Here is a 435,740-nt window from a genome sequence, read left to right as displayed (position 1 = left end):
AACTGCAGAAGTACAGCTAGGACCCACACAATTTAATATACTTTCTAGAGAAAAGGTGCACCTCTGCACAGAATTTCTATATGAAGTGTAATGAATGAAGTGGTGGACTCTAGATGGATTTCATGGAAAAAGACTTGCAATCCTGTCATATTCTTAACAAAACCTTTTGTTCAAGTATAAGTGAACATTCTGCAAAGAGCTTCCAGGATGAAAAGCCCAATAGGACACTTACTATTACTAACAGGGTTTCTGTTTCAACCAGGCATATATGTAATTAGCTTTCTTAAGAAGCTGAGACTCCTTTTTGTTGACATAATCCAGTAACTACACCCCAAGAGATGCTAACAGCAATGTGTCTACATCTTACCAAGTGTGAATATTTTGCCCACAGCAGCAACTGTGGTGACAGTGGGATGACACTCTAAAATTGCCATATGCTGTGATGTGAATCCTTTCAAACCCAATGACTTTTGGTTTCCAGACTCATAATCACTATGAGTCAAACTTACTCCTCCCCACTACCCCCATATTTAACCTGTGTCTGGGAAGCTCGGAAATTGTATTCTACCTCATTTTATGGTGACTGCACAGACTCTCTCATCCTGTGGCTACTATTTCAACCTGCAGAAGGTCATGAATGTGCTCAATTGTGGCTTTTCAGTCTTTATTCTGGGCTGCCCTAAACACGCCTTTGGATGGAGATTTGGGGGTGTCAGCATAGTAGAAAAGGCTCTTCCACTGCTGCAGGTTCTCAGCAATTAAGGCCTGGCAGCAATGGATAATTCTCTGATTATAATTACCCAAATGATTCAATAGGCATGATGCTCAAGAAAAATAGCTCTTAATTCTGCGTCATTACAACCTACAACAATCAGTATCGCAGCAAATCCCCCCCATTCTTCTTTACTCCTTTTGTGACAAAAAGTGAACTAAATCTAGACTTGCTGCAGGAAAAATTGTAGCATCCACTGACTTAAAAAAGAACCACTAACATTAATTTGGTCCCTAAAAGCAATTAGCTCATATTTGGAGGCAGCGGATTACTCTTTATTGGAAGGGTGAGTAATCATTTCTGCTAAACATGTACAAGAGGGGATACAGATCCCATGACAGTTCTGTTGTGAGTGCCAGTACTATTCAAAAGAGGACAGTGATCTTCTTAAACTTGTCTGATGACAAGTAGATGCAGAAGCAAATAATCAAAGCAATTAAACAGTTCTCCCTGAACAATTGTCAAGACCACCAATATACATGTTCTGTGCCATGGGTATGTGGTGGTGCACATGGTATGCATGCACCATAGCAACAAGATATTAATCATCAACACATACAGGCACATGATGGGGTAAGTCTTCAGAGGTGCAAGTTGTAGGGTGTATCTGGTATACACAACAAGCCCCAACGGTACCAGATTCAGTGCTACCTCTTGCAGCATTGCATAGTTGAATTCATTATGGCTGGGCTTAAATCTTCCTCGGAAGGATCTGAATTTTGGGCCTGGTGTACAAATGCCTGGACATGAAGAACAACTTCTCTTCTAGTTCCGTGCCCCTCTCTCTTTGTAGTTTTCAGTTAAACACCCTGGGCAAGTTCTTTGCTGGTGAGACACCACTGACTGAAGTGGCACTGTGCCAGTGCAGTGTTTGGCACTGCATCCTCAGAGTGATGGCAGGGATTTTCGGAGGAGCTCAGGTGAGAACGTTAGGCACCCAATTCCTCTTATGTTTGGACACTAGCCTCCTCTCGGCTCATGAGCATCTCTGCAATGCCACCAATGCCCAAGGCAGGCACCTCTTGCTTGCCAGCAACCTGGAAAGAATTAACAGAAAATTTAGTGGCACAAAACTTTGTTTCAGCTGTTTGTTTCATTTACCTAGATTTTTCTTTGAAGATGACATATCAGTAAAGTGCACCCATACCGACTGGCCCAGTATGCCAAAGATTTAGGCACGCAATTTCAGTGGTGAAGGTGATTCACCACTGGAACAAAGACATGCATTCTCTCTCTTGACTGTGTCTTTAAAGTGGGGCTGAATGTCCTCCATCCACCTGGATGGTGCTTTGCTAAGGTTTTTGGGCTCAGAACAGCTCAGTGAAATGTAATGGTTGTGATACATAGGCCAGGTTATGGAGTCTCTTCTGGCCTGGTTATTGCACTAAGGCAGTTACTATCTGGAAAGGAAATGCACATCCCTACAGGGAAACACCTGGCCATGGGAATATTGATCAAGTCTAGAAGTACACGCTGCAAGGTTATGAACAGCTTTGACCACAAAAAGGTCAAAGGGTTCAGTTACTGGGAATTTTTGACCCTCTCTGGAACTTCTACTTGGTGTTACAACACTGCTGGTTTCAGGGCCCCATAGGCATTGAAGGGTAGGCTTCCAGTGTAGTCGGTATTCTCTGTTAGGAAACAGGAAAACAATCATTTTTTCATGGTGCTAATGAGCATTTATGCAGCAGAGAGATCCCAGCATCCATGGGTTTGTCTGTGGAAAATACACCAAGGGAAGACATAATTGTTTAAAGTGCAAGTGATAAAGAACACATGAAGGCATCACACAAAATAGGTCAGATGCAAAAAAACTCCTGATGAAATTGGAGAGAGGAATGTAGGCAAGTGTGATATTGTTATCTGGACTGGAATTTAATCAAGACTTAACTATGAGGTGATGTGGTACTTCAGTGGTGGGATCACCGCCTCAACAAAACTGTACTAGATTCTGCCTGTCTTTTCACAGATGTCAGGTGCGCACTGGTATAACTTGTCCAACCTCAACAGAGTTGATCCTGATGTACATAAGGACACTCATATTCAGATTTCCCAGCTCTCCCCCTCCTCTTCCCCTCAAGGTCTCTCTGCTCATGTCATGTGGAATGGCAGAAGTTCAGGTGTGGATCAGAGAGACTTTGAAATGGAAAATCAGAGGATACCGCAGGCCATATTGAAGAAGAGTTGGCAAAGCTTAGGACTAGGATAGCAGAGTGGTGAGGGTTAGGACTAAGGTACATCGATAGGCTTGTACGGGTTGCTGGGTTTGGAGCTCCAGAGAGATCTGCAAGCCAAGAATAATGAATACTGGCAGAGCTCCGCGTGAGTAACAAACGGCTTATCCTGCCTAGGCTAATGACAAATGTTACGTACTGGCATTTTTTAAATAAGTACTTTTTTTTTTTTTTTAAGAAAAGAAAGATTAAAGCAACTGCTATAGCTAAACAGTCTGCTTTGCTCTGATAAGATGCCAGAATTATATGACTTCTACTGTGTAACAAGGTTCTTCATGTGGGCGTAGCAGCCCCTCCCCATACCTAGCGGATACACTCTAGGGAATTTTACAAGTGTGAGTATTGCCTCTTGTAAGGTCACTAAGAAAGTTAAATACGTTGTATGAAGAAATTGCATGTCTTGTGTGTTTCCATAAAAGCACCACAAAACAGTCCCTTGAAAAGGTTATTATTGCTATTATGTGCACAGCAATGACATCCCATGCATATTATTTTGCAAAATATTGGGCCTCTGCCCTGTCATGCCCTCCATCAAACTCATGCTCATAATTTAAAAAGTACAGGAGGACTCAATGTAAATGCAAGCCAGGTCAGTTCACAAGGTACCTCTGTCAGTCAGCAGGTAGACAGAGGCTTGGCATTGCTCTTCACCGCTCGGGGTCTACATCTTACTGCCATGGTCCTGCTCTCTCTGTAGCTCCAGATCGGACAGACATGCCTGCAGAGACTGGGTTCTGCTGGTAGATGCATCTCCGTGTTTCCCCTGCTCCTGCTCTGGCCCCACAGCTGCACCCACTTGCCTGTTGTGTGACACAACACTCCCTTCCTACCCAAGCCTCCCATTACTGAGTGCCCGGTTGTGCTTGGACCTTCTGAGACCCACATGCAGGCTAGAGGGCTTGTTGTCTCAAGAGATGTTGAACCTGATCTTGGGATGGTTCGGGCTTGCTGTCTCAAGCGATCTCAAACAGCATCTGGGGATGGTTTTCCAGGTGCAAAGACTCCAAGCACGTCATCTCCACAACAAGGTCTCTGGGCTTCACTGGGCAATGTAGAGCAACAGGCTGTGGGGCTTCTTTTGCAGCTGCGAAAGCTGGGGAAGATCTTCAGGGACGGGCCGTGTCTGTGGCTCAGCCACGTTCTGAGCCACGGAGGTGACAAGGGGACCTACACACCCCGAGACATGAACTTGTTGCTACAGCAGCCTTGGCCCGAGAGTGCCGACCCCAAGGAAAGCGGTGTGAGGACCGTGAGGTGATTTCCTACGTCAAATTTGGTTGCTCATTGGCCCGACCCGACTGCACGGCCCAGCCGCCACCGCCATGGCCAGCCGCCGCCGCGGGGCTGGGGCCGGGGCTGCCCAGAAGGGCCTCGGGGCGGGCGGCGGGGGCGAGCGGCGCAGCCCCCCGGCGAGTGCCGGCCGCGCTGGCTCTGCTCGCCTCCCGCAGCCCCGCCGGCGCTGCCAGGCTCCCGCGCACCCCGCCAGCCGCTGAGGGCGCGGCGGCCGCTCCAGGTGCCGCCGGCACGGGAAAGCCGCTCGCCCCTCGCCGGGCCGCCGGCAGCTCCGCGCGGCCCGGGGCCAACCTGCGCCGCCCGCCTCACGCCCGGGAGCGGGGGCGGGGCGGGTGGCCCTGCCGCCTCGCCATTCGCCGCGGCTCGCGGCGGCCGCGCTGCGATAGGTGAGCGCCGCAGTCAGTGGCGCCCGGCCCCGCCCCGCCGCGGCTTTATAACGGGCATCCCCATGGCCGAGGCGGGTAACCTGCCGCGGCGGGAGGGGGCAGAGCCGGCCGAGCCGGCCCGGGGCACCGCGCTCCGCCCGCCAACGGACCCGCCGCCGCCGGGCTGAGGGGCGGCCGCCCGGGAGAGCCGCCTCTGGTGGCCGCAGAGCCCCGCCGCCCCGCCACTACCCCGCTGCCCCCCCGAGGGACGATGGTGCCGCGGGCCTGGCGCAGCGCGGGGGCTCGCCCGTTCCTGCTGGCCCTGCTGCTGCTGGTGTATCTGCCTCAGGGTTGCGGCCACCGAGCCACGGGGCCCCGGGTAAGTGAGCCACCACCCCGGCGGCGGGGCGGCCCTTCTCCCGCCTGCCCCGCCGCGGCAGGTTGCCCTGCCCCCGGCCCGCCGCCCCCGCGCCCTGTCAGCGCCGCAGGTGAAGCCCCGGCGCCCGCCGGCGGGGAGCCCCGGCCGCCCCCAGCCCGCGGCGGGCGCGCAGCCCCCCGCGGCCCCGCGGGCCCAGACCCTGGTGGGGCCTCCCCGCTCGTTAAAAGCCGGGTACCGGCTGTATGCGCGAAGTGTGTGTGCATCGGCGTTAACTCGTTGGTAGTTGGCGCAGGGGAAAAAAGGGGGGGAGGGGGGGGTAGGTTGGCAGGCTGGGTTTTTGTATGGCTCTTCTCGCATTAATGTTGCCCCTGTGCCCAGCCCATGCCTTTAGGACTTTCTTTTTTTTTATGCTCCCAAGTAGGGATTAAAGGAATCCCTGCAGTAAAGCTAGATGCCTTCAGCCCAGACTTCTCCCTGTAGGAGTCTAGCTCTGTTTTTTTTAATCTGACAATGTTTGCCTCTTACTGGGGCTCTTAATTTCACTTACGAAACTATTACATTGCTCTGGGGGAGAACCCAACATCTTTTCTAAATATGGTCCTCCCAGTGAGCTAATGTTACTGCTGCAGCACCACTACAGAGTAGCATGAGAGCTTTCAATTATAAAGCTGCAAAACAGTAGCTGTTCTTCAGCCAATGCTGCAATAAAAGCACAGCTCTGGGTAAGTGGAAAAACTTGATCTCTCTGCAGGCGTGTTGGATGCATTGACCATGCGCATTCTTGACCCATCAATCTGAAATGCTATGAAATGTAGTACCTAATTAACTTACACCGTGGTTAGGCAAGACCAGGAGTCTTTGGAATCTCTACTCGGCCAAAGTATAACAATAAGGGACTTGAGCACAGTGTTCTAGTTTTTTAATAGAAGTGCTATTTGACCATGGTGGCAGTTAAATGCTTTTCAGAGTTATGGAAAGTGTACTGGCTGCACTGGTGTCCTTGTGTTCAGCTGTGCTGTGTACCCTCTTTATAGCCAGATGTGTAACAGCAACTGTTAGAATGTGGCAGATCAGAACTAGTGTGTGTGTCATAAATTCTTGGAGACCTGTTGTAAAGGATGGGGAAACATAGGGGGCTTATGCATATATCTGTATTACCCGATACCAAGCATAAACCTCAAAAGTGGAGTGGTGCCAAGTAGAGAGGAGCTTTGAGGTGATAAGTAAGAGTCTGGCTAGATGTCTAGGGCCTTTCATTAGCGTTGGTATCTAAATGCTTTAATGAAGAGCAATTAAAACAAAGAATAAAACAAAAAATCCCAATGGCAGTGCATAATTGCACAATGAGCCTGTCTATCAAACAGTTTTCATATATGCCATTTTTATATACTGCACTTTACAAGGCAGTTTAATTGCTCCCTGTGCTGTGTCGTCTTTGGAATGGGAGCTACTTCAGGAGAGTGGAAAACCAAGTACAAAGGACTACTGATTTAGTTTTTGCTTGAAGTGAATGGACTTTGCTGTTTCTCTGACTTTGCTATTTCTCCCTTTATGGCTGGGGGAGAATATCAGCTGTGAGCATCAATGTCTACAGTTCTGTAGAAAGATGTGCCTTAAAGTTTTAACTTCTTAAACTTATGATCTCTTAAGTGGAAGGCTGTGAACTTGCAGGCTGTTTAACTGATGAAACCTGTCTTCTCACCCTTCTAAATGTCATGCTTAAGTGCACATGAAGGTGGGGAGTTTGGTTTGCTCATTTGCAACCATGTTGATTGACACGATAAGCCCCTGAGCTTCATCTCTTCTAGTGATTAGACATTGCCAGTAAAATTATCATTAGTATAAAGGTGCCATACTTTAGATTCCAATGTATGCAAGAAAATTCTTTATTATTCATTTTTTAATGATGATTACTAAGTTACATCAGTGTTTCTCATGCTGACTTGTGATCAAGAGCATATTTCTGTCAGGAACGTTCCCTGGATGGGGAGGGGGGTGTCAGTGTTGCAGTTCTGGAGTCTGATCATGTAGTTGTTCAATTGCTAGGTGTGATATTTACCCTTTCACATATTCTTTTCTGTGTGGTAAGCACTAGAACTACAATATTTGCAAGCTGAAATACTCTTAAAGGTGAACAGCAGTTTTTAATCCTACTCAATGAGCTTAAATGAGCAGCAATAATGCTTGAAGCAAGTTCTTGATCTTTCTCCTTGCATTTCCCTCTTACTACTGTAGTGTTGCTGCTAGGCTAGGCAGCCAGCACTGTTACTGAATACATAGGCAGAGAAGTATGCCTTGCTACTGTTTGCAGAAAATGATGAAAAACTAAGGGTATTGAAGTGAAATAAGTACATCTACATATCTTGTGCCAATAAGGGATCAAACTTTTGGATGAAGTGAGTTAGTTCAAGATGACTACTTGAATACCAAGGTCAATTACAAGTGCAGTTAGTATCTAATGCCCTGCTGAGGTACTTCTGGCTCTCAAAAGCTGTGCAAAGCTTGCTGTTTCCTGTTATAGTAAAACTATGAGCAGTGACATGAATCCCTTAGACTTGGGAAGTGTCAATGAGCTGTAGAAAACATCTGGCTTTCGTACATATGTTGTGGCCCGCCAACAGTTAATAACAACTGTCCCAAGTGAAGCCCCATAGTAAGTCTAATACCTTGGGTGTCCTAGAAATAACTTGGAAGCCCAAGGCTGTTGTGTGGTTTGTTTCCTCACTTAACAGACTCTAGAAAAGCTTCTGTTGTGTTACACAATTGCTTGGTCACTTCTCTTGTAGGTCTAAGGAGCACTATGGAAGTGGTCAACTGACTGTACTTGGAAAATGTCTGTCTGAAGGATGTTGTCTTCTGGAAAAAGATAATCAGTCTTTACTTTCTATTCATATTCTCTTCCTGTGTGCCTCCCTCTCTGCTGGCATGAGATCTGCAGTTGTGTGACAAGCCAGGTCTTGCTGTTTCCCCTCCTTGACCCCAAAGTGATAGATGGGGAGCTTGACTGGGCTGGCTCTTGCATCTCCTACTCTGTGTACATTTGAGCAGTACTCTTTCATAGCAGATTAAATAGATTGTGCCGCTAAGCTGTTTTCCCTCATCTGGACAATAAATTGTGACCCTTGTCTTTCTAGTTCAGAAAGATTGATCTGTGTAGGCCCCCTGCTTTTTGAGTATAATGCCTGACCATGCTGAACTTGCTCCATTTATGGCAGAGACTGTTGGTGGCAGTATGACAATACTAGCACAGGAAAATGGTGAGTGCTAGCAAAAGGAGCAGAACATGACTGTAGCAGTCAAGCTGTCCTAGGAACAGGCTTGGATTTCTGGAATATTGGAGATCTGTACCCCCAGTGACAGCAGAGGGCTAAGAAATGGGAGGGGAGGGCAGGGCAGTCACTGTAACTTCCTTCCTAGTTTCATGCATGGAAACATGCCCTATGTGTCCTTGAAAGACATGCTAGTTGGAGATGGGGGGGACCTTCCAGTTCAGTGCTGTTGTAAAGGGAAGAGAGTAGATAGTAAAACTGTGAAGATACCCACAGATTCCAGTGCATAAACTGGAGTGCCACAGAGCAATGGGAGTTCTGTGCTGCAGCTGGCTACTGGTTAGAGCCCCAAATAAAACCTTGATAAAAAGTGCTGAAAAGTCTTCTGCAGCTTTGCCATTCCCTCTGGAGGAGCAAGCAGTGTTGCAGCTTGTGCCACGAAGCTGCATGTGTGTTCTTATTGCAGCCCCGCTGCGAAGACTCCACAAAGCAGGTGTCTTTACACATGCTCTATTAGGGACACTGCTCTTCATAGTGGGAAGAAATCAGAAAAGGATGTATGATAAAAATATAAAGCAAGGGGCTCCATATGAAGGAGATCTAGAACAGAAGAGTGAAACTTAGGATAGGTTTTCAATGACTGAATTTTGTTTCTTGGTTTGAGCTTAATCATCACTCTGCGTTGCAACGGTCTACACTGATAAGTAATAACCAAAGCATTTTAATGTTTTAGATTTCCTTACTGTTGGAGAGACTAACTTTAATGAAGGAATAAGTACCCAAAGGCAAGTCTTTAGACGAGCATCCCCTAACAGGACAGATTTGTTACTCTATGGCAAATAGCTTTTGGTTACAGATACTCTGTTTCGGTTGGGTGAGAGATCTTCTAGTCTAAGTGGAAGCTCTAATTATATAGAGAGTATACTAATTATTTCTCCCCCTCCTTGTTCGTATTTAGAACTTTAGACAACTGAATTCCTTGATGTGTACCAAAGAAACTGATCTGATTTGCTTTTTATACATTATGCAACTGTTAAGGAACGGGATTAATTCTTGTGTGGAGAAGCATTAAAACGTTATGTTCCAATACATTAGTATTGGAACGGCAGGACCTGTTCTAAACAGGAAAAAAGTGTGGGATTTGACTTGCTCCATGTAGTCTTCGAGTTGGTATATCAACTGCCTCAGCTTCTGAGTTTGCTATGAGACTATTTCACTCATGTTAATGACCTCTGCTGCTAATGAAAGATTTCTGGCCACCAGAAGATTTGATACAGAAAAAGAGACTGCTCATGTATTTCTGCTGGTGGTGGCAGCAAGCTCTGTAGCTGGTAGAACACCTACAATGATAACCTCTTGGACCAGTTCTCAAGTTTCTAGCACTAGTCATGTGCTAGGGTAATCTTCACTGCCATCAGCGCAGAGCAGATGCTGTCTTGGCTTCTTTCATTTCCAGATGGCCTGAAGCAATTGGTAAGATGACTGTAAACCTCATTTCAGTGGTATAGTAGTTCTGAAATATTAATACTGCTGTTTAAATATCTTAGATGTTCTTATCGTGCCATCTCAAACTAATTGCGACATTACTATGTCAAAAAAACCCAAACAAACAAAACCCCATTTGTCTCCTACTTGGCTGCTGAATCCCCAGTTCTTCTGGGGCTGGCACATCTGACAGTGCAGTTAAGTGTTACACAATAGACTTTATGCTCACATTTAAAAGCTAAGCATGGAGCAATACAGGTGAAACTGAACCTAATCCTTGAAGGCTGCTGTGCTGACTGTCATACAGCCTCTGTGTGTCAGCATGGCTTCCTGTCAGAGCCCCCCTGCCCCTGGCAGCTGCCACAAGGTCTCTGGTGCTGACCCAACATCCAGGGACTTTCTCGCACAGCAGACCTTGAGCCGAGCTTGGCATGCAGTGGTGGGAGTTAACTGCGTTGTCATCGAGTAAAGTTCTAGCAGAGAAGTGGATGTTAAAACTTGCAACTTGAACTATGAAGCCTACTTTGTTGTTGTGTTAAAAGCTTAACTACTGTCCTTGCATTGGTAGGACTTTAAGCTTCCTATGCTTGTTTGTGAGAAGCAGTTCCATTTGTGAAGTCCTTACCCCAACACTGAAGGCTGTGGGTGAATCACTTCTGTGCTGGAGCTTTCTGGGTAAGATGTGAAGGTCAGTGTGAGATGTTTGCTTACACAGAGAAACTACCAGGATATGACAAATGTGGTATGTAACTGTCTCCCTCTTCTGACTGGCTCACAAGGCTTGTGTTCATCAGCTTACATGTGAGCCCTGTGAAGCTTTCTGTGTGTGGTGGCTTTACTGCCTGCAGGTACAAGGAGGGAGTATTCTGGCACCAAAACCCTTCTGGTGAAGACTGAGAATGTAACTCTGCCCTTTTTTTTTTCTTTTTTTGGTGGTGGTGGTGGGGGAGGCATTGTAACTCTAGGAGAGTAACAGCAGGAAAGCATAGCTAGTTACACCAGAGTGTAAAGCTTGCACTCAGGGCAGTGAAAACAACCACCCACCATACAAAGGAGCTCTTTGTATGTGACCTCATGTAGGCTATCAGCAGCTCTTCAGCCTGAGAGCAGTTGGTTCCCTCTGGATGAGGCCTTACCTTGAAATCTTGCTCATGGCTCCTGTCCTGGATGGTTTTTCTCCTTATCACAGTAGCCTCCTGATGCAACTTAGACTCCTGTGGGATGCTGCAGTAACACTGTAGATAGTGTTAGTGATATTCATAAGTATTAGAGAGGAATCATCTGCTTGTTTGGTGAGGAAAACATTGCCTTGTATAGCGGACCTGCCCACTCACAAATGTGATTTCTTATGAAATTGAGGAGACAAACATGGTTGTTATGCTCCCCTGCAGGAATTGCTGGGGGAAGTCTGTACTATCTGAGTAAAAGGCCTACACATGCTGGAAATGCAGTCCCTACAGTGTGGGGAGGGGTGATGGAGCAAACGGAGGCTTTGCCTTATGAAGGGGTTCATTCTCGTCTGTGTGACCCTTCCAAGGTAGCCTTAAGGGTGGCCTGGGAGTAACTGGCTGATGCTAAGGTGCCAACCTTAGCCTTGGTGGAAGGCTGTCCTGTCAAATGTTTCTAATGCTGGTGTCTCTGGGGTGGTTGTGCTTCTGTCCTCAGAGCAGTGGCCTAGGAGCCCCCATAAGTCTCAACTGCCTGCACTGTCAAACTTTTCCCTGGTGGTCTCCCAGCTGTAGCCTGCTTGGGAGGACATACCTGCATGTTGGGTTTGTGCATTTTTGCCTCCCACTGGCTTGTGGCTGAGCCAGCTGCTTTTGAGGGCCCACTGACAGGTGTGTTCTCATTTGGAGTGGCATGTAGCTATGCAGTGGGGAAGTGAGTGGTAGGTGTGAAATGAGAACAACCTTAGACCTTGAGGGGAAGCACCTGTGCCTAGAGGTGGGAAAATAACACTAGTTACTATAGGAACACAGGCTGCATCATTAAAGTTTGGCTCAGGGTTTTGTCAAGTAGAGTCTGGCAGCAAAGCCTAGGCAAGCTACCCACCAGTGCTGCTGGCAGACTCTTCCATGCAGGTGGAGGAAGTCATGCAGAAACTGGTGTGTGTAGGCAGATAACTTGCTCTGCCATGGGCACCCAGACTCCTCTCCTGGGCTGGAGTTCCTAAGGAGTAACTACTGCCTCTGGATGAAGAACATGAATGAATGTGGGCAGGACAGTAGTATACAGGTAAGTGCCACAGAGTACCACACTGCTCAGTACCTGAGTATAGACCCAGATCATATGCCAGAGTTCTGTAAACTGGGTTGCCTTGCCCCAAATGCTTTGACTTGGAGTGACTAAGGGGAAAGAAGCAAACTGTCTGCATTCAACATTCTCTCTGTGCAATGCATAGACTCAGTCTAATGAGACTTGCTCAGTAGGCTACATGGCACCCTTGTCAGTCTAAAGTTAAATTTGACCCACTGCTGGAAGAGTATTGGCCTAACAATTTTTCCCTATTCCAAGTCCTATGGCAAAGTGGAAGAATGTAATTTCACCCTTGTCAGAGTAGAAGCCTGATGTTCTGTGCCACTGAGACAGCTGATTAAAGCTGAGGTTACAGGGTAGTAAAGGTGAGGGCTTTTTCATGGATGAGCTTCTGATAGAAAGAATCATAGGAAGGGAAGGTGTGTAGGAATAAGAAAGATGGGGAAGTAGAACAGATAAAACTCAAAAAAGCAAGTTGTTTCTTCTTGGCCGCTGGTCCAGTTAATGATAGTTGGAATCATATCCAGAGGGAAGTGCTGATCCTCAAATAGGGAGGAGGGGTTCCAAACGCTTAGTGGGCAGATTCTGTTTCAGAGTTTCTCTTGGCTACCAGTCCTCTCTAACCATTAGCTGGGTCATGGACTAGAAGGAATGTGGAAAATGTTGCCCATCCCTGTTCTCTTCCCTATTCCATGACTGAGATCAATCGCTTAAATTGCATGGGGAAACCATACTCTGCCTTCTGATCAGAGAAGTCCGCTAGCTCAGCTGCTATACTTAGGCTCATTGTGATGCATGGAATAGTCCTTGTTGTATACTCTTGTGGAGTTCCAGAATACTGGGTTAAGAGCTTTTGTTTTGGCTGTACAGAGAGCCTGAAATATGAGATCATCTGATCCTTCAGGTGTAATTTTAATACTTTAGGGTTTGACATGCCTGCAAATTAAACCAATCCAATACAGTCTTAATGTAAAGGTAACTATCCTATATTCTACAGCCACTGTGAAACTGAGTGGGCTTGTGGCTGCTCCTTGGGCTGCAGAGGCAGCAGTATGGCTACCTCTGGTATAGAGGGGGAGTGAACCAGGAATCAACTAGATAAGGAAGCATCCTCAGGTGAAAACACCTGGTAAAGGTAGTGGTATCTTTTAATATACAACAGGGACACATACCTAGGAAAGATGTCCAGATGTACACTATCTCTAGATCTTGCTTCTGTGTGTACCAGATACACACTACTCAGAAGCAGATAGGACGATAAATTTTTGTTGCAGCATAGAATCCCTTGCGTAACATGAAGATTAAAGAGCCTATTCTAGCTGGTGCATCAAACCATTTCCCTTCCCATTTCTTTGAAGCAGATTTACATGCAGTCTACACTTAGGTTTAAACAGATACTTGGTGGAATGAGGTACAAGTTAAGAACTAAAAAGCCAGAAGCTCTTGGGTGTAATTGCCAAGTGGAGGATATTAAATGAGTTGGAGTTTGTGGATACTGGCCAGATAAAGGGGTTTCAGTCTGAGCCAAGTAGCTACTTCTGATTTGGGTCTAGTTACCATACACAATGGTGGTAACTCTTGTTGGCTTCTACCTGGAGCTTTTTGGCTTACTCCCCTGCTCTTAAAAGTGAGCCGGCAAGTGTTGCAAAAGTAGATAGGCTGTGTGCAAAAGTAGCTTTTAAAAATGTGTATGTGTCTGGAACACTAGAGGATAATCTGGTCCAAACTTGTAAGGGAAAGGTAAGTTTTAACATATACAGTTCTCAGTCTTAGCGGAAGCAAAATAAATCTAAGGTAGAAGTCCATAAAGGACCGCTACGTATAAAATGAGCAGGGCTGTTCATGCAGTGAACACTGCTTTTTTTGCTACACAATTCTAGAGATTAACTTCACTTGTTTCCCTTTCTGTGTCTTAATCTAAAAATATGTAAATCTAGAAGAATTTGCTCCACCCTTTTAATTTAAAAACAATACTAATATCTACCTCCAGGGCTTTGGTGTTCTGTCTGGTAAGGGATCTAGCGTAAGGCAGTAATGCAGCACTGCTGCCATATCTTCCTGCTCTTGTAACAAACTGTAGCCAATTGGATTCTCAGTGCTGCTGCTGGTGGTGTTATTTGCCCTCAGTTGGATGCAATGCATCTGAAATATTCCTGAAAATTATGCTTGATGCAGAAATCTATCCTGCTAGAGCTTTACCTTAGCTTCTGAACACAGTTGCCATGGGATAGGATATCTTAAGTGTACTGCATGTGTACAAGGCCATGGGTTTACTTCTTGACTGTAAGAGAAAGGTGCTTCTGGCTGCTGTACCTGAACACCTCAGGTTATTCTAGAGATGCTGTCCTGCAGCTTTATAGGTGAAATATGAAATGATGGCACAGCAGCTGCTGCTTATGAATAGGTAATACCTAATGGTGGAAGAAGGTATTTCAGTGATGGCTAGTGGCTGTGCTACCCAATGAGTGGCTAATGCTTTCCATAAGGGGGTAAACATTGAAGGAATTTGCTATGAATTTTTATCAGGGTTGCTACTAGCATTCCTCTGACTTTGTCAGTGTCTATAGGCTATCTTTCCTTCTTTACTATTACACAGGTACAGACAGTATTTTTAGGAGCAGAAATCATACCCTTAGGTGCAGGATTGAAAGTCAAAGCTGTCTTCTATAAGCTTTAGCTTGTTAGGTGCTCTGTAGAGCCAGTGAAATTCTGCTGCATCGAGGCAAGATGTTCTCTTGGTGGCAGTAACTGGTCTTGCACTTGCTTTACTCTTCCTAGTTTAATCTTGAACTGTAGAAGGAGTAGTGCTGCAACTTCTACAGGTGTTTACAAAATGGACATAAACATACTTTGCTAGTGATAGTGTATTAATGATGGTTAGACCCATTGTCTGGAAGTATGTCAGTCCAAACTTATTTTTTTGGATGCTGATCTTCAGGAACTTCAGGGAGCTGAGTATTCTCTTCACAGTGAACTCAAAGTGCTTTATGCTCCAACTTCATGGTGGTTTTCTTTTTTAAATTAAGGACTCTTACATTGAGGCAGGTCAGTTGGCTTTGAAGTAGTCTGGATGTTACTGGCTGTAGCTCCTGAAGACTTGGAAAGCTGAAGTTTTCTAAGGTTGCCAGGTTTTGTCCTCTTCTCAGTTCCCCTGAAGTAACAAGTGTGTTGACAGAAAAAAATTGTATTCTGCTGGACTTGAGCTGTCACCTAAGCTACTACCCTTCTTAAAACTTGCAGAATTATTAAAATCTAACTGCGGGAACTCTCCTGAACTTCACAGCTCACCTACCAGTTATGCACACCCTGAAAATCAGGTGGCTGATGGAGCTTTAAATAACTAGTCAAGTTAAACTTTTGCCATGTTGTTGGTAGTATAGGTGCCTCTTGAGGGTGAATAGGATGGGGAGTGGGAAGCAATGAGTGTGAAACTAGGGTTGATGATGCTTTTCTTGTCTTTGTCCTCAGTTGTCAATGAGACTAAAGTTTAGGATTTTTATTGGTAACGATAGATACCTAAAGGAGTTCCAAACTAGCTGGATTGGGAACAGAAAGAAGTTGAGCTTTTCTTTACCACAAAAGAAAAAGTGCTTCTTTACCTGAAACACTTTGACAGCAGTATCGGAACTGAAGCTAGATGTTGCTCATCCACATACTGCAGTGAATGGTTTGCAGATTTCTACTTTGGATGTAAAAGCACCCATAGGACAAAGTACCTTAACTCATCTGCTCTGTTTTGTAACATCTGTCATTGTATAAACAGCTATAATGTGTAGCTATGTTAGCCCTTATCCTAGGAGGATGAAGCTATCCTGGTTCGTATGTGTGGTTCTTGCATGAAAGTAATATAAAAAAAAATCAGTCCCAACTTCCAAATTGAGTTTTGCCTGTAGAGTTAACTTCAGAAAAACTCAATATGTTTTCTAGAACACGAGTTTTTTGTTGCCAAAATTGGAACTGAGTGGGAGGAAAAAATCTGCCACACTTGGGTAAATTTGAGCATTCTTAAAACCTGCCCTTCAACATCTCTAATTGACCCAGTTGCATGACAAGTACATTTTGAGCCGGAATATGTGAGACTCTAATCCAGCTTGAATAACTAGTGAGTGTCAGAAGTAAACTAAGTTTTTAAGTTTCCTGTCGGAACTCTTAAAGAATATATGTAAAAGTCTCCAAGATTTGCTTCTAGTTCTGCTGGCATGAAGACAAACTAAAAAAAAGCTTCTGCAATTGCTTCATGTAACCCAGGGGCTTCCACTCTCAGGAGGCTCAGAATAGATGAGGAGAGTTCAGTAGGAAAATCCCATGTAATTTGCAAAGAGAAAGGATTTGATTTTAGTTGAAACTTTAAAAACCGCAAGCAACACTTGTGCTATTGGGTGAATGACAGTCCCAAACAGAAAGTCTGACTTCAGCTGTCAGCAGGTTTTTCACTGTAGCAAAGACTATTGAGTTCCAAAGGCATATCTCTCTTTCCTTATGTTAAAAATGGTAGGTATCTTATCACAGTAACTGTTCTTCTTGTTAAACTTGGTACCTTCTCAGGTGTCCCATGCAACTCTTAGCTCATTATTGCTTTTATTAAGAAAGTGTCCACATCTGACCTTACATGGGGATCCTCCACTAAAACTACTTCTAAGTTAACCTGCCCACTGATAGTATCACCTCGATAATAGCTATACACGAAAAGCTTCTGACTAGCTTTTTCCTTATGTCCAGACTCTTGTCAAACTCTGCTCCACACCCTCCAAGATATGTGCACCCTGTGTGTGCCTCTGTTCATGCAGGGCAAGGAGAGTGGGAGAACAGTTCTGAACTTGGTAGTTCTTGCTGAACCCTGCCTGAAGCCTTCCTCCTGCCAAAGGTGAGTCCAACTTCAGGAATTCATGCTTTTCTTTGCAAATCACTGGGGCAAGTAAATGAAGTTAAACTGCACATAGATTTTTCCACCTGACATGCTTTTCTTCAGTTTGTTCAGCTTTGATAAACTCTTCTCAGGTGTAGAGATGTAATCAACCTTTCAGTGTAGTGATTAACTGCAGCGTGTCAGAGCAAAAGCTGAAGATGACTTTCACTTCTCTTTCCTTGTCTTCACCTTGCATAAAACCATGGAGAATACAAGCACTTATATTCAGGAAGTGCCAGAAGGCTAATGGTAGACATGATGAGGTCACCTTAGATTAAGAGGACAAAATAGGGTGTTATCTTTGGCTTGACTCTGGTTAGTATTTATTAGAAAGCAAACCTAGGGATTACCACAAACAACCTAAGCCAAGCATGTCAACTCTTCCCTGTATGGCAGACTAATGTTCATGCATATCCATACATTTCCTAAGGCAACCAATTAGGATCAAGTGAGAAGAGATAATCTTGTTAAATCTCATGCCAGTGTTCGGATGGGTAGAACCATACTTATCTAAAATTGCTTTAGTGGGACTTGCTAGTGGCTTTTGTTTCACTAGCAGATGCTGATGTAAAAATACAAGACTCTTGGCATCTGTTTTGTTGTGAGGTGATTGACGCCAGTGCTAGGCATTGTTTACACAAAGTGTCTGGATGAAGTCACTACTGGATTCAACAAGATACTAACTGAAGACAGCACTTACAAATGCTGACACTGATGAAGTTTGCTTAGTTAATGCTCTGTATTAAATTGCAACCAGGATTTGATGGCTCTGAATAGAGGAAACATCTTCAGATAGGCAGGGGACAGTGTTTAAGGAAGAATTTCTTTCCCAAAGAGTAAGGAGTACTTTCTTCTTCCTCATTCCCCGGCTCTGTCCCTATTTTTGCTTATAAAGCAGGGCTGGGTTGCAATATCAACTGTTTAACTGAAACTTGTCAAGCTGCTGCCTAGCTTCTTGTTCATCTTGAGCACTTGGCTTGGAGCTCCAGATTCCTGAAGTGAAGGGAAAGCACCAGGAAGTTTCCCCTTACTTTAGAGAGAGACATGCCTCTGCCTTAGGTATTTTCTGGAAGCTGATGGTACCCAGTGCAAAAGCTGCTCAGCTTGAATGGTTTTAGTTAGAACTACTACTTTCAGACAGTGAGTTTGACTTTGTAGGAAGCTTCCCTTTAAATGTGATTTTTCACTTTGGGAGAAGTCTTTGTGGAAATTGAGTAAGACTATGAAGTCATCCCACTTTTAAAACTCAACTGGCAGTGATTCAACAGACACTACAAGCTACTAAAGAGGCAGTTGTGGAAGACTGAATGAGTAACTGGCAAGTGTCTGTCTTGGTTGAAGCTTGGAATCCACTCTGGTAATTGCAATATAGGCTCTTAGGCTAGAAAAGAAAAACAAAAGGCAGATGTTTCTTTATCAGTCTGAAAGGTCAACAGTTCTCCTGGAAAGATGGGAGAGCTCAGAACTTCTGAGCTGGTATCAGTCAACATGACAAGATTAAACAGAACTAATTAATCATTTGCATTCACTTAATTCTCCATTCCTTTCCTTGGTTGATTTATTTGTTGTTTTATTCATTTATGCCAGGGAAAGCTTCCTTTTTAGATTTCAAACTATCCCTGTATTTCTTAGGTCGCGGTCACCTCCAGTGACAAGCAAGATGGCAGTAAGTTGTCTACAGGACTAAATGGCATGGGCAGCTCTTAGCTGAAGTGTGAGGATGGTGTCTGGACTCTGCAAACCAGAAAGGCTTCTGCTCTATCATGGGCTGTTTATGGGATGCAACTTCCTTCAGGAAGTGTCCAGTGGCTCTGGCATGGCATCTTCTCCATGGGCTGCAGGGCAATATCTGCTCCACCATGGTCTCTTGTATGGGCTGCAGAGGAATCTCTGCTTTGGCATCTAGAATACCTCCTTCTCACACTTCCCCGCCCCTCCCCCCCCCCCCCCCCCCATGTGACATTTTGCCTTTTAGGTATGCTTTTGGAGGCACTGTCAACTTGGCTGATGGGCTCACCTTTGGTCTTCAGGGGTGTGTTGGAGAACCAGGTGTGTCCAGCACAGAGCAGCCCCTGGCTTCTCACAGAGCCCACCTCTGCACAATGCTGCTACCAAAACCTTGCCAAGTAAACCCCACACAGCTGATCAGACCAGGTTCTACACTGTTAGTCTACAGGCTGAAGAAACAATTCTGCCTTGGCCTGGAAAGCCTCCACTAGTCAGCAGTGGATGTGCCTGCGCTTCTGGAAGTACCACCAACATGGAGTTCACATGGCAGTTGAACTGGTTGTGCCCTGAAGTCAACTGCTTCGATCCTTTTCAAGGCAGTGTAGGTGTCTTACAGAAGTTGCATATGGTTTTGCTGTGAAAGGTGCCAATGTACCTAAATAAACTCAGAGAAGATATAGTCTAACATGTATTCTAGTCTGTGTATTTCATTTTTAAAATGTAGCCTCAAATTGACTGAGTACTTTCAGGTTCTGTTCACATATGAATGTAGACTTCAGTATTGATTGTGCTACTGTTTTTTCCATATGAGTGCCTCTGCTTCCAGAGTATTGCTGTTCTGTACTGATTGTGAACAGCTGCTTTGCAGGCATGTGTGTGACTTGGGGGGACTGAGTGACTTCCACAGTAAGGAGGGGAAAGCATGATCATCTTGAAGTTCTTTAGCATTCTAGCTTCTACACACTACTGGTGTTTCAGATCATGGGGTACTGATGCAGTTTCTCTGGTAGTGAGTTGGGTGGATGATGGTGCTAAATCCCAGAAGAATTTAAGCACCTAGATGATCTTCATTTCTGTAAGTTCTGGCTCCTTAAGGAGCCTCTAAAAGTCTAGAAAGTGTGGCACTGCAAGGCTGTCACAGCCAAACTTAGGGATTGGCTTTTCATCTTCCCTATTTGGAAGGGGAAGAGAGCACACAGTTAATGATGGGAAGATGTGATATTGCTGGTCCGGGTACTGAATAATTCTGAAAGAGGAGTGCCAGATACTGTAACTCCTGGGAAACTTATAGGAGCCTCTATATAACATCTGGATCTGGTGTTCTGCATCCTTGGGTGTGGACAGGCCCCAATGCTTTGATTCCCTGATGAAAGTATGTTTGGCGCTTATCAGCAAAAAGCCTAGCTAGAGTCATGTGAGTGTTATCCAGTAAGACATAGGATCATGTGGGAAAGAATAAAACTTTACACCAGTTCTAATTTGTGAGCAGTTTTCTTCTCTTAAAGTTCAAGTTGCAGGTGCTGAAACTTGACATCTAATAGTGCTAGAGCTCTGTGCTTGGTAATGGAAAGGGATATGAAATACTTGAACAGAAGTAGCTTCAGAGAAAAGCTACTGCCCAAATACTTAAGTTGTCTACTTAACTATCCTGTAAGTCAAAGACCAAAACTTCACTTCTCATCTCTTAATAAGTTTGGTTTTTTTTTACTGTAGCTTGTGGCTAAAACCTTTCTCTGATACTTGTCTTTAAATTCTGTCTTTTTCTGGACAGCAAGAAGTTAGTAATTTTGGTCACAAACAGTCTCCAAACAGGATAGAAATAAACCATTTTAAGTTTCCAGAATCTACCAACTTCTCTAACATTTTAATCTGAGGGTTTAGGCCTTTACGAAATTGTTTCTCAAAGCCTCATGAAGGCTATGCCACTGCAGTAATTCATAAGCACTTACTGACCTTACACTTTAAAGCGATAATAAAACTGTACTTTCTTGTGTTGCTTGCTGCCTTTTAACAGGATTTTGTGGAGAGTACAAGCTTTAAGTAAAATAAAGCAAAAAAAAAAAAAAAGCTTGTCCTAGCTGTTAATCACTAGTTAAGATTGTTGGCAATTAAAGTCAACAAAAAACAAACGTATTTGCATACTCCTGAGCTGTAGCAGTGTCCTGTTTGCAGTCTTTCTTCAACCCATAAACAATCATTTATGTTACATCCATACTGTTGGTTTGTCTCCAGGCTCATGGCTGAGTGTGTTTTCTGATGCCGTGCTATGTATTGAACTTGTCTGGCTGTAGCTCACAGCAGGACAAAGTAACAACTCACTCCTGTGTCAGGACTGACACTTAAATTTTGCCTGCCAGTTTTATGGCTGGAGCTGGATTTAGTCACTTGCCTTGGTGGTCAAGTCTGGATGATGGACAACTAGTGAAGGCAGCCTAGACAGCTCTAGCTTCCTGGTTGAAGCACTGACATACCTTGGAAGTTGAGCAGCATTTGGCTACAGGAGCTCTCATTATGATACTGCAGTTCCTAGTAGCCTGCCTGTGCTGGCTGCAGGGATGGACCATGCTGAAAATGGGCTCTTTCTGTTCATACTGACTTTGTACTTCTAGTTATTAGGGCAATTAAGACACTTAAAAGTGCTTCAACGGCTTCATTCATGCAGCATGCTAGTGAATTGAGTAAGGTTAACCTTTGAAATGGCTTCTAAAAGCACAGTAATTGAAAAATCCATGGCTGCTTGCAACTGTTATCTTCGGAGACTGGATACTCAGCTTACATTGGCAGCAGGTGCATCTCTCCTGTTTCAGAAGCCCAGCTTCTCTCAAACCTGCTCTCAAAGACTAGTTCACGAACGCTTCCCATCATGCTACTTGGACTGCTTGCACATCACTGGATTGGAGATGTTGGTTCAGTAGTAGCGCCTGGTATTTAGTCTTAAGCAAGGGGCAATAACATGACTAATGAACACTGGGTAGGTACACAATATGCAGTAAACCCTAGAGTTGTACTTAAGAGCTCCAGGCAAAGTCTGGAAGTGCTAGTTATGAACTTTAATGCTGTCCCATTATATAACCCCTGTGAAAAAAAGGAGTTACAGCTCTCAGTCTCTGCTACAAGCTAAACTCTAAAGAGAAAACACTGCTTTCCTTTCCTGTAGCGTACACTTGGGAGCTATGTTAACTTACAGGTATGCTTCCTACCTTCTGCTCAGAGTGAAGAGTCTCCTTTTTTTGTACTGTTCATAATGCAAAGTTCTTCCTGCTGTCTCCTTAGCAAAAACAGAGCTTGTGTGTACTCACCATGAGTTGTGATAGCTGAGAATAGGAACAAATGTTAACATCTACTAAGAAAGTACAATAGACCCCTATTCCACCCAGATTTGTGCTAAGAGTTGCAGTGTCCTGGTATGATGTTCCAGCCAACTGTAAGAGCAGTCTTACATACGTGAGGAGTAACTTTACTGCCAAGGAAGCGTAAGACAAACTATTTCTTCGGATTTTTAAAGATAGGCTAGGTTAAGACTCTGCATAAAGCTTGCTGAATAGGGAGGATTTATTCCCCCCACCTTGAATAGGGTATATGTCTCAAAGCAGTAGTAGCTTATTTATTTGCTAATGTGAAATGAGGCAGGCCTTTTCAATGTGTGAATAGTTAAGGGTGTCTGGGCTAACTTCAGCTGAAGGTAAATCTCTCTGCTTTTAACACAGGAACACTTTGCTGGTGTCCTGTGCTGGCAGAGCTTTCTACACCTAGTGCAGGTATAATTGAACACCAGAATTGTCCGGGCTTGCTTTAAACATCTGTATTGGCTATCTACAAGAACTTATCTGCTAAAAGAAAACTATACATCTCTCTGGCAGAGATCTGGGGTAACTTCTGTGTCCCAACCTTGGCTTTATAATTAGTTTTATCCTGCCACTTGACTGGAAGCTTTCCCTGCATATCTGGTGTAGTGGTGGTGGGTAGATCCTAATTGTTGGCCTGTACTTTTAAACTCTGCAAGGATGCCCACCTTTGCCAACAACTGTAGAAGACGTGCCTATCATCTGATAAGAGCATTTCCTGGACTTCATGGAGCTGGGTGGATGACCTGGAGATGCTCTAAACAGGCATACTTTGTCATGTTTACTCCCACTTATTGAACTGCACAAGGGCAAGGTGCAATTCCTGGAATGGAGTGGTTGTATTACACTGGTTATGACACTGCTGTGTGATGCGCTGGGCAAGCTTGTTTCAAACTGGATGTGGAGCAACACTTGAGGGGTTTATGTGTCTCCTCAGAACCTGAAGACTTACCTGCAGTGCACTAGAAACTGAATTTTCCAGAGGTTTTGGTGGATGGGTTTGGCCCTATGTACCCTGAAAGGCCTTTGTCTGAATAGGGAAGGAAACTCTGAGCCCTCAGGTATGGGTGTGATGAACTAGATTTAGTCTAGCTAGGGCACACTATTAATTAATTTAGGCTTTTAACATCTACATTCTCTTTGCTATTAAGTCCCATGGCCAACCTGTGCAAGGTTCTTGACAGTTGCTTTTTATTCTCCATTGTCAAATATTTAAGTACTTGCTTAAAATAGAACAGTGAGATGATTCAGTTGAGTGCAGGGCTTCTCTGCTCATCTGTTGCTTGTTAAACCTGAACGCAGGATTGTCAGTCGCCTTCAGTTCTCCTTGTTTAGGTTTACAGCGTGCGAAAGTGAAAATCTGTCATGGGTGTATGTAAATACAGTATGTTAAAGCAATCACTCTGCAACTGTGAACAAGGCACTTGATGGGAATAAGGAAAGCAGGTCTGGAACATGTAGCAACGCTGAACTTAGCCTAGAAGGGAAGAAGACAGTATTGCTGTCTGTAGATGGGGCAGAGAATGCTCAAAAATCCTTTCTGCCTTCCAAATTGTCAAAAAATTGAAATGAGATGTCAAAAACTTGACCAACGTACACAGTGGTGTGCCAGGGTGGGAAGATATGGGTTGATGTGATTTGTGGCTTGATGAAGTGAATTTGCTGATGTAAGCTAAAGGCTCAAATCTCGCGTTAAGGCAGTTATCCTAACCGTGGGATGTCTTTCATGAGCATCCAAGTGATGTTGTGATCCCTGTGGACAGTGGACTTGGAGTCGAGAAAGCCAGTATCAAACGTCTCTGACTTCCCTAAAAGCATAGGACAAGACCTGTCTCGCACACTGAATCCCATTTTCAGAGTAAATGTCAATGCCCTCTAGTGGCTTTAACTGTACAAGGAATGGCTGGCTTGTTATCTAGAACACCGACCTCGGGTGTTTTGCTCGGCAGGAAGAGGTAGCTGGAGGTGTGTGTTCGGGGGACACAGCTATGCTGTAACTGTATGAGGAGGAACAATGGAAAACATCCAGAAAATACTTCCCAACTTGAATTATTTAAATATTATGGGATGTCAAGCATTCCAGAAGTGAGATCTGGGGGTACTTTTGCCTTTTTAGGCTGGGAATAAACCTCTGAGGAGTCCACTGCAGAAGAGTTTCAGCATTCCATTCTGTAAGAGCCTGGGTTTTAAGGAAAAAATCAGATACTCAGATACTAAAATGGGAGTCTAGCCAAGACAGACTTCCAGAATTGCACAGTGCAGAACTGCATCAGGAGTTGCACACCACTTTATCTACAGTGCAAGAGCCACGGAAGAGTGTACAGGCTTGGGGACTCGGAGCAGTTGGAGGTCTGTATGGGCAAATCAGCTACAGGTTTGAGCTCCTAACAGTTAGGTTAATCTCCTAAAGTAACTGCTTAGCTTTGAATGCTGTTGCTTGTGTGCTCTCTAACACTGCTTCTTGTTCTTTTGAGGAGTAAAACCTAGGATGTTCAGTGTTTGTGTGGCTATAGAAGGTAAAAAGGTGTTTGGTGGCATAATTGGCTGTCTGCACTTGCTTACTACCAAGAAGGAAAACTGGAATATGCCTTAAGGAGTTTTCAAGATCAAAACTGCTTGCAAGACTCTTGCCTTTAAATCTGATCTTTAAATTTACTGTGGCTTCTAATAATGTAGCAGTTCAACTTTCATTCAGAATGTTGTTGGTGAAAGTTAATTAGATGCTTTAATTCCACTTGAATAGTCTTCCTGACCAATGATATAATTAATTGGCCGTTTGTGCCATTTGAAGGTGTATGCATTGGTGTGCAGCATACTGATAAAGTGTTTCAGAGATGGCTTTCTTGCATGCTTAGTATAAAGTGCTTTGAACTGGAAATTGAGCAATTACCTCTGGAAGCAACTAATAAAAGCAGTGGAAGTTGTAGTTAGTAGATTGTACTGAATGAACAAAGATTGGGTTATGCATCTGGCTTTTGAAGGTTTAGTCTGAGTGTGCTTGTGGATTGGACAATCTCTGTCCTGGTAATTTGCTCAGGTTGTGTTTTAAGTTAGTGTACTCCTAAATAGTTTCAACATGGTAAAAAAAAAGAGCCTAAAATGCAATCAGACTTGTCTTTTCTCTTTAGATTGTGTTCTCTGAAGTGGTGCTCCCCCAGTGTGTTAAGGCTTTGTCCTAAGAATTGAAGGATTTCGTTTCACTAGGCTTAGTTAGGATCCTGGGTAACTCTTCAGTGAAGTAAATCACAGGCTTGGTAAGAACTTTAAGAATACCTTGTCCTGTACTATTACAGTGGATGTATACCTGCCAGAACACTTGCCTGATCCTTCTTTTTTCAGTTCAGTGATTCGTTTACTTCAGTAGGAAGAGAATAAAGCTTCTGAACAAACTCAATCCAGTCTCTTTTCCCCATCATGCCTACTGCAGCTTCCTATTTCATAGTTCTAAAGTATCTAAAGTTACCTTGCCCTGTAGTACTCCTGCACAGATGTGACTAGATGTCTGAGGGATTAACCAGATGCCAACTGCTGCTTCAGTCTGTAAAATGTGGACTTGTCCAAATAAGAAATAGGTAAAGATAAAAACTCATCAGGCTTCTGCTCAAGTCTAGAAACTGAGTAATTATTCAGCAGATGAGGAAATCCTTTAAGGCTCTCAACCACTGTTTCAGCAGATTCGTATTCCAATGATGGACTCTTCAGCTTCTAGTTTTATCATGATTACTACACTTGATTACACTTGTGTTGCTGTGTTTATTCAGTCAATCCTGTTTGATACAGAATTTGTGGACATTCCTGTGCTAGATAGGGAGGAGCAATACTGAAATGGCAAAACAGTTGCTAAAGCTGGCATGAAACTTCTGTAGCCTCTTTGAGCAGTTGGCTTGGGTGCATCTGCCAAGCCTATAGCTATTGGTTTCCCACAAAGGTACATGCCTTAGATCTGATATTTTTAACTCTGAGCTTGTCAGCAGCTGAGTGGGTTTCTCTGTGAAAGGGAATGATGTTACCAGCAGTCCTACTTGATCTTCTACTCATATCGTAAGCGTACTAAACTGGATTGTCAGCAGGGTGTATATTCTGCCACAGATTTGCAGGGTGGGAACACTCCAAAGGAATTGCATGGAAGTTTTCAGGAAGAATCTACGCAAGCTGTGAGTTGTCTTGAGAATTAAATGCTACATCAGGCTGACTACTTTTTCTGGCTCCTTTCTTGTCTGCCCCTTGTAAATTAAATATTTGAAGGGGGTTTCTGCCTTTTTGCATGTGCTGCCCCGTTGCTTGTTTTGGGGTGCCTTACCCTTTTCCCGTTCCTAGTTAGGTGGATGAGTGATTTTTTTTTTTTTTTTTTTTTTTTTTTTTACAAAGGAGCTGCCATGTATTTCTAGATTTGCAGCTGAGAGGAAGTGCCAGCACTAGAATAGAAAACAAACTCATCCTTCCCTGCCTCTCTGAATGCTTTCTATCCCGCAAGCCAGTTAGGTGATGGCAAGGGACAGTGCTTGGACCTCCTGTGTTGTGCTAACCTCTGAGGGCACAGGGTACTCCTTTGAGATCCTACTTCAGCTCTGCTGTAGTTGGGTTGGTGCCCTGTTTATACTTCGATTGCCCCAAAGGTGGGGAAAGGGAAGGGAGGAATGCCAAGTATCTTCAACTTGCCACAGGATGTGATTAGGTAACTTAAGAGGATTTTCAAGTCTTTCAGACAACGAGTAAACATGTCAAATGTGATGGAAAGCTCCAGAGTCTTATATGGACAATCTAAGTCTCTCTGTCAAACTTGGAGCATCAGGTTAGTGTTGAATTTCTACTGTTTTGACCCCTCTCCTTTGAGAGGGAAGGTACCAGCTCTAGTGGGAGGGGGAAGATGGTCTTCACAGGCCAATAAAGGAATAACTTGTCCCTTCGCTGCTGTATCTTATGGTTTTGGGTAAGCTACTAATGAAATCATAACTTAGTTTTATAAGAAGGAACGTGGCATGTTACTCTTACAACTGCATGGGTCTGAGTCTCAAATTCCACTTAACTCTTAGACTTAGATTAGTATATACCTAATTTCTTTAAAAGCCCAAAGAACTCCACAATAAGAATGCCATGTATTCACTCAACTGGACTGACTCTAGCTTTTGTACCACCTTTTGCATATTTCTACCTAACCTTTCCTTGACAGGTGAAAAATCTCAGACAATGCATGGTGGTGTTCTGCCTTGTCCCCAGTGCAGCACTCACGCAGGAGTATAAAAGCACAGCAATAGATTCTTGTTTAACTCTTCCCTATTGAAGAGTGTTTGCTGTACTGGTTAGGTTAAAGCAGTAGCACTGCTTCATTCACTTCTGTCCAATGTTGTTCATCCATTTCCTATGTTAGATAGCCAGGCTGCATCAGCAAGCACTGTAATTCAAACACTGCATGTAAGTGAAGATTGTGTTTCCTTCACAGCTGTAATTGCTCAGAGGTAAGAGGCGAAAGCTCTGAGGTGTAAGGAGTTAACAACATGCTGCATCTGACCACAGTGATGCATTATTGTACTCTTTTCTTGGATGTGCATTTGGTGAGTAACTATGAACATGTCTGGAGGCTGGGGGAGAATAGCTTTCCAGGCATAAAATGCCTGGAGAATGGTGGTAGCTTGTGCTCTCTTTTATCTTTTCTACTGGCTTGTTTTGTGAACTCGAGTGAGTTACCATCTCTAAAGCTTTTAACCTAGAGTGGGATAATGCCTGCCTTACAGGTATGTGGCGGAGCCTTTTTCCTAGTAAATATGCTGTAGTCCACAGATAAAAGAAGTCTTAGAAGTGCAAAACCTCTGAAGCTGCACAGCATGCTTATAATATATCCCCATTAAACAGCTGTTTGGCAATGTCTAATGCAATTTCCAGTTAATGAGGGATGTTTTCAGGCCCTGCCAAGAGAACAGGTGATGTTTTGAACTGATATTTTTAATAAGCCTTCTTTATTTCATAAGACGCAGCCACGTATGTATCCTGTTGCATTTGATGGGATCCTGGCCATTCTTGTTCTTAAACAGGACCCCAAATTATTCTTGTTCGTGTGTTGCACAGCACTTAAGAGAATCCCTGCCTTAAAGCTCAAACAAGAACAAAGAATGTCTGAAGTGCTTTTGTGTCAGTATCGGTTTGGGAACTGCAGAGAAGAAACTCTTCCAATATCTTTCCTGCAATCTAGTAAAACTTGGAATAAGATACACTAGAGGGTTTGGTATGTCCTCAATTTTAAGAGCAGGAACGTGCTCAATAGTAAAAACTGTTCCTCCAAATGGTTTTCCTTGTCACTTATGTGACAAGTGCTTATCTTATGCTTTCAAATAAATCTGAAAAAGGGTGGGGGGGAGTAGAGGGGTGTCAGGCCCATTTCATTTAGCTGAGCTGGAGTTAAAGGAACTTGATAAATATGCTGATGTAAGTAAGTATGGTCCTTTGTCTGTAATTCAGGGAGCAAATAAGGATTTTGGACTGGACAGGCTGGAAACACATGGCAGAGGGATGAAAGACAGTGTCTGGGAGAGAACTGGGGAAGTAGCATCTAGTGAAGCCACTGGCCATTAGGAAATGGAGAAGGGCTTGAGGGCAGGGAGAATGAGGAAGGAAGCATATCGATTGCCTGCAGGCAGCCCCACCCTGGTTCTTTGAGGCGGGTTTGCAGCCTCTGAAATAGCAGTGCCTTGGGGTGAAAGTGTGGATGCTTCCCTCCCCTTTGCTTCAGGGGTACTGGAGCTGTTACTGTGAACACCGTTTCCATTGCATCAGTACACAGCAATGCTCTTTCACTCAGAAGTGCTGATTTACTCAAGGAATGGGCTCATATGGTAGAACTTGCCTTGCCTCTCAACATAATGCTCCTGCACCCCAGAGCCCCAGTGCAAAGAGTAGGCTTGCTGAGTGGCAGGAGATTACGTGGCTGTCTTGGGGGCTGGATGCAGCCTGTAGGCTACCAGCTGAAGAGTCCTGACAAGTTATCTAAGAATGCCTGGGATGGCAGTAGTTTTTCACTGTTTTCTGTAATCCTCAGTTATTTTGGGCTGCTTATTTATAGGGATTAAGTGTCTGAAACAGGATTCATGCTAATTGCTGTATTGATTTGCTGCAGAAGCACATGCTTGCCATGTAAGAGTTCTTATGGAGGGGGAGGGAGGTAAGAGGTGGAGGAGTGATACTATCTGTGAGCTGCCTTGGCACTAGAAGTGCTGTCCTCTCACTGCCTCTAAAACATCTCGGAAGGAAAAAGGCTTATTCTTGGCATTGTCTCTTTATTGTAAACTGCAAGGAACTAAATCTTACAGACGATTGTGGACAAGAGACTTGGACTGAAAGACTCAAGCAGATAGAGATCACTCCTGATAAACCATATTTGGGTTGGGTAGAGATGAGAGTAATTAAAACAACCTTTGTGATGGACATTGTTTTGAAAACAACATACAGTCTTAGGAAAGATCTTCACAGTTAAATATTCTGTGACTTTTGTACTGGGCTTTCATTTGACCCTTTCCACTTGCAGTCCTTTAAAGCTCTGTCAGTATCTTTCCTGATGCAGGTATTGTGCTTTTTACTTAAATGCTGAATTGAAGCTCCTTGCTGATGCTTAGCCTCTGAGGCTAGAATACCAGGCTGGTGCCACATATTATCACCATGTAAAGCAGTTCTTAAGACAATCAAAAGCTACAGGATTTCTCTGGTGTTCCTGGTTAATTATCAATATCACTTCATTAAGGCTAAATAAGTTACCTTTCTCAGGTGACATCGCTCTGCTCTTCTTGACAAAGAATTTAAGCTTGGTAAGCTGAAGAGATCAGTGAACTTGAGAATCCCTGTGGTTAGGACACAGACGTTATTCCAGCACTTGAACCCAGTGCAGACAGTTTAGTGTGTGGGGAGGAAATCCAGAGGTCAGTGAACCATTCTGCTAATGATGACCATACGAGTAAGTCCTCCCACAAGCAAGCTGTTGAAAAAACCTCAAACTGATTCCCTTGTTAAGTTTTCTTGTTGGTGTATGACTTCTTATGGGAATTGCTTTCCATGCAACTACATACTGTTTACTGACTACTGGTTTAATTATTTCATTTTTTGTAGAGTCAGATATTAAAGTAACTTCTGTATTTGGATAAACATCCTTTGCATGCATGGACATTGCTTAAGGGTAATACAAATATGTGACTCAGTAGCCAGAACATCGGTGAAGAAAGTTATTGTAGGAGCTTATGATCAAGTGCTTATTAGGTGTCTTGAAACAGACCTTTCGTGATACTTCTGCAGTGCAAGAGTGCTATATATTTGTGTTGGGGCAGATTGCTTGTGGCTCTTGCATCCTGTATTCCAGGTAGTGAAACTAGACGGTGTGCTTGGGAAAAGCAGTATCTTCTGGATTGTGGTACTGCTGCTTTCCGTGAGCTGATCCGGATCAGGGTGGGGGAATTGCTTATTCTTTGTGCTTATGGGGAGAAGGATGACTAGTGTAAGCCAAAAAGTGGCAAATTTTATCAGAAAATATGGTTATGCTGGGGAAATAATTATAAGTAGGAAATGAAGTGAGATGCCCTGGCATAAGGTGACAAATGAAAGTCAACAAGCTGTCAGGCAGGTCCCTACCTATGTGTTGCCTGCATTAATCCATCCTGGTACAATTGTCTTTGGGTAGCTATTGCTATGGATGTTGACTCCCTTTTTTGGGGAGTCCTGACTAATCAGCACTGAGATGAAGATAAGCAGTTCCGGTATCATCTAGTTGTGAATCTATCGTGTGGCACCACCAGCAGGACCAGTGCAGTCTCATTCTGCCTGAACTACTTAGTAGTATGATGGAAGAATTTTAGCTGAAAGTAATGTCTGTCATGGGCTGCTTCTGCTGCTAAAGATGACTTCTGCTTAAGTAGAAAAAAGGTGAGGAAAAATAGGATTAACTAGTAAGAGTGACTTGGTGTGTTTTTCCTGTGTACTTACTATGTACCTAATGAATTTGACCGATGAATTTGGGTTAATTGCTACCTGTTGAACAATATGGTCTAGCCTGTAAAATGCTGCAAAGGCTAGCTACTGATTTATGCATCCTCCTATAAAAGCAATCTCCTGGTTTTGAGCTAAAAAGGAGTTTCTTAGATGCTTTTTCTTGCAGGCTGCAGTTCAGGGGAAGGTACACTATTTCTGCCTCTTTGAGTTGACATGAGTATTGGACAAGAGCTCCTCTCTGCATAAAAATATTAAAATCAGCCATCATTTCCCAGAATCTTCATGTCATTAAATTCTCCTGGGAAGGCAACAGTAAGACAACCATCTTCTAACAAAAATCTCACCTCTAAATTCACACTATACTGATTTTCTCTGAGGATGCTGTGTTTCCATTCCTTGGCTTGATCTCTTCCCAGTTCAAACTGAGCCTTTTTCATAAGTACTTAGCCACCTGAATCATTACACACCTTCAGAGCTTGCCAGTTCAGAGAACTGACTTGAATAAAAGTGTTTGGGGGAAGTGTCATTAGTGTATGGTGACCTGTGATTTAGGGGGACTAGGCACTCCGACTTTGTTTCCTGCTCCTTAACAATTTATTCAGTAACAGTCTTTTAAGGATCCATACTTAGATTTTAGCACTTCTGAAGAAACTTCTTTCCATACTCAAGGATATATGCAGGTCCTGCTTCAAGGCTGTCTCATGTAAATTATCACATAGTAGTCCATTTGTTGATTGCAAACCTGGGCTTCGTCTGATTTAGAGAATTTTAAGTGACTCCATTTTAAGAGCAGTGCTCAGTTGAAGATCTCTGCTCTGAGGCAGTCCTCATACTCTGTAATAGAATCCACTTCTGGGTATGAACATGGAGACTGATGAAATCAACAAGGGATATAAATCTGTGTACTGGAGCCAGATACTGCTGTCAACTTCTTTGCGTGCAAACTTCAGACCTTCCCTCCGTTAAACCTTGCTCACAGGTGTTCAAAATCTGGCTCTGGTTTTACCTACTGAAACTTTCCCTCCCTTTTACCTAGGAATTAACGATGACTAAATTACCCTGCAAACTTTTCTAAGAAGTTTGTGTTGGGCTCCGCTTACAAATGAGGAAATTCCAGTGGTGGGGGAGAGGGAAGAAGGAAGCTCCTTGGCAGAGACTTCACAGCCAGACTTGGGAATTGCAATGAGTCCTAGTCCTGTGTGAGCCCTAACATACCTGTGCTCTTAGCAGGCTCTGTGTACCCAGGGGGAAGGTAGCTGAATTCAGAGATGGATTCTGTACAGGACAACTTAGTATTGTTTTCAGATGTTTTGTATTTTCTTAAGGATCGTTTGTGTTTGCATTTTTTTCTTGCTCTTTTGCACTCCGCTTTTATTTTAGGTAACGGTAATGCTTTCTTGGCACTGTGTTGATACCCAAGTGTAACTGCAGTGTGGTGCTTCTAAAAGATCTTCGCAAGAAATTGAGCTACTGCTTCACTGCCCTCTGGCCAACAACTATGTGATATCCAGAGGCTTGTTAGCAATAGGAAACTAGGCTATGCTTATCTTGCTCTGTCACTGAAAACTAATAGGAATAAAATCTGCTTTCAAGATTTAAAATTTGTTATCTGGCTTGATGGATCAAAACCAGGGCAACATTAAACTGACATTTCTCTGTAGTTTGGAGTCAGAAGTCATGTGAAAACAAAAGAATATGCTGGTACTTGAGCTGTAACCAGTAACAGAGGATTGGGCATTGAAACAGTATCCATAGAGCTGGATTACTGAGTATAATTAGGGTGTTTGAGGGTCTGGTTAATGGCTTCCTCTTTCTACTTGAATTCTAAATGAGAAATTAGCTAATGAAGTTGTATGGGTTTGTAATTGGTACTGGGTAGAGAGAAAAGGTCTAGGAAGCTGGACAAGTTGAGAATGGGAGGGGAGGAGCTGGAACAGTGATGAGGAATGGTAATGAACCAGCAGCCTGGCATGTGAATAAACCTGGGAAGAAGATGCCTGGTGCATGAGCTGGTAACAATATTTGTGTATGTAAGATGTTAGTATAATTGCTAAAGGAAAAAAGTCTTTCAAAGTCAATTATAGGAGTGGTCTTTCTGTGTGAAGGAGCTGGCAAACTTCAGCTGGGAGGAGTAGACATGACTCTTCTCAGCTTTAATGTTTTCTCAAAGGTTTCAGTATTTTCCAAGTAGGTACTGGAAGAGAGCTGATTAAATGTGTAGGACCTCTCAGAATCTTAAGAGACTGGAATTAAAAAGGAGCAAAGACAAAGAGTGAGCAAGTAAGAGTGAGAAACTGGGAGTGTCTGGTTACAAGAAGACTTGACTGGAGAAATGTATAGAGCAAACAGTCATGGCAAAATCAGGATTGACAAGGATAAGCGAGCTGATTCAGACAGAATTAGGCTGGAATCTTTACTGGTGGCCACATCTTTAGTTTTCAGAGGTCTGTGAAATCTTACAGCTAGGCCAGGTATGTAGCCATTTCTCATGCACCTACAAAACCAGTTTTAATGTGACTGTCAGCTGAATTTCTTAAATTAATTATTTCCTCTTGAGTCACAGTTGACCTAAAATGACTTAGTATCTGCCTGGAGTCCTACCAAACAACATAAAATCAGTTTTTGCTAACTTTTCCCTTCCTACTTATAAGGCTGAATTTCCCTGGATTTCTTAAACTTGATTCTTCCTCCAATTACCTCTTGCTTCCTGGTGTGGACCAAAAAGCTCATAGGAAGTGGGGTGATACATGATTCAGTGTGTCAAGATTTTTTTTTTTTTTAGGTGAAACTAGGACTTCTCAATGTTTAAGACGGCTAGTGCCTGGGATAACTTTAAGCTTGAAGAGGTTGCTGAGCTCAGGGAAGGGGAGGGGAGAAAAGTCTTTTGCTCCAGAAAAGGCTCCTCCTTCAACTAGAAGCCCACTGAAAGTTGCCCTGGATGCTGCTGCCACTAGTCTTGCTAATATTTAGATAGCACTGAGCTGCTTTTTGCGGGATGGATGCCAACCACCACAGTCAAGTCCTCCATTGTTGCTATCTATCTACCTATTTTTAAACAAACCTCAACTGGGGTCTGCAGTGCTTTATAGCTATAGTGACTACAGCTCTCCTGAGGCTTACATTTGAGTAGAGTGAGGGAGTGTGATTATTTAATGTCTTCTTGTTTGGATGAGAAATGCATGCTGTAATTCCTACATGGGTGGCTGCAGGTGGATGGGGAGAAACGATTACTGATCCTTCATCCCCTTTGTTCTCTACCAATGCATTAGCTTGCCTGCTATCCCCTCAAGCACTATTGTTTCACATGAGCAGTAAGCAGCCTACCCTTCAGTTGTGTTATTCAATGATAAAGCAAGTCCTGCTCCTTCTGATCCTTCCTACTGGTCCCACTTCTTCCTGGGCTCATCTTATAGGCCATAGTCCAGGCTGCTGGAAAGGTGAGCAATATCCTCCAATGCGAAGAGGAACCTTGATCTTTGGGGTTAGAAAAGCAAATCTTTTCAGATGAGATCAGGCCCAGAAGCCTGGTAGGCTATAGAAGATATGAAGAAAGAAAACTGCTTAACCCTGTGCAGAATCTCACTGTACTCTTCCAGATGTGGTGATGGTACGAGTACTACTTACTCTTTGTAGTCTGAAGCAGTCACAAAAAACTGTATGTGGAAGTTGGTATCACAGCCTGCTTTAAGTCTGTCAACTAAAAATGTCAGTTTGATCTTTGTCCACTGTGAGAAGTCCGACCAGTGAGCCTGAGTATGTGTGTGTACTGAGGCCAGGTCTTAGACTGGACAGAAAGAGATCCAGAAAATCTGAGGAATCCAGATAAAGCCACAGCTGTTTTGCCACAGCTTTCTCAATAACATGCCCTGAAAAGGAAGATGAGAGTCTGCAATAATCTTGCCAATTATCTGTGTCAAAGATTTATTGTGCAAAGGTCTCATATTTGGTTATATTAAGACTGATACCGTGCTCCCTTCAGGGAGGCAGACAGCAAAAATAGACCAATATGTATGTTGGATTTTTTTTTTTTAGCTTCCACTAGAGAGACACATACAAATTGCAGCACAAAGTTAGCTGAGCAGTTCCAGACCCCAGTGAGTGCAACTGGAGGGAAGTTAACATGGGGAGTGCTATGTAAATTTGGACTAGAGGTAGCTACTTGCATGAAAGGCTGTCAGTTCTGGGCCAAACGGCTCATGAAGATACCACACTAACTTGGATGGCTTTTAACTGTGAGGGTCTTGGTGACAATGAAAGTTAACTTCACTTGTGTTTAAGGTGAAATACTGTAGAACTAGAAATGCTCTAAAATTTTTTCCACAAAAATTAAGGAAAGCATGTCTGCCTCTAGCAACAAGGAATCAGCATGAATATTCTGCAGCTCCTCACTGAAAGTGTGAAAAATAGTTCAGTGTAGCTGGAATCACCCTTTCTGCAAGCTGAAAGTAAACAGACTAAAATAAACAGTTCTATAGTACAAAATGTTGTGAAAAAGCTGTCAACCTGAGAGAGTGAACAGCCTGTATGAAGATCAGTCACTAACATCTTTCTGCTTGGATGTGGGGATTAAGTGTATGTATAACATGGGGGGAAGGGAAGCGCTTTGGGAAAGGAATTTTGTATCTTGCTGGGGAAACTCATACCAACAATCTGGGGCAGCATCTAGATACCTGTAAATGTTTCTTCTTTTGAAAACACCCCTGTCCTTGCTTACGCTTCTACATATTGAAAACTGCAGACCTCATATCAGCAACCCTGACAGTTTAGTGATGTTCCCCCTCACTACAGGAAAAACATTGAGGTGCTGAAGCATGTCCAAAGAAGAGCAATGAAGCTGGTGAAGGGTCTAGAGCACAAGTCTAATGTGGAGTGGCTGAGGGAACTGGGGTTGTTTAGCCTGGAGAAAAGGAGGTTCAGGGGAGACATTATTGCTCTATACAACTACCTGAAAGGAGGTTTTAGCAAGGTGGATGTTGGTCTCTTCTTCCAAGTAACCAGCAATAAGATGAGAGGAGATGGCCTCAGGGGAGGTTTAGATTGGATATTAGGAAAAATTTATTCACCAAAAAGGTTGTCAGCGTTGGAACAGCCTGCTCAGGGAAGTGGTTGAGTCACGATCCCTGAAGGTATTTAAAAGGCATGTAGATGTGGCACTTAGGGACATGGTTTAGTGGTAGACTTGGCAGTGTTCGTTAACGGTTGGACTCAATCTTAAGGGTCTTTTCCAACCATGATTCTATGATTCCTTGTAGATCTTGGTGGGAGAGGTTCAGCTGGGAACATCATACAAACCACGGCTGTCATTTCCGTACAAAAAATACTCCTGACCTCTGTAAACAGATTTTCATGCTGAAACAGATTTTCATGCTAGTGTAATAGTAATATTGCTGAGTAGTTCAGCAGTAGTGATAAAATGCAACATCTTACTCCTAAGCTATTGGAAAGCATGTGTACTCTACTTGAATAGGCTAGAAAACCTTGCACACTAACAACTTGCGAGTTTGAAGTGGTGTTGCATAGTTCAACTCTGCAGTAAGTGGCAATGCTGTAGTGATGCTTGACCTGTTTTTTTTTCCTTTCAAGTTCAGCGATCAGCAGCTCAGTTACTGCTGCAACTTTGAAGAAAAACGCAAGGAACTACTGTAAAGGAATGCTGTCTGCAGAAATTGGAAAACGTATTTACTCTTCAGTGTATACAGTAATGCTTTTCTGAAAGTTGTCTGTCACTAACAGCAGATGATGGCATTAAAGCTAACCATGGTGCAGCTTACAAGAAACTTTCATTCTTGCCTCACACAAGCATTTTGTCTTAGAACTGTCTCTCTGTAGCTCTTCCAACTCCTGAAGCAACCGGTACGTGCACCTTGTCTGTTATGGAAAGGTTTTTATCATATAGTTAGATAGTCATATTAAGTTACTTTTTTTGAGGTGGGAGCAGGAAGCAAAGAGTTAGTTTCATACCAGCAGAACTGAAGTTCATATCTTGAGCCTTCTGTGCACAGCAGGTTCTTCCATTTGTGATTCAGAAAGACTTCAGTAGTGGGGAAAGCTTCTCTGCTACTGCCTGTGCTGTCCCAGAAAGCTTTGACTGTCTGACAGTCCGAGGAAGCATTGTCCAGCACTTAATTCATACAAAGGGCAAAACTCTGCGGGTGGTTACCCTTACAAAACTGAAGGAAGCATTTGGTTTAAATCTAAGTAGAAAGATGAGAATTACTGTAAACACTGTAAAATACAATGCAAACAGAACTGCAGAACAAAGTAATGAAACAATGACTCTTTCCCTTAGGGAGTTAGGGGGAAAAGTTTATTTTTTTCTGACTTCTGACAGGAGTTTCAGTTCTGTTTTGTACATCCTTTCCTGATTCTTTCCCTCTTGCTCTAAATTCCTGGCTGGCATATTTCTCTTCTTGGTTAGCAGGACTATTTTTTTGTTGGTTCTGAATTTAAACCTTGCCTTAGACTTAATGTTTCTGTTTGGGTCACTGTAGGATCCACCAAGGTGGTTTTGGCACTTGAGGCAGTGAGTGTTAAGAAGCCAAGCCTGGAATCCTTATGATGACAAAAGTACCCCACTGGAGTGCTATTCTGAAGAGTCTCTGCTGGCCTGCTAAAACAAGAGTTAAGATTTCTAAATGGTGTCTTTAAATGTAATAATATGACTTGTATAAAGTTGAGTCTCTGAAACTACATGTCTGCAGATCAAACATGTGCAATCTTAATGTCAAATACCTGCATGTATTGGTAGGTGGACATCACCACTGGAGTGTATTGTAGCTGGGGTGAAGAGTACCTCATAGCTATTAACTACACAGTTAATACTTCTGCTAATGAGAATGTGCCTTTATTGTTGCCTCTTATCCCTCGATTTACAGCCTATGGATTAGCACAACCTCTATGATAATAGGAAAAACCCCTTTCTTTTTAAGAGTACTGGAATAATGTTAGCCATAAATGTTGAGAAAGCTGCTGTTTTCACAATATTGGCAACGTGAGCCACTCTGTAGTTAATATGGGAGCATGATATTATGTATGAACAAGGTGAAGTTCCTGTCTTTTTTTTTTTTTTTCCTTCATTTTCATGATCTTTGACACTTCAGAGGAGTAACAGAGTAAATAGGAGCAACCTCCTTTATTATTCTGTATAGCTGATGGGGCCAGAACCAACTCTGAACATGTCTCTGGAGATGGCAAGGTAGGATTATAGAAGGAGGCATGTCAAGATAGTTATGTCCTCAGACAGTAGCAATAGTGCTTCAGAAGCTTTGACACTGAAGTGTTGATAGTACATGTAAAGTCAAATGAAATGGGGAGAAGCCCCTGATGCAACCATCTTCCCCTGAGAGTTATCTTTGGTTAATTATTGTCTTTGGATCATGTAGGGGTAAGAATATAGTTAAGAAAAGCAAACCCTTTCATGTTCACAGTGCCTCCTTTTTTTAATATCCCTCCTGTGCAATGGAATTTCAGTCTTGGCATTCAGTTAGTATACCTATACTGATGGGCAGCCAGCCCTTGCTGGGTTTTGAACTAATGAGCTCAGCTATGTCTAATATCTACTTCTTGGTTCTGCTGTTGGCAGCAGTAACAACAACCATAATGAAGGCTGGATGCCAACTTCAATTTGAATGCCTCTTTCAGCATTTTAGAAGAATTGATTTAAGAAGGACTGAAACTTGTAGAGCTATGGAGTTTTAATGGGTGGCATTGTCCATCCTGGAAGATCTACAAGAATAAAACATTTGTGGTCTGAGGAGTGCCTTTGTACAGTCTTATTTCTATTGGAGCTCAACTCTGAAGATATGGCTGCCAAACTGTGTTTGTAAACTATGTTTAATCATCATGTCTCCTCATGTGATGATCTCCTATCAGAGTAGAGCAGTTCCAGAGATGGTAGTTCTCTTCATACACTTGCCTTGTTTACAATAATAGTGTCTAATACATATGTCTATGAATGAAGTGAGACACTTCCTGTGGTGTAGACTAGGCAGTGGGGAAAGAGTATCTGGCTTGATAGTCTCAGCTTGATAAGCTCAGTTGTATTTGTTTTGCTGTGTGTGCTTACCTAATGTGCCTTGTGTGCATGCTAAAGGGAACTGATGGTACCCAGGAGTGTTCAGGGGGTTTCAAAGCCATCTTTGGTAAGAATTGATATCCACTTTTTGTAGTGGGCAGTCTCTGTCATGTACAGAAGAAGTCTTACTGGGGAGAATGAGTGACGATGGGAGGAGAAAATGTGGGTTTTATCTTCTTGTCAGTTTGGGATGTTTAGAAAGCTTATCAGTTGACTTGGAGACTGCACTTAAAGTAGGTGCCCTGCTCTTCAGCAATAGTACTGTGGAAGGAAAAGGCAAAGTACTTTGAGTTCTTGAGAGAAAGACAGCATGAGAAGGTGCTTAAGAGAAAGGGATCTGGATGAGTTGATATCTGGTAATGAAGCCAACTTTTAAGGGCATTGGATTTAAAGGGAATACCTTTATAGCTATCGGGCTACTGATGGAAATGCAACTGAGAGTACTTCATCAAACAGATTATTTATTTAAGAATGCTTCAGCAAAACTTGATTGTAATCGGACATGCTTGCAGTTAATGTGTATCCTTGCGTTACATAGCAAAGACTTAAGTGAGAAGCTTATTTGATATCAAGACTCTTCTGCCCTTTGAAACAAGGAAGAAGTGTTATGCTGTTCATTACAGCATAGTGAAAGGTATTACTGTAACGTTGGCAAATGCACATTCATAGAAATTTAGACAGGGAAGGGTCTTGCACTGTTGTTCTTGAGAAGCGGTAGGCCCCAGCAAAGTTCTGGTGGAATTATTAGGAAGGAACTAAATATAGGTGGAGGGGAAGATTATTGTGGATTACACAACTGGATCTAATTAGGTAAACTTCCACCTTCTAACACCTCAAGAGCTCAGAACTGATGACCCCAATTCCCATTCTGTCTGCAGTACTCCAAGCTCTTGTAAATGGGGAAGAAGCTTTCCTAGGCTGACTGCATAGCCAGTACTGCTAAAGGTAGTACAAGGGGGAGAATAGGGTCAAGAAAGTATTCTTTCATAGCCACTTTCTGTATGTGGCTAAACTTCCATGTGAGTGCACAGAACTCTACAAATCCTGGAACTGACTTTTAGTGGTTTATACAGTGGAGAGTAAGAAAGCATGTACTTCTATCTCCTCTATGATTCAAGAGAATCAGGGCCAAGAGGGTTTGCCCCAGATCATGAAGAACACATGCAGTGGTTTAAAGCATTCAACATGATAGCATTTGTGTAAGGATAGGGATCACTTTTCTCAGAAATCTTGCTTGAGATACTGTCCTTTGTTAAAGGATGCACCTGACATTACTTCAACCCTTTTGCTTTCCTGAGAGCTTCTTTTGAGGAAAACATATCTCATTACAATGGAATAGCTGACTTCTCACCTTCTAGTGACAGCACAAAGTTGTAACCTGCTACATTTGCTAGGGGAGAACAGCAGCCTCAACTATCATTATGACAAATAAAGTAGGGGATATGGTTACTCAAAGGAGACTAACTTGGCATAAGTTATACGGAAGGGTGTTTTGAGTTTGTTTTCAACTTATGCTGAATAAGCAGAGGATTCCCTAAACCAGAAAGACTGGATCAGGTTATTAAACAATACAGTTTACTAAAGACAAGATCCCACCTTTTATGTCAATGGAAGTTTTGCCATCATTTTCTTTGGGACAAGAAGTTCATTGCCTGACTATGCAAACATCTGGATTTTCTATCTGGTTCAACATGTATAGTAGCAAAGCTAGAGAGAAAAAATGGTCCAAGTTAAACATGCCTTCTCTTGTCAATGTGTTTGACAAATTAAATTTAATCTCAAGTTTGTTCTAGGCTTACATGTCATCTTGGCTGCAAGAATAATCTGAGTAGGAGAGTGAGCTTTGACAGAAGCTGAAGTAATGTTATTTCAAAGGAATTAAATCAGTCTCTACCTTAATATTGCCAAACTTACTAGAAAGGTTTAGAAGTTGTGTGTTAGCAATGTGAGACTTGAGCTGAAATTTCTATTTTGTGTTTTAGAGTTTTGGTTTCCTCCTCTTAGTTGATCGGTATACTGATCCGTGGTACAATTTATGAGATGCTTAAACTTGATGTTTATAAAATTGAAGTAACTTTTTATAAAGGTGATACAGGCATGTGGATAAAATTTCTGTGGAAGAAGGGATTATATGAAAATCTGAAATGAACTTCTTGCCCTTGATGTCTCTAGCATTTTCCTTCCCACAAGTCAACTGTAGTTAAACACTTGGATAAACTTGCACCTCAAAAGTAAAAAGAGATAATTTTAAAAGTTCATTCCCTGACTGCAATGGCTTTTTCTGTTAAACACAACAACAAAAAAGCCAGTAGAGCTTCTCTGTGATGAGGTCAGATTCTAAGGGTTTGTCCTGAACCATTTGTCCTAGGTGGGCTCTTCAAATATGCTGTTAGGCAACTTCTTTGGATCTAGTACCTCATCTTCTAAAAGCAGAGCACAGCTGCTGCATCATATTTGGGGATCAGTTTGTGATAAAAACCAAAGTGTTTCCTAGCTAGAAGTCATCTAGCAAATGAAGCACCATACTTGAGTGCTCTCCTTCATTGTAGTGACTTACACAAAACAAAGATTGAGGGAGGATAGTGGGGGGAAGGGAGAATCACTGTAGAAAAATGAGGTTTCTAGCCTGTAGGGGCAGAAAACTGTCTTGAATTCAGCTCGTACAAATACATCTAGAATTTGCCTGCTTTGTGGTGTGATCCTATATGTTTGCCCAGCCTTCACCATCCTCAAGCACAAGCTGTGTTCTTTGAACCCATTCTTGTTTGCACAGCTGGGGGCCTGGGATTGAAACATAAGTGGTGCTTTAATTTAGGCTGGATTCTTCACTTTGCAGGTGGGATGACTCAGGGAATAAAAGTGTTACAGTATCCTTCTTGTAAGTGCCTCCTGTCTGGGGAAAGTGCTGTGCCCTTCTGAAATTTGTTGGGAAAGCCCTAAGTCTTGGTATAAAACTGTAGGGTGCTAGAAAACACCCACACAAGGACTGGAACTTAAGATGCAGGACTTCGAGAAACTTGGGTTTAAAAACATATTGTTAAACCAAAGTCATCCAGATGCAAGTGAAATACAAACTTGTGAGCATTTCCACAAAGAGACTATTAAAATAAATCTTCCTCCCCATGTGCCAAAACACATGACAGACTTCCCAGGAAGCTCACTTAGAAAGCCTTTTTTCAGTAGATAGGTTCTGAGGCTGCACGGGCACTTTCAGGACAGAGGCTGGACACCCTGGTCAGCTGTTGGGAGTTGTGGTGGCTCTGGCTGGTTGATATCTTTCTGTACATGGAAGCTGCAAGCCCTGATGGTCCCATCTCTGCCAGAGTTTCTAAGGCTTTCAAAGTTTCTCATATTTTTGGAAGCTAAGCTTTTGGGTCTCTGGCTTAGAGCAGGATCTTTGACACCTTTGAGGCCTGCTAGGCTTCTGGTTCCATGGCAGGATCTTGGCTGAAGTCCCAAACCCATGGTTGAGGTTGAAGTCCATGTGCCCCATAGGCAATCTGCCATGGGGCTGAGAGTGTAGCCATGATTAAAACTGGGACTTGGCTCCAGCTCTGTCTCTAGTATGGCTGGCTGCATCAGTTTAGAGACTGAAACCAAAGCATAAATCTGTGAGGTTAAAACTAGGAAATGTGAAATGATGCTTTCCAACAGCAACAAAATTGTCCAGAAGTTTATAGTCTCCTCTTCTGTATAAAATGGTATGGTTTTCCTGGGGAATTCTTCCCAGGAAGGACTTGCTCATTTGTACTTAAGACGGGACAGTCTGAGTGCTTAAACAAATGGGTGGGTGATCTGTGCCATATGAACATACCTAGATCGATCACTTTTTCCAAAGATGTATTCTAAGAGTCTTCAAACCTGAAGTCTGCCAAAACAGGAGTAAGGCATTGCACATGCTCTTTTCTTGATCTCTCTACTTCTCAGTTTTGTTAGGCAGCAGCCTGCAGTCCTGATCGGAAGCAAAGACACTGTTTAGCAGAGGCATCTCTGTTTTGGTCTGTAGTGGAATATTGTCTTGCAGATTTGTTTCTTAATAGAATTCCCCTTTCTCATGTTCATTTCACTTGTGTCCCTTGCTCCCCCTTTCCCCTGGAGTCTTGCTAAGGCATGTTACTCCGGACTGCAATGCTTTGGCCATTTCTCGTTACCTCCACCACAAAGGGCTGTGCTGTTCTGTTTGTGCTTATAATGTACCCAGATGGTGAATAGAATGAGTGACCACCAAGCTCATTTTCACTTGTGGGGTCAGACCTTTCTCTGCTAAATAACACAAGTGTTCCCAGCTGCTGTGCAGCTGCAGGGAGTCTGCTTTCCTTCACAGGCATTAAAAACCCTTTAATCAGTGTTTGTTGTTTGTCAGCAGTGGTGTTGAGGTGTGGAGAAAAAGAACAGATATGCTTTGTTGGCAAAGTTAACTTCGTTCTGACCTCTTATCTTTCCTTTTTCTTTTCAAGTCTGAAGAAGCAGAAAGTAGTTTGGGAAGTGGTTTCTGCAAGCACCTGTGTAAATGTATTTGCTAAAGGAGGAGGTTTATGTCCTTATACAGATACAACATTTGACATAAAAAGATGCTCTGAGAGCTGTGTTGAACTGGAAGCTCTTTAGGGCAAGGACTCAAGTTGATTGGTGTAGGAGCTGTGCAAGCTTCTTTAATCTAAGCAAATACTATGAAAATCCAAATACTATGAAAATACAAATACTGTTGTCTAATAATAGTGTTACTTTTATTTTAGTATTGAGTCTACATTCAAGGGGTCCCATTTGCAATCTTGTCAATTTTAATATTTACCTGGAAAATAGATCGTTCCTGCTAGTTTTTGTGGTTTTTTTTGTGGGGTTTTGTGTGTGTTTTTGGGTTGTGTGTTTGTGTGTGTGTGGTGCTGTTGTGGTTTTTTAGTTCTGCTTTTAATAGTTCTTCTCTCATGGAAGAAAAGGGAGAGAAAAACTGATAAGCCAGTGACACCATTTTCAGTCCCATTTGTTTTGGATGTAGTCTGTTCTGAAATAAATGGGAACACAGATATCAAGAAGAGGCCTTGAGAATTCTTGGAGCTAAGATAATTGTTTCCCTCTTCTTTCCAGATGATGCTTGGAAACCTGCTGGTGCTGCACATGTTTGCAGGGTTACTTTTTCCCTCAGTCCAGATCTGTTCATGTTGCGTGTCTGTGTGTACAGCGCCAAGCACTACTCTTGAGTGTTGGTTCTGTTGTTTGCAAGGCCTGTTTGTGTGGGTGTCCTGAAGCTGTTAGGACATTAAGCTTTGATCTGAGCTTCAAGGGTCATGATAGGACATCTGCTGTTAAAGTCAGGATACTTTATCTTGCTACTCTTCCCCTGAAGGGACCAGCGAGTCATGTTACTGCCTCACCTGTGTTTGGGGAGGGTCAGTACCAGGTGTCAGAGCACCCTGTACATGTTGCTCACAGCCCTCTGCCTGGCTCAGCAGACCAAGATGCCTGCAGTGATCAAGGTGTTCTTTTGGAGCAGGGCTGTGCTCCTTGGAAAAGCAGTGCCTGCTTGCATGAAGTGGGAATAAAGAACTGGGAATGAGTAATTTTTGAATGGTAGTCCTAGCTGTTAAAATAAGAGATTCAAGTGCTCTCCCCATGGGCAGACACATATTTCAGAGTTCATCCAGTGTTTTTCTTCTTCAAGTGGCTGAGGCTGTTTACAAAGGAGGGCAGTTGTCATGCTTTCAGACAGGCAAAACGCTAGAAAGAAAACTCTCTGCTGGACAGGAGGGGATGGACACTCAAAACAGCTAGTATGTTAAATGACTCTGGATGGTCTGTGTTGATCAGTTCTGTAGCATGAATGCTTACTAGCTAGAAATGGTACAAAGAATCGCTATTTTACTATCTGAAAGCTGGCAGGGCTGCCAAGAAAGACAAGGGCTCTGAGCTACAGTGGAGCAGGTGTCCTACTGTAAAGGGGAGTTTTTCGAAGCCCTTCAGGAATATTTCTAGGAGATCCAGCCTTTCTGGCAGTACTTTTTGATCACACGAGAAGAACCCTGATCAGACAGGCATGATCCTGGATCCTTCTGGAAATTAATGCAGACTTTTACAATTATAATCTAGCTGAACAAAACAAGCACCATCTTGTGCAACTACATAAACCATAAACTTTTTTGGCAAGGCAGGTGTGGCATCTTCAGTGTCTGGAAAGCACCTAACATGCTGTGTGGGCTCCCTGCTGTAATCCAAATTACAAATGCTAAAAAGGCTTTGATTTTTTTTTTTTTTTTTTATATAACGTGGTTCTTGGCTTAATTTGGGTAGGCAAGAACTTCACAGACTGCATTGGGGTGCTCTGCATGTTTTCTCAGGCCCTCATAATTAATCAATGCCGAGCTGTTCCTCCCCGTCCCTCTGCGCGGAGGCACCAGAGGAAAGCTGTTCAATAGCCTTAGGTTTAGCTCATTTGTCAGCCCTGAGAAGGACTTTCTATTCTTCAGAGCTGCCCTTTCTGGAAGGAGGGGCATTTCTGTCCTGCAAGGCACCTCTATACTAAGTATTTTGGTACAGGCTGCAGAAGGCTTAGGGGAGTTTTCATGATACAAGCTGACTTTTGAATAAGTTCATAATTTGGTTACATGCTGGGAACCAATAGCTTTTTTGGTGCACCTCTGGATAACTCCGATCTGTGGAACTCAGCTTCTGACACAAGGAATTTGCAAAAAGTCTCACGCCAGTAGCTCAAGCCCTCAAAGTTGTGATAAATGGCAGATGCATGCATTCCTTCTAAACCAGAATGGCTTCTGTGTTTAACTGAATGCTTAATCGCTATATATGTGCACTATACTGTGCTATCAGGCAGCTCTGCTTCTAAAGTCTGTTTATACAGACAGCTGAAAAGCCTTGCAAGCCTTTCAGGGTCTCTGACATCACACTCTGGGAGGAAGCTTCAGCATCTTCAGTCTGCTGCTTTTTGCTGTATGTTTACAGTCACTGCTGATCTTTGCACCTTGGGGGCTACAGAAAGACGTTACTGTAGCCAGACCAATTCCAAGCTAACTTGTGATACTCCAACCCCTGAGAACTGGACAAAAATCTGGTCCAGCTTTACAGTGTTTTTATAGTCTACTCCAGGTCTCTATAAACCATTTAAAATTGCCTTCAGGTTTAAATTTTCCAATTTCCCATTTGGAACAGGTGTTGCCAGGTTATAGAAAGTGTTGCAGAAAAGGAACAAAAACATTTTAAAAACTCTGTGCTGTTACAAATTTTGGCAAGTCTCTGACAGATGAGATTTTAAAAAAAAGTTTGCCCCACTGAAATTAAAAGTGCAGATCTTGCTTACTTTTCCCAGCTGTCATGTTTAAATAGGGTTTTTAGTAATGCATGAGTCTTCAAAAGATCCAGCAGTACAGAGCTAATATGTTTTTATATGAAACTGTGCAACTTCTCAATTGTTTTTCATCTCATTTAATTGGGGAGATAAAGAGGGTGAAGAATTTTTTTTTAAAATGTCAAAAAACAAATTTCAGAGATGCATGTTCTTGGAGTGGTTAAAAACCAACCCAAACTAGGCTTCAGGCAATGTTTTTTCAACAGCTTTAACCTCAAAGCATGGAGCAGACAGCTTTGTAGGCAACTGTAACACCAAGGTGATTATGGCAGTGACTCACACTTCCCTGTAAGGCATCCAGCTATCAACACACTTGGAGAGCCGTGGCTTTGTGCATGCAGGCAGGATGTCAGTCAATGCCCACTTGCCAGCCAGCCCCGAACTGCTGAGCTCATACCTGCTCTGACAGCAAGCTGGGATATTGGTGTATTAGCGAGCAACTCTGGTCCCCCCAGGCTTGTAAGAGGCTTAAGAGATGGGAGCTTGGGAAGGGGAAGTGCAAGGCAGGTTTAACTTCCCTTTTCTTTGCTTAATCCTCATAGGACTTGTTTCAAGAGTCCCCTGAAATCTTCCTGTGAGCAGGTGGTTGGGTTTGGATAATAGTTAAACGTCTGACTGACTAACCACTAAGCCAGGTAGCATGGAAAGTGGAAGGAGCTGCTACTGTCATGTCCTGCTGAAACTCTATGCCAATGGTTATGGAGAGGACTGGCAGTCAGGGTCCTCAGGAAGACAGTACTTGTTTGGGAAAGAGACCTGAGTGCCCCTATAGGCAGCTCAGAGTACAGCTGAGGGTACAACAGTAAACTACTGCCAGATGTTGGGATTTGCAAGGAACAAGTGGACAAAAAATGGGGACTCATTCATGTCCATTGTGGGTTTCCTTATCTCCAAAAGGTAGGGCAGACTCCAAGCTGTCTTCAGAGAATGGTGCACAGAGGAAGTCTTCTGGGCAAGGAATTGGGAGACTGGGGTTGTTCGCATTGAGAGACTAACAAGAAAGGAGTGCCATGTTTACACAAAACAGGCTGCATCTGGACTGAATGCTTGGGAAGAAGAGGTATTCAGAAAGATGACAAATTCAAACTTCTGAAAGGAAATAGCTTTTCACACCATATGCAATTAGATTGTGGGATGCATGGAATGCAGTTGCCAGCTGGGCAGGATGTCATTGGGAAAGAACAAAATGTGGCTTTGGGAGTGCGCAGGTATGCTGTTGCAGGTGGTATCCACAGATGACATAAGTAATGCTTTAACAAATAACTGGTGATATAAAGCTGGCCACATCCGTGGTTCAACTACCAAGGCCAATCTTGATAGGTTATTTGTGTTCCTCTGTCCTCGGTGATAAGTTTCTTGCACCTCTGACTAAAATTGTCTAGTACCAGATGCTGTTTGTGGCAGGGTGCTGGGCAATCTGGGCTGTTGTGACTCAGTATTGCCCTTCCCGTGTGGGTTGTGTTTGGCTTTGCACATCTTATGTTTTCAGAGGTGAGGCAGAGTGAGTAATGTTTCCGTTCTATTAAAGAAAATGGAATGGCAAAGACCCTTAATTTTTTTTTTAAAGATGTACGTGTTTCATTTTAAGTTCCCTTCAGGCAAAGTCAGCTTTGGTAGGTAGCTTAAACTGCATTATAGACCATATTGCTATTGTCATAAAAACAAAATAAACTGCTTTGTTTTGGGAAAACAAACAAAACCAATATTTTTTTTCCCTTCCTCCTTTTTTCACTTCCTCCAGTTTTTAATAAGTGACCGTGACAGAGATCCTCAGTGTAACCTGCATTGCTCCAGGTCCCAGTCCAAACCCCTCTGTGCCTCTGATGGCAGAACATACGAGTCAATGTGCGACTACCAGAGAGCCAAATGCCGGGAGTCAAGTCTGAGCGTGACTCATCGTGGCCGGTGCAAAGGTAGGTGGATTTCAAATGCCTTTGAGGGGAGGAATGGGAGTCCTACCTCATAAGAAACGGGATTCTTAGACCCGTGAGTTTAGTACCATGCTCTGTGAGTAAGCTGGTTGAAATTGTACATTCATGTGAGCATGGGTATCTACGTCTGGGTTTAGGTGGCAGGAGTAAGAACAGACTGAATTATCAATGAAAGAAGGCAAAGAAGCCAGAGACATCACTGAAAAAGCCCAGAATATGTGGCTGCAGAGCTGAAGGAGCTGGCCCCATGGAAATGCAAAACCAAATCCTGAAAGAGCAGCTCTTTCTTGCTACCTATGCTGGTGAGGAACTGCGATACCTTTGAGTGATAGGAATGTGGAGTGGGGAAGAATGTGCAGTGCATATTAGATGTCTAGTCCCTTTTCAGACATACACAGCCTTTCTGTGCTGGGCTAATTAAGACGATGGAATGCGTGCAAGGCTTTACATGGCCTCTTTTTTGCCTGTTTGCTGTTACACATCTACTTCAAAGTGAGAATATTGTTTCTCTCTCGATTCAGCTCTTCTTCAGCATAGTCCAAAGATGAAGTTGAAACTTTTTTAAGGAATATTGGTGTCTTGTCACACAAATGTTTTGCTTCTGCAGTGAAGTGAAAAATCAAGTTGAGTACATTTTCTGAGAGCACAATTGAATCAGAGGGCAGATGGCACAGATGTTTTTAGCAATTGGTTAAAGTGACAGGAGAGACTCATTAAAATCCCCGTGGAAGGATAAATAGGCATACATTTAAGCCTGCCTTTTGTTTATGAAGGCTTTTTTACTATTATAAAAATGTCTCTTTGTCAGAATTACATGTTATAAAATGGAAATCCCTTTTCAATGTATTGACAAGCTTTATAGTTCAGATGAATTATGAACATGACCTCAAATATTGCTCTCTTTATAAACAGTTTCTTATCGGAAAAAAGCTTACTCGTATGATTTTAATTTTTTTTCTCATCGCTGCTGGGTTGCTTTATGGCAGCTTCTCTCCTTTTGAATCATGCTGCTTTCTGAGTACTGAAAACCCGGAAACTTTCTTCTCAGGGCCTGAGAAGCAATTGAACTGTTCCTGCAAGTGATACATTTTTGAGTGTCACAATAAGAAGCGGTAGGGTGGGAGTCCTGCTTTTGCTTTCAACACTTGAGCAGAGTGGCTTAGATAAGCAACTCCATGGCTGATACTGGCATATAAACTGGCACTGTTCAGTTACTTAAAACATGGGATATGAAATATATTACCTCCATGTACAAAAGTGTCTGTTTCTGGAAGTAAGAAAATGTTGACTGCCAAACTACACAGCCCACTGTATATCATGATTGCAAGGAGTCCCAAAGAAGTAACTAAAGACTTTGTCTTAAGCAAGGTAAAATATACTTTCCTTTCTGCTCTCTGACATAGCTGTAATGTTTAGCTGAAACTACTCACGTTCTCCTTTCCTTTTTCCTCTTACCCTGTGGTACTATACAGTACCTAATAACCAGGGAGTGTTTGACAACTGCAAGTCTTGTTTTTAACCCACTAACACTCCCGTGAATCACTGGGAAGTAGGAATATTCTTTTAACTAATCACATTCAAATTTAACCTTTCTGGTTATTTCCCTGTGTGCTGCTATTGCAAGGTATTTTGTTTTTCTAGTTGCATTACGAATATGACCTCTAGTTTTGCATAAAGATCACTGTTCTTGTCAAGTACAGACAGTTGTGAGACAGGTGTGCCTAACTACTACAGGAGGTTGGCCAGGTCTGTATCTTGTACTCACACAAAGGAAAGTATCACCAGCAGTGTTCGAGCACCTTCTGCTGTAGTAGGGCACCAGGTTTACCCTGAATGGCCTTCATTCCTTCTGCATGATTGAGATGCTCTACAGGTGAACTCCTATAGAACTGGAAGGGATCCCATGCACCATCGAGCCCAGTCACATGCAGTTGTGATAGATACTGTATCCAAGAACTTATCCTTACGAAATGAGCAATTCTAACTTGTGCTTCCTTCTCTGAGGCGGGAAGAAAGCCAGGTGACTAAAATAAGGAAAAGAGGAAGTATATTGTGGACAGCAAGGCACAGTTTTGTACCCCAGATTACCATAGGTTTCCAATTTCATATGCCGATAACTTGAACTGTACTTGTGCCAAGCCAAGCAGAATGGTTTCTATAGTGTGAACAGAACCTCTTTGATTCAGCTAAGGACCTTTAAAGATGAAATCTTGCCAGCCCTTTGGGAACTATAACTCCTATTCGGCTCTTGCTCCTTGCTAGCTTCCTCATGTGCTTTTCAATGAAATTCCTTCAGTGCTAAATTATCTGAACTCCCTCCGAACCCTCACTCACACATTACAAAGGGTTAAAAGTCAGGAGTAGCTTAAAATAATCAAACTATGGCATCCATGACAAATGGAGCCTCATTGATGAGAATCCAGAGAATAGTTCCAGATGGTGTAGCTGTGCGTGAAATACGCAGCCAAGCTTCTACCTGGATCTTTTGTCAGCAGGCATCTTAAGATCTAATGTCAAATAAGAGCTCTGCCTTAAAACTTTGCAGGGATGAAGGACAAATACTTTAAATGAGTCTTGGCAAGCTGTCAAGATCGTGCAGTGATTGTTAGGGTACATTGGATATCTGTGACTTAAAATACATTTAAGTTCTTTAACTGGTTGGTTTCTAGGAACTTGTTCGGTCTATTGAATTTAAAAAAAGGGGTGGGAGTGTTCTAAAAACTTCCCTTTAGATTTATAATGGTTGGTTTTGAAAGTCTGCTGATAGGTTTATTCTACATAGTGACTTGTGATCTAAGAACAAGCTATCTGTAAAGTACTGGTCAGAATTGTAACAGGGATCTTCAGTCTCTCTCCTGGGACACCTGGGTGAACACAACTTTTGGCTAATGTCCTGGAAAGGAAAAGAAGGTCTCCTTCTGCCTAGTGCTGGGTTTGTTTGAAGGTAGTCTTTCTCCTCCACCTACTGTTCTTGTTGGACAGGAGATGGTATTTTGAAATCATTTTTAGTCCACTTTCTAGATCCATGTGTTTTGTCTTTGAACTTTCTTATTCCTAGTCAAGGGAGAATAAAGTGGGTCCCTCCTTGGCAGCAGTTAGTCAATAAAATCTTAAATTATGCTTTCAATCACTTTGCAAGTTTAGTCATGTTTTTAGGTATGCTCCAAATAACTTAGGGAACTCTGGAGTAGAAATGGTATGTGGGTATCAAAGGAGGAGCAGAGCATGTTCTTGGGGATTCCAGGTGTAGGACTTGTCAGAAATGAAGTGAAAAACAATGGGGAGAGTGAATAATGATTGACTCCCTGTGGGACAGATGGGCATGTGTTTGTAGTTTGCTCAGGTTCCATTTTTTTGCCTGTTTTATGCAAAGACACAGATCACTGGCTGGAGTAAATGGGTATGAATCTGCTGACTTCAGTGTAGCTGGACTGCTTCATGCCTGGTGGGGACCTGGCCTGTATATGAGACAGTTATCTAATGGAACTAGAAATAGTTCACAAGCTGCTTGGATCAATTTTTGCCCTTTGAGCTTTTGGTAAAAACAAAGTAGAATTAAAAATAAATAGTTAGATTTTTGTGGTTGCATCATATAGATTTACTGCTAGTGTTGTGTGGATGTCTTGAGATGTTTTACTTTGTATTAGTAGAATAGCTTGGGTCTTTACACCATGATGTGTAGTGTCAAAACTGCCTCTACCTGTTGAAGAGAGGATGCTGGAATTCTTGGGGCCTATTCAGGAGCGCACTGTGTATATTAAGAGGGACATGTTGGTCTCATTTGAATAAACTATTCATGGATAAGATCAACCATGGTAACTAGCCAACTTCATTGCAAAATCCAAAATGATGTGCACCTGCATTCTGCAGATTAGGCCACAGATGTCAAAAACATCACTTGTAGTTCACAATCTAGTTCCCAGCTACCAACTGAAGAATGAATTTTCTTTAAAAGGCAACTTTCTGAGCTGCACTAGATCTGTCCTAAGTTTGAAGATATTTAAAATCAAATTATTAAACTCTGTTTTTAAAGAAGTCACCCTGTTTTGGTTTTTCACCTTATGTGAGGGGCGAAAGTCCTATTTAATCTGTCTGGACCGTGCAACTGAAATGCACTAGTGGTATTCTGTTTTATAAGCTTGGTGTTTGATACTCCAGAGAATATTTTTAAGAAGAGGGAAGAAAAAGTTCTGAAACACTCAGATTAACAATCAAAATTCAGAATAGGGTATGTGAATCTACATCATAACATCAGGCTTTAGTAAAATTTGTAATGCATCTGATTTGGGGTGAGCTATTTGGCAGCTACTTTTTAACACTTGGCACTTATGTAATATTTTACATTTTCTAATTAACAAAGCAGAAATAGCAAGGTGAAGTCATCCCACTGAAATCACATGTTGACGCAAACATTATAAAAATACCAGCCTGTAGAATGAGGAAGAAAAGGATTGACAGTCCTTTTAAAAACAAACTGGTAAATGTTGATATTAAAGGCACTGTTTTTACTAGACCTGAACTGTGAAATGACAGACAGAAGAGATAGCAGTACGCACATACCTCTCCAACCAGTGTGGTATATAGGTGGTTGTTCCAAGTCAAGGCTGTGAAAGGACTGGCATGACCTTTGGAAATCAATGAGGGAGGATGGGAGAAGTAATCAGGGCTGAGCATTCATGAACAGGAGAAAAATTGTCTGTCTTCTCTACCCTTCAGCAGCAATCTGTGAAGAGACATCACTTGAGCCAAGGGTTGAATTGCAACACAGGATGCTGCAACAATGATGAGCTCTCAAACGCAGTGGTGTAGTGGTGGTGTGCTACACAGTGTGATAGTAGAGTTCAATCTATAAAGGCCAGTTAAAATTGCCAGGAGGGACATAGTCACCTTAGCAGTTACATGTTTATATTATCTTCTCCTTATACTAGGGGCTTGATTGTGTGCGTGTTTGTCTGCTCATTAGACAAATTGGACAAAGATCTGAGTTAGTCTCCCTCTGCCTGGGCTCCTAATGTATTTGTACTACAGGGAATACCACAACATGTTTGTTCCTACCAGCTATGTGGTGAAGCATCCAGTTTCAGTCATGTAGTTGTGAGGGTGCCAGCACTGAAGTAGATGCTATGTGGAAATGCTTTATGCTTCTGTTTTATGTTCAGGAGAGGAACCAGATATGCCTGTCTGCAGTCCTGTATCCTCAGATGGAGAGACTAGAAAACACACTCTCATTTGTGACTCTGTGCTTTGATTGTCATGTGAGAAATTTACAACTCTTTTTTTTTTTTTTTTTTCCCCTTATTACGTGCAGATCTGCATAATCTCTGCTGATTTTTTTGCTACTTAATTGTCTCCTGTGGAGCAGAACTTGAAGGTGTTTCTAGTCAGACAGCTAGCTATAAAACAGAAGGTGCAGCCACACCATCTGGTTTTGCAATAATGTCCTATGTCATGCCAAGCAAATTAGACTCTTAAGCTTGAACAGGAGATCTGCAGGTGATGGTTAGGTGTTCCATTTAACAGCATTGCCAGTGCTTCCTTTTCAGCTGAAAGAACGAGCATGTGTTGGAAGGGTCAGTACTGCTGGCAGGACCATCCTCCAGTGGAGGTGTGCAAACAAGGTCTGATCATCTGGTCACTTTGACAAGCAGGAGGAAAAAAGAAAATTCCAGTTTAGAGGTTATATCACGGTTAATTAGAAAACCAAATACTGCTTCTCTAAATTCAGTGTAAATTTTATTCAAGAAAGTCTTATTCTGTAACAATCTTGCTCTTTATACAAGCTCAGAATAGGTCCACCTGAGATCAAAGCTCTGTGTGCTAAGTGTTTTGTGCAAACACCCCACAAATTAGAGTCTAAAGATGAGTGACATAGGATCAGAAAGGACACAAGGTCATAGGGAGGTGAGGTGACTGACTTGTGGGTCAGTGGCAGAGTTGATACAGGCACTCTTGCTTTGTTGACCCAGTGCCTAAGCTACAGGCATCTATGCTGAATACTAATGCTATGAATAATGACTTTTTCCAAAGAGTAGGGTTTGATTTCCATAATTTCAGAAGACTTATGAAATCCTTCTTGGGAAGTAATGTAATATGTTTAAAAATGAAACTATGTTGGCAGACCAGAAACCTAGTCTCTTGTGTCACTAGTTGTGTAAATAAAGTACTCGGCTTGAAAGCTTTGGTCTCTGTCTTTATCAAAACTATTTATAGCCATGTCATTGGTTTCTATATCTAGATATGCTTAGATGGAAATTGCTTCTGTTGATACACAATGTGAATTCAGCTGATCTGAGAAGCCAGACTGGCTTTCTAATTCAGTGCTGGTATTGGTGATTTTGTTGTTGAAGTTCCTGTGATCTGTGAAGCAGAATATGGGATCTTCAGGGATCCAGTGGAATTTTTTTGTTAAACGCTGTGATTTCTGCGCCTGGTAGAATGGGAATTCAACCTTAATCACTCTGTGGTGCTGCTAAAGGATTCCGATGATCAGATTTTGCAGTTCTTGTACTGAAAATATTTCAGTCAGTGGATTCATGAGAGAAGGAAGAAGGTGCTAGTCCCTGTGTCAGTCCCATGGAAACAGATGTTTGCTTTTTTCTTCGTTTTCTAGACTGAACAGCTGTACTGTTAGATATCATGTTTTTAAATGTAAACACTGAATCAATCTGTATCTCTGCAGGGCAGAACTCTCCTCTTTGACCCATCAGTCATCAGTGTTAGGCTTATCTGGGTCTATGCTCTGTAACAGTGAGGTGGACCTGGAAGGGATTAAAGTCATGCTGCATCCTGCCATCATCTGAAATAACTGCAGAGCTGAGTTCTTAACCCCTTCAAGCTCTGCTTGCAGAGCAATGTTTTTTCTTGGAAGCAAAGTAGGAGAAAGTATAATACGCACCTGGCTGTAAGCACTGGGACTAGAGGTAGAAGTTGGCTTTCAGGAAAGCACAGGCAGTGGCATATCTACCTTATCTGAACTGCACAAAGGTGGAAGTTCAGATGGGTGGCTAGTTATTTTAGCGTTTACTGGGAGTTGCTCAGAGAAGGAGATTTGCTGGGGCAATCCCTTCTTCCACGTTGCTCGCTTCTGGGCCTCAATTACTTGGCCTGTGCTCAGCCATCCAGTTTCAGGCTGTTAATATTAACACAAGCACAACTCGCTCTGGAAAGACGTTTCACTGCATGGACACTGTGCTCCAGCACTTGTTGGAAGCAGCTTCCAGAGCCCTTGGATGACCATAAAAACCTAGGAAATCAGGCAGCTCTTCATTTCCTGGCTCATAGTTTGATTGTCTAGGTTCATATTTGTCTTTGAGATCATGAGTGTGAACTCCATAACTGCGTCATTAATGTACAGGCAATGGTCCTTGATGCCTTATATTTGTTTGCTTGGGTTTTTCCCCCCCACCCCCCCGAGCTGTGTGGTGCATTTGGTAGCTTTTGAAGAGGCCAAATGGTGTTTGCAATCTAAGTGGGTTTTGCTTTCATCTTTGTAGATGCTGGCCAAAGCAAGTGTCGATTAGAGAGAGCTCAAGCACTGGAACAGGCAAAGAAGCCCCAGGAAGCAGTCTTCATCCCAGAATGCAATGAGGATGGATCATTCACGCAGGTAAAATTTCTATTGGCTTCCTCCAGCCAGGCTCCTAGTGTCTGCAGGAGATTCACTGTTAAGGCATAAGCCAAGTGATGATAGCAGCATGGGTGCACGCTCTGACTTGGTTAGGTGAAAATGTTGAAAGCTGGGGACTTGTTTAACCAACTGGAAGCTTTGATTTAGTCACCATACCTTAAGACACATACTTATGTAATGGCATCCACCTCCAACGTAGCACAGAAACAAATGGCATCAACCTCCAGCATAGCACAGAAACAAAAGTTGCAGGGGAGGTCAATTTTTCCCTGAAGATGATCTGCAAAGCGAGCTGTGGCTCTCACAGAACAGGGTGGACCAAGGTGCTTCTGCTGTGCTATGGACCTGTGCTTCATCTATCCCAGCAAAAAAAGAATGGTCTGTTGAGCCTCTTCCCTCTGCAACGTACTTGTTAGTGACAGAGTCCTCTTTCCTGTTCTGTGCCCTGTTGTGGTTTGGGGGTCTGGCAGAGAGGTGATGAGACTGCTTTGTTTGAGTTTTTGATTCTTCACTGTTCACTTGCTGAAACTAAATGATGTACTGGGATTGCAGACGTGTTTCATAAAGCTGCTTCTCTTGAGAAGCAATTATCTCAGGCAGGGGTAGCAGAGGAGGCTTATGATTTGTTGGCTTTTAATACCTGTGAAAAATGAATAGTCAGTCCTGGTCAATGAGCATCCTTCAGAAACAGTGGGACTGGGAGAGGTCATACAGAATTCCAGAGAAGTTGAAGTAGTTATGGCAAAAAGAAAAAGAAAGCCCTTATGAAGGAGATTTTGAGAGTAGTAGTTTGCTGAGGCAGGGTAGAAATGAAGAGTGATACTTGGTTCTGTTACTGCTAGCTTATTGAGTAGTGTCCCAGTGCTAACTGAACTGGGTGTTAAAAATGGCTCATGTGCAGTTCCCTAACAGGTAGGAGGGGTATGCTGTCTGCTCAATGGGGACATGCATCTCAAAAGCCAAAATCCTGCAACCCTGATGACCTCTACTTTGTGAACTTAGGTAAATCACACAACTTTTTTTGCCTTAGCTTCCCTATATCTAGCACTGCTCTAGACATCTTGTGCCTCAGAGAAATTTTAGCATTCATTAGTTATTTTTTGCAAAGTCTTTTGAAGGTAAAAAAAGAAATTCCAAAATATAATCAATATTGGCTTCAAAAAGATGAGAAAGACAAAAAGCTTTGGGGTTGGTTCAAACACTTTATGATGCCTGGGGGAAGAGGAGAGGAAAGATTTTTCTTGTGATAACCCACCAAAAATTTTTATTGCCCCCCTCAGCCTTACCCTCCCATTATCTGGTGTGTGGGAGTGTTTTTGTTTTGTTTTTGTTTTTAATGGTGAAGTGAGAAGTTTTATCCATCCTGCCAACTCTGCATACTTCTTTGGAGCAGCATCATATTTGTGTACAGTGTGGACCATCATGGGAAGGTGGGGGTAAGAGAGAAGGTCTCTGCAGTTTCTTGCATTCCAACTATACTTTTAGATGTTAAAATTTGATTTTGTGTAGAGCTGCTCAGGTTATGTTGGCACTGGCGGGGAATACTTATAAAACCTAGCGCAGTGGGCCAACTAAGTGTTCCATTTTAAACTTCATAGTTCAAGAAAACACGGGGAAGGAAAGCTGACTTTCCAGTCTCTCTGTCACCCGCCCATCAACATCTTGGAGAGTAAAGTAGGGGTGAAATTTTTATCCTAATAATCTGGACTTGAGAGTGCTGTTGATAAAGCTTTGTTTCAGACAGGTTTGTTTGCAAGGTTGGTACCGGTGTCTGGATTGCAGAGCAGTTGCTGGACCTCTTTCCTTCACATTCCCTGGCCAGTGTGGATTGCCAGTGGAGGGGCAGCATGAAACTGCTTACAAAAACAGTGTGTTTTCAGCTGGCAGCCAAGTGATATTTCACATTCTTCCTCCGTTCAGTCCTATCTGTGAACACTAAAATGCTTTTGTTTTACCTGGCATGATGAAGGAAGCCTCTGATCTCTTTGTAGCTGGAATTAACTGGAATTCATATCATTCCTTGGATCATAAAAATACCCCACGTTCCACATACCTCAGGAACCAGCTTCATCATTTATATTGCAGCATTTAAGGTCACTGTCCCTGCATAAGGTGTGATTGAAAAACAATGTCTGAGGAAGCTAACTGGTTTCAATCTGCATTTGAGACAAATATTTCCTTTAGTTTCTGGTCCAAATTAATTAAACTTTGATTTTAAAAGGATCTATAAATTAGAATTTTGGTGAACAGTCTAAACAGTTTTTGCTTCCAGCAACTCATCAATCAATCTCATCTGCTGGAGGTGGTTTGGATACTGCATCTCTTGTGCAGAGAATTGGCACCCCGGGTTCTGCTCTGCAGGGGAGCTGTGTAGGCCAGTTCTTGAAGTCCCTGAGACCTTGCTGAAGTCAGCTCTGAACTGTTATTAGCTTATTCTGGTTCAGTACCCAGAGAGTTGCTCCATCCAGACTCCAACATCTCAGTTGGGAAGTCCAGAACACAGCAGCATCTCTCAATGAAGATTCTATGAAAAATACCCACCACGTTCTTCAACCTTGAATCCCCATCCCAACAGGAATATAAGCAGATGCACACTCTTCAGGGTATACCCTGTATGTAGAGCTGGTTAGGGAAATTTTTCCAACAACTTTCCCCCTTCTATGTCACTGTTATTGGAGGAATATTTTGGGTAGAAGAAAAATTCTGCTCAGAGGGGAAACAAAGATGCATGCATATATTTCGAATAGTAAATGTCTTAATTGTTATAGCACTCATTCAAGATGCAGATAATTTGCTTTCAGGTCTTGAGCTGACCCTCCTTTTTGTAGATGCATTCACAGTAGGTGTTCAGGCCCACATCATTGTCCTTGCCATCAGACTTCAAAAGATCTGGGTTTTTGTCTAATTACTTGTTGGAAATTCTTGAAAGTTTTGCAGGAGTGAAAAACACAAACAGCACAGGATCGGGAGCTGCATTTGGTAGTGGTAACTGTATGTTCACAGAACCTGCTTGGTCTTAACCAGATTGAACTTTTGCTTTTGTGGTTTATCATTATCCTCTTGATTAGAAGCGAAATTGCAATCACTGTGGGTAAACACTGAAAGCAGCACTAAGTGAGGGTTTTCTGCTGAAAGTAGATCAAGTCTGCCCTTTCCAGCTGTGGAACTGCATGCAGTACAAAACTGAATTTGGAGCTGGTTGCAATGTAAATTGGTTGGGGCTGTAGGGTGGTGAAGAGAACACAGCTATTCTGATGTTCTGTGACCAGCAGCGTGTGCTGCATGGGGCAGTGGCTGCAGAGAGGAGACCATGCTCACCTTATCTCCTCCTGCTTCCCTGCAGTTGAATGTAGCAACAAGGGTGAAAGGGAGGAGGGTCTGAAGACAAAGACCTTGGTTTGTCTTGCATTTAAACCCTGTGTTAGAGGCATCCTGTGTGTCTTACTGTGGCTTTTTTCATTGTCTGTAAAATCTAGACTGAAAAGAAGTGTTGCCACCAATTCTGTTGCTTGGATAGCCAGTTTTTGTAGGCATGGCTAGTTATAATAGATTTTGTGTACTGCATGAAGGGGAGCAGGCACCTGTCAATTCACTGGTTTTCATAAGTTTTTCTATGCACCATGTGTGCTGCTCCCCTTATTCTGGCAGCTTGTGTATTGCAAAGATCTTATCAAATCCCTTTTTAGCACCACTTACACATGTAAAAATGTGGCATGGATTTGCAGCATGGAAGAGGTGGTGGCATTGCAGGCATGATAGGATGACTGTAAATCGTAGCATTGCTCTGGAATTGCTGTTTCTTCATATTTGAATCTGTGGGGATTATTGCTTCCTATAGCAAAAGCTCTCTGCACTTAGCCCACAGTAATGTAAGCATGCAGATAAAATTTGAGTTATTTGCAACATAAGAATGTTTGTTTGGTAGGAGTAATTTGATTAATTGCATAAAAATGTGATCATGTACTGTTGTGCAAAATTGGACATGACTAAAACCAATTTCTGTTCCCAAGACTTGCACTCTCCTTTTTGCTGTTATGCTGCATTTTGCATAAATGCCATTCCCTTTCCATGCTGAACTTAACCTGCTGTGATCTGTTCTTCATAAACAACAGGCTCTATTGGGTAATCTGCACACTTTCTTTTGCTGCCTAGTGCCATTGGGCTTGTTGCCATGGGCTGAGAGAGACTTGCATTCTTCATAGTTTTCCCCCAAGCAGTTTTTTAGAAAAGGTTGCTGAGGTTTTAAACGGGATCAGTTTCAGACAGATTAATATGAATATGAATAATGTTAACCCTGCGTTGGGGGTGTAGTCTTGTGGGGCTTTTTGTGGTGTGTCTTGCTATTTGCCACCACCTTCCCCTGTCTAGCTGTGGTTTCTTTTCCTTGCAAGTCTGCAAGTGGCTGAGAGCAAGTCTTCTTGGAGAGTTTCTTTGAGTCTAGGGCTCTCAAAACTGCAGCTGCCGGCACAGTTATGATGCAGCCCTGAGATTTCTCTTAAAGCAAGTGCATCAGTCAAACCTGTTGTCTCATGATGGGATCAGTGAGTGGGCTAACTTTGTTAGAACAGTTTTCCATAATCAGATAGCTTCCAGAGCACTTCCATGTCTGGTAATACAAGTCTGTTTGGAAAGAGTGATCTATATTATGATCCATAGCAATAGTTTCATTCTGTGCTATGCTAATGCGTGTACAAAGTACTGCTTTCTCCTAAGACCCACAAACAGACCCCTTTCCTAAGATGTGGGGAACTCTCTCAGCCTTCAGTGTGACTTCATAATCCAAGTCTGTTCCTCTGCATTGGTTAGTATGGCATGATGCTGGGCAGGATTACAGACTCATTTCTTAATGCAGCACAGTGCTGCAGGGCACTGTGTAGACATGTCCCGCATTCCCTGGATGCTGTCTATTATTCCATTATTCAGTGCTCATACTCTAGCACTACTAAGCTCTCAAGGACTTAACCTTTCCATTCAGAAGGAAAGAACACAGTCTGTCTTGCTAGATTAAAGAAACTCTTTATTCATAAAGAATTTGGACTTTAATTAGTAGATGGTTCTGACTTTTTTTATTAAAAGACATCCCTCTGTAAAAGACTGTAGCTGGAGCTCTCTGAATACTGCTCTGCAGATTTGTCTGCTACTTTTGCACTTGTTTTCTTCCTGCAGCTCTCATTGTGTTTCTCATTTGTATATTGAGCTAAAGATAACCCATGGATGGGTAAGGAGGTAGCAACTTCAGTTATATACAGCATTTCTTCAAAGAAGTACCAGTCAAGTGAGAAAAAGAACAGATTCTTAAAGCAGGAGTGGACATCCTTAAGGAAAGTGACAATGTAAGATCATTCTTAACTTTAAAGGGTCACATTCTGTGTCAGAAGCAGAGCCTCTCTTGGGGATCCCTCTCCTGAGCTAAAAATGTTATCTGTGCCAGAGTGTGTGTGCCCTTGACTGTGGCTAAGATTCTTTTGCCACAAATCACTTCTTTCCCTGGTTATATGAATAGTGAAATTCCTGTGGAGCAAGCATTTCTTGAATGGTGCATAGACTTGAGGGAGGTGGCTGCTGCATAAAGCCCTGGTGGGAATATTTGTCTGCACAACATCATCTGGGAAGAATTAAATGTGAACAAAAAAAGTGACAAAAATTATTAAAGGGGTTACAGTCCCAAAGAAGCTCAAACTTAAGGTGCAGACTGATTCACAGCTCCCTGAAATTGTCTGTAAAGGCAAGGCAGGCTGCTGACAACAGTCAGCTGACTCTTAATCTAGCAGAAAGTATCACAAGATCCAGGGTCTATGCAGTATAGCAAGGCACTGAAACCAGTACAGAGGCATCACCGCTTAGAGTTAGGATAAATAGCCATCAGGCCAGCGCGCTGATTGTGCGCCACTGACTTGGGTTCAGAGGACTTTCTAGATGAGTCTGAGTGGCTCAAACAAAGGAAAGGCTTGATTTAAGAATTGCTGTGTAACTCTGCAGCTTCTGGTCTCTGGGTCAGGCCAGATGACCTACTGGCTTGGAACAGTTTAATTAGCTGTTTTTACAGTGTTTACAAGAAGCAGTTGGGTGCAGCCAGGGTTTGGAGCCTTGCATCATGCTGTGAGTGTGGGTAATAGCTCTGCTGCCTGCCCTCACCCTTAGCAGTGCCATTCAAAAACTTGGATGTGTTTTTTCATCTTTCACAGAAGTAATGCTTTGAATGCGGAAGGAATGTTTTTCTTCCCTTCTCTTCTCTGCCCTCCACTATGGAAGGAGCCAGGAAATGTTTGTCTGATCTGTGATGGGATAGGAATTGGTTATCAAACTCTTCATCTGAACAGCAGTGAAAGGCTAGTCTGAGCATTGCTGTTCCTGTGCTCAGCCCAGTGCTTGTCCAAGGCACTCTCAAGCCTCTGACAGCAAACTTCTTTCTATAACTCTGTAGAGACTGGTTTCAGCCATCACAGAATTACTGCTTTGCCTCTGTTCTCTCCCTCATGCATGAGCATGCGATTTCTTTCCCATTTCCAGTTTACCTTTTGGAAACAACCTCTTGATCCTCATTTGTCAAATGGCTGTAAAGGGATGCTGCTGCTTGCTCGTTGAGAAGCTTGGGACTGCTTGGGAATCTGGTTCTGGCACTGACAGTGATATACTGAAGAAACCCAAACTGCAGCTTTTTTCCCCCAGGAAATTAAGAGGCAGAGTTGTCTGTCAGTGACTACACTTTCAATATTTTTGTATTGTAATGAACTTGATGAGAACAGGTGTTTATCCATGCGGCCAGTGGCTAGTACATTAGCTGTTGTTTCATTTCACACATCGTAATGGCAGGGGGGAATAGAGGAGCTGCTGCTACACTCTTAATTTGGGCAATGGTGGAAGAGCAATTTTTGTTGGGCTTATCCCTCGTGCTTTTCATCAGTTGAGGCACAGTTGAGATGACTTATCTCTTACCCCTGAAAAATAGGAACAAAGTCATCCTGCACGATCAGGGATTTAGGTGCTTGCAGGGCTTTAAACTACAGTTTGTTTTTTTGAAAGTGTAGATGTTAATGGAGAATCTGTTGGGTAGCCAGAAATAAAACCTGCAAATCAAAAAATGATTTGCAGGTTTTATTTCTCTGATTCCCTGTTATGTAACTTAAAATGTTCAGCTGTTGGACAGGTGTATCTTAATTTGAGATGTCAAACTCTATCTGTCATGTGCTTTTCCAGCAGTAATGAGTGTTCTGTAGCTGCAGCTTGGTTAGCAATCAAGTTTATTTTATATACAAAATTGATAATGTATTTTTTCTGACACAATGCTTAGCTTTAGAAGACTGAGAGCCAAAAAAAGTCAAACACACTTTTTCTAACATGTATGTTGATACAGCCCAAATTAACTCAATAACTGAAGATTAGATCTCTGCAGTAAACAGATGTCACTTTTACATGGTTACTCTTCTGATTATAACAGTATTTAAAAATCTTGCTACTATGAGAGTAGGATTAGAATGAGGTTGAATTTCGGGTAGAAGATTTAAATGGAATTTAGAAACAAACTCAAACCTAAGATCTTCAGAAACTCATGGGAAAAATTTAAAGTTAAAAACCTGAATTTTCAAGATTTCTTGCTATATGTGCTCTGGAATGAATAGTTGACGCTTTACAGAGTTTGTGTTTACACACACTGTTTAGAAAAGGTGCTGGATCAACTATGGCCTTTACATTTTTTTAAAATGCCATAGCAGTGTGATGTAACTGATGAAAAGTTTACCAGGTTTTCTTTCCCAGCTGCAAACTCTAGGCTGTAAGCCACTGTTGTTATGACACCTAAATATGCTGAGACCTGGTCAGGTATCATGGTGAGAGGTAGCATCTCTCAACATGAAGACATTCAGGAGAGCCAACTGCAGTGATTTTTGAGGCTTCCAAGGTGTCTGTTCTTCATGGGTGGTTGTTTGGCCTTTAGGGTAAGGGCTGAGATTTAGTTGCTGCTATTATCCATAGTAGGGAGGTCCTTTGGTGCTGCAGTAGAACCAGAAGATGTTTGTTGCAAAAGTGCTGTCAATCTGAGATTTCTTTTTTTTTTTTAATGGCAGCAGGGGGAAGAAAGGGTCATGGGATACCAGTCCAAGGAAGACCAGCATTTCTTAGCTTAGTTATTTATAAAATTACTTTGCTTTTATAGATGTAATGTGCTTGGCTTGCATAAATGAGGCTAGGTAATGAGTAGCTTCACTGAGATGAGTTGAATAACATGCTCTTAGTTAATGCATCTATCCTAAATTTATGTCAATACATTTTTTGGACTCCTCTGCAATGTAATTTGTTTTTTTCTGAGGGCTTGGCTGAAGGACTGTCAGGTCACTAACACTTAGATTTTTTTAAATGCTGGGTACGCTGGATTTTTTCTGTAATGTAACATGGAATGGCCTTGCCCTGTGAATTCAAGACCCTATCCTGGAATTTGTCTTCATCTCTGGGTAAGATTTTTACAATTAATGCTCAGATATAAAGATAGCTCCTTGTGCTGTTGGGAATGCAGTAATGTGCGTGTGAATCAGCAAAGATAAACACTAAACACAAACCCAACCAGTTCCATCACACTTGTTTTGAATGTACAATTGATTAGATTGAACTATAAGAAATATTTTTCAATGTGGTTATTGCTAATTATGTTCACAGGACTTTTGAATAATTTGCAATCAATTTTGTTATAGAGAGAATAAAAATGAAAGTGTGCAGATAGCAGTGACAGTGACTTTAGTAACATGGGCACATGAGATTATTGTTGATTTTGGCTACTAAAAGTGAACTTGCTTGAGGCAAAATGATTGATTTGCACTTTATTAAAACCCAAGATAAACACATGGTACCGTGTTATAATTGCTCTTAGATCATGTTTTATGGGATACTCAAAGCCTTTTAAAAAGACTGTCATTAACTCTCTGAACAAACTCTGCTACCTTAGGGAATCGAAGCCAGCTGTCAGCAAGGGGGAATGACTGGCTTAGTTCTGAAGGTTCCCTAATGAAGGGAATGGCACAAACACCCCATCATTCTTCTCTTCTGTGTGGCGAGGACTGGAATGGGATATTGGCTTCAATGAACTTGTTTGGAAAAAGGGAGAATGGGCAGAATTCAGTTTACAAGTAAAATAAAAAGGCAGTGTCTGAAGTTATCTAATTTCATGGCCTTTTTTCAGAAACATATTGAAGGAGCCATCTCTAGCTTGTAGTAACATAGGCATTTCTGTACCATTTCAAGATGCTGGAAGTACTGATGTGCACACCTAGCCACAACTGAAAGTGTGTTTTGCTAGAAAAGATTTTGGAACCTGTTAGTATTTACACAGATGCCTGTATGATGATTATTTACTTTTTTCTCAAGGGAAGTGAAAGGCATCCCGAATTTCATCCAAATGCTGACCACTCTGTGAAAGCTGAAGCAAAGGCTGTAATTAGATTTGTTAAGTTGGATGAAACTATAGTACCATTGAAGCAATATCTGCTTAGATGTTACTAAGACCAGTTTGCTAGATCAGGATTTATCTGTTTTCACTTTAGAGGTCCACATCTGAACTAGTTATTCTGGTATCCTTCCATGGTGAAGGAAGGAACTGGGCAAGTCTAGATGTTTAGTTCAGTAAAGCTTTAAAGTTAAGCAAGGTGAGTCTTATACTGTGTACCTTTTGGCTCATTAGAGCCTTCATCAAATGTTCTTAAGTCCTTGTCAATACATAAAGAGCAAGCATGTTGGATCTTGTTCCTACTGCCTGGGTTGACATAGTAACAGGAGAGACCTTAAATCGGTCTGGAGAAGATTTGTTAACATAAGTCAGTGTTGTGTTTTTGCAGTCATGTTTACTGAACAAAATGCTCTCGAAATGCCCACAGATGCTGTTCTCAAGCAGCGGCTGGGGAACTGGGCCAGGGTGGCCTTTCCACATCCCTGCTGGGTTGCAGTGGGACAACTATTTAATGGTAAATAGTAAATGGGATTTAGCAGAGGGTGGAATGAGCTGAGACACAACTGCTGCATCCCCAAACTGAAGTGTTCTCAGCTGACTACTTATAATTTTTTTTGCATCCTGAATTGCAGCTAAAGGAGTTGGAGTAGGAGAAATAACCTTTCTATGGGGAGGGAGGTGAGGGTATAAAGAAGAGATAATGATATTGAAGATACTCTCTGTGTGACCTTCTTACTCTGAAGCATGTGTTTGTGGTGCGCCTGAGTTGGGACTTACACTAAGATGCTGGATTATAATAAAAGCGGTGAGTGATAGAGTGAGAAATGAAATGCCTGCTCTTTGTTTTATTAAACAGGTGCAGTGCCATACCTACACTGGATACTGCTGGTGTGTGACACCTGATGGCAAGCCTATTAGCGGCTCTTCTGTACAGAACAAAACTCCTGTATGTTCAGGTACTGTGGGAGTGGCTTCAACAAATACTAATTTGATAACTGAAGGAGGCTGGAGAGAATGCATCCTGTTGAGAATGCTTAATCTTTTCAGGTGACTTGACCAGTTTACCCAATTTAACACTGCAGCTGTACTTATATTTTCCTGGGTGTTTTCTGGCATTTGGAAGCTGCAAGGGATCTTTGACTGTGGCATGTCCACCCTGCAGTTAGGGTGCAGACACTCCTACAAGGCTCACTGAGGAAAACCACTGAGGTAACAGCCTGTGGTAGCCAAGGCAAGAGTCAGAGTGTTGCTGTGAACACCAAAACCAGAGATTTCTGTAACAGATGGGGTAATCTTTTTTCCACGAGCTGTATTTTAACAAAGTGGTTCTCAGGATGTGTTTAGTGGGCCATGGAGTCATTTTGCCTTCAGAGTGACTTCAGTTAAAAGTTTGATAAGGTGGTTCTGTGAGAAACTGGTTGTTGTTGACTACTAGCCCCCAAATCTGGGGTCCTGCTGGTATAATGGATTTGGGTCTTCTGACCATGTTGCTCAGTTCCAGGATCCCCATGTTTGTATCGCGGGGCTGGACAGTACTAGGCTTGCACCGCAGCTCACAAGAGGGAGGTCCAGAGCCAGGCTGTTACTCATGGGTTTATTAAGTGATGTGTTTCTGGGCACTCAGCCTGACACTGCTTTGTCACTCTGTGGTTTACTGGACAGAGTGATCCTGTTTGCTTTTTTCTACACCATTCACTATGGCAGTGCAAGGCTCAGATGGGATGAGACTGGGCTCTAGATTTTCATATGGCCCTGATCACTAGTGTACAATCTAGCTTTGTGAGCTGTGGTGAACAGAGCTGCTGTGGCAGCAGCACACTAGGCACAGGGAGGGGTGGGAGGCTGTTCCATGCTGTTGGGAGAATTCAGGGGCAACACTACAATTGTGCTGCTCCCCTCACTCCCCCAGCCCTGCCTCAAAATAAGAACAAAAGACGGCAAGCATAGGAGTGTGTTTCTAACATGTTCAGTGATGCAGTGTAGGCACTGCTGTTGCCTCTGGCTTCATGCTCTGCAATCTGCACCCCATGGGTGTTTAATGTATTTCTCCTCTTACACCTTTCAGTGTTTGCCCTTTAGATGGACGCATGACAGCAGTCAAACCTTTAGTTTTAGTTTTTTGGGGTTTTTTTAATCCTTCTCACCTTATTCAGTATCCTCTTGGCTGTAGGGTGTTCTGTGGTAATAAGCAAACATAATGACTTGCATGAGGGTTTGAGCTGAGTAGGAGAACTGTCTGGGAACCAGTGAGTCAATGTAGCTTGAGGGGATGCTTGGTATTTCACAGGTACATGGAAAGCAAATAAGATTAATATCCTGTTTTAGTGTAAGGTGAAATGTTACAGTAATTTGGTTTAAACCTTAGAATATGACTTTCTTCCACCATTCTCAGTATATGGTTTTGCTAGGGCATGTTTTAGAGTTTTGCTGATCTGTTCATTTAGTTTTGAGCTGTTTATAAAATTGTGTTACTAGGAAAGTAAAGTCATGGTGTAGTGTTGGACATGCAGATGTTAGGCCTGTGACGACTAATATTGGGTATGTACCTCCTACTTGAAATTCACCAGTAGATCTGTGATGAACTGATCCGCAAGTGAAAGTGCCTGGACAATAGAGTTTATGTCTAAGGTTTGTCTTGACCAGACTCTTGGACCTGTCCCAACTGCCTCCTTTTGGAGCTGACTTTGGATCCATGTTTCCTGAAGGATCAGTAATTGCTGGAACTGTTTAGTAATGGTGCACAGAAGAATCAGTTTCCTGGGAATAAAGCTATTTCAAAAAAGAAACAAAGAAAAAAGCTTGTCATAGATTTTTATACACTTTGGTAATTGATTTGTTCAAAAAGCTTTTATTATCTGTTCAAGTTTTAGTGGAAAACTGTGATGAAGCACTGAAGCAATCTGCAGAAACAAGTTTAGAATCATATATATATAGTGTGAAGATCTAAGTTATATTAAAAAACCTGAGATGTGTTCTATTCAAGTACATGCTGGATCTTATTCAGTGTCCCTTTTCAAACAGCTGAGGATGTTCAGGCGTTGGTTGAAATCCATTTTCTTCAAATTGTCCCACTTAATCCCTTTCCTTTAGAATACTGCCCTTGCATTCCCTGCACACTCTCCCCACCTGTTTTTGATTTGTTCTTCCTGACATTTGCAAACGAAAGAAGTGACTCCTATTGATCTTTCCTTCTTGCCCTTGGATTTATTCCAGGTTTCTTACTAGCACACTGCTCTGAGCTCTTTCAAATCACTGGAACCAGCTACTAAAGATTTCTTGTTTACCCTCATCCTGACTTAACATCTTAACACATAAAACTTCCTTATTCTATCCCAGGTGGTTGAAGCCACAGGCTTTCTGAATCCTCAACTGAGCTGTTGGCAAGTAAAACAGACACTTTGTGGGCTGAGATATTGGCTGTATTAATGTGACATTAGATGTTCTGTGTGATTGTGCAGCATCTAAATAGATGTCTTTTCTCTTTCTTTTTCCTCCCCTTTAGGTTCTGTAACTGATAAACCATCAAGCCAGGGTAATTCCGGAAGGAAAGGTGAGTGGAGTCCTGTGCTTCAGCAACTTGTTTTCTGTTAGCAGCTGCCCAGCCAAGTCCCTTGAGATAACTCAGAATCTGGGTTCCTCACTAGCTCAGTGTGCGAGGGGGCTTATGTGCCTTTAGACCTCCCCCCTCAATAGGAGGAATAAGATGGCAGTCTGTTTGTGCATTGCCCTGTGTGGTAGAAAATGGTGTGGTCTGCTCTGTGCTCATCAGCTGAGATGTAGTATGTGATGTAGTACAGCTTCCCATAGCGGTGGCGGGCACAGAATAACCTCTGCTTGTTCACCTTGAAGTTAACTACTGAGCATTTCTCAGTGTAATCCCTCGAGATGAGGAAGGCTATCGATGACTACTACACTGGGAGTCAGGAATGCCAATGTCATGATTGTGGCTTTATATGCATTGAAAGGTGGGTTTTTTAACAGAGCATAAAACCCTCTGGGCAGCTGGAGCAGTGCTGGATTAAACTCTATCTGTGCTTAGATACCTCACTGTTGTGCATTAGGCATTGGTCCTCCTTCTTTACACTCCTTTCTTCAGTCCTTGCCTTTCCTGAGCAAGGCACTAGATGTGCTGTTGTTCTCCTTCTGTGTGTATTTGTAGCCTTTCTTTCTCTGTGTCCCCTGATTTGCATTCATTGAAATAGTCTTGAGAGGGGTGACCACTGAAGTATACATTGAGGAGTAGTCAAGTTTGTCTTTAGGCCTTCTCCAACACCCTGATTTTCAACCCTTCTCCCCTCTACCCCCCATTCAGAGTCAATGTTTGTGTTTGTCTCCTTACTACAGGAAAACAGCACTGAATGCATCCTCACTTCTGCTGGTGAGGGTGAAGGCTGTTTCCTGGGAGAAGTTCCTGTTTTGATATCTGAAGTGGGATTTTTACTGCTGACTCTCTAAGCCAATTTTTTCCTGACACTTTAAACACAGGGAAATGCCTACCTTGATGCCAACACTTTAATTTGAAGAATGTCTTCCATGCTGGGAGTGTCAATCCAGTCCTGAAAACACTTAACGGGAATTAGATTGCTATGTGCAGAGCCATGATGCCTTTTGAGCACATCCACTCTCCAGTCTATGCTTGTGTATCGTAGCTTAGGAAAAGGTAGGCAGAAAATAGATGCAGGGAAAACTACTTAGTTAAGACAATGTTGAAGCGTGCTTCTTATTTTAGATAAGGATATGTCTCTGTAAACCTGTAATTACGTGTTAATGTATAATTGGCACCTGAATGCATTGTTACCATTCTGCTAATGCAGTCATTGCCAGTCTAGCCTGAAGTACAAGCAAATCAAGTAGCTCTTGAAATCTGCATTATTTTTGCGTGGGGGTTGTTTGTAGGCTTCCTACCTGAGTAGTCCTGGTCTGTTCTTCTAGAATTAGAAGCAGCTGACATTAGATTTCATAAGAAACAGGAGCAAAAGGGGAAAACATCTGAACTTGTTTTTCTTACTTCACTCTCTTTAACTCAGAGGTTGGAACATGCAAAAGAAGAGAACTGTAAATGGAATGAATTATCTAAAATTTGTAATATAAATTGATTCTCCTTGCTGCTGCTTGTGGCATCATGTTCCAAGAATGGTATGCTTGGTCACATGGCTGGGGAAACATCCTATGCAGTAGCTGTCAAGAAAGGGAAAATGTTTCCCTTTGGGCCAGCATGCTTCAAGCAATCATGTAAACTTTCAGACCCCTCACATTCTGAATCTGTTCATACCTGTTGGAACCCCCTGCACAAGCCACTTCGGCCTTTCTCCATCATGTTAGAAAAACACTTGTGAGCAATTCTTAAATTTTTAAATTTTTAAATCAAGAGGGCTCTTAGAAACTGAAATTATTTGGTTTAAAATTTGGTGGATTTAGCATTACTTTTTCAATTAGTGCTGAATGCCTAATTTAAAAATGAATTTGGCTTTCTTATCAGTGTTTTTTCTTAAGTTACCTTGATTCAGAATTCCAATATTGAGTCCTTTTTTAATGAAGTTGGAAGCAAGAACAGCCTAGCTTCCTTGAAGCAGTGCGATAGCTGGAGGTCTGACTTCTCTGAAGACTGGTGGCTAGCCAGCGTGCATATAACCATCCATTCTAGCTGAGTGTTCACACTCTTTCTGCAAAGACTGCCCTTTGCAAGATGACAAAAAGGGCAGGATGAGAAGGGGTCCAGCAGGAACTGGGTCAGTGATGACCCTTCTGTTGTAGAGGCACATCTTGGAAACTTCTGACATCACTTTGGGCAACTGCCATCTGACTTGGGAGCTTTTGGACTTTTCCCACTGCACAGCAGAGTCCTCTCTCCATCCCTGGATGAGGGTCTCTGAGTTAAGAAGCATTATCTGGCACAGAATAGGTGCTTACAGGAGGAAAAGGAATAGCTAAGACTCTGAAAAGTTATTTCTTTTATCCCACTCATACAGGAATGTAAAATATGGAGCTAATAAACTTTGTATGATGCTGGTGCCTTTCAAGTCTTCAGGGCAAAATAGTTTTTTGGATGAAGGCTGCTCTGCCTTAGTGCAGATGAGTAGGCTTAAGCTGTTGGGTAATAAATGAAGATTTTACTAGCATATTAGCTCTCCTTTAGAAGAGACAAATTAATGTTGTAGGGAGAAGAAGGCTGGTTATTGGTAATAACTCTCTTTCTCCAAATGTTTTGGCCTCTTTTTCATCCTGTTTAGTCTTAATTTCTAGGGGTCAATAGGTATGATGGAGTCACCAGAAGATGTGAGATAACATGCAATTCCACTCACAGGCTCTCTTACTACTGATGAAAAGAAAAGGAAATGGCTTTATGGTCATATGGCTTGGCATGTAGTTCCAGAAGTGGCCCTGTGGAGCTTTCTGTACAGAACAGCAAGAGTGCTGGCAAGAAATCCTTTTTATTTTTAAATCCCATGCTCTGGTTGCCCATGTTTACATTACTGCTATTGCTGTATGATGCAATGCCAGTTACTCATACAATTTGCCCTGTAAGGTAATTTAAATCAAATTAAATTGGCACCAAACTTAAAACTTTAAAATAGGATGTATTGATTTGTTCTGTGTCTGAGAACTGCTCTGTTGCTGGAAGGCAGAGCAGACCTGGGCCTGGGGAGATGGAGGCATGTTCATATGAGATGGAATGGAAACTCAGGTTCTCCAGAACATGCTTGGTGTGTGGACTTTGCAGCTCAGCCTGCAAGTGAAGAACAAGTTTCCAGGACCTTTGTCAGGGAACACAGTTATTCTTGGGTGAGATTAGGTTATCCAGAACCTGCAGATTTCTGTTGCTGTCTGTTCCTTATTCCGGCTTGTTCCTTGTGCAATCCTTTCTTGTAAAGAGATTCTTGCACTAATTTACTTCAGTTGCTGCTTAGTTTGAAAGGCCTGAGCAACTTGGAAGATGCATGCTGTCGCCTAGAGGGCTAGATCTGCCCCCTCTCTCCCACTGGGAGGTTGTTAATGTTTTAAGAAGCAGTGAAAGGCATCCTTGGAGCCAACATGACTGGATTCTTCCCTGCCTAAAGAATGCAGAGCGTTCCTTTCCAGCCAAAGCAACATTGTGCCACACGTTTGAAACAAAACAAGCAAACATGAAACAAAACAAAACTTTATTTTCTTTATCTGAGGAATGCTGAGGCTTTAGGAGCTCAAAGCTACAGATTTATCATATTGCAGCCATGAGTAGTGTCTTTTGCAGTCACCAAGCTTAAAAGTAGGCTGGTTAGGAGACAGAGGGATGTAGAAAGCAGCCATGTCATTGCTTATCTCCATAAAGTCACTTGGTCTTCCTTCTTAAAACTGGAAACCGAGTGAATTAAAAAATTGGAAATGAGTGAAGAGGGAAAAAAAAAAAAGTCTAAGTGGGGATGCTGGTTAATTAGTGGTTGTTAACTGTTCTGGACACTGTGAGAGGTGTTGATACCATTTTTAAATCAACTGAATGAAGGAAATGGGAAAGGAAGCTTGGTTCTTTAATCTGGGATTAAAAAATGATGCAAGTGCAGGGTAAATATGGGCTGGATAAACCCATAAACTCAGTGTCAGTCATGAAGAGCCTTGAGTGGGATGAACTCTCTTTTTCTTTCATAAAGTCTCTTGCAGTGTATAAAGTTCTAGGCCTGTTTTGACTTGCTTTGTTTCTCTGTTGCAAAAGCTGGCAATAGCAGCTGCAATTCCCTGAACCTGGGGCAGGTATAGTGATGTTGGTGAAATGTAAGCTCTGATGGCCCCACAGAATGCAAAGCCTGGGTTGAGTTCGTTCTACATTTGCTATTTTACATGTAGACGTGACTCTTGTATAGAGTTGCGAAAACATTTGCCCAATGAGTTTGCAGCCTACAAGAAAACACTGAAGCAATTTAAGGAACCTAAGATGAACAACTTAAAATTCCTGTCAATTAAACATCTAGAACTGGGTTCCTTTTTGTGGGTTTAACTGCGAGAAATGGACTTAAATACAGGCTTCATTGCAGGGAAAATCTCCGCTGCAGTTGTGGGCAAGTTGACCCATTGTGTGGCTCTACTCCTGCTGGTTTCCAATAGTCTTACCTCTAGAAAATGTTAATGGCCTAGTTGTGCAGCTAGTAGACTGAGCAATTTGAATCAGTAATGAGCCATTAGTCTGAGTCAGTAATTAGACTGAGCAGTAAAGGGTGAACACTCTCCTCAGGCAAACCCAAGTGGAGGATGGCTTGTGCTGGTGGTAAGAGGTCAGGTGCAGCTGGCACTAATTCACCTGCAGTCCACTTGCAGAAAGGGGAGAACATGCTGCCTCCACAGTGGTTAGTATGTCTCAGAAAACAGATAATATCTTGACTTAACTGTCAAGTTGAAATGTGACCAAAACCTGAGACTGGGTCTTTGGTCTTTACCTTCTCCAGTTCTTTCTGGATTCAACCAGGTACTGATCAAATCTGAAACAGAGCTGTGCAGTTACACAAACCAAGCTTCAAGTGCCTAATTGTTCCTGCCTCTCCAACCTCATAAATACTGAGAAATGGTCTATGATGTCTTTAGCAGCTTGTGGAGGATATAGGAAAGCTTCATCAGTAAGGTGAAAGAAATACAAATTTACTGGAGCAGCACGAAGTCAAGTGATGATTCTAGCTGTTGAATACCATCTTATGATGAATTTCTTGCAGAACATTAGCAGGTACTAAGTCTGCAGTGCTACCCAAACAATTTTTCTGGATCCCTTATGTTACATACTTATTTTTAAATAAATAATATACTAGTTTATAAGTCTGTATGAAAGAGAATTTTTATGCAGAAATTGCTTTCTGTTTAACTTTGTCACATAATATTCCTAGACCAGAGCTGACATGTTTGTCAGGCCTTTTCTGGTAAAATACACACAAAATGTGTGCATATAGTTTGCTTCTGGACAGAGCTGTGTGGTGTAGCTGCGTGGAAAGTTAGCCTGTGCTATGCATATATAAGTCTGTTTCCTGAAAGCAGCAGATTTGCTCTGCATGTGCTACATGAATGCTCCAAGCCCTCTGGATGTTCAAAAGCTTGATTTGTCGTACCATGTGCTGATGGTGACAGTTTCTCAGTCTACCCTGATAAAATTTAACATGGGGCAGGAAATAATCTCTGGGAGAAACATGAATGTGTGCTGCTTTTCATGAAAGTGGGATTAAAAACTCAGGTGACTGAGAAGTGATTGAGAGATTAGTGCAACAAAACCACTGTCTTGCAAAGACCTGAGTGGCCTGTGGATAAAAAAATTCTGTAGATGGAATTTGTAGCATGCAAGATCTGGTTTAGCTTATATGTATATTTCCAAGCAAATTTAGCGGTGGAATTGGAGTTTGCTTCATTATTATAAAAATAGTTCTGTAAAAAATACCATTACTTCAATTAGTAGGTTTGCCAGTTCATAGATATTCAAAATTCTGTCTGGTTCCTATCACTATTCCTATACTGTACCTAATCTACAAAATTGTTTATTAAATTCAGGTTAAATGTAATTGTAGAAAATAAGTGAATTTCACAGGTACGGCAGGTTGTAGTTTGCCAATATTACAGATTTTATAAGACAGAGAGAACCCAGCTTTTAACTGGGAGTTGTGATCAATTTTTGTGAGAACAAAGGAATGTAATTTACCACACTGCGTACACTGGGTCACTTTTCCAGAACAGAGCAATATACTAAGAAACAATTAGATATATCTCATAAGTCAAACAGATTTTCAAAATATTAAGGTTTGGAAGAAAAATTCAACCTCAAATTTGCTACATAAACAGTAGAATTAAAAGCAATCCTTTTGGGTCCCCACATCACTGACTTGTCTGAAATTGTTTAGTTTCCATCAAGACACTTTTTTGTGGGCCTCCGAACATATGTATCAAATTTGAGGCTGAAGAAAGTTTCATTGGCAAGTTTAAGCAGAAGGCAAATTCTGTTTTAAAGTATATTTTGTTTGATATAATGCAAGAATTCTGCTTTCATCTATAAAGCAACAGTTCTAATCGGTAGGTTAGTCTATATAATATGACTTAATAAAATTGTAGTTTACAAGTGTTGTTATAGCAATCTACAGACTACTCATGTCTGTAATGTCTTAAGGACAGCTGTAAAGGTTTTTAAATGATTAAGTCATAGCATTGAGCAGCCTGGTGAGTGGATCTAATAAGCAGACTAACAATTGATTAAGCAACATCTGTTAAGGTATTATTAACTGTTTATGTGCTATACACGGATTTCTGGTGTCTGACCAATTACAGCTTGCAGAGAAATGGAATAGTTCTGGGGTCTGTGGGTTGTTTTTGTCATTTAAATACTTCATAGCTATGTGGCCTCAACACCTTTTCTTTTTTAAGAGAGTTGTTAAAAAAACTCTTCCCATGCTCTTTGAGTGTCTGGATCAGCATGCCAAGATGTTATACTATTACACTATGTATTTCCCTAGGTCCTTTAAAACAGCATCATTATAACTTTGAAATTAGTAGTCCTGGACTTCCTGTCTTCTGTAACTGTTTCTTAAAAATAAACCTGAGGATAAATTGGAGGAATTGCTGGGTTTGCAAAGAAGTGAAGCTAGAAGTTGTTTTCTTGTACTGGCCTAACATGACCCTATTTTGTTTGAGTATTTTCATCCTGCAGAAGAATCTAGACATCTGAACACTAGTGTTTTCTTTCAAATCAGTGCAATGCACCAGGAAATGTATTTTGTTGTGGGTGCAGGGGTTTGGTTGAGGGACTGGAATTACTTTCAACTGTTTTGTCCCATGAGCTCTGTCAAGGTTTTTCTATAAGGGATAAACTATGAAATTGTGATGGAAAAGCTCAAATGCATGCAGAGCATGTGTGCTTGTAAATAAGGTAGGGGAAACTGGAGAGACAACCACAATGTTTGTTCAAGTTCCTGAGACAGCACCTATGGGAATTAAAGCTTCTTTTGAACAGATCTAACTGCAATAATAGCTTCCCTCCATGTGCTCATCTGGGGTTTTATGTTGACAGCAAGGGAGATGTATTGCAAAATGCTTTGATAAAGGCTAGGGATGGGAGAAGTCTTCCCAACAGACTGAATTTCTCTGGGCTGTGTCCATGTCTCTTATTACATGTCACTGTGCTCAGCTTGGTGTTCAGATTCTAATGGGACCTTTAGATGCTGCAGCAAAACAATTCTCAAGTATAAGGACTTCACAGTTTTCATCTTGACTGTTCAGCTGCTCACAAATATGCCTTTAAATGATGATGGTTCTTAAGAGCAGTTGTCTTGGGCTCATTTTGAACAGTCAATCTATAGATGTCTGGCAGTCCGTAACTTTGAGGAATGACCTTCCTCCTCTCAAAATAGAAATATTTTCATTTTGAGAATGTGGTGTCACTTGCACCCTGTGTACATTTTTGATGTGCTTTGTTCTGTATGTACAAATTTCCTTCTGAAGCATGTTAGATCCTTTGGAGATCCTTTTAGCACTACTCAGTTACCCTGCCTATCTGCCTCCCACCATTCTTCTTCATTCCTTCCCTCATATAGAAGAACTATTCCTTCGGTTTCATAATCAAATACAAAAACTCCTTTACACTAAATTCAGATCTTGGAGTGAACTAGCTGGGGCAATATAGTTAGACATCAGAGTTGTGCTCGCTCACTAAAGCTCTGTACCTCTACTCTCAATGATCCGAGGGGAAAAAACCTGCAGAAAGGAGTGTTGAAAAAAATATAGTCAGTTTTTTTTCCCCTTTCCCTCATTTGCACACATGCAATACAGACATAGCAGCGAGGTATCCATTCTCTTTGCCTGTGAGGAAATGAAAAGGCGTATTGTAAGCCCAAGACTAGTCTGGTTGTCAGCCAGGAATTAGTCCTCTAAAGGAGAAAGAGAGAGGGGCTGGTGAGAGAAGAGACTGGGCAGGGGGAAGGGGGAGCTGGAAGGGGGAAACTACACTTTGAGATAGGTTCAGTGCACATGGCTAGAGATGGAAGGGGTCTTGTGCTTCCTCAGCATGCAGGTGTCGGGAGAAAGGAAGGGAGCTTGTGTTCTTGTACATGGGCATGTGTCTGGGGGAGCCGGCTCAAAAATTTAGACTATTTACTTAATCCCTTGGAACGGCTTTTTTCTCTTCTGTTTTCTTTTTGTGTTTAACAGACCGCTTTACAGGGGACACGTGTGGTAATTAACACATGCAGCTGTAGGGCTTCAGCCATATGTCTGAATTTCAAATGGCCATTGATCTGGGAAATTTGCTGCCGTCTCCACCCCCCACTTATAGGCCATATTCCTTGAAGATGTGGGGGAATTTATAGAGTCTTTACGCTGAAGAGACCAGAGCTGGAAGGAGAGGAGTGAAACGCAATGTGTGTGATGTTGGGGAGTGCGGGAAGGGAGACTGAGAGATTCCAATGACACCCTTCATGCCCCTTGCCCCAGGCCACCATATATTTCAGGTAGCTTCTAAAATATTCCCAAAGCTAGGGACCTGATCATTACTCATATGAAGCTTGCATAACAATCATTAATTGTTTTTCTCCTTCAGCACAGCAGTCTAAGATCAGAATTGTAATGTCCTTGTGGGCTTTTCAGATGTGCTCCCCTTTCCACAGCTGCAGGTATCTGGCCTCTTACACAGCCACAGTGTCAAGGTGGAGTTGATTGTGGACTCTGAGCAGCCTTTCAAGAGATGTAGTCAAGGAGGGTGTGTGTGTGTTGGGGGGGGGGGGGGGGGTGAACAGAGAATACTTCACATCAAAGCAGAGGCTTCTGAAAGAAGACTTGATATATTGTAGGAAGAATCAAACCAGAGAGGCTAAACTAAACAATCATACGATGGTTGTTGCTTTTGCCAACAGTGATCAAGCAGCTGTTGACAGTGCTATAGAGCTTTCTGCAAACTTCTCTCCAAGTTTGGGGCAATGTCAAGTGCTAAAATCTTGTTATGAGATATGGTGTCTTAAGTGAAATATTTCTTTGTGTGGAAACTTTTTTGCTCCCTGTTTTATTTCAAATGTCACTCAAGGCGTTGACCAAATGGAAGATGGTTCAAAATTAAGATACTGTGGTTTAAAATCCTGCAGTATCTAGCATACTTCTAGTGCTCACATGGTGAGATAAAAATGTATTCTACCAAGTAGAAAGCTATAAAAAAAGTAAGCCTCTCTTCCTCCACTTTCCCTCCTTCAGTCCACTTTTAAACTTTCTCAATGCTGAGTATTGCTGATTCCTTGATCTCATCACTCACTTCACAGTGTCAGTAACACTGACACTTTGGAGGTGTTTCTGCTCTGGAAAAAAACCCCAGCAAACATTCCCAATAGCGTGTACTCCAACTCATGCTGAAGGGGGACTGTGATGTACCCAGCCCTTAAAATAGTGCTGGTCTGTTTTCCTGGGTTCTGCCTGTTCTCTCCACTTTCCCTGTGAAGCTTAGTGCCAGGACTGTCTGGAGCAGCCATGTACTGTGCTGCCTCTTCTGACTCACCTCCCTTTTCTCACTTTGTTACTATGGACAGTGCTCCTTCTTGGGACAAGATGGCCTAATGTCCCCTCTATGGATTGGCATGACCTTTTCCAAATAATTTGGTTGTAACCTATATTGATATGCACTTGGGTAGAACTTTCGTTACATAGATGCAGGGCCTAATTCTTCTTTATTCACTGTTCATTACAGCTGGTTTATTTCCTTTCAATTGTTTATCTCCATGAAGAATAAGATTATTCCTGTTCTTCCTCTTCATTACCTTGATCCTTTTTTCTCTAGAGAAAAGGAAGTGCTGGATTTACAGCAGTAGAATTGCTGGGTTGCATTACCACAGCAAGGCTTTTCTACACCAGTTGACCCATGAAGATGTCTGCTGGTCAATATGAGCCTTGGAGACTCAGTTTTGAAACTGAGTGCTGTCCCCACAGCTGGCTGCCATTGTCCATTAGGAAATACATCATGATTCTTTAGCAAGCATTGAGTAGTCAATTTTTGGTAACAGGTAGTTTTGGTGCTGTGTTATGACCAGTCCCAAAAGCCATCCAGTCCCCATGGTTCTTTTAGCTATCCCTCTATTTCTCCTTGGGTGTGTGTATCAGTAGGGGATGACATTAAACTTTTGAAGGATGACTAAGTACACAGCTGAATGAAAAATATTATTTACTTCCATAGAGAACCTCTTTCTGCACAGCCTATATGACTGCTTTAGGTTTGAAGGTATTCTGATAGCCTTCCTGTGTGTCGTTATAGCTAAGCTTTTTATGCCACTGAAATTGCTTCTGGTATGTAAGGAAAATAGCCATGCTCAGTGGTGGTTGCAGGTTCTCGTCTTTAGCCGTGCAGAGCATTGCTAGAAGCTGTGAAACATCAGTCTGTGACAGGCAGGCCACAATCCTGTCTGAAAACTTACCAGATGACGGAAGCAGAGCCTGGAAACTGATCTGGGGCTCTGAGCTCTCCTCCACTTCTCATTCCTCAACAAGTAGTTGAACTAGTGTTTTTTAACCTTGCTCGCATGGCTGGTGAGGATGAGCTTGCAGCCTATGTGCTGCAAAATGCTACGTTCTGAAATGATCTGCTGTGAAATAAACAGGTTTACGTGTAAATGTATGGCACTTACATGTAGCATTTCTAGGCAAGCTGTACAGTGGGGCCAATGGACTGTAGGCCAAAGAGGGATTTTAGTGTTGTCCCTGCTGCTGCCCAGCTGATTTCATGAGGTATATGACAAATACAAAGGAGGACGAATTCTGACACCGTGGGATTGGGAATATGCTTGTTTTTCAAGATAAAAGTATTGCATAGTTTATATAATCATTAAGAAATTATTTTTTAGTTTATTATCTCAGCAGGGTGGCAAGAACATCAGTAGGATGGAAAAGATGCAGCAATACCAGGGAAATACTACTTCCAAAGAATTATGGCACTTTGCCTATGAGGAAAGGGAGGAACTTGACTCAAAGGGAGAAATGGTCAAATCTGATACAGTGGAAATGGTAGATTAACAAAAATATGACTTGCATCTTAGCAGCTCCCTCAAGAACCTTTGAATGGATGATAAGCAGGTTCTTTTAAGTGTTGTCGTGTGTGTCCCCCCCCCCCAACCCCCTCCTTTTTTTTTCCTCCTGGTAATTTGAGCCACTCTGGGAGTGAATCGAAAATTTTGACTTAAATCAAGACAATTAAAACCATTGCCAAGCTAGCTGCCATTCTTTTTGGGTCAGGGACATAACCGAAGGAGTTGAGGCTTGTTTCTGTAGGTCAGGTGAGGGCTGATGACAACAGGGTGTATTTCCAAGTCGTACAACGCCGTGTATTTCTGTCTAGTTTCACAAATGAAACTGCTGTAGGATTTGTTGGGGAAGGGTGGGAATAACAAGTCTCTGAAAATGTCAGGGACATGGGGGGACAATGTCTTCCCAGCTTGAGAGTGATTCCACATTGACCAAAATAGAGCTTTTTGTACAACTCTAAACTGGAGATGGTCTCAAACTACCCTGACCTTTACTACCTGCTTCTCCTTTTTGATAGATAAGGTTCAAATCTGGCCTTGGGCATTTATTTTCTCATTACTTCAAAATCTTTGAAGAGACCTGTTTTGCCTTTTGGGTAGGAATCTGGCTGTGGAGTTTGAAAATTTTAAAACTGCATAAGGTAGACCGATGTGCAACGACAGGTCTTCTCCATCCAGGTTTCCTTGCATTTGACCTTAGAAATGCTTTATTAACCAAACTGAAATCTGATCATCTGCTTCTCTGTCCATCTCTTATGGACAAATTGCTTTGATAAAGAAGATGATCTCTGTGTTGCACTTTGGCCCAAAAATGAATTTAAAATTCTGGTTAAGTTCAAAACAGCAGGACTGTGTGCAGGTTCCTTGTTCTGAATTACTTCTGTATTCAGGCTACTTGAGAGATACTGCTGCTGCTTGTTCAAAACTCCAAGCCTGCAAAATTAGTTTAGACTGCGGTTTACTGCTCACAGTTTGGAGAGAAACTGGCTGAAAACCAAGAAATCTCTTATTTCACAGGTTTCAAGGTTTTGAACCCCTCATTTATTACTTGTTAGAACAAAAGAGAGATCACATAAACTTGTGACTCCCTGCTGTCCTCCCAAATTAGTTGATAGCACTATGGTTGGGATCTCAGCTTGACAAAGGGGAGAGCAAAGGGTGAGTTTCAAGTTTGAATTAGATGAGTGCTCTAAATGCTGACTTTAGTTATTTTAAGGTTCTTGCTTTGTCTTCTGCTTGGAAGCATGCCTGTACACCTGAGAAAAAATACTATTTGGAATGCCACATTTCTGTGAGTGGGTTAAAACAACAACTTTTCACAAGTACTGAAGCAAATTTACTTCGCTAGAAAGTTCACAACCAGCTCAGCTTAATTCTCTGAGCCTTCATGGCTGCCACTTGTTCCTAGAATAAGATGTCTCTGCATTGTCAACAAAATCCATAAGAGTTTTGCCATCAAAGTGGTAAAGTATGATGGTTTAGTTTTCAGCTGCATTGTCCTCCATGTAGCAGTACTAGGAAGATTTTTTTTTTTTTTTTTTCCTCCCCAGAAAGGTTTGCATAACTTATAGAAGTGAGTCAGGTATTTAAGTGGTAATTACTATAGGGCTTGGTTCAACCTGCAAAGTTCAAATCTGAATCTGGATCTGAACTTTCCCAGAGGCAGGGGGTGTGTTTGGATATTGTGTTGGTTTACCTATTATAGTGCAAACTCTGAAAGGCAGGTCCAGATGTGGATGGGGATTCTGTATCTTCCCAAGTATGAGACATTCAGGGCCACTTCTTTTGTTTAAACTGACTCCTGTTAAATGATACGTAATTGAAATAATATAAAACTGGATCTCATTTTGGGGAAGGTGTCTACAGCATTGTGCCTGAAAAGTAATATCTTGATGTGCCTTTATTTTTCAAAAGGAGCTGTTTGAAAGCTCCAAAGAGTGAGAAGTTTGAGGGCAGGTTTGTTTTGGCTAATTACTGTAGAAGTACCTTGAGAACTTAAGCAGTAAATGAGGACTTCAGATTTTAGAGAGATCCTATCTGAATCTTGGGATTCAACAGTTTTAAAGCCACTGAATCCTAGAGACTAGAGCATTGCTATTAATACAGAGTGTTGCTTCAGACCCCTTTTGACACTTTTGCTTTTGAAGGACCAGGCCCAGGAAGAGGGAGCTCTTTGTTTGCGGTCAGAATAAACTCATTGTACACCCAGACAATTAACTCTTCAATCGACTTGCCAGCCTCTGTAAAGCACTCTGGTCCCCTCTCTGTCTATCTCCAGTTCTATTCAGACACTTAAGCACACTAATGTTTTTTGTTTATTATTCTGAAAAAGTCCTTCACAAGAATAGTCGAAGCGGATCAACATTGTCCTCCTAGCAGCATTTATCTCCGCCTGGCAGTGAATGTGTCAATCAGGAATCAAAAAGCCAAACAGAGGAGGCTTTGAATTGTGTCACAGGGTCAGAGTTACTTCCAGCTGTCTGTGCGTGGGATAGGCTTTCTCGAAGGGCGAAGAATTGTGCTGCCATACAAATGCACTGACTACATTGGACCACAAAGTCCTTGGGGCCTGAGTGGCTTTTTTCATGTTGATGCACCTGCGAGGGAGATGTGAGGAGGAAGCGGGGGGAACTAATGCCTTCCAGAAGGCACAGGGGAAGGCTCCTTGTCTTATCTGGATGATGCCTGGAATGCAGCATTGAAGTAAACACTGCCTGCGTCTTTACAGCATACAGAATAGTTGATGTAGGAAGGGAAGAATCACTGCAATGACAGTGCAAGTCAACCTTTACAGTTAAGAGCTCCTTAAGCCATACAGAGCCCTTTCATGTTCAGTACTTAGGCACATTTTCACCTTTTTAAGCAAAACTTTTCCTGTGTCCAAGTGTTTGTGGCTTGTTATATCCAAAGGGAGCACATTGTTGCTGTTTCTTAAAATGAAGGCAATAATGAGAACGTGCTTTTGCTGATTTGGTTTGAAAAGTTGGGGTTTTTTCTTAAGAGCTGTGGGATATGCATGCATAGAAGTGGTTGGACTCAATGATCTTAAAGGTCTTTTCCAACCTAAATGATTCTATGATTCTATGGAAGGGGGTGTGAAAACCTGGCAGGGAAGTTTATCTGCACTGGTGCATTTCCATTTCAGCTGCTTGGCAAGAAATTATCTTGATTTGGCTGGATTGTAAGAACTTCACATTATTTTTGGCATGAATGCTAACTTTCTGCATTTATATTGGCGATATATGTCTCTGCATAAAAGTTGCATAGACTATTAAATTAATTATGACTTGCTGAAACTGTTTCACTTGGTGTAGGGAAGGATTGTGATCAAGGCAACAATTTGCTCCACCCCTAAGGTACTGGAAGGGACTCGTATTTTTTGTGTAAGACCCCATGTAGTGCAAATATAGGTTTTGTTGTCTCTTTTTAATACTTACAACACACACACACCCTCCCCCCAAGCCTGGGGGTAATACGTAGAAATGTCAAAGTTGTAAAATTGCATCTTCAGGACTCAGAAACTGCACAGATACAGGGAGCTTGAGTTGACCTGGCAGGTCTTTGTTGCATCGGACAAGAGTTACTAAAGCCACAGAAAAGTGTATGTATGACTTAAGTCCCTCAGGAGTGCTCAAGCTTAGGAAAGCTCTTCTTACTTCCCATTGGTTTGACAGGCTCACTAAAGGTGGGCTTTTCTGTGTCAAACAGGACATACTAAGAATTCACTCATTGTCCTGGCTATCTGTGATCTACGTTGCTTCAGCTATGCTCTGTAATGGCTCACCCAAAGCCAGATGATGGTAAGCAAAAGAACCACTTGACACTGGAAAAAGGCCTTCTCCTCACAGGGCAGAGCTATGCACTTAAAATTGTCATCTTCTTATTCTACCAGGCTGACTCAAAGTCTGGGAACCGTTGATGTTCAAGATGTAGACTTACAAAAAAGACTAGATTTTGTACAGGGCCTGGATGGTTGATCTCATAAACCCTAGCACTCTTTAAAATGGTAGAAATGTTTACAGAGTGTCTCATGGATTCTCATGGATTCCAGTGAGAGCACAAAAGTGATGTACCAAAGGTTGAGGTTACTTAGGAAGAATATAGATCTTGGTCTGTTAATGTGGTGATGCAAGTATACAAATGACTTTTGCCGTGGGTATATATTTTCCCGGGTAGGAGATGTGATATGGGAGGTTAATTCTATCACCTAACTTTTTCCCTTTCTCCTGCTTCTGTTAAGTGGCTTGAGGCAAGAACAGTGATTCACAGCAGCAGAGAGTTACTTCACATTTTTCCGTAATAATTTATGCTTCTTCTATGTCAGGGAGTTTATTTTTCTCCTGACATAACTTGACTTGCTTATGGCCTCAGTGCCTGTTGTTTAGAGCAAAACTGAACTTTAACAGTCTTCTTTAGGATGAACTGAATTTCTTTGTCCCTCAACCCCAGGGTATGCTGCAGTCATTCCAGATGTGGATGCTTGCTAGATATTCTGCAAGGATAAGGCTAAGGGAGGGGAGTCTTAGTGGGAGCTTAAAGAGTTCTTGCCCACCACTAGCAGTAGATCTGGACACACAATAGTCCCTGTTTTGAGTTATTGTCAGGCTAACCCAACAAAAACTGTTATTAAGCTTATGAGCCTCTGACAGTGCAAGTGGGCTTCTGGCTTACAGCCATTGTATCTTAATGTGAAAATGGCTTAGGGAGGGTTGTTTGGACCTGCCTGTTCCAATCTTACCAGTGATAAGATAAAAATACTATTTTTAAGTTGACACCAATTGAGCCAGAAAATCAGTTCAACTTTTGCAAGTGTACCCTAGGAAAAGGAGGCTTACTGGAAAGGAGTTTTATGGCTTTAAAACGGTGTCCCATTGGGAGGTATTCTGTTGAGTGATGCTGTCTGTGTTCAGTGGTTGTCTTGGAAAAAGAAAGTGGTATTCATGCTGGGTTGTAAAACATAGAAGAGAAGCATGCCAATGCACTCTTATTCAGGGCTCTGAGAATATTCTGCAACCAAGGGAAATTATCTTTGATGGTTCTGCAGTGTGTGGGTTCCTGATCTGGAAGCATTGCCATCTAGAGGGATTAGGAAGCACTTACCTGACATCTTTGATCCCTCCGTTGGTGACATGCTCTGCATCAGGAACTATTGCAGTTAAACACATTTTTTGAAAGTGTGAAATTTAATAGCTTTTTGAAAAAGGAATAGATTGTACCTGATGAACATACTTCGTTACCTTTGGCTCCAAAGTAACAATGTCCTGTACATCTCATGTATTATCACAGGAGACCCCAGGTCTCTGAAATAGTTTGGATTTTCAGTTCTATGCTTAAAATGCTTCTTTAAGGAATATAAAATGTTTGTTCAAGATTTTCAGGTATGTAAAATAGAACTTATTCCTTATTTACCAGGAGCAAACAGGCCAGTGGAACAACTGTTCAGTGTGATGAACGGTGTATTGAGTGAGAGGAAAAATCAAATGAGAGTAGACAAGTATTAGGGTTGTTCTTCTGCCCAAAGGGAACAGCAGTGAAACTTTTTGCCGTAAGCTAATCTGAAACACTGAGACCTACTGAGAATTCTCCAGTTTAAGAAATAGATTTGGTATTTTCAGAGTAAGAAGCTGGCAGCTGGGAAGTGAGCATGGTGTTTTTAATAAACTGCAATTTTTGTCTTTTATGTGACTATTTCATGACCTTTAAGAAAATAATCAGAAATATCCCCTGGCTTTTGATTTTTGAAATATGGTGAATGTAATTACAGGGCTCTTGTCTATTGCATTTTTTCTTGTGCATGTGATGAAAGAACTGTACTTGCTCGAACAACAGGGGAGTAATTATACTTCCCTCTATTTGCAAAACCCTTAATACTGTACTGGGTGCTGCTACAATGTGGACTTAGTGACAATTTGGCCTTAGTAACCCAGTGAGGAAATGATTGTGTAGTTCACAGAGCCATTTTACTGAGATTATGTTAAACAAACCCCTCAGTTCAAAGGTTAGTTTGGTATTTTTGTCTGTTTGCTGCATTTATCCAGTCACTGTTTAATACTCTCCAGTAGCTTAATGGCTAACTTTATACAAAAGCTGCTACAAAATTCTCTTTCTTTAAGAAGAATGTATTTCCCAAATTGTAATTGCTACTGTCCCCGTTATTCACACACACACACGAGCCTAAAAGAAACCCCCTGAACCTGAAGCGTCCTGAGTTCTGCCAAAGTTCACATAATGGTTTGGATAAAGTGCTGTGGCTCAGATCCAGTTCTAATTTTTCTCCATTGTTGGCTTCTGGGTTGCTGCCTTAAATCTGAAAAGAATTCTGTAATTATTTGGTGCAAAAGCATTCATGAGAACAATGGGAATAAACTTATTATCATACTAGTAATTTTTTTATGCCAGGTCTCTTCCTATTTTATATAACTTAAGAATTATTCACCTTTCCAGTTGTTCTATAAGTATCTTCTGCAGTTTTGGGTTGGTTTCTCAAATCTGTAAAGCCAATCATGCTGATTACATACTGCTCACTGCTTCATTACAGTGTGAAGTATCCTAAATAAAAAGCCATAGCTGTGGTTTCTGGGTTCTTGCAGAAGTGGAACAGCCTATTTTGACAAAAAAGTGAGGGTTGACTATTTACTTTTATCCAAAGATTTCTTTGAAGGGCAAAATCTTCCTTCTTATAAATCAAGTAAAATTTGGGGAATTTTTCCAAGGAATCAGTTGCTCAAACTTTTAAAGAAAAATACTGCTTATCCATGTTACTAGTAATGCCCAATAACAGGAAAACTCAGAGCAAAAGTTGACTGAGAATGGTAAGTATTTTTCTTCCAGTTATTTTTTGCTATGCTTGCATGTAGCGTAAAATCAAATACAGTGATGAAGAGGGAAAATGACAACAGGGGTCTCTCTCTTGCTCGTTTTGGTCAACCTCCTTTACTTCAGTGAATCTCTGAGGTTGAAATGGAATTACCAGCATATTTTTTATCTTTTGAGAATTAGATTGCTTTCTGTGGAAATGCATAAAATTAATGATCTGTGGAAGAGGTGTTCAGGCTTTTGCTCACTTTATAAAACTGCAAATACAGGTATGGGTGGAAAAATAGTCTACAAGCCTCTGTTTTCCCTCTATGACCTTCTTTTTCCCTTCCAATGGTCTCTTACTTTTGTAGTTGGAACTAATATAAGGGAAGGGTGAGGGCAGTTACTGCTGCCTCTAGGAGGGGCTGTCCCATGCACCTTTCCTCCAAATGTTGTCTGCCCTGTGCATCTGATAGTCATTGAGACAGTGTTAAGCCTGGCTTTTCTGGAATGGGTCTCCTCCCTCCAACTGATTTTCATTATGTAACTTTGCGTTTTAGGTTACTGTCCACTTCAATGCCTAGTGTCATCTTTGCCCATAACATATGCAAAAAGTAGTTATGACAAATTGTAAGTTTTAAGAGTCACTGTATTTCAAAAAGGAAAAAAAAAAAAAAAGGTCAATTCTAGGCTAATCTAATTTTAGTTTGCATCTCAACAATATTCTGTTTTCTAGTCTTGCAATGTAACAAAAGACTTTCCTCTACTGTTTGTTCCAGCTTAGCTTGCCCACATTCAAAAGTTTTACCTCACTTAATGTTATGGTACTGTTCTAGTGCTGTGTAAAGATGCTCCAGGCTGGGGCTTGAAATCCAGATCCCTCTGTATGCTGAGGAAATAAGACTCACCCTGAATCCAAGCTGGGCCTGTAGATATGATGGATAGGCTTACTAAGCCATACAGAGTGTAAACTGAACACTTTTCCCTGCGGTCCATCTCTAAATATTGAGATTTATATTTCCTGTGGAATCTTTTTTGGTTGAAGCTTTTAATTATGAAAGACTTGGGGTCAGACGACATGGAGTGCTCTTGCACATGAAAAACCTAATGGAAGAGAAGTTCTTTTTCCACAATTTTGCAATTAGAAGACATTGTAAGAAAAAAGATTTGCTATTGACCATCCCTTTCTAACAGCCCTGCAGTGAATGCTCGTGCCGGGTTCTGCACAGGTAAGTTTCAGAAGAAGAGTTTTTCTTTCGAACAAGAAGAATAAGGAGAAATGCACAGTGGGACAGCAACCTTCAGACCTTTGCTGTCTCAGGCAATGACCTGTGTGGGATATATAGGCACCTGAAATTAAAAAGGCGATTGCCTGATCAATGCAACAAGGGGAGACTGCTAGGTGATGAGCACCAATGGTTTGTGGAGGGAGAGGGGAGGGAGGGCGGGAGGCTTCTTTTAAGTTTAAGGATAATGCTTAATGCATGCTTGCTGTGTAGAATGTTATTGCTGTTAGTGTAAACTGTTTTCGTTCTGTCTGTCTTCTCTCTCTTCTGGACTTGGCCGGGCCATGTACAAATCCCAATCATTCAACAGTACTGGAGAGTAGATAGTATTTACCTCAATAATGGTAGTTTCTTTTCGATTCTTTTTAACCCTGAATTCAGATGATGGTTCGAAGCCAACGCCTACCATGGAAACCCAGCCTATTTTCGATGGAGAAGGTAAGCACATCCCTTAAAATAACAACCAAAAAAAGCTACTTCCCTCTCCCTTTTCCCTAGGATTTATGGCTCAAATGCTTTCTTTATCCTGCAAAGCAGAAAAGCTAGTGAATCTCATAAGTTATCCAAATTTCACAGTGCCCTTGGGACCTCAGGCATTTTCCCTAATCCTTTTACATCCTCCCTTCTTCATTGGAATCCAACAATAACACCAGTTGACCAGATTCCTGGGGTAACCTTGGAGGAAAAGGTGTCACAGAAAAAAAAAAGTGTATTAAGTCAGAAATGGCAACTTCCTTTAGACTGTCCTTACTCCCTCACTCTCTCCACTCATGATACCAATGCTGGGAGTTTCATAACCTCTGCAATGTGTTACAGCTTCATGAAAGGGAGGGTAGTGCTAAACCACAGCTTGTGAACATTGACTTGGAAGAAAATTGCTGGGAGGTTTCTTTATTTAGCAATTACTTTCATTGACGCACATACTGTTTAAGCAAATGAAGTCAGTGTCCTGGGCCCATTTAATTCACAGCCCACCAACAGTTTCCTTCTCAAATGGGCTAATCTTGCAATTGTAGTATTTTGGAGAGGAAATCTCCGACCTTACTCCATTGGAAGCCTTGAAACAAGGATAAAATGGCTGTCATCACAGAGGATTCAAGCCTTTCACACACACAACCATAAATACCATTGGGGATATAGTGGTCCTTGTGTAGTGAATGGGCCTATTAGCAGCTGCTTATATCTTGCATATTGCTTAGAAGAAGTAGTGCATGTTTTCTGCAGATTTAAACCCACAGCCATTATAATCAAGCTATGGGCTGAAGTCCAAACCACTCTTTGACCCACCTGAAACTGTGGATCATAAGGCAGTGAGGGAAAGCCTATGCATTTTCATACTGAACTGCTGTACTTGACACTTTTTTTTAAAAAACTGGATCAAAGGCAGCAATGGAGACTACTGAGCAAGAGTAGGTGCTGCTGTTGATATCTCCTCCCTTCTTGTAAATCAGGTGATGGGGTGCGGTGTTTTTGTTGCTGAAATAAGCTTATTTAATGGCAAGATGCTGTAGTCTTGTCACTTCCATTTAGTGATTGTAGGTTTGTAAGAATCTTCTTGTGAGCTTTAAGAAACAAAGCAAAGCCCTCAGAGCAAAAAGCATTCTCAAATAAACAAAGGAGATTGAAGCCATGCTGTCTATCTCTTGTTTATATCAAAAGAAAGTTCCTCCTGGCAGCAAGATGATGTTGTATTAAATTGCTGTTTGTAATCACAAACTTCTAGCCTTTAAGTTTTCCCCTGAGAGGGTGCCCATAGGTATTCAAAGGAAAGAATGCACTAGTAAAATCCAGGAGTGAGCTGATCTAGTTAATACAGCCTGTTCAGAAGCTCCTTCCAGGAGAGACTCAATAGTTTGGTCATTCAAATTGAACTGGACAAAGTTCTTGAGAAGCGGTGTAGTGAACAGACCTTTTCTGGTCCTTCTGGTGACAAGCAGATTCTGAAAAAGATCTTATCCTATCTTTGGTGAAAAACATTTTCAAAAACCTTCATGTTGATTTGTAGGTAAATCAAGCCTGATAAATGGACTTGGACTGTAGGATGAAAGATTGCCTCTTACAAATCTTGTCATATATTATGCAAGACCTTATCTCCTAGACTTCTAGAGAGCATGGCTAATGCAATGGCTTCCTGTTGTATTAGCAGTGTCCCTTATGACTTGGGAGAAGAGAATATGACAGGCAGGTTAATCAAGCTATGCATTGATGAATAATATCTGCTAAGTTTGTTACTCTGTATTTTTGTCATCCCTATTAGTAAAATAGGACTAACTAGATTTCAGTGGTGGTTTTAGCAATAAGCACAAGAAAATTCATTCTGGGTCTGACCAGAAGTTTGTGTAATCCACTACCTTTGAGTGTATTGTCTCCAACAGTGGCTTAAAGTGGGAACATCAGAAAGAGCATAAGAAGCATTTAGCCTGGAGAAGAGAAGACTTAAAGTTGACCTAATAGCAGTCTTCCAGTATCTACAGGGAAGTTTATCAAGAAGATGGAGCCAAGTTCTTCATAGTAATGCATGATGAGGGACAACAGTCATAAATTGAAACAAAATGTTTGTACTGGATATAAGGGAAAGCTTAGTCACGGTGAGGACAATGAGGCAGTGGAACAGATTGCCCAGAGAGGTGATATCCTGTCCTTTCTTTCCAAGCCAGTTGGATAAAGCTGTGAGCAACCTCGTCTGTTCTTATAGCTGACCCCGTCTGGAGCAGAAGGTTGGACTAGACACCTCAGAATGTCATCCTGAACAGTCCCTTGATTCCATCTGAGCAAACATATCATGATACTTCACTAGAATACTCTCCCAGTGTTTTGGGTCTTCCTGAGGAATGCCTTGTACTTGGTGTCTGGCACAAATGTCAGATAACAGAAAAGGGCAAAACCAGTTATCCATTCACCTGTTAGGTCTGGACTCTTCACAGATGTTCAAAGCAGTTAAAGCCCAAATGCCATTCAATTTCAGTGGGTTTGAGATCTGCTGAGCTGCTGAAAACCTGTGTATTTGAAGTCAGGCAACAAGGGTGGAGCTGATAGCAACAGGAAGGGACAATAAAAATGTGGAATTTCTTTTCATGCTCTGTTTTTGGGTGCCTACCTTCAGTCCACAAGGGGCTGCCTTTTTTCAAAGGGCGTTAAATACTCAGCTGTCCCTGAAATGTGTGATACCTCTTAGACCTCAACATCTCCAAGACGAAGGTTTACCTTTCTCATGTTTTCACCTACATTAGAGGATAATGAAAATTCACGTCAGGCATAATAAGTTCCCTTCCCACTCCCTACCATCCTCCCTGAGGGCATAACAAAGCAGTGCCAGAGATAATGTAGATCAGATAACTTAAACTCTGCTGTCCAAGGTTTGAATCATAAAGCAGCCATCTCTTTAAAAATTATGTCACTTCATTACAATGCAGATCTCAGTGATGTTTATAGTGAATCTCCTCTTAGGACAAGGTTCTCCTCTGCAGAGGAGTATTTTATTAATGGTCCTTGCTATGGTTTTAAATGAAAAAAAGTTTTATTCCATCCTCCACTTCTAGGCTGTTTTCTTTGCATCCACCCTTTATTTAGTTTCAGTGTACAAGTTGTATTCATTTCCTAAAGAATAACTTTTTTAAACATCTTTTTCATAAACTTTACCTCTTAACTCAGTGGGAATCTACTTTTTCCACAGATCTGTTGTTCAGAGGAGTCTATGTTGCTTACCTGTATCCAAAAAAATGTCCGGGTTAATTGGATGAAAAATACATTTTTATGATAGATCCCAAAGGATTCATTTCCTTTTATTTTCCTTTCTCCTCTTCTCCCACAATTCCTTTTTCTGCACCTTTCAACCTCACTTAAAGTCTGAAAAGGCCCTGGCCCATTCTTAGGCATCTATTGACACTGGTTGTCCCTCCATTTTCAGCTGTAGACATACCCCGTCCATACAGAGCAGAGTCAGAGCTAAATTTCATCCCAGATTTAGGAGTTTGGTTTATGGACTTTTTCTACTTTTGTGCTTCTCCCCTTCCTACCTCTCACCCAGTGTTTAATTTGATGTAGTTTTCCCCCCAAAAGGCCCAAAGTGTATAGGTATGTGTATTTATAGGAGCACATCATGACTGAGTGATGATAAAATAGTGTAGTGAAACCTGCAGATAAGGCAATCTTTGTTAAGCAAACTTTTACTACTGCTGAAATATCAGTGTTCAACTTATATTTCCATATGAAAAAGTGCCCTGAACATGATTACAATAATGCCTACAATCAATGTAGCTGAAAACATTTGGGAAGGAAAAATTCCCTTTCATTTTTACTTTGTGCTCTTGTAATGTATAATCATTTTCTCTTGTAGTCAGCCAGCTTCTCCCTTGCTGAGCAGATCCACGTAAATGTCAACAAGGGAGCAGGAAAACTCTTGTAAAAGACAAACTCCAGGATCTAGTATTTAAGGCATGCTCTTATAGAAACGGAAACTTTTTCAGAAAATATAATTTCTCAAAAGCTCACTTCAGGAGCTCTAGCACATGGTATTGAGTACTGCTTTGCTCAGTTCTGATCAGATGCTGCTGTTGTGTCATTTCTGTGGCTTAGGGCAGGTTCTGCTGTGTTTTTGAAGTTGATTGTTACACCTCAGAGGAGGTGCTCTAAGCACTTTTTTTTCCCACAAATTTATGTTTGGATGTCTTGGTTGTAGTGCATCAGGCATGCTTTTCTAACCAGAACTTGTTTCTTTGACAGACTTCCTTTCAAGTCTTTCCAGAAATATCTTCATTTCTCTGCCTATTTACTTCGGATTTTGTTGTTGCTTGTTTTAGGGAACTGACTGTGGTCAGCTCTTCTTGGGCTGTTAAAGCAATATTTAAGGTCTGGATTTACTTTCTTTTTAATCTGGATTTCATACGTACTTAAGTGGAAACCAATATGTACTATAGCACACAACATAACCTTTGAGACCACTAAGTCTTGAGAGGACTTTAGAAAGTGGGGGTTAGAGGGAGGGGGGAAAAAAAAGTTTTGCCAGCAGAGAAATGCTCTCTGGAACAGGAAGATAATGAGATAACCTTGTGGAAGATTTACAAATGGTGGTTCATAAGAGGTGGAAGACCTCACCAGGGGATGAACTGACCTTCACAAAGATGATGGATCAGTTAAGGCCTGATTGTAGCAAACGTCTTCTCATGAGTAACAACCATGTGTATTCACTAGTTGCTGTAGTTTCTTTAAGGCAATTATTTTTTCTCTTTCAGAAATCACAGCACCCACCCTTTGGATTAAGCACTTGGTCATCAAAGATTCCAAACTGAACAGCTCCAGTGTAAGGAATTCAGGTAACATTCCATCTAAAAAAACCCCATTTTTTTTTTAACTAGGCTGCAGTCCCTCACCATCTGGTCTTGTTTAATTCTTTCTTCGTTGTAGCTATCCTGTTGCTTTTCAGTGTTGCAGGATTTGAAGTGCAAGCTACAAAACAATTTCAGATAGCATCCTCTTTTATGTCCAGAAGTCCACAGTCTATGTGTGATGAGAGATGTTTCTGTTTCCCCAAACCACAACTGTGGAACCTCTAATTCCTGTTAATTCAACCCAGCCAGCTGTCATCTTTATTCTGTTTGCTGTTCAGCAGTCTTTCATGGATGTACAAACCGATGCATTTGGCTGTGAGATGTGGACTGTGGTTTTGGTCTAAACAGTTGAGAAAATACAGAGAGGGGCTTCTTTTCTAGCAACTTCAAGATCCTTCTCTGCAGGGAATATTATTTGATAGAAAAATGATTGGATTATTTCACAACTGAAAGTAGGTTGCTTATGTCTGGGCCTAAGTAAATGTTGAGATTATTTTTGTGGGTGATAGAGTGGATGAGGAAAGACCCAAGCATAAAAAAAGAGCAAAGAAAAGATCTTGAACATGAGTGGGAAAAGGGGGAGCAGAAAGATGTGAAGTTAAGATGTAAAACTTGAAATTGGAGATGAGGGTGAAACTGTATGGAGTCACTGAATTCACAAACTGGAAGAATCTGAAGAGGAACTTTAGGGAGTCTCGTCAAGAATGTTTTTTATATGATATATTTTAACTGATGTGGGAGAAAGGAAGAAGGTAAAGGGAATATCAAAAGCAGAAAATTGCCTTAAGAAGCCATGGGTTTACTTGAAATTTTAAATAGGAGCTGCTACTATTGCATGTATTTTATGAAACAATATATGCCTAGATCAGCTGTTGGGAATAACTCCAGTCCCCAGAACAGATAAATTGTGATAGCCTGAAGTACCTCGTCACCTCATATTTCTGGATTAGCCAGAGAGCATTCATGGCACTTAGCAGTTCCTGTGCCACTTCCCAACTGCAGGGTGAAATCAGTGCTAGGTTAGGTGAGATTCTCTTGCTGCAGAGTGGAGAAGGGCTCTTAGCAGGAGGACATCCATCATTGCCCAGACCCCAGTTTTAGCAAGTTTCCTATGCCTCGCTTCCTGACTGGTTTTGTAGTAGGGTGGTCTGTGTAGGACCTGCCAGTGGGAATCATCCAGAAGCTTCAGATGACATAGGAGTATTGGCATTCTTTTTTAAAGATGTCTTTCATGGGAGAACAAATGCAGCTTGTGTTTTGGGAGCTTCTGGGACAACCAGCAGCTCACAGTGCAGTTGAAGGTGGCAGTTTAATATTAAAATCCTATGAAATGGGTCCTACCTGTCTTGGAGACTAACTTCCTTTCTAATGCAGCAAACCTGGTAGCTGCAATGGAAATAACAGTTCCTAAATCTGGGTTCCAGGAGGCTACAAAGGGATGTGGGAGCAGGAATGTCTGTCTCCCACCCTTTCTTGGCCCAACAGAACCAAAGTAGTCTGGCTTTCACGTTGTAAAGGCAATCAGTTTGTTCAACTGTTTAGTCAGGAAGCTGCCTGATGTAAACCGGAGTTATGTTCATGGAAGAGTTCTTTTTGTGAGTTTCTTTTGTCCACTTTTTTTTTTCCATTTTTTCTGATGTAATTTCTGTTATTCCAACAAGATTATTGTGGGTGCATGCTACAAATTAAAAATAAATGATCTTCTGGAAAATTCAAGAGTTTCGTAAGAGGTGGTTTCTACAGCAAGCTAAAAGGAGGTGTGGTTCATCTGACTCAGTTTTACTGACTACCCTGACAGACACTCATTCGGTGTAGGATCTCATTAAGAGACTGGGCTGCCAATTTTTTTAGCCCCAGATTTCCACATTAGACCCTACAATTACACAGCCATCTCAATTTCTCACGCCAAATTATTGATATCAAGAAATGCTGCCTCATCAAAATAAGACTATGGTTTAGCTGATATTAGGTGTGGGCTACTTTAGTCTGTTTCTTTCAACCAGTGAAGCCTAGTCCCCTTGGTTGGTACCTTTCATTCTTTTCATCCCTTGTCATATATGTTAAAAGGCAATTAGGGTAGGTGGGATCAAACAGCAAAGAGCTGGGAAGGATAATTATCTTTTAGAATCAGGTTCTTCAAATGTCTTCAAGTCTGTCTTTGCTGAAGATGATGAAACAGCTGTCAAGAGATGGGCATGCAAAATTAGGGGATGTTTTTAATTGCTTTTGCCCCTTGTCAGTTTGAAATATTAATGCTCAGCACATTTCTGATTTTTCATTTATTTTTCAAAGGATTAAGGTAAGTTTTACTAGTGCAAGATTGGATTTTTGGTTTTGGCATTCACTCAGCTATATTGTCTCTCTGAGCTTGCACTTACTGTCTTGAAGCAGATACAGCCTGGTATCCTCTTGCAGCAATTTAATGGGATCACTGAAATTAGATGTGAGAGAAGACCTAGTAGGTCATCTAATCTACTGCCTTAGGGCTAGTGAATGTTGGTACTGTATGAACAGCAGCATTTTCTAGTGTAGCATAAATGCCTTAGGCAATAAAGATTTCACTTCATCCCACAGAAAGCTGCTCTTCTGTCTGAACTCAGTCTCAGGATTTTTCTTTTTGTAATATCCAGCCTAACTCTTTTTTTGTTTCTGTTGTTTTTCGTTAATCTTGAGTTCTTGAAAGCCTGCCCTATTCCTTGGAGTTTGTGTACTGAAACACTTAACCCTGATCTCTCTCCTCCCTGTGGTGGTTATATAGCCCTGTTCTTTGCAGTGAAGAGAAGTCCAGTAGATACTACTGTTAGAGAACGTGTGCTGCTCTCTAATCAGCACTGACACTGAACATCTTGGAAAACTAGCACCATCACTGTATCAACCATGAGGAGAATTTAAGAATTGCTACATGGAGACAAATAAGCTCTGTAATTTGCTATCATTTGTCTCTGGTCAATGTTAGGCTTCAGGGTGAACCAACCACCAGGCAGCTGAGCATTGCAGAGCTGATGACACCCTGTGTTGCATACACAGCCTGTATCTTGTAAGAGCTGCATTTGAAATCTGAGCGTTCCATCTTCCATTTACTGTTGACAAACAGAAGAGGTTCTCCTGAAATAGTCTTCTCTCTTGGAGCATTTACGCTTTGCTTGGCATGTGTAAATACTAATTAAGCTAGGGATCAAGAAAAGCAGAATGACTCTAGCCTGGTAATTAGAGCACTTGACTGAGAATCTATATGTCTCCAGGCGTTCTGCCAGTGAATTTTTCTATGCTAAGTAAAACAGCATTGCTAGGAGGGATTGCTAGTGCTGTTACCCCAGCCCATCTTAAAGAATGAAATGACAACTAGATCTCTTTCTCAGTAGGGTGAGGTGCAGGTTCTTCTCAAACAGAGGCAGGAACCAAAATATGAACATGCTCTAACATCTGAATTGTTGAGTAGCAGAAAAGTTACTGGTTTTCTACACTTACGCACTAAGTCTTCTGCTTTATGAATCCTAAGAGCCCAAAAGTCAGTTTTTCTTTTTGGGACAAGTGAAAGATCTAGGTAAACACAGTATTTTGTTTGCTGTGGCAAGATGACAAAAACATTTTTTGGTGTTTGCTTTGAATTGATTTTCACCTTCCCTGAACATCCACACCTGCATGTGCACACACATGGATACCCCAAACTAAGCCTGTTATTTAGCACTGTCTTCTGTGATGTGTCATTTATTTTTAACACTGCCAGAGCAGGAGACGATACAGATGGGACCTTTGCAATGGCTGTTCTCTAATCAGCATGGGTGGGAACTGTCTTTTCATTCTACTTTTACTTTTTCAGCCTCCTATTTTCCTACCTCCTACCCCCAGCCTATTCCAGCCTACAACAGTCCAAATGATTATTCTTTTACAGTTCTTAACCTAGGGAAACACTTGATAATGTATCCTGCTTCCAAGAAAATAAATCTAATGGCTGCCTGTTTGGGAGCACCCATCTCTACTGAGGAATCCATAGTTATTCCTCATTTCCAGAGCTGAGTTATCTCCAAATCCATTTGTGCTACTTAGTGATTTGGTTTTAGTTAGCAAGAGATTCCAGCCTGTATCCAGCTTACCCTGACAACCTTTAAGAAAACCACAGAGTGATGTAATGAGCTCATGCATGGAAAAATAAACAACTTTAGAGAAACCAGCAGTAGCAGCCTCAAGTAAATATTCTGCAGTCACTGGGGTTTTGAACATGACGTTATTTGAAAGGAAGAATGAGTAATATATTAAGGTTAGCAGCTGAAGACAGGTTTGTGTGTGCCTAGTTAAAAAGGAAAAAAAAAAAAAAAAAAGAAGAAACCCACAGCTGTTTATTTCAAAATCTTGCTTGTTGAATGGTGGCCAACTCCATGTGGCCTATTCTGTTCAGCTCTGGCACCCAAGCATCATGCAGACATCTCATGTGACAGTTTTCCAGTGATAGAGCTTTCTGGTGTCAGGAGCTCTTAGTAGACAGAGTATAACTGTAAATGAGCTTTGAAAACAAGAATGGTGGTATTCACATTTCTTTTTGTTAATTGAATTCACTTGGAGCCCAAACTTCAGGGCTTCTCAAAGGGAGAAACAGCTTGAAAGCCGCATATACTTTTGCAAGAAGCAGAAGCACAACCCACCATCCACCCCAAAGGGAGTCTGTGTACTCTTGGGTGCAGTTTGTATCCAGAGATCTGCACAGTGAGGTGGGATGTGATTATATCATGTGCCCCACTAGGATCTGGATTCTCTGGTTTTTCTCTATTGATTATTTTTTTTCCCCACTTGCAGGAAAAAAACCCAAGAAAACCCACGTGGCACCCCAAAATAGCTGCCTTCTTTCTAGTACTCACCTAGAAAATGATACCATTTTGCTGCATGCCTTTCTTAAGGATCAGGGATAGTAATTGCTCCTAGGGGGAATGTACTCATGGTATGTTGCCTTAGCCATACGGAGTCTTTCTAGGATCCCATACATTTAACAAGGAGTCTGTTTTTAAGCCACCTATATGGAGAATCAGTGTAGTTCCTTGTGAGTCAGATTGTCAGGTGAAACCAACCAATATATAACGGGGCAGGGCCTGCTGATTTGCCCTTAAAAAGAATAAACCAGTTGTTACTTTATTATTATTATTTTTTATTAGTATTTTTGGTATACATCAAAAATAGCCAAAGTTAGATAAAAGTCTGGTTTGTTATTAGGACTTTCCTTTTTAGTAGTGAGGACTAACCCCAAGGAGCTTGAATGCCTATATTATTTTCCAGAGTGGGGAGACAATGCACTCATTTGTGTTGAATGTATAGTTATTTGGAGTTGGAGCAAATTTCCTTGTGCCTTGGAAATGTGGAACACTGCAGAGACCAGGGAGCCACAGGTAGATTCAGGTGAGGCTCTTGAAAAGCAATGGGGGCAGTTTCTCACCTGTCTCTATCCTGTCTTCTCAGCCTTATTCCTTAGCTGTCTTGTCCTACTCTTGGTGTACAGCCCTCCCACCTTGTTATTTAAAGATGTTTGAGACCATGGGCTTCTGCCTCTCCTGATACTTTACTCCTACTTTTTGCTACTACTAAACTAGTTGTGTTAGTTCCAACTGACTGGCTGTCTCTTCATGCCAGTTGTATTAATGTTACTGTCCAAATGTCTATTACAGGATTGTAGGCTCTTCCCCAAAGTCTGTGGCTGGTTAATGTTAGTCAGGACACCAAGTGTAGGAGATGGGTGAAAGCAAAAGCTGATCTCACTCTAGCAGGAAAGCAGGTTGAGAAGGGAAGGTAGCCAGGCACAATTGTGCTTTAGTGACATCTGAATAAGATGTAACAGTGGCAATGGAATTGGAGAATTTTGGTGCCTGGGAATGGCATCCTAATGCTGACTGCAGTCCTCCTTGGTGAGCATTTTGTTCCTTCCATCTCCTGGGCATAACACCTGGCAGTAGTGGATTTTGAACTTCCCCATAGCTGAAGAAGAAAAGTGTCAGTGATGATGTCAAGAACAAGAGTTCATGGGAGAGAATCAATGAGTCAAAGCTTTTGCCTTTTCTACTGTCGTCTATTAATGTGTACTCCTTGGCTCTTGTCCTGTATCTTGAGTCAGTGCCTACCAATACAGTGCTCTTCTGACCTGTCAAAACCTTTGGGCTAAAATCTGTCACTTTACTGTCCCACCTGCCAGAACCACTTATCTTCAGACCTTTCTATTAGTCCTCCCACCCCTTATTGTGAGGGTTTGTTTTGATTTGGTTTTGAATTCATTTTGATTTAGGTTCTGGCTTGGTATCAAATGAAGCAATCTCAAGAGAAGCTCCTGTTGAGTATGATATGAAAACTTACAAATTTCCTTGTCATAGCAAATCTCTATGCTCTTCTCTGCTGAATTCTTGCTTCCTTGCAAGCCAAAATGTGATGTTTCTCCCTTACTTTCTACTCCTCTTTTCCCTTTGTCTCCATCTGTGGTACGACCACCCCTTCCTGTCTTGACTGCTGCTTGGGAGGTCTCTGTCTCTTCCTCCCTCCTGGAAGTTCTGAGAAGGTATGATATATGTGATGCCCAAGTGTGATTCTCCCATGGTCTCAGTGTGACAGATATGGTGAAGAAGGGAGTATGTACGGGAGAGCAGAAGCAGGGAGAGTGGAAGAATCTAGGACCAGGACCCTTCTCAGACAGCCAGCAAACAAAGTCATAAATAACATGCCATTGGGGACCAGTTAATCTGCTCTATGAAAAGGTGCAAAGTATACAAGTGGGAAAAATAACATTGTATAATAATCAGCATGCAACTGTAGGTGTTAAACCATATGCAACTAGGCAAATAAATGAAGCTCCCCCTGAGTGCTGTGTGATAAATCATTCCCAAAGAATGCAGTCACTCCCCCCTCCTTATCCCCCAAAGAAAGAAAACAAATTACTCTAGACATGGAGTCATAACTGCTACTCTACAGCTGCCAGTTAAGGCGAGTGGACAGGGAGTAGTAGGAGAGGGGGAAAGATATAAGAAGCTGGGGTAAAAGGGGAGAAAAAACAAACCTGCATTTAAAACCACTGAGGATTTGGAAATGCATCATTTGGAAAGGAAATAAGCTCCAGCACCAGACATCACCTGGACAATACAGGGACAAATGGAGAGTGGAGAGGTCAACTTTATGAAGTTTATTTTGCTTTTTAGCAGAAGCTGGTTCATATTGGAAGGATTGAATTGGTTTGCTGAAGGTAATTCCTTAGCAGCAAAGTGCTCCTTGCTGTATGTGATAGCAGCATTCAGCACAGGCTTATATGTGGATCTGTACTTCAGACATCTATTTGAACATATATTGATGCCTGCAGATAGACTACAGGTATTGACTCACCTTTCTGCCTCTCTTGAAATGTTCCTGTCATCTTCACAAGAAAGATTATAACATTTTTAAGGTGCCATAAATAAGGAGGAGCTGTTTCAAAGTAAGGGCTTGACCTGCACTCCTAGATACCCTCTGGAAAATTGACCTAAGCTTCTTCTGAAACCAAAAGCCCTGGTGGGGCTTGCAAGTGATTTGCAAGGAGACAACTGAAGAGTAAAAGGGTTCAGTGGTATGCAGATCAGTGTATCCCTAAGAGTGTCTGCTGCACCCAGCATTGTCCAAGGAAACGATGGATATTGCCCAGTAGACCACAAGGCTGTGAGGGAGCAGATCTGCATTCCAGAACTGTTGGAAGACCCTCCCCCCCATGAAGGCTTCCTCCTTCTGGTGCCAAGCTTAGGGTGAAGAGGTTCTCTACTTTGGTGGGTCTTAAAGAGGGAGTGAGTAGATGATGAGAAGGGAAATGTGTGAAGCCCTCCAGGAGTATCAGTAGGGCTTGTGGAGCAGCAGCATAGGACATTTGAGGAAAATGTCATAGAATCATTTAGGTCAGAAAAGACCCTTAAGATCGAGTCCAACTGTTACCCTAACACTGCCAAGTCCACCACTAAACCACGTCCATAAGCACCATGTCTACACGACTGTTAAATACCTCCAGGCGTGGTGACTCAACCACTTCCCTGGGCAAAGAAATTTTTCCTCATACAACCTAAACCTCCCCTGGTGCAACCTGAGGCCGTTTCCTCTCATTCTATCACTTCTTACTTGGGAAAAGAGACCAACGCCTGCCTCGCTACAGCCTCCTTGTATGTTGATTATGTTCTCTTCACTTTCAAACTAATGTCAACAAACCTGTGAGCTGTTGTAACAGTCCTGTGTATATTTGGGGGGGGAGGGGGCACAAGTAAAAGCTGCCATCCTCATGTTCCCTTTCTCTTCGCAGTCATCTCATTTTTGCATTTTGCCAGACCACCAGAAGTGGTCAATGGGAACCAGTGAGTACAGTTTGTGGTGTAGTTCATGGTTGGCTTAACTTGATGCTTTTCTGACTGTTGAAGTGATGCTGAGTAGCTGGAAAGACCTTTTGGTAGAAGGTCCCAAGGGTTGTCTCTAAAGAGTCAGGAAAGCAGACTGGGCAAGGAACCCACCTTCCGAGCCAGGCAGAGATGGGAATATGTTTAAAAAGCAAGGTAGTGTTCAATCTCCTGGAACACGTGAAGAAGGAAGATGTGTTAAACTGGCTACCCTCACTCTGGGTGAATGGAATGGCATTTCTCTGTTTTCACCAGTTACAACGCAGGGAGGCCTGTGATCCTGCTGTTGTCATCATTCTCCCACCTCATCTTAAGCTCATTCAACAAGTTCTGACACCACAAAGCTGCAGCTTCTCTCTGGAGCTGGGCCCCCCAGAATGCATGGGGTCCCACAGCTGGAGGGACTGTTCCCTGTGTAAGGCTGCAATTCAGAGAAGTCCCACTGGGAAGAACACTAACCTCAGTATCACTCTGTAGTCCTTCCCTTGCCTTTCAACACAGAGCGTGAAAGAGGGCTGCCTCCATTTCATGACACTGCTGAAGTGGGAGCAGTTTCTCTGTCTGGTGGCTGATGTCTGAATCCCGTATGTTACATCGTGGAACTTCTGTGTTTTGCCTGGAGACAGCTGACTCAAGTTAAATGTCCAAGAGTGAGTGCTAGCACTCCTGTCAGAGGCAGTTCCCTCTGCCTCCTCGTAAAGTGCTAAATACTACAGGAAAAAGGTGATCTGTCATTACATGGAAAGACTCATCACACTATAAACCTGTCTCTCTTCTCCCCTTTTACTCACCAGCAGTAGCATAAAAAAAGAATGTTACTGTAGTTAGGAAGACCAGTCTGAAATACTTTTTACCTGCCTGTGACAGTTTTCAAAAGCTTTCTATTTCATGTCCTATAATTATACACTTACAATACTGTAAAAATAGTTGCTCGTATACTCCAGCCAGCAGAGGTAGGCAAGTTCTCCAACAATTGCTGTGCTAGTTGTTCCAAGAACTATTAAAAACAGGTGTGGAAGTGAAAATAGTTTCCCAATAATGTTAAGGCTCCAGTGGAAACACCTATGGCTTCTCATTTTATTGAATAGCATTCCTCAGTGTGGAAAGAGTGCAGTGAGAAGGGAGTATAGGGAAAATGAATGAATGTGTTCAGAGACAGGTGGCTTATCTCAGAGCTAGGTATGCCACAAGCTAACAGTGCTTAGAAACTATGTGAAATGGAAAAGAGGAGTTAGGGAAGAAAAAAACGCAGACTCCAGGTAGCTTCCTCTCATAATTGCAAGAGCAGTGTCTAAGGTTGAAAGCTTTTCTACTGCTGAAAGCTTTTCTACTGCTGAGGAACTATCCTGATGTAAAGAACTGTGAGGGCTGCATTTTGGTGCCAAACTTTGTCTGCTCAGACCGCGGAAACCGTTGCTGTGCAAAGGTACTGCACAGCTACAGCTGTCATACAGACTATGGAAGCCAGGTGCATTAGGAAGATTAGACCTCAGAATCAGAAAACTTAAACCAGCTCAAATATCTTCAAGATTTTAGGCTGTGTTTGCAAAGAGGTTGCCTCAGTCATCCAGTATCTGCTGGAGCTTCTCAGTCCGTGTGAGGAGAGTAGAAAAGACCTAAAGCGGTTGCATAGTTTTTTTCCTCCTTGTTTTAACTCAGGGTCATATCCAGTTAATAGCAGCTCTGACATGTGTAACCTGTTCCTAATTCAGTGACAGGGATCCCACTGCCTCTTCCTATGAGTGAACAGTTAATCACCAGGGCTTCTTTGTATCAAACCTAAATCTCCTTTCTCCAAGTAAGCTGACTGCTACTTGAACTACCCATGGGGAAGAAAAAAAAAAATCTCCAACCATCTCTTTTTATATAACAGCTTTTATGTCTCAGAAGACTAAATGTCATCCCTAGACTAAACAAATGGAATTCTTTCAGCCTTTTCTCATAGATCAAGTTTCCTAGCCTTCTGCCTGTTCCCTTTGCTCTCTCCTGCACTCTTGCCAAATGGTCCACCTCTCCTTCAAAGCACAGTGCCCAGAGCTGGACACAGGGCTGATTTAAAGGCTCACCAGTCCTCAGTGACTGTTTCTTATGTGAGGCTGCTGTCACTACATCCCACAGCTAGATTCACCTGTTTTGATTTTTTTGTTGTTGTTTGCAATGTCATGAAGTTGCAGACTTTTCTGTGGTCTACCTAAGCTCCTGACCATTTTTTTCCAAGTCTTGCTGTCTCGCCAATAATTTCCTCTCTATGCACTGAGTTTCTCCTTGCTGGTGGTTATGGTTTGTACCTGTAAGTTGTGATCACAGTGATTTAAAACCATTTATCAAGATTACTTTGAATTCTTTCCTGAATTTCAGTCTGTAAACTAGATGCTATATTCCACTAGCCAAATTGGTACTTTAATTTGATACAAGACAAGTCTCATGTCAGCTTTCAATACTGTTTCACAGAGAACTTTTGAGACCTCTCCTCTTGGAGCATGTTTTTCTTAATCTACAGTGTTAGGCAACTATCTCATAGTAATTGTATGTAGTCTACATTTCTCTCATTTACTTATGAGAATGGCACAACTTATACTCTAATGAACCAGAATTAAATCAGAGCTCCATCTAATGCATTGTGTATGAACATGCAAATATTTGCATTTTTTTGCCAGGATGAGGTACTGTAGCCATAAAAAAAGTATTGTTCTCTTTCTGCCATCCTTCAGCTAGTCTGCCTACAACTCTAGGAAGACTAGGACTGTGTGACTGACTGCTTGAGAGATGGGGTGGTTAGAATTGCAGGTCCAGGTAGCTTTCAACTGACAGATTTCAAGATGTGCAGGCATGGAGCTTTATTTCTGTGTGGTTTGGAAACCCTGTGGAGCAGATTCCTTTCCTAGCTGGGCAGCACCCAATGCCCACAGGTTCTACAAAGTGAGCACAAGTTGTGCATCAAAAAGTCCCTTGGCAAGTTCACTGTAATCCCTGGGACAGCTCTTCCTTCAGCCATTCCTCCTTATTTCAAGCTAGGGTGTAGATATTGAATAGACTTCTCATCACGTAAGACAGTCAGGAGTGCAGTGTGGCTTTATCGCTTTCAGCAGAAGAAAAATAGCAGGGGAAGGATGTGTTCCTGGATAGCTGAAGTTTAATGAGCCCCTTGGAACAATGCATTTTTTAAAAATTATAAGCCACCTGTTAAACCTTTGTATTGTACTTGTTCAGCACTGGAACATGTAGTAACCTCTGCTTCCTCTGTAGCCTACACTTTGGGAAATGAAATTGAGTGAGTACTAAGGTAAAGCAAGGACTGCTCAACTGGTACAGTGTGGAAGCACCTGCGAGGTTTGTTTTTCTCTTTACCTTTATGTTAGCCAGAATGCCCTGGAAGGACCACAGTCCCAGACAGAACAGGGTGGAGCAGGTAGCAGTACCGATGACTAACAGAGGTGCAGAGAGATTTATGCTATGCCCATGAGCTGTATTTGCTCAGCTGTTATCGTGCTCCTAGTAAACACAGAAGGGGTTGTTTCCCTCCACCCCCAGCCCTCCGCAGGGGGACAGGCAGCTACTGCCTATTCACCACGTTGCTTTGCTAGTCCTGCCAGCCCTTGTGTGTTTCCATACCCAAGGCTTTTCAAATTTTCTTTTTCCTCTGAGGTAGAAGGGATGCAGGTTTGGGATGCTGATTAAACTGTGCTGAACTTTCTCTGTGGAATGAGGCTGGGCTTTCTGCCCACAACTTTCCTAGGCTCCGAACTGGGATGAGGCACCTGTTCTCTCAGAGCGGACCTGGGTCCTGTTCGCATTAGAGCTCCCTTATGCAACATAAAAGCACCTTTAAGCTGGTGTATGTACTATGATAACATAACCATTTCAAGGCTCCTCTTCCCTGCCAGAGCAGTGTAAAGACAGGCTAAATAAAAATGAGAAATCAATCCTGTTTGAATTAAGCTTCCCTGGGAGACAGGCAAACACTTTCTCTCACTGAGAGGAAAACTGAGGCACAAAGACACTTAGTCCTCACTTTTGGGTTGGCACAGGATGTCAGTAGGAACTTGGCACTAGATATTCATACTGCTGCCTTTCGTTCTGTGCTTCACTAGTTCCTCATGGAGGGAAAAGCTGGGAGTTGAACAAAAAAAATTTAGGAGAGGCATGCGTTTGATTTTTTTGAAATGGTATTTTAAAGTCAGGTCCCTGTTGCGGCATTAACAATGGGGATTGGTCAAGAATCCTTCAGTAAAAGACCTTTTCCTCCCCTTGTGATGAATGCTTGTTCATTAAAACTGAAGCTTTTTGTGGGAACTCCATGGGAAAAGTTTCCCCAGTCCAGACAGAATTTCTGGTCAAAAGAAATGAGAGAGGGAAAGAGAAGGAAATCTGCCCTGCCTGGCATAGCCTGTAGCTCTGGGGTTAGGCTATTCACATAGGTTCATTGGAACTGGACAGAAGCACAGAGGGATATTAGACTCTCTCTTTTGACTAGTTTGGAAGGAGGACTCCTGTCTCAAGGGTGTAGGGATCTCTCCAAGGTGTTTGGTTTTGGTGTTACAGTCTCCCTCTTCTTTTAATAAGGAAAAAATTGGGTCAGAAAGGCAATATTAAAAAAATAATCTGCTGTGGTTGGATGGCAGATCTTCCTTATGTCCCACCCTAATCATCCACAGCATCCTCGCAGCCCCAGTGACTGATGCTTGGTGCTTTGGCTCTGATAGCAATGAGAGTTTCTGTGTGTCAGGAGAGCAGCTGGGGAAGGCTGCCTCATCCCCAGAGCAGTGCGTTGGCTGCATCTAGCCCTGCAAGCTGAGCATGAGAACTGTTAAGCACAAGCCTTTGGTTAGATGCTGCTAGACATTCTCTCTTCTCAGCTTTGTAAGGTAAACAAACACCCCATCTCTTTAATAACCATCTAGTTTATTAGACAGTCAGATGAGTTCCTTACCTCATCCATCATTTTTATTTTTATTGTGCAGGCACTGGGTGTACGTTTGAATGTGTGTACTTAAGAGACCGGGAATGAGAGACCTTTTTATGAATCTGACCATGTATTTCTCAAAAGGCCATTACTAGGGGAATATTGTTGCATAAATAATGTACAACTGCAGATTTCCTAGCCCTGTTTTCCTGCAATAGTTCATGGCTTCAGAGACACTACTTTAAAAAATGTTTTAGGGAGTGTTAGAAGCAGTCAAGAGTAAGAAGGAACAAGCAGTTAGCATTTTAGAGCTGAGCAGTTAAGGTAAAACGGATATTTCTGCCAGTGATTCTCTCCTTTTGCGTGTGCGTGCATTCCCTATCTTTTTTTCCTGTCATTGGATTTGTTGTAATCTAGATTTGCTGTCTCCCAAAGGTTTCGCTCCCCAGCAACAGCAAGTTGGCAAGTGTTACTCAGCTTCTTTGCTGATGGTTGTCTTAAGTCAAAGCAGAGATGACAGAAAACAGGGGAATGTGACAGTGCCTTTAAAAAAAACGGGGGGTGTTGGTCCTGGGAAGACTGTTTCTGTCCCACTGATTGGTGTCTTAAATGTTCTTCTCTCTCTAAATGTTTAATATAGGGAAAGAGGGAAATCCTTTTTTATCTTTCTGCGCCTGCAGCCCCCATTAACTCAAACAGGGAATAGGCTTTTAAGTACCCTGCACATATAATAAATATATGCTTCTTTGTAAGATGGCAGCTTAATTTCATAGCTGGCATTAAACCTTCTAGCTTGGCGATAGGCTTTCACTGCCCTCCATAAACATGGCCTTGGCAACAACAGCAAAGTTTCCAGAAAGCAGTCTGACTGGAACAGGCTGACTTCAGTGTCCTGGAACTGGGATAGCATTTGATGGTCCCCTCATTACCCATGAGACTGTCTTTCAGGGTGACAGTGTATGCAGTTCATGCCAAGTCCCATACTAGGGAAGCTGGTGGTATGGATTTCCCAGCTGATTTTGCTGGCTGTTGAAATACACCCCAACTGTTAATATTCATGTTTATTTTTTAAGGGAATTAAGTGCTGTTAGAGTGGTAGCCTGGAGGAAAGACCCTCTCTGGGGGCTAGTGCTAGTTAATATTTTTTCTGCTTAGTAGACAGATGTCACTGAAGGAACTTTCCGCAAGGGTGTTGTCAGAACCTCCATTTAATGTCAACGTGTTTGCTATTCTGATCCCCTCTAGCTCAGGGAAGGTATGGTGGATCTGGAAAGGGTTCAGAGAAAAAACTGGGTCAGCTGGAACTCTTCAGCATGTAGAAGAGGTGAGTAGGAATCTGTAAAGCAGTGAGGGGCAGGGAGGGAGACTGCAAACTGTTCACTGTTTCATCTTCTAGAAGGACTAGGGTCAGCAAACAAAACTAGTTGGAGCCAGGTTTAGATCAAACCAAAGGATGTGCTGTCTTCCACATGCAACATGTAGTCAAACCACAGAACTAGCTGTAGGATGTCATAGTCAATAAAAGTTTATGAGGGGAGACATAGCAAACTGTGGAAGGGAAAAACCATTGCTACTCACTAAGTACAAAATCTGTGTCTGTCTCTGCAAGTTTCTGGTCCACAGCTGGTTGAGACATGAAATACATGGGGGAAAGAAGTATATGCTTGTTCTGTCCTCTTCTCCTCTAAGCTCCTGCTTTTGGCCATGGCTGGAGGTGAAGCAGACAAGTTAGGCTTTGGGTTTGCCCCAGTATGTCTGGTTTATGTTCTTCAGGATGTAGTGGAATAGATGAGACTTTCGTAGTGACTACTTCTAGATGTATGTTAGAAATGAAAAAAATCTGATCTCCTTGCTATTTCAGTTGTACTGCTATCATTGCTAATGACAGGCCACTGACCCACATGCAATCATCAGATGGCAGATTTTACATCATTACATCTATTTGATGTCAACTGAACAAAACCTGTTAGATTTGTTTCACTCAGCCTTTAAACACCCTTCAAACAGGAAGGACTACTAATTAGTTCTATATTCTGGTAGTAAATGCTGTGACTATTCAGTTCCCACAGATTTTTGGTAATATGTGCAGAGAATTTTTTGCCATTTTCTATGGCATATTACAAACGTGTGGGTGAATATGTACATTTATTCTGTCTAACTTGCATACCTAACAGCAAATGTATGTCAAATAACATACTCCTTAAAATACATTTGTTCTTTCTTTTTTTTTTCAATAAAAGTAGCATTTTTTTTTTATATGACACGCACAAAAAAACACTTTTTTTTTTTTAGAGTAATTTTTAGTGCTAGTTTTGAAAGACTCAAAGGAATTGAGAGGTCTTGGTTTGGCTTTGTACACTCAGGAAGCTTTGAGTATTTAGACAGAAAAATTCCTGGAATGTAGTTCTCTTCAGCACAATTTTTTTCTTTTGCTTATTATATAAAATGATGATAGGGATTTCTGCCCCTGTTTTTGCTTCCCCAAGCTGCATGAATGATCCTCCTCACCTGAGGGCCAAGGTGTGAATTGCTGTCGGCAGACTGTGGGTAAGCGGGCCCCTTGTGATATAAGTGGTTTGTTAAGGAGCCTGCAGGCCTCTCGCTCAATGACTTCTCTGTCCACGTACAGCTTGGGAACAGTCATGGGGCCTTTTTTTCAGATATGAAATCTGTCAGCAAAGTGAAGTCAGCTTAAATATCAGCTGAGGCTTGAGCTCCCTTTCAGTTTTTGTTGACTTTATCCCCTCCTGCTCCTTCCTGATCAAGTTTCTCTCTGCTTGAGTCAGACTTGCCGACACTTAAAGGTTTTTACTCTGTGCTTTGGTTGTGTGGATTTGTGTGTGGCAAAATTCAGGTGCCCTTCACATTCCCAGCCTTGACAGTGATTTGAAATGCTGGAGAGGGAGACCATTCTGGGCCTCTGAGACTCTTTAGTTGCTACAGTTCAATTAGAAACCAGTAGAAGTGCCTCTGGTACTCAAAGCATGCTGTACTTAGGTGACGCTGTGCAAACCTGCTGGAGTTTTTTGTGTTGTACCTGCTGCTACCAAGCTGAGGAATTCAAGTTGTGAATCAGCACCCCTTCCATTCCCCAAATATGGAACAAAAATTACTCTCTGCACTAGAATTTATCACCAAAATTGTAAGACATAACTGATGGGGTACAGACAGGCAGGCAACATACATGGAAACAGTGAGCATGTGTTAGTTGTGTGCTGAGCCTGTCCCGGGGGCAGGATGCTGAGGTCATGCCATGTCTACTGGCTGACCATGCAAACATCTGCAGGTTTGGGATGAAACTGTGGTGTCATTGCCTGTCAGTGTTGAAGCATTTTATGTCCTGAAAGCTTGAGGGGATTCTTGGCTGTGGCAAGGAATTTCAGATGTTGTGGCTTATTTATAAAAAGAAAAGAAAAAGCACAGTAAACTGCAAGGGAGAGGGAAGCTAGGGAAGGAAAGAATAACTATTCCTGCTTCTTTTTTTTGTCACTCTCTTAAGGATAAAAGTCAGGAGTTACATTGTTGTCTTTTTTTACCCTAGACTTAGACATGTTTTAAATCCTATGATCAGCTGCCTTGACTGCTTTCTGCCCTTCATGCATACTTCTTTTCTTTCTGTGATACCTTCAGTGGTTTCTAAAGTTGAAATAATTTTCCTGCTCCTCAAAGGGCCAGAGTGTTTGAAGACATGTAATGGGGAACTTCTGGCGGTTGAGCCAAATAGGTCTTAACATCCCATGGGTACTCTGTTCATCTCTTCCTGGTTTTGTGGCTGGTCCATATAAGAGGCAGCAGCCTGGCACCTCTCCATGCATCCATCACTCCTCTGCAGGTGGTAGTTGTAGAGACAGCATTAGGGCCAAAGGTGCCAGGCTGGCTGCAGAAGCCACTTCTGGGCTTCTTTCTGTTCTTTGGTCTGTGCCATCTGTGTACTCTGTTCTCTGGTTGATGATGTCTTTGGAAATAAACTTTTCTGTGTAATAAGCTATTAAGTGACAGGGTTCTACCTACCCCTCAGTAGGAAGCAACGTTGGGTGCCCTCTGTTTTCCAGGTGAGGGCAATGGTGAAGTCTGCTGGAGAGGTGATGGCAGCGTGGGTAGAATGGGATATTCTGTTCTGTTCCTGGCTGAGGTGTGTGCAGGTGCTCTCTGCACTGGATAAAAAGATGTTAAAACATAACGTTCTTTTCCTCTTGGGATTGTGTTGGAGAGATGCTATTGAGAGGGAAAAGTGTGTTGTAGTCTGGAGAAAAAGATAGTGGGACAGGGCAGGGTGTTTGCTTCCTTTGTTTAACTGGAAAATACAATTCCAATTTAGGATCCCTCAGTATGCGAAAACATCATCTGGGAAATGATTACCCCGTGGCTGCAGTTAACAGTGACTTATTGTTATCTGATAGCTCTGTTCCAAAACCCAGGCGAACAGGAACAGCTTTTCCCGCTGTCCCTGGCTTGCTGGGCACTTGGAAGTCAATGTCTATAATCCATAATCTTGTGTCACAGCTAAATGTAGGAGGGAGCTCTCGATCCTGAGTCCCTAGGGATGTAGACATTTGGTGTTTGCTGAGAAGGAAATGCACAAAGGTCTCCTGATATGAAGGATACCCGTAGCCTGCTGAGCTGAGGAAGGTGATCTTGATTTGACTTTTTTTCTCCTCCCCCTCCAACCTCCCTCCCGTCTTCCAGACAAAGTTCACTCCTGTGACCAGGAAAGGCAGAGCGCCCTGGAGGAGGCCAGGCAGAACCCCCGCGAGGGTATCGTCATCCCTGAGTGTGCTCCCGGAGGGCTCTACAAACCAGTGCAATGCCACCAGTCGACTGGGTACTGCTGGTGTGTTCTGGTGGACACGGGACGCCCCCTGCCTGGTACTTCCACTCGGTAAGAGCTATAGGCCTGGTGAGATGCCTGCCTGGAGAAGATGAAATATAAAAAAATACTGTTGCTATGTTAGATAAGTTTCTACTTCTAGAGCAGTCAGCTCTGTACTTCCTTCCTTAGAGCTAGGAGTGCCGTACGTGATGTTCCCTATTGAATGTTACTATGCAGCTCCCTCTCTGTAGGAGTTGGTGTGTAGTAACTACTGCCCTTACTTTCCTCTGTGTTAAGTATTCATGCAAAGCAGACTATTTTTGACTTGCAGCTTTTGGGTAGTAGCCGGAACCAGGGCTTTGCTCAAGAGTACAGATCAGGAGCATGAGCAGTGAAAAGACAAGTGGCTTTGTTGCATTATCCTCTGCTTTATACTTCCATGCTGCAGCCACTTGGATCCTGACCAGTACAGATTTAGAAGACTGCTTGGTTGTGAGTTGACAGATTTTAAGCCAGTGATAGATTTTTCTTTAAGTTACTCTGTCTCTTAAAACTACTAGGGGAAATCTTTTCTCACTTGGGGTTTGGAAAAAATTGTGGGTCTGGCAATTATAAAAACAGGCCAGTAGGAGTTGGGTCCTGAACTCTGCTAGATACAGTGATTCTGCAGAGCATGAACGGCTTTGGGAAAAAGCTCAGCCTGTGCCCACAAGAGTTGGAAGAGGCCCTTGTGCTGTTTGTGAGTCTGGGTTGGTAGCTGGTACTGGACTTCAGAGTATGCTCTTCCTTCTCTCTCCATTTCTGCTGCTGTTGCTGACTGTCCATAAGCAGACAGATGCTTGAGAATAATAGTTCTTCTGCAGGTTTATTGGTTTCCCCTGCAGTAAGCAGATAAGACACAACTCCTTAGCAACCATCTGATGACGCTAAAGCTGTATCACACAGTTGAGCATCTGCTGTTCTCCTTTTTCAGCTATGAGACCCCTGTGTGTGAAAGCGATGCCAGATCGAAGAGCACAGAGATTGATGATCCATTCAAGGACAGAGAACTTCCAGGTCAGAGAGGAACAAGATCCTGTCTCTGCCTTCTTCCCTTGTCTCACCTTGGGACTCTTTAAGAGGCCAAGAATATTGTTGAGGAGATGGGGGATTTCCCTCACCATGCATGTTTTACCATGGGTTTTATTCTGTGTAATTTTGGATCACCTCCAGTTTCAGCAGTGAATTGGAAAAAGCTGGGAGTGTCCTGGGGGACGGTTTATTGCTGTCTGCCCTTTGAAAACATGTCTGGGATCAGAATTTTCAGGAAAGAAACCTGGATGCCTGGAGGTCCCCTGGGGGAAGAACGGGCTCAGCATTGAAATTCTTCTTCAAAACCTGGCCAGGACAGGATCCTTTCCATTTAGCAGGGCTTTTCAGCAGCTTGGTGCCCCCCAACCAATGAAAGAGGACACACCTGGCAATTGTCAGGGGACCAGTTGGCTCCCTGACACTGCATGGACCAGGCAGGTCATATTCCTGGTGCACTAAGGTCCCTTAAATAATGCTGGCTCCTCACTTAGCTGTACTTTATCCCTTATTTTCTGCCTGGGACCCACTTTATCTCCCATTGCTGCTTGGTTTATATTCTGCTTTTCCCTCTTAACAGAGTGACAAGCCATAATTTACTGTTTGCCTACCTTATTTCTGCTAGGAAGATATGCTGGGCACAGGTGTGCAGCTCTTAAAAATGCTGTCCTATCTGCCTGTGCCCTGTTTTTCCTTCCTGCCGCCTTTTGAAGGAGCAGAGTGAGGCACCCTCACTGACAGCCATTGCTCTCCTGGATGGGGGCTGACTGCTTGAAAACAGAAGCTACAGTGGGTCCCTCTCCACTATGAAGGATTGGTAGAGACCGAGAACTCTGCAGAAAGAGCTGGTAGCTCTGGATCCATTTAATTTTCTCCTGGCTGTTTCTAGGACTAGCATAAACTGAGTTGTCCCTGAGCAGGTTAGCAAAGGAAATGAGATTTGTTCCAGATATGCCTTCTGTGTCTCCTAATTCTCCTCCCGCTGGCTCCTGACCTCGGGCCCCGTAGCTTTCTGCTTAGCGACTCTGCCCTCAGCAGGACTCTCTTCTATGCAGCTCCTCATTTTCACAAGTCATGTAGAAATTTCCTATCTGCCTCCCTCTTAGATTCGAATTGACAGTGGCCAATTGGTTCAAGTATTACTTTGGGGGCTAGGGTGAGGGAAACCAGCTAAATGATTGCATTAAGGCTCATTTCCTTAGGAAATCATGCTAAAATAGAATAACCTTACTTCCTTTCTTCCCCATCCCCTTCTCTCCTTGCTTTACTGCCTCTCTCTGCACTTCTCCCTGGCCTCCCCAGAACTCCTCTGTGAAAATCCTTTGCTCTTGGGCTTTTTCTTTGAGACTATCTTTCTGATCTCTCAGGGAAGACAGAATGATTTTGTTTCCTTTCTCCCTCCCTTTCTGCACTGCAGCTGGACGAGGGGACAGGAACTGCTTGACACAGAAGAGGACACGTGATGCTCTGTAGCTTAGTGGTCTGGTCCCAGCATCAGACTCCAGGAGAGTTCCCCTCTCAGCTCAAGCTACTTTTCTGTGCCTGAGTAAACTTTCAGCTCTGTGCTTGGCTGCATTGGCTGGCATGATGGTTCCTGTCACTGAAAATATCCTTGTCTGTGGAGAAACTAGGAGATGGAGGATCTGATCCTGGTTTGTCTGCCTGAGAGATGCTGTGCTGCATGATCTTTTGATGCAGACTTGAGGTTTGTTTGATTAGCTGCTCTTGTATGCAAAAATTCACTGGTGAACCAGAACTGCAGGGAGTGAGAGAGGATATTTCTCTTTACCTTTTTCTGCTCATTTCTTAGCAGAACTGAATATTAAGAAAAACTCCTGCTTTAATTTGAGACCGATCATTCCATTTGCACTCAATTCTGCAAAGGGGACCCCATACCTTATTCCTTTTCTAGAGGTTTGCCCATTCTTCAGACTCTTACTGCTGCAGGCAGTGTGCTCCTTGGCCAGTGTGAAGAGACTCTGCAGAGGCCAAGGTGGGGGAGACATAAGTCCACATCCTTGCATACCTACACATACCCTCTTCACAAACTCTGCCATGGCTGTGGCCAGAAGAAAGAAAGAAGGAAGGAAAATGTTGCTTGCACATAGCAAATGGCAAGCTGCTAATTCCTGCAGACGGTGAGATGCTGAGGCCCCAGGGAGATGACTTCTAGCAAATGGTTTTTCAACCTTCTCATTACTGCAACAAAAAGCTCCTTTAAGTGAGTGGTCTACTCTGGCTGCCATAGCAGCTTACCCATTACAATGCTGACATTTTCTGGACCATGTGCCAAACAAGTGCTGAAGGGTGTGCGTGTGTGTAATGCACATAATATGGAGACAGGCAAGGGACTGTTGGTTAGCTATTGCAGAGAACTGAGCCTGTAATACTGCAAAGGAGGGAGTTTTGTCAGATCAATTTGCAAGCTGCTTTCAGCTGTCAAGGGATTACAGTAAGTTTCTGGTGCTCTGTTTGGGGTGCACGTGCTTCTCTGCTTGTCCGTGAAAAGCAAAAAGTGTTGATACTGCTGTGTGTTGCTGAGGGAGGCTGTTTTCTGATGTCTGTTGCCTTAATCAGCTGATTAATTGGTAGTGCATGTGGTTTGGGAAAGAGAAGAGGTAAGGGATGTGGTGATAACTTCTCTGTCATATCAAGATGGGAGGTGGTGGGTTTTGGACAGCAGTTTTGGAGGTGGTGGGTTGAAGTTAAGTATGCTTGTTCCTGGATAGGCTAGAGCAATTATTGCAGTATTAATGTGGTAGTAAATGAGACATGCTTTTGGTCCTTTAAGAAGCAAGGAAACAGCACAGATTGCTTCATAGAGGTGAGGAGATGGAGAATTTCATCTCAGCTGTGCCATAACAGGCTGGCACTGTTAAGGATAGGAGGCTCTGTCAGTCTGTGGTTATGATGGTGAGGGGGGGTTGACTACCTCAACACTAGGTAATGGAAATGGTTACCAAGTTCGTCTTCAGCCCACTTTGTCCCGCTTAAGCCAGCAGTGACTGGGAGCGATTACCACGTGTTGATTTAGACTGACGTATTTCCCATGCAGTGCGATCATGCAAAGAATTGAATTATTGTGGTAGCTGCTGGCAGGCAACACTCTCTATGCCTGAAGAAGAGAGTGCAAGAAGCAGTTCTCACTTTGGCTCGTGCTTTGGGAAGCTTTAAGCTGTCAGTTAGGACCTCAGAAAGGCCATGTTTGCGGAGGAAGATGATCCAGGAGGTAATGAGTTGTTTTGTAAACTTCTCTGCAAGTGTCACCATGGGAACTCCCATATGCCAGGCGCTTCCAGCACATCCCTGTGGTTATGCTGGTAGAGAACTGGGAGAGGCCATAAAGCTAACCACATGGTCTTCCTGCCAGATATTATTGGTGACCCTGTGTGTGCCTGGACAGAAGCTGCAGGACAAATTGCGACGCAGAGAAACCCACTGAGGGATTCTTCTGCCTTTCCTTAGGGACTGTGATGATGGCTGCCATGTTACAAACAAAGGAGGTTCTGGCTGATCCTTGCTGAACTGGGGTAGGAGACCAATCCTGTGTGTTCTTGCATTAAACCTCCTCTTTTCTTTCTGCAGGCTGCCCAGAAGGGAAGAAAGTTGAATTTATTACCAGCTTACTTGATGCTCTGACTACGGACATGGTACAGGCTATTAACTCAGCAGCACCTACTGGGGGTGGGAGGTGAGTCCAGAAAGCACTCAGGCTGAATGCCACCAAGGTGGCTGCAGAGCTCCGGGTGCCTCTGAGGTGGGGTGAGAGGGAAAGATGCTGCTCTGCACTGATTCGGGTTCCACTGGGTTGCTGGGAGAGGAGTCTTCAGGCACTGCTCTGTCCTGTCATCCCAGCCCTGCCTGCCTCCTCCCACCCCTCCTCCATGGCAGCTGCTCCACCATAAAGGTTAGTATAGTCCATTTGAAGTGTGAAATGAGAGCTCAGTGGGAGGAAGTGGCTTGTTCTTTTGTCCCCTGGTGCATGAAAAGACCTAATAAAATGCAAATGGATTGAAGGAGACCGTGTGGCCTAGTGGCTACCACGGGGAGTGAAGAATGCGAACCGAATTCTTGGCAGTACCAGCGCTGCGCTTTTGCTGTGGGGCTGGAGCCAGCCTGCCGATGAGGAGATGAACTGCTTTTCATGGCCCTTCCCTCTGACCAGGCTGCCTGTTCATCCCTCTTGGAAGGAGCATCAGGTCAGGCCCGTTGCAAGAGGTGGGCAGAAGTCTGCATTTCTGGGGAACTGGAGAAAAGCTGAGGTCTTGTCTCCCCCTTCTGCTTGATAACAGCAAATCCCCTTAGTGCGGCAGCTGCAATGCTGTGGCAGGACAGGTAGGACAGGCCATTGAGAACAGACTGACAGTTGTAAAAGAAGTGTTATATTGCCTTGACTAGGCAAGGCTTCTATGGTTCTGAATTCCCCCGACTTTAAAAGGAGTCAGTGCTGGTTTAGTGTGCAGGGATGCCACAACAACTAACATGCTCATGTTCATAGGGGTGTAGAGATGAAGGAGGTGCCTCTGTGCATGTGTTACTTCTGTGGGTATTGCTCCAACCTATTGAGAGTAATGTTGATCCCCTGCTTTCCTCTTTCAAAATGTAGAAGAAAGCAGTGCCATCTTTGCTCGAGACAAAAAGCTTCCTGGGTGGCACCTCTGTGCCACTTGGTTTCAGTATAGATTGCTTGTGAACCCATATGGTTTTAACTTCACATTTGGACCTTACAAATCAGGCCAGTGGCTGAGTGCCTGCACACTGAATATTCTGTAACCCATTGAATTAGCAATATATGCCTAGCATGTCTGTATTCATATAAACAGGATGAAAAATGCCCCTAGGATGGGAAATACGTTGTTCTCTCCCAGCCATAAGCATTCCAATGTCAATTCTGTCTAATTTGCATGGTTCAAATGCAGTGGGTAAGGGTGGTGGGAAGCCCTGGAGAGTATTTGATATTTATTTGGCATCTTTGGCACTGGGACTGAAACCCAGCCAATGTAATCATCACTCTTAGAATAAAGCTTAATATAAACTAATATTGTAGAGACCAGAGATGTATGCCCCCACTGCACTTCTATAAACCAGCAGGCTTGCTTACTAATGTTCCCCAAGCTTTGTGTATTTCTCAGCTTTCAATAGAGGCCTTTCTGGTAGAATTTTGCACTGCCCAGCTCTTCACACAGTCGTCATGTTGATTTATTTTCAGCTCCAGTGTCAGCAGCCCAGTTGCAAGGGGAAAAAGAAATCTTTTAGCAGGCTGTCCTTTGTAAGGTGAAAGACTGCTACCACCCAAATACTCTGCTTGCCCACAGCCACGATTAAATTCAGGAAACTGCTCTGGCGTGAACTTCCATGTGCATCAGTTAGGCTAAGCAGATACCTCAAAGAACACATGTCAAGCTTTTCCATCCCACCATGCCATGATGGGACCATTTATTTTGCAGAAAAAAAAACATTTCAAGGGATTACTGGTACTTATATGAAAACTAAATCAGTACAGCTTTCATTTCACTTGAGTTTGCGGAGTTGGGAAGCTGTCTCTGTGCAGTAAGTCCTGCTTTCCAAGTTGCTCAATGGTAGAAATGTCCTGAGTCTTCTCTTCAGGAATATCTGAAATTGTCTGGGTGACCTAACTTGACTTTGGCACCAGAAAGAAAAGTTATTTTCCAAGATGAAGGGATATTTTACCCATAGGGTTAATCATAGCGCTAATTCCTTTCCAACCTTAACATCTAACAAAATGCTGGATTTACGACAGGGCTTATCCTGTATCTCCCTGGCCTAGGTTTGCAGAGAAGGTTATGTTGAAAAGAAAAGCTATAGATCTGGCTATCTGATTTTTCTTAAGGTCAGTCATGTCACTTTTAATGTCCTAATGTCAGTTTTCTTATTTGTGAGGCAAGCTTTACTTATTGCAGGCTCTTCTCTATCTTTGCCATAATGATGGCAGAAGAGGTTCTGTATTGAAACACACACTGGTTCCCTCTGTAGCCTCCCTCTTTCTGTTCCTTTACAGCATTCAGCATTTCATCCTCCTGGGCCTTTTTTAGACTTTGAACAAATGCATCCAATGATCCAAGGTAAATTTTTAACATATCACCGGCAAAGCTTATGCCTGTTGCAGGGGGCAGGCCAGGCAAGTAGCAAGTCATACCCCCATGTTAGTTGGCTCCATATATTGTCCTGTGTATTTTAATCAATCAGAGAAGCTGCAGGTAGGAGTTTTAGGGAAGGGGGGGAATATTCCTGTTTCTCTGTGGCAGCAGAGAGAAGATACTGGCATACAATATGCGTCTTTAGTATCAACATTAAAATACGGGACCAGATGCAGAGAAGAGCCTTTCCGAAGTGTCAAGGACTGAAAAAGCCTAACGGTGAAAGTCTTAAGGAGTTCAGGCTTCCTTAGGGTATTAAAAGAAAGAAAAAAAAGGATGTAAGATGATTTCATATAATCTGAATATCTCCATAGGAACAAAAGCTCTGCAGGCTCTTTAGTCTAGCGGGGAGGAACACAATTAGCTAAATATAAACAAACTTGTGATCAAAATTTCTTTAAAGTGAGGTCAGTTCTAAGTCAGAATGAAATTATGAGGGAGGTGACAGATGCCTGATGCCTTTCAGAAAGACTTGCTTTAGTCAAACCCAAGTTACGGTCCTAAGAGTAATTTGATTCACATTCTGTGAGTATGATATACAGGAAATCAGATTAGATTACCCTGCCGCCTTCAGTCTGAATCTGGATATGCGAGTGAAAACTTCTTGCATTGGCTGAGTGTGTTCATCTTCAAGACTTTACCTATTTATGTTGCAAAGCTATCTGTGGCTTTGTAATTAATCTCCATATTAGCTTTTTTTTGGAGGGGGGGCAGGGGGGAAGGAACATGGGAAGAAATGATGGAGATCTGCATTTAAAACACTACATAGAGCTGTGCTAAATTGCACACTTTATACTTGGCACTCACAAAAACAATCTAGTAGCAGCAAAGTGAGGCTGTACAACTTGGATTGCTGCAGGCCATGTAAGTAAAACCTGATAAGACTTTTTTTTTATTGGGCATGCTTAAAACAACCTTGTAATCCCTTATAGGTCTTGTCTCGTTTAAGCAAGTTCAAAGCTATTGACTTTAATTGAGTTACTCTTGCTTTACAATAATGTAAATGAGACGAGAACTTCCCTTCCTCATGGCCCTGGTTTATATTACAGAAAAATAGCCAAGCAGACTTCGTTTAGACTTTTGAAACATAAAATCTCTGGTAAAATTCATTCTTAATTTTAAGTTTATATAATAACTCCAAGGCACATCTTGTTACTGTATGTTTTCAAAATAATTAAGGGAGCGCTTGTAGGAAATCGCTTTGTTAACCAGAGTTTCGTTTCCTTTTTGAAAAAAAGCATAGTTGAAATTGTTCACTTATAAATCCTATATAATAGGAGTAGCACTTTTTAAAATTTAGGCTTCACTTTAGTACATTTTAGTCTATTTTCCAGTTTGGACATATTCATATCACACAGGGCCTAAACTAAAACATTTTAGTTGCCAAATGTATGCACTATGGCTTGCTACATTATCAGCAAAAATATTACTGCTGTGTGGAATTTAGGGTTAAAAGGGCAGTTTACAACAGCCACCCTTATCATGTAACACAGCCGCTAAGTCCCTTCATTTTAAGTTGCCAATTATTCCCCATGTAATAGCCCTAAAAAGTACTTCAGAAAATTGCCCCCGAGGTTCCCTTTCATGCTCTAGTTGAGCAGTTTGAAGCAGGCAAGCACAGCTCAGCACATCTCCAGGGTGTTCTGAAGCTGAGCCATGTTTTAATAAAGATTGACACTTTCAAACAGTGAAGGGAAGTTAATGCCCAACTCCTATTGCATTTCAATTGAAGTTGGATACCAACTTCTCTTTGTGCTCCTATGGAAATTCTAGCCTAATTAAAGGTACGGGAGAGTTCATGTAAGAGGAGGATCTTTGAACAGTCACTGAGGAGTGAAGAGAGCAGATTTTTAAGCCTTTTAAATGATTTATCCCACAATTTTGAGAAAAGTTATGTTCAGAATAATGTTTCATACACAGCTTAGCTGGAGGAGAGGAAGAAACTGGGCCCTGTAACAGGAAGATAACTTAAGTTTTAACTGTAGAGGAATTATGCATTCCCTGTAATGAATTTGGACTGTGTAGTACCCTTTTGTTTAGTCTGAACACAGCTTAGTTTTTTGTTGGCTTCTTGATTCTTTGGCTGCAGGAAAGGGAGAATAATAAAACAAATACAGGATCCTTTTGCAATTCCATTGAGTAATCCTCTTTGATTCAAGCCATGTTCCACCGTTACAGCCTTTAACTTTAGAATAGACAACCACAAAGAGCAACAAAAGGAGAGTAAGAAGTGGAAGCAGAGCAAGAACAATTCTGAATTTTACCTCAGTTTGTTAAACTCATCGCTTTCCACCACTGTCTTCAAGCACCTTGGTGGACATCATCAGTGCTGTCATGGGGTAGGGTTAGTCCTGTCATTTCTTTACCTTCACTCTCACCCGTTCTTCATTCAGCAACAGCACCAAGCTAGGTATACGTCCTTGCAAAATATTTGCAAGTCATAGAAACTTGCAACTTTAACTCCTGTGGACATCCTGACCATAAACATACCTTGTGTGTTAGGAGTGGAAGGCGGACTAATATTTTTTTTTTACTCTGTTGCTTCTGCTAACAGCTTCTTGTCCGTCAGTGTTCTTTCATACTGGAATAGCTCCTTCTGGTTTATAGTCTCTGTTTGCAGTCCAGTTGGGTGGTGTTAGGCTGGTCTTGCTCCACTTCCCTCCTTCTGCCTCAGCTGCTATTGTTGCTACATAAAGTTTGTATTACAAAAGAATAGATTTTCTAAAGGTCTTCAAACAGGTGATCATCTGCTGGGTACTTCAAATTGCAACCTTGCTTTCTGTCAAAGCGGTATTTTGTATTAGGAGTTTCTGTCACTGCAACGGTGCTGTGGTTCCATGCAGCCTGTGCAGTGGGATGCAGTGGGGCTGCAAGTGTTCAGGGAGCAAAGGATCAGCTTTGATAGGAATGGACTTCAGTTTACTTAGTAAAATTTAGTGGGACATACTACACTTCAACAGCACAGTTCTATGACGGATGTGATTGCACGCTGTACACGGTTCTGTATGTGAGTAACGTCTGATATTTGCTGCTCTTACACACTTTACCCAATATACCTCCTCTTCTTCCCTGCTCCTTCCCCCTGAGTTAACTCCTCCTTTCTTGCAAGGGGCCTCAAGGGCTGGAAAGCATTACAGGCTGCATGCAAAGTGCATATTCAAGCTGTCTATTTGATATTTTGCCATATTCTTCTCTCTCTGCTCCAGAATTCAGTGCAGCTGCAAAAGTGCATGTCCATGTTTTTTCATGGCCTCTTTGCTTTCTGCCTGTACCCCAGTTACACCAGATGATGTGAAGGTGTTCTGTGGCAGTGTGTCTCGACTGGAAAATCAAATTGTTAAAAGTAACAGTACCTTAACCCACATATCTCCAACCATAAGCCACCTAAGAAATAAGTATTCTCCTCCTATGAGGGAGCTGATAGCACATAATACAGGAGGAGGAGTAAAAGCCTACTTAGAGAAGATTATATACTTGATGCCAACAAACTTGTAAGAAAGCTGAGAAAGCAGGTTCCTTGTCCTAGGCTGTTAATGACAGACCATGCTTCTCTTAATTGTTGGACTGTGGGTGGGCTTATGCTGCAAGATGGAGCTAAACTTGCTGGCTTATGTGCAGAAGCGATCTAGCAATAACAGGTTAGATTTGGAAAATCAGCTTGCACAGAGCTCTTTGCTTACCCAGCACTCATTCTTTAGGATTGATTGTTTTGCTGTCGAGTGCTAAAGAGGAACAATTAGGAAGAAAAGTAAGTACAGCTGTAACATAGTCAACACGAGAAGACTGAGAAGGCTGTCTGCATTTTCATCATGTCTGTCTTTACTAGGTTGTACAAAGCTGCTACAGCACTGGTGTGAGAGACTGGAATTCAACGGATTTTGTGTGACTGGTGTTAGAGCAGGAGATGATGTTTTTCTGGGAGCTGAGAATGTACAAAGCAGCTTTGTTCTCTCTTTGTTTTTCTGATTCCTTTATGGTCTGAATGAGTAGAGAAGCAGCCCAAGAAATGAAGTTTGCATCTGAGGGCTGATATATTTCTCTTGCAACAGCAGCGGAGAGGTAATAGAGGGAAATTCCCCTGGAATACTCCTGCAAAGTCTGTGCTTGTAGGACAATTAGAGCCCCCAGATTTATTTCAGCTGACCCAGCAGGTATGGTTGTTGTCATGGCACATCATCAAAGCTAGGTGGCTTAGCAGTGCTGTGAAATTGCATCAGTTCATGTTTCATGGATGGTGCGTAAGTGTCTTCCATGGGCAGCCATCAAAGTCAAGACAGTATTGTAACCTCAGCCTTCTTTAGTGTATCATGTAATTTCATGAGCCAGGGAGATATGGCTGCACTGAGATGGTGTGGATCCTTTCTGTGCTGGGATTCTGGATGATCATCAGAAAGGGCAGGCAACCAACTCAGGAACTGCACTCCTGCTAAGCCAGCCAACATGAAGTGGTAAAAACTCAGAAATGGCTATATCTTCCTTCCTCCTACAATCACAGCAGTTAAACTAATTCCCTTTCGCTCCATTAGCATGCTGCAGTTTTCAGCATGAGCTCTCAGCATGTTTGTAGTGGCAAAAATTGATATATCATCACCTCATGAGTCAATGTATTTGTATCAGCTGGTAGATTTTCTTTATGACAGTGCTGAAGAGAGCTGTATTGCCTTGTTCAGTAACTCATAACAGCTCCTATTTGGTGTGCCTCTGAAAAAGTGATGCTTTTAGGTCCTGCTTCTGAGTGTCTCTGCAGCAGGTAGAGAGAAGCTTGTGTTCCTGTTTGTTGTCTTCTTGCTGTTGGTTCTAAGATGGTCTGCTATTTTCTCCATTTCTGCCTCTCCAGTTGTGGGCCTTCAGGAAACAAAGGGCAGGCCAAGGTGTGGACAAGGGGAATCTCACATGCAAAAGCTCAAGTTTTATTCCTGTATCTCAGCAAAAGCAGAATATTGTCCCTTTCAATACAGAAATTTCATGTGGCTGTTAGAAACATGCTAGACTTCAGATGATAGCCAGCTCATTTCCAAAAAGGAGAGAGGCCAATGACTGTGTTCATAAATGTCATAAAAACAAGCCACAGAATGTGTTTTTATTCTCTCCTGTCATCCTGGTCTTCACATACAGTTTGAGGGCTTTGAAAAATCTGGGCACTCCCTTAGCTTCCTGGGGAGATTTTTGAAATTTCTGCTTGTCCAGGGGCTTGCCTTGTGTTTTGGCTCCCAAAACTAAGCCAAACTATCTTCCTCCCCCACAGTGTTTATCCCACTGTACATTGACCAGATGCTGTAGCTGAATGCCAGGCTGCTTCTCAGCTAAGAATTAAATGATGAAGGAGATAGTTTCAAGCAAATCCTTGGGAAAAATGTTGTGCAGTTTATTTGCCTCTCCCTACTGTGTCTGTTTACTTGTTTTGAGGATCCAGATGTCTCTGGATAGGGGCTATCTTTCTAAATTGAATCCTCATTTGTAAAAGCTATCAGAGAAGGTTAATGGGGATCTCTGTTCTCCACCTAAGCTCCAGTGCTTGCTTTCTGCATGTCGCAGACTTCCCTTTGCCAGTGATATAAATTACCATGGCAGTAGGGGTGGGGTTTTTATTTTTCAGGCTCTGTAGCTGCATTTTACCAGCAAAACTGGTCATACCAGAGGGTCAAAAGAATTTTTTCCCTTCTAATTCCCAACAAAGAAATTTTCAGTGATCATTTAAATATATATCCCACCAGTTTCTGAAGGAAGGTTGGTGACAGTCTTAAAGTGCATTTTATAAGGTACCTGTGTTCATATTTCCCCATCAGCTAGAATGCCCCAAACTCACACACAATCTGCCTGCCTGCAGCGCATAAGTGTCCCTCTCTCACTGCTGGGGAAGGAATTAGGCAGCAGCTGGAAGTGTCTCCTGGAATAAGTCAGAGCAACCAGTGCCAGTGTAGTGTGTCTGACTACCTATCCGCTAATTTCCATGCACTGAAATGCTTTATTCTTGGGAGGAAAAAGGCTCAAGTCTCAGCCTCATTTCAGCTTTCTCTGTTGGCACACTCATCACATGGAGAAGATGGACTAGCTTAGGGCAATTTTTAAAGAATTCTCCTTTAGAAGGAGTTTCTTTCCTGGTTCTCTGTATCACTGAAGAATAACCCCTTTTCCTGCTGCTGCAGAGCACCAGACACCGCTTAAGTGCCTGTTCAGTAATGGCTTGACATTGAATGGCAGAATTCTCTATTCATGCATCTTCAGCTGTTGCTTTTCCTCCTGCTCCTTTTCTCCTCCTCTCTGATATTGTTTGTTGTTGTCCACAGAAGGAAAATGTGGGCCAAATAACGTCAAACTTGTAATATCACAATGAGTAAGAAATGAAGCAAGCTGAAGTTGCCAGTTCCGTAGTATTGCTTTTAATGGATTTGTGGTGCTTGTCTGCTGTGGAATTCTTGTGTATAAATCAACCATGTGAAAAGCATTAAATATGCTGAAAATACAGCACAGGAGTTCAGATCGTATAAATAGATACAGCAGGAATGTTGCATCTTGCCAAGGACATTTTCAAATAATGAATGTGTCTTGCATTAAATGAATTTGTTCCCTTTCTGAAGTCTAGATGTTACTATCACAGAAACTACCAGGACAGCTGACACTCATGGCTCTCCTACTGGTAACTTGAATGGGAGTCCAAGGGTCGAAAGGACCATGGAGATTGCCTCTTGCCCTCTAAAGAGGGATCCTTCTGGGATTAAGGTAGAGTTTCAGCAACTGGTGTGAGGAGAACCAGAGCTACTGAGGGTACCAGAGGAATCTCTTGGTACCACTTGTTAATGCTAAAGGACATTTTTACAAAAAGTTCATCTCTCTCAAAAGAGCCCAGCTAAAAGGAGGAGATTGTAAGACCTGTGTGTTTTGCCTGCTTTAAATATGGCATGGTGTGTGTCTGACTCAGTGAGCAGCTCTGGCTCCTCAGCATGTGCTTGACAGTGTTGGTGAGAGCACCCACTTGTCGGGGGCCTGTGCTTCCTCTGTTCCAGGTTCTCTGAGCCAGACCCCAGCCACACGCTGGAGGAGCGAGTGGTACACTGGTACTTCAGCCAGCTGGACAACAACAGCAGCAATGACATCAACAAGCGGGAGCTGAAGCCTTTCAAGCGTTATGTAAAGAAGAAAGCCAAGCCCAAGAAATGTGCCCGACGTTTCACTGACTACTGTGACCTCAACAAGGACAAGTCGATCTCACTTCAGGAGCTGAAGGGGTGCTTGGGAGTCAGCAAGGAAGGAGGTGAGTGCCTTTCCTTCCCCACTGCATGAGAATAAAAGACTTGCATGGAGTTACAGCAAACTCGGGAATCCATAGAGTTATGTCAAACTCAGGAATCTGTTTTCTCCCAGGTGATTCAAAAGTGCCACAGTTTGTGTGGAAAAATTAATACCCTGCCATGCAAATGTAGTTTGTTATTTGAGTTATGGCTCTGTCTTGCTTCCCTATCATGGACCTTTGTGCTAAGCACTATACAGAAACAAGGCAAAAAGATGAGCCTTGCCTAGAACCCTGCTTGTACTGTAGAAGTCCTTGGAAACTGTAGTTCAGATCAGGTCCTTTCTGAGTAATGCACTGCTAACAATATTCTGTTGTCTCAACCATGTAGGTTGGATGATGTATGAGCCAGCACAGACCCAGTCTTTCTCCAGAGACCCTGTTGACTAACAGAAATAATATTTTTCATTGCTAAATCCAGCATGCAGGAAAGTGGATGACGCAGAGAGAACAACTCAGAAAGAAAGCGCAGGGCTGTACTGTTGCCCTTTTTCAGAGTTAAATTGCGCTTTAAGGTTGGGGGAGAAATAGGGCATATGAATAACGTATTTTCCTTTCTGTTTAGTGCCTGAGCAACCAACCCACCCTCCTTCCTCTTCTTCCTCTTTCATCTTCACCTCATCTTCTGTTGGGACCTGGACCAAATTGATATTTTTGGAAATTTTATGAATTGAAACTGCTCAACCCAAATTCAATAATTATCAGTCATTCTTGACTGTGGGCAGACTTGCTTGGCAGGAGAAGGCAAACAGGGAGATTCCAGGGGACTAATTTCCTGTGCAGGTGTTTTGGCTGTGCGGACAGCTCTTGTTATAACCATCGTGCCAGTTGGGAAGGGTGGGTAGCTTTATTTCTCCAGGCTTAACCTTTCCTTAGTTCTTTCCTCAGGTTTAGCATGAGTGGGAAGACAGTCAGTGCATTTGGGTGTTGGGAAGTTGCCTTTTCTAGGTGTTTTGCAAACATCTTAGTTATCATAATAAGCTGTTGCATTACTTGTCAGCTGTGAGAAGCATTCAGCTTCCCTAGCTTGGTGGAAGATTTTTTTCTTAGTCATCGGTACCTTACTGAGGAATGACATACCAAAATAGCAACCCCGTTCCTTAATTTTATTACCTTCCCAATAAGATGAATATGCCAAATGAGTTTTATTGCTATTTGGCCTGGAATAAGACTCTCTGGAATCTGCTGCCTCAGCCAAGCGACTGTTCAAAATTTAGTTTATGGAAAGGAGAAAAAAAAAAAAAGAGAAGGAAGAAAATGTGAATCTTTGAGCCCATGTGAAGGGGAAAGAAAGCAGCAAGACATTGTTGTGAGTGCCTGATTGCCCAGCTATTTGCTGAGAACACAGCCTTGACCTTTCATGGTTTCTTTCATTGTATGAGGACAGGATTGTGTGTAAAAAGGGGCTCTGACCTTGTTTTATCATGCAGTTCCACATACCTACTGAAGGACTGATAGGCCTTGAGGATCAAAGATAAATGGGTAAGTTATGTGGAAGGAGGACCAAGGGCAGCTAAAGGATGGTGAGGGCTAAAAAGCAGTAGAGGGAGCAGTGCAGGGAGTAGGCACTAACATGTAGGAAAGAACTGAGAGAGAGCACTCTAGAGGTGCAGCAAGCAAGTTTGTGATGGATCTGTTTTAAGAAGTCATGAATTTGTGAGGTGGTAGATGACGTGTTTGCTCTGCTTTCTATTCACAAGAACTTCTAAATTAAGAAATAACCAGTAGCTTACCCCTTCTCCAACTTCCCCGTATCCTGAACATAGGTGCATGTAGTCAGTCAACTACTCTGTGTATTTACTCTCTGTTTCTTTCTCCATACCATGGCCTTCAAACATCTGCTGGGATTGAGGTCACTGTGGGTCCAAGCCAAGAGCTAGGTGGGACCTTTTTGATGATGACTGCCAGTCAGATGAAACCAAAACTTTTCACAGAAATGTTTCTGTTTCAACAAAAGATTTGCTGGAAAGGTTTTTCTGGTCTGGATTGGATGAGGAAGGGTTGGAGGGAGGCAAGGAAAGTCATCATTTTCCCTTTGATATACTTCATTACAAATGAACTTGCCTCAGATGTTCCAAATCCTGGTTGGGTATCCAGCAGCATAAGGACTAATATAAAGTGGGTCATCATTCTAGGTGAGTGTGCCTCCTGCCAGGCAAACTGAATACTTGTAATGATTTTGAAAATAAAACTTAATACAAATTTTGTGGGGTTTGGGATGCTGAGGAAAACAAATGTTAAGGCTTGTGCATTTTTGTCAGTGTTTTGCTTTTGGGTTTTTTTTGTGGCCAGTTCCATCCAAACATGGAAATCGTGTTGCTTGAAGGAAGCACAGGGCATAGATAAATCAGCACCGTTACATGCCTCTTGGGCACTAGATAGTCTAAATAAATAAGATTTATGTGAGAGGATTCAGCTGGGATATTCATAAGGACAAACCTGAATCTGAGCTCTTTCCAGCTTAGGATCAAATCTGTCTGAGATGCATAGTTCTGTCGGTTTTCCCCTCCTCAGCAGTTTCTTGATGCCTGTGGTAACCTAATATGTGAGTGCTGCCTGACAGTGGTTCTTCAGTGAGGAAAATAGCTGTCCAGTCCACCAGCAACCCTTCCTCTCTTCCGTCCTTATGATGACTGTCATGGTTTAACCCCAGCTGGCAACTAAGCCCTACACAGCTGCTCGCTCACTCCCCATCCTGATGGGATGGGTGAGAGAATCAGAAGAGTAAAAGTGAGAAAACTTGTATGTTGAGATAAAGACAGTTTAATAGGTAAAGCAAAAGCTGCATGCACAAGCAAAGCAAAACAAGGAATTAATTCACCACTTCCCATTGGCAGGCAGGTGCTCAGCCATCTCCAAGGAAAGCAGGGCTCCATCACGTGTAACGGAGACTTGGGAAGACAAAAGCCATAACTCTGAATGAAAACATCTCTGTATTATCAACACTGTTTTCAGCATAAATCCAAAACATAGCCCCGTACTAGCTACTGTGAAGAAAATTAACTCTATCCCAGCCAAAACCAGCACAATGACCCAGTAAGTTGCCAAGAAATCTGCTAGGTCTGGTGGCCACTTCGCACAGGTTTTGACCCTCTGCTTAAACCAGCTGAGTTTCTGTCATGGCAACTTGGATGGAAAAATGTCATTCCTGGATCTCAGAATGGAGTAACCACATAGAGCCAGCCTTTGAGGGCTTGCAGAAGCCTGCAAATGGTTTCTTAAACAAAGGCAGAACAGGCAGGGAAGGGCTCAGAGTACGCCAGAAACAGTCTTTGCCATTATTTGATCTAGGATTGTCTGTTTGAGGAATTGTGGAAGGAAAACAGACTGATTTACAGCCTGTTAAAAGTTAACATTCATCAGTGCACTCTGCACAGCCTAAGTTAAAGGGGGAGGCATCTGTGATCAAAGAACAAATTTAACTTTCTGCATAGTCAAAAGGCAAGGTCCTTAAGAGGAGATAGACACGCACTGTAAAGCTTTGCTGGAAAGTTGTTGGACCCAAGATTAATTGAAGTCCAGTGATCTTGGAGAGGAGGGCTGTAGATCTGAGCAAGGCTTATACTAGTTGTGCTGGCTGCAAAATGCTGGAGCTGAGTTTTACCTCTGTATTCTTCCAAATTCAGAAGACAAAGTCAGCATTTTGTGCCTGCCCAAAGAGGAGCTAAGGGATTAAGCAGTGAAGAAATGTCCCTCCGCCAGCTGACGGGAAGTTCAGATCCCGTGATTGCTTTGCCATCCAAGAGCTTGTCAGATGGTAGGTGTTGGGTGCGCTTCACAGGCCGTGAGGACTTCTGGTGTGGAACCCAGCCACTGTCTGTGCCAACAGCCAGCTACCAAGAGCACGGTCCAGAAACAGGATCAAAATGTCTTCGTTAAAAAGTGTGCGTGTATATGTAATTAAACAGCATGTCATTTTCTACTGGAGCTGAGCAAATATTACAGAAAGAAGGAAAAATAATGGACAATCTAAACAGCAGATTTAATTCAGTGATGTTTGTGATCCTTATTATTGGTATCCACAGAAGTAACTGATTCTCTGTGTGCTTGGGAGGCTTCTGGGAATGGGATGCACTATATCACTGCTGTGTGAGCAGTTGGTGGGAGCATCACCTGGGAAAGGCCTCTGGACCGATGATGGTAGAAAGCTGACAACAGTCTGCGAGGCTATGAGAAAACTGTAACCAAGTAATGTCTGAGTTAATAACAAGGAAATTCAGAGTACATCTAATTACAATTAGGTTAGAATGTAAACGAGCTCCACTGGTTTGGTGCTTGGTTTTGTTTGTCTTATTCAGATATCCCCCAAGGGAGCTCAGCAGAGGTGCTGTAGTTTGTCACCTTTAATCTTGAGGGAAGTTACTGGTAGTTAGTATGAATCAGGACATCAGTGTTGCATTGAGAACATAAGATAAGGCTTGTGGTAGCATGTTCCTCCCCCATCAAAGGTGAGAGCTTTACTTGATAAGTTCTACCTATAAAAAGCTGCCAGGGTTTCTTAGGGGCTTTTCCTTTTGAAAGACACCTGGCCTAATCCAGTGTGGCTGTAATTGTTACCCGAAACAGTGTACTTGCGAGGCTGAGCAAATACTCTGCAGTATGAAACTTACTGAATGATGGGATGTTACCCTATACTACCCAAGGGCTTCCCAGGTATATGTTAGTAACCCACTGTCACCATCTGCCATATTCCTTCCTCTGTTTTCTGTCAACTTTATGCTCGGTGCAGTGTTGTTTTGGCGGGGTTTTGTCTTCTGTAGGTAAATGTGGCTGGCCTGTGCTTCTATAGAAGGCAGCCGGCTGAAGGCAATACTCTCTGCCTCTGGAGTGACAGGTGATTAAGACGTTCAGGGTAGTTTCCCAGCACGGATGTATGGGGCCCTACCCACGGCGAGCACAGAGCCCTGCCCGGCTGCTGGAAAGGTGTGCCCTGCCCAGCCTGGAGCGTCCCGGCCATGGCAGCTGTCCTCCCTGCCTTTTGTATCAACGTACCTGCAGCTCCCTGCCGCTTTCCGGAGACAGATCGGTCTCATTCTCAGCAACGCACTGTAGGCTTAACTGCACTGGATGCAAAAGGGGGTTTTTTTTCGGATGCCTTCTCGCTTACGTGGGCAGCGGCCGGCCGTGTGCGGCCCAGCAGCGCCCTCCAGGGCCCCGGCGTCCGCGGGTCCAGTCGGCCAGAGGATGCTGTGGCTCGTAAAGGCCCTGGGTTTTTATTGCCAGCCCCCCTGGGAGAGTCCCAATTAGCTCCGGAGGAATCTGCCTCTTGGCAACGGAGCTCTGCTTTTTATACACGGGCACAGAAATAAGTGAACAACGGTTCCTCTGATCTCGCCAGGGCAGATGGCTGATACGAGGCTGGCGTTTGGGGGCCTTGAAATAACTTACTGTGTTTATACAGTTTCTCTTATTAACGATCTCTAAAGCCAACAGGTCATGCTTTGCAACCCGTTTCAAACTCAGCCACCACCACCTTTCTTTTCCCCCTCTCTTTTCCTTCCCAGCGGTTCCGCTTCTGTCCAGCAGCCCAGCCTCCTGTCCCCGGGGCTCCCCCAGTCTCACCCCGGCTCTCTGAGCTTCTGCTCATCTTGCTCTTGCACAGAGCAAAATGTGCTCTAGCTGCAAGTGTGTGAAGTACTTAATGTGCAAAGCAAGCTGTGCAATCAGGTCAGACAGATGCACAAATCAAAGAGAAGCCGTAGGCTGGGCTGGAGTGGAGGGTGGCAACAGGCGTGCTGCTGCTGGCTGGGAGCAGGAGTTCCCATTTCCAGCTAATCCCTTGTCTGAAATCAGACCAAGCAGCTAGCAGGAAATGTGACATGCTTTCGAGAGCGCCTGTAATCCCTGAGCTGTCTGTACCCAGCGCATGGTAGGAGCAGGTTTATTGTTGAGGTGAGAGCCCTTCCCATGAGCTCCATCTGGTGTAGGGTGCATGTGCCTGTACCTCATGACGCAGTCACAGCTCTGAAGTCCGTCCCTGCCCTTCTGCTGGGTATGAGTTCAGGTCTTTGATTTTAGGCACCTGTTTGATTGTTTGGTCTAAGCTAAAGATTTAGTAAACTTGGACTATCTGTATTGCCTACACCTTCACTCTTTTCTGGCTGCCTCCTTTCTACATGACGTTATTTTGCTTGCTGTTAGCAAAAACTGTTTTGGGAAACTTCATGGCACTACTTGCATCCTTCCTTTCTTCTTCTTCCTCCTTCCACAGTTTAGTTTAACCTTGTAATTGTTGCTTCTTGCCCACACCGAACCTCTGGATTTCATGACCTTCAGCTACTACACCACCAGGTATTTAACCTCATCTCAAGCACATCAGTCTGACTTTTGCATGTGAATCTTAAGGAGTGCTGTCAGGGACTCACTGTGTGCACGATCAGAGGAGCTCCTTTGAACCTGCCCTCCAGCAGCAGACAGTGGGGAGGCTCCTTTGTCATTCCACGGCATTTATTGCCTTTAATGTGGTTCTTGGATTTTACAGGTAGCCTGAGCAGTTTCCCCAATGGAAAAAGACAAGGCCTTAACCCTTTCAGTGAGTATCCTGTCAAAATGTTTCCTTTTTTTCTGTGATAACCGTATGTCCCAAAATTCATTCTCCCCTGCTCTCCTGTGTTCACAAATAGCAATATAGAAACATCTGGAAGCCAGCGTTCGTAAGAGGTGTGAATATAATAACATGCAGCTCCATTGCATCATCTCAAAGTCCAGCACTGTGTCTTTAGCTGGGACAGACAGTACATTGCTAAGGAGTTAGAACAGGATACAGCAGCTATGGGATGAGCACTCTCCTACCCTCTTCTGCGTGCTTCTAGCAAGCAATGATTTAGGTGATTTGTTGTGTTTACATTACATTACTCCATGGACAAATTCCCATGAAGACTCTTCTCTGTCCTGGTGAAAGTCTGCTCTCCTCTGTATTTTGTGGTAGTGAATCACACCCTTTCATCAGGCATGAAGAACAGCTTTTATTTGTTTTGCTTTTAGACCTGCTTCCTCATGGTTTCATTGGGTGCTTCTCATTTTGGAATGTGAGAAACAGTGAGCAGTTCTCCTGTCTTTCTTCTGCCACTTGTTGTTCTATAGCCCTCCAACATGTCTGGTTAGACTCCTTTTCGTGTTGAAAAGACCTAGGCTATGTATTTGCTTAATGACGGAAGTCTTCCCATACCTCTTGCTATCCTCCTTACCTTTCTGGGTACCTTACCTCGTCCTGATGATATGGGCTGAACAGAGAACTGGAGATAAAGATCAGCTAAACCTTATACGTTGATGTAGTGACATTTCCTGGAGTGTCCTCCATTCTGAGCATGTATTTGGTTTTTGTCTGCTGCTAAGAGCTGAGCGGAGGCATTCAAATTATTGCGTACTGTGACTTCAACCTCCTTCCTAGGCACTCAGGGTGCTCAGTGTAGGATGGGTCATCCCTGCTCACACACTGCGTTGCATGTATAGACATTGAAGTCAATCCACTATTTTTATGAGCTGGTCGTTGAGGACTGTGAGCGCCTTTTGCAGAGCTATACAGTCAATTTCAAATATGACTATCTGAAATAATTTTGCATTTGACCATATTTACACCCCTGTGGAAGGGCATGTCGATTAGCACCGATCCCAGTGAGGCCTGCCTGGTAACCTTTCTCCCTTCTGAAAACCAAATCCATACTTCTGCCTAGTCTTCAGCATGTTTTCATATGTAATTAATCCACAGAGCTTTTGCTCTGATCCCATAAGAGTTTTGATTCTTTAAGAACCTTTGCTGAGGGGCTTAAGAAAATCTTTCTGAAGAAACAAGCATGGGGATGTGCGCATCTATCTGAAACACCGAGCAGCACCCTTGCACCCTCCCCTGGGACGCTAATAGCTCAGCAGGGTCCCAGGACCCCCAGCTCCAAGCACGCTGTATCTCCACCGCAGATTCGGGAGCTTGGTAGGCTTCAGAGTGCCTGGTGCAGGCAGGTCTCCAACAACCATCAAGCAGGGTGACCACTCGCTGCTTTGTGCCGTTGCAGAGGTGGGGAGGGGTGGCTTGCCCTTGCCCTGCATGCCTGCCTCCTTCGAGGCCTGCTTCCCTGCTACCAGAGGAGGCAGCTGGCTGCGGCTCACGGGGGGGAGATGGTAGCAGGGCAGCCCAGCAGCAGCGGGCTTCTGTGTCAGCCATGGCAGGCGGAAGAGCAGAGAGAGATGTCAGACCAGTTGTCTCCCCAGACTGCATGCCCATTTCCAAGGAGGGGGAGGGAGAGGAAAGCGGTGGTTTATGTTTAAAAATACGTCAGTCCCTAGGGCTCTGTGTGACTCATTCAATGCTTTTTTCAGCAAGGCTGTCTCATTAGCCCCTGGTTGTTTTCAGCCTCACAGCTTACTCTGGGATCTCAGCCTTCTGGGGACGTGGCTGCAGCAGAGGCTGTACTACTGTATCTCTATCAGTCAGGTGCCCTTTTGGGTTTAATTTCCTTTTTTCCTCACTTTCTCTGCTTCTGTTTTGTTGTTTGTTTGTTTTTTTTTTTTTTCTTTCTTGCCCACCCCACCCTTTCAGTAGGTCGCCTGGTGTAGCAGCAGAAGACAGAAAGGGAAGGCCGGAGCCAACCCAAAGGAAAGAAAGCTCCAGGAACAGACAGGAAAACTCCAGGAACACCTTGCTGCTTGTGAGCAAGCGTGCAGCATCAGCAACATCTAACGTAGCAGAAGTGGCACCCAGAACATTTGCACTTTTTAATAATTGGTTTGGGTTTGTTTTTAATTGCTTTTCAATGCCATTATCTAATACTTTGGAGAATGAGGGGAAACAGGATCATGACTTTTTAAAATTGGAACAGCTACTGATGACATAAAATTGAGTTCACTGGGACTCAAAGAAAGATAATTTTATATACTGTATATAAATATATATGTAAATTGTACAGTTGTCTTGTACAGGGGTTGGAGTCACTGTTCTGTTCCTCCCTTTGCTTTTGAAGGCTGTTAGGGTTAGAGGGACACTTTGCATTTAATGGATTACAGTAATGCATTCATTTCTGCCCCCAAAGCATCATTCAGTTGCAAACCTTAACACCCCCATGCAAAAAGGAGCAAGTGTATCCACATGACTTGTGCTTGCAGATGTGCATGCAGTGCCCCAGGTACCAAATGCTTCCTGGGAGCAGCTGAACTCCTCCTTTTCTTACTGTAAAGCCTTGTGCAACTCAAAGGCAATTGGGCTTTTGAGGGAGCACAGATTTCACTTAAGTATTTTTGCACTGCAAAGCTGCTTAAAGTAGGGGTAGAAAAGGGTTGTATTAAGGACATACAAAAGTAGTTTCTGCACCTGTTGCACAGTGGGCAGAAGTGAATCGCAAATGCAGTACTATCGAGGCTCAGAAGACATGCTTGGCAAAGATGGGTCATGCCTCGGGAATCTTAACACTGTAGGAAGGATGTGGGAGCCATAGGCCTAGTAGAGTCAGCGGAGTGATCTTGCATCTTCCTCTCTGACAAAGTGTTCATCTATATGTTGTACAACAATAAAAATATTGAGAAGCCTGCTAAAAGCAGCATTAGCCTGCCTATTGCTTTGCTGAAGAGCAAAGAACATATTTGTCAGTGCAGAAAGACAGTCATGCTGCTGGTCCCCAAGAGTCTGGTTTACTTATGTTTTAACACTACAGCTTGGGCTCACTGATGAAGGTCTGTCTGCAACGACTATCCTTGCCTTTGGTGGTTGTGAATTCCAAGCTCCTCTCCTGCACAGTGGTGTGTGCCTAGCTTAGAGTATCCACTTTACCCGATTCGCTGTTACCAGTATGTCCTGTGTTAATCACACAGCGTTACATTACAATAACAACGAAGGCCTGCATTGAGGAGCCTGGTGTTCCTGGAGGCCAGAGGGGCTGTTTCAACTACCAGCAGTTTTTCCAAAGTTGTTGTAAAGTCAGCAGCAGGGCAGGGACACCCGTATCAGCAATCCTAGGTTTGGGCAGAATATGATGGGACACACAGTGAACAGCTTTGTGCATTTCCAACCACTGGCAGCACTTGCCTATTCATCAGAAATGTTCTGAGCAGCCTCCCACTTCAGACCTGGTGATCCTTGTGCCACTCATCTCTGGACCAAGAACCTGTAGTTGAAGATGATGACATGCCAGGCTAATATGAGATCACACCAACACTTGCTTGTAACAGCACTGCATTATTGTAGACACTAGGCTTGTACCTTGAGGTTTGGTTGCTTTGGTAAAAGATGTTGCAGCACAGCCTCTTCACTCTGTGGCATGTCATCATGATGACAGCATGGGGTAAACACATCACAGCAAAAGTGTCCTGATGCAGTAAGTTAGTGCCTTGTTAACAAAATGGAAAGTTTAAAAAAAAAAAATTAAAAAAAAGTCTTTCTATAAATAACTGTTCAAGAGTAGTAATAACTCTTCCTCTGGGAAGTAGATTGCAGCTAATTAAAGCATCTGGCATGGTTGAAAACACCTCTGGTAATCTCTGAAGTATACATCACACTGCCATAATATAAAGAAGTTGTCTCTTTAGCAAGAGCAGATCCTGCTGCTGGACCTTCATGGTTTCTCACATACAATGTATGTGCTTTTTTGCCCTGCAGGCTCCCATCTTCTTGATTGCATCTTCTCTTTTTAAATGCCCAGGGCGCATCTTTGGTGTGTTGAAATGATTCGGTTTAGTGTATAGTTAGAAATGTCCCCGTTGCTCATTAATCCTATTGTAGGAGTAAAGAATGAATCCAACTGTATAAAAAAACCCATCTCCTTTTTAAATATGCTAGTTTTAGGAATTAAAAGCTCTGGCTGCTGGGTTGGTGTTTGGTTTGTTTGGGTTTTTTTAATGTATAGTTGCATCCATCAAAAGCAGCCAATTGGATGTCTATAGGAGTTCTGTCAGCCAGCCACTGGGGCCGGGCAATGCCCCACGAGACTGGGGGGGTGGTGCAGAGCTGCTAGAAGTCACTGCATCTTTTCTTGGGGAAATGTCAGTAAACCAGCCAGCCAACATTCCTGCCTGTCACATAAATCCTTCTGCAGACCTCCTTTTTCTCATCCTGGTGTCCTTCCCTTCCAAAAGGCCTGCATTCACATGTAGTTTGCAATTCAAATGGGGTCAGTTCTTCAAGGAAGCCAAACAAGGGATGGCTGTTGACATGAGCTTTGGTATTGGTGGGTATTCATGTTGCTGTGTTAGAGCAGTCTTTATGGATGGATTTGGGTCCAAGCATTATATTGCTTTCTGCTTTACCTCTATGAGACAAGTCTAAGTCAGCGCATCCTGACTTGCTGGGTTTGCACAGGCCTCTGAGCAGCTTCTGGCATCGCTTGTACATTGGCATGTAAGACCCAACCAGCATGATTGTGTAACATCCGATAGAGGTTAGGTTACTTGTTCTGGGTTTGTGTGTTGGAAGATCATGCAGACAGTACTGGCCCTGATTCATATAACCCATCCTATGAGTTGTCCAAACAGTCTGTACTCATCAGGAGAGAGCAGTGCCTCAGCTCCCCTCTTCCTTTGTTGCTTTTATTGCCAGATAGCTGGCCAGTCCACCTGGCTGACAGGCTGAACGTGTCCTTATCTGGTGGTGGTAAGCAGTCATTTGCTCTGCCTTGCATCAGTAGCATTCTACTGAAGCTGGGGCATGGGGAGTGTCAGCGTTGTGCCTGGAAGCAGACCCTGGGCATGTCTCTCCTCATCCTTCAAGTCCTCCTGGGCCTCTCCAGCTCTACTTTGAATGACAGCTGAAAACAGCTGGGACAGAGAAGAGAACCAGGGCTCCACAGTGCACATCATCCGCTCTTCCTGCCAGAAACAAAAATCTTTCCTTTTTTGCTGATCCTCCAAGGGCATAGTATGTTGGAGGAAACTGTCCTGTGGTGGGATTCATCTATGTGAAGGCACCACTTTCCATGCCTGAGTTTGTACTGAACTTACCCTGCCCCTGCACATTTCTGCCTATGGCATTGTTTGTTAGACTGAAAGGCATCTGTTTGATTTTGGTTTTGTAATAAAATAGGTAACTTTTGCTTCAGTGTCTTGTGGTGGTTTCTTGTCGAATCTTGATTTCCAGAATTTCTCTGTTCCACATGATATTCTGTTACCTATGCAGTGCCATAGGAGAGGGAAGGGGACTTTTCTGCTCACAGTCATGTGTCCATCTTTGGTCGGGATCTGAGATCCTTGGATGTTTCTCTCCTGTGTGTAAGCCTCCAGGCTGCATAAAAAACATGCTCCAGAGTGCTTCTGTGTGGTTTGATGACAGCTGCTTGAATCTGCCCAGGCTGCTTAGAAAGACTGTGAAGCTTTAGCAGGAGAGTAGAGGTGACTGCAGAAGGTGAGCTGAGGAGAAGTAGAGGTGACCCACAACCAAGTGGGATTTTGTAGTAGTCTTCCTAAACCAGGGATAGAAGACAGGCCCTGCACCTCACATCTCCTCATCCCCTTTCATATGGGCAGCCTTCAAACATGACTTTTGCAGGTCAGGCCTTACTACATGGTAGCCTGAAATAGTATCTTCTAGATGCTGTCCAAAAACTTTAATCCTCAGAGATGACAAGTAATGAGCTATGCTGGAAAGCTGCTGCTACTGTCAAACATGCTTTTTCCTAGGCTACAGTGAGGTGGTATTCATCAGAGGCTGCAGCACCAGGTCCATGACAGAGGAGGCCACGCACCGTTCCCATCAAACACATATGACCAGTTTTATTATCACCGTCTATGTCATTTCACTTGATCACATGTAAATCTCTTGCAATTAATAAGGAGCCAGCTCATTTATTGCACATCAAAGGGAAGGTTTTCTGCTTGTATCATAGTCACAGGCTGAATTGTTTGTAGATGGGCAGAGAGGGACCTGCTAAGACTGTTGTCTTTAGATGCAAGTTCAATGATGAAAGCAGAAAATGCAGGGATGAGTGACAGCCAATGTGGATTTGTCAAGAATAAACTGGCAAACTGAGGTAATTTCCTTGTATTACCAAGGTAACAAGTTTTGGGGCTAAGGGAGAAGCAGTAGTTGTCATCTCTGGAGTTCTGCAAGACTTAATTAAAAATAGGAAAGGAATGTTTCAAAAAGAAAAAGAGCAATTCTTCGGCTATGCTTCCTGTTTCTGGGGTCAACGTAAGGTACTCTGAGAGGCCTTCACCCTTCTGTGGCGGTGCAGTCATTCTGTAAGCAAGTCAAAAGCACTACAAGGAGCTTGCTTCTGCCTCTGCTTCCAGCAGTGATATTGCTAGAAGACTTTTCCTCCTCCCCCTCCTCCTTCCCCCTTATCTTTGACATAACTAACAAAATCCACATGCAGAACGCCGACCTTCTGACTTCTCAGCAGCTAGCCCTTACAAGCCATTTCAGGCAAAATAACTTGGCAACCCTCCAAAAGCTGATATTAAATTGGATGGCGGGATCTGCAGAAGTGGCGCTCCTTAGTTTGGAAAACACCTTGAAAACAAAGTGGGTAAAAAAACCACGACCTCAGAGACTAGGAGTATAACAGCAAGTGTTTTGTATGGAGTGCTTGCCAGAAAACCCAAGGCTGGCTGCTTTGGGAAGCAGTGATGCTTTCTGCCATTCTGTACCGAGGGCTTGCTTAGGGGTTTTAATGGTAGGTTTTGTTTTTCAAAGGTACCTTGCCTGTGCACACCAGGAGGTGTCTAGCTTTCATTCAGAAAACACCAAGAGCTCTGTGCTACGTGTTGTAGCACAAACCTATATCCCCACCTCCTCCAAAAGCATAAATGAACGTTTAGTCCACATTATGTTTTCTTTCAGCACGTTGGGACTGGGCTGAGGGTGTTCTGGCTCTCAGCCCAGGCAGAGGAGCCGTGGCCCCATTCTGTACTTAGCCAGTCAGCACCCCCTTGAAGACAAGGCACTGGTGGTGGGTGGCACTCTGCTCCCTGCCTGAGCAGACCTGCACTGGGCTGCAGGCAGAGGGGTGCCCAGGGTATACATTGGGAGGCAGAAGGTTGTGGCTCCTGCAGAAGTTGAGGCTTCCACACCTTGCCTCCTCTCTGGTGCCAGCAGGATAGCACACCCAGGTCTTCTGCCTGCAATTCACAACTAGGTGGCCCTAGTTTGGAGCTCAGAGTAGCTCTTCAGTGCAAGATCTGGGAGTCTGGAGTACAGATGAATTCAGCTTACCTACTAAAATAGACAAACTCAGTCCCAGTACAAAACAGATCCTTAACTCATTGCTTTTTGGTATGTGAACAAAGGACTTGCTTTGGTGAAATAAGTTCTTCTGTAGCATCTCAGCGCGGTGCTTCAAGCAGTAAAAACTGCATGTTTGAATGCCCAGTGTCCCATTATACAGTGCAGCTCTGGCCTTGCGTAGCACCAAATACCACTGCTAGCTCCCTCAGTCATGATTTTGGCTGGGACCACTGAAGTAATCCCTGCTGACTTCACCATGTCAGAAAAGAGTTGATGCAGCATTTGGCTGAAGAGACAGAGCTATTTCTGAAGTGACTTGGATGTTCTCGCTATGAGCTGGCATACAGAGTTGTAACAGACAAAGATGTATGAAGGTGGCTGAAGTTGGATCTGTTCACCTGCAGCCCAACGTGAATGTGAATTTTTGCATCTCTTGATTGTTTCAAGTGTTCAGATGTCTGCTGCCAGCTTTTTCTCCTTAAAATGCAGTTGAATACCAGACCTTTGTAAAATGAGTTAATCTAAAGTACTCCAAAAAATAAAATACCAAATATCAATGAATTCAGAAAACTCGTGGGCAGGATCTGTGAAGAGATGTCCTAAAGGATAAAACAGAGCTGCAAACTGGTAAGAGCTGGGGTCAAAGTCCCAATAAGAAACTATCCTGCTGCAAGGGAAATGAAGGGAGCGCAAGTAGAGACCAGTAAAGGGGATCAAGAGCTCTTCAGCATCCTGAAGTGCAAAAAGGGAAAGTACAAAACGTGGGATAGGTGTTGGAGCATTGTAGAGGACATGTGAGCTTCCAGGGGACTTAGGGATAGGATGGCAACATCACCTAACTAGAGATGAAGAAAAACCTAGGGAATTATAGACCTGATGTCCTAATAACTCTATGTGAAAACCTAAAAGAGCAAGCTACTGACCACTTACTCTCTAATCTCCTAGATAGATCTATAAATTGGTAAAAAAATGGCTGAAATGGGTTTGTTGATGTTTTGCTGAGGACAAATCGTATCAAACTAAGTTAATTCCATTCTTTGATGGGATAACAAGCCTCATGGCTATGGGGGGTCATCACTAGATGTGATGTGTCTTGACTTTGGTAAGGCTTCTGGCACTGTCCCAGAAATTCTCGTAATCGAGCTGAGGAAACGCAGCCTATTTAGACTCACAATATGTTCAGTTCAGTGCCAAAGTCAGAGATCTTTCTGGGAAGTCTTTCCAGTGGCTGTCCAGAGCCCAGGTGTATTCAGTATTTTCATCAGCAGCTTTAGGAAATGGCTTTGCTATAAAATTTCCAGTGGGGTGTGGAGTGGGTTGTGAGCATCTATGAAGGGTAGGACCAGAATGTTTGATAGATTGAAGAAATAGTCCAAGTCAACAGGATGAGTTTCAGCAGAGAAGCATGTGATGACCTGTCATGAGGCAGCCAGTGTGAGCGTGCAAACACACAGTGAGACCCAGCAGGCAGCAATCCAACAGAAACCACTTCTCAGAGGCTGGAAAAGGAGAAGGTGGAGGACCTGAAGGGCTTTACTACATACAAAATGCTCTTATGGCAAGGATAGTAATCAGTTGTTTTCCATGCCTTTGTGAATAAAACAAGAAGAAAAATTATCAGGGCAAAAAACCCCCCACATTTGGGTTTGCTGTTAGTTTCTACCCAAGATGCTCCTGAAGAAGAGGAGGCAAGTGAATCTCTTTAGATATCTTTTTTAAGAGCTTATTGGACAACCATGGTGTTGAGAGGCATGGAGGTGCTCTGTATAGTATGCCTTAGCATCAAGGGGACTCTCTGAGAGCACTGTTGAATCGTTTGTGTTGAGTCTGGGTTTTTTTTTTTCCCTACATCTTTTCCATGCATCCAAGTTGTACACAATTAATTCTCACAAAGTGGGACCAGTGTTTCTGTAATGCAAGCTTATTTTCTTAGACAGCAGAGACATCTTCCTGGGAAGGTATTTATAACTTTGCATCGTACATCCTAAAAAAAGTCTTTGTTTGAATGGTTTATTTCTTTAATTCACCTGGATTTCATACCAGTTTCAAATTACTTCCTAGACCTGTGTTATTTTTTTATTGCATTCTTCAAACTGGGCCAATTTCTGAGTGCACACCCAGCAATGAGTAGTAGGTAGGTCACAATTTTTCCTTTAGCCACAGCTCCCACTCAGCTTGCCACACACATGGCAATAGCAGTGGTACTGTCTGGGACATTGGTGAATGCTCACATTTAGGTGCAGTAGGAACATCTGATGATCTCGTCAACCTCACATCATGCCTGCAGGCTCCAAGGCCAGGTGAGGGAAAGGGCTGGGTTTCCCAGTGCAATGTGGAGGGGAGGCAGAGGGTTTTTGCCACTGGCAGCGGGGACAACTGTGACCGACCTCCCAGCTGCCTGCCGGGGTGCCCTGTGGGCCTGGGGGGCTGGTCTGTCCCTGCCACCGCACACTGCTGGGCAAAGCACAGACCCCCTGGGCAGAGGGAAGGCAGGATAGGGTGGGTGAGTAAATCTACTCATGGTGTTAATTATCTACATATTTTTAATATATAAATACTAGGAGGTCCTTAATCTCCTCCCAGTATGGAGGCAAGTTGGGAGCACTGTCTTCTCCCCTGGGCACTAAGCAGCACTGGCACATATAGTTCTGTTATTAACAAGCTGGGTGCCGCTGGCATATGCACACAGATGACAACAGTCATCAAAAACATTTTTTTCCATAGGTTATTCTTGGTGACAAGTGCTTTCCAGCCTATGGCCAGGGCTGGCCAGGGCTGAGCCACTGCTGCTCCCATTTGTTCAGGCTGGCTCCTGCACCAGGGTCAGGGCTGCAACTGCTTCTTGGCAGAACTGACCCAGAAAACCTGTTGTCTGTTTTTTTCCTGAGGAAAAAAAGGCAATTCCAGGTGAATGATATGAGGCCTGACCCGTCACCACTTAACATCACTGAGTTATGTGCGACTGAGGATGGGTTGAAATTTCCTGGCTTTGAATGGTGGCATGTTCAAGCATGACCAGAGCTCCTGGATGCCTTTCTCTTACTATCTGTATCTGTCCTATTATGCTGTTGAGAGGTGGATGATGGTCATTCCTCAAAGGTCTTGTTACTTACACTTTATCTCACCAATGTCCAGGTGCACCAGTATCCTCCAAAATGCATTCCCAACGTGCTATGCTGGTGGAGACATGCAGGCAGGCATCATCCCACCCGCAGCAGTGGGCTGGGGCAGCTGAAGCCTGATGTGGCACACGCAGGTGTTGGGAACTTCGCCTTGCAGATGGTGCTGTGAGGTCATGTTGCTACTTTGGGATGGAGAGAAGTGGTGGGATCCCCCCATACCAGGGACAAGTGATTTACAAACCAGTCCAGCAGCCCCAGCCATGGAATCAGAGGAAACATGCACCGCAGAGTATTTTTATGTTTAATCTGTGCTTGTCCGGAAGAGCCCTTATCACCCAACACCACAGTAATTACCAAAAAGGTGACAAAACCCAATCCAAGAGCTGCAATTGCCTCTTGTCTTGTTTAAAACCTTTGCTCAGTGGCTCTAACAAACACTTCATTCTCACCGTACTGCACCGCAGCCGATTCCCGATGCCTGCATGCTCCTCTTACTCAGCCCAGCTCGCTCGGGGATGGCACCCTTCCATCCTGAACCTAAGCCCCGGCACCTGTGGGGACTGGGATGCTTCTGTGCAGGGGTGGCAGTGAGCCAGCCCCAAAGGGTCATAAACCCCCCCAGGCAAGCCCCTCCCCAGCCCCTTCACTGAAGTCAAAGGCAGTGGGTCCTTTCCCAGAGCCAGAGCTTGTGTGCCTGCTCCAGGTCAGGAGCAGGCGTGCTCACCGCGGGTGCTGCTGGCTCATGGGGGGCATGAGCAGGGCAAGGGGTGGGAATTGGCCCCACAGGCCTGCGGGGAGATGGGAGCGTGCAGGACCCGGTGGGGCAGTGGCCTTTTTGTGGCTTTGCCAAGCTCTGGCCACCCTGAGGGAGCAATGTGCAGCACAGCCATCCCACGTCCACTCTGCCATGGCTACATTTCCCACAGCACAGGTGCCCAACCGGGGGTACTCCCAACCCTCCCGAACACTCTGCATTGCACTGTGAGGTGCCCAAGCCTCGGTCTCCCCCAGCACCCCATAAGTGAGCCCCGTGCTGGCAAATAAAGGTGGAACCCCAGGGTTACAGGCTGCACCAGCTGCCCTTTTTGCTGCAGAAAGGCACATGGGGGGGGCAGTTCTACCTCAAGGCCCACTGTAAAGGGCACTTTTGGGGTCAGGGGCCCAAATACAAGTGCAAAAAAAGCAGCCAGTGGTGATGCTGGGTGAGGAGGTGGCATGATACAGCCAAACCTGGGACATATTCACAGTCAGCTTGAGGAGAATGGGTGAGTGACTATTCTTTGCAAAACTCTTCTTTACCCAAAGGCTGATTTTTGACCAGCATTCATGTGCGGAGCATCACTGGGATGGCAAAACCTGTGGGGTGCCAAGGGTGCTCCCTGTGGCAGCAGAGTTGGACAGGCAGCCAGAGGTACCGCTGGCCCCGCACCACACGTGGCCCTTAGACTATGCTCCCGTGCCATGACAGGCCCCAGGGACAAAGCAGCTCCTTTGATCACCTTGGCTTTTCTCTCCTGGTGTCAGGATGCTTTACTTATCCTCAACCACAGCAGTGACAGGGCCTCGGTGAGGAGCGGGGATGGAGGGGAGGAGGAGGCAGTAAGGTAAGCATGCGTCCCCCCCCCAAAGCATGAGGGCTGCTGAGAGAGGCCAGCGGCTGTTATTGCAGGCTGCCACGGGAAGCTGATGGGACAAACAAAGGGGAAGGAGCAGCGACAACAAAAACAGCAGCAAAATCTCCTCTCTGCCAGCCAGGGGCAAGTGCTGTGGGGTTCTCCCAGCAGTACCAAACCAGAGGGCTGGGGTCGGGGAGGGGGGGGGGGGGGCGGGCGCACCGCAAACCAGCCAGAGCCAGTGCAACCAAGTCCAGGCACTTGCCCAAAGGAAAAGAGGAGCAAGCTGATAGCTAGACCCAAAATGAAACATAAAAGCTTCAGGAAAAAAAAAAAAAAAAAAAATCCCAAAGGCACCAAACCTGCTTTGTTTTTTAGCTTGCATATTTTTTAATGAAGTAAAAAATAAAAAGAAAAGAAAGAAACACTCCACGGATGTTGTCGGCCTGGCACAGATTGCCCTTGTGCATGGAGGGCACCAGGGTCCCCATGCAGTTGACACTGATGGCAGCCAGTCCTCCCCCGCCGTGCCCCCTCCCTGCAGTCGGCTGAAGAAGGAAGCAGATGAAAAGCACATGGTGGGTACAGCACAAGCAACAGAAGAACAGCATGGCAGCTCCCCACGCCAGCAACACCCAGGGCGGGTGAGCTGGCACAGGTTAAATAAAAGCTCAACAGACTTTATATGTCCAAATTAAAAACAGCGATGAGAACAACCTCCCCATGAGAGTTGCACTTTAAATCCCCCATACAGCATTTGGGGGCTTTTGTAATTTTTCTTTCAGTGTCACACATGTGAGTGCTGGGGTCCCCGGCTGGTGGGCAGCGGCGGCTGTGGCCGGTGGCGGTGGGAGCTGCTCTCAGTGGCTGTTGGCACAGCCGGAGGCCAGAAGGACGGGCAAGATCAGCAGTCTGGCCTCGGGGGTTTCTTGTCCGTCTTTTTCAGGCTCTTCCCCAAAGGCATGGTGAAGGGAGGAGAGGAGGCAGGAGGTCGGATGCTTCTTGACATCAAACCCAATGGCTTTCACCCATGGTGGGTTTCCACCGGCAAAGCTCCTGCTGCTCCTCTGAGAAGGATCCTTCTTCTCTGCCTTACATGTATACACATTTATATAGAGATATCTGATAAACATTTTGTATGAAAATAAATACTTCATCTGTGTGTCAAGGACCACTGTCACTCTCATCTAGTCACCTGCTATAATGTTACATCTCTTTTTGTCCATTGCAAACTTGTTCCCATTGCTTTTTTCCTAACCCATGGACACCTCCTCCCTGCCTCTTGGGACAGCAGAAAATACTGCAGCAGGCAGAGACGTACCTTTTGGCAACCCCTCTCTTACTGACTGCCTCCCAAGGTTTGGCTTATTATAGGGAACTTTATCAAGAAAATGTTTCCCTTTACAGCACCGGTTGATAGAAGAAATGATCTTCATCTTGAAAACACCTCACAAAGAGTAAGTTTTAACATTCTCTTCCAGGGCTCTCAATTAAGAAATATGTTTCTAGATAGCACTGTTTATATAGATATAGGTATAGTTTTTATTTATTTTTATTACCAACCCAACATTTGAATTTGCAGCCATTGATGTAATTCATGACATACTCTCGTGGTGGTTGTTTTTTGTTTTGTTTTGTTTTGTTTTCCTTAAAAAGAGATGCACTTCAGATGAAAAGGATGCTTTTATGTCTGTCTGGTGTTCCTAAAAGGTACTCAAGATGACACAGGCGTCCTGACGTGGGTGGCAGTTTTTAAGCCTGTACCTTTCAATGGCTTGAAGACCACCAGCAAGATGCGGGTGCTGTGAAAACAGGGGTAGCAAACGAATGAAAGGGCAGCCACGCCACAGCTCGGGGTGGGGCAGCGCTGGGAACATACGGGCACACTATCTGGGTTTTCCTGAATTAATTTCCACCTCCGAGCAGGAGGACCACACAGCAAACCCACCACCACCACCATCCCAAGGAGCCAGTGCTGCTTTCCCTGGCCCCCTCACTCCCCTCAGGGCAGGCTATTCCTGGGTAGCCATTTATTTCTTTATCGGTTGTAAATTAACATAATTTTCTCTCCCTGCAGTACCACAAGCTCAAAGTTAATTATACAAAGAGAAATGCCATAGTCAAAATATACATGATAAGTATTATATTAGAGGGTTGGGGGGTTTTTTCCTCCTTTTTTTCTTAGCCCAGGCAGGTGATTGAGATGCTACATGCTCCAGCCTTTGTCACTACATGTGTGTGTCTGTGTGTCTGTGTTTGCATTAAAAATATATCAGTCTTGTGATGTTCTTAAAAAAGAAAGAAATGGAAGGTGGCGGGGGAGGGAACGGGTAATAGTGAAAAAGTTCTTTGACTGTGTCACAGTCTTTTGTGGCTTCAGAAAATACACATTTCAATTCCAGCACTGACGGCAGCTTGAAGCTTTAAATTTTTAACAGTTTTCTGTTTAAGCAGTAAGAAAGAAAAAAAAAAATAAATCAAGCAGCGTGCTCCCCCAAACCAAAAAGCAACAAGCAAACAAAAAAAAAGAAAAAAACCCCACAAATTCATGATTCTGCAATTCCCAACCAGTAAAAATAAGAAAACATCTCCTTACAGTGGAGGGGTGCTTGGGAGGAAAGGACACAAGCCCCTGCGGGAGAGGTGGCCTTTGGAGATGGCTGAAACTTCGTAATCTCATTGAATGGGGTCAGTGGCTGGGTTTATTGTGTTTTGTTTTATTTCAACACTTGCCATTGTTGCTTTCTTTTCTTTTGTATCATTTTTGGGTGGATTTTGTCTGTTTGTTTTTTTCACTCTGGGATGGTTTTGCCCTTCTTGGTGCCCAGCCATCTGACTGTCCGGGCAGCAGCAGCCCCTGATGGACAGCCGTCCCTTCCAGTGAAACCGGGCTTCCAGGACCAGTGTCCAGTGAGGTAACGGAGGAGGGGGTCCCTCCCCCCGGTGGCACCGTTCTTCCACCGCCTAAAACCCCTTGATGTAGCAATAGGCCTCCAGGGTGGCGAAGAGGATGTACAGCAGCCAGAGGCTGACGAAGAGCAATGTTGTGGCCAGTTTGCACCCCCGAGGGCCGCCCAGCTCCCCCCCGAGGTGGGGTCGCCGGCGATAGAGGAGGACGCTGATGCAGATGAAGGCGAAGATGGTGAAGAGGGTGACGGAGAAGGCCAGGGTGCCCGCCGACACCTGGAACTCCTGCCCCTGCGATGCCCAGTAGATTGCCGCCACTGACCATGCCAGCCCGATGCCCAGGAAGACGTTGACTGCGTTGCTGCCTGTGACGTTGCTGATGGAGGCGTCGGCGTACACGTCCTGGATGGCTGCAGCTTTACTGGCAAACGTGTCTGGGGTTGGGGGAGGAGGGAAGGAGGGAAGGAGAAATCACTGGGGGTCCAACAGGAGAAATAGGCAACCCTTCACGTCTGGGGGACAGGGGAGGCTCAGGTGAGGCACCAACCATGTTGGGACACGGACCTCTCCTGGTGCACACCTCCCCTCCCAGGTCCAGGGACCCCATATTGCCACCAAGTGGGGTGCAGACCTTGCCTGGGGACAGGGCTCTGTGGAGCCCCTTCCCAGCCTGAACCCCATCCCATGACAGAGCTGCTCCCCTTGGGGCAGGAGAGCCACCAGAGGACTTTCCTCCCACCCCATTCCCTCCCCGTGGCCACCCCACCTGGTACAGAAGTGCCAAAGGCGACAAAGACGACTGCAGTCACCGAGTCCTTGAGGCCAATGGTGCAGCCAAAGTGGGAGGCGAGATCGCCGATGACGGCTGTCAGCATGCCGATGATGAGGATGGAGACGACGAAGCAGGCCCAGCCGTTGCAGTACTCGGTGGGGGGCACGCAAGCGAACAGCACCTTCCAGAAGACGGTCAGGAAGTGCATCACGTAGTCAAAGCAGGACGGCAGGCGCTCCTCACCAGACTCATCCTCGTCCTCATCACCCGCTGCAAACAACATGGAAGGAGAGATCCAGCGCTCATGATGGGGCAGGTCAAGATTAAGGGGGTGGGCTGCAGCCCATGCTTGGCCCCGCCGCCAGGCCTCCAGAGATGCTGCTCTCCTGGGACAAGGTGGCACGGTGCTGGCCACAACAGTGGGCTTGGGGCACACCAGGTCCCTCAATGATGGGTGAGGCTTGGCAAGAGGGGTGCCACCTGGACACCTGCAGGGCTGAGTAGTGGCAGGGCGGTGTGTTGTACCCACAGAAGGGCAGTCCTGTCCCCATCCACAGGCAGTCACATAGGATGTACTCAACCTGTGGAGATCACCATTGAGGGGCACCATGAAGTTACACAGGCAAGTGATGTTTTGGGGTGAAAAATAGCAGAAAGTGATAGAAATGGGAAACTGGAGACACCTCTTGGTCCTCCTGTCCCAGAGCACAAGCTGGTCACTAGCAGTGCCCCAGCAAGAAATTTCTCATCTGTGTGAGGGTATCAGCAGCAGCCCTCAGGGGGTTCCCCTCAGCCTGGTGGGCCAGGTCAGCCCTGAGGCTAGAAGCACTGCTGGTCTTTGTGCAGACACAGGACAATGGAAATAAACTGGAGGAGGAGAAAGCAGGTAGGGAGCACAGGGGAGATGGCAAGGGAAGGAGAAAGATATAGGAAGAGAAAAGCAGGCCTGGGAAAAAACATTGCTCCAAGAATGGATGTACTGTTTCCATAGAAGCAGTTTCTCTTAATTACTAAAATGAAGAAAACTGAATACCCCACATCTCTTCTTTCATATCAGAAGCAGCCCTTGTGGCCACTGGTAACAGCTCCCACTCAACTGCCTGCCTCCCTGCTGCCCGCACTACAGCTGGGTGGAAAACAGCCCTTTGGGGAAGGTGTCAAAACATCAAGGAAAGGTTCAGAAAGGTGCCCAAGTGCCATTAATGGCATGGACATGCCTAAAATGTCTGCTCCACAGCTGCCTGGCTCTGGAAGTGGTGAGCTCTCTCAGGCTTCCTGGGCAACAGCTGGCAGGTTTCTGGACCCTTCCCTCCACCAGCTGCTGCCTCGTGGGGCAACATCACCTGTCTGCATGTGGTAACACTCCCTACTCCCAGAGACTCTACTGGCCATGGCAGACAGGACATCTTCCAGCAGCAGGAGCTACCTGAACAGGACAGCACTGGGCATACCAGGAGCCAGCAGCCCAGCCAGGATGGGATTTTTGCTGCCTGTATGCTGTTCATTAGACCACTGAAGCAGCAGGACCACCGCCAGTGGACATAAAGCCTTTGAAAACTGGCCTCCCAGATGGCTCTGGACCAAAAGATGGATCTCCTGAGCTCCTGGTTAATGTATCTGCAAAAGCCCAGTATATTTGGAGCAGAAGAGCTCTTTGGACTGGCTTTGATGATGGACACCATGCATGCAACAGCTGAGCATCTCTGACCAGGCAGACGCTATCTCCTGAGCCCCGACAGCTCTCACACCAGGCAGCATGAACTCCGTGGATGCTGGTGTGGGTCTGATCTCCCCCTCACCTGCACTGACGGTAATGGCCTCCATGAACTGGTCCCTCCAGGAATGTGTCCCTACAACCAAAGCCAGGTTTGTCTTCTTAATCAGCTTGTCCACGGTGCTCTGTTGTGGAAATAAAGATGCACAGCAATTAAACTGGCTGCTAGCAGGCAAGGCTGATCTTGCAGTGCACTGTGGTCTCACAGACCCTTCCCAAACTGTGGAAATGCCACAAGCACTCTCCTACCAGCCAGGTGAGGCCATGACTGGACTTGGGCCCACCTTCTCCCTGGACAGGCTGACCCAAACCTCACCAGAGCCACCTTGTTTGCCACCCCTTAATCCTGATGAAGCTCCTTCTTCCCTCACCCCTGCCTCACCAGAGACAGCTTTGCTCCTGCCCTCTCCTGCACACTGTCTTCTTCTGCTTCCAGCAAGGCTCCATTTTCTTCCTCCCTCCACCTCTGCCTACCAGCAGCTACTTTCACTGGCATTTCTTGTAGGTTTCCCCCACCCTTTACAGCACTTCATACTCCTTTTCCAGCAGCCCTTTCCCTGCACATGCAGCCACCCCTGCTGTCTCAGTCCTGCTCTCCATGGCTGCTCTTCAGTGCCACATGGCTTTCCCCTCCTGGAGGACCACTAGAACAACTACTGACCTTGAATTCATAGGATTCCTCAATGATGACTTCTAGTTTGGGATGCTCGCCGAGTATTGGTTTGCCCATCTCTGCAATCCTCTTGGCTTCCTCCTCTTCAACCGTCAGCTTCCTCTCAGCCACCTCTGTGAAAACAAGGTCAACACCAAGCTGTAGACAGCAGCCCTGGAGCTGTGGGGCACCACAGGGGCTTGTCTGCAGAGCCTGAGCACAGGCTTCTGCAGCCCCTTCACAGCTTGCTAAGCTCACGCAGCGATCTGGGGGGCGGTGGTGGGGTGCTGGACCGCAGAAATAAAGGACCAAGATTTCTGAATATCAGTTATTCACCAAGAACATACATAATATGGTTTTAACTTAAAAAAAAAAAAATAAAACCAAATGTTTCTTCAGCCTGCACTGGTGCTCTTGAAGGACATATGCCCTCCCATCCTCCCTGCAGCAGCCACATCTTTGGGGAGAGCGAGGTACCCATTCATTCTGTCATTTGGCACAAGTGTCCTTTAAGACAGCCTTAATGCCCTGGTGTGTTTCCTGGTTTGAATGAGCAAGAGACAGGGTCTTTTTATTCCCCTTTGATTAGAAAATCACTGTTGGCACCCTTGATTTAACGCTCAGACAGATACACACAGTTACAACCACATGTGCACATATGAACACATTCCTAGCATTTGGAAAAACGAACATGAAGAAGTAAGTCAGGAACCAAGTGGTTTTTTCTTTCATATTACTGTATGTTTAAAACTAAACCAGGACCCCAAGTCAGCAGCATGCTGAGATGACCCTGTGTCGGGCTCATCTTGCTGATGCCCCAGTGAACCCAACGAGGTGCCTGGGGAGGTTCTGGTTGCCTGGCACTGTCCCTGGCCCTGACCCTGACCCAGGTTTCCTCTCCCAACCACCCACCCAAATGCAGAGACAAGCCGATGGGCTCTCTGAAAAGCCTTGACATCTCAAGAAAGAAGCTGGGTTTCCCCTGGCTTTCCTGTGCCTGACCAGTCGGGGCGTACGAGCTGCAGTACAGGGCCCAGCTGAGTGTGGGAGCAGGAGCTGGAGTTCTGCAGAACCTGGGGGGGGGTATTACAAAGGCAGAGCACCTTGTTCTTGCTAAGCAGAGGGTCAGACGTTACCCAAAGTTTCCTGAAGAGGTTACAAACACCCCAGGTAATGCCTCAGGTGTGATTAATCCCACGTGGGTCCCAGCAGATCTCATACTCTGCACAAAAAATCACACAGAAATTATAAAGTCCCAGGGAAATCTAGTTATAAACTCTGCCTTCTCTTCATCAGCTTGGCTAGATTGATTGTAAAGACTGCAAGACCTGCAGAGTTTATAAAATATATAATAACTCCTGTGGCAGGTGATGTTATTATAACCCATCACAGAAGCAGAAACAGCTGCATCCATCATTTGAAATCAATGACGTACATCAAGACCATCACTGCCTAGCTCGAAGACAGTGTACTCTGGATTTGAGAATCCTCAGTTTACAAAAAATGACAGAGACAGGGGAGCACAGTGCCTGAAGAAGATGGGCAATGCAGGATACCATGGGATGGTGGGGCAACTATAGGCAAAGACCAACTGAACACAGAGGGGAGGAGGCAGCTGAGCTGGAGAAGTGCAGAAACAGGGGTGAACCTGGAGAAAATGTTCTGCCTTATGCTACATTTGGAGGCATGAACTGATGATTATCAAGAACAAGATTCAAGTTACTTCAATTCACTTGAGCAGGGAATTAGATGAAATCTACGTCTTTTTTTCCAAGACAGAGATTGAGAAAGTCCAGTCTCTGCCTCTACCTGGAAGTGTTTGAAGATGACAAGCTGTACCCATTGTTGAAAATGCAGGTGCTCACACATCAGTTGCCGTACCACATACGTGGCTCACTTCTGTCTGAGCTCCCCCATAACCTGAAGCTCGGGGGAGGAGGCACCCTCAGCTCTGTGAGGCCCAGATTGGCAGATGAGCTGAGCACATGCTGACGTGTGCTGACAGTACTGAGCTGAGCAAAAGCACAGCAGCCATCCCAGCAGGGTTGCAAAGCTCGGACTTGGGGACAGTCTGGCTCACTACAACCTTCGCTGGGAAGTAACTACATCTGAAAAGGTGTGGCTGCAGCTGGTGGCACGGTCCCTTGGGCTCTCACCCACTAGCTGCAGTTGCACAGAGAAGAAAGCAAAAGTCTGGAATAAGAGGAGCTGCCCTGAAAACGGGGACTATGAGGCAGAATTTTCTTGGCTTAACAACTCCAGGAGAAATGAGGCAACAAAACCTCAGTCTCCACTTCAACTGATTTGACAAAAGCCTTTGGCATGGTAAGACAACATGGAGCCTCGTGCAAATATTAACTGTCTAGGCAAAGTTGAGCTGCAGGTAGGTCTGTAAGCACAATGCAGTGCAGAAAGCTTTCTCCTCCCCATAGGGAGTGGTGTCCAACACAGAAACCTGGCATCTTGCTCTTGATGGTTTATGTACCTCTGCCAGGCAGGACAGTGCACAACCTGAAACCCTCCTTTGAGGAGGAAGATCTCCTGCATCTCTTCTCACTGTGCACCAGGTCCAAGGCTGCTGGGCAGGCTGCATGGCAGTGCCTGTGTCCACAGCCAGAGGCAGGACCTTTGGCTGCTAGCAGGTGGCTTTGTTGTCTCTGCAAGCCACTTGCGGATCACCTGCTGATTTGATGAGCCTGGAAATCACATGCCAGCCAGCTCTTGGAGTAAATCAAGCTACATGTCCATGTCCAAGAGTGGAGAGATTGCTCTGGCATCCTGGGGTCTGGATGCAGAGTGAGCATGGGACCAGGCACTGCACCAAAGTGAAGGTGCTGGCGCTTACCACAGCATTGAACGGCTGTGGGAACTGTGTTGTTTTTAGAGGGCACCTTGCCAGCGGAAGAAGTGCCACCAGAGACACCTTCAAGCCCTAGTTAGGCCACTTGTGGTGAAGGGACAAGCTGACCAGCAATGGAAACCTGCAGCCTGCTGACAGCATGCCCACCGAGACATGAATAATGGAGGCCTTGCTGTCACCGGGCAGGTCCTCTGCAGTGAATATGGTGAACTGGGGCACAGAGAGAAGAAACACCGTTGTCCAAGAAGGCACATCAAGGATGTCCTATGGGGGCAGATGATTGAATGCCACTGCCAGGCTAAGTCTTTCAATGTCAGCTGCAAGCAAACCCCAGGAAAACAGACATAGGCAGCATGTCCAGATGGGTACCTCACAGAAATGTTATGTCCTGGTTTCAGCTGGGATAGAGTTTATTTTCTTCCTAGTAGCTGGTACAGTGCTGTGTTTTGGGTTTAGTGCAAGAATAATGTTGATAACACACTGATGTTTTAGTTGTGCTAAGTAGTGCTTATCCTACCTTAAGGATTTTTCAGTTTCCCATGCTCTGCCAGCAAGCAGGTGCACAAGAAGCTGGGAAGAAGCATGGCCAGGAGAGCTGACCTGAACTAGCCAAAGGGATATTCCATACTGTAGAATGTCATGCGCAGTATATAAACTGGGGGAGTTGGCCTGGAGAGGATTGCTGCTTGGGCATTGTTCAGCAGGTGGTGAGCAATTGTGCATCACTTGGGTTATATTTCTCTCTCTTTTGTTATATTATTTTTCACTACAATTCTTATTATTGTTATATTTTTTATTATTGTTATATTTTATTTTAGTTATTAAACTGTTCTTATCTCAACCTGTGAGTTTTACTCTTTTTCTGATTCTCTTCCCTATCCCACTGGGAGCAGGGAGGAGGGTGCAAGCAGCTGTGTGGTGCTTAATTGCTGGCTAGGGTTAAACCATGACATGATAACAGAGGAAATTTGCAGATAAGGAAAAAGAGGTAATTCCTTCATGACTCATTAAAAAGCAGCCACAAAGCAGTTGTGAATGTGCAACAGGAAAGCAAAGCACAGACACCTAACAAATGTCAAAGGTGCATCTGAAAACATTTAACCTGCCATTGTATTTTCACTGAGCCTCTATCCTAATGTAGGAGACAAACAGAGATTGAGTCATATAGAATCATACAATCTTTTGGGTCAGAAGGGACCTTAAGGATCATCTAGTCCCAACCCCCCCTGCCATGGGCAGGGACACCTTCCACTAGACCAGGTTGCTCAAAGCCCCGTCCAACCTGGCCTTGAACACTGCCAGGGAGGGGGCAGCCACAGCTTCTCTGGGCAACCTGTGCCGGTATCCCACCATCCTCACAGTAAAGAATTTCTTCCTTGTATCTAATCTAAATCTGCCCTCTTTCAGTTTAAAACCGTTACCCCTCGTCCTATCCCTACACCTCCTGATCAAGAGCCCCTCCCCATCTTTCCTGTAGCCCCCTTTAAGTACTGGAAGGCTGCTATAAGGTCTCCCCAGGGCCTTCTCTTCTCCGGGCTGAATAACCCTAGACATTGAACAACAATGTGTCAGTATTGTGCTGGATCTTGCTCAATGCACTCATGCAAGTGACCCATAGGTGCCAAATACCAGGCTGCTGACTGTCCTCTGAAATTAAGGCAGTGCCATTTGTGGCAAGGAGGACAAGCTTAGGAGCCCAGTTGACATGTCTTTTGCCCCAGCCGATATTCGCCATACAGTTAAGTGGGAGAGCTAAGCACCTCCAAAGAGCAATACAAAGCACCTACATGAATCCTCCACTTCTCCCCACCTACTGTTTAGGATGCGTTAGCACCCTGTAGCAGGAATCAGTGCCAATCTCTGCAAAATACCAGACCCCAACCTGAAACTGTTCCAGGCCTGCTGAGTCTACCTGTTCTGAGGACTGAGTTGAGCCCCATGTGTACAGACCGAGCAGCTGTGAGGGAATAAACTCTTGCAGCATCCCAGTGGCAGAGCACACTTCCAATGCTCCTGCCTTTCAGGGAAACGCTTCATCCAGCAGCAGGGTGAACCAACCTGCCTTCGGAGCTGCAGGAGCCTGCTGTCTCCGCAGCAAGCATGGGACATGCTCCCATGCAGTCTATGGTAGCCACAGACTACCTCCCTCCTGAGGGATCGGGTGTAGAGCTGGCGTCTTGGAGGGCTCCTCCAGGAAGCAGGGACAGGGCATTGATGAGGTGTGTCACACATCACCCCAGTGCGGTAGCCTGCAAAGACGACTACCAAAGGCTGTGATAAATAAAACACAAGGGGTGGTGGGGAGGGACAGATTTTTAATTGGGAAGGTCAAGTCTGTCAAGGTGAATGCCCAAGCTGCAGCTCAATTATTAACTAGTCTGATTTCTGTTTGTATCAGCATCAGTACCTACTTTTCAATGCGGATTGCACCCTGGACTCCCTGCTGTCAACCTCAATTAAGCCTGATAAGGTCTGGCTATGCCCAGCAAGAACAGGAGCTTGCCAGGACCTGCAGGGCTGCCTCCATCTCCTCCCTGGGAAGGGGAAGGTGGTGAGAGAGAGGTCCCCTAAACCCTGCCTGCTCTGGCACACAGGTGTGTGCTACCACTGAGTGCCAGCAGCCTATCTGGGCTACAGGAGCAGGCACAAGCTGCTAAGGCTAGGCAAGCTGGGGCTGCTGCACCAAGGTACTCTGCTCCTCGTGCCAGGGAGCCCAGAGGTTAGTGAGGAGATGCTACAAGCAGGGGAGACAACAGGTCTGGTGAGACCAAAGGCTGGGTGGGAGGAATGAGAAGGAAGTTGGCTTTTGCCCAGCCTGTAGCAATAGCCACAGCTGACATCTGCTAGGCACTGGACCCAGTGCCTGCCTGCAGGAAACAAGGAGAGGTTTTTGGTTACACCACTCCGTGCTCTCACTTATTCTGCCTTATTCAGGGTCAGTTCAGACCCTTAAAGGTAGGACAGAGGAGAGGGGCCAGCTGCTTCCAGTTAAGGTCCTGCCACTGTTGTGCTCTGCAGCCCTGGGCATGTCCCTGCTGTGTCATGCTCACTCCTCAGCTCTCTCACCCACGCCTGCAGGGATATCCTGGGAGTTGATCTGCAGCTATCTGCAAAGTGCTTTCAGACCTACACATGATGGGAAGTTTCTTGGGCTCAAAATAGTGTAAGTGTATCCCCTCCTTCTCTTATTTCTTTCAGGGGAAAGGGGAGCACTGAGCAGTGTTCCCACATCATGCATTGCTCCTGGAGGGTACATGGATGCTTGTTCACTCAACCTCCTTCAGACCAGGGGGACCAAATGGGAACTGGATATTGCCTGTGGCCTCCTGGACACATCATAAATCAACGTTACATAAGGTCCATTTCCACAGGATAGTCTGGCCACTGCACCTTTGGAGCTGAAACAGGCAACAGGAAGGCCCTGTAACACTGTCAGACAGGTAAATACCCATCCCTAGGCAATGCTGCAAGACTACCAAGCAGTCACAGACCAGTTTGTATTCCCTGTCACTTGGTGAATAAATTGTATTAAAACCAGCAATGTATTCATGAAAGATTGCTATGAAGGCCAGTTCACACCCCTTGAGCTATCTTGTCTCCATCCATTTCTAGAGTGGGCATGTATCTGCATGAAGGTCACCCCTTCTGGGGACTGTGCTGCTAGGAAGAAATTAAAGCAACAATTAAAATGGGATTTTTTTTGTTGCCGCTCAATAAAATATAATCCTGGCTAAACAAAGTAAACAGTGAGCATGAATGAGTTCCTCTCTCCAGAGCGCTGTCAAGCCATCAATCACAACTGGGGAAGACTGCTGGCTAAAAGACACTCCAGCTTTTGAGGTTAGCATATGGATATGTCCTTTACTGAAACACATGCACAAGCACCGGCAGCCTGGGCTGCTTTCTAAAAAGGGAGGAATCTGCTTACTTAGCCCTGAAAGCTATTTTTGAGGCGTGATACATCCCGTACACATGCCCCAGCGTCCTTAACACTAACTGGGAAACGCTGCACATTCATGAGAGGGAGGCTAAGGCACAGGGCTGGGAACTGCGCAATATTCCACTGCTGGCTCTGCCTTGAGATTGTTGTTGACACGACTGTCCCTGACAGGCCAGTCAACTGGCATCTCTGCTCCCCAGCCTTTCCCACTGCAAAGTGGACCCAGGAGCTTTAATGAATAAATAAAGAAACATATTTAGAAATATTTTCTTTGATCTGGGTGAATATATGGAAATGAGGGTAGAGAAGTATACACCATTTAGATAATTCCTCATCCCTTTAAAGATCTGGACCTCCTGAGCCCAAGAATTTTCAAGCAAAGGCTCTGCTCAGGCTTTCAGTGAGTTTTGTAAAGGCTGGGAAGACCACCAGAGCAGCTTGTCCACTGCTGGCAATGGCAAGGACAACTGGAGTAGCTATGCACTTTGGTATCGAATATTTCCCTGTTTAAAGAGTATACAGAGAGATCATTGCCAGTGCCAAAATAAAAGGTTATGCATCAGAGAAGTTAAAAAAAACCACAACAGGTTTGACTCGCAAGTGACTCCACAGCCACCCCATACTACTGTGGTCCTCTGCAGCCCCAACAGCTGGCACTGGACACTTGGCCAAACCAGGCTTTCAAAAGCTTTGCACAGCCTTGCAAGTCTGGCTCAGAGTGCCCAACTGGAGGAAACAAGTGCTGAGCTGAACCTGTGTCAAAGGCTCTCCCCTGTCCAGTTACTTTGCTTTGTGTAAAATTCATAGCCCTGTTTTCCCAGGGAGGGGTCTGCAAGGCGGAGTGGGGCAGAGCCAGGATCTTCCATTTATTCCCAGGTAAGAGCTGCTGGGACAAGGGAGGCATTTTCACTTGGGCTCATCCAACGGGGCACCCCAGTGCTACTGCAAAGAGACAGGGCCACCACAGTGAGTGGGGGCAATGTCACTGCTGGCCCCGTGGGGGCTGCCAAAGATGCAGGAGGGCGAACACCCACCCTGTTGCTGCAGAGGGGAGACAGGGTGCCCAGTGGTCCCAGGGATGCAGCCCTGGGGAAAGGGGTGCTGCCCATGAAAAGCTGTGCAAGCTGCTCTGGGAGGGAGGGGACAAAGAGCAGGACCAACAGATTCCACGGAAACATTCAATAATGCAGTTTTTTCACACAGATTCCTGTGCGTCTGTGCAATCTAAATCTAACATGACACGGACTAAACGAGGACGTCACTTCTCTTCCCGCTGATTAGCCGTGATGGCCGCTGAGTGACACTCCGGCATGTGCCTCTGCAGTGAGGGGGGCTCTGCTTGCTGGCCGGCCACTGGCTTGAAGTGTATGCAGGGGCTGAGCACTGCGAGCTCAAACCACAGGCACAGAGGGCACCCTGGGGCAGTCCAGCAAGGAGGGCACCCCAGGGACCCCTCCTCCCCGACAGAGAGGAGGCTTTTCTTTATTAAGCGGAAAGCAACTTTCCATAGCTGGTGAACAAGTTCTCCAATAACGGCTGCCAAAAGCAATCACACTGGATCACAACAGAGGGAGGAAAGTTATGTTATTTTAATAGAAATTGTTTCGTTCCCGGGGTTCTGATCAAATTAGGCAGCTACTGAATTAAAGCAATGAAATTACTGGGAAGGAGGCTGTGCTCAACTTATTTCCAGTCCTCCCGGACCTGAAGAAGTAACAAAGGAAAACGTCCAAACTGCTCTGAGGAGTTTTCCATAAACACCCTAAGCTGATATTTGGGGAGCTGGGGACTTCTGCCTGCCACTAGCAATTTTCTAATTAGCCCAATATCCGATGGGCTCAGGTCATCCCTGTGCAGCAGATCTGGCATCCTCTGAAAGGAGCAGAGCTTGAAGCTTGCGCGGCAGATGCTGCTCCTTTGATTTGCAGCACAGCTCAGGCATGATGAACACTTTGGTTTTCAGCTCTGCTTGCAAACCTGTCAGACTTGAGCTCCTCTTTGCACCCTGCATGCCCGTCCTTATCTTTTGACAAATGTTTCTTTAATGCAAATTCAACAGTAATCATATTTGGAATTGAAGGAATAAGAAAAATACAGGAGGCGTACATCGCACTACAGTGGGATCAAGAGAGACCAGCCTAATGGGGATTTCGGGCAAGGAAGGGAGGGCTCAGTATTAATACACATAACATCCTGCCACGGGGAGAGGAGATGAAGAGTGCAGAGTCAGAACTGAGAGTGAGGAGGGAAACGGTGCTGGTGCTTATTGTACCCTGGTAGAGCTGCCCTGGCGCTGAGCGCACCCCCTGGACCCCCCAGGACGGGAGGTGGAGAGCACCCAGGCGCAGGCACTGAGGGGTGATGCATGGCCTGATCTTGCATGGGAAGGGGACACTAGCGCATCCCTGCACCTTGCCCACCCCGCCACCCCCCTGCAGAAAAGCTCCATGCTACCCAGAGCATCAGCACAATCCACACCCCAGAGCTGCCCAAACAGAGGGTCAAGTCACAAACCCAGATCAGCCAGAGCTGCATGATCTGCTTTGCAATCCTGGCTGGGTCATTTCACAAAACCACAGGGAAAAATCTGGAATATAGGAAATGCTCTTAGATTTCAATCAATCACTGGCATGTTCTTAATGCATTGATCTTAACTAGTTCCTGCTAGACACAAACACCATGAGCTTGGGTTGTCTACAACACAGTAAAACACAAACATGGGGGCGGCCTGACCAAAGGGGACAAAAACAGAGCCAGAGCAGGCAGAGGAAAGGAGAAAAAGCACTTACCTTGGGTGAGCAGCAGGGCTGTAGGGAGAGAAGAACATGAGAAAGACAAGGAGAGAGAAGAAAAGAGGGAAAAAGTTAATATCCAAGGGGGAAAAGCTTTTTGCAGATGACGGCTGTCAGTGAGTAATGGACATGGTGCAAGGCGGCGTGCGAGCTCGCCGGGGCTGCATGCCGGGCGCAGGCTGGGGAGCAGACACCGCAGCAGCGAGATGGAGAGGAGGCTGGTGAGCAACAGAGAGCACTGGGGTGCTGGCTCCCCAAAGTCACCACACCCCACCCCCCCCCCAAGTGAAGGCAGAGGGATGGGATGTAGGCAAGGAGTAGTGAGGAGGGGAAGGGAAAAGTCAGGGGGGAGAGTTAACGCTTGCCATCAGGGCTTGACGTGACCCAAACCGATGTGAAGGCATGGGAGGTGCTCCTGCTTCAGCAAGGTGTGTGCGGCTGTGGTGGGGCCTGGCACAGCCGGGGAGCCCCAGTTAACTCGTGAGTGGCTGAGAGGGTGACCAGGGGCAATGGGCAGCTCAGTGAGAAGAGCGTCATCAAAGGGAGGTGTTGATAAAATGGCTGCTGGCCTCCAGTGTGAAACAGAGCAGGGGGTAATGCAGCTACGTGTCATCCCCCAGGACGCCCTGGCTCTCCTACACCTATCCCACGCTCCACAGGTACTGCTCCCAGAGGGTCAGGGTGCCGAGAGGTGCACAGGCACACATAAAGCATCATTGCTTTGAGTCCTCCTGGCTCTCTTTGCTCCCAATTACTGGTCTGCCCAACAGTGCTGCATGGGCACATGCTGTGCAATGTCATTGCAGCGGGATGCAACTGCCTCCTGGGAGATGTGACCAGGTGGTCCTGTGAGATTAGAGGTGGGAGGAAGGGAGAAGAAGGGGGTGAAGGTCCTTGCAAGGGACAACATCACCCTGACCTTCCATACAGGCACAGCCCAGCCCTCTTGCTGCCTTGGGCAGGGACCTCCTGGACCTCCCCTGACTTGATCTCTCCGCTCCCCAGAGCTGTCACAAAGAAACATCCAGCTGGATCGCTCTTAGGTGTTACCCTTAGAAAGCCAAAGCCTGCATCCAAGTTTCAAACTAACTACAGGAGAGTCTGTATAGCAAAAAATACCAAACCTTCTTTGAGAAGGGACAAACACCAGCTCTGTGCCTTAGCTTTGACTTCTACCTGACCTTCAAGCAGCAAACCAGTCCCCAAAGACTTGGTTGCATGCGATGACGGTATTGTAATTACTAACACTTATTATCATGCACTTTTAGTCTCAGAAGCTTAAAACTCTGTACAAAGACTGAGTCGGTATTAACAGCCCCATTTGACAGATGGCGAAGCAAGCAAAGAGAGGCTGAAGGGAACATTCTGCAAACTCAGAAGTGGGCTGGAGTCCAAAAGTACTAATTTACCCAGACTCGCCTGTTCAGGCCTCTGAAAAGTAGGCACTTTTATACAGATGCACCTAATTGTATCTGCGCTGTTTGAAACTGATTTCCTAAGAGATTTGTCAAAGGTCACACAGCACATCAGTGGCAGAGCCGGGAAAAGTAATCCTGAGTCCCGGCTCCCAGTCACTTCCCTGCTCCATCGGGCAACATCCATCAGCACAGCTTTCCCAACAGCCTGCGAAGAGGCATCAGCCCAGTCAAGATCTTCATCCACCTATCCACCTCTCCAGGTGAAAATACCGTGGGCACTCCAGGAGATCTCCTTTGTCTGTGCAGGCACGTAGAGGCACAGTGAAAGGGGAAGGGGCAATGAAAAGACTCCTTGCTGAGCATCCCTGATGTTTCAGGGTCAATTCCTTTTGAGAGTCAAAAACCTTTGGGCAACCATTCGTGAATATGCTCTGCAGCACATACAGTGCCACAGAGCCACGAGAAGCGATGGGCTGTTTGCTCTGCCTGTCCCACCTCCTGTCCTCCATGCAGCTCTGCCTGGAAGTTTCCAACAGGCTTGTCACTGCCCCTTGTAGCATGAATTTTGAATCTCCTCGATTTGAATCTCTCCATCCTGCTGCAGCTCCATGCTACCTTGTGGCCTCCTTCCATGGTCTTCTGGTTCTCCAGACAATGTGGGGAAATTTAATTTGCCTTTTGCAATTACAAGCATTAGTACAATGGGTCGATTCAGTGTTCAAATTTAATATAATGAAATATTACTGGGCCCCTAAGCTACTGTGGTTATTAAAAATAAAAATTGGTTCCTCATGTTTTTTAAAACTGTTATTCTAGTGCTCTGGGATTTGAGTTTATTTTTTCCCCATTTGCTTTTGAGCCTGCAAAAGAACTATTTTTCTCCCTTTCACTTATGATATGATACATGAATATTTGAAGAAGTCTATAAAGCTATGAATGAAACATCAAGAATACAGCATGCAGAAAGCCAAGGGATTATTTTATCTTTATGTTTCTGAGTGAATGCTGTGCATGCAAGCAAGAAAATGATTTCACGGACTAAAGCTTCCTTCCTGCATGCGCATCTGCTAATGTGCCCTTAGCCCTGACCTGTAACGTTTCCTGACAGTCCATCTGGGGATGCTGTACCTGTACCAGCCCTGCTGATGGTCTCCATGCTGTTCCCATCCCACAAGCCTCCCTCCGCTGCCTCAGCCAGGGCTGCATTCCTCCATCCCTCCACGGGGCACCTCTACCCCTCCTGCATTCCTGCTCTGCACGTCATGCTCCCCATGGGGCCAAGCCAGGCCACCTCATTGCTGTTGGCATCTCAGGTAGTCTCAGAGGCTTGACGTGTATTCTTACAGTGAGCTGCTAAAATTAGCTCCACAGTCAAATCCAAAACAGCAGTCCCAGTATCCCTTACTGAACCCTTGCATGGCGTGAATGCAGACAAACACACGTGCCCGCACACAAGGTAGGTGATGCTGACTCTCTCAGGAGACCCAAAGCTCTGGATCCCAGTTCCTCCTTTACCGGGATTTCTCTGCTCTGCAAGCCTGGTATTTACTAGACAAAACTAAAATTGTGTCTGATTCCCCTGCCAGCTCCAAAACCGGACAGTTTAGACCTGAATTTAGCTGCTAAAAAAAAGCTATTTACTAATAAACTATTTCAGTGTACTTTAGGGTCCAATCTTGTCATGACATGCATGTTGGTGTGGGCTACAGATCAGAAACTCAGTTCTGATTCCCTCCTGCTTTAACTGTACTGAAGACAAAGAAGGTTAAGCCAAGAGGAACCTTGGGATGGGAGCCGGCCAGAAATTGGGCAATCCTGTAGTTTACAGCAACCCCATGTGCTATATTTGTCCCAGACTTTTTCCAAACAGTGAAATACCTTTTTCTGCTGTTTACCTCGCTGAAAGATTTGACCATGCTGCTTGCTTTATTCTGGACCCATTCTTCATTAACATAAATCTTTTCTAATCAATATCCCTAAAGACTCCAGGAAGCCACTACGTAGATAAAAGGATCCTTGTTAAAGGCCTGGGATTTACAGAATGAGATGAAATGAGGGAGAAGAGGCTGGATTTTGAGAAGACCCTTGGTCACAGCAGGGCAGTCACAGGCAGCCAAAGGCAAGGAGAACATATTGCCTGCACCCTGCACATGCCCAGAGGAGCTCAGTGACCACACAAACCGTGGGCTCAGTTCCCCAAAGAGGTAAGGATCCCCTGTCTTCCAGACGTAACTGTCCACCGGCTCTGCCTCCAGGTTTGCTCACTCCGGTGAGCAAATCTTGTTCCTAATGGACTGTGAAGAGCTATAAACACGTGGTTTTTATAGGCTAAACAAGGCAGATATTTTGCAGCATTAACCTGAATGCTGTTATTATTGAAGTCAACAGCAAAGCTCTTGCAGACTCCAAACTGACACCTCTCCATCAGGAGAACCAGCAGCGTTCAGCTTAATCACAGAGCTGCAAGCAAATTATTACACCTTCAGGGAAGGAGGTAACAGCAATCTAACATTTCTTTGCTATTCCCATCAGTAGCTGATGAAATGAGTTTCTTAGCATCTGCCCACGCTTCAGGAAAGTGCAGCACGCGTGCTCATGTATCGATGCAGCTTATCTTATGCAGGCATGGATCTTTGTATCAAGTCACATCATTTCATCAATATTTTGATATAGATAACTTGCTGGATCAATCCAAGCTAGGAATCCTTCTTCCTTCACAGTTTAATCCTTACTCTGTGACTCCCAGCCACATACTCCCTCTGGGGCATGAAGGTTTCCCGTCAGGGGTGCTGACACTTGATTAAAAGGAGATGTGTTATGAGATTTGTCCACACCAGTTGACTCTGGGCTGGGAGGGCTGGGAAGTCTTCAGACAAAATCTTCCCAAGACAGGCCATGTCAGCAAGCTGTTTAATAGTGCTCGCCAGTCATCTGTGCTCTCATTTCCAGTGAAGTCATATCTTGTGGGAGACATGCTTTCTGAAGCAAAATTTTGCATGAATGATGTTAGTTCCTTTTACAAAGCATAACCCTCAAGACTCAGCCTTCACGCACCAGCCCTGAGGTTGAATATTCCACTGCTGTGCCATGAGCTGAATTCTCATGAGCAGACTCCCAATTACCCTCATGAAACACAATTTTCCAAACGCTATTTTCACGATTATCTGCAATCAAGTGAAATCTTCCACAGTAGCTTCACTTGCTCTTCGGGCTCCATCAACACTAAGCTTAACCAAAATTTAAGCAGAAGACCAACTTCATCCAGGGAAAGCAAAGCAAGTTTTTCTTCCGTAGTCCAGGACTGCAGAAAAAGTGTGAAAGCTGATGTGTGAAGAAAGTATTTCTCCAAAATCCTGCTGGGCTGACAGCAGCAAAATCCTCATTCTGAGTTGTGAGCTGACGCGATACCAGAGCTGCCGTGTGAGCAAGAGTCAAACCAACACACAGCATCTTGTCATAAAGGAAAAGACTGGTTTCACTGCAGGAACACTTTAAAAAGGTGCTGAAAAAAGGATGGCCAGAATGGTGGCTCAAGGTGCTGGGAGGTTTCAAAGCCCTGCAGAACTCAGTAGACAGGGATTCAGTTTACGTGACTGCATATGCAGAGGAAAGCTGAGACAATAAGGATTCAGAGATTACTTTCTTAGAAATGGAGAAGACAAAAAAAACCCAGGAAACCTGGGAGATGGCCAGGAGGATAGAGAAAAGCAACATTTACCATCTTTGCCAAGCAAAGAATGTGAGTCTCTTTGATTTCTTTTTACTAACTCACTTCGATATAACAAGCTTGCAGCAAGCGCCATTTTTACCAGTGCTCTTTGCATCTGATACGCCACTACTGAGTCAGTATTGGTCTTCATCACAGACTGGGCTGGCAAGATACCCATCTCAGATCTATTCTCATCTCTTTGAATTATTGTAGCACATCAACAAAAAGAGCTGCTGAAGTAAAACTACTTGATGTGATTTGTTTGGATGATCAGAAAGGCTTTGAAAAACTCCAGCTGCAGAAAGCAATTGGTGAAAAAGAATAAATGAGCTTCAAGACAAAGTTTGGTATTGTAGATGTAGCATTTATACAACAAGAGTAAGTGGTCAAGCTCTCCTTATGGCAAGGGTTAACAACTGAGTGCCCCAAGGCTCAAAGCAGCATGGCACTGGTATAATTGGGAGTGAACAGTGAGGAGCAGCATCTGCAAATGATGCAAAATGTTTCAGTCAAAAGGCTGTATCAGTGACTGTTATGTGCCATGCAAGCTCTAAGCAACCTGAAGACAGGAATTCGTGTTTGGACCACCACAGGTACCTTTCTGAGTAGAGATGTTTTTTCCTCCAGGAAGGTACAAACAGTAAGAGCACTAGGATGAATTTCCTGCTGAGCTCTGGCCCTTACAGAGACCCTCCTGGAGATACACCCCCCCGCCCCACAGCTCTGATCAAGGCCAAGGAGATGTTCCCTTGGTTGGAGGTGACTGATTTGTATTGGCACATCTATGGGACAGCACGGCCAGTAATACAAATCAACTGTACAGTAGCAAACCCTGCTCCTGCCTGCTATCCTCCTCCACTGCATGTTGATCAGAAGCGACTGCCAGCACAGCCAGCAGCAGTGAGGGTACCCTCAGAGACAGCACACTGCATTTGAATAGCACAGGGCCCAGGACACAGTTCTGCATCCCAAAATAAACTGTCCAAACTCTGCCTCAGGCTGATTTGGGAAGCACATTTCTACTTGTCCCTGCCATCAGCTCTGCCTTCCCTTCAGGCCACCACATTTCATCACTGATTTCATCACTGCTACCTAGCTTGTATCGTTAAGGTAAGCTAGCATGGGCAGGTCCTGGGGCGAGTGCAGACCCTGGGTACAAAGCTATGGTAGTGCAGGCACAGCTACGATAGACTGGCTGTCTCTGCACAACCCAGATCACAGATTACTTCCAAACATGACTGCCAGTCAGCTGAGGTGCCCAACACTGCCCTGCTCCCAACAGGGCCAGAAGAGATGTTTTGAAGACACTATGAAGAGCTGTCTACAGCTCCCTATGCACAGGCTCAGCGTGACCCAGCTAATTGGGGAGTAACAACAAAACGAGAACACACCGTCAATAAAACCACATCTTTTGTGGTGCTGGAAACAAATGTGTGGGTAGCCGAAACCCAGAGAGGCTCTTCATCAAAAGCAATCCAGCCTGAACCTCCCATGAGAGGCAGAAGCTGTGCTTTGCCCTCACCATGTGAGTCACGTGGGGGCCCATTCATCACCACAGCAAAATCAAGTGAAGTCCCAGCTGGGTGGCTGTGGTTTGGAATTTCCACACACACACACCACCCCCCCACCCTCCCCGGGCAGCACCGCAGGGGCCCATTCATCACTGAGGAGGCTGCGATGACCTTGCAGCCTGCAGGGCTGTATCTGTCGTGCATGTGCTTTGCAATGAATAAGCCATCCAAACTCTGCCCCTGCAACGGTGCGATGATGGCAGGAATGCGTGTGTGGAAGTCAGTGTGCCAGGAGATGGCTGCTCACGCATGCGCCCCGTGAAGCTGCTGGCAGCAGTGTTGGCTGCCAATTGCTCCCGATGTTCTGCATGGGAAAGCCTCATGCAGCTCCTTATTCTTCATCCCAGGCACAAGGTACACTCGTTGGAGATGCCACGACGTGCAGCACTAGGGAGCTAGGGATCTTTCCAGATGCCCTGGAATTAGTGTAGCGACTGTGCCACCTTGTGCCAGTAACATTTACAAATGCATTTTAATCTTCCGCCTCTTAGATTTTAAAACCACCCTGATTTTTCTCTAACAAGGCCAATCAGGGCTCTGTGTCTCCTCCTCGGCATGGTCCTTTACTTCCTCCAGGTAAAGAGGGTCCGTCCAAGGGTGGCCTACAGGCTCTGTGCTGCTGATCACTTAGTCCAGCTCTGACCTCCTCTCTGCCTGTTGCAAATCAGACAGTCCTACTGACTCCAACTGATGCTGGTGTAAATGAGACACACACAATACAGAAAAATGGCATTGTAGTCCTAATAATAACGAGGACATTTTACAGCTGAACCACCTTAGGGGCTATTTGGATTTTTTTTCAAATACGTGTTTTTATTCAGCCAAATGCAACGTGGCCTATATGGGAAAAAGAAATGCAGGATTTCACAAAAAAACAGTCCGAACCTGATTCTGTATCCTGAAGCTCACTGGTTTAGAAAAGGATGGTAGGATTCACAGAGAACAGACAACTGAGCAGAAACTTCAGTGTGATGCTCCAAGCTGCCAAGTGCATAAGCAGAAGAGAACCAGAGGCAGGTGATTTTCCTCCTGTACCTGCTGAGATGGAGGTGGGAGCCCTGTGGATGGGAAGGGACACATGCAGAGAGGAGATCCCAGGGTGATCCTAGGGCTGAAGACCTTGATCTAGGGCTGAACAGATTCTGCTGACAGATTCAAAGGTCTTAAGCGCCTTAAACTCCCAAGAATAAATCTGGGTGTAAAATGGGTATAGTGAGCAAGTACCTACACAGAACCTGCAGCATACTATATAGTTCTTTCAACTGATGGAAGAAAAGTAGGAAAATAACTAGTGGCTACAAGCTGAGGCCAGACAACTGCTACCTAGAAGCCATGATCACATCTTTACTCTGGAGGGCAATCAACTGCTGGGACGTACCCCCCTGGGATACGGCAGGTTGGTTAGTGTTTCCGCTCATGGGCAGTTGGACTTTGGTGAAACCCAAGGGCCTGTGCTCAACACACAGTGAAACCTAATGTCCCTCATTGCCTGCAGGCTGCAGTCTAACGGCATTAAACTATGAATACCTCTTTGGGTTTACGTTTTACAAATCCACGCGTGCTATATGACGTTGTCATGCTAATGCAAGCTGTGCATATCCCAAACATCCCGCAGAGCTGTGCATGGGAGCTCGGACTGGCCAGAGGGCAGCTGCTGTGCTGGCGAGATAAGAGACAGAAGACATTTCAGCACGGGAGAGCTGTGCGATGCAGGGGCAACTGCCAGGTGTTCCCATCACTGCACCAGCACATAGGAGCAGGAATAAGGCCATGGGCACACATGCCTGTCTCTACTCTGTATCAGACATCCAGAAGGTGTATTTGAATTCCCTTTTGTAACATGCTTCTGTTTAAGGCCTGGCCCTCCCAGGACCACCCCAAAGCTGGTGAAGCATATGTCAAGACTCACTCAGTGAAAAAGAGGTCAAACATGTATGAGGACAAAGATACATGTAGGCAAGGACAAAGATACATGTAGACAAGGACAAAGATACATGTAGGCAAGGCACAACTGTAAATCAGGGTTTATTCCCACTATAATCCTGCTCTGCTGGGAGATCCTAGATCTCAGTGCTGATGAAGTAGGACCTCAGCAGAGTCCACACCCTCTGCATGGCAGACTCTGATTGTTTGTGACACATTAAGGGGGTTTTCAGATGAAAGACATGGGAGAACCAGTTTTTAAAAAAAACCAACATAACAAGACACCTCACACCTTCCCTCTTCTCCCCTGGGCTTTTCACAGCACCTCATAGGGACCCAAGAACACCAAGGCAATGCCACTGGCAGGCAACAACAGAAGGAAGGACAGGGGGGCGTACAGGAGGAGCCAAAGGAGCAGCCATGCACTACGCCCTTCTCTTGCCTTTCACATTCCCCAAGGTCCTGGCAAAGGAGCAGGAGAGGGGAGAACCGCAAAGGTGTGCTCAGAACAAAAACCAGATCAAGACAAGGAAACCCAATCAAAATAATACAGCCTCTGAGGCTCAAGCATTGCACAAAAGGAGGATCAGAAGTAAGCTGGGCTCTAAAAGGCAGAGATGACACCGAAACAGGGTGACAGTGAGAATACAGGAGGGCAGAGAATAAAAGTCGATCCATCTATAGGAGGAGGAGAAAAGGAGAGAAGGGAAGGAGGAGAAAGAGGGTTATATTTTCTAGATTTGGGGTTTGGAGACTTGATTCTGATATTTTTTTTTTTTCATAAAGGATCTCACACCTGATATTCCTCGTTCCATCCATTTCGGTTCACCAAGGGCAATGAAGAAATTCTCCTGCCTTTCGTATTCCTCCTCATCTACTATCTTAACCCTTACGGTCTTCCTGTAGGGACAACAAGAGAGACAACCGTGTACAGTGGGTCGGCTGGCCAGAGGCGAGGCGGCAGCAGCAGCAGCAGCAGCGGCGGCGGCGCAGGCTCCTGGCACGCAGCCCCTTCCCCTTCCTTGGCCTGCCTGTTGGACACGGGCATCCGTCGCAGCTGCTCCTTGGGGAGCGGGAGGGTGTTAGGGGGAGAGGGGGCTGGCGAGGGGAGTGAGGAGGGAGGACAAGGAGGAAGAGGACCTTGCTGATGGTTAGTGGAAGGCGACTTCTGCAGCGCATTTTCTTCAGTGTCACATGGTAATGGAAAAGGTATCGGCTGCCTGGAAATCACCAGGGACCACCCTGGGGTACCCACTGCGTTTTTAGCTGGAAGATCAATTGCTTCTGCTGCCCTCACAATTAATAATAAATCTGCAGGGACCCTGGGCTGGGAGCCTGAGGAGAAGAGAGAGAGATGGGCACTCACAGACAGGTTCCCCAGTGGGGCGAGGTGGATCTCTGCCAGCGGGCTACAGCTCTGTCAGCTGCAAAGGAGGCTGATCATTCTAATTTCCATTTTCAAAATGGCATATCTTACTGCTTTTTCTCCTCGACAGCGCCTGCCTCTTTCCCCTGACCTGTCCCCCAAGCGAGGACGCAGCTTTCCCCAGGAGCAGACAGCTTTGCTGCGACCTCGAGGGGGCACAGTGGACTAAAATGCCTCCGAGGCTCAAATGGAAATACCCTGGGTGCTGGAGCAGGGCTGGCCCCTTCTCCCTGCTGCCAGCTCACCTGGCTCCCTCCAGCAATGCACACAGCCGCTGGGAGCCCTCAGGCAAACCAAAGTGGGGTGTCAGCTCCTCTCTGTCCTCATCTCCTGCTCCCAGAGCCACCCTGCAACAACCGGACCAGGGGCTGCGCAGCCTTTGCTGGGTCCTTCTCAGAAGTTACAGGAGCTGCTTCTCTGCCAGGCCTCAATTCCTGACTTTTTCTAACACAGGTCTGACTGAGACACCCTGTAAGACCAAGGCTGGGCAATGACCTCCTGAGATGCTGGATGAGTTTCTAGCCAGCATCTTCCCACTGACACTACAAAATTTGCTCGGACCCTCCAGTAGGGATGGCAGAAGGTCTTTGTCAAGCCTCTGCAGAAATATGGACAAGCGGGAGGCTCTCCATCATTCTCTCTCTGCCCCCCTCACCACTTTGCCTCTCCCCAGCCCCAGCATCACTCCCCATGCCACCCCACGGGTACCATGTGACACAGTGTGTGCGCACAGCAGGGTTTAGGGCAGAGCAGTTGGAGACAGAGAGACAGCAGAGGAAGAGGAGGAGAAGAGGAGGAAGGAGATGGAAGAGAAGAGGAAAGAAGAATGTTAACGTTAGTCTGCAGGGCCAGTACTACACCTTTCTGTAAACTCATATCCACCATGCGGGGGCTCATCAGCTCAATGAAGAAATTCTTGTTTTTTTCATACTCCTCATCATCAATTACCTTGATGTGAACTGTTTTGCTGTGGACGGAAAAATAATAAGGGTCATAAAGGGGAGAAGGGAACAGAGAAGCAAAATTGGATGAAGGAAGGAGTTGAATGGGTACATTAGAAAGTCAAAGTTTTCTCACCCACTGAACAAGCTCAATGTGGCCCTTGAGAAAGGCTAAAGACCCACTCCTGCAAGTGACAGTGGCCAATTTTCTGTTTAACCCACAGGTACGATGGCAGGCCACACTGTGTAAAGCAAAGTTAGACCAAACCAGCTCTGATCCCCCAGCAAACCAGCGAGGGGCTCAGGAGCTGCCAGCACGGCAGCACATGGCTCAGAGTGCGGGTAGTGAGGTCTGGCAGCAGGCTTCCCTCACCCTGCTGCCCGCCGCACACCACACACACACATGCAAAAGCAGACACACAAGCACACGCATCCCGCAGGCACCATGCTGCTGCCTCCCTACTGGCAACACCCGCCAGCCGGGCAAACACCCGCTGGCTGCACGGGCTGTGGGAAAACTCTGCAACCTGCAGCTCCAACACGATTCACATCAGAGGGAACCCTAGGTGATGTGGGTTCATCAGCTGCCAAAGGGACAGCTTCATCAGTCTGCTCTGGGAGGTGCTGGCTGCTGGAGCAGCCGGGCAGCACATCCTACGTCTCTCCTTCAGCATATTTCTTACAAGTTCTTGGAGCATCTTGTAGGCAAAGAAGAGCTCACTCTGCCATGGTTTCTTTTACAGCAAATACATGCCTCAGGCAGAGGTCACTGACCCTTGGCTTTTGCATGCAAACAGAACAAGGGAAATGAGTGGAAGGCTCTTCCAAGGCACTGATTCCTTCCAGCCAGGGCTGCACTGACTGTTGCAGGTTGAAAATGACTCCTGCGCTCCCCTCACTTTCCTGGTAACTGCAAGGCATCATGCAGCCTCATCCCTTGTTCATGACAGAAGGCATCAGTGCTTTTATTCCAGGCTGATCTCACACCCTCTTAAATGCAACATTGTCTGCATGTGCACTGATGAGCACATATAATTACATGCTCGTATAAATGCAACTGCTCTAAACGGGCACGCGCTTGCCATCTCTGGTCTCCTGGACTTCCAGTCTGTCCCAACCCTAAGCTGGAACTGCATTTTTTAAATGAAAAGTCAGTTCCACATAAAAAGCATTTCCCTTACCCCAAAACAACTGTCCCTGAGAGCCTCCAGACCAGCTGACCCCCTCCTGTCAGTGAATGATGCCCCACTTCCCACAGCTCTGTACCCACATGTGGCCCTGAGGCTACAACTTTCCCACGCTCCCCGTCCATCCTCAAAGTTCAGATCAGCCCCTGGTGCATTTTGTGCACAACCAGTCTTGGCTGGGGATGGAAGGGAGGAGAAAAGCAGGACTTGCAATCAAAATGCTGCCACTGTCAGCAGTCCCCTGAAAATCAACAACACGGAATAGGAGAGTTGATTGTCATCACTGCAGCTTGCATTCTTACTGATATCATTAATGACCACAAAATTATCCAGTCATCCTACAGTTTGACCCTCAAGTCATAACTGCTCCTGCACTCTGACCGCAGAAATCCCATTCCCTGTGCTGGCTCTTGTTTTGTCTTGGTCCCAAACCCTGTCTTTCAAATGATGGAATACGGGAATAGGGGGAAGAGTTTGGACAACCTCTGCATTAGTGAAGGAATATGCAAGAAAAATCACCTCTAATTCTTCTTTCTAAGCTAAATCAGCTTTATTTTTGCCAGTGTTTGCTCTACCCCTATCCTGTGCTAATGCCAGCAAGCCTCCCTTCCCTTTTCTAGACCCTTTCAATCTCCACTAATCCAGCCTGAAGGATGTAGGATTTTAAATGATACATCTCTGATTTAAACGTTGGTGCTCTGCTAAGACTTCTTCACGATGATTTTGTTGCATTTTCATTGTAGAGGTTGACTGAATTTGGCTTTTGAACCAGATGTTGTCTGGGCCCCTGATATTTTGCAAAGCTTGTTCAATTTGCTGAGTTAAACCTACAGCAGATTCATAGCTCTGATCTTTTCCTTGCTCATATACTACAAAACAGAAGGTGAGATTTTTAAAAGCAGCCAGTGCTTTCTGAACGTGGGTTGCTTTTTAAAATCCTATTCATAATTACCATTACTTATGGTTTCTCCATTCTAGGAGCTCCAAATTAGTCAGTATTGCTTGTCTGCAAAAATTTGGGAAAACAGACCCTGTTTCCCAGGGGCCAGCTTAGGTATCACAACAAAGCTATTCTAAGGCTTTATGCAATGAATATTATGCATGCACAATATTTGAGTTTGCTTTCATACAGCAACTTTCTTTTCTTTCTCTTTTTCTCTTTTTCTCTTTTTCTCTTTTTCTCTTTTTCTCTTTTTCTCTTTTTCTCTTTTTCCTTCCTTCCTTCCTTCCTTCCTTCCTTCCTTCCTTCCTTCCTTCCTTCCTTCCTTCCTTCCTTCCTTCCTTCCTTCCTTCCTTCCTTCCTTCCTTCCTTCCTTCCTTCCTTCCTTCCTTCCTTCCTTCCTTCCCTCCCTTCTTTTCCATGAGGTGGCTCATTCATCCCCATGACTGGTCTGTGCACATACCAGAGCAGAGGAGAAATGTTCATTTAACGAGGACGTGTGCCCGGCAGATGATCTCCCCGGCCATGTGCTGTGTGTATGGAAAGCCTCATTTCAGGCAAGCCCCTCATCTGTGCAATGAATACTCAAAGCTGTGGACTGAAGGAATAATGACTCACTGCATGCACATTATGTTAAGTACAGAGATCTCTACACAGCCTACTAAGTAGTCCCACAGCAGTGAGATTTCCTTAGAGTAGTCTTTTTTTAACATTAAAAAAAAAAAAAGAAGTCAAGAAAGAGAAAGAAAACACATTGGGGATCCATAGAGAGCTACACAGTAAAATGCTGGCTTTGCAGAAACAAGTCCCCTTGGGTCAGGAAACCAAGATAGCAAACCCTCCGGACTCCTAAAGCAGCTCAGCTCTGCTGCAGACTGGACCACTACCACACACTCAAGCCTCAGGTGGCTTTTCAAAAAAAGGTGTCTGAATTTGGTGAACAATCCAGTAAATTCCTGGTTTCCTACTTTGCTACGAGCCATAGGGAGACCACAGGGACCTTTTACCTGGCTCTGAAACAAGAGGTGAGGGGCAGAACTTCCACAGACCAAAGTTGCAGGTGCCCTGCATGGACAAAGGCAGAGCCTTACACCCCTCTCCCAGTCTGACTGAATCCAAAAAGAGGAGGAGGTGCCTGACCTCCCCACCTTTGCTGAGAGCCAGTGAGTGCTCAGCAGGTCCACCGCACCGTGAGAGCCTTGAGACCCAGCACAGGAGCCCAGAGGTGCGGGCTGTGCGGCCAGGGGATCCCAGCACCACCGCGGTTGGGTGGTGTGGGATGGAGGGCTCCAGACCAAACTGCACCCGCGGCCCGCTCTTGCTCCAGAGCCTGCGCGTTGCCAGACCTCCCCATGCAAGGAGAAAAGGAGCACAGCAGAAGTTTGCAGGGACTGTGCAGTGACATGGGAAGGTAGGTGAGGGCTCACAGACCCGGTGCCACATAATGGGGAGTAGTTAATCTTTCTCTGGGATTTTGCGGCAGAGAGAAGAGCAGCATCCCTGCTCCTGGGTTGCTCTGCAGCCCGCAAGGATGGGGGCGTGGGGCTGGGCTTCCTCCCTTGAGGGAAAGTGCCCTTCTCTCAGCTGGCTGGCTGCTCCGGTGACTGTCACTGTGGAAAGCTCAGCACTGATGGAGGGTCATTGCAATGGCCCGTCAGGTCACTCCTGTCAGCCTGCTGCAGCTGGTGGGGGCTGCCTCTTCCGGAGTCTGCAGCTTCCCTAGCCACTGTGAGCATCTCGCTCCTCTCCGGGCTATGAAAGCAACCGTAACTACAGCTGCGTCCTGAGCTGTCATAAATCATCTGGAGGCCAAAACACAGATTGCTCCTGTGCAATCTCATCTCTCACCTGCAGCCACACTGGGAGCTACCACCTCGGAAGGCATGGAGAGTGGAGGAGATGGATGGGGAGAAGGGCTGGAGCGTAACACCACCCCAGGAAGACATCACGTTAATGCGAGAGATGTGACAGGAGGACACCGAGAGGCAGAGAGTGTGCAGGAGCAGGAGTTTTGGGAACATTTTGCTGCAAGAACATCCTGACAGCTTCTTGAAATTAATGGAGGCAGAGGCGGGCATGAGAGGGGCTGGCGGCACAGCAGCCCTGACAGGCAGGCTCACCGCGATGGGAAGCAAGGGATCTGAAGCCCACCTTGCTCAGCTGAGCAGCTTTCATTCCCCAGCCTCTGGCTGCTCTGCATGGGGAAAGGAGGACACTTTCCAGGTTTCCCCTTTCTCTCTGACAGCTTGATCATGGCCAAGACATACCTCAGACAGCTCGAAAGCAGAGTAGAACAGAGGCCATCCAAAAGCCTCTTCTGGCAGCAAGGAATCACTCTGCAAACCACAAAGCGCCCTTGCCACCACCAAGCCCCAGCATAGTCCAATCTCAACCCCTGCAAGAGTGTCTTAGTGGGAAGAGCTCTTTAATTCAGGCCCCAGTTGTGTTTTCAGCAGTCTGAGCAATGCTTTCGGTTTGGGCTGTGACACAGCAGGGCAAGCTGAGAGCCAGCATTCCTGGGGAACACCTGGCCATAGAAAAGTCAGGACAGCTGCTTGCTTGCTCCTTTTTCTCTGGGGTCATTGCAAGCTGACACCAACAGCCCTCAGATGATGGCAGTCCAGGCTCTCCTTTCAACATGCAGTTAAAAACAATCACTGATTTTAAAAGTTAGGGATGGGAAAGCTCCTCTGGGGACCAACATTAAGTATGAGATTTCCCTGAGTAAGCAACAGAAGATGAAATGAACAGACATCGATCTTCTCCTAAAGGACTTTGTGTACATGATGTTGCTAAATTCCCCATCTGGGAAGTACAGAGGATAATCTATAAAATCATTTTATTTGACAACACGTCCACTTCCAACACATAAGGCAACAACTGGATGGTTATTTGATTAATGTGCTAGAAAATATTGAGTATCTCTCTGTGTGGAGACTCTCATTTGCAGAAATTATTGCCGAGGAGGTTAAGAGGATGTGTCTGTGTGACTTTGGAATGTGAAATAAGGCTCAGCTCTAAAAACAGCATAAGTCAGGAGATGTCACATAGTGTATACCATTGAAACAGGTAGGGCTGTGCAAGGGCAGGATTTACTGTCCCTGGTGGGATGCTGTTAGCCAGGATGGAAAGCAGCCAGGACAGCAAGGTAAACATCCCCGGGACAGTGAAAGGTACTAGGAGATCTTTAATAACTCATTAATGTGAATCATTAGCGCATACACCTTGGGTCAAGCCACAGTGTTCTTGACACATCCTGATATACCCAAATCCTCATGTGATTTGCTGTGGGTGCAGGTCCCTGCAGCATGAAGTTCAAAGCACGTGGTGCCAGTCTGACTCTTCCCCAGAGCTCTGCACTGGGCTGGGGTTTCAACATGAAACTACAGATAGTACCTATTCGCTCTGCCAGAAGATCTCGTTGAGAAGTCCAGCTGCAGAAATGCTGACTAGGTAAGATGTCAACAACTGAGGCAAACCAGAGGGGATTAAATAAGGCTATATAGTGGGGAGCTGTCTTTGCCCAGCTCACTGAGAGGCGGATATTTAATAGATCAACATGACAGCGCTGGCAGGTAAGGTGAAGAAGTCGGCAAGAGAAGCCCTGATATGATGCACACAGTCACATGGAGTTGCACATCAAGTAAGCCAGAGTGGGACAACCTGAGCCATTTTGAAGCAAAGAATTATGCTGTCACACAGCACAGACAAAGATGGGAGGTGTTTGAAGGGGGAGAATCATTAGATCCCAAAGCAGATTCACTAAACTCACCAAGGAGATGCTGAGTGATCTTAATTTCAACAGGAAATGCTGGTAATTTAGGAACCTATCCAGAGTATGACCAAGACAGACAGGTTGCACATTGGTCTTAAGCTCATGCCCATGAAAGAAGAATTTTTGGCTCCCATGGGGATTATGAAGGGTGGGAACAGGTTTTGAAGCATCCAGCTGAAGCCACTGGTGATGGTCAGTTTGTTCTAGCAGCCAGGTCAGAATTGAAGCCTCTATGGTCAGAGCAGACATCGGTAACAATTTCCTAAGCAGATGTCAACAGGATAGACAAACTGTCAGGATAGAGTTTCAAGCAGGTCATTGATGTGCAAGGTACAGAAGAACTGGTGTTAGTACAGAAGCTGGAGACAAGCCATTGTGGGCCAATTTCCAGGAACTGGCTGTGTCACTCATGAGGACCTTGGAGGAGCACCTGTGCAAGAGCCATCCCACTTTGTGTAGCAAACACATGGGGAATGGCCTGAACAGCTTCACTACCAGATCAAGTGGCTGTAAAGTATAACAGACAGAAGCTCCACCTCCCCAACTGGATTTTTTTCTCTCTTGTCTTCAAGCTGGCCTATGGGATAACCCAATGATAACTAGGTATCATCTTATCATTAAAATAGGGTTCTCTGCAGTACCATCCAAGCAAGTCACTTGAATCTTCTGTGCTTCAGTTTCTATATCCATGCAGTGGCTGTGACCCTTATTTCTCACAGGGATTTGACAGGGGACAGTCCCTACTTGCTTTGAACTCCTAATGTGAAAGATGTTACAGTGATGCAGCCATAAGGAGGGTGAGGGAAGAGAGCAGACAGAGCTTGAAGTGCTGGTGGAAGCATCACTTATTCATATGAGTATCAACTTAATCTGCTTCCTCTGATTTGGTTCCCATTTGAAGGGAACTGTGCATTTCTCTGGGGCATCTCCTCCTCCTTGCTAAAGTTCCTTTACACCATTAGGGAACCAAAAGACCTCAGAAAATAGGGCTGGAAGCAATAGTTTGCACTCAGCTATTGCCCTGTCTCTGGGCAGAGCCAGCCCCACCAAGCCATTCCTGACAGGTAGGTGTTTGCCCAACTGGTTTTTGAAAGCTTCATGGTAGAGATGGTTTTCTGGACAATCTTTCCCCATATTTCAATTCTTTACCCCTAGGAAGTCCTTTGTAATGTCCACCAATCCTGACAAGGTATAACCTGCTTGGGAGGGGAGGGGGAAGAAGCCTTTGGCACTGCCTCCTGACTCACACAGCAAGGAGGGCTCCCTATGCCCCTGCTGTCCCTCCCCACACAGGCAGGGGCTGGGACCTGCCCAGGCAACCCAGAGTCCTTCTGCAAACCCCTATCCCTGCCATGCGTGCAGCACACAAGGGACCTCTGCTCTATTCCTGTGAGGACCAGGACCAGAAACATCCATCTCTGCTACAGTGAAGGGGGAAAAGGTCCCTGAGGAAGACACCATGCAGACACAATGCAAGAAGTGGCTGTACCCCGAGGTGGAGATGAGGACTCCAGTCCAAAACCCTGTGTGCCCCTCCATGCCCACCTCCCTGGGACTGTGTGGGGCTCTGCTCGGGACCACCAGGAGCTCGGGGGTACTGCCCGGCTGGCTGTTGGCAGTGCAGTTTGTTCATATCACACCAGGTCTTCATAAGGGCTAAAGGAGGAAATATTGACACAGAAAGGCATTTTCCTTTCGTGTATTCCCCATGTAATCTTGGCTAATTAGTAAATTGGCTCATGTTTCCATTAGAACTATTGAAAACGCTTTAGTAGCTGACAAATGATAATTAAAGGGACATTACCAAGACTAAAGCCATATTTTTAAAAGTCTTTACTTGTATTAGAAAACTTTAAAGTGTTACCGGTAAAAGATTTATAGTGATAGCCGGTAAAAAAAATGAATCCAAATTAAAAAAAAATAAATTTGCCTAACTGTTATCCTTCCTCCATCCTGGATGGCAAACCTAAAAGGGTCACTTTGTGGTCATCTTCACTTTTCAATCTGTGCTTGTTTCCTGCACAGCAACCCAGCCCTCACTTCCTCACTTCCCACTGCCACCCAACCCTGCAAAGAACCATGAAATGCTGCCAACCTCACATGACAGTGTTTCACACCTACTTTGTACCTGTGCAAATAACTGTACCAGCAATGAGAAATCAGAGCTGCTAAGCAGAAGGCAGGTGAGCCCACTAAGCACTGTCAGGCCTTGCAAAAAAAAAATCCTTAATTACCTGGTATGTTATTCAGTGCAACTCAAGAGATGCTGTATATCCACATGTGTCAGCCATGGGAATCAGCACCAGAGATAGTAAATGGCAAATGTCTCACACTCAACTCAGAAGCCCTGAAGAGCTGGAAAGGGCATAGTAGGGGAGCACCAAAAAACACTCCAGGAGCTTCCTTAATGTAGTCAGCCCTGCCAGACAAGCAGATTTCCAAAGCACTCTATATTTAACTTTGTTCAAACATGATAAAATGTTCTAATATGTAGAGTTCTTCAAGGAAAGATGGCACAATTTTGTTTAAGAATTTCTGCAAAGAGGGGAAAGACACAGTTTTTGTTAAACCCCCTGTCTCTCAGCTGAGTCCACACTGCTGATCAGCTGAGTTGAGATATTTAACTTGGGTTGTACAAGCATAATAGCCCAGCTCCACAGGTTTTTTTCTTTATTCAGTTTAATAAAGCTATTTTTTTCCTGTTAAACATTTTCAGCTACAATCTTTGTTTAAGTTCCTCTTAAAAAAAAGAAATCTAGGCTGATCTTCCAGCCTGTTGGCTCCAGATACTGAAGCTGTGTGTAGAAACACAAGCGGGCCCTTGCCTGGCCTGCTGCAGGTCAGTTTTTTGTTGCTGACCCTACGAGACTTGATGCTTCAGGGCCAGGGGAGAGCAGACAAAGTCTTGACAGCCTGTGGAGCTATTTGTTGAGGTCTGTACAATAAGCATTTGTCTTGTACAAGCAATAATTCAACTTGGCAGCCCATGAAACCAGACAGTTCTGGTGGGTATCAGCCTGGTGTAGGTGCAAAGCAGTGCCAGGGCCCTGGGCATGGACATTTCTCTCCTCCCTACCTTAGGCATGTTCCCAGGGGAACAGCTTCACTAAGAAGATGCTATGCCCTTTTTCTCTCAGACAGGAATTTTAAAAAGAGCAAAACCTCACCCACAACCCCACTGTCATCACACAGTACAAAATTTAAGAAAAAGTAGATGATGGAGAACAAAGGAAGGAAGAGAATTTATTCCTTATCAAATGTCTTTAAATTTTTCTGCTTCCAGCTTAGTCTAACACACCGCAACAAAAGCCTATGATGTCAAAACCCATCATGGATGTTGATGGTCAAATGAAGTACTGGAGATGCTTTTGTTTGCTCTAGAGAATGGCTCCAAAACCCGACAGTGTGTGTGGGAGTGGGAGTGCCCTGGAGGGTAGGCTCTACTACCTCAAAGCCCCTTGAGATGTCCTGAGCAAACACAAAACTGGCATTCAGCTGGCAGTGACCTCCGTCCCACCACAGTGCTCCTGATTCCCACCTGCAAGACACTCATCGCTGGCTGGTATTAGCCGTCCAGTACTTCAAGCTGTCCCCCCTGCTTTTAGACTTTTCACTGAAGGCATGGAGATTTAGAAGCTATATTTAGATGTCTTCTCTATTCTTCAGCAACAGGGTTGCCATGGAGATGCTGGCGAGGACAAGAAGGTGGGGACAGAGGGGGAGAGAAAGTTGAGGAATGAGAAGTGCCAGATTCAAAACAACCCTCACCAGCCTGGGAAGACTTTAAATTCCTCCTCGGGCAAAAATTGCTGAAGCTTGTTAGCCAAAGTGAGCCCCCAGCACTGCCCCATGGCATGGCCCTGTCACGCATTGCTCAGTGCTTTGTCACGGCAGGTTTGAAGAGACCCAAACAGCTGGCCTTCGGGCACTGTCCTTTGAGAGAACATGCCCCCATCGACCTGTGCTTGCTGCCCTGGGGCATGCACTGAGCACTGATCCCTGCCTCAGCTCATCACTCCTGTGAGTGCTGATAACCCCCTGCACCCTCAGGTCATCCACCACTGGACATCCAGAGGACAACCACCCACATCCTCCTCTTTGGGCACAGCTCCGGAGGGCTGCATGACACCCACAACTGGCTGTAGCTCAGCTGAGCTCTACACAGCCTTCTTTGATCTCTCTTCAAAATTCAGTTCTCTGAACTCTCAATGAATTTGCAAAAACCTTCTGATGTGGGGTGCCCAAAACCAAACCTGCAGTGTTGCATGGCATCTCAGCAGAGACACGCTAGCCACTGCTGCCTGAGTGCCAAAAGCAGCCCTCTGGGAGCTCCATTTGTGTCCTGCTGCTGCCATGCTGCTTCACGAGCTCATATCGACTCTGTACTCAGCTGGCTCTCAGCATAGCTGGGGTGGCTTTGTCTCTGCCACTGACAGTGGAGGCAGACAGGGAGCCACAGCTGGGGACAGAGCTGCCCAAGGCTCCCCAGCAGCAAGGGCAGGGGCACGCTGGCACACTGGGGACGAGCCACCCAGCACAGAAGGGGAGGCTGATGGCCACAGAGACCTCAGCTTGCTGGTCCTACTGCCACAGGAGCCAGGCTGTGGTGGGAGCGAAGGTGGATTACAGGCAGGGATTACAGGTCCTCAATCTCCCCCATGCCACATCCACATCACCCTAGGCTGGCATCAGCCACAGGCACAGCCCAGAGGTGCAGCTGCACCTACTGTCCACAATACTGGCAGCACAGACAACATAAGTGGAGACCAAGGGCCCCTCTTAACACGGCTGTTGCCAAGGCTCACTGTCCTACACTTACTGCACTGACAATGAAATCTGGCTTTCCAAGAAAGGTCAGAATACTCCCTTCAAATCCCAGCGTGGGAGCTGGCATATCTCAAGCCCTCATGCCTGCCTAGACCTCTCCCTGGCTCCTGCACACGACAGCATCCCCAGATTTCAGCGCTCAAAGCACATCAAAAATGGTGGGAAGTGAAGCAAACTTTCCTGTCACAAACCTCTCTGTACATCAGCCTCATGAGTCCTTCTTTCCCCTCCCTTGCCCCACTCTTCCCCCGCAGCCGTGCAGGCAGTGCTTTCAGCTCAGCAGGGTGACGTTCAGCCCAGTCACTGGAGTTGCCTACATTCAATGGAGCAGCAAGGCAGCAATCTGTAGGAAATTAATGAGCTGCAAACAATGCTGTGCAGCTGCCAGCCTGAAACGAGCCCGCTCTGCACGCTGCAGATACAATTATTATATATGAATAAAAGGAGCTAGAGCCGGGGTTCTTTGGCTCCAGTCACAGGCCTCCTGTGACCAAGACAAGGGACAGCACACCGAATTGCAACAGTAACATCAAAGTTGCATATCCAACCATTACACTGAGCCAAGATAATGCATCTTTTTCCAAGGCCCCGTGCATTTGAACGGGCTCACTGTTTTCTCCTCTTCTGTAGCACTGAAAATAGGGTAGAGAATACTCAGTTACGCTATTTCATTTTGCTCTTTGGGGCTGTTTTAGTTCTATTTCTTATCAAATGAAAACACACCGGGAAAACCAAACAAGGCCACTTGTTAGTTTCCAGGAGCAAATGCCTCGGGAGGAGCTGCAGGTTCCAGGAGGAGGCCAGCTCTGTAGGGCTTCTACTTCCAGAATCCAGAGCTTTAGACCATAAAAAAGCCACCTCCTTATTCATAAACTGAACAAAAATCAGGTCAACAGCCAGCTTTACAATGAAGAAGAGTGTTACAGAGGGTTAAATCTAGGAGCAGGACAACCTTCAAGCCTCACTTAATTCTGTCAGTGACCCAGCTTCAACTCCCAAAGAGCTGGGCTGCTAGTCGCTCCCATGCCTCACCACAGCCGGTCCCTTCACAGGACAGCCTGGCTCAGCCAGAGACAGGAACAAGTGCTGCATGCTGGCATGACCCCATCAAACACACCACAGCCTGCACAGCCCTCACTTGCCCAAGCTGCTCTCCTTTAATCAACATACTCCTCTATCATCTTACTGCTATAATTTCCACCCTAACACTTAGCCCCATCTCAGCCTTCACATGTGGATCCTGCTTAGTGGGAAGTGCTTTTGGAAAGCCTGCTGACTGATCCACATCAGAGGCAGTCTGAACTCCTCCTAGGGTCCCTGGCTGACAGACAGGAATCTCCTCCTGCCTTCTCTACCTCGTGACAAGAGTTAGCGTCAAGGCCCTTCACCCTCATCCCAACATGCTTCTCAACACTTGTTCCTCTTCTTGCTGTCTCAGCTCTCCTATTACAACTCCCTCAACACCTCAGACCTTAATAAATGATGCCCTGTCTTCTCCCAAGTTTTGACTGCACCACTGAACAACTGTTTGACTTGACCTGTCCTGACAAAGCCCAGCCACACTCCTGATACACATTGGTGTATATCCTATTTTACTCCCACTGAATGTTGGGTTTACAGGCTGATCTCACATACTTTTATCCATCTGGTTAGAACCGCAACCTGATAACAAAGAATAACCATTCTCCCAGCCCTGGTCTTCCACCCAGCTTGGTGCTGGGTGCAGCACTCTTCACCCCAGCATCAGTAATCACATCTTTGGAGGTTTAGTAACATGACATAACTGCTCTGAAGGTTAAAACCTCATGCAGACCTCTACAACAAATCCCTTGTGGTTTCAGAGGAGGGGCTGTTGTTTAATGAGCTCCCCCTTTGCCCTCCTAGCCCTCTCACCTTAAAAATGTAACTCCCTGACACCATCAAGAGTCTTTCCCATTATGGGACCTAGAAGACTTAGGACTTGAAATCTCAGCTCCTGAAGAAAAAAGAAAAGGTGGACTTGATTTTTTTTTTGAGCTGATTTTTATTTTTTCTGAAAGGAGGTCCCATCCCAGCTCTCTGTCCAGCCAGAACGTGATTGGGTTGCAGTACCATTGGTGCCTGAGCATTGCTCCTTCCCCGGTCCCTGCTCCAGCCTCTGCTTTCTTCCAGCTCACTTCACATGTGCCCTGCAGTGAGTGTCAGAGCTCTTACGAGGAAACTGCTATACGCCAGGGAGACTGTCAGGAGCAGGAGCCTTCTGCTCTGTCTGTCTGTTTACTGGGGTGTCTGTCTGTGTTTATCAGCGGCTTATTCTATTTTTCAGATGCTGTCCCTAGCTCTGCTCCCTGCCATCACAGTCCCCCTCACTTCCTTAGCTACCCCAGAAAGGGACTGGGGTAGAATGTATGCTGAGTAATAAACTCTAAGTGCTAAAAGCCCCTCAAACTGATGCTGATCACCCACAAACTGGATCTGAACATATGCCTCTTTGGTCTGAGGTTCTCCCCTGGCTTTGCACCTGTAGCTAGGCTGCACTTATCTTTGTTCTCCAGAAGCAGAGCTGAAGCAGAGAGGATATCAAAGACTTGTTTGGCTTTGTAGGCAGCAATCAGCTGGAGCAGCCAGGAATAAAACACATGAGCAAGAGCTCCCCCGGTCACTCCCAGGGCACTCTCCTGGCCTCCCCGCTGCCAGGGAACACCCCTCGCACCCAGCCCAGTGCTGGCTCCATGCTGCTGCACAGCAGCCTATTTCTATCCTGTGACCCATCCGCAGCAGCATTGCTGGTGCACAGAGGCTGCAAGAGTGCAATGAGAAGTGCCCTGGGCCCCCCAGGTCCCTACCCCACACATGCTCTCCTGGGTTAGCGGGTGCCACCAAGCAGGAGCTCACCAGCTTGGGTCTTTGAATCCAGAGCCAGGGCCTGAGCAAGGGTCAGAGGAAGACATTTAAGGCTTTCTGAAGTAGTCTGAAAAGCCACTTCCCTTCCACTTGAGCTGTCCAAGACTCAGAATCATGACACTGGACAAGGAGAAATGAAGCTGCCTGGGCAAACATCATTTGCCCTACTCTCATAGCGAGGCTGAAGGTGAGTTGCACATCCTACAGCTGTAGGGGAGAGCCTGTGAACCCCTGCAAACAACAGGCATGGACTTTTTCACTGTCCTAATGTTGAGAAGGGTCTGCAGAGCCCACCTTGAAGCTGGAAATAACCCCCCATGGAGAACTTAGAGATGGTCTACAGAAGAGACAGCCTGCAGCTGCAAAAGCTGGCTTTGTCAGCCACACACACCTACAGATAACCAGGTCACATCCCACTTCCAACAAATTAGAAATAATCCTGTGTTGGTTTTTTGGGTTTTTTTAAAAAAATGTTTATTTACCAGTTGGTGCCTCCTACAGAGATAGACATTTAGAGATCTGTGACTGTGGAAAAAGGAGAAAAAAAGCTTCTAATGATACTGCCATCTCTTTAAAAAGCAATGATAGTAACAGTCCCTACTAGCCCTTGGAGCTTCACATATGACTTTGCTCTGTCGGAGTGTGACTGTACAGGATGGCAGCGTTGGGCTCTATTTAATTTTAGCCCAACTGCTTCAGATCAAATTTTCACAGGCTCCAAAGAAAGAAATAGCTTTCATTAGAGACAAGAGTTATTAGTTTACAGTCAAGCTGGACTCTTTCCTCCTCATGTCTCAGCACAAATAATAGCAGTTTTGCAGGCTAAACGAGGCTCTCCTGGCCATCTGTGAGACCCACTGAAGACTGAAAGATTGCCCAGGTGTAATTCAGGATAAAATCTGGGTTTTGGAGCATTTAGCACTGCTGAGATTCAGTTCTGAAAGAGAGAGGGCCCAGCCCCATGTATTGAGCCAAGAAATCCTCATAGCGCTAAGAGACACTAAAACCTCCTCTTTTTTTGTCTTCCGCTGCCAGCAATCTGATTTGAAATGACCAAAAGTGAACATGTAGGGTGTGTTTTGGTTGTTTTGTTATGTTGGGTTTTGTTTGGGTTTTTTTGTTTTGTTTTGTTTTTGTTGTTTTTTGGGTTTTTTTTTTACAGTTAATGCACCTTTCAGATCCTTCAGTGCCTTGTGTTCCTCAAACAGGGAGATGGGCTCAAATCCAGCCCTTCCAAAAATGGATTTAGGCAAGATTGCATCCCAGACTGGATTCACCCTCAGCATCTATGACACCATCTAGCTTCATTTTCTTCTTTTGGGGGCTATGCGCTTGTATGTGGCCTTGCTTTCCCGAAAATATTCATGGCTAGGAGTGCAGTGCTCTTCTTCAGCTGGACTCAGATGAGCTTTTTCCTACCCCTTGAGGTGTTAAGGTTTTGCTCAATTCAGGAGAGATTTGTTATCTTTACTTTAATCTAAAGAGACCTCCATTCTTTGGAGCCCCTGGTGCCCCGCAGAACTACGCCACTACCCAAAAGCTTGCTTGGCCATTAAGATCAGCTCTGCGTGCTGCATCTCCACCATGCTCAGCTCTAGCAACACCAGGGGCTGCCAAGGGCTGCCTGGCCCAAGAGAGCTTTCCTGAGCGGGACATGTCTTTTGGCCAGTGGTGGTTACTGGCAGGCCTCCATCAAGGCAAGATGTAAGGTACATCCCAGTCCCATCCTGCCCCCCTTGTGCAACCAACACCAGCTAAAAAATACAGCCGCAGCCCCTGCAGCCCCGGCCAGGCGAGATGCAGGTTTAATGAGGCTTCCATAGCAACGGACTTCACTTCAGCAGGGACCAGGATGCAGAGGACAGGGATGCTTGGGGGGAGAGGTGCTCCTCAGCCAGGGGAGAGCTGCACCAGTAAAAGCTTGCAGCAGTGGGGTATGAGGTTTTTTCCTCGTTGGTACCAATACAATTGCCGGGCATTCAGTTCAGTTAGCTGCAGCCGAAGAGGCAAGCTGTGCAGTATTTTTAACAGACAAACCTGGGCCTATTTCTGTCATGAGGATAAATATTTACTAGTCAGCCTTAATTAAACTCAATCACCCACAGGCAGAAATGTTAAAATAGGGATAAATCAAGGAGTCTGTTTCAGTCTACCAATACTATAAACAACCTTTTCAGTAAAAATGGGCTTCTGCCAGAGTTCATAAAATACAGTGGTAGAACTGGCCAATACAGAGCTAGGAGACCTGAGGACAGCTAAGGTCAAGGAGGAAGTGGTGTTGGTTTATGTTTCATGGATGGTGTCCTCTGTGCCAGTGCAGGGGCAAAAAACACACAGAAAAAAACCCCACTGCTGATGAAAAAACTGGGATAAAAAGATGTTGTAAGCCTGACTTTCAAAGAAAAATATAACTGAGACAATTGCCTCCTGTTCTCCATACTGATCCTCTTACACTGTGTGCAAGAGTAAGGACACATGCTGGCCAAAATCCCACTTTGGTGTGCATAGCTCTAAGTATTATATCAGCAGGGGCTGCCCTGTGGCTGATGGACGTTTAGGGATCCATGGATTATTTCTGTGAAATGTGGAAAATACCTCTGAAAAGCTAGCCTATTACTAGTATTTGCTATTCAGAGGGTGACACCTCTGCTGGAAAATGCTCATGGGGTCACAGATCAAAGCCCCTGTTTCCATTATAAATGAACAGTATTTTTCCAAACTGCAGATTTTTTTCAGGAATTTCTTCTTATTTCCTTCACTGCTTCCTATCAAAGGATTAAGAAGACTATAAGCCACTCAAAAAAGAAAGGTAAATATTAATATTTTCACTTCAGTCATGAAAAACTGAGGCATGGAAAAATATTCACAGGGAAAGGGAATGCCCAGGCGCCACCCAAATCTATGTATTTGGCACTGGGAACACATAAATCAAGGCCCTCAGAATTGCAGCTTGTTATTGAAAATTCTGGCAAAAATCAGGTGCCTCTAAAATAAAGCACCCCTAAAATCAAGCACCCCAGCCAGGCACCCAAACCTGGTTTGCACCCCATATATCTGTATGTTAAAAACAATAATCACTGTTTCCTACTTTTTTCAGCTCAGATCCTTGTATTCAGACATCCTTCAGTTCAGAGCAATCTGCCCAGTACCCTTCCCTCCAGAACAAGCTATTCCTGTTGATGCGAAAAGTCATCACTTGGAGGCACCGAACCCTTACATACGCTGATTTTGTATACATTACTTCCCATTAGTTATGTCTCTTCTGCTAAACTGGGTTCATGTTCTGTTACAAGTCTACTGAAACACCACATAAAGCATTTCACAAACTTTAATAGAAAATCATCTCTCCACCCCATGGAAAGTGCCCGCTGCTAGGATGAAACATGGCACATGTTAAACTACACCCAACACCAAAATTAAGATGCCAAAGCCTCCAGGGAAATTTAGGGACTCATGAAGAAAACTAGGCACCATCACTTGCTAATGCAGTGATGTCTCCAGCACTGCAGCAGCGCTGATCCTGACCACGTGTGGTCATCAAACTGGAAAGAAAATGCTGCTTGTTCAGGTATCCCCCTTCCTTCCTTCCTGCTTCCCATGTCACAAGGCTGTTTGGCTGTAGCCTTACCATCAATCTCCCTCCAAGTTGCACACAGAGGGATAGACAGGACCTCCTGCCCCCCTGGCACCAGGGCTCATGCCAGTTCAGTAAAGTCGGTCTCTGGAGCTCACTCTGGTCTGTACGTTGTCTCCTCCTTGGAAAGGTGATGGATATACAAGTTAGCCCATACAGACCTGCTTTCTCGGGAAACCGTAGTCTGAACCACACTGGTCACATATCCTCAAGATTTTTCTCCTTTCCTTTTGAGACCTCTATTAAAAATAACTTTTGACATGAAATAGGCCTGGGCAGTCATTTTGCATCATACAGCGATGCAATTCAAAACCCAAACCCATTACCCCAATGAGTTCTGAAATAAATGACCAGACATCAAAGCTCTGTATGCCCTTCTTGGGGATGATGGATGACGGTGCAAGGGAGGAGCTAGTGCAGCATCTCCTTGATCAAAGGAGGTGCCTGGGCTGTGGGAGCGCAGGACTGGTGGGGAATGGGGAAGTCAGTCATGTCCACACCTTCACTTAAATGAAGGCCAAGTTTGGTTTAAAATTACAGCACAATCCAATATCATTCCCTACAACATGGAGTTAAATTATGAATGGCACATAGTGAGAGCATAGGCCTTGTCCATTTCAAGCTCCTTAGCTTAACCTAGATTTCCTAAGCAGAGGAATTGCAGTACTGGAGATGCCACCATGTGGTCCTTGCTCTGCCTCTGCCTGTGCCCTCCTTTGTGACTCCAAGAAAGTCACTTCTTTCCCCACTTGCAAAATGGGAACAAGTGCTCCTTTGCTTCTGAAGCACGTCACAAGCATGAATGCATTAATATTTCAAAACACTTCAATATTATGGGGGAGAGAACACTTGAAATGCATAAACAAACAGAAACAAGGTTTTTAAGGATAGGTAATATGTTTTACTAGCTCAACTAATATTGCTGTATGAGCTTCTAAGTATAAGGGATTTGTGCCCAAAATGTACTCAGTTTCAAGTTTGGGATTTCTGTTCAAGCCTGTTAGAAGTTTTGCATTGCCTCAGATTGCCTTTTCCTGGGAATTCATACCAATCAGCTGGGCTCATATTTCCTCTCCCTAGAGACTTTGCCACTCTCATATCCTTAGGCCATCACAGTTTGCCACAATATAAATAGCTAATTAACTTTTTACTTAAAAGTAAGAAAACAGTCAAGCCAGCATCCTCATCAGCTTCTGGAAATACTTCAGCTCTCCACCACAGCTCTGGCTCAGACAATCTAAGATTCAACCTAAATTATTTGCTGCAACAATATATTCTACCATTACTGCACCATACTTGTAGCTCCAGTCATAGGGAAGGCAGCACAGAGAGATAACTTGCACTATAATCACCCGCCTTGCTACACAAGATCATACAACCTGGTGAAACAAACACTAACTTACAGGAAATGGCAAGACATGGAACTTAATAATAATAGGCCAATCCCTTAAGAAGATACCTGAACATCTGTCCAGTCCTCACCAGGACTGAGGAGAGCCTGCCTGAGAAAAACTCCTATAAAAACTGACCTCAGTCTCACAGCAAGGGTGGGTGTTAGCTTTTAAGAAATACAAAGATGCTCCTGGTCTCTTTAAAAGAGCAAGAGCCCAGATGAGTCTACCAAGGACATCAAAAAAAGCACAGTATTTTTGGAGATGAGCAGCCACGCTGCAGGAACTGGAACTGTGTAAGCCATCAGAGAGACTGTCCTGAAGAGCCCAGGGCCCTGTCCTGGAGAACAGGAGCAGAGAAGATGCCCCAGAGGGGGCACCCCAAAGCACCACCTCTCCTGCCTGCCTTCCTCCAGCCACGCTGCTGAGCACTGTCATTCCCAGACAGACTAGAAATCTTGCTTTACTACATATACAAAATAAGGTAATGCCTTTTTTTGGCCCCAAAGCAACTCTCACAGGCTGTGCACGTGGGTTGTTTTCACACCTCAAAGTGAGGCAGAGAACTCTGGCGGGTTTCCACCTCACCAGACAGCTCAGCCACCTGGCTTCACACATCCTCCATGCTTTTTTGTGTTCTCTCCCTTTCCAGGATTTTTCCTTAGGGATGCTCTTAGTAGGGCAGTCTTCCTGGACACTGGACCCATTTTCCTTCTCTTTCCACCCTTCCCGGCTCCACTCCCAGCAGTTCCTATGCAAGGCCCTCTGGATCCCCAGGAGGACTAACGTGGGACCAGGCAACAGTACAGAGGCAGGCAGGGAGCTGCCTGTAAGGGGGGATAAAGCTGTCAAGAGGAGACAAGCTGGGCTTCCATGGACCTTCTCTCTCTGCTGGCAGGAGGGTGTCCAGGAGCATGACACCAAGGCAGGCAACCCAAATGAAGGCTGGGGTCGGCTCAGCTCCTTAGTCTTTTCAGCTGCTTCCCCAGCTCTTACAAACCAAAAAGTCAGCAGAACTGTCAAGAATGAAAAAACCTAACCATGGACCCTTAGACCTCTGATTGTTATCAATTACGAGGCTTGCTGTGAATAGGAAGGCCGCAGCCATTTCTAGCAATCTGGTCTCTTACAGGACCCCTAGCATCCTAATGTCTCGTGCACTTTCAAGCATTTCCCCTTGCAGCATGCCAACGAGATGTGAAGGAAAGAAAGAATTGAGGCGGGAGCTGTGGCTCCCATCCACAGTGCCCAGCAGGTACCACAGAGCTCCTGGCCACCAGCTCCCGTGCAGGGAGAAGACTCTCCCTTAGACAAGGGTTGCTGTAGATGGCAGCTAGGGATGGAAAAGGATGCCTGAACACTGTCAGGGTCTGATGCCTTCAGCCAGATTGTCCAGAGAGGTTTCAGTGGCTGAAGCTCCCACCCCATAAGGCAGACGCCTACGTAGCTCCCCATGACTGCACCAGCCCATCAGCAATGAGCCCCTCTGAGCGGGGCCACACTGGCTCCTGGACAGAAACCCAGTGTAACCAGGACCACCAGAGTTAGAGCTGAACTTATTGAACAGGAATGTCTTTAAACCTACCAGCTAAGAACCAGGCAAGTTGCTTCTTGCCTGGAGCACTCAAAGCTGGGTGCAAGGCTTGGTGAACATGTTATGGTTTTAAAGCACTTGCAAATGCATCTCTACTACTTTACTGCTCTTCAAACACTAGTAACATGTGGGCAAGGAGGAGTCAAGCTTTGCCTTGTATTTGGCTTGATTTTCAAGAGCTTGTAAGACAAGACACCCAAAAAGAGAGAGAAGTAATTTTTTTGTTATTTTGTCTTATGAATAGGCACACAATCTGGTGTGCTGGCTGCAAAGGGAAGTCTGTAGTAGATTACACCCTCCCTGCAGGCTGTTGTTGCATTTGGGTCAGGCAACAGGAGACGAAAGAGGGATAATAAAATCATTGCACTTTTTTTTTTCATACTCTGGATTTTAGAGAATGAGCTAGAGATGAAGTTTCTGTTAAAGCATGCTTAACAAGTGACTCTGATCTGCACCTCGCATCTAAGTGATTCTCTCATTTGAGTCCTGAACAGCCTGCCAGAATTACCAAAGGTGACAGATTTGTAGTGTATGTCTTGGATAAAAGCTTATCTTCTGCATAAGGTATCTAAGAGATGATGCCTAAACTGAGCCTCATCTTATTACCCAAAATGAAGGCATTTATAGGCCAAAGAGCCCTGGTTAGCTATTGTTTTATGAAAGGGAAGGAAAAATAACCCCTGTGATGGAAGAGGAGGAAATATCAAAGACTAAAGCAGCAACGGCAGAAAAATCTATAGCCGGAGTGAGAAACGGGATTTGGTCTATGGATATCTGGCTCTTACCGTGTTCTCTTATCTCAGTCAGCTCAATCCTGGGTCGGGACCATGGGGAAAGTTTGCTTTTGCCCTTTTGGGTTTTGTTTGTCAATCTAACTGCTTGGGTTAAAAGGGACACCATATATCTAAATTGTCAAAAGGAAAATTATTAGCTTGAAGCCCTAAAGAAGACACTCCTGAGGGCTTATACCAAGTCCCACATTACTGCTAGCGTGCCATGCACGCTTTTCACCCCATGTTAGAAACCTACCCCCTGCTTTAATATCATTTTCTGAAGAAGATGAGCATGAGCTCATGAAAGAGACACTGTCTGTTAAGCTCAACGGAAGGAAAAAAAAACCTCACATAAATGTAGTGAAGTTGTATCCACTCCTTCAGACACCCAAGGAACCTGCCATGCTCCCTAAGAATAACTTCTGTTTGTCGCAAGGTGGATCTGCAGTCTCTTTTCTCCTAAGCCCTGACAAAACAGGCTGCAAGGCTGAGTTTATTGCTCTGTCTGGTATCTTCTCATTTGGCTCTAATCCCCTCCAATATATATGCAATATTTCAAATGCTCTTGCAGAGATGGGGCTCTTCTGAAGACCTGACATTTTTATAGTCCTGGCAAGCCATCCATTTCTATTTAATTTAGTTCTCGACACAAATAAATATTATGCACTGAGATTTACATATGGGTAGACTGGCCAATATTTTCAGGCTGGCATGCTGAGGGCTGCATCTGTACTGCAATCACTGCTATAACTATAGGTGGTGTTACGCTACTCATGTTGGCTATCACCAGCTAGATTGGGGGCTGCCAGCAACATAGCCACAGCAGTGCAGAGCTCCTTACAGGCTAAAAGCTACCTGCAAAGCAGAGGAAAAATTAATTCACTGTATTGCTCTCCAAGCTACTGCAACTGTTTTAAAACTCTCAGGTCTCCTTCTACAAGCTGCAGTCACAGTACAGACGTGCCCAGAATTAAAGGCCTAAAACAGAGGTTTTATCCATTCTACACCCCAGCCACCCCCCAAGATGCTGCATAGACACAGCTCCCACTTCCTCTTCATATTTATAGTCTTGCTACCTCTGCTTGAGTTTCAACTCCTCCAGACTGCTCACTAGAGTACCCAAAACCCCTGGCAACCCTGGATGGAGGATCTCCTTGATGTTAGGACCTAGCTGGTGCCTACACCACCATGGCTGCCTTTGTTATCATGGCAGACAGGGGAAGGGAGGGTTGGGGCAGGCAGCACTTGATCTCTCCCCAGCTGGCACTAGTCAGGGCAGCCCCTGCCTGTTCCCACCTGGGCTACGGGTAAAAATCAGCCCTCAGGGAAGTGGTGGGAGGGTCTGCTCAGCCTCTCCTCACCCCACAGGGTTGTGCTTGAACTCTTACTGGGTGCTCTCTGGGTTGGTATTTTCATTTCCTATCTGGATATAAAATTGTTTCTTTGCAGAGCTCTGTTGTGGTCCCAAGTGCAGAGCTCCATGCCTACAGGTTGGAGTTGGCTTTCCTTGCTAGCAGCACTGCAACAAAAAGGGACAAAAGCAAATGGAGTGAACAGTTTCAGAAGGCTTGTGGCTACACGGAAGATGGGTACATAAATGATTTCCTAGGTTAAGTGCTAGACTAGTTTTGAGAAAAAAAGGAAATCAAGCTCAAAGCTGTGAAAGCAGAGGTCTAATCAATACACTGCCTTCTTCACCTGTCTTGTGTCCCCACCAGCCAAGCCTAAGACTCCAGATGTAATCCTGAAACCCTGCCAGCAGTATTCAGAGTTGCCATTCTCCCACATGTCCTGGGGAGCACCTTCCAGGCAGCAGCCTTGCATGGGATGCTGGGCACTGGTGTGCCTGCATATTAGCAACCATTTCTTTGCTTTGTGACCTTTACTGGGGTCAACAGTGTAGCGGAGGGTGACCAACTGATGAATACTTTTTTTCTAACTCACACACTGGATGTTTTTACCCTGGCGTGGGTGAGTGTACTGAATGAAACTGAAACTGCACCTGGGGAGGAACAACCCCAGGCACCAGTACATGCCGGGGGCTGCCTGGCTGGAAAGCAGCTTGGCAGAAGATGACCTGGGGGTCCTGGTGGTCACAAAATTGACCATGAGCCAGCAATATGCCCTTGTGGCAAAGAAGGCCAATGGTATCTTGGGCTGTACTGGGAGGTGTATTGTCAGCAGGTTGAAGGAGATGATGCATCCCTTCTACTCAGCACTGCTGAGGCCACACCTGGAGTACTGTGTCTAGTTCTGGGCTCCCCAGTACAATAAAGATATGGACATAGAATCAGAGAATACCTCAGGTTGAAAGGGACCCATAAGGATCATCAGGTCCAACTCCCTGCTCCTCGCAGGACATACTGGAGAGAATCCAACAAAAGGCCACAAGGGTGATTATGGGACTGGAGCATCTCTCCTACGTGGAAAGGCTGAGAGAGCTGGAACTGTTCAGCCTGGAGAAGAGAAGGTTCAGGGAGATCTTATCAGTGTATATAAATATCTGAAGGGAGAGTGCAAAGAGGACAAAGCCAGGCTCTTTCCAGTGATGCTCAGTGACAGTATCAGGGGCAATGGACACAAACTGAAACACAGGAGGTTGCCTCTGAACATCAGGAAACACTTTTACTGTGAGGGTGACCGAGCACCGGCACAGGTTGCCCAGAGAGGCTGTGGAGTCTCCAGCCCTGGAGACAGTCAAAAGCTGTCTGGACAAATTCCTTGGTAACCAGCTCTAGGTGGCCCTACTTGAGCTGGGAAGTTGTACCAGATGACCTCCAGAGGTCTCTTCCAACCTCAGCCACTCTGTGATTCTGTGAAAACTGTGAATAAGCAGGATGCTAAAATGCTATAGTAATGCACAGTGTGAGATTCCTCCCTCCAATGGAATAACCATTCCCCAAAGAGCACAACAAACCAGAAATGGCTCAGCAATGGTGGCATTTCCTGGGAATACTGTGAGAAAACTATTGCAAGTAGAGTACATGCAAGATGATGCTGCGTCTAGGACTCATGCAATGGCCTGTAAGACTCAAGCTGATGATAACAATAACTTTTGGCTGCAAGCTCGGTTGCACTAGCCTGCATATGTTTAATCAATACATCAGTACCTGCCTCATTCAGTCCTGAAAATGCTTGCTATCCCACTGGATAAAGACAGGGAACAGTCTCTCCCCTGCTCACCTGATTCAATGCTGTGTCCACAGGAGAGAGCGGATTGGTGAGCCCATTCTGAGATGGATTAAACCACTGTCTGGACTTCCACGAGCAGATTAAGGAAAATTACTGCCTATCCCTCTGTTCTGAAAGGAAAATACACCCTGCTTGTTATGAAGGCTGAAAATTGTTGAGAGAAGAGTCAAACCTTGCACTCCTGGGATCTTGAACTAGAATGGCCAATGCAAAGCAGTAAAAGGATGCTAAATATTTCAGTGACTGAAAGAACAGGAAGACCAAGGTATTAAAAATCCGTATGGCAGACAGCAGCTCTTAGACTGTGGTCTGTGGGGCACCAGTGGCCTGCAGAGAGTCCCTACATGGTCGCCAAACCGGCTGCTGTCATAATGGCAAAGCATCTGCCACTTTTTAAACAGTGACCTGCCCTGCTCTTTCTACTCCTGTCCAAGATTCACTGAGCTTCCCAAGACTATTTCTGACCAGCTGGACTAAAAGAGAGCCTGAGCCTGTCTGTCTGTACCAGGCTCTCCTGTTGATGGCGGATTTGAAATGCATAAAGGGAGCCACAAAAAATGCCACACAGAGGACTACAAACCATGCAAGGAACACTGCAACTCATCTATCAAAAGGCCTGGAAAGAAAGTAAGCAAGCAAACAGTATAAGCATTATGTTGGGCAGGGTGCTCTAACCAAGCAGCTGTGCCCACTGCTCTGAGAAGATTTTCACCTCATACTCTTCATATGATGTTCATTAATATTTCTTTTTTGGACAATTAGCCCTGGCATTGTATTTACCTCAGGGAAGGAATGGGGTCAAGAACCAAGAGGCTGAAGAGGAGAGGAAGATCATGGGGAAGCTAAAAATGTCAGGAGGATCAGCTCAAGGAAATCCTCAGGTGCCATCCTGGTGGATGATTTTCAAAAGCAAAAGAAGAGGAATTCCCAAACCTCCTTCATTTTCAGCTCACTTTGAAGCGCTCCCTTACACGGTTGTCTTGAATAGACGCATCTTTGATAGAAAAAACTGACCTGAAGTCTTGTAAGAAAAAGTTCTCTTGTGTTTCTTTAACTTCAGGGCCAGAAAATCCACACGAGTGGCCTTCATCTATTCAGGGTCTGTGAGTGCCTTCTAGCCCTTCATTAAGCAACGTGACTAATGCTTGTCACATGTGCTTTTTTATCACTCCCATTCTTCCTGAGGGCTCTGGATGCAGAAGGCTTTGGATGCAGCACAGTTTTGTCTTGGTAGGCTTTAGTGATTTTCTTTCTCCAAGGTACTTGCTGCTTCCTGTTGGCCCAGCAAGCCGCAGGAAGGTACCCTGCATTTAGTGAGGGAGGGGGCAATGGCTGCAGAAATCCCTTCCTCCTGTGAGAAGTCACTCCACTGCCTGGCATGGGCTGGGCTGCAGCTGGCAGAGCAAATGTCACAACACCTTGGCATTTACAGTTCAAGCCTGCAGAGAATTAACCACAAGCATAGGAATAACGTGTTATTGATCCTGAGCATGAGATTAGAGTGGGAGATGCCTCTTACTGGAAGAGAGGACACCTATAACTGATAAACCAGAGGATGTTCCAGGATGCTGTACCAAACACCTCGCATGCCTAAACACTACCAGCAGTGAGCTAATCTCACCTGGTACATCAAAACAGGCCAGCTCAACACTAATTAATTCTTGAATCTACTGTCTGATACATGTAGTTTTAAATCAGGCATCTGAATAAAGTTAGAGCTGTTAAGAAGTGGATCTATCCACATAAAGGATTTTGTTTCTTTCTTCTCCGTGTGGGCAAACAACTTTGTGAAAGTCCCAGCTAGTTTGATTTGGTGACCAGAGGCACTAGGTGACCTTATCTCTCAACCAGTCTTCGCCGTGGCTCCGTCTCCCTCCTCCTTCGTGCTAGGGATAGCAGAGCAGTGCCGCTGGCATGCACAGTGAGTCAGCAGCCCCACAACTCCCCTATCACGGAAATGCTCCCGCTCCCATGGCCTCGTCACTTGCAGCTTTGCAACTAAGACGGGGCACCCCAGCTTTGACAAAAAAATGCCTTACAAGGAGGCAGGTCGTCTAATGCAGTCAACGTGCCAGTCAAAATTGCTCTGTCTGGGCCAGGGTGTATGTAGAGAGCTGGTCCTGACTGCAGGCAGCCTGCAGGACCCTCACTGCAGGCTTCCTTCTCCAGAGAGATGAGCTGCCTTTCCTCCTGCTCGCAGGGCCCTCCAGGCAATGGTCACGCACTATTTCTGAGTAGTTGAAATCGGTCAGTGAATGAATGGTGTTTTTGAGTTTCTCAGCCAATGCTCCTGGGAGTAAAATGTTATTATAGCAAGAAAAGAAACAATCTCTGAACTTCTGTTGCTAGCATCTGAACTGAACCCCACTCCTGAGATTTCAAAGGAGTTTCTTTAGCTTTTTAACTTTTCACTGCTCTTTGCATTTCAACACCTGGACAGTGAAAAGGCTAAGTAGACTAACACTGTTTTCACAGTGTACAGATCGTGCTCAGCATCATCCTGACAATGCCAGGCCTCTTGAAGTGAAGTTCTAGCCTCAGCCTCTCTGAAGAGGCCTGAACTCATTTAAACACTCCAATTCTGGCTATGCTTTTAATCAAATCCTTTGAGATCACCTTTGTTCTGCAGCCAGGAGCACGTCCCACACCTTTATGCCATTCTGACTTCAGCCACAGTCAGCGGCTCTTTTCACACTGATCAGCACGACCCAGTAAGGACCAAAACCAAGGTTTCTGTATGTGCTTTGTATGGTACCAGCTAGTCTTGCAGTAATGAGGCCTCCACTGCATTTCCATCACAGCTCAGCCACTGTGCATCACGGTCCTCTAATGAGGGTATTTCCAAGAGAAGGTGGGCTGAACTCTGCCCCATCACTGACAGTGGTGGTGTGGCTTTTTGCCTACCTCTTGACATCCCCTATGATGTCTGGATGCCTCTAAAAGGAGTTAACCCCCATGATGGACTTCTGTGGTTTCACCTCCTCTCCAGGCTAGCAACCAGACAGTGTCCTTTCCCGGCCATTCACCTTCTCACCAACGGAGATGTCATGAGGAAAGCACATTCCTTTATATCTTGCATGGGAGCTGTTGAGTCTCATAACATCGAGTCAAGGAAATACCACAGAATTACACACACTACTTCCAAGTAGTTTGTACTCGTTCTTACTGACTTTGTCCACAAGAAATTGTAGTAGTTAATTAAAATGGGGTTAAAATCTGATAGGCTTAAAGTGGTGCAAACCCCAGTAGAGACACTAGGGAAATCCCTAGTTTACATATATGTTTAAAGAAACAACATAATTAGTTAAAAACTTGTTCCCTGGTGTACAAACAAGCTACAAGGCTCACCTAGTACTAACATCCAGATTTGCAATAACCTGTTTAAGGGCTATCTGTGCTAGATCTGACTTGATTATCCTTTTACATTTAAACAACAGCATATTATGGTCACTATTAGCAGAAATGGCTATATAAAACATAAAAATATTAAAATACTCCCATCAGTCTTTAAAGATCCTGATTATACTTTTGAAATTCATACTGGTCTCAGAATTTGACTCCACATATCCATCCCCTGCTGTAAATTCACTCCTGAAATCAAATCTGTCAATGGTGTGGAGTTTTAATTTGATCTTGTGACTCTCTCCAGTATTTGCTACTATGCTAACACGTTACATTCTGGACAACATATTAAGCTGTGATATAACATCAGGGTCACACAGACATGAGTAAGAAGCAATATGAGAGCCTGTGAGTACCCTGATCCTTTGCTGCTGGCCGTGCTTTGAGTCACTCATATTCTGCAAGGGCAGAAAGATGATATGGATTTCTGCTTAGAAGCCTGGACCATGGTGCAATAATCAGATGCCAAAGGTTAGTTTTAGTCCAGCACAGAGGTGGCTGCTGAGAAATCACCCAGAAAACTCTGACCCAGAGGGTTGGGGTGGAAAAGAGAGAGAGATGCATCTGGTGTTCAAGCACAAGCACCCCAGCAGGCTGCACGTACAAACCTTTGGCAGCTCATAAAAAGCAGTCATCTACACATACGCCTACTCATCCCTGTGGTGCAGACTTCCAGATAAGAGGTAGTGCTTCTCTATAGAACAAATGATAGGTGTGGAGATACACACAGCAATGCATGCTAACAGAGTGTACCAACACTGATACCTACATGCTTAAACATCACCCTCACCAGGAGACAAGAATCTCCTGCCTGCCCACATTGTTTCCTCCAGGAGAGGATGTGCTGGTGTGTCAGCCTGCAGTGCTTTCAGCAGCAGCATCACACACTGATGGCTGAAGGTGGGGCAGGGGTTTGAATATTAGGCAGAATATCTTCTTTCCTCCTTGTTCCTGCACAGGAGGCCAGTGTGAAGAGGAAAGAAAGGGAGGAGGAGGCAGAAGGACCCTGGATCCATCAAACCAAGTGGCCTCCATAGATTTGGCCTTGGACAGGGTGGTAGGAAACTTGCATATTCAGAAAACCATCCATTTGGCCTAAGATCTGAGGCCAGCAGGAGAGAAAAAAATGAAGGAGTCTGTGAGGTCTTTATGGTATAGATCCATCCATGCTGCAGTTACACGCAGAGGGAAGGGCTGAAAGACAACAGCTTAGTTCTACCACACAGACAGGGCTCCACTGTTGCTCCACCTTTCTCTGTGTGAAGGAGAGGGACAGGTCTGAGCCACAGAAAAGAAACTATACCTCACAAGTGGAGAAGCATTCAATTCCCACAAATAAACAAAAAAGAAAAGAGGAAGCCTTGTCCCCAGTGTCTATATCAGACAAGAGTTTGGGCAAAGCTGGGTTATTAATAACTCCAAGAAAAGGTTCTCAGAGGGCTCCTTCCCCCAACTTTCATGTGCAATATATGCCCACGAACAGACAGCACTCATGCAGAGTCTTCCTCCCTTCCTTCTATCATCATTTATTTAGGCCTCCTCTTTGAACAACCTATCCTCAGTCACCCAGAGAGCAGAGCGCTTGCAGAGATAACCACTGTGTATTTTCCAGATACAGAGCCAAACCTCCTGGAAACTCAAAGAGACTGCAGATCTCATGTTTTGATTCCTTATTTCAGAGCAAGGATGATCCGATGTGGATCTAGAGTGGCCAGAAATGTAGAGCTGTTGGTCTCTGGGTTGCTCTTGTTGGACCAGCATATGATAATACTGGGTCACTGCAGAGTGAAGCAACCCTGGCTTGTGTGGCACTGGACACAGCAACTGCTGGAGATCTGGGCCAGACACTGAGGGATAGATCTGAGAGCACTCTCTGGAGCATTTGGCACCTGGAAGACTGAGAAAAAAAAAGTCTCTTAACAAGCTTCTTGCTAGCTTTTCCCTCTTGGACATTTTTGGCTCTCATGAATGCGAAATAAGCTTTTTCTATAAAGATGCAGATGACGCAGCTGACAAAATCCTTCCTTGAACATGGTCAGGGGAAAACTAAGGAAAGGGGAGAAAATGCGATTTCTGTGGGCTGCTTTGGTCCTCTTCGTATTGACCACCACACAGGGCCCGGAGCAAGCTGCCCCACCTCCCCATGCTCCAGGCTGGCTGGCCAATGAGACCTGCTTTGAAGGAGCAAGCTAGAAGAAGCCTCAGCAGAGCCTCCCAAAACCAGCTCTCCTCCAGAGCCTCAGCAGGGACCTTCATCGGATGGCTGTTTTTCAGCTGGGGCTCTTGCCCCCTGTTCCTACCTGAGCTACACTGCAGGTATGTGTGTATCATGGCAGTGCCTGGCTGCACGTACCCTGCCAACACAGCCCAGACCCTGACCCACTCCCCATCCCTGTCCCATCACCACAGACCCCTCCTCCCGCACATCACAGCTTTTCCATCGCCAGACCGTGCTCAACCTGAGCAGCTGATGCTCACCACTGACATTACAGACCACTGAGCCCTCCGGGCCTGCGCACATGCAGGCAGCTTGTTCTGCCTTCTGGGCATCAGAAACCAGGATGCTAAAACACATATGAACACATGTGCTTTCTACTGCATCCTCTTACATGTCCTGCTAGATGACCACCCGCAGCAGTAAGGCAGCCCTCAGAACTTAGGCTTGATATTACTCATCCCTGGTTTCCAAAGCTGAAGTCCAGTCTGGGAGCAGGTGAGTCTAACAGGTCAGTAAAGCATCCCAAGAAAACTGGATATTTATAAAACATAACTGGGTGGAATATCAGCTGTATTGCACATCATCGTGCTAGCTGCTGCTTGCTCTCATCCAGGTAAACAAAGAAGCCAAGAGTGCGCAGCCATTTCATTTTATTAATTAAAGTGACTGGCATTTATACAGCACCAGAGCACTCTGCAAATCTTAATTAAGCTTCACAGCAGCCCTGCGAGGTGAAACGTGTTCCCATTTACAAACAGCAGAAATGAGACACAGTGAAGTAAGTAACCTGCCAGTGTGCTCAGGAGCTCAATGGGAAAACCAGGAAAGAATCAAAGATCCTGCCTCCTTTCCACCCCTTTCCCTAGCCGTTACTCCCCACCCCGTGTGCTACCCTGCGGCTCTAACCCTGACTGGACACCACGGGGACCTCTAGCTCAAGCAGCCACACGTGGGTGGGAGTAACACCAGCACAAAAAGCTGAAATGTTCTCCCATGCCTAAGAGATGCCTCAGGGATCTATAAAAATTTTATTATTTTTCATATATTGAAGCAGGTGGAGAATCTACAGCCAAGGCTTCAGTACGCCTCCAAAGTTCATTTCACACTGCCCAGGGCCACTGATTTTTATTGTGCTAACACTGAAGAAGACTAATACTGGGTGTCTGGGCGCAGAGTTATTCCTGCTAAGAAACATCCCCAGCAGCCAGGGGAGAAGCAGGAAGACCCTGTCCTCACGCGCCTGCCTGCCCTGTCCCCGGGGGGAGCCCCCACGCATGGTCCCCACAGCCACACCAGTGCTGGGGCAGCACCAGACCTGGGGGCTGCCTGCAGCGGCCCTGCCCAGGCATCACAGCCACCTCCAGCCATCGGCATTGAGGGACAGATGGCAAGGGGGTGGCTGAGGAGCGGAGGGGTACAGGGGAAAGGGGGAAGCCCGCCACATCAAACAGCATCGGGGGAGAGTCTTGTTGGTTCAGGGGAAGGCAGAGGAGCGGGGAAGGGGCAGCTTGATGCTCTACAGCCATGGCAGAGATCTGTTCCCATCACTCTTTGGGTGAGATCTCACACTGTGAGAGCAGCACTCTGGAAGCAAACGCTTGCCCGAGGGAAACAAGCCTGACAGATATTTTGGACAAATAATTGAATTATTTTTAGATGCTCAACACATCCACTCGCAAGACAGCTAGCCACGCAGAGATGAACAGATCTCTCAGCCCCTTACTAATCCATTGAAACACCTAATCTCCTTAACCCTTATAGCTCATAAATAATGGCAGACACATGATTTCCTTTGAAAAGGCATTGCACCTCGTTATTTCTACCCCAGACACTGTGCCCAAAGGAAGGAGACCTGCAGCAGGGCTACTTTTTGTGGTTTTTATTTTATTGAAGGCAATGGCAGGTCCAGATAGGATGCCAGCAGAAAGGGACCAGGACCAACCAAGTGGTGAAGTGCTCCTGCAGCAGAGAGACCTTTCCTTCCTTCCCTCCTTTGCTGTTCCTTGCAGCTTGACATATGCACAGGCATGATTCATCCTTGCCAAAGCAAAACAGGTCATCAGGAGCCATCCCAAAAGCATGATAGCTAGTTTGAGGGAGGAGAGATTATTGTCCAAGTGTCTCTAAGAGCCCCAAACTTAAAAGCCAAAGGCTTGGTTTGGCTGAGCATGGAAAAGAAACCCCTGCAGTCACCTTCTGTTTTTCTTTGACTTTTCATTACTTTCGCTAGAACAATCTGAAGCATCTTATTTTGAAAGACAGCTCTGTCTCAGTGCTCTGTGTATACCATTTATGTTCAGTTCTGCCCTCACCCTTCAAAAGAGCAAGGGTAGGGTCTGATCCCAAATGCTGTATCATCACCTTTTTGTCTACAATGCATGCTTTAAACAGCAGGTCTGTGAAGTCTTATCAGTTGAAGTAAACCTGTGAGATAAACAGCATATGGAAAAAAAGATCCCTAAATACATGCCTATACACACACAAAGCTCAGGGGAGACGGGCTGTATCTTGGGCTTTCTTTTCTCTGCATAGCCAGGACACAAAGATAATATCCTGATATTTCAGTGCTGCTGAGGAAATATCCCAACAAATATGAGTTTAGTTGTATTTCAACCAGCTCTATCAGCAAATCTGCAATATTCCTGGAATTGGGACAAAAAGGATCACACAACAGATTCACAGTGGCAAACAGATGTTGCTGCATCCAGATGAGATGCAGAAATTGCCCAGCCATGGATGCTGGTATGGCTGTAACAGTTCTGCTGCTAAATGCTTTGGAAAAACCTCTCAACTGCTGCAAAACAGAAAGACTTGTGCTTTTCTAAAGCCCTTGTTGCATAATACTTCCACATAATCACATAGCTGGGTGAATTTCCAGCACAGTTGGGGTGTAGAGGCACAGGGGGTGGGGGTGGAAGGATATTTCTATGTCTCATAAAATTTGCATAACAGATCCACAAAGGGCTATGATTTATTTTAACAGCATGCCCTGACCTGAGCATATCCCTGCTCTGCTTCGAGGAGAACCTGTGCTGAGATCAGCCAACCCAGCCCTGCAGTGGCCCAGCAAAACTAGTAATGAGCCCTGTCAGTGCACACCAGCGCACAGGAGAAGGCCTGGCCCTTCCCAACATCTGGCCACAGCACTGCAATCCTGCTTTATCAACGAACATCCACCTAAAAGTCTCAAAGTTATCTGAGTCCAAGCTCAGGCCAAGGTGCACTGAAACGAATGCCAAAGTTAGCCCTGACTTCTGCAGAGACAGCACAAGTCCCATAGTTGGCAGTGTGTCTGCAGCAACAAATCTAATTTATAGATTCCTTTTCCAAATTCAGCAATATTTTCAATGTAATCACAGCAGTATGAGGCTCAGTGTTCAGGTCTTGAAAGATCTTTAGGCATCCTAGTATCCATGTGTGTCTATTGTCATCCCTGCTGCTGTGGAAAGTTTTCTTTATGGAGAGCCTGTTTGCCAACAAGTTGTGTTACCTACTCTGGAAAGCTGGACCTGAAGAAAACCCTCTGAGATGCCATACTGACAAATTAAACTACTCCCTCTGGAATGACTACAGCTTTTTTTTCCCCTAACTTCAAAAAAAAAAGTCACCACTACAAGACAGTAGGTTTGGGGTGTTTTTTTTTTTTTTTCCAAAGCTTTTCTATACTATTAAAAAAAAAAAAATCACCAAAATGGGAAAACAGTCAAGTGAACTGCAGATTTTCCATCAGTTTGCAGAAGAGCACAGCAAAGCATCTGCTCTGTCCTTCCTATCTTAGTTTTGCAAGACTAAGGTGTCTAAGAAGATTTCAGCTTGTTAGGAGTGCCACAGTAATACCTCCCACCAGCAACAAAGTCAAAATTAATGTTAAATTAGCATTAATATTTAAAATAAGTTATTCTATTCCATGCTTCTCTGTTTGGGAGGATATCAGGGTAATATCTTTTGGGTATTCAGGGTAATATCTGGATTTCCAGTCAGCTTCCCTACCAGGGCATCTGCTAGATGAGAACTGATACTTTCCAGCACTTGATCTTGTTCAATACTACAGTATCTGGAACGTGGTCGAGATGCATGGTTTCTTCAAAGAAGTCCTTGCCTGGGACTTCAAGTGTGGAATGTAGTTGGATTATAGCTAAAAATTACAGATTTTGGAGGAAGGAAAGGTCCTTTTTCCCTGCTTGCACTTTCCAGCAGCCTTATTTTATTCCATCAAAATAAGCCTGCAGAGATCATTTCATTTATGCTGCTCAGCACTACCAACTCCAATAATGTGATTATTCATTTGCATGACCAAGGGATGTAAATTTGCCCCAAAGAGCCCATGATCCACCCACAAAACTCTCCCCTGAGCCAGACAGAAAAGGAGCAAAGGGAAGAATATAATGGCTGGGACAATCTAGAGGAACAGGGAAAAATCCAGGAAGAGAAGAACCGTGACAGAAGGGAGCAGGAATAATCTGCAGTACTACCTTATGGATTCTTCAAGTAAAGCTGAAAAATGCCATATTTCAAAAAATCACCTCTGACTTGGGCACACCTCTAGCCACCGTGTTCTGCCCCCAGAGCCCTGCTGCATTCACAATGAAACGTGAACAGAAGCATGGAGAAGTGGCCTGTGGAGCTGGGATGCTGGAGTGTCACAGCTCATCACAGGGTGGAGAAAAAAACACCCCAGAGCTCTGACAGCTCAGCTCTGCATGTCACATCAGTGTCCATTGAGGAAAGCAGGCATGGGGGATGTCTTGGTACAAAAAACACTCTACACAGAAAAAGCCATGTCTGTGGGAGGGGGAGGGAGCTCAAGAGGTCAGTGCAGATATTTCAAAGAGGAATGAAAGATTCAGTTTCAAGCCACCTAGAAGATTAAAGTTAAAAAGACCACGTCTAGCTGTACAGCTTCCTACCAAGGACTGAAATTTCTTTTCCATCACATTTTCCACAGTTTTGATGGCCAAAGTATCACGTGTGATATTTGTGTTGTAGTTAACACCCTTCCAGGAGGTGGGGAAACAATGAGGTCTGGAGCAGCAGGCTGGGGTCAATGTGTACATCTGAATGGTAACACCAAATTTTTGTGACCCAAGCCTGACTTCTAGAGGAAGAAGAGGGCACCCTGTGGACTCTGGTTCACACAGAGCTTGTTCCTGGCTAGGAGTCACTGATATAGTGAATGGCATCATCATCCCTCTTTTGCACAAAACACCTTAAAGTGGGTGCCCCCAAAACCCAGCAATGCATGGTCCATGCAGGACCTGATGAGGGAACAAAGGGAGAAAAGCTGGGACTATTCCTCACCACTTGCAGTTTGGGGACCAAACAGTTACAGATCCATTACAGCATCTCTCCTCCTGCCTGCGGCTCCTGGTCTGACTGGTGCCATCACAACTGCCATACAACATTATCTCCTTTGAACTTCAGGCATTCACCACATAAGAGCTCACCACGAGAACTGAGACAAGATGAATGTTTTCAGAATGGTTTCCAGGTCCTGGGTAATTCAGAGAGTTTCCAGCAGATCTGGGGGACTTTCATCTTGAAGTTGCTGGCTCCTACACAGTCTCACTAGGAAGGCAAACTGACAGCTGATGGCCAGTTTGGGGTCCATCTCACATACAATAAATGACTATGACACCCCAGAAAAAAAGAGCAAGCTTCAAAGAGGCAATAGACATGCTGAGCGTACCAAAGATAGGCAGTTAAAAATAACTAATGGTAGAAACGCTGTGTAAAAGCAAACATTACACCAATCTCCAGGAGTAATGTTTTAGGAGATACTTGTGGAACCAGTCCTGTAAATAGCTACAGTGAAGTTTTGTGCACTTTCTTATGTCTCAGAGGGGTGGAAACAATTTTGAGATCTCTGCCTGGTATTTGCTGTCGAGGTAATGTCTCCTAGAAGTGCCTCCTGAGATCTTCAAAAAGGCAAGAGAATGAAGGCATCCCAGGCAATCACTCTACCTCTTCGTCTGCAGTTGTCACCACCAGCTGTGCCTGCTTTTCCAACAGGAAGAGCCAGCTGGAATTCCTTACTTCCCAGAACATGCTAGACAGGCCCTGTCCTTACCCCACCTCCCACAACAGAATAGCAGACATCTGCCACATTGAGCAGGTGACCCGTTTGATCTACCTCGACATCCTGGCAGTGCCCAACTCCAGCTAGTTTGGGCACAGTGCCTGCAACACACCCACCTGCTTTAGAGGTCTCTAAACAGTCTTCGCTTTCTCCTGGCCCTGGCTGGCATTCAGCTCCTATCTTAAAGCTTGAGGACTCCTTTCATCCTAATTTGTACAACTGGTGATGCTATTCTTAGCCAGAGAAATGTCTAATTCATAGAAATGTTGTTCACAAATGGGAGCAAAAAGCCTTGTGCACTGGAGGAGAAACTCTTACCAAATACAGGGTTGCAACACAGCTCACCCTCCCCTCCCGCTACAGCCTTGTCTATCATGGCTTTGCTACCCTGATGCCATTATCTGACAGACCATATCCACCTGTTCCTTCCTCCTCATCTTTTTTCACTAGTCTCTTTCCTTGGGTTATGTCTAGTCCCCAGGCAGATCCACAGACCAATCTAACCCATTCAGAAAATCTCTTCTCCCCAATTCCTCTCCCAAAAGCCCCAATGCTCTCTCCAGTCTCTTCCCAATCATTTCAATGTCTCTTCAACTGTCTCATTATCGATGTTGCACAATACTGAAGCCAGATTTGGCACTGAAAGACTCCACCAAGAAACACCCAGCCCCACCACCTCGCTCAGGTGACCGCTGGAGAAAACAAGAAACTCTTGCTCCTTTCCTTGTAGCATCTCTGGGGAGTTGTTCACACATCCCTTTGTCACCCCAGCAATGCCTGTCAGCAGATCAGAGGATTTTTGGAACAGATTAGTCATACCTGGTGCCTCAGGTACTCTGCCTGCATGCAGCTTTTTGGAGATGCAGGATGTGGTTAAGGGATGGCATCCCCATCTGAGTTCTCAGTCCAGGCTGCGTCAGTAGCTCAGCTAAACCAGAGGTGGCAATTCAGCCACCTTCTCCAACCTACTTCCAAAACCTTCATGGACACAGATGAGCTAGGGTGAGACAGCGAGTGAGAGGAAAAGTGGGAGGAGGGAATAAAGGGAGGTGAGACCCAGGAAAATTTAGGAATTTGCCTTATGCTTCTCCCAGACACACTTATCCAGGCTTACATTACACTGGAGGCAACACAGAGAAAAAAAAGATAGGTGATGCTGGCCTGGCCTCACAGGCATCCACCTCTGTGGAGTACTGCTGGCACAGGGATAAACTCCTTTGATTCGATGAGCTGTTGACTTGGGCACGAGCCCATCATATATGGATGGAAGAGATCCCACAGCAAAGGGAGGTGCTAGGAGGGGACGTACCCTGCCAACCCTTGTGAGCATGGCTGTGTGATGTACCAGCATCACCCCTGCGTGGGGAGTCACTAACTGCTCTGCAAACACACGGGGCACCACAGTGCCTCCTGTCATACCTGACATCTGTGGCTGGGGAGAAGCTCATTGTGAATGTGCTAATCCCACCCTGAGGTTCCCGAGTCTGTAAGGGGACTAATGCCAAGACAGCACAGGTGACAGCAGTGGAGGGCATGTCCTATTTGATAATCTCCTCCTTGTTTTCCCACCCAGGGAAGAGCATACCGCTCTCCTTGCTCCATCTTCAAACCAAGGCTTAGTAGGAATACAATGTCCCCTCAGACACACCAGGAGGTTTCCTAATTAGTTAAATGATCTTCCAAAAATAGGAATAAGATGTCTGCCCCAGACCAGTAGTATATTTCAAAATATTATCTGGCTATGAAAAAGGATATTTTTAGCACATTACAGACTTCACAGTTCTTCAATAAATTTAGAGAGCTCAACGGGCATTAGGGAGGTCCTCCCACAACCAGGGGGGTGACAAAGACAACTCATATGCAACAGGAAGGCTCAGGGGTCATTTGCAGCAGCCAGTTAAGGCTGAATTCAAGTACATCAGGACAGATGGATCTCCAACAGCTTCATAATAGATAAACAGTCACCTTCTCATAGGCAGCATGTGAAGTGAATAGTCCTTAGGCCTGAGGGTTTGCGCTCAGCAGCCAGTACACCCTGGCAGAGGCAGGAAAGCAGATGTCCTGGAGAGGAAAGCATCAGGAGAGGCCAGAAGAAAGGACAAGGACGACTTACAGGAGCACAAAGCTGAGAGGGAGGGGTGAGAGCAGGAAGAACAGCCACAGCAGGTGTGCCTTCAGCCTCAGACTTTTGCTGACTGCAGTGCTAATTAGAGACAGATGAGACCCACTTTTAACTGGCTAGGACAGGAGGCAGAAAAAAAGGGTTGGAAAGAATGATCTACCAGCATGGACTGGCAGGACCTAGAGAAGGTGACAGAGGTAGTCATGGACCAGCTGTCCTGGGACCAAATCCATCTCTCCATGCTACCTAAAACTAGAAAGGCCTCAGCTGGAGTGCAGGGTCCAGTTCAGGGTGCAGCACCTCCAGAGAGACATGGAGCAAATGGAAGAAATCCATAGAACAACAAAGAACAACTGGAGGGCAAGCAGGGCTGGTTTATTTGAGGCAAGGTTAAAGGAACTGGGATTACCCTACAGAAGAGGAGAACATGAGAGGAGAAGTGCAACTTTCAGCCACAGCATTCGAAGATGTAAAAGGCTTATCCAGGAAGAATGAAGGGAAGACAGAATCTGCAAAAAATGTATTTTCCATGTCCCTGATGGAGAGGATAAACAATGTGAGGCTGGAGTTGGAGCAAGGCCACCTTAGCTTAAAAATGAGGAACTTCTTTCTAATGGGTTAGGGTAGTGAAGTCCTACAATAGATTGCCTAGGGATACTGCAGATGCCTCTGCACCAGAGATTTTCAAGACCAGACTGAACAAACATCTGTCATAAATTACATAGGTGCAAGCGGCTCTGCCTTAGGCTGAGATGATGTTGCATGGTGCATCTTTTAGATAGCCATGTTATGCCCATGTTTCTCAGCTGAGCAAGTCATTGTGCTTAGCTGGGACAGCAAGAGGGATACTCCTCTCTTCAGAGGAATCGTCTCTTGAACTTCATAGACTATTGGCCATTCTTGTAACTCTCCACAAGCTGAGCTGCTTCTCCAGAGGGAATTCACCAAGAGCCATCTCCTTGCCTGCCCTCCCTCTCCTGTAAGACAGGGCACTGCACTGACTGCAGTGGCTGGGAAGCAGTCTGGCAGCAAGGAAGGGAGAAATCTCTTCCAAGCTAAAGCAGGCATTAATGGTGACTGTTGATGTTAAACTACAATAGCAGAGTAGTGGCATTCTCCTCTATAAATACCAGAGCAAACAGAGGATGAGCGACAAGGCTAATTTGAGAGCTGGCTAGTTGGGAGAAGAAAAAGCCCTTTGCTTACCCAGCTTGACCTCAAAAAGCCAGAGGACTACACTGTGTGCATTGTGGTAGAGATGCTGTCAATCACCTGCCCTGCCAAGACATTTGGCTCCACTGTTCAGGTAGTACAGACTATGAATTAAGGATGTGAGAACTGTCTTCACAGAACGGAGATCCATGTCCATTTTTGTAACATCACCAGTTTTAGAACACCATTAAGAATCTGACTTTTTTACATTTCCCCCCTGTTTCTTTTCATTTTCTCTTGCCAACAAACTGTCAGATCCTGGTCAGAAATGCAGTCAGTGTGCTGAAATGTAATTTGATAGTCTTGCTTCTAGCTGAATTACTATAAGTAGTATCCAAATTTCACAAGAGAGACAGGAACGTCCCTTCTAGGTGTAGAGCCTGCATACAGCCTTCATAGTCCAGCATTTATCTACAGTGGAGAAGAAATAAGGAGCGTAGGGAGGGGACACAGACCTCTGCATGGGTCTCTCCTATCCAAGGATGGGGACGTCAGACCGCAAGGATGCTTCATTATGGGTGCAGAGCCATGTTCTGAAGGGTTCCTTAAAGCGGTAATTAAGGGACATTAAAGCCAGAAGGATGACATACAAGCCACATCAATACCTTTTATGCCACAAGTTATAAAAGCTGGGATTTCTAGATTAAGTACTAGAGACTCCCTTTGCTAGACTTACATTTTGCCTCTACTGCTCATTTGAACGACCCAAAGGAAGAAGTGACTGTCACTGCTAGAGAGACCACAACCAATTCTGTCATCAACACTGAGCTGGGATTCATGCTCCCTTTAAAAGAGAGCAGGGAAGAGCTCACAGAACCAAAGAGATTGAGATTCTCATCTAACCTGCTGGACTTAGAGAATGGGTGGGTGGGAAATGACATTCACTGAGAAATCCAAGGAAAGGATCTCTTACAGGCAGACCTCTCTATTATTTCTCTGACCTGGACTGCAGATTAGAGGTTTTATGACTTATCAGCAACTGAGGACAGCATTCTAGCCTTACCCTGACAGCAGGATGTTGGGAGCTGTAGGGATCCCTGGACTTTGCCTGATTGACACAGCTCTAATGGTCCAATGCAAAAATAAAAGAGACAAGACATCGTCATTCTTCTCAGCCTAGAGGAATCCAGGTGACACACATTCCCTATAGTGTTCTTACTGAGGAGTCTGAGAAAGCATCTCAAAGGAAATCAGAGGAGGATGTAGTTATGTATACATATGCTAAAGTTACCAACTGCAAATATTACACTGCAGCCTCACATTTAAATGTGACAAAGTGGGAAGATCTGCATAGATCTCCCCTGGTAGATTTACTGCCTAATAGCTTTTTTTGAAAAAAGCTATTCATAAGTATTTCAAATACTATTTACAATGTTTTGATGGGTATTAAATACTTATTTACTACAGAATGCTGCTGGGAAGGACTGTTAAACACCTGCACTCAGAGTTGACATCCATGTGATGACCCTGAGGCTTGACTGCATTAATGCTTTCTGAAAAGATATCCAGGGCCTGTGCTCCAGCTGTGGTGCAGGAGAGGCATGGTGCAGCACTACGCATAACTTGGCATCCCCTCTCTCCTACCCCTCCAGCTGCCCAGGCTGGACCCCACAGTGGTCTTGGAGCCACAGCCTGCATCCTTCCAGGACACATGGCTGCAGATGCCGCTGACTTTGCTCCAGCTGTGATGGTCCCCTCTCCATGCTGCAGGAAACACTGGTGCTGAAGGGCAGGAATCTCACGGAGGAAATTCAGGAGACTCTGTCACCAACGCTGGCAGCCACCTCCTCCAGGTAACACGAATTTTACCTGTGCCACTCCTTGACACAGAGCCATCTTTTTTTTTTTTTTTTAAATCCTCCAACAACAGAGACTGCACAAGCCCCACAAGCTATCTGCTCTGGAGTTTAAGCATCCCAACAGAAGCGGAGAAAGAACAGGGATTTCATCGCTATCACAGTACTGCTATCAGCTTTAATTAGACACCACGGTGTGCTGTGGCACTGGGGGCTGCTGGGGCCAACCCTGCCACGCTGCAGGGAATGTGTCACACACCAGCCCCACTGATTACATACAGTGCTTTTGAAAAGCACAGAGAAGGATTTTTTAGCAGGAAAAAAAATAGTAAGCCTAAAAACAAAGATAGTTTGGGCTTTGGGGCTGTAGATTTTCAAAAAAAATATTGGCTAAAATGACACAGCTAGCTGGTAACCCCCTGGAAGCCAGGCGGCTGAGCATTGCATCAGTGCCAGCCAGGATGTTTCAGGGTACGTTTTTCTTCTGTCAGATTTATATCACTCCCAGATTGCTGAAGATCTGCAAAGACACACTGACCCAAGCCCCGAAGAAGTGGATGACCTGTCTCGCTCGGCTGCACTAAGGCTGTAAGCCCAGCTCCATCCTGAAGCCGAGCTCTGTCTGCTGGTGGGTCTGTGGATGAGCAGTGACCCCCCGGGGACTGGGCTGGATCCCCACCAGGGACTCGGCGCTCTGCTCACCAATGCCAGCCCACCTCCCGCTTCAGATTTACTGCTACTTCTGGCAGTCAATAAAAGCCTGCAATGCACTAGGCAGGAAACCTCCCCTCTTCATCCCTCCCACCCTTCCAGCTACAGAGATCCGAGAAGATTTATTACAGCAATAAAAACAAAAGAGACGGAAAGATCCAGGGGAGTCTCCAAGGCAGGCAGTGCTTCAATAAAGCCCAAGCAGGCTCTTGGGGGGATGCTGATCTCCGGGAGAGACCGCACCAAACAGCGGCAACCAATTCATCCGCTGGAAGGGGAAACATCAGCCCACGCACATGTGATACCCCAGCAGGAGGGCAGGAGAGATAATTCAAACAGGAGGGAGTATTGGGCTCCAGGTTTTTAAAGCCCCTGAGTGGAAGAGGAACCAGATGGGAAGGGAGATGCTCAAGCAGGGGAGCCAAGAAGCAGCCATGCAAGAGCACTCCCACCCTCCTACTCTCATCACTGCATCTGAGGCCCAGGCCACAGTGATAACCATTGCTCTGGTCCCAAAACTTCACCCACTCCTGCCAAGGCACTTCACCCACGGCACAGCACTGCCCGCTCTCCTGGGGCAGGGTGGCTCTGAGGGGCTGAACAGTCCCCATGTCACCATGTGCCTTGCAATGCTGCAGACAGAGATAATATGGAAACTCCTCTGCAAAGGAGCCTTTTACTCACCTCTACTCCTACTTTGCAGGAGAGACAGTCAATAAAACCAAACACCAGTCCCTCCTTCCCAGTCCCTGGGGTCCCTTACTGAAGCCCTCAGGTAGATGGGACGTGAGATCAGGTCTCCCTGGCTTGGGGCAGGCACCACGCAGGGCTTGCAGCTCCTTGCTTCCCTTCACAAAACTCCTGCAGGTCCACATGTTCCCACACTGGGACCTACACACAGGCAGCCCAAAATTCCCTGAGAAATGCACTCCCCACACAGATCTCCATCATCCTCAGCACTCAGATTGGCTCTTCATGGCCAGGCTGGCACCCACCAACCTTCCCCCTGCACAGATGCCATGTGCGGTGTAATGCCAGAGCAAGGGCTGTGCTTTTGCATCTAAGGAGAAGGGAGAGAAACCCTTTAATCCCGAGAAAGGGTTAAAAGAAAATGTGTTCCTTGAAGAGGAGGGAGGGTTTTGTAGCACAGAAAAGCCCTGGGGACCCTAGAGGCTTCTCCAAGTTCTTCCCCTCTGCAGAGCTTCATGGTTTAACCTCACAAAACTGCCTCCTTGCCTTAGTTTCCTCTGCAAAACAGGATCTTAGATCTGTAAGGGATGCTAGAAGGTGCCACTGAAGAGCAAAGTTGATGCTCTTACACAGGCTGTAAGGCAGGCTCCCTCCCTGCCTGCAGTAGGGTCCCTGCCTGCTGCCTCCCACACTGGGACTGGGACATTTTAAGAGTCCTTTTACTGCTTGGAATTTTCACACCCACAGAAACAGATGTTCCCTGAGGTTACCCTGAAATTACTGTTAAGTCAAGCCTGGATTTCCACATAGTAAGGTAACACACAAATCTCAGTTAAAAGCTATTCTGTACCCCAATCCTGACACAAATGCAGATGTGCATTCACACCTGTGTTTTCTGACAACACAGAAACATGTAATCAATTTGTACCTCCTGAATGACTCTAGATGAAGTGGGTCTAAGGGTCTATACCGGGGTTGTGTTGACCAGCCCCCCACCTCACCTCAAAGATCAAGATACAGCAGCAGCATCGCTCCAGGACTGCCGCATTTCAAGAGAACAGGAGGGAACAGGCAGTACTTTGGAAAGCACAGCACTAAAATACAGTAACCCCTTCCAACACTGATTTACTTGGTACTGTTGCCTAGACAAAAGCAACTACCAAAAATCAGGTAGAGAATAAAGAAGTGATTTTCAGTCCTCATTTTCAATAAGTAAATGTATCTGTGCTCAAAGCTTACTGTGCTCTTAAATAATTGGTTAATTCTTTCCCCCGTGCAAAGCTCTTCAGTTCACCTTTAAAAGAAAGAGATGGATGATTTAGAGTCCAGCATCCCAAAAGCAAATCTCCGCTCCCCACGCAAGAGGCAATAATTCAGCACAGCTACGCTGCCATCAGTCATGCTTCTCATCTTCCCAGTGCACCTTTCCTGTCACTCCCTGGCAGGGGGAAATGGATGGTCGATGCTCTCTGCTGTGTCAATTTTGGGGGTGGAAAAGATAGGAAAGGGGTGACCTTGCAAACACTGCCAGCAAGTCACATGTGTCTAGCTCAGAGATGGCTGGTGGTCTCCTTTGCGACTGCCTGGCTTTGCTAATTACATGCTTTAAATGTTAGAGGGAGACATATTTAGCTCCCCAGAGCGTGGTTAGTGTTAGAGGGACTCTGTAATTTGTCTTTTTTTTGTGTTGCTGCGTTATGTGGTTTGAGGATTTTTCCTCCCAATGGTTCCCATATGAAATAGGCTCCATTTTCAAGTAAAAAGATTACTATATTTATTTATTTTAAACTGCCACTTCTGCAAGCCCAGCCTAGGATCAGAGAGTCAGACAAGGCCTTGTCTGCTTTCCCCAGTAATAAAGGTCTTGTAATTATACAGGAAAGCCTGGTGCTAATAGACAAGCCAGAAGGCATCCCAGTCTATTTTTCTGTAGCTATCCTGCCTGTGAAAGACTGAGGATAGCTTATCCATGCTGCCTGTGCAAACAGAGGTGATTCACACAGAGACACCAGGCCCTGGATAACATTAAAGCTGAGAAGTTGGTTGAGAAAGGGAAAGGACAATTATTTTTTTTTTAAGTCCTGTATCCATCATGTCCCCTGTGGCTCTGTGTACGGCACAGCTAGGGAAGGACACCATGCCATGTAGTCAACATCGTGTGGACAGCTCTCCCACAGCCACTGAGCCCACCTCTGGTGGGAAAAGCCCACCACCAAGCCTGGAGGAGCCAGGGCACCATTCCCCACCACTCTTCCAGCACTGGTACCTCATAAGGAAGCAGCAGATCTCAGAGGCTGTGCCCTCTCCAGCAGGCTGGAGTGAGACCCCTCTCTGTCAGGGGAAAATTCATATCAAACCTTATGGGGATTTTCACAAGGCTTTGAGCTGCCACATTAGTCTCTGCTTACCCTGTCCAGATGTCTATTTTAAACCAAGCACAAATGCAGTCCTTCAGCAAAGAAATGCTCCTATTGATCAAACCTCCATCTAAAGACAAGACTATTCTTCTCCCCTCACCTCTTCAAACAAGCCCATTAACTTTACTCCAGTTAACCAGGGACATCTCATGCCTGTGGACACATCCAAGCTAGGCAGTATCTATACCGGGAGAGTGGGGAAAGTACAGGTCCTCACAGTAGCACATGACCTCATCCAAGTGATAAGAAGTAGCTCAGATTTCAAAAATTATCTATTTTAATTACACACAGTGAGATTTATAACGTAGGTTATAACATTTAGATAGTTGTTCAAACACTTCTTTAAGAAATACACTTTTGAGATTGTTAAACTGGCAATACCCTGAAAGTAAAATTTAAAAGATCATTCCTTCTATCTGAAAGAAAATGTTCTTCTATGCTTAACATATAAATAAATACATTAGACCCAGGGGTGTAATGCAGCAGGTGATTTCACTCCATTCAGCCCAATGCCAAGTAATAGTTTTCTGCATTACTGATAAAAGATGCTAAGCTGTGAGCTAATGTGTAGTTCAATGAATGTACTTGAAAAACCTATTTGGTCCCCAGAAGGAAGAGATGCTCAGTCCTGTGTGGACCATGACACTGAAGATACCCTGCCTTACATGAGTTTTGGATTCTGCATTCTCCTGATTGCAGCCCATGCCGTTGGATATATTAAGAACCTGATCCTACACGGAGCTCTGCTGAAGCCAGTGCCCTGCCATACTGGCACCCAATGAAGGGCAGATGCCTTCAGCTTCATCCCTAAGGCATGCTAAGGCAGCCATCTCTTCTGACTCAGTGACAGTCTTCCTGAAAATCACTCTGACCCTTCTCACGTCCTCTGTTAGGGCAGAGGTGGTCAGTCCTGGGTCTCCCTGGAACAGAGCGGTGCAAGAAGCAGTGACCAGGGACAAGACCCAGGACAAGAAACTTTCCATGATAATGCAGCATTAGGAAAGGTAATGGCTGCTACATTACTCCTGTTTTGTACGTGGAGAAACTGAGGCACACACAGAGCAGTGATGTGGCTTCCCCATGGCTGCACAGCAAACCAGAGGCAGGTCCAGAAGCAGCAGCCAGCTTCCCCTGTCTCATGTGCTACAAAGCAATGGTTGGAAAAGGGATCCAGTCAGGCATGTTAGCAACAGATTTAAACAGACTTTCCTGCTTCAGCTGCCTCAGCTTCCCTGTGAGTGCTCCCAGCTCACCAAGTCTGGCCAGTGGAACCACCACTGCACAGCCTTTATGCTAAACCAGAAACCTTGGTCCTGGGCTGGACTAGGTGCCCCTCACACACCCTTTCACCACTGTTTTACCACAAGGACTGCTAGTAACTCGGCAGAGACACTTACTAAACTATTCCCCTTAGAGCTGCATTGTATAAGGCTGTTAAGCATGGCCAAAATGGGAGAAGATGTGCAACTGTATCATCATTGGGAAAAAATCCCAACAGAAATTTTATCTAATCTAATCCTAGCCCACTCAGTTATGGCAAATGGAGCCATAATAAAGGTGTGATTTCTCCTTTTGCCAGCAAAAGTGGATTTTGCCCCAGCAGCTGCTGGGAGCACAGCACAACAGACCCATGTCAGGCCGAAATCCAAGCTGTGCCTGTACCGGGTGCCCCACAGCTGGCAGTGCCAAGGAGCTCCACAGTTGCCAGAGCTCGGGGGTGCTCCTGGGTGCCCCAGTAGGGTGGCACAGTCCCAGACAGTGGTTCCAAGTGGCCTTTGCCAGTTTCTTTGAGGACTGTAGACCTGCTGCAGCTGGTCTGCTCCCCCCCATCTTCTAGGTTTAGTAGGAGAAAGGACACGTGCTTCAGACATCACATAAGAAAATTGCAATCCAGCAACACTGGGAAGGGCTCATCTGATGGGGACGCTCCAGAAAATTAAGTTGAATTAATTAGGAGTGGGAAGTTAAGGGATGAGAAAGCCCTGTGTGGACACTTACGCTCTGAAGTAACATGACCCCAGTTCAGTTTAGCTTAACTAGAGTAAGGTCCTAGGAATAAGCTCATCCACACAGGATTTAACAGACTTTAATTAACATCTGCAGACAAACCCTCAGTCAATAAAACTACAACTGCTCCAGCCTGGTTCTGAGAGACTCAAGTCTGACTGTGCTCAGTGCAGGGCCACCAATCTAGATACCAGTGGCACTGTGCTATGGTTTTGTTCCTTTTCCAAGTTTTCCAGTTTCTGCGCATATCTCATCTCTACACTAAGAACCAGATATTGTAACAACTACCAGAAATTCATGTCCATCATCACGACAGAGGCCAGAGCCACTGCAAGTTTCCTGGAGAGCAGCATGGCCATAGCCTGGACTCAACCACTCCAAACATACAGTTGTTACTGATACAGCTCTAGGGTGTTTAAATAGCTATTAAACAGTGATCATGCTCTACCCCACCAGCTCTGGTCAGCACAGAACATTTCTAGATGCCAGCCTATCACTATCATTTGGATGCTATTTTATTATTGTGTTGTGCTAAGACAAGCTCTTGTTTCTTGATTGCAACTGTAAATCAAGAGAAAGATGTCTGCACTCAGCCATTAGAAAAAAAAAGATCCCCACTAAAAGGCACGCTTGAGTCTGCGGTCTTAGCTCAGCAGCGTTCTGGCACATGTTCTACATCAACCAAATTAAGGTGCGATATCAATGAGAACACTGATGGCAGAATTAATTTGTCCCATGGCATGACAGAGATGCTTACCCAAACATAATTCCTTCTCTTCACACACAGTGTAGACATCAACAGCATAACCACATCTTGTTATTTAAATACCACAAAACCATATTATATTGGTAAATGCAATACCTCTCAGTACAGTGAATCTCTTTATGTATTACAGACTGAACTCCAAACTTCTCAGAGTCATTCATGAGAAAAGAGTTTAGTTCACTGCTCTTACACAACATACTAGAAATTAAATATAAAAGCACATAATAAGAGAGAAACGCTGCAGGCATATTTAGGCCACCTAAGTTTTGCAGCAAAAATAGCTCCAAAGTTAACTGTTTCACCCTCCAAAGTGGAATGCTAATGGACGGTGAATGGTATAACACACAGCCATTGACTTGGAAAGGAATTTTTGCCTAAAAGGCTTAGAGCAACCGCTTTCAGCCTGCCATTTTGATGGCAGACTGTGGACTGCTCCTGAGGGATTCACGAAAGGTTACTGTGAAAAACGATCGCTATACACTATAAAGCAAAGTCAAGTGTTTCTAAAGGGGCTCATATATCCCCCTAGAATATTTCGAAGGTGCCAAAAATTGAGAAGGGCTGACAAACCCCTACACAAGGGACAAACTCCTTATTTTATTTTGCCTGGTTTACAGCAGTGTAACTCTCTTAATGCAAAGGGAGCATCTTCTGATGTATACCAGTTGTCCAGTAAAAATAAGAGAGAAGCCAATTCAGCTGCATGTGGCAGGATCAGAATAATTAAACTGGTGAGAGTACAGCAGACTGCAAAAATCCAACAGGATGTTTCACATATGAAGCTCTGCATGTAGAAGACACAGAGTACATTTGATTATCAGATAAACAGTTTGTAATTGTGTAATTAAATATCATTTTATAACTATACACACTGGGGGCAGAATTAATGTTCTGCTTGGCATTATTGACTTCTAGGACTTAATCATGCAAATGGAACATTCTCTTAACGAGATTTTTTAAAATAGCCTCTCTTGGGTTTAAGTGGAGAATGCAAGAGAAGAAAGGTGGTGCTCTGTCCCAGGGAAGGATTTTGCAGAAAATCACCCTCCGTTGGATGTGCCACATGCTCAGCCTGGGCAGCTGCACTCAGGACACCACGGGACAGAGGTGCACCCCTGCAGATCTCCTTAGCAAGCATCCTGCCCCAGCTCCCACTTCAGGCAGCCTGCACAGGCGTGGGTTACTGGGGCACGGCATAGCCACACTCAGCTCCACGCAGATTACTACAGAACAAAAGTCATCCCAACTGTGGAAAGGAAGACTAAGGGGAAGCAAAGAAGGAATGGCTGCAACACATGTTCATGAACATCTATATCAGAAACTTAGCTGTGTCCAAAGACTCTGTTTTGTGCACTTCCCATGGCTGAATACAGTTCAGCAACCACTAGTGCAGAACAAAGCTATGTTCCCTGCCTGATGCCAAAAGTGCCATCAAATGTCTGTCCTGCTTACGCATACTGAACATTAAACACCATTTAGCTGGGCCCAGCGATGTCCCAATTTGCCACTAATGGTCCTGCGTCAGGGTGCAGCACTCCATGCTCTGCATGGATAACTAGTGATGGCAGAAGGTAACTTGGCCCTGCCCAGCATCAAGTCTACTTCAGGAAAGAGCAGAAGGGAATGTGATAGTCTTCCCTCTGTATTCCAGCTCCCAGTCAGCAGGAACTTAGGGACCATCTGCGCCCCAGGCTGTATCCACCACAGCATGCTCAACACAAGGGGCTGTGCGATCGACTGCCCTTTCTAATTTCTTAAAACTCACTTACCAGAAGTGACACCAACATTATGTATGATGTTCCTCAACTCTTCTTGTATTTGCATTACTTGCCAATCCTGGCTCCCTTCTCCAAGGACTTCTAAAGCATATGAAGCAGAGGTGCACTTGGAGGGGAAAACACAAGTGAATTGCAAAATGAAGGAGGGCCAGAGAAGGAGAGGAGGTAAAAGATGCATATAGGAGTATACACAGAGAAAAAGAGAGGAAAAAAAAAAGGAATATGAAACTCCATCTGGCTTCTTTCAAGAAAAATGGAGGCTTGGTCCTATTCCCAACTGCACAAGCCCCTATTGTTTAATGAAGAATCAGTATTCAAACAGTGAGCACAGTCAGCCCCACTGTACAATACCCAGTTGTTCTCCATCCTCCCAGGGCATGTTTGATGAATTCAGTCAATGCTGCTAACCTTAGGCTGGAGTGTGGGTGGCTCTGTCACCGGATGGCACAGCTTACACAGGGCCAGTGCCAAAAGCACTAATTTCAACACTGATCTCTTACAGCATTGGTCTGATAGCACAACTTGCTGCCATGCCAATACCCAGCATCCAGAACGTCCCCTCTGAGATTTGCAGGCTGCAATTAGCAGGTGAATGTGCCACTTTCCCTGGGGCTGGTGAAAGCACCTCAGTCCCTATTGATTGCCAATCAATAGCTGCTTCCCATCTCTCCCTCTCAGTTTCTGCAGTAGCAAGTGTTAGTAATCAAATAAGAGTGGCAGGCTGATAAGATCCTGTTATCAGTGCACCAGCAAAATGGGATTCTAGATCTAATCTCCCATGTCACATTTCCAACCCTGATCACTGAGATTTAACCCCTCTCATGACTGAAGTACACAGCCACAGCTGCTTGCGAGAAAACTTCCCAATCTCCAAACAGGCCAAGAAAGCCAATCGAACAACCAAATTCCTGCTCCCACTGAAACCCAGGGAAAGCAGGAACAACTGCAGGAAAGGCTCCCAATGGTAGGGATTACTGTTTACTGCATCTTCTCATTGCTTCCTATTGTGCTTCCAAGTCACCGCAAGAAACAGAAATGCCATGCAGCCAAAAGGGTCTGTACTGCCCTTGTATTCCATTTTTCACAAAGAAACACTACCGAAAAATGAGGTTCCCAAAGAATACTTCACAGACTCTTCTTCTGGGCCTGTGAAGTCTCCACACCCTCTCAGCTAGGAAAACAAAGTCCTTCCACTCCATAGGGGACAAATACTTCAGTGCTTACTTGCACCCCAGTCCTGGCAGACCTTGGTTAAAATCTCTTGTAAATAGCCAAATTTCATGGCTATTTATTGACATGTCCTCATGGCACACGGCCATCTAGAGACACCTGGATTGTCTGAGAAGGGAAGCTCTAAATAAGCTGCCATGACTGCATGGCTTCTGCTCTTCCAAATGACATGGAAGTAACTTTGCCAGCAAAACAGCAAATACCAGCAAAGAGATGGTTAACGCAACTCCCTCCACCCACTCTAACTGCAGGAGTCTTTCTATCACATGCAAGAGGTTTGAGCTCAGGCCCTCAGAGGACTACTCTATTTATAATTGAATGTTAACAGAAGAAAGAAGAAGAAATTCAACCAGACATCAGGGTTGAACGACATGCAGGCTGGCTGTTGTGTTACTCCACATGAAATACATGATATCTGAGATATCAAGAAGATGGTGCTCCTCCCCTCCTTATCATTAGCACTTTTTTTGACTATTATTTCTGGAACATCTCTCCTGCTTTTTCTCCCCTTCTGCCAAATCTCTGCCAATTCTGCTACAATGCTGGTGTCTAGAAGAGAAACTTGCTCTGGGGTCACTACCACTGGACCCCAGCCAGTTTCATACAATGGCATAGCCTGGGGGCACTTGTTTCTGCCCCCACAACCTCAGTGTGCACCAGACTCTTAAAACTTAGAAACACCAGCTGAAGGTCAAAGCGACAGATCACCAGGACAGTATGTTACTGCATGTCCTCGGCCATTTCCAGCAACCAAGAACATCTGCGTACAGAAAATCTACAACACATCGCAAGTACACATCACATGTAGCCATCATGCAAAGGGATATCCTCTAACAATGCCCAGGGGGTTCAGCAAGGAGGACACTTGCTGGACTGGGATATAAGCTTCTACTGCAGGGCTGTGCTCTCCCTGGGAGCTCTGCTATGTGTCTAGTAACCAATACCTCAGCTGGTCAGCATCTAAGGGCACTCACCTGTTTCAGATGGGAAAAAGGCACAAAATGGACATTGGGTGGAAAATTCTAGTTCATCAGCTTTGCCTGGACATTCTCTGCAGCAGGGGAGAAGGTGGGCAGCCCAGGGAGACCTTCCCTTGATATGCCAGCGAGGGCCAGAGCTGCTTTCACCTTTTACAGGGAGTAAACCTCTGCTACTGCCTACAAAATCCCAAGTCAGTAGCAGTGATTTATTGGGTTAATATTTAAGATGTGCTATGCTGCTGACTCACATTCACGGGAACTGCCACGTCTGTGGGGCCTCACAGGGCCCACCCTGGGCAGCAACAGCCCTTAAGACAGTAACACCATGGGGGCACATAACTGTGTGTGAGCATAACTTCTGGGGATCAGTTACAGAAGGGTGCTTAGAAATTTGTGGCTGAATGTCAGCATCGCGTAGGTGTCCAGCGCTGTGGTTTCTCCACTGTGTTGCTGATATTGATCCTCCTTATATAGTTCACAGATTGCTGGCTAATTATACGTCGCTGATAAATCAATGCACCGCTTCAATCCTGATTTGGTTTAAACTGCACGAACCGAGCAGTTTTTCCCTGCAGCACAGCTCCTTCCCTGCAGAGCTGCTCCCAGCCAGCTGGCCCCCAGCCTGCACCAGGGCAGCGGCTGACCCCATCCCACACATCGGACCTGTGTTTCTCTTGCCCAGCTTCCCAAGGCCCCAGTTGGCCCATTTCTGCTGCACGCTGAGGACTGTCCAGTCAGCAACCCACACTCCAGTGTACCAACCTTCCCCTTGGACCATGGTCCCCATGGGCTCACTGGGGCAGGGCTGCATGTCACCCCATCATCCCTGGCATGGATAAAGATGCTAAACTGTTCAGGCCTTACATCGTCTCCTCAAGGTTGTGACTAGGAACTGGCTACCCATTAAACCTCAAAGCACTGACCACTACCTTTTCAGCCTGACCAGACAGCTTTTTAATACATCTTGTAGTCACCTATCAAGGCTGTATCTCCCCAGACTGGCTATAATGATGCTATGGGACAACACATCAAAAACCAAAAGCCAAGGTAAATGACACCCACTGCTCTCTCCACAGCCACCAACTCAGGCATCTCATCACAGAAAGCAATCGGGTTAGTCAGGCATGAACTGTTACAGTAAACTCATGCTGACTGTTCCCAGTCACCTTCCTGCACCTAGAAATAGCACAGTCTAACATATAACCACTCCAAGTTGGTTGTCCTTCGCTGTAAAAAAGCTTTTCCTTGTAGGTTCTCAGACTGGTCAAGGCTAAAAGTAATTTAAAGTTACTAAGGGACCCTAATGGTCTCTGGAGAGAGGCTTAGGCGAGTAAGGGCTTATTGCACAAGTTGAGATGGGCATGTACCCACGTCACACACCCTGACATCAACTAACCATCAGGCTGTGAGCAAGTCCATGCCACCTTTCTGTATGGGTCTTCAATCTCCAAAATTCACAGAGGTACTCACTATAGCCTGGGAGCGGGTCCTTACTGGGGACAGTACAGGCAGCGTGAGTGGAGGAGACAGTGGCAACACTTGCCCACAACACAGGTGGTGTGGATGTGGCAGAGAGAGGGGATGGTGTGCCCAGTTGTTGCAAACAGGTGAAAACAGATTAATAGTTCCACAGCTGCTAAGGGGTTAGCAAGACGTTGATGCTTTAAATGGCAGGGCTCTAGTGAAACACCACAGCCCTGCAGGAGCCTCGCAGCAATAGTTGACATTCAGATCCAAGCAGGCTCCTCGGAGAGGGCTGTGGGAGCCTGGGGTGGCAGGGGCAGCAGTGTCACAGCATGACATAAAGCCCACCAACCTACCTCTGTTCCCAAAGAGGACCAACGTGCCCCATCTGGGCACAGCAACTGAAGCCTCTCAGAGGCGACCCTGGACAGGCCACCCCAGGGAGGCTTTGTTCCCAGCGCCTGGTGCTACTCAGCAGCCATGCGGGAAGGCAGGCTGTGATTTCTGCAGCTGTGCTCTTGCTGAAGAAAAGCGCCCATTTTGAGTCCCTGCATCCCAGCTGTGCCAACCACCCTGCTCTCCAGAGCCTGCATTTTCAAGCAAGCACCACACACACTCTCTGATCACCCTTCCAGCACTGAAGGATGCTCAGCGCCCAGGCGCTCACACCTCATTCCCTGCACACTCCCCAAGAGTGGCACAGCCCTCCTCATGGGACAGGCACACTGCTGCCAGCCGTGCCAGCCCCAAACCTGCCAACACAGGCATCTCCTCACCCTGATCACCCCCTGCCCTACAGTATCTCACAGGACTAGAGGCTGCCAAACAGAGTGTACCTACAGGCACTTGCTTTTGCTTGGTAGATAAAGTGATCCTCCTGCCCAATTTGTAGAGCAATTTGGGATCCCTCCATGCAAAAAGAGAAAAATAAATGCAAAATACCTTTAATTGCTATGTGAAACTGACTGAGGTAACCAAACAACGTTACCTCAATATTCCTCAGGCACTCTCCATGCTCTGTCTACAGGAGGTCAGATAACTTTGGGCATGCTACTGTCCCACCACCCTGTTACAGAAAAAGCATGTAACTGTTTCTAAGGCCAGGTGAAACATGAGCCAGATGGTACAAGAGGTTTCCAGAGGACCATAAAACCAATATGTTGCTCCACAACGATTTCCTTGTGCAAATGCGGGTGAGCAGTGAGAATTACTCCAGAGCTGTGGTGAAAACGCAACCGTAACTCAGGCAGGGAGGAGTCTGCCACAACTGTTTGCTTAAGTCTCTCTCCTGCTCTCAACAAGGATATGGTGCTTGAGAGCCACCAGGATTTACATGATGGTCCAATATTTTCTTTCATGCCAAATCTCTTGCTTTGCTGCGATGTTTGAAGTTGGGGACCATTATTACAGATACCTAGATGCCAAGATGGAAGAAGATGAGCATGGAGAAGAATGCTGCTTCTCTCTTTGCTCCAAGACATACTCAGTTAAAGGCAGTGCTGCCTGAAAAAGATCAGATGGCTTCCCAGTGTCACCTGAAGCATTCACTGGCAATAGGTAGTAGGAGGAGGTAGGCTCCAAGGTGCTATGTTTCTTGGGGGTGGGGGGCAGGAAGCAAAGGCAAAGTAGAGACAGCAGTGGGGAAAGAGCAGGAACCTCCAAGACATTCCCATTGACTGAGAAGTCCTGATTGAAGTACTGGCCTTGCAGCAAGAATATGAGCCCCAGCCCCTGATTAGGGGAGAAGACCAAGGCCCTATTGTTCACAGCAAGTAACTCTCATTTCTTTTCCTCATTCCAACCACATTGTTCTCTATCTGCCCTTCTTCAGATAGTAAGCAATTAGTATAGCAATTCACAGCTAAACTCCTTCGAGCCCTGGACATACCCCCACCAGGGCACTGCTGGACAGTGATTTCCCATATAATTGTATCCAGGGAGAGAACAATGCCATTTAAACACACCTCTGCTCCACCTTTGGTGATTCACTCCCAAAATGCCAGTCATGGACACGCATTGGGATTCAGATCCATCACCTTCAAGGTCAGAACAACATTCTCCTGCCTCCTAAAGAGAGCAAACCTTGCTTGTCTGCTGCCTCTTGTGACCTCTCAAAGGTCCCTTCCCTATCTTCTTCCCTGCTTCCATCTCATATTCCAGAGGTGTCCAGCTCACTCAGAGCTCTAGGATTTAAGGGCAAAAAGACACTTTGGGCTGACAGCCAGCAACACAACAGCACTCACAGCAAGTACAATCTTGTGACAGGTAGATGGATTTATTCGCATGGGTGGATAAACTTCCTGGGAGAGCAGTCTGAAGCCGTTGAACTACAGGAGGGCTGGGGGCAGTACAGTCTCAGCACTGTATCATCAGACCTGTACAGACTAGGGGTATCCTTCGATCATGAGGCAGCTAATGCTGTTTCCCAGCAGACTTCTACTGTGGGGAAGGAAATTCCTCCACATGATTTCCACAGGTACTCAAAGTCACTCCAAGGCCCCACCCTGCCCTCCCTCCTCAGTTTTCTGCAGATTGATTTAAGCTGACACCTCTGGTGAGAGTTAATTGGAATTACAGTATCCCATGGAAGTCCCCTACACGGTCAAGTTCAGGTTCCTCACTTCTAGCCTTAAATTGTTTCAGATGCTGTGATGCTGCAGTTCACACTGGAGGCAGCTGCATTTCAACTGTCACTGCAGTTAGATCTCTGCCCAGAACATCCCAGCTTGTATCAAAGTTTTACAGGGTATCAGCAGGAGGGTAGGACACTGCCTATTATGGAGCTCAATCCCTTCAGCACACTGTATCACAGGCTATTACTACCCAACAAGGGGCAAAAAGACAAGTTTAAAGGGTTAAAGAAAGCTTCCCATTCTTCAAAATTCCCAGGAAGCTTCAGAGAGGATGGTGAGGGTGGAGGAGAGCAGCCCTGGTTGAAGTGGTCCAAGGGCTGGGAAGAGGGATGCGGGGGCAGCGATGTTCACGTGCTGCTAACAGGTTTATTCCGCTGGCAGGGATTCCCTTCAGAAGCATTTGGGTAAGTGCTGTACACTGCCGAGTTCAATCTGCACTAAGCAGATTAGTTCCTTACCGGTGAAAGGTTCTGGGCAGCAGCAGAGAGTTGCTCACCATGTGATACGAGGGGGCTGTCATTACGTTTCATAGATATGATATAATTATATGCTCCCTGGAGGGTACTTCTAATTGAATTATAGGGTGTCTCGCAAGTATTCTGGGCAGCAGTTCGAGGAAGCTCTCACCGCCCAGAACAAGATAGAGATACCCTTTAATTCCATTAGATGTACCCTCCAGGGAGTGGGCCATTACTCTATGAAGCAATTCACTTTAAAAAAAAAAAATCATGTCCCCCCAAAACTGGAAGAGAGGTACCCTTAGCAGAAGCTTGTTGTTGCTGCATACTTCTTTGGGCCTCTCCTCCACAAGCTCACAAGCCTGGAAACTCCCTTGCATGCCACCTGGGACAGCCCTGCATGGAAAGGGAGAAATCCCTCACTGAGGGCAGTAGCCACCCCCTGTCTGGGGGGCTGCTGGGCTCCCTTTCCAGCGTGGAGCCAGGAGACATGGCACCGCACAAAGGGTCACATGCCAGGCTAGATGTACAAGGGAGTCTCAGCCTCCTTAGAAAAGACCCTGAGAAGCAGTCCCCAAAAACAGGACACTAGTAGTCCCAGGCCAGGCCAAACAGAGGCTCCAATCATTGCAGCACATGCTGATGAGGTTCCCCCCTTCAGCCTGCCCATCCATTTGTCCTGCCTTCAAACACCCTGGAGCTGAGAACACCTACCCTGGTCCCTCAGAGAGGGCCAGAGCAACCCCTGGACAAGGCAGCTTGCTCCCCCGAGGCTGGCCATGCTTCCATCACTTGGGCATCCAAAGCTATTTTCCCAGGGGCCTATTTCAACCCTTGGATTCTGCTCTCCATTTTAGTCCAGACTCATTCAGTTTTTCCTCATGAACCAGACCTTCCCAGAGGAGCTGCAGCACCAGGCTTGCAAAATCAGCTGTCCCGCTGTGCCAGCACAGCCAGCCTACAAGTAGTGCACCAGGGACTGGTACCCCTAAACTGCTCTGCACCATGGCACCTCACCTCCTTGGGCTCCCTACTGGCCAGAAGTACTGCACAGGAACAAACATGGGACCTACTGCTCCCCACAGAGCTCAGAGAAGAAAAAAACCCCACCCGTCCACTTACTGATGGTCTCCCAGCACCAAAGGCAACAGCTCCTTTGCTCTTTACTCTCCCCTCCAGGGCCTGTGCACCAAGGAAAGTGCCATGCACTTCTCTCCTGCTCCACCACTGCTGTCTACAAGTTACTGCCAAGTCAGGGGAGATGTCACATCTGCTACGCCTTTTTCTGCTTCTCTATACCATACAAAGGACGGAATAAAAAAAAAAAAGCCTCAGGGGCCTGATTTTCTTTTTTTCCTTTCCTTTGTCACCTCAAGGGAAAGCCAGCACCAGCTGCCCACCACAAAGTCTAATGACCTACTGAAGCTTTTATCAGCTCTGACTCCCACAGACCACGTCTAGCACTGCTCCACTTGTCAGGCCACAAAAAGAGCAAGAAAGACAGTTATGCCAAGAACTTGCTAATTATAGAAGATTAAGACTTTCCAATAGGACAGGCACCACGGTTGCTGCTGAGATAAAGCACACACAGCTCCTCACACTTCCACAGTGCTACCGCCTCACACACCAGCAGTAGCCAGGCATCTGATATGCTCCACCCTGCTACAGCTTTCAGGTATTGCTCTGCAGGATACAGCTGATGAAACCCTAGAAGCCCCGACTGCTAGGCAAGCAGTTATTGCTCATACATAGTCGTTCACTGTGCTTTTGCATTATTCACAGCTCTGCCCACCCCCAGTGGTGTCATCTAACAGGACACATCTGGTAAAAACTGCCAATTCACATGTTCCCTCTCCCCAACCTACTACAAGAGGAGACAACTAGCGTGAGCTTTCAAAGCTAACCACAGTCCACCCCAAAATAAAGAAGCATCTCTGATGTCTTAGAAAACAGCAGTCAGTGCTTAGCCTTGCACAGTCAAAACGCTGGTCCTGGCTCATCCTTCCTAAGCAGAATCATGGTCCAGTTGTCTTTCTAAGGGAGGTGGAAATAGCAGTATTACTGCAAAACTCTCAAGCAGATGAGGTAAAGGAGAGACCAACCCATGAGGGAAGACAGGTAAAGCAGAGATAAGCAGAGCAGAATTGCTACATTAAACATTGATAGCTTTATCATGCTTTTTTCTCTAAAGGATAAAAGCAGAGCATCACGGTGCTCAGATGGTGATTTTTATGAGGGTAGGACCTGTTTGGCTTGCTTATCTCCTGGAAAGAAACAGAGGCACAAAAGGACACATTTCACATTAACAACATACTTTTACATGGAGCACTAAAGAGGCCCAGTAGCGGATAAACCATCTACAACACACTCAGCACAACAGCAGCAGGACAGGCAGGAGCAACCACTCCCAAAAACTGTTTGGAGGGATGAATGGAGGAGAGAGAGAAAAAGCCTCTTTCCTCCCCAGCAACTAAAAACATTGAAGGAGATCACCACCACCTAACAGCAGAACCAGGAGATCAGAGCCATGGCTTTTGCTCACATGGGGTAGAGCATCAAGTCCTGGTCTCTTTTTAATACCCAGAAGGGCTGCATGCCAGCACCTGGAAGGAGAGCAGCAGGACATAGTGGAGGCTGTCAGGGATTTGATGTCCAGAAGAGGGTTTCCAGGTGCTGCTGTCCAGCTCTGGGGCTGCACCACATTCCACATGAGGCTGTTCAGACTTTGAGGCAGATCAGCAGACATCTCTGTTGGCCTCCTAAGGACAGGTCCTGCAGACGCTGGCAGGAAGAACTGGTCCTATCTGATATTCAGACTTTCACCTCACTGCCCTTCCAGCAGAGCCCACCCAAAGGGCCCGGCCAGCCAAGCAGCCAGGGCCTGCTCAACACCAGGACTGGCTTCAGCTGAAATGCTTGCAGCAGAACATGCTGGCACCCAGGCAAAGAGTTGAGGGGCCTCATCTGTCAACAGCCCATCTGCTAAGACAGCTGTAAATATGTACCAGTCCACATTCCTCCCAGCTTTAAATCTGCTGTTTTCACTGAAGCTAAACAGAGGATGAACTTGGTCCCCAGTGCTTCTATCAGCTAGCATAGCAAACTCTCTTATCACCCTTTATCCTGATATGAGGTAAATAAGAAACAAGCCACACTACTAGCAACAGGTAAATCATCTCTTATTTGAAACAGCTGCCACCTTCCACCAGCATCAGCTGCTTCTATTTAGCCACAACAAAAATGTGCTGGAGGACCTCTAGCTAGGGATACCTTAGACTCTGCTGTTCTCCTCATCTCTTTTAGAAAAGGATAAGCCCATGTTTAACTCTGAAACTTTGCTGGTACTCTGATCTGTTAGAAGGCACAGACACGTTACAATGATGCTGTAAGTAACTTTCCCATCATGGGTTAAAAAAACCCCAGCATGTACTTGGAGCAATATATGGTCTATCAAGCCTTGTCACCTGCATCTCTTTTTATCCCCTGAAGCTGTATCATTCAAACTGTGCCTTCTCCTCCTTCTTATAGATGGGAAACAAATATGACCTGTGCCTCTGCAAACCTGTGTGTAAAGGGCATGATGTCTAAGGCACTTATTTGCAAAAATACTCCACACAGTAATGCACAAGTCAGTATGAGTAAAAGAGGAGCTCACCCAAGCTACAGTAGACTTGTTTTATCGTGGATCAGTTCTGGTCTGTTTGTTTTTAAATGCAAAACTTGGTTGTGTCATTTGGCAGAGTTAATTTCCCTGTGTTTGCTCTAAAGTAGGAATATCACTGCCCTCTCTGATACCTCCCAGAACATTCTTTCCAAGGGTCTGCTACTTCAGGAACCCATGAGCTTCCCAGGGGCTTTTCTGCTGCTATATCAGAGCACACATCAGCTCTGAAGAGACGATCTCTACCACATGCCTCTCTTTTGGTCTGGGATCCCAGGTCTTCCCTGTTTAATGCTGTCCCAAACTCATAGAATATGCCTCCTCTGATGGGCAAGAAGTCACATTCTAGACAGGATGTCCTTTGTCCTTCTTTATGGACAGATGGCAAATATGTCCCCCCAACACCTGCCAACAAGACTATCTGGGAAGGTAAAGGTCAACTCAGGGCTTCTCTTCTTCCCAGGATGGTACCATCGTCTCACATTTCTGCAGGCTGATTTAACATACACTCCAGGAACAGTCCCCTGACACCTCACGCTAATTCCCTGCAGGTCACACCGCCGAGACCTCACAGTGGGACTACAGCAGAAACTCAGAGCATGCGTGTATGTGTAAAGGACTTCAGTTAAATTAGAAACTGGTACTGTTAAGAACACCGACATGAGAATTTCACAGCAAGAAGCAAATACACAGCAAGAAGCCTTTCACCACCGGCAACATAGTGGGGGAAAGGTGGGGTTTTTTTTTTTTAACTGGAGGACAGCTGCTGTTTTCCCTTAATCAAAATTAAAATAGGTATCAAGAACTTCTAATTTATGTGAAGGTGTAGGAAGAGAAAGCCAGAAGGATCTTACCCACTGATGGAAACAAACTGGAGAAGAGTTTAGAGGATTCAATCTCCAGCTCAATTTCAAGAAGGCTCTAACGGGAAGGAAGCATGTCCTGAGAGAATAAAACCGTCAGCCTCACACAGCAAATTCTCATTGCCTGGAGTCCCACTGATTACTCTTAAGTTTTGAGGGTTGTTCTCCTCAGAGTCCAGAGCCTTAGGATCAGTGCATGGTGTATGACAGCTGTTGAACAACAGTTCAGACTAGATTACCAGATTAATTTTGTTATGACCTCGGTCATTAATTGGAGTCATCACCAAGGTCTGCAGATGCAGCACACCTCCATGTCATGTGACCAAAATTTAATTTAGGAAAGTGAGCATCCCAAACCACAGTTACTGTTGACAGCTTGGGGGAATAGTGAAATTGCAGCTGCTGCCTATACCTGTACCAATGTGATTTGCAATAGCTGGGGAGAGGTCAGTGAATCTGCATAAATTCACTGTGGTCCTGAGTAAAAGAAAATTACAAGCTTGATGTACACAGACATTCTTCTGGATAGAGCACAGGCCAGCCATTCAGGGAGATCAATTTTATTCCTGTCTTTGCCTCTGATCTGCTGGGTAATCCAGAGGGAAGAGAATTCACTTTCTCTGTAATTTTTCCCCCCATCTGCAAAGTGGGAATAATGTCCTTCCATCTCCTTTGCAAAGCGCTATGAGAACTACTGAAGAAACACCATGCAAAATAGCTAAATATCATTAAGAGCATTCCCCTCAAAATGCCACAGCCATGACTGCGTAGGTGACCAAATTAAAAAATTAAGTTGACAGTTTCCTCAAGCGCTGAATGGCAAAAGGGAAGGGCAATTAATTACACCAAGCCTCAGTATGACATCCTTCAACCAGAAAACCACCATTCACCTTCTCCACTATCACCTTCACCAGATCTACTGGGGAAGGCTAACAGCCACCATGGCAGGACCATAAGCAAGGGGTTAGGGCCCACCGAGGTGTCCAAGTGTGGGTGGACAGGAGAGGAAAAGGAGGAGGAAGGAATACTGACCTTCCCACCAAATAAGGGTGGCACAACACACAGGAGAGAGGGCGGTAGCAGTAGCACATGGTGGCTGCCTGAGGCAGTTGTTAACCAGCACCAACCTGAGCTTGACCCAGACAGGACCACCTCTGGCACAGATCTGGCCTTCACATGCATACATACACGCATACTCCATGAGCACCCCCTGGCCGAAAATGCCCAAAGCCCCCAACAAAAAGAAATGCATGTAGTTTTCCACTGCTCGGTGTCACAGCAGCACTTTGGATGACCAGCCCCACTAGTTAAGCCCACACTGAGACAGCCCAAGGCTCATGGTGACTCTGTGGAACAGTCACAGCCATGCACACAGCAGCCTGGGGGCTTCTCTGGGGAGAAGCAGACAAAAAGAGACAACGTGCAACTTGCACACAAAGTCCTCCCCTAAAGGTGAAAATAAAAAAAAAAATCTCACTGCTTATCGAGGCAGGCTTAATATTTGTCTCCAGCAGTCTCTACAAATGGAGGAGGCAGCACTTCTGTTACTGAGAGGTCTGCCTAACACACACATAGAAAAGCGACTGTAGGTTTCCATGTTACCAAAGTTCGGCCATGCTGACTTTGCAGGCCATTTACCTGGCCTGCAAATTCACCACAGCATCTCTCAACACCCTGTTCCTTCCTGAGCCACAGGCCATACTCCGAGAACTATGGACTCAGGGCAGATGGCTACTCTTCTAGTAGACTTCAGCTCCTGCAAGTAACTGAGCAATCAGCAACAAACGCAAGTAAAAAAGTAGATCTCTTGGCCTAAACCTTAACTCAGTATAGCTGCTGCAAGTGATATGGCCACAGCAGAACTTGTCACTTTATCTTCTAGCTGGCATATCAGTTAGTTACCGGCAACTTGTGTATCTTCCCAAACTTTCCAAAGCAAGACCTAGACAAATTTCCATATGAATTTAAACAGTTTTAAGCAATTTAAACAGAGAAAATTTAAATTAAATTTAATGACTTCCTGGGAGTTCCTTATATTATGCAAAAAGAAAATTCCTTAAAACCCAATTCATTTTTTGCTGCTGGCTCTTAATGATTTCTTTATTGCATGGACATGATAAAGCAGCTGGGTCAATCATTCTTCTACACTTTCATACCTCCAAGAACCTAACATTTATTTCCATATCATTTAATAGAAAAGCATTCCATCATCTTGCAAAAAAAAAAAATCTAAGTTTTGGACTTGATTTTTGAGAGTTTCCTTTTAGTCAACAAGAGAGCTAGGATTCTGCTTCAGCTGCTGAGGTCATATCCAACCCTCACTGGAGCAGGAGTTCAGAAATAACAAATGTATTGAAAGAGAGGCAGCATAATCTAATATTTGAGACCTGATCAATTCCCTTCTCAACAGATGACAGCATTGAAGATTATATGGCTTGATTTATAGCTATCCAACACCCATACACATCCATACACACACACACTGCATGAGACCATATTTCAGTAATAGCAGCATTGTTTCAAGCCTCTTCATCTCAGCCTGCTTTCTCTTGTGCTCCCACCCAGAAGTGAGTAAGGAAACTTTGACCATGTTAGTCTAGAAAGAATCACAGAGGCAATAAGCAAGACCCGGTGGCAGGATCCCTTTCCCTCTCATTCTGTAACATTTGCATCAACTCAGCTTTTTTTAGTCCCACATATTTTAGGGAAAGCCTCTTAAAACCAACCCTGAAATAGTTTATTCCATCTTGTTATATTTAAGTGAAGATGACTTCTCCGTTTAGTTTTCAGGGCAAGTGCTTATCCTTAGCCCTAGGGATTTGGTAGATGGCAACACCTCTCCTATAGTTTAATCTCAAGGATGCTGTGTAATCCAGTGCCCCTCAGATTAATCTAGCCATTGCTACACTTAAGGAGGCAGATGTACAAACTACTTACGGATTGCCTGCCGCTGCAGACGCAAGCTGAAGCTTTTTTACTCATGTGTTAGAGAACAAGCTGAGAGCATGAACCTGAGCTTTTACTCTCCTCCAGTTTACACCGATTGGTGCTTCTTTGTGGCTGCAGTTCTGCAGATCTTTAGCATACATGCACAGCCACAGCAAAGCTTGGCACTGTCTTAGCGTTTGCAAGATGCTGTTAATTCATTTCCTTCCTCTGTGAGTCAAAAATGTTTTCAAAGAGACTCCATGAGGAGAATGACAAGGTTAAAACAGTGAGGTAGGCAGGACTTCATCCATGAGCAGCAGCTACACCAGCATGGAAACTAGAACCCAAGTTTCACCTTTCCTAAGCAAGGGCCCAATCAGTAGGCTGAAGTGGGGAAGCACATAACTTCCCACTGCTTTCTGACCCCCCTGTCCTTAGCATTGTCTACTGACCATCTTAGTCTTCCTGCTTTTCCCTCCGTTCTGCAGCAGGCTTTGCAGACCTTTGGTCCTCCCCTCAGTGCACAGGGGATGTCAGTACCTCATGGTGGATCCCCCTTGGTGGCAAGGCATTTAAGAGACAGAGCCTCAAACACTCAGCCAGGCAACTCTCTGGCTATCTGGTGACCCAGTGTCTTCATACAGCCTCGTACAAAGTGATACCATGACCAGTCAACTCATACACTGTCCTCTGGGTCAGCAAAACTGTCCCAAACACCCTATTCCACCCATCTTCCCAAACTGGGCTGACCAAAACTAGACAGTGTTGGAATAGTAGCATTATGGGTCTGAACTCCCAATTCAGACCTGAGTCACCTCAAGTTTGTTTGGAGCCTAAATATTTGCTCAAAATTATTTTTCTGCATCAAATTTGGAAAGCAAAATAGGTAGAAGAGATTAAACTCACCCATTACTACTTCCAGTTTTCTACGCTACTTCCACCTGCACCTTAGAGAAGAGCTGGTAAAGCACAGCAACTAGCCTGTGTTCACTGAATTTAAAGGCCAAGGGCTGATTACTGAAAACTACCTTCACATGTTTCCAGCCCAAAACTTCCCAGAAGACCTGGAGATTTAAAATGAAACCTGAGAGTGAATAAAGGCAGCCTGCTGGTTGGCATGATCTCCTTCCTTGTTAGGCTTATTAATTTAAGTGCTACGTTGAGCCAGCTACACTAATTCTATCTTCAAAAGAAATTCATCTCTGCTAGCCACATAGTCTCCATGCCACTGTAGCTAGCAGGCTTTATTCCCAGCGGTTTTCTGATGCAGAAGTGCAAGTCACATTAATGTATTAGATGTGGGCACAGTTTTAAGTACCCTGCAAACATCTCATCTGTGCTCCATGGCATCTTCTCTGGGTCACAAACCACAGCATTAAGTAACCTACACATATTTGTTGTTTTCTGGACTGCTTTCATTTTCATTAGAGTATGTCCCACAAGGATGCACATTGTCCTGCTGAATGTGATTTGTTTTAACCCAAGTGAAGCAACTGTGTGGGTATGCTCTGACCTTCTGTCACACTTTCCAAAGACAAAAAGAAGTCTTCCATCAGCTGGAAGATAAAAGAGACAGGGTATGGTTTGGAGTAAGATGTCTCATGGGCTTATTCTCTAGTACCCCAAACCTGCTGGCCTTTCACTCATGGGTCTTCTTCAAAACCTGGATGAAACAAGGTAGTACCCATTATATTTTAGGTAGTCTACTCACAGGAGACTATAACCATGCATCTGACACTCTTCTTCGCTTTCACTAGGACAAATCAGCTTGTGGCTCAATTAAGGAAACTAACCTGTATGGCCCATCTCCCTGGAAAGGCCAGATGAGGACAATTGATCCTCTTCCATCTCTGATAGTGGCTGAAGCCAGCCAACGAGGGGCTTCTCTTCCTTTAATAGGAAGAACATGTACTTATAATCAAGCATCAGGACTGTGGATATTATCTGGATTAAATGGTTTAGTGGGCTAAGGCAGAAGGTGCTATTGAATTAGGGCATCCCTACTCCGTAGCATTTAATATATTAACATCCTCTCTGGTACTGTGTTGAGAGGCTTGGCACAAAGATTTCCTTTCTCTGATGGCAGTTGCAAGTCTGCACAATTCTTCCTTTGATGGCTCAAGTGATTAGGTGTTAACAAGAGGAACCTAGGCACTTAACACTAGGGAGTTTTAGCACCAGGCTCACACCCCTCTCCCTCTCTCTACTCAGCTAAGGGATTTTTCTCATTCCTCACTAATGTTAACAGCAGGTACTTAGAGCAATTAGACATTATCGCCTTTCTGGTCTTTATTACTTCCTAGCTTCCTATCAGCTACTTTGTCCGCAATAAAAGAGCTGAATTAACAGGACTGGTGCAGACTATTCTGCTTCCCTTCTTTATTCTGTATGAAAACACTGGGTCATGGAGCCACATGGACAGGCTGTGAGCTGCACTGCTTTAGACCATCATTGCCAATTGCCATGGCATTTAACAAGGGGAAGAACCACAGGTAGTAAAAGAACAGACAAACGGAGATCATAGAGAAGGTGATGCGTGGAATATGGGTAGACCATAGGGACATAAAGGCTGGAAGGATTTCACAAGTCTAGCAGAACAGCTTGCAGCTGTGCCTATGCTGTGAATTAGCTGCCACACGGACCTGCAAGTTGCACAGGCAGCCTAGGGACACAGGTATGATATGTTGCTCCTGTGAAAATAAAGCCCCATGTCTACTGAGCAGCTCTTGCTTGCCTGGGAATAACTGTTGTAAACTTTTCATCTAGGGATTGCAATAAACTCCTGTGTGCTCAGTCTGGTGTTCAAAAAGAGGCTTTCCCATATTTGCCCAGCCAGGTAAAAGCTCGTCCTTTTTCTTCTGTCTCTACCTTAACTCTCTGTTAACCCTTAGCTTTAGTACAGGACCTCAGAGAATTATATATTTTCCTCCTATCCCCCTTCCCCCCAGTATTTATAAGCTTCACTTTGTCATTCCCAAGAGGGAAGGGACAAGAGCTTTCAGCTCTTAAATCCTGCTGTCGGTTCTTGCCTGAAAGAGGTAAGTAGGGAAACTGATGGAAAGCTGAAGAAAGGAGCCTGTCCCTTGTCAGCATTCACCTGTAATGGATGCAAAATGTGGGGTTAAACACCAAAACTAGACCCAGGAACAGAAACAAATAGGGTACTTACACGGTTTCATCATTCTTGAACTCCAGCTCCCCGTAAGTATCTTCAAAGTCTTCTCCACCTCCTTTTGCTGTTCCTTCTACTGTCCTAAATGGCACTATGACTGTACCCCGAGCACCTGATGTCCTTAGGACTTTGACTTCCATCACACCAATGCTTTCACTGACATGTATAACATCACACTCAAATGTGAAGATGCCAGCATGGTCATCATCCAGTATAGTCACTGTGGCCACACAAGGAGAAGCCAAGATGGCCTTTGGGTATGGGGAGTTACTGAGCTCTGGAGGTTCCTCGCTCTCCACCACACGGATGTTACTGAGCCGCACAAAGAAATGCTCGTCTTCCTCAAAGATGTCATCATCAATAATTCCCACTGAGAACTCCTTCTGGGTCTCCCCTGATTTCAAGACAACAGTCCCCTCTGTGAACTCATAGTCAGCACCAGCATTGGCAGAGCCATCCTCTGTTTTATAGTCTACATAGATTGTCTTGGACACATCCCCTCCTTTCCGCACCACCGTCAGGAGAACGGCACCACAGTTCTCAAGACACTGGTAGGAGCACGGGTCAAAATAAATTTTGGAGATGAATTCCTCAGGTTCATCTGGCCGCACCTCATGCAAGCTGGTGCTCTTCTTGGCTTGCTCAGCTGCATGCTTCTTCAGAATATTGCCAGCTCCCGTCATCATTCTGGTAGCTTGAATGCGATAAAAGGCTCTGCTCTTTTGCTGATGAGACAAGGCATAGTAGTTAGCCATCTCTACCAGCTGGTCCAAGTCCTTTTCTGGGTGCTTTTGCTTCAGGTCCTTAAGGATCCGGATCATCTCTTTGCGAGATTCATCCACCTCCTTCCCCTCCACAGTCACTAAATTTCCATCTAGAAAGTGGGAGTTCATCATCTTGCCATCCATCTCAATTCCCTTTGGGTGATCACCTTCTGATTCTATGATAATGCCCCTGTGCTTGTCAGTACGGTACTTTTTGTGCATATACTTATAGAAAAGCAGACGTCTATCTGCTATCCAAGCCAGAAGGACGCAAAGTGGAAAGAAGAAAAGTGTGAGCAGACCTTCCCAGACCTGAACCACACCTGGAGAGAAGACAGCAAGGATCATGTACAACCAGATGTAAGCAAAGATGCTCCACGCAGCTGTGACAAAGAAAACCCTCAGGTGTTTTATCTTTCTGGTTTCCCCATCAGGGATCACATAGACACAGATGGCAATGATGATAAACATATTGAATGCAGCGCTGCCAACAATTGTAGACGGCCCCAGGTCTCCAGCTATGAATCCATGTCCACACACTTCTATCAGAGACAGAAGGATCTCAGGAGCAGAAGAGCCCAGAGCCATGAGGGTCAAGTTGGAAACAGTTTCATTCCAAATCCGAATGGTGGTCGTTGTGGTCTCTCCATTGGGTTTCTTAATTGTGATTTCTTTCTCTTGTGATGTAATGACCTCTATAGATGCCATGAAACGATCTGCAATGATGGAGACTCCAAGGAACATGTAGATCAGTGCTACAAAGTACACGATAACACGGGCAATTTTGTCCCCAAGGGATGGGTTTTCTGGGTACCATATTGGCAGGATAACACCTTCCTTGCAGTCAAAAGATCCTGAACACGAGCTGTTTTGTACTGAACTGGTTGAGTCTCCCGTCAGGCCAGCATCCACCTGCAAACCATGCAAAAACAGCACAAAAGTAACCAGCCCAAAATGGAGGAAGGCCGAGGTGACAGGCTGTAAGCTTAACCACGCCATACACAAGATGCAACTTCCACTGTGTAGATCCAAAAAGGCCGAGAACCTGAAACAAACAAAACAGAGAGGGGGGAGGGAAGCATGAGAGAAAAGGAAGATGCAACATTTACCCAAATGCACTTCAGTATCTCACCACTGTAGAGTACTGGTAGAGATGCATGGGTTGTCTCTCTGTCACTTTGAAGAAGGTATTTAGCAGGGACTCTAACAAACTGCAGCATTTACATGCCCAGCAGATGAAGATCAATTGCTAGAAAAGTAACTCAGAGGAAAAGTGTATATATATAATAGCTCACTCTTGACCTACAACACATGCAATAGGAGTACTGAGTGCTCAGCTGCCACTCACCTAATGATGCCATGGTGTTCCCCAGCACATAGCACTTCAACTTAGCACAAGAAAGCAAATCTAAAGGCTCCCCTGTCTCATCACCCAGGGGATAAGACAAGTCAAGGAATCACTAGCAACACAAGAAGCACCGTTTAAGGCCAGTGAGCAATCTCCAAATGAAGTCCATTTGTAGGACATAATTCAGTTATGAATTATGGAGTACCTTAGTGGTCAAACTATCCCCACAGCCAGCCCCTCTTAATAGGTTGCAGAGTCTCCAGGAGCTTCCTAGGGCTCCCCTAAGCTTCTGGAGCACAGGGCCTCCACGTTAGGAGGTAAAGATGTCAGCCCAGAAATAGGGCAGAGACTCCTGTGCTTGGCAAAGCACCAAAGGCCATTTTTCACTAGCCTTTCCATTGTGATCTGGACAATCACATTTTACATCAACAATCCTGCTTTTAAATGGTCAAAGAAACCTACAAAACCACCACAGTTAGAAAAAGCTGTGCTCATGAACCCAGAATATAGAGTAAAATGCATGTACCCACCAACACTGCATCCCTAAGAAATTGATATATTTTCAAATACCCTCTAAAATGAAAGTAACCTCTAACCTAAAATACCATGCAAAAGAAAAGAGCTGATCGATGTATCATGTAGATTGGGCATATCACTGCCCAATAATGCCTTCTGTTAGTTATGGACTACATTGCTGTAGGGCTTGCACCACTTAAAATTGGACTCTGAACCTTTTACATTGTCATGGATCTCACTATTCTCCTTCCTTTATAACAGGCCTCTGAAAGAATTTGGTCTCAGGCTTAGCTGACAAATCATGTTTGTGAGTACAGACACAGCCAAGTATCTCACAGGAAACATCAAACTTAATAGCGACATTATCTACAGCACTTGGAAGGTTCAAGAGCCTTAACTCCTACTAACTTTCACTGAGGTTTGTACTGCCAGATCAGTAGGGCTGGGATTCATTTCCCCTACTGTAACTTGGGCTGTAAATCAAATGAACTCACTTGGGCTCTCTTTGTAGTCAGAGGAGAGACAGTCACTTCCAGGGGATGATCCTTCCTGTCCCACCCTGTTCTGATCCAAAAGATGTATTTAAGACACACATCTCCAGAAGGAATTTCGTCCCTTCCCATCTCTCTCCATGGTCTCGAGAGGGTGCCCAGTCAGCCAGTTTAGCGCAGATGCCTAACCTTCAGATGGCAGCAGTTCAAAAAGATTGAGTGGCCCCTGAACACTTGAGGAAGTCCCTCCCCTGTCCCCTGTACTGTAAATATTCCAGGCAACATTTTAATGCTATCAGCATTAACAAATGCATCTCGAATGGCTATTTTATCATCATGTTGTGTCGCTCGCTTCTTTCTAAAAGCGGGTGCAATCTTCCTGATATCAACAAAAATGTTTTCAACTTTCAGATAAAAATCTATAAAGACAAGCAAAACAGGAAGGAAAGCGTGAACAAGGACTGCAAATGAACAAAACCGCTCCTGACAAAGCACAGCAGAGGGAAGATAATTGATTATGCAGTATCAGGATCACAAATCCATATCTGACACTGTTGATATGAAAAAAACAATACAATTCTTCATGCTACCTGGACTAATTCAGAAGATCGAGATCCTGCCACATTAGCCTACTTACCTTCTCTCTCCAATGCCTACTTCTCTGCCTGCCTACCCTAGTTCTGGTGTCTGACCGAGTCGTTGGGGATCAGAGGCACCTCAGCCTCAATGAGGGCTGTTAGCCAGCCCCAGCCCTAGACCCAGCCTTGAAGTCTCTGCCTGCATAGTTCAGGGCGACAGGGAGGACTGAGCTACCCAGCACATATAACTTGGGTTCGGTTTGACACTCCCATTTCACCTTTCCTCTCGCTCTGCATGGTATTTTACCAGATTTCTGCAGGATGTTGGGAAATCCCTGAGAAAGGGCCAGTGAACATGCGCAGAGTGACTATGAGCAGCAAGCCCAACATCTCTGGGCTGCAAGGTGGAGGTGTGCACATGCACAATAAAGATGACACGCTGCAGGTCCCTCTGACTCAAGGTGCACACAGGGCCCAACTGCACAAGCACAGCAGCTCCAAAAACACCCTGGGCACATCAGATCATCCTTTTCCATACTGCAATTGCTGGCAGGTATCCACCAACCTCTTGACACTTCCAGCTCTCACCTCCTACTTAACTGTACAGCAGCCAGTATGTGCTGTGTCTTCCAAGATCAGCCATGTAGAAACGGCTGACAGAAAGACAGGAGTAATTTCAAAAACATCTATATGACTCAAGCACCTAAATTTGGTTTCAAAAATTACTTAAGAGTCTAAGTATCACTTAAATTCAGAGCCTTGTCTAGGAATAGTACAATGACTAAATTGCCCTCTGAAATAAATCACTGCTACCACCAACCTCCCTCTCTGTGGGACAACCACCTTCTGTAATTAACATTATCTGTCTACCTTCTGTAATGCCATGATGGTTTCTATTGCTAACCATTCCTCAACACACTCCAGGACCTTGCCAGTCCTTCTCAAATTTTTAATTTGATTTTAAGCAGAGGGTGATTTTACTATTACTCCTCAAACTAATCATATATTATTTCAAAAACAACCTCTACCAGGGTAGCCTCTGTTTAGGTGTTAGGACCTCCAAATTCAGGCTATGGGTTGTAGACTAAAATCTCAGAATTTGTGAATACTTTTCTTCACTGGCTTCCACTTGCTTTGACAAACATTTTAACGTTAAGTGGAGGTCACAGTCATTTTCTAATATGATACAATAATGACCTGATCCTGCAATTCTTTGACACAGATGAAACTCCCCAGTGGGATCAACAGGAACTTTGCCCACAGATACATTGTCTAATAAGCTCTTAATATGTGTTCATTAACATGAAAAGCATTAACCTAACCAATCTGAAAACCACAGTGAAGCATTCTTACTGTCATTCCCCTCCTTGGGAACTACTGCAAAGTGCTTTACAACATAGAATAAAACTACTAAATTTTAAAACTGCTGCTAATAAAACATTAGGGTAACAGTTTTAACATTCAGATGACAGAGGACAGAAGAGTTAAAACTGACTCTGTAGCTCTAGGTCAGCAAGGATGCTTATCTAAGGCACAAGTTTTCCCTCACATATATCTACTAAACTCAGTCCAGAAATCACTGGAGGGGATCTACATAGCTCTGGCCTGCCCAGAGTGGAGTAGACACATCCCCCTACCTCTCCTCTAAGTAGCAGCATTGATCTCAGCAGGGCTAAGTGTGACAAGAGCCACCCTTCAGTGCGAGTCCTGCTCTGAGGACCAAGCCTCCAGGCGGGCTTGTAGCACAGTCCTAAGTCACTGCTAGTCACCCAGGAGGCATCACCGTGTCACTCCTCCAACGCCAGTGCAACAAAACACATCCACATCTGGTGCAGACAGGTGTCATTCCAGCAGCGTCACTGCCCTGGCCCTGCAGGATGCAAGCAACAGGAGGCTGCAGCAACAGTGGAAAGTCAGTTAGCATTGGGTGATCTTCAGCTTCATACCATGAGGACCATAATTTCCACTACCTCTTTGCTATCAGACATCATTTTCTCCCACAGCTCTCTGCCCTGCTATTGCTATCACATTGGATACATGTAAATAAGGGCATTGGTAGTGGGGGGACCAGATATCTGTTAGGATAAGTTCAAAGCATTCAATCAATGAAAAAGAGAGACAAAATGCTGTAAGCATCACTGCACCAGAATGAGCTAGCATTCAATAGCAAGGATCTGGGAAGGTGCATAATAGTTATTTCAGCAGGGGGAACTCCTTCTGCAAGAGTTGACAATGGCCATGTGATCCATAAATCCATAAATAGAACCCATAAATAAAAAGATCAGTTCTTGAAATGCTTCTGGAGACAGTCCAGAAGGTAGCATTGGCCACACTTGTCACAATTAAGCCTGCAACTGAAAATGACTTTCAGACAACTATCCAGCTCCTTACATCTTTTATAATAGCTGAGTTTCAGAAGACTGATGGTTTGTCTGCTGTGGACCTATAGTGAGATAGAAAGCTGTGAAGGCTATACTAATCCCTTATAATTTAGCTTTTTGTATACAGCTGCTCACATGACTCTAAAGGCAAGGATATTTTCACAAGGAAGCATTCACAACAAGAAATCAAATCAAGAGGCAACATAACACAGTGATGGCTGCTAACACGTAACCTCCAGTTCCCAAGATCACTGCTCAGTAAATACAAAACCAAAGGCAAACCTCTAAGTCCCTATTAATTTGTTATTTAGGCAAAATTCCCCTTAAATCATCATAAAAAACTTTGGATTTGACCTGCAAATAACATTAGGTTGTCTGGCACCTCCCTTTCCTTCCCCTCTCCCTCCCAGACGTCAAATAAATCAGACACACGAGTACATCTGTGGCCATATATCCTCTCACGACCCTGACCCTACACTAGCCAGGAAAGGCTGTTGATTAGATCTGAGTGCGTGGTGAGCCGCATTCAGGCATGGGCACTGCACGAGGGCCAGACAGAGATATCTCAAGATCAAGGGTTTTGTCTCCTTGACAAGCATCTGTCCCAGAACAGAGCGGATACAGCGCTGCTATTAGTGTCATCCTATAGCCCCACTTCGAAGCTGGAGGAGACAGAAATAAGGTTCAGCTTAATAACAGGGCCTCACATTCCTCAGCTCAAAGCACATAAAAAAGCTTTTTGATTGAGCACACATTTTTTTTATAACCATCAGCAAAAATTGAAATTATAGCCTTTCTGCCAAAGAACACAAATAACTGAGTTTTAACAGAAGAGGTATTATACCTAATTCACACTCTTCCCTCCCCCAAAATAAAAGCACAACAAAATATTTAATACAAAGCGTATTTTTCAATTGTCTCCATTCAAACACTATTGACCCCTTTGCTCACCATTGCAAGAGTAGTACCCAGAGTGCAAGGCAAGATTTACCTGCAAGCCAAAGACCAGAGCAGTGTTATTAGATTCATTTTGCCAGACAAATGCAAATTTCCAAACACAGACCAGACCTTACACTCTGATGGCACATGCCCATCTGATATGAGCACAACCAAGGACCCCAAGCTGACTTTACACGGGTTATTGCACAGCAATAGGTAATTTAACTCCCTACTACCACACCAGTTGAGTTTTATGAGGAAAAAAGCACCACAACTCATGCTTAGGCCATGACAGATCTTCACAGCTTGGCTCTATGGAAAAGTTATGGCAGGAAGCTAGAGATGTTTGTTGCTTTGCACTTCACAGTAAACATGCCAAAACCCAGAATTAGCTGCTTACAGAATAACCCCCTTGGTATGTGTCAAAAGCAGCCTTTTTTTTCTCTCAAGATCATGCAAAAAGCTACCATAAAAAACCCCAGCTCTGGTAGCAAGTCTTTTAATATTTACAAGCTGGTGTCTCTACTAATTTGAGCAATTCCTACCATTCTAGTGTGGTAAATGGGTGTTAATTGACATAACGACTCAAGTCTATTCATTCCTTATAGAAATGATGCAGTGATGGGATCCAGTTACATCTGGTGATCCCAGGGGCTGACCCAAATGGAGCACAAGTCTGCCTATGGCTTGGAGCAACCTCCAAACACTCAACTTGCCCCAGGGAATTGGTCCACGATGTTTTTTCTGTATTTTAGTATCTATGATGCTCCTGGAGAAGCAGTGCCATAAATAGCTAACCCATAAAGATGCCTGTACCTAAAATTCCCCTTCCAATACCAGACTGGCTGCACTTGACTGGCCGGGCATTTTATTTTCTCACTTTCACCCCAGCTGAAAAATATCTGTACAGAATAGACAAATATATATGGATGTAGGAGCTGCGGTTTATGCTCTATGCACAGACATGTAAAGAAGGAGGTGGCAGACACAGAAGGAAACCTGTTGGTGGACAGCCACAGCAAAGCTCTGAGTGCCATCTGAGAGCCTTTATCATTATTATTATCCCTTCCTTTTCTGTCCTATTAAACTGCCTTTATCTCAACCCATGAATTTTACTTTTTTTCCCAATTGTCTCTCCCATCCCACCGGGGCAGAGAGGAGAGAACAAGCAGCTGTGTGGTGTTTGGCCACCTGCCTGGTTAAACCACAACAGTCCTTTCTGGTGCCCAACGTGGGGCTCTGAGAGCCCCTGGTGCAGGCTAGTGCAGCCTCCTTGGGAGCTGTGGTGAGCCTGCTCTTCCATTCCCCATACACATCTGTATGTTTGATATTCCTCAGGCTAAGGGACAGCAAGCGTTACCCTTTTCCTTTTTTTCCCCCAGAACTGTAGCCTTTTTTACATTCAGAAAACAAAACCTGGTATTTAGGCTGACATATAGATTAGTAGTGGCCATCCTCCTGCTTAAAAAGCAGTATTATATGCTCTGATACAGATGAGGTTTTTTCTTTTCATGAATATTACATGATCTCACTGTTGTTTTTCCGGGACTTTCAAGTGGCCAGCTCACACAGGAGATAGCAGGGACCTCTGGAGGCCATCTAGCCCAACCCCCTGCTCAAGCAGGACCACCTAGCCAGTTGCCCAGGACCACATCCAGTTGGCTTTTGAGTATCTGGAAGATACTCAAGGATGAAGGATGGAGCCTCTACAACCTCTCTGGGCAACCTGTGCCAGTGTTCAGTCACGCTCACAGTAAAAAAGTAAAAAAAGTGCAGGTATGGAGTCCAGGCCTGCTTGTGACAACCACGTCCAGTGTTAGTGCATGGGAAGCCAGAAGAAACTCACGCTGCACACAAACTGCACGAGGAGCTCACTGTAGTGCTTTGGTGATAACCGCACATATATATCTGGCAAAAAGTCACTGTTGTGACCTTTTGCAAGTTGCTGGGAAGCTCCCATTGCACGTTTAGAGACAGATCTTCAAACATCAGCCTTTTTGTTGCATTTAGAGGTATTTCTAAACACAATTAAAGCCTTTTGGTGCTTGATACCAGTGCACATCTGAACACATCATTCTTCACAGTCTGAACAGCCCCAGACTGAGAGGGCAGGTACTTTCAAGCACATCCTTCAGGCCCTTGATTTTATGCCTATGATGTGAAAGGCCCAGTGAAGAGGTTGAAAGTCCTTCCTTTGAGTTTTAGGAGACTGAGGGAAATAAAGAAGTGAAGTTACTAGGTCACCCACGCGGTGGCCTCCCTGCCTCTTCCATGGACTGCAGCTGATGGAGAAAACCTGGAGCCAACAACACATGGGGTTGCAAGAGGCACTGACTCCTCTGCTGCAGCCTTCAAGGCGCTGGTTTTCATCTCTCTCTGTCTTGCTTGTTTATAAAGAGCAGCAAAGACGACTTGGGGAGTGGGGGTGAAGGGAAAAAAAATTATTCCAGCAGTGTGAGGAAAACTTGTCAGTAAAAGACATTTTATGTACTGCCTGTGGCAGCACACAGGGTGTGTTATTTACTGCTCCTGCTTCATGGACATATTATACTGCTGGTTCAGGTGCCACCATCAGAGCGCAACTTATCACCTAGTGACTCACAGCATCTTAGAGGAAAGATGACAGCGGCAACTTGTGACGTTTCTTTAACACTCCAGTGACAGATCTGCAACAGCTACAATTAAAGACCCTAGGATTTGTTGTCAACAGTGCATTTGTGCTGCAGAGCCAGTAGTTATTTGTACACAGAGGCGGGCTAAGTGGTAAATAAGAGGGGAAAAGGTGGTGTAGTCGTATCTCACCCTCTTCAGATCCAGAACTAGTTAAGAAGAATACAAGTTTTGTGACAGCAAACACTCATTCGAGGCAAACCAAACAGATCATGTGATGATGTGCTGGATTTGATGCAACAAGTAGCCAGGCAGGGAGCCCTCCCCTAGCTGGCTCCTGAGCTCCTGGGACAGCCACCAGCCAGTCACGCTGGGTGCTAACCCTGGCGGCTGGGGCACCCACTGCCCCAATCCTCCAGAACAGGCCTGTTTATTTCTTAACTTCTCCAAGGAAATATAAAAATAAAATTTCAGATTTTTTTTTGTCCAAATACAGCAAAAAATATGTTTTTACCAAAAATACCACATCACACACAACAGAATTGTTTGCCCTCCACAAGTCTATTCAGAAGGGTTCATTCCTGGCTCAGTGAGAAAGAAAATATTTAAAAAGTGAATGGAGGCAGAAGCAGCACAAACAGAGCAGTGGGAGACTGGGCATAAAACAGGGAGAGGAGAGGAAGAGGAGAAGGCTACACTTCAGAAATCATCTTTACCACTGCAGCAAAGAACAAGCAATTGTTATTTGTTATGTTAGACTGAAGACTTCTACACTCCTCTGTGTGACAGGCACAGAAATGGGGTAGATAGGAAAGGCTCTTGCTTAGCCCAATTAGCACAGGTTTCACTAATTTCAGAATTAGTTAGACCAGAGCCAGAAGAGTTGTCTGGCCCATGCCTCGGGGGCTGCCACTGCATCTTTCCCCTTGTGAACATTATTTCCTAGTACTTTGTCCAGCCCAGTTTTAAATTACCCAAGTGACGGCATTTCCACCACTTCCCATAGAGACTCTGCCATGATGTAATTTATCTCAGAGGTTTTAGCTGTCTTCTTTATATTTAGGATGAAATTAAGAAAATTTATGCTGCTAGTTCTCATTATCCTGTCCTTGGAGCACTCTCAACCATTCTCCTCCCTGCCTGAGATTTACATGCTTCAGATACTTGTAAATAGCTGCTCTCCTCCACAGTTATTCTTTGGCCAAAGCACACAAATTTATTTTAATCTTTATAAATTAGCCCAAGCTGCCCTTTAATCATTTATCTTCATCTCCTCTTGGTTCTCCATCTTCGAGGCGTTCAGAAGCAGCCGGGTATCTGGGAGAGCCATACCTCAGTGCCTGCTCCCACTGAAACTAGCAGCAGATCTGCTCTTGTTGGAGCAGGAAAGCCAAGCCTGGGCAGTGAAGTCTCGCCCCTCAGCTCTGCTGTACAGCAGGTTTTCATGGACTGTTACAAAGATCAAATCGAGATTGATATACAGGAACTCACTGTGTTGCTCCCTTTCAAAGGTCTCTCTGCCTGTTTGCTGTGTCCCCAGCGTGGTGGGGCTTGCGAGAGGAGCACTGTGCTGACTGGCATGTGTGGAACGAAAGCAGATATTTCCAGAGTTTCAACCAAAAAGTCAGGGTCTCCAGCTGAGAGGAGGGAAATACACTGTAACACGCTCGCTGCTTCTGCAGATCTGAGCACAGCGGGAGGCATGAAAAATGCACCAAGCTACGGGTTATCCTCAAAATACCTCCCACTTCACTTGGAAGGTGCCAAAACCTGTAAATTTATCTATTTGAATACAGTTATCAAATAAGATTTCACACAGCAACCTCACCCTTTACTGACGCATCTCTTATTGACACATACCTCTCATTGACAATTTAGATATCTTAATCCTTCGGTAAAAGCTGCTAATTCTGCAACTGCTTTTAAAAAATAAACCCTCACATCTACCATGATTAATTCATTCTTCATAAGTCCGGGCTGTTTATTGCTCTTTGTTCATTTATGCACTAGCTGTTCACAGAGTCCTTCTTAATATTAGCTCTGTTATTTGTTAGAGACTCAAGTCATATTTACCATATGGTAATTGCAGAGATGACATGGACAACAAACAGTTGAAGCTGAGCTACTAAAGCAATTACAGAAAGTGGCAGCAGTCTCCAGGCTCTCCACTGCCCACCTTCATCTCCCCCACCCCCACCCCCCCAACGGCTTTCCTTGTGGGCTGTATAATGCCATATGACACTCCGATCTCTATAGCAAAGACAGGCAGAGGTTTGTTCTTCACTACGGCATTACCAGACAGGATTATTTGCCTTTTTCCTTTCAGTCTGTATTTCAACTGCAGGTCTGCCCTCCTGGCTGCCTGTCCCACTCTGTCCTGCCAAGGGCAGGTAATCTGAAATATCACCTCGAGCTAGTCATCCTCAATACCCACATTTTCTTTCTCACTGTCACAACAGTACTAACTTCCTCCTTTAACCCATCCATGGTCTCAATGTGTCTCAGATATTTCACCAAAGTCACAAAGGACCAGATTTCACAGGGTAGTTAGAAGCTTAATGAAGCAGCTCTTTAACCCATGTGGACACCGTGACCCCACTGAAATCACAGATTTTCCACTGGACATCTAAACATGATTTAAAATTCCTGCAGAAAAATAAACAAGATTACTACAAGAGGCCACTGCTGTCTTCTCCAAAGACATGAGGTTTATTTCTTCATTCCTGCCTAGAGTACTGGGCAGGTCCCACAGCCAAAAGGCTAAGCCAGGTAAATATGTGACTTGAACCTTCAAGGAGATTCAAAAAATCAAGATTACCTGTATGTGTATGTCAACTTGGGGGTGGTGCATACAACAAAGCACCTTGTCCAAAAAGGATGAGGCTCCTCCCATGCCATTTCTAACACGCCTGCAATGATATTCTCCTAATTCCCAGCAGTCAGCAAGTCTTAACTTAGATACTAGTGAGGGACATTTGAAAACTGAATGCAGGGCATCATGTATCAGAAGAATTTCCTAGCAAAGTACATAATAATCATGTCGTTGTTTATCTCTAAAGTGGAAGAAATAGCATTTTCATTGTATTCAGAGCACTACTTATACCAGCTTCCCTCACTTGACCCTTTCCTCCAAAAGCCTCCTTTTACATAAAGTCATCTTAAAAATGAGGACTATCTTTTCAGCCCAGCCAACCTGCATACCATCAGCTGAAGGCTGGCAAAAGAGAGAGGGTCCTTAAGACCAGATCTTCTCTGGCGTAAATCAGCATAGGCCCAATGAGCCCAAATCAGCAGTGCCAGCTTATTCTACTGGAAGAGCTGCCTGAGGAGCTCTGGCAACATTTCATACAACATAAACCTCCAAAAGGAAAGCTTCATCTATTTCCTCTTTGCAGCTCATGTCACACACATCAGCTGGGGGGCATCTTTCTGCTTCTTTCATATCAACTGTATTCCTCTCCATCCTGCCCTGGTTCCTCCCTCCTCCCAGTGCTCCATGCTGGCCCTGGATTTGTTACAACTAGTCCTGCCAACAGGAGCAGCTGAGTCATGGGAGATGACCACATCAGCCAAATGCACTGAAACGAGACAAGGGAAGGAGAAAATCCTCCTTCCCCCCACAACCTGAGACCCCGCCAAACAAGGCCTGGAGCCTCTCTTCTCCACCATGTGCCCCATGCCACCTTGGACCAGCATCCTGAAGTGCCTCATCCTGGAGGTACAATGACAGGAGTCACCGGCTTTATGTAGGTGATTGAATAACATGCTCATCCCATGCAGCCACCCACCGTACGGTCTATTTAAGCCACCAAGGCACAGATAGATGACAGCCTCTATCTTGCCACTGAGGGGCACAGCCTCCGTTATGGATGCTAATGGTCCCACATCTCCATCAGTTTTACTGAGGAGCTCAAGTCCCCTTCAGGCACTGCAGAAATTATCTTTCCATCCAGTTCTGCAAAGAGGAGATTAAAACTGAGATGTGCTCTACTTGCTTTGAAGTCCAAATCTCTCCTAAGACAAGGCTAAGGCAAGAAAATTGCAGGGTCCCTCTCTTGCTGGAACTTTCAGTGGAGGACTGACTTGAGCATCAGCTAAGGCAGGAATGAAGAGCCTGTTTTCACGCCCTTACTCCACACTCAGCTCTTGTCCCCTGCTCTCTCAGCCCAGAAAGCTTTTCCTGCTCAGCCTTATTTCTGTGGTGGTACCCTGAACCCAGCTCCTTCCACCATTGCTGATGACAGTAACTCCTGTCATCTGGGAAACTGGTCATAAGTGACAGAAAAACACTTTGCCCAGAACAGGAGCAACAGTCCCCAAACACCAGCGGGTGAGGAGCAGTGGGACAGGGAGAGCATTACCCCGAGCAGAGCCACCATTACTATTTCATTCAGGTCAGTGACACAAATGGGTAAAAGAACAAGCACAAAAGGTCTTTGACAAAAGGGTGGTCACTTTTAAAGACAAGCGAAGCTTTGAAATAAATCTATTTCACTGTCAGAGCTCAATGAGCAGACAAATGAATAAAAATGAGTTTTTAATGAATTTGAGGCCTGTATCCCAACAACCCTCCACTCTGCAGTAATCCTTCTTCTGCCCATTCTCCCTGCCCTCTGAACTGCCTGCAGACATGCACACAAACACTTCTGTGCCCCTCCCCCTGACCCGTCCTCCCACAGCGCCCATGGTCCTTCCCATTCCCAGCTACCAACCAAGCAAGAGGCAGCAGGTACTGCAGCCCCTTCTGAGCCCCCTGTACTGGCCAGGCAGTCAGAAAGCCACCAGCACCACTGGTGCACCTTTCATGAACTGCATAAGAACGTGACATCTGAGAGACCACCACACTTTTGTCCGAGGTGATTGCAGCCAGTCCGCTGTGCCTGATAGCTGTTGGCTCCCACACAGATACTTGCAAATTATGACCATGCCACCTCTTCATGCTCTCTTTGCAATGGTAAGTAGATGAGATTTCTGGAACCCTGAACAACCAAGCACAACTCCCACGTCCACTCCCTCAGCCTTCCCTGGGAAATCAGCTTTGGTCAGAGGGACAGAGCTGGTCAACCAGGCCAAAAGAAGCTTGAGGCTAACACCAACAGAAAGCTCCCAGGCTCAGGGTATTTTATCTTGTGAGCACTGGAAACTTTTTAAATTCTGTGCTGTGCATTTGTGCAATCTGTGGAACTCAATGCCGTAAGAAAGAAATTAAGATAAGTACTGGAAGACTCAAAGGAAAAATAGGTGTGCATGGAAATAATTTTTTGTGAAACTTGCTAACATGCACGTACAGTGAAAGCTGGAAAGGCCCTTCCTAACTGAGCATCTGCATCCTGACTGGCCAACTTCTTGCTTTGTCCCAGCAACCAAGCCCATATTGACCCGAGAGACAGGCAGAAAGCCACACACAGAGGATAAATGGAGGGTTGAACATGTGAGGGATGCTGTTAGAAGAGTGGGAAGCTAGAAGGCATGGAGTTGTTGAGGGAAGTGGGGAGTTGGGGCAGTTACTGGAGAATCATGAAGAAATCTATATATTTAAGAAGGAAAAGCAGAGGAGGGAAAAGGCCAGAACTGGGAAAAGGAGTGGTGGCCGTGACTCAGTGGGATGCATGAAGCAGCAAGGAGATGGATCTAGGCAGGCAACAGGCAAGCCGACAGTTTTTTGGGCGTGGCGTAGGTGTACCAAGTGCAGCTGAGCATCTTCTCACCTTCAGTCGTGCGATTCCCCAGAGGGGAGGCAGCTCTGTTGTGCTCTGAAGGTTAAGCTGTGCCTTCTGCCTGGCATAAGAGCACAGTGCAGCCAATGGGTAAAACTGCCTACCTACTTAAAAGCAAACCCCAACACTGCCAGGAGGGACAGGCTTTATTTTTAGCTGGGACACCAGCAGGGTCACTGCTGGTGCTGCATTTCCCCACGGAAGCCAGGGTTTCATGAAGTGTGCTGTGCGTGCAGGGTCACTGCAGGGGAAACATCTGTCAGGTCAGCTTTGGGGAGATGGATTAGTTAAGTTAGAGAAAAGAAAACATTTACTAGAAGAAGTGAACCTGAAACTACTCTGGAAGGTTAAAATGGAAGGAAAAAATGATGCTTAAAGAGTCGAGCAAGTGGTAATTTATGTGAGGGCAACATCTAGTGCACCCATCTCCAAGATGCTCAGACAGGAGAATACCCCATCACATCTAACTCCGGCAGCATCCCCTCTGTTCCCTTACAGGAACCCAAGCTTTGAAAGGCTCATTCTTGCCTGGAGGCTGCCAAAACAAAAGCAACACCATGACATTATCCCTCACTGAGATCCTTCACAAAGGAAATGAACACACAGAGAGACCCATCTTGCCTTGAACTTTGAAGACAACACCACTGAGACCTCCACCTCACTATGGTCCTCAGGTCCTCACGCAGGGGCCCTCAGTTAGCCCCAAGGCAGGCAGCTCCCCCAGGACTCACATACTGGCCAAGCGCAGCATCCTCAGCAAGTGCAGGGCAACAGCACAAACTTAGCCTGCTGTGGCCTCCTGAGGACAAGTAGTCAGGTTCTTCCCTGCCAGTGGGTTTCATGGGTGCAAACCTAATAAAACAGTTGGCACCACTCCCACTTGCACTGCCAGGGAATGCAGTCTGGAGACTTCAACATGGAGAGATTGTTGTTGACGAAGTGCTGAGTGCTAGTGTGAAGCTTTGAAGGGACTTGAAAGAATCAAGAGCAGAGGGGAAGTTCTCATTTTATTCTCTTCTTGAAAAACCTGAGTCCATTTGGCATGTTGCGTCTGAGAAAGCGCTTGGCCTAGACTCTCTGTTCCATTTCTTTTTTTCAAATCAGGATCGACCCCTGTGCATGTTCTTGGGAAGATTTTATATTAAGAATTATTTTGTCTTTTTTTTCTGCTGATTCTTGTGCCTCTTAATAGAGTAAGAAGTGCTTTGAAGACCCTGTCACTCTTAGGTTCTTTGCAACTAATTTGCATTCAGTCCTATCAGTCTCATCAAGAGCAGACTTCAAGGCTGAACCAACTCCAAGCCTTAACTGCTTCAGGCAATTCAGGCAGCATCTTTACAGGTGGAAGCAGGGCTTCTTAAGCCAACCTGAATGTTTTCCACCTCTGGTCATTTGTTCCCATGCTGCACTAGCTCTCCCTCTTTTGTTGGCGTAACTGTCTGCATGGCTATGCCATGAGTAAGACTGGGAACTGATCTGGCTGAAAAACAAACTGAACCCACCACCTGGCCCCACGTGCCACTGTGCCAGTACCCTGCAGCAGTCAGGAACAAGCAGCCAGGGTGGGAAGGCTGTAGAAACCAAGGTACAAATGACAAGCATGGCAGGGGCATTAGCTGTACGGGCAGGGGCAGATTTGTCTCTTGCAGTGGTGAACCCTGCAACACCTCCTGGACCATTTAACAGCCTCATCCCACTATGCAAAGGCAGAGATACATCTCCACCTTCATTTTTCCTAACCAACATGCGTGTTTAAGGGTCACTGAGTAATCCCAACCAAAATCATGGAAGAGGATAAAGGTGTTTATTAAGGTGTACTTTAAGCTCAATGTCGAGATATTACTTCCCACCAAGGAAAAGTCCACCTCAAGGTGGTAAACCAAGACATCCAGACCTTAGTGCCCCAAAACAAATTTTCCTGACAGCAAACGGTATGGAGGGCAAAAGGACAGCTTCTTCACACAGCACATTACACCAAGTGCCCATTCATCACCAGCCAGGGTGGGCCAGCAGTGCATGGCAGAGGCAGCGCTGCCTTCCCATCTGGGTGTGGGGACTTGTGGCACTGGGGCAGCGGTGGGTTTCGCAGCCTGCCTGGACCCTGGTGACAGACTCTCTCCTACCACTGCTTGCACTGAGGGGAGCTAGGACACAGCCAGAGGGAGCTGCAGCCCGACAGCAGAGTGAGGTGCAGACATGCCCTAGCTCTCCCTGCTTTTGCCCCCGCTCTGGCCCGGGGAAGAAAACCAGCTTTCACCAGCACGCAGCATACAAACACGCTGGCAGGGCGCCTTGCGCTGTCAGCACTGGAGGCCCCCGTTCACTCCCGGACATGTCACCTTCAACACAGCCTCAGCAGTCAGATCTAAGTGCCCTCTCACAGGTACATCCCTGCATCGCTACGTTTCTTTAGATTGAAACCATATTCAGCGCTGCTGCTGGAGAGTGCTGCTGTTTGCTTTGAGACAGCCTCCAAGTACCAGTCTAGGAAAGGGTGAAGATGAAAGCAATGGCAATGCAATCTCATATGTCTGTAGTTTCTAAAACTCTTTGACACCTCCCTGGTTGCAAAACATGCCCAGCAGCATAGGATATTTAGTATTTCTGATTGCTCTTGACCTGGCTGTCTCTGCTGCTGTCCTGAGTTAGGAGGCTTAGGTAAAAAGACAGCAGAGTAGAGGAAGGCAGCAAATAGAGCAAGTCCAGTTTTGCAGCCTTGAAATAATCTGCTCGTGAATGGAAATGCTGAATGGAAACGGAAGCTTCTCCCTAAATCTGAGTGCTCTGGAGAAGCTCCCTATTTTATTATGATGGAAAATCCTCATTGGAGTGTTTTGTTAGAAAACAAGCTATCATAAAAGAAACATTAAGAGCCATAAGCTCCCCTCTCTCCCATGATGTCAACTGTCAGAGACATCAACGACAGCTCAGCTGTGTGATAAGAGGCTCCAGCAAGCAGATTTAAAGACAGAATTACCAGAAAACTGAGAGTTGAAGGAGCATGGGGGCATGATCATCACCTGTTTATAAATATGTCTTATGGGGTGAACTAATTACTTTACGACACTGTACTGCAGGAACAACGGCACCTGGGTCTTCTCATTGCAACACTGGCAAGATGGGGTGGTGGTAGCACCTTCAGAATGGCATGACACAACCCTGCCCCCTGATGCCTTGCCATTCCTGCAAAACCCTGTGACAGAAATGCCTAGAGGAAAGACTGGGAGGCCATCGTGCAGAACTTTGTGCACACACATCCATGACGGCCTTCAACCAGAGCCTGCAGTTTAAAGCATTAAGGCAGAGAGAGCAGAGGGGAAGGAGGGAAGCCAACTACTGTCTATACCATGTTAGTCCTCAAACAGCCCAGCAGCCCACCGACACTGCAGGAAACTGGAGGCAGTTCCTGGATTTCATTCTGGAGGTGAGCAGGGACAGAAAGCTCATCTTCAGCCCCAAACCCCATAGCTCCACGTCACTGAAATCAGCAAATGCAGGACCACGAGCTCAGCAGCACAGAAGGTGTTTTAAGGGTGCCCCAAGAACAGCTTGTGATCTCATGTTTCTCTCAATGCACAAAGCTCTTCAGGACAAAGACTATAATTTATTAGACATTTGTATGGCACTTTGAAACACAGGCCCCCAACCAGGCTGATGCCTTTAGGAGCTACCATTATCTAAACAGTAAATCAACAATAGTATTAATCTATGCCACGATACCTAAACACAGTGGGTGATGGTAGATGGAGCATCACAACTATCAATTTCCTGGCTTCAGAGATTTTTTTTTCCCTATTAAGAAGATGTTTTTGTCTGTGTAATTTAATTTCCTTCACTTTTTTTTTTTTAAATATAGAATTAGGTATTACTGCCTGATTAAAAAAAAAAAAAGAAATTTGGTTGACAATCAAAGCCATCTTTTTAACTGTTGAAGCACATGAAAGGCATCTGAAACACGACAGCAACAAAGAACAAGGAACTATTTGTCAACGCCACTTGGTCATTGGGGAAGCTTAGGGGAGGAGACTGATGCTGTTTGTTTAAAACAAGCAAACAAAAACCTGACAGACAGACCATTTATCTATATAGTGCTTCACTTGAAAATATTGGTGGAGGGAATACATCTTAACTTGGTTTCTAATAAAAAGTGCTGACACACTCCATTATGGCACTTCCCTGCCTTGGGGAAGGAGGATGCCTATCGCAGGAAGGACCCTCTGAAACTGAGGGATACATGTGGGATCAGGGACAACACGGCAGCAGGTCAGCCCAGGCCCTTAGCACTCCTCTACCTGTCCAGCCAGCAATACCACGCTCAGACTAGCCTCATCTGACTTCAGCCCTGCCAGCTCCAGAGGAAGGCAGAGGAAGCAGGGAGGCTGGATTCATCCCTGGGTACCTCTTTCCTTCCTACAAGCCAGCCAAGCCGAGGAGCAGCGCCCTGAGACTGCCATGCAGAACAACTGCCCGTGACTCCCACCAACAAAGTCTGCTCGGGTGGGACGAGGCAGGTCCCACCCTCGCACTGCCCCAGTGAGGGCCTGTGGAGCACGGCGTGGTGTGTGACCCAGGCCAGGCTCCGTATCCGGCTCCACGTGTGCTCTCCTGTCCTGGCTGCTGCTGTTCAAGACAGCGCAGAGCGCGCTTCCCACACTGCCCAGGGCGATGGAAACGACTATCCCACCTGGCGACAGCATCTGCCACCTCAGGTGCCATCCTGTCAGGTGGCAGCTTTGCAGAGGAAGGGGGCAATCTCTCTGCAAGGAAAAAGCGCTACGCAGAGTAGCGTTAGGATGGCTTCCCTCTCGCACCCTGTCACCCACTAATTAACGCAACCACGTCCTCACCAAATCCCCTCACGGGTAGAAAGATATCATTAACGATACAAATGAGACCCAGAGAGATGAAACGATGTGCCCAGCAGCACGCTGGCAGCGTGCCAGAGACCAGGAGCCTACCTGCTTTTCCACTACGCTCGCACAGGACCTCAGCAGCTGGATTACCACAATCTGTCAAACCTTGGGCATTTGGGAAATGCTTGAACCACCCACTTACTAGAGTAGGACTCATATTTGGCTTGGGGAAAAAAAAAAACCAGACTGCTGTACCACACCTTTTACCTAGGGCTCTCTATCCCTCTCCTTCCCCACCCTATTTGATATTACACCATTTTATTTACAATAGGGGGTAACTGATTTGACTGCCAGCACGTTGCATGCTCACGGCAGAACCGAGGGCTCCTGGGCTACTCTCGCTCCTCCCCAGCCAGCCCTCGGCAGTAGCCGGACATACTCTTTTCTAACATCACTACTTCTGTTCAGGATAGCAAGTCTTGTTCCAGTTGACCACAGAAGCCTGAACGTAAGCACCAAACACGACTTACTTTCTTAGCTAAACCATGATCAGGGTAAACAAACGCCTGCAACAGCTGTGGATGGAGCAGGATTAGGGACTCCCCAGAAATGCTTGTGCTGTGGGGGAGCAATGCCCCCGCCGCTGCACCAAACCTAACGAGCGCCTTCAAGGCCTCTGTGTCTCAGGAGCCCCCCCAAGCCAGCTCTGCTCCCCAGGCCTCCCGTCAGGCTCACAGAGAGCACAGGATGAGTGCTCTTGAATGGGAAGATGCTGCTGTTACCTAAGTCTTCCAGCCCTGTCCTCTCCAGAAATAAAAAACAGCTCAAGAAAACCACCCTTTTGTTCTACAAAGAGATGGGAGGAATTAAAGGAATATACATAGAAGCACGAGGAGGGGGGATATGCATAAGGCACCCCTTCTCACCCCCACTGTTCCTCCAGCGTCTCACCTTAAATCTGAAACTGATTTTTAGGGTGAAATCCCCAGAGCAAGCCCAGGAACAAACCAAGGAGCCAGGAACCCAACCATTACACTACAGCTCCACTTGGGGGGGCAGAGGGGGAAACGGCCATAACCTCACGTTTTAAAATAACAGTGAAAAAAAACCCAAAACACTTGAAACGGTGTCATCTCCCACGCAGGGTGGTCGATACTTTAGACACGGAACATAAAGCCCTGAAGCAAGGCTGGGAGGGAGGAAGAGTATGAAATTACCCAACATTTAGGTCAGCCCGTGTGCGTGCGTGCGTGTATCGCTGCTCCCCCCCCGCCGGCCGGGGCCCCGCCGGCGGCCCCGTGCCCTATTTAGGGCAGCGCCTGGCGCAGCGGCTATATCTGACACCCGGGATAAACAAGCCGGCCCCGGCGGACGGAGGGCGACAGCTGCCCGGGCCCCGCCGCCGGGGCTGGCCCGGCCCGGCACCCCCCGAAGGGAAAAAAAAAAAAAAAATTTAAAAAAAAAAAAGGGGAGGGGGGAAATTTATAGCACTGCATGAGAGCCGCTTCCCGCGCCCGGCAGCCCCGGGCAGAGCCGCCCCCCCCGGGCTCCTCGGCATCCCTGCGGGCCGCGCCGAGCCGAGCCGCGCCGAGCCGGGGCACCCCCGCCCGGCGGCGGGAGGGATCCCGGGGCCGCCGCGCACGGTGCCGCGGGCTCGGGCTGCTCGGTGCCGCGCACGCCCCGCCGGAGCCCGGCGGCGGCTCCCACCGCTCCCTCCTCCTTCCCTACCTCCGTCAGGCCCCGGCACCGCAGCGCCCGGCCTGGCCCGGCCCGGCGCCCCCTCCCCTCCCCGGCCCGGCCCGGCGCGCATCCCCCGCAGCGCCCGCTCCGCGCCGTATGCGGAGCCCTCCCCCCGCAGCGCACACACACGCACCCACACACACGCACCCCCCCACCCCACACACACTGACACACACACACACACACGGAGCCGCGGCGGCTCTGCGAAAACAGCACGAATGAAGCCAGCTCCCAGCGCCCGGGCGGCGTTAAATCCCCTGCACCCCCCAGCCCGGGAGATGAGCCCGCAAAGAGCCCCCCCAGCACCCCCAGCTCCACGGCCATTCCCACGCAAGGCACGGAGCCCCACTCCAGACCAGGAAACTTAACCGCCAGCCTTGCGTCTCCTACGGAGCAGGGGGAGCACCCTCTTACTTACCCCTTCTGGTTGCTTTCCTGACTTTTTTTTGGAGGGTCGAGCGGGGGGGTGGGGGGGCTCCGCTGGCTCCCCAGTACAAATCCTTCCGGTTCCTAAAGGGAGCTCATCGCACCTCCCGGGGATTCACCGACGGTGTGTGCGGGTACTGGGGGGTTCGCCTTTGCATGTCAGTCCAAGTTGCCTTGCTGGCTACGAAACCTGTGCTCTCTTTTGCAGCTGTCAGGGTGAGCGGGGAGGTGCATCTGGAAAAGGGGGTGGGGGTGGAGGTAAAATGTTGATAAATCCACCAGCCTTGATCTTCAGCTCCGTGCGGTGGAGTTTGGGGAGGGAAAGGAGATCTGGCGAAGGGGGAGGAGGACGAGGAGGACGGAGATGAATGGGGGTCGAGGGAGGGGGGAAGAGAAAATGGATTGTACCCCAGATTGCCACTGAATCTGCTGGGCTTTCCCCGCTCCCGCTCTCACACCATCGGGGCTCGGTCCAGGCTTCCCAGCATTACGGTGCACGGCAAAGCGCTGAGCCTGATTTCTGGGAGCCAGCGAGGTTTGCACAACTGCAGCAAGAAGCCAAATCAAAAAGCCAATCTGCGAGCCTCCAAACTCCACGTCACCCTATCAGCTGGGAGCGAGAGCTGCAACAGAATTACAAGCCATGCATATTTATTCTTCTGAATCCAGGGGGGGATTTTCAGATCGTTTAAAGCAAGGCACAGCGAAGCCAGAGCAAACCCTTTCCAAAATAAATAAAGGCAGAGCATGTCTTGCATGTAACATACACACACACACACACACACATCTCTATGAGATCTCCGTGGGCATCTATAGGTAGAGATATACACTCACTGAGTGGCAATCGCTCCTGTACCCTCCAGGTATATTGACTTGACTTTGTGATTTCAAGCAAGGGAGGGGAAGAACACGGTAGTTGAGCCTCAGAGCAGAAGATATTGATTGCATATCTGAAATTTAAAACATCTGCCAAACACTTCTGAGAGATTAAATATAGGCAATGTAATTACAGAGGCAGGGTTGGTCCTGGTATACATTTGAAGCTGCATGCTTCGGTTTGTGCTTGCAGAAACCACCCAGTCATCTTTTTTAACCAAAGTCAAATAACAAGTTGTGAGACAGCAAGTAATTTTAAGGTAAAAAATACACATTGCCTCCAAAGTTGCTATTTGACTTTGGCAGAAGATGACCGGGGGCTGGTTTCCAGGGCTGTGGAACAGGACAGTAGCTTTATGCCTTGCACAAGACACATCATGATGTTTGCACACAGGCTTGTCTCTCCTTGTGATCCCCTCTGTTTTCGCCACAGCAGCTACGAGCAGACAGACGTGTGCCTCCAGGAGATTTACCTTCTGGCATGGCTTCTCACTTCTTTAAAGAACCGGCAAGCCCACGTACTACAAGGCAACGATCCCTGACACAGGGCTGTTCCACCAAAGGATGGGCTGTCTCATCCTCCAGAGAGAAGCTGTCCCCACTCTGTTGTCCCCAGTGACCCCCCCTACCCCATGAGGTGGTAAGGGAGCTGAAGCTTTCTGGTGAGACCCAAGCACATGCACAAGTGCAAACCGTCCCTGTCAAAAGCAGCTGTGTAAACTGCCACGAGAAACCTGAGCCTGAGTCCTACACTGGGTAATAGCTTTTACTTCGGCCAGGCACAGGCAGGAGATGTACAAACTGGGAAGGGGAAAGGGCAGCAAAACAGTTACTGGGAGGGTGACATGGAAAACAGTTGCACCTACTTCATGCAGCCAAAAACGGGTAAGGAAAGCTGCAAATGGGCTGTGGTGCCCCTCAGGAAAGCACAGACCACCAAGTCCCTGAAAGCCAGCTGGTACGTTCTGGTTACAGCTCCACAGGAGAGCCGCTGGCCCCACACCTCAGCACAGAAGGGATCCAGAGACCTGGAAAAGCAGTTACCCATTCTGGTCTGGCTACTTAACCGTTGCTAGTTAGAGCAGGGAATGGAAACCCAGCAACAGAAGGGCAGCCAGAGGAGGTCACAAGGGGACACAGTTGGTGCCAGATGGGTGAACAAGTAGGAGATGGTGGCACAGAAGAGTGCAGAACATCCCACAGGTCCCAGACTCAGCCCTGTATCTCCCCAAATGCCACCTGCTGCTCCTGCTGTCCCCAGATAACCCAAGCAAGGCGGTGAACGTGGCATGGGAAGCATGTGGGTCAGAGGACAAGGCAAGATGTAATGTGTGCCGAGGTGTCTGAGCTCAGGGTGCTGGCCAGCCCTGCACAGGGCTACATGCCTAGATGATGCTCTTGTGTGACTTCAGGGAGGGGAAGGGCTTCCCAGTGCCTGGGGGCACACAGGCAGATGTGCATGTGTGGCCCAAGGAATTAAAGTGCCCAGCAGTCTCATCAGAGCTGTGGAAGAGCCTTTATTGACATCGAAACATAAAATTAACAGCTCAGCATCAATGGCTGAAACCCAAGATCAGGTGGATGCAGGGACCCTGGCGCTGGCCAGCATCACCCACTCTCCAGGTGACCACCTCCAAACCTCACACCCCTGTCAGGGAGGACAGACCCTGAGGCTGACAGCTCTCCAATTGTCTCCAACACCAAGCAAAGGAAACTGCCCTGGCCAGCATGGGGAAACTCTTCCCAACCCATGGCTCCTCGTCAGGCAGCTCCAGCCACCCAGTTGTGTTCAATGCTTGGCGAGAGCAGGTCTGGAGTTGAGGAACCGCTGTACAAACGTCAGTGGGAACAAGCCCTGAGGGCAACACACAAATATACAGTTGACAGTAACTTAAGACAGACAGAGCTCTTCATTGTACACAGATGTTTCATTTCACCTCATCTCCTCAACTCAGTACATAAAATCATTCCTAATACATTTTAGAAGTGCTCCCAGGCATTTCCCTCTTTTCTTCCCTTTCAAATGGGCCCAGTCTCACATTGCTCAGCTCAGGCAGAAATTGTTCATCACAAGAGGGAGTATATGAAATTTCCTCCCTCATCAGCTTTCATCAGGTGCCTGCTCACGTTCATGTCAGAAGAGATGGGATAATGTGACATTTATTAGTATGATGCATCTACAGAGCCTTGAAATGAAGTTCCAAATCTGAGAAAAAATTACTTTCCAGGGGAAAGAGGAAAGGAACCACCATGTAGGAGGCAGCTTCAAGGCTTTCCGTGATTACAGAGCAAATGAACCCAGTTAAAATGTAAAATTTTGTGCTTTATTTTTTCCCCCATAAAAGCCTACTTTGCAAACATGACTGAGGCTCTGAGAGCCAAGCTGGGCTTTACACACACATCCTCAACAGTGCACAAGATCCTATCGAACAAGCCCCGAGACACGTGGAACTGTCCATGCTCCCTTCATGCACTTCCCGTGACCAGTGGGCAATTCCTCCATGGGTCCTAGCAAATCGGTTTCTGCCAGAGATGCACAAGGAAGTGTGTAGCACTGCTCATTCTTTGTGTATCCTTTGCGCACTGATCGGGAAGGAGTGAAACATGGGTTTAATCTCTCTGATCCACAGATGTGGCTGTGACAGGTGTTGGCTGACCTTCTCATTGCAGACCTTCCCAGGAGGTTTACTGGGGTCAGAGGCCACGATCCTCAAGTCTGGCTCAGAAGGAAGGGCAGTTCTTTGTGCGATCATCTTCACCATCGCAACTGAGCGCAGAGCAATGTAGAGACAAGACCACATGTAGATGACTGATACCAAAAAACATCTATGCTTGCCAAGGGTATTCTGTGAAAGTGAACATGGACCTAAAGGAACTTAACGCAGCATTCAGTACAACCCCCCCAAAAATAAAAAAAATCCTAAAGATAGCAGCTGGTCATTGGGAGTCCAGGGCAACTCAAACCCATGAAAACTTTTGATGAGAAGTGACACCTTCCAGAGAATCCACCTGACAATGAAGGAGAGCGAGGGCACACCTCGAAACCAGATTTTGATCATGGTGGAATCGAGGACACATGTTAATTCCAAAGTTTTCCATTTTTGCATAGGCTTCAGAAACTGTGTTGGTCCATAGATTGACCACTACAGGGTGAGGAGAAAGTGGACATCTGTGGTGGAGCGTACCCACTCAGGACAAACACCCTGGGGCAAGGCCTGGCAAGCCAGTGCATCCTGGGGCAGTAAACAGGCACTCATTCAAAGGGAATTTTCTCAGCATTTTAAATGCTAACCATGGGTGGTGTTCAGAGGGACTTCTCAGGTTGAGGGGGTCTGCAGCTTTCCTTCTTTTTGGCATCTTAGAAAAATAGTTAAATAGCAACTCTGTTACAAACTAGCTTACATGTTTTTGGAGGGGTTTTATAAGTTTTTTCCAGGAAGGACCAATGGAACTCTATTGCTTACAGCACTGGGGTATGTGCCAGGGCAAAGGGCATATCCAGAAGGTCCCTTTCAACTGCAGTGACGAGTAATTAGCAACCAGCACCAGCACTGCTGGCAATACACCCATTTTCTCAGCTGCAGAACAAGAACACGAGACTTAGATTACAGCAGTGGATTGGATCTGCTCCTCTCCCCACTCCCACTGAGGACCAAGGAGCCTGGCCTCAGAGGAGGAGGTTTGGCATGACAGACGACAGCCACAGATATTAGCGTGGCAAGAAGCCTGCAAGCACATCAGCAGGTTCGGATGGGTTCTCATACGTGTCTTACAAAGCCCTAGAAGAGGATTTGCCTCCCAAAGTTTTCTATTTAACAGCTTCCCAAAATAATTGTGAATTCCAAAAATCAATGGGAAAAGCTCATATTTCAATGATTTTGAAACCCAGCAAAGACAAAAATCAATTGTACCTCCACCACTCTGGTTTCCCTGTTAAACACTGGCACCAAGATTTTTTTTTTTTGTGCTTCCTGCACCACATGCTGGCTAATAGCGTGAAAAAAAATAATCCATGTTCCTAAAACTAAGCCAGTGCTTCATAGAGGAGGATTCACAGTGATTCTAGAACAGCAACTGGTGCTTCAGCCATGTGCCACGCACAGGCTGGCTTTCTTACACCCCTCTCAAATTCTGCCCCCTTCATTCTGTGCATGTACCTTCAAATTCTGGGCAAGCTACTCCCTGGCCAGTGTGCTTGCTAACAGGCTAAATTGTGCTGCTATTGATCACGAAAAATGGTTAGGGTTATCTTTATTGCAGATAGCATATAGGTAGCAGGAGCACGTTGTCCCCTGTATTGGCTTCCAGTTCCTAAGGATCTTCCACAGCATCAGCAGCTCAAACTCTCCCACCCATTTTTGCAGCCCAGGTGGCCAATGGACCCACAGCCACCCGCCCTACACTAGCAGCGCCCAGCACAGGGTTGAGGGTGCTTAGCTCATGGGCAGAAAATGTTGGTGTGGCTGCGGGTGCCCCTGTCCTTAACCTCACGGCAGTGTCTGTGGGGGCTGCAAACAAGGTTTGATGCTATGGTTTGCCTCCACTTGGAGTGTGCAAGGTGCCAGAGCTGAAGGCCCCGAGCTCAGGGGATGTTACCAGACAGCACAACTACAGACCTTGATAGCACAGTCCAGTAGGGATAACAATAAATGCTGGATGAAGATAGAATAAGATTTTACTGTTCCCCTAAGGTCAATGTAATAATTTTCTTTGCAAAACAGCTGAGACCTACTGAAAAAAAAGTCTCCTATGCAATAGTATCTTTTCCTTTAAAAATGTGGGACAAAGTGAAGAGTGCCAGATTGTCTCTTCCCCCTGAGCAGTTAGCAGAAAGCCATGCTTCCCTCTAGGAGACTCTGATCCTGGTTTATAAAAATCAGGGGAAAAAAGGAACTATAAAGTAAATTAACATCAGCTCTTAATGAAAGTTAACAGTTTAATTAAAGGAGTGACTTGTGCATAGAGCAAGCGGCTTGTGCATGGAGAGACTGAAGAGATGCATCCGTCTCTAGGATATACATGGCCTCTCTCCAGGTCTGGCAGGACCCAGGAAACACATACGGGACAAGCGCAGGTGCAGGGTCTGACCGCAGACTGCTCTGGTGATGGCGGCAGGGCAGAGACCATCTCCCTGGGAAGGGGCCCGCTGTTGGGACTCCACACAACATCTGCCACCACTCTCAGCTCTGAGGTCTTGACTTGAAGTCTCTAGTTATGTTGCCAAATCGTCCTCCTGATAGGTGTCATGTTTTTGGATTAGGTGGGTGATAAAAACACTAATTATCCCATAAAGTATTAATTTATTCAGGTTCTCCTAAAAGTTGAGTTTACAAGAGTATAATCCCTTGTCTCAATGTTTAAAAAAAATGCACAATCACAAAAGGACATAAGGTGCCTGCAACATATATCTATATATGCTTAGATCCTGTTGAACACAACCCACTTGTCCTAGGCATGTCATCACAGCCCAAAGCAGTCCCATGGTATTGCTCTGACAGCAGGATTCCACCCTCAGAGTAGTCCAAAGGATTCAGATGGAAGGGATTAAATTTGTGGAGGAGAAAGGCACACTTAGACACATGCACAAAAGACAGGGTGGTCTTTCATAGCCCAGCTTTTCTTTCTAAAAGGGTTTCTTTTCCACACAATATGTATTTTGTCCTGTACTTTGTACACAGTCCTACCTTTGGCCTCTGCCCTGCACTCTGCTGCTTTCTGTACACCGTCTCCCACCTGCTCATGCCTCTTGCCACACATGCCCTTTAAGCCACCCTTTATGTTGTTCCTGTGGGAACATGGGTTTAGCTGTTGCTCTTTGTCAACGCATCACATAAACTGTGAACTTGGAGTAGCTCTGTCTTTCTCTCTGGGATAACTAACTTGCATCCCATAATGTGCAGAAGGAGTTTTGCTCTGGAGATAATAGGTGGAATAACTGTGAGCAGCAGAAGCACTTCAGCCTGGAGAGCCTTGGGCTGCTCATCTCCCACCCACAGTGCGCTCCTGGTGCTCCTGGCAGGGGGAGGCTATGACCATTTTGCACAGTCTCTCATCCGTGCGATTTTTTCACATTCAATTTTGCACTGTTGTCCATCTTGCAGCTACAGAGAAATATCTTCCACTTCCGGGAATCCTGGCTACAAGGGGCTGCTCACAAAATTGCTTTCCAAATACACCAACCTCACTTCGAGGGCCATGAGCAGAAATGCCAGATGATAGAAAAAACCACCTCATCTCCACATGCTGGTAGGAGATTTATCAAGGTTCACAGCTGCTGCAGCCACCCAAACTGTATTTGACAGGAGCAGCCCAATGTCACTTGGCACTGGGCAGACAAGACCCAGCTGGCAACACTCAGTGTCTCCCAGTAGAGCCCTAATGGACTGGGTGCTTCCCTCAGCCTTCCTTCCCCCACCTGCCTAATTTCTTACAACTGGGAAATTAAGACTTTGGGAATTTCTACCCAGCTACCAAGTTTCCCTGCAGTGGGCTAGCAGGTCCCAGAGCTACAGGAGGAACTGCCAGACAAGCAGATAGAGGTTCCCACTGCCAAAGCAAGACCACGCAGCCTCCTTGACCCAGGGACCCAGCCCAGAAGTCACAAGAGGGCTCTCAGCAGGTATCATACATGTGGATTAAATGCCAACCCCACAAGGCTAAAGCATGAGAAAATGCCATTTACCTTAATGGAAAGAGTAGCAGAACCTCATGCAAGCACCAGAGCTTGGAGAACACTGAGCCCCAGAGGCCCACAGCATGCCAGGGGTCAGAACGGTGCTCCCCGCAGTGCTGGCAGGAGCTGAAGCAGTGGCTTTGTGGTGCTCAGGGAGGCCCAGCTCACCCGAGCAGCGAGCGGGTGCGTGCTCAGAGCAGCACCCCGGCAGGGCGGGAGCAGGGTGGTGACAAGCCACAGGTGGGGTCCAGCCCCCTGGGAGTGTGCTGCCTCCCCAGAGGGCAATGGGTGTTGCCAGGGAGCAGGTCCTGGTTCAAATACCTGCCTTTGCTGTGCCCTAGGAGTGTCCTGTAGGAGTCCTTCTGTGGTGGCAGAGCTCTCTCCCTTGTCCTGCCACCAGGTCCCCTCCTCCTGAGGACAGGGAGTGTCTGTGAAGCCACACGAGCTGCCCAGCCGCTGCCTCCACGTGCTGTTCCCTGCCCCAGCCTGCACTCAGCTCACATCTGCTGCATCCAAGGTCCTCAGAAGGGCCTGGCTTTACTTCTGAGCTGGAATTCAAAGGTACTGATAACGCCAGAAGCAATTTCCAGGTACATCTCACTGTCATCACCCGTGCAGCAGAACAGGGTCCTGAGTCCCAGCAGGATGCAGACCAAGTCACTTGACCATGAGACCTGCTGCCCCCAGCCTTGCCATAGCTTACTCCGGGAACATCAGCAGTGCCAGGCAACTCCTCAAATGCAGTGGGGCATTCCTCATCTCCCAAGGCTGCTGCAAGGGCTAATTGCTTGACACCTGGTTACAATGCCCTCCAGAGGATGAAGGTGTGGTTCAGCACACTCATTATGTGGCTTATTATAGAAGTCAGTATTTACTAGAGAAGGGAGGGAGCATCTCAGGAGTGACAGCATTGCAAAGCAGCCTCCTTCCCTAGCATCATGTATTTTTGCTCACATGGCAAGAGCAGCAGGGCCTGAAGTGCTTGAATTCCCTTTCAGCTGGTTCTGCTATGAACGGCTGCGCTCCCCCTGCGGCTGCTGTCCCTACTGCCATCGTCTCACTGGTTTCAGCTGCACCTAGAAACGGACTGAGCCTTTACTTAGTATAGTTATATCTCTATGGTATTCCACTTAACATCTTTCTAGTGGCTCTTAACGTACTTTCTCATTACTGAGGAGAGTGGAGGGATGGCTCCATGTCCTACAGGGCACAGGCAGAGCACTGTGACTGTTGCAGGGGGACTAGGGATGGCCAAGCCATCGGCTGACACAGCCACCCTGGGCAGAAGACCAAGGCTCCCGTCTTCTCCACTGGCTGGTGGAGCATTATCTTCTCCGCACCTTCCCTCTGCCCAACACCATCCTGAGGATCAGCATGCCTCCAGGCATCCGGGCAGCTGCCTGTCACCTACTGCACTCAGAAATTTCATTTTGTCATTCCTTCAGAAAGACAGAAACCACCCTTCATCTAGCCTCTGCATAGACACATATTTGTCCTCATTTCTTTATTGGTGGTTTCATGGTTTACTGCCTTCATGAGACAGAGAGCTGCTGCCATGTGGTTAGGGGACAGGCTGCAAGAGCAGCTCCCTTGTTAGACTTGTTTGGTGGGTGTATTGAGATTTTAAGCCCTTTGCCAGCTTTCATGAACAATGAATGCATGTTCAAAAAAGGGAAAAAAATAAAAGGGAAAAAGATATTATTAGAAGGAGCAAAGCCTCAATGAGTCCCATCACTTCCCCCAGCTGCTGCTGTGTCTAATCATTTTCATAGTGTATCAGGAAGTGTGAAATCACCGATTAATTTTATGACAGAGATTTTCATCACAGAAGGTGGGGACATGAAACCTTTCTCTCCTGAATGCAATTGTAGCTGCAGGTTCATTCTCAGCTACCAAGTCTTCCCCCTTACCCCAGGTACCACTGTGGAAAGCAGTGAGACAAAACACTCCAAACCAGGTCACCTCTTTTCTTTGATGGAAACACGCAGATGAGTGCCAGTCCTTGCTACAGAAACCTCACAGGATGCTGAGCAGGGGAAGTTCCCATCACAGATTTCTCACCAGCAGACAGTAAAGAAGAGACATGTAGGCTTTCTCCAGGGCTCTGCTGCCTGGAAAGGGCTCTTGCACCTCTCAGCAGCAGCGAGGGCAGAACTTTGAGCCCTGGTGCCCTGGCTGTGAAGCATCAAGCACCCAGACTCAGCCCCCAGGCACTGTCTTAACTATCTGAGCATTGCACTGTCCTCAGTCAGGTCAAGGGTCTCTGCATCTTATAGGACCAATTCAGAAAACACAAACTCATGAACTTTGGACAGCCTTCTCTGGGCTGTTGGAGAACCTGAGGACAATCCATCCTCACCCCCATCCACATCTGCCAGTGAAGGACCTCTCCGTCACCTGATGTGTTTAGAGACAAGTGCAGTGGGGTCCTGACCAGCCCAATATTACTGCAGCGCACAGCGGGAGATTCAGAAAGCTTCCCATCACTTTAGCAGAGTACAGATTACGATGAGATCAAGCCAAATCCTGATCCTGTGGAAATTAGCTGGAACTTTGTCACTGTGAGCAGTACTGTCCTACGGGAGCTGCTGAAAAGCCTGGGGAAGCAGCACAGAGCAGCAGAGGGCAGGAAGCAAAATGTACTGTGTCCAACACCTTCCAAGGGGAATTTGCAGAAGCAGAATGACATTTGGACTCTGTCCAGAACACGACAGCCACCAGCCCCCTCGCGGGGTATAACAGACCTTTAATGACAACTGCTGAGTTGATGTCTGCTACTAAAAGGCAAGATCACAGGCAAACAGGTCATTGGTTTGCTCCTGACCTTGAACTGGACTGGAAGCTATTGCAGTCCCACTGGCACTGTCTCAGCCTCTCAAAGAGAAGAGTGCAACATGCATGGAGACCTCCTGACACAGCCTGCAGCCCCCTTGCACACTGCAGAACCTCCTCCTTCACATGCCAGCCCGGCACAGGGTCACTGGCCACCCTGGCATTACACTCCAACTGTTTATTATTTAATGAAGCAGGTGGGGAAGGGGATTACCTGGGGCAGCAACAATTCTCCTGCTTCCCTGGCATGGGATGGTGTTAGCCAGGATGGGTGAAGCGGCAGTCCTGCAAGGCACCCGCCCTGACCCTGTCCAGAAGGGAAGGCTAGCGTGGGCCAGGTTAGCACACGTGTGCAGGTACTGCTTGGTTTCCACCAGTGTCCAGACTGAACAGAGCAGATCGGAGCACTGGGACAGAGAGAAACCCTTGAGACAGGATACAAAACTAAATCAAAGTTTTATGGGCTAGGATGAAAGGGGAAGTACTTCAAAGACTGCAAAGCATTAATTTTCCTTTTTGCTGTGGCTTTTCCTTCCTCCCTGTTTTAATATGATGGATCACCTGATAATGACGGGCAGTTGCTCTGACTGACACGTTCACCAGGGATAAAGGAGAGCAGGAAATTGGATCTGAGGCTCTATACTGTATTTTAGCAAGTTCTGGAGCCACCAGAAAGAGACACTTGGTCGTATTGCTAATGCCATCGCATTCCCCGCAGTCACAGACATGCAGTCCTGTGTTCAATTTCCTGCCGTCACTCGTTGTGCCCAGTACGCAGCTGAAGAACAGGAGTATGAAGTGTATCTGATTTAGAGATGTACATGAATGAGGCCCAAGCTCTGGCTACAGTAGGAAATTGAACTGTTGATGAAATGGTTTTCACCAAGGAGACTAGTTTTTCTCTCCCTGCCTCTCCCATTCTGTGTTGTCCGGGTCTTAAGGTCACAACTATTGCCTCTTTCACCAAGAAACCAATGAACTGTTCTAGTATTTGCTTTTCCAGCCCCACGTTTTTTTGTCCATGGTGAGGAAAGCTCTCTCAAAATGCACAGAGCCCCTTCCCTTCTCCCCCCTCCCCTGTCCCAGCTGCTCTGTGCCATGACGGAGGTAATCCGCTGAGCACACAACCTTAGTTACCTTCACCCTACTGCCTTCTGCATACTACAGCAAAAGCTGATTTGCCTGCTGAAGGGGATGGAGAAGGGAGAGGGACCACAACAAGGCAGGAGTAGATTTTCTAATACATGGTGAAATCTCCTTTGGGTTCAGATCTGGCCTTGCAGGAACTGTCAGGACATTGGGAATCCATTCCTGTTGTGGGCTTTGCTGGGTCCTCAAAGCCAAATCCCATCACACCCTTCTCCAGCTGTTAGGAAGGCAGGAGGGCACTCTTCCAGAAGGACTACAAGACTTGCAGATGCAAAGCCAAATGCTGATGTGGCACTAGGGCACTAAGTCCTGGATCCTATCCTGCTGATATTTTGAAGGAGATGAAGCCTGTCAATTCCAGCCTGGAGAAAGGCATTGCTACTGGTACCCCTCTCTCTGAACTGGACTAAAACAGCTTCACATCCTAGAGGTTTTGGAGTCTGGACCCTGATTTACAGCCCTCACTCATCTCTGGCTGCAGACAGCTATTTGCACTTCTAGATTACAGCCTGGATCAAAGACAGATGCAGTGAAATACTCAGGCAAGATTTTTGCTCAAGTACAGACAGCCAGTCCTAAGCAAAATACCCTGGATATTTTATGAAAACAGTGTATTTTTATTTTAGATCTATGGGCTGACAAGCATCTGAACATGCATGAGTTTAAATTGCTTCCCAGCTTGGGGGATCTGCACTACATCCCCCTGGAAAGCTATTTTAATTGCCACACCACCTGGAAAACCACCCAGCAATAATATTCCTTGTCTCGCTGGCCCATCAGGCTGGACTGTAACAGACAAGATATTGATGCAGCAACCTGATGTAATCAAGAGCTATAAAAGGCAAAGCAGTAAATCATTTGGATGCAACAGTCTGTCTGTGCACTTAGCTGTTCTTTATGTTTCCTAAAACATCCAATAAACAAAATTGCATTTAACTATTAACAGTCACACAGCAATTTTCCTTGCAAAACTTGCAGTCTCACAGACAATGGATGGTGGTGGGGAAGGAACACGGCTGGGAAGTAGATCGAGAGTGTCCAGAATTAAGAATTATTTTTCTTTCCTGCAGGTGGGTCACCTGAAACTTATCTCACTGTTGAGCACAGGTGTTGGAAAAGGTGGCTCTCACTGCTCCTAGGGTTAAAGAGTCAACCATATTCTTTACTGAGCTTTCCCTCAGTGCTCTTAGGACTGACCAGCAAGCCCACTTATACAACCTAAAATGAGAGCTGCAGCTCTGAGGGAAACTTGCACAAGGCTAACTGGAAATGAAGAGTTAGGTCTGTTTCTTACACCTAAATTAGGACCATCAAGACCTGCCCTGGAGGGCAGGAGCTGCCTGGGCAGAGGCAGAAATGCTGGCTGCAACTTCCCTCCTGAGCAGGAACTGCCATTCTCCAGAGCTGTGAGTTCAGAAAAGCTGTAGAAATGCACACCAGGGTGGTGGCAAGAGAGGTTCTTGCTAGAGGACCAGGAGGCCAGAGTCCTCTCCACAGCACAGAAGTGGGTCACAGTCCCCTCCCTGGCAGGGACTTGGTATTTCAGCACAACCCATGGAAGCACAAAGCCTTCTTATAGATTTCAGATACACTAAAGTACATTTTTGTTCCAGCCCATGAGACGAGCTTCGCTTTTCCTCTGTATCTCAAGACTCTGGTTTCCAAATAAAGAATCAGTCAAGATACACAGAGGGTAAATGAGATCAATAATTTCTATCAGCTTTTAAAGTGACTAAAGAGACAGCTGAGGAGCTGGAAAGAACTGTAGATTAGACAGAAATTGAGGCATTTTCTTAGCTGCTTCTTTACCAGAACTCCTGAGAAGCAGGGAAAGACAGAACCTTTCTCTTTACCTACCTGGCCTCAATAATGAAACAAACCCTGAAGTCTCAGGAGAGGGAAAACAGTAGTAGCAGCTCAAGCTTTCCTTAAAAATTGTAGACCATCTCAGCAGCCTCACCCCAGCAAAGTCATTGTAGCTGAGGGCTATTGAACCATCCAGGTCTCAAGGTGGGTATTTGGTGGCTGACTGTCCTTGACAGCTGTGGAGCTACTTTAACTTAACCCAGATGAAAATTTTCCCCATTGGCTGACATTTAACTGCCCTGTTTTTTTACAGGATTTATCAAGAAGTCAGGCACTCAAGGTGACTCATCGCCAGCTAAGCCAGAGCCAGCAAGAGCTGTCACACTGCGCAGTACTCCGGCTGCCCAGGGGGGCTGTCAGTAACGCCGAGTGACCAGACCTTCCCTTGCCTTATTAACCTGGGCATCAGCAGTGTGTTGCAGGGCTACAATCGGGTTGGATAAACCCCTCATGTGCCCTCGAGGTGTGGATGATGGGGAGCCTCTCCCTCTGTATTGCAATGGGGCAACATTCATACTAATACCACAGCAAAACTCAATTACACCAGGGCATGTACAGAGCAGTCCAACTGGTTGGTATGCAGCTACACCAGGATAAATAGGAAAAAAATCCATAATTAGAATCACCTGTCAAATACCTTGCACCTTCCCCCACTCTCCTCCATTGCATTTATAGCCTGTCTCTCCCCGTGTCAGCCTGCTCTTGATTTTCAATGGGTTTGCAGTATATTTAGGCTGAGAATAAAGCTTACATGTGAGCAGGTGAATTGGAGGCAGCAGAGCAGCACCCCACAAAGCCTGGAGGAAGAGGTGGCATGTGCTCCCAAAGGAGCTGGGCACAGTGCTCAGCAGCAGGTCCTTCATGGCCAGGCTCTGATAATGCACCCAGATATTTTATTTACTCCATGGGCCCCCTTTCTTCTCCTTCTGGTCCCAAATGCCGGGCTTGGACCACAAGCATTTCTCACTAGAGGGCCGCAGGATGCATTTAGAGATGGACACAGCAGAGCCAGCTGGGGCAGAAGTCAGTCCAGCCCTCTGGATCCCCGAGGACAGTAAATAGGATGATACACAAGCCATGGTTGGGATGGTGCCACCACGACAGCCTGCACATGGGGCCAGGAAGGAGCCAGCCCAGCAAAACCCTTGCCAGGTGGGCAAAGGGGAGGTTTTACATTCAGAGTTACACCAAGGGGTCTGTCTAGGGCAGCACACCCTGACATTAATATGCTTGGCACAGCATTAAAAAGAGGAGCAAATGGGATAGGAGGCCAAAGCAGCAGCCTTGATGTAGAACATGAAGGGAGGCATTTGTTATCAGAATATCAGAGACGAGGAGGCACCTCTGTAAAAAAAAAAAAAAAAAAAAAAAAAATGGCTACAGTAGAGGGTTCAGCTGCTGAAAAACCACTTGATGGGCAGGAATTTGGAAAGAGCTGCTTCTCTGTTAAAGACACGCACACACACACACACCTGCCTTTCCCTGGCTTGTTCCAGAGAGAGGAGTTATGCAGGGAAGAGATGTGGGGCGAAGCTGTGTTCAGACAACAGAGCTCCTAAAAGCTGTGGAAAACAGAATTGAGCACACACAGGATGAATTGAACAATAACACTGAAGCAACACAAAGTTTGTCACTGGGATCTCTGGAGTGAAAAAAAGAGAGAAGTGGAAATTACTCAGTGTGGGCAGGCAACCCTCTGTTTGAATAGTGGAAACAGCATTTTTAGGTTTACTGTGAGAGCCAGATTAGTCCAAGTGCACTGAAGGTAGCGCTCATTTTGTGGGCCAGGGATCTTCCCTTCCAGTGCAGGCTGGAGCAAGCACCTGCTCCAAAGGTGTCTTTTCAGATAAGTGGTTCGATTCTCCTTAAATACCAGGTATACTCTAGGTGACATCATTAAATTGTTGTCCAATCTGGTTTGTGCTTTATTAGAAAGAAATTAAACCATGAACAGCTCATTGTTGCAGAAAGCAAGGATAGGTACCAGCTATGATACAGTTCATCTTCTCCCAAAGATCAAAGAAAATCTTTGTAAAACTACATAAACCACCCAGAGTCACTCCATCTGCCATGGAAATGAAAGGGCCTGGAGGAGCACAGCAAAGATTTCATTAGCAGTAACCATGACACCCACTTTAGGATGGGAGCTGAAGAAGGCAACATCCAAATAGCACTGGGGGGGTACGTTTCTGCAAATAAAGGGAAGTCACCATCACTGGACTTGGCTAGGAGAAAGATTTTAGGGCACAGTGGGATTTTAGACCTGGAAGTACCTGCATAGACAAGTGAAGTTTGGCAGGAGCCAAGAACTGGATAGAGTCAGGCCCCAAATATTGAGTTGTGGAAGCAACTGGCCACTGATACAACATGTTCTAGAACATTGCTAGCTTTTGATAACTGAAGATTCTAAAATGAATATCTAATATTTTTAACTGATCTGCTTAATTTCAAGCAGAAATTTTGGGCTTGAGGCAGGGATTACTCAATAGGGTTAGATGGCACAGCTTGTGCAAGAATACAGCCTGGAGAAGGTACAGCTCTCTTCCAAGATTTTGTGACAATACTGACATCAGAAGAGAGGACTCTCGAATGACCCCTGCACATGCTCAAGACACCACCTCTTACAGCTCTGCTCAGGTAGTTGCACACCCTTCTGTCCCTGAGACGTGGGCAGGGGAAGAGCTGTGCACAGGAGCAGGTCCACACAGTGGTTCTGGCCCACCACTACACACCACCTGCAATAACACCTCACTGAGCCCAAAGGTGGAAATGGTGGTGCAAGAGGCACCACAAAGGGGCAGGCCCTGTCTGGACAAGGGAGAAAGGAGCACAGAGCAAACAGACCTATTAAAAAAAAAAAAAAAAAAGAAGAAGGAGTGCAGACCTTCTCTGAGCTTTGGCAAATTGGCCCTGAAGAAGCAGTGTGAATCGTTAGAAGAAAAGGATAAATTGCCCCCAAACCTGCCTCTTGTATTTAAAAGTCACACAAACACCAAATGGGTTTTAGCTCCTTATTCCCCATCTTTACAAATATGGGTCACATAGACATAGTGAGAAAGATGAGAGGTGACAAGAAAGGACAGTGGCAGGCGTCCCCAATGTGCTACTTACACAGCACTCCTTTCCTTAGGAGGCAATATATCTTTCTTCTGAACGTTCTCATTCTGTAGCCAAAGCTTGCCAAAAATCAGATGAGGATGGGGGCCCTCTCCCTCTGAAAAGCACTGTTTGGGAGACACCAACATCTAGGAGCTGATGGACACAAGACATCGTCTGCAGCTGTTACTGGTTCAGACCCCTTCCTGCTCAGGAGCTCCTTGTCTGCCACAGTCTGGATATCGGAGCAAAACAATCTTCCTGGCCTCATTCTATAGATGGGTGTCTCCAGTGGAAGGCTGTGGTCATAGTGGCCAGTCAGCCCTCTTCATTCGTAGCCTTCAATATTGGTTTAACCATAAGGGAGGGGCAGCTTGCCTTGCCCCAGTGCTGTCTCCCTGGGACACCAACAGCAATTTGGAGAAACCACTGGCAGGGTCGGTACATGAGGGCTTTGGTCTGCAAAGCTGAGCTTGCTAAACACCAAGCAGTCCTTGGCCAGGTGGTGATTCTGGGACACAGCCCTACCAACAGAGGCAAAGATCCCTTGAAGAAAGGCTTGGAGTTGGAGGACAACCAGGATTTCGCCCTGTGCAACATTTAAATAAGCTTCTTCAGCTATATTTGGCCCTCTGGAATGCTGCCATGTTTTGGGATGGCAATGAGGTGTTCCTGTGGGTCTGTATGCTCTGTCTCTCCTCCTGCCTCTCTTACACTCTGATCCCAGCGGCTGGAAACATTATCTGGGCAGAACAAGACAAAAGCACAAGTAATTTGCCTGTGTTGTTAGGGAAATGGAAGCAGGACAGCAAGCCCCAGTCCTACAAATGGTTATCTTTGAGTACACAGTTCTTAATTGCATGCTTAGGCAAATCCTAGGGTAATTTAGTAAGTTAAGCATGTAATTCCACTTTAACTGATGGGTAAGTCCCTAAAGCAAATGCTTATGTGTACGCAGGGCTGCTCCCTAACTTGGCCAAGACTTGGGGAGCTGGAGAGACCTGGCTTGGGTGGCACTGGGGATGCTGCTTTAGCAAGGCACCATACTGATGTGCACACAAGTGGATGACAAAGCCATGCCCCAAATTTGTACGACAATCTCATCACCAGGAGAGCAATTCTGGATGAGAATAACCCACTTTTAGTAGAAGAAGGGTAGATGGGGGGACAGATGCAGGCTAAGGGCTGCCCAGCCCCATCCACACACTGCAGCAGGGAGCCCTAAAGCCTCCCCCAGCAACTGTGCACCCCTCCAGCTGCCAAGCACTGCCCCAGCAGCCATCCAGCTCACCTCTGCTCAACCTGGCACAGCTGTGCTTCAAGAAATTTGTTGCACAAACCTGCCTACTTCTTAGTTTCACCATCTATAAAATTAGGTTAAAAATAGATATTGACCTTTAGAAAAATATCTGGAGATCCTTTAGGTGAATGCTGTGCAAATAGAAATTGTCATCATTAACAACCAGGTAAGGTGAAAAAAAGAAGCTGGGGAGGGGAAGAGATCTACACCTAGCCTTTTGATGGATCTGAATTCTCTGGAGGGGGAAAATAGTCTATTAAAGCCACATTTACTCTTTAAAAAAATTTCCTTATCTCTGATCAGGCTGGAAAAAAAAAAAAAAACAAACCACAATTGGCAAGGAACGCTGGGCAGGCAGCCTGCCTGTGGCTGCCTCTGAACCTGCGCCCTTCCCCAGGTGCTAAAGTGTCATCTCACCCTGGGAGATGGGGCAGGGCACACATCTTGTCTCAGGAGCTCCAGGGGCAGCAGAGTGGCTGTAGGACCAGGCTGCCTTCCCACCCAGGTCAGCTCCCTCCACTGGTGTTTGCTTGCTGTTCTCAAGGAGGTCCCCATACTCTTAGTGTGAAGTTTTCCATTTCTGCCTTCAGTCAAGTCATGAAGCTGTGTATCAAGTGACAATACACAGGAAAGAGGAGAAAGTCACCACCATGGCTTAATTAATCTTACAGGTGGCTGTCATGCAGCAGGAGGTAGCGTAAACAAGAGACTAAAGTCTCGGCACACTGAAGAAACATCACACTTCTGCTGGTGTCAGCACAACGGAGAATGGATTTAATATAATGTTCAAGGGAAGAAGTAGAGGGAGGAAGGGGAAAGAGGTGAGGGTTGTCTGCAACTCTCAGGCACATAAAGGAGGCTCCAGGACAACAGGACCCGTTTAAAGGATTACAGCACTAATTGCACGGTAAGGAAGGTCACCTGTGCCACAGATGGCACATTCACCAACGCACAGACTGGTCTGGTGTGCAACAGTCAACCCTTTGAAGTAGTTGTATCCCTTCTGCTTCTTTACCTTCCAGGGGTGAAAACATCCCGCTTGGTGCTGTGCAAACCACTCCTCCAATTCTCACAGCTGATACCTGCATGCCCCTGCCGGAGCCGAGCTGGAGGTACAGGGTGAACAGCTACAAGTGACCTCTGACAGCTTGAGCTGCATGCTAAGAGCACCAAGGAATTTATCCACTGCAGAGGATCGTTGTTCTGGGTCTTGTGTAAATTCAGAGAAACTAGGTTTTTGCTTTCTTACCAGCCTATGAAGGCTAGGCAAAGTGTGGGAACAACAGGGAGTTATTCCCTTTTCCTGGATGTAGCAGAGCAATGACATGATCTATCCATGATTACAGAGGGAGACTGTGACAGACCTTTTCTACCTCCTTAGAAAGTAAAGGACAATTTCTTTCAAGAGCAGCATCAGTAATTTCTCCAAGGCCAACAGTCAGTTCAAAGTAGACAGCGCAAATGCTCATTGGCATTTCAGAGGTGAACAGCAAATAAACATTCATTGTTGAACAGATGCCCTCCTCTCTTCCTTGTGTTAGATCTGCTTTCTTCTTAGGCAAAAAGATAAATGAAAAAGGCATTGCTAAGTAGCTTTCATTAAGGCATGCACTGTCATGCCCTTGCCAGGGCTGCCTACCCTCTGAGCAGGACTGTAGGTGAACATCCCAAAGCATCTTGCATGTGCTGGGTTTTATTCCAGCTGGATATAGTTTGGAGGGTAGAATCACCTAGGAAGAGATGCATGAGGAGACAGCCAGGAGAGATGTATGAAGGAGGAAGCCAAATAACTGAGGAGATGGAAGGGGGAGGGACCGTGCAGCAGGGAAGAGATGGGCCTATTCTGGCCAGCACCAATATCAGTCAGTCAATGTGTGACTCAGTCAATCCACTCTGAGCATGACATTTCTCTTGGTAGAACATGTCCTCTCCCCAGTTTCTCTGCTCTAATGCACTGATGCTTTCATTTCAAAAGGTGACATGATTACAGGGGATGCTAAAAATACACATGGGCTTTTATTCCACTCCCCCGTCTCTGGTGGAACAGAATTTCCAGCTTTCCTCTTAGCCAAGAAACAGTGATTTAATCAGAAAGGCATTTGGGGGGACAAGACCATATCTTTCTTTTCATTATCTCCTTCCTTTATACCACATTTAACAACCAAGGCTCAAATTTACAGTCCAGTCTAGTTCTTTGGGTGACCGTCAGTTAGCACTCCCAAAGGAAAGAGAGCCTTTCTCCTGCACATCCTTCAATGTGCCAGCCCTTCAGCATGATTAAAGGTCTAGCCCAGTAATGCCCAAGTTTCCCATGCTGTTGGCAACCTTAGCTACTCTCCGAGTATACAACAAACACAGAGAGCTGGGGTTCACCACAAGTGCAGCAGTCAGATGCTCCCCTGAAACACAAGCCTTCAAGTAGATAGGCGCCACGAAAGCCCTGCCAACTGCCTGCCACTCCTGGGGGGCCCTGGGGAGAGAGGAGCCTGGGGACAAGTACACAGGCTGGGTAAGTTGTCCTCCCAGCCCATGGATGCATAGATCAGGTACTCCAGTACTCATTCCAGAGCAGAGATGAATGTCCAATCAGCCTCTACTGCACAAAGCCCGCTGAGCATTTAAAAACAGGAGGTTTTGGATAACAAAGAGTTAACTAAACAAATGTTAAACCTATCTTGCTCCAAAGGCTCAATGTACTTGCAATTCTGCTAAAAAAAAAATAATTAGTCTATAGATTATATCAGACAGACTTTATGCAGGGGAGCTCTTCAAACTGATGGGAAATTATTTAATAAGATTACAGTTTATTCATACAACATTAGGTCAGTATAAACTTTCTCTAGCTTTAAATGCTTTTACCTCACATCTGAAACATTTTCTTTTTCTGCTATGGTTTAAAAGACACAACCAAATACTAGGTTACAGTCATTCCTGCTTATGCATTAGGTATTCAAAATAGAGGTCTTAATTGCAAGTTGCAAATGCTATAAATGGCAGGCAATAAATCTCAACAACAGAGGATCAAAAGGGAAGAAAAACCAGTAACATGGTTGGTTTTTTTCTAAAACCAGGACACATTAGTCTGGAACAAGACCTTGGTTGTTAGAGGGAGAATTTTACCTCAAGTGACAGATTCTATGAAACACTTCTGTATTGGGAAGATTAAGAAAAATACAAACATTTCTACTCAGGATCATTGCCAGTATCCCAAAACTCAGGGACTGACATTGGCTTTTCATTGTCATTTCAGAAGAAAATGCCCTTATGCCTCTGATTTGTACACACAGAAGGTTGGGACTATTGAAAGACACTTCTTTTAATAAGCACTCCAATATTTTAATTTCAAAATTGCATAGAAGAAATAGATGAGTGAAAGCATTTTAACCACATCTTTTGTGGTCCCCAAATTTTTGATTCACTTAAAATCAGACATTTACTCTTACACATCAGAAAACCCATCTGAGGTGGATGTTTTGTAGCGGCATGCAAGCCTCATATAACAACTTAGTAGTGAGGTTAGATGAAGACAACATCTTTACGTACAAAACCATCACACACACTTTATGTTCTAGTTACTGATCAGAGATCACTTAAGTATAAAATTTATATTAAGAGCTAATGAATTACTCCTTTGGGAACATGGAAGCGAGTTCCTTAGTAAACTCAGAAACATGAGTTACCCCTCCAGAAAAATTAAGCAGAGGGAAGATGACCTTCTGTTTCAGTTACAAGATATAAGAATTCATTACTTTTTAAGAGATGACTTCGATTTAAATACACTTTCATATGTGTTTGGACCAACTGAAACAGTGAACTGAATATATATATTTTATATATATTTTTGTATATATATAAATAAATGCTAAGAGAGTTTCAAAACACTCCAGAGGCATTCTGCAGAGCTGCTGCCACGCAGCCAGGGCACCCTGCACCCTCTCTGCCCCCTGAGCAGACTGCCTGTTCATGGTGAAGGAGTCCTGCCAGGACCGAGGCACTGAGCTGTGGTGCCCGTGAGAGACTGACAGCATCGCTGCCAGGCCCCTGGTGCGCGGTATATTCCATTTCTACAAAGACTTGGAGAAAGCAGATGTTTTTCTTCTGCTGAGCAACCGGCAGTGCTCTGCCCACCCAACACACGGGCTCACCGTTCCGGGCAGCATACCCATTCTCGCCGCCGCTGCTCACCCCAGCCCACCTGCAGCCCTGCAGTGAGCCAGCACTGTGAAGCAGCGGCTTCCCAGGTCGCACCATCTCCTGACATGAAGACGTCCTCTGACCGCAGCATCAGGAGAAGCAAGAGGCTGGCAGACAGTGCCAGCAGCTAGCGTGACACTTCTCTAGCTCAGCTTCTAATGGGATAATGAAGTGCAATTTCAGGTAGTAACAGCTTCTGTTGGACATCACAGGCCTGAGGCCATGTACTCACAGGGAGAAAGAAGCTACCCTCAGTAAACAGATTTCACTTGGACTGACAATTTTCAGTGTGTATTCACTGATTTGTTTCAGGAAAGCTGTTTCGGTGGCTTCCCTGCCATTATTGATTCAAATACTTTTGCTAATTATTTGGAACACAGTTGAGATTTGCCCAGCTGCTGCAGTTATCTGGGATTTACCAAACTAGAGTCACCAACTGGTGAATGCAGTTTGTCTGTCAGAGAACTCATCAGATTACTTACACTGGAGCAAGGCTTGCTGCCACGTATGGAAATGAGGGCTTCGCTGTCCCCTAAGGAGAGCTCAAATGCTCCTAGATCTGTTCAAAGCTCTTCAGAGAGACACAGAGAGAGACAGATACTGCCTTCAAAGTAACCCCGGTTTATTATTTATTTCTACCTTTTCCCTTTTTAGTAACAAAACAGTCATAATTAATAATCATTATTGTTTTGAGTGAATCTAATTGCAGTGTTCCCTAAAGCATAGCAACACTCCCTCCACACCCAGCCAACTGAAATAGAAAAATCGCATCCCAAAAATAGCAGCAAGAGACAGCTAACAAAACCTGGCCTCCCACAGCTTGTGTCATTAGACCAGACAGATCTTTGAGACAAAAATCATCTAGGAGACTAAGACTCTGGAAGACATTGCTGCCTTTCTACAAGAGCTAGACAAGGTTTCCTGCAGCAGAAGTCTCCTACACCCCTCTCTATGCAAAGGGAAGTAGAGCTGGCTGGTGCTGCCCCAAAAGTGGTTTTGGAGGGTACTTGGCCAGACCTCCCTAGGTGGAAGGCAAATTCACAACATCCTCCATGTACCTCCTCTACAAAGGGTAGCTGCAGAGACAAGGGTGGAGTTTTTAAGTGATCTCTGCCAATGTAAAGACTGGAAGATACCCTGTAGTTACTGGGTTTGATCTAGGAATGCTGGAGTGAAATTCCTTACGCATGAGTTACACATGAGGTTCCGCTATATCATTTTATGGTCTCTTCCAGAGACAATACATATGATTTCCTGTTTCATGAGTGACTTAGGCAAAAAACCCCAAGCCCCTTGTGCATCATGTAATTACACTGTTCCATATAATCCTTGAAGCCAGTCCACTGCAGAAAGCAAACCAGGGACTGCTCTGAAAAGAATCTGCCAGAAAAATGTGCACAGATCCCTGGCCAAAATCTGCTACTGGAGAGCTCCTCACTTGGAGGTTAGACTGCTGCAGTTGCATCAGGATGAAAAACAAACTGGGAAGGCAGGGACATGCCACCTGCATTGTATCATAGGCTTTAACAGAGGCACCCATCTCCTGTCACAATAGTTAGAATGGGTCACAGCTCAGGAAGGCAAGGCAGGGAAAAACCCAGCATCCCAAGAAAATCCCAGATAAAATAACATCCAAACATTTTTATCTGGGACATCAGCATCTTCCCCCGCCCCCATTCTGATTGTTTTTTTCATTGCAAATTAATAGATCTGTGTGTAAAAGCCAGGATTAGATATGGTCTTCAGGCACTAAGTCTGGCTGGCAATTACAGTGTCCCTTGTGGATACTTAGCTTTGGATTTCATAAGTTTACTACTACCAAAACTATAAAAATATGGATATGTTATCACAGTATTTTAAGGTCTTCCTATGTAAGATATGTTTTTTGTCTGATCCCAGAACCCCACTGATGCAGGAGTGCAAAGCTCTCAGAGGACTTACTTGTGTTGTCTTCCAAAAATTTCTGGTTTATATTCCCTCTAAGCATTAAAGTAAATAAAAAAGGAAAGACTCTCCTGTTACAGATAGCTTTTTGTTAGCCTTCAACAGAAGGGAACCAAACCCTCCAGCTTCACTATAATTTCTCCCACTCTAGAAAGCAGAGGCCCACCTGCCTTTTGAAACAGAAGTGATTCAGGCCAATGCATCTCAGCTGTATTTGCAAGGCATGTTAAAGGGAACTTGACTTCTAAAAGCTGCCAGGTCTCTTAAAGAGCAGGAATGAGGTACTCACAGAAAAAAAAGAGCTAGGTCACTGAGCCCAGCCTGCTGCCAGGGCAGGCTACAGTCCCTAAAGAGAGGACATGCCAAGACTTCAACTGATACTGCACTTGATCTTAGCCAAAAGGCCAAGAAGTGATAATGGGAAGGGGACTGAGGATAAAAGCGACTGGTGGCTGCCTCTATGTGCTCTGCAGAGGAAGATTCATGCAAACCTCTTTGGAATAATACTTAGAATTTATCATGTTAGGCAGATGGTATTTGACTTGCTGCTCTTAATACATAATCCTGAAAGGTCTGTGCCAGTTTGCTACTGTAATAATAATGCTGGTTTGCATGTTACAAGAAACCTTAAGCAGCATCAATAAAGTAGTCTCACAGGGCCAGTTTGCTGACACACTGTTCGTGCCCTTGCTGTACACAAGGTTATCTTTAATGGCAGAAAATATCTTTTTATTGCTCCCTGTTGACTTAGAGGAGACTACAGATCCTCTGACCTTATTGCCCATACAACATGAGTTTTGGCTGAAAGGTGGTCTAAGCAAAACTTTGCTTTTGAAGTAGGAAAGATGTACTCCCTTAGGTTATTTCATCCAGCAGACAGGACTGCATTCAGTCCTGGCTAAGAAAGTCTATAGTATGACTTCCTCTTCTCCATGCCATGATTTCCCTTGTCAGAAAGGTAGCTTAGATACATTACCTCTGTAGTAGGCAATGCTGGCATTGTAATTTCTATCTAAACACCAGTGTGACAGAGTAAGATATTTGCTGACCTTTGTAATAATTTACTGAGATAATCTTTATTTAAACTGTCAAGAAACTCAGCATCTTTTCAAGAGAAATAAGAGATAATACATTAAAAAAATTATGGCAATATCAGAGCTGCCCTAATTTCAGACTCATTCAGAGCCCTTAACCCTGTTCCAGATGGTTCAGGGAGAGAAGCTTAAAGGCGTTAGCAGAGGAACACAGGCCGTTGCTGGTTTTGCAAGCATCGATCCAAAGGTTTTCTCTTAACTTTCATGAACACCAAAAGTGGAGCTCCCCAGACTGCTTACTAAATGAGGAGACTTCTTGGGATCCAGCTCACCTTTATAAACCAGCCTTACGAAGGCCAAGTGATCAAAACTCAACTAAGTGTCTTCCAAGATCAGTGGAAGGGAAGAAGCGGTGGAGCACAACTGAACACCCACCTTGTCAGACATCTACTTTTGAATGAGGTGATCACTGTCTGCATTTGCCTTGATGTTAATGTTTGCCTAAACACTTGACTTGTATGGAGCTACCGTGTCTGTCGGTGGGAAAATGAATTATCTTCTGTTTAATGTGGCAGGCAATCACTGCACAGAGTCAGTTCCTGCTAAGGCAACCATCCTCATCCCTCAGAGGTGATTTCTGCAAGTCCCCACCCTGGCAGGGCAGTGACTGCAAAGGGATGCTATGCTTCAGCTCTCCATTGTGTGTGCACAGTAAGGGGAATGCAGTCTTTGGGGCTGTCTAAATATGTGTGTGTATCTGTCTACATATTTAATATATAGTGCACACCCTCTACAAAACAACTTTAAGAGTCATATGGCAACACACAAGAGACCTTAAGGTCTCATGTATTTTCCAAATTTCAGATCTTCTGCTACACCTCTTCATGCAAAGAAAGCAGAATGGTGAATCCTCCGAGGGCAAAAGAAATTTCTCCAATGACAAAAGAACAAGGCACAGGAACACCTTGCTCGAGTGCTGCAGGGGTTCCTAGATCACAGCCTCTCTGGGCAGAAAGCACAGAAGAGAAGTAACACCTGTTCTGCTAGCTGCTTGGCACTACCTGAACACACAGAAAGGGAAATGCAAAAAGACTGTGTAGAATATGCAGCAGTTAAAGTGGATAGTGTTTGTCAGCAACAGAACTTAAAAAAATTTTTTTGAAGAAAATATCCTTTTTGGGAGAAAAAATATCTATGTTTTTAACCTCAGGGAGCTGTAGAAAATCCTGTGCATCCTTCTACTGCTAGCAAAGAAGATAGGGGGGAAAAAATAGACACCTCAGGGATAAATAACTGGAAGACCCATGTATGAAATGATACATGCAGAGGATACTATCAAGTTAGTGAGGTTAATCTAAGGTAGTAATGTGCAAATCTGGTTTCACCAGGAAATTATATCTGCACTTTTAAGATCATGTGCAGAATGTGTTAGAAAAATGGACCTGTCAGATAATATTGCACAACCCTGTGTAGCTTCAAGGGACAAAGACTGCTCAATTTTTAATTTCTGTTGTGAATAATTCATTACAGGGGTAAGAAATCTTCATGGATAGATGAACGATAAGAGACAAAGGTCTCCTCCTCCTATTCGTACTCAAAATCACTGACCAACCAACTGGGTCTGACCATAGAAAGTACAGCTTCCCATATCCAGCTTTTTCTTCCAAAGTCTAAATATCCTGGACTAGTCAGAAACCTCAGTCTACTTAACAAAAAGTACATGTTCTATGCTGGTCATGGGAGATACACTAAAATGGACATTCAAACAGGCATTTAAGACATTTACATTTTTGATTATTTAAAATATAGGGGTTTTTAGCTAAACTGAAACATACCATGAACGTTCCCAGCTGTTCCTCTGCAATGACTTCCCTAAGTTAAGTTGCAAAACACTGTCTGTCATAATTCACTTTTAAACCTTTCAAAAAAAGCCCTTATCAGGGGCTGCGGCGAACTTTAAAAAATTTGATCAAACTGCATTCAAGTTCATCTTGATTTAAAGGATGATAGAAATAAAACATACGATTTTGATGTCTATTATTCCAGCGCAGCCAATAAGGATGTTTGCACTTCACAGGGAGCACACGGCCCAAAAGGCCCATTATAAGAAACGTGCAATCTCAGACTTTTGTACTGAAAATACGCGTTTCAACTTTAATCACATCTACAGCCCAGTCAGGATGTTTGCAAGGCATAAAAGCATCTGCAGTGGGGTGGAAAGCCAAATAATGGTAAGACATGACTTCAAAATTGGATGGACTGTAGTCACTTCAAGTATATATGAACGTGAGCAGGACTGGAGTCCTTCTGTCTTTGCCAGTTTGTTCCTAGACAGGTAAGTTAAAATGATGGAAACTCTAGACCTAACACTTAAACAGGGGCGAGGCGTTTTTTCAGACTGGGAAAAATGTTGGGTTTCTTCTTCTTATATTATGACATACGAGCATGCTGTTTGACAATCTAATGAAAAAATGACATTATTTAAGATGAACTAAACAGAAATAAATTTAGGTTGTAGTATTAGCGACAGCAGGGAGGAAGGGGAACTAGTTTTTAGAGGCAACTTCATCAGTTTATTTAAAATTTATAAAGTTACCCGGGATAGCAGAATATTGGATGCAGTAAGGGGTAAGTCTTTTATTACCAGTTACTGAGTAGCAAAATCCTCTGTAAAATTGCAAGCGTGCAGCTTTCTGAATGCAGGTGTGTGCATCTGATGGGGAGAAGAAGGACAGTGTTCGCAGCCACAGAGGTGTGCACTCGCACACTCGCCAGCAAGCAGGATCAGCATTCACCGATTAACAAAGGAACTGACAGCGATAAAGGGTCTTTCTCAATATTTGTCTTTTTTTAATCTGGTTAATTGACATTTTGCAACCTGTTCACTGAGAGGGATCTATTTTGATAGATCTTTACTGTTATTGTGAACACTTTTTGTGAAAAGTTTTGGAAACTGTTGAAACATTTTGTGCTGACAGTCTTTTAAGTGAAAAACACGCTTTTAAGATCAGTGGTGGTTTTTCGTTACCTGAGGAAAAAGAATCAAGAATGGAAAAACACAAAAAGCAAACTAAAACACTGCAGTTCACCCAAACAAAAGTATTTCTAAAACCAGTAGCTTGCAAAATATTATACTTGACTTTTCATTCTGACTTGAGACAAGTAATTTTTGAGCTCAAAAGTTTTTCCTGAGACAGAAACAATTTTCCTTTCTACTCTATCCAGAGGGACCAGTCAGAAAGAACACTCTGTTTTCTATTACTATTTTTGTCCCTAAGCTTTTTTCTTTCCACATTTCTTCTTTTCTCTTATTTCCCTTTTTTTTTTTTTTTATTTTTCACTTTCATTTTCCTCCCTTTTCTTTCTTAAAATGCCCTATCTATTGCAAAACAGAAGAAACTTGAGTCTGGAACCCAAGATTCTTTGCTCTTGCTCTCCTCTTTTCCTCTGTTTATTCAGAAGGAGTATGAAAAGAGCTATATTAAGCTGAAATTTTATTCTGCTGTCCTCTGTTCAACAAAAGATAGTCCACTAAAGCCACTAAATCACAGATAACACTTCTCTGTGCAACATTATTAGGAACTGACAGCTGGTGATGGATGAAGATCTCATCTTTTAAAGAAAAAAGTACATTTAATTTCCTTTGTACATAAAATAGAGAGCACAGCATTGTGTATCTAAAGATAAAAACAGACCCAGTGTATGCTGGGTGCCATACTTAAGGGGATATAATACTGGGTCTGTGTTTCTGGGCTTACATTTTACAGGATATCTTCAAATTAATTTAGAAACCACTATTATTCAATTCATGGTAGACAATGAACTTTTAAAAAAAAGAGGGTGACATTTTACAGCCAGCTCCATTAGGAAAGAGCAGCTCAGAAACTGAGCTGTTACTTTTTAGGAGGAACACTGGAAGAAAGGACAGAAAGAGGAGGGAGAATGGATTTGTAGGGCAGAGAGAAGGGTTTACCCCTGATCCTGCCTGGGATTAAGCCATATTCCTGGGAGCCACTGGGCCTCCTGAGGTTGATACCACAACGGATGTGGTACTGACCATGCACAATGGAGTTGGTATTGAACACCAAGGATCTCATCAACTACCTTGGAACAGACATGCTAAGTAAGTATGGTCATTTTTTCCATTAACTGAAGCACATCAAGCCAGACTCCAAGTATGCTGGGTGAAAATGCATAAATTTCTTCTACAGAGGCACTGGCAACACACAGTATTCCCTTATTTATGGTTTTTGGAGTTTTTAATTTTTTTTCTTTCTCAAATGACCTGTGACTATGACACATACACTACTTTTCACATTTGCAATGTATAAACATATTTAACACGTCCTTTCTGCAGCGCTACCAGCTGCTGCTTTGGTTGAATCTAATTTTAACACACCTCCCAAGCAGCACAGAGATGGTGAGGTTGAAACTTTAATTGCTTGTCTGTGTTAAGCAAGACAGTTAAACATGCACTTAAAGCACATGTTCAACAAGAAAATACAGTCGGTCTGATTCCAGTGGTATGAAAGACTGCTTTGGGCTCCTGGGGTGAGGACAAGTTTAAGAAAAACATCTGCATGGAGTTTTTGTTTCTAAGTCTAGAGACTATTAGTGTGTTGGCTGGGTCTGGCTGCAAGTCCTTGTAGGAAAAGAAAGCCTACCAGTGAGCAATTACCTTCGATTACAACCTTCTAGTTAGCTAGTCTAAAATAGAATGGGAATTTTTTTGTGAACCTTACTCCACTGAAGGATAAAAAGAGGTTTTCTACTGAAAACACTGACAAAAAGCAGCCTTTCTAACCATAGAAGTTTATGGAAAATTCTTTGACCATCTTCATATAAAAAGTTATTCTGCTTGCCCTAAGACTTCAGGTAATTCCCTCTTTTTCTCTGTTTCTTTATTATTTTTTTTTCCTCATTGGACACAAAGTAGTTAGTAGCAAAGTATAATATTAGGCTTTCCTATTCCGTGCAGAAAGAAAAGGCTCTGAAAAATACAAGATATAAAAATGAAATTTGTCCTGGACTTGTGCTGGAAATTCAAACGTAGTGACTCAGAGCAAATACAAGAATCATCGAGAAGTACAAGGGTCTATGTAGTTATTTCAGAAGGTGAAACCTACTGTTTTAAGTTCCACCTATACACAGGCACATACCGTTAAACAAAAAGTGTTCATGTAAACCATCCAATGAACAGTGACCTTTAAATCACTCCAAGTTGCTGATTCTCTGTGAAGAAATTGATTCCTTCCTTTGCTTTTTGGGACTGGCCCCCAACTGATGATGGGGTATGTTTATTTTTCAAAAGTTTCTGCATTCTATATTCTGGTCTAAAACTTCCATCACTCATCTTTTATTATGCCATAACCTACCTTTTTTGGGTAGCTGGAGCCATTTTCAAGACCTTGGAGGATCACTATTGGCAAGATTTGTTTTCTGCACCTTGATTCTAGAAGTTTTTAACACTCAGGTGCTCATCCAGATGTATTAGGAGCTTTGAAACTCAACTGCTATGCTATCGAGCAGGTTTTGAAACCTTTTTTTGACCATAGTACCTACAGCTTTCACTAAGACCCTCTTTCATCTGTGTTCTAAGATATTGAGCATTTTCTCTTTTGGGTCACCCATGAGTTTATAATTCAAAGTGCTATAGGAGAAACACACTCAATAAGCAGGATCCACAGGCTGATCTCATGAAAAGATCTTGTTAGTATTTTGGGTGGCAGATAGCTGTCGCTGGGAACCATCCAGCTGGATACCCACCGGTGCTGCACTGAGCTCTCCCTATCCCTGGAGACAGGTGCCCCACATTCTCTTCACTTCTAGGCCCTACTGCTTTTCTTGTTACAGAAGATCCCAGAGACCAACCTTGCCACAGTTTCTTTGAGAGAAAAACACTTTCTCCTTTATTGTCAAAACAGGTATTTTGAAACTGATTTTTAAGTCCACATACACACAGACACCTAGCCAAACTTCCTTCTTTTATTTCTAATTTCATCAACACTGACTAGAATATCTGGCTTCTTCAGTCCTCTCTTTTACCCCTTTAATACTTCACACCTCTCACTAAAGCCTTGTTTTCATTCCCCTCAGACTGGTATACGCCAGTTACCAAAGAGGAAGCAAAAATGTCAATCAGTGTCTGAGATTGATAATTGCATTTATTTACCTCTGACCCCCCCCCCAGGCACAGATATTTAGAGTAACAATTCAGGAATTCAGCAAGGTTGTCCGCAGGTGCCTTAGAGATAACCAGAATGCTGTATCATGGCTTTCAAAAGGATAGTTCAAATAAGCAGTCAAACTAAGCATGAGCCCTGAACCAATTTAAGTTTGCCTCTCTTGCTAGTGTTGTGAACAATAATTCTCCACATTTCTGGAGTGCCTTCTACTTTAGGACGCATGACAACTTAAGAGACTTTAATTGACTCTCAACACACTTTTCATAAGAATTATTTCCAGTTCAATGGCTAAGAAAAGCACAGCATAAAACATGAAGCCGTTGTCCATGTGCATGGCAATAAAAAGAAATTGCTGAAACAGTTCTCCCCATTTTATGAAAAGTACAGCTTCTGTATCTGGCAAAAGTTATTGTTGGGGTTTTTTTCATTCATAGATGAGTCAACAGCATTAAAAAAAAAAAGGTGGGATTTTTTTTTAGCGGACTGTCAAAAAATCTCTTAAAAGGGAAGCTGAAGAGAAGGACAAGTTAGAAAGTTTTCCAACTGCATGTCAATGTTTCTCAGAGATGCTAAGATAAATCCATCTCTTTCCAGAGATGCCACTTCCAAGGTAGTTACAAATACGCCCTCAGAAACTACAGGAAATTTAGTGCCTATGAAAAAGGAAGGGTGGGGGGACTCCACAACCAGCAAGCAACCAACTAAAACTGGGTCCTAAGTTATGACATAAAAAGTGTTCTTTACAGAAATAATTATTTACAACTGCATTCCAGACCTGCTGAAGTAAGATGACCATTCCCAAAACAGCCTTCGCGGCATATCAAATTACTAAAAATACCCAGGATATTTCAGTAAGTGTTTTGTTCATCAAGAAAACTGATAAGCCTAAGGGCTTCATGAAAGAGAAATATCTGTGCTTCTTCCCCTAGGGGAAGGGGTAGCTTTTCCTACACATGTTGTTCCTAGAACACCACGTGTTTATTTCAGGGATTGTGTTGGTCCATGCTGTGAACCAATGCTGCAAGACTGGGAGTTGATCATGCCTCTCCATATGCAAAGCAATGGCAACCTCCCCTCTCCTTCAGTCAAGGCTGGGAAAAGGAAGATGTGTATCCTCTGGAAAAGATAGTGAATTTGCAGAGTCCACACAAAATGGGTCTATACCAGGGAAAGTAACCAGGGAAACATTTCCAGTAGTCCAGCTAGTACTGTAACAGCAGCAGTGGTGCTGAAGGAGCCCTAACTCAGAGAATACTCTGTCAGTGTAGTCAATGCACTGATGTCCTTTGAGCAATCAATTTTGCTGCTGTCAGTGGAAATGCACCAGGATTTGAATTTAAAAGTTGAAAAAATGCTAAGCAAGGTATGCAGTTCTAATTACCCCTTATTTGTCCTATTTTATATCTTATTTGCCTAAGAATAGTGTTTTATCTTGTAGGTAAAACTAATGACAAAACATTTAAACCAATTTCCTTCTTGTCTAGGTCTAGCACAGCTTAATGTCTCCATATTCTAGTTTTTCAGTTGTTTCCCTATAGCTTTTATGATTACCTCACTCTTTTATTGCTCCTCTTGTTCCTCTCCTGGTTGGTTAAATTTGTTAATGCATTTATTTAGAACCAAAGATATATATGATATTGAACAGGGCAACACACAAATACAAGGCTCCAACCTTGTTCCACATAACACGCAACACTTTCTGATGGTCTTCACAACTCTATCAGAAGAAAACATGCACAAAATATGGCTAAGATATTTCATGTAATGCTTTATGAATTGCTTTAAAACTCTCTCAAAATCAGTGTTGATTTTTCTTCCTGAAAGACTGGACCTCATCACTGAGAAACTGAAGAAAATTAAGTGCTGAGGGAAGTTTTACCTGAGGGCAAGGAGGCTACCCTAAATAAAGTGTCCAAAAGGACATTTAGATTGAATTTGACACTCTTGCAGAGGAGTAAGACCACACCTCTTCCAAAAACAGTTCCAAAAAGATTTACATATAGGTGTCACTGAATGCTTTGAAACTAGAATCTACTGTTAATCTGTGCTCTGCTACTCCATTCCTCTGAAGAGGAGCTCTACAAGTCTGTTCTAGCCCCTCATCAAAAGCTTCATTTCATTTGAAAAATTGACAAGGTGCTTCTCTTCATTGAACTGTCTCAGCAGAAGGGCCCTGAATTAGCATGGTTTCCTCTAACAACAAATCATTGAGCACACAAAGACGAATAGAAAAAGAAAAGCATTTCAGAAGAATTCATCAAAAGATAAAAATTTCTGTGCCCATGCACAAATACACATGTAATAATACAGGTAAGATGAGCTTTGCCACTATATAGTGGTTCAGGAAGATTCTGATACAATACTTACTCACAGAGAAACAGCACAGCCCTTAGTGAGGAAGAATTCTTCCAATTTAAACTGAGAAGTTCCAATGCAAAGGTCCTGCCTGCACGAAGGTATCAATAATCACAAAAATCTAACCACATCTAAACAAATGTTATTTGACCAATTACCAGCTGACATGCTGTACATGCCTCTTGTACACTCAAGTTCCTGGAAATGAAACACAAGAATATTATTTGGCCAAATATGGACTCACTGTTCTGAACAGCTCATATGCGTGTAAAGTCCCTTCCAAGCTTAAGTCTGAAGTCACACAGGGGCTCCCTGAAGCAGCATTTATCCGGTCACACACATCTAGAAGACAGCACTGTTGTTCTCATTAGGACAACACCTTCTGGTACTGACAAGTGACTCCTGCAATGTTATTCCTTGCTGAAGCATCTCAGTTTTGAATGATAGGGATTGAAAAACAATGGGATATTCTCAGTAGAATAATCAGCTATTTTTTTTTAATTGAGAATTCATATATACAGCCTGTGGAACTCCGTGCAAATGGATTCAAACAAAGAGCTTCATATAATACAGTGCGTTTTGGACTGATCTCACAGTTACTTAAATATACACCAGCATGAACTGCTCAGTGCAATCTACCCCTCCCATGTCTGTTCCTGATACTGGATTAAAATATAAGACAGTCCAGCCTGAGACTTCTTTTATTTTTTTGCAGAGGCACCAAAGTAGGCTTGCTCAGTCACTCTGTCTTGAGACGGACTGCCTCCCGCTGTTGCTTCTGAACAGTCCTGGAATCCTCCCACAGACGGGGTCCTCTGATGTTCTCCCAGTTATCCAAGTCAGACTTTTTCAGCTTCTGCAGATAAACAGCAAAAAGAAGTGTGTCACTTTGACAGCCCCATGGTTTAAAGTATGTATGATTCTAAATTGTTTTATTTTTGCACAAGAAACTCGGTATCACTATTGGGTTGATGAACTTTCATCTATCCTGCAACAGAAGTTCAACCACAAGAAAAAGAAATGTAGCTCATAAATGACTAAGGTGGGCATTACTGCATCTGCTTATCAGCAGATACGACTGAAGATATCTTGTATTCACTTTTTCTTTCTTCTCTTACGTCGTCTTCCAGATCTGTTTTTCAACTGCAAGTCTGCCAAGTACTGAAGTAGTAGGAGTGATAAACACTGGTATAGCTCAAACAGTGACCTGAAGTATCCTGTCAGCACAGATACAAAGCATACTGGAAAAGACGAATTATCTAGCACAAAGAGAGACAGTAACAGTGCAATCCCCTTCAATCCATGTGGTTTTAACTTGAAAGGTATGTGATAGTTTCTGCTGCCGAGTTTCTCATGGCACACAACCATCACAGACAGGTCTCTCACTAAGTCATACATGAGATATGCTAACTGGCTAAACTGTCAGATACTTAAAAACTATCTCGATTTTAATTACCTCCTTGACTACTCCTATCATTCCCATTCAGAAGTACCAATGACTGCAGTATTTATCTAGCCTTAGACGGGCACAAAAATGAAGAACAGGTGCCCTCCTGACCTCACCTACCAAGTGCTCAGTTGAAGAAGACAAACATATACTGCATCTTCACAGTCCTACTGGCAGAGACATAGAAGTCCCTTCAGAGCAGACAGAGACCTCAAGTCTCACATACCAGCCTGCAGTCTGGAATGATACATCAGACACAATGGGGCTCTGCTGACAGGAGACTGAGGAGGGGGTCTGCACCACTGCCAGGAACAGGGCTATTCTACATGCTACTGAGCAGGGCAATACTGCATACCATTAATGACATGTACTGCAGTGGGATTTAAACCTCTGATTTGTGATCAGGGCCTCATCTCAGCAAATCCTGTGAAAATACACCAGAAAATACTTAACCCTGCCCTGAGCCTGTAGTCTAATTTGCCTGCCATCCATCATCCAAATAAATGGCAAATACTGAGGGACCTGAATAACAGTCGCAGAATAATTCAACAGCTAGGACAGAACAGACCTGCTGCTATTAGTTCATGTTATGTAAAAATTTTCTGCCACTTCTATAATAGAGGAAATTGCAATGAGTTTAGTCAGATATCAAAAGAAATTAGGCAACATTCAACAGAAGATATATGAGAACACATGCACAAACACAGCAGACTTTCACAAGGTAGAAGCAACTGAATTTTTTATACAGTGGAGTTGGCATAGGTCTTTCTGAAGAATTGTCTTCACCACTTCATACGTTATATGATTAGCTGGTACTTCATTTCAACTGGAAGGGATCTGAGCTGACGTGGAAGGAGAGGGAAGGAGGGACGGTACTCATCATCCCACGCAGCAGCAACTATCCATTCTGACTGCAAATTCAGAATTTAATGTCTGATGCTAATGGAAGCTTCAAGGAAACTACACTGAAAATAACCACGTGCTTTAACAAAAGGGAAGCATGCTGGTTTTATTGAACACAAAGGTACCACACAGCTGTGAGGATCTAAACTATTCCCAAAGGTGCTCAGCTCCCAAAGCCTGAACAAGAATCAACATTTAAAATATATACAAAACCTGTAGTATCTAAAGACAGGCTACACAAATAACTCTATCAAAAGAGTCATGTATACTGGAGATCTTTACCAAAAGTTCATGTTAATCTGCCCCGAAATGTCACAAAGGCTTTTCAGAGAGAAGGTTTGTACAAAACAGGAAGTGTTTCAAAAACACAATCTAAACAAACCAGTACAAGAAAGTATTTTGGCAGTTTCCAACAGAAAGTGTAAAGGTACCTGGAAAACACACTGTGATATACTGACACAATAAAACAACCAAGGGTTATGTACAGCATTGCCTCAAACTACAGAACAGATGAGATGTATTGACAGAGTTAATGTTTGTCAATTAAAATATAAAGAATTAAAGATTCTAATGAATACATAGACTGTATTTTTATTTTTTATTCTCATTGTTTATATAGATTGTTAACATTTTGTGTCATGTATAAAGATTGTGTTTGATACCTTGCTGCAATTCAAGAAGAAAGCACCTTCCTTACCGGCACATGACAGTTTCTGCAAAAAACAGTAGCTTACTGGACAGGTGTATGTTCAGTCATCAGAAGGCAGCATGATTAGACAAACCAAATTTCTAAACTGATGCTATCAAGTTTTGAAAGAATAAAGGACTCCTGTTGCATGTCGATAAGCATAAGAAGGAATATCATCAGTGAAAGAGGACCCAAAAATCTGTTCTACAATGCTTTCCTACTGTATAGCTATTTTCACAAAACCTGTGCTGGTTTTGACTGGGATAGAGTTAATTTTCTTCACAGTAGCTAGTACGGGGCTATGTTTTGGATTTGTGCTGAAAACACTGTTGATAACACAGGGATGTTTTAGTTACCGTTGAGCAGTGCTTAGGCAGAGTCAAGGCCTTTTCTGCTTCTCACCCCACCCCACCAGCGAGTAGGCTGGGGGTGCACAAGAGTTTGGGAGGGGACACAGCTGGGACAGCTGACCCCAACTGATCCAAGGGATATACCACACCGTATGGCTTCATGCTCAGCAATAAAAACTGGGGAAGAAGAAGGGAGGGATGGACGCTCAGTTATGGCGTTTGCCTTCCCCAGTCACCGTAACACATGATGGAGCCCTGCTTTCCTGCAGGTGGCTGAGCACCTGCCTGCTGATGCGAAGTGGTGAATGAATTCCTTGTTTTGCTTTGCCTGTGTGCACGGCTTTTGCTTTACCTACTGTCTTTATCTCAACCCATGAGTTTTCTCACTTCTACCCTCCTGATTCGCTCCCCCATCCCACTGGGGGGCAGTGAGCGAGCAGCTGTGTGGGGTCTAGTTGCCCGCTGGGGTTAAACACCAACACTACCTCATGTACAACTAAACAAAACCTAACCTTTTGCTTGATCGCTGACATGATAATTCTTACAACAGTAACACCCCAGAATAAATGGCTACATTAGATATAGGCCAAAGACACATACTTAGATGAGAACAGGACCAAACTGATGGTCCTTCTATTGATTAGTTGCAGCACAAGCTACAAAGTGACACAGCTCCTTCAGACTGCCTGAGCTGTACAGTGAGAATTCAGGCAAGCAGCTAGTTCTGCTCTCAGATGAAGTCAACCTCTTTCACTCTAACTGGCTGGGTCTTTTTAATTTCTTATTTTATTTCTTTTTTTCTTTTTAGCCACCTGGACTCTGCCCACCTAGCTTCATGGAGACATCGCATAAAGATGGTAAACTACTTCCAGCTTTTACTAAACTGAAATCCGTATGAACTGGCAGTCTAAAAACCAAAAAGCTATTTCTTCCAATTCAAATGAACTAAATAGTCAATCATTGAAGACTACAATGAAATGTAATCAGATCAGACCAGCACCACTTTTCCTCCTTGTCTCAAATAGCCCAAAGGATACTGAATATTAGCTGTTTAAAGTAAGATCAGTGTAGTCCATTAAATCTACTGATTCACTTCCTAAATCAGCTAAACTGCCTCTTAAAAGTACAGGACTGACAGAAGCTGTAAATTCAAGGAAAAAAATGCAGCTATGCAGACAGGCACAGCGAACAAAAAAACCAAGTTCAACTGTTTGCCACACACTTGTCTTTTGAGACTTTTGTTAAACAGCTTGCCTGGTGCAAAGGTACCAATAAGGTTGTAAAGAGACCTTCACTTCTTAATTGCTGGTTCAAATGCCTGGCTTGATATTAAGTAAAAGCCATAACCCTCTGAAGCCTTAAAATAAAATTAAATTTTAAAAAGAGTTTGAATTCTACTCTTGCAGGATAGTCTTCCTGCCACAGTAAACAAACTGAAACCTACAGAAATTCATTTAGAGCTACTGGTGCTCAGGCTGAGTTAATTCAAGGCAGGCACTTGCAAAAAATGTTTGGCTTTAGTCTCTGTTTCCCGCATATGAAAGGAGGGATAAAAAAATCCTGTTTACTTTACAGCTTGATGCAATAAATTCTGTGATGAGCACCATAGAAAGAAATTGCTCTAATTCAGAGAGACAATTATTTCCCATCGTTACAGTAAGCAAACCCATTTGTGGATAAAACATGAGCCAGGGAAGAATATCCTCATCGCTGAAAGATGCAGAGAAAGAAATCCGTTAAACCAGTCTGTTTTTGCAAAGGTGTCAAAACAGCTTGAAGATCATAACAGATATATTGAGGAACTCTATGATGACATATAGATGCAGAGTACAGAATTAAGGCTAACACTGAATCTGCTGTCTTGTCCGTGACTGAAAATCTTAACTTTAGCATCACACTGATACGGTCTTACTGGGTTTTTTACAACCCTTTCCCAGAGCCACCTTTTTGACATCTCATTTTCTTAATATAAACTTGGTGCTACTTACTTTGTTTAGCATGTGATATAATGTAATATCTGCGATTAGTCATTTAATAGCCCATGATTAGTGATTTAATCCTCAGATTAAAAAGAAGTATTTTTTCCAACTAGAGAATATCTAGTTTTTATGTTACTAGTATACAAGCAAGTCAGCAAGCAGCATGCTACACCCAGAATAAGGTTTTTTTGTTCATTAAGGGGAGAAATGGGGGCATTTTTGCATGTAAGCATCCAAAGTGCTGCTTCTCTTTTTGCCTTTGCTGAAGACTGGCAAAAACAGCAATGATGAAACCAAGAGAGGTTTTGTTACTTACTTCAGTGGCATCCAATACCATGGCACAATTAATTAACTGATGGTGAACTAGTTTAAGAGACTCTTTCCCCATAGATTATTTTCCCTTTAATTATGCCAATTCAACACGATGTGGGGCTGTGCCCCAATCAGAAAAATGAAACAGATTGGGAAAACAAATACATACTGTTTAGGAATGAATCCTGTTTAAGCATAAGACTATGCAAACACCTGAACTGGCACAGCTGAAGGAATCACTGGGTGGAGAAAGAACAGAAACACCTTTAAATGGCTATGTTGTAAAAGATGTGTATCAATGAACTGCACCAGCAATTTGTCTGGGCATCTTTTTCCCAATTTGAAGAATGAGAACAAGACTTACCTCCATCTCAGCGGTGTCACAGAGTGTAATTAATGTTCACAGAGTGCTCTCACAGTTTTGCGTGAAGATGCTACAGTGATACAAATTACTCAGTGCAGCAAACAATTATAGCACTCAGTTAAAACAACATGATTACACAGCCTTCAATTTTTAAAGTAACAGAAAATACCATTAAGCAGATAGACTTCCATCTAGGAATTGGGTTTGCCATGATTTCCTTCTAACTAACAAGCAGTTTCCCTTCTTAAAATGAAGAAAGTCTTAAAAAACACATTAAATCTCAGAGTATAACCCAGTGCCATTTATACATTACACCTTCAGATCACCCAAGATGGACTTCTCAGTCCAAAGGATGCACAAGCTCTATATGGGTAAAGTCAAGAGAACTCATGCAAGGGTCATTTACTTTCAGCTTATCTGCTTTTCTTGAGCAAAAATGAAACTCTGAAACATCCAACATAAAGAATAGCATGACTCTAACAGTACCTTCAACATCAAACATTCAAAACTCTGCAAATTCCACTTTTAATTAAGCAGTAAATACATTTAGGATAGTTTTCATTTCCCTTGTATATGGAACTTTTTTCAAGTTATGGTTAATGTGCCCCAGAAAGAGAAGTGCTGCTTATTATGGTTTATCTCTGAATGTACAGATTGGGAGACCTAACCGAGATAACTAGACCAAGGAATTTCCCAAATTTGAGTGCTTGAACTTCCAAACTTTGTACCATATTAAACTTTGTAAAGGTATGTCCTAATTACTGCAGCACAACCCTCTAAAAGAGAAGCAGCCAGGGACAGGCTTCTGGGATGTTTGCAGGACCTTTTTCAAATATACAAAGGTGAGCTTGGCTGAAGGGGATATGTGATCTTTTACAGTGCAGGACTGCAGTAAAAACAAAAAATGACAGTTCTGTGGCTAGTAGGAAGAGCATATAGATTTCCACAGCACGTCCCTGTCTAGAGCCCACAAAAGCCTCCTGACACCACAGAGAAGATTTATTTCAAACATCTTGCTAGGACTATAAATACTTGGAAGTGTGGACACTTTTTTTACTTATATAAAATTTGTATATAAAATGTATGTGAAATTTGGCACAGTATGTCCTTCTAATAATGATAAAAAGATACTCTAATCAAAAAAGAAAGAGGTGTACGAGGATCAAAATATATTAGACCCATGAGTCACACATGGTGTTTTTCCTTCTGAAGCGATCTGAAAAGTAATTTTTACACGTTTCTTATGTGAGAGGAAAAAGCTGTGATGAATATCACAGCAAAGTGCTAAGAGATTACCACAACAAGAAATGATCAGTTGCCACTATGAAACTACTAACAGAAGTGTGTGGGCATAAGAAAAGAAACAACTAGAGAAGGTTTACAAGAGTAATGTTAAATTAAACTTAAATCCAGGCCATTAAATAACTACCTTAAAGTAACCACACTCCTTCAAATCAGCAGTCAACCTTATTAAGTAGCCAACCCTTCTGAATTGGTGAGTTAAATCTGCCTCTCACATGCTGCTCCTCTATCCTGGCCTCAGTTAGTTCAGGTAACATTCACACAGAGTTAGTGCAGTTTAGGACTATTTGCTTCTTATCTACACTTTCCTGCTGATTTTCAACTCACTTCTCTCCCAGAACTTGTTTGTCAACTTATATGCTGAAACAAAATGCTTTTCTCTCTGTAGAAACGATGTTTTTGGCTAAATGTTAAGAGAGCAACTTCAACCCTTTTAGCCATAAATAGTTTTTTCAGTGACATCATTGGCTACTGTTTCATTTGTGCTGTTGGGCAAATTTGTCATAGGAAAAAAAAATCCTCCTGTTTCTTCTCTGTGGCTAACATCTCCTGTCTATTTGATGAGGACAGTAACAAGTGTCAGTCCCCCGCTATACTGCCAGTGACAGTAAAGCTACTTCTCAGCAATACTGCTGAATGTACAGTACACAGATAACTTGTGATCAATCTACCCTTCATTCTATCAGAACCAACAGGTCTTCAAAATCAAATCAGAGAGACTTCTATCTGGAAAGGATCAAGGCATCTATCTAAACTTTTCAAGAATGAAAAGGAAGTTTTAGAAGGCAAGGTCTGGGGTCTTTCTATGACTGGAGGGTATTTTGGTTTTGAACCACCTTGTGCTTAAAGACTCTTTATTTTCAAGTTAGAGCTGTAAGATGGCACAGTGTGACACTGGCTCTCCAACGACTTGCTAGGAAGATGCTATGAACAAGATGGAGTATGACATACTGAATTGCCAACCGCATTTCCCTCAGCCTCTAAACTTCTCAGTGATGTCTCCCAGCTATACTTGTGCAAAACTCATCTTACCAGATGTACAATGAAGTCAGGGGTTGAAATAGGGAACTTTTCTATTCATTTTTTTAAATTTTATTATTTAGTTAAAAAGTGTGCAAACTCCATGGTCAGTCTCCACCATCATCTCACATTTCATCTTTCCATTTGATCAGTAAGCCTCTTAGGACAGAGAGTGACTCACTCCCTGACAGTAACTTGCTACTGCAGAGTACATCTGTACAGTACACTTTGAGCATTAAATAAAGATGGGTAACAATAATTTGAGAAGTAAAGAACATGCAAGAATTGTATAACAATCTTTTAAAGTATTTCACATTTAGTCTGAGTGTCTATGTGGGCATCATCTGGAAGTATGTTGGCAGTCACAGAATAATCCAGCTAGTGTTTATGAAATCGGCCAAAAAAAAGGAAAAAAAGCTAAGCAAAACAAACAGGAGAATATTCTTGCAATAAGTCACTTTGCATGGCTGCTGAGACAAGAGCTTCCTTCAAAACTATCTGTTTTGCTGTATCCTCTTCAGAGGCAGTCAATGAGAGGAATGATACAGCCTCAGCTGTGTAGCTAAATTCCCATACACTATACTAAAGTTCCTTCAGAGATATTTCATACCAAAGATCCAGCAATTCCCCACTGGGGGCCCATTACTATGACAGAAGTGCTTAACATTTCCACCTAGTCAGCTGCATAAGGAAATGTTCCAAATATTGCCTGGTAGAAGCTAGCAGCCATGCTGTGTGGATGCCACTCTCCCTAATCAAACTTTTTTGTGGCTGAGACAACACACTGTGTTGGCCCTAACATGGTCAGAGTTGGTCGGTTCCTCTGGGATTAAAAAAAAGCATCCAGGGGGTGCAAGCAGGTACAAAGGATTATATTTTGAAAAGAGGAGAACGGGTGAGAAGAGATTATTTATAACAGGCATTTGTACGTCCTGACCACGTTTGTTGTCTGATTGAACTGTTAACTGCCTCGCTTTGTTTTCCATCTATGAGAAATCAGTGTCTTCTTGTGGGGTAAGAAAAGTGCAAATGCAACACACATGAAAGAAACAGCTCACAGTTAAGGAAAATCCTGTGCAAAGAGATATTTTATAAACATGACCAGGAAATAATTTACAGGACTATTTAATAGAGATCAATTCCAGAAAGAAGACCAGTAAAAAGCAATACCCAGTGAACTTTTCTCTGGAGGCTAAGTATCTTTCTTCCTGCAAGAAGGCTTTTCCACCAGAACTCTTCCTGTGCCATATCCATCAGCAAATCCCACCTTCTTGTGTCTCTCTGATCACATTTTGAACTATGGCACACAAGATTTCTGAGATGTCAAGAAGAAAAGGAGCAAACTATAGCTATTGTCTATGGATTTTACATCCACTCAGAATAAAACACCGAGCACAAACTATTCTAACTAAAATCCTTTCCCATGGCAGCTTCCATTAATGATAAACTAACACCACTTCATCCTTATCTACAAAACATTAAGTGATGAAGACAGTGAAATAAAAACTCTCAAGACCATTTTACACGTGAATAAACTGAAATGCAGGAAACTCCACTCATCCCAGACACAACCTAGAGGACAGTCGGAATATAACGGCTAGGCTGGACAACACACCGACAAAGAAGAGAGCATAGAAGGGATGGAGTCCTTGAAGGGAGAAAGAACAATATCTCGACCTCATTTAGTGTCACAACAGTCACTAAGGAGAGATTTTTTCCCAACATCTTTGTAATCTCTCAGACAGCTCAAGGTATTTAGCCACTAGTATCTTCACAGACACTGAAGTAAATCAATTCAATATGCTAATCTGTTAATTCTTAAACAATAAAATCAGTAATCCTCTGGTACTGATAATGGCAGCAACAAGTTACCTGCAGATTTCAACTACTGACATTCAGAAATTACCTTCCTTCTAGAGTAGTCCTCATGTCCACACACTTCAATGCATCTATTTAATACTATAAATTACTACGTTACTGTACTGTCCTTTCCTGAAAAAAATGTTTCATCCATTCTGTTGGCGCTACAATCCCCAAAGTTCAGTCAAATGAGCATTAAGTGGCTTGAATCTTTTTTAGAAGAGCTTATTCAAATTCTTCTTTGAACTGTCCTGAATAAAGATTTTAATACTGCAATTACAATAATGTAGTTCTCAGGACAAACAGCTGCGCAACTTTTGTCCAGAGCTAATGTTGACCTTTGTGATTTATCAAATTATCAGGAACAAAAACTGCTCAATATTCATATACTTTAAGTTAAGAAAGCAGCGTTCTCTAGATTGACTGTTCGCAGACCAGCGTATTCCCTCGCTTATGTCAAGCTGAGTCCAATAGCTTGCAACCAGTTGAAGGAAAACTTTAAAAAGTATTACAGTTTTGGTATTCTAAAAGACAAAGAACCCATTTTCTTGCTCTTGTGTTCAAATGATGTTCTCACATATTAATAATGGACCCTACTTCTAATTTTAGTATCTTTGCTGCAATAAAAAAAAATCTTCAATAGCTAGAACATTCTTCTTCTGAAGGTATGTATATATAACATTCTTTTCTGTACCTTTAAAAAATTTAAATCTTTAAGTTTCTTTCAAGCCCTAAGTTAATATATTCAGCCTGTTTTGCAACCTATCCCATTTTTAAAGCCCTGTTTAAAATGTGGAGAGCAGAAGTAGCTCCAGTGTTTCAGTACTAGCTTCATCAGTGTCACACTCAGAAGTAAAATCACCTGTTCCTACCATCTGCCATTCCTGTTTATATTCACAGACTGAATTAGCTCTTTGTGCCACAGCATCACAGTAGAAGATCAATCTGAATTATGTATTCACTGACCCCTAAATCTTTTCCAGAGTTGCTGCTTTCCATAACGCAGTCCACTCTGGCCTGCATTTCCAGATTTTAAACAAATAATTTTGGCTACTTTAAAAGGTACTTTGCTCATTTAATGGTCCCAGTTTACCAAGTAATACAAACAGCTCTCTGTTCCTTCCTTGCCATACTTTTACTATTTCAATACTTTCTTATCACTTGCACATCAGTAACGATTTCATAATTTCTTCCGTATCACTGAAGTGCTCAATATTGCCCAGATACGTCCCAAATCTCACAGAACACTTTAAAATATCACCCTCCTGCCCAGTGATGATTCCCAGAGAACCATCATTCCCAAACTGAGATTTTCAGCAGCCACCAAAGCCTTCCAAGCGTTTTCTTGGAACTCGGCTATAAACCATCAGAGCCTAATAGATATTAATAACAACTTGTTTGGTTATTAAGAGGTTTGGAAGTATATCCCTTGTCTCTTCTGGTTTGAATACAAAGGACTTTTTTCTCTAAAAAAATACACATACATTTTTTGACTGTTGCTACTTTACCAATGTGGTTACTCATGATTTTACATCCTTGGTATTTTGTTCTTAGTTTGCTGCAACAGCATCCTCTTACCCATATCCTTGTCAGCTTTTCTATCAGACAATTCTCTGATGTCTTTAGCATCTTTTATCAATCTTCTCTGCTTTATAACTTCTCATTTACTGTTTCCATAGCAATCCTTCACACTTTTTATTTATTATGATTTTTTTTCCTCTGCCTTCAATTGCCATTGGTTCCCATTGGATATCACATATTTGACTCAAGCTTAACTGATTTTCAATTGTAAAATGTTAATAAATTCTTCTTAAAGATGTTTTTATTTACTTGAAAAACCCTAAACAACAATTCTTTATTTTGGGGTCTGATGTAACTGACTGAGGCCAGATTTTTTCGTGTGTACTAGACCATTAATTTCACAGAAGTACAGGAACCAAGTGCTAGATTAAGGAATGTTACTCTGAGATTGCATTTAAACCAATGGAAAGGAATGTACAGTGATTGTTAAACATACTTGAGAATGTTTTTCACTCATCACATTAATCGGATTTTTATCCCCCTCTTTCAAACAGTATTTTTGTGCTTTCAAATAAAATACTGTAGGCTTTTGTCACAGGTCAAACACTTGACATTTTTTACAGTGTGTTCTACAAGGCCCAGCTCAGCAGCAGAACTATATTCACATTAGTACCAGTGTCACTAGTGGACAGAACTATGATTTATTAGGCAAAGGGGAGCAGCAAGGACTAATTGGCCATATGAGGACACATAAGCTTGTGAGAGGAATGCAAAAACAACAGAGGATGCATGCAGAGGTAGCTTGCTCCTCTGGCATGTCCCGAGGCACAAGATAAATGGCATTATTAACAGATCTGAGGTATATAAGAAATGCAGTACAAATTACACATGTAAATTCCTTCTTCCTCAAAATAGTATCCTGGCCGGAAATAGTCCTATGCGAAATAAAGTAAATTTTGTATAGCTTGAGAAGATATAGTTTAGTAAATTAGAAGGTGAGAAAATGTCTTTATGTTAATTTCCTCACAGTAAATTGATTAAATCTGTGATTACAACTTTTTTCATCACTACCACCACATTGGAGACAAAATACAGACTCCAACATGTCTGAAATATTGGACATGTCTTTATCTTTTCCAATATGCCTATAAAGGTGTATGCTTATAGCAGAAATTATGACATTCTAAAAGAATTCAGTATGTATTCAATATGTACATTTCTATAAGGACAATAAGATATTTTTAAAAGTCTTAGGGAGGGCCAATGGACATTTGCATGCATCAGGCAACCATGCTTCAAAAGAGCTGGCTTGGTATCCTCAGTAACAGCTGCAGATATAATGCTAATAATATTGTAAAATAAGGCTTTACATATCAAAACAGCATTTTTTTTTTTAACTGCCCTTGATCTCTTATCATACTATATTTAGTAACAGACACTAGTGTAACCCTTCAATGTGACCTATATATAGAATTAGAAGATGTTCTTAAGGGCTGTATTTTGGACAAGTCAAAAAATAAAGGGGAAAAAAACCCACCCAAACCCCTCTAGCCTGGAACACGTGGGGTCAACAGAAAACCACTCTCCTAAATGTCAGCTGTAACGCTGTGATTGGTTAGATTTTGTCCACCAGAATATAGAGGTAACATTGACTAAAATAGTCACACACTCAGTGTGGAGCCTGCAAAGTATGTGCATGACTGCTGGTAGTTCCACAAGTTTCACTGAAGCAAGAAATGAATGTGCCTAGTGCTTGCAAGTTGGTGCCCATAGTAAAGTATATACTGAAATTAGAGTTCAAAACAATAATCTGAATCTATTTTCATTATGTGGAAATGCAAACCCATTTTTTTGTTGAACGGGTCTGCCCTCTATAACACCCAAACACTACTGTGGAAGAATTTCTGCCTGGGAACTCTCTGCAGTTTAGATTAAGAAAAAAGTAAGATTGCTTCTGTCATTCCTGTCCATCAGGAAGGAGCCCCAATACCCAAGTAGGCTTGTAATATGTTGTTATGATAGTTGTATTTTATTACCATTGATTTATCCATAAAGCTAATGCAATTATGGCCATTTAAATATTATCCTTCAACTATTTACTTACCTTCTGGAGAGAAAGCAAGACATATCTGAATACAGATCAGTTGATTTTGAGGTTAGGCAGTGAGTTAAACAGAGATGTGGTTCTTTATACTGCTTGTGGTTCTTCTATGTAAATAAATCAGAGCAGCCTTACAGTAAAGTCTGTGGGAAGTGGAAGACACAATAATCCCAGCGATAACCAGAACTTAATGGATTTGTACATTTTGAGTTTCCATTGGAGCTTTCCATATGTACTCAGGGATCAAATCTTTTTATTCCCTACACCATAAACCACAGTTCTTTATAGAAGGGGGCGGCCAAAAACTGTTTGCAATAATGGTAAAACACTATCACGAACCTGGCAGGTAGGCAGATGTTCTGTGAAATTAGGGATGTAAAAATACAAAAGGTAAGTTTTATTTTTATTTCAGACAAATCACAAAAGAGTAATATAAAATAGAAAGTTTTTATTAGCAAGACCATGTACTGCCATTTGGACACCTTAGTATGAGAGCTATGGGTGCAATCAAGCTCTTCAAAGGCGTGTGACAGAAATGTGGTATGGGAAGAAAAAGAAAACCTGTGTTCAGCATAAAGACCATAGAGATCATATTAGCTGGACATTTGATCCAGGTAATTTTAAAACATTAAAAATTATCTTAAATAGCTTTATTCTTTGTTTCTGGATACAAGGAAGCTTTTTCCAGTTTTTCCAACATGGCTTTTTGCAGGCCTGAATATATATGAAACTCTGGATATTAAACTGGCCAAAACAGCCATCTTGGAGGTCAGTAATGGTTGAAAAAATGCATTCTTGAGGAAAGAGTGAAATATTTCTCTATAAAATTTTCTGAAATAGTCAAAAAGGAACAGCCGTTGTTTGAAAGATACACACAATTTTCAGAAGCAAGAAATAACAGAACACACATCAAACACATTGTTCTGCAATTTGGTCTAAAGATCATCAAAACTCATGCAGTAGAAGTGTTGACATTTACACATACACATTCTCAGGCCAACATCAGCTCTACATTTACAGACTAGGTTAACCACAGAAATACTGGAATGCATTTGTACCACTGTACTTGGCACTTGGACATCAAAGTAAAGCTGTGTTCAGAAAGAAGCACTCCATGTTCAAAAACCTTTCTTTACATAAAACCTTATTTTTATTGGACATCAGTGAGTCAAAGGCAGATGGCCGATCTAATTTTAGTTAGGGACAGATACAACCCACCAGCGGCCAGGGTAATCAAGGGTAGCCAAGGTTATGAGCCTCAAGCAACAAATTTATTTTACCTCATATTCAGATTCCAGTGTCACAGTGTTCTGTTTTAATTTTTCTTTAAAAGCTGGATCAACCTGCAAGACAAACAAAAATACAGCAAAAATGTTTGCATTGAAGAATTTTTTTAAAAAGAAACTTAACCTCAAATAAACTAAATATTGGTGCACACAAAGCCTCCTCTCCTCTAAATGAGTTTATGTGCTATTTGTTCAGATACCAGGATGAGGAACACAACAATTGGGCTGAAGAGAGACAGGTCAACAGCCAAACTTTTCAAATCAAAAAGGAAGCACATTTATAACTAGCCCTGCACTAGCATTACCCTAGACACTTAAATCCGTAACTGTTTAGTTTGAAACTGTCAAACTAAACAAAGCCTTAAAGGAATGAAACAAGAAAGACCAAGAAAGCGAAAATTGTGATCATATTATGTATTTTACTCCTGAATGTTGTGTTGAATGGATATACAATACATTCTGACTTTCAAAGTCTAAGGATAAGTCAAACTTCCAATTTTCTGGGCAACATACAGCTCTCTTCAGATTCTGCCCCAACATAAGTGCCTGATCGTCAGAGGTACTTAAAACACACACTATCTGTATTGATGGGAATTGCTCTGAGGAATTTCCTTAGGCCATAGTGTTCCCCATGATTACAGACACTGCCTGCTAGCTAGTATGCAGCCTGTGAGACCTCAGCTCCTAAGGATGCTCAGACAGGCAAGTCTAACGCCATCTGTGCATGGCCAGAGGTTTGATTTCCCTATCTGATCAGAGATCTGGCTATAGAAATACATGCATTTGCAACCTCCAGACTCATCACACTTGGGAACTAAGCCAAAACATCTAAAATGATTAAAGTTTGTACAGGATACAGCTCCCACCTTCTTTGTAATATTAAAAAAACTTGTAAAACAAGGTACTGTTTCTGTGCTGACCCTCTACATCAAATAAAAAATGAAATGCTACATCTCTGCCTTGGCATTCAAGGCCTCCACAGAACTGCCCCTCATTAAAGATGGATTGCCTCTCTCCTCCTGTGACCACAACCTCCAACAACAGCCATGCTTCATTAGAACAATGAACCCATCCATCACAAATGCAAAAATGTGAACTCTTTGGGCAGCCAGACAGGCTTTGGAGCTTGCTTTCACAGAGATAAGAGTGATCATGGACCTCACTGTATTCAGAACTAAATGCAAACACTATTTGTTATGCTTGGTGTTCTCCCAAGACACATATGGACAAGGGGAAATAAATGCTCCAGCAAGTAAAGAAGCAAGAGAGTTTTATTTCCTCCTATGTTTTCCCTTCATTTAATAGTAAGGCACCCGTGATAACATGGTTGGAGCAGCATTTTTACTTGATTAACCACTGCCACAATTTAATTTACAAAGACAGCTCAATATTCCCATTATCGAGTTTTATTTTAGCAATTTTTAGTGTGTTTTTTTAATGTGTGGTGGTTGCATGGCCACATTTGTGTAAGATAAAGGGAAACAAGCAGTGAAGTTACTGCTGTTTCTCCTCCCTTCCAGGCCCTTCCATCCTCAGACTTCCTCAGGTATTCATTCTCCTCTACCTGCACAAAGGGAGAAGACTAGCTAAAACTGAGACACAGCATCCCAATACTCATAACTGTTTGATGTTGTAGCTTTAATATTGACAAAAAAGCAGAAATTAAAGAGGCTAGTTGAATTTTTTCAGAAAAAAAATTATCCTGTAAATGAGAAATGAAGAGAAACTCCTTCTTTAAAAGCAGGAATTTTATTCAGTAAATTAACTTACCAAAAAAGAATAGTTAAACCCTGTTTTGAGGGCAAACTATACACACACCTTGGAAAGCTCCTAATATTTAACATACAGGCACATGAAAGACTTAAGCCCACTCTGCAAAACATGTTATTTCGCTCAAAGTTCCACCAAAAAAAAAAGGGAGCAAGTATGTATTTCCTCATATCTTTACCTTTTTTGTTCCCTACATACTTACCCACATAGAATAATTTAAACCTACTTGACTGCACACAGAAATTGAGTCATCTGCACGTTCTAAAGCCTTGATTGCAAACCCCTGCTTTTCAGTTGCCAAATGAAAACAGACAGGTTTCAAATTGTTTTCAGAACTAATATGGCAGTCGAGAAAAAGTGCATTATAAAGTTCTGTTTCCAGTTTTTGTACCATGCTGCACTATCCTTGCAACGTCACAAGAACAAAAAAAGGAAAACAGAATGGTGCTATTTTCATTCTAAAAAGGCAGATAAACATCAATATGAGCCACGATCACAGATCATAACCAGGGAACACTTAAAATGTGGGCAGAGCCAGGAAAGAGGCCCTGCCAAAGTGGTAGCTCCTTTATATTACACATCTGCCACAAGATCCAAATACAAACACATACATTTTGCTTCCATGATGACTGCTATGCCAACACACATACTGCCAAATGAGCTGAAAGTATTCAGCTATGTACTGGCAAATGAATCATGAGCTAAATTATGAATACAAATCCCTATTAGTAAATATGATGGGGGAAGCAGACAAAGCCCAAATGCCGTTACAGCCTGGCAGTGTCCTCCGCACCATTATTTAGGAGGCAGGAAGAAACAGAAGACAGTATCCTTTTACACTGGAGGACGACTCCTTGTCAGGCAAAATCTCAGATTTAACATCCATTTAAATTCAAGCTTTGTCTCTAAATATGGAATTCAGAGATGTGTGGACTTCTAATTACAGCATAACTTCACATTAAATTCTTACTGAAAAACTATTTAAATACTTGATGTGAGTATTCAGACAGCTTTCATGAGAAGCTGTCTGCAAGGCTTCAAAACCAATACTATAAATATAATTTTTCCAGGCTTTACTATTTTTTATTCTGGGGCATTGGGTTTTTTTTTCCTATGTAGCACTTGCAGCAAAAATGAATGAAACGTTCTCAGAGTATTTTGCACTATACAGGCTTATTTCATATTACATCAATTCAAAGTGCAAGGGCAGGTATATAGACAAATGTCAAAAAAGGTTTAAGAACAAAGTTTTCAAATTAAAATTTTGTCCCATTTCACACTCCACTGTTCCTTCAGATTTACCCTTACTAAACTTCAAAAGGTTCCCAAAGATAAAGACTTAAAAAATATTCTTAGGTGGCTAAAAGTAATAGGGGTTAAGCACAAAATTATTCTCAGAAATCTTCATAGGAAGTTATTTGGGGCTGTAAGTACCTAAAATCCTTTTAAAATCTGGGTGCCACTTCTCATTTTAAGGCCGACATTTCAGATTTTCAATTAGAACCTGGGCAGAATTTCTGCATGGAAAAAAAGATGCACCTCAGGGTACAGACAAGGGGCATCACTGCAGAGCAAAGCAAGAATACCTGGTGCTTGCAGCCCCTACCAAACCAGGGACTCCTGCAGTGCACTATGATAAACTGTTGGCCTCTCTACACTCTTTTCAGTAAAGGGAAATTTTTGTTTGCGACACAAATATTTCTGGTACAGTTATAAACCTAAATGTGCTGCTACTGAAAAAATTCTCTAGCTAACAATTTTGCACTGATCCTCTGTGACCACAGTTCATTTTGGTTCAGAAGCAAATAATACAGAGAGGGAATGGCTGTGAAATTCGCGTATGTCACTAACTTTACCTCCAGGATATGGAAAGAATAGCTCTTCCACAAAGGAACCCAAAGAACACCATCACTATCCCCTTTTGACGTTCAGAGAGATGGAGCACCTCTCCCATGAGGACAGGCTGAGAGAGTTGGGGTTGTTCAGCCTGGAGAAGACTCCAGGGAGACCTTATAGCGGCCTAGTACTTAAAGGGGGCTACCGGAAAGCTGGGGAGGGACTCTTGATCAGGGGGTAGAGAGATAGGACGAGGGGTAAAGGTTTTAAACTGAAAGAGGGTAGATTGGGATTAGATATAATAAATTCTTTACTGTGAGGGTGGTGAGGCACTGAACAGGTTGCCCAGAGAGGTGGTAGATGCCCCATCCCTGGAAGTGTTCAAGGTCAGGCTGGACGGGGCTTTGAGCAACCTGGGCTAGTGGAAGGTGTCCCTGCCCATGGCAAGGGGATTGGAACTGGATGATCTTTAAGGTCCCTTCCAACCCAAACCATTCTATGATTCTATGACATGTAGGAATACAAAGCAGATTAGCAGTGTCCCTCCTGTTCAGCATTCTGAGAGGAGGAGCAAGTTGATTCACGTTCTATTTTTCAGGGTAGCATCCCAGTCATCCACAATACATGTATACCTGGATCTGTAATTTAAATAGTCCACTTTCACAAGCAGTCTCTCTCTCAGCTATAACCATTATTATTTGTTTGTCCACTTGCTATTTCTGGCCATAGGTTTTAGCGCAAACCAAGTCTCGAATATATTACATCTTCTAAAATTAAGGGTTCAATTACTACACAAGGAAACTGTCAGGAGACAACCACGTCATGAGAAGAGGACTGTGCTTTTAACAGTCTCCTCTCACATAAGTCAGTGCAGTAAGTTGTATACTTGCATCCAGAGACTGGAATGTACTGACCAAATATTTGTATACCAACATCTTACAAAACCTTCCCTCTAGCAAGTGTTTCCAGAAGGCAGTAGATGATGTTTCTACCCTAAAATCATTTAGTTATTTTTACTAAAACACAAGTATCCTTTCCTACCCTATCCTCCATAAAATAATATCCCACTGAGAAAGATTTCAGCTTTTACTTTGGAAATGGGGAACGGCAATAGCTTGAACGTAATGAATATGAATTAAGCTTTTTTTTTTTTTTTTTTTCATCTGCTCACACCAGCATAAATAGATGGGACACAATTCTTCTGCAGTATCCACAATGCAGAGAGTCCACAAAATGACTGTTTATATGAAATTCTTCATTTTGTTCTCCCCACCCATTTTTTAAACTTGAGAGTAAACCAGAACCACCGGTTCTGGCTCTCCCAGTAAAGTATCTTCTTTGAAAACATTTATCATATGCCTAACTCCTCTAAATGGAAAATCAGCAATCTTGCATGGATCAGTCAACTTTAATCTTCCTTGAGAAGAAAAGACTCCAACAAATTGTTACAAAAGTCTGTGTCATAAATATTCCAAATTGTGGTTTATGAGCAGAGTGAGAAGTTGCAGACAAGAGAGGATAAATCCCAGGACTCAGGAAGTGCACTGTAAACTACAACCAAGCTGACTGCCATTCTACTTAAGGAATTAAAGGAACAAAGCTTGTAAAGGCTGTAAAGTACAACAAAGGTTGTTCTTATGCCAAACTCTTTGGCATACAGTCTTTAGTAACAGACAAGGGCAAGCCAAGACATACCATTTTGTGCAATTTCATTCACAACATTCTTTATCTACATTATTTATAATATTTAATACATGAAAAACACTTTGGTAAAGCTACTGCATACACTTGGATAGGAATACTTCTGAACACTGGGGAGACAGCTGAGACTAGATGCAAAACCTGGCATTGTGTCCTTTGACTCTTTCCTAAAATCTGCATAGTACAGAGACAGTTAAACAGAAAAGCATTTCTTCCAGCTTCTGACAGAAATCAATGCAGACACTTCCAAAGCAGCAATATAAAATGTTATTACAGCAGTAGTTCCCAGAGTTACAGTACATGGTGCACCAGTGATCTCTCAAAATCCAAATCTTTGGCTTGCTTCCAGATGCATCAAGAAACAACCCACAATCCCAAACTCTGGACCATACATTTTCACATGATAATGCCATGGAAAATGCAAATAAGCTAAAGGCTAATATGATGACCAAATCATCCCATACTTCAGCAAGCACTTAAGCATATCCAGATTTCTCATATGTAAAGTCATCAAAACTAACAAGAATTCTATAGCTTTCAGTTCCGAGAAGAAAGTACTCAAGCATTTAATCAATGATTTGTATGCTTTTGCATCCAGCTTGATTTGCAGGTGCACATTTATTTATTTGATTTATTAAACATAAATTAGTGCCTTAAACCTTGGCTCCAAGAATGCTGGCATAAATTTCATTTCACAGTAAAATTCAGTCTAAAAACCGTTAATTCCAGTATAAAATAAAATATTCCAACAGGAAAAAAACCCACAAGTCTGGAACTAACAGTAAGACCCTTGGTGGTTTTTTGAAAGGTCCCTGCAAAGAAAAGCAAATTTTGCTCCATGCATAAAGATGAACCAGTTCTAAGTATAGACCCAACCATACCTCTCACCTTGAAGTCAGAATGGCAGAGCTCTCCAATACAGGATCTCAAAGCTGGCATTCCTGGGCTTTGCTACATCTTGGTTTCCCTGAAACCCAGTAGTAGAAAGGGAGGAACTAGCTAAATATTCTGTGCAGTTTTTCCCAAATGTCCTTTTAACTTTCTTCCAGACAAGAAACAAAAGTGAAAGACCTCCCAGGTGAAATGGATAGAACATGCTGAAGATCCATGGTGTAAACTATGCAAGAAAGACATGAGTGGTTCAGCCTAATTTACTATCAAGAGGATTTAATGCATTTATTTTTCAAAGAAAGGGGTGAAAAGTAAGGCAATAGCATGTTCTTTCCTGTGGGCCAAAATGTAGACCCCTGGTCACAAAAAAGATTCTTACCCTGAAAAAACAGTTGCAGAATTTGCGGAGTCAGCCATCACAAAACATTGACAGAAAAAACAGCAAGAGTCACCTATTTTAAGAATATTAAAAGACAATTTCTCAAAGTGCTTTGTAAAGTCTCTTCAGTATGCTTTACCTGTCCTGCTACAGCCACTTAAACATTGTGAAGTACAGGACATAAACTAAACACCCTTAAGGTATCAGTTCAGAGAAAGGAAATGTTACATAAAGCAGTACTTTAAAAATTCCTTCTTCTCAACGTGGGGGGTATAATTTTTGAAAAATTAATGAAATCTACTAAAAGATTTTAAGTTTTTAAATATCGGTTTCATCATACCTTAACTTACAAGCAAGCTCTTTGCAATGTTTTAACAAACCTCTCAAAATTTCTTATAATGCGTCTGCTGTTAATATATATATTTGACATTTACATTTTCAAGTGCGTTTTCAGCATATTTCAGTTACCCCATCACCATGTTATTTAGTTACTATTAGTACAGCACTAACCAATATATGCAAAAGGAAAGTCCAGTTCCAATATGAAAAATGTTGAACTCCAGCATTCATAATCATGTGACCTTTATTGGCAAAAGCAAAAGCTTTTACTGTGAAGAAAAGCTGCACAAACACAAAAAGAACTTTAATAAGAGTTCCTGAATATTTACTAAATAATGATTTGCTGTATCCAAATTATAGGGTTAATTGATTCCATCTGCACCAACTTTCTGAGACTAATGGACATGCTACTGAAAGCACACCTAAGGTATATGGAAGGACTCACACAGAGTATGAGAGTTTGTGATGCCAGTATTTAGGCAAAAAAACCCTTTTCGCCTCTAAATGGAAAATACTTAATAGCTAGAAATAATAAATACAAAATACAACTTTTGGATGCAACTCCTGCAGGGTCAACATTTTTCATCATATTTTTAAAAGATTGCTTTTTAATGGCTATGTACCTACTACGCAAAGTTAAAGATGAAAAATCAGTGCAAATATAGTTTAAGCTTTTCTTTATTGCTCCCTTAGTCATATCCTAACTCTGGACAGGATCAACATCTTTGTGGTAACTCTGAAAAACAGAAAGGTCACTTAAGTTTCTGTTAAAAGCAAGTAACTTCAAGAGAGAAATTGTGAATTGGCAGTTGAAGCTAGCATGCAAGCAGGCTGTGTTCCTCTTGTCTTAATCTTTTCACTGCTGTAATAGCAAACAGACTAGTATTGGAGAGGGTGTCCTCTTCAGTTCTGTACTTCACCAGAAATGCCTGTATTCAGGTGTTCACTGACTCTTCAGTTAGGCTTGTCCTGCTAAACTAGTCCAGGTAGCAGCTTACTCTAACAATGTAGCAAAACCAAAAGGACCATACAATATCTAAACCACTACCTTTCACTTGGTGTATCAGTTCAGAAACACAAAGGAAGTTATTTAAAGGGAAAAGTCCAACTACCTCATAGGAGACCAAACCTTAAAGCTTCAATAAAAGCACTGAAGCTCCAATAAAACAACAAAAAACGCCCAAAAAAACCCAACTCATGGAGGAACAGAGATAGTCTGATTCTTCAAAGGCCATATAAACACTTAATACAGTTAAAAGAATGCACAAGCACACAAAGATTAGGAATATTTTCCTTAACCAAACTTAAAAATATATAAAGATATATGCATTTTTTTCCTTTTTAAATGTGTAAGCTAATGCCTAAGCACTGTCTTGAGCCATGTGAAAATATATTTGCTACCCTCATGAAACAAGTTCAGTTTTCACAAACCAACAGCAAGAAACTATGTTAAAATTTTTGCTGACTCAAATCAACAATATATAACAAAATAAAAAAGTCTGGTTTTTGAACCCTAATAATTGGTTTTAATTATGTTTTTAAATGTAATTTTGATTTATAATACAAATCTCAAAACTTTCTGTAAGTACTGAAACAATTTTTTACTTTTTTAATGTCTATTTTTTACAGAAACAATTTCCAGACTTCAGTGTGAACTTATAAAAATTGCTTTCGTTGTTCTGCAACTGCATTTCTACAAATTATATACTGAGAAACCCCCCAAGTACCAAATTCTAATAACTGCCATCCTAAATATGCATGCGTTAAAGGAATTAACACTTCTCATCCTACAGTTCACATAGCATTTAAGTAAAAATACTTTCCACACTGACATCTAGTGAAGTTTTACAGTAAAGTCTATTCACATACTTTGTACTTACAGAAAGCGTTTCATCTCCCAAATTACCTATATTTTAGATTACTAGAATTTGCAACACATTTGTACATCCCGCACTATTTTCTTTTGAAAGACAGTTTGTCACTTTTAACAAATAACACGTCTACCTGCCAAAGGCTCAGACATTCTGATGGATACATTAGAGAAAGTTATAATGGTAAGAACTGGTGTAATTAAATCTAAAACGTGAGTAGCAAAGTTACTGTTTTCCTATTATTCCAGATGTACTTATAAGGGCTAAACATCCAACATTAACAAAACAACTCTACTAAATTCAGTGGGTATTATGAATGCAGAAGGTTTAATTCATACATTTTAGATATTAGTAAGACAAGTCATCCTCTTCTCTATGCGGTATCCAGAAAGCTTGTATTCCTACATTCTCTCTGTAATCAATGAAGACAGAAAGGTTCCTCTAGGAATACATAATTTAGTGTCCTGCCCAGAGCTTACTCTTGGTAGGCTTTATGAACAGCACACGTCGTCTTCGAGGGTACAGAAGTGGAGGGACTTTAAGGGAGAGTTCATTAATTTCTTGACCCCATAGCTGCCCGTCTACTCGCACAGGGACAACATACAATCTCAGATACCTTCTACCCTCCTTGAGCTGCGCTCCAGGGAGGCAAGACATGATGTTGTACCAGCTACAACATTAATTTCAGCACTCATTGAGGTTTTAAAGGCAAAAGTCTCATTTTTATGCCTCATCAAAAAAAAAGCAGTTAAGCACAGCCTGACACAACATACAGGAGGTTCAGTGCCGACTTTGGGGAAAATGTATCACCTATTGAATCACAAGCAAACCTATAAATGCCTTCTGCAGTGACAAATATTTGAAGAGAGACAGATTATGCATATTCCCCTCTCATTAGTGGTTGTACTCCAGACATGAGTTTGGGCTCTGCTTTTTCAGACTGCCGCATAGCTGTAGTTTGCAACAGAGCTAATTGACTTGAGTTTTTCTAGTCTCAAAACACAAAGGAGAAGAAAGGGAAGGTCCATTTAGAAAGAGATAACACTTAAAACGGGAACATTCCTGGGCAAAGGGTTTTCAACAATTTATTGGAAAAAACTGTAGTGATCTACAAGTCCAGAAGTGCAGAAAATCCTGATCTAGGGACTGGGACCCCAGTAGATCTGTTTGAGCTTCAATCTGCTGACACCACGGCTATTGGCTTCACAAGATGAGTCTGGAAAGCTAGATGTTTTCTGGTGCTTGAGGGAGGTGAGGGGAAAAACAGCTGGATATTAAATCATGTTTTGGCTAAAAGCTGCCTGAAGCTAAATTACACACTTGTAATCACTTCAATTGCAAGGCAAAAATACTAGTAATTAATCGTGGCAATGTGACAGGATTTAAAGCAACCAAACAGAATTCTTGGTAGTATATGAAATGTAAAAATCTGAAAGCTATCAACATTTTACATACTGAAATTAGTTCCACTTGCAATGGCATCAGAATGAGTTTCTCTAGTTAATAACCTTCTCTTCATCTGAATCTAATCTTGACAACAGAAACACTATCAAGAATTATGAAATGGAAAAATGGCTTCTGTTTAAAACAAGGAACTCTTAATACTTGCACTCTATTTTTTATTTCATCACAGAGAAGCTCAATAATCTGAGGTAAAGCTGCCAGATGTCCATGTTTCTCCAGATACAGCCCTTTTTTTCCACACAGAAATTCTGTCCTGGCAAAAAAAGGACAGATTTGGCCATTTGCCAGGAAATTCCAGATGCTGGGCAGCATAGTCAGGTAGTAGCTCTAATGTGGCTTGGAAATCCTGGACAATGTATATCCACTGGGACTTTTGTGCATCTAAACAGTTACCTTGTATGCAGAACACACCTAGCATGCTCCCTTTACTGAGTACTCCCAAGTAAGACATGCCAGACAGGACCCAAATTCAGACCTGAATTTCCCGAACATAAATATGAGAGCCCTCACATGAGGCACCCACTCTAAGTCAATTTTCTAAGTGCATCCACAACTTGCATATGCATATGCAAGCTGGAACAACGCATAGGGTCACCAAGGTATTTACTAGTTCAAGATAGGTAAATAGCAACGGGCACATATGTGTTAGTACACACATCTGAAGATTCAGAACTAGATTTACAGTGACCTAGCACCTGGTTGTGTAGCAAAATCCACAGCCTGAATTAAGACTTCTGGAATCCTACAAAAAAAAAAAGCAAGAGAAGATTTAGATGCTTAGAAAGGGGATACCCATTGGGCAGCAATTAGAGCAGCAGTTAACTACAGACAAAACAAGAGGAAAGGCTGAAGTTTGTAAGTACTAGACAACTTGTGCTGAGATTCAAGAAGATACCTCCTTCCAGGTAGGATTCATAGCCTTTAGCCATCTCAGAGTCAGGTGGACCAGGTTTTGTTTGTTTGTTGTAAATTAAAAAAACAAATCCCTCATTTCAGAGAAAGAACAGTGCCCTGACAAAAGGGAGCTCAGCTCATTTGATATAAATACAGAAATGCTAAATGGCATGGGAATTAAAAAACAGATTTCCCCTACCTCACATATATAATCTAACCACTAGGTCACAATCGTATCTTCTCCCTCATTCTTCCAATTTCTTAACTGTTCCACACAGAGATGAGTTTTAAAAAGTAAAGCTGATACTGCCTGCAGCTCCAGGCAATCCACAAATTTACAGTTATTGCATGTTTCCCAGAGAAAGGAGATGTGCCTTGAAAGTCTCATCCATATCCTGGGTACCTGCCCTCTGGCTGAACCAGCAGGTCACAGGAAGCAGGATCCCTGCTTCTACAGCCATTTTGTGTGAAGCCTCACAAGTTGTACTCATCAGCTCACTTAGTGCTCACATCTCAGCTAACACAGACTGAGGAACATCTATTTAATGGAGCCTAAAAGGTTTTCTATGTATTTAATAGTTGCCAAGCTATGCAGCACCATGAAAACTATGGTACTAGACAGCTTAACCAAAAGTAGAATTTTAGGTACATAACAGATCTTCAGTCCAAAAGCAATACATATCCAGGTAGCCACAGAATGGAAGTTTTAAGAATCAAAACTTTCGATCTAGACAGATATTAAGCCCCTGAAACTTTAAGTCAATTTTTCCAGTCTTTATAAAAGGCACAAGACCTCTGCCTCTCAGAGACATGCAATTTTTGACTCAATGATGTTTATTAATGTATCCTTACACAGAGGATATAGCATGACATCCTAGCATGGACTGCAAAAAAACCCTGCGATTTCTACAGTAGTAGTAACCACTGCATACATGGAAACTGATAAGGGCTTTTCTTCATTAAAAAACTTATTAAAAAAGCTTGACAAAGATTCAGTGAAACACTTTACCATGGAAATCCTGAATACTATTATTTAGGGTCTCTGGCCAAACTCAGTATCATTAACAATACATTTTCATATTCATTGCCAAAAAATTATGCTGGCACAATATTACAAGATTGAAACTAAAGATTCTTTTAAAAAACAGATATTCCAAAGTTAAAAATTAGTAAAGCTTTAATCCTTCACCAGTGAACACACATATCACCAAAATAATCTCTGTATTACTATTATTAACTTCATCACATCCAGATTTAATGTGACTGTCCCAACTTTTAATAACCATATAGTGATTTTGAGAGCCCATACGTGTTTCAGGTTATTAATACAAGTGTTCTGGTACTGACAGGTCTGCTGGTTTCATCAGAACAGACTAGATGGCCTTGGTCTCATTTTTTTCAACTTGCCACAAGATGGTATGAAATGGCAGGTATGGGCAATACCTTATCTCCAGGTTGTCTTACAGTGCTTTAAGCTGTTTGTGGTGACAATAAGCAGTGGGTCTAGGTAGATCAAATCACTGGAAACTATTCAAAAGCATACACACAGTGTCAGCCTCAGAATGGGGCAACAAAAATCCTACTGAATCCCAGACTGACTACATATTTGCCTTTTACAAAAAAATGGTGGTTAATATGCTAAACCAAAAAATCTGAAACATAAAAACATGAAAAATCTGAAAAATGAAAACATACACCTCTGTCTGGTATCACAGCAAATTCAGTAAGCAGCTGTTTAGAGACAAAGTGGGGAAGTCATCTGAGCTCAAGCAAAATGGATTAGTTTTTGCTGAAATCAATGCAAAAACATGAACTCAATGCTAGCAGCTGAACCTCAAAATCTTCAAGAATAGCATGGATAAAAAGCTCATTTCCATACAGTCCCTCTGGACTGAACTGAAACAAGAAAGAAAACTGACATCTGAGCATCTGGTACCACCACAATGCAGAGTATGAAAAGCTCTGCTACCCTTTCATTTCTGTGCCATATTGCAGGACTGAAATTACTATCTTGAATGATTCTGAACCATGGTCAAAAGATGCAACAAGTTCCAAATTCCCCCTGCCAACAGAAACAAAGACACTATAAGGGCACCTGCTTAGCCATCAATCAGGAGCCAGGCTGCCTCACTTAACATCCAATTCCAAAACCCTTCACTAAGCAGGCCATGCTTGAAAGCAAAGTCTGCTTTAATTTAGTAAAATGCACTTCATCACATAAATGACTGACAAAGATCTTTTTTTTTCTCCTATAAGCAATCATAAATGTATGCCTCTCACATTCTCTAAAGCACCCAACAACATTTCAATGTATTATCTTCTTAATCTTTGGAGGACTTAGGGCCAAGCTCATTAATGAATTTAGTTTTTGAAAATCAACTAAATCTACTTACACAAGGAAATTAGCCAAAGTTTGTCTCTATTAGACTTGAGGCCAGGCCAACCTGACCTGCTTAAAGAAAAAAGAAGAAAACAATAACTACCAACATCAATCCCTTGCCACACTGTGGTTGTATAATTAGCTTACTGAAACCAATTAAACACATGAAGATGCATTTATAAATAAATAAATGCTAAAATGCTAGATGAGAAGACTTAATTATTCTAAAATGCTAAAATGATTCCACGTTCCCTTGCTTACAAGCTTAGAAAAGACACCTTTCCTATGCAAAAAATTCCACCAGACACCAATTAAAGATATTCTGATTTTGTTCACAGTCAAATCAAACAGGATGTTTTTAATACAACCTCTTAGGAAATCATGGAGGAAACTCTCCAGAATCACAGAATGCCTCAGACACAAACGACGGATTAAGTAAGAGTTCCGCTACCTTCAAGCCATCTGCTAGTTTGCCAATGAAGCTCCAGGGGAAGAATATTTAGGACAGGCTTCATGTCACCTAATCTATCCATCTAAACTTTTGAATTGAAGCATAAAGTCTCTACTTATGCTCCTCCTACAGTCAGCTGAATAGAGATGAGCATTCCTAGAAAAAATAAATCCCCCTTTAAGATGTGTGTCCAAAAACCTAACCTGTCTGCCCCTGAAGTTAGGCAGAGGTTTATCTCACCTAGCATTCACTCGTGAAATATATTCATACACTAAGGATAGTACTCATCTCACTGAAATGTGGCAATAATAAAGTGTTGAGCTCAATCCCTCTACTTTTCCATTGGTCAAAAGAGAACAATATATTTCTCAAGCATCTATTTTAAAATTGAATGAAGCATATTATGGGGGCATTTCTCTCTCAGACCATCTATATGGGCTGCCTGGATAGCTATCTCAAACTAGGCATTTCATTTAAGACAATGGAAACATGAGCAAGATGAATCTCTGACTCAGTGCACAGCACCACAAACATACATTTAGCTGAATGATTAAATTTCACTTTCCTAACTCTAATATTACAGATAACTCATTTAGAGTATTTTGAGTACTAAAATGTTAATTTAAATTGACCTTAGCATTGGTAGGGGGTGTTGGCACACCAGGAAGTCTAGAGGATGAGTCTAAATCCATTTGGAACAAAATCAAGCAGAAAGCCTGCAGAACACAGAAGATAACTGAGTGCATGGAATGGCCTGGGCTGGCAGCAACAGCGTTAACTCCATTAGTTGTCATCAGAACAAACTACACCACCACGGACTTTGCCAGTCCAGTCCATTCACAATGACTTGGCCTATCCAGATTACTCCTTGAAATGGTGAAGTCACGTCAAGTTTTGGTCAGACTTATGATCTCTGGGAACACCAAGGTGTAATACGATTTCAAGCATCAATGCTTATCCATTAAGAACGCAATGAAAACACCTTGCAATTTTCAGTCAATTGAACAATTTGGGGGAAGAAAGTGAAAAATACACTTTTACGTCCTGCTACAATACAGTTTGCTACCTCAGTTAAATTCTTAGTATCTTTTATACCTTTGCAAATAGAGTAAATACTGTTTTCTAACACAGATGCAGGTCCTCAAATAAGATAAGTAAAACAGTTTGCAGTAAAGCAACTCTACCTAGCACTAGTAGCTCACAATATGTTTAATGATGGGGACAATCTGCTGACATCCCACAACTACAAGTAAAAAATAGCATTATTTGTGTAATTTTAAATGCTGCAGACATATTCAGAAGTTTAGGTGATTTTGTTTTAAAACCTTTATCTCATATGAAATACATTGTTTAAAGGAATAAAATGATGCAACATAGGGAAACACAACAGATTGTTCAGAAACCATACTAACTTTACAATAACCTTTTAAATTACATTTAATTCTGTAATGCTTCTTTTTCAGAAAAAAAAACCCCAAAACACAACAAACCAAAAAACCAAACCAAACTTCTGCTGGGGCACAGAAGTCCTATCCAGGTGGAGTTCACAGGCAGGTAAAATAGAAGCAAAAACCACTAGACAATTTTAGTTATAATACTTCAGGGTATGCAGATGTGTGCAACTCCTGTAGACACACCTGAGCTGGTTTACATAATGGCAGCAATATGAATGTGCCAGCCAGCAACACAGCACAGTCTTGTCCAGTCACTCGCAAATTTATTCCCCTTTTTGGGTGGATGTTGTAACCTCATTTAAACACTATGCTGTTGCAGTTGTCACCATCTCAACTCCCCAGTTTGAAACAAACTGCAGTATGTCTGTGAACCAGAGTAATGTTTAGAATGCAACACAAAAGCATTCTAATAGGTAGATACAATTACTTCTCAAGTATCTACTTATAATAATGAGAAAATGCTGGACTGATTTCCTGGACCTTCCTGAGGCAAATGCCAGTTATGTTCTCCCCTGATATAAAGGCCTTGTGGAAACTGGTCCGTTCTCTGCTCCTGTTTCCTCCTAAAGTATTTCACCCTGACCCAAAACACTTGAATTAATGGATCTCACCTAAAGAAATATTATTTTAAATACTCATTTGAATTTAAATAATTCCTTCTATTTGAATTAATTAACTTTCCTGTTCTCTACACAAAGTAGAGCAGCATTAATTAGCTCCCTTTTACAGACTGAGAAAGTGAAACTCACTAAAATTCAGTGACTTGCTCATAGGCAGAGAGGAGCTCCGTGGTAGAGGAGGGAACTGAAGCAAGAACCTGAACAAGATGGAAATAAAATTTCCAGTGAGATCAGTGGAAGTTATTTAAATCGCATGCTGCTGTGGGTCCCCTGACAGCCATTCGTGAGCTTCAAGACACAATGTTAAAGGACAACACCAGGGACCCACCAACAATATTCTAAACCTGTAATACTGAGTATAATCAACTGGACAGTCAACACACTTAAATCACTATCAAACCCAATTATGAGACCAGCTGTAAAGCAGTAAAATGTCAGAGTGTCATAAGTGATTGTATTAGCCTTCTCTTCCACTCCTCATTCTTTTCTTTTTGAAAGGACAGCAAGGCTTCCAGGATAATCCTCTATGCACCATATGTGCTCTTCTTTCCAACTCCAAGGTCTAGGATTATAAAACGAAAGCTGAGATCCTCACAGTTATATCATTTCATGAGTTAGGACTTCAAGACACCAAGTAAATGCAATAAATGAGAACTGACAGTGGCAACACTAACACCTTGCAGGTGTCTAAGCAGTGTCTCATGGGTAATTACATGCCAGCCAATTGGTCAAAAAGATTAGCTGAGGAGCTCAAAACACTGCCATTCTCTTTACAGAAATTTTAAAGGCAATCTACTCAGTCTGAATAAAGAAAGCTTTACGATCCTGGCATGGTTACTAATGAGTATGCTTCACAGCACCACCATCACTCCTTTAATACTCTTTCTGGGTTTATAGTTTTATTGCTCATAGAGGATGGCATTCTAAAAGAACAGGTCAAGTATTTTCATTTTCACCTAGATTTTAACTCCCAGAGTGCCACACAATGGTCATACATATTTTAATGCACAACAGCTGATTCAAGGGCAAAATTCATGTAAGCAGAAAAGATTGAACTTGTGTCATTTCGACTCTTCACTGCCTGTACTTTCTGCCTCAGTAAGACACAAAACATTATTATTCTCATTTCTTAGCATTCTACTTTTGGGGTGCACTCACTTCGCATAGGACAAAGGAAAAGTGAACAGAATCTACATAGCTTGTAAACACTCATGAGGTCAGTATAGTAACACTGCCATACATAATCCACAGCAGGAACTATCTGCAGACTTCAAAAGCTAACTGATGTTTTGTTTCCTGACAAAATGACCTAGAGATTCTAGCTTTCCTAAGAAGTGTTCCTGCTGCATGTTACCCCGGAGGAACTTGCTCAGCTCTACCCTCTGCCCATACTCTGAGAACCTGTCTCACTATAACACTTCTTCAACAAAGCGGTTTTGGAGCTTAAACACTCTTATTTTATTAGTCTAAATGGTTTGCTGATGGGCTGAAAGCCTAGATTTTCCCAGGTAGTTAATATGTTGCTACTCTTCAACCCTCTACAGTAACTATCAGTCAACAGTACAGACCATTCCACATGTTCAAGATTCTTATATCCAAAATTAGATCTGAACCAGCAAGCCTCTACCATGCCTTGAATGACAACAATGGGAACACAGTAAATAAAAATACTTTATTATTATATAGTTGAAAGGAAGCATCTTCTGCGTATTTGATAGAAGTCATGTTTTCTGTAAAAAAACTCTTTAAATAAACATCTCTATTCAGTTATATACACAATGAGAAATAAGACAAAGAAAGGGCCAAAGAAAGTTTTCCATTTGAGAATAAAGGTGTTTGGAACAATGCCTACAAACCTACTCATTTCTTCTCCATTAATTCCACGATTTTCCTGTAAGCATACCTGGTTTAATAAAACCAATTTTGACTTGCATGAATTCTTCCCAGAAAATAAACAATTACCTAACCTAATGATTTCTCCATTAATGGACATTTTGGCAACAATAGATAACGGAGAAATCCTTGATTAGTTTCAGGAGAATTCTGACTAGCATAAACAAGTATTTACATCAATAAGAGTTTCAGTGTAAGTTCGCTTTAAATGCAGAACATTCAGTCTGCTGAGGGAATATGACTAATGTAGGTATCCTGAGTAAATTAAGGGGTACCCAAAATTTTTTTTTACTTTTGCAAGACACGGGCATATACAAAGCCCTGATATCCAAAGATACTATACCAAATGGATAAAATATCTGTTCTTGAGATGCTAATAGCCCTCTTCAGTTACAGCTCTAGGCTCTGTCTTTCCACCCTACATATCAGCTGAGCCTCAGCCCAAGATCCCAAGTCACAGCCCAAATGAACAAGACGACAGAATTCCTTTTTCAGCCCCTTCCCAGCCCCACTCCAGATACAGCTCTAGGCTCTGTCTCTCTCCCAACACTAATCCTAGGCCCAGTCCAATGCATCACCCCCAACCCATACTCCCTCACAAATCCAAAACACCATTTTCTCTTGAATTTTAATTCCTTTATCAAGGAACATTCTTCAAAAGTCAGTTTGACATTAATAACATAGGCATTATCACTAATGCAGCTTTTGCTCATTAAGCCACCAGAACACAGAGAAAGTGACATTTAACCCCTTAGTCACTGAAACACAGACACTAGTTCTACTATAATGTTTCCTTCGAAATATCACTGTCAACTGAGAACTTGCCTACTAATGTCGTTTCCCTCTCAACACAAAGAGAATGGTTAGACTGAAAAAGGAAAAGGACAAATACTTTTGAAGGGATCATCATAGTTTATCGTTTGAAACATAGTAGAGATATACCACAAAAGGATTGTCTAAATTCTGCCTAGCTAGCAGCTGAATTAGCAAGAAAACAAGTTCGGGAAGTCATGCTTACAAAAGGGGGCATGCTATAGTTTGCACATCCTTAAAACATGATCAAGAAAGATGGGCACTCAGGTATTACAAATCCTAGCCTACTTTTGGATAGGTTGCTTAACTTCTTGCAACCTCTTTTTTTTCAGCAGCGAAATGGAAATAATAATCCTGCCTTTTCTGACAGTAAGGCTATGAAGCTTAATTCATTTAAATTCTGTTAAAGTCTTTTGAGCTCCTTGTATCAAAAGTGTTATTTAATTAAACAGTTATTATTCCAAAAGAACAACTGTAACCAAAAAAAAGAAATCTATTTATGTTATTGCCTGTTTCAATTTGTATATAACTGCCCAAGCCTCCAAAAGGAATGCTTGTCCCTGTTCTGATAAGGACTTATACTAGTCAAAGTGTGTTATACGAGAAAAGCATATTCTATTCCAACACAAAAACATTTTAACAAGTGACAAATTAAACAGCTATAACCATCAAGATTTTTAATAGTGTTCTAAAATTACTTAGATTAATGTTTTTTTCCTGAATTTCATGTACATTTTAAACTAGGTTTGTTTCTCTTTATCAGTTAAAATACATTCTAATCTCTTTTGCTGTCTTATTTAATGAATTAGAATGGCTCTTAACTCTATTTTTATGGACACAGAAATAGAAATTAATGGGACATATTGCTTTGACTTGCCTGTCTACAAATGAGCCCAAAGTTGGCGTTGCTAGTTCTCAGTCAATACTGCACTGTTCTTTATTTAAATTTCATCTATTCCTAAATAAAATCATAATGAAAAGAAAAAGAAAACACAAAAGAGATGCTGCAGCCTTAAGTAATACCACTTAGCACAGAATCCAGATGTCTCCTTTTAGCTTTTCAGAGCTTAGGAACTCCAGGGTGTAGTAGCTTCCCCTCAGAGCTTTCATGTACTACTGTCTAATTCAATGATGCTTCCCTTGATTATAAACGCTGGGACAAGGAGCCTCACAGATCTGAATGAGCACACCTGTTACTGGGTTTTTACCCTGGGCTGTAGTCACAGTGCAGATCACAGAGGCCAAATATAATTCACTGAGTATGAATCTGACCAAAAAACTGACAGAAACACAACAGGCAAATTCTTGCCCCTGATGTGATCCCCATCTGGCTGGCAAAAAACAAAGGCTGCAACTGGTCCTAAAAGCCCAGGACTAATTGAAAATAACTACCCAGAAGACATCACTGGAGGAAAGATCTGTAAGATTACTCTCCCCTGTCTATGGGCTATGTCAAATACAGGACTGAACAAGAGTGGGCCACATGGTGCTTCAAAGGCTGCAGCTAGGTATGCAACACAAGGAAAAATGAGGAACGATTAAAGTAATTTAGATGGCCCACAACCGTAAGACAAAACAAGGGGGTCTCCAAACTCTCAACAGCTCAGGATCTCAAAGATTTGACCACAGTAGGAAGCCACAGTGTCCAGAGTCTTATACAAAAATTTTTTATAGAAAGTGCCATATAGTCTTTAAAAAAGCTTCATGTCACCTGCAAGTCAGCAGCACTGAGACCAGAAAGCCTCTCTGCACTGCAATGGCAGAACTGCGTATTACAAAGTTATGGAAAGCAAGACATTATTATTTTCTGCTGAACTGACATGCTCCTTTCAGATCATTTCATATACAATTTGGAACTAGTGCTACACTTGGAGGTGTAAGCAGCACTAGTAAGCAAGCCACTTCCCTCATTCACAAGGTTTCCAGTTCGTTTAAAGAAAGGCTTCTTCCATATAGTATATTCTGACATACTGAGTAAAGATTGGCTCCTGTTTCTTTTACAGAGCTTAAAGAACAGGATGTAGCACAATGTTAAAGTTATCTGCTCATCTCAGTCACCGCAAAGCTGAGCCCCAAAAACCATCTGACACTCTATGCTCAATGCCAAATATTGTTCAAAAACAGAACCTTTCAAAATATCAATTTTCTTAGTGTAAATCAGATACAATATCTCTGTAATAACCTCCTTCTAGATATGCTACACTTCTTCCTCAGGATTCAGAACTGCCACTTACAATCAACCAATAGAACAAAATTTTTCGATTATTTATGTTGATCCATTTCACAGACAGTAAAAGGATTCATCATCATGTCAGCCCCTTTGTTGTTACCTACAATACTCACTGCCTAAGAGCCTCAGCTGTAGTCCAGGGCCCAGTGGTGAAAGGCAAATTCCCAATACCACTATTTTGCTTGTCCTAGCAATCCTTTAGAAGACAGTATGTACGCAAAATGAAGTTAAAAGGAAAAGTGAAGAAAACCATTTCAACTACCTTGCCATGTAGTTTGTGGACATCATATCTTATTTGAGCAAATTCACGGAGTCCAAAAGATCCTCCAACAAGATACAGCTGAAAAAAAAGAAAATTAAAACAGAGGTGTTAGGACTATTACAAAAAAGAACACTTTGCACACTCGCAGAGAACACTTTGCATACTGACCCAATTCATATACCAAGGGACCCTACTATTCTTCCAACAGAAACACGAGGAACTGAAGAAAATAATCAATTTATGTATAGGAGAAGAGGGAGTATATGTAAAGTCAGAGCCTTCTTTCACTCTCTGGGACTGGATTTCACATATTTCCTCCTTCATACAAAGACAGCTGCTTCATGACTCACATTTTCTAGGGAATTCCTCTCCTCTTAACCCTTCTTTTCCCTGCCATATGGCTTCCTGACATAACTGCAGCAAAGGACATTTACCTCACCACCACAGGATTTATTCTCATCATTGTCAAACTCTATGGGCAAGTAACAATGCCACACTGACTTAGTCTGATGTCTGTGTGTAACAGATCTAATTAAGCTTCTGAACAGACCAGCTGATTGGAGCTGTAGTTCAATGATACATTATCACATAGGCTAAGAAATGATATCCAGCACTTTTATTATTGCCTCCTTGGTTGTCTTGCAATTCTCTCCACACCTGTGAAGCTTATGAATAATAATAGGAGAAGGGGGGGGGGGGGCGGGGAGAACTTCATAGCCACATAAAGAAATCATTATTCTTTCTTATAACAGAAGGATTATCATAAAACTGTCTATGTATTTTTACCATTACAAATGGACAGACCAACCAAAAGATCAAGTATTGTTAGCAAACACCATTAAGGACTTGAAAATTAGCTTAGAAATCTAGCTATTTTGTGGAAGAATCGGGCCTCTTGCTCCTCTCTGACCTGACAGACTGTCTGCTGTTCTCTGTTAAGGCAGATGCACAGGAGGTCAAAAGGTTTCACATCTAGAGATGTACATCTAAGGAAGGTGGAAGCATGAGGAAGCTCTAAGGAACGGAGTGGAAAAAAAAAAAAAAAACAAAAACAAACTAAACCCCAACACCAGCCTATTTTATCACACTGCATTGCTGTTACAGTCGTTCATCACAGGCTGTTGCTACACTGATAACTGTTTTCTACACAATGCTGGCTGATTTCTTGCTACATATTAGGTTTGCAGCAACGGCCTGTGTCCAAGAATTGTTAAAATTATGCTGCACAGGTAGTCAAAATATATGCTCTTTCCAAAAAGTATGCTATCCAAAGTTCAGGTCACTGAGGCCACAAAGTCATATTCATTCAATTTAAAAAATCTTTCTACATTCATTCCTTCTGAAAGTTGCAGGAACTACATGATTTCCCATCAAGCAGGTAAAACTACTCACAACCACGTGAACGCACTCCCCATACACACTTAGATGCTGGTAAGTTACAGACTGGTACCCAGGAGCTAATGTGCTCTGTTCACAGAACAGGGAACCCTTCACCAATAGCCAGGTATTAAAGGCTCCACAGTCTCTTTCTGGCCTGTCCCTTTCAATAGGTCTAAGAATCTAGCTGATAATAGAAACAAACAGGCCAAAATTTTTGGTCTATCCAGCTGCTAGGCCACAGAACTCAAACTTCAGAAAGCCAATCAGAAAATCATGATGTGGTAGCAACTAGAAATTTGACCTACCAAAAACTGGATGGCACCATACTTGTATCATAACTCTTCAAGGAATTGATGATGCTCTTGCAAATATCGAATCATCAAAATACAGAACAGAAAAAATTGTATTCGTATAAAGGGGAAAAAATAAAAAGTCTTCTTCATGTGTCAGTACTTTGGTAAGAAAGAATAACAGGAAACAGAAAGTACTCAAATGGTTAAAAAGAACCTGAATATTATTCAAGATTTAGTCAATCAAAGCACAAGATTTGTCAGCTGAAGATATGGTAACACGTAACACTGAAGGACTCAAGAATCAGACTATATTTTAATTTCAATATGGTTGACACCTCAGCATAAATTTTCATTACCTGATCTTCCTTAAGTCCTAACAGGTATTATGCTAATTAACAGTTAATGAGTTAACGTAACAAACTTTGAGTCTAATGAACGGAAATCAGAAGTGCTATAGACAAGTTCATGGCTGTTACAAACCACAGCTTATTGCCTCTGTATATATTAGTATGTTGTCAAAGAGTGGCTATGCTGGGGCAAAAGCAATTGCACGAGAAATGGTTCAGTACACAACTGTTAAACCAGGCAGAAAGTAGCAATTACTTGTGACATCAATTAAATATTAGTTTGCCCAACAACAAACCTGCATGAAGTATATACCATTATGAGATGCAATATGAACAAGTGCGAGACCTTTAACTGGCCTGTTCCTCATAACCCAACTATTGTTTAACATAATGAAAAGGTACACTGCAGCTTACAAAGCTATGCTCCAAGCTAAAAAAGAAATATTACATGCTTTAGTTCTGATCATTTAAAACTACGTAATGCACACTGTAACTAAGGAAAAATCAAGAAGGTTGTTGCATGACATGTTATGTGCTACTCATTTTGTCTCACCACATCCTATCACTTCTTTGACAGCAACCATCTATCATACGGTGCATTTTACATTTGGAGCTACACACATGATAAAGAAGTTGATACACACACATCTCAGTTCCTTTAGACAGGTTTTGGCCCGAGACTAATTTTACTCACATCACCTTTATACTACTAAAAGGAAAATAACACTCGGTTTCTGATGTACTTTTCTCTTCATCCAGCATAAGCAGCATAACTAGCCTGGCAAGTTGGCACATTTTGCTTATCAGCCATTACCAGTATAGTTGCCTTTACACTTCCAATACTGCAGTGGTTGATTTATCTTATGATGAAACATCAGTTAGGCTGCATCAGAGTCAAAGCACACTGATGCTGTAAGAAATTACAAATGTCTCTTGAAATATTACACAGTGTAATGCTTGAAGGTTAGGATGAAGATTAAATACTCTTCAGAAGCACAGAATACACACAAAAATGTTTACAAGTTTACTTGACCAATGTTCTAAAGAACAAAACATGATGTCTAAGACTGCATTGCAAAACCAGACCAGAATCAGTCATATTCAACACCTATTTAACCAACCAACAGCATGTCAATACAGTTAGCTGACAGCCCTGAGCATGAATTGCCTTGATCTACACAAGCCAGAGCAGCCAATGGACAGCTATTCAGATGATCAGATTTTTGAAAACTGTGTTCAAAAGCCAATAAAAGAAGGTATAAATGAATTTATGCAACTATAATAGCACTAAAGATACTAAAGGACTCAGTGACTGACAATGCGCTGACTGGAAATTAGTCTTGGTTTAAGTGTTTCCTTTCCCTTTTTTTGCATTATGAAGGAAGATGTCCTCACTATCTTCAGTGCATACATACAAACAACAATGAATGCATACAAACAACAATGAAGCATCAAAAGTCACCAGTCGGAATAATTAGAAGTGGGATAAGACTCAAGTTAAAGATTCCAGCAACATTATCAGCTTGTTGGCTTTGCATATCTGTATGCCTCGCATACATTTCTAGTTTCCCAATTTGTAAAATAGAGATAATCTCTACATTCCTTGCAAAACACTCTTCAGTTAAAAAAGCACTACAATGGACAAATTTGCTCAATGTAAGCCAAGGGCAACAGTGAAGTCCAGTCTGTTCCATTCACTAGTCCAGATATAAGATAGACAGGAGAAGCCATTCAGGGTGCCATATAAACAAAAGTTAGGTTGACAACATTCTAATGGAAGTCAGGCTCAAGTTCACTCTCCAGTTAAGTGAAAGGGGAAAAGTAATCCCACATATAATGAAAATTAAGATATATTTATCTTCATTCCATTTTTAGAATCATACAGATATTTAACTTGCATCATGAAATGTTAAGGCACTGGTATATGAAGTGTACTCAAGCTGGAAAGTTCAAATACACCCGCATTCTTTCATTGTGAGGCAACTATTCATTTTATATGCTTCAGAATGTGGAGCAAAAAATGTTATTATGTAGTAAATATCATGTCTAGTTACTCGAATGCATTCAACAGATTGATGATTAATGAACTCCTCACTTTTTCCTTTACACTTGAAGTTTACGTTAAGAAGGCAAAAATCGTAAAACATACTAGTCAGCCAGCACTTAACACCAAAGTAAACAGCTTAAGAGCACTGCTAGCACAACCCCCCATTAAAGATCTCACATTGGATTATTCCTTTATGTTTCAGTGAGTACACCAAAAAAACCCCTACAATGTTGTAATGCAATTATGCATGCATGGAAGACTTGCATGTTCCAAAACAAAATGAAAGATAGGATGTGACATAAGAGCACCATCTGTCACATACACTCAGAAACCTCAATAAATGTTTTATGTAAAAAAAATGACATAAAATTCTCTTTAATAACATTCTTTTAAAAATTCTATTTGTTTACTTCTCCACTGAGAAGTATGTTACACAATCAGTTATGGATGGCATCAGACTGATCCCTTGAACCACATCTTGGGATGAGAAATACTTGTATTTGTCACCAACCACAGCTAGATGGTCACTGAAGACTCCTAACAGCAGAACAACTTGGGACTTACAGCAGATCGCTACTTTTTTAGTTTCCTGCATAGTCTAAAGCTGCCATCTTCAGTTCCTTGGGTTAACAAAATAACAAGTTAACTATTTCTCTGGCAGCACCAGGTATTTGCCATAGTACAGGCGTCCCTGTTGTTAGAGAAAGCCATTCCTGCTGTAGTACCAAATGTGAAAGCCAGATGACAAAATTACCCGTCATAAATCCCTAAATTAACCAAATCATAATATTTAGTGCTGGCAACACAGATTATGGAGTGGTGGAAAATGTTATGATTACATATCACTGGAGAAGGAACATGATAATTTTCTAACCTCTTCTTCAAGACTGCTGCTGCAAGACCCTCCAGCTATTCATCAGGAGCTTCAAAACTAGAACAGCCATGTGAATGATTTTATTTTAGTTTGCAGTGATCACAATATAAAGGGTTTTGGAGTTTCCTCTTTAAGGAACTGTCATATGTGCAGTGCAAGACTGGTGAAAGATGGCAATTTGACAGCCCAGAAGACTGAAGTCTCTTTTTTGCTCCCTAAATAAAGTAGCAGGGCAAACTGCCAGTCCCAGAAAAGACCCAGGCAAGTCATCTTAACCTGAAGCGCCCCCCTCTGCCAGCTCTAACTCTCAAGAGTTTATTTTCCACAGCCGCAACAGCAACTTGGCTCTAACGCTGAAACTGCAGAGAGAGAAAAACAGTGCAGTCTTCTCAGAAGCTTCCTAAATCCTCTCCCTGCCCTCGATGGGAGCACAAGAGGGTCTACCTTTTCTTCTTGTCTGCAACAAATGGAAATCATTTTTATTTCAGATCAGAGACCTCCTTTGGGGGGAAAACAAAACCCCAAATTATACATGCCTTAGTTATTTCATTCAAAAGCACGACAAAGTAAGAGAATTCACTGACTTAATATGTATACTAGAATTCCCAAATTGCAGAAAGACTGAACTGCATTACATTCAAAAATGGATGAAATATGCCAGCAGATGACCCCATGGATAACATGCTGGCAACCCAGGAGAGCAGCTGGTATAAACTGGAGCCAACCGTAGCTGACTGATAAAGCAGAGGAGTGTAGTTTTCACAGCATGTAGAACTCTGTGCAGAGTATTAAACTTGACCCAAGGTATCAGGCTAATTGGCTCAATACAGAGTATGTTCAAAGCAGTGATTTTCAGGATTGCAAATATGAATGGCTACAGGCCAAAGTACTATAAAAACTGTCCCTATCCTTTCAATGCTACCATTCTACATCTTAGGAAGAAAATAAAACCTCTGTTTATTAAAATGTCCATCTCATAACACATTGGAAAACACACAAAATGCATTTAATAGAAACCAATCTAAGAACAATGCAGGAGACAGAAACCTGTATGTTCCTCAGCATGAGCATTAGAAAAAAAAGGGTATTTTCAGCCACAGCATTGTCATTTTGCATTACACACATTGCTTGGGCTGGTCAGATGACAAGGGAATTTCACTCAGCAGTTACAGCTGTTTGAAAACCAAGGCTGCCATGGTGGTCAAGCTGCAGTTTCTCCTAGAAATGGTGCAGTTTGCACCATCTTCTCTTCCTTCATAAGCTTCTAAAAGCCAAAATTTTGACTCCTTATTAAAATTATCATTCTCATTGCTCACAGGTTCAAATCTAACCAAGGTACACTACAATGAGAAACTTTACATCCCACAGCAACCTGGGGTTCTTGTGATGTGTCAGACGCAGCTCAAAACAGCAATAAACTGAAACCTGCAGTAAAGAACATAAAAAGAAACCACTGCTGGTCAAGTAATACTTCCCTATTGACAACACTGGATAGGGGATGAAGATTAAATATACTTTAAATATATTAAATATACTCTATAATAAATATTATTCTTACATCTTTATCTTCACCACCCCTCGAAGAAGGTGGAGACTTAGAGCAGGACTAAACACACAGTGAAAATGGACAAGTCTGTACTTATGTTCCTGTTGTGACGCTCAACACAGAACCTCGGCTCCCGAGTGCTGGATTAGTCCATTGGAACTGCATTTTCCGTATTTCTCAGCATTCATTTCATCTTTCATGGACAGATCCTCCATACTCCAGGACTCAGAACTGAGCAGCTTTTTATGAAATTGTATTTAAAGAAATCTTTGGAAACTTAAGTTATTTAAATGATAAAAAGAGTTTCCCTACTCATTAACTCTGTAAAACTTTCACTTTCAGTGACTCACACAGCACAATAAAATACCATTTCACAATGTTTGCAAAACATTTCTGAGCATCAGTCCAGAGGACCCTGACTTCACCAGTGAACAAAACTAATCCACAGACGTGTAATTTCATGTCCTGATGTCTGAGAAAAGTTGTCTGTTTGTTAAAAAGGTTGAGAGACAACTGGTTCGTTAACAAGGGCCTGAGATGTCACTGACCTTCTCTAACGGTGCCTGAAAGCACAGACCACATTGCTGCAACATTGTTAGGGACTCTCTAAACTGACCTTTTTTCTTCTCCTGTACACGACATGCATTCTTGGCGGCTCTTGATGAAGTGTTTATCAAAGTAAACTTGCACTGTTCAAGGCAGCAATGTAGATGGCATTGTAGTACAGTCTGTGTGCATAAACACTGATGGAAATTTATTTTAGAAACATGTTTAATCACAGAAAAATCTTTTAGTGTTCCAAACTACCCACATCTTCTCTTTTGGCAACACTAGGCACAGCACATAAAACACCAAAGACAAGATCTAGAAGGAGAAGCAAGGATCTTGTACAGTCATTACAACATGAGGAAAAAACACAGAAAAATGAAAATAAGTCAAAATCTACAGCTATAGATATGGAGAATGTTGCAACACACTGCAGATTTGAAACTTGCAGCACTACATATATAGTGCAATATAGTTATTTTAGGTATGCAATAAAAATCATCAAATGAGCCACAGGCTATATTTTCTGTCTGCTAAGATGCCACTTCAGATCCTCAGAACTTAATTCTTCCCTTGTAACATGTTGACAGCAGAACTGGAAATGCATCTATACATTCATTTTGCAACTTAGATCCTTGTCTAAAATAGGACAGAAACAGAACCACAAACACAAGTTTTAGAAAGTGGTGTGAGCACATGAAATAATTTTTTTTTCAACACGGATTTTAAAACTATTGCTGCTTTGCAATTTTTAAATCCAAACATGTTTCCTCTGTGATCTAGAATCACCATTCATACTTGTCTGAAAAAATAACTTCCAGCAACCTTCAAACATTCTAACTGCACTAAGGAAGTAACCTTACATGTTCAGTGTCTCATAAGAAAGGTATGACACTGGATCCACTAGCTATAACACCGAAGAGCCTTGTTCTCTCAAGGTCTTACAGAAGCATCACAGCAGCAATAGAACACTGACAGACCCATCTCTTTTGGTCAGGTAAAGTTGATTTTGGAATGTAAAGCAGCAGTGACTGAAGCTCTTCTGCAACAGAACCAAGTATCCTGAAGACTTGTAAGTTAAGTTTCATGTGATAGAGTTCCCATTATCACGACAGGAAACAGAGATGTCAACATAGCTGACAAAGATGTTTAAGTTACCACAGAGGTGGCACAGCCCTCCATCATAACAGCAAAATCTGTAAGGGTGCTGGAGCTCACCCCATCTACACAGATGTTACCATTTTTACCAGTGCTTTAGGACTACTCACCCTGTAGCGCTCAAGCTGTTAAGATATTCCATGCCAGGCTACATCACTCTCTCCTGCACGCTTACTATTTTATGCCATGCAGAGATCTCTTATCTGCAAAGTTTAGAGTTAAAGGAAACATTCACAAATCAAGGTTTCCTGCAGGTTTAATTCCTACCCCCCTACAGTCTTTTTGGTGCTCACAAAGAAACATTATCTTCTGAGAAAGTATGACTGAAAACTGTAATTTACACATCTTACTCTGAAAGCTGTTGTCTGTTTGAGGTTTAAAGATCAGCCAAGAAAATTCCTTCTGCACTGAAATATTCTAACAGCCCCCAGCCCAAAAGAACAAAGGATCAAGATAATTTACATTAAAAAGAAATATTTTTTATATACATTTGTGCATGCGTGTGTATAATGAGACACCCACCTTTCTTTGAATTATTATCTCTTTAACCTTGGAGCCTTTAGAAAAAGTGGCACAGGGATTTTTCATTCAAATATGCAGTGTTAGAAGGGAAAATATGAAAAACATTTGATTTTTTTTCCCCTGTAAAAAAAGCAAATATGGTACTGATAAAAAATCCAGCAGTACTGAAGAATAAAGTCCTGTACCTGTCTAGTGAAAAAAATTATGTACAGGATGCAAGAATCTAACAGATGCCTTTGGTTTCAGTATTATCAACAAATTCAGCAGAATTTAAAGGGTTACGAAGGCATGCTCCTGATTCTGTGCATAGATTCACTGTCTTTTCTGCTGCAATTGATCTCTTAGCACAATTCTGTTCAGCTTCAGAGATGCTTTCAGAGTTCAATAGACAGCTGGGGAACTGACAAGAATTGCATGATTTTTTTTTTTTATTCCTTGGGAAGACTTTGGGCAGCAACACAGAAACTTTCTGAAGTATTCACAGGAGAGAATAATTTTAGGCAGGGAGACATGAAACCATGGAAAAAAAATATAATATTTCTCTATATAATACTGTCTCTGGAGGAAAGAGCTCTGCAGTAACAGAAATGGAATGAAATCAAGCAGTACAGTCAAAGAAACCAGTCTCAAAAATTTCTGCTGTGACCTGTGGCAAATCATGCAAAAACACTCGGAGGGCCAAAAGGACAACCACAGGTCTACCTTGGCCTGGGAAGCTGAAGTCCTACCTCCGGAACTGAAGCAGAACTGAGAAAATCTACACCATCGCTGCCAGATGGTTGTTTAACCTCTCCTTAAAAACCCAAAGGATGTATCACGAGTGCTCAATCCTTACAAACATTAATATTTTCCTAACATCCGATCTAAAGCTCATTTATTTTGGTACTTCTTTCCCAGGCTATGAAAAGTAATTGCCACTCTCAGTATATGATGTACAGAACTTTTCAGACTTTTCTAAAATAAACTAAGTCAATTCCTTCAAGCATTCCTCAACAGTGGAATGTCTGCTGTATCTTTTATGTTGCTCTCCTCTAGACTTTACAGTTTTTCTTCATCATCTCTACAATGGCATCACAAAGCTGGAAAATTACTCCAGCTGAGGACTTTCAGTAGACTGGAAGAGTCCTGTTCCATGTTTTACTTTACTTTAGACAAGTTTCTGTGTCTTATAATGACATTTCTGTTTTTTCACAATATTACAGCCCACATTACTTCTGCAGGACCCAACCCACCTAAAGATACCTTTCAATTTGGAAGGCATCTGATAACTACATTTTCTAGTATTTTTTCAATCCTTTGAGAACACAAATGATAAGAAGCGTATCTGCTGTGCTTTCTCTAATGTGCAGTTCTCACTGTGAAGGTAATGGAGAAAGCTTTAGCAAAGTCAAGATCTTGTGTATCAATTGCATCTCCTCATCTACTATACCAGTTAATCTATCAAATAATCTGATATATTTATTGTTGAAAAGCTGTGGTGACTTTTTTCTCTACCTGGTCACCACCTGTAAATATCTACAATTTAATCACATAGCATTTTCCCCAAACCTTTTATGAAGTTAAAGCTGAGCTGGAGCATACAAAATTGCCTGGGTTCCCCTCATTTTGAAAGAGAAGTTGCAAACCTCAAGTAATTACATAAACAATAGGACTGTGACCAAAAACTATATGCAACCTTAAACATCTAAAAAAACTACAGAATAATGTCAGAGCACTCAAAAAATGACATAAAAAAACTAGAGAGCAAAATAAATTCCATCTAGGCATGAAAGCAGCAAAGTTCTGGACGGCCTTTTAGGTATACATGCATGCAGCAGGACATCTAAACAGCTGTTAACGCTATGCTCAATCACTTTATGCAAGGTGTTACACAAAGAGGTTGTCTGCAATATCAGGGAGTGGAGCTGCTGATGCAAATGATTCATACAGTTATGGTATTACCATATTAGTTTGTTGGTTTGTTTGGGGTTTTTTAAATGTTTTAATTTCTTACAAATGTCTTCATCAGTATTTTGATAAAAAATACTTCAGTGTATTCAATTGCATTAATATTTACACTTAAAGTCTAGAACCTCCATATTGTCACTTCAAAATAAATGGCCTTAAAGCTTTTTTATCTCTGACAAGTGTTACTGTCCTCCTTTGGACCACTCCATTTTTCTGAGGCCTGCTGCTGAAGATATGAGGAGGATGACACGAATTTCTTTAGTAGTAGTATAAAAATGTTGGAATCATCCTTTGCCCAACTCTTTATCTACCTAGAAATTTGGTTACTTTTTCTAAACCAATTGTATATATGTAAAATGAGACCTGAATTACATAAACAGAAACCACACTGTCCTGGCTACTGCTTTCGTCTTCCTTCCCAAGTTTTTATCCATAAGTGTATCTGAGTTGTTTAATTTTTCCTCTAGTGTGCACAGGTCTCAGGATAGGCAAGTGCAATCTATTAAGCTGTGTGTCCTAGAATTTTTATTCCTTTGACTTTATTGATCATTTCTAATCTTGACTATTCCGAATAGTTCTCCCTTTGAGCATAATTGTAACAACCTATCAGCTCATTTAACTCAAATTCTTTCCGTTTATTTAGACGTACAAATTATCAGACCAACACTGCTGCTGCAGTTTAAAATCCACTGAAAAGGTAAAGAAAGTTAGACTAGCACATAAGCAGGGTTTTAAAGAAAAAACACCGAGATGCATTCTCCTCACCTTGCAGTTAGGAGTATCTTTAAGAGCATGCTTCAGAACCCTCCCCCTGACCCCCAAAGGCCGCCACTGCAGCTGCGGGCAGAGCGGGACACGCGCCTCCCGCCCCCTCGTCCTCCTCTCCTGGCACACGCCAGTCCCCCACAGGCCCGGACACGCGTGGGCGACACAAGCACCGTCCACCAGCCGACACAAGCCGCCGGCCCCGCGCACGGCGGGAGGAAGCCCCTGGGCCGCGCCCTCGGGGAGCCGGACCCCCCTCAGGCGGCGGCGGGACCGCGGCAGCCCCAGCGCCCGCTCGCCCCCACGGGGTGCCGCGGGGGCGGGGCGTGGCGGGGCACCGGCCCGCCCTCAGGCCGCGCCTCCTCCCCGCTGCCGGTGCCGGTGCCCCCCCCCCCCCGCGGTGCTCACCAACAGGGGGACCCCGACGGTCATGGTGCGGCCCCTCCACAGCTTCCGCAGCCTCTCCATCCCGCCCCTCCCCACAGGCCGCGGGCGGCACCTCCCGCCGCGCTTCCGGCCGGGCGCGGGTCCGCCTGCCACAGCGGCCCCCTCCTCCGCGGCAACGCGCCCGCGACAACCGGGTTCCGCTGGTGCCCGCGGTGGCGCCCGCAGGGCGATTGGCGGCAGGAGGCGGCTTGGGCGGAGCGGCCTCGGCAGGCAGGCGGCCGGGCCCAGGCAGCTGTCACCCGCCTTTCTGCAGCCATAGCGATGCCTGCTAGCAGTTGGTGCCTGCACGTTGAGGCCTGTAACAATTAGTGATAAGAGAAGCATCCCATTATACCTTATATGGCCATGTTGTACCCAGTTGTCTATACCTGGAAGTCGACAGTACTATGAGAATTATGCAATTTAGGTGAAACTCCTCAAGAGATCTTACTTTGGAAGTCTCAAAGGGGGGAAATGTTGAGAAGTTCTTTTGCCGAACAAAATACTTTGAATTTAACAAGTGATTAAAGTGTACAGAGAAGATATCCTAACCTGGAGAATAGATACCTGCTGGCAGAACTGGTCAAACAAGGCAGATATGAAAGAACAGCTTGGCCGAACAACAAAGTTGGGAAACATCCAAGGAGAAGAAATTGCCCTCAAAAGACTCATGACCATAAAAGGGAAAAAGGAGTAGGGGGCTAACTCCCCAAAACGACCACCCGAGACCTCCAAGCATGTGTAGTTTTGCAACACCAGCATTATGTAAATGTAGTAGATAGACGGAAAGGCAGAGACTTCTTGGAAAATGTATGAATATTCATGTCTTTAAGGTATATAAAGGATGAACTTTTGGTTTAGAGTGTGCATGTTAGGAGGAATGATCCCCCATAGCACCTGGCACCGAGTAAAGAAATGCCTGCCTCTTAATCCTACATTGGTGTTAAAATGTTCATTCCTAATTTCGGTGACAACAGCTGGTCACTCGTGGAAATAATCCATGTGAAGTAGCACGGTCAAACTCACATGGCAAGCCAGGCTCTTCGTCTGCTATGGCTGCTGTGGCCAAGTTACCAGTTGTAAGCACACACGGTACTTCAAGGTTGTACACACACACACAGACACACACAGACACACAGACACACGCACAGACACACAGACACACACAGACACACAGACACACACACACACACACACACATAGACACACAGACAGACACACAGACACACACAGACACACACAGACACACACACACACACAGACACACACAGACACACACACACAGCTTCCACTGTATGGGACGAAAAGAATGGGGCTGGAGCCATGCTGTCACCTGCATGAATACACAGCTGGGATTTAAGGCCAGGGGATGCCAGTAACAGCACGAGTGTGCTGAGAGGGGGATCGAGACTTAAAATGTCCTGAAGCCCCTCTGAGGTTTCTGCCCCTGGTTTTTTTGTTCATCTGCCATCTATGGCATGTGGAATGAAATGTCCCCACCCGTTATTCCTCCTTGAAGCTTTTTGTGCAAACGTGCTAGCTTTGTTAGGTGTTTGTACCACACCTAGCACAGTGGCATTCTTATTTCTGGCTTAGGGGTGCTGCACATTATGCTGTTACTCTTACTGCTCATTACTGCTGGTACCTCTGAATGCCCATTCACTAATATCACAAAGCATTGTACTCAACATACTGTGCTATTATATTAAGGCAATTACATCCATGAGTGGCAGTTTAGTCTGTCTGTATTCTGGGACTGAAAATTCGAAGTTAGTTACTGCAGCATAGTCCCTAATGGTGAGATGAAAGCACCGTCCACAAAACTGCAGTAACCCAGGCCTGAGCCTGAATTCTCCTGCTAAAATTCCCTTTAGATGTGTGTGGGGAAGGGGAAGAGGAATTCACCTTCAGTAAAGCTACCACTGAAGTCACAGAAATGAGAAAACAACAACTAAAAACTACAGAGCAGAAGACTCTCAAGATAACCCTGAGACTGATGGAGCTCAGTGCTACCACATGGCCGGGTGGTTTGCCACAGGAAGTCCCTCAGGAGATGTTCCCTTCAAGAACCTCAAAGGTTAAAGAAGAACATGTTTCTCTGGATCAATCCATTCCAGCAGACAGAGGAAAAGCCTGCAGTGAATAGTGTGGTAAGAAATGAAGGCTCATGCTGTGCATAATGAAGAAAAATCCATGTGAACATCAATAGCTGCCACAGCATTCCCAGCAGTGAAGAGAGTGGTCTTCCACCTGTCAGCAAGGTGAGGATTGCCTTTTCTTGCATGAGGAGCTCTAGGCATGGCAGTCTGAAGCCTAGAGAAGATTTAGCACTGCATATACCTACTTTTTAAGGACTTCCAGCAATAGAGATGTATTTCACATATGTAGGGTTACTAGCGCCCCTGAGCATACCTATCTGTTTTGAGTTGAACATGTACAAAGACTCTTAAGTGAGAGGACTTGACTCAGATTCCTGACATTTTTCTGTGTTCTGAACTTCCTTTTGTGCTTCCGTGTGGTATTTGGTAAAAGAACTTGGCTTGGGTAAAGTGGACCTCAAAGGCAAAAATCTGCCACTTTGCAAAATCATGATCAAATGATGACCAGTTCAAATGACTGACTACTTCACCGAATCTCAACAGAGCTAGGGATTTCACCTTCCTCCACACGTGGGAAAAGCCAGCCTGCAGAACTGAGATCAGGGACATTTCAGGAAAGCAAGTGGCACAGAGAGACTAAGAGCTTCTACAGCTTGTACCCGGGATACCTTGACAGGGTGGGAGAGTGGGGCTGAAATAGCAGGAAACATTGCCATTCAGGATTGGTAGACATGGAGGGCACCACTGGACAGACACATACACAGCCTCTGCTGTCTCCAGTGAGAGCTGAAGGCTGTGTTAGTATTAACTCCATGGATGGCCAGAACTTAGCTGAATCTTTACTTGCAACAAGAGACAAGCCAGCTCAGCAATGTTAAGCTGCACATGTAGTCCCCACTAGCTTTTGTAGGTGGACACACATCTTTACTGAGGGTCACCTTCTGTAATTTTGAAGCTCATTGATTAAAGCAATTGTGAAGACCTGGCCACTAGCTATGCCTTTCATTCTGTAGCCTGGTTTCCTAAGGAAAGAAGATTGCCATGATCATGCTGTTTTTTTTCCCTGCATTGTTATCCCTTATCCCAATCATACTCAACTCTCAAAAACTTTTATAGCCTTTTCAAAACAAAGCTGGCTACAACAGTGGTAATGGACAGTCTTACTCTGAGATTTAGAGCTGTTAGTCATTCCTTCCTGCTAGTAATTAAATGTGCCATGCCATCCACTCAGATGCCTCTCAGCTACAGACACATGCACAATGGTGGAGCGCTGACATGTTAGAGACAAGAGCACATACTCTCCAGGCATATGCTGTGATGTTTTCACATATTACCGTAGCCAAAGGCTCTTCCATGTTCTGGTAGCCTGTGGCAATTCAGAGTGCAGCTGGGAGAATGAAAGCTCCTCTTTTAAATACTTCCTAAGTCACTACACAGCCTTTCCACAACCCAAATCAGTGCCTGATGGCGACCATAGCAGGGACAAAGTGGAACAGGGCACCTGCTGCCTCAATTCAAAGAGTAATTTAAAACCATCTGAAAATGAAACACTGATGATTACTTCCTTTGGTCTTCTCTATTAATCACATCAAGGAATTGCTGGAGGTAACCCACAGCTGCTGATGCTCAGGTGCAGAGTTGGTGCCCTGTCATTTCAACTTTTAAAAGGGCACCAAAAGTCCTGGCAGTAGGAAGAAGGGTTGAGTTTGTGCCAGTGCCATGGGGTGCTCTTGTTAAGATTCAGAAGCTGCTCTTTTGTTTTCATTGATAACTGTTGGTATCTAAAATTTTCCGATGGTGTTATGCTCTAAAACAGCAAGAGAAAGCACATGTGTAACTTGATACAAATACGATATAATAACAACAATAATTTGGTAATAATTGGAAGGATAAGAAAAGTGCCTAAAAACAAACAGGCTGTGCCAGAGATGAACAGTAAATTAGACTTTTAAAATGTCTTCATGTTTAATAATCTAAAATGCTGTTGAATTACAGAAGTAAAGCTATCATCAATATATATTTTATTTCCACAGTGTCCCTTTGTTCTTGTCATTGTTGGTTGGTCACCTTGAACAGAGAGGGGTAGGGAGAAACAAACACTTTTGAAGATTGGAATATATTCTGGTTTTGATTTACGATAGAGGTTTGATGCCTCCTTGATGTGACCCCTACTGCCATAAACAGACAGACAAACATAAAAGTAGATAAACAAACATCTGTTTTTATGACATTGACAGCTCGCCCCAAGTGTTGTTCCCAATACTTCAAGCACATATTCATGTCCCCAAGGAGGCTGAGTGCAGCTTTCTTGTCCAGGTTACCATACAGCCAGTTAAGCATTTTTTACTTTGTGAAATACTGTGAGAGGTTTTTCTGTGTGAAATGTGCCTCTGGAGCCCTAATTCTCTCCTGGATGTATACATGGTGCTTTATCTGGAGCTCAGGTGCAGAGCAGAAACACGAGGGTGATGGCTGGCTGGCTTTTGTCACATCAGGAACTAGGTGTTTCTGACTGCAGTTTCCCTGGCCTAGACAAAAGCTCTGGGAAAGCCTCTTCACACTTTCTTCCAGAGAAGGACCTAAAAAGAGATTTTAAAATTCACTGCACATAATGTGCTGATGGCTATTGGCAGGCACCCTGGGAACTTCAGACAAATGAAGCTTGCGCTGCTGGTTTAGGCTGCAATGACTGCAGGGGAATAGAGAGTGCAACAGTACATTGTGTAACGTGGTTTCTGGGCAGCGGGATGGAGGACAGGATGGAAATCTTATTAAACATCCCTGGACAAGCTGGAGTGATCAAAATTGGTGCTGGACTGGATACCAGGAGCTGCAAAATTGCTCACAATGCGGTATTGGCTGTGAGTAGCCAAGGTTAATAAGGAATATGATTTCAGTTCAGTATAGAATTTGCAGCAATTTGTTCAGAGGCTGAAAATGAGAGGCGTGTTGCAAACGTTTTGTTGCCCAAACATGCATCACTTCAGGAGGTAGTGGAGTGAGGCCATCCTGTGAGTTATATTTCCATCCAACAGACCTCCCCAAAGCCTCCTGCTTCACTAAGAGCATGCACATGTAACAAACCATTAAGCGCTGTCTGTGCAGACAAGATGTACATCATAGCCAAGACCTTCAGCCCTGAAAGCCCACACTTCTGTATACCTGAGCTAAAGAAACGGTTGGACTTAGCATGCTATTGCGACCAATAAAAGGAAACAGCCACGCCTTTTAAGGGCTTGTAGTTCTTTCTGGGTGGGGGGTGGAAGTCCTGACTTGGTAGTAGCTGTTGAGAACAGCATTTCTAAAATGGCAATCCCCTCTCAACACTGTGCCTGTTCCTTTTTTCATCCTCCTTTGTGTAGCCAAGAGGAGTTGCAAGGGGCCTGGATTTCCCCTTTGATTCTCTCCTACATCTTTTGACTAGAACTCCTAGTGAAGTAATTGAGTGGAAGAGTTGGTGTACTTGTCCATTCCTCCTCTGCTTTCTCGTCAGCTGTCAGAATGAGCATAAATACATCCAAGGACCAGATTCTTGTCAAGAGCCAGCCTGGAGAGGCCAGTGAGCCAGCTGTGCCTATTTTTCATGCCACTGAAATAGTGCACACAACGGAAGACACCATGGTGGCCCACGCATTGGAAGGGTCATCCATGCTTTCCAGATGTGGCCCTAAGTTTCCCCCTCCACCTCCAAAAAGAGAGGAGAGGGAAACAGGTTGACATCCTTTGGATTCACCACTTTTTTACCTTGAGTTGGCTCAAAAACAGGCTGGGGAAGGGTGGCTCTGGAGACATGTTTTAGGTCTATGAGTGCAGGAGCAAAAGCTGAAGGAAATACTGACCTTGCCAACAAATTCTCTCTTATCCTTGTGCTCAGGAGGGCTGTTCCCCCAAAGACAGCCAGCAAATTTCAGCTAGGAGAGAGATTCCCCAGGGAATCTGGGGAATAAAGGAAACCAGGAACGCTGCCTAGAATTAGGGGAACTGAGAGGGGTCTGTGCCAAAAAGCACCAATATGGTCAACAGTCATCTCTGCACCTACTTAGTAGCTGCCTCTAAGCACTAGCCCCATCCTCTTTTTGACCCCAAAGAAAAGCCACAGTAACACATTCATTTTCTAGGTTCTTTGTTATTATTTTCAAGAGCAGGACAGTCATTCGAGCTCTTAAATTTGAGTACTGAAAACTGGTGGTCGTAGAACAGCAGCACCTTTCATTTGTCCTTCACATGAGTTAGAAACCTGATAATTACAAAAGGGATGGGGCTGAGTGGAGCTTGTTGCTGGTCTAAGAGATGAGAAGGTTGCATTCTGGCTCTGCTTCCTTCACTGGGTGTGGGCAGGAGATTTGCCATAGGGGAATGGAAATGGCAAACCCAGCCAAAATAGAGAGGAGGCTGCTGGGCTCACATGAGGGGGGAAGAGATAAAAAGATAAAACAGTTCCAGAGAAGGAACTTCACAGTATGGTGCCCCCCTGCCCCTACGCATCCTCTCATGCCCGAGAGAGCCAGCAGTTCTCCATGGATCGAGGAGCATGGGGGCCCTGGAAGGAGAATCCAGTTTAGTCGCCACACTCCTCAGTTCAGCATTGGGGTTCACAGTCATTTTGTCGAGCAACTGTAGTGGCAGCCCTTGGAAAAGGGGCTGAAGCTTCACCTCCTTAGTAGAAAGGGTCTTCCCTCCTCTGTGTTGTCCATTGAAGAAGAGAAGAGAGAAACCAAGGTGTGTGAAAGGGTGTGAGAAAAAAATAGTACAAGAGGGAGGGGGATGTTATTTGAGGGCATACTGGGCACAGTTTAGACACGGGTATGTCTACAGGTTCGCGATGTGCCTGAGGCTGAGGGGGCTGCAGAGGTGGAGGGGGCCTCCTCATCCGTTGTGTCCCCCTGCTCCTCCTTGTGGAGGCCGAGGCTGATGTGGCTCTGCAGGGCTGCTGGGGTCAACCACTCCTTGGGGAGGCAGCTCTGGAGGAAAGGGATACACGAGCTGAAGTAGGCCAGGCGGTTCACCCAGCGGGGGATCTCTTTCCCACATAGTATCTGTGGAGCAAACCGAAAAGGAGCATGGTTAATAGTACTAAAACACATACGTGGTGGCAATGTCATCCCCATCCGCACCACCACCTCAGCGGGGTGAATTCCCTGTTGCTCAGAAGAGAGCTGTTTGAAGTGTAGGGAGCATCTTCTGCAGCCCAAAACAGCTATAAAAGCAAATGACTACACAATGCTCGACACGCACAGAGAGCCCTGCCAGCCATAGCCCTTGCCAGCATCATAGCAGAGACTGGGGGAAACAGTTCACAGTCCTCAACAGCTCAGGCCACTCCAGGCAGTCCATGGGTAAAAGGACAGGCCTGGTGGTGCTTCTCAACCAAGACAAAGACACTCATTTTCCAAGTAGCTCAAAAATTTTGGAAAAATATTTAGTCTGTTGCTGGCCAGACCTTGAGGAACCCAGAAGCTGAGCCTGACTGGGTGGATAGAGATGCCTGCGAAGCTGTTCTTGCTGCTCGATTTTCTTCCTCGGGCTGACACACCACGTCAGTCAAGTTACAGTATCTGGGGGTCCTTTTCCTATCCTAGCACATCACCCTTTAGTTTCTCCTCATATGGTATTTCCTAAATGTGGGAAAGCAAGCAACAAACAGAAAAATACTAGCTTCTCACTAGGCCTGTGTTTCATCACAGATGCTCCTGGCACTGTTTTGGGTTACACTCTGCTAGCACAGATACTGTTTTCCAAGGTCATCTCAAATTCAGCACAATGAAACAACCTGCTGCATATGGCAGCTCCTTTCTTCTGTAGCGTTTGACCACACAGAGGCCAGATTTTAGTAGCTGTGTCTAGCTTAGGCCACATAAGGAAAGTTTCCCTTTACATTTTACCAGACACAGAAGAGGCACGTGGAACTGATCAGCCGGGGTGCCTCAAGAGCCTGTCTTTAGTAAAATATACTGCTTGTGTGACCCTACACCAGTATACTAGAGCCTGAAGTCTGTGGTGGGTACAGTAATCATAATACCCAAATTCACCTTCCCTCCCAGCACTGTCTCCCATGGAGCAAGACAAGCAGGGAGGAAACTCCACCCCGCAAACTTTATCCAACAATCTACGTGGATTAGTGGTTCCAGGATTGCCCATTCTGCACCTTCCACCAGTATTAAATTCCTTTGCTCTTCATCCCACCCTCTTCCTGTCTAAAACTACACTTACTTTAATACTAATTACTGCAAAAACTAAGAGGGTGTTTGTCTGTAATCCACCAAGGAGATTATTTAACGAGATATCTGTTATTGACAATGGAAATGCCATGCTTAGAGGTTTCAAGAGATTTTCAGGGAGCACAACTGGAGCAGTTGCTAGAGGATGGGCCGTGCCACATTATAGCTATTAACGGCTGATGACCAGCTGGTCCTTCATGAGTATGGCCTGGGCAGAACAATCTAAACCCCACTTCAACAGTCACCTTGAGGATAAGGGAATTAGCTTGCTCCAACACCGTGGAGTTTCCATTGAACTGTGAAGAAGGTGGCAAACCTGTGACCATGCTAATTTGGCTACGGAACTCACTTTATTTTGACATGCATTGTTTAAAAATCAATGTGTGAAATTGAAGACATTATCATTAGGTATTAGAGAATGAGCAGAGCCATTTAGCTGCTAAAATTACTTGCAAGCATAGACTGTTCTTTACCTAATACACCCCAAGGACTTTTGTTTCAGTTCTTACCAGTGCTGCATTCTACTTAACCTCAGATACAGCTATATGAATCTGTATTTTTAAAATTTTTAATCTGGGGATAATTACTTTATTAGCAATTCTTTATCTCCATCCAGATCCCTGGTTTCCACTGCTAGAACTATTGCCTGAGCCTATAAGTAGATGACCTCTTCACCTGCTTTTAAGATTCGTTCACAGAAAATTTGCTGATCCATTTGATTTTCTCACCAGACATATCTGACCATTTTCACAGGAATACTGCTGAATTTTTAAAATTGTATTCAGCATGTTCTACTCAAACACTGAACCTGAGCCAAAGCCAAAAAATGCAGCACAACTGCCTCTAGATTTTGTAGCATTTCTCTTTCTTCCTCTCCAGGAGCTTAGGTGACATATTGCTAGTGTAGAAAGTGACTCAGTTTACGTTCCTTGTGATGTATGTGTGCATGTGAGTTTAGTTCTCAAGCAGTTGTCTTGTTAAAGACTTCCCTCCAGATATTAATAGGAAAACAAAACCAGGGTATGATTCTTCAGATAATTAGCTGAAACAACAGAACAGGTAAGACTGCCTGAAAAAGAAATACTCTTTTTAAGAGTTGACTATCTTTGCTGAGCAAATCCCCTAGCAACTGAAATAGCACTTCCCAATGTGGAAGCAATGCTGAGATGTTTGTCTTTTGTTTATGGGAGCTTCTTCAGAATGAATCAGTGACGCAAGGAAGAGCCAGAAAAAGAATAGAGATGTGTGGGCATCAGGCCATCAATCACCAAAGGGCAGTTTGTGGAGCTTAAGGATAATGATGAAGTCAAAGTGATTTCCCTTTCCTCAGTCATGCTTGTCCTCGCCTCTTGTCAGTGAAGCCTCGTTACTATTCCACAGCAAAACACAATGCTCAACAGGAGCAAAAGGGCAACAGCAGGGTATGCCACTAACTACAGCCTGCTCCTGTGTTTTTCACTCCTTGCCATAAAGCATATTGTGCTGGAGCATCCAGCAGTACTTAGCTAATGGAGAAACATCAAATAAACCTGACTGCAATGGGATTAAGCCAACTGAGTTTAAATAAAACAGCACAAGCAAGATGAAGTGGGTGTTTTCCAATTGCGTATGAAGACACAGAAAAATCTACCTACAGCAGCTTTTCAGGGTAATTCTCAACTGAAAACTGCACACTGGAATAATAAACTCACAGAAGCCTGATACTATCCATTGTTTCCACCAGCAGAACTCTTTTTTAGAGGTTTTTAGAGTTTAGGATTTTAGGTTTTTTTTTTTTTCTTGTTTGCCAAACAAGTGAGGTTTTCTCTTTTGAAGGAGGTAAACTTCACTGTTATGGGTCACGTACTTGTCCTGTCAGACTTAGCTGATAAACTGTTATGGGTTAGAAATCACTGGTCCTGACCATCATATCAGATTGTCCTGCTACCCATCCCTTCAGGAAACTTAACATAGCTGTAGTGGAGCCTGAGCTTGACACTGGACAAGAAAGCAGCTGAGCCTCTTAAGCCGACGGGAGAAGGAACTTTAAAGAAATGAACAGAGTCACAGAAGGACTAAGCCTGTGTGGGATGTGAGCCTGAAAGGTAGCTCAGGGTTTACTTATAGCTTCTCTGAGGCAGAAAAGTGTTTGGGATGGGAAAGCCTGCAGAGTACATGAGAGGCTGGACTACTAACGGCAAAGCTTGGAACACCTCAGCCCGTGTAGGGCTTCCCTAAGCTTTGTAAACCTCCCATGAGTAGTGTCCAGCTATCACTGCAAGGCATAGCTCTTCCTCATCTTTCTGTCACTGTCAGGTCCCTGAAGGTGTGAGTTATTCTCACCCACAGAGGCAGCCAGTCCCTGCTGCAGACTGAAATATAACATTTTCAATAGCAAGCACAGCTTGTGATTGCCCACCAAGAGACCTGTCCTGGTTTCAGGCAGAAACTTCGGCAGAGGCTGCATGTACTTGCAGCTTCCACTGAGCGGCACCTCATGATAGAGAGCCAAGTCTCCCACAGCTGCAGCTTCTGGGGACTCTTGAGAGCTGCGAATGACCCAGCTGGCATCTGCAGAGTCAAGTGGAAAGAGCAGCTCAGACATCCGTGGCTGAAGCCAAACATGAGGGAGAAATGGGACATGACAGTTGGGGTGCTATTTCTGGGCAGCTGTCAAATCCACACCAGGATTTCAACTCATCAAGAAACAACTAATTTGGGATGCAAAAAGATCCTCTGAGCATCTTAAGATGTGTCATTTTGCACTAAGCAGTCACTGTTTAAAATGTACAAACTGCCCTTGGAGCTAGGACTGCACTCCATCACTCCTCCCTCCCCCTAAGTGCCCTAAGAACTAGGCTTTGTTGCTCAGGAAGGCCTTAAAGCTCCCTGCAAAGCTTTACTCTGGGCAGGGGAGCTGCCTAGCAGCTGGGAAACATGGGTTTAAATGAAAGGCCACAATGGAAGATGCCTTCTAGAGGACAACACTATCAATGTGCTGCATTTTGTGAGGGCTTTGGGTCTATGGGCATATGCTAGACATTGTTTGAGATAGTCTAACAGGCTGAGCCCCTTTCAAAATAAAGTGAAGGGCTGATTAGTTGTAGATCCTAAGAGAAAGCTCTTGAATGCAATAGGTACAGCGCTGTGCTGGATGACGCAATTGGGGCAATTCAGGCCACGCACAGAAGTATAACTCAAGGCACTTAAGAATTTTTTTTAAGTGAGCCTTCCCAAAGGCACCATGTAGTGTTCTGACCCATGAAAATCAAGATGAACAGAGGCAACATTACATTCCTCAAACAATACATGCTAATTACTTCAATTCTTGTCTTTAAACTGAGGCTCAGAGAGTTCAGCACTGAACATCTGCTGAACCACCCACTGCCACTTCCACTTAGCAGCCTAGCTGAAAATGAGGTGGCATCCAGACAGGGCATATATCCATTTGAGCTACTGTACAGTATTCCCCTTGGTGTGTCTTAGAGAATGCAAAGGGCTTTTATCAGCGCCTGAGGAGTCTAACACACACCCCAGAGCACTTCAGGAGCAAAGCCTTTGGAGCCCAAGGGGAATCTTTGCAGTGTTTGCATGAGTTGGTTCCTATGAGGCCTAGACAATATAGCACAGATGATGCTTATGAGAATTTCAGAATAAGGCCATTAGATACAAACCAGCACATCTGCCTGGGCAAAGCTTGCAGGCTGTGCTAGGGTAGTGAAAAAACATGTAGAAAGAGAAACATGTCAGTGCAATGAAATTAGTACTTGGACACATCTGGAATAAACCATTAACCCAATGCACAGGGACATCTTTTTTACCACCTTGCAAAAACTGAACTGGTAGCATAACTGCCCAGTGCTGGCAGAGACAGGGGAGTCGGAGTGCATCAGTGAGGAACATACCTCTAGCTCTGCACTCCTGAGCAGCTGCTGCACATGGTGTGTACGTTGGAAATAACATTCCTGAAAGAGAATGGACAAACAGCCCTCGCAACATACCTGAAAGCACAGTCTCACCTTGGCGGAGTTGGCATGCTAGGATCAATTGCTTGAAACAGATTTATCGTAGTTACTGTGTAAAAGCAACAATTTCTACTCTAGGGAATATAACTAGCCTGTGGGGATCAACAGAACAGATGAGGGGGGGCCCTTTCACTGGGCCGTGAAGCTGTATGCAGCATGCATTCAGCAGAGCCAGGAGTGGCTTGCATCTTGCATGGGAAAGGGTAGAGCTCAGAAACTGTAGCTGAGGCTGAATGAGCTCAGTAATGAGGCTGCGTGCTGGGAGGTGGCATCTTGACTCAAAGGCAGGAAGGGAGAAAACTTTTAAATGAATTTAAGCAACTGTCTACAATGCTCCCATTCTCCTAGGCAATCCCTTTTTGTTCCACAGCAGGCAGGGTACTGTCACTCCTACAGGTCCTCCGCAGCACTGCAGGTGTTTCTCCTATGTAAAGCAGAAGAAGCATCTGCACCGTCTCCCTGAGACCAGCCAGGAGCAAGGAAAAGGACACACATTGAAAGGAGAGACTAATACCCACCACGTTGCTCCCCTTGTGATGCTGGTGTGAATGTGTCTGTCACCTCTGTGGTCCTGTGGCTTGAAGGACAGAGCTGACTCTGTGCAGGAGTCTGCATGCAGAGAGATGCCAAGAAGAGAGATGATGGAGTGTATAGCTCTGAGTCAAACAAGACAGCTGGCTTATAGCACCTCAGCACTCACAGCACTATTTCAGCTTCACTGGCTAGGCCACCAGTGGAGAGGCACAGTAGCTGCAAATGTGACATCTTGATGAACCACATTCAGAGCAGCATCACTGATTAGTTATGTACCAACACTGGAGTATGGCAATATGCTCTTTGAGCATGAAGTTCCTTGTAACCAGCACTTACATGTACATCCAGCAGCTGCAGGATGACAAGGTAGGCAGCAAGTGGCCTCATAACAGATAACCATTTGGGGAATACTAAGTATAATTAAGCCTGGGCTTGTTAGTGACATTTAAAATAATGATTTTGCCACCAAATGAATGAGCAACTGCAATTCATTCATATTATTGTGACGGCCTGAAGAGTAACTGCCTTCTCCTAGCAGATGCTGTTTCAAGACCAGTGGCTGAGAACAGCTGTTGCCTAATAGGGTTGTGCTTTCCAGTGTTATGGACATGCTGAAGGTGACCAGGCCAACCCAGATGCACAGAGGGATGGACATCAAGAGCGTCTATTTTTTCCTGAATAGCTAACCAAGGAAATCCTGTGTTTCAGTCTCAAGCCTTGTTTCCTAACATTAGGGAGCAGCAGGTTACTGTGGATGGAGATACAATTTGAAGAGAAAATACAGGAACTCATGAGAACAGGGAGAGACCTTCTGTCTGGCAGTGTTGGCAGGACTCCTAGGCTTTAGTGACTGGAACCTTTTGCTTATCAACACACTTAAGACAGTTCATTTACACTCCTGACACTTTTCATTTATCAACAGGCAGCTGGTGAAAAGGACGGGGTGTTTCCTTGCCACCTTCATTCCTGGAAAGGAGGCATCTGTTCTCAGGCATTTGCACACACAAAGGCTCAAAGACTCCATAATGGTGCGACTAGAGGTGAATTCCCAGATAGTACAAACTAACTTAGCTCCAAGGTATTATGCTTATTTATAACAGGTAAGGAAACGGAGCTTTTGGTTTGGGAAGACAGATGCAAAGAGGAGGTTAAATAAAAAAGATTATGCAAAACACCCACATTACACTAGCCCCAAAGAGCTTGAGCTGGGGTGGGGTTTTTTTCAAATTCACTCTTAAAATATCTTCACATTTAATCTGTTTGGCTAGGTGGATCACTTCAAAGGGAAAACCTAAAATAACTGCAGAGGCACATGTGACAAAATCAGACCATTTTTAAAAAATTGAAATGATGTGCTAAAAACTTGCCCTGGGGGGGATTTCTGTTTCAAATTATTTGCCACCTGATACTATTCCCCTGCACATGTAGATAGATAAGGAAAACAGGATGGACTGAGAGAGCTGCAAGATCCATGTAAGAGTTATTCCACTAACCATTTTTGTTGGGCTATAAGACTCATTCAGAATGGCAAGGATAGCTAGAAAGGTTGATGATGGAAAAAAGATGTTTATATTTTCATAGCAGCCTGTATTCTAAGAACTTCCCAAATACTTCAAATTTTAACTAATACACAAACTACACCTAGAAATCTTATTTTGCCACAGCAGAGAAGCCACATTTGGAATGCAATATAGCAGTTTATTAACTCCATGCAGTCGAAATTGCGCGTACTTACAGGCAGAAACAATGACATCCATCTGAAACCATGAGAATAATTCATGGGTGCAGGACGTCTTTATTAATAAGCTGCTTCTAAATGTATGTGGCAGTTAAAAACCAGAAAACTAACACAGCCTGTTCCCCATAGAGCTAACAACCATCAACGGCTGCTGCAATGAAGCAAGTCTTTCTATCAGCTTCGGTGAGGACTGACTCAGGCACCAGGAAATAAAGCTTTCCTAACGTTCTTTCATGCCCTGTGGTTGTTTGTTTTTTTGTTTTTTCATTTCCTTCTCTCCTTTCTGTCTGTTGGGAGCATTGTGTCCCCTGCCAGTAACAGAATCATGTAGGCTTTTACGCAACAAAACACCTATCTCCTACAACAGAGGCAACTGAAAAGCAATTGTTGACCAAGGAAAACACGGATATTACTTGTCTACTTAGGATCTGCTGAAGACCGGTTTATAAAAGCTTCTGCCACTTTTAACTGTGACTCAGATGCCACCTGAAGCTCCCTTCTCTGGTATTTAATCCTTTCTCTCTGACAGCTTTCAGGCTAAGGAGAGCTTCCATAGTTTTTAATAACATTATGATGAGAACTCACGTGTGCCAGGGGCTGGAACTGAAAAGATTTAGGCTTGAATTATTCACTGATGATTAAAAAGTGCCCTCATCTGGTCGTTGATTCAACAAACCTGCCTTCTTCAGAGAATTTACTGAAAGTCAGGCTCCTCTAAGGAAAGCAGGATTCTGTTATAAGTTTGGTACATGCTGTCAGCTTTGCCTTGGCTGGAAAAGGACAGGTGAATAGTCAGAGAGAAAAGAATATGCACTAGCTACCATCTCCTGTCACTTCAGTACAGCTCCACACCCTCTACCAGTAAAGTAAGATCCCTCTATTCTCCCAAAGCTCCAACCATATTGACAAAGGACAACCAAGACAGCCATACCATCAGGTAAGTATACATCAGACATAGCTCTAAAGCCCAGCACAGAGATATCTTACACTGCACTTCAGTTATGTGTATTTCCTGCTATCACTCAGATACACAATGACAAAGCCTCTCTCTGCTACTGTCAATATTGTCAATCTTTACCAATAATACAAAGAAAAGGGGAAAGAAGCCCTAGCATCCAGCCTAGATGTGATCTGCATGCAAACAAGCCTGACTGCACCAAGATCATCCCCTACCTCCCAAGGAAATTCAGACTGTGTGGCTTCACCAAGCATTTCCATCCAATCTGGCATGCAGGTTTAATAATATCACTGTGGTGTCAGCGTCAGTAGTGGGTATGCGAGATGCCTACTTCAGTCCTCTGTAACCATCAGGTTGTAGGATTCACTCTGCAGGCTCCATCTGTTAATCTTCAAGGTATTTCCTATTGGAGACCATCCTTTTAGGCTGATTTGAGAGAGTCCTCCTGACTTCAGGAGACTGGGAGCTATTTACTTCCCAGATTGAGGATTGCAGTGCTGCAGCTCTAAAACTCTGGCTGCAAAGCATCTGACTGTGACAGGGTCCATGATCCCTGCCCTGTAGGAGTCAGCCTCATCTAGGATGCTAAAGAATTTTCCAAGGCTGACCTAAGCCACCTCAGATGCTTAGGAGACTCTCTTCCCTCCTTCCCTCCAAAGAATGGGCCAAGCTCACTTCATTAACCCTCAGGCCTATTTTCCAAGACCCCTCAGCCCTAGAACAAGACCCCCAGGTTCCCCAAAATATTTTTCTCTCTGGAAATTTCTGCAAATCAAATCCTACAACTTCAAAATGAGCTTCCAAAACCACAAGCACACAAATTCCAATTTAGGCCTCTCTCTTCTCCTGCTGAAATGTGTTATCTCTCTGTTTATGTAAATAATCAAAGTAGGACAGTTCCCACAGGAGAGCCTGAGGGACTCCCTGCACCAGAACATTTTGTGCCTGATATTCAGTTGAATTTTCACTGAAATGGAGGAGAAAAGGTAAATAAATCTTTAGTCCACTTTGCTCTCCCACACCCCAGCAAGCTTCTTTCTGTCCAGGAAGCTCTCAGTTACTTGAGGATGAGTATGTCTCACTAGCTAGTTCTGTCGGAATTCACAAAACGTCCTAGCAGAAGTTTTATTAAAACTGCCAGATCCCCCTAAAAGGCTCTGATTTTGATGACTTGGTTTACTCTGAAAATCCTAGTTCAGCTCTAATAATTAGTTCAAATTTTAGCCATTTACCCAGATGGCATCTCTGAGCACTGTCCCCTGGATCCAATCCTTTGGATCAAGAAATGCTGAGCAATAAGGAAACAGACCCTTTAATATTTAAAGGAATAAAGGGGTGAAAAGGATCAGTGGGTACAAAAGGAGGCTGGATAATGAGATACCAATCTGTTTTACTGAAGGGTTTTTAATCCCTCAAATCCAAATGACCCTAAAGAGCCTTCTAAAGAATGATTACATGTGGATGTGAACCACACGCACTAACTTCTGAGTTGGTTTTCGTCTTTTTTAATAGATTTCTCTGGGTATAAGACAAAGTTGTGATAATTTAGGAAGCAAATAGGGATGTTTAACTGTGCTTCAGCATCCCTCAGTCATGCAGCCAAATTCTGCTTTTATTGACTCGGGGAATTTTTACCAGATCACTCAGGTGTTTCTGAGCCAGGTTTGTCCCGGGAGCTACTGCAGATTCTCTGACCATACTCTTAAAGATACAAGCGGGTCCTTCTAACACAGACTCAGCCTTCTCCTGGCTGCCTTCTCTTTTTTTTTTTTTTTTTTTTTTGTTAAAAAAAAAGAAAGTAGGGTAGTTTTAGAACAGCTGCAAAACAGGTAAATAACTCCAGGCTGGGAAATTGCTACAAAATGCAGAGGGTTTTTGACCTTTTCTAGCATTTAAGATAAATTACACACACAAATCAGAAAGAAATCATTCCCCTTTCAAGAAAAGAAAAGAAAGACATGGTAAAAGAATAAAACCTTCTGTCACTGCTGTCCTCAGGTAAAGTTCCAACATCAACAATTTTTAAGGTGAATCAAATCAGTGCCTCTCAATTAATTTCCTAATTATGATGAGCATCAGCTTCATATGTTATCAAAAGGGCTCATAAGACCCACTGACTTTATTGCTATTTCACCACTGGTAAGGCTGTTGGGGAATAAAAGGCTATCTTCCCTGGTGCTCAGAAGCCACACTCCTTTGATAATTGTGTCCCATAACAAGGTGCTAAAGAGTTTCCTTAAATAGGGATCATTCCAGTTGCTTGGCAGTAATCTCACTGATGAAGGGAAGAGTGGTTTCCTTGAGTCATTCTACTTATCTTCCAGTTCTGGTGCTGATTCAAAGGTGTTTTTCTCCCTTCCTGTGGTGGTTTGCCCTTTTCGGAGACATGCTGTAGCAACTGTCATCACTCTGGTAAGAACATAGCTCCATAGCTTATCTTAGACAGGAAACTTTAGAAGCATGGAAAATTGCTGGTGGGAAGTCAAATGAGTCATCTTCTGTTTGTGAATGGGCTAAGCAGCAAAAGCTTTTTCAGAGTCTTTAAGCTGCAGTGACATGGTGTGATCATTATACTCAATACTGTGGAATATCACCAAACTGGAGAAGAACCTGGAAGCAGAAAACCTTCATCCTCTCTCTTGATCCTCTAGTTACTGTTATCTTCTGTAAAGATGATGTCCTCAGGCACTGTACACACACCATATGCCTGCGCATCGGCAGGGCTCATACTCTTGTATGCCCATATTTGAACACCTGGCAGTCAACCTTCCTCCTTTACCCACATTTGGGGATACGAGCTGTGCCAAGTTTGCTTTTGCCTTGCCTAGTATCTGCCTTCCACAAGCCCAAATTATATTGTAGACTTGCAGGGCAATCATGAGCCATGCTCTCACATTGAAAAGAGCCCTCTGACAGCAATTTCACAGTTCCCTATATCTGCATACACCTACCCTTATCAATGCCCAAAGAACAGTCTTGGTGACAGTGTGGAACTCCATGTCTTTCTTGGCACCTCATGGCATACTTACTTGTTGCCCACTGCTGCAGTGACAAGTGCTCCTGCAAAGCAATGGCATGGCTAGGACCTCAAACCTGCGGCATTGGGGGGAACTTACAGCCCAGGAATTACTCTGAGTTTGGCTTTTTCCTGAGAGCACGAATGTATTCCTCTCCCTTTACGTCTGCTTTACAGCAATTTGTAACTTCTGTCCTTTTGCTATCTCACATCTCCTTGTTCTGAAAAACCAGGAAATTCAACAAATCACATTATGGAAAGAACTAATTATTTTACCCTTTCTTTTTGTTTTGAAAGGTTTTTCTAATGTTCAAAAGCCTATATTTTTCCATCTGGCAGAGTTTAAATAGCCTTTTCATCAGCCAGGACAACTCGCAAAGAACATAAATATTTTGCAATTCCTTGAAGGGCCATTTGAATGTATTGCTGTAAGCATACATGGGTGATTGTTAGGAACATAGAGACTTAACAACAGATGATCAAACAGAAGGGCTTTACCCAATATTGACGTGGTCCTAACTGAACTACCCACACATGCATAACCTCATCAGAACGCTAGAATCCCTGCTGTGTGCCAGCAGCATTACCTGCCTGGAATACCAACATGCAGAAAGGCACAAAAGCTCAGAACAAGATGGGAAGTTTGGGCTCTGCTGCTGATGGCCTGACTGATTTTTCTTTGCAGAAATTACAAGCATAAGTCCCCCAAAAGGACTGCCCAACCTCCTGGACAGTTTCTTCAGTGATACTGATACTACTTGATTTTGGGGACTGACAACATAAGCAACATGAAAGGAGTAAGTTTCTTCTAGGCAAATTGCTAATTCCAGTTTGATGAATTTCTTCATTTTAACCGACAAACAATTTTAAGTGGTTTATAAATATAGGTACCATGCGACCACGCTGCAGGAGCCAGCATGGCTGAGGCAACCCTAACTAGATTTTCACAGCTTAGGTCAAGCTCCCCTCACCTTCCCACACTGACATGGGTTGTGAGGGTAAAGGCGGACTGCAAAGGGGCATTAAGTGGTGTGTGTACCAGCAACCTTAAATTGAAGCTGGACAAATGCACAGGGAGTGCATCCAATTTCTTTCTCATGACTATCCACTAGGAAATTCTGCCCTGCTTTACATCAGAAATTCTTTCAAAACTAATTAAGATGGTATGAGGCACTTACTAGGCAGAGGCTTATGGTCTCTGGTAGTTCTTCAGTTCTTAAATACACAAGGTTCCCTGATGAAGAAGAATTTCTCAGGAAATCCACAGGAAGAGACTCCTGATCATGCAGCATGTCCACTGAATCACTTACTGAGAAGGCTGCCATGAAATAGCATTGGAGAAGATGAAGTCTGAACTGCTGCTGCTGAAACCGGGGCATTCTCCATTTTCTTTCCACAGGAGCTGCTTTGTGAGTAGACCCAGGCATGCCTTTTTGATCCAGTAGCTGCTTGTTAGAAGTCCATAGGGAACTGGCAAAGCGGGGAGAGATCTAAGTCTTGAGCAAGTGTGACTATGCTTGGCAGTCTGAAGTAGGGAGTAAGGAAAATTCAGAGCTGTAAGTGCCAATGAGAGCATCACAAAGGCCCTTGCAACTTACAACTGAATGTGGGCAGGAAGATCAGAAGACTTAGAAGAGATACATGGCATTGTAGGGAGAGGCTCAATGCCACAGCAGCACGCAATTAGGTAGCAATTGCACTGTAAAGTGAGGTTTTTCAGAAGTAGGTAGATATCAGGTCTAAGGCATGCCCAGTGGTTAAGTAGAGCTTATCTGCCTGTGCTGGACTTGTCCAGGGATTTTTCATGATGCATAGCCAAATGGAAGAATCATGAACATAGGTCTGAACATGCCCCTAACCATTAGCAGTCAGCCTACATATAACTGTTAAATATAACAGTTACCAGTTATCATGGTGGGACCTGAGCTGTCATCGTATTAAACAGAAATTTGACAGGAAAATCATTCATAAACAGATGTAGATGGAAGATTTCTGAATGGATGTTGTGTTTGCTGAGAAAACACTGGAAAAGGACAAGAAAACAAAAATTTGAAAGTAAAGCCTGACTCCTGTGGCTTCAGCAGTCCTGGGAATGGGGAACCTTACAGGTCCTGGCAATTGGACATGTGGCCATTGTCTCATGGTGTGATCCTGAGAAAGCTGATCTGGGAAGCAGAGCCAGCCTTATACCTCCTTCCCATTCCCTCTGCAGAATCGTTACCTCAGCCAGCAGGACACGTGGCTGCATCTGCCCTCAGTCCATATGACCAGATGGTGACCTCCCAACCACCAAGGCAACATCTGTATGGGTACTAATTAGCAAGCCCATGGCCAGATGAGGAGATTAAGGCAGGCAAACGCAGCTACCTAGCACACGGCTGTACAGCCAGATCTCAAGGCCTGCCAGACAGATTTGTGTAACACACATTAACTTACACATCGCCACACAGCTGTGAAGCTCTAGCTTTGGTTTTGTGTGCTGATACAGAACAATACAAGTCATAAACCAGCCAATTAACCTTGGCAGATAAGAGGCCTGTCATCAAAATATTTCAGAGCCCTTTCTGAAGGAAGAAAATAACCCAGCATACAAGGAGGGATACTTGGGCACAGGGCAGGGATGTGATTTGCCTGGCATTACCCAGGAGGCTCAGAACAACCATCTCTTGAACTCACCACACTGCTTATGCTCCTGGGCAGAAAGGCCTAAGGGGCCGTGGGGCGCAGAGCTTGTCATTCCCTCTTTCGTGCTAAAATTAGCCTCCACACCGTCCCTTTCTGTGGTGAAAGGGCATTGCAGTACTGATAGCATCACCTTTCAGCTGGGCTATTTTATTTTATTCTGTTGAACAGAATTTCTACATATTTTCTTTTAATTCTTTGAAAACTTTTTCCAGTTTCCTGTCTTTAACTGCCACATAACATGGCTTTGCATAAATAGATGCTAACTATCATTATTATTGCTGCTTCACAGGTGAAGAGTCTGAAGGAAAGGGAAGTACAAACACTAAACAGACTCATCTCAATTGGTTTTAGGGCACAAATATCAGTTCTGTTTTCTGCACTCTATGGTGACACATACCTATACAGTCTTGAGAGCCACTCGTCATGTAGCCAGCATGTTCTGTGCATTATAAGGCTGCACCTTATAGATCTAGATGGTAGACCCTATGGAACTTCCTAATGTGGTGACTTTTGTTTTGTTTAGTTTTAATGGGAACTACAGCAAGGAAAAAAAAAAAGCGCCAAGGCTGTAAAATTAAGCAAGCATTCAGATGTTGGGAAATGAGAATTGAAACTTTCATTGCTTTCAGTTCAGGCAGCTGCTGTCTCAACAGATTTCAAGCAGTCTTTCCTCCAAGAGGTCACAAGTGTCCCAAGGTAAGATATGTTGCTTCTCACCCAGCTCTGAAACACAGTGATTGCCAAATTACTGTGTTTACCAGAAAGGCTGGAGACATCTGTCATCAGGCAGCCACATGTATTTCTCATGTTGCTGACTGAGGCACGTTGACCAGCTCAGACTTTTGCTTAGTGTCTTAACACCAGCTATTTCTTTAAGAATTTCAGCGCCCATTTTCTGTATCTTGATGTTAGAGACTATCCAGGGCCTTCTGTTCCTGGGCCTGAAGTGCACCTCCTTTGGTTTTCCATTTGTAATACCTTAGAGAGGGATGATAAACACAGGCACATATGAAGAGCAACAGCAACAAAAAATCCTGCTTGCCTATGAAGGGTTTATTTAAACTGACCTAAATCCTGAGTCAGTTCTGCTCCTGGGAGCAGAAGTGTCAGAACTAGCCATTTATGCTTTTGTTTTATTATCTGGACATGTTATGGGGCAGTGAATGAACACACAGAATCCACCAAGAAAGCTCTTGCAGGAAAACTTAACCCTAAATTCCACTCCTGTAAAGATGTTCACTGCAGGCATATTGGAAGCAAAATTTAAAATACCTTCATAGTTTTTTATTAAGATCTCTTATTTGACTTGTGTTTGGACGGTTGGACAAGGAAGGGGCAGTGAAGGGTTCACTGATATGTAGCAGGAGAATGGCTTTGAGCATATGGCTTGGACATGAGACAGAAATTTTACATATCAAAGTACATAACAAGCAATGACCTTATTTCACTGCTGCAGATAAAGCTTTTTTTTTTTTTAGCTTTTGCTGATCATCACACAGCTTTCTCTTGGGTTTCCTTCATAATTTTTAAAGTTTCCATTTTCTACTGTAGTAATTTGATTATTTGACTCCAAAACAGTAGTGTGGCTAACATTGATTTGATCACTGTACTGTTTGAAACTTCATTCTCTGTTTGTACCAATACAATTCCTTCCTGTTTATTTTTATTTGCTAACATTTACAGAAAGGACTCAAACATTTTCTCTTTCTATAATTAGCAAGGATTAAGCCAATAGAGAACTGGTTTCCTAAGAGCCTAAGCAGGTCCCCTGTAAATGAATTGCTGGTTCTTGAATTCACTAGGGATTTTCTTACAAAAATCACACAGTATTTTCTTCTACAGAATCTCATCTCACTGAGGATCTGTGATGGGCCTGTTTGGGGATGAATAGACACTTGTGACAAAAGAGGTTATTGGCATAGGACTCTTGCCCCATGTGATGAAGAAAGGTGAGAGATGTGAACAAGGATGAGGACTCCAGAAAGAGAAATGAAAGTTTCACAGTTAAAAGCAGCTGAACTCTATTGTGAAGAATTATATTCTCTCCTCGTGTTTGCCATAAAACACCTACTGAATCACAGAAAAAGTTTTTATGGAAGGTCACTTCCATTTTCTACTTTTCTTATCTTTTTCTGACACTGGGTCAAGATCCTGGGCAAGTGCTGAATACTCATACCTTAACTGAAACATGCTTTAAACATCTCATCTGGGGAGTGAGGAGGAAGGCAGCTTCCCCCCAGAATAATCAGATCTTCAGGAATGGAAAAATCAAATATATCAAATTAGCAAATAGTTGGGATAAATTTGTGCTTGCCTGTGCTACAATTCTCTTTGAAGAGAAATAACAGCTCTATTATAATTCACAGTGTTTTTGTGAACATTAAAATGAATAAGCACCAAAGATGTCTATGAGAAAATCAATACCTTTTTTTCATGGGTTTTGGATGGTGCACATTAAATAAGGAAAAGGGACACCCACTTCCTGAATACTGCAAATCTTTGTTTGCAGAACACTGATAAGTCATTTTTATTTCTCTACAGATCGTGTAGGGTTATTTCCGTTTGTTATTAAAATGATGCACATTTGCATGCTAGCCAGATCTGTCCTTCCAATTCCCTCTCAGCGCCTATTCAGCGAACCATAATGCAGGCACTCCTAATTTCCCACACAGTTTAGACCAAATGTGTGATAAACCTGCTACATCTCCACCTCCTGATCCCATCCCTTTGAACAGCAAAGGGCTTCTAAAAATATTAAGGGCAGAGACAGGAGGTTTGACTATGGGCTCTAGCCTGGCAGGCTGTGTTGACCCCAGTTCCCTTTCTGTGAGCACTACTACAGATCTGAAGCAGGAAAAAAAAAAAAAAAAAAAAAAAAATAGCTGTGCCCACCTCAGCCAGAGCAGCAGAGAAGTGATTACAGTTCTTGTGCATCAGGTGGTACGCGTTTCCTTTGTACTCCTTGCCCAGCTCTTCCATAATCTTATCCACGTCCTCTTCTGTGAAGTCTGTGGTGCCCAAGGCAATCGATTCTCTAGTTAAAAACAAAACACACAACAGGAAACATGGAAAGATACAGTAAAGAGAGTGATACATACCCAGGGAGAAGGAAATGATCAGACATTGGCAAGAAGGACAGGCTTAAAACATGGAGAAGCATATCCGGGGCTATCAGAGACTCTCACTAACAAAATAGCACAGTAATATTGCCAGCTTATCCACAGAGCAGGTCACAGCACAGGAAACAGCCCTGAGAGCTTCATGCTCACCACCAGAAAAGTCTTATCTCTGGGGGTCTGCTCCCACTCTGCCCATTGTCCTACAATAGAAATTTCCAGTAGGACAGAGGAGATGCTTTTTTCATGATTGAGAGGGTTTCCATGAGGTGGGCCAGGAGGGAGCAGACTGAAAACTTTATGCAGAAACTTATTGCTTCTCCCAATATTCACTCAGTAGAACTCGTTCTTCTAAAAAGTCTCCAACAACATCAACATAAACTGGCAGTTTGGGAAGGTCAAGTCCCATCTGCCACGGGCAGTTCCTTGACTCACAGCCCCACAGTCTGAGCACCTTGAACAACACATTAATGCAGCATCCTCTCAGACTCCTCTAGCAGCTGGTCTATCCCTTGTGACAGAGTAGCAAGAAACACAGAAGATGACTTCTGGTACTCTGTGCAGTATCCACAAATAGGTGATACTCATAGAAAGACCAGGTTTTGTTTTTTCCCCTGTGCATTGGCTGTGTAACACACAGTTACTTCCATTCTTGCTGACAGGTGAAGCTGGGAGCACAGAAAACAAAGAAAATGGGAAGAGAACTGCAAAAGTAACTATACTTTTAAACTCTGCCAAACACAGTTCAGCACTGTTCCCTGTTTGGTGTACACGCTCTGTTATCCACCTCCAAAATCCCTGCAGGGCTGCCTTTGAACCAGAATCATGTAAAGGACGCAGTGAAGGTGCTTATGAGGAAAGGGAAAGGGGGACCCAGAGGACAGGACTGTCCCGCTCCCCCTACACTAATGGCTACGGGGGGGCAGAAAGGAAGACTTAGAAAAGGGCCCTTACTTGAATTTAAAGGTCTCGCCAAGTTCTACCGCACTGCCAGGTGTGATCTCGAAAATCCCACTGAAAGGGTAGGGATGCCCTCCATAGGCAAACTCTGACAAGAAAAGAAACAGACTGTGAGTAGTTGAATGAATGCAATGTCAGGAAAAGGTCTATGGCAGCTGTCTGCACAGCTCAGCATCAGGGGCAAGGCTATCGCCAAAATCCGTTTCAGCCAGACTTTGAAAGCCATCTTCTCTGTCCAGTTGCCTATCAGCCTGAGGATGCCCTCACAGCCTCCCTCCATACTATTTCTTTCTCACATCACCAGGAAAGGTCTCCGAGTCTGTCTCTGTGCCCATTCAGGTGGCTTCCCCTCAGTGGAAAGTTCTGCAGTGGAGGCATCTAGATAAGTTTCCATAGTGTGGTGGCACTGAGCTGGAAGAAGTCTTTTCTGGAGTAGGGAGAAATCAGCTCTTCTTCTAGAGGGATTTACAGGCAGTGAATGGGAATTCTTCGCAGAAAGCCAAGCTGACTGCACTCCGCTGCCTCAGCACGCAGGTCAAGCCAGAGGTCCCTCCCATGTCATACAGGCCATCTTGCATGGCCTGTGAAACACAGCCTGTGGACCTCACGGCATCACACAGGCCATCTCACACAGCCTGTGAAAGTTTCTGTGCTCGAAATGGAACATGACACCCCAGGAGGTTTGTCTACTGCATGCCACTGGCTAAAATACCATGAGAGAGTAGCTCGAGTCATTCCCATTTAATGCTGAAGAAGGAAACAGAAAGTCTGTGATGCTAGTTTGTCCTTCATTGTGCTACAGCTGTTTTCCCAGATCCCTTGACTGCGCCTTTTGCAGTGGGTGCTCTAATCAGCTTCAGCCCCATGCAGACTGTTTCAAAAGTCATTTTCTTTTCCTTGTAACTCTGCTTTCCAAAAGAACAGTTTCCAAGATCTGGAAATTCAGATTCCAAGATTTCTAGACCAGAGACATTCCTAAAGAGTTACCGAAAAACAGATTTACCCTGACAGGGAATTAGCACTAACACGCATATGCAGGTCTCAAGACAACCACTGATCCACCTCTTTCCCCTCTCCCATTTGTCCCAGTCTCTCTCCCCTTCCTTCACTGCAGAACGGCTTCCCAACACTGCTTGGTCCCTCCTATCTGCCATCCTGCTACACACCTGCACAAGCTATAGAGGCTGAAAATAAGAAGGGCTACATGGTTCATGACAGAACTGCACAAGTTCCTGCTGGACTCCACAGTGGCCTCTAAAAAGAAAACTGGCTGTGTTTTTCATTCCTCAAAACATTCCTTGTCAAAAGCTGTAAGTTTGCGGTGCTTTTCCATATCAGACTAGCCATACAATTGTCCCCATGTTCAGCAGGTAGTGAAAAGGAAATACTTCATACCTCTGCCGTAGATCTCGATGCCAGAGTGGAAGACACCAATCCCCAAGGTGGAGGTGTATTCATTTATCCAGTACTACAGTAAGAGAAAAGCCACATTTGGAAGCATTAGTGGAAAAGAAACACACTATCTTGGTCTAGGGTATATCCCCCATCTCCCTTCCTCAGGGTAACTTTTCTTAAGGACAAGAGTGATTTTGAAATTATCTTGAGACAAACAAATTGAGACTTCTTACAGACCAACAGAAGTGGGCACTGTGTTTATACAGCCAGCTGGGATGAGGTCTCCAAAAAATGCTCATCTAATCCTTTCCACGTAAGGTATTAACCTCTATTAAGATACAACTGGACCTGAACCTGCATAAATCCAGCTGATACAGCATGTGTGATTATTTATCTATCTACTCACTTAAATAAGCTGACACTGAGCCAGTTTCACCAATCCATTTGTATTAGCTGATCTTCAAATCTTGAGTTCGAGAATCTCCAAATATTTTCCACACACCTTTTTACATCACCTCCCAACATCTACTTTTTATAAAGTTAGTTTTAGGCAATGAGATCATAGAGACAGAGGTCTGTTCCCCCTGTAGGTCAGGGGAGGTAATTATCTATAATGACATTGGTAACTGCTTTACAGAAAAAAAAAGAAACTCGAAGCATGCTAGTCAACATTTTGCTCGGAGGCACCATATACGATCAAGCACTGTTTTCAGAAGAGACAAGGGCTCGCTGCTCCAAAATTAGGTCCAAGGTGACCACAACTTCACCCAAGTCAAAGACAAATTTTCAAGGGGAGCTGTTAAGTGACTTCATTGCTCTGGAGTCCAGCACTTCCCCATCACATTAAGAGCAGAGTAATACTGCAGTCCGGTGCATGCATGCGATGATCCTCCACCAAGCACTGCTCAGGGCTTGTTTCCACCATACCGTGAAGGACAGTGCAGACACCCAAACAAGTCGCAGCTAAGCTAATTCTGAAGCGGGAAGCCATAAAGCCATGCCAGGGCAGTGCTGCATTGGAGATAATTAGCCCTGCTCAACACCAGTATTTATTAGGCTAGCTGCAGAGCTGTGCTGCCGCAGAAATGATGTTTTCAGGCACTGCCCATGCCTGGTATACTTCCAGTTCACTTATGGCTGCTGTGCAGTGAAGATGCATCTCTAGTAACTCAGAGCAACTAAATTCTTATTTTACTCAAGCACTGCAAGGAAATGGAATGTTGTTCTCTTGTCCCTGTACAAGGACGTGACAAGTTCATTAAGCTAAAATTCTCTTTTGGGTCTGCTAGCTGCTTCTGGTGGAGCCAGAATAAGCTGCACCTTCCCTGGTGTCTGGTGTCACTGAGCTGCCATGGTATGAGTAAGAACCCCTCTGCTGTCAGGTAACCAGAGGTCTGGCACACTCACCTACTTTCCTCACACTCTTTGCTTATGTATTTTTCATGACTGCAGTAGCTCTGTAAATCACCTGGAAATGCTTTCTGAGGGACTACTGCTACTGTGGAAAAACACAGTAGCTGTGATATGAAAAGTGCAGTCCCAAGCCTGACTTAATGTACGGCCGGCCAGTCTTCATATCTTAAACCATGTTCCCAAAATGCTTGCCTCTGGCAGTACAGCAGTTCCCTTTCCTTCCAGAAAATGCTGTAATGCTTCTTGTTCTTTGCAAGTTTTGATACCACAAATGATCTATTACTGCAGGAGGGCAGCAAACCACCTGACCCCAGCTGGACCCCTGCCCACTGCTCTCTTCAGACCTTGTATAACCTCCATTTACCTCTTCACTTGAATTATGCATACTCTTGTTTTTAGGATACATCAGAGCACTGGACTGGAGCTAGGTTAGGCAGCTCTCAACCTCTGCCAGCTGAGACAGCACATTAGCAGTGAACCCTCTGTTGAACAACATGCCTGGTATTTAGGGACATGATGTGCCCTTGCCTTTTGCTGCCCTTCTCCACAGTGCTCTCTTGCCCTGTGCTCTGCAGCAGGAATATCCCTGCTCTGACTGGGGAAGAAGATACAGAGGTAGAGACTGCATATGGGAGCCCATATGACACCAGCCACATCTGCTGAGGAGACCAAAGCCTGTCTCCCATGGACACATAGCCCTCAGTTCAGTTCTTGGATCTCCCAAATCTCATGGGTTAAATCCTCAGTCTCAGATAGTCTCAGTAAGCTTCAGAGAAACACTGGTCTCTAGAGTCCCACTGTAACAACTCCCAGAGGTTATGGTAAGTAGGTTGTCTTCTTCCCTCAGGCTGAGCTATTGTCTCACAGCAACAATACAAGCATACCCAGATCATGGGCTGCTAAGGGAGACTTTTTAAATTAGAAATGCTCTTCCCAGTTATCAAAGTCAGGGCTATCTACAGAGGCTGGTCTGCATCAGGCTTTGTATTTCAAACAAGAAAGTTAAACTGAAAGCCATGTTCAGCTACAGCTTTTTCTTCCTCCATGTTAAACTTTATGTTGGATCCAAACAACAAATGAGCAAACACAAAGGAAAAAACCAAAAACCTCTCCTTGATTAGCATGTTAGAGTAATGCACTGAGACCTGATCACCTCATAGCCGCAAAGCGCTGTCAGATCACAAGCCTGCCCTGTCCCCCAACCACTCTTGTTCCCAGCACACAACCACAGCTCCCAAAACCCACCCTGCCCAACTGTGGGAGCCGAGAGCCAGGCTGCAGGACAGCTCTGGAAACTCGAGTGATGAAGAGGCTCCACCAGAGATAAAGGAGAGAGGAGCAAAAGTGTTTCTCTGGCTGATGCCAGGTGTTGCAGGATTACAACCATCCCATGGGCATTTCTGTATTTAAATTGTGTATTTTTCAGTATTAATTCTTTTAATGAACTATTACGGACTGAACTGAAACAACTTCAGCCATACCTGAATTTGAACTGAACAGAAGCTATACTGGTTTAGTACTTTCTTTCAAATAACTTATTGAATTGGGATCTGATTTGCATCTTGGTTCACTGCAAATAAAAATTTTCAGTATGATTTATTAGCAAGACCAAAATGCAAAGCAGTTCTGAATCATGGCTGCTACTGTCCTCATCTCACCCCCTGTCTCCAGGGTGCTGCAGAATCTGCCTCTGGTGTACAACTGAACACAGAGTGAACGCCTCGCGGCATCCTGGCACAGCCTACGGCTCGTCTCGGGAGGAAGCTATGCTAAAGTGAACATGTCAGTCACTTGCTGAGCTGGAAGAGAGAATCCAAGCCAGATTTGAAACCAGGTTTGTACACACATGCAAAAGCTGGCCTCGTTTTCCAAGGGTTTTGAAATTCTGAGCATAAGAACAGCAGCAACAGTCAGCAAATACTCATCTCTGGAGTAAATTGGCTATTGCTTAGATTAAAAACAAAAATCTGCAGCCTGTTCTGAGTCAGATGAAAAAGCCAGGGAATCAAATACAGCAGTATCTTACAGGGATCTGTGATTCATGCCTGCATCGCATACTGCCTGCAAAATCATGCCGTAAACCTTACACAGAGGGACTTGGAGCATTCTGTCTCATTTCCATCTTCAACAGAGACAGAGAACAGCTCAAAAGCAAAGAGAGGCAGGGAGGAAAGCTAACCAGACTGTAGCTGCTTCACAACAGCTGCAGATAGCCCAGGACTCAAAATTCAAACCAGAGAGGGACCTCTTTGCATTTACAGTTTGTGATGTATCAGTTAAGAGCTTTTAATGCAGGTCCCTGATGAAGCAGAATTTGAAATTTTCCAGTTTTTATTCAAGTCTTCCCTGATTTCCTGGTTGGTTTGGTTCAGAGATCACAATAGCTGGTGAGATAGTTTAGATTCTGGGAGATAATCTGAGTCAGCTGCGTTATTCACTTCATTTAGCCATCTTTCACACAGAGGCAGAAGTGAAAGTCTCACCGGGACAGTGAACCATGCCCTAACTTTCCAGAAAGGATAGAAACTAAAAAGCTTGATTATATTGAAATACTTCTGGTAGGTCTAGGATGGAGAAGCAGATGGCGTGATACTAGCAGATTGTCATCCTGGGACTTTTCAGAGCAGGAATTCCTGGGAACTCCTACCAGAAACATGGATTTTCAGATAGAAGAGGCTTATCCATGTAACCATTAATTTCTACCATTAATTAATATCATACTATAACATTGAAGTTTCTGTCACTAACTTTCTCTTTACCTCCCTACCTCAGACCGTTATCTTCCATGGTGTGGCACCAAAATCTTTCCTGCATCACCATGCTGAGCAGCTTAACTAACCAGCTCCCTAGAGCCTGGAGACAAGACCACCTCTGTGAGTATCTCAAATATTACTTTCTCTGAGCAGCTAACACACTAAGCAATTTTCCATTTATCACCCCAGAACAGACTGGATATTCCACTCCACCAGATCCATCCACTACTGAACAGACACTAACCCATCCTTTCTTATGATCTTAATGAACATACAGAAAAGAAATCCACCCTCCCTGATTTCAGCCAATATTGCAAACTCTGAGTACTCAGTGTAGTACCAAGCTTTCTTTTTCACAGACGTTTCTTCTCTGTAGGATGGGGGAGCTGGCTCATTGGCTGGCTCAACAAATCCAAGTGAAGGATGCTCAGGGCTCCAGCTGCTAACTGGTGTGCTCCAGAAAGGGGTCAGACTGGCAAGGGGCATGTCTTCACACATCTGCCTTTACACACTGTGTAAAGTCTTTTCCCAGAGACTTTGTCCTGGACTTAGCAGCACTTGGCCCCTGTGGTCAACTTACCTAGGCAGCCTCATGAAAACATGCAGAGGAGTGTGTGTACTAACAAATGCACTAATAAATCGGTCATACCCCAAACACCAGGAAAATCCTCTGTGATATTAAAGCTCAACACAAAAAACAGTATTAAAGGCAACATCAGATTGATGCAGGAGACCAGCCAGGGAACATGAAAGTAATATCTCAGCATTATTTTCTGAGATGCATTGATCCAGATGTGAAATATGGGAGCACAAAAGACAAAACTAGAGGGGAAAGCTAGAGAACATCACTTTAGGAAACCAGCGAGTAGAATCCCAGCCTTATACGGTCAGCAACTTGAAAAAGAGTTTCAGTTTCCCCCAATACACTTTCCTAAAGCGGGATCCAGAATCTTGGGCCCACAGAGGTGAAAGGAGAGAGCCCAAAATAGATCACAGACTTTATTACCTGAGTGATGCTTGCAGGGGTGAAGGAAGCATTACCTCAACTACAGACATGCAGGACAGGGGGCTTCCCATAGATCTTTGCCAAGGCACTTCGGTCATATTGCAGTAGTGCCCGCTTATGTTCCACAGCCCTAGGCACACACACATGGTTTGCCAATATGTCTCAGTCCTTCTGCTGTTCAACCCTTTTGGCCTGGAGCTCTAGTAATAAAAACCACTATCATGTGGGATTACATCAAATTATACAGCATGGCTGCTATTAGTAAATTTTCTTTAGCAATCGGATGAGACCTGAGCTCATTTCAGTGTGACCTGTGTTCTCTTACACTCAGTTCTCCAGAGGTCCAAGGCTTGTATATTCACGAAGCCTAAAATGTTATTTTCCTAATATACTGTGAATACAGATTAAGCAGGAGAACATTCAAATGCATGTGGGCAGAACAGCAACTAAAAGAGAAGCTTCACAGAGTATTGAGGAGTGATGACACAGAAAAAGCTATCTGGGTGCGTCCTCACTCTAGCACACACAGAACATGACTCTTTCTAGCTAGAGGATCACCTCCTCTGTCAGGTCCTCTTCGCTGTTGGCGAAATCTATCAATCTTCAAGTCATGGACCAGGGTGTGACAGCCCATCAGGTCACTCCAAATCCAATTAGCCAAAAGCACCTGCTTTAGTCAGGTGTGCTAACTTTCACTTAAAATGCCAGGTAGTGTTAAAGAAACAAAATACTGAAGTAAGCAGGTCTCTGTTTACAAACAGGCTCAAGCCTCCAGTCGCAATAGGCAATAACTTGCAAGCCTCAAGAAAAACAGTTCCCAGAGTGTGGGCATTGGCCTTTTTGCAAACAACCCAACTGGCAGAACTGATCAAATCTTGAGGAACTACAGGTTTTCTTCCAGGAGAGCATCCAAGTACTGAGAAACCTGCAGCCTCAATCCAGCCAGAGAGCTTGATGTAGCTCTGATAAAGCAGGGATACAGCATTATACAAGGAGCCCACTTCAGATTTGGACTGGGACACTTCAGACTTGGACCAGGACAGGAGAACTGGCTGGAGAATAGACATCTGAGGAGCAGAGTCACATTACAGAAAGAAGAAAAAGACAAGGCATCCCTTGGTATGCAATTGACTCCACTCTGCTGCATTCTGAATGAAAGGAGTTTCTGCCGAGGACAGTTCACCCTTCAGGTTAATACACTCTAAACTACATTCTAGACTGGGAATTTCCTGGGAAATAACAGCCTCAAATTTACAACTTATACTGCTAAACATATTCCCTCATTCCCTTATGCAAACCCACAAATGCTAAGAGAAGAAACACAGGGCAAGATGCTCAACTGAACCCTTGAGAGGAATGACAGGCCAAGCCTCTGTAGGACTGTGACAGCCAACTCCGTCACAGCAGCTCTTCTATTTCAGCCAGGTTCTGCTCTGCAACGGATCTCTTCCTCTCAGGTTGGGCTAAATGCATTCCTCAGCTGTCTCTTCAGGGGGAATTTCTCTGGAGGTTGCTGTGGCTGTTCAGACATTATAATATGCTTCTGAATTGCCTGATGCATGAGGCAACACTAAAATCTTTGCAATCATGAAACATAAAGAGCTTATTTCAGTGGCTTCTAAAATGCTGTATATGGATTAAAGACTGATGCTGCTGCTGAGGGAGAGTTGGAAATCTACTTAAGCTTCAATGTTGTGACGCAGTGAGATTTTACTGTAGCATAGCAGGACAGAAGAAAATATTAATCAGGCTGCAGAAAGGAAACAGTGTGCATTTCAGCAGTTACCTTTTGGGTGTATTCAGAATATTTTTAATTAAATATTTCCACTTACAGCCTCATCCTACAAAAGGGCAGGCACAATCCTGGCTCAAGCTACTGGTATTACTTGAAGTCTCTTATAATTTTCTGCTTTCTCCATTACTGTTTCACTTTCTACGCTGTTGCATTGATGGCAGGCGTTGTCCTGAGCAGAGCTTCCTTCCTGCAGCCCGTCTAGGAGGAAGTTCACCACTGTGTATCTTTTGCCTCAAGCCATACACATTTGTAGCCTGCTATTCAGAAGGTAGCTGACCCAACATGCTCTGTATTAAATACAGTTGACTCTTGTTGGAGACAGTGAACACTCATCCAACCTATGTTTCAGAGCTTGAGTGGGAACCTGCCTTACCAACGGAGAGATATGGTGATTAGCTGGCTAAATTAAGCAACTATTTTCTGTCCCTGCAGAATGAACATGCCCGTCTCTTCTGTTTCCAAGTTCACACAGAAGCCAGCAGAAGTTAATCCACCAGCCCAAGGGTTTGTCACACCAGTCATGACACTAATGGCCCAGTTTGGGTGTCTGTGTACACAACATGGTATTTGTAGTAGACTGTTTGTGCCATATGAGAAGCCATATGCCATTTTCCCAACCTCCACCTGCTTCACTTAACCCCAGTCCTGACTGTGCCTGAAGGAGTCAGCTGAAGGGGCCAGGGTGGGCCTGGGGACATCAAACAGAAATCACTGAGGGGGAGTTGCTGGAGATAGGTGCAGCATGTGCCAGTGCCAAGAGCATGTCCCAGACAGCAGTCTCATAAGCAGCTCTGCTGAAGGACTATCCATGCTATTGCACACCACCTCACATGCTGCATCTCCTTAGTTTTGACAATTTTCATGTATAATCTTAATCTCAAGTATTGAAGCCAGAAGAAAAAGCATCCATTTGCAGGATTACACTGAAGTGTATTTACTCAGGGAATGTGCCTGAGAAACTTGGATGTGTTATAAACTTAGCAAAGTGATAATGCCTTTGCCTTAGATGCATTCACAATGACAAATTGAGAGATACTTAAAAAGAACAGCAGCAAAATTATCAGGGATATGGCGAGACTGACTTATAAGGGAATTAATTCAGAAGAGTTAATAGCTTGGCAAAGCAATGACTACAGATGACAAATTTGCAAACATTTGAAGGGCTGACATGAATTATGGGAGAAGACTTCTTAAGAACGATACGAAAGGATTCAAGTAGGAGTAACATACTCAAAAAGAAGAGAGACTTTGGCTAAGTGTTTAGAAGTTTTCTGGCAGTAAGAAAGCCCAAGAAAACATTTGTATGACTGAAAGCCAGATATCAAGAAAGCCTTAGTGTGTCTGTGCAGGACAGAGTATTGAATGGTCCAAAATGTTTTCCTCTGCTAATGTCTAGGAGGCTGTTAACATCCTCAGTTGAGCATATTTCAGACCCTGCACACCTACATGCATTGGGAGCCATTAGTCCAGTCTTCAGAGCATGTCAGGAAGTAGGCTTCCTGTCAAAGCGGATTCAGGTGACTTGAAAAAAAAACATAGGGAGATAAATATCTCCTGATGAACCAGAGCGCAGGGTATCTGAAGCACAGTGTAGATGCTTTGACTCTGAAACTAACTTGGCCCTGACATGCCTGGTAGGGTCAGCAATATGGCCTCAGGGTGCTCTGTCCTTCAAATCGCAGGAAAGATGTAACTGAGAACTGTAACAATAAATAGGGCTGTTAAATGATTTCTCAGATGTAGAGTAATGCTGTGGCTAGGCCCTGCTCAGGCCAAGAAACCACCTTGTTGGTAAGGATCTTTGCTGTCTTCTGTGGACCTCTACCAGTCTTTCTCTCCAAATAAGAGACTAGTCCTGTCTCAATGTTCAGCATTACAGAGGAAAAACAGACATTTAGTGCGTTCTTTGAAAATGCACTCCAATCTACATATCAATCCTGCCTAGGCCAAAGCATCTGCCTTTGTTCAGAGAGTTGGGCTGCTGGCAACATGCACCCCAAACCGTCCACAGAATGGCTGATTGCCTAACAGCTGTAGCATGTCCCTGAAGTGTTGAAAAGCACAGTTCATCTCTGCTTTGGCAGATTGGTAGCAGGGATTTGAAGTTCAGCCTTTCATGTCCAAGACGAACACCCTAACCACCAACTATAGCTTCTCCATCAGTGATGCATACACATGTAAACAGCTCCAGCAGAAGAGATTGAGAGATCCCTGCCACCAGATAAACTGGCAGTTAAGACTTTTCTACCAAGGGCACATCTAGATCCCTGCTCAGGTTCCTGAATTTTTCTCCCATTGTAGCAAAATGCTAACATGACACTGATTCTTCCTCACTGGCTTGCTCTCTCTCGGAATGTTCCTGCCTGGCCAAACAGAAGTACCTACTTTTGTAGGTATTTTGTTGGTGTGCTAGCTCAGCCACACCAACAGTCCATGCCTGACCACCTAAGGCAGATTTCTTGGAACCTCTTCTCAAGTTTCTAATGAGAACATCCAAAACATTAATGTCTTTCAAGCTATGGCACAGTTTGAAACAGTAGTTTGAAACACTCTCCACTATGCTGTCTCCATTCATAAGTAATTCAGGAACAAAGTATTGCTCAGCAGGATCCAATTCATAGGTACAGCCATCAGAACCTTTCGGGGAGAAAATTAATACCTATACCAAAAAAGTCTGTCTGCTCATCCTGTTAACAAGGGGCAGAGTTCCATGGCTTGGTGGACTGGAGCATCTGCTTTTCTTCCTGAATGGTGTTTCTTTCAGTTATACTCTGACAGTTACTGAGACCTGCCAGGTGATCCAGAGAAATATAATCAATCCTCATTTCATATCATAAGGCTTGCTTACCTGCCAAGATCAGTCTGCCTTTTCTCCAAACCGTATTTAGTCACTGGTAGGGGAAAAGAGACTCACCTCTGAAGTGCCAGGCTGTGAGACCATCCTGAAGGGATGGGATGCAACAGACTAACAATAAAGCCCCTATTGTCAGATATATGACCTTGAAAATTTTGATCGGCTGTATGCAGGTCACTTTCAACTTTATTTTGGCAGGAACATTCCCTTAAGTGCTGCCGTCTGAAAGCGTACTGTGCTGACGTAGAACAGGAGCAGGGAGAAAAACACTCAGAGATGACTACCACCAAGTGAAAGGAATTAGGAATCAAGCTTGACTCAAGAGCTGGAAATTTCTGTAGAGATGAAAGGATTAAAAACCAAAAATAAAAAAGCAAGGGGAGAGAGAGCAGGTTCATCATCATCTGGCTCTTTGCCTATCCCTGGAGAAGTAAATCTCTCTGATGTAATACTAGAGGGGAAAGTTGCTCAGGAAATGCTAATCTGGAAACCATGAGGCTGAAGGTTGTTCCTATGCCTGGCAGAGAAGGCAACTATTGAGGTATACATGTTCTATGAATTTCAAGATATACTCAAAGGTTTTTTGATTTTTCTAATGGTCCCGGGTGATTCAACAACACTCTGCTTCTCTGCAATTCTTCCTAGGATTTCAAAATACTTTCCAAGCATTAAATTGTTAAGCCTCACAGCATTTGTGTCAAGCAGAAAGACACTCTTCCCTTTAGAAGTAGGGGAAGAAAATACAAGCATATAGCTTGTGCTATGACTATGAAGACATAGAAAATCAGGAGCAGAGATGAGCTCAACATCCTGGCTCAAAGGTTAACAATCCAACAACACTTCCATACTGCTCACCAAAAATAAGTGATCTATGGGACGGTCACAAGGTCTGTTGAAGTGGAAAGAAGTGAGGCTGATCCACCACGGCTCCTCTTCTGAAAAGGGATATCACAGTGACTTCCTTTGCCAAAGACACTTACTGAAAAACTAGCATCCTATTTGACAAACAGAATTAGAGAATAATAATACGGAAGAGGCTTTTTAAAAGTTTCAGCTGTGATTTTTCAGTTTGAACTGTCTCCTGAGGAGCACTAGCCTTAAAAGTCGAACCTCTTATTGACAACACTGTACGCATATTTGCATTGCAACCCAATCCATTAATGCTTTCACCAAGGACAACAGCTTCCTAGATACACAAGGCAGGGACATCTACTCTCTTTATACCAAGAAAGTATAAGAAACTAGTTAAAACAACTGCTAACTTCTGCCAAGTTCCCACATGGATAACTACTTGGAGAAGACCGAGGTAACAACAAAGTGATTGTAATTATAGCCATCACAAAGGGATAAGAAGTCCCTTTATGATGTCACAGAAGGACCAAGAACACCACAGGCAATGGAATAAATAGTTCCTTTTGTTCCATACCATTAATGCAGAGCACAATAACATTGTTTTCAACCTGTTGTGCAGAGACCCAAGGGAGACAGCAAACTACTTCAAAGGAATCTGCAGGCTGGCAGGCTTACATTTGTTATACAAAAGCTGACATCTTCAGTAGGAAAAAATAAAAATAAAAATGAGAGACACACAGACATTAGAGGAAAGAAAATTATTACAGAGAAAGCTGAGAAAAGAGAAAGCTGAGAAAAAATATTGGGTTCAAACAGGAGGTGGAAGCATGTTTGAACATCCATAGACAAACTGACGAAGGACAGTCCCATAGCTAGGATGACAAACAAGGACTTGAGAGGTTCATATTCCCTGCTCTGCTATGGACATACTACAGATTTACTTTGGACCAGGTCAAAACTAAAATTTCATCAGCATGATACTACATTCAAATTCAAAACTGTGATCTGCCAAATTCTTCTTCAAATTTTCATTTACCATGAAATATTTAACACCATCAGTATCAGCAAACTGAAAGGAAGACCTTCCCACTCCACTACAGATAAAACAGGTGGGCTCCACACTCAGATAAGGAGAATCCCCAGTAGAGATGGGGATCCCAGATCTCCTTTCCAACACTGATTGTTTGCTGCTGGAAGTCCACAGACATAGGCCTCACCCTGGGGTTCCTAATGGCAGCAATTGCACCTCATAGCCAGGAGTTAAACCTATCCACAAGCGAATCTGGAGTCCTACAGAAAATAGAAAAGAAAGTAATGCTCCCAGATCTCCTCCCAGATCTCCTCTCCATGCGAGTGCTATGTAAGGCCAAAATCCAGTCCATCACTTAGATGTCATATAGGCATGTAAATTCTCACTCCCTGCCTCATTCCTACTTACTTGCCAAAAACAGTCATGCCTGTCCTGTGAGCCAACAGTGGCAGTGTCAGAAAAGAGAAGGGTGGGGACTGTTTGCACTTAAGGAATCTATACTCCATGCCGGCTTTGGTGGCACATGTTCAAAATACCTCATGGCGCCCCTGACAGAAATTGACTGTGTGCCATTAACATTAGTTTGCTATTGCAAAAAAATCAATATTTATCTCTAAGCTTCTAAGAAGGGAGTCTCTTCTCCAGCATGGATGGGGGAAACCCTTTCACAATGTGAGCTGAGATTTTTTTCCTGGAGAGGTTCCAGGGGCCATGCCTGGCTGGCAGTGTGCCTAACAAGCTTAGCTTAGAGAAATACTGGGAAATACAGATCCCTGCAGCTAGTGACTTGTCCTTTTTCCCTACAGTGCTTTGTCCTGTCTTGGATAAAACTCTTCAAATACAGTGCCAATTTCATGCAGTGTCTCATCTCTCTGCATTATCTTTTCCTACAAGAAAAAGGATATGGGTGTATTTTTACCATAATCATACACTTGCTCTCTGCTGTTCCAGCACAATTACCAAAGAATCACATTGGGAAAAAAAAAAAAAAAAGAGTACAGCAAGGAACATTTTGTTGAGAAGGGAACTGCCTCAAGAAGGGGTAGCTGTATAACCTAGCCAAATGCCAAATTGGGTTATTGGGATAATTATCTTCTACAAAGCACAACACTTACATAAAAACAGTGATCATGGAAGTTCAGATGAAAACTCGTTTATAAACCATGACCCAAGGGCTTCTATGCCAGTGATTTTAGCACTGTTTAAAATAACCAAAGATGCTAACCACTAATAGTTTTGGAAATGAGTCGTCATTTTTGATTTTTGGCATTTAGCTCTTGAATGCTGACAAACTGCTTTAAGGATACTTTTGCCCTCCCATATGAAGATGCAACACAATGATTAATGTGTGCAGCATGCCATGATGGCTGGGAAAAAATTAAAAAGCTAATGTAATGTGCTCTGCTCTGGTTTGTCTGGGGGCTATGGGGAATTTTTTTTTTTTTTTTCCAAGGATTCCCACTGTATTTAATGGGCAGCACCGGACATGCAGCTCTGCATTACCATTTAATAGCCATCCATTGCTGAAAGACAGAGATGACAGTTAGCAGCAGTGCCTGGCAACAAATCATCAGCATTTAGTACGACAAAGATACTGCTCTGGGTGAAAACCATTTCACATTAAAATGTGGGTGTTTGTCCCTTCAAAGGGACAGCCTCTGTGCTTGCTTCTCCCAAGAGTCACACAAACACACCAGTGCAGCTTCTTTGGAAAACACTAAATTATCTTTTCTTTCTTCTCCTTGCCCCCACCTGCTAAACAGAACAGCATGTATGAGACCAATGTTCGATAGCATTTTGGCTGCCTTAAATATTTCCATTCTGCTGGGCACAGGAATAATTTTCACACTTGTGCTAAAGCAAATCTTCTGCGCTAGTCCACTGTGCGTTGGATACATCTAGGAACAGACCTGAAATGACCCTGTTTTCTTCATGGACACGCATCTTAGGGTATCTCCACATCTGAAATGTACCCAGTGAGATCAGGGATTGAAGGGGAAGAGGGAAGATAAGGAAATACATCAGTAAGATCAAGCAGAATTTGCCTTATGTAGCAGGTTTCACTGGGAATATTCCTTCCTTTTTCTCCCCCCCCCCCCCTTTGTATTTATTTCTATAAAAAAACATTAGATACTGCAACTACATCTTGGCTCCTATTTATTTTAGTGAAAAAAGAAATGGTTGTATATTTGTACCATGGCATGCAAATGGTATTATCTGCCAGATCCCTCTGACACCTGCCAAAAAATTCTCCTGCATGCAGAGTAGACATCTAATCTGAACTGTGGCCAGGCTAATGTAGGAGAAAGAGGTAAGCACTGTAGATGTCTCATCTAGCTCACAACATCATCTAATATCAAAGACATCTGCTCTCAGATTAAACTATCCCCCTAGTTTGGCCCTTTTAAGAACCTGCCATATGCCTAGATATCTATTGTAGGAAAACAAGCTTTATTCAGCCCTAGCTGACAATGGCCCACCACCTTTCTCAAAAGCGGATTGTAACTCATTTCTAGGAGTGAAGAAGCACACTCTGAGCACACCCCCATTTTGATTAGTACAAAAATAAGAGCCTGTGCTCTTAATAGGACACTACACACATAAGTCATATTCCATATTCACAAAAAAAATGCTTCCCAGAGAATCAGAGACCTAAAAAAATCATGACACTCTTTCCAGAGTGATCCATAGGGCAGGAGAACAAAAGCAGAACCCCATACAATCAGGCTCAGCTTAGATATGGACAAGACTCCCACAAGAGATGAAGGATATTGTACAACAGATGTGGATCTCAGCTCTCCTGGGCTGTTTTTCTTTAAATTCACTTATGCAAGCTAGGGAATACAAATGGTCATAAACCTATAAATTAAGCTAATTATCCTGCAGACCAAGAGAAAAGAAAGCTTTGCATTCCTTTATAACAGGGAAGTATCTGGACATTCCAGCAATGAAAGTCATGCAAGTGATGCATCATGCAAGTGATGAATGGATAGGTCTGAGACTATTCAGTTCTCACTCCATATATCTGCTGCCTTCTGAGTTAGATGGATGCATGCAAGAGGTAAACAGATTCATCAAACAAACAAGATCAGCAGCCCAGCCTGATATATTTCATCTTATGTGAAACTTTTGTTTGCTCTATGAAGTATGAGTTTGGTAGCATTTATATAATTCATTTTACTGTGCTTCCCTTTAACACCTCAAAAATCTTGCTCAGCCTCTCTTACTGGAAGAGACCAAATAGGAATTAAAAAAAAAAAAAAAAAAAAAAAGTCAGTATAAAACTTCATAGAGGGAACAAAGTTGTATTTGACTGGGCATTATGACAAAAGGAATGTTTGCATCAGTGGGAGATCTCATCTTGGAAGGGGTTAGGGTTGCCAGATGGAGATAATAAACCAATCGCTGTTTGCATGCATCCTATCAGATCTAGATGAAAAGTAGCTTGTAATCAATTTGGAGCCAGAACTCTCTCCCTTGTTTCCGTTTATACAGCGTCTTCATGAAATATGGTGGAATCCTAGTTGATGGCTGGGGCTCATAGTTGGTATCACAAATAATTCATTAACAGCAGGACAAGGCAAGCACCAGCATGCTGTAAGCAGGAGAGCGTTACCTCATTCCACAGGAGAACACAGATAAAATTTGCACAAGCAAATAGGATATATTTGCTCATGCACCACATGTGCAAACATAAATACAGTCTGTCTGTATACAATGAAGTCTTGGAGAACAACAGCGTTTTAACTCTCTGGTTTACATGAGGTGTCCTACTAGCAGTAAGCAAACATGTCCAAGAGCGTGTACAAAGCCAACCATGGATAGATTGACAATCAGCTTCCTTTCACACATGCCATTTTAGTCATCAAGGCTAGAAACGGGCCCAGTATTGCACCAAAGGTGCAGCACTATAGATTTGTCCTTGGCAAGTCTCCTTATGGGAACAAGTTTCTCCTAACCATCCTCTTCCAGAACATGGTCACTTGCACAGGAGTGCTGTTGAATCCCTAGAAATGCCTATGCTTTCTGTGGCAATAGTTAGCCTGCTCAGAGAACAGCCTCCTTCAGCAATTAAATTACAGAAGGTGCAAATTTTTTAACTCTCTCCCAGCTTACTTTATCCACCAAGGTGCATTTGTACATTGTGAACAATGAGAGGAAATACACAGCTTGGTTTGCTACCCTTCAGCAGCAGTAACTTCCAGGTAACCAATCATGAAAACAGTACTGGATAGATACTGGCCACCAATGCATCTTTTTGCTCTCTCTTTATAAAAAAAAAGACCACACACTGTGACATGAGCTTCATTTCTATTTTGTGTAATAGTGTAGCCATGGTTTCTACCTCACTTGAACATTAATACCATCGGGGTTTGTGCACCTGTGCTTCTTGCACATCCCTTCTTTGCTTTCCCTCCCAACTCAGTCCTAGCAAGGCACAGGCTCTTTTTCATCTGTTTGATCAGATGGCAATACACAATGGATGTGAGCAAGACCAGCCTGATTCTGAATTGCTGTGTTGGTGCCATTCTAAAGAAAAACACTCCCTGCAAGAGGAAGAATACCAGCTAGGTTCAGCAGAGAGATGGTATGGAGAACAGCATGCTTCACGTCACAAGTGAGCCTTTGGAAGATGGTTGAAGTGAACAGGCATCAGTCTTGAGTTTTAAAGCCTTAAGAATACCCAAGCTTTTGGAAGCAGCCAGATGCTTCATTTCTTTGGAGTGTGGAACTGCTTTGGCATCGTAGCACCCAAACCTTGGTTCAAGCGCAGTCGCATAAAAGATTTAGACAACATGAACCCACAAATTAGGGGTGGGAAAACCCCCAGGTATCCAGCAGAGAGCACTGCAGAGAGAGCTCTCTTACTGATCATTCCTCATCCAAATTCTCAGGACCCTGTGCTTTCAAAACCAGATGAAAACATTGTCACTTTTAGCTTCTAGATAGACCCAAAAAAGATAAGGATAGACTCTCCAGTAACATTTAGCCATTTCTTCAATCCTTTCTCCAACATGTCATAAAAGAAAAGTCTGTAGGGCCAAATGATAGCAAAGCTGTAAAAGGATAACTCAGACCTGACACTGCTGTTGCAGAGACAATAAATTAAATCTTTGCATCAGAGATTTCTTGTTTCTACCAAAAGAAAAGTGGTGAGATTCCCATGCCTGAACCTCCCACTTTTATTTTTGTAAATGGAGTAGGAAGAGTGAAGAAATAGGAATGGTCTCTGTTTAAAGTTGACATGGATGAGTGTATGATACAGACAGAATGGGCCCTGGAGGATCCCAGGGGCAGAACAACACTTACCCAAGAGTAACAGAGGAACCACAGGGACAGAATAGCTGAATTACTAATGATTGTGGGCAGCCTCTCATGTAAAATGTCTCTGGGACCTGAGCACCAGAAGGTAGCAGCTGTAATGCTAATCTTCAAACATAGGCCCACATGACAGTCAGGGAATTGCAAGTCTCCATCTAAGGAACCTGAAGGTGCACAAGTCCACAGGATCTGTTGAGATGCATCTGCGGGTCCTGAGGGAACTGTCAGATGAAGTTGCTAAGCCACTATCCATCATATTTGAGAAGTCGTGGCAGTCGACTGAAGTTCCCACTGACTGGAAAAGGTGAAACATAGCCCCCATTTTTAAAGGGGAAAAAAAGAAAGCCAAGGGAACTACAGGCCAGTCAGTCTCACCTCTGTGCCCAGCAAGATCATGGAGTGGATGCTCCTGGAAACTATGCTAGGGCACATGGAAAATCAGGGGGTGATTGGTGACACCTAACATGGCTTCGCTAAGGACAAATCATGCCTTCATCTGGTGACCGTCTACAATGGGGTTACAGCACTGGTGGATACGGGAAGAGCAACTGACGTCATCTACCTGGACTTGTGCAAAGCTTTTGACACTGTACTGCATGACATCCTTGTCTCTAAATTGGAGAGACATGGATTTGACTGGTGGACCACTCGGTAGATAAAGAATCGGCTAGATGGTCGCACTCCAAGGGTTGCGGTCAATGGCTCAATGTCCAAGTGGAGAGCAGTGATGAGTGGTGTTCCTCGGGCTGGTGTTGGGACTGGTGCTGTTTAACATCTTTGTTGGGGACATGGACAGTGGGATCGAGTGCACCCTCAGCAACTTTGCTGATGACACCGAGCTGTGTGGTGCAGTCGACACGCTGGAGGGAAGGGATGTGCCATCCAGAGGGACGTGGACAGGCTGGAGAGGTGGGCCCATGTGAACCTCATGAAGTTCAACAAGGCCAAGTGCAAGGTCCTGCACATGGGTTGGGGCAATCCCAAGCACAGATACAGGCTGGGCGATGCGTGGATTGAGAGCAGCCTGGTGGAGATGGACTTGGGGGTATTAGTGGATGGAAAGCTGACTATGAGCCAGCAATGTGCGCTCACAGCCCAGAAAGCCAACCATGTCCTGGGCTGCATCCAGAGAAGTGTGGCCAGCAGGTCGAGGGAGGGGACTCTTCCCCTCTACTCCATTCTCATGAGATCCCCCCTGCAGTGCTGTGTTCCGCTCTGGAGCCCCCAACATAAGGAGGATGTGGACCTGCTCAAGCAGGGCCAGAGGAGGCCACGAAGATGATCAGGGGCTGGAGCACCTCCCCTGTGAGGACAGGCTGAGAGAGTTGGGATTGTTCAGTCTGGAGAAGAGAGGCTCTGGGGAGACCTTATAGCGGCCTTCCAGTACTTAAAGGGGGCTACAGGAAAGATGGGGAGGGACTCTTGATCAGGGAGTGTAGGGATAGGACGAGGGGTGATGGCTTTAAACTGAAAGAGGGTAGATTTAGATTAGATATACGGAAGAAATTCTTTACTGTGAGGGTGGTGAGACACTGGCACAGGTTGCCCAGAGAAGCTGTGGCTGCCCCCTCCCTGGCAGTGTTCAAGGCCAGGCTGGACAGGGCTTTGAGCAACCTGGTCTAGTGGAAGGTGTCCCTGCCTGTGGCGGGGGGGTGGAACTGGATGATCTTTAAGGTCCCTTCCAACCAAAACCATTCTATGATATAAAACCCATCAAAAGGAATCCATTATTAAAAAAAAAAAAAAAAAGACTTGGCTTTTCATCACTAGGTAATAGACCTGCAAACTCCCTGGCAAGGCATGTTGACACAAAAGGTTACATTTGTTCAGGAGAACTGAATGGAAGAAAGAGCCATCAAGAATTAGTAAAGAGACCGAGGTCAAGCTCAAGAGAAGCCCCAGAGCTGAAAATGTCTGGAAGCTGTGAAAATATTAGAAGGAAAGGTCATATATACTCGTGCTGCTGTCTCCAGTAGTGGCCACAAGCAGGCACTGAGGTAAAGATAACAATATTGGACTAGATGGACCCTTGGTCTGAGCCAGTTTGGCCATTCTTATGTTCATGTGTTCTTCTGTGTGAAGAAGGATGAAAACATTGAAAGGAGCCTTGGAAGTGACTTCTCCCATTGTAGCACAGTGATTTAAAAAAAAAAAAAAAGTAACAGAGAGGTTTTATTTCCCAGAAGAAAGGGAAAGATAAAGAGGGCAGCTATTTCAAACACCCATCTGAATTACTCTGGGCAAGCCTTATGAACCACTGGCAAAGAATCTGCCTCATGCTTTGATAGCCAGGATACAGTTTAAGCAAAGGTTTTGAGATTACATTGTAATTGCCCAATTAGCTCTTGCGTGCAAAAGGGATTCTCTTGCATTTATCCATATCCAGCAGGGCAGAAATCCAAAGCTTTTTGCCCGCTGTGGATTTGCTCTTCCAATTCATTACGATTAATTTCTTCACCACCCACACAATTCTCTGAATCTCTTCCTCCCCTCCTGCCCCATTGCCACCTGTCAAAGTTATAAAGATGATTGGTGCTTCTTAAAAGCAGCACAGAGCATCTTTATCCATCTATTTACTGACAGATGCTTTTTTTTTCCCCTCCTTTGCTAGACTAGTTCTTTCCAAAAGCCTGCAGTCTGTCAAGCTGTCCCCAGAGCACATATGTGCATGCAGTGTTTAACCACATCACCTCCTGTAACCCTAGCGTGTAATGTAACTGTGTTTCTATCCCCCCAAAATCCTAGGTAGCATTTTATTTTGACAAGACCCAAGTAAAACACAAGAAAATTTTTAAATCTATTGGCCATCAAATTCAATGATAACCTGTGTGAACTGGCCAGCATAAAGATTTCAGGCTGGGCCAGAACAATCATTTTTATTTCTAAAGCAGAGGATAAATTTTGGTAGATTAATGTGTATGCAATCCTGTTATTGAGTCACTGGGCAGAACTAGGACTGACTGTTTCTTCTTACCTCTTTCTATCTCAGTCCAAGGCTTGTACAGAGTCATGGGAAACAAGGGGGGCATTAATCTTTCATGCTCCAGCTCATCCACCCCTGTTTACTAAATGACATCTTTTCAGAAAGTCTCTTGAACTATATTACCAGAGCTGCTCTGTAAATTAATTGGTTTGGGAAGAACCATCTCTGATCCTGTTGGCATCACAGTATGACATGAAATCCTGGGAGTTTTCTTTCAAATTGTAAATCATGATAGCAACAGAAAGCCTGCACTTTCATTTTAAAAAGACTGAGCACTGGAAGTGTGCCTCTGACCTGCAGTTCCCTCCAGTGCTGGAAGCTATCTGAACTCCAGAGGGGAGCACAGGTAAACTGGGAAGCCTCAATAAAATGCTTTGCTTCAAAACATCTATCACAGTCCTTAAAAAGAAATCAGAGAATTTTCAGCAGCCAAGGCTGGAGAAGAGGAAGAACAGTCTCACAAACATAATTCCACATCAAAACTCAAGAGACAGTACAGCAACAAGGCACCTAATCATAGAATATCTCAAGTTGCAAGGGACCCATAAAGATCAAATCCAACTCCGTGCTACTACTACTCGCAGGAGTACCTAAAACTAAACCATAATGACCAAGAGTGTTGTCCAGATGCTCCTTGAACTCTGACAGGCCTGGTACCATGACCACTTCCCTGGGGAGCCTGCTCCAGTGAGCAACCGGTGGTTCTCAGTGGAGAACCTTTTCCTAATGTCCAATCTGAGCTTTCCTGACACAGCTTCATTCCATTGCCTCTTGTCCTAGATTCAGACGAGTCAGCCTTTCTGCACGCCAGGACCTCAGCTGCAGAGTGGGAATAACAGCCTTTTCCTTCTCCAGAGAAATACTGGGAATTACACTAGAGAAGACTGAGAAAGGATCATGCTCTGGAGTGGAGAAGGCTAAGCAGGTCTTTTGGACCCTGTTCCAGCGTCTGTTCCAGCGTCTGCAATGGCAGCACAACATGGACATACTCACATTTGCTTTGAACTGGCAAGTACCATCAGCAGGCTCCAGGGCACAAAACTGCTCAGCAGGAGCTAATGTATCCTGGCAAGAGGCACAGCACACAGCCCCCTTGTGCTGTGTTGTTTCCTTACCCACGGCTTCTGCATCCTCAATCCCTTGAACAATATCCACCATGCTGCAACATGCATGTCTGAAATCGAGTTGCTTGGGCTTTCCTGACAGAATTAAACGAATAGCAAATTGAGTGCTGTCTTTCCCTCCCCCTTACTTCACTCTCCCCTTGCTTTTGTACATGCTGAAGTAAAAAGCTTCACTGGAATCAGATTTCAGCTGTCACAAAGCCAGCAGTTTTCTCTAGGAAGTCTGGGTGCTAATGACAGAAATAGCAGCTGCCTCTAAATACTTCATCTGCTATATGCGGTTAAAGGGCAGTAAAAGCCAAGGCCAGGAGCAGGTGTGGGGGGTGACTGCTTGCAGAACCGCCTCACCCTCCCCATGCAGGCTCTGGTGTGGAAGGGAAGGGGGACCACCACCTCCTGCCTGACAGAAAGGCCAGGGACAGCCGCCGAGGCAGCAGGGGTGCAATCACAACAGGGCACTTGCTCACCTGGGCACAGGTCAGGCGGGAGCTGCCAGCAGGACGCAGGGCTGCTGCCCTCAGCCCACCACCCAGAAACCCTGCCGCTGCCTCCCATTCCTATGGGAGTCACATCAACCCAAGCAGCTACATCTCAGATGCCAAAAAGCAGGTAGGGTTTTAACCTCCCAAGCATCCCACAAGCACCTCCTCCCATCCCAACAAGAGCACTCTTTCCCTTCGTACAGGTGAGACAACCCAAGGCAAAGAGATTGAAGTGACTTGCTAGAAGTGCAGTTGAGGTGGGAACTAGGACTAAAGCTTTGGTATTTCTTTTTCTCAACATCCAGTGCTTTACTCGAAATGAAGGTTCGGTTGTTCTCGGCTAGGGTCCAAGGACATGCTTTGTTGGCAGCATTACACAATCTGTTTAGAGCTTTTTGATTCCCACATGTTCAAAGCACTTGTACTTTTCACAAAACATTGTGGTGTCATTGAGCACAACGTTATGTTTGAACTGAAAGGAGGAAAAAAAAAAACGTCTCTATCTATTATTACGTGTAAATAAAGGTTCATCTCCTACAACCACGCTATCTTAGTAGAGAATGAAGGAAGAGTGAGCTTGACCCTAGCTGTGCTAATTAGTGACGATCAATCATCAATTTACTGAGACAAAAAAGCATCGTGTCAGATCCACCATCATTTCTTTCACTCTGCGTGAAGGCATCCTGGGATAGAAGGAAGGGTGGAGGAGAACACAGAAACATCTGAGGACCTAATCGTGTAAAGAGCACAGTTTAAGTCATGTGTATGATCCTGTTTTAATGAGTTCATTTACGTGCATCACCCAAGACTTCCCAAAACAGGATTTTAAATGGTGGGAGAAAAATGTAATATTGCCTCCAGCTGTCCACTTCCACGACTTATTTGAAACATACTTTTAATGGAGAAAGCCTTTGCAGTACTCCAGAAAACTTTTACAAAGTGCACACGAGGCTGGCAGTGTTTAGTGAGAGCTACCACTGTGCCAAGTGCCAGCCACAGGCTTGGAGAAATAGTTTAGTGAACGCATCTTGTGCCACATGGCTAAGAGAGACTTCAGGCCCTATCTTTTTATTGGGGTGATCCTGAGAGTATGACATTACTTAAAATGCTGCTTCTGCAGGTAGGCAGAAGGAAACAACTATATTCCTTGTAAAAACTGCCCTACAGAGGAGTGGAAAGTAGCCAGGATTTTGGTTTGTTTTCAGATCTGCTTCAATGTATGTTATCAAAACTAAACCAGAAATAAAGTGCCAGTGTCATTCCATTTCCACTAAAATAGTCCCAGCTAGAAAGAGCCAGGGGTCAGGTTCTCATGTCTGAATACTCCCAACAGTAAGAAGTGCCTTGATACAAGCTGAGTGATTTTCTTCTTCTTTCATGCCTACTTTCTGGTCTGTCTCTGCTCAGTCTCTCTCTTTTAGAGTAGCATACAAGCTGGATAGAGTGAGCAGGCAAGTCCTAGAGCCCCACACGAGCTCGGGTGTCTCACTGTTTCTAGAGCAGTGGTAAGCAGCAGCATCCCAAAGAGAGGCACAACAGCCAGCCAGCCAACAGTCACAGGAAATTAGCTGTGCTCCCCAGGATTTAAGAGCCCACCAAGGTATCTTTGAAGGGAGCTAAGTACTTAGGTGTTTTTCCTAGTAGGTGCTCATAATGGACAGTATACCTATACTGCAGTAGCATTACAGTTCTAAGCATGTCCAATGGTACAGCACCAGTTCCGTTGCAGGACCCATGATACAAGCTTAACTTTCTCTTCTGGTTTCCCAGTTCACACATTTATTGCCCCTGCTAGCATCAGGTCATCTGTGTGGGGCTCAGATGAGGTAACTATCACTCCTGGGTGCTTAAGTTCTTTGACAGAACAACTACTTCACAGACAATGAGTGGCAGGGCACTAAAACCTTTCTGACTCAACTGACAAAACAGTTCTCCATGCTTCAGGGGCAGTTCAGATGCTTGACATAAGGGATATTGTGATGATTAATAATTAACTGGCTAGAGACACTGAGAGCCCAAGGACAGATGCCTCCCATCTGCAAGCTCTGGGAGCTGAGGCTGCACTTTGCAGGAGCGAGGGGAGCTGGTAGGGTGAGAAGGTGACAAGGTTGGTGTGCCCCTGGAACTCAACAGCCTTTGAGACACTTTGCCTTTCATCTCCCAGCACAGAAGGTATTATCCTGCATTTCCCCAGGTGGCTTTCACTATCCTAGCCACCGGAGGACCAGAGCAGCAATGATCCCTGCCAATTCCTGGTGACAATTCACCTAAAATGAGATGCATCATTAGAAGCTACATTCATGTATTTAATAGGCTTTAACATCAGCTTTAATGAGACACCTCTGAGACCTCAGGAGAGGTAACAGACAGCTGGAAACATGCTTCAAAGTCCTGTAGGTATGAGAAGTAGAATTCAAGTTCAGAGGTACCAAGTACAGGATTTTTAAGCACCTGGTGTGTTAGAGACTATTAAATTGTTTTTTTACATTAAAATCTCCTTCTGCATAAATTTGTTTGATCTAGCAACAGCTTTAACTGTATCAAGATTATCAAAACCAGCAGCTGCAATAGGCACTGAACTGCGTATCTCAGAGTAATTACACATTACAAAGGGAATCCTTGAAGCATTTCAATAACGTGCCATATTACAAACAGCACTTAAAAAGCCACAGATGGACCTGTGAGCCTCCTAGCATAACTTTACTGCAGAGATGGATTTGGAAGATAGGATGTCACTTTTACTTCATCTTGCTTCCTGCTTCCTTGCCTTTCTCTCAGAATTAGAGGGTGTTTTAAAGAGTGCTGAAAAAGTTCAAGTTCTGGTTGATCCTGTGGGGTTGAAGACTGTGAAAGACAGAAGTATACAGAGTCTCCCTCCCCATTCAGTTTCTTGCCTCCCGGTGCAGCTCTTGGATGAAGTGTTCCCCCCCATTAGCTCTGTCTGAATACAAGGGATAGAAGAGCATGCTCAGCAGTCAGGGGGATGTATGACCAATCCAATTAACAGGATGCTGGGATGAACGCCTTTCTGTCCTCCCTTGCCCCCCAAGGTCCTGCCTGCTTGCCTGGCTTTTTCAAGGCTTCTGGGTACCGTGATGCAGAGCATCTCCTGCCAGCAGCAACTCTGCCCAAGGGAGGAGACAGAATTTGGCCTGGACAATAAAAACAACTGAAATTTTCATGGATCCATGTGGGTCGTACTTGTTTATCCTTCCAGAGTCTTTTGCTCAGCAGAAGTCACAGCTCTTTTGCTTATATTATGAGATCTATTGGGAAAAAAAGGATTTGTAGTACTTTCTCTCTTCTGGTCCCAAGAACACCTGAGCTCAAAATGGACTCATTTAGTTTGCTCCTGTTTCTTCTTGGCTTACACTGGCATTAATCTGTTCTGTTTCAGTTCAGTACAACACATTCCTCAATGCATTGGCCCCCAATAGTCTCACAGTAGCAAGCACACAAGGCACAGTGCTCCAGCAGCAGAAAATAAGAGGTCTATTCCACATCCCAAAGAACTGCCAAAGAGAAGATAGCCAGCTGTCTTGGATAACAAGCAGCTATAAAAATTAGAGTGAACAAGGGCACAACAAATGGCACTGCAATCAAGAACAATGAACGTTGGAACTGGAGACGGTGGGTGTATTTCAGCTCTGGCCATGCATTTTTAGCTCTGGCCTCCACAGACTTGTAAACCTCCAGCACTGCCTTCCCACCTTTCCACAATACCTCCATCACAGAGGTACTCTAAAGATGTACTAGCCTGTGTATTCTTAGTGCTGGGACAGACTCAGAAAAAAGGCTGTACAAGTAACTGACTCTCCAGGTTAGGTAGCCAGTAAAGGAGGAAAAGGCAGAAGAGATCTTCCCAGAGCAACAAAGCCTGACATCTGTCTAAAAATGCTCTGAATGGAAACAAAGCAATAGGAGGAGGGAAGAACAAGGTTGGTCTCTATTTACCAGGAGGAGCAAGTGCTTTCTGCTTGTACCTGAAAACAAGGAGTCCAGATGCTCGTCCAGGAGGGTACAGACCAACTTTCTAACCACCTCAGCCTGCCAGAGGGGATTTGGCTCTCCACCTGCCTCAGAGGGAAGCAGCCTGGTCACCCTCTCATAGCGTATCTGGAGTCAGGCCTTCTCCGTCCCTCATGGTGAAGCAGTTTTTTTTCATATAAAGATTCTTTTCATATAAAATACATGAGAACAAGGCCAGAGAACAAGTGTGAGTAACACTATAGTCTGACTCCAGCCTGGACACCCTCCTGGAACAGCTAGGATCCACTGAAAACATCCATTCTTCTGCTGAGTATTTCAAACAAAACCTAAATGTTTTGACACAAGAGACCAAAAACAACCAAATCCAGAGTTTCCTGCTGTCTGCTTCTATGGCAGACCTGCATGAAGGGACAGTTGTGTTTGAGTCCCTCAGGGATTTTAACCAGGTCTCTGCCACTCCAGATGCATCAGCACACTAGATGATAGAAGTCAAATGCAGAACTACTACTGATCCTTCCCCAGCACATAAGTAGCGCTCATGTCAGAACCTCTGGGCATGCCATGCCATCTCAAATGCCCTAAAATATTCAAGACATCTCTGCAAAGTTAATAGCTATGGAACAGGATCCATGAGGGAAGAGACCTGGACCTTTCCTGAGAGGGAGTCAGAGGTCAGATGAGTATCCTAAAGTGGCCCTTGATGTCTGTGCCTAGGCAGCTGAATGGAGCCTTTCATTTTCTAGATAAGTGATTTGCTAAGAAATACCTGGAAATACCTACAACTTAGGCCTCTTCTTCAGCAGCTAGAAGCAGCCTGCTGCTTTCATGTACTTGCCCCAAGTACTCTCCAAGAGTGCAAGTTAATGACAGAGGTAATGACTTATCAGATTAGTCCCATGCTTAACCTCTTGGTTCTCTCTTTCTGTCACGTCTCACATGCACCAGACTAATCTAGAGCTGGGGGAGATGACAAATACAGGAAAATTATAAAATCATCTGCTCCAAGTAGTCCCAAACAGAGCAAGACACACTGATGAGCCAAGAACAAATGTCTCAAACAACATAATGGGGAAAGCTAACCTACGGCAAAGCCTATAACTCACTCTAGAAGGCACACTGCACTCCTCATGCACTCTAAACCTCTGACTGAGGCAGTAATCAGCATATAGGAAGCTTTTTTTCCTTGCATCAGTATCTAGTATAAATCAATCACTAGCAGAAGATACTGATGAGAACAGCAAAGGGGTTGATAGTTCCTTGTGGGTTTAAGTAAGGCTGCATGGAAAGCACAGTAACAGATCCATGGTTGAAGGTTCAGCAAACCACGTTATCAACAGAGCTTGTGCTGTGCCAGGTACTCCATTTCCCAGAGATATGGATCTATCAGTAGTCACATGGCATTCGACCCACATGTTGACCCATATGATGAAGGCACTTACTAAACAAGCCGAAATGCTTTTAGCATTTCCAGCATCTGACACTTGCTTCTGTAGATAAGCATTCCTACCTATCAGAGATCATTTGTAACCCACAGCATTTCTTCTTCCCTTATCATTGCTTTTCCAGTCACCTTAAGATTCATTGCTGAAAAACTAAGTTACCAATTAAAACAATTTTCCACTCCTAGGACATAGCCTCATATTTTGCTCTGAGATGAGAAGCCTCATAGATTCGTGTGCTGATTAAATACAGCTTTGAAGTAAGGAGATGTCTACTTTCGCTCCTCTAGATCTTTCATACTCAAGACGTCTAGTGTTTACCTAGAACAGTATCAAACATTTTTTTATTTCCTAACAGTTTGACTCCATTTGCTAGAGAAAGAATCATCAGACTTGTGAATTTTGTTTCTTTTCTTCCCCAGCAGAAATATAGATTTTATGTATTGATTGATCTCTGCCTCCCTCCCCAGCTTCAGCTATGTCATCTTGGCACAATGACAGGATCAAGAGAGACTGAAACAAAGAGAAAATTAGAATAAGGGCAACCCAGGTCACTAACGTAGCTTTCGGCCCTAGGACAGCCATTTAAATTTTCATTGCACTAATGCACAACTATGTACCTGCCCATCACCACACTTAGAAATGACTCTGACAGCTGTTTCAACTTAGTAGCTCTCTTTCTATCACTAATGCTCAGCTGTCCCCAGCAGAAGCTCCCACCGCATGTATAACTGGTCCCTGTGGGCTGCCGCAGTAGGAAGCTGGATGACCAGCTGAGCCATGACACTAGAGCAGCTCAATCTACAAACAGGGGTGAGGTACAAAAGGCAGAAGGGTCTGCTTCGCTACTGCCAGCATAAATTTATTTGGTAGGAGAGTGACAGTCTCCAGTACTGTCAACACATCAGCTTTCATCATTACTAAGAGGGTTTTGTTTGTTTGTTTTAAAAAATAGCCAAGTGACATTAGGAACCTTGACAGCCTGATGAGCCAGAGGCTAAATCTTGCTGACAAAGTGTCATGTTCTAAAAGGAGTCTGCCTTGCCATTTGGGGAAACCCCAAAAAGCACTAAAGAAAATTCACTGCAAACCACCTCCCATATGGTTTCAAGAGGAATCAATCGTTTCTCTGAGTTGCTCAGAGACAGGCCAGGGGACTGTGACTTTGCCTGTAGATGGGGTTAAAGGACAACCTCTAGTAGGAGCAAAAGTTTTCTGTATGTCTAGGTTAGAGCTGACCTTACCTTGAGGCCCTGAAATTACACCTGAAATCCTGCCCATAAGACTCCTGACTCCTCAGGAGTTCAGGCTGCCTTGAAATGAGTACTTTAGAGACACTAAGTCAGATAGTCACCTGCAGGAACTGACTCAAGAGCACTGATGTGGGAACTCGGCTAACGACAGGACCTGCGAAGCTTTGCTCCAGAAGCAGAGTTCACGCATTTTGTATGCTGTGTTAGCTTTCCTAGGTTCTCCTTACTCGTAAGCGTTTCTTATATTTGCTGATATAAAGGAGAGCATGTTGTGGAGCAGCGTTCCTAGCACAGGCAGGACTAGCAGAAGTGAGAACTCCCATGTTGCCCTGGATGAGTCAGTTCAAGTCAGTCCACTGGCCAACAGAGCATGGGTTGAAGGAGTTTGCTGATGGGATGAATGCTGCAGCTAGAGATAGCAATGCTCTGTGTACAGTCAAGAGATGGCTCTTAAAACATCTCGTGTATGAGCATAGAGGAGACAGCTAAAGAACTGCAGTGATGGAGAAGATCAGCAGTAACATGGACAGGTAGCCAGCTTGTCACCCTGACAACACCAAAACAGACTGTTCCCCTGATGGATAACACATCTCCAGGCTGTTGCTAAGACAACAAAAGTCTATTTATTATGCATAAATGGGCACACTTCATCACTGGACTTATTAACCCAGGCCATGCCACTTACTCTTCAGGCTTCTTAATTGGTTTAGACCAGATGCCATGTTTGGATTCCTTCTTCTTGAAGGAATGGACTCAGCTGCGGCTCAGTGTATTAGCTTTTTTTATCTTTTCTTCCTCCAATTGATTTCCTCTCTCCAAAGATACAAGACAGAAGGGACGTCTTGTTGCATTTCATCATTTTCTCACAGGCTTGAACCAGGCACTGACTACAACACAAGTGCTCTGCATCTCCAAACTGCTTTCCTTTCCCCTCTGCTCCCAAGTTCAAGCAGGGCAGGGCAGCAATCCCACTCTGTGACTGGCCTGCCTGGGGTCAGCCTGTTGTCACTCAAATTAAATTGATGCAGTCTAGGAGAAAAAGAGAAGCAGAAAGAAAGCCTAGTTTTCCTCACATGCACACACTGTCAGGCTGCTCAGCCTGATTTATTTGAAAACTCTACTGTACTGCCATCAGATTTGCCATAACACTTCCCCCTCTCCCCCACAAAGTCAAGAGCATTTGCACTGGGAAATGTTGCATCCAAGAAAAGTGAAGCAGTCTGGATAGCCCTGACATCCAGCGAGAGCAGCTTTGTCTGCCTCCTGTCTCACTCACAGCAGTGATCTATCTGGTCTCTCTGGCATCTAACCAAGAGTCTTCCCAGAGAGTTTCTGGGCCCATAATAACAAGTATCAGAGTATGACATTAGTGGTACAGATTTTGCAGTGGAACCATTACTTTACCAGAATGATTATGAACCCTGGACCTATTATGTAGCGTATGCATAGTTTAACAGTCTAAACTCAGTCCTACCAAAAAAAAAAAAAAAAATCCAACCCATCACAGAAGGCCAACTAAAAGGTCTAGAAAGGCACAAAAATAAAAAAGCATCTGGGATCCACCTGATCCCTCACACTACCGCTGGTGACTAGCACTATGTTCAACTACTCTTACAAAGACAGTTTAGCACATATGTAGGACATGTTACAGCACTGTGGGGAACCCATTACTAGACATCAGGCACCTGCTCTCACCAGTCTGTTTTGTTATCCTGTACACTGCACTTGATATGGTTTGAAGACAGCAGAATGGATAAGGCTCTGGAAGAGTCTGTGAAAAAGTAAAATTCCAAAGCCAAAATCTTCCCCTTTTCCTTCAGGAATTTAAGGATTTACCTTTGACCTTAGCCCCACAACAAGCCTGTGAAGAAGATAAAACACTCCAAGATCTTCCTTAGCCAGGGCTTATTCATGGAAGAGGGAATTCTTATGAGCTTTGAGAGTGGCCACAGAATAAATAAGAATATGATACACCTACCACGCCCTTCCAAGAACATGGCAAACAGTGTGTTTTGGAGAACTGAAATGATTCAGATTTGGCAAATAGCTTTGGCCAGAGATGATTGGCAAATATTTTAAGGAAGAGTCAAAACATTTCATTTAATGTGTTTTAAAAAGTGGTGATTTTGTTTCAGAACAACTTTAAATATATGTATTAGGAGTTGTCAGAATTTAATTAAACTCTCCCAAAGGCAATATTTCACATTTTACTCTCCATTTGTTAAATACATTCAGTTTGGCCAACATATGAAGGAGGAAAAAGAAAGAAGAGATCCTAGTGACTCTCCATCACTTAATCTTTTAAGACCACAAGTTACTCTATTGACTCAGAGCATCTCTCCAGCTCATCACAGCAAGAAACTCTGCAGCTATCAACCTACTTGACAAAAAAGTCCCCTGGCTTTTCATGTGGCTGCCTGGAATACCAATCAGAGTCAGGTGATGCTGCACTTCTCCACACACAGCGGCTCACAAACAACTTATGAGTAGTGCAGAGATGGGACCACGACCCGCAATAGGATTTCTCACTCTTCTAAGTGAGCTGAGAGCACCTGAGACCTCTACTAACAGAAATCACAAAAATGTTGATATTTTTCTGAGTAACTAGACTTATTCTTTCCTCCAGAGAGATAATAAAATGTTCCATGATCTAGTCAGTGCTTAAAACAATCACTTCAAAGAATTAAGTGCTCTGCTTGCACTCCTATTGCTGCTTCTAAAATAGAGGCTCCCTATGTACTGAAGCTACAGGTACAAAGCACCTCCATTCCTTCAGTCCCAAAGTATTTAATTATAGCGGCTGTCTCACTCTCCCTTTTCCACTTGCATAGGAAGACAAAAAAGGGGTGCTAGGATGTTAAGTCTGTGTGGGTTTTTCAATGGTACACACAGGTCATCACCTCCAAATCACACATGAGTAATGGATGCTAAACCAAAATGCTGAAAATGACAGAGCAAAAAAACGCAAAAGGAAAAGTAACTCCCAGCTCCGTAAAACTATTTTGTATCAGAGAAGCTGGCATAAAGCGCTAGAGTTTTATGTGTTTATTTTGTGGCCATACAGACCCTCTAGCCTTATACCTTTCCTCACAGATAGCTGGTGTGTCCTCTTCATGCAGAAACTCTCTCACAATCCTTTTCTCAGAGCACCTAAACAAAACCCAGCTTTCACCCTATCCCAGAGTCTGCTGCAAAGTCCCACACACAGGTTCCCACACCACAACTGGTTGTCCAAAAATCCTACCTACCTCACCTCCCTCCTGGGACTGACAGAAAAGCCAGACTGCTGCTTGCAGCTTCTTCTTGACCCAGCACCCTCCTGCCAGCCCTCAGCCCCTGAGCCCACCTCTATGTAGAAGCAACTCTAAGATGACAGACATTTGTAGAGCCAGACAACTTCATCAGAGCTCTTCACCCACCTAAGCCACTCATAGGCTGTGATCAGCCTCTGATCAGCCTCTGCTGGGAGACCACAAGCTGATTGGCTACACAAAGCACGGTCAATGTTTCTTGGTGGTACAGCTGAAACTACTCCTCTCCCATGGAGGAAGATAAACCCATTACAAACCTTTATGGTTTGTAACACCATCTTCCTCCTTCTCTCCCTCCCCAGAAATGCTGCCCTCTGTGCAGATGCAGCCTCCCAGGATGTTCTGTTCCACCGCACCAATAAAAATCAGGAGTGATTCATGTTCCTGGAACTCTTAGAAACTACATGCATGACTATAAGCTTTTATATTTTCAGCCCAAAATTCCACCCCTACTTCAACACAGGCTGCTTGCTGTAATATCACAAACACAAAACAGGGGCCTTTATCACCGCCATGGAGTCAAGAATGCTATTGTGTTTGGTTTTCTGTCAGGGCCACTTGGATGATCCACTCAGTGGTGTGATGGAGAAATCAAATCAGTGACAGAATCAGCCACTGATCAGTGAAGCAAGAGAGACCCCAGTCAGTCACCTGCAGGGCCATCCTTTGCCATCAGTCATTGGCCTTCAGCCATTTAGCTGGCAAATTATATACAGAACTGAAAGAATATGGGAGGATCATTATGAATAATTACATTTTGGCAGCCTCTCTGAAGTTGGAAGTCACAGGGAAAAAAATCTCAGAGCTAGTGCATCTACAGCAACCTGAATCTTATTTCCCTCTCATTCACTCCAGATATGTCAGTGGAATCAACAGAATAACAGTGGGACAAGGCTGAGAAAGAGACTCACCCCTCTCATCCAAACAAACCCTACATCATTGCTCCCTGGCTCCCTGCTGACCAGGGCTCTCATTCTCCTCTGCAGCACATCTCAGGGGCTCATTTTCCCCAGCATAAGGAGTAAGCAAAAATACCAGTAGATCAAAATGACGGTTTTGTGTGTTATCAGCTGCAAAGACAGTGGAAATTCAGGACAACCATATCTGTAATAAAAGAGGGACAGCAGTGATATGAATATCTTTGCTTTTAATTCGATAGCATGAATGTGCTATGCAATAAGCTGAAAATATTGTAAGAGCCCCCAACTTGAATGTCTGCCAAGTGAACTATTTTTAGTGGAATGTGTTTAGCTTGCTTGTTAAAGATTTAAACTTAGGCAATAATTGCAGTTACTCTTCTGTCTGATTTAAGTGGGCAACATTTATTAATGTACAGTGATTAAGTCAACTATTCTGAACTAAGCCACAAAGATTTAAAGCGATGAGGAAACAGGATGATATTATGGCTGAAGAAAGTCAACCCTGCGATCTAAGTAAGATCTGATCCACGATAAACAGCTTATTAAGGCAGAGTAGAGGGAAGAGAGCTGCAAGTTATGAAGGGGAATTTGATTTATCCCTCTGACGGCAAAGTGATAACTGACTGATCAGAGCAAACTCTGTCATAGATTTTATAGACCCAGTTATTTCACACAGGTCTCTGAACAGCTGTTAGCTTAGAGTAAGTCCATGCAAAAGCTGGATTCAGATTGGGAAAGAGATTCATCCATGATCAAATCCCTGATCCATGTTGTTATTCTGTGTTCACACACCTTAAATCACAGTTCCATACCCTGCATATTCACTCTTTAAAATGTCCTGGTTGAGCAGCAAAGTTCTCCTGCCCTGTCTGTTTCGCAATTGTACAGGTGCGTACAAGTTCTTTAGCAACAAATAAAACAGGATATAATCACCCTGCATGCTGGGGGAGATGGAAATTGCTTTTGATGATGATATTCAGAACACTTGGAATACCCAGATATTTTTGCTCAATTCTTTTATGCTGAAGAAAATAAGTCTACAAATAGATCTACCTGCTTCAGCTATTTGTGCAAAGCACTCATTAAATAGAAACACTTTTTTCCTATATAAACCTGTTACATACCCAATGGGTAAAAGGATAAATGGCTATAATCTTTGAATATGCAAGACTACACAGAGTGGGTATTTCATAGGTGCACAAAGCCCATAATTGAACTTCTGCCCTAGGGGTAAGTTTTCCTGCAGCGTAAGTGCTTCCAGATGCCATACAGGGGTCATGTTCCTTGTCAGGAAAGCAGAGCTTTACATCCAGTTAATTGTTATCCCCAGCTGTCTTTTTTTTTTTTCATTGAGGCTAGTTTTCCAACAGTCATTCAAGCAAATGTGCTCATTTCCCAGTTCCCCCACAATTCCCCACCACAGTGTAACAAAGTGCAGATTTTGCATGGCTACATTCCAAACTCCGTGGTGTTAAAATCATAGCAGCAATGGAAAAGCATACAGCCTCAATAATCATAATGTAGGACTTGAACTAGAGGTGACTCAGTGGTAGTCAAACAGATGCTATATGAAAATAGAACGGTTTCTATGTAGAGGGTGGTTAACCCATGGAGTTAGCACTCACACATTAAGGTTTTCATGGCTTGCTAAGCAGCAAAAATTACTCAGTCTGAATTAAACTGATGACCTCAATTCAGTTCATTGTATCTGGGTGTCCATCTCAGAACACAGTGACCGTGAACAGCAAGTCCCTTCTCCCATAATTCCTTTGGGCTTCATCTTTGGTGTCAATCACACGAAAAAAGGCAAAGACCATGTCCATCCAGTGTTCGGATCTCTTCAGCTCAGTAGAAAAATGTTCACTGATTTGGGACAGCTCAACAGTGGCTGAGAGAGGAAAGTTCAGACCACAGCCTGCTGCAGAACAAACTAAAAAAATTGCAAGGAAGACAGTGGATATAATAAATGGGCAACACAACCCCTTCGTCTTCCTCGAAGCATTACTGAGAAACTTGTGCGTGCATTTGCAGTGCCAGTCCCCTGTTATCAAGCACTAGCTACTACCTGCTTGGGGTATCAGACCTGTTGGTTGAAGAACAGCTTGGGAGAGTTCACAGTTCAGGCTGCCAAGCAACTGACCATTAAACACTCAGGACCAAAGTCTAGGGAAGGATTTTCCACCAACTTGCTCAATTTTACCAATAATAGCTCTAGAAGAGGCAGATTCAAGCCACTGTAGTTGTGCTTTTCAGACTGTCCTTCAATACAGATACAGTCCTACCTAAGCAGCTCTTACCACTCCCTCTTCCCTCAGAAAAAATCCCAGCTTTTTTAGTCAACAAAAGATCACTTAATCTTTGTAATAAGAAGCGGTTTGACATTTACAGCAACCCACTCCTAATCTCTTTGGTGTCTATTCTCTGGATTCCCCCAACAGGGAAACCCACACTATTCTGTGGGCTTCCTGTTGAAAGTTGTCACTGCCTGATGACAAAAAGCAAATGTAAGCCATAATCTTAAAGGTCTGGAGCTAGATATTTAGAGCTCAGTCAGCAGCTGGGCCTCATAAGCTTGTATTTTCCCCAGCAAAGTTTACTAAATTTTTGGAAGATCTGAAAACTACTTCTCTTTTAATCATTAGTTCATAAACCCAGAAGGGAACTACATCATCATCAAAATGTTCCTCATCTGAACATGCTTCTGTTGGAGCAGAAAGCAAACAGGTCGGTCCAAGCCTTCTTCTCTTTGGGGACTTGCACCAAGGCTAGGATTTGGATCTTCTGATTTGTTAGCGCAGATAATTTCCACTCACACTCCCCCTTACAGGAGGAGGGCAAGGAAAGCCACTTGCTACACTGTGAACTTTCAGGAAACACTGCCGAGCAGCATGTCCCTGTGCTCCTCCCTGTGCTGAAACTTCATCAGTTCAGACAATTTCTTACTCCTATTGTTGCAATTAACCTTCAGAGAAAATTATTAACTACAGTCTTATGCATATGAGGGACTGATCCAGATTATTAGCCTAGAAACTATGTCCTTACTGCAATTCTACAGTTGTTTCTCCTCCCTGGATGAAATCCTGACCCCTTCCCCACAGCCTGGCAGCGCTTGCTGACTCAAAATTAAAGGACAATTATCTGCAACAAAGAGAGAGGTGGTCACATCTCTTTCCTTAACTGGGACACTGGAAATTAAAGAGTCCTCCTCTCACCCAGTGTTGCTCCTGAAAGATCCTGCGGAAAACCGGGCAGAGTTTTACCTGTATTCTGGCCCAATACGCTAAACGTTTCAAAGAAAAAAGCCGGGGTCAGCACATCATCTCTGACAGCCAGAACATGATCTGCTTGGATGAGGAGTTTGGGGGGGTGGGGATCAGCCTCTCTGAGCATCTGTGCTTGGCTCCTCTTCATACAACACCCGCTTCCAAGCACACAAACTCCCACCCGGCCGCACTGCCCCCCCTCCCAAAGCAGTACTGTTTCATACTCACCATGTCATAAACATTCAGAATCACTGGTTCATTTGCCATTGTTGATTGCAGTAGAGGCTGGATTAAAACCTTTCCGTCCCTGCCAGATGTGTGCTGCTGCCCCCAGGGTATGCTTTTACCCTGAGCCAGATAGAAGGAAATGCCTCATCCTACAGTCTCCGAAGGAAGGAGCGTGGAGGGAGGAGGAAAGGAGGGAATTCTCGCGGTTGGGGGGGGGGTAAAGTTGGTTGCAGGGAGGCAGGAAGGCTGGGTTTGCTGGTTGTATAGGGTTTATTTTACCCCTCCACAGCGCGACAGATCCGAGGTTTCTTTCTAACTTTGTAGCACACCTCGGGGTCTGTAGACTCATACAGCACTGTAACCAGGCACCGTCCAAGCTTGTAAATCCCGATCCACAGCAGACAAGCAGACCCTGAGCCCAAAGATAAGCCCTCTTCTGGCACCGTGAGAGCGGCGGCTGGTAGCGTGGGGTGGCCGGGGGGGGAATCTCTCGGCGTCCTCCTCGGCGGAGCGGCGTGCTGCCACAGCAGAGGGCTGCCAGCAGTGCGCAAGAAACCGGGGCACCAAGGCACGGAGCAGGTCCGGAGCCGGGCGCCGGGGTCCCTTCAGCGGCCAGAGCCCCCGGGCCGGGCCCGCCGGGAGCCGGGAGCCGTCCGCGGGGCTGTGCTCGGGCCGCGCTCAGGCGCTGCGGGGAGGGCTCTCCGCCCCTGGCAGGACATGGCGAAGAGGCTGTTCCAGGGGGGCTCCAGCGCGGGGTTCGGCGGTGAGAGGAGGAAGAGGAAGGGGCTGGCTGCCCCCGGGGCGGAGGGGAGATGCCGCAACCCCCATCCTGCCCGCAGCCGTGCCGGCAGACCTGGCGGCGGCGCCGAAGTTAGCGGGCAGCTCCCCGCGGGATTACCGGGCGCCGGGGCCGGAGGGAGGAAGATGCCGAGCGGGCGATGCTTCCAGCACGGTGCGGGGCCGGGGCTGGGCAGCCCCAGCTACGCGTGCTCTGCTCTCCGCCAGGGTCAGTCCTTATTTCGGGATCAGCTCGTCCCGAGCCGGGCAGCCCCTGCCGACTGCCAGCCGGGGGGACCTGCCCCGTCCTCTACCGGCTGGATGCATCGCTGCACAGCACACGGTGGGAGGGCGGGGAAGGGACGAAGCGACTGGGCAGGGCGAGTAGTTTCACTTCTGGCAGCGGCAGGGTCTGGAGTTTCTTCCGTCCTGGAGCTACTTTACCCTCGCGTTAGGCTCGGGCAGCTCTGCAAGGTCTTGCCAGCAAACATTCCCTTCTGACCTGGATGCGAGAGTCAATTATAAAATCCACTGCGGTAAATTCATCTTCCTTTTGCTCCTCCTCTCTCTTTAAAGGGAGAGCAGGGTCTGTGATTGTGCTGGGAAAGGGTGCAGCCGAGGGGGTGGGAGAAGGGGGTTCCTGCACCCAGAGATTTGCAGTGGTGTGGGAATTAGCACGCTGACCTTACACGTTCAGACACCGCAGACTCTGAAGCAGCGCCCCCCCCCCAAAAAAAAAAAAAAAAAAAAAAAGCAGGGATGACCTCATCTGAGTTGGAGGCGTATCTGAGGCTCTCTGCCAGCTCACAGCCAACCAGATCTGAATGAAAATTGCAGGAAGCCCGTTACATCACCAAAGCCCAGCATGCCCCAGCCCTTCCCAGTGCTGTCTGCAGCCGCATGGGAACCATCCTGTCCGGGAGAAGGGCTCACCTCCCTTTGTCAGGCGTGGAAGGACAAGACCATAGAGCTGCAGCCTTGTAAATGACTTGTTACACAGCGTGCAGAAGGATTTGTGGTGAAGGCAGGCAGCACGAAAGGAAAGTAAGTCTACATCCTGCATAGCTAAGTGCCAGCCCGACAGCCAGACATAAAACTTTTCGTCCAGCCCGTGCCAAAGGAGCCCCAGAACTGCTTTGCCCTAACAGTATGTATTTGCATTTTCAAAGAGCAAAGCCACGGCTCGGGCCTGGGCATGGCGGCATGCAGCGTGGCAGGGCTCCAGCACAGTAATTTCATCCGGGCTAGGCATTCCATGGGTGGGCTAGGCAATTCCACGCACATGGCATAGGGGCTGGGCCACCACCCCAACCGTCGCCCCCGCCCCCAACAACCCACCAACTCCCAACTTCCCTGTTAGGTGCCATTAACCATCTGATTCAGCAGCCTGGGGCTGCAGGAGCAGTTTGTGCAGGTGGGAAAAGGTGCCTTCTCCTCCTCCTCCCTACCACCTCAGAGTCCAGATACTGCTTAGAAGAGAGACTGAGCCCCCATCATCATTTTAAAGACTACGAAGCAATGAAAAGCTCCCTCAGGAAGGGGCTAAGCACCATCATTCATGCCCTAACTTTGTAAAACAAACCTCCTACTGAATCCCACAGGGCTCCTGCTTATCTGTCAAAGATAACCTGAGACTGTCACTTTTGGGTATGTGTCCTGCTCGGATGATGGTGATGTTTTAAGGAGACTTGAAAGGAGGGAGTAGCTGGTATTAGACTGACTGATGTAATCGCAAAAGAAAAGCAGTACACAAGCTCTTCCCACACTTGTCCACATGCTTACTTGCTAAATTAACTCCAATGTCTGCTGTGCCCAGAGTTCACTAAAATAAATTAAGAGACTTAAACCAGATCCACATTCCAGGGACAGACATCTCTAAACACCTAGGATTTAGGAAAGGTGACAGGCAGCCACAAGCTTAGATATTTTGTCTTGTAAACATTTCTAAAATAATCACCTAGGAGGAGGGAAAAAAAAAAAAAAAAAGCGGCTATAAATTAAGACCAGAATTCCACTTCTGAATTATAGAGATAGAAGAGGGGGAAAAAATTAAAACCAGAAGCTTGTCTTTAAACTCATTTTCTTACTTTAAGAGATCAAAGCCAGTCTAAATGTGCATTTGTTATTTAAAGAACTTTTGCTGTAGGAGAGACAGTAAATGTCACTTGCACATTAAGACCTGGATTCACTCCCCCTAACTTGAAACATAACTGTGAGAGCTACATGACAAATGTCATTGCTCTAGGCTCCCTTTTCTTCCCCTTCACGGAAAGAAGTTGTTCCACATGGTGACAGCCTCATCAGTGTTTCAGTGATCCTTTGAAAGTTCCTTTTTCTACCCCCTTCTATCCTAGGCAACTTATTCTAACTCCAGATAGGAGGAATCAGTCTGAATACAAATGTTCTAACATTAATGTAAGCTGTTTAACAGACACATAAACTCTTTACAAGGCTTGGTCTGCTTTGGGCTGTGTTGCAGTGTTTCATCAACAGCTCAGGCTGATACCAGACAAGAAACTGAACTGTTTATTTCAGGTGGGTGAATACAGCCCTGCAGAGAGCCCCACTGCCAACAGGCACCAGAGTCCAAGTCTTGCCCTGTAAAAGCATTAAAATTTAAAAGAATTGCAAATACAGAGGAAAAGGGAGATTCTTCTTACTGCTGGTTAGGGCAGCTGGAACTAGAGCTTTGGGATCTTCTTTTAACCACTTATGTTACTTTCAGGACATAGCAGAAACACATTTTTGCCATACCTATGCCTAAAGCTAGACAACACCTTCATTCACTTTTAAGCAGCCTGTTGCAAGGCCCAATTTTCTCAGATTCTTCACATCCCTGGCACTTCCTTCACAGGGATTCATGTATTTGAGTTTAATTGTGGTCATCCACCCTTACTATTCATGGCATAAGTAAGTGTGCATCTTCAAGGATCACTGCCTAAAGCAAACAGTGTGGTCTTACATGTGTTCTTAGATTAATAAGTGAAAAGGGTTAAAAGGAAAATAATGCCACCATCCAACATTGATTAGAAACCCATGAATCAGGTACAACCTTCAGTAATTACCTAGTACATTAACCAAGGCAGTAGCTGAGTACTTCAGCCACCTCGTCCAGGTCCCAGTCACAGAAGTGGCAGCCCTGGGCACCCTAGACAGTGCTGTGACATTCCACTGGGGAGAGGGACAAAAGAACAGCAGTGCAAGAGAGAACTAATGGATGTACTAGAGATGATGGTCGTATCTGAGGGTCTGTCTACTTGTGTTGCTATTCAGGATTTCTAGTTTAAATGAACACCTTTCCTTAATTTACCCTCATGCGCCTTCAAAGGCTCCTTAGCAACACAGTAGACAATAGGGCTTTCAAGCACATTTCACACAGCAGGGCTGCTCAGTTTAAACTTCAAGATACTTAATGGTCTTGTCTCCACATCAGGTACACCACCCCTGGCTGTCCATTATACTTTTTGACAACTTGTCATTTTGGATTGTATATAGTGCTTTTGCCCATGTCAAGTTGTCATTATTATCCCATTCTGAGTACATTAGCCAAGACAATCCTTTCTAAAGGAAGTATAAAATGGCCTTTTAAAAACTAGAGACAGTATTTTTTCAGGTCCCTAAGAATGGTGGAGGGTATTCGAGAATGTAAAGAGAGTTGCATTGCCCTTCTTCCATCTACAACAATAAATCACCTCCTGGGTAGGTGCTGGAGCTTTGTAGCCTTACTCCAGGAGTGTCAGAGGAGGTATTTTGATTGTAAGAGTTTTATCTTGCTTATACCCAAGACACTTGCGTATACCAAGGAGCTGGCTGATTCTGGCCTGTGGGATAAAATCAGCATAAGATGCCAGCAATGGCAGAGGGCTTGTGCTTTGCCCTGTGTAAGGCAATATGTGAAATATTTAACTTCAGATTGTACCACAAAGGGAAAGAACAACACTCAAACTGGAGTACTTCAACCATTTAAAAGATTTTATCCAAGACCGGGGGGATCTGTAGCTGAAAACAAAGTGCAAGCTGGGGGAAACAAAGTTAATATTTACATTGAATTCCTCATAAAGTCACTCTTGATTTTGCATTTTTCTCCCTCCTCATTGCAGCTGCACTTCCCAACTTTTTAGTATTGTTTGTCGGGGAGCCCTGTCCCACAGCCCATGAGCCAGATGAGCAGGGCAGGCCTGGAGGCGGCCACCACATTCAGCTAAGAGTCCAGATCATCAGGCAAGTTCGTAAGGATAAGGCAGGTCTAAAGTCAGGCTGGGACGTCAGCCCATGGGTTGGGCCCAGCAGGGCAGAGCTGGAGACCAGCATCCTACCTATGTCACTAGGGCAGGGACTTATGGCCCCAGGCTGGGCCGAAACGGTGCTCCTGGGCCATGGGCAGACCCCAGGGGAGTATAGGACTATCACCTGTATTTATGTAAAGCAACACTGTCAACTGATAGCTAAGCAATGAACATAGAGACTGCCAACCTGGAAACCGGGATGAAAACGCTGAACATTCATGTTCATTCTGATGCTAAGGATTAGTCAATTAGTTGTTGTTGTTGTTATTATTATCACAAATTCACAGCACAAACAATAATGGTTCAAGAGCAGCCAATGCATGCAGTTAAAAGGGATTGTACACAGTAACAGTAATTTGTGTTGTAAATCTGAGGAGCTAAGCAGGTTTAGTTTCAGAGGATTTTTCCATCATCAGCATCTTCAGATTATTTATTTGCATTATGTTACAGTAATGTTTAGAAGCTGCAGGGGGGAGCAGGGACCCATGTTACTGGACACTATATGAACACACAGGACGTGACCGCACCTACTCAATGTTAAGAGAAAAGACACATCATCAACCCTGTGTCACAGAGGTATGGGGAAGCAAAGTGACCAGACTTCAGCCAAACAGCAAATCTGCTGTACAGTCAGGACCAAAGAGAACTGAGGTGTAATGCACACTTGTAAAGGAGATAGGAACTGACATAAAATGTGATCCAAAAAGCCAGGTGCTACTTAATCCTGAATATGTCTAAACTGCCTCCCTCTTGGACCAGGACAACCTTTGTCCCCCTGCTGAGCATGCCCAAAACTACCCCAACCAAGGCACTGTGGTTCTTCACCCCTCTTGCAGTCTGACAGAGACACAGAAGATGAGCATGGTGGCACATAATACCCCCAGAGAACTTGGTCTGCCTGATGTGCTCCCATCCCTCCTACCACATGTTGGCAGCTGAATACAAAATCCTGAAGAAAAGGCCAAGCTTCTTCAAAAGCACACTGCTGGGGCCACTGACTGCTTTTTGTATAATCACCTGTTAGATTACAGGGAACTGGAAACCTGGGCTTTTTTAGTCTTGCAGATTTGAAGCTCACTCCATCAAGGAGAGCACCCAAACCTTCAGATTACAGAGCTGGTGTAGGCATCTTACATCCTTCTTGCTCACCACACAGCAAAGGATGCAAGAGCCTTGGGCTCCATTCCCAAAGCAATTTATGTATTTGACATTGCGTGAAGACAATCCACAGAAAAGGAGATGGGAGCTCCGGCACTTGCTCCTAGGCATGTGCCCTAGCTACTACCCTACACCGTTCCAGCACCCTCAAGCTGCCGATTGATTAGTGTCCAGGCATTAGATGTCCAGGTCTCTTTTTTAGTCAAGCTGAGTATCATGTTCTGCAGCTGCATCATAGCTGCATTCCAGTCATTCTAGAAAAGTTATCAAAGCTAGTGGTACAGGATATCAATTAAAGAAATGCATATACGCATCACAACTTATTCACAGAATTTAGGTATTCCTTATTCTATACCTAAGCCCCTCTTTGCAGTCCTTTCATAAAACCTGAACAAAAAGGAAATTAAGAAATAACAAAAATATTGAAAGCCGTCTCAAAACTGCTCCTAATTTTTAACTTTTCCATTGAGTTTTTTAATTTTATGTGCAAAGTAGGATAAAATGCAACTTGCCAGCTAGTTCTTACAGCTTGGTAACAAGGGTTAGTAACTACAAGCACTCCACTGTCTGTACTTTGATTGTATTAATTTCTTTACAAATCACTGTGGTTGGTTCTTGGGGTTTTTTCAGAATATTAAAATTTAATTCCCTTTCCTTATTTTACTTACCGTTCATATTGGACGATTAGCCAGCAGATTAAATAGCATACTGCAATTCTCCGGGGCTATTATAGCATCCAGACAACACAAGGAACCTTTTAGCTTCTAGAGTACCACACCAAACACCACATCTGACGGCAGGTGCATCCACAAGTGCCTTCTGATAGGTTCAGGACTACTCTGCTCTACCGACCAGCACCACCTATAGGTACCACCATGCCAGCTTTAGTTGGTTCATTTTTTTACTAGTTTTAACCCCTGGCACTCAAAAACCTCTGTTAATTTTAAAGAATGAAATATCCATCTATACCTAAGCAAAGATGGTAGCTCTCTAACTCCCCAGGAGCACTCATCCCTTGTTTGGTTAGATATGGAGAGTGGGCAGCTCATTCCTCAGAACAAGAGGGTGTGGCTTCAGCATCAGACCCTTAAGTTGATTCATTGGATCTGTAAATGTGGATAGCATTTTACAGCTTTACAAGGCTTAGTGATGGGTTTTGTTTAACTCAATACATTCTGTAAGACATACCCAGGGGGCTCTAACAGGCCCTTGCGCATAATCTGTATGAGCAAACAGGCTGTGGCTAAGCATTAGATACATGTACACTACTCAGATGATTCTTTAGTCAAGCCAAAACCCCCTGCAGTATCTTCTCAAACAAAATTGTCCATACATAAAAAGATAATCAAATAGTGAAAGGATGTCTGCTGATAAAGAAGAAAATCTAGTAGGATTTGGAGATGGTACTCAATAGATTTTTTTCCCCTCAGTCCTCTGATCCCCAGATTTTCCTAAGTCTATTGTGGCACACATGGCATAATCTGGCTATCAAAGTTTTTGAATACTGCTATAATGTAAGCTGAAATCCATACCAAAGAAAACCAGTAACGGTGTCCCATCCCACCCACATTCATTGAGCTTAGTTTGAGGATGGACTTGGCAATGGCAAACTAATTGAAAGAGCCCACTGCTCAAAGGCAGCCTGTGGCAGTGAGCATTTTCTGCCTATTTTTGTTGAACCATGGAAGTGGCCCCAGGTTTAGTCACCATTTGCAGTCTTTCATAAAGGACCTATGTGTTAATCTCTTTCAAGTCTAAATGCAGGGAGATTCTGGTTAATGGTGCCAAAGCAAAAAGCTATGTGGTTGTTTCTACAGAGCTACTGAAACCCAAAGCTTTAGATTAAATACATTTGTTATTTAGGAAGGCAGAAGCTATCATAGATGTCTTGGAAGTGTACTGGTCAGAAGTGGATTATTTGAGTTTATTTTCCCCATCACTTATTAAAAATCCTGTAACACAGGAGTCAGATCATCATCTGAACAGCAAGCAAAAGATGTGAATCCAGCCACCCAAAGGGTGAGGAAAAAACAATTCTGTCTTGTAACAGTGAGGGAGAAGATTCAACTGGCAGGTAGGGCAGAGAGGCTGGGAGAGGCACAAAGACCTCTTGCAAAGTTGGTGGAGTCCATGGATGTAAGGACATGTTTCTTACTCTTCACCAACCTCCTGCATCCAACCTGATTTTGGGATGCTGTTCCCACCCTGCATCCTTGCTAATGTCTCAAGCTCTTCCCCCAATTCCAGGACCATGGCTCCCCATGAAACACAGCCAAACAGCTACCCTGCGGTAGCTACTCTCCAAAGCCAAGTACACCAGCTTCCTCTCACCCAACAGAGAATCAGGGAAGGAGGAGGAATGGGAAAGCAGCAGCCCTGGCTCCCCAAGGCACACATGGGCAGGGTAGGGTAGGCAGCGGAGCCTGGGTTCCCCCTTCCCAGGGCCGTTTTTCCCCTCAGCAGTCTGCCCTGGGACCCACCCATGGACAGAAGCCAATTCGGCATGACTTCTTGAGGTAGCAGAGATGCTAATATCAGCTTCGCAGCAGAACTCCCTTTGCTGCCTTCATTTCCCTGCATACTTTTAACTATGAACTACTTTTAACTTTTATGCTGTGAAATGCCACAAAGCACTAGTGGTATGTCACTAACGGCTCCAACTTCACCACAGAGATGGCAACTCCTGACAGGACTACTATCAATAGTCTCTGAATCACTTTGAGATGAATCAGACTGTTAAAATATTTAATAGTCATGCACCAGCTTGGCTGCTTCCTTACCAAGCTCAGACCTTACAAATTATGAGTAATACTTGCACTGAACAAGGAACTAACATTCTGAAGAAAAATAATCTCTATTTCTCCCCTGTTTTTCCCCCCACTGGCTAATACCAGGGCAACAATTTTCAGACTACTGATGAAAATCTTCTGATGAGATTGAATTATTGTATCTTTAAACAAAGGGGAAAAAAAGATCATTACATGAATGTTTTCCAAGTAATTTTTAACTTTTTAAATATTCACATCATACTTCCTGCTCTCCAAAGGATGAGGAGGCTAGGTGGCACTGCAGGCTAATGGACTAGCTTATTATTGTAGGAATTAATTAAGTGAATTTGGTGATCTTATCAACAAGCTCCATGGCTAATATAGATTTCTTCAAGCCTCAATCACTGAGAAATTGAAGGCAACAGGCCCAAGTATATAATTTTGCAAGGTCAGTCCTGGAATGAATAGTCAGCAGAAGCCCACTTTTCCTGAAGTACTGGTCATCCTTATAACTTTCCTTGAAGTAATGGAGTAAGTATATAAAAATGTCAATATTGCTTCAGACCTATACCAGAGTTTGCCTGTTCTTCCAGTTCCTCACTGTAGGTGTCATGAACACTAAAGCACACACATTCCCCCCTACAGCCATAACCAAGCCTAGCAGAGACAGTGATATCTGCTTCTTTCTGGTTAAAGCCCTGAAATAAAAATAATAAAATAAAAGCAAATAGCATCATTCTTCTTGTGTTGCCTACTCTACCTAAGCAGCATGCCAGTTTCTGAGGCCTATCTATGTTCCTGTTAGGAAAAAATGATGATATCAGTAAAGGTGTTATGCAGGTACAGTTCTGCTGACTCACAAAAATATACACAAGGTCCTATTTCCACCAGCGAAGCAAAAACCCATAGGAGGCTTGCTCCTCCCAGTGAACTCTGTGCCTTGCTCAGTCAGTATCATTCCTGACATCTCCTCTCTCAATCCTGTCCCCCCCCCTCCCCACACACACATGCGCATGCAACTTCGGTTCTTTGCATTTTCAAACACTCCCAGACCACATACTTTAGTCTTGCTCAGGCCCCATCTTAGAGCCTACTGCCTGCTTATCATTCCTACTGTCTCCCGTTATTTTATTCTACAAAGAGATCTAATTTATCTTTCTGCGTGTCTTGAAAAAATAGATAGTGCCTGCTGTGCCCTTACTTGCATCTTTGCACAGCAGTCACCTTCTGTAACAACAATAATTCGCATGTATAGAATAACTTCAAGGAAGGGTGTCCAGCTCTGAATTAGGGTGAAGATGTTAGTTTGAAGGACAGGAGTTTCTAGAATAAAAGCTCCTGCCTGATTATTACTTAGAAAATTACTTGTTATTGAAAAGCAAAATATACCCTTAGCAGTATTCTAAACAGAGGCAGTGTGAGTACAAGACAAAGCACTCGGGAGCACAACAATAGATTGAGATAGCAAAATCTTCCAGCTTCTCAAAGTTGACACTCCTATTTGTATAGTGTAATTTTTCTTCCATGCTTTATGACTTAGATTTAACACATGACAATCGAAATGTAAGATTATGAAATGCCTTACAATGATACGAGAATTGTACCTTTCATCCTCTAACAGATCTTGTCTAAAGAACCTGGGGACTTAAATTATGCCATCTGCTCTTTCATATGCTCCAATAGGATAACCATGTGATCCTTAAAGGACATCACCTTGATTTCACGTGCACTTTTGTAGCAGTGACAGGAGCACTCCAGAATATATAGCAAAACCTTAGCATCATTGCACTAAAGAGAAAAAATGGTTGTCCTTATGCTAAGGCTCCAATGATACCAGTTATACCCAGACTGCACTCACGTACTTCACAGGGCTATGGATTTACTGGAGCAGAAGAGTCTAACCCCCGCTCAGCCCTCTCCTTTTCTCCTACCAGGGGGCTGTGAATTCCCAGACCAGCACCTCTCTTCCTTTCTAACTCCTAATCTCACCCACCAGATGTGGGGAATAGCAGAAAAAAAGTGACAGTGCTCTGGCAGGAGAAAAGGACATGAGCAAAACTCTCTTCTTGGGCAGAATTTGCTGAGTAGGTGACAGGCTGATGTGGCTCCCACAGGGTCTGGTAACAGAGTTCTGCGGTAAGAAGCATGCAGGAAAAAATTGCCTCTACATATCTCCTTTACCCCCCAACCAGCACAACTATCCTTTCTCACCAACACGACAAGACAATATCCTTCAGCTCCTCTGTTTTCTAGTCTTATCCATTTTCCTCCCCAGTTCCTCTTGCCATAGAAGTTGTCTTTGAGTCCAAGAGGAGATCCTGGCCAGGGAGCTCATGCTGACCTGGGGCAGATCTCAATCTTTTGCAAGGACAGAGGGCAGCCCCTATGCTTCTGTAATCCTGGAACAGCCAGAAGGGGAAGACGATTTACAGAGAAGCTGATGAGGAAAGGGGAAGGGGAGGGAAAAAGGGGGAGGCAGCAGCTGGAAAGTGACCCTTTTTGAAGCCATCCTATCAGAGTCTTGGCACACTTGCTCAGATTTTCAGAGATTAGAAGAAACCAGGCTTAGCTTCTGGTCTGTTCCCAACCTCTCTCTTGATTTCCACTAAGAACTCCAGTTAGTTCTTGTTATCTATTATTTGATGAAGGACAGGGAACTGTCTCTGCTGGCAGAATTTCTTTTGATTTTTAGATGTGATAAAAAAAATGATGGGAAAATAAATCCATTGGGTTGCAAATCAATTGAGTTGAATGCTCAGTCCTTGCCGATTCAGAAACCAAAACATGTCAAAGTAGCTGTGGACATGGCAACTGCATTTGGTACTTTTCAACAGCTAAAAAGCTTAGTTATAGCACTGCTGCAACACCACCTGTAGTCTTTATGAAAATAAAGCCTTATGGGATACATAGACCCAAATGCTGTGTCCTATATCACTTCCTGCTCACCACTAAATAAGACAGATGAAAATGGCTGGCAGGCAGTACCACACTGGTGCAAACCTGGCTAAGATGTTGAAGATGAGAAGCATGCTGCCTTAGCACTACCAGCAGAGCACCCTGGCTTGCAGACACACCAGCCTGCTAGTGCCTGGGACATAACTCTTTAAGTGGGAACCAACAAAGACTGCGATTAATATATTTATACCAAGGGGAAATGTTGCTACCTGGGTGAGAATGCAGAAACGGTTCTCCCAGAGCCAAAGCAGCAGAGCTAAGCCATGCAAGGCTTGGCTGTAACACAAGGGCATGCTCCTGACATTGAAAGCGCTGTGGAGTGACTAAGCCAAGGGTACAGACTAAACAGGCAGGAAAAAAAAGAAAAGAAAAAAAATTAAAAAGATACAATGGGAAGATCTGCTGTGTTGAACTGGGTGGGTGGAGGGTAATGAAGGAGAAGCACATGATTTGAATTCATCAGGCCTCCCCATCCTGTTTGCCCCATCCAATGACCATCTGTAACGCTCTGGAGGCCCCTCTGGGATGCCAGAGGCTGTACCAATTTTAGCACACAAGGATGCAGAGGCCATAGGCCCAACATCATCACAGAATGAGGGAGAGGGGAGCTAGACAATGAATGAGTTTGATCCAACATAGAGACTAAAGCCAGCTGAAGAGTAAAGTCACAGGTGCAGATTTTGACCATCCCCAAAGGAATGTGGATTATTAGAATTGAAAAGGGAAGTCTGATGAAACTGAAAATACTGGCATGGACATTCTTCCACAAAGGTGTTCAGGATTTCATTTTTTATATATATATATATATGCATGCATGCGGGTGTATATTCATATGTATGCATAGATTCACATATATATACAAAAAAAACTTTCGACAAGAGTTCAATGCATCATTATTCTCACTTTGCTAAAATCCCTTTACCTACTCCCCAGAGTCTCTCCATGGACAACAGAGAAGAGAATTTGCTTCTTTTGGTAAATCACACTGAGACTGAGTGGGAAATCAATGTTTCCTGAAAAAAACAAACAAACAAACAAAAAAACCCCCAGAAAACCCCACAGCCTTTTGGATGAAAAAGACAGCTTTTCCTGAAAACACATTGCAGCAGAACAACTCCTGTCATTATAAAGAAAGGAACCACTTGCAAAATGGAATCCCAGCAGGCGCTCAACCTTTCTCCTTCTCCAGCTTAAAAGCATCCCAGCTTCATCAAGCATCAAGGCCTCAACGAAGTCATCCTTAGAAATTTAAGCAGCACAACTCCACCTTTAACCACCAAGTCACACACATACACATCCTCTCTCTCCCACTCAGCGAGCTGTCATGCTAATAAATGCAAGGGGTTTAGCTGTATTTTGTATTCCAGGCATACTCCAAAGGGGCTCTTGAGATCTCTCTATGCTGATGGAATTCAGCTTGGCCTCATTTGCAGCTGTTACTGAGATCCCAAATGGAATCAGATACAGGTCAGGTGTTTTCCATTATATTGAACTGCATTGCTTTTGAAATCTCTCTGCTAATCACGTCTCTTCTACATGGTATGAGAAGACATTCAGATGCCAGATTCCAAAAAAATGTTGGTTTAAAGGAAATTTGTTAAAATCTTCTTAGTGGCATCCCCTGCCCCTGCCACTCAGTTAAACTCATCCAACCCAGAAATACATCCTAACCCCAGTAGCTGAGGGACAGTCAACAATATCCTGTGCACCAGTTCAGCTATGTTTCTGCCAAGATATGCCTGTAACCACTCAGAACACCTGAATTTTCCATCTATGAAACTCACTGCTAGCAGTAACGAGACTTGCATGTATGAGGTCTTGTTAGATATGTATAGGGTGTGTAACAGCACAGGAATAACCCTACCTTCCATTCCAGCAAGGTTTTCATGAGGGCTACATCCCCACCTCCCTTGTACCTACTCCACTACTCATCATTGGAAAAGATGAGTTTACCTCCCCTGGGACTATAATGCAAGAGAGGACCAATCATTTCTATAGGAACTAAAGAATCCACAACAGAATATAATCTGAAAAGTTCACTATAACCTGCCCTGTGTTGCCTCATTGCAGCTGTAGGAATCTGTGAGGGAGGCAGCATCCAGAAAGAAGAAAGTAGGATAGTTCAAAACCACCATCCAGCAGAGTGCCCAAGGTTACAGAGACTGGCTCAGGACAACCACCTCCCTGTGGTACACAGCAGCAGAGCAGTGGCAATCGATGGCTGTAAGTAGAGCAGACAGGCAAGATGCAAGAATTTAGGATGAAAGAGTCAGAATATGGAGCTACAGGAATCACCGTGCAACCATCAGAGGCACATTTCATGTGTGCACAATGGCACCTCCATCCACTCGGGACTACTAGGGACGTATCTTTGTGTACATCTTTGTACACATCTCGAATGTCCACTTTTCCTTGATGTGCACTCTACTGGAACAGTTACAAAGTCAAAATACTTCAGTAATCTCATCTTTAGATATAGTCAACAAGGATCATACCCTATCCAATGTCTGACTTGTTGAGGTCAAGCTATAAGGAAACAAATACCTTCACTCTCATTCATATCAATCCCGTCCTTCCATTGTGCCTGGCCCAAAGCATACTTTGTTCTTTCATACAGAGCCAGGAAAACACCAACAATATGCACGTGTTAGAGTTACGATGGTCCCTGCACCTGGAGTTTCCCAATCTCATTGAGTTACACTAGTTTCTCAGATGAAGGGAGAAAATGCATAGGCTCAGCAGGAAACATTCTGTGCTGTGTTTCTGGTGGATACAGCATATTGTCTGGAGGGTGCTCCACTAGCAGTGCTGCAAGCGTGATGTCATTTTTCCACTGTCTTCCCATTTCCCCTTTGACCGGCTCGCATTCATACCAACACTGCCCAACAAGAACAGTGCTCACTTTTGAGCAAAGTTTGCAGGCTGCAACTGTTGCTGCCCAAAAGGAGCCGGCGGGGTGGGGCGCACTTCTCTCTGCTCCTCTCTCCGAAGTCAGCACTAAGGTGTTGGATTTATCCCTGGAGCTGGAATAAGCTCTGTGTTGATAGCAGTGAGAAGCTAAAAGAGACCAGGAGATGTGAAAACTCTCCAGGGAACCATTTCAGAGCCAGGTCCTCTAGGAAAGCTTTTGCCTCTCTCAGAGAAGCCCTGGAAGGTCAGGAGATAAAAGCTTTGCATCAGATATCCTTTGCTCAGCCTGAATGTCTGAAGCCTCTTCTGTTTGCTGGAGAAAGGCCAGGCCAGAGCTCTGAGCACTGACAGGAGAAACCCGCTCCCACTCAGGTAGGAAGTCAAAGTCAGCAAGAGCAGAGGACATGGCCGCAAACGTTTTGCCTTCTGGCAATTCAGTTCTAACCCAGCTCACGTTGTGCCTCCAAACTGCACAGGTGACAGATGTGTTCTGCTTACTGCTTACTAGAAGAGCATCAAAGAGAAAGGATTCACTGATCATACCCTCTCCCTTCTCTGCTACCAAAGAAAATGCTATTTACTTAAATGAGGAGGAGGTATTCAACCACACAAGACAGCTACAGGATGGGTGCTCAAGGAACCGATACACTCAATTGAGCAATGTAGAGCATGTATGTATAAAACAGAAGCCTATTTCCTGAATAAGCCATACCTGCCAAGCAAAATACCTTGTTCTAACACATGGTGTCTTTGACATTTACCTTCAGTCGTGAGGAGACTTACAATTCACGAGTGCCATAACCATGTATGATTCATCAGCTGTCTCTGCAGGACTGAAAAATAAATCAGACTGAAACCATCTTCTCTTTTATAGATGCTTATTAACACATTATTTAATGTGCCAAGTTTGCTTTGATTTGCTATATAGTTGAAGGATTTTTTTAGGATTTTTGTTTATTTTATATACAGCTCTAAAGCACTTTGCCATAAAATGAATTACATCTTAAAAGTGCTTTCCTGCTCAGACTGCATGTTGTTTGCTTGGCTTTTTAAAAACAATGTCCCTCTCCTAATATATTGAAACTATGGACAGAAACCCCACTGAATTCAGAAGCAAAACTGACCCAAAAGACAGAGGGAGAAAAACAGATTTTAGTGCTAAGAAACAGCAGCAATTTCACAGGTCTGGGAATCATGGCATGGGGGAAAGAGGAAGTGTCCTACCACACTCAGGGAGCAACACAAGGTGTAGGGAAAGAGGGAGGAGCCCATGTGCCAGTCTAATGTGCGTGATGAGGTGCAGTGCTGAGCGCCTCTCAGACAGCGATGAGAACATCTTGTGGTGCCAAGTCTCTGGTCACTGAAGCATTTGCCCCTGTAATATAATACTCTTAAAAAGGATTTACAAATTATTCCCACTAGAAAGAGAGAAAGAATGTCCCTATTCTCCCTGCTACTGGTCTTTCTTGCAGTTTTCAGCATGTGCCTGCTGGCTGATGCCCACTTAGCCTAGATGAACTCATCATGCTGTTTATAGACAGTAGCAAAGACTGGATGGGGCCATGATTCTGGGGGGAGGACAGAATAGGCCCTGGGCAGCAGCCCCTCTGTCATGCCACACAGACTGCACCACCATGCACACTCTGCTACATAGAGGGGATCCCTGTCGGTGCCTCTACTGATCTCCAAACCGCAAACATGCTTCCCATGAGGCTTTGACTCACAGGCTGTAAGTGAGCAGCACTACTCCACTTTTTAGATGAGCTCATAAAGACTGTAATTCCTTTTCATGTCCTGAAAACCTAGAGCACAGTGACAGCTTGCTCTGAGCACTGCAGAAAGTCCATTCAGTAAAATTTCACTGGCACAGAGTGTCCCATCCTCCGCTTCCTCTGCCCTTCCAACCCCAGCGTGCTGCAAATGCTCTGATTCCTTCTGCTCTGTTTCTAGATGGCTGGGTACCAAAACCCAGGAGCACCAGGTGTGACCCACAGGACTGGCATTGCATGGCCACTCCATCACAGGGGAGGAATAAGAGATCCCAGGAGCAGAAGCTAACAGGGGCCAAAGTCAAGCCCTTGGCATCTCAGTGCAGGCAGCAGCAGCTGCAGTATTCTGGGATGCCCCAGCACTAAAAATAGTTGTGACTGTAGAAGTGCTGCTTTGTTGACACATGCCACCATACAACTTGACACATGCTGAGCTGGTCTTACCCACTACTGCTTACAACAATTATGTTTATAGCTGCAACCTGGGAGGTATTTTAGGGTTAAAGCCAAAGTCTGTCACCAAACGCAGACACGGGCACACACTCTTAAACCTTGCACATCTAAACATTGACTTTCAAATAGTTCTCAGACAAATGGATTTTGAAGGTAGTCCATCTATAGTGCAGGCATGCAGAAGTCCGTATATTTACACTGCACCTTCACAGGGGACGCTTATAAACATAAAGCTGAGTGCATGGAAATGGAGATGAAGTAGTTGTCAGCCAGAAGTGACAGCCCTCAAATACTATCACCCCTGGTTTAACTTTCATTAAAAATGACAGGATAAAATGGCTCTCAACTGTGGTGCTAGAAGGAACCACTTCCAGTGCAGGTATCTCCTAATAGACAGCAATATTCAAAGAGGAACTCAGATTATCAAACTCATGTAGGTCTATTCTGCTTAATTAAAACATTACTAGTAATTAGGAGACCCCACTAGCTTCCTTCCTCCCTCCCTCCTGATCCTCTCCATCCTTGAAATTCAAATTTGAACCACTCTGCAGTGTGGAGGGTGTTTCAACTCCGGATTCATTTCAAACCAGTAGGCAGATAAAGCCAAGCAATGGAATATGGATTTAAACTCCAATCAAAACTTCTTTAAAGTTCAGGAGAGTGGGACTGAGATCTGAAATTTGGAGCATTCACCTCCATTCACAGATAAGTAAGGACATATTCAGCCTTTCCGTGCCTTTCAATCACACCAAGAATGAATCTGTCCCCTTAGACCTGGTGAATCTGCACAATTTAAATCTGGGGCCAAATGAAGGTAACAGTTACCAAACATTTTGACCTTATTGGCACACCTATTGTAAAGTATCTTTTTTTATCCCGTAACAGGGAACAGTCTGAGCTAAGGAAACTCTCTGCAGACAAAAAAAGAATAGATTGAAGCATAATATAGATCTGTCAGAAAAACAGTCTGCAGAGTGAGTGTCCAATAAAAAGACACCAACAGCAGGAGGGGATAAGATACAAGTATATTGGAAATCAAACCCTGGAACACTAGTATCTAACTCCATAGTTGTAAAACCTACTTTTTTCCCCCCCTCTCACTCTCATTTGTGGAAAACTTGCTAGGCTAAAAGAAGGGTATTGCATTAAAGCTGGGTAAGAAAGGCAACCATGATGTCCCTCTCTTTTACTTCTTGAAGTAATCCAGAATCAGCAACAAATCAGCTCCTTCAGTCCTAGTTTTGCAATCCAGGCTATCTTTTACCATTTTGTTCTGGAAAATAAATAAATAAGGAAAGCCATTTTAAAACCTTAGACCACATTTTCTGCATTTGTATGCATCACGTTGTTCAGCTCCGGTACAAGGTTTAGCATGAGCAGTATCTCACCTCATTAAATCCAGCTACCCTGCAAGCTCAAAATGCACTCTGTGCCACTGTTAGCAATGCTACTGCGATTCTACCACTGTGCTACTGAATTCAGCAGAGACTCCAGCCTGTGTTTTTGCCTGTTAGGAAGACTGCCAGCTGCTTATTTGCCTCTAACCTTCCTGTTGCCATAACTGTTGATGTTTGAAAGAGGGAAAGATAAAGACAAGGAAAGGAGAGGGCATTTTGTGCATAAAAGAACCTTATCTGCCAATATTCTTAAGTGATCTCCAATACAGAACAAGAGTAGAACAACCTGGAAATGGAAATAAGCTGTTAGAACACCATTAATTACTTGGATCTCCACAGAAATAGGATAACTACCTCTAAGGAATGCATGTATTACTCCCCCAACACTACCAGGTTGCTGTAGCTTTATTCAATTGTCCCAGAAGACAAAGCACTACCTGTTGGGAGCTCTTCCACTTGATTCACTGCAGTATTATTAGATCACTCCTTCCTGAATCTTTCTGGGTGCTGCCATCTGTAAAGGGTTGACTTTGACTGCTATACAGTTTCAGAGCTTTTGGGAGTCACAAAAACCCAGTCAGTGACATTCTGATAAACTGAGCACTGACAGCTACCCAGCAGAGTCACTTAAAAAGAAACACAGCCTTCCAGAGGGAGTCTTTTGGGCTGGCACTCTTCTGACCTGCAAAACATCAGCAAAAACATTAGAGAGTTAGTGCAGCTTTCCTTTGGCATCTCAGCCAAAAATCATACTATCTCTTAAGATCAGCTTCTGTTCCAGAAGCCAGGAGCATAAAAAACACTGTGTGATGTTCCAAAAAGGCACAGGGAGGAATCTGGAGAACTGTAAGCAGAAAGTCTAACTTTCCTTCCTGGTAAATTTGAGTGGTGAGAGAAGATGGAAAATTGAAGTTCATGCAGGAGTGAAGCCACTAAGAGTCTTTACCCAGAGCTCACCTGCAGGAGGAGGGACCAGAGCTCTCTCTTTGGAACAACCTTTGTATTCAATGACACATTGCCAGCCACATCAACACCCTGAAGAGTATCTCCATGTGTGAAAATCTAGCTGACTTGAAGCTTGATAATAAAGGTAAGAACCTATCGTAATCAACATAATACATACTGAAACTAGGAGAAAAACTAGGACTTATTATTTAACATGCTATCTGAATGTGTTTAGCAGTCTCCACTCCAAACATGAGCATACATCACTGCCCAAAACAAAGGCATTTCTGGGGCTGCCCAGGGACTCTAGAAAAGGGGCTAAGGTGTACATTGCTTTTGGTAGAGTGCTACATATACACAGTTGTGGGAGAGTGAGAGACGAGTCAGGAGAAACACCACAGGAACCAGCACAGAGTAGGAGAAGAAAGCAAAAAATCTGAACAAGCAGAACATGGCTTCGAAAACAATTCAGCAAGGGAGCTTTGGGTGAGATCTGGTTATCTCCTTGAAAGAGACAAAGAGAGAGCACAGACACTACCCTGCTTCAGTAGATGAGGAAAAGGACCTTCAATATTTTTGTAAATTGAAAGGTAACATCAAAAATTCATAATTCTACCATCGATTTCTTTAGTATAAACAACCCAGAGGGATTTGGACTGTGAGCAGCAAAGGATGAGGCCTAGATGTTGAACATTCAGGTGACTAGATACACAGTAAAAACATGCAGCCTTATTAAGACCAGCATCTCTTCCAGAGAACTGGAAAAGAAGTTTGTTCTACCCGATTTTAAAAGGCTCAGATAGTAATCTGGGCAAGTTAGACCTTGCTTGCCACCTAATGAATCAGCTGAATAGCTCCTAGAAAGCAGAATCCTAAAGACACCCCTGCATGATTATAGTGCAAAGAAAAAGCAGCCTCTCTTGTAATTCTTTGATTGTATCAATAAAACAGTTAGCAGGAGAGACTAGTGACCAACTCCTATTTTTGGAAGGCAACTTAGCAAAGCTCCTCATGGTACAGTAATGAATAAGTATTGTTTGGGCTGCAAGAAGTATAATTTGACCATTCTGATCTAGATTGAGGGCAGAAAAATGGGAATGAACAATTTTCCTCAATGACAGAAGGCCAACAGTAGGATCCATCAACTGTCAACACCTGGATGTATTTTGTTTAAAATACATGCCAGTGAACTGGTATCGTGGTTTGAGCCCAGAATGCAACTGAGTACCATGCAGCCGCTCACTCCCCCCTTCCCCCCAGCACTGGGAAGAAGAAAATAAAGCAAAAGGCCCAGGAATAGAGAAAAGGACAGGGAGGGAGGACTCACCCATTATGGTCAGGGGCAAAAGACAGATTCGTTAGGGGAAGAAAAGAAAGAACATCACTTTAATTCAGATACTAACAACAACAACACTTAACAGACAGGGTAGGACAGTGAGAAGCATTACCACATCTTAAAAACACCTCCCCCCACCCCCTTCCTTCTTCCCAGGCTCAGCTTTGCTCCTGATTCCTCTACGTCCTCTCCCCCCAGCAGTGCCGCAGGGAATGGGGGGTGCAGTCGGTCCTGCCACTTCTTCCTCCTCAGGATGGGGAACTCCTCATGTTCTTCTTCTGCTCCAGTGTGGTTCCCCTCTCACAGGAGACAGTCCTCCACAAACCAGCTCTGATGCGAGTCACTCCCATGGGCTGCAGCATTTCCCTCGCTGCTCCATCGTGGGTTCCCCCTGCGTGTTGCAGTCCTCCCAGCACCAAACTGGGAAGCAAGGGCTGCTTCTTCCCATCCTTCCTCAGGTGCAGCCACCCGCTCCAGCATGGGGTCCTCCACAGGCCGCAGACTGGCGTCTGCTCCACCGGTGACCTCCATGGGTGGCAGGGGGACAGACCTGCCATCTTACCACAGGCTGCAGGGGGGGTGCACCGGCGCAACCCCCTCCTTCCTCCTCCTTCCTTGGTGTTCACATAGGCGTCCTCCTCACAGCTCCTCCTCACAACTCCAACCTCCCAGGTTCCTTAAATGCGTTATGGCAGAGGCGCAGCCACCGTCGCTAATTGGCTCGGCCTTGGCCAGAGGTGGGTCCGACTTGGAGCCAGGGGAGCTTCGAGAAGCTTCCCACAGGGGCCACTGCTGTAGCCCCTCCCCCACTAACCAAAACCCTGCCAGACACACAAACCCAACATAACTGGAAGAGAAGACAAGCAATATATTAACAGTATTTTCAAGTGATACCATTACATAGAAAAGCAAGTTTTATACAGGGAGGTGATACCTTTCATTTGACTAATGGATACAACTGGTAGAAAACAGCAGCACCAACCTGCCTGTTTTGAATTCTATTAGTTGATCAAATAAAAGGATAACATCTTCCCATGAAAGCTGCCATATTTGTATCTGTAGATAAAGATGTTTATAACAGCACTACCAGCAAAAGTATTTAGGAGGAGGGTTTTCAGAGGGACCTTGATGCTACAAAACATAAGGTAATGACTAATTACAGAGGTTTATAAAAAAGACTATCTCCTCAATGCCTCCTGGGGGGTCCATTGCATCTTCATCTGAAACAGTCAGTACTGGTCCCAGACACAGACTGGAACTAGAATCAGGCCTGAACTGGAAGGATCTCTGAACTGTTCCAGAGAAGCAGGGCTTCTATCCCTATTACTTTCATGATACACACTCTACTTAGATCATCACTGACTCTTCTTCTAAGATAAACTTTTTTAATATCACCTTATAAAAAGATGATTTTACCCATATGCCTCCACTACTACATTTCTTTTGCCAGTAACAGGACAAGTAGTCAGGGTTCAAAACAGGCACCTGCCCCTTAGTAGAAAGACACAGTATGTGCTGAGATACCTCACCTGCAAGATGAATTCCCACAGCTCAGAAATTCGGTTCATTTATTTATTAAGCAATCAGTTAACTTTAAATTCAGCACAGGTAAAAGCACAGCAAGAAGTGACAATTGGGACTTAAAAATATACTCAGCTCATACTGAATACAAGCTTAAAATATAAAAATCACTTAGCAGGTTTTCTAGTTAGTGGCCTAATTTTCCCTTCTGCTAAGCCTCTAGTCTAGTAAAAAGTATCACTTAAGCTAGTTTGACCACTAGCTCTCCCTGCTGAGAAACTGCTGTTCAGATATCCAAGAGATTTGATCAAGCTTTCTCGTTAACTTCCAGAAAGCTCAAAGCAGCTTTGTATTGTTAATAGCAAGTGTTGTAATCAAGAACTGTTCGGGAAGCCAACTACACTTCTTCTTGCTGCATTTCCCTGGTAGGAAAGCTAGTAGCTAAATTTTGTTTCCATTCCAGACAAAAATTTACTCCTCTACAGCCAGAAAAGTTCAGCTTCATGAAAGGCGTACTAAGATAAGAGTTTGTCTTAGCAAGAATTTGGCTTCAGAAGAAATCAAAAGCTCTAGACCTTCATGGTGTGTTTTTATAGCTCATTCTACCAATGGGCAAAAGAGCACCTAAATATACTTCATATTCATGACTTCCATGAATTCAGTATTCTAGGGGTACTACTGTAGCAGGATTTGTGGCCAGACGCATATGCTAAGGGACACAGCCAAATCTCTTTGCACTTGAGAGCAGGTCTTCACTCCTGCAGGGAAGTTGTGTCTTTCCCTGTGCTGCTGTAAGCATCTGAGGCACCTTTTGCAACAGCTGACCGGAGGCAAAGTTGTCTGTGTGAAGGTCCCTTCCATTCAGAGACAGGGCAGGACTTCAACAGAATCTCTGCAAATCAAAAAACAGCAGGGATTTGGATAAAGACCAGAGTCCTAGAATATAGTCGGTGTGTATGAACTATTGCTTAGAGAGCTGTGGCACTGTCCACTTAGATAAGCTTTTCAGTCTCCACTCTGAACAAACGCTTGGTGCAGCTATGTCTGTTTGAATTCATTTGAAGTTTGGACCCAGTTCCCTAGTCTGGAGTTGTCCCTCCTGTGGAAAAGTTCATTATCATCATCCTGAAAGAAGCACAATCAACGCAGCCTCTTCTGAAAGGGGGGAACTGCAGCTTAGACAGTGAAAGAAGTGAAAGGCAAGAAGAATAGCCCCTCTCTTCAACTCCACTGGCGGACAGATTTTCCTCCTAGCATTTATAACTAGACACTTCTAATGTGCCACTTATGCTGGCTTGCAAAGCTGAAGATATGCTGGGTGAAATATTAAAGCTGTCGATTCTTCTGCCCTCTTCTTGCTCTTTTAAGATTATTTCAATAATTGACACATATCCTCTTAGCCAAGGGAACACAATACAGCCAGTCACTGATTCTGGCACAGATCATCTTGCTGGAGACCCTCTCCATGCAGCCATGTGTGCGAGCAGCTGTGAACAAGTGGCTATGAGCGTCAGCTCTTGAACAGTCTGTGTTGTTAAAGCCTGGGGATAAACACACAGGCCCCCAAATGATAAGCTTAAACTATACTAACAACTGTTTGAGAAAGAGCTCCTTCATCAATAACAGCTATTAGCACATCTGAGTCTGACTCATCTCTTTCACCATCTGTGACAACATGTCATTTGCATTAATCCCTCATCTTCCTTGCTCCACATTCTCCTTAGCATTCATGCTTCCCAACTTGCAGCAACATTTGTCTGACCCTTCCCCATAAAACAACAACCATCAACACGTGTATTCAGATGAGCCAGTGATCATAACCAAAAATACTGCACTGACTTGATATTGCCATCTTGGGAACCGATGAACTGAGAATTGCTAATGAATCACTAATGCTCAGTGATTATATCTTCAACAGGCAGTGACTGTATAGATGGATCATTTCTGTGTGTACATAGTATTACTTCATGTTTTTTTCATCCCTGCTCTACTATACACTTAAAAAAATGTTTAGAAAGAGAAAGTTTATCAAGTGTCCTCATGAATATCTGGGGGCTAAACCACACAAATACTGTGCATCAGAAAGAATTTACCAGGGCAATTGTTAAATGACAGAAATACGCCATTACAGAATCACAGAAACATCTAGGTTGGAAAAGACCTTGAAGATCATCCAGTCCAACCATTGACCTAACACTGACAGTTCCCAACTACACCATATCCCTCAGCACTAAGTCAACTTTACTCTTAAACACCTCCAGGGATGGGGACCCCACCACCTCCTTGGACAGCCCATTCCAATGCCTAACTACCCGTTCTGTAAAGAAATGCTTCCTAATATCCAGTCTAAACCTTCCCCGGCGCAACTTGAGGCCATTACCTCTTGTCCTGTCACTTGTCACTTGGCTAAAGAGACTCATCCCCACCTCTCTGCAACCTCCTTTCAGGTAGTTGTAGAGGGCGATGAGGTCTCCCCTCAGCCTCCTCTTCTCCAGACTAAACACCCCCAGTTCCCTCAGCCGCTCCTCATACGACATGTGCTCCAGACCCTGCACCAGCTTCGTTGCCCTTCTTTGGACATGCTCAAGTGATTCAATGTCCTTTTTGTAGTGAGGGGCCCAAAACTGAACACAGCAATCGAGGCGCGGCCTCACCAGTGCCGAGTACAGGGGTAAGATCACTTCCCTGTCCCTGCTGGCCACGCTATTTCTGATACAAGCCAGGATATCATTGGCCTTCTTGGCCACCTGGGCACACTGCTGGCTCATGTTCAGCTGGCTGTCAATCAACACCCCCAGGTCCCTCTCTGATTGGCAGCTCTCCAGCCACTCCTCCCCAAGCCTGTAGCGCTGCTGGGGGTTGTTGTGGCCCAAGTGCAGCACCCGGCATTTGGCCTTATTGAACCTCATACAGTTGGCCTTAGCCCATCGCTCCAGCCTGTCCAGATCCCTCTGCAGAGCCTCCCTACCCTCGAGCTGATCAACACTCCCACCCAACTTGGTGTCATCTGCAAACTTACTGAGGGTGCATCGATCCCCTCGTCCAGATCATCAATAAAGATGTTAAACAGGAGTGGCCCCAAAACCAAGCCCTGGGGGACACCACTCGTGACCGGCCGCCAACCGGATTTAACTCCGTTCACCATTACCGGTGGTTTCACAAAACAAGCATCCTACTTTCAACACCTTAGATTGAATCTATATGGGAGATGTACAGAATACCTTTAAAAGTCAAGTCAAGTCATTTGAATTCTCACGTCTGAATCAGAATCTCAGGAGGACAGCTTTGGGGCACACTAGGATTTCCCTCCTGCTAACCCATCCCTGTCCCACAGGTGATAATTACCTCTCTGCCTTTCAGTAAGGGCAAATAGAAGTCTCTTCTCCACAGGGAAAAAACACTTTTCTCTCCCAAGTTGTCTATCTGATTAACATAATAAAGTTAAATTCAGAGAAAGTGCATCAGCCTGTATTTAGCCCCAAAGTTTGTGGTTTCGATTTCAGGCTTGAAAAAGTTCTTGTGTCCCTCCAATGCATGGAGGAGCTGGTGGCAGGCAGAAAGCTTTCAGAATTAGGTGGAGAAAGGTCACAGCTATTTTGCTGACAACCCAGCAATAAAGCAATATATTTCAGGCATTGAAAAAAATCACTAGAAGGCCATAGCAAAGTAAAGTTTTAGAGAACAGTTTCCAGTTTGGTGCTCTTAAAACAGATCAACATTTGACAAGCAAGAGAGACAATTCTCTGCCATCCTCCTTCTCCTCCCACCTGCCCCCACTGCCAGGAGGAGTTTGGCGAGAACACCAGCCTAACATTGCTTTTCTTTCCTCAAAGCAAGACGTTCATCCTCTGTATCCCCTTTTGTTAAACTCTGAATCAGAAATGTTTGCCCCTATTAAAGGGCAGCCTACAATCTCACCTCTAAAATGTTAAATATCATGACTGTCAGAACTTATTTCAGTCAGTGGAAGCCGTGAAGAGCAGATCCCCTTAACTTTAACCACTTTAAAATCAAGGGCATGTTGGCTTTATGCAAAAACTAAGCCTGCATTTTGGGAAAGTAGGGCCTACTTCTCAAAGGATCAGCACTGTCATGACATTGACAGAGGCACACGCAAAGAGTGCCACAAGTTGGCTCACACTTCGTCCTTTAGTGACAACTGTTGAGTCCTCAGGGTTATCCAAACCCTTCTCCCTCTCCAGCCAATCTTTTATAATCGGTGCCTTTCACAACCAGCCCACATCTCCATACTGCAGTGTTCACCTTGAACAACAGCATACACATTCTGATGCCAGCATTTAAAATTGCACTTAGAGACAGCAGTAGCAAAGTACAGTGGTTTCCCTGAAGTGGCATTTTGACTACCTTTTTTTTTTTTTTTACCCAAAGCCACAGAAGTCCATGTGCTGGATGGTGTTTGATTTTATTTTACACCTTCATACCACAGCTTCAGAACCACGTGTTCTCATTCAGCAGATCAGTGCTTTTACATCCTCCATTTAGGATTTTTGTCTTTATACATTACAAACAAATTCAGTAGCCACAATGGAACCTACCAGCAGTGCAAGGAAAGACTAATTAAAGCTTGCCAAGCAGGGAGAACTTGAATACAGAATCGGGAAAGCTTTTTCCTCCTCACCCCAGCATGTTTAAATGTTCACACAAAACCATCTAAAGTCCTGTCTCAACCTCTGAGCGAAATGCAGTGGAGCCCATAAACCACTGTGCTGTATAACTTTGGTGTAGATTCAAACACTCCCTTTTAATTACCATTAGAAGAAAGCTAACAGTTTGATCAGATTCCTTGACAATGTCTATGCAACACTTCCTCTGTGGTTTATAGTTAACTGGCAAAGCTGGTACCACTGCTAGGGAAAAAATTCAAGCAATTTAAGAAAAAGGACTTAAGACTGAAATTTCTTTGCTGAACTGTGCTCTTCAAGTGCCAGGCTGGCAGACAAACTGGCTTTTTGCAGCACTCTTGCTGCAATTCAGCCACGTGGCATGTGACAGCTCAGCTGGGACTCGGAAGCCCCACACTGCTGCAGGGACTTGGATGAAAGGGCCGAGGAGCTGGGTTTCTGCAGGGAAGCTCTCAAGAGCAGAGGAGGACGGCTGTGCCAGGCAGAGCACATCTCTGCCAGACGTCCCACTGACACCCACCCTGCTCCCGCAAGACCTCTGTGCCTTTTCTGGCCTCACTTCCTACCTGATTTCCACTCCATTCCCATGCGACCCCAACAAGGCAAAGCCAAGAATACATGAATACTTTCCTTGTCTAAGAGCACTTTACAGCCAAAGGTATTACTTTGCCATTAGAGTGCATGCCCAGCATGCCTTTTTGTACATCAGCTGACAACAGCCTGTGGAGGAGCATAAGCAGAGCTGCATAAAGTCTTCTCTCAATTCACTAGAAACCCTTCTGAAGAGTATTATTTACACAACGAAAGAAAAAAACCCCACATAATCATGGATTATTACTCACCTTTTAAAATTAAATTTCTGAACTATATTCCCAAACTTTGTACTATTCTTGCTATATTTAGAAAGAAGGAAGTGAAAAAAGCCCTAAATATTACAATTCTTTTATCCCCTTTCCTTGCATGCTTTATTGTTTCTGTGATTCAGAAGTTTACTAAAACATGCTGAGGAGCACTAAATGCAAAAGACCATTTGGGATAACTGCAAACCCGCTATTTTATATGTTGCATTTGGACTCCCACAGAGCCTATGTAAAGTGAGACAGCAAATATTTCACTAGTTAAGCAATAGTTTCTCTTATACTGTCTCCCATTCCACCTGGAAATCTCCATGCTATCAACTTTTAAGACCAGATTGCCAGTATCTCAATCATTCCAGATTTTAAAAACACCTTTAAGAACACAAGCATTTTCCTGCACTAACAAATGTTAAATAACCACAAAACCATCTAACTTAGACTACTTCCCATTTAACAGCTTGATGTCCTTCAATTAATGTCAGCAATCTACCTTGACAACTATCTATGAACTCTAAATTTAAAGTGATTCGGGGAAACAGAGCTTCTAGTCTATTTGCATGAATGTTATTAACATCCAGAGTAGCTCTAATGGTTCATGAAGTGCTTATTACTAGTTAAACTAAAGTAGCTGAAGCAGGTGGCTGTGTCAAAGATGAAAAAACAGCATGGTTTATACCTCACACTGCTACTTCTCTATTCCCAGAAAACCCTGTGTTTAAATCAGCCAGCCCCAGCTGTGCACCCTGACCTTCTCCTTCCCTCTCCCCAGCCCAAGCAGTCCTACTGAACTAGGTTCAGATGACATTTCTTTTAAATCTTATTTCCTTTTTTTTAGGAGCACACTTTTCTCACACACACACACTATGAATAAGTACAAAAGTTTTCTTCAGCCCTTCTTTTCTCATTCACTCTAAATCTCTTCCAAAAACTCTCCCCAGAGATGTTGTTAGCCATGGATATATAGACAACCCTGCTCTCATGCACAAGTACAGCTGTCTTTCCAAAACTCTGCTTTTGCTAAACTTTCTCTCTTCTTTCTCTGGAAATACTCTGTCCCAGCAGAGCAATGACATGCTTAGCATAAACTGCACTTCTGCTGCACTTTCCGAAGTTGTGGATACATAGTCATCTAGGTGGTGAGCCCTAAGATCTGCCTACCCTGCCCATCCAACCCACAGCAGGACACGGGTTACAGGTCTAGTGTGGACTGTCACATTCTAACAACTGGAAACATGTTTTCTTCCAGCATCACCACAATCAGGAGCTTGGAAAGGTGAGACAGACACACATTAAGGGCAAAAAGGGCAGGCTTGGAGCTGGGAGTTGCCATGACATCAACACAGACCTTCAGAGGTGTTCCCAAAACTGGAATCCAGCCCCTACTGCTGTAGAGACCGGACCATCCTGCTTGAAATACTGACACTCAGCAAGAGCTTCTAGTGTCCACATAGAGTGAAGGTCTTAGGGCTTTTTGGGTTCAGTTCAGAGCTGATCAGAGCCTCTTACTGCCCTAACTGTAGGGCCTCCACTACCTCAGAGTACAGGCTTGTGCTTGGTGTTCTGGTGATGTGCCCTCCAACACCTGACAAGCCAGCCAGAACGAGGACAGTCACAGAACCAAGTGCCAACATTCATTTCCAAAGGGAAGAGAAAAGGAGTAACACTCAGCCCAATAGCTAGTTCAGAGCAACTGAGGGGACACAGTTGAACTAACAAGTATCAGTACCTGCTGACACAGAGCAAAAGCAGCAATTTTTCTATGACACTTGCTTTTGTGTCATGGCAAAAAATGCAAGCCAGGCACAAACGCCAGGCTGCTGAGAGGTGGTGAAGAGAGATGAGAGGGGAGAGAACTTCACCAAAGGGAACATGGCTGGAATACTTGGACACAAACACAAGTTTGAAAGCTTGATGAATGATCTCCAATCATTCACATGCCACTCTGAATAATTACCCTGCATACTTCGCACACACACTTACAAAGAGTGCCAGCCTAGGAAAGTTGGTTTTGGCAGCCAGGTAAGAGATACACAGCTCACTCTACAGTGAAGTTTGCCTGTGATCAGTTACAGCTGCAGCAGCAAGGAGCAAAGCTTTCAAATTTGTCAAGTAAAGCCATTTTGAGTCTGTACAACATTGTTCATCATTTCAACCAGTGTACGTTCTCACTGTACGTGAATCCTTCTTTGAGGAAGCTTTGAAAGGCCTGGAGTCCCCCTCAGCTGCATGTGGGGAGAGACAGAGCAGAGCTCCAGAGAGGACACACATACCAAGCACAGCAGCACAGATACAGCATGAGTCTGCCTAAAGCTAGTCATGAAGAAAACCCTGAGGACAAGGGTATAGGTAAGGCCCTCCTTCACACTTCACGTAACCCTTCCCT

The 435,740-nt window shown here is 44.2% G+C and overlaps 4 protein-coding genes, 1 long non-coding RNA gene and 1 pseudogene across 17 annotated transcripts; 1 reads left to right on the top strand and 5 right to left on the bottom strand.

Annotated features, from left to right (window-relative positions):
- Window positions 1-4,789: 4,789 nt before the first annotated feature.
- On the top strand, window positions 4,790-138,413 carry SMOC1 (SPARC related modular calcium binding 1). 6 transcript variants are annotated; one of them, XM_074868005.1, is made up of 13 exons: window positions 4,790-5,043; window positions 48,165-48,336; window positions 55,848-55,960; window positions 66,271-66,370; window positions 68,917-68,964; window positions 88,861-88,917; window positions 93,711-93,791; window positions 111,765-111,957; window positions 112,862-112,944; window positions 116,542-116,647; window positions 126,119-126,366; window positions 132,884-132,934; window positions 134,936-138,413. In XM_074868005.1, exons 1-13 carry the CDS (start codon window positions 4,936-4,938, stop codon window positions 134,950-134,952), a joined length of 1,377 nt encoding a protein of 458 aa, XP_074724106.1. In that variant the 5' UTR covers window positions 4,790-4,935; the 3' UTR covers window positions 134,953-138,413. The 6 variants fall into 6 exon arrangements, with proteins under 6 accessions (XP_074724106.1, XP_074724105.1, XP_074724104.1 ...); XM_074868004.1 differs by having other exon boundaries at window positions 88,828-88,917; window positions 134,939-138,413; XM_074868003.1 differs by having other exon boundaries at window positions 88,828-88,917.
- Window positions 138,414-145,643: 7,230 nt separating this feature from the next.
- Window positions 145,644-294,991, bottom strand: SLC8A3 (solute carrier family 8 member A3). Of its 4 annotated transcripts, none has more exons than XM_074867988.1 (8): window positions 294,854-294,991; window positions 238,740-240,551; window positions 171,882-171,988; window positions 160,972-160,989; window positions 151,392-151,516; window positions 150,756-150,855; window positions 148,951-149,226; window positions 145,644-148,618 (listed from the first exon to the last, which is right to left on the bottom strand). In XM_074867988.1, the coding sequence occupies exons 1-8, from the start codon at window positions 294,868-294,870 to the stop codon at window positions 148,242-148,244; spliced, it is 2,832 nt and encodes a 943-aa protein (XP_074724089.1). In that variant the 5' UTR covers window positions 294,871-294,991; the 3' UTR covers window positions 145,644-148,241. The 4 variants fall into 4 exon arrangements, with proteins under 4 accessions (XP_074724089.1, XP_074724090.1, XP_074724091.1 ...); XM_074867989.1 differs by lacking the exon at window positions 171,882-171,988 and adding an exon at window positions 170,392-170,495; XM_074867990.1 differs by lacking the exon at window positions 294,854-294,991 and adding an exon at window positions 261,098-261,592.
- On the bottom strand, window positions 285,312-285,451 carry LOC141943632 (U2 spliceosomal RNA; annotated as a pseudogene).
- An 86-nt stretch (window positions 294,992-295,077) lies between the features above and the next one.
- On the bottom strand, window positions 295,078-342,948 carry COX16 (cytochrome c oxidase assembly factor COX16). Of its 4 annotated transcripts, XM_074868000.1 has the most exons (7): window positions 342,824-342,912; window positions 339,704-339,823; window positions 339,292-339,384; window positions 338,094-338,220; window positions 330,991-331,068; window positions 309,737-309,799; window positions 295,078-295,465 (listed from the first exon to the last, which is right to left on the bottom strand). In XM_074868000.1, the coding sequence occupies exons 4-7, from the start codon at window positions 338,121-338,123 to the stop codon at window positions 295,349-295,351; spliced, it is 288 nt and encodes a 95-aa protein (XP_074724101.1). In that variant the 5' UTR covers window positions 338,124-338,220; window positions 339,292-339,384; window positions 339,704-339,823; window positions 342,824-342,912; the 3' UTR covers window positions 295,078-295,348. The 4 variants fall into 4 exon arrangements, with proteins under 4 accessions (XP_074724101.1, XP_074724102.1, XP_074724103.1 ...); XM_074868001.1 differs by lacking the exon at window positions 339,704-339,823 and having other exon boundaries at window positions 342,824-342,911; XM_074868002.1 differs by lacking the exon at window positions 339,704-339,823 and having other exon boundaries at window positions 338,094-338,205; window positions 342,824-342,911.
- LOC141943194 (uncharacterized) lies at window positions 300,510-309,730 on the bottom strand. The gene is made up of 3 exons (XR_012628877.1): window positions 308,460-309,730; window positions 300,653-300,722; window positions 300,510-300,527 (listed from the first exon to the last, which is right to left on the bottom strand). It is a non-coding gene; the product is annotated as an uncharacterized LOC141943194 (long non-coding RNA).
- A 6,098-nt stretch (window positions 342,949-349,046) lies between the features above and the next one.
- Window positions 349,047-407,115, bottom strand: LOC141943190 (deubiquitinase DESI2-like). Of its 2 annotated transcripts, XM_074867994.1 has the most exons (6): window positions 405,583-407,115; window positions 402,083-402,275; window positions 369,565-369,637; window positions 368,164-368,257; window positions 366,986-367,127; window positions 349,047-349,976 (listed from the first exon to the last, which is right to left on the bottom strand). In XM_074867994.1, the coding sequence occupies exons 2-6, from the start codon at window positions 402,143-402,145 to the stop codon at window positions 349,734-349,736; spliced, it is 615 nt and encodes a 204-aa protein (XP_074724095.1). In that variant the 5' UTR covers window positions 402,146-402,275; window positions 405,583-407,115; the 3' UTR covers window positions 349,047-349,733. The 2 variants fall into 2 exon arrangements, with proteins under 2 accessions (XP_074724095.1, XP_074724096.1); XM_074867995.1 differs by lacking the exon at window positions 402,083-402,275 and having other exon boundaries at window positions 405,583-407,114.
- Between the last annotated feature and the right edge of the window lie 28,625 nt (window positions 407,116-435,740).

The sequence above is a fragment of the Strix uralensis genome, chromosome 4 (assembly GCF_047716275.1).
Source record: "Strix uralensis isolate ZFMK-TIS-50842 chromosome 4, bStrUra1, whole genome shotgun sequence".
Taxonomy (NCBI): domain Eukaryota; kingdom Metazoa; phylum Chordata; class Aves; order Strigiformes; family Strigidae; genus Strix; species Strix uralensis.
This window is presented reverse-complemented; position numbering and strand designations above follow the sequence as displayed.

Bases quoted from the DNA above. Each gene is read 5' to 3' on its own strand.
- SMOC1 (XM_074868003.1), top strand. From the start codon at position 4,936: ATGGTGCCGCGGGCCTGGCGCAGCGCGGGGGCTCGCCCGTTCCTGCTG. The intron at 88,918-93,710 runs GTAAGCACATCC...TTTCTCTTTCAG, and splicing joins GCCTATTTTCGATGGAGAAG to AAATCACAGCACCCACCCTT. The intron at 126,367-132,883 runs GTGAGTGCCTTT...TGGATTTTACAG, and splicing joins GGGAGTCAGCAAGGAAGGAG to GTAGCCTGAGCAGTTTCCCC.
- SLC8A3 (XM_074867988.1), bottom strand. The intron at 171,989-238,739 runs GTAAGTACCCTA...TTCCGTCCACAG, and splicing joins TTCAAGAATGATGAAACCGT to CAAAACAGTTCACATCAAGG. The intron at 150,856-151,391 runs GTCAGTAGTTGT...TTTCCACAACAG, and splicing joins AGGAATCCTATGAATTCAAG to AGCACCGTGGACAAGCTGAT.
- COX16 (XM_074867999.1), bottom strand. From the start codon at position 342,883: ATGGAGAGGCTGCGGAAGCTGTGGAGGGGCCGCACCATGACCGTCGGG. The intron at 331,069-342,823 runs GTGAGCACCGCG...CTTTTTTTTCAG, and splicing joins CCGTCGGGGTCCCCCTGTTG to CTGTATCTTGTTGGAGGATC. The intron at 309,800-330,990 runs GTAGTTGAAATG...TTTGTCTTGCAG, and splicing joins TCCACAAACTACATGGCAAG to GTTGATCCAGCTTTTAAAGA.
- LOC141943190 (XM_074867994.1), bottom strand. From the start codon at position 402,145: ATGAGAGCCCTGGTCAGCAGGGAGCCAGGGAGCAATGATGTAGGGTTT. The intron at 368,258-369,564 runs GTATGAAGTATT...TTTTCTTGTCAG, and splicing joins CATCGAGATCTACGGCAGAG to AGTTTGCCTATGGAGGGCAT. The intron at 349,977-366,985 runs GTGGGCACAGCT...TTTGCTCCACAG, and splicing joins TCTCTGCTGCTCTGGCTGAG to ATACTATGTGGGAAAGAGAT.